The sequence below is a fragment of the Mastigoproctus giganteus genome, chromosome 11 (genome assembly GCF_048544385.1).
Source record: "Mastigoproctus giganteus isolate SK-2022 chromosome 11, ASM4854438v1, whole genome shotgun sequence".
Lineage (NCBI taxonomy): Eukaryota > Metazoa > Arthropoda > Arachnida > Uropygi > Thelyphonidae > Mastigoproctus > Mastigoproctus giganteus.
The window spans coordinates 2,261,175-2,770,311 of record NC_143585.1 but is presented as its reverse complement, the minus strand read 5'-3'; the positions used below and the strand labels follow the sequence as shown (position 1 = coordinate 2,770,311).

Genomic DNA, 509,137 nt, shown 5'->3' with positions numbered 1-509,137 from the left:
ACGTCCAAATGTGTACTGATTGTTTATTACCAATTCATAATCACTATTGAAGAAGAAAGGAGCCGATCCTTTATTTAGAATGGACAGATTGTTGTATTTATTTAATAAAACCGTACATCGCAGATAGAGTGATTTATAATGCAAGCCACAAAGAGGGGAAGGCATTGAGATGAATCATTTAGGGTATACCCGATGCTTTCAAACAAATATGCAAGATACATACAAGCGTGAGAAAAATAAATATACACTCGAAGTAATTTATAATCATTACCCTCAACCTCCTTAACGAAAGGATACTCATTATAACCCGTAATCACTAACAGCTTCAAGTCATCAGCTCTCACTGATGACTTTCCATATATACAAAGAAGAAAACGTATGCAGCCTTCTGAGCGATCCGTCAGGAGCTTGTTGGTTGTCAGAATACATCCCTCATTTGCAAATACTTTGAAAGGTGTCTCACGTCCATCGCTTTATACTCATCTGAACTATGGTCTTCAGCCCTATCAAGTATTGCAAAGAAATTCTTGCCAATTGAATATTGGATTCTGAGGTGGTTGAACAGGATCCATGGTAACCCATTCACCACCTCTAGATCTATACCGCGTGCAAACATCAATATGACACCATGGAAAATCAAAATTCTGGAAAAGAAATTCATCACTCTTGCCAAACTACTGACTAATAGGATAGATTCCCCCAACGTGCTAGAAATCATCTCAGCATCAAGTATCTATCATATAATCGACGTTATACGTGGACTCTTACCAACCTCGTCTGCCTTAGAGATGTTCCCAGCAAATATTAATGCATATTTCAACCAGCTGCAAATTGATCCCAAAAACCTATTGGATGACAAGAAATACAGGAAGGATATTCTGGAAAACTTGCATCGAAGCCTTTGCCTACAATGAATCGTGACACGATCGTGTCACTCCATCTACCAGTCCATCGCATGCCATCTATGGACGCATACAGTCAGGAACTTCTGTACTTGAAGACTTTTGGCCGCCTTTTTAACAGATTGTAACTGAATTCATATTGCAAACTTAATTTCCTGTGTATAGATGTTCAAAGCTAAGTTATCTACCTCATGTTAATATACTTAAACTATTCCAACTGCGGTCAAGTGCATGTCAATCGTCCTTTCAATGTATATGTTTTTCTAATTATGTTTTTATAAATCTAGATATGTTTTTATAATTCTATGTGCACCCTTCTAGCCAACCAGCTGTACAGGGGGTGAAATCAAACTATTTATTTTTAATCATATCAAATTATTTTTGCACCCAGTTCCTTTGTTACTGCACCATAGTATCCAATCAAATTGATCAAACAAAATCGGCCCTTTGACATCCCATGCTGCAACTGAATTAGTAACTGCACTTCTGTCTAGATGGTCCTGCATTACTTTTTAAACTAGTGACTTTATTATTGTCCCTCTAACTGAAGAATCATCGATATTGAATGGTCCAATGTGATTCATTCCCTTCCTTCTGCTGTATACATGACTAAAGAAGCCTTTGTTGTTTTTCTTTATAGACTAGTTTATGTTTACCATAGACTTCTATATCACCTGATGGTTCCTATGCATGAGATGCCATGCATTTTTCTTTTCTGCCGGGAGTCTCGTCAGTTCATCTGATATTTAAATTTTCTGTTTATACTCCGGCACGACAACCAAGTCAGTAGAGTTTACAATAAATCGTCAATACAAATATTTATCGTATTTAGTATTCACGGGCTTGAACCATTCAAGGAACGCGTGCTATGCACTCACGCCCCTGATCACTCGGCTTCGTCAGGCCTAATTTATTTAGTTGTAAGCCATGAACGGTATTTCTTAGTTGGTATGAAAAGCCTAGTAGCTTCTTTGATTACTTCCCTGAATTCTTCCCATTTAGGCTTTATTGTTGGTAACATTATCAGTTGGTCCCACTGCATAGAATTTAAAAACTGTCTGAGACCACTGGAAAGCAAAAGCCTTTTTCCCTTTACCCTTGCCAATAATTATGTCTTTAAATAAATTCAACATTAATGAAGTCACGACTACCAGAAGATATATAAAAACCGCATTATACTCTCCGCTTTTATATGCTACAGAAGTATGGGCATCTGCCACCCCTAGCACAGTTCGACCACTTTTTTATACTGAGCTTTGGCTCTTACAATGAGCCATAAACAAACATAAACTTCCTCCACAGTTAAGAACAACTGAAATGGTCAGTTTGTAAAAATTCGCAGGCTCCCCACACCGATTAGGACGAAACCCCTTACCACGACTGTAAAAATGATCAGTGGAAGGATTTCGGCACCATCATTCTGGGACTTGTGCTCTTGAAGAGTCTCTCAGCCTTCCCTCAGAGCGACTTCAACTCTGTGCCCACATATCAGCTATCTCCACCTATCTGATAGGTTTCTGCCATTTCAGCTACTTTCATGTGCCCAGTCTTTGCATGCTGACCTTAATAAGTTTTCTTGTGACAGGGAATAGAGACGCCGCATCCTTAAATTGTACTTTCCTGTCCCTGATCCTTCTCCTCGAAGCTCGCCTTAATGCCGCAAGCCAGCAATACCATATGACATGAAGATGGCTTACATTGTACATTCTTTGTACATTGTGGTGTATGTAATTGTATCGTACTTTGAGTTTTGGGCTGTATTTCCTTTTTATTCGTCCACATATGTATTTTCTTATGTTTAATTTATTAATGCTCTTTCACTTACATAGTGTACTATTACTGTTAACCCCTGGCCTTGTGGCCGTGAAGGGAAATTTTGCAATATATCCATTTGTATTATTATTATTGCGATAAAGATTTCAAAATTAGTAAACTGTGGTCTTTTCCCTGAAGATCATTAATGCATGATCACGGCTGATTATTTACCTCTCGAACATGCTGCTGTAGAAAACAGTCACCCAAGAGATCCACAAAAGTGTTGCTAGCGTGCGAGTGACCAACTCAAGTTCCAGTCAATGTCTGAGAAGTTAAAATCCCTCATTATAAGGCGCTCTGATTTACTGGCCCACTCTATTTCTCTGTACTGGTACGTTGTTCTCACCACAGTCATTATGCGTATAACTCTCATTTTTGCCTTGCCACTGCTAATATCACACCAAACTGACTCAACATTGCGCTGTTTTCAAATATTGTGATGTAATGGCGTTGTTATGAGTAAAATTCACAAATTAAAGTTATTCGCAGTTATACGTATTTTGCACTTAATATAAAATTAATCAAATCGATATTCTACCTTCTGTTTTTTCTTAATTCTGTCTCTATTCTATTTTATTCTGTTCTATCTTAAATTGAAAACGATGGTATAGATCAAAACGGGCAAATGTGGCTCTCAGAGCCGCATGCGGCTCTTCGTTGAGTTAAGTGTGGCTCCCATTGAGAATTTAAATCCGTTTTTTTTTTTTTTTTTATTATTATTTCAGAACTTTTTTTCACTGAATCTTGTTAAATTAACTAAGTAACTAATATTTTGTTATACGGATTTTATGTTGTGTTTATTTTTTTTTTATGTCTAGATATTTTGCTATTTTTATTTTGATTATAAATAAATCCGCGCGCAGTTACACTGCTGGCGCCATCAGCGGACTTGTGCATAAAAATTACTAGTGTAATTTTTCCGCGCCGTAAATTAATTTAATTATTTTGTTTCAATTTCAGACTTTGGAATTAAATTTATTTAAATTTTTTGATAACATGACCTCAGAAAATATCAAAAAACGAAAATACGAACAAGAAAATAGAATCTTTCAAGAAGAATGGGTAGAAAATTTTGCTTTTATTGAAAATAATGGAAAGTCGTTGTGTCTTATTTGTAAAGTTACAATTGCAAACTACAAAGTAAGCAATTTACGTCGACATTACGAAGTAAGTCATCCCCACTTTTCAACTCAATATCCACTCAATTCAAAATTGCGAACAGAGAAACTTAAGTCCTTGCAATCTGGTCTTCATAAGCAACAAGGACCCTTGTCTTCTTTTAGTCGCGAAGATGACAGAGCAAACGAAGCTAGTTTTTTGATAGCTTGGAATATTGCTTGTGCCAAATGTCCATATGGAGAAGGAGAATTTATTAAAAGAAACTTGGAAGAAGTGGTTAAAGTTTTTGATCCAGATAATACAAAACCATAAATCGATCGCACAGTAGGTGGTAGATGACTTTCATCAACCGGTGAAATACCACCACTTTGCTTATTGGAGGCTTGAAGTGGTGAAACCCATGTTTAGTCTCTAGAGCAAAGTTTCCGGCACCCCCCTCCCCCCATACTTCTCCTTCAACCCATGCACGGTACTAAGTACTATAGGTTTTGATACCTTTCGTGTTTGGGGTTTTCATAAAAAAAAAAAAAAAAAAGGTTCCTATGTCACACCGTACAACTGAGCGTCATATTGGTGCAATTAGTAAAAATGTTGAAAATAGTTTGATGTGTGATTTGAAAACTTGTACAGCATTTAGTTTAGCTCTCGACGAGTCTACAGACATTCAGGATGTTCCACAATTGGCCGTTTTTGTCCGCTATGATATCTGCAAACGTAAATGTGAAGGAAGAAATGTTAGACCTAGTAGCTCTTATCGAAACAACTCGCGGTATCAATGTTAGAAATGCGCTTGATGAAGCAATGAACAGGTTTGAATTGCCTCGTGATAAACTTGTAAGTGTTGCGGCTGACGGAGCGACTGCAATGATATGGAAAACCAAGGTCTCATTGGTCTTTTAAACAACGATCCTAAAATTCCACGTTTCTTACCTCTTCACTGCATAATTCACCACGAGCATCTCATAGCGAAGTACTTCAAATACGAAAATGTGTGGAAGATTGTTTTGCAGATTGTGAATTTAATTAGAACAAATGCCAAAACACATCGTCAATTTAAGAACTTTTTAGAAGAGTTGCGAGTGAATGACGAAACAGATGAATTGCCCAGCGATTTACCCCCAGTGGTGTGTTGTTGTAAGATGGCTGTCAACGTACAATGTTTTGAGCCGTTTTGTGGAACTCCTAAATCCTATCATAACATTTACAAAAGAAAAAAATACCCAGAATTAGAAAATGAAACTTGGCTTTCTGACTTAATGTTCCTTACAGACATTATAGAACATTTGCAAACACTTAATTCGGCTTTACAAGGAAAGGAAAAAATCATTGATTTGTCACAAACCGTATTTAGATTTGAAGCTAAACTTCGGCTTTTTGTGTACGATCTTAAGAACAAAATATTTAATCATTTTCCACGAGTAAAAGCAAATATAATTAATATCAAAGAAGAAAAGCTAGACGAATACAAAGAAAAATTGGAAGAATTGCAAGCAGATTTCAAACATAGGTTTAAAGATTTGAAAAGTTTGAAATCTACGTATTTTGTGAAACCATTTATTTGTGATATTATTGAAGATGCATTTCCAATTTCTGAAATAATACTTGTTGAAAAAGCGGTTGGGGAATTGGAGTTATTAGAGATGAAAGATGATCAAATGCAACACAAATCTACTTCTATAACTGAATTTTGGAAACTCGTGCCAGAATCAAAATATCCACATTTAAAGAAAGCTGCTTGCCGTCTAATTTCAATTTTTGGTATAACATATTGCTGTGAATCTTTGTACTCCACAATGAAGTTCGTGAAGTCGAAACATTGTTCACAGTTGACCAATCATAATCTCACTGAATTGCTGTGAACGGCTTTAACAAATTTTACACCAAATTTCAAAGATTTGACCAAAGGTCTTCGTTAAATGTTATACTTTTTATTAATGGATTTTTATTATATTTTATTTTTATTATTAAAATTTTGAAATAATTATTTTGTATTTTCTTTCTCTTAACTATATTTTCTTATATATGTATACTTTACATAGTACTTAAGACTTGTGCAGAATATGTAATCATATTATTAAATAAATTAAATTAAATTTGAATTTGTGTATTTAATACTATGTATCTATGGCGTGGCTCTTTATAATATATGAAAAACTGGAATGCGGCTCTCATTGACCTCATGCGTGCCCACCCCTGGTATAGATATTTGAAAATTTATTTCGACCGGAGACGAATTAACTGTTGCACTAAACCACTATGTGGCGCTGTCTGTACACATGCCAAGTTTGTATAAGTTTATGCAAAAATTAAAAGACAGATCACTTGTTTTTTTTTTTATGTTTATTTTGTTTTGCTGGGAGATACTATGTAAGCTTGCTTCCTTGCATTTGCAACTACTGCTACTACTACTACTAATAATAATAATAAGTGAAAACAAAACAGAATTAAAGACACGTTAATAAATTCGTTTAAAAGAATAAATGGATCAATAAACTTTTCGTCTCATGAATTTAATATAATAAATAATGGATTAAAATTTATTTCCATAATTACAAAAGTTTTTAGATTCTAGAATTAAATGTGTTCGGAAAATTTACCCAACTGTCGAAATAATTTTGCTCTTGGAGGAGGAATGTCTTAATTTTAAAATTGTCATTTTACATTTGGAGTCCGGAAAGAGATGAGCAAAAATGTAGTGACAGCGAGGATTCCACGCAAATATTTTTAATGCAATTTTTAAACTTATTAATAAAGCGCGATTTTACGCAGTTTATTGCGATATGGTGGGCGATGCATTCCCACTATCCGGCGAGATCACTCGTTGAAAAGTTTCCAAAAAGTGTGAAGAGCTGTAGACTGCGATCGTGCGTTCTTGAGGATTAACCTTCCAGCGCTCTCGCTGAAAACATAAAGAAGTTTCAATTCTTTCTCCAGTTGTGACTCACTCGCGGCTCAGTCCTTTGTAAATGTGTTCTCGCTTGGGCCACTGTCGTATCCAATGGAGTTGGCACGCAACCAGATTGTGCGTACGAACGTAGGTGAGACACAAGATGAGGTCGTCCTCAGTCAGGCACCGAGAAAATAGTTATTTTCATTCTGCCGCACCGTCAACACCCTCCCTCCCTCCCATCTCACCCGAGAATAATGGTATCATCACCGCGAATAGTTGTAGAAAGTTCATATTCCCTGTGTATTGAATCTGTCGTTACGTCGAAGCGCAGCTATTTCGGACCAAGTGGAACGAGGAACAAAAGAGTTTCTTCCATTGCCAACGTGCATCGTTTAAGTGATCGAGTTCTTGCTTATTTGCTTCTTTCGGCTTTGTTTACCTTGTCTCGAGAAATATTGTGAGCTACAATAGGTGGACGTATAATAAAATGCGCAAAATACGCAACCAACTTATTTTCTTAGAGGGCTTTTGATAGCCTGGAAGAAAGCTAACAACAGAACGAAATGACAAACGTATAATTATTATTATATGGCACTCTACGACAATTACAGTTTTTTTTAATAAAATAATATTAACGGCTTTTAGCGTAATCAAGATTACTTCATAGCGTAATCAAGATTACTTTAAGACACACCGAATTTTATACATTAGGCATCATTATTATACCATCTCATATTGTGGAATCATTCCTTTCTTCCTCTTATACTTCGAATAAGTGACAATTATCCATTACAAAAGTCGAATGAGGAAGTTAAATTTTAATGAAAGTTAAGTCTAATAAGAGTTAAATGTTATTAGATTAAATTTTCTTGTTTGGATTGTCATATGTCCTTCTGGTGGTTACAATATGGTTTACATCGGTACATAATCCGAAATTTTAGCTCATATCCATTGGCTTTTCCTAGGTTGATGGGACACTCAAATAACCGGAAAATCTTTATACCAACGTCCCAGTCCCAGCTTGAAGTATTTCCTCTTTAAATTTCTAGAATTCTGCCTGGTAAAGCGTCTGATGATTTGTTCATCATTATACACTTTAGTAGCCAAAAAAAAAAAAAAAATAATGACAACTTGTTATTAGTATTACCAATCGCAAATGATGCAAAAAGGCAAGTTTATACAGCACCAGGCCAAAAAAAAAAAAAAAAAAAAAAAACGAATTTCTCACTTCACCTGTCCATTTCTTCCAATAGCTTGCACAGTTTTTCCTTAAATTATTCAAAATATACTTCAACAACAACAACAACAGCAACAGATGAAAGTTTGTTCCAGCCATCAACCACCCGCTGACTTTTAAAGGCAAACTACTGAACGTCTATCCTGCAACTGTTTTTCCTTAATTCGAATTCGTGCCCTTCATGTGTGTGTTGTGTCAACAAGAGGAAGAATGTCATCAGCATTGAGCTTATTCAATCCATTCAAAGCAAGCTTTAAACACCTCAACCAGATCCCTTTGGGGGTATATACAGTGAATGATATAATGACATTTACATTGAAAGGATAGAATTCGTGAGAAACCTCGTTCCTAGGCAACGCGACGCTGTTCCCCCCCTCACTAATGGACGAACCCACCGCTTGGCAGCATCACTGCATTCACATAGACGGTAATTCGATGTCAGTATGGATAAACGTCGTGAGTTAACCGACTTTGAAAGAGGGATGATAGTGGGTGTCCGGATCACTTTATAGCGGAGGTAGTACAGAAATTGCACTGTCCGCTTTCGACAGTACCAAGACTGTATCGGGAATACGCCATTTCGGGAATAACATCTCACCATGGACAGCACTGTGGGAGGAGAAAGGTGGTGGATGAACGTGACCGTCTGCGTCTGTCTCACATTGTTTCAGCCAACCGGAGAGCGACAGCGGCACGTATCATGCTGACTTCAAAAAGAGAGGTACCAGAAATGTCTCCACCAAGACCATAAGGCGATCGTTAGGTTATGGGAGACGCCGACCGATCAGAGTCCCATTGCTAATACCACGACACAGGACTCTACGCCTCAACTGGTCGAAAGAACATGGGCACTGGACTTTCGATGATTACAGACGAGTCTCCTGGTTCGATGAGTCCCGTTTCCAGTTATTTCGAACAGACGGGAGGGTGCGCATCTGGCGGAAACTGAACTAATTTATCCACCCATCATGCCAACAAGGAACTGTTCAGGCAGGTGGACGTCGCTAATGGTCTGAGGCGTGTTCAACTGGCACACGTTGGGACCTCTGGTACGTCTCGACACATATCTGAACAGTCCAGATTATGTGTCCATCCTTGCAGACCATCTGCATTCCTTCATGGTCATCGTGCACCTACAGGGCAATGGACTCTTCCAGCAGGAAAACGCGCCTCCCTAGAACCTGGTTCGAAGAGAAATCCGCAGATTTTACCACCATGAAATGGCCTCCCCATTCATCGGACATGAACCCCATGGAACATCTTTGGGATGCTTTTGAAAAGTCCGTTCGAGCATTGGATCCTCAACCCAAGAATGCGACGGAATTACGGACAGCGGTGCAGCAAGCATGGATGGAAATACCTGTGGATCGCTTTCATGAATTACTGGACTCAATTCCTCGCAGTGTGATTGCATTTATCGGGCGAAAGGTAGGCCTACCCGTTACTCGGTAGGTATCCAATAATTTTTTTTTTCTAATTGTATATACTGCATAGTGAATGAATACTATATATACTAGTCATATCAAAGGAAGAGAGTTTCTAAGTAACTTATACGATTTATCTCTACTTGTGATTAGAGCATCTAAATTGTCAGTTATTCAGGGTTAGTGTTGTTCTGCTGTCTGATTGTCTTACCTCAATTTCAGTTTATGCCCACTCAGGTTTATAACCTGAGCAAGAGGGAGAATCCCATCAGAATTGAGCCTGCTCAGTCCATTCAAACCCATATACACCTCAATCAGATCATCACGCAGGTACCTAGTCTCCAGACGCTGCAATTTGCATAACTTCGGCCTTTCTTCATAAGAGCACCCTTTGTGCCCCTCATCAGTCTTGCTGCCTTTCTCTGTACTCGTTCTAGCAACTCTACATCCTTCCTAAAATGAAGCTTCCAGACCTGTAAGCAGTAGTCAAGGTGTGGCCATTGCCTTATACAGGGGAATAATCACCTCCTTATCTCTGCTCGCAAAATTCCTGTATATTCTAGTCTGACAGTTGTCACTGCTCAGAAAACTTCATATCTGACTGCACAATTACCCCTCAAGGTCTCTTTCATTCTCCACTTCTCTGAGTATAACACCACTCAGTTGGTACATTTCTATTAGGTTACTGCTACCTATAAGCAGTACTTTGCATTTGTCAATGTTAAATTTCAGTTTCCATTTCTCAGCACATCTGCCCAACTTTTACAGATTCTGTTGCAGCAGTATACTGCCATTGCTGTTATTAACAACCCTGCCAACCTTTGTATCACCTGAAACTTTGACATTTGTATATTCATCAATATCATTGATAAATATACAAAACAACAGTGGGCCCAACACCGAACTCTTGGGGACACCACTAATAACATTTGTCAATGAAGAGCAGTGTCCATTGATTACCACTCTGTCGTCTCCCTCTCAACCATCCCTTTATCCACTGTAGCAACTTGTATACCGCTTGTCTATCTTCCTTATGGCCTACTGGAGTGCTGTTGCTGTGTGTTTCTGAAATTAATCCTTGGTTATCTTTCGCTGTCTTCTGTTGCTCAATGAGATATATCAAGCCCCTTTCTCCTTCTTTCTGGGCAATTGTCAGTATCTCCACGGCAGATTTCGGGTGGTGTTGGCGGTTCTTGGTCATCATTGTCCTCATCTTTCTCATGATATCCTCCAGCTCGGTGTTAATCCAATCTATGACGCCGAAGGAGTCTGTTAGCACTGCGACTGCATAGGTGTTTATGGCTTTAACTGTGTTCCCTCCGTTCAGCTTTGCTTTCAGCAGGCTTCTGAGTCTCTGATGGTATTTTTCGGTCAGGCAGGCCTTAATTTCCTTGTGCTGTAACTGCTGAGCCTGCATGATCCCCAAGTATTTGTAGGCTTCTCCCTCTGCCATGGCTTCGATGGCTTTAACCAGTCTGCAGCTGGTAGTTTCGGTTGACTAATTTTCCCTGGTGCAATCAATGGGTCTTTTATTTGTCTATACCAAATGCCATCCTAATATTATTGCTGAATTTTTCGGTGATCTTGAGTAGTTGCTGGAGGTGCTTCTCGGTTCCCGCGTAGAGCTTGATGTCATCCATGTACATCAGGCGGGTGAGGGTGTACAGGTTCTTTCTTCCTTCCTTCTTTGAGGTTATATCCGTACTTGCTACTGTTGAGCATGGTGGATAGCGGGTTAAGTGCTCGACACAATGGGCTCAGGACATCTCCCTGAAAGAATCCTCTCCTGATGGGGATTGGCCTGATTGTGATGTTTTCGACCTTAATGGCGGTACTCCATTTCCCCATCGTTCCTCATCGGATTGACTTTGTAGATGTTCTTCTTATTATTCATATGGTGCAGGGAAGCCTGAGGCTTTTGCTGTACCAGCCAAAAAAAAAATTCTGAGTTACCCAGAGAGAGAAAACAAGAGCCAGAAGTAGAAGGGAATCACCAAGAAAGAGAATGATTATATCCAGCTCAGGACCCTGGGTGTGCCAAGCCGATATTCACCAGATGTGAGCCCCTGGGGTTAAAAGAAGAGATAGTTGTCCTTGATGGGAGTCGAACCCGCAACCTTTGGATTAGAAGTACAACACGCTATCCACTGCGCTACAGGGAATTGATTGACAAGGCTTTCATCATATGCTCCCTCCTATCCTGTGTGGGCAGGATTGCAGACACTTTCAAATTTAACCCAACTCGCGACTTCTTTTCATTACTGCTTCTGTATTACCAAGCCTTCGCGTGTAGCACAGTTGTTAGAATCGCTTCTTCCCTACACCGGGAGGAAGAGACCTGAGTTCGAGTCCTATCGATGGTGTGAGGAATTTTTATGGGCCTTTGTCACAAGGTGCCTAAGTTAGTGTGTCTCGAGTTGAGGGTAGCATGGTTTTTTTCTCCCGGAAACTCTGGTTTTACCTCCAGTAATTTAGATAATCAACCACGGAACACACGCAATTTACGTACATATTATGTACCGCTCAATATGGCCAAAGTTGCTAATGCGCCTAAAACCTACTACAAAAACAACTATATAACCAATTCTTTTTTTTTTCTTCTTTTTTGTATGAAAACCCCAAACACAAACGCTATTGGAAACTACAGCGCGCATGGATTGAAAGTTGAGATTAGATGTGAGAAGGTACATTATTATTATTAGCCGTATGGTGCAAGAAAGCCTGAGGCTTTTGCTGCACCAGCCAAAAAAAAAAAAAAAAAAAAATTCCCGCGTTACCCTGAGAGAGAGAGAGAGAGAGAGAGAGAGAGAGAGAATGGAATCACCAAGAAAGAGAAGAATGATGATATCCAGCTCAGGATCCTGGGTTTGCTAAGCCCATACTCACCAGATGTGAGCCCCTGGGATATGTTGATATTATACATAAATTTCTGTATAATGTAATTTTTGGGACGTAGTAGTAGTAGTGGCATGTAATGTAAGAAAGCAAGCTTATACAGCATCAGCCAAAAAAAAAAAAAAAAAAAAAAAAACATCTCCCACATCCATCTAAAAGTGTATCCAATTCTTCCTTGAATTTATTTAAGTCTCAACTTCCACAACGACAGATGAAAGTTTTTTTCTACCAGTCAACTAAGGGCAAATTTCCGCACATCTATTCTATCCTCCCCATCAGTGACCCCTCATGTTTGCAATCTGAGCAAGAAAAGAATCCCATCAGCACTGAGCCTGCTCAAACCATTCAAGGCCTCAATCAGATCACCTCGCAGCTGCCTAGTCTCCAGACGTTGCAATTTGCAGAACTTAAGCCTTTCTTGGTAAGAGTTCAAACACAACAAAGGACCCCTTCGTTCCTCTTGGTTCCTTTGTTGTGTTTGAAGTGCATGGGAAGGAAGAATGTTCCGAACCAGAAGTAGAATGAATCAATGAGGAAGAGAAAAAGTTGGTTCAGTGAGTTTAGAGTTGGCCAATAAATTGATACCGACTGCTTGTTCGGACTTGGTTGGAAGAGAGGGAATTTCAGATGCCAATTCAGAAAGACAAGGTCCCTGGAAGAATCTACAGAAAAAACATGCAGCAGAAAGAAACTTAACGTGTATGAGCAGAGTGGATGGAGTGACAGATCATTAATTAACCTGATGCCCTGTTTTGATCGGAGTCTAGAAAGCTGAAAGAGATTTCGGATCACCATATGCAGGAACAATAATGAATGGTAAAACGGATTTGAGATTTGTACAGACCGAGCAATTCTTTAAAAGAAAAGTAACACCAGGGGCGAAAAAAGAAAAAACTGCCTTTTTGATGTACTTATAAAAAGACAGATTAGAAGTCAAGATAACGATTATGATTAGAAATTATTATATCTAGAAAACTGAGAAAATTTAGAGTACCACCCATAATAAAAGATTATATCTAGAAAACTGAGTATTATCGATAATGACCACAGGAGCGGTACAACTGTCTTTTGCAAGAAATAAGACAGTACTGAGTTTTAAAGAATATCGCTACGTTCTCTTCCCACCGTTGGAGAGGTACCTGAAGGTCAGCACAATTGCAGTGTACATTCGATAAGTTGAGGCTCTTTGTTTGTTTATTTGTTTGTGTAGGGTAGATTTCTTAATCTGGAAGGTGGAAGGTGGAAGGTTGTGTGATCTTATCAGAAAAACTGTGGATAGGATTTTCTTTCAGTAGAAGCAGAAAAAAAGTGGGAGAAAGAACTGAAACTTGGGTAATACTAGCATTAATGGAGAAGTAAGAAGATAAATAGTAAAAAAGATAAATGGGGAAGAGAACTGAACCTTGGGGGACTGTGTCCCCCAAGGTTCAGTTCTCTCCCCCATTATTTTCCCCTTGTATATTAATGACCTTCTTCCACTGACTGGAAATCCCATCCATAGTTTTGCCTATGACAGCACATTGCATTCAGAAACATTGTCCTGCTCAATCAGCTTCAACTTCTCGAAAATCTGCTACCAATTCCTTAAATGCCGATTTTCAGGTAATTCTCCAGTGTGGCAAAGACAATTTAGTTGATTTCAACCCTTCTAAAACTCAGTCTTGTCTTATATCTCGCAAAAAGGATCCTTCTGCTCCTATGCTTACCTTTAGTGACACTCCGATTTCTAGGCAAAATGATATATCTCTTTTTGGAATTACCCTGACTTCTAATCTCTCTTGGCACAAACACATTACAAATATTGCTTTTCTGCATCTAAAAAACTTGGTTTTCTCTTTCGCTCTCGGCGTTACTTTTCTTCCAAACAGCTGCTCACTCTGTATAAATCGCAAATCCACCCTGCCATGGAATATTGTTCCCACATCTGGGGTGGTGCCCCCAAAACCTCTCTCAGGCTTCTTGATTCCCATTCAGAAGAGGGCAGTTAGGTTAATTAATGATTCATCTCTAACAGAGTCTCTCCACTCGCTGGTCTCATAGACGTACTGTTTCTGCTGCATGCCTCTTCTACAGATACTTCCATGGGCACTGTTCTTCTGAATTGGCTTCTATAATTCACGCTCTCTCTTTCAAAACAGTCCGAAGCCAACATCCATTTACTGTTCAACTTCAAACCCACAGAACCAACTTTTCATCTTCCTCATTTATTCATTCAACTGCCGTTTTCTGAAACAACCTTCCTTCATATGTATTTCCTGAAAATTACAATCTACAGAAGTTCAAGTCCAATGTCAACAAATATCTTCTTTCGTCTTCTCAACCTCCAACCGAAAACGGTGCTAAATACTATAGGTTCTAATACCTCTCGTGTTTGGGGATTCACATTAAAAAAAAAAAAAAAAAAAAAAAAAATCTAGTCACCACCACTCCCAAAATCCTCGAGGCATTTGAGCACGGTTCGGAAATCACCGTTACTTACATCGACGTCCAGGCAGAATTTGATTCCGTATCCGTTCACGCGTTGGGAAGGCTACTATATGAGTATTACCTCATTGCAGGAGACGTGCTCCGGTTCATTCAGACATGCTTGAGAACAGGACTATTATTGTTCGCGATGCCAATCGGCGGTACACCAGAACTATTACAGCTGAAGTCCCACAAGGTGGGGTCCTCTCTGGTATTTTGTTCTCAGCTGTTCTTCTGCCTTTCCTGACGGCCCAAACTCATATTATCACCTTCGCTGATGATATAAAGCTGTTCACTGCTATCAACCCCGGAGACACTGCTGACCACACAAATGTCTTAATTGTACAGAAAATCCAGAACCTCGAGGCCTTCCTCTCCGGTTTCGGACTTCACATCAATACTGATAAGTCGAAACAGTTGACTTACTTGCTCAAACGGAACCCAACAATGGTGTAACCCAATATAAGAGGATCTGCGATTTCTGCTGTTCAGCAACACACCGATCTGGGCGTTATTTTTGACCAGAAGATTTCCTTTCTACCACACATAGACCACCTGCAAATAAAGTTCTGTCTACTCCGGTGGATGCTTAAGCAACAACTTATGCATGTCCATGACCAGGCCGTTGAGTGCAGGTATATTAAGACATGTGTCTATCCGGTCATGCTTTATGGCGCAGAAGTCTGGACATCAACTGCCGCAACGCATCTAAGACGAATTTTTGCGGGCGAATTTTGGCTATTGAAGTGGGCCATATGGAAATTTCGGCTTCCCCGTGCACCAAGGACCACCCAGATGGTGGCAGCTCTAAACATCAGATGTCTTCTTGCCATTATCCATGAAAGAAGACTCGTCTTTGTAGTAAAAATGATGGTTGGCATTATTTCGAACCCAGATTTCTGGGCTAACTGTGGTTGGAGGATCCCGGTCCTAAGCCTTTGGGCCAATCCAGTACTTGAGGCCGCCTCAAACCGGTTAAAGTTATCCGATCGGTTCTTACCCGTGCAATTGCTGCAATACATATACTCCTTAGATGGCGACCTCTACAAGTTGGTATTGGATAAAAAATATAGGCAGAACTTACTCCATCCACTTCCTTCTCAAGGTTACAGGACATTAGAACCTGCTCCCAAGGACTTGTCCATCACTGCCATGGATCCATCAGCACTGTAAAAGGACTGCTCCCTGGAGAATAATTTCACATGATAACATGCTGTTGCGTATATATGTTCATATCTTTCTCTCTCTCTCAGGGCTACTCGGGAACTTTTTTTTTTCCTGGTGCAGCATAAGCCTCAGGCTTCCTTGCATCATATGGATAATAATAATAATAATAATAATAATAATAATATGTAAATTTTTCATATGTTTAATCCTACACTTGTATAATTAGTAATAATATTGTTTTTATCTCCTATCTAATCCTTGTTTATTATATTGTATTAGTCATTGTAACATTGTATTAGCCTTTACTGTAAACCCCTGGCTTGTAGCCGTGAAGGGTATTGTGCGTTTTGTATGCAATAAAGAGTTCTTCTTCTTCAATTGGGCTGTGTCACTGAAGAAAAGGACACACATTTAGCAATTTGAGCACGCAATTGTTCGCTCACATTTTTACTCATTTTTTCGATGCGTCGCATCACAGTATTTCGAGATAATTGCAGATCTCGAAGAGCACTTTTAATTTCATTTTTGTTCTTAAAATTTGAAAAAGAGAATCTGTTATTTCTAAAAGTGCGTGTTTGATGAATTGATCATCACGAAATGATCTGCATTTTTTTGCAAGAAGATGACTCATTTTAAATGATATTACAGTTACTGCTTTCGATTGCAAATTAGATGTCATGAAGAAATTTTGTTGCGCGAATAATTTGGATTTAAGTTCGTTTAATTTATTTTTTCTAAGGTCGCTATTAGGCGGAAAATCCTATTGGTATTTACCATGGAGTGCGTTGAAGTGCCTTTCTGAATTTTCTTTTTTTGGTTATAGCCACGGAGGCATTGCAAATCAAACAGCAACATTTTTTCTTTTATCATTATAAAAAAAGGATTCTAGTTCCCACTCTTGAGGAAAATGATACGTTTCACTCTTTTTCGTAGTATTTATTTTAAATCAAAGGATATAAAATTAACGTTTAAGTACTATCCAGTTATTAAGTAAGTTAAATAAGAATTTCACACACACTGTGCTCTCCACAACGTAACTGCGTGAATTTTCAGTCGACAACAGGGGCTCACATCTTGTGAGTATGGGCTTGACACACCCAGGGTCCTTAGCTGGATATCATCATTCTTCTTTTTCGTGGTGATTCCTTTCTACTTCTCTCTCTCTCTCTCTCTCTCTCTCTCTCTCTCTCTCTCTCTCTCAGGGTAGCTCGGGAATTTTTTTCAGCCGATGCAGCATAAGCCTCAGGCTTCCTTGCACCATATGGCTAATAATAATAACAAGCTTACTTAAAGTAGTCATGTGCAACGGATTTGTAATAAGCGTATGCAGTGGGGCGCATAATAATAATAACATTTAGATTTTGACTAATCTATTTTTTATGTGCATGCAGTATATTTAAAATTTGTCGTGATTGACCGAAATTAAAGCCGCGATCGACTCGTTGGCCACCTCTGATATAGAGATAAAGTTCTTTTCGTGAGCCCCCATTCAACTCGATAAACCCTAATCACAGAGGCTGAAAATTGCCTGATGCTGTATGCCAAACTTTCCATCAGATCACCTCGCAGGAGACTAGACACCTGCGAGGTGATCTGATTGAGGTTTATAATGCTGATGGGATTCTTCGTCTTGCTCAGATTAGGAACCTGAGGGGGCACAGTTTGAAATTGAGGAAAGACAGTTCTAGAATAGATATGTGGAAATTTGCCTTTAGCCAGCGGGTGGTTGATTGCTGGAACAGACTTCCATCTTTTGTGGAAGTTTATAGCTTGAATATATTTAAAGCTGAGCTAGACAGGCATTTGGAGTGAATGGATGGGTGAAATGGCGGGTTTTTTTTTTTTTTTTTTGGCTGATGCTGCATAAGCTTGCTTTCTTTCTTGCATCGTATGCCTCTACTAATGTAATACTAAGTAACACAATTTGTACGGCCGTCATATGTAGGAGAACCGCCCCTACAGTTCTATCCAGAGCTACACCACTCTGCTACTTTGAACCCATTGCTGTGTTGCACTAGTCTGAGGCACGATTTCCGTTTAAATTCTGGTACTTGTGTATTATTCTCTCTGGCAGTTATGTCACCGCTCTAGTTACAAAAACTACAAAAGGAAAATATACATAAATATACACGGATATATTATGTTAGATCAGATTAGACTACTTGTAATTGGAAAATTTAAGAAAAATTTGCTAAAAGGTTTTGTCAGTAGTTAGATGCTATGAAAAGGCAATCTGTCGTGAATTCTCACTCTCCCTCCCTTTCTCTATACTCAATTAATATGCGAGCAATGAGTATGATATAGAAGAAATGTAGCAACAGGGTTGTGGAGAAAGAAAAAACCTGCGGATAATTGTGCAGTCAGATATGAAGTTTTCTGAGCAATGCAGACAGGCAGCAAGAGTATGTCATGGGTTCTTGTCAATGGCATACAGAAATTTTGCTAGCAGGGATAAGGAAGTGATTATCCCCTTACATAAGGCAAGGGTTAGGCCGCACTTTCAGTACTGAGTACAGGTAGAGAGGCATCATTTTAGCAAGGATATAGAGCTGCTGGAACCAGTGTGAAATGTTGTTGTGTTAGGATTAAATGACACACAGGCTGCTAGGTTATATCGTGTCTTTCAAATTGTTATAGTTTATTGTAATACCTGTTATATTTTTGTTATTTAGGAAGGTAAACAGTTCTTACTAATTAGGGTCATCTCCAAGAATCTGCAATAATGTTAGTGATGACTGTGCATTGGCCATGATTTAAAGTTGTTTGAGTGGGTATTGAGAAGGTGAGGACAGTCCACTAATAAATGATGAATAGTCAGTTGCACATGATATGATGTGCATTGAGGAGTGCTGTCATTCGTTAATAGAAAGAGGTGTGTGAGGCAAGTATGCCCAATCTTAGCCTTCCTAGAATTACTCGGTTGCTTTTCTGGAAGCTGGAGAGCCACAGCTTCGGATCTGGTTTTATTCGGTAAAGTTTATTTCCTGGATAACATCTCCAGATTATTGACCAGCTATTGTAACGTGCTTTACGGATTATGAATTTGAAACCGGTATATAGAACTTGACAAGTGTGTAAAATAGAAGTATCTAGTTGTTTGGCTGCAAGATCTGCTTTTTCATTTCCTGCCATCGCAGAATGCCCTGGGATCCAGCAGGATGTCACGGTTTCGTGTGACTCATTACACGCAAGTAACGTTGAATGGATTTGTTTCATTACAGGGTGAGAGGAGTTGATATTACTATTTATAGTAGAGATAGCACTGGGTGAGTCACTGTATATTAAAGCAGACAGAATTAGTTGTTCGATAATGTGATCCAGAGCTACGTTTATAGCACAAAGCTGAGCAGTGAAGATACTGCATTCTACTGGTAGTGAGACAGAAGTGGTGAATGACGGGAATATTACCGCAGCACCTACTTGGGTCTCAGTTTTTGATCCATCTGTATAGATTTCACAGGCCTGTGAATGAGGAAGGGTGTAAGCTGCATTTAACTGTACGATATGGAGATCGCACTATTTTCAACAGTGCGATCTCACTGTTGAAAATAGTCAACATATATTGCACAGCTATTTGCCCAGGATGTATCTGGTGGTGTCATTTCCTGAAATATATTACGAATTTCTATATTCCATGAGTCAGTTTCTTAAATCTAAGTAGTAGTAGTGGCATGTGATGCAGCATCAGCCAAAAAAAAAAAAAAACCATCACACCATTCCCTACAAATGCCTGTCCAGTTCCTTCTTAAATTTATTCAACCTATCAACTTCCACAAAGACAGATGGAAGTTTGTTCCAGGAATTAATCACCCGCTGGCTAAAGGCAAATTTCCGCACATCTATTCTACATCTGTCCTTTCTTAATTTGAATTTATGCCCCCTTAGGTTCGTAATCTGCACAAGTGGAAGGATCCCATCAGAATTCAGCGTGCTCAACCCATTCAAGGCCTTATACACCTCAACCAGATCACCGCGCAGGTGCATAGTCTCAAGACACTGCAATTTGCAGAACTTAAGCCTCTCTTGGTAAGAGGATCCCTTCATTCCTCTTCTTAAAAAGCCGTGAATTAGGGTTGAATTTGAAAGTGTCTGCAATTCTGCCCAGACACGATAGGAGGGAGTATATGATGAGAGCCTTGTCAATCAATTCGGCCCTGGAGGGATTGTGCAAGGCTCAAGGGGTAGAATTTTTTTCAGCCTGTTCTGTACTTATTAACAGGAGAGACTGCTTCTATAGGGATGGGATACACTTAAATAGAAAGGGTGCAAGAATTTTTGCTGATGCTGTCGAGGCAGTGTTAGGTGGGTCGGAAAACTGCTAGTTGGGGGGGATACAAGGACTAATAGATTAACAGTAGCCACTGGCAGAGGTGGAAGTGATTCTTGCACTGCTTCTATTGAAATGAGCAGAAGCCTGAAAAACAAGATGCAGGATATTTCAGAGACTGCTGGGAGTCATTGCGGTAAAAGTAAACACATGGGTTGTGTTAGGGTAGCTAAGAATAGAAACAGGTGCATGCACACTTTCGTGTACACCAATGCTAGGAGTTTGGTAAATAAATTTGATGAATTTGAGGTATTGCTCAAAACATCAAAGGCAGATATTGTTGGGATATCAGAGACGTGGTGTCACACAGATAAAAGGAATGCAGAACTGGAATTTGGGGAATACAATGTGTATAGAAAGAATAGACAGGACAGGAGGGGAGGAGGGGTTATGCTATTAGTAAAGAAACACATAAAATCCAAGGAAGTGAAGCCAGTCGACATCGATGGACAGGGCAGTGTCGAGTCAGTTTGGTGTGACATAAGCATTGGGAGATCAAAATTGAGAGTAGGAGTGTGCTATAGGCCTAATGGCTCTGATGAGTATAATAAGATATTGTACAGGGAAATGGAGTGGGCCAGTAAATCAGAGAGTCTTATAATGGGCGATTTTAATTTCCCAGATATTGACTGGAATTTGTGGGTTGGTCACTTACACACTAGCCAGGCTTTTGTGGATTTATTGGATGATTGTTTTCTACATCAGCATGTTCGTGAGGCAACAAGAGGGAGCAATACTCTTGATCTGATTATCAGTAGTGATTCTTCACGCATTACGAATCTGCAGATAAATGAACCACTAGGTGGCAGTGATCACAGTGTGCTGAAGTGGGATTTACTCAAGGAGGTAACTACCATCAGAGGTAAAGGGAAGAGTTTTGTTTTCGTAAAGGCGACTAGGATGGTCTGAGACAGTATTTAAATTCTATACAGTGGGACCAACTGATGATGTTACCAACAGCAAACTCAAAATGGGAAGCATTCAAGGAACTAATCTTGGAAGCTACCAGGCTTTACATACCAACTAAGAAATATTGTTCAAGGTTTAGGCCTAAATGGTTGCCAGATGAACTAATGAGACATGTGGCAGAGAAGAAAAATGCATGGGATACATACAAATTAATGGGCGACATGGAAGCCTATGATAGATATAAGTTGGTCTGTAACCAAGTCACAAAGGAGATTAGGCAGGCAAAGGCAGACTACGAAAAATCTTTGGCAAAGGATGCAAAGAAAAACAGCAAACAGTTCTTTACTCATGTAAACTCTAGAAGGAAGGGGATGAATCAGATTGGTCCACTGGATATTGATGGTTCAACAGTTGAGGATCCTCCTCAGGTGGCTAACAATCTAAACGAGTATTTTGCATCTACATTCACGCATGAGGAGTTATTCAGGAAGGAGAATGACGTAGGTAAAGTAGACATTGGCAGTGAGCTAGATGATTTTGTAATACCTGAGAGGAAAGTGGAGGAGAGATTGAGGATAAACATAAAAAAGGCACCTGGGGTGGATGGGATCTATCCAGTTATATTAAAGGAGGCAGCAAAGGAAATAAGCAAACTCCTAGCCATAATTATGAGAGCTTCTTTGGACTCAGGGGAGGTACCCATAGACTGGAGATGTGCAAATGTAACCCCAATTCACAAAGGAGGATCAAAGGCTGACACAAGTAATTATAGACCTGTTAGTTTAACTTCTGTTCCAGGAAAATTAATGGAGGCACTGGTTAAAGAAGCACTGCAGGATCATCTAGACAAGAATTCAGTTATAGCTCAGACGCAGCATGGTTTTGTTAAGGGCAGGGCTTGCCTGACCAATTTGATTGGATACTATGATGTAGTCACAAAAGAACTGGATGCAGGGAATAACTTTGATATTATATATTTGGATCTTAGAAAGGCTTTTGATACTGTTGCACATGGAAGACTGCTGCACAAATTGGAGCAGTGTGGCATTGGAGACAAATTGCTTCTATGGATAAGGGGATGGTTGAGTGGCAGAAGACAGAGAGTGGTAATCAATGGACACTGCTCAACGTGGACTAATGTTATCAGTGGAGTTCCTCAGGGTTCAGTGTTGGGTCCGTTGTTGTTTTCGGTGTTTATGAATGATATTGATGATGGTATATCAAGTTTAATGTCCAAGTTTGCAGATGATACAAAGGTTGGCAGGGTTGTTAAGGACATTACTGACGCTATGCTGCTGCAACAGGATCTGGAAAGGTTGAACAGATGGGCTGAGAGGTGGCAAATGAAGTTTAACATTGACAAATGTAAAGTACTACATATGGGAAACGGTAACCCCAGAGCAACGTATCAACTCTGCAGTACTACACTGACAGTGGTGGAGAATGAAAAGGACCTGGGGGTTATTGTGCAGGCAGATATGAAGTTCTCAGAGCAGTGCAGACGAGCTGCAAGAGTAGCCCATGGTGTCTTGTCAATGATATACAGGAATTTTTCTAGCAGGGATAAGGAGGTGATTATTCCCTTGTATAAGGCAATGGTTAGGCCACATCTTGAGTACTGTATACAGGTCTGGAAGCCTCATTTCAAGAAGGATGTAGAGCTGCTGGAACGGGTACAGAGAAGGGCAACAAGATTAGTGAATGAAACAAAGGGTTGCTCTTACGAAGAAAGGCTTACGTTTTGCAAATTACAGTGTCTGGAGACTAGGCACCGGCGAGGTGATCTGATAGAGGTGTATAAGGCTTTGAATGGTTTGAGCATGCTCAATGCCAAAGGGATTCTTCCTCTTGCTCAGAATAATCACCTCAGAGGGCATACATTCAAATTGAGGAAGGACGGATGTCGGATAGATGTGCGGAAATTTGCCTTTGGCCAGCGGGTGGTTGGTTGGTGGAACCGACTTCCATCATTTGTTGTTGAAGTTGATAGCCTAAACAAATTTAAGGCTCAACTGCACAGCTATTTTGAACGAACGGAGGGGTGAAATGGGAGTAGTGGTTGTGTTTTTTTTTTTGTTTTTTTTTTGGCTGATTCTGAATAAGCTTGCTTTCTTGCATCATATGCCTCTACTAATGCTAATTCCCTTCACCAATCTTGTTGCCCTTCTCTGTACACGTTGAAGGAAATCTACATCCTTCCTAAAATGAGGCCTCCAGACCTGTACGCAGTACTCAAGACGTGGCCTGACCATTGCCTTATACAGAGGGACAATCACCTCCTTTTCCCTGCTAGCAAAATTCCTATACAGTATATCATTGATAAAACCCCATGACCTGCCCTGGCAGCCTGTCTGCATTGCTCAGAAAACTTCATATCTGACTGCACAATTACTCCCAGGTCTTTTTCATTTTCTACCACCTTAAGTGTAGTACCACACAGTTGGTACGTTTCTCTGGGGTTACTTCTACCCATATGCAGTACTTTGCATTTGTCAAAGTTAAACTTCAGTTGTCACTTCTTAGACCATCTGCCCAATCTAGATCCTGTTGCAGTAGCACACTGCCATTAATGTCATTAACAACCCTGGCAACCTTTGTGTCATCTGGAAACTTCGACATTAAGCCTCACATACCTTCATCAATATCATTGATAAATATACAAAACAGTGGACCCACACTGAACCCTGTGGGACTCCACTAATAAGATTAGTCCACGAAGAACAGCACCCATTGATTACCACCCTCTGTCTTCTCCCACTTAACCATCCTTTTATCCATTGTAGCAACTTACCCTTAATACCATTCTGCTCCAATTTGTACAATAGTCTTTCATGCGCAACAGTGTCAAAAGCTTTCCTGAAATCCAAATAGATGATATCAAAATTATTTTTTGCATCCAGTTCCTTTGTAACCATATCATAATATCCTATCAAATTCGTCAGACAAGACTTTCCCTTAACAAACCCATGCTGTGTCTGAATTATTGCTGCAGTCTTGTCTAGATGACCATGCAATGCATCTTTAACCAGTGACTTCATTATTTTACCCGGAACAGAAGTTAAACTAACTGGTCTGTAATTACAAGTGTCACCTTCGACCCCCCTTTGTAAATTGGGGATACATTTGCACTTCTCCAGTCCGTGGGAACCTCCCCTGAGTCCAAGGATGCTCTCATAATCGTCACAGGGTATCGTGATTCACACGGAAATAGCCGATGACGATTTACGGGTGAGTAATGATTTAATCCGTTGTGGAACCTGTGGAGTGTTTTCCAAGGTCGACCTGGTGACTATTCTTACCTCACCTGGGGATTATTTTCTTTGTGATCGATGTAAGGAGTGCACCGATCTTAAATTACAATTTGGTGCACTGATGGAACAATTTGAATCCCTGAAAAAACGGGTGTTGCCCTCGAGAACAATGCATCTGGGAGCTCGTCAGGGACTCAAGACTCCAGCAATCTACCAAGTGATGCACACCCGATTCGAGCCTCAAAAGAAAAACCAAGTGCAAACTACTCTGGTTAAAAAGGTCATTGTTTTATTAGGGGACTCCATTGTCAGGGAAACGGGGAATATTTTTTGTAATAAGGATAGGTGGAGTAGAACCAGGGTATGTCGGCCGGGAGCAACTATTGATGATGTCACCAACAGATTGTCAGATTTTAAAGGGGGTAAACAGAATATTATTTAACACCATTAAACAAAGGTGGTGCAAAAGTTTTTGCCAGTATTATTGAGGATACCTTAAAGGTTCAGGGAAACTGCTAGTTAGGGGGGATGTGGGTAATAATGATACGCGTTTATCTGATAATATTGTCTTGCACATACCTTAAGAGTTCTTATCTGTTAGCCCAACTGGACGTATTACCTAGATGTTCTGGGGGCAGAAACGTTTCACGTGAGCGGATAGCTAATATCAGGGAAGAGAGCCTAAAAAACTTCAAGGGTTGTGTTAGGGTTGTTAAATATACAAGAACAGTAAATCTTAATTGTTTATACAGTAACGTTAGAAGTGTCGTCAATAAAATGAGCGAATTCGAACTGCTGGTTAAAACAAGTAACGCGGACATAATAGGGCTTACAGAGACGTGATGCCACCCGGAAATTGGGGATCATGAGTTTAAGTACGGCTTGTATAATGTATTTAGGAACGATAGGGTAGATAGAAGGGGTGGTGGGGTAATGCTTCTTATCAGAAGCAGCCTGAGTGCGACGATTGCTTTCCCGGATTCAGACATTTCACATGCTAGTATAGAGTCTGTATGGTGTGAGATAGTTGGAAACAAAGGTATAATGCGAGTAGGAGTAATCTACAGACCAGGTGATTGTGAAGATTATGACAAAAGCCTCTAGATGCAAATGGAATGGGCAAGTAAGCGTCAATGCCTTATTATGGGTTATTTCAATTTGCCTCTAATTGATTGGAGTAAAATGGGAAGGAAACTCGACATGAGGAACAAAATTTTTAAATCAACTAGATGACTGTTATTTGTATCAGCATGTCAGGGAAAGTACTAGAGAAAAGAATATCCTAGACCTCATCATCACACATGAATCAGATGACATAACAGGGCTGACAGTAGAGGAACCAGTAGCAGGAAGTGATCACGGAGTTCTACGGCGGATGATGATGAGAGAGGTAATACAAGTAAAAGGCAAAGGAATGGGTTTTAATTTCAGAAAAGGAAATTACGATGCCTTAAGGTACTACATGGCCTCTACTAACTGGGTAGATATCGCGCAGAAAATGAATACATTTCAACTGTGGTACGCTTTTAAAACAATCACAGATGCCTTGAATGCACATATACCATTAAAAAAATACTCCACGAGGAGGGTTCCAAGTTGGATGAATAGTGAAGTTGCCGCATTACTTGAGCAGAAAAAGGTGGCATGGAAAGGTTACAGAGCAATAAAAAGTACTGAACCCTATAACAGCTACAAGGTGATGTGTAATAGAGCCACAGAAAAGGTTCGACAGGCAAAGGCAGTTTATGAGAAATCACTAGCAAACAGAGCAAAGAGGGGGGATAAAGAATTCTTCACTTATATAAATGCCAGGAAGAGCAGGACAAACAAGATCGGACCTTTACGTAAAGGAAAGGGGATAGTATTAAATACACAGCTGCCATTGCAGATGAACTCAACAGTTATTTTGCATCGATATTTACAAATGAAAAACCTTTTGTGGCAATAGGAAATTGTGGGAGCGAAGTTAAAAAATATGTAATTAATGATATTGAAATTTCGCAAAATTATTTAATGAAAAAACTTTCGAGCCTACAGACCAGTAACGCTCCTGGAGTTGATGGAATATACCCTATAATCTTAAGAGAGGCGGCAAGCGAGTGCATTGAACCATTGAGGCTAATTATGCGAGCATCACTAGACTCTGGGGAGATTCCCTTGGATTGGAAAAGTGCAAACGTATCTCCCATACATAAGGGTGGCTCTAAAAGTGAAGTTGGAAATTATCGACCTGTCAGTCTGACTTCAGTAGTAGGGAAAATCATGTTTAACAAATCTGGTTCGCTATTTCGAAAGGGTCACTCACGAGCTGGATTTAGGGAATAATTTCGACAGTGTTTATTTAGATTTCCGCAAAGCTTTTGGCTCAGTCCCACATGAGCGGTTGCTTTATAAGCTGGAACAGGTTGGAATCACTGGGAAAATCCTTGGATGGATAGAAGGATGGCTTCAGGGCAGGAGGCAGAGGGTTGTGATAAATGGCTATTCCTCAGATTGGGTTGATGTAAGACGTGGGGTTCCCCAAGGATCAGTATTAGGACCACTGTTGTTTTTAATTTTCATAAACGACATTAATGAAGGGATAGAGGGCGTGATGTCTAAATTTGCAGATGACGTTAAAATTGGTAGAGTAGTTAATGATCACTGTCAAGATGAACTTCTTCAGAGAGACCTAGATAGACTTCAGGAATGGTCAGAAAAATGGCAGCTATGCTTTAATCGAACAAAGTGTAAGGTATTATACCTGGGAAACAGTAATCCCAAAATAACTTATTCACTTGGTGGAGTTCAACTAAACCCAGTACTGGAGGAAAGGGACTTGGGTGTATCGATACGGTCAGACATGAAATTCTCTGAGCATTGTAAACAGGTTGCAAGGAAGGCCCATGGTGTCCTATCGATCGATGATCTATCGACCTTTTGCCTTCATGGGTGGTAGAGGCCGACAATTTGGGGAAATTCAAAGGTCAAGTGGATAGTACTTTCGGGTAAGGGAAGCGCATAGGATGATAGGTTTAATTTCCTTTTTTTTTATTAATTATTATTATTATTATTTGTTTGTTTTTATCATTGTTTTGTTCAGATTTTTTTTTTTTTTTTTGGCTGGTGCACCTTGCACCAGGCTTTCTTGCACCATGCGGCCATTACTAATGCTAATACTAATAATTATGGCTAAGGGTTTGCTTAGTTGCTTTGCCACTTCCTTTAATATAACTGGATAGATCCCATCCACCCCCAGGTGCTTTTCTTATGTTTAACTTCAACAGTTTCTCCTCCACTTTGCTCTGTTATTACAAAATCATTAAGTATCCTGCTATAATTTGATAACCTTCTGCCATTTTCAAACCTTGAAGTGGAGCAGGTCGGTTTTCATTTGGTTTACTATTGTAAAATGACTCTCATTCGGTTTTGTATAGACATCTCCAACTTGGTTGAAGACAATTAATACTCAAACACCAGCCAAGTAATTAAATATTTAATAAAATAAGATGATACAGTAAACTGGACTATTACAATAAATGCTAAAAATCAGTTAAAACAGTTAAAATCCAACAATGCTAAAATCGTTAAAATAAGTTACAATACCGGGAATCCGACGCTTTCGGAGACAGCTGTCTCCTTTCTCAACAGTGTACTGTTGTTACAATGACACGTCCTTAAGTAACAGGCCCAATGCACTCATGTGGCTCACCAGGAACATCGTCAATATTCTCTATTTGCGCTCCGGAGACGGAAGTGACCCGGGAGCGTGCAATGTGGAACCGATCATCGCGTCTGAGGACAATCGCCTCAAAAAGGGGGTGTAATCACACACCCCTGTTAATAGTATGACCGGATGAACCGATTCGCAAGCTCTCGAGCCACTTGCATTCCCAGAACCCATGCGCACGGTCAGTAATGACCGCATCCTCAGGAGAGATCCGATGTTGCTTCTCCCAAGTGTTTCGCCACAGCAGAAATTGGTTACGTCATCAACATGTTGTTGCTGTACATATCATTTGTTGAGTAGAACACAACTAGAATAGTTTTTCCAGTCTTCTTTGTGGAAATTCCAAGAAGTACTGGCTTTAGGGCATGACACGACCTGTGTTTGAATTGAACCTATAACAGGAAAATGGCCACTGTGGAATGGATCATTCAATGCTGACCATTTCATGCTTGGAAAAAGAGATGCTGAACAGATGGATAAGTCTATGGCAGATGTTGTATCTGTAGGTAGTTGAACATGAGTTGAAGAGCCAGTGTTTAATGCAGTCAGATTATGATTATCTAGAAACGTTTCAATTAATTGGCCCCCTCCTATCCACGGTGGAAGATCCCCCACAATGGATGGTAACCGTTGAAATCACCAAGTAAATAGACAGGAGGTCGCAGTTGTGTTAAAAGCTGTCAAGTTCAGTCTGGGAACAAGGATAATTAGGTGATATATAAACAGATGCAAGGGTTAATGATATTCCCATTGACACCCGAACTGCTACAATTTCTAAGGTTTCTAGTTGGAGATGTCTTGATAGTATGGTGGTTTGGACAAGAATAGCTACAGCTCCACGAATAGAAGAGTCAGAGTCCCTGTCTCGCCTAAACATAGTATAGTTTTGAATTTGAGAGAAACTTTTGGTGATAAAAATGTTTCCTGTAAGCATATGCCTACTGCATTAGTTTGTGATAAATCATTCAGGTCATCTATATTACTGCGTAATCCTCTACAGTTCCATTGTAGGAATTGTTCATTGGTTGGGTTTATTTGAGGATTGATTTAAACGTTTTTTCTGAGAAGGTTTCTGTTTGCTTAGTTTTGATTTTTCATTTCTGGAAAAGGTTGGGCATCCTGTGTCCATGGCATCATTGGCATGTAATTCTAGTACTCTGTCGTCATCCTCTGACTGAACCTCCATTTCCATGTTGCTATAGTGTGATTTCACTTTCTTCTGGTTTTCAACATTAGATTTTCTTGTTTTCAGCGAGGTTGAGATAGCATCAGTTGGGACACTGATTGGTGTGTTGCTGGTTTCATTGACTGTAGATTTCTTATTACACGTTAGCACAGTTTTGTCCCAGGTGCCAAAGGAAATGTTTGGTTCTATGGAGATGTACGTTTGAGTTGTAGCTGACCGACTGTTTTTAGGACCGATGCGCATGATCGGCTAGGCATGGTTAACAGTATTTGCTTCCTTGCTTCAGGTTGTGACTTTATATTTCTGGATTTTTGTTTTTTTTCCCGGTTTTCCAAAGGTCACATGCGTCAGAAAATGCAAGAAGGCTTCCTCTACAGCTTGGGCAAGTAGGAGTGGAAGCTTGGGAATGCTCCTTAGAGCCACAAATTGGACACACGGCATCCATCGCCTTGGCATGCCATCTTGGAATGGGATTTGGGATGTAGGGCCGAATCTTGCAGTTTAAATAACCTGCTTTAACTGAGGATGGAAGACTCAGAGTACTAAATGCCAAAATGATGGACCTGGTTGGTAGTAGGTTTCCATCTTTTTTGGTCATTATTCTCTGTGCACGAGTCATTTTTTGTTCCCTGAGCTCTTGTATTATCTCTTCTTTCACTGATAATGCCTTTAGAAGTGTTCAGTGTTATGGGGGTGTGACTGACACTGGAACACTGTTAAATGATGTTAATTTTAACAGCTTCTCTGAATGAGTTGCCTTAGAAGTTTTAATTAGAACGTCTCCCAGATTGGAGACGTTTAACCATTTTAGGAGATCCACAAACGGAATCTAAACATTTCTGTATTAGAAAAGGTGATAATTTGCCCACAGATTGTGTGGATAATGAGTGCATTATAAGAAATGCTGGCACGTCTTTATTCTGATTCTCTGTCCATAGTTGCTTCGGACGATTGGAGTCTTAGTCGATGTCAGTAATTTCTGATTTGGAGTTCGAGGGCTCTAAAGGTGGATAATTGCTTTAGCATTAGCATTAGCATTAGTAGAAGCATTTGATGCAAGAAAGCAAGCTTATGCAGCATCAGCCAAAAAAAAAAAAAAAAAAACCCACTTCCACTTCACCCCTCTGTTCGTTCAAAATACCTGTCCAGCTGAGCCTTAAACTTATTTAGGCTATCAACCTCCACCACAAGGGATGGAAGTCTGTTCCACCAACCAACCACCCGCTGGCTAAAGGCAAATTTCCGCACGTCTATCCTACATCTGTCTTTCCTCAATTTGAATTTATGCCCTCTCAGGTGATTTTTCTGAGCTAGAGGAAGAATCCCATCAGCATTGAGCATGCTTAAACCATTCAAGGCTTTATACACCTCTATCAGATCACCTCGCTGGTGCCTAGTCTCCAGACACTGTAATTTGCAAAACTTAAGCCTTTCTTCGTAAGAGCACCCCTTTGTTCCATTCACTAATCTTGTTGCCCTTCTCTGTACTCGTTCCAGCAGCTCTACATCCTTCTTGAAATGAGGTCTCCAGACCTGTATACAGTACTCTAGGTGTGGCCTGACCATCGCCTTTTACAATGGAATAATCACCTCCTTATCCCTGCTGGAAAAATTCCTGTATATCATTGACAATACTCCATGAGCTACTCTTGCAGCCCGTCTGCACTGCTCAGAGAACTTCATATCTGCCTGCACAACCACCCCGAAGTCCCTTTCATTCTCTACCACTGTCAGTGTAGTACCACAGAGTTGATACGTTGCTCTGGGGTTGCTGTTTCCCATGTGTAGTACTTTACATTTATCAATGTTAAACTTCATTTGCCACCTCTCAGCCCATCTGCTCAACCTTTTCAGATCCTATTGCAGCAGCATAGTGTCAGTAGTGTCCTTGACAACCCTGCCAACCTTTGTATCGTCTGCAAACTTGGACATTAAGCCCGATATACCATCATCAATATCATTTATAAATACAGAAAACAATAATGGACCCAACACTGAGCCCTGAGGGACTCCACTAATAACATCAGTCCACGATGAGCAGTGTCCATTGATTACCACTCTCTGTCTTCTCCCCCTCAACCACCCCTTTATCCATAGCAGCAATTTGCCTCCAATATCACACTGCTCCAATTTGTGTAGCAGTCTTCCATGTGCAACAGTATCAAAAGCCTTTCTAAGATCCAAGTATATAATATCAAAGTTATTCCCTGCATCCAGTTCTTTTGTGACTGCATCATAGTATCCAATCAAGTTGGTCAGGAAAGACTTCCCCTTAACAAAACCATGCTGTGTCTGAGTTATAACTGAAGTCTTGTCTAAATGATCCTGCAGTGCTTCTTTAACCAGTGCCTCCATTAATTTTCCTGGAACAGAAGTTAAGCTCACAGGTCTATAATTACTTGTGTCAGCCTTTGATCCTCCTTTGTGAATTGGGGTCACATTTGCACATTTCCAGTCTATGGGTACCTCCCCTGAGACCAAGGAAGCTCTCATAATTATGGCTAATTGTTTGCTTACTTCCTTTGCTGCCTCCTTTAATATAACTGGATAGATCCCATCCACCCCGGGTGCCTTTCTTGTGTTTATCTTCAACAGTTTCTCCTCCGCTTTACTCCCAGTTATTTCAAGATTCTGTAGCTTACTGCTAGAGTTGAATACACCTCTGGCATTCCCCACGCGGAATAACTCCTCATGTGTGAATGTCGATGCAAAATATTCATTTAGTTTGTTAGCTACCTGAGCAGGATCATCAACACTTGACCCATCAATATCAAGTGGACCAATCTGATTCATCCCCTTCCTTTTAGAGTTTACATAAGTAAAGAACTCTTTGCTGTTTTTCTTTGCATCCCTTGCCAAGGATTTCTCGTAATCTGCCTTCGCCTGCCTAACCTCCTTTGTAACTTGGTTGCATATCAACTTGTATCTATCATAGGCTTCTGTGTCATGTGTTAATTTGTATGTATCCCATGCATTTTTCTTTCTTGATTAGACCGGGGTTCGAGCCCGTCACCACCAAATACGGAGTATGCGGAAAAGTCAAGGAATGACCACCGCATATCCCGGAGCAATATGGCCTTAGTTTCGAATGCTCCTAAAAACCAAACAACAACAACAACAGCATTTTTCTTCTCTGCCATATGCCTCATTAGTTCATCTGACATCCATTTTGGCCTAAACCTTGAACAATATTTCTTAGTTGGTATGTAAAGCCTAGTAGCTTCCAAGATAAGTTCTTTGAATGCTTCCCATTTTGAATTTGCTGTTGGTAACATCATCAGTTGGTCCCACTGTATAGAATTTAAATACCGTCTCAGTCCATCGTAGTCGCCTTTACGGAAGCAATAACCCTTCCTTTTACCCCTAATGGTAGTTACCTCTTTGAGTAAATCCCACTTCAGCACACTGTGATCACTGCCACCTAGTGGTTCATTTATCTGCAGATTCTTAATGCATGAAGAATCACTGCTGATAATCAAATCGAGAGTATTACTCCCTCTAGTTGCCTCCCGAACATGCTGATGTAGAAAACAATCATCCAATAAATCCACAAAAGTCCTGCTAGTGTGTGAGTAACCAGCCCCCAAATTCCAGTCAATATCTGGGAAATTAAAATCTCCCATTATAAGACACTCTGATTTACTGGCTCACTCTATTTCCCTGTACAGTTCCTTATTATACTCATCAGAGTCATTAGGCCTATAGCACACTCCTACTCTCAATTTTGATCTCCCAATGCTTATGTCACACCAAACTGACTCCACACTGCACTGTCCAGCGATGTCGACTGGCTTCACTTCCTTGGTTTTTATGTGTTTCTTAACTAATAACATAACCCCTCCTCCCTTCCTATCCTGTCTATCCTTTCTGTAGACGTTGTACTCCCCAAATTGCAGTTCTGCATCCCTTATATCTGTGTGACACTACGTCTCTGATATCCCAACAATATCTGCCTTCGATGTTTTGAGCAATACCTCAAATTCATCAAATTTATTTACTAAACTCCTAGCATTGGTGTACACGCAAGTATACCTGCACCTGTTTCTATTCTTAGCTACCCTAACACAACCCATGTGTTTACTTGTACCGCAATGGCTCCCAGCAGTCTCTGAAATACCATGCATCTTGTTTTTCAGGCTTCTGCTCATTCTAATAGAAGCAGTGCAAGAATCTCTTTCACCTCTGCCAGTGGCTACTGTCAATCTATTGGTCTTTGTCTCCCCCCAAGCTAGCAGTTTTCCGACCCACCTAACACTGCCTCGATAGCATCAGCAAATATTCTTGCACCCTTTCTATTTAAGTGTATCCCATCACTGTAGAAGCAATCTCTCCTGTTAACAAGTACAGTCCAGGCTGAAAAAAATTCTACCCCTTGAGACTTGCACAATCTTTCCACGGCCGAATTGATCGACAAGGCTCTCATCATATACTCCCTCCTATCGTGTCTGGGCAGAATTGCAGACACTTTCAAATTCAACCCTAATTCTCGGCTTTTGTTCAACAGTGACCTGTACTTGTTAAGTAATTCTGCCGGTCTCCTACTCTTAATATTATTAGTGCCAACGTGTACAACTATATCACCTTTTGTGCCCTTAAAAGATGATATTCGCTCTACAACGTCATCAACCTTTGCCCCTGGCAGACATACCCTGGTCCTGTTCCACCTATCTTTTTTACAAAGCATGTTCCCCGTTTCCCTGACAATAGAGTCACCAACAACTACTAGTTCCTTCGGGACCAGCGCATTCTGCCTTGGGGGTTGTCTCTGTGTCACGCGATGCCCAAGTGCAAGCTCTGGCGTTGATGTGGGCAGCTGAGAGCTTGATGGGCCCCTCAATTTAGTTTCTTCGAGGGCATCCACCCTGTCCTTCAAGCTCTCATATAGGCCCAAAAGAACGCCGAGTTGTTGCCTGATATCGATACACTCCTTGCATCGCGCACACACAAAGACATCCCCCTTGGCAGTATCATGTCCCGTACCCGATTGCTCTGCAAACATCAAGCAAACAGTGCATTTTATAAGGCTGTGAGTCAGAGGACAACTGCCCCCCTCAGTTCTGCTCTGAGCCACAGCACTTCCATTAGCTTGAGCCTTTTGCTTTGCTGCTCTGGTCTGAGTCATGCTTATATCAATGATGGCTCCTTTTGGCTCTGGGGGTTTCTTTACCACCAGGTTACCGGCAGTGCCTGGTGTGACCACGTGTAAAGTAGTGGGGTTGGTAACAGAACTATCAGAAAAAGAAAGGTGGCTTCCGTTTTTTGTCCTGTACAAGAAATTTTTGTAACAAGAGCTGTTATTAAATAAATATATGGCTTAAAGAGAGGAACGTAAAATAACTGTAGATCACTTTTAGGAAATCGCACTTAAGCACAGAGAAATCGCTTAGTCACAATCGCTTGGCACCTGGGGCCAAGTACAGAGAAGGTAAACAAGACTAGTGAGGGGAACAAAAGGGGTACTACAACGAAGAAAGGCTTACATTTTCTAAATTGCAGCGTCTGGAGATCACCTGCAAAGTGGTCTGATTGAGGTGTATAAGGCTTTCAATGGTTTGAGCGAGCTCAATGCTGATGGGATTCTTCCTCTTGCTCAGATTACAAATTTGAGGGGGCATAGATTCAAATTGAGGAAAGACAGATGTAGAATAAATGTGCGGAAATTTGTCTTTAGCCAGCGGGAAGTTGATTGCTGGAACAAACTTTCATCTGTCGTTGTGAGAAATCGCTTAAATAATTGATACCTTAAATAAATCCAAGAAAGAAGTGGACAAACTTTTGCAGCGAATTGATGAGTGAAATGGTTGGTTTTTTTTTTTTTTTTGGTTGATGTATAAGCTTGCTTTCATGCATCATATGCCTCTGCTAATGCTAATATCATGATAGAGGTGACTGTATGCTGCATACCTGTTATTTTTTTATTTATAATAGTTTTAAGTGTATTAAAGTTGCCGAAGGAAATGTTACATTATGAAATACATGTAATTGTGACCGATATTATTATTGTTTTTATAATTTAGTGCCACAATTGCTGAAATGTAAAGTAAATGATAGTGTTTCTAAAAGTATATTAGCTAATTTAGTATCGATGAAGTTTTGTATGGTTACCACAAGCATTAACTGAGAGCATAAAAGGATTATTGCATAACAGATCTAGTGGTGGTTTTATTTTTTTTTGCTAAATGGCAAGAGTAATTAAAGAAAAAAAAAAAACAAGGTTGGTACGATACGATGGTAAAGAAATTATATCAGGCGCCTTACTTGCCATTATGCTCAAAGATTTTTCTAATAGTTATCTGTCATATCAAAATTGCTAATTTCCTGTGACTTAGCTTCCCTCACACAGCCTTTTCTCAGCACGGTCTTTCGTCAGTAAAGACCAATGCAAAGTACCTAACCTATTCAATTCATCTTCAGCATCAGCTGGGTTCTCTAAGACTTTCCCACACTCACAAGGGTCTGATCTGATTAGCTTTCTTCTTCCTTGTAATCACATGCGTGAAAAATTATTTGTGGTACTATTGCGAATCAACTTGTAACTATTGTAGGCTTTACTACTTTTCGTGGCTTTGTAACTGTCCCATGCTATATTTTTCTGCTCTATTAAACCAGCCAGTTCCCTCTGCAGCTATTCATTTCAGCATCTTTCTCCTGCAATATTTTCTTAAAGGTATGTATGCATTGTTGGCTTCTGTGATTTTTGCTTTCATGCAAAAATTATTTGAATTATGGAATACTTAAAAGTATTCCATAATTCAAATATATTCATCATCCCTCTGCAATCCACCCAATTCACAGATGCCATATAATACCTTAAACTGTCAAACCTGTGCTTTTACCTTTAACTATTGCAAATCTTTCATCTCCCAACAGACAACTGCATGAGTATTACCTGCCAATGGTTCCCGTATTTTAAGCCCTGCAATATCATCTAATTTGTAATAATAAGGTCAAGAACATTCTCAGCCCTAGTATCATCTTTGACATGCTGGTACAAATAATAATTATCTAGTTTATTTAGTAATATTTTTCTCCCAGGTGTTTCTATTTCACTTATTCCAGTCAATCTGCGGCAGATCAGTCACCCATAATAAGACATTTTTGCTTGCTTGCCCATTTCATCTGCATGTAAAGACTCTCATCATACTTTCACAATCTTCTGGTCTGTAGATTACTCCATTATGCTTGCTTGAATTCTAAAAGCACCTTTCTGCAACTTATTCTGCTTGTGATATTGCTATTTCTAGCACTCAGGAGAAAGTAAAATTAAAACTGCCAGAAGACTTTTAATCATGTTCATATTTTGCATGCATACATTTTGTTCACATCATGCACATTAACTGGGGGGGGAATCCAAATACTTTTTCTAGAGTATTGTATTGAGCTTATCAGGAACCAGTTTGGGATCATTAGTAAGGTGACAGTATCAAGGACACTTACCGTAAATGTTACTGAAGTTGATTCTTTCAGAATAAATTATACTTCTATGTATTAGATGCATGGAGTTTAACAATCTAAAATTAAATTTGTGCATTAATAGACAAGACTGGATCTCATAGAAAGCAACTTGATTCCATGGAGCACAAAAAAACTGTGCACTTGCAGGGACCCAAGGGTCTGGTGATGTGCTAGGAGATGCACTGCTGACTCAGGCCCCAGATGTCAGTCAAGAGGACTGTTTTGGATCAACAGCAGATAGTCTCAATGAGGATTATGAGAGAAACTGGAAATGTACAAGTATTTTGTAATAAAGAGTAGTGGAATAGAATCAGATTATGCTTGCCTGGTGCAACAATGAATAATGCCATGAAACCGGTTGTTAGTTCTTAAGGGATTAATGGTGTTTTGGTAATACATGTAGATCTAGAGATGATCAATTTACAGTTTAAAGTATGCGACAAAACACCAATGTATGCTACCCTCTGAAGAAGTATTGAAGACAGTGACATCGATGTCTTCAATAGCATGTCCAGGCTGACTGCTGACTCCATCGTGGGTAGGCTTTCTAACAATGAACAATAGACAGCAGTAGATGTGGTTCTCCATCCCTCTTCTACATCAATAGATGCAGAGACAATTGCATCAAAAAGTATTGGCAGGCTTTATTTGCAATTTTTTTTTAAAATTCTGATTAATTTTTGACAGTAATTTTGCTCTAGTGCCAATAAAACATTTTTTTTTTTTTTTTTAACTATTTGCATACAATTCAATTTTTACAAAATATCCTGAAACTTGCTTGACAGAGCCCACTTCAATGAAAATTCACTGCAGCAGACCCATCCATGCATGACAAACTCAATAAGGAAAAGGTAATGATACCCAAGTAATCACCATTCCAATAAATAAAAAAATACAGACACTCCCTGACTTACATAAGGGTTGTGTTCTGCGGAACTCTGCATAAGTCGAATTAGCATGAGCATTAGAAGAGGCACATGATGCAAGAAAGCAAGCTCACACAGAATCAGCCAAAAAGGGAAAAAAAAAAAAAAAAATCTTCCCATTTCACTGATCCAATCATTCCAAATGTTTGTCAAGTTCTGCCTTAATTTAAGCTGTTAACTTCCACAACAACAGATGAAAGTTTGTTCCTGCAATCTACTACCTGCTAGCTAAAGGCAAACTTCCGCACATCTATTCTACAACTGTCTTTCCTCAGTTTGAATCAATGCCCCTTCAGGTTTGTAATCCAAGCAAGAGGAAGAATTCCATCAGCATTGAGCCTGCTCAACCCATTCAAGGCCTTATACACCTCAATCAGATCGCCTCGCAAGTGCCTAGTCTCCAGAAGCTGCAATTTGAAGAACTTAAGCCTTTCTTCATAAGAGCACCCTTTTGTTCACTTCACCAGCCTTGATGCCCTTCTCTATACTCGTTCTAGCAATTCTACTTCCTTCCTTCCTTCCTAAAATGAGGCTTCCAGACCTGTACGCAGAACTCAAGTTGTGGCCTGACCATTGCCTTATACAAGGGGATAATCACCCCCTTATCCCTGCTCCTGTATATCATTGACAAGACTACATGAACTACTCTGGCAGCCTGTTTGCATTGCTCAGAAAACTTCATATCTGACTGCACAATTATCCCTAGGTGTCATTCATTCTCTACTACCCTGAGTGTAACACCACCCAATTGGTACACTGCACTGTCCAGCCATGTTGACTAGCTGTACTTCCTTGGATTTTGCGTTTCTTAACTAATAGCATAATCCCTCCTCCCTTCCTATCCTTCTTGTACACATTGTATTCCCCAAATTCCATTTCTGCATTCCTTATATCTGTGTGACACCATGTCTCTGATATCCCAAATATCTGCCTTTGATATTTTGACCAACACCTCAAGTTCATCAAATTTATTTGTCAAACTCCTAGCATTGGTGTACAGGCAAGTATACATGCACTTGTTCCTATTCTTAGCTACCCTAACATAGCCCTTGTATTTAATTGTTCTGCAATGGCTCCCAATAGTCTGAAATTCCCTGCACCTTGTTTTCCAAGCTGCTGCTCATTCCAATAGAAGCAGTGCAAGAATCACTTTCACCTCTGCCAGTGGCTACTTTTAATCTATTAGTCCATGTATCCTCCCTCCAAAGCTAGAAATTTTCCGACGCACCTAACATTGCCTCGATAGCATCGAGGCAGTGTTAGGTGGGTTGGGTTTGCTGTTGTTAAGCTGAAAGTTTCAATCTGAGTCTATATGTATGTAGACGTTCTACATACATATAATGTAATTATTTGGTACATTTCAATTACTGAGTGCATTTGCATTGCATTTATGATTTCTGAGTGTGAAAAGCATCAAATATAGAATGTTACATAAACATCATGTTTTTGGCCATGTGACTGTTGATAAACTTGTAGAAGTTTTAAACATTTTACAAGGAAGCTATCATGATTTGAATGTGCACTAGGTTTCTCAGCATGTGGTGCCTTGCATACTTACTGATGAGATTGTTACAAGCAGATGACAGTTTTTGTGGTGATCGCATAATGCATCTGATAATCTATTGCTCCCAAAGTTCATCACCCACAAAGAAAGCATGAATCATCAACCAGAAAATTGCCTCCTTTGCCATGATCAAAATACTTGTTGCAAGACAGGTCAAAAGAGAAATTAATGTTTGAACTTTCTTTTTACGACAGTATATTTACATATTATGAATTCTTTACTTAACAGAATGAATGCTACTGTGAATAAGGAAAGATGTATGCTGCACCAGCCTGTGAGGCAATTTGGCAAAAGTGTCCAGAATGGTGAACAACAAAAGATTTGTTGCTCACCATTCACACACGAACGCACGCATCATTTCTCGTGGATTAAGAGGAGGAGAAAAAATCACCATATGATTTCTTACTTCTCTAAAGGTTAAATAATGCTTATGGGGTTGGTTTTCCATATCAAAAATGAGGTTGTTGACTTAAATCAAGATGCTCTCTGCCAGAACAGTTACAGAACTGCTACATAAATTATGCTATCAACAGTGGCAAAAGTGCATTACTATTCAAGGAAAGTATTGAAAGCAGTTGTGTCCAGATTTAGTTGTTACATGAGTCAGGGAACTCTTTGGCTAAACCGCACGCACGCACACCTTTCTAAAACAATATATCTGGAAGAGCAAAAAAAATAAGAAAAAACAAACCTGTGGTTCAATAATAACAGTTTTATTTGATGGTCATTATTATTTTTAAAAGTCTTTTTACAGAAAAAAATCAAGTAATTTACATAATGTTTACAAAATTGCAGTTGAGAATGTTTTTTTGTGGGACTGGTATTAGAATACACTGTGCATTATATGGATACATTATGAACAAAGTACCCTTAATTTTGCAATGAATTCCCTTAATTTTGCAATGAATTCCCTTAATTCAATAAAATATTTCCATATCCCATTTGCAAAGACTGCTTGAAACCATTAGTGCGGCTTCTCTATATACATGAGTGGCATGGTTAGCTCCAGTACGTCCACTTTCTTTCATTTCCCATCATTACAGACTTCACAAGACTAGATGACTTCAGAGACTTCTCTCAAATAAAGTTATTACATCAACTGGTTACATCATTATTTGTGTAGTCATTATAGCCAGTTTAATCAGCTGCTCTTTTACACAAAGTAACACACTCATTTGCGAAGGATACTGTAAAATTGGTTTTTACTCCAACAGAATTTAATCCATCTTGACATTATGGTATATATAACGCACAAAGCTCAGTGATGCAAAGAATGACACAGTGCCAAGTGCCAAAAAGAAAACGTAACATGTAAGCAAGGTGTACCCAAAGAACTCTACTGCTTGCAACATCCCAGTCATGTTAGAACGGCGATAATAATAAAAAGTGGCATAAAAAAAAACAAATATTCCTGTTGACCTAGGAAAAGAAAAAATGCATATTATCTCAACAACACTTATATTGGGTAAAAAGCAATAACAGCAACTGTAATAGATGAAATTCTTAACAGTTATGGTTTCAACAGCAAAACTTGATTTTTCAAACTTCCCCGGAATTAATTTATTTTAAGAATTATACAAGGTGTGGCTATTAAATAATGAGACAGTTGCAATAAAATAAATATAGTTAAATATTTCAATATTTTACAAGTTACTTCTTGTAAAATATTGAAATTATAGTTGGAGATTGATTCTAATCAATGTCCATACTCGGTCCACATTTTCATCAGTTTTCATGGACACTGGATGGCCTGGTCATTCATTCATTCTAGTTAGTTAGTTAGTTATTTGGTTTTTAGGAGCATTAGCAACTAAGGCCATATTGCTCCGGGACATGCGGTGGTCATTTTCTGACCTTTCCGCATCCTCCGTATTTGGTGGTGACAGGCTCGAACCCTGGTCTAATCAAGAAGCATGTGCTACGCACTGCTGCTCCTTCCTACCTGGCTACGGAGGCGCCTCCTTGGTCATTCATCATGTTCCATAGTCACTTACTTCTAAAAATCTTTTGACATTGAAACATGCAAGCTCTTGACATACAGTAGTAGCACCCTTTCCATAAACATGGTGTTGTTGTTGTATTTGGGTTTTTTGGCACAAGGTCCTCTTGGGCCTCTTCATGATTTGTTTTTCATTATGATCACAGTTTATTATACAGATTTATGCATTTCAAATAATTAAACAGTTCCTCGAAATTTGCATCATTGCCAAGAATATGAAATAAAGTTACGGGTTCCTGTAAGTTGGATAGGGAGCTGAAGCTTGATTTTCTGACTGTTGAATGTTGGGGACATTCTATGAGGATATGTTTTATTGTTAGCTGCGACTGACAAAAGAAACACTGAGGAGGATTCTCTCCCATAAGCAAACACAGGTGAGTTGAATGTTGGGGACATTCTACGAGGATGTGTTTTATTGTTAGCTGTGACTGACAAAAGAAACACTGAGGAGGATTCTCTCCCATAAGCAAACACAGGTGAGTTGGATGCGAATGACCAATGCGAAGCCTTGCTAGAATCACTTCTTGCCGCCTACTTCTCCTGGAACTAGATGTCAACAGTTGTGGCTCTTGTTTTATCTGCAGCAGTTTATTATTGATTTGAGTTTTCCAAAGGTGAGACCATTGTTTCCTGCTTGTTGTTTTAATGATAGATTTGTAATCGGTGTAGGGAACTTTTAGTTGTCTGGAAGATCCAGAGTAGGGATGTTTAGCAGCATCATCCGCATGTTCATTACCTGGGATGCTGACATGACCAGGGATCCAGCAGAAGGTAACCTTCTGATTGACTGTTTGATAGTAAAATAACTTAGATTGGATCTCTTTAAGAATGGGGTGAGAGGGAGAAAATGTAGATTGAATGGCAGTGATTGCACTTAAGGAGTCTGTATATATCAAAGATTCCTTGATATGGTAGTGGTTTATATTATCTAGAGCCAGTTTTATTGTGAATAATTCTGCAGTATAGATACTGCATTCAACAGAAAGAGAGAAACAGAAAGAGACACAGTTACTGAGAAGGTGGAAGACACTGCTGCAGCACCTACTGCTGTATCTGTTTTGGAGCCATCAGTATAGATATGTACTTTTTCTGAGTTTCCCAAGGAATGCGATTTATGGAGTTGTTGAAAATTTGTATTAGCCAGGGAGTTCTTCCCCCATCTTAAAAAGAAATTGTCACAGAGAGGTACGAATTCAGTCCAGGGAGGTTCAGGAGTACCAAGGTCTTGGAAAACATTCTGAAAATTAATGTTCCAACTGATCATGAGCTTATCTTAGCTTCCAAGATAAGTTCTTTGAATGCTTCCCATTTTGAATTTGCTGTTGGTAACATCATCAGTTGGTCCCACTGTATGGAATTTAAATACTGTCTCAGTCCATCGTAGTCGCCTTTACGAAAGCAATAACCCTTCCCTTTACCCCTAATGGTAGTTACCTCTTTGAGTAAATCCCACTTCAGCACACTGTGATAACTGCCACCTAGTGGTTCATTTACCTGCAGATTCTTAATGCATGAAGAATCACTACTGATAATCAAATCAAGAGTATTACTCCCTCTAGTTGCCTCCCGAACATGCTGATGTAGAAAATAATCATCCAGTAAATCCACACGTTGGCACTAATAATGTTAACAGTAGGAGACCGGCGGAATTACTTAACAAGTACAGGTCACTGCTGAAAAAAAAAAAAGCTGTGAATTAGGGCTGAATTTGAGAGTGTCTGCAATTCTGCCCAGACACGATAGGAGGGAGTATATGATGAGAGCCCTGTCGATCAATTCGGCCCTGGAAAGATTGTGCAAGGCTCAAGGGGTAGAATTTTTTTCAGCGTGGTCTGTACTTGTTAACAGGAGAGACTGCTTATACAGGGATGGGATACACTTAAATAGAAAGGGTGCAAGAATGTTTGCTGATGCTATCGAGGCAGTGTTAGGTGGATTGGAAAACTGCTAGATGAGCTCTTGCAGTCGAAGCCCTGCGGGGCGATTCTCATTAGGTTTATTGTGATATAGCATAGTGTATTGAGGGTTAAACAAGTGCTGTCAGCTAGGATGTGATGGAATACTCTTAATCTTTAGTGCATAGTTACACAATAAGGATTTTCTCCTTAGATGCAATGGAGGTTCATTTGCTTCAATATACAGGCTGTGGACTGGAGATGTTCTGAAGGCTCCCACAGCTATCCTAAGGGCACTATGCTGTATGGCGTTCAGACGTAATAGCGAACTTTTCCTAGCGGAGTCATAGACAGGTGACCCATAATCTAGATGTGATCTTATTAAAGCTCTATAGAGATGACGGAGAGAGCGTCTGTCAGAATCCCAGGACATAGCAGAGACAGCTCTTAGGATGTTCAGTTTTTTAAGACATGTAGTTTGAAAGTAAGATATATGGGAAGCAAAGTTCAGTTTAGTATCAAAAAATAATCCCAACAGATTGTTGGTAATAGGAATCAGGCTGTTTTTCAAAAATATTTCTGGATCTGGTTGTAGTTTGCTTTTCTTACAAAAATGAATTGCAGTAGATTTTTTTTCTGCTAAAGAATAACCATTCCGTAATGTCCATGATTCTATTTTAGCTATGGAAATTTGAAGTTGTCTTTCAATGGTGTTCATAGTTTCGGATTGACAAGAGATAATAAGGTCATCGGCAAACGTGCTAATATGACATGGGAAGTACCAAATACTACTGTATTTCGTACTTCCCGTGTCATATTTGTAATTCTTACTGCAAATAATGTTGGACTGAGAATGGACCCCTGCGGTACACCCTCCTCTTCTTCAAATGATTTGGATAAATTGTTCATATACCTTATCTGAAACGTTCTGTTGCACAGAAAGTTTTGAATAAATTGAAGTAACTGACCTCTCATGCCGAAAGAATGCAGATCTTTAAGTACACCATATCGCCAGGTGGTATCGAAGGCTTTCTCAATATCGAGATTAATCATGACTAGATGTTCTCTCCTTATGAAGGCATTACGGATGTTTGCCTCTGCTTTTATCATCACATCTAGCGTTGACCGGTTCTTTTGAAATCCATACTGGCTGCTGTTTAGTAAGTTGTTTGCTTCGAGGAACAATGTTAGCCTCCTGTGAACCATTTTTTCCAAGACTTTTCCTAAACAACTAGTCAGTGAAATCAGCCTGTAGTTATGCGGAAAGGTAAGATCCTTTTCTGGCTTCGGGAAGGCTACAACAATTGAGTGACGCCAGGAGAGTGGATAGGCATTTTCTAAAAAAATTCGGTTGTAATATTTTAACAATGTTCTTTTTGCTCTGTTGTCAATTTAACATTATATAATAGACCCCATCTGGCCCAGCAGCACTACTGGTTGTTTTATTGAGTGCCCCTAGAAATTCTGTTAATGTGAATGGCTGGTTGTATTTTTTTTTTTTTTATGTAAACCACAAACACGAGAGGTATTAGAGCATATAGTACTTAGTACTGTGCTTGGGTTGGAGACTGAGAAGACAAAAGAAGATATTTGTTGACATTGGACTTGAACTTCTGTAGACTGTAATTTTCAGGAAATACGTATGAAGGAAGGTTGTTCCAGAAAATGGCAGTTGAATGAATAAACGAGGATGATGAAAGGTTGGTTCTGTGAGTTTGAAGTTGGACAGTAAATGGATGTTGGCTGGTGGCGGCATGTGTTCGGACTGTTTTGAAAGAGAGAGCGGAAATTATAGAAGCCAATTCAGAAGAACAGTGCCCATGGAAGTATCTGTAGAAGAGCCATGCAGCAGAAACAGCACGCCTATGAGACAGCGAGTGGAGAGACTCTGTTAGAGATGAATCATTAATTAACCTAACTGCCCTCTTCTGAATGGAATCAAGAAGCCTGAGAGAGGTTTTGGGGGCACCACCCCAGATGTGAGAACAATATTCCATGGCTGGGCGGATTTGCGATTTATACAGAGTGAGCAGCTGTTTGGAAGAAAAGTAACGCTGAGAGCGAAAGAGAAATCCAAGTTTTTCGATGCAGAGGAAGCAATATTTGTAATGTGCTTGTGCCAAGAGAGATTGGAAGTCAAGGTAATCCCCAAAAGACATATATATCATTTTGCCTAGAAATCGGAATGTCACTAAAGATAAGCATAGGAGCAGAAGAATCCTTTTTGCGAGGTATAAGACAAGACTGAGTTTTGGAAGGGTTGAAATCAACTAAGTTGTCTTTGCCACACTGTAGAATTACCTGAAGATCGGCATTTAAGGAATTGGTAGCACATTTTCGAGAAGTTGAAGCTGATTGAGCAGTTTCTCAAAATGGAAAGTGGAATGCAATGTGCTTTCATCGGCAAAACTATGGTTAGGATTTCCAGTCAATGGAAGAAGGTCATTAATATACAAGAGGAAAAGTGTGGGAGAAAGAACTGAACTTTGGGGGACACCGGCATTAGTGGAGAAATTAGAAGACAGAGAGCCATCTACCATCACCCTCAGTGAGCGATCAGAGAGAAAACTGGATAACCAATTACTAAAAACTGTTAGCAAACCATAAGATGGAAGCTTGTTTAGAAGACCTTTATGCCAAACACGATCAAAAGCCTTTGAGATGTCAAGAGCAACTACTTGTGTTTCACCGAACCTTTCCATTGAATTAGTCCATAAATGAGTAACATAAGCCAGAGTATCACCAGTGGATCGACACTGACGGAATCCATACTGGCGATCGTTGATCAGACGGAAGGTTTCAAGGTAGTTTAAGAGTTGGCAGTTAATTGATTTCTCCATTACTTTAGAAAGAGTAGACGTAATTGCAATGGAAAGATAATTGGATGGAAGGGATTTGTCACCCTTTTTAGCAACTGGCTGGATATGAGCAAATTTCCAAGCAGAAGGAAAAACACCTTTGGAATAAGAAAGTGAAAAAAGGCGGCAAAGAATAAGAGTAAGTTCAAGAGCACAGGCTTTGAGAACAAGTGGAGAAATACCATCGGGACCTGGAGCTTCCTTAGCATCAAGATTCGTAAAAATCCTTCTGACATCCTATTGACAGAAGACCACAGGAGGCATTGAATGGAGCGTGTTGGGAATGGTGGGAGGTGTTTTACCTAGGTCATTAATACATTAGTTGGAAGAAAAATGGGATGCTAGCAGGTCAGCTTTATTCTTGGCTGAAGTGACAACAAAACTATCTGGTTTGGACAGAGGTGGGAGCAGAGATGGGCAAAGTTGCGGCCAATAGCTTTGGCAAGAGGCCAGAATGCTCGGCTACCATTAGGGCAAGAAGCAAGTTTTCTACTCTTAGCCTGTTCAAACTTGAGTTTGGACTGATTAATAACTGCTTTACAATTGTTGCAAGCTTTGGTGTAAGCAGAAAATGCAACTGAGAATTAGAAACAAGCCAATTACGATGGGGTCTGGAAAATTTACCGCCAACAATTTACCGCCTCGTCAGTTTATCACATTTTACTGTCTAGAAGCAATGAGATGTGGAATGAGGAATGTTGCATATCGTAATTGAGTCTAGGAAAATTTACCGCCGCATCAGTTTATTTCACTTTACCGTCTAGAAGCAATGAGATGTGTTTGGTCAAATCATAAAAAGTTATTTTTTATTTAGTTTCTGCCTTAAGCTATGATTAGCATATTTTTGGAATTCTATGAACTATGAGGGAATAGTACGGAAATTAAAAAAACACATGTATGGAAATATGTTATTTAATAGGTAGGTTATATATTTTAATAGTTACATGTATCACAAAAATAGTAAAAAATCCATTATTTGAACAATATAACAATTGGTTAATTTTAAAATAAACTAATTATAGCATAATGTATGTCATAGTACACTGCAAAAATTCAAAATGAATGTTTATACAATCTTCAGAATCAGTCACGTTGGGATAATTAATTACTGAGAAACTGTAATATTTACAACACAGTATGTAAATTATTAATAAGAAATATTATGCGCTATACCTCTTAGATAATCAACAATATCACCCCGTTCATCGTATGCACTAACAAGCCTTTTAATTCGTTCATCACAATCGCGATACTTCATTTTTTTGTTGCCCGAGTAACTTCCACTTAATATTGTTCAATGCGCATTTCGTTAATACTTTGTTCTTTTTTAATGCAATCGATAAATTTAAAAATGATGGGATGATAAGCGGTGACTTGTTCCTCAAATCCTCTATGCCACCCTTCAACAGAATTATTCGTTCTTGGTAATCCTTCAAGAACAAGCTGGCATACGTTCCACATTTCATGGGAATACTTTGATACCATTTTCACACAAATGTTCAAAAACGACCATCACAATTGGAGTGGGCACAAATGCAATTGCTGCCAAAATTCGCATATTTAAGGCAAAATTAGCATCAGTTTCATAACGTTGTTTCAATCCATTATTCTGAATGGAATGAAAAATACATTGTGAAAAGTGGACAAAACAACCCTGTTGTGAATTGTCAGGAAAAACCCTTCTGGCCATCATCGCTGTCTCAAAATCTATAGTTATTGATTGCGGGGACATAGCCGGTTCCAATACTTTCAGCTGCTGTAGTAGAGATACATACGTTTCCTCAGACTTGTTAGGCAATAATGCATAAACTAATGGAAGCGATATTTTGTCCTTGAATCCATCTATCGTATACAGCTGATAAAAAAGTAAGGGAACAGTTTTGAAAGTCCCACTGGCATACCAGTGTTCACTTCGCGCTAACAACTGCAAATTTATTTTCGTACTGAAAATTAACGTACGATTGTCCTCGGGTTCAGAATCAAATTGTAGAAACAATTCTCCATTGCATAATGTTTTATATTCTTCTGTTAAAACTGTCTCTACGATGCGTTGGAAGAACTGGGCCATCAAAATTTCGATTTCTTATATTTCGGATCGTTTGTTTCATTGTATCTGCATTTGGAAGCTTAGGGGCTGCTGCTTGGCTACAGATTCTCGAAACATTTGAAATAATACTATGAGTCGTATTGTTTGTTGTTTCTGCATAAGTTCAAATGGTATCAAGAAGTTGTGCTGCCTCAACTCCTGCTGTGTCTCCACAATGATTGTGCTCCTTCCATGTTTTGATGATGGTGTTATCTACCGTAGTAACTCAAGCGGTACATTTGGTTTTTCGGTAATTTCGACACTTCCAATGAATTTTTGTTTCATTTTGCCTGTCTTTATAAAAGAAATGTCCACTAAAGCACAATTTCGGTTTTCCTTTTTCTGATTTCAAAAATTCCACCGACATGATGGATTCACAAACTCAAAAGGATGAAAAATAAACTCAAAATAAGAAAATGTTGTGATTGTAAGAGATTATAAATATAAGCACCTCTCTAATCCGGCATGCCCTACCCCCACTCCCCTAAAACATGCTACTTAAGTTAAAAATAAATTTATATAAATTATATGTATTGCCTGGCGATATTTGTAGGCTATAAATTGTTTATGCGATAAACTGACGTGACGATTAATTGCTGGCGGTGAATAGCAGGCGATAAACTTTCCTAGATTTAGTATAGGACAGTTTATCACCGAAAGTTTAAGAAAATTTAAGTTTATAAACAATTTATAGCCTACAAATGATCACTAGCATATTTTATCGCCAGGCAATACATATAATTTATATAAATTTATTGGTCATTTTAAATTGAAAATAAGGCTTTTCTATAGGTGTTATTTAAGAATTAAGTGCAGTTAAAAATGGAAGTTATTTGCTAGGTATAAATTTCCTAGAAATACATACCATTGCAGGTGATTTAATTTAATTGCCTGTTATTTTCCAGAATTGGAATTAGGAAGGTACTTACTTAATTCCTTTAAATTAAGTAGCATGTTTTAGGGGGGGGGGGGGCATGCCGATTAGGGAGGTACTTATATAATCTCTTACAATCACAACATTTTCTTATTTTGAGTTTATTTTTCATCCTTTTGAGTTTGTGAATGCATCATGTCGGTGGAATTTTTGAAATCAGAAAAAGGAAAACCGAAATTGTGCTTTAGTGGACATTTCTTTTATAAAGACAGGCAAAATGAAACAAAAATTCATTGGAAGTGTCGAAATTACCAAAAAACCAAATGTGCCACTCAAGTTACTATGGTAGATAACACAATCATTAAAACATGGAAGGAGCACAATCATTGTGGAGACGCAGCAGGAGTTTAGGCAGCACAACTTCTTGATACCATTCGAACTTATGCAGAAAAACAAACAATATGACTCATAGTATTATTTCAAATGTTTCGAGAATCTGTAGCCAAGCAGCAGCCCCTAAGCTTCCAAGTGTAGATACAATGAAACAAACGATCCGAAATATAAAAAATCGAAATTTTGATGGCCCAGAACTTCCAATGCATCGTAGAGACATAATTTTTAAAGAAGAATATAAAACATCGTGCAATGGAGAATTGTTTCCACAATTTGATTCTGGACGCGAGGACAATCGTACGTTAATTTTCAGTACGAAAAGAAATTTGCAGTTGTTAGCGCGAAGTGAACACTGGTATGCCGAGGGGACTTTCAAAACTGTTCCCTTACTTTTATATCAGCTGTATACGATACATGGATTTAAGGACAAAATATCGCTTCCATTAGGTTGTGCATTATTGCCTAACACGTCTGAGGAAACGTATGTATCTCTACTACAGCAGCTGAAAGTATTGGAACCGGCTATGTCCCCGCAATCAATAACTATAGATTTTGAGACGGGGGTGATGGCCAGAAGAGTTTTTGCTGACGCTTCGCAAAGGGGTTGTTTTTTCCACTTTTCACAATGTATTTTTTGTTCCATTCAGAATAATGGATTGAAACGATGTCATGAAACTGATGCTAATTTTACTTTAAATATGCAAATTTTGGCAGCAATTGCATTTGTGCCAACTCCAATTGTAATGGTCATTTTTGAACATTTGTGTGAAAATGGTATCAAAGTATTCCCATGAAATGTGGAATGTATGCCAGCTTGTTCTTGAAGGATTACCAAGAACGAATAATTCTGTTGAAGGGTGGCATAGAGGATTTGAGGAACAAGTCACCGCTTATCATCCCATCATTTTTAAATTTATCGATTGCATTAAAAAAGAACAAAGTATTAACGAAATGCGCATTGAACAATATTTAAGTGGAAGTGACCCGGGCAACAAACAAATGAAGTATCGCGATTGTGATGAACGAATTAAAAGGCTTGTTAGTGCATACGATGAACGGGGTGATATTGTTGATTATCTAAGAGGTATAGTGCATAATATTTCTTATTAAAAATTTACATACTGTGTTGTAAATATTACAGTTTCTCAGTAATTAATTATCCCAACGTGACTGATTCTGAAGATTGCATAAACATTCATTTTGAATTTTTGCAGTGTACTATGACATACATTATGCTATAATTAGTTTATTTTAAAATTAACCAATTGTTATATCGTTCAAATAATGGATTTTTTACTATTTTTGTAATACATGTAACTATTAAAATATATAATCTACCTATTAAATAACATATTTCCATACATGCGTTTTTTTAATTTCCGTACTATTCCTTCATAGTTCATAGAATTCCAAAAATATGCTAATCATAGCTTTAGGCAGAAACTTAAATAAAAAATAACTTTTTATGATTCGACCAAACACATCTCATTGCTTCTAGACGGTAAAGTGAAATAAACTGACGCGGCAGTAAATTTTCCTAGACTCAATTACGATATACAACATTCCTCTCTTGAACAGCCTTAGCACATTTATTGGAAAACCAAGGTTTATTTAAAGGATGAGATTTTAAAGTGGAGTGTGGAATAAAGGATTCCATTCCAGCAAGAATAATTTCACTGACACGGTCTGAGCAAACATTGACATCAGAAGTTTTGAAACAGTAATCCGACCAAAGAAAAGAAGAAAAGAAGTCTCGCAGGTCATCCCATTTTGCATTCTTGTAATGCCAAACAACACGAGGTTGGGAATAGCCATGAGATAAAGGTTCCATTGGAGAAGAGACAATCACCAAGTTGTGATCTGAAGTACCTAAAGGACCTCTCACTTCGACCGTGTACTTAGAAGGGTTGTTTGTGAGAAAAAAAATCAAGCGTATTGGCTGTATGATTAGGATTGTCCGGTATTCTTGTAGGTAAATGAACAATCTGTGCAAGGTCATTAGTAATTGCAAAAGCCTCAGCATCTCGACCAGCTGGGTTGGTGTGACTAGAAAACGGAAGCCAACTGGAGTTGTAAACATTAAAATCACCATGGAAAATTACCTCACCGTTAGGAAAGTTGGACTGAAGAAAGTCAAGTTGCATAGAGGGGAAGTCAAAGAGCTCCAAGTGATTAGTGGAGTTGGGAGAACGGTAGAGACAACAGATGAATTTGACACAATGAGGTAGAGAGATTTTAAGCCAGAGAAGATCAAAGAGAGGAGATTCCAAATTGCCAAGTCTCTGACACAGAATATCAGAACAGACGTATGCACAAGTACCACCTTTGATGGGAAAGGAATCATACAGTGAATAATTTGGGCATCTGAAATGAGCAGTAGTTGAATCAACCGATAACTGGGATTCTGTCAGAAAACGTAAGTGGGGTTTGGTAGCTGCAAGTGAAAATGGTCATCGTTGAGTTTAGAATTGAGACCACTTATATTTGTGAAATGAATTAGGAAGTGCTTGGGAGGATTACATCTTTTCGCAGATAAGCTTGCTGTATTAGTTTGACAATTCATAGTGTATTCGATGGTAAGAAAAAGTTGGTGGGACATGCTGTATGAAGTAATGAAATTTTTGGATTTGGCGTACACACGGTAAGAATATACCCAGATCCTTGACATAACATGGCCTCGACAATGCTCCCCGCATACACACTACTCGGACTCCCTCCAGTCACTATCTGGGAGAGTAGAGGTAGCAAGATTATACACTAGCTGATCCGGAAGCCTCCTAGAGAGTTACCAATAGGCTCGGTCCGGTGTCCTAACTAGCGGCCGGCCTGCGAACACCGTTTTAGAGCTGTACCCTCGAAATGTAAGGAATATTGGATCTCGTCACGATGTTCATCATCACCTCAAAAGTCATCAATCATACTGCATGATGGAAGAGATAGGGAAGGGTTGACCGGAACATAGCTCTAGAGACTAAACATGGGTTCCACCACTTCGAGCCTCCAATAAGCAAAGTGGTGGTATTGCACCGGTTGATGAGAGTCATCTACCACCTAGTACTGCCGGTAACATAGAGGGGTAGCATTCCTCCATGTGGTGTGGGCGCCACACCTCAACCCCTGCTTACGTTGGTTTACACCTGAGTGGTCTCCCACCATGTACTTGCGCATGGAGGTTATACCCAGGATTACTAACAGTCCCATAATCGTGAAGGTGCAAGCAGGGGATTTGGCGGCTGTCTGGACTTCGTCGAAATTGGATCCACTTGACTTGAGTGTCACCCAAATATCAGTTCCATTAGCGTTTTAGACTCCTAGGTAGCAAGTACAGCTTGTCTGGGATATCTGAGAGAACGTCTGTGACAACCTCAAGGACTGAATGGGTGTGATACTACCATAGAAAAATTTATTTTATGCCGTTCTGCCGATTTTTTAATTCATTGAAAAGTTGGGTTATAGGTGGATATTGCTGATATTCTGGCAAATGATTCTGTTAAGGCATTTGCCATATCTCCCGGTGATGACAACTCTTTCCCATTCCAATTTAGTATTGTAGATGGGAACTGGACGTATTTGCCATTGAGCATTTGAATTTTCCTCCAGATGATTCTGCTGTCCGTTTCTTTATTTATACATGAGGAAAAGCTAATCAAGGCATCTTTCTTTGCTTTCCTTCTTATTTGGCGGAACTTTTTTTCAGTCTTTTGAAGTTAATTAGATTGCTAGTTGTGGGGAATTTACAAAATAAATTCCAAGATCTATTTTTTTCCTGTTTGGCATGCGTACAATCTTGGTTCCACCAGTAGTTAATGTGTTTCCGTTTCCCCAGTAAAGATTTTGGTATTGTAATGGTAGCAGCTAGTAATTAGCATTAGTAGAGGCATATGATGCAAGAAAGCAAGCTTATGCCATATCAGCCGAAGGGGGAAAAAAAAAAAAAAAAAAAAAAAAACAACCTCCATTTCACCGCTTCGTTCTTTCGAAATACCTCTCCAACTGAGCGTTAAATTTATTTAGGCTATCATCTTCCACAAAAAGGGATGGAAGTCTGTTCCAACAACCAACTATCCACTGGCTAAAGGCAAATTTCTACACATCTTTCCTACATCTGTCTTTCCTCAATCTGAATTTATGCCCTCTCAGGTGATTATTCTGAGCAAGAATAAAAATCCCATCGGCATTGAGAATGCTCAAACCATTCAAGGCTTTATACACCTCTATCAGATCACCTTGCCGGTGCCTAGTCTCCAGACACTGTAATTTGCAAAACTTAAGCCTTTCTTCGTAAGAGCAACCCTCTGTTCCATTCACTAATCTTGTTGCCTTTCTCTGTACTCATTCCAGCAGCTCTACATCCTTCTTGAAATGAGGCCTCCAGACCTGTATACAGTATTTAAGATGTGTGCCTTATACAAGGGAATAATCACCTCCTTATCCCTGCTAGAAAAATTCCAGTATATCATTAATATGACACCACGAGCTACTCTTGCACCCGTCTACACTGCTCAGAGAACTTCATATCTGCCTGCACAATTACCCCCAGATCCTTTTCATTCTCTACCACTGTCAGTGTAGTACCACAGAGTTGCTGTTTCCCATATGTAGTACTTTGACAAATGTAATGTTAAACTTCATTTGTCACCTCTCAAGCCCATCTGCTCAATCTTTCCAGATCCTGTTGTAGCAGCATAGCATCAGTAGTGTCCTTAACAACCCTGCTAACCTTTGTATCGTCTGCAAACTTGGACATTAAGCTTGATATACCATCATCAATATCATTTATAAATACAGAAAACAATAATGGACCCAACACCGAACCATGAGGGACTCCATTAATAACATTAGCCCACAATGAGCAGTGTCCATTGATTACCACTCTCTGTCTTCTCCCCCTCAACCATCCCTTTACCCATAGCAGCAATTTGCCTCCAATGCCACATGGCTCCAATTTGTGCAGCAGTGTTCCATGTGCAACAGTATCAAAAGCCTTTCTAAGATCCAAATATATAATATCAAAATTATTCCCTGCATCCAGTTCTTTTGTGACTGCATCATAGTATGCAATCAAATTGGTCAGACAAGACTTCCCCTTAACAAACCCATGCTGTGTCTGAACTATAACTGAAGTCTTGTCTAGATGATCCTGCAGTGCTTCTTTAACCAGTACCTCCATTAATTTTCTTGGAACAGAAGTTAAACTCACAGGTTTGTTTGTTATTTGGTTTTTAGGAGCATTAGCAACTAAGGCCATATTGCTCTGGGAATATGCGGTGATCATTCCCTGACCTTTCCAGATTCTCCTTTGTGAATTGGGGTCACATTTGGACTTCTCCAGTCTATGGGTACCTCCCCTGATTCCAAATAAGATCTCATAATTATGGCTAAGGGTTTGCTTACTTCCTTTGCTGCTTCTTTTAATATAACTGGATAGATACCATCTACCCCAGGTTCCTTTTTTATGTTTATTCTCAACAATTTCTCTTCCACTTGCCTCTCAGTTATTACAAAATCATCTAGCTCACTGCCAAAGTTTACTTCACCTCTGGCATTACCCTTCCTGAATAACTCCTCATGTGTGAATGTTGATGCAAAATACTCGTTTAGTTTGTTAGCAACCTGAGCAGGATCCTCAACTGTTGAACCATCAATATCTAGTGGACCAATCTGATTCATCTCTTTCCTTCTAGAGTTTACATAGGTAAAGAACTCTTTTCTGTTTTTCTTTGCATCCTTTGCCAAGGATTTCTCATAATCTGCCTTTGCCTTCCTAATCTACTTTGTGACTTGGTTACAGACCAGCTTATATCTATCATAGAATTCTGTGTCACAGAATCCTATGGTAGATATAAGCTGGTTATATCTATCATAATTAATTTATATGTATCCCATGCATTTTTCTTCTCTGCCACAAGTCTCATTAGTTCATCTGACATCCATTTAGGCCTAAACCTTGAACAATATTTCTTAGTTGGTAAAGCCTAGTAGCTTCCAAGATAAGTTCTTTGAATGCTTCCCATTTTGAATTTGCTGTTGGTAACATCATCAGTTTATCCCACTGTATAGAATTTAAATACTGTCTTACTGTAGTCGCCTTTATGAAAGCAAAAACCCTTCAATTTACCCCTGATGGTAGTTACCTCTTTGAGTAAATCCCACTTCAGCACACTGTGATCACTGCCACCTAGTGGTTCCTTTATCTGCAGATTCTTAATGCATGAAGAATCACTACTGATAACCAGATCAAGAGTATTACTCCCTCTAGTTGCCTCCCAAACATGCTGATGTAGAAAACAATCATCCAATAAATCCACAAAAGTCTTGCTAGTGTGTGAGTGACCAAACCCACAAATTCCAGTCAATATCTGGGAAATTAAAATCCCCAATTATAAGACTCTCTGATTTACTAGCCCACTCTTTTCCCTGTACAGTTTCTTATTATACTCATCAGAGTCATTAGGCCTATAGCACACTCCTACTCTCAATTTTGATCTCCCAATGATTATGTCACACCAAACTGACTCGACACCCATCGATGTTGACTGGCTTCACTTCCTTGGATTTTATGTGTTTCTTAACTAATAGCATAACCCCTCCTCCCTTCCTATCCTGTCTATCCTTTCTGTACACATTGTACTCCCCAAATTCCAGTTCTGCATTCCTTATATCTGTGTGACACCACGTCTTTGATATCCCAACAATATCTGCCTTTGATGTTTTGAGCAATACCTCAAATTCATCAAATTTATTTACCAAACTCCTAGCATTGGTGTACACACAAGTATACATGCACCTGTGTTCTGTGACATTTTCTATGGTCTGAGATTGTATTATTTTATCATCTAACCGAACGTGAGGCATATTCATTCCAGTGTGCCCTACGGAATTTCCAAATGGAGCGATGTAGTGAAAGGGAGTTTCCTCATGTCTGGATTTTGCTGAGTATTGGCAGATGATCACTGTTCGGTGGGTTTTCAAGAACAGACCACTCCATAATAGTATATATATGGAGGGAGAACAGATCGAGAGATTTATTGCACTCATGGAACCAGTCGAAAAATGAATGTAGGTTGGCTAGCCAGTTTTTAAAAGGGTGAGTTGATAAGCATCAAGAAAAGATTCTATTAGCTTACCTCTCTTGTCAATTGTTGGAGATCCCCACAGCGAATGATGTGCATTGAAGTCTCCAAGCAGGCAGAACGGAGATGGGAGCTGGTCTATTAGATTTTCTAGTTCGTCTGAAGAGAATAAGAAATTAGTAGGGATATATATTGACGGTATTGTAGGAGTGATGTCAATTACAAATACGCACTGCCACCACTTTAAAAGGAGTCTGAAGAGCAGTATGTTTCGATGGAACGTTGTTTCTAACAAGAATTGCCATTCCTCCACGGTTTGTTTGTTTGGATTTTTTTGGTGCATTAGCAACTAAGGCTATAATGCACCAAGACTACTCCTCCACGGGCTGGCGAGTCTATTCTCCTATCTCGTCTGAAGATGCTGTCATTTTTAATGGGGGACACACTCTTGCATTTAAGTAGGTTTCCTGTAGGGATATGCCTGCTAGATCATACCGGTTGATGAGATCATATAAATCGTCTTTTGTATTACGAAAGCCTCTACAATTCCATTGGAGGAATCTTTCCATTAAGTAGTTTTGTTGTTTATTTTTGTTTCTGACTGCTTTTTAGTTTAAACTTGCTTGCATCGATCCAATTTTTTCTCTTTCTTTGGAAAGTAGGGACATGTGACGTCCATCTCATGTCACATAAAGTTCTAATATACCATCATCTGATTCACTGCATTGGTCAACATCCATTCCCATTGAAACTGGTGGGTTTAGTACCTTAGTTTCTGCCACTTTTGATTTTGTTGTTTGAGGCATGTCGACTGGAATGGTAATTGGGGTGTTACTGGCTTAGTTGACCAATTTTGTTGTGAAGGATACTGTTTGGAAGCAGAGAGCAAGGAACGTGCGCAATCAGTGATGGATATATTTGGAGGAACTGTAGCATCTGTTTGGATACCTACTGACTGAAACTGTTTAGCAGCAGTGGCATATGTAAGCTTTGGTTCAGTTTTAAGTATTTGTCTTCTCGCCTCTGAGTATGTAACTTTATTCTCGACTTTATATTTTTGGATTTTTTCCCCTTGTTTCCATAATTCGCATACTTTGGAAAAAGTCAGGTGATTATCTTTACAGTTTGGGCAATGAGAAGTAGCAGTGCATTCAGATTGATTATGATCCTTTGATCCACAATTTGGACATATTGCTTCACCTCTACATGCAGTTTGGGAGCGTCCATATTTTTGCCACTTATAGCACCTGATTGGATTCGGGATGTAAGGACGGACACGGCAATGAAGATAGTCTGCTTTAACAGATGTTGGTAGGATAGGAGAGCTAAAAAGTGAGGATTACACTCCTTGTGGGAACAAGACTACCACATCTTTCTGAGTTAGGATTCTCCTTGCTTGGATTACTTTTTGTTCTCGAAGCTCTTGGACTATTTCCTCCTCTGATACATTTAATAAGCCTCATTCTGCAATTACTCCCTTCGAGAGAAGTTTAGGGTGGCTGTTGTTGTTGTTGTGTTTGGTTTTTCTGGTGCAAAGGCTACTAAGGCCATTTTTACCTATCATAATATTTAATACTAGTTTTATTGGCTTCTATGAAATCAGTTAGAAACGGTTATATAAACCTTTTGTTTCAGAAAGAAGAAAAATTCTGTAAGGTTTGAATTTTCGGCTATGATATGGCTAAGTGACAATTCCTGTAAGGTTGAGAGAGAAGTGAATGAAATTAGACGGGAGTTGTTATACAAGGTGCATTCCAGGAGTATGTGTTTTATTGTGAGTGGCCTGTGGCAGTGCGAACACTGTGGAGGGTCATTACCTGATAACAGGAATAGATGGGTCAAGTGAGTGTGGCCTATTCAGATTCTCGCCAGGACTACCTCTTCTTGTCTATTTGTGCGGAAATTGGAGGCCCATAATTGCGGTACAGGTTTAATTTCAAGGAGTTTGTTATGTATATGCGTTTGCCACTGAAGTGTCCATCGTTCCTTACATATATTTCGTATATGCATTTTGAATTCACTAAACGGGACCAGAAAATCCATTGGGGCTGAGCTGGATGGATGCTTGGCAACAGCATCTGCAATTTCATTTCCTGTATTCCAGTATGGCCTGGAATCCAGCAGAAGACAACCTTTTGCCGATAATCTCTGAGACGAATCAACTCTGATCTGATGAGCTGTAGTAATGGATGAGTGGATGGAGAAATCTTTTGCATTGCTGATAGGGCAGTTTGTGAGTCTGTGTAGATTATGCTCTTTTCAATTGAGAGATGGAAAATGTTTTCCAGAGCAAGCTTTATGGCATATAATTCAGTGGTGTAACTACTGCATTCTGTCGGAAGTGACACTGAAATGGTAGCGTCGTGGAATACAGCTGCTGCACCTGTTCCATTCTCAGACTTCGATCCATCAGTATATATTTTAGAGAAGTCAGGATAACACTGTATATGTGCAATGTTCAGCTGTTGGATGTTATTATCTGTTAAGGAGTGTTTTCCCATTGGTGGAAATAATTGTCACAAGACAGCATGAGGACGGACCATGGAGGAACGTGATCTATAGGCTCTTGGTGGACTTTGAGTTTTATATTCCAGTTTTCTGCTAGTTCCATGAACCTAATACCTGCAGGCCTAGTTGCTTGTGGTTTGTTTCTGTAAAAGGTCTTGAGTTGCGGATCATTAAATATTGACCAATTAGGATGGGTCAACTGGCTTTGGATCTTGGTTGCATAGTTCAGTAATATCATCTTTCTTCTGATGGTTAGAGGAGCTTCATAGGCTTCTATATACAGATTTTGCACTGGAGATGTTCTGAATGCACCTAGGGCTATTCTAAGAGCTGAATGTTGAATAGGGTTCAGGTGAGATAAAGCACTTTCCCTAGCAGAATCGAAGACAGGCACGCCATAGTCCAATCAAGATCTGATTATGGATCTATATAAGTGAAGCAAGGTGTAACGGTCTGCTCCCCAGGTTGTTGCTGATAAGGCTCTGAGTATGTTCATTTTTTTTTGACAAGCTGTCTGGAGATGTTCAATGTGTTTTTGATAGTTTAACTTGCTGTCAAAAATTAAGCCAAGCAGACGAATACTATTTGCTATTGGAATAGGATGGTTATCTAATTGGAGTTCAGGATCAGGATGCATTTTATATATAGTACAGAAGTGTATGGCAGTCGATTTCTGGCGGGATAGTCTGTATCCGTTTTGTCCAAATCATTTTCATCCAAATTTTCATTCAAATCTGGATCCGATTTATTGATATCTGCAATTGTCTCTCAATGTAGTTCATGTTTTGAGAATGGCAGGGAGATCATCGGCATAAAGATGTGAGTCCACTGTTTTTGGAATGAGTTCAGTTAAATGATTAATTCTAATTGCAAATAGAGTGGCACTGAGAACAGACCCTTGAGGGATTCCTTCTTCCTGGACAAAGTTTTTAGACAGAGTTCCCTGATAACGAACTTGAAAGGATCTTTGTTGTAAGAAATTTTGGATGAAATATGGCAAATTTCCTCTCAGGCCAAGAGAATGTAGATCCTTTAATATGCCAAAACACCACGTTGTGTCAAAGACTTTCTGTATCTAGACAGATCATAACGAGAGACTCCTTTTTGATGAATACATTCCTGATGTTCGCTTCAGCTTTAATCATAAGGTCCAATGATGATCGATTTTTTCTGAATCCAAATTGATTGTTATTGATTAAATTTTGGGACTCGAGATACCAAGTCAGACGGCGATGAATCATTTTTTCAAGATTTTTGCTCAGACAGCTGGTAAGTAAAATTGGTCTGTAGTTATGAGGAACAGAATAGTCTTTACCAGGTTTTGGGATAGCCAGCACATAGGAATGATGCCAGGAGCTTGGGAATGTATGTTCAGTGAAGATTCGATTGAAGAAGATCAGCAGTGATGAGTGATCCAAATTTTTAAGCATTATATAAAATATCCCATCATGGCCAGGGGCACTGTTCCTTGTGTTGGTAACAGCATGCTGTAGTTCAACCATGGTGAATGGTTGATTATATGTTAGTGTACATCTGTCAGTGAAATTCAGTTTGGATTTTTCGGTTACACCCTTAATTTTTTTGAAATGGTTGGTCATAAGCAGTTGAGGAGGACAACTGAGAAAATACAGATCCTAGTGCATTTGCAATTTCTGCAGGGGTAGAGAGTTCCTGTCCATTAGTTAATTAGTGGAGTAGACAGAGGAATTTTGCCATTTAACAATTTTATCTTATTCCAGGTCAGTCTGATGTTTGTATTTTTATTAACTGAGGAAGCGAATTTAATCCAAGATTCTTTTTTGCTTTCTGTCTGATATAACGGGCTCTTGCTGTAAGTTGCTTATAATTAATAAGATTGGAAGTGGTTGGATGTTTGTGGAATTGATTCCATGCTTTGTTTTTCTCTTTTTTTGCATTGTTGCACTCTTCATTCCACCAATAATTTAATTTTCGCCCTTTCCCGACTTGGTATTGTGGAATGGCAGCGGTTGCAAAAACGTTAGAACTTGATTTGTTATATGTTCAGTAACATGGTTGATAGAAGGGCACTGTATGATATGGTTGTCGAACAAGACAAGTCTGCTGTATTTTATCCAGTCAACCTTTGGAAATTTCCATTTTACTGGATTATCTCTTGATGATGAACAGGAAGTTTGAACTTTGCATATTATTAGGAAATGATCGCTGTTGTGAGGATCGTTAAGAGTTACCCAATCGATACTTGGATAAAGCACTGGAGAGCAAATGGAAAGGTCTATTGTGGAGGTTGATCCAGTAGGAAAATGGACATAGGTAGGAGAGCCAGTATTCAACAATGTTAAATCCTGTCTGTCAATCACCATTACAATAAGCTTACCATGCCTGTCTAAGCTAGGGGAACCCCATAATGGGTGGTGAGCATTAAAGTCACCTAGTATACAGAAGGGAGGTGGAAATTGCAACACAAGATCTTCGATTTCCTGAATAGAATATGCATGATTAGGTGGAAGATAAATTGAAACTAATGTAATAATGATAAATTGAAACTAATGTAAAGGTAGTTAACTTTAATAACTTTGCAGAATGTTGAGATTTAATGGTCTCTACAAGAATATCCCGACTGAAGTCGCCTTACCATTTTCGGTGAACCTGCAGCAGATGCAATACATTTTTGTATAAGGAATGGTGATAACTTACTCAGAGGCTGCTCTGAGAGAGAGTGTAGAATGAGGAATGATGGTATCTCCTCTTGAGGGGTTGTTCTCGGCCTCTTGGGTTGAGAGAAGTCATTGTCATTTGTGTTGTCTCGTCTTGAGCTCAATGGCTCTGAAGGTGGATACATATTGTTATCCATCTTTGCTCCTTTCAGTACTGGGAGAGTGGATTTCTTCTTCCAGGTTACTGGCCCTGCTACGGGGGAGGCAGGAGCAGTGCTGCTCCTGCAGCACTGCTCCCGACCAAGCAGTATAAAAGTCAGTACATTAATTTAACATAAACATGGTGTAACAACTAGTAACTTTCAGTTGGTGTTTACATTGGTTTTGTTAAAATCTGAGGTTGATATCATTCAATTCTTGTCTGTCGTTTTTCCAGAAAACTGCAAAAACACAAGGTAACGAAGACCTGTCTCTCTGCAAAGCGAATGAGCATGCTAGAACATGACTTGGCAGACAACTAGGAAAAGGTTTGAGGTCTACTGTGCATTTGTTTCACAGGTGGCATTTGGTGTGTAGCAGCTGCATGTGCAGTCTCATTATTTATGAACATTCTTCCAATGAATATCACTGCTGGAAGGATGTCAGCAATCATTGCTATGGTGGTTGTTAGTAACTGGCCTTTCGAAAGTCACAAAGTACTACAAATACAAAATAAATGCCTAAAATTCTGGTGATGATCATATAGGCATAAAGCAACATAGGTAGGGGTTATGATGTAGCACCATATTTACATAGGGCCAAATCTAGATGGAACGAATCTTATAACCCATTTAAAGGAGACCTTTAGCAGCAAAACTGTCTTGGGACTATAGAGCAAAGCTCCTTATGAAATTCTCAAAGAGTACTACTATACTCTTCCTCTGTTTAATGAAATTAAAAAAAAAATTTAAAAAAAGCTGAAATGTAACAACTGAGTTTAGCCAAATTTCCTCAGTGGAATGAGCAACATTTCTATGTTGTTCATTAAGCTTCACCATTGGATTTAAAATTAACTATGAATGTTTAGTTTTCTTAAATTTTATTTTTTAAACAATTGAATTGATAACTAAATGTTAAAATTTCATTAATATATAGTCAAACTCGGTTATAATGAGATCCTGAGGGAGCAAAGAATATTGCTACTTATTACTGTTACTCATTATATCCATATGTTATTTTTTGCTGTTACTCACTACATTTACCATGCATATGTACTCAGATATAGATACATACTACTTATGAAAAAGGGATAAAAATAATGAATAACAATAGCTCATGATTAACAATTTATTCAATATATTTATAAATATATTGAATATAAATAATTCACTATATAAATAATTCACAAGAAAAATAATATCATTATTAAAATGTCTTGATATAATACATTGTTGTTATTTTTAAAGAAGTCTTCCAATGTTGGTTGTTTCAAATTTCTTTTAAGGTGAGCAATGAGACATTTTATGAGCAATGTCTTTCATTTTACTGAGATAAAATCAAAATTCAGGATAGATGTGACTGGTTTCATAAAACAAAAAGAGTTTTTAAAGCTATTTGTGCCTCTGTGCTCAATTCTACCAAACATTACACACTATCTTCCACAACCACCAAAGCAACTCCATTATGTTCTCTCCAACAGATCAACAGCAATACTTAATGCAATTGAGTCCAGAGCAGAAATGGCGGTTGTTTATGCTGATATTGAGGCTGCTTTCAAAACGAGATACTAGGAATTGCACTACTTTGAATAAGTAACACTTCTCTAGTAGAGAAGACTACTGTTACTTATTTTCAGTGGATACCACCATCCAGACAGCACTGTTTCAAAGCTGTTGGCCTATCATTGGTGGGTGGGTGGGCAAGCACCCTGGTAATACAACATGCCATCACAGTTGTGAAGTGATTCCACAATATGAGAGATGCCAAATAGTGCACAGATAATGTATTTAAAGATGAAATGCACGAGGCATAATTATATATGGGTTTTTAGTAATTAACTATATAATATCGGTGTAATTGCACCATAGTTTATCCATAAATTTAAACTATGTATGTAGTGTAAAAGGCATCATTTTAATTGTATCTTACATTGTGGCTGCCTTCACAACGAGATACCAGGTATTGCACTACTTTGAATAAGTAACGCTTCTCTAGTATGGTATATATATATACACCGATATCATATAGTTAATTACTAAAAACCCCCATATATAATTATGCTTGTGCATTTCATCTTTAAATACATAACAGAACAGTGTACGTAACTCATCGCAATGCCTTCTATACCTGATCCATCCATGCAGGCGTGCCAAAAGGTGGCACTTTATCAGGGCTATTTACTGCTCTCCTTATTCCGTATGTGTGTAACAGAGATGACATAATTACCTATGCCGATGATATAAAGCTCTTAACGGAAATACCACCATCAGCAGATAGAGGAGTGATCACAACTGAAATCAGCAACAAGCTCATAGCTACCTCTATCTTAAACTGAATCCCAAAAATCTAATTATGGTTTTCTCTCTGAAGAAGTCTCCCACTCTAATACAACCCTCACTGGAGGGCACATTTACTCCAAGTGTGACTAAACACAAAGATCCTGATGCAACTTTCGACCCAAAGCTTAGATTCAACAGTCACATCAAATCTGTTTTGTGCAAGATAAGCTGAATGCACTGGATTTCCTTCTTATAATAGATCCAAAAACAACAAGATATCTGCTAACTGTTGCGTACTCAACTGTTCTGCATGCCTCAAAAATATAGGCCTGGCCATGCAACTTCAAATTCCACAGCTGCCTCAAGTAATCTGCATGAGCAGAACTGTGACCACTATCAAAATGAATTACCAAAATTGCAAAATGAACTACCCTGACTTCTGGGACATATGCCAGTGGCTGTTGTTATTTGGTTTTTAGGAGCATTAGCAACTAAGGCCATATTGCTCCGGGGATATGCGGTGGTCATTCCCTAACCTTCTGCCCAAATTATCTAGATCCTGTTGCAGTAGCACACTGCCAACCTTTGTATCATCTGCAAACTTCGACACTAAGCCTGATATACCTTCATCAATATCACTGATAAATATACAAAACAGTGGACCCAACACCGAACCCTGTGGGACTCCACTAATAACATTAGTCCACGAAGAGCAGCACCCATTAATTACGACCAATGAATCAGATTGGTCCACTTGATATCGATGGGTCAACTGTTGATGACCCTGCTCAGGTAGCTAACAAACTAAATCAATATTTTGCATCGACATTCGCACATGGGGAGTTATTCAGCGAGGGGAATGCCAGAGGTGTATTCAACTCTAGCAGTAAGCTACAGAATCTTGTAATAACTGAGAGTAAAGTGGAGGAGAAATTGTTGAAGATAAACACAAGAAAGGCACCTGGGGTGGATGGGATCTATCCAGTTATATTAAAGGAGGCAGCAAAGGAAGTAAGCAAACCCTTAGCCATAATTATGAGAGCTTCCTTGGACTCAGGGGAAGTACCCATGGACTGGAGATGTGCAAATGTGACCCCAATTCACAAGGGAGGATCAAAGGCTGAAACAAGTAATTATAGACCTGTGAGTTTAACTTCTGTTCCAGGAAAATTAATGGAGGCACTGGTTAAAGAAGCACTGCAGGATCATCTAGACAAGACTTCAGTTATAGCTCGGAGACAGCATGGTTTTGTTAAGGGGAAGTCTTGCCTGACCAATTTGATTGGATACTATGATGCAGTCACAAAAGAACTGGATGCAGGGAATAATTTTGATATTATATACTTGGATCTTAGAAAGGCTTTTGACACTGTTGCACATGGAAGACTACTGCACAAATTGGAGCAGTGTGGCATTGGAGGCAAATTGCTGCTATGGATAAAGGGGTGGTTGAGGGGGAGAAGACAGAGAGTGGTAATCAATGGACACTGCTCATCGTGGACTAATGTTATTAGTGGAGTCCCTCAGGGTTCAGTATTGGGTCCTTTATTGTTTTCTGTATTTATAAATGATATTAATAATGGTATATCAAGCTTAATGTCCAAGTTTGCAGACAATACAAAGGTTGGCAGGGTTGTCAAGGACACTACCGACACTATGCTGCTGCAACAGGATCCGGAAAGGTTGAGCAGATGGGCTGAGAGGTGGCAAATGAAGTTTAACATTGACAAATGTTAAGTACTACATATGGGAAACAGCAACCCCAGAGCAACGTATCAACTCTGTGGTACTACACTGACAGTGGTAGAGAATGAAAGGGACCTGGGGGTGGTTGTGCAGGCAGATATGAAGTTCTCTGAGCAGTGCAGACGGGCTGCAAGAGTAGCTCATGGTGTATTGTCAATGATATATAGGAATTTTTCTAGCAGGGATAAAGAAGTGATTATTCCTTTGTATAAGACAATGGTCAGGCCACACCTAGAGTACTGTATACAGGCCTGGAGGTCTCATTTCAAGAAGGATGTAGAGCTGCTGGAACGAGTACAGAGAAGGGCAACAAGATTAGTGAATGGAACAAAGGGGTGCTCTTACGAAGAAAGGCTTAAGTTTTGCGAATTACAGTGTCTGGAGACTAGACACCAGCGAGGTGATCTGATAGAGGTGTACAAAGCCTTGAATGGTTTGAGCATGCTCAATGCTGATGAGATTATTCCTCTTGCTCAGAATAATCACCTGAGAGGGCAAAAATTCAAATTGAGGAAAGACAGATGTAGGATAGATGTGCGGAAATTTGCCTTTAGTCAGCGGGTGGTTGGTAGGTGGAACAGACTTCCATCCCTTGTCGTGGAAGTTGATAGCCTAAATAAGTTTAAGGCTCAGCTGGACAGGTATTTCGAACGAACAGAGGGGTGAAGCAGAAGTGGTTATTTTTTATTTTTTATTTATTTATTTTACTTTATTTTTATTTTTTTTTTTTGGCTGATGCTGCATAAGCTTGCTTTCTTGCATCAAATGCCTCTACTAATGCTAATGCTAACCCTCTGTCTTCTCCCACTGAACCATCCTTTTATCCATTGTAGCAAACTTACCCTTAATACCATTCTGCTCCAATTTGTGCAATAGTCTTCCTTGCGAAACAGCGCCAAAAGCTTTCCTGAAATCCAAATATATGATATCAAAATTATTTTTTGCATCCAGTTCCTTTGTAACCACATTAAAATACAGTTAGTCGTCGTATAACATGTGTTTACACTACACGAATTCGAGCATACACGATTTATAAATAGGAGAACGATATCTTATATAACACGAACTGATTTCGCTTATGCACGATTCGCCTTTGTGTTTACAAGAAATGGCAGTCAAATGCAGAATCAACGCAACACGATAGGAATGAAGAGAAGATTCTGAAAATGTATTTGTTTTTTATATCAGTGAAGGAGAAACACATTTCACCATAATAACGTAAAAACCAACACAATTCCAGCCACTGGTATAATTGCAAATGCAATTAGATCGAGTTTATTACCAGTTTATAACAGATTCCACTAGCAGAAACGCAACTGGAAATTGTTTTTATTGTTTTATGGTAGTAACCCCTAGAAATGTGCTTTAGTAAAATGTGAGGTGTTAATAGTGTATCTCAGCCTTTACGGTGTTGTTTATTCAGTTGCTACACACGTGCAGCTTTGTTTATGTGTATCAAGCGTGCCTCCTCGTTTTGTAATTGTGCTTTGTTCCCTAAAAATGAGTAAAATACTTAAAAGGTGTGAAAAGGAAGCGTCCTGGTGAAGATACTGCAGATTCAGAGAGAAAATGAAAAGCAATATCGATAAACAGAGGCGGACTGTGTAAAAATTCTTACCCGGGAAAATTTATAGTGGCCTCATACTGTGGTTTATGGCCAAAATCACACGGGTCTCCGGCCCACCGGGAAAACCCCGGTGGGCCGGAGACCGGATAGAAAGATAGAAAAAAAATATGAAACTGTGAAACGCTTTGAGCGAAATGAAAGACCATGTGATATTGCACATGCTACAGACCTAAATGAGGCAACGCCGAGAATTATAAAGACTGCCGAGAAAATAAAAACAACTTTGATAGCAGGAACAACTCAAAGTGTAATTAAAATCCATTAGATTAAGATACAAAGAATTGGAAGAGATGGAATGGCTGTCATCTGTTTGGATAGAAAATCAAACAAAAAACAAGTTTGCTTACGATAGAAGAAAAAGCATTAGCAATATTTTATTACGTAATAGTTGTAATAAAATACGTAAGTATTTTATTACGATTATTTATTGTGTTTGGTAATATTTTGGTTACAAATGTGTGTTCAATCTTGGGTGATCGGCACCTAACCCCATTTTTCCCATAGGGCCTGTTGTTTATATTGCACGATTTTGCATTGCATGAGGGTTTCTAGGAACGCAACTATCATGCTATATGAGGACTGACTGTATCCTATCAAATTTGTCACACAAAACTTTCCCTTAACAAACCCATGCTGTGTCTGAATTATTGCTGCAGTCTTGTCTAGATGATCAACAATGCTTATTTAACCCTGAACAGAAGTTAAACTAACTGGTCTGTAATTACCGTGTCACCCTTCGATCCCCCTTTGTGAATTGGGGATACATTTGCACATCTCCAGTCCGTAGGGACCTCCCCTGAGTCCAAGGATGTTCTCATAATTATGGATAAGGGTTTGCTTAGTTGCTTTGCCACCTCCTTTAATATAACTGGATAGATCCTATCTGAGCAGGATCGTCAACAGCCGAACCATCGATATCAAGTGGACCAATCAGATTCATCCCACTCCTTTTAGAGTTTATATAAGTAAAGAAATCCTTGCTGTTTTTCTTTAGCATCTTTTGCCAAAGATTTCTCGTAATCTGCCTTTGCCTGCCTAACCTCCTTTGTGACCTGATTACAGACTAGCTTATATCTGCCATAGGCTTCTGAGTTGCTTGATAATTTATATGCAACCCATGCATTTTTCTTCTCTGTCATGAGTCTCATTAGTTCATTTGATAACCATTTAGGCCTAAACCTTGAACAATATTTCTAAATAGGTATGAAACTTTTAGTAGCATCCACGATTAATTCCGTGAATGCTTCCCACTTAGAATTTACTGTTGGTAACATCGTCAGTTGATCCCACTGTACAGAATTTAAAAACTGTCTGAAACCACTGTAATGGTCTCAGACAATGTTGCGATGTTGTTGTGCTTGGCGGCAAAAAAATGATTTTTACATTTTCACATAATGAATTGAGTGTAGTTGGATGACCTGGAGTATTATCCAAAATTAGTAGAACTTTAAATGAGATGTTGCTTTCCTTGCAATATTTTTCAACAGCTGGGCAAAATAGCTTGAAAACCAGTCAGTGAACATGGCTTGAGTCACCCATACTTTCTTATTTGATCGCCAAATAACTGGAAGTGATCTATAGTTGTAGCCTTTTAGAGCACGAGGATTTGGAGACCGATAAACAAGCATCGGTTTCAATTTATAATCGCCTTGAGCATTATCTCCCAATAAAAGTGTTAGGCGATCTTTAGACACTTTAAATCCAGGTTAAGTTTTTTCTTTCTTAGAAATGTAAGTTCTGGAAGGCATCCTTTTCCAGAATAAACCGGTTTCATCCACGTTAAATATTTGTTGATCAGTGTATCCACCATCTTCGATTATTTTTTTTAAAACATCAGGATATTTAGATGCTGCATCCTCATTTGCACTGGCCACCTCACCGGTAATTTTAAATTATGCAGCTGAACTCTATTTTTAAATCGATCAAACCAACCAGTACTCGCACTAAACGTTTCTTCTACGTCATTATTTTTTTCTTTCATTTTCTTAAACAAATTTAAAGCTTTTGTCTGAATGGCTGCTCTGCTAAGGGGAATGCATTTTTGATTGCAATCCTCAATCCATACAGTTAAAATACGCCCCATTTCTATCATAGTAACACTTCTATTCCTTGTAGATGTTTGCAAACCACAAAAAGCTAATGCAACTTTACATTTTTCTTTTATTTCCCCTGCGTGTTTTATAATATTCCATACCGTAGATTCAGGCATCCCGACATCTCGTCCTATTTTAGAATTGTTATGACCACGTTCATGTCGTTCAATCACATCAATTTTTTGCTCTAATCTAATAACGAGCCTCTTCTTTTTTGCGCTCACAGTGTTTTTATCTGAAAGAATCTTCCTTTTGCCCATTTTGTTATGGGCACTTCTTAAAATGATTAAAACAAATCATGAAAACTAACGTATATTATGACAGGCAGTAGCACATGCGAAGATAAACAAATGTAACAGCATCCAATGCGAGACTAATTGAGGCTAATCATCTAATATGAGGCTAGCTGCATCAGCCTCGCATTAACTGAATTTTGGTTCACATTAAACGCGACCTGGTATTGTTATACAATTTGCACTAAATTGAATATCGCATTATTCGAACTTGCATTACTCACAACCTAGCTGTATTTACAAAACATGTATGCTGAAGTGGGTTGCATGGACAATATATGTAATGAGAATACCATGTACAATAAAGATTCTTCTTTTTCTTTGTTAATTGGACCTCTTTTTCTCTAACAGTTTCGAGAATATTCTCATCTGTCAGTATCTCAGAGGTTGTTGTCCACGGTCTTGTAATCATTCACACATACAACCTAGTTATCCAAGTTATGTTTTTTCAACCAGATTGTTAATGGAATATTGTCATCATTGTCTTCAGTGTCAACTTCTCTGAGTTTAGTCCTACCTTATTAGATTTTGATGGTGTGTGTGATGTGACTTTATCTCATGCTTCACTGATGAATCAGATTAGCATTAACTAATCTGATTCATGAGTGAAGGCATATGATGCAAGAGAGCAAGCTTATAAAGCATCAGCCAAAAAAAAAAAAAAAAACACCTTTCCCACTTCACCCATTTAGTCACTCAAAATGTTTGTCTAGTTCAGCCTTAAACTTATTTAATCTGTCAACTCCCACAACATCAGATGGAAGTCTGTTCCATCAATCAACTATCTGCTGGCTAAAGGCAAACTACTGCACATCTATTCTACAACTGTTTTTCCTCAACTTGAATCTATGTTCCCTCAGGTTCTTAATCTGAGCAAGTGAAAGTATCCTATCAGCACTGAGCCTGCTCAAACCATTCAAGGCCTTGTACATCTCAATCAGATCACCTCGCAGGTGCCTAGTCTCCAGATGCTGCAACTTATAGAATTTAAGACTCTCCTGGTAAGAGAATCCCTTTGTGCCTCTCACCAATCTTGTTGCCCTTCTCTGTACTCATTCTAGCAACTCTACGTTCTTCCTAAAATGAGGCCTCCAGACATGTACGCAGTAGTCAAGGTGTGGCCTGACTACTGCCTTATACTACCTGACTACTGACTACTGCCAAACAAAAATTTAATTTCTCATAATTCATAGCAGATTAAAATAGAAACAGAAAACACTACATAATCATTCAGAGAATACTAGTGGCAAAAGGCACACAGGAGGATTTAATTTCATTTATAAATAAAATAAAAAAAAGTGGCATGTCAGACACTATTAGCAGTGTAGCATTAAATAAACTAGTAAAATAAAAATGTTAATTATCTCAAAAACCAAACACAATAGCAAAATTTCAAAGACAAACATGCTCAGCAATACAGAAAACATTTTCGTAAAAGAGAAAAAAAAAAAAGGTTAAATTTGTTGGGCAGTGTAACTGGTACAGAAACAAAATTTTGTAGAAGTTTGATATATGTTAGGAGTAAATTGTATTATTTTTTTTACTGACCCTGCTGAAAATATTGATCTCCACCACCATCGATAGTCCTCTGCTGATAGCTGGAAGTAAGTGAGTGCAACAGATATACATGCTGTAACACTCAACAAAATGAAGAACACAATTAGAAGAATGCCATACAGAGTGTACTGCTCTCGACCCCATACTGTTGCAAAGATGTAATACAGTTCCACAGAGATAGCACTGGGAAGGGGGAAAAATCCAAATTATAAAAAAGCAATTTCTAAAATTTAATTTAATGGGTGCAATTCATTTTTATTAAACTATACATTTTTTTTCCAAGTAGGAAAATGGGGTACAATCAATTAAACTAAAATTTGTTATTATAAATTTAAGTATTAAACAGAGTGCAATGTAAAAATGTAATCATTTCATATCATATTTTATATTGTAGAAACAATGCCTGCCTTCACACAAACTTAAACTCAAAATAATGGCAAACTGGGATTATAAAAAATCCCAATAACAGATTCAGCATTTGTTATATCTTTGAAAAACTGAACTTTTGAAATCAGGCAATTTACAACTAGTTGAAAAACAAAGTGTATAGAAAGCAGTTTCTGATTTATTTTTTTGTTTATTGTTCTGCAAAATGTTTTATATTTATGAACATAAGAACTCTGTTCATCCTTATTAAAGAGCCTCTAGTCATTATGGGGAGAAAAAAAAGGCAAAGTTCTGGCATTTATACTCAAACAGCATGACCACCAGGTCAGAGGAGTTTACAATTAATGACAATGAATATAACATATGACATTGACAATGAATTAAACATATTTAGTAATCATTAACCATATTTAGTAGTTTGAGAGGACTGTGGTCCACAACTTGAACCATGGTCCTCTCAAAGTGCATGTCCTGCACCCTTACATTTCACCACTCAGCTATGTCAAGTCACTTTAGATATGAACGCCATGATGTGTGTCTTATTTCACTGTTAATAATGAAACAATTAATGCTTGTATTCTTAAATTATCACATTGATAATTTGTATAAATATAAAATACTTCATTCTTATCTGCCTTTACTGTTGTAATCTACAGGGTGTCTCAAAAATGTTGGTACAAACGTTTAGGGGAAAGGAATGTGAATCGCATAGGAACCCATAACCGGAAACGCCACGGGAAAGTAGTAGCAGAGGCACAAGAAGCAGAAATGACACAAGACAGTAATTAGTGATAAACATTTATTTCATACACGATTCATATTTCATATGCGATTCATACACGATAGATTTGAGGGCCCCACACACAGAAAGAAATCAAGACTCGATAAATCAGGTAAGCGTGGGGGGCCAGGCAATGGATCCACCACAGCCAATCCATCGATGCCCAAAACGCCTGTTCAAATGGTCACGAACACACCTTCCATAATGGGCAGGCGCCCCGTCATGTTGAAACCAAATGTTGCATCTCACATTTGCTGGAACATCGTCAAGTAATCCTGGTAGAACTTGTTCAAGAGAGATCTGATATTTAGCGGAGTTCATGCGGGATGGTAACAGGTATGGGCCGACTAAGCAGTCACCGACCATACCTGCCCACACATTTATTGCGAAGCGATGTTGTGCCACACGGGGGCACACACTGCGTGGGTTGTTGTGAGCCCACACATGAGCATTGTGCTGATCGAATGAGCCTTCCCGAGTGAAATAAGTCTCATCCGTGAACAAAACATAGGTTGGAAAATTCAAGTCTTGAACACCTTCTTGGAGAAACCACTGCGCAAAAGCCACACGTGCAGGATGATCTTGGGGGAGCAGTAACTGAACCCTTTGGAGATGAAAAGGGTGTAAGGAATCGTCGTGCCAGACACGCTGTACACTGCAATGAGACACTCCTAAGGCAGAGGCAACGGCACATGTGCTGGTAGTAGGATTATTCTGGATGGCATTCAACACACTTTCTTTCATGGCAGGAGTTCGCATCGAACGTGGTCTGCCTGCACTACTCCTGTTACCTCTAAATGACCCATAATCGCACAAATTTTGATGCACACACGCAAACAAACGGTGGTCCGGTACATGTCTGTCTGGGAAGTGTTCTCCATAAATTCGTTGAGTGGCTCGTCCATTGGCCTCTGCTAATCCATACACTAGGTGCATGTCTGCCAGCTCACAGCTCATATATCGATGCATGCTCTTCGTGCGGCGACTACCGCACCATCTATCGACTTACGGTGACGTTTCCTGTTATGGGTTCCTATGTGATTCACATTCCTTTAGATGTTACCTACCTCCCCTAAATGTTTGTACCAATATTTTTGAGACACCCTGTATAATTATTATTCTGCATAACTGATTTTTGTTGAATTGTTATATTAGAATTCTGAACATTTTTTCACATTTATTTTTCTATGTGGGGTTCTGATAAAAGTGTTTTAAGCTTTCATCACCACCACTGGTAGTCACAACAGATATAGAAGACAACAGATGATTAGAAAAATGGAGCATTTCGTTTTCCATTCAAAGATATCTCTTATAGCTGCATTAAAAGTTAACTGGCAATAATATTTAACAATTAATTTATGGTTTATAATATTTACAAGTGACAAACTAATCCAGAAAGAATATCTTGGAGTACTAAAATAGTTCTACTGCATGTAAAGTGTCACATTTTTTTTTTATAAGGATATGAAATAATGGACACCTTATTTCATAACAGAGATTAGAATACCGATGGGAAGCAAGCTGAGGATAGTATTTTAACAGGAATACCTTCCTTACTAAAACGTTATTCACAGACGCATCTGAAAGTTTATTCACTTCAAACCTTCTAATCTAGGGGTAGAACTTTAATTATAACACTATAAACCTACTATAAAATGGACAGTTACTGCTGATAATTAACAAGCCTATCAAAAGGTATATGTTTATAGTGGACAACCTTAAAGTGTGTGTTTTAAAATTAATGTGTGCATAATGCGTGTGTAATTAATGAGGCAATTTAAAAAAAGGAAGAAACTATCAATTTTTCTAAAAAAGATTATGAACATTTATCTTATTACGCATGTTATAAAGTGATGTTACTTTCAGCAACAACAGTAATTCTAAACACATGTATTTGAAAAGCAGCACTTAAAAGGTTTACCACAGTTCCTAAGGTAGCAATAATGAATGGCAGCCACTATTAGTTTAATACAGGGGTGGGCAACCTTTATAAAGGGTGGTCCAAATAAAATGTCTGTGAGGTACAGGCAGGCCAATTTTTTTTTTTTTTTTAGCTTTCCACTATTTTTAGAATTATTAAAATGATATATAATGAAAAAATTGTCATAAGCAGTTTTATGTTATAAACATTGCACCTTTTATCATTTTCAATGAAAAACAAAACACACTTTTGGTTTCCCAATCCACATCATAGCAATTTTCAAGCCCACAAATTGTCACTGGAACAAAAGTGCGTCTTCCTGGCAAGACAGCATCGGTAACCATTCTGAATTCCTCATACTGACGATATCTTCGTTTCACAGAACTTGGGCATATACGTTCAGCATGAAGGAAAAGTGTCGTTTTAGGCTTTGCTATCTTGCACAAAATTGGGCCGCCTTCTTCCATAGTAAATATGCCTGTTTCCAATACCGAAACAAATTCTTCAGTTTTCATGGTAAAAAATCGAATATATGGAAGAATAGGCTTCAAAAATTCTCTTATATTTTCTTTTGTTATGCTATTGCTGTCCCCATTTTATAACAGCATCAAAGAGTTGATATTCTGAACTTAGATCAAGAGTCTCCTGCATTGCCAAAAATTTAAGTGTCACAGTATGCCCTCTTGAAATCATTTGAACTCAACAGTTTCTCAGTGTGCTGATCAAATATTACTAAACATTTACAGATGACATTTTTTCAGATCCATTGTTCTGGCAAATTCAAAGATTTTACAACAGTCATTCACACATTTTTCTGTGTGATTTGTTATATATACTTCACAATGTTCTTTTAAAACAGGAATCATATACTTTGTGGCATAGTAATAAGCGTCCATGGCAACTTCCATTGAAGCAACAGCAACTTTATCTGTATAGAGATACCTTAGCATGACATCATGTTAGCACGTAAATAACCTTAGCATGTTACTTATATATACACGTACATACACTAAGTGATCACTAAATTATGACCACCCACCTAAAACTTAATAGGTCTTCTTTTTGCCCTCAGTACAGCAGCTATCCGATGTGGCATTGATTCAACAAGATGTTGGAAGTGTTTGGAAGCATAATGCGGCTAGCAATGCAGGTATGGAGGTTATTGGTGTAGCAGACATCTGATATGCTTTTCCATACCGTCCCAAATGCTCTATGGGATTGACATCAGTGGACTTTGGAGGCCAATCGATATGCTGGAAGTCAGAACTGCGTTCCTCAAACCATTCCTATACATCAAGTTCCTGATGCAAAGGCGCACTGTCATCTTGGAAGACACCATTGCCATTCGGGAAAAAGTGTAACATGGTGAGGTGTACAGCAAGCAGTTAATGATAGCAGAGGCTATCTGTCGATCAATTCGGCCCTGGAAAGATTGTGCAAGGCTCAAGGTGTAGAATTTTTTTCAGCCTTGTCTGTAATTGTTAACAGGAGAGACTGCTTCTACAGGGATGGGATACACTTAAATAGAAAGGGCGCAAGAATGTTTGCTGATGGTATCGAGGCAGTGTTAGGTGGGTCGGAAAACTGCTAGATTGGGGAGATACAAGGACTAATAGATTAACAGTAGCCACTGGCAGAGATGAAAGTGATTCTTGCACTGCTTCTATTGGAATGAGCCGCAGCCTGGAAAATAAGATGCAGGATATTTCAGAGACTGCTGGGAATCATTGGGGTACAAATAAACACATGGGCTATGTTAGGGTAGCTAAGAAAAAGAACAGATGCATGTATACTTGCATGTACACCAATGCTAGGAGTTTAGTAAATAAATTTGATGAATTTGAGGTATTGCTCAAAACATCAAAGGCAGATATTGTGGGGATTTCAGAGACGTGGTGTCACACAGATATAAGGAATGCAGAACTGGAATTTGGGGAGTACAAAGTCTACAGAAAGGATAGACAGGATAGGAAGGGAGGAGGGGTTATGCTATTAGTTAAGAAATACATAAAATCCAAGGAAGTGAAGCCAGTCGACATTGCTGGACAGTGCAGTGTCGAGTCAGTTTGGTGTGACATAAGCATTGGGAGATCAAAATTGAGAGTAGGAGTGTGCTATAGGCCTAATGACTCTGATGAGTATAATAAGAAACTGTACAGGGAAATAGAGTGGGCCAGTAAATCAGAGAGTCTTATAATGGGGGATTTTAATTTCCCAGATATTGACTGGAATTTGGGGACTGGTCACTCATACACTAGCAAGGCTTTTGTGGATTTATTGGATGATTGTTTTCTACATCAGCATGTTCGGGAGGCAACTAGAGGGAGTAACTGTTGATTAGATTATCAGTAGTGATTCTACATGCATTAAGAATCTGCAGATAAATGAACCACTAGGTGGCAGTGATCACAGTGTGCTGAAGTGGGATTTACTCAAAGAGGTAACTACCATTAGGAGTAAAGGGAAGGGTTATTGCTTTCGTAAAGGCGACTACGATGGACTGAGACAGTATTTAAATTCTATACAGTGGGACCAACTGATGATGTTACCAACAGCAAATTCAAAATGGGAAGCATTCAAAGAACTTATCTTGGAAGCTACTAGGCTTTACATACCAACTAAGAAATATTGTTCAAGTTTTAGGACTAAGTGGATATCAGATGAACTAATGAGACATACGGCCTAAGAAAAATGCATGGGATACATACAAATTAACACGTAACACAGAAGCCTATGATAGATACAAGTTGATCTGTAACCAAGTTACAAAGGAGGTTAGGCAGGCGAAGGCAGATTACGAGAAATCTTTGGCAAGGGATGCAAAGAAAAACAGCAAAGAGTTCTTTACTCATGTAAACTCTAGAAGGAAGGGGATGAATCAGATTGGTCCACTTGATATCGATGGGTCAACTGTTGATGATCCTGCTCAGGTAGCTAACAAACTAAATGAATATTTTGCATCGACATTCACACATGAGTTATTCAGCGAGGGGAATGCCAGAGGGATATTCAACTCTGGCACTAAGCTAGAGAATCTTGTAATAACTGAGAGTAAAGTGGAGGAGAAATTGTTGAAGATAAATACAAGAAAGGCACCTGGGGTGGATGGGATCTATCCAGTTATATTAAAGGAGGCAGCAAAGGATGTAAGCAAACCCTTAGCCATAATTATGAGAGCTTCCTTGGACTCGGGGGAAGTACCCATGGACTGGAGATGTGCAAAAGTGACCCCAATTCACAAAGGAGGATCAAAGGGCGACACAAGTAATTATAGACCTGTTAGTTTAACTTCTGTTCCCGGAAAATTAATGGAGGCACTGGTTAAAGAAGCACTGCAGGATCATCTAGACAAGACTTCAGTTATAGCTCAGACACAGCATGGTTTTGTTAAGGGGAAGTCTTGCCTGACCAATCTGATTGGATACTATGATGCAGTCACAAAAGAACTGGATGCAGGGAATAATTTTGATATTATATACTTGGATCTTAGAAAGGCTTTTGATACTGTTGCACATGGAAGACTGCTGCACAAATTGGAGCAGTGTGGCATTGGAGGCAAATTGCTGCTATGGATAAAGGGGTGGTTGAGGGGGAGAAGACAGAGAGTGGTAATCAATGGACACTGCTCATCGTGGACTAATGTTATTAGTGGAGTCCCTCAGGGTTCAGTATTGGGTCCATTATTGTTTTCTGTATTTATAAATGATATTGATGATGGTATATCAAGCTTATTTATGTCCAAGTTTGCAGACGATACGAAGGTTGGCAGGGTTGTCAAGGACACTACTGACACTATGCTACTGCAACAGGATCTGGAAAGGTTGAGCAGATGGGCTGAGAGGTGGCAAATGAAGTTTAACATTGACAAATGTAAAGTACTACATATGGGAAACAGCAACCCCAGAGCAATGTATCAACTCTGTGGTACTACACTGACAGTGGTAGAGAATGAAAGGGACCTGGGGGTGGTTGTGCAGGCAGATATGAAGTTTTCTGAGCGGTGCAGACGGGCTGCAAGAGTAGCTCATGGTGTATTGTCGAATGATATATAGGAATTTTTCTAGCAGGGATAAGGAGGTGATTATTCCTTTGTATAAGGCAATGGTCAGGCCACACTTAGAGTACTGTATACAGGTCTGGAGGCCTCATTTCAAGAAGGATGTAAAGATGCTGGTACAAGTACAGAGAAGGGTAACAAGATTAGTGAATGGAACAAAGGGGTGCTCTTACGAAGAAAGGCTTAAGTTTTGCAAATTACAGTGTCTGGGGACTAGGCACCAGCGAGGTGATCTGATAGAGGTGTATAAAGCCTTGAATGGTTTGAGCATGCTCAATGCTGATGGGATCCTTCTCTTACTCAGAATAACACATGAGAGGGCATAAATTCAAATTGAGGAAAGACAGATGTAGGATAGATGTGAGGAAATTTGCCTTTAGCCAGAGGGTGGTTGGTTGGTGGAACAGAGTTCCATCCCTTGTTGTGGAAGTTGATAGCCTAAATAAGTTCAAGGCTCAGCTGGACAGGTATTTCGAACGAACAGAGGGGTGAAGTGGAAGTGGTTATTTTTTATTTATTTATTTATTTATTTATTTTTTTTTTGGCTGATGCTGCATAAGCTTGCTTTCTTGCATCAAATGCCTCTACTAATGCTAATTATCATCCACAGTGTGGGGTAAATAATGTGAGTCATCCGACCGGCACACTTTCTTCCAGTCTTCTAACATCCAACTGGCATGCTCTTTGCACCAGGCAAGTCTTTTACGCCGATGAACCTTGGTTAGGAGGGGATGCCGTCGTCTGCTGGTATAGTCCATATGTGTGAGCGTGCAATGCATGGTCATGCCAGATATTGTTCCAGGTTGGCTCATGTTGTATTTGGCAGTCAACTCTTCAACAATGCTGTGCCTGTTTGCCTGTACAAGTCATAGGACCCGGCACTCACCTTTAACATCAACCTTTCGCTGACCTTTGCAGTTTTGCCATCAGGTCGTTGTTTGACCATTTTGACGCCAGTCCTGGTACACTTTAACAACAGCATCTCTTGAACACCCCACCAATTCAGCTGTTTGGGAAATCAAGGCACCAGCTCATCAAGCTCCCACAATCTGTCCTTTATCAAAGTCCGATAAATCCTTTCTTTTACCCATCACGCTCGGAATTTTACTACTTACTGAACCACTGACACCTTATCTATGCTACATATGTCGACTAACTGTGCACTCTCGTACCTCACGTGGTCAACGGGTCGCATTCAGTTTTCATAGGGGTGGTCATAATTCAGTGATCACTCAGTGTATAATTAATTTTATTAATAAGACAAACAAAATATAAATTCAAGATAAAATTACAAAAATACAATTATAGTAACAAAATACAAATACAATTCCAGTAACAAAAATTGCAATATTTTATTTTTATAATACTTAATGAGAGATTTAATACTGTTTATTTTTATCAGTAAATAACTGATATTTGCAATGCGCAAAGTATTTTTCTAAATTTATGTCAGAAATTCCATTAATTCTAAAATATATATAATAAACAACAGGCCATTTATCATATATATTTTGAAAATGACCGCGGGTTGGATTATGTACGTTTGTGGGCCAGAGATTGCCCATCTAATGCTTAGTAAGTGAAAAGATCAAAGAAACTTAATCTTTACAGAATAATGTATGCTAGGTTGTATTAATGTATGCTACAAGGATATAAAAAGTTCATGTCCAACTCTATTATAAACCCCAAATCTTCATTTACTTCTTCTCTCCACCAGGTGTGTAAGTTATTTTGAGGTTACTATTTCCTAAGTGTAAAATTACATTTACATTTTGCTGAATTGACACAGAGCTGCCATTTCTCAAACATCCTTGAAGCCTATCTAAGTTGTGCTGAAAACGTGCTACTTGGCACCGATGATCAAGTCACAAAGTCACTTTGCGATCAAGCTAAATCTGTGACGTCAACATATTCCAGCTTATATGGTAACCTCTCATGCAGAATTCAGTCAAATTCTTTGTTACAATGCAAATATATCCTATATCCAAATTTTATTGTCACTATCAGTGAAAAAAAAATGCTAACTTCATTATTTTCAGAACAATATGGTTAAATAAAAAATCTGCCAAAATTTTATCTTTAATAAGAAAATTTAAAACTAAAATAAGATTCTTACCTGAAAGGTAAGAAGCCACCTACAGCACAATGACACACACAAGAACGGTACCAACTAACCGAAGGAATTTCTCTGGGAATATTTTTTGCTCGACATGGAACATCAAACTTTTCACCCCAGTTTTTGCCAAAAATGCCACCAACAACATTCAGAGGATAGCCAACTAAAATAAGAGAGAGAGAGAGAAAAAAGACCATCATGTGTAACATCTAAAAATGATTGTTATTCTTATTATAAAGTACTTCATAGCTAACCTGGTGATGAAGGATCACACACAAGTTTTAATGCATTCAAAGTGAGTTCAAAGTGTACCGCTTGATGATCTACCCACCAGTAGATCATCAAGTGGTACAGTATATCCTTTCAACTGCTTTACTGGTGTCTGAAGAAAACATTTCTTTCACTGCCAACCTTACAGATAAGTTACAGTTTATTAAGAATTGTGGAATAAAATATTTAAATTTTTTATAACAAAAAACTAGCATGCCTTACTTTGTAACTACCTAGTTCTACAGGTGAAGAGCCCACTGATGGGTTGCTAAATATTTCAAACTACAGTAAATTTAATAATGTACAGGCATACCTCGATTAACGAATAGGATGCGTTCCACGAAATTACTTCGTTAAGCGAAACTTCGTTTTCAGAGGTAAAAATACTATGGCCAGAATAGGGATACGTTCCTACGTAAAGAAAATGAAAAGCTTTTTTTTGAACAAAGAAAAGTTTTATTAAATAAACAATCAACTTACATACAAAGTGAAATCACATTTTAAAATATGAGGTTAAAGTTGATTGTTTATGCTTTTTTTCTCTTTCATTTAACAATTGCCTATACGGAGTTATTGCATTTAACACTGATCGCTTAACTATAACACTTCTTCCTAAATCAGGATCATTTTCACTAAAAAAATTTAAAACGTTTTCAATGTCATTTAAGCACCTTTTTAAATCTTTGGTTGTTAGCACTTTTTCGGCAGGAACTTCTTTAACTTCGCCTTCATTATCTTTGTCTTCGTTGCTAACAAGGTTTTCTAAATCTTCCACTGAAAAATCATCATCTTCTGCATTCAATAAATTTCTAACATCCTCTTCATCCACATTTTCGAAACCTATTGATTGAGCCATCTGGATAACTTCATTTCTAATTTCTTGGATGTTATTTTCTTCTTCTAGTACAACTTCTGGCCATATTTTGCGGCAAACTCCATTTAAGCATTTCTTAGTGACTTCTTTCCAAGAACTATCAATGTTTTCAATTGCGTTTTTAATGGTGTAGTTTTTCCAAAAAGTTTTAACTATCATTTCCTCTTTATCCTCTAGTTCAGGTAAATTGCTTAAAATTCGACGCAGATAATAAGCTTTAAATGATACTATTACTCCCTGATCCAATGGTTGAATCAGGAAAGTTGTGTTTGCTGGAAGAAACACAACTTTGACAGGAATGCATGTGTCCAACGTGTTAAGATCAGTAGGATGTCCCGGAGCATTGTCTAACAACAAAAGAGCTTTTTCTTCAAAGTTGTTTTTTTTTACAATACCGTTTTACTCCAGGACAAAAGTGGTTAACAAACCAATCAGTAAATAACTCCTTGGTAACCCACGCTTTTCTATTTGCTTTCCATATTACAGGTAAATTCATTTTTATGTTACCTTTTAACGCCCTCGGATTTTCTGAATGGTAAACTAATAACAATTTTAATTTATAATCGCCAGAGGCATTTGATCCAAAGAGTAACGTTAAACGGTCTTTAGCTGCTTTGAACCCAGCAGCTGATTTTTCTTCAATAGAAATGAAGCTTTTTGTTGGTAGCCGTTTCCAGAACAAACCGCTTTCGTCAACATTGAACACCAAATTTGGTGGAAAATTTTCACGTTCAATTATTTCCTTTAGTTTTTCTGGAAACTTATTTGCAGCTTCTCCTGTTAATTTTACACTATGAATCCTGGCCCGTTTTTTTAAATTTCTCGAACCAACCACGAGAAGCCCTAAAGGTTTCCGTAATTTCTTCAGTTTGTTTAGATTTCAGGTGATTAAACAAAAATAATGCTTTTTCTTGAATCACCATTTGACTTAAAGGCATATGACGTTGTGACATATCATCTATCCACAAACTTAACATTTTCTCCATTTTTTCTAAAATTGGATTCCTTAAGCGAGTTAATTTTGCCGCTGTAACATCTGTACAATTCTGAGCAGACTGTTTTATTTTTTCTGATCGACTTAGTATGGTTGTTAAAGTTGATTGCGCTAATCCTAAAGAATGTGCCACATCGGATTTTCTTTCGCCGCTTTCAACACGTCGTACGATATTTAGTTTAGTTTCCAAAGAAATTGCTTTTCTTTTCTTTGATTCTGACATTTTAATTAACTAAAACAAAAATATTTCTATTAAAATTTACAAAATCTACGTTATGTAATTAATGCTACAAAGAACCTACGTCGATTATTGCAATGCGCCACACTGAAACAATGTCAATCATGTAAACAACAACTAAATTATGCGATTGACGCGCAAAACTGTTATAACAGACACGCCCGCAGCTCGGGAGCACTCGGGAATACGTAACGAGTCGCCGTCAGTCACCAATCGAATGATTGTCGGGCGTTGGTCTTAAATTGGAATATTTTTTTATGTTAAATGGGGCTTGAAATTGCCGACTTCGTTATATCGAGGCTTCGTTATCAGAGGTAACGTTAACCGAGGTATGCCTGTACTAACAAAATTAGCAAACATTTTGGATATTTTGAAATTTATATATATTATTATAAAATAAATGAAATTTACTGATAGTATTAGTGACAAATGATGCAAGAAAGCAAGCTTATAGAGTATCAGCCAAAATGGGGGGGGGGACCTACCCACCACACCCATTCATCCCCTCCAAGGATTTGTCTAGTTCTTCAATTTAAATAAAACTACCCACTTCCACAACAACAGATGGAAGTCTGGCTGAAAGCAAACTCCTCACATCTATCCTGCAATCTCAATTTGAATTTATGACTCCCCCATCCCTTGTGTGTATGTGTGTAGTTTCAGCAAGAGAAAGAACGACATCGACATCAAGCTTACTCAATCCATTCAAGGCCTTAAACATCTCATACAGATCTCCTCATAGGTGCCTAGTCTCTAGATGCAATTTGCAGAATTAAAGCCTTTCTTCGTAAGTATACTCTGTTGTTCCCTTCGCCAATCTTGTTGCTCTTCTCTGGGTGGGTTCCAGCAGATATACCTCCTTCCTAAAATGAGGCCTACAGACCTGTGTACAGTACTCAAGACAGGGCTAACCAGCTCGTTAGCCCTGTCTTGAGTACTGTACACAGGGCTAACCAGCTCGTTAACTCTGCTAGCAAAGTTCCTGTATACCATTAACAAAATCCCATGAGCTGTTCTGGCAGCCTGTCTGCACTCCTGAGAGATCTTCATATCCGATCTGCACAATTAATCCCAGGTCTTTATCATTTTCCACTACCCTGAGTGTAGTACCATGCAATTGGTACGTTAATGTGCATTAATCTGGGGGTAATTATGCAGCCAAATATGAAGTTTGCTGAGCAGTGCAGACTGACTGCCAGGGCAGGTCATGGAGTCTTGTCAATGATATATAGCAGGGGTGGCCAACTTAATTTGTGATGCAATCTACTTTTTTTCTTCAAAATGTGCCATGATCTACCGTCTCAAGAATTTCACTGCACATGGTTAAAAAAGTTAATCAACACCTTGAAATATGTTGTTTATAAATTTTAAAATTAAATACAATTAAGAATTTTTATTTTAAATTCATACATATTTAAATTTTTAATTTATGTGCAGTTTGTGACTTCATGTCATCTTCCAAGCTTTCAAAATTGGGGATATACTGTGATAAGATAAGGCCAACCGTAAAGAATCTTCTGTATGCAAGGCCGTAAGAGTAGAGTGATTCTTTGTCTTTGCTTGTTTCAAATGCGAAAAGGCTGATTCACATAGATATGTATGTGGAACCAAAACAGGAATTTAAAAGTTCACTGCAATTTGTTTTTTACATTTGGGTACTTTTCTCGGCAAACATATTTCCAGAAATCCTTTTTTGATGATCTGGCTTTTAGCAAGATATCGTTTTGCAACATAATAATTTCATTTTCAAGTAATATTTTCTGCAATTTGTTTCGTATCTAAGTCGACATTAAATATATTGAACAATGTCTTCAACTGTTTTAAAATCACTGAATCTGGTTTCAAAATCATCCACAACTTTCTTAATTTCAGAAATATATTCTCACTATTAAATTCAAAAATGGATTTTTGCAAATGACCTTGCATATTTGCAAACTGATCGAATTTTTTTTTCTTTAAATCTTTAGACATTGCCAAAAATTGTTCTATTTGTAGAAATTCTACTAATCATGTCACCCAGATTTTTATTTTTTCCTTGTAATTCCAAATTCAGATCATTTAATTTACTGGTAAAATCTGCCAAAAAAGCCTAATCACACAACCACTCCATATCTTGTAGCTGGTGATAATCATCTCCCCTTTCAACCAGCAAATTTTGAAATCTCTGTAGAAATTTACTCCGACTCAGCCACCTCACATCTGTGTGTAATATCAGATCTGGTTCTTTTTCATCGAGTTGCATTTTGAAAAGTCTCCTTTGAAGAGATTGTCCTCTGATGGAATTCATGATTTTGAAAGCGATGTCCATAACACTTTTAGTATTTAATCTTTTGCTGGCTAACACGTGTTGGTGGATGATACATTGGTAACTCAAAAAAATCTGGGAATTCATCATCCTTTTGGCACAATGCAATGAATCCATTAAGATACCCCGTCATTGCTTTAGCTCCATCTGTTGTTATTGATATCAGCTTAAATGGTGGTAATTTTATTTTTTCTAAGGTCACTATTAGGTGGAAAATCCGATTGGTATTTACCATAGAGTGCGTTGAAGTGCCTTTTGAAATTTCCTTTTTTGGGTATAACCACGGAAGCATTGAAAATCAAATGACAACATTTTTCTTTTATCATTACAAAAATTTATTCTAGTTCCGTCTCTTGATGAAAATGATACGTTTTACTCTTTTTTATAGTATTCATTTTAAATCGAAGGGTATTAAATAAACGTATAAGTATTGGCCAGTTATTAATATTAAGTAAGCTAAATAAGAATTTGACACATACACTATGCTCTCCACAACATAACTGCGTGAATTTTCGCTAGACAAGCCTAGGGGCTGCGCAGTAGCAAGAGTAGTCACATAGTTCAACGGATTTGTAATAAGCGTATGAAGTTGGGCGCATAATAATAACATTTAGATTTTGACTAATCTATTTTTTATTTTTACTGTATTTAAAATTCGTCGTGATCGACCAAAATTAAAGATGCGATTGACCTTTTGGTCACCCCTGATATATAGGAATTTTGCTAGCAGGGACAGGGAGGTGATAATCCCATTATACAAGGCAATGGTCAGGCCACACCTAGAGTACTGTGTACAGGTCTGGACGCCTCATTTTAGGAAGGATGTAGAGTTGCTAGAACAAGTACAAAGAAGGACAACAAGATTGGTGAGAAGAACAAAGGGGTGCTCTTACTGAGAAAGGCTTAAGTTCTGCAAATTGCAGCGCCCGGAGAGTAGGCACCTGCAAGGTGATCTGATTGAGTTGTATAAGGCATTGAATGGGTTGAGCAAACTGAATGCTGATGGGATTCTTCGTCTTGCTCAGACTAAGAACCTGAGGGGACACAGTTTCAAATTAAGAAAGATAGTTGTAGAATAGATGTGTGGAAATTTGCCTTTAGCCAGTGGGTAGTTGATTGGTGGAACAGGCTTCCATCTTTTGTTGTGGAGCTAATAGCCTAAATAAATTAAGGCTGAGCTGGACAGCCATTTGGAACGAATGGAGGGATGAAATGGGAGGTTTTTTTTTTTTTTTTTGGCTGTTGCTGCATAAGCTTGCTTTCTTGCATCGTATGCCTCTACTAATGCTAATGTTAATCTGGGATTACTGCTACCCATATGCAGAACCTTGCATTTGTCAATGTTAAACTTCCAACTGCCATATCTTAACTTATCTGCCTAATTTTTCTATATCTTGATTACTGTCATTAACCACCCTGTCAACCTTTGTATCATCTGCAAACTTGGACATTAAGCCTGATATACCTTCATCATTAATATTAAAATCATTAATAAATATAGAAAAAAAAAAATACATCCAGCACTGAATCCTGTTTGTTGACTAAAGAAAGTGAATTGTTCCTTTTTATAGAACAGGTTTATTGAAACATACTGAAAATGGTTATTATGGTAATTTCTAACAACAGCTACTACCATCCATAATCAACATGGATGTTTCTGGATATCTAATGAATTGAAAAATAGGTTATAAATATATTAACACAGAATAAATGCTTACTGAAGTATTCTCTCTCTCTCTCTCTCTCTCTCTCAGTTTATCATGTTAAAGAATGAGAAGCAATAAAAAGCAAAGCATTTGACTCAATCCTACATGAGGTTTCTGTACAAGTGGGAAAAATCTGAGATTAATGGCAAGAGTCTAAGATGGTTCTTAGGATGGCTGTAGGGAAGCAGGCAGAGTAGTAGTAGTAATAGTGGCATGTGATGCAAGAAAGCAAGCATATGAGTTTATTCAGCAACAGCCAAAAAAAAATAAAAATTCACACAACCATTCCCTCTAAATGTTTGTCCAGTTCCTCCTTAAATTTATTTGACCTATCAACTTCCACAACGACAGATGGAAGTTTGTTCCAGCAATTAACCACCTGCTGGCTAAAGGAAAATTTCTGCATATCTATTCTACATCTGTCTTTCCTCAATTTGAATTTATTCCCCCTTAGGTTCGTAATCTGAACAAGTGGAAGGATTCCATCAGAATTCAGCATGCTCAACCCATTCAAGGCCTTATACACCTCAATCAGATTACCTAGCAAGTGCCTAGCCTCCAGCCATTGCAATTTGCAGAACTTAAGCCTCTCTTTGTAAGAGAATCCCTCCATTCCCCTCACCAATCTTGTTGCCCTTCTCTGTACACACTCAAGCAAATCTATATCCTTCCTAAAATGAGGCCTCCAGACCTGTACGCAGTACTCAAGGCATGGCCTGACCATTGCCTTATACAGAGGGATGTGATAAATGGATATTCTTTAGACTGCTGCAATGTCAGAAGTGAGGACCCCATAAATTGATTATTAGCATTAGTAGAGGCATTTGATGCAAGAAAGCAAGCTTATGCAGCAGCAGCCAAAAAAAAAAAAAAAAAAAAAAAAAACCCACTTCCACTTCACCCCTCTGTTCGTTCAAAATACCTGTCCAGCTGAGCCTTAAACGTATTTAGGCTATCAACTTCCACGACAAGGGATCGAACTCTGTTCCACCAACCAACCAACCACCCGCTGGCTAAAGGCAAATTTCTGCACGTCTATCCTACATCTGTCTTTCCTCAATTTGAATTTATGCCCTCTCAGGTGATTATTCTGAGCGAGAGGAAGAATCCCATCAGCATTGAGCATGCTCAAACCATTCAAGGCTTTATACACCTCTATCAGATCACCTCGCTGGTGCCTAGTCTCCAGACACTGTAATTTGCAAAACTTAAGCCTTTCTTCGTAAAAGCACCCCTTTGTTCCATTCACTAATCTTGTTGCCCTTCTCTGTACTCGTTCCAGCAGCTCTACATCCTTCTTGAAATGAGGCCTCCAGACCTGTATACAGTACTCTAGGTGTAGCCTGACCATTGCCTTATACAAGGGAATAATCACCTCCTTATCCCTGCTAGAAAAATTCCTATATATCATTGACAATACTCCATGAGCTACTCTTGCAGCCCATCTGCACTGCTCAGAGAACTTCATATCTGCCTGCACAACCACCCCCAGGTCCCTTTCATTCTCTACCACTGTCAGTGTAGTACCACAGAGTTGATACGTTGCTCTGGGGTTGCTGTTTCCCATGTGTAGTACTTTACATGTGTCAATGTTAAACTTCATTTGCCACCTCTCAGCCCATCTGCTCAACCTTTCCAGATCCTGTTGCAGCAGCACAGTGTCAGTAGTGTCCTTGACAACCCTGCCTACCTTTGTATCGTCTGCAAACTTCGACATTAAGCTTGATATACCATCATCAATATCATTTATGAATACAGAAAACAATAATGGACCCAACACTGAGCCTGAGGGACTCCACTAATAACATTAGTCCACGACGAGCAGTGTCCATTGATTACCACTCTCTGTCTTCTCCCCCTCAGCCACCCCTTTATCCACAGCAGCAATTTGCCTCCAATGCCACACTGCTCCAATTTGTGCAGCAGTCTTCCATGTGCAACAGTATCAAAAGCCTTTCTAAGATCCAAGTATATAATATCAAAGTTATTCCCTGCATCCAGTTCCTTTGTGACTGCATCATAGTATCCAATCAAATTGGTCAGGCAAGACTTCCCCTTAACAAAACCATGCTGTGTCCGAGCTATAGCTGAAGTCTTGTCTAAATGATCCTGCGGTGCTTCTTTAACCAGTGCCTCCATTAATTTTCCTGGAACAGAAGTTAAACTCACAGGTCTATAATTACCTGTGTCAGCGTTTGATCCTCCCTTGTGAATTGGGGTGACATTTGCACATCTCCAGTCTGTGGGTACCTCCCCCCGGTCCAAGGAAGCTCTCATAATTATGACTAGGGGTTTGCTTACATCCTTTGCTGCCTCCTTTAATATAACTGGATAGATCCCATCCACCCCGGGTGCCTTTCTTGTGTTTATCTTCAACAATTTCTCCTCCACTTTACTCTCAGTTATTACAAGATTCTCTAGCTTACTGCTAGAGTTGAATACACCTCTGGCTTTCCCCTCGCTAAATAACTCCTCATGTGTGAATGTCGATGCAAAATATTCATTTAGTTTGTTAGCTACCTGAGCAGGATCATCAACAGTTGACCCATCGATATCAAGTGGACCAATCTGATTCATCCCCTTCCTTCTAGAGTTTACATAAGTAAAGAACTCTTTGTGCTGTTTTTCTTTGCATCCCTTGCTAAAGATTTCTCGTAATCTGCCTTCGCCTGCCTAACCTCCTTTGTAACTTGGTTACAGATCAACTTGTATCTATCATAGGCTTCTGTGTTACGTGTTAATTTGTATGTATCCCATGCATGTTTCTTCTCTGCCATATGCCTCATCAGTTCATCTGACATCCATTTAGGCCTAAACCTTGAACAATATTTCTTAGTTGGTATGTATAGCCTAGTAACTTCCAAGATAAGTTCTTTGAATGCTTCCCATTTTGCATTCGCTGTTGGTAACATCATCAGTTGGTCCCACTGTATAGAATTTAAATACTGTCTCAGTCCATCGTAATCACCTTTAGGAAAGCAATAACCCTTCCCTTTACCCCTAATGGTAGTTACCTCTTTGAACAAATCCCACTTGAGCACACTGTGATCACTGCCACCTAGTGGTTCATTTATCTGCAGATTCTTAATGCATGAAGAATCACTGCTGATAATCAAATCAAGAGTATTCTTCCCTCTAGTTGCCTCCTGAACATGCTGATGTAGAAAACAATCATCCAATAAATCCACAAAAGCCTTGCTAGTGTGTGAGTGACCAGCCCCCAAATTCCAGTCAATATCTGGGAAATTAAAAGCTCCCATTATAAGACTCTCTGATTTACTGGCCCACTGTATTTCCCTGTACAGTATCTTATTATACTCATCAGAGTCATTAGGCCTATAGCACACTCCTACTCTCAATTTTGATCTCCCAATGCTTATGTCACACCAAACTGACTGGACACTGGCTTCACTTCCTTGGATTCTATGTATTTCTTAACTAATAACATAACCCCTTTCCTATCCAGTCTATCCTTTCTGTAGACGTTGTACACCACAAATTCCAGTTCTGCATTTCTTATATCTGTGTGACACCAAGTCTCTGATATCCCAACAATCTCTGATATCCCTCAAATTCATCAAATTTATTTACTAAACTCCTAGCATTGGTGTACACGCAAGTATACATGCACCTATTTCTATTCTTAGCTACCCTAACACAACCCATGTGTTTACTTGTACCGCAATGACTCCCGGCAGTCTCTGAAATATCCTGCATCTTGTTTTTCAGGCTTCTGCTCATTCCAATAGAAGCAGTGCAAGAATCTCTTTCCCCTCTGCCAGTGGCTACTGTTAATCTATTAGTCTTTGTCTCCCCCTAGGCTAGCAGTTTTCCGACCCATCTAACACTGCCTCGATAGCATCAGCAAATATTCTTGCACCCTTTCTATTTAAGTGTATCCCATCCCTGTAGAAGCAATCTCTCCTGTTAACAAGTACAGTCCAGGCTGAAACAAATTCTACCCCTTGAGCCTTGCACAATCTTTCCAGGGCCGAATTGATCGACAAGGCTCTCATGATATACTCCCTCCTATCGTGTCTGGGCAGAATTGCAGACACTTTCAAATTCAACCCTATTTCACAGCTTTTTTTCAACAGTGACCTGTACTTGTTAAGTAATTCTTCCGATCTCCTACTCTTGATATCATTAGTGCCATTAGATCACTATTGTTTCTGATTCATAATTGACATTGAAGGGGATAAAGGGCATGATGCCAAAATTTGTAGACAATGTAAAGATAGGGAGAGTTGTTAATGATCACTGCCAAGAGCACTCCTTCAGGATGATTTGAACTGGTTTCAAGTATGGTCATAGAATGGCAGTTATATTTAAATGCAGCAAAATGCAAGGTCATACACTAGGAGAATAGCAACCCCAAAATAATTCATACACTTGATGGGGACAAATTAAAAACAGCAGAGGAAAGAAAGGGATTTGGGAGTTATGATTAGGGTGGATATGAAATTCTCTGAACTGTGTAAAAAGGAAGCCAGGAAAGTCCACAGTGTTCTATCAATGATTTATCAAACAATAGCTTGTAGAGGCTGGACTTGGAATAATGTGTCCATGTGAGGAGACCTCAATGAGTTTCTTGAAAGTGGAGTCCAAAGATGGGCTATGTATACTACAGAGCTTAGCAATCAGGCACCGCAGAGGGTACCTGATTGAGGTCTAAATGAATGAAGGTGAAATTTTGAACGTCACAAATGCTTCCTCCATGAATTCAAATTATAGCGGATTGAATGATTCTAATTTACTTTTTATATATCTCATTTTTTTATATCTTCCCTTTTATTTTTATCATTATTTTATACTTTTGTTATTAATATTAATTGTTATTTCTTTTTTTTTTTATGGACATGCAGCAAATGCCTGTGGTTTCCTTGCACTATACAGCTAATGCTAAAACAGTGCAGGCCTCAGGACTGTCCTCCTCCTCATGCTTCACAATATGTTGTAAAAAACTGAGGTTTTTTTCTCCCTCATTCAGATGATTTTTCTAAGCATTCCATGCAATACCATTGGATATTCCTTGCCTGGCCCATCCCTTATTGGATGCAGTGGTTTGTTGAATTTTTGTGTGGCAATGGTCTTGGGAAAGCACTCTCATCTTTATTAAAAAGTTGTTCTTTGATAGCTTCTTGAATTAAAAAATTATCAGCCTAGAATTGGAGTTGTGCATTACCCAGGAATTGACTAGGGCTATTCTGAATAACATTTCTATTGTAAGTTTTCTGTGCCGCTTCATAATCTTTTGAAGGCATGGGTACTAGGATGCCATCTGGTCAGACAGATCAACACCTTTTTTTTGACAGTGTTGTAACAAACCACATCAGGTTTTTTTTTTTATTATTAGTTCTCCTTTGTGTTCTTCCTGCGTACGTTAAGTTGGCTTGGATGATGAAACAGGATTTTCTAGTTGCCAAGAAACATTTTCCATAAAATGTGAAAGGCCTCATTGATAAAAATGATAACTCCAAAACTTCTCTTACAGAACAAACAACAAGCTTACTGAAAACCAACCAATAAATGACAACTTTCTTATATTCACCTGAGAAATATATAGGATTACATATACATTGGTGATCAATTTTGAGAATGAGAGATCCTGCATGCTCTGAGTGTTTTTATTGGTCAGTTACAAATGTTTTGGTAGATTGTGTACAACACTATGATAAGCTAGCAAGGTTCTCAGTTGTTTATTCTGAGGCTAATAGTTCGAAATTGCTGAGTGATTTTACTAACCAAATTAATCCAGTAGATCTGTATGAGACTAAAGTAGACTAGTAAGGTTTGGAGTTGTTTATTTAGAGTGTGAAAGTTTAAAATTGCTGTGTGTTATTATTGACCAGGTGTGAACTGTAGCCAAAAATCTACCTTTCCTTTGTATTCATTGCAGCTGTTGATAAGCTCAAAATAGTTTGTTCTGAATGTGAGAGATTGAGACTGCTCAAGTGCATTTTTAGCTGTGCAGAAATTTTTGTATAGGTATGTGAGTAAGGCTGCACAAATTTAGAAGTTTTTTAGGAGTTTACATACATACTAAAATATAATTTAGTTTGGTCTATGAACAAGACTAAGCAAGGTGACAATTTTGAAGTTTCTAGCCTGACTTAGTCTTGGCTAGACAGTACCAAATTTTTATATTGTGGGGTATTGTATTATAAGACAATATAATTATATTGTATCATATTATACTACAATATATATTTTTTTATTTATTTATTTTTTTTTTATGTGAACCCCAAACACGAGAGGTATTAGAACCTATAGTACTTAGTACCGTGCTTCGGTTGGAGGATGAGGAGACGAAAGAAGATATTTGTTGACATTGGACTTGAACTTCTGTAGATTGTAATATTCAGGAAATACGTATGAAGGAAGGTTGTTCCAGAAAACGGCAGTTGAATGAATAAATGAGGAAGATGAAAAGTTGGTTCTGTGGGTTTGAAGTTGGACAGTAAATGGATGTTGGCTGGTGGCGGCACGTGTTCAAACTGTTTTGAAAGAGAGAGAGAGCGGGAATTATAGAAGCCAATTCGGAAGAACAGTGCCCACGAAAGTATTTGTAGAAGAGGCATGCAGCAGAAACAGTATGTCTATGAGAAAGCGAGTGGAGAGACTCTGTTAGAGATGAATCATTAATTAAGCTAACTGCCCTCTTCTGAATAGAATCTAGAAGCCTGAGAGAGGTTTTGGGCCCCCCCAGATGTGGGAACAATATTCCATAGCAGGGCGGATTTGCAATTTATACAGAGTGAGCAGCTGTTTGGAAGAAAAGTAACGCCGAGAGCGAAAGAGAAAACCAAGTTTTTTGGATGCAGAGGAAGCAATAGTTGTAATGTGCTTGTGCCAAGAGAGATTAGAAGTCAGGGTAATCCCCAAAAGAGATATATCATTTTGCCTAGAAATTGTAGTGTCACTAAAGATAAGCATAGCAGCAGAAGAATCCTTTTTGCGAGATATAAGACAAGACTGAGTTTTAGAAGGGTTGAAATCAACTAAGTTGTCTTTGCCCCACTGGAGAAATACCTGAAGATCGGCATTTAAGGAACTGGTAGCAGATTTTCGAGAAGTTGAAGCTGATTGAGCAGGACAAGGTTTCTCAAAATGGAAAGTGGAATGCAATGTGCTATCATTGGCAAAACTATGGATAGGATTTCCAGTCAATGGAAGAAGGTCATTAATATACAAGAGGAAAAGAGTGGGGGAAAGAATTGAACCTTGGGGGACACCGGCATTAGTGGAGAAGTTAGAAGACAGAGCGCCATCTACCATCACCCTCACTGAGCGATCAGAGAGAAAACTGGATAACCAATTACTAAAAACAGTTGGCAAACCATAAGATGGAAGCTTGTTTAGAAGACCTTTATGCCAAACACGATCAAAAGCCTTTGAGATGTCAAGAGCAACTACTTGTGTTTCACCGAATCTTTCCATTGAATTAGTCCGTAAATGGGTAACATAAGCCAGAATATCACCAGTGGATCGACACTGACGGAATCCATACTGGCAATCGTTGATCAGACGGACGGTTTCTAGGTAGTTTGAGAGTTGGCGGTTAATTGATTTCTCCATTACTTTAGAAAGAGTAGAAGTAATTGCAATGGGACGATAATTGGATGGGAGGGATTTGTCACCCTTTTCAGGGACTGGCTGGATATGAGCAAATTTCCAAGCAGAAGGAAAAACACCTTTAGAATAAGAGAGTGTAAAAAGGCGGCAAAGAACAGGAGTAAGTTCAGGAGCACAGGTTTTCAGAACAAGTGTAGAAATACCATCAGGACCTGGAGCTTTCTTAGCATCAAGATTCATCAAAATCCTTCTGATATCCTTTTGAGACGACCACAGGTGGCATTGAATGGAGCGTGTTGGGAATGGTTGGAGGTGTTTTACCAAGATCATCAATACATTAGCTGGAAGAAAAATGGGATGCTAGCAGGTCAGCTTTATCCTTGGCTGAAGTGACAATAGAACCATCTGGTTTGGACAGAGGTGGGAGCAGAGATGGGCAAAAGTTGCGGGCAATAGCTTTGGCAAGAGACCAGAATGCTCGGCTACCATTAGGGCAAGAAGCAAGTTTTCTACTCTTAGCCTGTTCAAACTCTAGTTTGGACTGATTAATAACTGCTTTACAATTGTTGCGGGCTTTGGTGTAGGCAGAAAATGAAACTGAAGAATTAGAAACAAGCCAATTACGATATGCAACATTCTTCTCTTGAACAGCCTTAGCACATTTATTGGAAAACCAAGGTTTAGATAAAGGACGAGATTTTAAAGTGGACTGTGGGATAAAGGATTCCATTCCTGCAAGAATAATTTCACTGACACGATCTGAGCAAACATTGACATCAGAAGTTTTGAAACAGTAATCCGACCAAGGAAAAGAAGAAAAGAAGTCTCGCAGGTCATCCCATTTTGCATTCTTGTAATGCCAAACAACACGAGGTTGGGAATAGCCATGAGATAACGGTTCCATTGGAGAAGAGACAATCACCAAGTTGTGATCTGAAGTACCTAAAGGACCTCTCACTTTGACCATGTACTTAGAAGGGTTGTTTGTGAGAAAAAGATCAAGCATATTGGTTGTATGATTAGGATTGTCTGGTATTCTTGTAGGTAAATGAACAATCTGTGCAAGGTCATTAGTAATTGCAAAAGCCTCAGCATCTCGACCTGCTGGGTCGTTGTGACTAGAAAACGGAAGCCAGTTGGAGTTGTGAACATTAAAATCAACCAAGGAAAATTACCTCACTGTTAGGAAAGTTGGACTGGAGAAAGTCAAGTTGCAAAGAGAGGAAGTCAAAGAGCTCCAAGTGATTAGTGGAGTTGGGAGAACGGTAGAGACAACAGATGAATTTGACACAATGAGGTAGAGAGATTTTAAGCCAGAGAAGATCAAAGAGAGGAGATTCCAAATTGCCAAGTCTCTGACGGGGAATATCAGAACGGACATATGCACAAGTACCACCTTTGAGGCGAAAGGAATCATACAGTGAATAATTTGGGCATCTGAGACGAGCAGTAGTTGAATCAACTGATAACTGAAATTCTGTCAGAAAAAGTACATGGGGTTTGGCAGACTGCAAGTGGAAATGTACATCGTTGAGATTAGAATTAAGACCACGTATATTTGTGAAATGAATTAGGAAGTGCTTGGGAGGTTTAGATCTTTTCGCAGATAAGCTTACTCTATTAGTTTGACAATTCATGGTATATTCAATAGTAAGAAAAAGTGGATGGGACATGCTGTATGAAGTAATTAAAAATTTTGGATATGGCGTACACACGGTAAGAATATACCCAGATCCTTGACATACAGTGGCCTCGACAATGCTCCCCGCATACACACTACTCGGACTCCCTCCAGTCACTATCTGGCAGAGTAGAGGTAGCAAGATTATACACTAGCTGATCCGGAAGCCTCCTAGAGAGTTACCAATAGGTTCGGTCCGGTGTACTAACTAGCGGCCGGCCTGTGAACACCATTTTAGAGCTGTACCCTCGAAATGTAAGGAATGGATCTCGCCACGATGTTCATCATAACCTCAAAAGTCATCAATCATACTGCATGATGGAAGAGATAGGGAAGGGTTGACCGGAACTTAGCTCTAGAGACTAACATGGGTTCCACCACTTCAAGCCTCCAATAAGCAAAGTGGTGGTATTGCACCGGTTGATGAGAGTCATCTACCACCTAGTACTGCCTGGTAACATAGAGGGGCAGCATTCCTCCATGTGGTGTGGGCGCCACACCCCGACCCCTGCTTACGTTGGTTCACACCTGTGTGATCACCCACCATGTACTTGTGCATGGAGGTTATACCCAGGATTACTAACAGTCCCACCACCACCGTGAAGGTGCAAGCAGAGGATTTGGCTGTCACAGACCGTCCGGACTTTGCCGAAACTGGGTCCACTTGACTTGAGTGTCACCCGAATATCAGTTCCATCAGCAGTTTAGACCCCCAGGTAGCAAGTACAGCTTGTCTGGCATATCTGAGAGAATGTCTGTGACTACCTCAAGGACCAAGGCTCTGTGTGGTGTGCCTTTTTGCTGTATATATACATATATATACAGCAAAAAGGCACACCACACAGAGCCTTATTCATACAATTTAGTAATACCATACAAACTTGTTGAACAGCCTAAAATTAGAGCTAATCATGTTGCTCACCAGATACTGATGAACAGTAAACTTCCAATCAAACTATACCCTGATACCATACATCTCTGTGAAAATATGTCTAAAATTGGTAGAAACCAAACTTTCACACTATCTGAACTGCACAAGGACTTTAAATCATCACAATAGGCAAAGCAGCTTATTTAGACAATGTATGGAAAGAACAGAGCCTTAACTTTGGCCCAAAACCAAATTATGGGGTCTATGACTTCTTAAGAACCTTAACCACTCCAAAGATTTAACATGCAAGGATTGTGGCTTTCCTTTAAACTTGGAAAAATGCCAGATTTTTGCTAAACTATAGACCCATCTGCCTTCTATGCAGTATCTTCAAGATCTCTAAGCACCTTATCCTTAATAGAATCCAATCTGAAATCAACTAGATATTAATTCCTGAACAGGCAGGATTTGGAATAAGCAGATTCTGTAGCTCACAGATCCTTAACTTGACTAAATCTATTGAGCCTAGCTTTGAACAGAAGCTCATCAGCCACCTTTGTAGACCTCTCCAGTGCCTACTTACATTAAGGGGTTTTCTTTAAATCTGGAAAAATGATGCTGAGAACTATAGACCCATCTCCCTTCTATGCAGTATCTTCAAGATCTATGAGCCCCTTATCCTTAATAGAATCAGACCTAAATCCTATCCTTAACAGAATCCAACAAAAGGGATAAAGAAGTGATTATCCTTTGTATAAGACAAGGTTAGGTTGCATCTTAAGTAATGTATACAGGTCTGGAGGCCTCACTTTACGAAGGGTATAGATCTGCTGGAATGGATGCAGAGAAGGGCAACCCAATTGAAGGGAACAAAAGTGTACTCTTACCTAGAAAGGTTTCAGTTCTACAAAATGCATCTTGAGACCAAGCACCTGCAGGGAGATTTAATTTGAGATGTTTAAAGCCTTGAATGGATTGAGTAAACTGAAAAGTTAATGGTATTCTTCTACTTTCTGAGACTACACACAAGGGAGCATAAATTCAATTTGAGGAAGGATGGTTGCATTATAGATGTGCAGAAATTTTCCTTCAGCCAGCAGGTGGTTGATCATTGAAATAGGCTTCCATCTGTTGTTGTAGAAGTGGATGAGTTGAATATATTCAAGGGAGAACTAGACAATTGAAAGGTACAGATGGGAAGACTTTTTTCCCCTCTTTCTTTGGCTGATGCTATATAAGCTTGCTTTCTTACATCATTTCGTAACAGAGAAGAAAAATGCATGGGATGCATATAAATTATCAAGCGACTCAGAAGCCTATGGCAGATATAAGCTAGTCTGTAATCAGGTCACAAAGGAGGTTAGGCAGGCAAAGGCAGATTACGAGAAATCCTTGGCAAAAGATGCTAAGAAAAACAGCAAGGATTTCTTTACTTATATAAACTCTAAAAATTAATTAGATAGTATGAATCAGAGCTGTACTACTCAATATGTTCTACGTTGATAATAACATTAGTAAAATAATAAGAGGAGTTTACCTCAATATAGTGCGTAGAACACTTCCGTATGATACCCTCCAGAAATTAAAATGGAAAAATCGACAACTTACCAGTACATAGAGTAAAATATAAATAATTAAATAATCAATTTAACACAATTCAAATCAATTTAAAACAATTAAAAATCAAATTAACGCAATTAAAAGAATCTAACGAAAATATTCAAAATGATTTTCCTTCCTGAAGCTGACAACGCTTTTCGACCGTATGTCGTGATCACAGGAATGAAAATTACCGAATCGGGTTAAACCTGATACTTAAATAGAGATTATTTGTCTTTGCGCATGCGTGTAAAGGTCCACGCATCGGAGATCAAATATGGCCGCCGAACATTAACGGAATTCTCGTGTAATTTAATTTCAACAGTTTCTGCAATTAATAGTCGCGCATAATTACGTTGAAGATTAAGTATTTTGGCCTCGTTAAATAAAAAAGTATGTTTTTCGTTAATGGCATGAAAGGCTAATTCTAACGCTGCTGAACGAGAAGCACAAACTGAGGCTTCATGTTGATTTACACGAATATTAAGAGAAAATCGGGTCGAACCTTGATAAGACGAGTCGCAATCACCACATGAAATGTTGTATACCAGATCATTAATTTGTGTTGTGAATGCTGAAAGAACCGAGCGATTGTTCAGTATAGTATGTAACTTCTGTATTGGCCTAGCTACAATTTTAAATTCGGTATCTTTAAAGAATCTGTTAAGCTGTTTGTGCCACTGTTCAACATATGGGACAGAAATAAAGTGTTTTTTGATATTACTATTGTTGATTGGTGTAGTATTTTGTATCCTATCCTTAGCTTGTACCTTAATTCGATTTATTGTGGTAATGGAATAACCCCTATTTAAGAATCTGCTAGTTAATATTTGTATTTCTGAGTCCAAAGCAGAATCTGTCGTTGAATATTTATAGGCATTAAGAAATTGATTAAAGATAATCGATCTTTTGTAGGTGAAAGGGTGATAGCTTTTATAATATAGAAGCGTACCGGTGTTTGTAGGTTTTCGATAGATGCTAAATTGTATCTTATTTGAGTCCCGGTTAAGCGTGAAATTTAGAAAGTTTAATGACTTTTTTATCCGTATCCTCCCTTTCCAATGTAAATTTGAGTCTAGAATGAATATTATTAAACGAATGTAAAATGTCTTGGATAGTATTACTACCGGTAATAACTAGAACATCGTCTAAATACCTCCCATAGTATGTGATACGGGTTCGAAAAGGTGTTAAATGTATCTGCTCAATCGTTGAGAGAGAGAGATCTCTGACATTAAGCCACTCAGGCTCAAACCCATTGGTAATCCAAAAATTTGTTTGTACACCTTGTCTCGAAAGGTGATGTAGTTAGCCTCAACTAACAGTTTAATTAAGTGAAAAATTTCCTTAATAGGTAGCTTCGTATAATTAATTTGTGTCGAGTTTTTATTTAACATATCCCAAATAATATCTAATGTGTATTCAACGTTTACATTTGTATATAATGAGGTAACATCTAGTGAGAATAAATTGTCATTGTCGCCGAGTCTACAGTCTTTAAGCTTATTAAATAATGTATCGTAGTTCTTAATCCCAAATTGTATTACCTGTCTAAAGGGTTTTATAATGTTATATACATGTGTGGCTAAGGATGAAAATGCCGAGTTCCTGTAGGAAACAATAGGTCGAATAGGAAACCCAGTCTTGTGTAATTTTACCTGACCGAAAAGTGCAGGAATATTGTATGTTCTGGACTTCAATTCCTTTAACCGAACCATAGTAATGTAGTCGTTTTTTCGATACGCGGTTAACGTTTTATTGTATTGATTGACCAAATTGGTAAACAGTGTCAGGTCTACTTCACGATAAGTGGAGGTATCTGACACAACTGAATCTAACTTATTAATATAATCATGTTTATCTAGTATTACCACTGTATCACAATCAATTTGTGATATTAATATCACAAGGCCTTGAATGGGTTGGGCACACTGAATTATGATGGGATCCTTCCACTTGTTCAGATTAAGAACCTAAGGGGGTATAAATTCAAATTAAGAAAAGACAGATGTAGAATAGATGTGCGGAAATTTGCCTTTAGCCAGCGGGTGGTTAATTGTTGGAACAAACTTCCATCTGTCGTTGTGGAAGTTGACAGGTTAAATAAATTTAAGGAGGAACTGGACAGGCATTTGGAGGGAATAGTGTGATTTTTTTTATTTTATTTTTATTTTATTTTTATTTTTTTGGCTGATGCTGCATAAGCTCATACAGTTGCTTTCTTGCATCACATGCCACTACTACTACTACTTCTATACATGGTTTACAGTTTCACCAATGACTTCAACCTGTTATGTTTAATCCACTGCCTCTAGGAGAATCAACACTATTGATCTGGGAAAGAGATTCTATATGCTTCTTTTCTCAACACTATTGAGAAAAGAAACAGATGGCATCTCCAGAAAAATGGCCTACTCCAAGGTAGTATTTAGCTCCTTTGCTCTTTAACATCTACATAAATGACAAGCCCATTTTTTGAGTTTTTTTTATCCCAACAATTTAGCTCTCTTGTCACCCAGGCTAAAGATTTTCAGATTGTTGAAAACGCCTTGACTCCAGCCATGATCAACATTGGCAAGTAAGATCAAAAGTAGTCTTACGAGCAAATCCAAAATAATGAAATTCAGCTTGTTCCACCTTAGGAACAAGGATGTTAACATACCATTCCAATGTCTTGGAATGGCATTCAGTTTATAATAAAAACCCAATATACCATTTCACACTCATTAGCCTTGATTTCTTCACTTTCTGGGGTTTTCATTATCAAGTTCAGACTCTATAGTTTGTCCATACTAAGTTCTGATGCAATTATTCTAATTGTTAAATGATGAACAATTTAACAATTATCATGCCACAACTTGAACCCATTTTTATCAAAGAATCACTAAGATAGACCATGCAATTAAGATGATAAATACCTTTCAGATTGGCTCAGTGTTATAGAGTTCTTGTGTTTACTGCAAGACTTTCTAAATCAATTGGAAACAAAAATATTTTATTTTTATAATGTGAAATAATGATGTCTCTAGTTGTGTGATTATTGTTAACTCTTCTCATCTATTTTGTACCGGGTTATTTATTATTTTTATTTTTTTGTGCATTATTGTGTTAATGGGTTTTAGATGTGTAGCTAAATAAATGTATATGTGTACATTGTATGTAGGTAAATCAGGAAATAAATTTTTCTACATTTTAATATAAATATTAAAATTAAAGCAAACTATAGCAGATCCTATCTTATCTAGTAGTTACAGAATGTCAATGATTTAGAAAAATAAAAAGTATTTTGATGGCCAAATAATTCACTGTATATGCCAAAAAAAAAAAAAAAAAAAAAAATCAATTCTAATTTATAAAAACTTTGGCAACAAACACATTTTATTAATATGGCAAAAATAAAAGTAGCAATGCTATTCAATTCAGCTGAGAAAAGTAATCAAAAATAGGACAAAACATATAACACTACCATATATGCAATAACTATGAAGTAAATGTCCAATAACTGTCCACTTGATATCGATGGTTCGATCGTTGATGATTCTGCGCAGGTAGCAGACAAACTAAATAAGTATTTTGCATCTACATTCACACATGAGGAGTTATTCAGAGAGAGGAATGCCAGAAGTTTATCAAACTCTGGCAGGGAGCTAAATGATTTTGTAATAACTGAGAGCAAAGTGGAGGAGAAATTGCTGAAGTTAAACATAAGGAAGGCACCTGGGGTGGATGGGATCTATCCAGTTATATTAAAGGAGATAGCAAAGGAAGTAAGCAGGCCCTTAGCCATAATTATGACAGCATCCTTAGATTCAGGGATGGTCCCCACAGACTAGAGATGTGCAAATGTTTCCCCAATTCACAAAAGAGGATCGAAAGGTGGCACAAGTAATTACAGACCTGTAAATTTAACTTCTTTTCCAGAACAAGTCACTGGTTAAAGAAGCACTGCAGAATCATCCAGACAAGACTGCAGTTATAGTTCAGTCACAGCATGGGTTTGTTAAGGGAAAGTCTTCTCACCAATCTGATCGGATTACTATTACTAGTATATATATTATTAATATATACTATATATATAGTAATATATATATATAGCATATATTACTATATATACTTTGTGACTGCATCCGATAGTAATCGGATGCAGTCACAAAGGAACTGGATACAAACAATAATTTTGTTATCGTATACTTGGATTTTAGGAAAGCTTTTGTAACTGTTACACATGGAAGACTACTGTACAAGTTACAAGTACAAGCACGGCATTAAGGGTAAGTTGCGACAATGGATAAAAGGATGGTTGAGTGGAAGAAGACAGAGTGGTAATCAATGGACACTGCTCTCTTCATGGACTAATGTTATTAGGGGATTTCCCCAAGGGTCCGTGTTGGGCCCATTGTTGTTTACTGTATTTATCAATGATATTGATGAAGGTATATCAGGTTTAATGTACAAGTATGCAGATGATACAAAGGTTGGTAGGGTTTTTAATGACAATAAGGAGGGTACGCTACTGCAACAGGATCCAAAAAAGTTGAGCAGATGAGCTGAGAGGTGGCAACTGAAGTTTAACATTGACAAATGCAAAGTACTGTACATGTGTAGCAGTAACCCCAGAGCAACATACCAACTGTGCAGTACTACTGTCAGGTTAGTGGAAAATGAAAAAGACCTGGTAATTGTACAGTTAGATATGAAGTTTCCTGAGCAGTACAGACAGGCTGCAAGAGTAGCTCATAGGGTCTTGTCAATGATATATATGAATTTTGCTAGCAGGGATAAGGAGGTGATTATTCTCTTGTACAAGGCAATGGTCAGGCCACACCTTGAGCACTGATACAGGTCTGGAAACCTCATTTTAGGAAAGATGTTGAACTACTAGAGGAGTACAGAGAAGGGCAACAGGATTGGTGAATTGAGTAAAGGGTTGCTGTTATGAAGAAAGGCAAACTGCAGCATCTGGAGACTAGGCACGTATGAGGTGATCTGATTGAGGAGTATAATGCCTTGAATGGTTTGTGTAAGCTCAATGCTGATGGGATTCCTCCTCTTGCTCAGATTCTGCACCTGAGGAGGCATAAATTCAAATTTAAGAAAGACAGTTGTTGTTAGGTTTGTTGGTGCATCAGCAACTGTGGCTATAATGCACTGATTTCTGACAAAAGACAGTTGTAGAATAGATGTGTGGAAATGTGCTTTTAGCCAACAGGTGGTTGATTGCTGGAAGAAACTTTGATCTATCATTGTGGAAGTTGACAGCTTAAATAAATTAAAGCCTGAACTAAACAAACTTTTGGAATAAATGGATGAGTGAAACAGGAAGGTTTTTTTTTTTTTTTTGGCTGCTGCTAAATAAGCTTGCTTTCTTGCATCATATGCCTCTACTAATGCTTAAGTTAATGCTAATGCTAACTGAAAATAATAAAATCTAGATACTCACTGAATAGCCACACTGCTAAAAGCAGTAAGATAGTTGTGAATGGCAATGCCTGAGTAGAAGCATATGACCAAGCCACAGTGTTTTGGACACTCCAAATGATGAAAAAGGGTACTAAAAAAACAAACCCATCATTGAAAAACATTTGCCCAAGTTATATAAACTCACATTCTTTACATATATCAATAATGTTACAATAATAACAGCAATTTTTTTTTTTTTGGTATGAAAATCATTGCCAAAAAAATGAAGCAAATTACTTAATTATATAGTGGTTTGAAAAAACTATGTATGGCTATGTGCATAAAAATTTCTGTAATGGCCCTCTAAAGTGCTCTTAGACATACTGTGGCTTTGGTACTTCAAGTATCTGCTTATTGTATGTACTTTCTAGCACTGTTTTGTTTATATAGATTGTAAATGCATTCACCAAACTTATTCGTTATATTATATACCTCTAATCTGTTTTGCTTTCCCATCACTTATGACACACCAGACGGTTTGACAATACTTTGGCAGTTTTTATCTATAGGATATACTCTTCTTGAATTAATGTGTTTTGTAATTAAAAGCATAATGCCTCCTCCTCTTCTGTCATGTCTGTCTTTCCAGTAATATGCACTGTATTTACTATATTCAAATTGTGCATTCCATATGATGTGGAACAGAAAAGTATTCTGTTAGTTTATATCCCCATTGCTAATTGGTGCAAGAAGGTTTTTTTTTTTTTTTTTTGGTAGTTGTTGGCGCATCGGCTTCTGTGGCCATAATGCACCTCCCAAGGTTTTTGCAGTACTTTGATTGAAGCCCGAGGCGGGATTCGAACCCGTGACCTTTGGGTTGCCAGGCAGGCACTTTACCCACCCGGCTAGCCCGTTTGGCCGTGCCAGAAGGTCCACCCAGATGCAAATTGGAGCTAATGGTTTCTAGTTAGTATATATGCAATGTATGTGATTGTTGATTTAAAAGTTACATTGTTTTAAATGAATTCATATGTTTGAACACATAATTCAAACATATGTAAAGTTATGAGTTTCTGACAGCTGAAAATGTTAGACTGAACTTTTCGCAAAAGAGCCTACGCCTAGTGCCGTCAGACAACTAACACACTAAACCCCGGGTTCCCAACCTGTGGGTCGCGACCCCCTAGGGGGTCACAAAGTGTTTTCTGGGGGGGTTGCTGTGGTTATTTTTATTTGCAATTATTTTTATAAAAAATTTCGCCATGAAGGTTTTCAACAGTTATTTATTTCAATATGGCACATACGGCTACACCGCAATATTCTACCAGTGGTGGTAACACTGATTTTTGATAAATGAAAGGAAGTGACTTAAGGTTCACCGCAGCAGATACTTAAAAATATTAAAAGTCCACCATGTTCATACATATTAAACATTTTATATTATTTTAATTATTTGCTATGGCGGGCCTTTAGTATTTTTTCAAATTTCCGCCACGGTGGACCTTGATTCACTCCCTAAAAATAAAATATACAAATGCAGTGTTATCATTAGAATAAAATTCTATGTTACAAATAGTAAACTGAAAAAAAAAAAAAAAAAAAAAATTCACTCTGATGCAAAACTCAATATAAAAATTCGTTTTTAATCAGTGTCTCGATGTGTGAATAACAGCTGTCGAATACGGACCATTGAATAAAGACGAGTTGCTCTCTTAACGCAGTTAAACATCACCCCTTATGTTTTGCTGATGCCATCATGTTTGCAATGATGTAATTCAATAATGTCCACGATGGGCCGTCTAATGCAAACTGGCGCAAACATAGTTTACCAATAGTCAACCACCTTTATTGGCGCCATGACCGAAACCAGCCACTCGCTGCCGAGTGCAGGTTAGCTGCTGCTTGCACTTTCTAAAATCTAAACAACATCAGTAGGTCACATTAGTCCATGCTAAATCTGTACCCATGGAGAAAAAAACGTAAATATTCAGAAGACTATCTAAAATTTGGCTTTACCACCTTGATCAGCAATGGCATAGAGAAGCCACAATACGTTTTATGCAATGTTGTTCTTAATGCTGACTCTATGAAACCTTCTAAACTAAAACGTCACTTAAAAACAAAGAATTCAGAACATACTAAAAAATCGACATCAGCTCCATGGAGCCAAAGGTGGATGCATGAATAACGTCAGCCTCTAATTGATCTTGCTTGTGTTTACACTTACGACACTCTCTCTCTTGCGCTCCGTTGCTGACTTTGGTGCTTGCTTTTCAATGTTAGATTTGTCGAAATTTTTGAACATGTTTAGTTGATGTAACTTTCGGCATCGTCATAACTTAACTAAATGAAACACAACCGCAAATGCTCGACAAATGTGAAGTAACTGAACGAAGTAGTTACTTTAACGAGTTGTTCAATTCTTGAAAACTAAAAACCCGATTTGAAATCTGGTTATATATCCTTTTAGTGCTCTCAAAGGGTTTCACCGGAGCACAGTGCAGACACTCGGACAGAGCTTCTTGTTTGGATAACAGAGAATCTTGCCACTGATATTCCTGTGATTGTAACTGGAGATTTTAATATTCCTAGCCCAAGACACGATCATGCTAAAGAACACCTCGATGCAAGCCTCCAAACCTTAGGACTGACCCTACTGGGTACGATTCCGACTAGGGGAGAGCAGCATTTGGATTTATTATACCATAATATGACTAATATAAAAAACGTCACCCCTCAAACTAAATTCCAGTCAGAGCACTGCCCAATATAATGTGAAATTGCCGCATCAAATTGTGCAGGTGAGCAACATAGCGACGTGCAAATTCGACAGACCAAGAAAATATACTCCCTTAAGTTTATTACACCTGAAATTATTTTAGAACATCTGAAAACCTACAACTGGATTGATCTGTACAATAAACCGGTGGATACCAACTTGATTGAAAAAGAGCTCTTACTTATTGCTGCCTTGAAGGAGGTAAGAATCATGGAAATATCTAAACCTACAATTTCTGGCCAAGCAAAAGGTTTACAGGAAATGGAGAAATTCAGGATTTAATGAAGACCTCACAGATTATAAGAAAAAAAAGAGCCATTTTCTTGAAAAATAAACGACATGCACACTACAAAGAGGTTCTAACAAAATTATGACATTCAAAATGAATTGTCAGCAAAAAGGCTACTAAATTCGAAATGGAGGAAACCACATTCAGACACTGGGCTAAAGAGAGCTTCAAAGGACTGCCAGTTGAATGTCAAGCTAGAAATGTACAAGAGGATCAGCCAGAGGATATGGTGCAATATATTTTTCAGAGTGGCAGCATTATCCAACGTTGCTATTTCTAGAGAAGATCTCATCAATGCAATTAACTCCTTGCCTAACAAATCTACGATCGGCCCTGAAGGGTCGCTATCTTTATTTTAAAAATATGCAGCATCCATATGTTGTGTTGTTGTACATATTCCAAAACATTCTCAAAGACTGGTTTCTTCCCCACAGATGGAATCACTACTTTGTGAGGCCGGTGCCAAAAAACAACCCAAAGGACTCTTCAGACTTTCAACCCATATCGATCAGTTGTTCTCTTTTAAAACTCTTCGAAAAAGCCATTCTTCTTTCTTTAACAGAACAGTGTTTTGCACACAGGCCACCCTACCTCCATACCATACTACCGAGACGATCCACTATTAAATGCAACATGCTTTAAATGAAAAGACCCAAATTGACATCATATCACTTGACATTAAGATAGCTTTCGATAATGTATCATTATCTGCACTTGAAAATATACTGAAAGTTTATTTCCGCATTGAAGGCAAGCTATTACAGATTATCAAGACCAATTTGAAGACAAGACATCTAATCTAATTGTACAACATAAAGAATTCCATGCAGAATACACCCTCACTTGTGGAATACCTCAGGGAGGTGTCTTATCAGCTTTGCTGTTCGCTGCCACCATGGAACCCTTTCTAGTGCAGAACAGTAATTTTATTTCTTATGCTAATGATATAAAGTATTTCATTTATTATTTTATTATTATTAGCTATATGGTGCAAGGAAGCCAGAGGCTTATGCTGCAACAGCAAAAAAAAAAAAAAAAAAAATTCCCTAGTTGCCCTGAGAGAGAGAGAGAGAGAGAGAGAGAGAGAGAGAGAGAGAAGTAGAAGGGAATCACCAAGAAAGAGAAGGATGATGATATCCAGCTTAGGACCCTGGGTGTGCCAAGCCCACACTCACCAGATGTGAGCCCCCGAGGTTAATTGTCTCTAACAAAAGAGCTCTTGTGTCCGACATCAATATCCACACCAACGCCAAGCTTCATGAACTGCATTTATACTTAGAAAATATTGATCTATGGCTAAACTCTAACAAGTCAGTACAACTGACAATAACTAACAAGAAGATAAAAAATCAAATCGAATTATTTATTAATGAAGCAAAGGTGAAGAAAGTCATCTCTTACATAGACCTAGGGACAAGGGCCTCACCTTCCAAAGGCATTTTCAGAACACCAGATCAAAAACTCTTGCTGCCATATGGGCTGTAAGAGAGGAGATAACTGGGATTCAAAACCCAGTATATCCAAAAATGTATCGTTCCTGTAGCCTTATATGCTTCGACAATTTGGTCCTCTGCTCCAAATACTTATATTAAGAAATTTCTCAGCCTGGAATACTGGCTGCTCCGGTGGCTGAATAGGATTGCTGGTAAGCCCTTTACAATTTCAAAATCCATACTGTATACAAACTTAAGTGTAGCTCTGTGGATTCAGATGGTCACCCTACATAACATTTGCACTCTAGCACAACTTCTGTCTGGGAGTTTAGATGCCCCTCAAATTGAAAATCTTGTGGTCAGGCCCTGCCCGGGAGCCCAGCTCCACTACCCTCATAGTCTCCGAAGCACTCTACATAACACGGACACATTAAGGCGGATGTTTCCTGCCGATACTCTGGAGCTCTTTAGATTCTTCAAAATAGACCGGACCGGGTCTATTTTGAAGGGACTGCCATGACAGAACCTACAGGAAGCTGATTGGAGCAGATCTGTACACTAAACTACATATATAATGAAGAAAGCATTTCGAAAAAGATGGGTTTTGTTCATAGCAAAAGACTTCAAAAGCCCATGAACTCATAAAAACTGCACTAAAGGCTTTATAGTGTCTTCAAAAGACTCTTATAGGACTGATGATATTCTGTTCAGCAGAATGACTATGACATTCAATCCAAGTGTAAAATGACTGTAATTATTCTTATTTATTTAAGAATTATTTATGTATTTTGTGATATTTTATTTTATGTAACTATACGTGTTCCTATCTAATAAGTTATGTTCAATGTATGTATGAGCTACCCTCCTAGATAACTTCTCTGCAGGGTGTTTAATTAATAAACTGATGATGATGATGATAATAATAATAATTATTATTATGAAGTACATGAACCTGAGACACGAGGTGAAGGAGATGTGGAATATGCAAGAGGTAACGACCATCCCGATCATCATGCCAACCACCGGTATGGTGCCAAAGACCCTACATAGCAGCCTAGCAGCAATAGGTCTCCCAAAGAACACCTACAAGGAACTCCAGAAAGTCGCAATCCTGAACACTTGTAGGATAGTCAGAGAGTTTCTCGACCAACAGTAACACCAGACATTACAACCACCCTGTGTACTTGGTAGCAGTACCCGTCACGGATTGGAATCCCCAAATCAGGGAGAAATAATATAAGAGCAACAATAATAATAATTTTGTTGTTCAATTGTACGCAACTTGTTGCGTCACTACACTTGTTGCGTACAATTGAGTTTTCTTGGGCACATGCATTGTACTTATTGCATCATTGCTATTGAGAGTGAAAGTAACCAAGGCGTAACTGCAAATGACCAAAATGTGAACTTTTTATTTTTCTCGAAAAAAAAAAAAAAGATATTAAATATCAAAATTTCTAATTTTTTTTTTGTATATTTGTTGACATATACCCGACAAAATAAGTATAAATTGTTTATACTATTGTCTATTAGTTTTGGAGATATAACAGCGGTTAGACGTTTCACTTTTCATGATAGCCTGAGCGCCAAGGGTACCCCCAGCACAGACATTCACGTCAAAAGGATTTGGAGTTATTTTGACACCATGAAACTGGTCTCGGACATCAGAGACTTGATCCTAGGAGGTTTTCAGCAACAGAGCACAGCAGCAGCAGTGCAAGCATCATATGAAGTCGCATTGGAAATTGCCAAACAAAAAAACCTTGCATGATTGGAGAAACGGTCATCAAACCTTGCATGTTGAAGATGGTGAAGTTAATTCTTGGCGAAGCCAGAGAAATAAAGATGCAACAAATATCTCTGTCCAATAACACTATTCAGAGGCGCATTTCAGATATGTCTGTAGACGTGAAAGAGCAGGTTTTGAATGAAATCAAAGTTTCTCCATTGTTTTCTTTTCAAGTTGATGAATCAACGGACGCAAGTTTATGTTCTCAGTTGCTTGTCTTTGTGAAATATATTCATTCAGATGATATCAAAGAAGAGTTCCTTTTTTGTAGTGCACTTGAAACTACTGAAGATATTATGGAGAAATTATATTCTTTTTTTACCTAAATACCTTTTTTGAAACTGGAGGACTACAGTGGAAAAACTGTCTGTCGGGTTTGTACAGATGGAACACCAGTTATGCTAGGGTCAAAGTCGGTCTTTCAGACAAAAATGAAAGAAATTGCTCCCCAAGAAAAAGGCATTCACTGCATGATTTACCGATATGCTCTTGCCAGTAAGACTTTTCCGGCTCCTCTGCAAGAGATATTTGATTCTCTGATCAAAATTGCGAATTACATCAAATCTGGAGCCCTCAACACCATCTGTTTAAAGAACTCTGTAAAGACACGAATTCTGATCACAAGGTTCTTCTTTTCTACACTGCTGTACACTGGTTGCCGAAAGGAAATATTGTCAAATGAGTTGAAAGATGAAATCAAGTTGTTCCTGGAAGTGCAAGGGAAACATGACCTTGTGGCTTACTTTAATGATGAAGCTTGGAAGAAAAGAGTCGCTTACTCAGCAGACATTTTAGACCAGCCAAATAAGCTGAACTTGAAACTTCAGGGAAAGGAAACACACATTATCCAATTTCAAGACAATCTTCAGGCATTTGTATCCAAGCTGCAAAACTGGCGTCAGAAAGTAAATTTTGGAAATATTGCTATATTTGAAAAACTCTGCAGTGTGGTAGAGGAATATGAAGGTAAACTGGATGAGAATCTGAAGGAGGAGATTATTGGGCACCTTGGATCCCTTGAAAAGGAATTTCAGCGGTACTTTCCTGAGCTTACAGAAGAAGCTGCTGCACTGGTCCGAAACCCACTCTCTGCTTCCCTGAATGCAACCAGCATTCCCGATGAAATACAGGATGAATTCTTGGATCTGTGGAATGATTTCTCGGCACGTAATTTGTTTTATGAAAAATTGCTGACTCAGTTCTGGTGTGCTATGTATCAGTCATATCCAGATGTCACCATGCTTGCCTTTCGAGTTTTACTTCCATTTGCCTCTACATATCTCTGCGAGAGTAGGTTTTCAACACTTCTTCATATCAAAACAAAGGCAAGAAATAGACTGAATGTTGAGGATGACATGAGGTTGGCTTTAACAAACTCAGCCATGAATTTTGAAGCTGGTTGCCCAGATGCAAGTACAACTATCACATTAAATATTAGGTTAGAATTATATTCTGAAAGATCTATGTTTAATGTATTTTCTTTACCCCATTAAAATGCCTTTTTATGCAAATGTGGTGGGGTCACAGGTTACTTGGCTATTATAAAAGGGGGGGGGGGTCGTGACTCAAAAAAGGTTGGGAAACACTGCACTAAACAGTCAATCCAGTTCAACACACTGAAACATTGAACAAGTTCAAAAAAATTAAAAGAACCAAAAGAATAAGATCTTGCAGCATAGAAGTGTTGCTTCAACATAATAACACATGACCTTACTACAGCTGTGCAATGCTGGCAAGAATTTCTAGAATTTGAAGTTGTTCTGCATTTACCTATAGCTCAAATTCTACCCAGAACAACTTTTTTAATTGCCAGAGCTTAAAGAAAATCTCCAATACAGCAAATGTAACTCTGATAAGAAGTTAAAGCAGGCATAATAAGATGGCTTGTCTCTCAGCTGAAAGATTTTAAGAATCGAACACAATATATGAGTTAAGTGAGGCAATTATGAGGGACTTGGTTGCAAGCTTTGTAGTCCAACATAGTCAAAATCCTTCATCACATGGTCGCCTTGAAATCTCACCATTTCAAGAAAGTCAATGAATTTTTTTTCCCAGATGAAGTCTCCATACTTGGACACAATATGTACCCAAATGAAGTCTTACAATTGCATTATGTGGGATTATGACCTCCCTATCTCAACAGCATATTGTTCAATAAATTATCGATAGAACGCCATGGGCTTTCTGGGCCGCCTATTTACACTGCTCTCAGAAAACTTCCTATCTGCCCGTATCGCAACTCTGAGATCCCTTTCTTCCTTTACTGTTTATAATTAAACCCCACCAAGTGTATAATGGGGTGGCATTTTGTTGCATTAAAACATAGCTGCCACTTTTCTCACCATTCTTGAAGCCTGTGTTGCTTGGCACTGATCATTAACAACTCTCCCAATCTTTACATTATAAGCAAATTTTGACATCATGCCCTTTATTCCATTCCCCACAGTCGTTTATGAAAATCATAAACAGTGATCCAAGAAGCAATCCTTGAGGGATCCCACTTCTGATGTTACACCGTTCTGAAGAATATCCATTTTACTCACACCTCTGCCTTCTTCCCTGAATCCAACCTGCAACATGTGAGAGTTTATACAGTAACCTCTCTTGAGGGACTGACTCAAATGCCTTGCTAAAATCCAATTAAACTAAGCCAAAATTGCTCCCTCCATCTAGCTCACGAATAACTGTGTTAAAATATGCTGTGCTCTGCTCAGAAAATTTGAGATATGAAATTCTCTGAGCAATGCAAACGTGCTGCCAGAACAACTCATGGAGTTTTGTCAATGATATACTGAAATTTTGCTAGCAGTTATAAGGAGGTGATTACCCAGTTGCACAAGGCCATGTTCAGGCTGCACCATGAGTATTGTATACAAGTCTGGAAGCCTCACATTAGAAAGGATGTAGATCTGCTGAAATGGGTATAGAGAAGGGCAACCAGATTGGTAAAGGGAACAAAAGGGTGCTCTTACCTAGAAAGGCTTCAGTTCTGCAAATTTCAGCTTCCAGAGACTACGCACCTGCAGTTTAGATCACCCTGCAGGGTGATCTGACTGAGGTGTTTAAAGTCTTGAATGGATTGAGTAAGCTGAATGAGAATGGTATTCTTTCTCATTCTAAGACTATACACACGAGGGAGCATAAATTTATGTTGAGAAAGGATGGTTGCAAGACAGATGTGAGGAAGTTTGCTTTCAGCCAGTGGGTGATTGATTGTTGGAACAGGTTTCCATCTGTCATGCGGAAGTGGATGGTTTGAGCAGAGTAGGGCAAATGTGGTTTGAATAAATTCAAGTAAAAACTAAAATTCTTGGAGGGTATGGATAGGTGAACTGATTTTTTTTTTGTCTGATGCTATATAAGCTTGCTTTCTTGAATCATTTGCTACTACTGCTACTAAAATAGCTTACCATGTAAGTTAAACATAATTTTCGCTTAACAAAACCATGTGTTTCTGTTGAGAATGCCATTTATATCTAAATGTCCTGGGATTGAACTCTTACTCACTGTCTCGAAGATTTTCTCTACCACTAAAGCCGGACTAGCCAGCCTATAGTTAACACTGACAAATGTAAAGTATTGCATATGGGTAGCAGTAACCCCAGAGTAACGTACCAACTGTGTGGTACTACATTCGAGGCAGTGGAGAATGAACAAGACCAGGGGATAATTGTGCAGACAGATATGCTGGAAGAGTAGCTCATGGGGTCTTGTGAATGATATACAGGAATTCTGCTAGCAGGGATAAGGAGGTGAACGTACCCTTGTATAAGGCCATGATCAGGCCATCCTTGAGTACTGCATACAGATCTGGAGACCTCATTTTAGGAAGAAATTCATTCTAGCAACCTAGAATGAGTACAGAGAAGGTGAGGGGAACGAAAGGGTCCTTTTACGAAGAAAGGTTTAAGTCGAAAACTCATTTCACACATCCATTCTCTCTCTCTCTCTCTCTCTCTCTCTCTCTCTCTCTCTCTCTCTCTCTCTCTCTCTCTCTAAAAGTTTGTCCAGTTCTTCCTTGAATTTATTTAAGCTATCAGGTGTATAAGGCTTTGAATTAGTTGAGCAGGTTCAATGTAAGGAGATTCTTCCTCTTGCTCAGATTATGAACCTGAGGGGTCATAAATTCAAATTGAAGAACAACAATTGTAGTGTAGTGGAATAGATGTTTGGAAATTTGCCTTTAGCCAGCAGGTAAAAGATCGCTTTTTTTTTTTCCCCAGCAGGTATTTGATTGCTGGAACAAACTTCCATCTGTTGTTGTGGAAGTTGATAGCTCAAATAAATCCAAAGAAGAGAATGGATATGTGAAATATTTTTTTTTTTTTTTTTTTTTTTGGCTGATGCTGTATAAGCTTGATTTCTTGCATCATATGCCTCTACTAATATTAAGCCTAAGTCTTCATTGGAAAGCTGCTGTCCATGGCTATCCAACAGCTCTGTTACATCTTCAGCTATAACCTCGTGCAATCCTGCCTCTTGCACCAGCCTGCTAATGTCTTCAACAATGTTCTCCATTGCTCTAATCCTGTGAAGTTATGCATAAATCGTGGGAGAAATTTGCACCACACTCCATGCAAACAGTTCACTGACGCTTTCTCCCAAGCTGCATCGATGTTATTAATGCCCTTTAAAATGTCGAATGGGTGCCAATAATACCTAACAGTTTTGACTAACCTGTCAGATAGGCCGACCGGGCTAGCCGAGTGGGTAAAGTACCTGCCCGGCAACCCAAAGGTCGCGGGTTCGATTCCCGCCTCGGGCTTGGATCAAAGTACTGCAAAAACCTTGGGAGGTGCAATATGGCCACAGAAGCCGATGCGCCAACAACTACCAAATCAAAAAAAAAAAAAAAAAACCTGTCAGATACTCTCGCCATTTCCCTGAAGGTTTGGTGGAGGTAAGGAAGGGGCTTTAAAGATTGCTGTTACCTCCTAGTCAATTGGTTGCAAAACTGAAGTGGTGTTTAGTGGCATGTAAACAACCCTGACATCCAGAGATGTTCTGACTTCAGCAAGGTTTGCAGATGGACAGGGGCATTGTCCAGGTGAAGAACCTTGACTGGTAACTCATTCTCTTTCTCTTAACAAAATCAGAGCAGAGTAGGGCAAAAATAGTTTGTGTACCAATACAAGAATATTTGTTGTGTCACCCAAGCCCTCCTGTTCCATTTCCAGTAGACTGGCAATGTGGCTTTGTTTAGGCCCTTGAGAGCATTTGGTGTCTGTGAATGGTACACCAACATTTGGTTTTAATTTTAAAGTTCCAGAGACATTTGCACCCAGCAGAAGTGTTAGCCTGCCTTTTGCAGCTGTGAAACCTGGTCTGCACTTCATGGGCAATGGTTCTTGATGGCAATTTTTTCCAATAATGACTGGTCTTGTCAACATTAAAAATAAGATAAGGAGGATAATTACCCTCCTCTGCAGGAAATGCTACAGCTGCTTCAGAATCGGCACTTGCCGCCTCGCCACTTAATTTTACACAGAAGCATTTACTTTGAGATTTAAATCGCATGAATCATCCCTTGATACATATGTTTCCTTAAGATCTTCAAAAACTGACTTTGCCTTATCAGTAATAACAGCTTGAGTCAACAGAATGTATTTTTGATTTAAGTCTCGCAATAACAGGACAATGACAATAATTTTTTAATTTTTTCTAAAAGTTTATTTTTGCCATAACTCACTTGGGTCGCACTTACTGTCGTAGAATATTGCAATGACTGTTTTATTTCATCTGCATTTTTCATTATGGTACTTACATAAGATGGAGGCAATTTCATACTGCTACACACATTAGGACGGGTCTGACCATCTTCTATTCTACAAATTACATCCATCTTTTTTTCCTATGTGATAGATCTATGTGGCTTTTTAGTGACATTAGCAAGGGTACAGGATGCAAGAAAGCAAGCTTATATAGCATACGCCAAAAAAAAAAAAAAAAAAAAAAAAACCCACACACCCTCTTCTCATTTCACCCATCCACTCACTCCAAATGTTTGCTAGTTCTGCCTTGAATCTGTTTAAGCCATCAATTTCTACAATAACAGATGGAAGTTTCTTCCGGCATTCAACGACATGCTGGTAAAAGGCAAACTTCCGCACATCTATCCTACAATTGTCTATCTTCAATTTGAATTTATGCCCTCTCAGGTGATTTTTCTGAGCAAGAGAAAGAATCCCATCAGCACTGAGCATGCTCAAACCATTCGAGGCTTTATACACCTCAATCAGATCACCTCGCAGGTACCTAATCTCCAGACAATGTGATTTGCAAAAGAATAAGCCTTTCTTCATAAGAGTAACCTTTTGTTCCATTCACCAATCTTGTTGCCCTTCTCTGCACTCGCTAAAATGAGGCCTCCAGACCTATATACAGTACTCAAGGTGTGGCCTGACCACTGCCTTATACAAGGGGATAATCACTTTCTTATCACTGCTAGAAAAATTCCTGTATATATCATTGACAAAACACCATGAGCTACTCTTGCAGATCATCTACACGGCTCAGAAAACTTCATATCTGCCTGCACAATTACCCCCAGGTCCTTTTCATTCTCTACCACTGTCGGTGTAGTACCACAGAGTTGATACGTTACTATATACGTTTTAGGGTTGAATTTGAAAGTGTCTGCAATTCTGCCCAGACACAATAGGAGGGAGTATATGATGAGAGCCCTGTTGATCAATTTGGCCCTGGAAAGATTGTGCAGGGCTCAAGGGGTAGAATTTTTTTCAGCCTGGTCTGTACTTGTTAACAGGAGAGACTGCTTCTGCAGAGATGGGATACACTTAAATAGAAAGGGTGCAAGAATGTTTGCTGATGCTATCGAGGCAGTGTTAGGTGGGTCGGAAAACTGCTAGATTGGGGGGGATACAAGGACTAATAGATTAACAGTAGCCACTGGCAGAGGAGAAAGTGAATCTTGCACTGCTTCTATTGGAATGAGCAGCAAACAGGAAAATAAGATGCAGGATATTTCAGAGACTGCCGGGAGTCACTGCGGTACAAGTAAACACATGGGTTGTGTTAGGGTAGCTAAGAATAGAAATAGGTGCATGTATACTTGCGTGTACACCAATGCTAGGAGTTTAGTAAATAAATTTGATGAATTTGAGGTATTGCTCAAAACATCAAAGGCAGATTTTGTTGGGATTTCAGAGACGTGGTGTCACAAAGATATAAGGAATGCAGAACTGGAATTTGGGGAGTACAATGTCTACAGAAAGGATAGACAAGATAGGAAGGGAGGAGGGGTTATGCTATTAGTTAAGAAACACATAAAATCCAAGGAAGTGAAACCAGTCGACATCGCTGGACAGTGCAGTGTCGAGTCAGTTTGGTGTGACATAAGCATTGGGAGATCAAAATTGAGAGTAGGAGTGTGCTATAGGCCTAATGACTCTGATGAGTATAATAAGAAACTGTACAGAGAAATAGAGTGGGCCAGTAAATCAGAGAGTCTTATAATGGGGGATTTTAATTTCCCAGATATTGACTGGTATTTGGGGGCTGGTCACTCACACACTAGCAAGGCTTTTGTGGATTTATTGGATGATTGTTTTCTACATCAGCATGTTCGGGAGGCAACTAGAGGGAGTAATACTCTTGATTTGATTATCAGTAGTGATTCTTGATGCATTAAGAATCTGCAGATAAATGAACCACTAGGTGGCAGTGATCACAGTGTTCTGAAGTGGGAGTTACTCAAAGAAGTAACTACCATTAGGGGTAAAGGAAAGGGGTATTGCTTTCGTAAAGGCGACTACGATGGACTGAGACAGTATTTAAATTCTATACAGTGGGATCAACTGATGATGTTACCAACAGCAAATTCAAAATGGGAAGCATTCAAAGAACTTATCTTGGAAGCTACTAGGCTTTACATACCAACTAAGAAATATTGTTCAAGGTTCAGGCCCAAATGGATGTCAGATGAACTAATGAGACATATGGCAGAGAAGAAAAATGCATGGGATACATACAAATTAACACGTGACACAGAAGCCTATGATAGATACAAGTTGATCTGTAACCAAGTTACAAAGGAGGTTAGGCAGGCGAAGGCAGATTACGAGAGATCCTTGGCAAGGGATGCGAAGAAAAACAGCAAAGAGTTCTTTACTTATGTAAACTCTAGAAGGAAGGGGATGAATCAGATTGGTCCACTTGATATCGATGGGTCAACTGTTGATGACCCTGCTCAGGTAGCTAACAAACTAAATCAATATTTTGCATCGAAATCCACACGAGGAGTTATTCAGCGAGGGGAATGCCAGAGGTGTATTCAACTCTAGCAGTAAGCTAGAGAATCTTGTAATAACTGAGAGTAAAGTGGAGGAGAAATTGTTGAAGATAAACACAAGAAAGGCACCTGGGGTGGATGGGATCTATCCGGTTATATTAAAGGAGGCAGCAAAGGAAGTAAGCAAACTCTTATCCATAATTATGAGAGCATCCTTGGACTCAGGGGAGGTACCCATGGACTGGAGATGTGCAAATGTGACCCCAATTCACAAGGGAGGATCAAAGGCTAACACAAGTAATTATAGACCTGTGAGTTTAACTTCTGTTCCCGGAAAATTAATGGAGGCACTGGTTAAAGAAGCACTGCAGGATCATCTAGACAAGACTTCAGTTAGAGCTCGGACACAGCATGGTTTTGTTAAGGGGAAGTCTTGCCTGACCAATTTGATTGGATACTATGATGCAGTCACAAAAGAACTGGATGCAGGGAATAACTTTGATATTATATACGTGGATCTTAGAAAGGCTTTTGATACTGTTGCACATGGAAGACTGCTGCACAAATTGGAGCAGTGTGGCATTGGAGGCAAATTGCTGCTATGGATAAAGTGGTGGTTGAGGGGGAGAAGACAGAGAGTGGTAATCAATGGACACTGCTCATCGTGACTAATGTTATTAGTGGAGTCCCTCAGGGTTCAGTATTGGGTCCATTATTGTTTTCTGTATTTATAAATGATATTGATGATGGTATATCAAGCTTAATGTCCAAGTTTGCAGACGATATGAAGGTTGGCAGGGTTGTCAAGGCCACTACTGACACTATGCTGCTGCAACAGGATCTGGAAAGGTTGAGCAGATGGGCTGAGATGGGCAAATGAAGTTTAACACTGACAAATGTAAAGTACTACATATGGGAAACAGCAACCTCAGAGCAACGTATCAACTCTGTGGTACTACACTGACAGTGGTAGAGAATGAAAGGGACCTGGGGGTGGTTGTGCAGGCAGATATGAAGTTCTCTGAGCAGTGCAGACGGGCTGCAAGAGTAGCTCATGGTGTATTGTCAATGATATATAGGAATTGTTCTAGCAGAGATAAGGAGGTGATTATTCCCTTGTATAAGGCAATGGTCAGGCCACTCCTAGAGTACTGTATACAGGCCTGGAAGCCTCATTTCAAGAAGGATGTAGAGCTGCTGGAACGAGTACAGAGAAGGGTAACAAGATTAGTGAATGGAACAAAGGGGTGCTCTTATGAAGAAAGTGAATTTGAATGCTCTTATGAATTACAGTCTGGAGACTAGGCACCAGCGAGGTGATCTGATAGAGGTGTACAAAGCCTTGAATGGTTTGAGCATGCTCAATGCTGATGGGATTCTTCCTCTTGCTCAGAATAATCACCTGAGAGGGCATAAATTCAAATTGAGGAAAGATAGATTAGGATAGATGTGCGGAAATTTGCCTTTAGCAAGCGGGTGGTTGGTAGGTGGAACAGACTTCCATCCCTTGTCGTGGAAGTTGATAGCCTAAATAAGTTTAAGGCTCAGCTGGACAGGTATTTCGAATGAACAGAGGGGTGAAGTGGAAGTGGTTATTTGTTATTTATTTATTTTACTTTATTTTATTTATTTTTTTTTTTCGCTGATGCTGTATAAGCTTGCTTTCTTGAATCAAATGCCTCTACTAATGCTAATGCTACTCTGGGGTTACTGCTTCTCATATGCCGTACTTTACATTTGTCAATGTTCAACTTAATTTGCAACCTCTCAGCCCATCTGCTCAACCTTTCCAGTTCCTGTTGCAGCAGCATAGCATCAGTAGTATCCTTAATAACTCTGCCAACCTTTGTATCGTCTGCAAACTTGGACATTAAGCTTGATATACCACCATCATCAATATTACTTATAAATACAGAAAACAACAATGGGCCCAATACTAAACCCTGAGGGACTCCACTAGTAACATTAGTCCACAATGAGCAGTGTCCATTGATTACCACTCTGTCTTCTCCCCTCAACCACCCCTTTATCCATAGCAGCAATTTGCCTGCAATGCCACACTGCTCCAATTTGTGCAACAGTCTTCCATGTGCAACAGTATCAAAAGCCTTTCTAAGATTCAAGTATATAATATCAAAGTTATTCCCTGCATCCAGCTCTTTTGTGACTGCAACATAGTATCCAATCAAATTGTTCAGGCAAGACTTCCCCTTAACAAAACCATGCTGTGTTCAAGCTATAACTGCAGTCTTGTCTAGATGATCCTGCAGTGCTTCTTTAACCAGTGCCTCCATTAATTTTCCTGGAACAGAAGTTAAACTCAGGTCTATAATTACTTGTGTCAGCCTTTGATCTTCCTTTGTGAATTGGGGTCACTTTGCACATCTCCAGTCTATGGATACCTCCCCTGAGTCCAAGGAAGCTCTCATAATTATGGCTAAGGGTTTACTTACTTCCTTTGCTGCCTCCTTTAATACAACTGGATAGATACCATCCACCCCAGGTGCCTTTCTTGTGTTATCTTCAACAATTTCCCCTCCACTTACTCTCAGTTATTACAAGATTATCTAGCTTACTGCCAGAGTTGAATACACCTCTGGCATTCACCTCGCTGAATAACTCCTCACGTGTGAATGTCGATGCAAAATATTCATTTAGTTTATTAGCTACCTGAGCAGGGTCATCAACAGTTGACCCATCGATATCAAGTGGACCAATCTGAATCATCCCCTTCCTTCTAGAGTTTACATAAGTAAAGAACTCTTTGCTGTTTTTCTTTGCATCCTTTGCCAAAGATTACTCATAATCTGCCTTTGCCTGCCTATCCTCCTTTGTGACTTGGTTACAGACCAGCTTATATCTATCATAGGCTTCTATGTAACGTGTTAATTTATATGTATCCCATGCATTTTTCTTCTCTGCCATATGTCTCATTAGTTCATCTGACATCCATTTAGGCCTAAACCTTGAACAATATTTCTTAGTTGGTATGTAAAGCCTAGCAGCTTCCAAAATAAGTTCTTTGAATGCTTCCCATTTTGAATTTGCTGTTGGTAACATCATCAGTTGGTTCCACTGTATAGAATTTAAATACTGTCTCAGACTATCTTAATCGCCTTTACGAAAGCAATAAGCACACTGCCACCAATGGTTCCTTTACCTGCAGATTCCTAATGCATGAAGAATCACTACTGATAATTACATCAAGAATATTACTCCCTCTAGTTGCCTCCCAAACATGCTGATGTAGAAAACAATCATCCAATAAATCCACAAAAGCCTTGCTAGTGTGTGAGTGACCTACCCACAAATTCAAGTCAATATCTGGGAAATTAAAATCCCCCATTATAAGACTCTTTGATTTACTGGCTCACTATTTCCCTGTACAGTTTCATATTATACTCATATTAGGCCTATAGCAGACTCCTACTCTCAATTTTGATCTCCCAATGCTAATGTCACACCAAACTGACTCAACACTGCAGTGTCCAACGATGTCGACTGGCTTCACTTCCTTGGATTTTATGTGTTTCTTAACTAATAGCATAACCCCCCCCCTCCCTTCCTATCCTGTCTATCCTTTCTGTAGACGTTGTACACCACAAATTCCAGTTCTGCATTTCTTATATCTGTGTGACACCAAGTCTCTGATATCCCAACAATATCCGCCTTTGATGCGTTGAGCAATACCTCAAATTCATCAAATTTATTTACCAAACTCCTAGCATTGGTGTACATGCAAGTATACATGCACCTGTTCCTATTCTTAGCTATCCTAACACAACCCATGTGTTTCCTTGTTCCGCAATGACTCCCAGCAGTCTTTGAAACATCCTGCATCTTGTTTTCCAGGCTTCTGCTCATTCCAATAGAAGCAGTGCGAGAATCACTTTCACCTCTGCCAGTGGCTACTGTTGATCTATTACTCCTTGTATCCCCCCAAGCTAGCAGTTTTCCGATCCACCTAACACTGCCTCGATAGCATCAGGAAATATTCTTGCACAGTTTCTGTTTATATCCGCTCTACAACGTCATCAATCTTTACCCCTGGCAGACATAACCTGGTCCTGTTCCACCTATCCTTTTTACAAAGCATGTTCCCCGTTTCCCTGACAACAGAGTCACCAACAACTACTTGTTTCTGTGGGACCAGCGCATTCTGCCTTGGGGTTGCCACTGTGTTGCGTGATGACCAAGTGCAAGCTCTGGCGTTGATGTGGGCAGGAAAGCTTTTCAGCAAAGCTTTTGACTCAGTTGAGTCAAAAGCTTTGCTGAAGCTTTGCTGTCAAAAGCTTTGCTTTTTTGAGCAGTTGCTTTATAAGCTGGAACAGGTTGGAATCACTGGGAAAATCCTTAGATGGATATCAGGATGGCCTCAGGGCAGGAGGCAGATGGTTGTGATAAATGGCTATTCTTCAGATCGGGTTGATGTAAGAAGTGGGGTTCCCCAAGGATCAGTATTAGGAGCACTGTTGTTTTTAATTTTCATAAAAGACATTGATGAAGGGATAGAGGATGTGATAATCCCATTATATAAGGCTTTTGTTAGACCACACTTGGAATACTGTGTTCAAGTATAGAGACCGCACCTAAAGAAAGACATTGAGCTTCTTGAAAGGGTGCAAAGACAGGTAACTCGCCTGGTGAGATCAGCAAAAGGGCATCCTAATGAAGAAAGACTTCGAATATGTGGGTTGCAGAGTTTGGAAACTAGACACCTTAGAGGAGATTTGATTGAGGTGTTTAAGGCTCTGAGAAGAATCAGTAAAATGAATGAGGACGACATTTTCAAGATTATAAATGATGCTACAACTAGGGGACATAAATTCAAATTACGGGGGTAGATGTTTAGATTGGACTGCAGGAAGTTTTATTTTAGCAAGCGAGTTATAAATTACTGGAATAAGTTGCCTACATGGGTGGTAGAGGCTGACAGTTTGGGGAAATTCAAAAGTCATCTGGATAGTACCTTTGGGTGAGGAAAACGCATAGGACAATAGGTTTAATTTCCTTTTCTTTTATTAATTATTAGTTTGTTTTTTTTAATCACTGTTTTATTCTTTTTTTTTTTTTTTTTTTTTTTTTGCTGGTGCAGCTTAAGCCATAGGCTTTCTTGCACCATGTGGCCATTACTAATACTAGTGTGTGAGTGACCAACCCACAAATTCCAGGCAATATCTGGGAAATTAAAATCTCCCATTATAAGACACTCTGATTTACTGGCCCACTATTTCTCTGCACAATTGCTCATTATACTCATCAGATTCATTAGACCTACTCTGATTTTTCCCTTTCCCAGTGCTTATGTCACACCAATCGGACTCTACATTGCATTGTCCAACCACATCAATTGGATGTACTTCCGTAGATTTTATGTGTTTCTTAATTAACAGCATAACCCCCTCCTCCCTTCCTGTCCTGTCTATCCTTTCTGTACACATTGTTATCTCCAAATTCCAGTTCTACACTGCTTATGTCTGTGTGACACCACTTGTCTGATATCCCAACAATATCTGCATTTGATGTCTTGACTAGCACTTCAAGCTCAAATTTATTAACTATACTCCTAGCATTGGTGTAAATGCAAGTATACATGCACCTGTTTCTACTCTTAGTTACCCCTAACACAGCCCATGTATTTACTTGTTCCACTATGACTCCCAGTAGTCCTGGAAATCCCCATTGCCTTGCTTTCCAGGCTGCTGCTCAATTGCATTTCAATAGAAGCAGTGCAAGAATCACTTTCACCTCTGCCAACGGCTACTGTTAATCTATTAGCCTGTGACATTTTCACATTCACTTAGCATTATTGTACTTCTCTTACTAAATATGGCGGCTATTATTTTATTAATTTTATCAACAATTTTTAATTAAAAGTCACAAATTGACACTGTAGAATAGTGGCCCAACAATAGTACACCAACAAATGAACTTAATGTTCTTCTCCTCTTATCTCCAGCCACCTGATAGGCTTAGATGGTAGATGGGGATAACTCTCATCTCTGATTGACTGTACTATTTCTTTACATAATATTTGGTATTTATAGTTGCTTGTTGTTTGTTAGGAGCATTGGCGACTACGGCCATGTTGTTCGTGTACATTGTCTGTAAATTGCTTGTGCTCTGAGGTTGATTTTCTGTTTTCTGGACAAAAAACCTGAGTTTCTGAGAGAAAAAACCATGCTGCGCTCGCCTGAGACTGATTACTCAGCCACGTTGTGAAAAAGGCCCATAAAAATTCCTGCTTTCATCAATGGGACTTGAACTCTGGTCTTTTCCACCTGGTGTGGGGAGGACAGCTATCCTACCAACTATGCTACCCATGAGGGCATTCATAGTTGCCCATTTTTGAAAATTTTTTTTATAGTTTTTTGATATTTTAGGCCTTCCGGTCTCAAAAACATCATTATTGTGAATTGTAGCAAAACAAACCGTCGTAAACAGGGTGCTACCCGTACATACTTTGGTCTGTATGACAGCATTGACCCTTCTGGACGTACATTCTACGAACTTCTGGTAATGTCAACCAGAATTCTTCATTCCTCCTGCAAAGTAGCTGTTAGAAATTCAGTCCATTTTAGCTGCAACCTAATGACATTCTAGTTTTTCCCAGAAATGTACAATAAAGGTTTAGTTCTATGCTCTTAGCTATTCAGTCTAACATTTGATGTTACTGACCACAAAAAATTACTGCATGACCCTTGGTGTATGACATGGGGCATTGTCATCCTTACACTAGCCAAATCAATGCAGTAGCATATAACTGTCTAATGCATTCAGGTAGGTCACAGATTTCATGGTTTGGGGCATTGTCACCAACAGACTAGGTCTGTTGGTGGTAATGCCTGAAAATATCCCTAACATGTCCTTTTCATTCCATTGGAATGAAAAGATTCACTCCATGGTACCTTCTGTCATTGTCCATGAACATCAGGAATGATGCTACTTCAAATGACATTTCACACTGGTGACTATGATATTGGGCTTATTCACACACTACATATGGCAGATAAACAGATTTATATTTCTGTGGCTTCTTGGATCTGATCTATGATGCACAAACTACCCTCTTTATGTCAATTCTGTGAATTTGAGAGGCTAACCAGATATTTTTTCAATGAGGTATCACCTCTTTGAATATCTGCAATGGATTTTGGGAAGCTTGGATGAGTTACAGTTGCACACGCGAAATCCAACCATCATCTCATGTTGAGAGTTAAGCTCCATCTGCAATGCATACCAATTTCTAACATGCTACTACTGGTACTGATGTGCAGGTAAACCCCATAAGATTAACACTGATGTCTGAACTGATAAGTATGTACAAGGGCCTTCTAACATGCTGCTGCTACTACTACTACTGCTACAGATGCCCAGGTAAACCCCATGAGAATAAATCATATCTGAACTGATATGCATGTGCAAGGGACTTTTTGCATAATAAACAATATTTATTTGAATACCTTCAGCCACACAGTGTAAGTATGCATACTAATAATGCTAATATTGAACTATAAAATGGATTCAGCAGAAATTGGTTAAAAAAAACTCCTTCATTGACTATAACAAATAGAAGAAAAGATATACAGTTACTTGCCAGAAAACAAACAGGATGTAAGGTTAATGTTCCAGACCCACTGATGTCCTCCCATCTGCCTATATACTTTTGCCGAAATGAAACCAGCTATACCTTGATAAGAGTAGAAGGAGAGTTAAAAAAAAAAAACACTAGTTTACATATCTGTATATATAAAAAGGAAACATTTATAACTATATTTATAATTCCAACAAATGTTGACATGTGCATAATTCAATATACATAGAACACAGATATCAAAAAGTTTTATATTATATTAACAGAATGCTGCAATCTGTATGATTTCCCCAATACATGTAATCCAATGTAATTTTGATTATTTGGATATGTATACATGTACATAATTTTGATTGCTACAATCAAAATATTTCCTTTCTCCCACCTGCAAATGCAAAACTTTTTTCTTTTTTTTTTTTCCCCCATGATGAATCCCTACTTTGTTCCATAACAAACAAATAGTGATTAAAAAGCTCAAGTTGAATAAATAATGTCTGGAACTTTTGAAGGTTCAAGGTGCTAATTACAATCGCAAAAATATTCTGTAAAGTGCTAATGATTAAGTTATTAAAACAAAGAAAATTATTCTACTGCAGTTTTCTCTCTTTTCTTCTCTTTCTCTTGCAGTTTTATGAACGACTTGAATACTTGGCTTACTGGACGTGGATCTTGTGGATATACTTGCAACATATACAAGCATATCCACAAGATCTATATCCAGTAAGTCAAGTACCCAAGGGAAGAAAAACACAATAAAAATATCTATAAACTTCTCGAGGTCAGCTCATCTGTAAAGTGAAACGTAAGGCCATAGGAATAATTCAATAAAGTATCGTGCTACAGAGCAAAATGGAAAGAAAAGAAAATAACAGGTTGCACACAAAAATACGTTTAATGCTTACTATGAACAAAAACACAGGTAAAAATACAGGAAAGTAATACATAGCTATTGGACAAGGAGGGTGTCCTTCATCAGTTGTGATAGTTAATGCAAATATACAGAATGCCATGTGCAAAACACAGAACGTCATATGCATGCTTCTGCAGTCATGTAAGGTGAACTGTGTGCTACAGGTAATAATTAGCTGTTAGAAGGGAATGCTTGCAGTTGTAGCTGAACATTGTAAATGCCAACGTTTGTCAGCCAAAAGGATGGTCGTCTCATTAATGGGATGGACATGACATCCTATGTTCCAGTTAAAGGAATCACTACAGCATGAGATGTACAGCAATTCCAACTAGACGTGGTGACGGTAATGACAGGATCGATCAATAATCATGACGTTGTGGCGTGGATCAATGTCATGCTGGGTTGACCAGAAGTGTTCAGCAATGGCTGAGTGCTCCACATCTGCTAAATGGATAGCTTTCTCGTGTTCAGAGACATGACTACTGAGTCTCCTGTCAGTTTCCCCAATTAGCAGCCAGTGAAGTCACAGCAGGAAATATGGTAAGACTAATCCACTCTGCAGCAGGGGGGGGGGGGACTGATGTCTTAACCCTCAAGACAAGGGATTGCAACTTACTGCCCGGAAGTTGTAAGCACTTTATCCCATGAGCCTTTAAGACTCTAGAAATTTGTTACGATAAGTTCGGGTAGAAAGGGATAAAGACGGTTGAGGTGGTATCATTACTGTGCATGGTCCTGTGGGCCACTACGTGATTGTGGACATGTAGGTCACACCTATCTGGGACAATGGTGGGGTAGTTGCACCTCGTCAGATCTGTCTTAACCCTAGTAATCTCAGTGCACCTCTCATCCACAGAACTAGAGTGGGTCCATAATTTTGATTGCTACAATCAAAATATTTCCTTTCTCCCACCTGCAAAAAAAAAAAAGAAAAAAGTTTTGCAAATGCAAAACTTTTTTCTTTTTTTTTTTCCCCCATGATGAATCCCTACTTTGTTGTTTAGAGTGGGTCCAGGTGTGGGTTAGTAGGGCTTGTGCCATGCCGAGAAGATGGTCGCGTGCGTGTGCTGACTGGTAGTTGGTGAAATGCCCAGCACACATCGGCTAGCAATAGACTGATGTCTGCAAACGTGTTCCCTCCCGCCAGACAAGGGAATCCAATAAAGGAAGAGTATTGTCTGACTCCAGTTCGATGGTGAATTGAATGAATAGTGCCAGAGATTTAAGGTGGTGCAAAAGTCGGTTGCCCGAACCCTGAGGAATGACCACAAACACATCATCCACATAGCGACAGCAAAAAGGAATGGGATCTAGCAACTTCGCATATGCACAACTCTCCAGCTCCTCCATCGCAATGTTTGCTGTAACTGACATAACCCGGGCAACCCATGGCTGTACCGTGTATCTGTCAATAAATGTAGCCACAAAACATGATGACCCCACCAGTCAAGTACAATCTAAGGGGAGTGCAAATGTCCTCGGAAATTGGAGAAGATCTGGCGTGATATTAGAGACGTGGTGTTACAGAGACACAAGGAATGCAGAATTGGGTTTGGGAAGTACAATGTGTACAGAAAGGATAGACAGGATAGGAAGGGAGGAGGGGTTATGCTGTTGGTTAAGAAACATAAAATCTAAGGAAGTGCATCCAGTTGACATATATGGACAATGCAATGTTCAGTCAGTTTGGTGTGACATAAGCACTGGGAAAGCAAAAATGAGGGTAGGAGTTTGTTATAGGCCTAATAACTCTGAGGAGTACAATGAACAATTACACAGAGAAATAGAGTGGGCCAGTAAATTTGAGAGTCATAATGGTGGATTTTAACTTACCAGATATTGACTGGAACTTGTTTCCTTTTTTTCTTTTTTTTTTTTATGTGAATCCCAAACACGAGAGGTATTAGAACCTACAGTACTTAGTACCGTGCTTGGGTTAAAACTTGCAAACTATAAAGGCTTTAGAAGATTTATTAGTTGATTGTTTTCTACAACAGCATGTTACAGAGGCAAACGATGTGAGTAACACTCTTAATATCATTACTGGCAGCAATTATTTGTCCATTAAGAATTTCCAGATAAAGGAACCACTAGGTGGCAGTGATCACAGTGTACTGATGTGGGATTTACTTAAAGATGTAACTACCATCAGGGGGTAAAGGGAAGGGTTTTGGTTTTCGTAAATGTGACTACAGTGGTCTTGGAGATTTTTTAAGTTCTATATAGTGGGACCAACTGATGATGTTAGCAACAGCAAATGCTAAATGGGAAGCAGTCAAGGAAATAATCTTGGAAGCTGCTAGGCTTTTTGTTCGGACTAAAAAATACTGTTGTAGGTTTAAACACAAATAGATGTCAGATGGACTAATAAGACTCAAGACAGAAGAAAAATGCATGGGATACATATACATTATCAGGTGAAACATAAGCCTATGGTAGATATAAGCTAGTCTGTAATCAAGTTAAAAAGGAGGTTAGGCAAGTGAAGGCAGATTATGGCAGAAGGCAGAAATCTTTGGCAATGGATGTAAAGAAAAACAGCAGACACTTCTTCACTTATATAAACTCTGAAAGGAAGGGGATAAATCAGATTGATCCACTTGATATCAATGGTTTGGCTGTAGATAATCATTCTCAGCTAGAGGTCAAACTAAATGAGTATTTTGCATCTATATTCACACAAGAGGAGTTATTCAAGGAGGACAAGAGGGCCAGATGTTTATCAAATTATCATGGAGTTAAATGATTTTGTAATAACTGAGACCTGGTTAAAGAAGCATTGCAGGGTCGTCTAGACAAGACTGCAGTAATAATTTAGACACAGCATGGGTTTGTTAAAGCGAAGTCTTGTATGGCCAATCTGATTGGATACTATGATGTGATCACAAAGGAACTGGATGCAAAAAATAATTTTCATATCATATATTTAGATTTCAGGAAATCTTTTGATACTTTTGCACATGGAAGACTAGTATACAAATTGGAGCAGTATGGGAATACTGTTCCAAAATTAAACTGCTCCAATGTTGGAGCAGTATTGCCATACTGCAATACAACAGATAAAAGGATGGGGGTTTTTTTTTTATGTAAACCCCAAACACGAGAGGTATTACAACCTATAGTACTGAGTACCGTGCTTGGGTTGGAGGGTGAGAAGATGAAAGAAGATATTTGTTGATATTGGACTTGAACTTCTGTAGATTGTAATTTTCAGGAAATATGTATGAAGGAAGGTTGTTCCAGAAAACGGCAGTTGAATCAATAAATGAGAAAGATGAAAAGTTGGTTCTGTGAGTTTGAAGTTGGACAGTAAATGGATGTTGGCTGGTGGCTGCACGTGTTCGGACTGTTTTGAAAGAGAGAGTAGGAATTATAGAAGCCAATTCAGAAGAACAGTGCCCATGGAAGGATCTGTAGAAGAGGCATGCAGCAGAAACAGTACGTCTATGAGACACCAAGTGGAGAGACTCTGTTAGAGATGAATAATTAATTAACCTAACTGCCCTCTTCTGAATGGAATCAAGAAGCCTGAAAGGGGTTTTGGGGGCACCACCCCAGATGTGGGAACAATATTCCATGGAAGGTCGGCTTTGCGATTTATACAGAGTGAGCAGATGTTTGGAAGAAAAGTAACGCCGAGAGCAAAAGAGAAAACCAAGTTTTTTAGATGCAGAGGAAGCAATAGTTCTAATGTGCTTGTGCCAAGAGAGATTAGAAGTCAAGGTATATATACCAAAAGAGATATATAATTTTGCCTAGAAATCGGAGTGTCACAAAAAATAAGCATAGAAGCAGAAGAATCCCTTTTGCGAGATATAAGACAAGACTGACTTTTAGAAGGGTTGAAACCAACTAAGTTGTCCTTGCCCCACTGGAGAATTACCTGAAGATCGGCATTTAAGGAATTGGAAGCAGATTTTCGAGAAGTTGAAGCTGATTGAACAGGGCAAGGTTTCTCAAAATGGAAAGTGGAATGCAATGTGCTTTCATCGGCAAAACTATGGATAGGATTTCCAGTCAGTAGAAGAAGGTCATTAATATACAAGAGGAAAAGAGTGGGAGAAAGAACTGAACCTTGGGGGACACCGACATTAGTGGAGAAATTAGAAGACAGAGCCATCTACCATCACTCTCAGTGAGCGATCAGAGAGAAAACTGGATAACCAATTACTAAAAACAGTTGGCAAACCATAAGATGGAAGCTTGTTTAGAAGACCATTATGCCAAACACAATCGAAAGCCTTTGAGATGTCAAGAGCAACTAGTGTTTCACTGAACCTTTCCATTGAATTAGTCCATAAACGAGTAACATAAGCCAGAACATCACCAACAGATCGACACTGATGGAATCCATACTGGCAATCGTTAATCAGATGGAAGGTTTCTAGGTAGTTTGAGTTGGCGGTTAATTAATTTCTCCATTACTTTAGAAAGAGTAGAAGTAATTACAATGGGACGATAATTGGATGGGAGGGATTTGTCACCCTTTTAAGGAACTGGCTGGATATGAGCAAATTTCCAAGCAGAAAGAAAAACACCTTTGGAATAAGAAAGTGAAAAAAGTCGGCAAAGAATAGGAGTAAGTTCAGGAGCACAGGTTTTGAGAAATAGTGGAGAAATACCATCGGGACTTGGAGCTTTCTTAGCATCAAGATTCGTCAAAATCCTTCTGACATCCTTTTGACGGAAGACCACAGGATGCATTGAATGGAGCGTGTTGGGAATGGTGGGAGGTGTTTTACCAAAATCATTAATATATGAGTTGGAAGAAAAATGGGATGCTAGCAGGTAAGCTTTATCCTTGGCTGAAGTGATTACAGAACTATCTGGTTTGGACAGAGGTGGGAGCAGAGATGGGCAAAAGTTGCGGCCGATAGCTTTGGCAAGGGACCAGAATGCTCGGCTACCATTAGGGCAAGAAGCAAGTTTCCTACTCTTAGCCTGTTCAAACTCTAGTTTGTACTGATTAATAACTGCTTTATAATTCTTGCGAGCTTTGATGTAGGCAGAAAATGAAACTGAAGAATTAGAAACAATCCAATTACGATATGCAACATTCTTCTCTTGAACAGCCTTAGCACATTTATTGGAAAACCAAGGTTTAGATAAAGGACGAGATTTTAAAGTGGACTGTGAGATAAAGGATTCCATTCTTGCAAGAATAATTTCATTGACACGATCTCAGAAAATGTTGACATCAGAAGTTTTGTAACAGTAATCCGACCTAGGAAAAGAAATCTCACAGGTCATCCTATTTTGCATTCTTTTAATGCCAAACAACATGAGGTTGGGAATAGCCATGAGATAAAGGCTCCATTGGAGAAGAGACGATCACCAAGTTGTGATCTGAAGTGCCTAAAGGACCTCTCACTTCGACCGTGTTGTTTGTTGGATTTATTGGTGCAAGGGCTACTAAGGCCATAATGCACCTATTTCAATCTTATTTGGTACATGATTGTTATATTAAATAAAAGGATTCAAATCAGGTGATATTTGTTTATCAATTTGAGGAAGGTAAAAACATCATTAATATCTTGTTGGTCTCTGAGAATCTGTTGTACGGTAAGTTTAGTAGAAGAATATAGATGTGAAGAGAAAGCTGTTTTTCGTTCTCTCAGATATAATGGGCATTCAATGATCAAGTGGTTTACTGTGATTTGAGTTTGACAGTTGCTGCATAGTGGAGGGTCATCCTGAGTGAGTAAATAACTATGAGTTAGGTGAGTATGTATTATTCGAATTCTAGCAAGTACTACTTCTTCCTTTCTATTGCCTCTTAGGCTTGATAGCCACTTCTTGTGATCGTTTTTAATCTGAAAAAGCTTATTGCTTTTTTCTCCCTGCCAAATAGATAGCCATTTTTTTCTAACATTGGTATGTATGATGCATTTTAAATCTGTGTAAGGTATCTTGCATGTCTGATTTTATGTGACTGGCGTTCTTGGCTGCAAGATCTGCTTGTTCGTTTCATCTGATTCCAGAGTGTCCAGGTATCCAACAGAAAATTAATTTTTGTCTGTTTGCAAGAAGCTGCACTAACTTGGTTTGAATTTGTTGTAGAAACGGATGACTGGAAGGAAATTTACACTGAAGAGCAGATACAGCACTTAAGGAATCGGTGTAGATAATAGTTTGAGGATATAATGACTGTTTTACATTGTCTAGAGCCATCAGGAACTTTGACCGTGTACTTCGAAGGGTTGTTTGTGAGAAACAGATCAAGCATGTTGGCTGTATGATTAGGATTGTCCGGTATTCTTGTAGGTAAATGAACAATCTGTGCAAGGTCATTAGTAATTGCAAAAGCCTCAGCATCTCGTGACTAGAAAACGGAAGCCAGCTGGGGTTGTGAACATTAAAATCACCAAGGAAAATTACCTCACTGTTAGGAAAGTTGGACTGGTTAGGTTAGGTTAGGCAATAACAAAGAAACTGGATGTAAAAAATAATTCTAACATCGTATACTTAGATTCCAGAAAAGCTCTGGTTATTATTACATAAAAGACTGCTTTTATGTAATAATGCTTTGGATAACGGAATAGCTGGGAGGTGGAGGAGGACAGAATGGTTATGAATGAGCACTGCTCAACTTGGACTAATGATATTAATAGAGTTTCTCAGAGTTCATTACTACATTCATCGTTTTCTATATTTATTGATGAAAGCATATCATGGACAATGATGAAGGCATTTCAGCATTTCAGGCTCTAAGTTTGCAGATAATATAAAGGATGAAAGGGTGGTTAATTACAGTTAATTACATTTTATATGCCAACTTGGATGTCACGCCTTGGTCTCACATAATCGTCACCAAGAACATTCTCACGCTTGCAAAACTGCTGACCGGAAGACTCGACTCGCCGAAAACTGACTCCCTGCTGACTTGGCCCCGTATGACGCAAAGGTGGGCGAATAGGGCACCATCCCCTCCGCTCAGTAGCGTGCTTGGTTTGGATTTTATTAGCGCATTAGCAACTAAGGCTATAATGCAGTAGCACACTCACACAGCTGGGAAACCTTCAGTGATTTTTTCCTTTTAACACCATTATGATCTACAATGATCTTCAAGCAGACCCAGAAAAGCTTTGCACAGAGAAGAGGTACAGGACTGAAACATTTCAAAATGCATTACTCCACCTATAAATGTTGAGTGAATCCCACAGATGAAAACAAAACAGAATGCAGGAAATGAATAATGAACTGGTCGGGACTGTTTATGCTCCTGTTATGTTAACATTATATGTCTTATCTTTCTGTGAACTCGCTGTAAATAGTGGTGTAGATGTGAACATGCTCTAATTCATTGTAAATTTAGAAATTATGCTTGTGCTCTCTCTCTCTTTCTATCTGCCTGTCATGTAAACTAAGGCAAAGATATATATAATATAATTAATTAGACAATGTATATTTTGTACAATTTATTAAGACAACAATATGTATAAATTATAAATGGATAATTATGTATATAACTTATATTTGTATATACGAATGTGCACCCCCTGGTTAATAACCGTAAGCGGGTGTCTCTTAGGAGAAAATAAAGATAATAATATTAATAAATAATAATAATAATCAAGGTATGTTACTATAACAAGATCTAGAAAAATTGGGCAAATGGACTGAGAATTGGCAATTGAAGTTTAACATTAACAAATGCTACATATGTGAAGCAATAATACCAGATTAGCATTAGTAAAGGCATATGATGCAAGAACAAAAAAAAAAAAGAAAAAAAAAGATATATCTCTTGTCTTTTCACCTATCCACTCACTCCAAATGTTTGTCTTGTTCTGCCTTGAATCTATTCAAGTTATCAATTTGCTGCTGCAACAGGATCTAGAAAAGTTGAGCAGATGGGCTGAGAGGTGGCAGATGAAGTTTAACATTAGCAAATGTAAAGTACTACATATGGGAAGAAGTAATCCCAGAGTAATGTATCAACTCTGGTACCACACTGACAGTGGTAGAGAATGAAAAGGACCTGGGTGTAATTATGCAGGCAGATGTAAAGTTTTCTGAGCAGTACAGACGGTCTGCAAGAGTAGCTCATGGTCTCTTGTCAATGATATACAGGAATGTTTCTAGCAGGGATAAGGAGGTGATTATCCCCTTGTATTAGGCAATGGTCAGGCCACACCTTGAGTACTGTACACAGTACAGGTATGGAGGCCTCATTTTAAGAAGGATGTAGAGCTGTTGGAACGAGTACAGAGAAAGATTAGTGAATGGAACAAAGGGTTGCTCTAACGAAGAAAGGCTTAAATTTTGCAAATTACAGTGTCTGAAGACTAGGCACCTGCGAGGTGTATAAAGCCTTGAATTGTTTGAGCATGCTCAATGCGGATGGGATTCTTCCTCTTGCTCAGAATAATCGCCTGAGAGGGCATAAATTCAAATTGAGGAAAGACGGTTGTAGGTTAGATGTGCAGAAGTTTGCCTTTAGTCAGCGGGTGGTTGATTGTTGGAACAAACTTCCATCTGCCATTGTATAAGTTGATAGCTTAAATAGATTCAAGGCAGAACTTGAAAGACATTTTGAGAGAGTGGATGGGTGAAATAAAGTTTTTTTTTGTTTTTTTTTGGCTGATGCTATATAAGCTTGCTTTCTTTCATCATGTGCCTTTGCTAATGCTAAAGCAAAAACATTTCCCTTTACTTCTGATGGTAGTTACCTCTTTGAGTAAATCCCACTTCAGCACACTGTGATCACTGCCACCTAGTGGTTCCTTTATCTGCAGATTCTTAATGCATGAAGAATCACTACAGATAAACAGATCAAGAGTATTACTCTCTCTAGTTACCTCCTGAACATGCTGCTGTAGAAAACAATCATCCAATAAATCCACAAATGCCTTGCTAGTGTGTGAGTGACCAACCCACAAATTCCAGTCAATCTCTGGAAATTAAAATCCCCCATTATAGGACAATCTGATTTACTGGCTCACTCTATTTCTCCACAGTTGTTTATTACACTCAGAGTCATTAACACACTCCTATAATACACTCCTACTCTCAATTTTGCTTTTCCAGTGCTTATGTCACACCAAACTGACTCAACATTGCACTGTTCACCCATATGAATTGGATGCACTTACTTGAATTTTATGTATTTCTTATCTAATAGCATAACCCCTCCTCTCTTTCTATTCTGTCTATCCTTCCTGTACACATTGTACTCCCCAAATTCCATTTCTGCATTCCTTATATCTGTGTGACGCCACATCTCTGATTGTTGTTGTTGTTTTTTGGTGCAAGGGCTACTTAGGCCATATTGCACCTATCACCGTTATGAATGTTACATATGCATGGTGACTCTAATGGCGTTGCTCAAAAATGATTATATAATTCTATCTTTTTCGTAAAGTGAAAGAACTCGAGCAGATTAACCTCATTACCTATGATGTGGCAAAGTGTCAAGGGTTCTTTAAGGTTTGGCAGAAAGCTAAAAGAGACTTGGACGGCAGTGGTGTATAAAGTACATTCAACAAGAATATGCTTCATTGTAAGTGGGCAGTTGCACTGTGTGCATTGTGGAGGATCATTACCTGTGAGGAGATAAAGGTGGGTAAGATGACTGTGGCCAATTCGCGCTCTGGTTAAGATTACTTCCTCCCTCCTGTTTATACGGAAACTGGAGGTCCACTGTTGTGGTTCAGGTTTTATTTGGCTGAGTTTGTTATGCGTTTGGGTTTGCCATTGAATTCTCCATTTTTTACACATTCTTTGAATGTTACTTTTGTAGTCAAGATATGGAACGTACTACTGTGATAATTCTCTGTTGGATGGATGTTTAGTGGCATAGTCCGCACATTCGTTTCCTGGTATCCCAGCATGGCCTGGGATCCAGCAGAATATGGCCACTCGGAGTTCTTGAAGATGCATCAGTTTGGATTTTACGAGCTTTATTAAAGGATGTGTTTGAGAAGAATTGTTCTGTAAAGCTATAATCGCACTCTGGGAGTCCATGTATATCATGCTTTTTTGGATGGACAGATGGAGGATATTTTCTACTGCAAGTTTGATGGCGTATAATTCAGCTGTATAGCTGCTGCATTCATTGGGAAGTGATACGGAGAAGGTTTTATGAGGGGAAACGGCTGATGCACCCACTCCACTCTCAGATTTTGATCCGTCAGTGTATATTTTTGAAAAATGCAGATAATTTTGTGTGTGGGCAATATGGAGTTGTATATTGACATTTGCAAGAGAGTGCTTTCCCCAGTTTAGAAAATAACTGTCACAGAGTGGTTTAATAGACGTCCATGGGGGATCCGTACTATTTAAATCACAAAGAACTTTATCAGGATGTATATTCCAAGTTTGCGATAATGCTTGAGCTCTGAGAGCAAAAGGCTGAACTGCCCTAGGTTTATTTCTATAGAATGTTGTGAACTGGGGGTCATTAAGTATCGGCCTAATGGGATGGGTAGGTAGACTTTGGATTTTAGTTGTATAGTTAAGAAGTAACATCTTTCTCCTGAGGCTTAGAGGAAGTTCATGAGCATCAATATAAAGACTTTGAACTGGTGAAGTTCTATAAGTGCCTATGGAAATCCTCAGGACAGAGTGTTGAATTGGTGCAAATCGCGCTAGCACGCTCTCCCTAGCAGAATCGTACACCAGGGCACCGTAGTCAAGGCGAGGTCTGATTAGGGATCTATACAAATGAAGTAACATGTACCGATCTGCACCACATGATGTAGAAGAAATGACTCTGAGTATGTTCATTTTTTTTCTGGCAAGACGTCTTTAGATGTTTAACGTGCTCTATGAAGTTCAACTTATTATCGAAAGTCAGACCAAGCAGACGAATGCTGTTCACAACTGAGATAGGCTGGTTTGTTAAGTGTACCTCTGGACCTGGATGCATCTTCCGCTTGTTACAAAAGTGAACTACTTTAGATTTTGAACAAGAGAGTCGATACCCATTCTGTGCCATCCATAACTGATTATTAATTGAAATTTGGAGCTGCTGCTGCTCAATGAAGGTCATGTTTTGCAAACTGCAAGAAACAGTGAGATCATTGGCATAGAGGTATGAATTCACAGTGCTGGGAATATTTTTAGTCATGTGATTTATTCTTATTGCGAATAAGGTGGCACTGAGCACAGAGCCTTTTGGGACCCCTTCTTCTTGTATATATGTTTCAGAGAGAACTTGTCGGTATCGGACTTGAAAGGATCTGTGCTGAAGGAAATTCAATATGAAATATGATAAGTGGCCTCTCAGGTCAAGGGAATGCAGATGTCTCAGGATACCAAAACGCCATGTGGTGTCGAAGGCTTTTCCTACATCAAGGCATACCATGATGAGATGTTCATTTCGAATGAATGCAATCCTGATGTTTGTTTCCGCTTTGACCATGAGATCCAGGGCTGATCGATTTTTCCTGAAACCAAATTGATTGTCAAAAATTATATTTTTAGAGTCAAGAAACCAAGTAAGTCGACGGTGAATTATTTTTTCCAAGGTTTTGCTTAAGCAGCTGGTGAGAGAAATAGGTCTATAGTTTTCAAGAATGGAATGATTTTTTCCTGGTTTGGGAATTGCTATTATATAGGAGTGATGCCAGGAACTGGGGAAACAATGTTCAAGAAAGATGCGATTGAAAAACGTGAGCAGTGAAGAGACCGATTCTTTATCTAAGTGTTTGAGCATTACGTAGTATATTCTGTCGGGGCCTGCAGCACTGTTTTTTGAGGTAGATATGGCTTCTTGAAGTTCAAGCATTGTAAGCAGCTGATTATAGGGTAAAGAACATTTACTCGTAGGTCTGAAGTTCAGTTTGGACTTTTCAGCTAATACTTTGATCTTCTAGAATGATGTATCATATGCTGTTGAGGCAGATAACTGTGAAAAAACAGTCCCTAGGACATTCGCTATATCTGTAGGAGAAGAAAGATCCTGCCCATTCCAGTTGAGAAGTGGGAAGGATAATGGGGGAACTTTGCCATTTAGTTGTTTTATTTTCTGCCATATTATTCTTGAATCAGTATTTTTATTAATCGAGCTCGCAAATCAAATCCAAGAATCTCTTTTAGCTTTCTTTCTAATGTGACGGACCTTGGCTCTGAGTCTCTTTTAGTTTATAAGATTGGCGGTGGTGGGATGTTTTCGAAATAGATTCCATGCTCGGTTTTTTTCTTTTTTTGCACCTTTGCACTCTTCGTTCCACCAATAGTTTATGGTTCTATGGGTTGTTGACTGTGATTATGGAATCGCAGTGCATGCAGCAGCCAATATTTGTCTCGTGATGTGATCGGTAGCTGTGTCAATAGGACAGGTTTCGATGATCCGTTCATCAAAGGACACTCAGGAAGTTAATTTTGCCCAATCTGCTCTGGGAAATTTCCATTTTACATAGTTTTGGGAAATTATGGAATGTCCTGTTTGAATCTTACATATTAGCGGAAAGTGATCACTATTTAGCGGGTTGTCGAGTGCCATCCACTCAATACTAGGGAACAGGATCGGAGAGCATATGGAAAGGTCTATTGCAGAAGTTCTACCCATAGAGAGATGGATGTAAGTTGGCAAGCCAGTATTTAGTATACGTATTTCCCAATGTATAAGACGCACCTTTTTTCGAAAAATTTCAGGTCTAAAAACTGGGTGCGTCTTATAAAGTGGTTGTAGATTTTTTTTTTACTTGCATTTCCCGCTTTTTCGTGCTTGCTATCTTTGCACTCATTGTTTCACACTTGTTACCGGTATATTAGGTTACGTTTTGCCACATTCTGCCCAGAAATGGCTCAGAAAAGATTTTCGTACAGTGCTGAATTCAAGTTAAAAGTGATCCAGTTTGCAAAAGTGAATGGAAATCGTGCTGCTGAACGTAAGTTTGATCCTCCTCCAACTGAGAAAACAATCAGAGACTGGCTACAGGAAGAAGAAACCCTACTGAAAACGCCACAGCAGAAGAAGGCCATGAGAGGCAAGTCAGCAAAATGGCCTGATTTAGAGAGGGAATTGAAGATATGGATTGAAGAGCAAAGGACAATTGGAATTCCTGTGTCCACAAAGATGGTTCAGCATGAGGCAAGAAGAATTGCTGATGAAAAAGAAGTTAATGATTTCAAAGGAGGACACAATTGGTGCTTCGGGTTCATGAAACAGAATGGACTAAGCATGCGTACATGCACCAGACTTGCTCAAAAGATGCCTGAAAGCTATGAGCAGAAGGTCCTTGAATTTCATCGTTTTGTCATTCAATGTCGGAAGACACATCAATTTGAATTGGGACAGATTGCAAATATGGACGAAGTCTCCCTTCAATTTGATGTTCCGAGTAACAGAACTGTTGATTAGAAGGGGATGAAAACTATAACTGTGAAGACAAATGGACATGAAAAGAGGCATTATGCAGTTGTTCTAGCTTGTTGTGCCGACGGGACCAAGCTGCCTCCTATGCTGATTTTCAAATGCAAAACAATGCCAAAAGAAGACATTCCTCGGGGAGTGATTGTCCACGTTCATGACAAGGGTTGGATGGATCAGGATGGGATGAAGATCTGGTTTGAGAAAGTTTGGAGCAGGAGACCGGGCGGGCTCTTACGCAAACCTGCCCTATTGGTGTTGTTGTTGTTGTTGTTTTGGTTTTTAGGAGCATTAGCAACTAAGGCCATATTGCTCCGTTATATGCGGTGGTCATTCCCTGACCTTTCCACATCCTCCGTATTTAGTGGTGACGGGCTCGAACCCTGGTCTAATCAAGAAGCGTGTGCTATGCGCTGTTGCTCCTTCCCACCTGGCTACGGAGGCGCCCTGCCCTATTGGTGCTTGATCAGTTCAGGGAACACATAACAAAAAACACAAAGAAAATTGCTGCAGAGCAAAAATCAAAACTTGCCGTTATGCCTGGAGGCTTAACATCTCAGCTCCAACCACTTGATGTCAGCATTAACAAACCCTTCAAAGCTGTCATGAGAGACGAATGGAACCAATGGATGAAGTCTTCTGGGAGACAATTTGACACCAGCAGGAAGAGTGAAGAAACCAACTATAGGAGAAGTTTGTACCTGGGTGAAAATATCCTGGGATAATATCAAGATTGAGATCATTGTCAAGTCAAGGCATTTCAAATGCCATAGATGGAACTGAGGACGAGGCAATATATGAAGACAGTGATTCGCCATCAGACACAGATGAGGACAAGCTAATGGATGGGAGTTTTGACAGTGATGAGGAGTTGTATGAATTTTATGATGAATAAAACTTGAGTTCAATAACTTTATGTAATACAATTTTTTTTTTTTTTTTCAAATTTCGGGCCCCAAAATTAAGGTGCGTCTTATACATGGGGAAATACGGTAGCCAGATTTTGTCAGTCAGCAAGCTGCTCGATAAGTTGTCCTCTTCCATCTGCATTGAGAGAACCCCACAATGGATGGTGTCTGTTGAATTCGCCCAATAAACAGATTGGGGTTGGCAACTGCTGAATAAGATCTTCCAGTTCATGGATGGTATAGGAGTGATTGGGCGATAGGTAGATAGAGACAATTGTCAAAGTAATACCAATCACTATACGTGTTGCGACAGCTTCGATGGAGGTTTGTAAAGGAATGAATCTGCAAAGTACTCGTGAATCTATGAGTATGGCTACCCCTCCGTGAGCATTATTTGTAGCAGTTCTGTCTTTCCTAAAGAGTGCATAATTCTTAACTGAGAGTGACACGTGACGTGTTAAATTTGTCTCTTGTAGGCAGATGCCTACGGGATAGTAACGATAAATTAACTTGTGGATATCATCAACGTTACTGTGAATTCCTCTACAGTTCCACTGTATGATTTGGTGCATTATTTGGTTTTGTTACTTGAGGAAGATTCTGAGTCTTTTTTATTCCCAGGCTGTTCGTTTCATTTTCTCTCTTCTTGGAAAGGTTGGGTGTTCAGTATCCATGTCATCTTCTGCGTGAAGGTCTAGGATAGGTTCATTTGGGTCAGTATTGTTATCAGTGTCCATATTTACTGAAGTGATATTGTTTGTCTTCCTATTTGGAACTGAGTCGGTTTTTGATTTTGAAATATCTGATGGTCTATGTGGGGTAGCTGGTGGGACTGTGACAGGGGTGTTGTTAGCTCTATCTACTACCTTTTGCTCTTTTGGAGTCTGTTTCATCGATGGTGACAGCATAGATCGGGCTCAATCTGCAATCGATATGGTTGAGAGAACTGATACGTCAGTTTGTGTTGCTGTTGTTTGATATTTTTGCATTGCTGCTGCATATGTGTTCTTAGGTGCGTTGAGCATAATTTGCTTTCTTGCCTCTTGGTATGTGACTTTGCGTTCTACCCTGTACTTCTGGATTATTTTTCCAGTTTTCCAGAGGTCGCATGATTTGGAGTAGGCTGGATGCGCGCCTTTGCAATTCGGACAGTACGGTGTTTTGCCATCACAGTCTGTTTGCGAATATTCTTTTGAACCACAGTTTGGACAGACTGGATCTCCTCGACAAGCCATTTGCGCATGACCAAATTTTTGGCACTTGTAGCATCTTATAGGATTCGGGATAAAGGGTCATACTCGGCAGTTGAGATAGCTGGCTTTAACATTGGATGGTAAGATAGGTGTTCCGAATGTCAGGATGATGTTGCGGATGATGATCCATTTTTCCTGATCATGATGCATTTCGCTTGTACCACTTTTTGATGTTTGAGTTCTTGGGTCAGTTCCTCTTCTGTTACATTTATCAGATCCCACTCTGCAATTACTCCCTTGGAAGTTTGTTATTGTTATTTGGTTTTTAGGAGCATTAGCAACTAAGGCCATATTGCTCCGGGATATGCGGTGGTCATTCCCTGACCTTTCCGCATCTTCCGTATTTGGTGGTGACGGGCTCGAACCCCGGTCTAATCAAGAAGCGTGTGCTACGCACTGCTGCTCCTTCCCACCTGGCTACGGAGGCGCCCCTTGGAAGTATTTAATGTTGCATGAGGGGTGAATTGAATGGGTAGTCCACCAAATATCGTTGGTTTCAACAGTCTCTCAGAATGTGCACGACTCACTGTTTCTACCAAGAGGTCTCCAGATCTGAGTCTTCTCGCCATTTTGGGAGAGCCCGCCACATTTTCCAAACATTTCTGTATAAGAAATGGTGAGAGAGTGCTCATAGATTTGTCCGACAGACTATGTAAGATAAGGAATGATGGGCATTCCTGTTGGTCTGTGTCTGTACGCAGTCGTTTAGACTTTGTTACATCATGAGAAATTTCACGGTCAGCACTACTGATGGTACTGAATGAGCGCCTAGGCTGCTCAAGCTCTGGGTAATTGCCATAGTCCATGTTAGGCTCCTTTTTGCCCTGGGGGGTTAACTTTCCCTTCCAAGTTTCCAGCTCTGCCACAGGGAGGCAGGAGTAGTGCTGCAAGGAGGCCAAGCTGTTAGATAAGTTAATTGGTTAGTAAAATAAAGTAATATATGTAATGAAAAAGAAAGGTGAATTTCCTTTCTTGTTCTTACTTGTCATTTTTCAAGTATAGAACTGGATTATAAATGAACTGCTAGTAAAAAACGATATAACTTAAAATGAACTTTTATCGCTGGGAAAGATTGCTATATATTCGCACTCTGAATGCTTGACCTCGAATTCGCTTGGCACCCGTGGCCACATCTCTGATATCCCAACAATATCTGCCTTTGATGTTTTGACCAACACCTCAAATTTATTTATCAAACTCCTAGCATTGGTGTACATGCAAGTATACATGCACCTGTTCCTATTCTTAGGTACTCTTAACACAGTCCATGTATTTACTTGTTCTGCAAAGACTTCCAGCAGTCTCTGAAATCCCCTGCACCTTGTTTTCCAGGCTGCTGCTTATTCCAATAGAAGCAGTGCAAGAATCACTTTCACCGCTGCCAGCGGCTACTGTTAATCTATTAGTCCGTGTCTCCCTGCCAAGCTAGCAATTTTCCAACCCACCTAACACTGCCTCGATAGCATCAGCGAATATTCTTGCAGCCTTTATATTTAAGTGTATCCCATCCCTGTAGAAGCAGTCTCTACTGTTAACAAGCAGCTGAGAAAAATTCTACCCCTTGAGCCTCGCACAATCTGTCCAGGACCGAACTGATTGAGGGTCTCATCATATACTCCCTCCTATCGTGTCTGGGCAGAATTGCAGACACTTTCAAATTCAACCCTAACTCACAGCTTGTTTCAACATTGACCTGTACTGCTCAAGTAATTCTGCCAGTCTCCTACTCTTAATATCATTAGTGCCAACAGGTACAACAATATCACCTTTTGTGCCCTTAAAAGATGATTATCTGCTCTACAACATCATCAACCTTTGCCCCTTGCAGACATACCCTGGTTCTGTTCCACCTATCCTTTTTGCACAATATATTCCCCGTTTCCCTGACAATAGAGTCACCGACAACTAGTTCTTGTGAACCAGCATATTCTGCCTTGGGGGTTGCTGCTGTGTTGTGTGATGTTCAAGTGCAAGCTCTGGCATTGATGTGGGTAGTTAGGAGCTTGATAGGCCCTCAATTTAAATCCTTTGAGGGCATCTACCTTGTCCTTCAAGTTCTCAATACATCTATAATAACATTGAATTGGTGCCTGATTTCCTCACACTCCTTACATCACACCCACCCACACACCCACCCACCCACCCACCCACCCACCCACCCACACACACACACACACACACACACACACACACACACACACACACACACACACACACACACACACTTCCTTTGGAAATATCATGTCCCATTCCCGATTGGTCCACACATCAAACAAGCAGTACATTTCAAAAGGCTGTGATTCAGAGGACAACTGTCCTGCTCAGTTCTCCCCTGAGCCACAGCACTCCCATTAGCTTCAGCCTTTTTTTTTTTTTTTTTTTATATGAAAACCCCAAACACGAAAGGTATCAAAACCTATAGTACTTAGTACTGTGCATGGGGTGAAGGAGAAGTATGGGGGGAGGGGGATGCCGGAAACTTTGCTCTAGAGACTAAACATGGGTTTCACCACTTCAAGCCTCCAATAAGCAAAGTGGTGGTATTTCACCGGTTGATGAAAGTCATCTACCACTTTTGCTTTGTCGGTCTGAGTCATGATTTTGATTCAATTTCAATTTAAATACAAAATATAACGCTAAACTTATATTCCAATGCAGTAATAATATGTGGTATATTAATATACCAACTGTGTAGTACTACACTCAGGGGAGTGGAAAATGAAAAAGAACCTGGGGTAGCTATGCAGAAAGATATGAAATTCTCTGTGCAGTGAAGATGGGATGTTGGGACAGTTCATGGATTTTCCTCAATGATATACAGGAATTTTGCTAGCAGGGATAAGGAGGTAATTATCCAATTGTATAAGACAATGGTCAGGCCATATTTTGGGTACTGCAGACAGGTCTGAAGACTCATTTTAGGAAGGATGTAGAGCTGCTGGATCTCATAAAGAGAAGGGCAAGAAGATTGATGAGGTAAACAAAGCAGTGCACTTAGAGGGCTTCAGTTGTGCAAATTCAGCTCTGCAGACTAAGCACCTATGAAGAGAAGTGACTGAAGTGTTGAAGGCTTTGAATGGATTGAGTAAAATGAATGCTGATGGCATTCTTTCCTTTGCTCTCTCTCTCTTACACACACACACACACACACACACACACACACACACACACACACACACACACACACAATGTGAATAAACTTCCATCTAGTGTGAAAGTGAGTACTCTAAGTAAATTCAAGGAAAACTGGACAAATTGTGTTAGAGGGAATGGATGGGTTAGCTTACTTTATTCTCTTGACATCTGTGGTTAAGTCGCGAATCACGTCATTTGGAAATGTTTTGGGCATTGACCAATCATTTAATCACAAAGATACCCATATTTATATGCAAATAACAGTTCATTGTGGAGTTTTATTAAAGAAAACATGTCTTAGAAATAATTTAATCAATTAAATTCACACAATAATTTAATCTAACTAAAAGGTAGTTTATTTAAAAGTTTCTTAAACACAAACTGCACACTTACAAGAAGTAAAAGCATAGAGAAGGCAAGCAGCAGTATTCATTGATCCATGTTTATGAACATTAAAAAGATCTAACAGTGCCATTACCATAATTCCAAGTGCAATAGCCAGGAACTGTGAACCAACTCCTAGAAATAAAAAATATTAAACAATTATTATTAAGCAGATGAGACAAAAAAAAATGATCAGATAGTAATGAAAAAACTCATTTAAACAAAAGCAGCAAAGTAAAAAGCTTAAAATAGCAAGAATGCTTTGGCTCGGTAAAGAACCACTAATGAAAGTTCTCTTGCAAATCAAAGCTTACCTGTAATGGGAAATGGCATAGACCAGTCATTCCCAACCTGTGTGCCTCAACCCACTGATGTGCTGGGAGAAGAGCCGGATATAGGGTGGGGCGAGTGGGGGTGCCAACCCCAGGTACAGCATTTTAAGGGTGCATCCGACCAGTTATATATTTTAAAATTGCTTCATTTTTGATTTAATTACAGTCGGACCTGTGTTTAACAAACTTCTTTATAGCAATTTTTTTGAATTCCTTTTGGAAATTAAATTTAAAATTTTCTGTAGAATGAAGAAAATTTCCATATAACGGATTACGAGAGACAACTTATATGCTTTGTTTCCACTGCTGGCTTTTAGGTAATTAGAAAAAGTGCAAATTAAGGGTTAAAGGGATTACCCTTTCTACAATGTAAGTGGAACGTAAAACATGTGCAGCCACCTATCCCACATACCGAGAAGTAGGGCTAGTCAACTTCTTTCTATAGCCAGTCAAAAGATTAAGGCATATTCCTGACATGGATAATAGCTTCTGGTCAACTCGTGTTCTTTGTTTAAAATAAAAATAAAAATTTTATTAAAAGGAATACTGCATTATCTTTGTATGTGGTACTTATGATTCCAGAAATTTTTGTGATTTTGTGAGAGTGAAAAAAAAAGGGATTTATAATCACTTATGGAAAAAAATATCAGGGTGGAACAGCATTTACAAATTTCAAAAAAAAAACAGAGCAACTCCAATTACAAACTTCTATAAAGTATGGCCCATTTTGTGACGTCACACCTCAAGCTTTTTGGTTTGTCCTCCAGTGCTAACCACTGGAGAAGAAACAAAAATTTCAAATATCTGTTGAAATATCAACAGATATTTCAACAGGTCTAACAGGTCTGTAATTACTTGTATCACCCTTTGATCCTCCTTTATGAATTGGGGTGACATTTGTACATCTCCAGTCCATGAGATGTCCATACCTCGAGTCCAAAAAAGCTCTCATAATTATAGCTAAGAGTTTGCTGCCTCATTTAAATTTAGCTGGATAGTTCCCATCCAACCCAGGTGCCTTTTTTATGTTCATCTTCAACAATTTCTCCTCCACTTTGCCCTGAGTTATTACAAAATCATTTAGCTCACTGCCAGAGTTTAATACATCTCTGACATTTCCCCACCCTGAATAACTCCTGATGTGTAAATGTAGAAAATTTCATTCAGTTTGTTAGCTACCTGAGCAGGATCACAGTCGAATCAGCAACGTCAAGTGGACCTACCTTACCTGATACCTGTATCCTTTGCCAAGGATTTCTCGTAATCAGCCTTCACTTGCCTAACCTCATTACAGACTAGCTTATATCTGCCATAGGCTTCTGTGTCAACTGATAATTTATATGCATCCCACACATTTTTCTTCTCTGCCACGAGCCTCATTAGGTCATCTGACATCCATTTAGGTTGTAATATTGAACAGTATTTCTTAGTTGGTATGAAAAGCATCGTAGCTTTCAAGATTAATTCCTTGAAGGCTTCCCATTTAGAATTTGCTGTTTTAACATCAGTTGATCCCACTGTATTGAATTTAAAAACTATGTGAGACCACCATAGTCACCTTTATGAAAGCAAAAACTCTTCCCTTCACCCTGATAGTAGTTACGTCTTTGAGTAAATCCCAGATTAGAACAGTGTGATCACAAGTCCTTGAATAGGTTGAGCATGCTGAATTCTGATGGGATAGCATTAGCATTTAGCATTAGCATTAGTAGAGGCATTTGATGCAAGAAAGCAAGCTTATGCAGCATCAGCCAAAAAAAAAAAAAAAAACCCACTTCCACTTCACCCCTCTATTCGTTCAAAATACCTGTCCAGCTGAGCCTTAAACTTATTTAGGCTATCAACCTCCACCAAGTGAAGATGGAAGTCTGTTCCACCAACCAACCACCCGCTGGCTAAAGGCAAATTTCCGCACGTCTATCCTACATCTGTCTTTCCTCAATTTGAATTTATGCCCCTCTCAGGTGATTTTTCTGAGCTAGAGGAAGAATCCCATCAGCATTGAGCATGCTTAAACCATTCAAGGCTTTATACACCTCTATCAGATCACCTCGCTGGTGCCTAGTCTCCAGACACTGTAATTTGCAAAACTTAAGAGCACCCCTTTGTTCGTAAGAGCACCCCTTTGTTCCATTCACTAATCTTGTTGCCCTTCTCTGTACTCGTTCCAGCAGCTCTACATCCTTCTTGAAATGAGGCCTCCAGACCTGTATACAGTACTCTAGGTGTGGCCTGACCATTGCCTTATACAAGGGAATAATCACCTCCTTATCCCTGCTGGAAAAATTCCTGTATATCATTGACAATACTCCATGAGCTACTCTTGCAGCCCGTCTGCACTGCTCAGAGAACTTCATATCTGCCTGCACAACCACCCCCAAGTCCCTTTCATTCTCTACCACTGTCAGTGTAGTACCACAGAGTTGATACGTTGCTCTGGGGTTGCTGTTTCCCATGTGTAGTACTTTACATTTGTCAATGTTAAACTTCATTTGCCACCTCTCAGCCCATCTGCTCAACCTTTCCAGATCCTGTTGCAGCAGCATAGTGTCAGTAGTGTCCTTGACAACCCTGCCAACCTTTGTATCGTCTGCAAACTTGGACATTAAGCCCGATATACCATCATCAATATCATTTATAAATACAGAAAACAATAATGGACCCAACACTGAGGCCTGAGGGACTCCACTAATAACATCAGTCCACGATGAGCAGTGTCCATTGATTACCACTCTGTCTTCTCCCCCTCAACCACCCCTTTATCCATAGCAGCAATGTGCCTCCAATGTCACACTGCTCCAATTTGTGTAGCAGTCTTCCATGTGCAACAGTATCATAAGCCTTTCTAAGATCCAAGTATATAATATCAAAGTTATTCCCTGCATCCAGTTCTTTTGTGACTGCATCATAGTATCCAATCAAGTTGGTCAGGCAAGACTTCCCCTTAACAAAACCATGCTGTGTCTGAGCCATAACTGAAGTCTTGTCTAAATGATCCTGCGGTGCTTCTTTAACCAGTGCCTCCATTAATTTTCCTGGAACAGAAGTTAAGCTCACAGGTCTATAATTACTTGTGTCAGCCTTTGATCCTCCTTTGTGAATTGGGGTCACATTTGCACATTTCCAGTCTATGGGTACCTCCCCTGAGTCCAAGGAAGCTCTCATAATTATGGCTAAGGGTTTGCTTACTTCCTTTGCTGCCTCCTTTAATATAACTGGATAGATCCCATCCACCCCGGGTGCCTTTCTTGTGTTTATCTTCAACAGTTTCTCCTCCACTTTACTCCCAGTTATTTCAAGATTCTGTAGCTTACTGCTAGAGTTGAATACACCTCTGGCATTCCCCTCCCTGAATAACTCCTCATGTGTGAATGTCGATGCAAAATATTCATTTAGTTTGTTAGCTACCTGAGCAGGATCATCAACACTTGACCCATCGATATCAAGTGGACCAATCTGATTCATCCCCTTCCTTCTAGAGTTTACATAAGTAAAGAACTCTTTGCAGTTTTTCTTTGCATCCCTTGCCAAGGATTTCTCGTAATCTGCCTTCGCCTGCCTAACCTCCTTTGTAACTTGGTTGCATATCAACTTGTATCTATCATAGGCTTCTGTGTCATGTGTTAATTTGTATGTATCCCATGCATTTTTCTTCTCTGCCATATGCCTCATTAGTTCATCTGACATCCATTTTGGCCTAAACCTTGAACAATATTTCTTAGTTGGTATGTAAAGCCTAGTAGCTTCCAAGATAAGTTCTTTGAATGCTTCCCATTTTGAATTTGCTGTTCGTAACATCATCAGTTGGTCCCACTGTATAGAATTTAAATACTGTCTCAGTTCATCGTAGTTGCCTTTACGGAAGCAATAACCCTTCCCTTTACCCCTAATGGTAGTTACCTCTTTGAGTAAATCCCACTTCAGCACACTGTGATCACTGCCACCTAGTGGTTCCTTTATCTGCAGATTCTTAATGCATGAAGAATCACTGCTGATAATCAAATCAAGAGTATTACTCCCTCTAGTTGCCTCCCGAACATGCTGATGTAGAAAACAATCATCCAATAAATCCACAAAAGCCCTGCTTGTGTGTGAGTAACCAGCCCCCAAATTCCAGTCAATATCTGGGAAATTAAAATCTCCCATTATAAGACTCTCTGATTTACTGGCCCACTCTATTTCCCTGTACAGTTCCTTATTATACTCATCAGAGTCATTAGGCCTATAGCACACTCCTACTCTCAATTTTGATCTCCCAATGTTTATGTCACACCAAACTGACTCCACACTGCACTGTCCAGCGATGCCGACTGGCTTCACTTCCTTGGTTTTTATGTGTTTCCTTGGTTTTTATGGGATCCTTCCACTTGTTCAGATTACGAACCTAAGGGGGCATAAATTCAAATTAAGAAAAGACAGATGTAGAATAGAATTTGCCTAGCGGGTGGTTAATTGCTGGAACAAACTTCCATCTGTCGTTGTGGAAGTTGACAGGTTAAATAAATTTAAGGAGGAACCGGACAGGCATTTGGAGGGAATGGTGTGATTTTTTTATTTTATTTATTTTTTTTTGGCCGATGCTGCATAAGCTCATACAGTTGCTTTCTTTCATCACATGCCACTACTACTACTACCAGCACTACCTTTATCTGCAGATTATTAATACATGAAGAATCACTACTGATAATCAAAATCAAAAGTGTGACTCCCTCTAGCTGCTTCTCTAACATGCTGCTGTAGAAAACAATCATCCAATAAATCCACAAAAGCCTTGCTAGTGTGTGAGTGACCTACCCATAAGTTCCAGTAAATATCTCGGAAATTAAACTTCCCCATTATAAGACAGTCCGATTTAGTGGCCCACTCAATTTCTCTGTTCAGTTGTTCATTATACTCATCAGAGTCATTTGGCCTATAACACACTCCTACTCTCAATTCTGCATTACCAGTGCTTATGTCACATCAAACTGACTCGACACTGCACTGTCCACCCATCACAACTGGCTGCACTTCCTTAGATTTTATGTTTCTTAACTAATAGTATAACTCTGCCTTCCTTCCTATGCTATCTTATCTTGTTCAACCGTCTGTTCCATTCACTAATCTTGTTGCCCTTCTCTGTACTCGTTCCAGCAGCTCTACATCCTTCTTGAAATGAGACCTCCAGACCTCTATACAGAACTCACGGTGTGGCCTGACCATTGCCTTATACAAGGGAATAATCACCTCCTTATCCCTGCTAGAAAAATTCCTGTATATACTTGTCTTTCCTTCCTGTACACATTGCACTTCCCAAATTCCATTTCTGCATTCCTTATATCTGTGTGACACCATGTCTCTAATATTCCAACAATATCTGCATTTAATGTTCCTCATCAAAGTAGTAGTAGTAGTAGTGGCATGTGATGCAAGAAAGCAAGTGTATAAGCTTATGCAGCATCAGCCAAAAAAAAAAAAAAAAAAAAATCACACCATTCCCTCCAAATGCCTGTCCAGTTCCTCCTTAAATTTATTCAAACTATCAACTTCCACAACGACAGATGGAAGTTTGTTCCGGCAATTAACCACCCGCTGGCTAAAGGAAAATTTCCGCACATCTATTCTACATCTGTCCTTTCTTAATTTGAATTTATGCCCCCTTAGGTTCGTAATCTGAACAAGTGGAAGGATCCCATCAGAATTCAGCGTGCTCAACCCATTCAAGGCCTTATATACCTCAATCAGATCACCGCACAGGTGCCTAGTCTCCAGCCACTGCAATTTGCAGAACTTAAGCCTCTCTTGGTAAGAGGATCCCTTCATTCCCCTCACCAATCTTGTTGCCCTTCTCTGTACATGCTCAAGTAAATCTACATCCTCCTAAAATGAGGCCTCCAGACCTGTACGCAGTACTCAAGCCGTGGCCTGACCATTGCCTTATACAGAGGGATAATCACCTCCTTTTCCCTGCTAGCAAAATTCCTATATATCATTGACAAAACCCCATGACCTGCCCTGGCAGCCTGTCTGAATTGCTCAGAAAACTTCATATCTGCCCGCACAATTACTCCCAGGTCTTTTTCATTTTCTACCACCTTAAGTGTAGTACCACACAGTTGGTACGTTTCTCTGGGGTTACTTCTACCCATATGTAGTACTTTGCATTTTTCAAGGTTAAACTTCAGTTGCCACTTCTTAGCCCATCTGCCCAAATTATCTAGATCCTGTTGCAGTAGCACACTGCCATTACTGTCATTAACAACCCTGCCAACCTTTGTATCATCTGCAAACTTTGACATTAAGCCTGATATACCTTCATCAATATCATTGATAAATATACAAAACAACAGTGGACCTAACACCGAACCCTGTGGGACTCCACTAATAACATTAGTCCAAGAAGAGCAGCACCCATTGATTACCACCCTCTGTCTTCTAGCACTTAACCATCCTTTTATCCATTGTAGCAACTTACCCTTAATACCATTCTGCTCCAATTTGTACAATAGTCTTCCATGCGCAACAGTGTCAAAAGCTTTCCTGAAATCCAAATATATGATATCAAAATTATTTTTTGCATCCAGTTCCTTTGTAACAACATCATAATATCCTATCAAATTTGTCAGACAAGACTTTCCCTTAACAAACCCATGCTGTGTCTGAATTATTGCTGCAGTCTTGTCTAGATGATCCTGCAATGCATCTTTAACCAGTGACTCCATTATTTTACCCGGAACAGAAGTTAAACTAACTGGTCTGTATTTACTCGTGTCACCCTTCGATCCCCCTTTGTGAATTGGGGATACATTTGCACATCTCCAGTCCGTGGGAACCTCCCCTGAGTCCAAGGATGCTCTCATAATAAAAGGCAGATATTTTTGGAATATCAGAAAACCATCACCTCAAATTCATCAAATTTATTTATCAAACTTCTAGCACTGGCATACACCTGTTCTTACTCTTAGTTACCCTAACACAGCCCATGTATTTACTTGTTTCACGATGACTTCCAGCAGATCTTGAAATCCCCAGTAACCTCTCTCTAGGCTGTCGCTCGTTACAACAGAGCAGTGCAAGAATCACTTTCACCTCTGCCAGCAGCTACTGGCATCAATTAGTCCATGTATCCCCCCCCCTCAAGCTAGCGGTTTTCTGACCCACTTAACACTGCCCTGATAGCATCAGCAAATATTCTTCCACCCTTTCTATTTAAGTGTACTCTATCCCTGTAGAAGCAGTCTCTCCTGTCAAAATTCTCTCAAAAACTCAAAAAAAACTCTCCTGTCAAAAAAATTCTACCCCATGAGCCTTGCACAATCTCCCCAGGGCCGAATTGATTGACAAGTCTCTCATTATATACTCTCTGCTATCGTGTCTGGCAGAATTGCAGACACTTTCAAATTTAACCCTAACTCACGGCTTTTTTTCAACATTGACCTGTACTTTTTAAGTAATTTTGCCAGTCTCCATCTGATTCATTACTCTGAATGTCACAATAATTACTTGCCATCTTTATTTACACCCTTAAATTTGTTTCTTTTATAAAACAATGTACTTTTATAATTAATATGATATTTCTTGTTTAACACTTCATAATAACCTCGATTATGGACAACTGTTGACACCAAACTGAAGTGAATCAAAATGGCTTCTGAAATATATTAACTTAAAAATTTATTATAAGTTAATATATTTCTGAATAATATAAATTTCTTCAGAAGCCATAAATTGCTGCTATCTCATGGTGATAAATAGAATTATCAAGGTTAATCATTTGGTTTCTGAAAAGTTAAGCACTAATCATGTGCTCTGGTTCTAAAATTGAGAAAATTACAGAAAGTGGAATTGATGAGTTTGGCCTCTGAGTGGCTCATATAATACACAATATTTTCAACTAAATATAATATATAGTAGAAAACATTTGCTATTTTTGCTGCTAATCACAACAAAAATAGCACAATAGTTAATAGAAAGTTATTTCTATTAAGGATTAACAGAAATAACATTTTTAAATTATTTAAAAAAAATTATTTAAATCAGAGTCTGGTTCAATTAGCTTTGATATAGATTATGGAAATTGCACAGTAATAGTAATAAAAAAAGTTATCTGTATGCTTATCAACTGAAACATCAGTTTATCATAATTTTATTACATACCCAAAATAGCACAGAAAAGACTTTTGCATTTTGGGAACCTAAATACATCTGTATGAATAATTTTCCAGCCATACTCATCACCTTCCATGCTATCTAGTTCATCATCATCAACGTTATAACGAGCAAAATCATTCCTCAAAACACGAGTCTGAAAGAAAATTATTTAAGTTGTTTTGATCATTATGTAGAAATATCAATTTAGACAATGGCATTGCAGCCAAATTTCATTATATGTTGCTAAGCTAAGAAAGGTAGCACTATATAATATTGTCAATTAATCAGTAAAATCTATTAATCTGGTTAAACTTAATTGTCAATTAAATTGTACTTTTTAACTAAATACATATGACTTAGATTTTACAAATGTAACATCATTAATTAATACATAACTTGATACAGAAGTTATATAAATGGAAGTTATATAAAAGATAATACTCGATACTGAAAAATATATATAGCGTTATAACTGTGTTTGGATACAAGTTTAGGATTATAATTTTGTACTGAAATTGAAATTTTATTGAAATTAAAACGAAATCATGACTCAGACTAGAGCAGCAAAGCAAAAGGCTCAAGCTAACGGGAGTGCTGTGGCTCAGGGGAGAACTGCGGGGGGCAGTTGCCCTCTGAATCACAGCCTTTTAAAATGCACTGCTTGCTTGATGTTTGTGGAGCAATCGGGTACGGGATATGATATTGCCATGGGCGATGTCTTTGTGTGCATGCGATGTAAGGAGTGTAAGGAAATCAGGCAACAACTCAGCGTTGTTATGGGACCATATGAGAGCTTGAAGGACAGGATGGATGTAATCGAAGGATCTAAATTGAGGGCCCATCAAACTCTCAGCTGCCCGCATCAACGCCAGGGCTTGCACTTGGTCATCACGCTGTTGTTTGTTTGTTTGTTTGTTATTTGGTTTTTAGGAGCATTAGCAACTAAGGCCATATTGCTCCGGAGATATGCGTTGGTCATTCCCTGACCTCTCCGCATCCTCCGTATTTGGTGGTCACGAGCTCGAACCCCGGTCTAATCAAGAAGCGTGTGCAACGCACTGCTGCTCCTGCCCACCTGGCTACTGAGGCACATTGGTCATCACACAACACAGCGGCAACCACCAAGACAGAATGTGCTGGCCCACAGGAACTAGTAGTTGTTGGTGACTCTATTGTCAGGGAAACGGGGAACATGGTATGTAAAAAGGATAGGTGGAACAGGACCAGGGTATGTCTGCCAGGGGTAAAGGTTGATAACATTGTAGAGAGGATATATTCTTTTATGGGCACAAAAGATGATACAGTTGTACATGTTGGCACTAATTATATTAAGAGTAGGAGACCGGCGGAATTACTTAACAAGTACAGGTCACTGTTGAAAAAAGCCGTGAATTAGGGTTGAATTTGAAAGTGTCTGCAATTCTGCCCAGACACAATAGGAGAGAGTATATGATAAGACCCTCAATCAATTCGGTCCTGGACAGACTGTGCAAGGCTCAAGGGGTAGAATTTTTCCCAGCCCGCTCTGCACTTGTTAACAGGAGAGACTGATTCTATAGGGATGGGATACACTTAAATAGAAAGGGTGCAAGAATATTTGCTGATGTATCGAGGCAGTGTTAGGTGGGTCAGAAAACTGCTAGCTTGGTGGGGGGGGGGGATACAAGGACTAATAGATTAACAGTAGCCACTGGCAGAGGTGAAAGTGATTCTTGCACTGCTTCTATTGGAACGAGCAGCGGCCTGGAAAACAAGATGCAGGGTATTTCAGAGACTGCCGGGAGCCATTGCAGTATTTGCACAAATAAACACATGGGTTGTGTTAGGGTTGCTAAGAATACGAACAGGTGCATGTATACTTGCGTGTACACCAATGCTAGGAGTTTGGTAAATAAATTTGAGGTATTGCTTGAAACATCAAAGACAGATATTGTTGGGATATCAGAGACATGGTGTCACACAGATATAAGGAATGCAGAACTGGAATTTGGGGAGTACAATGTGTACAGAAAGGATACACAGTATAGGAAGGGAGGAGGGGTTATGCTATTAGTTAAGAAACACAAAATCCAAGAAAGTGAAGCCAGTCGACATCGCTGGACAGTGCCGTGTAGAGTCAATTTGTTGTGACATAAGCATTGGGAGATCAAAATTGAGAGTAGGAGTGTGCTATAGGCCTAATGAGTCTGGTGAGTATAATAAGAAACTGCAAAGGGAAATAGAGTGGGCCAGTAAATCAGAGACTCCTATAATGGGGTATTAGAATTTCCCAGATACTGACTGGAATTTGTGGGTTGGGCACTTAAACACTAGCAAGGCTTTTGGATTTATTGGATGATTGTTTTTTACAGCAGCTTGTTCGGGCTGCTAGAGGGAGTAATACTCTTGATTTGATTATCAGTAGTGATTCTTCATGCATTAAGAATCTGCAGGTAAATGAACCACTAGGTGGCAATGATCACAGTGTGCTGAAGTGGGATTTACTCAAAGAGGTAACTACCATCAGGAGTAAAGGGAAGGGTTTTTGCTTTCCTAAAGGCAACTACGATGGTCTGAGGCAGTATTTAAATTCTATACAGTGGGACCAACTGATGATGTTACCAACAGCAAATTCAAAATGGGAAGCATTCAAAGAATTAATCTTGGAAGCTACTAGGCTTTACAAACCAACTAAGAAATATTAGCCTTAGTAGAGGCATAGGATGCAAGAAAGCAAGCTTATGGAGCATCAGCCAAAAAAAAAAAAAAACCTCTTCCATTTCACCCCTACGTTCATTCAAAATACCTGTCCAGTTGAACCTTAAATTTGTTTAGGCTATCAACTTCCACAACAAGGGATGGAAGTCTGTTCCACCAACCAACCACCCGCTGTCTAAAGACAAATTTCCGCACATCTATCCTACATCTGTCTTTCCTCAATCCTCACCCTCTCAAGTGAGGGCATAAATTCCGAGCAAGAGGAAGAATCCCATCGGTACTGAGCATGCTGAAACCATTCGAGGCTTTATACACCTCTATCAGATCATCTCGCCAGTGCCTAGTCTCCAGACACTGCAATTTGCAAAACTTAAGCCTTTCTTCGTAAGAGCAACCGTCTGTTCCATTCACTAATCTTGTTGCCCTTCTCTGTACTCGTTCCAGCAGCTCTACATCCTTCTTGAAATGAGACCTCCAGACCTCTATACAGAACTCACGGTGTGGCCTGACCATTGCCTTATACAAGGGAATAATCACCTCCTTATCCCTGCTAGAAAAATTCCTGTATATATTATTCAAGGTTAAGACCTAAATGGATGTCAGATGAACTAATGAGACATATTGCAAAGAAGAAAAATGCATGGGATACATATTAATGGGTGACATGGAAGTGTTTGATAGACATAAGCTGGTCTGTAACCAAGTCACAAAGGATATTAGGCAGGCAAAGGCAGATTATGAGAAATCTTTGGCAAAGGATGCAAAGAAAAACAGAAAAGAGTTCTTTAGCTATGTAAACTCTAGAAGGAAAGGGATGAATCAGGTTGGTCCACTGGATATTGATGGTTCAACCGTTGATGATCCTGCTCAGGTGGCTAACAAACTAAATGAGTATTTTGCATCTACATTCACCCATGAGGAGTTATTCAGGGAGGAGAATGCCAGAGGTGAGTTAAACTCCGGCAGAGAGCTGGATGATTTTGTAATAACTGAGAGGAAAGTGGCGGAAAAATTGTTGAAGATAAACATAAAAAAGGCACCCAGGGTGGATGGGATCTATCCAGTTATATTAAAGGAGGCAGCAAAGGAAGTAAGCAAACCCTTAGCCGTAATTATGAGAGCTTCTTTGGACTCATGGGAGGTACCCATAGACTGGAGATTTGAAAATGTGACCCCAATTCACAAGGGAGGATCAAAGGCTGACACAAGTAATTATAGACCTGTGAGTTTAAGTTCTGTTGCAGGAAAATTAATGGAGGCACTGGTTAAAGAAGCACTGCAGGATCATCTAGACAAGACTTCAGTTATAGCTCGGACACAGCATGGTTTTGTTAAGGGCAAGTCTTGCCTGACCAATTTGATTAGATACTATGATGCACTTAGATACTTTGATTAGATACTATGATACTATGATGATACAAAGGGTGGCAGGGCTATTAAGGACACTACTGACGCTATGCTGCTGCAACAGGATCTGGAAAGGTTGAGCAGATGGGCTGAGAGGTGGAAAATGTAAAGTACTACATATGGGAAATAGTAACCCCAGAGCAAGCTATCAACTCTGTGGTACTACACTGACAGTGGTAGAGAATGAAAGGGACCTGGGGGTAATTGTGCAGGCAGATATGAAGTTTTCTGAGTGGTGCAGACGGCTGCAAGAGTAGCTCATGGTGTCTTGTCAATGATATACAGGAACTTTTCTTAAGTTTTGCAAATTTCTTAAGTTCCACCAACCAACCAGCGGGTGGTTGGTTGGTGGAACAGATTTCCATCCCTTTTTGTGGAAGTTGATAGCCTAAATAAATTTAAGGCTCAGCTGGACAGGTATTTTGAATGAATGGAGGGGTGAAATGGGAGTGGTTTTTTTTTTTTTTTTTTTTGGCTGTTGCTGCATAAGCTTGCTTTCTTGCATCATATGCCTCTACTAATGCTAATATAAAGTTTGGAAATTCACTGAGCTACCATATTCTCATCTATGGTATATTCATTTATATGTTGAATTTTTATAAGCAACAGGACTTCTAGACTACAGTCAAGAAATTCTACAAGCAGATCAAGGTCATTCATTAGCATCTCTCCTCTCATTGACTCCATATACCTTTCACCCATATATGTGGTACTGACTGCATACATAAACAGTGCATTTCTTAGACTAACAGTGTGTTGATGAGAAGGATTGGAACTGTAGCATGAATGTTTCACAGAATAGCTAGTGAAAGACCGTGACCTGCATACAGCATTGCATTGCATTGAGGTATTTCAATGCAAGAGTTAAACTTAGATAAATCCATATTACTTTACTGCATTTGATTTTCGATCTTTGTCTTCAGTAATAGGGGATCACTCTGGTATCACTGAAGACCAAGTGGGTACTTGGCACTAAGGCTTGGGCTTTATGTTTAACTAAGGGACAAATGTCAATATCCACGATTGCCTAAGTTGCTAATGTCTTTTTATTTTTAAATTGTACAGCAACACTGAACAGGTGAATCTGCTATACACTTAAAAACCTTAAGCACTGCTAGAACAGCTGATTTTAAGCTACTGGTTTCCTTCAGCTGGTAGGGGATCTTTATTAGGAAACCTATACTGAATCATGAATAATGAATTTGTCTAAATGAACAGCCAAGTAGCATATGGAAGTAAAACTTACAAATTTATTTGATTTCAAACTATCTGAAATACCTCTGCAATCCTATGGTATTGTCTACATAGGGCAAATACAGCCCAGCTAGAAGTTAAAGGAATATATAATGGCCAGGGTGTTTAAACTGAAATTTTACTGCATACTCCAGTTGGCTGTTCACTTAAACAAATTACTTTATTCACAGTTTGGCATACATTCACTAATACAAGCCTCCTACCAGCTGATGAGAAGCTAGCAGCTTCAAAACAGCAGTCCAAACATTGTCACAGATTTTTAAATGTACATTCTTGTGTTTAGGTTACACTATACAATTTAAAAATATATTAGCAACCTAGGCAGAACTGCAAATAGCAGTAAAATCTCTAAAATGAATACAAGCCCAAGCCTTAGCACTACGTACTCATTGGTCTTCATGGGGAACAGAATGACTCCCCCTCCCCTAGGATTGAAAATCACATGCAGCAAAGTATGAATTTATCTAATTTTGACTTCTTAAAATTAGATAATAAAATTATCTTAAAATTAACAAGGGAAGATGATCCTGTATTGACCCAGCTTTTACATTAAAAATTTTAATAGAGAAAAACAGAGAACAATATTGAAACACATTTCACATTTGATTTCAGGAAAGCTTTTGATATGGTTTCTAGAGGAAGATTATGGGAAATTTTAAAACAATTAAATAACCATAATCATTTATTAAATTCTATAATGGATGTCTATCATAATAACAGAATTGCAATAAAGTCTAACTCTGGTATAACTAAATGGAAATCAATCAATCAAGGAGTTCGTCAAGAATGCCCAATGTCACTATCTTTGTTTAGTATTTATATAAATGCAATAGTCAAAGAATGGAAGAATACTATCAACTGTGGTTTTAAAATTGATTGAGTAACTAAATTAAGTACTTTATTATTTGCAGACAATCGAATAATCAGAATGAAAAAGCTCAGAATGAAAACAAACTTCAAAAATCAATTTTTACCTTAAACAATATTGCTAAAACATTTTGAATGGAAATTTCAAGTGAAAAGCCTACAGTTATGGAATTTAAAGGTAATTATCCAATCACAAGTAAAATAGTAATAGAAAATACCATCCCGGAACATGTAAATTCATTTAAGTATCTTGGATGTTATCTTTCTTATGTCGAAGAAAAAAATATATAATTAAAACTTTCCAATTTTCTAAACGTTACAGATTTAATTGACAATATCCTAAAACTGAATAAAGTTCAAAAGCATACAAGGATAAAATCTTATAAGGGGATAGCAAGACCGAGTTTACTCTATGGAAGTGAAACTTGGACAATTAAATCAAAAGATGAGAAAGGGATTGAAAGTGCTGAAATTAAATTTATTCGCAGAACCAGTGGTTACAGATTATTGGACAAGAAGAAAAATTATGATATTCGTAAAGAATTAGGTATTGACCTAATAATAGATAGAATGTACAAATACGGAGGAAAATGGATTAATCATTTGGATAGGATGCGTTCAGCAAGATTACCAAAGAAGATTATGAAATATCAGCCAGCTGGAAGAAGAGATCCAGGACATCCAAAGAAAAGATGGACTGAGACCAGAACAGGCCAAGTGGCCTGTTCTGGTCTCATCATCATCATCATCCTTGATGATGATGATGTTATACCCTATGTTATCAAGTAAAAGATATATGTTAAGCTATACTGTTATGATCACATGTTAAATTAGTTACAGGTAGTTCCCGACTTTACAAGTTAATTCATTACTAGCAAAAACTAAAGCGAAAACTTGTAAAGCGGGAATTTATTTCCTAAAGACGTAATGCTAAAAATAGGAGTTACATTTTCAACAATGAAATTTGACCATAGTAATGTTAAATAAAGGTCAACAAAACAATATTTTATGTTTAAACAATGATTTATTTATCAAAAGAAATGAAAACATAGCCTATAAAATCAAGCAAATTATAATAATAAAGAGATTATGTCATATAAATGTTAAAGAACGTTTGTTCTTCATCATCATCGACTAAAAATGCACACTCATTGTTGGCTTGGCATTTGTTGGTTTGTTGCAAGCACAAGGAGTCGTCTTTTTCGGAAATGCTTTGAGTGCTGTGTTTCCAAGACAGTCTTCTCTTTTCTTTATAAATTTCATGATAGCAAGCATAAGGATTTTTTAAAATCTTTAGCAACTTTTCTGGTGCTCAATTGCTTTTCTATATGTTGAAAAGCTTCATCAAGCCACTTGAGAGTGAAGGAACAAACAGGAGTTTCACTGTTAAATTTTCTTCTTCAGCTTCTTTACATTTTGCCATTTCAAGGAGGTCTTCATTTGTGAGCTCTCCATTACGTGCTTGAAGCAGATCAGTGATGTCAGTTGTAGAAACCTCAAGCTGCAATTAGTTAGCATTATTAACGAGCACTTCTGTTTCATTTTGTACTATCTCTGCTGGTTCTTGAAATCTTTCAAAATTATCAAAAAACTGAGGACAGTTTTCCAATTCTCTGTAATTGTCCCAGGCTCATTTTATTATTTTGATTGCATCAAAACTAAGGAATTCTTTCCAAAATTCTTTAAGAGTTGTACTGCTTTCCTTATTTCTGCCTGAACAAAGAAATGCACACACAGTGCCAGCACAATAATATACAGTAGTATTGAATAGCTACGTGCATGATTTGAAATCCCATATCTAGAGTATGAATGTTTAGCACCATTCATTTATTGCAATTAATTTTCATATTTTTGATTTGGTCGATACTTAATAAAAAGAACTCAAAGTGGGAACTGCCTGTATATCCTTACTAAAAAGTTAAATTTCTTAGCTAAACACAAAATTCCAGAACAGCTGGGAGTCACAGTGGAACAAGTAAATACATGAGCTGCGTTAGGGTAACTAAGAGTAGAAACATGCATGTATACTTGCATGTACACCAATGCTAGGAGTGTAGTTAATAAACTTGATGAGCTTGAAGTGCTAGTCATAGATATTGTTGGAATATCGCAGATATGGTGTCACACAAACATAAGCAGTGCAGAATTGGAATTTGGGGAGTACAATGTGTACAGAAAGGAAACACAGGACAGGAAGGAAGGAGGGGTTTATGCTGTTAGTGACGAAACACAAAATCTAAGAAAGTGCATCCAATCGATGTTGGTGGACAATGCAATGTTGAGTCTGTTTGGTGTGACATAAGCACTGGGAAAGGAAAAATGAGAGTAGGTGTGTGTTATAATGAATCAGTAGGTGTGTGTTATAATGAATGAGGCCTAATGAATCTGACGAGTATAATGAGCAATTGTGCAGAGAAATAGAGTGCGCCAGTAAATCAGAATGTCTTATAATGGGGGATTTTAACTTTCCAGATATTGACTGGAACTTGTGGGCTGGTCACTCCCATACTAACAAGACTTTTATGGATTTAGTGGAAGACTATTTTCTATAGCAACATGTTCGGAAGGCTACCAAAGGGAGTAATACTCTTGATCTGATGATCAGCAGTGATTATTCATGCATTAAGAATTTGCAGATAAATGAACCATTTTATCTAAGGATAAAGTAATTTAAGGATATCTATTTAAGGATAAAGGTTAAGAGTGATCACAACGTACTGATGTAACTACCATCAAGGCTAAAGGGAAGGGCTTTTGCTTTCGTAAAGGTCACTATAGGGGTCTCAGACAGTTTTAAAATTCTGTACAGTGGGATCAACTGATGATGTTACCAACATTGAATTCTAAACGGGAAGCCTTCAAGGACTTAATTTTGAAGGCTACGAGGCTTTTCATTCCAACAAAGAAATAGTGTTCAAGGTTTAAGCCTAAATGGATGTCAGATGAAATAATGAGTCTTGTGGCAAAGAAAAAAATGTATGGGATGCATATAAAGTATCAGGTGACACAGAAGCCTACGGCAGATATAATCAGGTCTGTGATCAAGTCACAAAGGAGGTTAGGCAGTTGAAGGCAGATTACAAGAAATCTTTGGCAATGGATGCAAAGAAAAACAGCTAAGAGTTCTTTACTTATGTAAACTCTAGAAGGAAAGGGATGAATCAGATTGAACCACTTAACATACATGGGTTGACTATTGATGATCGTACTCAGGTAGCTGATCAACTGAATGAGTATTTTGCATCTACATTCACGCATGAGGAGGTATTCAACGAGTAGAATGCCAGAAGTTTATCAAACTCTAACAAGGAGCAAAGTGATTTTGTAATAACTGAGGGCAAAGCTGAGGAGAAATTGTGAAGTAAAACATAAGGAAGGCACCTGGGTTGGACAGGATCTATCCAGTTATATTAAAGGAAGCAGCAAAGGTACTAAGCAAACTCTTAGCCATAATTATGAGAACTTCCTTGGACTCAGAGGAGGTCCCCATGGACTGCAGGTGTGCATATATATCTCCAATTCACAAATGGGGTTCAAAAGGTGACCCAAGTAACTATAGACCTGTTAGCTTAACTTGCGTTCCGGGGAAAATAATGGAGTCACTGGTTAAAGAAGCATTGTAAGATCATCTAGACAAGACTGCAGTAATAGTTAACTGCTTTACAAATTGGAGAGGTATGGCATTAAGGGTAGGTTGTTACAATGGATAAAGGGATGGTTGAGTGGGAAATGACAGAGAGTGGTAATTAATGGACACTGCTCTTCGTGGACTAATGTTATTAGTGGAGTCCCTCAGGGTTCAGTGTTGGGTCCATTGTTGTTTTCTGTATTTATAAATGATATTGATGATGGTATACCAGGCTTAATGTCCAAGTTTGCAGATGATACAAAGTCTGACAGGGTTGTTAATGACAGTATGCTACTCCAACTGGATTTAGATAAGTTGGGCAAGTAGGCTGAGAAGTGGCAACTGAAGTTTAACATTGACAAATGCAAAGTACTGCATATGGGTAACAATAACCCAAGAGAAACATATCAACTGTGTGGTACTATTCTCAAGGAGGTGGAAACAAAAAAGACAGGGGGGTAATTGTGCTGTCAAATATGAAGTTCGCTGAGCAGTGCAGACAGGCTGCCAGGGCAGGTCATGGAGTCTTGTCAATGATATATAGGAATTTTGCTAGCAGGGACAGGGAGGTGATTATCTCGTTGTACAAGGATGGTCAGGCCACACCTAGAGTACTGTGTACAGGTCTGGAGGCCTCATTTTAGGAAGGATGTAGAGCTGCTGGAATGAGTACAGAGAAGGAAAACAAGAATAGTGAATGGAAAGGGTTGCTCTTACAAAGAAAGGCTTAAGTTCTGCAAATTGCAGCACCTGAAACAGAAGACACAGAGCAAACACCTGCGAAATGATTTGATTGAAGTGTATAAGGCCTTGAATGGGTTGAGCAAGTTGAATGCTGATGGGATTCTTCCTCTTTCTCAGATTAAGAACCTGAGGGGGCATAAATTCAAATTGAGGAAAGACAGTTGTAGAATAGATGTGTGGAAATTTGCCTTTATCCAGCAGGTAGTTGATTGATGGAACAGACTTCCATCTTTTGTTATGGAAGTTGACAGCCTAAATAAATTTAAGGCTGAGCTGGACAGGCATTTGGAATGAATGGAGGGGTGAAATGGGAGGTTTTTTTTCCTTTTCTTTTTTGGCTGATGCTGCATAAGCTTGCTTTCTTGCATTGTATGCCTCTACTAATGCTAATAGGGCATATATATTTAAATGCCCAACAAGAGATTAGAACCTTTGATCTACTTATTTATCACAATTAAAACAATACTATTCAACTGCACTACTCTTTACATGTTACGATATTCATGCCAAAACACTGATACAACAGCAGTACAAATAGTAAATTGCAACAGACAAAATCATTAGCTAAATTTAAAAATAAGGTAATGAATGTGATTAACACTATTTGAGCTATTTCTAAAACAATTTAATATGTTAAATAATCGAAAAGATGGTGAAAATTTCCAAAACATTTATTGTTTCCACAAGATTAAAATTCTGAGTACCAAGCATAGACTTTAATTGTTATTTTCTACAGAAAATAATTTCGGAGATATGAGTTTTTGCATTATGTGATGAATCCCAGCAATACATTAATCACATAACTTCAGGAATATGTTTTATGAACACTTGATAGGGTCAAAGTAGCACTTTCGCACATCTGAAAAGTTCTTGTTTGCTGCCACAGCAGCCAATATTATCAAGATGTGCTGAGGAGAGATGTTTAAAGAAATGGAAAGCTAATGCTAGGGAAACAAGCTTAAATAACTTCAAAGAGCATGACAGGGTAGAAAACTATACATAAATACTGTCTTCACTTTGTCAGGAGTATCATCAATTAAATGACAAGTTTGAATTGTTGGTTAGATTAGAACAAGTAATGGGTAACAGAAACATTTTGCCAGCAGGGATAAGGAGATGATTAGCCCCTTGTATAAGGCAATGGTCAGGCCACACCTTGAGTACTGCATACAGGTCTGGAGACTTCATTTTAGGAAGAATGTAGAGTTGCTAGAATGAGTACAGAGAAGGAACACAAGATGACTGTTGGGGGGAACAAAAGGGGTGCTCTTACAAAGAAGGCATTAGCATTAGTAGAGGCACATTAGCATTAGTAGAGGCATTTGATGCAAGAAACCAAGCTTATGCAGCATCAGCCAAAAAAAAAAAAAAAAAAAAAAAAAACACCCACTTCACCCCTCTGTTCGTTCAAAATACCTGTCCACCTGAGCCTTAAACTTATTTAGGCTATCAACCTCCACTACAAGGGATGGAAGTCTGTTCCACCAACCAACCACCTGCTAGCTAAAGGCAAATTTCTGCACGTCTATCCTACATCTGCCTTTCCTCAATTTGAATTTATGCCCTCTCAGGTGATTATTCTGAGCTAGAGGAAGAATCCCATCAGCATTGAGCATGCTTAAACCATTCAAGGCTTTATACACCTCTATCAGATCACCTCGCTGGTGCCTAGTCTCCAGACACTGTAATTTGCAAAACTTAAGCCTTTCTTCATAAGAGCACCCCTTTGTTCCATTCACTAATCTTGTTGCCCTTCTCTGTACTCGTTTCAGCAGCTCTACATCCTTCTTGAAATGAGGCCTCCAGACCTGTATACAGTACTCTAGGTGTGGCCTGACCATTGCCTTATACAAGGGAATAATCACCTCCTTATCCCTGCTAGAAAAATTGCTATATATCATTGATAATACACCATGAGCTACTCTTGCAGCCCATCTGCACTGCTCAGAGAACTTCATATCTGCCTGCACAACCACCCCCAAGTCCCTTTCATTCTCTACCACTGTCAGTGTAGTACCACAGAGTTGATACGTTGCTCTGGGGTTGCTGTTTCCCATGTGTAGTACTTTACATTTGTCAATGTTAAACTTCATTTGCCACCTCTCAGCCCATCTGCTCAACCTTTCCAGATCCTGTTGCAGCAGCATAGTGTCAGTAGTGTCCTTGACAACCCTGCCAACCTTTGAATCGTCTGCAAACTTGGACATTAAGCTTGATACACCATCATCAATATCATTTATAAATACAGAAAACAATAATGGACCCAACACTGAGCCCTGAGGGACTCCACTAATAACATTAGTCCACGATGAGCAGTGACCATTGATTATCACTCTCTGTCTTCTCCCACTCAACCATCCCTTTATCCATAGCAGCAATTTGCCTCCAATGCCACACTGCTTCAATTTGTTCAGCAGGCTTCCATGTGCAACAGTATCAAAACCCTTTCTAAGATCCATATATATGATATCAAAGTTATTCCATGCATACAGTTCCTTTGTGACATCATAGTGTCCAATCAAATTGGTCAGGCAAGACTTTCCCTTAACAAAACCATGCTGTGTCCGAGCTATAACAAAGTCTTGTCTAGATGATCCTGCAGTGCTTCTTTTACCAGTGCCTCCATTAATTTTCTTGGAACAGAAGTTAAACTAACAGGTTTATAATTACTGGTGTCGCCCTTTGATCCTCCTTTGTGAATTGGGGTCACATTTTCATATCTCCAGTCCATGGGTACCTCTCATGAGTCCAAAGAAGTTCTCATAATTATGGCCAAGGGTTTGCTTACTTCCTTTGCTGCCTTCTTTAATATAACTGGATAGATCCGATCCACCCTGGGTGGCCTTTTTTATGTTTATCTTCAACAATTTCTCCTCCAATTTCCTCTCAGTTATTACGAAATCATCCAGCTCACTGCCAGAGTTCAATTCACCTCTGGCATTCCCCTCCCTAAATAACTCCTCATGTGTGAATGTAGATGCAAAATACTCATTTATTTTGTTAGCCACCTGAGCAGGATCATCAACAGTTGAACCATCAATATGCAGTGGACCAATCTGATTCATCCCTTTCCTTCTAGAGTTTACACAGGTAAAGAACTCTTTGCTGTTTTTCTTTGCATCCTTTGCCAAGGATTTCTCATAATCTGTCTTTGGCTGCCTAATCTCCTTTGTGACTTGGTTACAGACCAGCTTATATATGTATCATAAGCTTCCAGGTCACCTATTAATTTATATATATCGCGTGCATTTTTCTTCTATGCCATATGCCTCATTAATTCATCTGACATCCATTTAGGCCTAAACCATGAACAATATTTCTTAGTTGGTATGTAAAAAGCCTAGTTGCTTCCAAGATTAATTCTTTGAATGCTTCCCATTTTGAATTTGCTGTTGGTATCATCATCAGTTAGTCCCACCGTATAGAATTTAAATACTGTCTCAGACCACTGTAGTCACCTTTACGAAAGCAAAAACCCTTCCCTTTAACCCTGATGGTAGTTACCTCTTTGAGTAAATCCCACTTCAGCACACTGTGATCAGTGCCACCTAGTGGTTCCTTTATCTGCAGGTTCTTAATGCATGAAGAATCACTACTGATAATCAGATCAAGAGTATTACTTCCTCTAGTTACCTCCCGAACATGCTGATGTAGAAAACCATTCAATAAATCCACAAAAGTCTTGCTAGTGTGTGAATGACCAACCCACAAATTCCAGTCAATATCTGGGAAATTAAAATCGCCCATTATAAGACTCTCTGATTTACTGGCCCACTCTAATTCCCTGTACAGTTTCTTATTATACTCATCAGAGTCATTAGGCCTATAACACACTCCTACTCTCAATTTTGATCTCCCAATGCTTATGTCACACCAAACTGACTCGACACTGCACTGTTCAGTGATGTCGACTGGCTTCACTTCCTTGGATTTTATGCATTTCTTAACTAATAGCATAACTCCTCCCCCCTTACTATCCTGTCTATTTTTCCTGTAAACATTGTTCTCCCCAAATTCCAGTTCTGCATTTCTTATATCTGTGTGGCACCACCACAGCTCTTAAGGCTTAAGTTCTGCAAATTACAGCTTCTGTATATGATTCTGCAAGGCGATCTGACTGAGGTGTATAAGTTCTTGAATGGACTGAGCGAGCCAGATCGATTAAGCTGTTATTTTGGATTTGATTGACAAGTGATGCACACCTTGCTGCACAAAGTGGAAATCTTCTTCATGCAGGTCATGCAACACTTGGAAGTGGTAAGGCTTTTTCATCAATGCCGAACGCAAAATTCTGTGGACTGATGTCTTGGGTATGTTCAGTCTTCGAGATCCCTTCCTAACTGGTAAATATACATATGCATCCACATCTGTGCTCATCACACACAGATTCAGTTCTTTTAAACTTATTCACCAGTGTATGAATCGCATTGTCTTCAGGACAACGTGATTCGTACACTGGTGAATAAGTTTAAAATGATTGCAATGATTTCAAGAACTATGAAATCTCCTTGAAAATCTTTCCCTAATTTCACAAAACTTCATTCCTTTGATGTGGGATATTACAAGAAAAATTCGCTCTTGAACATTCATCATGAATTATGGGTCTAAAAAGAAAATATTAAAAAATTAATCAAAATTCAAATAACATCTCTAACACATTTACAAATACTCATGTTTTATGTAAAAAAGAATAAATATACTTGTTGTAATGAAATTTAATTGAAAATCACACTATTTCACCAAAATACACAGTGACTTTTGGGACACCCTGTATATATACATCTACACAACACAATTATATTTAACAAGTAATTAATCTTACCAAATTAATGCAAGCTGATTAATCTTACCAAAATTACAGTCACAAATCCAATCAAGAGCAAAACAAGGACAGCAGAATTTATGATAGACAGCCAGTGAATCTATTAAATCAGAAATTAAAAAGATATAATCTGAGTGTAATAAACTACCTTATAAAATTAATGATTAAAAGACTTATTATATAAAAAAAAAAAAAAAAACACACACAAGCAACATTATTTGGCTCTCATATGTTCTTTTAGCAGCATGGTGTGCAGGTAAATCAACAAATCGAAATTAGCAAGAAAATAAGCACTTCAACCTGCAATCTTGTCTTTAATTCCTTAAAGAGTTACAGATTATTCTCAGATGTTTTATCTGTGGTAACTTAATTACAAGGAAACTGTTTTGTAATTAAATTACAAGTTACCCCAACTACTGCTCTGCTGTTTTTTTTTTTTTTCACAATATCATTGATTTTATTTATTTTATCACTGAAGAAAAAGAAATGGTATGCAGATTCTCAGATGTTTTGTGGTAGTTACTACCACAAAACACCTGAGAGTCCATAGCATTTTTGCTATTCTTTTAAGCCTGAGTTAAGTATATCATCTTCAGATTTATATTATGCAAAAGTGAATTACTTTATATTATGACTTTGTAATCTGAGGAATACTACATACAAATGACTTTGATTATAATAAAATGCATTAAGGCATTAGTTGTTTTAAATGACAATCCTTGCAGTGATGAAATTATTACCATTTTTGGACGAATGGGCTGATAAGGGGCAACTGAAGTTTAACATTGACAAATGCAAAGTACTGCATATGGGTAGCAATAACTGAAGAGAAATGTACCAACTGTGTAGTACTACACCCAGGGAAGTGGAAAGTGAAAAAGACCTGGAGGTAATTGTGCAATCGAATATGAAGTTAAGATATGGTTTTATATCTTAACTTCAATATGAAGTTAAGATATAAAACCATAAGATATAAAGCTGGTCTGTAATATATTGAAGATAAGATATGGTTTTAGCTTATATAGTATTTAGCATTAGCATTAGCATTAGTAGAGGCATTTGATGCAAGAAAGCAAGCTTATGCAGCATCAGCCAAAAAAAAAAAAAAAACCCACTTCCAATTCACCCCTCTGTTCGTTCAAAATACCTGCCAAGCTGAGCCTTAAACTTATTTAGGCTATCAACCTCCACCACAAGGGATGGCAGTCTGTTCCACCAACCAACCACCCGCTGGCTAAAGGCAAATTTCCGCACGTCTATCCTACATCTGTCTTTCCTCAATTTGAATTTATGCCCTCTCAGGTGATTTTTCTGAGCTAGAGGAAGAATCCCATCAGCATTGAGCATGCTTAAACCATTCAAGGCTTTATACACCTCTATCAGATCACCTCGCTGGTGCCTAGTCTCCAGACACTGTAATTTGCAAAACTTAAGCCTTTCTTCGTAAGAGCACCCCTTTGTTCCATTCACTAATCTTGTTGCCCTTCTCTGTACTCGTTCCAGCAGCTCTACATCCTTCTTGAAATGAGGCCTCCAGACCTGTATACAGTACTCTAGGTGTGGCCTGACCATTGCCTTGTACAATGGAATAATCACCTCCTTATCCCTGCTGGAAAAACTCCTGTATATCATTGACAATACTCCATGAGCTACTCTTGCAGCCCGTCTGCACTGCTCAGAGAACTTCATATCTGCCTGCACAATCACCCCCAAGTCCCTTTCATTCTCTACCACTGTCAGTGTAGTACCACAGAGTTCATACGTTGCTCTGGGGTTGCTGTTTCCCATGTGTAGTACTTTACATTTGTCAATGTTAAACTTCATTTGCCACCTCTCAGCCCATCTGCTCAACCTTTCCAGATCCTGTTGCAGCAGTGTAGTGTCAGTAGTGTCCTTGACAACCCTGCCAACCTTTGTATCATCTGCAAACTTGGACATTAAGCTTGATATACCATCATCAATATCATTTATAAATACAGAAAACAATAATGGACCCAACACTGAGCCCTGAGGGACTCCACTAATAACATTAGTCCACGATGAGCAGTGTCCATTGATTACCACTCTCTGTCTTCTCCCACTCAACCACCCCTTTATCCATAGCAGCAATTTGCCTCCAATGTCACACTGCTCCAATTTGTGTAGCAGTCTTCCATGTGCAACAGTATCATAAGCCTTTCTAAGATCCAAGTATATAATATCAAAGTTATTCCCTGCATCCAGTTCTTTTGTGACTGCATCATAGTATCCAATCAAGTTGGTCAGGCAAGACTTCCCCTTAACAAAACCATGCTGTGTCTGAGCTATAACTGAAGTCTTGTCTAAATGATCCTGCAGTGCTTCTTTAACCAGTGCCTCCATTAATTTTCCTGGAACAGAAGTTAAGCTCACAGGTCTATAGTTACTCGTGTCAGCCTTTGATCCTCCTTTGTGAATTGGGGTCACATTTGCACATTTCCAGTCTATGGGTACCTCCCCTGAGTCCAAGGAAACTCTCATAATTATGGCTAAGGGTTTGCTTACTTCCTTTGCTGCCTCCTTTAATATAACTGGATAGATCCCATCCACCCCGGGTGCCTTTCTTGTGTTTATCTTCAACAGTTTCTCCTCCACTTTACTCCCAGTTATTTCAAGATTCTGTAGCTTACTGCTAGAGTTGAATACACCTCTGGCATTCCCCTTGCTGAATAACTCCTCATGTGTGAATGTCGATGCAAAATATTCATTTAGTTTGTTAGCTACCTGAGCAGGATCATCAACAGTTGACCAATCAATATCAAGTGGACCAATCTGATTCATCCCCTTCCTTCTAGAGTTTACATAAGTAAAGAACTCTTTGCTGTTTTTCTTTGCATCCCTTGCCAAGGATTTCTCGTAATCTGCCTTCGCCTGCCTAACCTCCTTTGTAACTTGGTTGCATATCAACTTGTATCTATCATAGGCTTCTGTGTCATGTGTTAATTTGTAAGTATCCCATGCATTTTTCTTCTCTGCCATATGCCTCATTAGTTCATCTGACATCCATTTTGGCCTAAACCTTGAACAATATTTCTTAGTTGGTATGTAAAGCCTAGTAGCTTCCAAGATATGTTCTTTGAATGCTTCCCATTTTGAATTTGCTGTTGGTAACATCATCAGTTGGTCCCACTGTATAGAATTTAAATACTTTCTTAGTTGGTATGTAAAGCCTAGTAGCTTCCAAGATATGTTCTTTGAATGCTTCCCATTTTGAATTTGCTGTTGGTAACATCATCAGTTGGTCCCACTGTATAGAATTTAAATACTGTCTCAGTCCATCGTAGTCACCTTTACGGAAGCAATAACCATTACTCCCTCTAGTTGCCTCCTGAACATGCTGATGTAGAAAACAATCATCCAATAAATCCACAAAAGCCCTGCTAGTGTGTGAGTAACCAGCCCCCAAATTCCAGTCAATATCTGGGAAATTAAAATCTCCCATTATAAGACTCTCTTATTTACTGGCCCACTCTATTTCCCTGTACAGTTCCTTATTATACTCATCAGAGTCATTAGGCCTATAGCACACTCCTACTCTCAATTTTGATCTCCCAATGCTTATGTCACACCAAACTGACTCGACACTGCACTGTCCAGCGATGTCGACTGGCTTCACTTCCTTGGTTTTTATGTGTTTCTTAACTAATAGCATAACCCCTACCCCCTTCCTATCCTGTCTATCCTTTCTGTAGACGTTGTACTCCCCAAATTGCAGTTCTGCATCCCTTATATCTGTGTGACACCACGTCTCTGATATCCCAACAATATCTGCCTTTGATGTTTTGAGCAATACCTCAAATTCATCAAATTTATTTACTAAACTCCTAGCATTGGTGTACACGCAAGTATACCTGCACTAGTTTCATCAAGCTTAAGTAATAACAAAACAGATGTAAAGTACAGATGTTTCAGGTATTCCTTCAGTAGCATGGTGCATAGGTAAACTGTGTTGTTTGAAAATAATAAAGCACGCAAAACTACACTGGTATAATTATGTTTATTTTCAAGTTAGAAATAAACAAAAATGCCAAAGTTGGTTTTAGATCTTCATTCTTTTCATACATCTGTTTCTTTTGGGTACACCTGCACCTAAGTGGATAATTTTGTTTATTCTTAGTAGTTTAGAAATTAATTAGCTCATTTCAGTTTTTTAATTATGTTAAACAAAGACTGACAACTAACACAAAGAGACTGGCAAATGGACGATTGTATGAGAAAAGACTTCTATTTTGTGAGGTAAAGAGCTTGACAACCAGACACCATAGAAGAGATCTGATTGAAGTTTATACGGCTCAGGGAAGGGTTATTATTAGCATTAGTAGTGGCATGTGAAAAAAAAACCCCTCCCATTTCACCTATCAATTCACTCCAACAGCCTGTCCAGCCATTGTCTAAATTTACTTAAGTTATTAACTTCCACAACAATGGATGGAAGTTTGTTCCAACAATCATCCACTTGCTGGCTAAAGGCAAACTTCAGCAAATCAATTTGGCAACTGGCCTTATTCAATTTGAATTTATAATCCCCCATCATGTGTAATCTCAGCAAGATGCAGAATCCCAGCAGAATTGAGCTGCTCAAACCATTCAAAGCCTTAAATACCTCAATCGATCACCTTGCAGGTGATCGATTGAGGTATTTAAAACAATGCATTTTATGCATTAATGCATTTTATGCATTAGCTATACCAACAACCCACTGAAGCTAAAGGTAAATTTATGCAAATCTATTTTACAATTAGCTTTCCTCAATTTGAATTTTTGTCCCCTCAGGCATGTAACCTGAGCAAGATTACATGCCAAGAGGAAGAATTCCATCAACACTGAGCTTGCTCAAACAATTCAAGGCCTTATACATCTCAATTAGATCACCTCACAAGGCTTATGAGAAAAGTGCCTAGTCTCCAGACACTGCAATTTGCAGAACTTAAGCCTTTCTTCGCAAAAGTAACCCTTTTTACCTCTCACCAACCTTCGTTGCCCTTCTCGGGTACCATCCTATCAGCTCCACATCCTAAAATGAAATCTCCAGACCTGTATGCAGTACTCAAAGTGTGGCCTGATCATTGCCTTATACAAAGGGATAATTACCCCCTTTTTCCCTGCTAGCAAAATTCCTGTATGTATGTGTGTGTGTGTGTATATATATATATTTAAATAATGTTGAAATAGTTGAAAAACGAAATATTTCATAATAAAAATAAAAAGGAGGGTACAGCATACATCAGAGGCAGCAAAAAGCATATTCTTCTACTTGATGTTTGAAATATAACCATATAAATTAGAATAAGGATTAAAATAAAAATAAAATAAAGCAATGCCAGCAGTACAGCAAGACAAGAGTGAAAAGGCACAATTATAACTAAATTAAAATCAAACAGGGAAGGAAAAGACAGGTAACAAGAGTAAAAATATTGCAGCAGAAACTCTAAATTAATTTAGAAAATCTAAATATACGAATAATAATTCTTTGTAATTTAAAAGCCAATTAAATAGAAATTTAATTTTTATTTTAATCCTTATTCTAATTTATATATATATATATAGGAATCTAGCATTTATGTAGCAAAATAGCCAAATAATTAGTTAAGCATGGTTTACCCTTAACACTGGCCTCCATAGCCAAGTGGTCAGGAGGGGAAGTGCAGTAGCACATGCTCTTTGAGTACACCGGAGGTTCAATCTCCTGACTGCTAAATACGGTCGATCTGCCAACCCACACTGGACCAACGTGGCAGATTATGGTCCATTTCCCTCAGCATGAATTGTTGAGGAGGCTTCCATCCTGCAGTGTGTTCATAATGGCTGCAGTTTACCTTTTTTTTTTTTTTTTTTTTTTTTTTACCATTAACAAAGCCACGTTGTTTGTTCTTCAGAATGCCATATCTATCTAAATATTCCTGCATTGCACTCTTAATCATTGGTAGGAAATATCTTAACCTCTAAGCTTTTTCTTTCCACTGAAGTCAAACTAACCAGTCTGTAGTTACCAACTACACTCTTAGGAACCGCTTTTATGCATTAGCTATATATTGGCACTTCGATTCAAAGATGTCCTCACAATTAACCTCAATGATGGAATACAATCCCTCATACATCAACTTCAGGAGCCTTATTTGCCTTCATGCTCACAAGCTTTTCTAATAAACAATCATCTGCAATTACGACATCACTAATTTCACATAGATCAGCCTTACTTTTCAGCTTGAAGGTTCTTTTTCCAGTATAACCTAATGATTTCGGTAAAGTACCTATTCAATTCATCTGCAACTTCCCACACCCAATGAACAGGGGTCCACTCTGAATATCTTTCTTCTTTGTTGTATTCAGATACATATGAAATTCCTTTTCCCCCATTCTTTTCCTATTGCTTTCTCATAAGCCTTTGACAACCACACGGGTGCCTCCGTAGCCAGGTGGGAAGGAGCAGCAGTGCGTAGCACACGCTTCTTGATTAGACCGGGGTTCGAGCCCGTCACCACCAAATACGGAGGATGCGGAAAGGTCAGGGAATAACCACCGCACCGGAGCAATATGGCCTTAGTTGCTAATGCTCCTAAAAACCAAAAACAACAACAACAACAACGACAACCACACTCTGTACCATCTTACACTTCTCATAAGTGGAAGAAGACAGACAGCAGTTATCAATGGGCACTACTCTTTGTGGACTAATGTTATTAGTGGAGTTCTCCAGGGTTCAGTGCTGGGCTCATTGTTATTTTTAATATTAATCAATGATATTTATGAAGGTATATCAAGCTTAATGTTTAAGTTTTCAGATGATACAAAGGCTGGCAGGACAGTTAACAACAGCCATCAGGGTGAGCTACTGCAAGAAGATTTAAGAAAACTGGGCCGATAGGCTAAGAAATGGTAGTTGAAATTTAATACTAACAAATGCAAGGTACTACATATGGGCAGTAACCTCAGAGTAACTTATCAACTGTGTGGTACTACACCCAGGATAGTGGAGAGTAAAAAAGACCTGTAGGTAATTAGCATTAGCAAGGGCACATGATGCAAGAAAGCAAGCTTATATAGCATCAACAACAAAAAAAAAAAAAAAAAAACAGACCCTTCTCATTTCACCCATCCAATTGGTCCAAATACCTGTCCAGCTCAGCCTTAAATTTATTTAGGCTATCAACTTCCATGACAGATGGAAGTTTATTCCAGCAATCAACCACCTGCTGACTAAAGGCAAACTTCCACACATCTATCCTACAACTGACTTTCATCAATTTGAATTTATGCCCTTTCAGAAGATTATTCTGAGTAAGAGGAAGAATCCCATCAGTATTGAGAATACTCAAACCATTCAAAGCTTTATACACCTCAATCAGATCACATCCCAGGTATCTAGTCTCCAGACACTGCAATTTGCAAAACTTAAGCCTTTCTTCATAAAAGTAACCCTTTGTTCCATTCACTAATCTTGTTGCCCTTCTCTGTACTCATTCCAACAGCTCTACATCCTTCTTAAAATGAGGCCTCCACACCTGTATACAGTACTCAAAGTGTGGCCTGACCATTGCCTTATACAAGGTGATTCATCACCTCCTTATCCCTGCTAGAAAAATTCCCATATATCATTGACAAGGCATCATGAGCTACCCTTGCAGACCATCTGCACTGCTCAGAAAACTTGATATCTGCCTGCACAATTACCCCCAGGTCCTTTTCACTCTCTATCACTGTCAGTGTAATACCACACAGTTGATACGTTACTCTGGGGTTACTGCTTCCCATATGCAGCACTTCACATTTGTCAATGTCAATCCTCAGTTGCCACCTCTCAGCCCATCTGCTCAACTTTTCTAAATCCTGTTGCAGCAGCGTACTGTCATTAACAACCCTGCCGAACCTTGTATCGTCTGCAAACTTGGACATTAAGCCTGATATACTATCATCAATATCATTGATGAATACAGAAAACAACAATGGACCCAACACTGAACTCTAGGGGGAATTCCACAAATAACATTAGTCCACGAAGAGCAGTGTCCATTGATTACCACTCTCTGTTTTCTCCCACTCAACAATCCCTTTATCCATAGCAGCAATTTGCCTCGATTGCCACACTGCTCCAATTTGTACAGCAGTCTTCCATGTGCAACAGTATAAAAGCCTTTCTAAGATCCAAATATATGATATCAAAATAATTCTTTGCATCCAGTTCCTTTGTGACTACATCATAGTATCCAATCAGATTGGTCAGACAAGACTTCCCCCCTTAACAAACCAGTGCTGTGTCCAAGCTATAACTGAAGTCTTGTCTAGATGATCTTGCAATGCTTCTTTAACCAGTGCCTCCATTAATTTCCCTGGAACAGAAGTTAAACTAACAGGTCTGTAATTACCTGTCTCTCCCCTTGATCCTCCTTTGTGGATTATGGTCACATTTGCACATCTGCAGTCCAAGGGTACTTCACCTAATTATGGCTAAGGGTTTGCTTACTTTCTTTGCTACCTCCTTTAATATAACTGGATAGATTCCATCCACCCCAGGTGCCTTTATGTTTATCTTCAACAATTTCTCTTCCACTTTACTCTCAGTTATTACAAGATTATCTAGCTTACTGCCAGCATTTAATACACCTCTGGCATTCCCCTCTGTGAATAACTCCTCATTCAAATAAAATATTCATTTAGTTTGTTAGCTACCTGAACGCAGGATCATCAACAGTTGAACCATCGATATCCAGTGGACCAATCTGATTCATCCTCTTCCTTCTAGAATTTACATAAGTAAAGAACTCTTTGCTGTTTATCTTTGCATCCTTTGCCAAAGATTTCTCGTAATCTGCCTTTGCCTGCCTAACCTTCTTTGTGACTTGGTTACAGACCAGTTTATATCTATCATAGGCTTATAATTTTGCAGTCAGACATAAATCTCTCAGCAGCACAGACAGGCTGGCAAGACAGCTCATGGAGTTTTGTCAATGATATACAGAAACTTTGCCGGCAGGAATAAGAAAGTGATTATTTCTTTGTATAAGGCCATGGTTAGGCCACATCTTGAGTACTGTATACAGATCTGGTGGTCTGACTTGAGAAAGGATGTAGATATGCTGGAAAGAATGCAGAGAAGGGCAACCAGACTGATGAAGGGAACAAAAGGGTGCTATTACCTAGAAAGTACTTCAGTTCTGCAAATTGCAGCATCTTGGGATTAGGCACCTGCGGGAAAATATATTTGAGGTGTCTAAAGCCTTGAATGGATTGGGTAAACTGAATGTTAATGACATCCTTCCAATTGCTGAGACTACCTACATAAGGGGGCATAAATTCAAGCTGGGGAAGGATGGTTCCAGGATAGATGTATGAAGGTTTACCTTCAGCCAGCAGATGGTTGATTATTGGAACAGACTTCCATCTGTTGTTGTGCATTGTCTGAAAAAAACTCAAGGAAGAACTAGAGAAATTTTCTGAGGGTGAGGATGGGTGAACCTTGTACTTTTTTTTTTTTTTTTTTTTTATGGCTGTTGCTATATAAGCTTGCTTGATTGTAGTATTGCGAATACTACAATCTCTAAGATGAATTTGAATAGTATAATATAGAAACATTATAGTAACTTCATGAAAATAATATTACATACAGCATTTAAAATTTTTTTAAACATTTTCAGGTTCTCACACTGTTTATTAATAGTAATTGATTAATAGATTTTTATACGAGAATTAATAATATTAATATCTCCCTTCTCCTCCTAAAGTATTAGACTAATACTCAGTAGAGTATCAGAATTAGAATAAGTGAGTTATTATGACATCTGTGGTATACACAATGCCTAGGAAGAAATGTTTTTTTTTTTTTACAGTATATTTTTTCAAGAATAAATATTTAAGCAGTAATCATTAAATTAAATCAACAGTTACTGAATTTACCTCAAGTGTTTTAGGAAAAAATGAAGAACTCTGTGACTTCTTAATGCGATCATCATAAGGCAAGCTGAAAAAGAAAAACACAAATATGAATACAAAAAAATAGTTCTTTGAAAAGTTTCTTGCCTTTCATAGAAGGGAGTTGTATTTTCAGTGTACATTTTTTTTTTTTTTTTTTATAATTTGAACCTTTTTATGAATGCATGCAAATTTATAGTTCATAACTTGATACACTTTGCCTTCCCAAGGTTTGAGCCAACACACCAGCATCAGACCACAAAAAGACATCTCCAAGCAGAGATCCTTAGTCGCACAGGAAGAAACTAGTTGGTGATTCAATTGTCAAAGAAGTAGGAAATACAGTGCACAAAAAGGATAGGTGCAGTAGGAGGATCAGTGTGTCTACCAGGGGTGCTAAAGGATGACATTGTAGAGCAACTATCATCTTTTAAGAGCACAAAAGATGATATTGTTGTACAAATTAGCAATAATGATATTAAAAGTAGGAAACTTGAGAATTTAATTAACAAGTGTTAATTGGACATTAACACGCCTTTACAAGTTACAGCTGTGAATTGCAAGCTCCAATAAAGCACAAGTGTTTTGCTATTTTATTTACTTAATTGTCATATTATATTGTACTTTATAAGTAGCTATATAGTCCTAGATACACACATTATTTTTATTTTTAATTTAGAGTTTTTGTAGATTACTACTTAATATATGTTAAACCGTTGTTTCATTCAAATCTGCAACCATTGTTTTTGTATAGAGTGAGTGGAAGGGAATTCAAATTGTTAATTGTGGTAAATAGGAAACTGTAATGTAAAACTAGATAGCATAATATCTATTACTGTATTTAGAAATCTATTAGGTAGCGTAATATTGATAACTAATTAAATTTATTAATTATCGTTGTTAATTTCAATATCATCAGGCAAAACAGTGGCAATCTCCAAGGCAGTATGTGCTGGTCCCACAGAATTAGTTATTGTTGGTGACTGTTGTCAAGGAAATGGGTAATATACTGTGTAAAAAGGATAGGCGGAATAGGAACGGGGTATGTCTGCCAGAGACAAAAATTAACGATGTTGTAGAACAGATATCATTTTTTAAAAGCACAAAGAGATATTGTTGTAAACGTTGGGAATAAAGACATTAAGAGTAGGAGATCTGCCGATTTACTTAAAAGTATAGGTAAATGTAGGAAAAAAGTTGAGTTCAAGTTAAATTTGAAAGTGTCTGCAATTCTGCCCAGACACGACAGGAGAGAGTATATGATGAGAGCCTTGTCAATCAATATGGCCCTGGATAAATTGTGCAAGGCTCACAGAGTAGAATTTATCAGATTGGTCTGGGCTTCTTAACACGAGAGATTGCTTCTACAGGGATGGGATACACATAAATAGAAGGGCTGCAAGGATGTTTGCTAATGCTATTGAGGCAGTGTTAGGTGGATCAAAAAACTGCTAGCTTGGGGAAATTCGCAGAATAAAAGTTAAAAGTAGCCAAAGGCAGAGAGGAAATTGATTCATGTACTGCTTCTAATCGAATGAGCAGCAGGTTGGAAAACAAGGTGTCGGGGATTTCAGAGACTACTGGGAGTTATCACGAAACAAGTAAATATATGGGATGTATTAGGGTAGCTAAGGATAAGAATAGGTGCATGTATACTTGGCGCCTCCGTAGCCAGGAGTGGCAGTGCGTAGTACACGCTTCTTGATTAGACCGGGGTTCGAGCCCGTGACCACCAAATACGAAAAGGTCAGGGAATGACCACCGCATATGGCCTTCGTTGCTAATGCTCCTAAAAAAAAAAAAAAAAAAAACCAGCATGTATACCAATGCTAGAAGTAAAGTAAATAAATTTAATGAATTTGAAGTGCTGGTCAAGACATCAAAGGCAGATTTTGTTGGGATATTAGACACATGGTGTCACACAGATACAGTCAGTCCTCGTATAACACGTGTTTACACGACACGAATTCAATCCAACACGATTTATAAATAGGGGAACGATATCTTATATAACACGAACCGAATTCGCTTATGCACGATTCGCCTTTGTGTTTACAAGAAATGGCAGTCGAACGCAGAATCACCCCAACCGAACGCAACACGATAGGAATGAAGAGAAGATTCTGAAAATGTATTTAACGCAACACGATATTGAAAAGATTCTGAAAATGTATTTATGTTTTTTATATCAGTGAAGGGGAAACACATTTCACCATAATAATGTAAAAACCAACACAATTCCAGCTATCGGTATAATCGCAAATGCAATTAGATCCAGTTTATAACAGATTATAACAGATTCCACTAGCAGAAACACAACTGGAAATTGTTTTTTGTTTTATGGTAGTAACCCCTAGAAATGTGCTTTAGTAAAATGTGAGGTGTTAATAGTGTATCTCTGCCTTTACGGTGTTGTTTATTCAGTTACTACATGCACGCAGCTTTGTTTATATGTATCAAGCTTGCCTCCTCGTTTTGTAATTGTGCTTTATTCCCTAAAAATGAGTAAAATACTTAAAAGGTGTGAAAAGGAAGCGTCCTGGTGAAGACACTGTAGATTCAGAGAGAAAAAGAAAAGCAATATCGATAAATGGAGGTGGACTGATTCAAAAATTCTTACCCGGGAAAATTTGTAGTGGCCTCATACTATGGTTTATGGCCAAAATCACACCAGTCCCCGGCCCACTGGGGTTTCCCCAGTAAGGCTTATGGCCAATCCGCCTATGTCGATAGAGAAAAAAATATATGAAATTGTGAAACGCTTTGAGCAAAATGAAAGACCATATGATATTGCACGTGCTACAGACCTAAATGAGGCAATGGCGAGAATTACAAAGAATGCAGAGAAAATAAAAACAACTTTCATAGCAGGAACAACTTAAAGTGTAATTAAAATCCATTAGATTAAGACACAAAGAATTGGAAGAGATGGAACGGCTGTCATCTGTCTGGATAGAAAATCAAACAAAAAACAAGTCTGCTTACGATAGAAGCAAAAGCATTAGCAATATTTTATTACGTAATAGTCGTAATAAAATACTTACGTAATTTATTATGATTATTAATTGTGTTTGGTAATGTTTTGGTTACAAATGTGTGTTTAATCTTGGGTGGTCGGCACCTAACCCTATTTTTCCCATAGGGCCTGTTGTTTATATTGCACGAGGGTTTCTAGGAACACAACTATCGTCCTAAATGAGGACTGACTGTATTAGGAATGCAGAATTAGAATGTGGGAAATATTGTACAGAAAGATTATACAGGATAGGCAGGCAGCAGGGGTTATGCTGTTAGTTATTTATTTATTTATTTTTTGTTTTGTAGTTGTTGGTGCATCAGCTTCTGTGGACATAATGCACCTCCCAAAGTTTTTGCATTTTACTCTGATCCAAGCAGAATTCGAACACACGACCTTTGGGTTGCCAGGCAGACACTTTACCCACCTGGCTAGCCCAGTCGCCATGCCGTTAATTAAGAAAAACAAACTCTAAGGAAGTGCATCCAGTTGACATATATGGACAATGCAGTGCTGACTCAGTGTGACATACGCCCTGGGAAAGCAAAAATGAGTGTAGGAGCGTGATTAGCTTTAGTAAAGGCACATGATGCAAGAAAGCAAGTTTAGATAGCATCGGCCAAAAAAAAAAAAAAAAAAAAAAGCGCCCTTCTCATTTCACCCATGTACTCCCTCCAAATGTCTGTCTAGTTCTGCCTTGAATCTATTTAAGCTATCAAATTCTACGATGACAGATGGAAGTTTGTTCCAGCAATCAACCACCCGCTGGCTAAAGGCAAACTTCTGCACATATATCCTACAACTGTCTTTCCTTAATTTGAATTTATGCCCTCTCAGGCGATTATTCTGAGCAAGAGGAAAATTTCCATCAGCACTGAGCATGCTCAAGCATTCAAGGCTTTATACAATTCATTCAGGTCACCTCGCAATTGCCTAGTTTCCAAACAGTATAATTTGCAAAACTTAAGCCTTTCTACATAAGAGCAACAATTTTTTCCATTCATTAATCTTGTTGCCCTTCTCTGTACTCATTCCAACATCCCAACATCCTTCTAAAAATGAGGCCTCCAGAACTGTATACAATACTCAAGGTATGGCTTGACCTTTGCCTTATACAAGGTGATAATCACCTCATTATTCCTGCTAGAAAAATTCCTGTATATCATTGACAATACACCATGAGCTACTCTTGCAGACCATCAGCACTGCTCAGAAACCTTCATATCTGCCTGCACAATTACACACTGGTTCTTTTCATTCTCTACCACTGTCAGTGTAGTAACACACAGTTTATACGTTACTCTGGGGCTACTGCTTCCCATATGCAATAGTTTACAATTGTCAATGTTAAACTTCAGTTGCCACCTCTCAGCCCACCTGCTCAACTTTTCTAGATTCTGTTGCAACAGCGTACTGTCATTAATTTCATTAGCAACCTTCGTATCCTTCGTAACCCTGTCGACCTTCATATCGTCTGCAAACTTGGCCATTAAGCCTGATATACCGTTATCAATATCATTAATAAATATAGAAAACAACAATGGACCCAACACTAAACCCTGGGGGGGGAATCCACTAATAACATTAGTCCAAAAATAGCAGTGTCCATTGATTAACACTCTCTGTCTTCTCCCACTCAACCATCCCTTTATCCATAGCAGCAATTTGCATACAATGCCACACTGCTCCAATTTGTGCAGCAGTCTTCCATGTACAACATTATCAAAAGCCTTTCTAAGAACGAAAGATATATCAAAATTATTCTTTGCATCCAGTTCATTTGTGACCACATCATAATATCAAATCAAATTGATCAGACAAGACTTCCCCTTAACAAATCCACGATGTGTCCAAGCTATAACTGACGTCTTGTCTAGATGATCCTGCAATGCTTCTTTAACCAGTGCCCTCATAGTGAAATTATAGTAGCCTTATAATACCATGATAAATCTGATTAAAAAATGAATAGCAAATGCTTAGAAAACGGTACTCACCTTGTATAAATCTGCAATAAAATATTTTTGGTAGATGGCGGTTAAATTTAGGTTGGAAGAAGCATTAAAAAGAACTAAGGCAGGGAATTGGGTGAAAATATTTTAAACAGATTTTAAAATGAGCGCAAGGAAGTAGAAATGCAGATCTCCAATCGGAAGAAAATGGAAGAAAAGTGAGCGCGTGTTGTATTTAAAGTTATCTAAACTCCCATGATGCTCTTTTTGACATGTGGTAACTTTAGCCACGAGAGGTTCCAAGCCGGTGAAAGGTTAAAGGGAAGTTTAGCGTTAATAATGTTGAGATCAGAATGGTGTCGGTACCATTCGATGGTGAGGGCTTCATATTGAAGAATTCTGTAGCTCGATCTAAGTTTAATAATAGTGATGGCAGAGTCAACAAGGGGGGCGTGGTTGTGGGTTTGAGCATGGGTTGTTAACTCAATGCAGGATTGACTTGTCTTGAAACTGTTGAAGTGGTAGTATGCGCGGGTATTGTAAGTTGTGGAGGAACCGAATTTGGTGGTAGTGCTGCCGACGTAACAGGTGTCGCAGTTCGGTTGACATTTTATGAGATATATTAATTTATTGAGATCGTTGATGGGATATTTGTGTGTATCTTTGTAAGAATTAAATAGGGAACCTAGTTTATTGTAAGTGGAGAAGGTGAGGGAGATGTCGGTATCTTTGAACGTACGTCGGAATTGTGCTGCGAGTTCACTATGGTAAGGGAGAACTATGCGAGTATTTGTCTTGTGACTGTGTCTGGTGGGATTATTAATACTGTTTTTAACGGTGGATATTGTGTGTTGGATGAGTTGAGGGGGATAGCTCCTGGCTATGAATTTATCAGTAAGGTATTGAAGTTCATTGTGTAGATCGTTTTGTGAAGAAGTGAATTTGATAGCGTTGTAGATTTGGTTGTGTAGGATGGCTTTTTTGGTATTAAGGGGATGATGTGAAGTGAAATGTAGATATTTACCGGTGTGTGTATTTTTTCTGAAAATCTTGGTATTTAAATTTGTGTCCGTTGTATAAATAGTAAGATTAAGAAAATTAATCTGGTTGTCCATTGCGATTTCGAGGGTAAGGTTTAGCCTGTCATGTATTGTATTGAATTTTAAAAAAAGATTATCTATGATTGTTCTGTTGCATATTATTAGGATATCATTGGCGTAGCGGATGTATAATTTAATTTCAGAGGGGAAAGGTTGTAAAATTTGGTTTTCAATAGTAGCGAGATAAATTTCAGAAAGGGGGGCAGAAATGCCTAAACCCATTGGTAAACCAAATGTTTGTCGATAAATTTTATTCTTGAATCTAAAATATCTAGCGTCTAGTAAAAGAGTGGTAAGTTCAAGGATGTGGTCAACTGAAAGAGAGGTACGTTCCGTTAAAGTGTCATCAGCTGTTAGAAATACGCGTAATGCTTGTAGGGTGAAAGGGATATGCACATTAGTGTATAGGGATATGACGTCAAAAGAAGCTAATACTTCTTCGTCGGATATGGTGGTGTTGCTGATTTTTTGGAATGATTGGTTGGTATTATTAATTTTGAATGTAGAGAATCGAGTGAGCGGATGAAACTGGATAGATTCCATCCACCCCCAGTGCCTGCCTTTCTTATGTTTATCTTCAACAATTTCTCCTCTGCTTTACTCTCAGTTATTACAAGATCAAGTAACTTACTGTCAGAGTTTAATACACCTCTGCCATTCCCCTCTCTGAATAATTCCTCGTGTGAATGTTGATGCAAAATATTGATTTAGTTTATTAGCTAACTGAGCAGGATCATCAACAGTTGAACCATCATTATCAAGGGGACCAATCCGATTCATCCCCTTCCTTGTAGAGTTTACATAAGCAAAGAACTCTTTGCTGTTTTTCTTTGCATCCTTTGCCAAAGATTTCTCGTAATCTGCCTTTGCCTGCGTAACCTCCTTTGTGACTTGATTACAGGCAGGCTTATATCTATCATAGGCTTCTGTGTCACCTGTTAATTTATATGCATCCCATGCATTTTTCTTCTCTGCCACCTGTCTAATTAGTTCATCTGACATACATTTAGGCCTAAATCGTGAACAATATTTCATTGTTGGTATGAAAAGTCTAGTAGTTTCCAAGATTAATTCTTTGAATGCTTCCCATTTTGAATTTGCTGTTGGAACATCATCAGTTGGTCCATCAAATAAAATTTAAATACTGTCTCAGACCTGTGTAGTCACCTTTACAAAAGCAAAAACCCTTCGCTTTATCCCTGATGGTAGTTACCTCTTTGAGTAAATCCCACTTCAGCACACCGTGATCACTGCCACCTAGTGTTCCTTTATCTGCAGATTCTTAATGCAAGAAGAATCACTACTGATAATCAGATCAAAAGTATTAATCCCTCTAGTTGCCTCCCAAACATGCTGCTGTAGAAAACAATCTTCCAATAAATCCACAAAATCCTTGCTAGTGTATGAGTGACCAACCCATAAATTCCAGTCAATATCTGCCCACTATTTCTCTGTGCAGGTTTTTATTGTACTCATCAGAGTCATTAGGCCTATAACACACTCCTACTCTCAATTTTGCTTTCCCAGTGCTTATGTCAGACCAAACTGACTCAACACAGCACTGTCCAGCCATGTTGACTAGCTGTACTTCCTTGGATTTTATGTGTTTCTTAATCAATAGCATAACCCCCTCCTCCCTTCCTATCCTGTCTATCCTTCCTGTACACATTGTACTCCCCAAATTCCAGTTCTGCATTCCTTATATCTGTTTCACACCACGTCTGTGTTAACTGGTGTTCGTAGCTTTACCATCCACCCATAGCTGGCAGTGGTTGGATGGTAAAGCCATGAACATGGCCTGTTATGTTACACTAAAACTACAAGATAAATCAGTAGGAAGTTGAAGAGTGGGAGACTGACTTCACTACTACACTACACCACATGGCTTCATACCCTAGATAATATTTCCAATTTGGGGTTCTCGTGTCAACGGACACGTTTTCACATCATGTCTTTACGGCACGACTTAGTTGAAATATTGCAGTGTCTGCAGGGGAAACATAATGGTGTGACATGAAACAATTTCCCATATTTTTACAGTTTTACATTAACAGCTTCATTTAAATTAATCTATTTAAAATTATAATGTAATAAAATGTACAATAATTAGTATTAGTAGTGGTGGTATTTATGTAAATACCACTAATACTAATATAAAATAATATGATGCTAATAATATAATACTAATACTTACAAGTACTAATACTAACGCTAGGTGGGGAGATGAATCTTATCAATCGGTGTAATACCACCACTTCGCTTATTGGATGGAGGCTTGAAGTGGTGAAACTAGGATTACCATCCCTGGATCATAAGAAAAGAGTACAGTATAGATCAGGTGATCAGGGAATGAGCGACGGGGGGGCACGGTAATTTCAAATTAAAAAAAATGTAGAACATTATTTTTATTAGCGAAAATATTAAATTTTTATTAGTATTACAAAAATCAAATTAAAGTAGGTAACTTGGAGACCGGCGGAATTACTTAACAAGTACAGGTCACTGATGAAAAAAAGCCGTGAATTAGGGTTGAATTTGAAAGTGTAGGCAATTCAGCCCAGACACGATAGGAGGGAGTATATGATGAGAGCCCTGTCGATCAATTCGGCACTGGAAAGATTGTGCAGGGCTCAAGGGGTAGAATTTTTTTCAGCCTGGTCTGTACTTGTTAACAGGAGAGACTGCTTCTACAGGGATGGCATACACTTAAATAGAAAGGGTGCAAGAATGTTTGCTGATGCTATCGAGGCAGTGTTAGGTGGGTCGGAAAACTGCTGGCTTGGGGAGATACAAGGACTAATAGATTAACAGTAGCCACTGGCAGAGGAGAAAGTGATTCTTGCACTCCTTCTACTGGAATGAGCAGCAGCCTGGAAAATAAGATGCAGGATATTTCAGAGACTGCAGGGAATCATGGGGGTACAAGTGAACACATGGGTTGTGTTAGGGTGGCTAAGAGGAAGAGCAGGTGCATGTATACTTGCATGTACACCAATGCTAGGAGTTTAGTAAATAAATTTGATGAATTTGAGGTATTGCTCAAAACATCAAAGGCAGATATTGTTGGGATTTCAGAGACGTGGTGTCACACAGATATAAGGAATGCAGAACTGGAATTTGGGGAGTACAATGTCTACAGAAAGGATAGACAGGATAGGAAGGGAGGAGGGGTTATGCTATTAGTTAAGAAACACATAAAATCCAAGGAAGTGAAGCCAGTAGACATCGCTGGACAGTGCAGTGTCGAGTCAGTTTGGTGTGACATAAGCATTGGGAGATCAAAATTGAGAGTAGGAGTGTGCTATAGGCCTAATGACTCTGATTAGTATAATAAGAAACTGTACAGAGAAATACATGGGCCAGTAAATCAGAAAGTCTTATAATGGGAGATTTTAATTTCCCAGATATTGACTGGAATTTGGGGGCTGGTCACTCACACACTAGCAAGGCTTTTGTGGATTTATTGGATGATTGTTTTCTACATCAGCATGTTCGGGAGGCAACTAGAGGGAGTAATACTCTTGATTTGATTATCAGTAGTGATTCTTCAAGCATTAAGAATCTGCAGATAAATGAACCACTAGGTGGCAGTGATCATAGTGTTCTGAAGTGGGAGTTACTCAAAGAGGTAACTACCATTAGGGGTAAAGGGAAGGGGTATTGCTTTCGTAAGGGCGACTACGATGGACTGAGACAGTATTTAAATTCTATACAGTGGGATCAACTGATGATGTTACCAACAGCAAATTCAAAATGGGAAGCATTCAAAGAACTTATCTTGCAAGCTACTAGGCTTTACATACCAACTAAGAAATATTGTTCAAGGTTTAGGCCTAAATGGATGTCAGATGAACTAATGAGGCATATGGCAGAGAAGAAAAATGCATGGGATACATACAAATTAACACGTGACACAGAAGCCTATGATAGATACAAGTTGATTTGTAACCAAGTTACAAAGGAGGTTAGGCAGGCGAAGGCAGATTATGAGAAATCTTTGGCAAAGGATGCAAAGAAAAACAGCGAAGAGTTCTTTGCTTATGTAAACTCTACAAGGAAGGGGATGAATCGGACTGGTCCCCTTGATAATGATGGTTCAACTGTTGATGATCCTGCTCAGTTAGCTAATAAACTAAATCAAATTTTGCATCGACATTCACACGAGGAATTATTCAGAGAGGGGAATGCAAGAGGTGTATTCAACTCTAGCAGTAAGCTAGAGAATCTTGTAATAACTGAGAGTAAAGTGGAGGAGAAATTGTTGAAGATAAACACAAGAAAGGCACCTGGGGTGGATGGGATCTATCCAGTTATATTAAAGGAGGCAGCAAAGGAAGTAAGCAAACCCTTAGCCATAATTATGAGAGCTTCCTTGGACTCAGGGGAGGTACCCATGGACTGGAGATGTGCAAATGTGACCCCAATTCACAAGGGAGGATAAAAGGCTGACACAAATAATTATAGACCTGTGAGTTTAACTTCTGTTCCTGGAAAATTAATGGAGGCACTGGTTAAAGAAGCACTGCAGGATCATTTAGACAAGACTTCAGTTATAGCTCGGACACAGCATGGTTTTGTTAAGGGGAAGTCTTGCCTGACCAATTTGATTGGATACTATGATGCAGTCACAAAAGAACTGGATGCAGGGAATAACTTTGATATTATATACTTGGATCTTAGAAAGGCTTTTGATACTGTTGCACATGGAAGACTGCTGCACAAATTGGAGCAGTGTGACATTGGAGGCAAATTGCTGCTATGGATAAAGGGGTGGTTGAGGGGGAGAAGACAGAGAGTGGTAATTAATGGACACTGCTCATCATGGACTAATGTTATTAATGGAGTTCCTCAGGGTTCAGTATTGGGTCCTTTATTGTTTTCTGTATTTATAAATGATATTGATGATGGTATATCAAGCTTAATGTCCAAGTTTGCAGACGATACGAAGGTTGGCAGGGTTGTCAAGGACACTACTGACACTATGCTGCTGCAACAGAATCTGGAAAGGTTGAGCAGATGGGCTGAGAGGTGGCAAATGAAGTTTAACATTGACAAATGTAAAGTACTACACATGGGAAACAGCAACCCCAGAGCAACGTATCAACTCTGTGGTACTACACTGACAGTGGTAGAGAATGAAAGGGACTTGGGGGTGGTTGTGCAGGCAGATATGAAGTTCTCTGAGCAGTGCAGACGGGCTGCAATAGTAGCTCATGGTGTATTATCAATGATATATAAAAATTTGTCCAGCAGGGATAAGGAGGTGATTATTCCGTTGTATAAGGCAATGGTCAGGATACACCTGGAGTACTGTATACAGCCTGGGGGCCTCATTTCAAGAAGGATGTAGAGCTGCTGGAACGAGTACAGAGAAGGGCAACAAGATTAGTGAATGGAACAAAGGGGTGCTCTTACGAAGAAAGGCTTAAGTTTTGCGAATTACAGTGTCTGGAGACTAGGCACCAGCGAGGTGATCTGATAGATTTGTACAAAGCCTTGAATGGTTTGAGCATGCTCAATGCTGATGGGATTCTTCCTCTTGCTCAGAATAATCACCTGAGAGGGCATAAATTCAAATTGAGGAAAGACAGATGTAGGATAGATGTGCGGAAATTTGCCTTTAGCCAGCGGGTGGTTGGTAGGTGGAACAGACTTCCATCTCTTGTCGTGGAAGTTGATAGCCTAAATAAGTTTAAGGCTCAGCTGGACAGGTATTTCGAACGAACAGATGGGTGAAGTGGAAGTGGTTATTTTTTATTTATCTATTTTACTTTATTTTTTTTTTTTGGCTGATGCTGCATAAGCTTGCTTTCTTGCATCAAATGCCTCTACTAATGCTAATGCTATCTATATTGCAAATGCTTTTGCAATAAACAACTATAAAGTAGTTGTTCAAAGTAGTGCAAAAAAATATTTTGCACTACTTTGAACTTTGGCTAACATTTTTTGGTTCCCCATACAATAATTGTAAAATTGTCGAACACGTCAAGTTTAGTACACAGAGGTTATGAGTCTGGGTGGGTTGTTGGCAACAGTGGCAGTGCCGTCATGCAATTCAAATCAAATGAGTAACGGCAAAAGGCAAAACTGGGTATGCACAGTTATTATTCATTATGTTTGTCGCTGCTTGCAATTTATTGTGTGGAATCTGCGTGCTATGTAATATATGTGGTTGAAGAGAGGCGTTAGATAATCTGATTTTTTTATTTTATAATTTCAGAGTTTCAAAAAGAGTACATTCTGCTTTGATAATTGAAAAGTAAGAGTACGCTGTTTTACCATCCCGAAAAAGAGTACAGATGGTAACCCTAGGTGAAACCCATGACTAAACTGGTGATATGGGCTTGGCAAACCCAGAGCCCTGAGCTGGATATCATTATTCTTCTCTTTCTTGCTTTCTTGGTGATTCCCTTCTACTTCTGACTCTCTCTCCCTCTCAGGGTAACGTGGGAATATTTTTTTTTATTGGCTGGTACAGCATAAGCCTCAGGCTTCCTTACACCATATGGCTAATAATAATAATAATAATAATAATAATAACCCAACAATATCTGCCTTTAATATTTTGACCAACACCTCAAATTCATCAAATTTATTTACCAAACTCCTAGAATTGGTGTACACGCAAGTATACATTCACCTGTTCCTATTCTTAATTATCCTAACACAGCCCATGTATTTTCTTATTCAGCAATGACTCCCAACAGTCTCTGGAATCCCCTGCACCTTGTTTTTCAGGCTACTGCTCATACCAATAGAAGCAGTGCAAGAATCACTTTCACCTCTGCCAGTGTCTACTGTTAATCTATTAGTCCTTGTATCCCCCCAAGCTAGCAGTTTTCCGACCCACCTAACACTGCATCGATAGCATCAGCAAATATTCTTGCACCCTTTCTATTTAAGTGTATCCCATTCCTGTAGGAGCAGTCTCTCCTGTTAACAAGCACAGACCAGGCTGGGAAAAATTCTACCCCTTGAGTCTTGCACAATCTCTCCAGGGCCGAATTGTTCAACAAGGCTCTCATCATATAATCCCTCCTATTGTGTCTGGGCAGAATTGCAGACACTTTCAAATTCAACCGTAACTCGCGGCTTTTTTTCAACGTTCACCTCTACTTGTTTAATAATTCGGCCGGTCTCCTACTCTGAATATTATTAGTGTCAATGTGTACAACAATATCACCCTTTATGCCCTTAAACGATTATATCTGCTCTACAACGTCATCAACATTTGCTCCTGGCAGACACTCTGGTTCTGTCCCACCTATGCTGTTTGCACAATATGTTCCCCATTTTTCTGACAATAGAGTCACCAACAACAATAGTTCCTTTTGGACCAGCGCATTCTGCCTTGGTGGATACCGCTGTGTTGCATGATGTTTAAGTGTGAGCTCTGGCATTGATGTGGACAGCTGAGAGCTTGATGGGCACCTCAATTTAAATCTTTTGAGGGCATCCACCCTGTCCTTCACGATCTCATATAGGCCGATAACAATGAGTTGGTGCCTGGTTTCCTGACACTCCTTACATCGCGCACACACAAAGACATTCGCCTTGGCAATATCATGTCCCATTCCTGATTGTCCACAAACATCAAACACGCAATGCATTTCAAAAGGCTGTGATTCAGAGGACTACCGCCCGCTCAGTTCTCCTCTGAGCCACAGCACTCCCATTAGTTTGAGCCTTTTGCTGCTCTGGTCTGAGTCATGATTTCGATTCAATTTCAAATAAAATTTCAATACAAAAATATAACCCTAAACTTATATCCCAATCTGGTTATAACAAAAAAAAAAAAAAAAAAATATATATATATTTCAGTATCGAGTATTATCTCCGAGTTACGTTATATGACTTTCTTATCTCCTGTCAAGTTATATATATTAATTTATATGTAACTTTTCTAAAATTTAGGCTATATGTATTTAGTTAAAAAAGTACAATTTAATTGACTGAAATTAATAACATTAGTAAATTTTACTGATTAATTAATATTACTATACTATACTAAGCTAACAGATTTCTAATACAGTGCTACATGTTTCGCTATCTAGTTTTACATTAAACCTTATGCTACCTAGTTCTAATGACTAATGAGTACAACGAACAATTGTAGAATGGGTCAGTAATTCAAAATGACTTGTAATGGGGAATTTTAACTTTCCAGATATTGACTGGAACTTGTGGTTTGGTCACTCGCACGATTGCAAGACTTGTGGATTTATTGGAGGATTGTTTTCTACAGCAGCATGTTCGAAGGGTATTACTCCCAACCAGAGGGAGTAATACCCTTGATCTAATTATCAGCAGTGATTATCCATGCATTAAGAATTTGCACATAAAGGAACCACTAGGTGACAGTGATCACAGTGTACTGATGTGGGATTTACTTAAAGATATAACTATCATCAAAGGTAAAGGGAAGGGTTTTTATTTTCATAAAGGTGACTAGTGGTCTCAAACAGTTTTTAAATTCTATACAATGGGATCAATTTATGATGTTACCAATGGTAAATTCTAAATGGAAAATCTTCAGGGACTTATCTTAGACACTACTAGGCTTTTCATATCAACTAAGAAATACTATTCAAGTTTCAGGCCTAAATGGATATCAGATGAACTAATGACTCATGGCAGAGAAGAAAAATTCAAGGGATGCATATAAATTATCAGGCAACACAGGAGCCTATGGCAGATATAAGCTAGTCTGTAATCAAATCACAAAGGAGATTAGGCAAGCAAAGGCAGATTATGAGAAATCTTTGGCAACGGATGCTAAGAAAAACAGCAAGAACTTCTTTAATTACATAAACTTTAGAAAGAAGGGGATGAATCAGATTGGTTCAGTTGATATTGATGGTTCGACTGTTGATAATCCTGCTCAGATAGCTGATAATCTGAATGAGTATTTTGCATTTAAATTCACACATAAGGAGTTATTAAGGGAGGAATATGCCGGAAGTTTATCAAACTGTAACAGGATGCTTAGCAATTTTGTAACAACTGAGAGAAAAGTGGAGGAGAAATTGGTGAAGTTAAACGTAAGCAAGGCACCTAGGGTGGATGGGATCTATCCAGTTACATTAAAGGAGGCAGTAAGGGAAGTAAGCAAACCCTTAACCATAACTACGAGAGCATCTCTGGACTCAAGGGAAGTCCTCATATACTGAAGCTATGCAAATGTACTCCTAATTCACAAAGGGGGTATGTAAGGGTGACACGAGTAATTACAGACCAAGGGAAAATAATGGAGTCACTGGTTAAGGATACATTGCAGGATCATCTAGACCAATGGTTCTCAACAGAGGCCATTAGTTCATCTGACATCCATTTAGGCCTAAACCTTGAACAATATTTCTTAGTTGGTATGTAAAGCCTAATAGCTTCCAAGATAAATTCTTTGAATGCTTCCCATTTTGAATTTTCTGTTGGTAACATCATCAGTTGGTCCCACCATATAGAATTTAAATACTGTCTCAGACCACCATATAGTTGCCTTTATGAAAGCAAAAACCCTTCCCTTTACACAAGTAATTATAGACTTGCTAGTTTAACTTCTGTTCCAGGAAAATTAATGGAGGCACTGGTTAAAGAGGCACTGCAGGATCATCTAGACAAGACTTCAGTTATAGCTCGGACACAGCATGGTTTTGTTAAGGGAAAGTCTTGCCTGACCAATTTGATTGGATACTATGATGTGGTCACAAAGGAACTGGATGCAGGGAATAACTCTGAAATCATATATTTGGATCTTACGAAGGGTGCTCTTACGAAGAAAGGCTTAAGTTTTGCAAATTACAGTGTCTGGAGACTAGGCACCAGCGAGGTGATCTGATAGAGGTGTATAAAGCCTTGAATGGTTTAAGCATGCTCAATGCTGATGGGATTCTTCCTCTAGCTCAGAAAAATCACCTGAGAGGGCATAAATTCAAATTGAGGAAAGACAGATGTAGGATAGACGTGCAGAAATTTGCCTTTAGCCAGCGGGTGGTTGGTTGGTGGAACAGACTTCCATCCCTTGTGGTGGAGGTTGATAGCCTAAATAAGTTTAAGGCTCAGCTGGACAGGTATTTTGAACGAACAAAGGGGTGAAGTGGAAGTGGGTTTTTTTTTTTTTTTTTTTTTTTGGCTGATGCTGCATAAGCTTGCTTTCTTGCATCAAATGCCTCTACTAATGCTAATGCTAAAAAAAAAAAAAAAAATCTTAGAAAGGCTGTTGCACATGGAAGACTGCTGAACAAATTGGAGCAGTGTGGCATTGGAGGCAAATTGCTGCTATGGATAAAGGGATGGTTGAGTGGGGGAGAAGACAGGGTGGTAATCAATGGACACTGCTCATTGTGGATTAATGTTATTATTAGTGGAGTTCTCAGGGTTCAGTGTTGGGTCCACTGTTTTTTTTTTCTGTATTTATAAATGATATTGATGAGGGTATATCAAGCTTAATGTCCAAGTTTGCAGATGATACGAAGGTTGGCAGGGTTGTTAAGGACACTAATGACAGTACGCTGCTGCAACAGGATCTAGAAAAGTTGAGCAGATGGGCAGAGAGGTGTCAAATGAAGTTTAACATTGACAAATAGAAAGTAGTACATATGGGAGTAACCCCAGAGTAACGTATCAACTCTGGGGTAGTACACTGACAGTGGTAGAGAATGAAAAGGACATGGGGGTAATTGTGCAGGCAGATATGAAGTTTTCTGAGCAGTGCAGAAGGTCTGCAAGGGTAGCTCATGGTGTTGTTTGTTTGGTTTTTAGGAGCATTAGCAACTAAGGCCATATTGCTCCGGGGATATGCAGTAGTCATTCCATGACCTTTCCACATCCTCCGTATTTGGTGGTCACGTGCTCAAACCCCGGTCTAATCAAGAAGCGTCTGCTACACACTACTGCTCCTGCCCATCTCGCTACGGAGGCGCCAGCTCATGGTGTCTTGTCAATGATATACAGGAATTTTTCTAGCAGGGATAAGGAGGTGATTATCCCCTTGTATAAGGCAATGGTTAGGCCACACCTTGAGTACTGTATACAGGTCTGGAGTCCTCATTTTAAGAAGGATGTAGAGCTGTTGGAACGGGTACAGAGAAGGGCAACAAGATTAGTGAATGGAACAAAAGGTTGTTCTTACGAAGAAAAGCTTAAGTTTTGCAAATTACAGTGTCTGGACACTAGGCACCTGCGAGGTGATCTGATTGAGGTGCATAAAGCCTTGAAAGGTTTGAGGATGCTCAATGCAGATGGGATTCTTCCTCTTTCTCAGAATAATCAGACAGATGTGCGGAAGTTTGCCTTTAGCCAGCAGGTAGTTGGTTGGTAGAAAAGACTTCCATCCTTTGTTTTGGAAGTTGATAGCCTAAATAAATTTAAGGCTAAGCTGGACAGGTATTTGGATCGAACTGGTGGGAGGACATTTCAACCCCCCCCCCCATTGGCTGATCCTGCATAAGCTTGCTTTCTTGCATCATGTTCCTCTGCTAATGCCGTATTTCTGAGGGGCCACCGGGTAAAAGTCATAAAATTTGGGGGGGGGGGGCATGGAAACTGTTAAGTGGGCCACGAAAAGTTCACTTCTAAAATAAAATTATTACTGATTTTATAAAAAAAGAAATTAGTGAGATCCTTGCATATCTCACTAAACTAAGGGACAATAATATTATTGTAATATTTTTTGTTAGGAGCATAACTGTACATTGGGAATAAACAAAATATTATGACTAAAAATTCTATTATAAATAAAGATTGTAGTTAATAAACCCCCTTTTTTATTATTAATATTCCTTATGTTATAACAAATAATATGTTATAAATATTACATTTATTGTAATTAAACAATATGAGGGTTGGAGCCACAGAGGTGAATGAAACTCAGAAGTGGGCCAAGAGCAAATAAAGGTAGAGAACCATTGATCTAGACAAGACTTTGCAAATGAAATTCTGAATTCAATTATTGAGTATACAGAGCTGGAACTATGGTGGGGCGAACAGGCCCCATCCCCAGCAAACAGATTATGAGATAACACAGATTACGAGAGACTTAACTTTGTACGTATTGTTCCCACCTCTGGGCTATAGGCAATTAGAAAGGACGAATTTTAGAGGTGTCCATAAAACCAATGCAGCCACCTATCCCACCTACCGATAAGTCGCACTAGTCAATTCCATAGCCAGTCAGAACATTAAAGCATATTTCCGACACGGATAATAGCCTATGGTCAACCAGTGTTGTGGTTCCCTTCTCCTGAAAGCAGTCCTGTTTTTTGGAGAAGTGAGTGATCCATGCCTTTCAGTAAATTTCCAAGTGATTGTCCAAGTGATTCCAACAGTTTGGACAGTATTCAAAAAACTAGTGACATTGAAGGGACTGGGGGGATGAGGGCAACTAAGATATTAAATAAACTTTCTGAAGATGAAATGTTGGCAGATTTTGAAACGGTGTCATGGCCTTCAATGTGAGGGATGAGCACAATATGAGATACAGATGAAATGATGCCTATCACACTACTGACATAGTTTTGAAGTGAAAATTCTTTAGGCCCGCATGTTCCAAAACATAAAGGCATGGAAATAATTTTAAAAAAAAACTGTATCCATCATATCACCAATCTGCAAATAACCAGCACAATTGATTGAGAATGAACTTGAAGTGGAAATTATAACAGTCGGTTGTGTGTTCGGGCCCAGATGGGCAGCTTGTAGTTTGTGGACGACAACTGCAGTTTGGAGGAATTATCCCACTTTGTGCAACCATTTTGAATCAGAAGTTAAATATTCAGCATTAGATAAATTGTAGAATTCTTAAAGTACCAATTTAAATTGACTCAAATTAATAGCATAGCTTAATTTGCAGTACTCATCTTTTTATATAATCTGCAATTGATGGGTTGAGATAGGATAAAATGGTAGTTGAGTTTAAAAATTGAAATTAATATGGATATGTTTAAATTTTGGAAACGGAGTTTAAAATATGCTCAAGGAAATAGGAGTGCAAGTCTTCATCCTTGATTGTCATGAATTAAAAGTTGAAATGATAAAGCTAGGAAAGAATTGGCTTTCGTTGTTAACGTCTTCAGTTGGCGATAGTGGGAGGGAGTGAACACGTGTACTGTATTTAAAAGACTATGTTCCCGTGATGCTCTTTGATACATGTGGTAATCTCAGGTGCATGAGATTCCAAGCCGGTGAGAGGTTATGGGTAGTTTGGCATTTAATACATTAAATTTAGAAGGATGACGAAACCACTCTATGATAAGGGCTTCGTACCGAAAAATTTTAAAACTAGATTTTAATTTAATGATAGGGATGGCTGAATCAACTAAGGGGGGTGTGGTTGTTGGCTTGTACATGTAACGTGAGTTCTGTATTTGATTGTCCTGTTCTAAAGCTATTGTAGTGGTAATATGCACATGTGTTTGATGTTTTTGTGGAGCCATATTTAGAGGTTGTACTATCAATGTAGCATGCATTACAGTTTTGTATACATTTAATTAGATAAACTATATTGTTCATGTCACTGATTTGATATTTGTCTTTATATGAATTAAACATTGATCCTAGTTTATTATATGTTGAAAATATGAGAGTGATGTCTGTACCGGTAAATAATCGACTGAACTGTCTAGCAAGATCACTGTGGTAAGGAATAACAACATGTGTGTTATTGCGTGTAATGTGTTTGGATGGTTTGTTGATATCATTTTGGATGGTGGTGATAATTTGTTGGATTAACTGAAGAGGATATTTTCTGGATATGAATTTTTCTGTAAGGTATTGGAGTTCATTGGATAGGTTTTCTTGTGTAGAACTGTATTTGATGGCATTATACATTTGATTATAGAGGACAGCTTTTTTTGTACTAAGTGGATGGTGCGACTCGAAATGTAAATATTTTCTGGTATGGGTATTTTTTCTGTAAATTCTAGTTCTGAGTTTAGTATCTGTTTTATATATGATGAGATTAAGGAAATTAATCTGTCCGTTTTCTTCTAATTCAAGGGTAAATTTTAATCTGTCGTGCATTGAATTAAATTTAATAAAAAGGTTATCAATTATGGTTTTGTCTCCTGTGATAAGGATGTTAAAGATGCATTGCAGGATCATCTAGACAAGACTGCGACAATAATTCAGACACAGTATGGGTTTGTTAAGGGAAAGTCTTGTCTGACAAATTTGATAGGATATTATGATGTGGTTACAAAGGAACTGGATGCAAAAAATAATTTTGATATATACTTTGTATTTGGATTTCAGGAAAGCTTTTGACACTGTTGCACACGGAAGTGGAGGACTATTGTACAAATTGGAGCAGAATGGTATTAAGGGTAAGTTGCTACAATGGATAAAAGGATGGTTAAGTGCGAGAAGACAGAGGGTCGTAATCAGTGGGTGCTGCTCTTCTTGGACTAATGTTATTAGTGGAGTCCCACAGGGTTCGGTGTTGGATCCACCGTTGTTTTGTATATTTATCAATGATATTGATGACGGTATATCAGGCTTAGTGTCGAAGTTTGCAGATGATACAAAGGTTGGCAGGGTTGTTAATGACAGTAATGGCAGTGTGCTACTGCAACAGGATCTAGATAATTTGGGCAGATGGGCTAAGAAGTGGCAACTGAAGTTTAACCTTGACAAATGCAAAGTACTGCATATGGGTAGAAGTAACCCCAGAGAAACGTACCAACTGTGTGGTACTACACTTAAGGTGGTAAAAAATGAAAAAGACCTGGGAGTAATTGTGCAGTCAGATATGAAGTTTTCTGAGCAATGCAGACAGGCTGCCAGGGCAGGTCATGGGGTTTTGTCAAATATATATAAGAATTTTGCTAGCAGGGAAAAGGAGGTGATTATCCCTCTGTATAAGGCAATGGTCACGCCACGCCTTGAGTACTGCGTACAGGTCTGGAGGCCTCATTTTAGGAAGGATGTAGATTTACTTGAACGTGTACAGAGAAGGGCAACAAGATTGGTGAGGGGAATGAAGGGATCCTCTTATCAAGAGAAGCTTAAGTTCTGCAAATTGTAGTGGCTGGAGACTAGGCACCTGCGCGGTGATCTGATTGAGGTGTATAAGGCCTTGAATGGATTGAGCACGCTGAATTCTGATGGGATCCTTCCACTTGTTCAGATTACGAACCTAAGGGGGCATAAATTCAAATTAAGAAAGGACAGATGTAGAATAGATGTGCGGAAATTTGCCTTTAGCCAGTGGGTGGTTAATTGCTGGAACAAACTTCCATCTGTCGTTGTGGAAGTTGATAGCTTGAATAAATTTAAGGAGGAACTGGACAGGCATTTGGAGGGTATGGTGTGATTTTTTTTTTTTTTGGCTGATGCTGCATAAGCTCATACACATTTGCTTTCTTGCATCATATGCCACTACTACTACTACTATGTCATCTGTGTATCAGGTATATAATTTAATCTCTGGAGGGAGAGGTTGTAAAATTTGATTTTCTATGGAGGCTAGGTATATTTCGGATAAGGGGGGCTGAGATTCCCAATCCCATAGGTAAACCATATATTTGCCGGTATATCTGATTGTGGAAATGGAAATATTTAGCATCTAATAAAAATGATGTAAGTTCTAATATACTATTGATTGAGAGAGAGGTGTGGTTGGTTAAGGTGCTATCATCCATTAGAAAATTACGTAAAGCTTGTAGTGTAGATGGCAGGTGTACATTAGTGTATAAAGAAACTACATCAAAAGATGCTAAAATGTCTTTATTGGAGATTGTAATAGGACTTATTTTTTCCAAAGCTTGGGTGGTGTTATTAATTTTATATTTCGAAAATCTTGTAAGGGGTTTGTTTGTTTGTTATTTGGTTTTTAGGAGCATTAGCAACTAAGGCCATATTGCTCCAGGGATATGCGGTGGCATTCCCTAACCTTTCCATATCCTCCATATTTGGTGGTCATGGGCTCGAACCCCTGCCTAATCAAGAAGCGTGTGCTACGCACTACTGCCCCTGCCCACTTGGCTACGGAGGTGCCCTTGTAAGGGGGGAAATGATCTTAACAAGAAAGGAGGATAAATTGGCAAAAGCTGATTTATTGAAGGAGATTACTGATCTTGGTGGGTGATTGGGTTTGTGTAGTTTGGTAATACCAAACATGTGAGGTATGATATTATTTCATATTCCGATTTGTTGTAAAGCGTGTAAGGTGATTTCTTTATTTGTCCTCAATTTTCTTAAGATAATGTCAAGTTTATTTTGTGTTTGGATATGTTGTACGTATTATCGGGTTTGCATGTATTCTGGTCAGATAGGATGTTTCATTTTGTCGATATATGTATTTTTATTAAGAATCACTATGGTATTAGTGATTAAGTTAATCTCCCTCCAGAGATATAAATTATATACCCGATACGCAAATGACATCCTTATCACAGGAGACAAAACCATAATTGATAACCTTTTTATTAAATTTAATTCAATGCACGACAGATTAAAATTTACCCTTGAATTAGAAGAAAACGGACAGATTAATTTCCTTAATCTCATCATATATAAAACAGATACTAAACTCAGAACTAGAATTTACAGAAAAAATACCCATACCAGAAAATATTTACATTTTGGGTCGCACCATCCACTTAGTACAAAAAAAGCTGTCCTCTATAATCAAATGTATAATGCCATCAAATACAGTTCTACACAAGAAAACCTATCCAATGAATTCAATACCTTACAGAAAAATTCATATCCAGAAAATATCCTCTTCAGTTAATCCAACAAATTATCACCACCTTCCAAAATGATATCAACAAACCATCCAAACACATTACACACAACAACACACATGTTGTTATTCCTTACCATAGTGATCTTGCTAGATTCAGTCGATTATTTACGGGTACAGACATCACTCTCATATTTTCAACATACAATAAACTAGGATCAATGTTTAATTCATATAAAGACACACATAAATATCAAATCAGCGACATGAACAATATCGTTTATCTAATTAAATGTCAACAAAACTGTAATGCATGCTACATTGGTAGTACAAACTCTAAATATGGCTCGTCAAAAACATCAAACACACGCGCATATTACCACTACAATAGCTTTAGAACAGGACAATCAAATACAGAACTTATGTTACATGTAAAGCCCACAACCACACCCCTTAGTTGATTCAGCCATCCCTATCATTAAATGAAAATCTAGTTTTAAAATTTTTCAGTACGAAGCCCTTTTCATAGAGTGGTTTCGTCATCATTCTAAATTTAATGTATTAAATGCCAAACTACCCTATAACCTCTCACCGGCTTGGAATCTCATGCACCTGAGATTACCACATGTATCAAAGAGCATCATGGGAACATAGTCTTTTAAATACAGTACACGTGTTCACTCCCTCCCACTATCACCAACTGAAGACGTTAACAACGAAAGCCAATTCGTTACGGCTCTTGGCCTCCTAGTTTAACTTTCCTAGCTTTATCATTTCAACTTTTAATTCATGACAACCAAGGATGAAGACGTGCACTTCTATTTCCTTGAGAATATTTTAAACTCCATTTCCAAAATTTATTAATTCCAATTTTTAAACTCAACTACCATTTTATCCTATCTCAACACATCAATTGCAGATTATATAAAAAGGCGAGTACCACAAATTAAGCTATGCAATTAATTTGATATTCAGGATTATTTAACTGACTTTTAAATCTGCAATTTTTTAACAATTTAGCACTAATGATCGATAACTGCCTTTCCTCAATTTGAATTTATACCCCCTCAGGTTTATAATTTGAGCAAGAGGAAGAAACCCATCAGAATTGAGCTGCTCAACCTATTCAAAGCCTTATACACCTCAATCAGATCACCTCGCAGGTGTCTAGTCTCCAGATGCTGCAATTTGAAGAACTTAAGCCTTTCTTGGTAAGAGAACCTATTTGTTTCCCTCAAGCAACTCTACATTCTTCCTAAAATGAGGCCTCCAGATCTGTATGCAGTACTCAAGGTGTGGCCTAACCATTGTTTATACAAAGGGATAATCACCTCCTTTTCCCTACTAGTAAAATTCCTGTATATCATTGACAATACCCTATGACCTTCTCAGGCAGTCTCTTTGCACTGCTCAAAAAACTTCATATCTGACTGCACAATTACTCCCAGGCCTTTTTCATTTTCTACCACCCTAAGTGTAGTATCACACAGTTGGTACATTCCTCTGGGGGGTTACTTCTACCCATATGCAGTACTTTGTATTTGTCAATGTTAAATTTCAGTTGCCACTTCTCAGCCCATCTGCCCAAATTTTCTAGATTCTGTTGCAATAGCACACTGTCTTTAGTGTCATTAACAATCCTGCCAACCTTAGTCATCACCATCATCATCAGCCATTTTCAATCCACTGCAGGATGAAGGCCTCTCCAGCAACTTTCCAGTTCCTTCTGTTTTGAGCAATGGCCATCCATTTACTACCCACAAACTCATGAATTTCATCTATCCATCTCCGCCTTAGTCTTCCAGATTTTCTTCTAGCTCCTCTTGGATACCATTCTGTTATTTTCTTAGTCCATCTGTCATCATGTCTTCAAGCTATGTGTCCTGCCCAAGACCATTTTAGTTCTTTAGTTTTGATAAGAATGTCCTTTACTTGAGTTTGCTGCCTAATCCATGTGTTTCTCTTCTTATCTAACAGTCTGATTCCCAATATAATTCGTTCCATTCTTCGCTGTATAGTTCTCAGCTTCTCTTCCATTCTTTTTGTGAGTGCCCAAGTTTCACTTCCATAAGTCATGGTGGGGAATATACATTGGTTCATTATTTTACGTTTCAGACAAACTGGGATATTGTTCTTCGTATGTGACTATATTTCCTGAATGCTATCCATCCAAAATTTATTCTTCTCTTGACTTCAGCCATTTATCATTATTACAGCTAATAACTTGTCCCAGATAAGTATATGACTCCACCTTTTCAATTACTGCTCCTTCAATCATTATTTCCCTTTCTGTGGCATACTTGTTCATCATTACTTTTGTTTTAGCCATATTCATCTTTAGTCCAAAATCCTTACTAACTGTGCATAACTGATTAAGATTTTCCTCTAATTCTTTGGGATCGTGGCTTATGACCACAATGTCATCTGCAAATCGTAAATGGTTTAGGTACTCTTCGTTCACATTGACTCCTTTCTACAACCAGTCTAATCTTCTGAAAGCTTCCTCAAGGGCAGCAGTAAACAGCTTCGGAGATATTGCGTCTCCTTGTAGAACTCCTTTCTCGATTTTAAATTTCCTACTGTCTTTGTCTAGTCTAATAAAGGAGGTAGCACTCTCATATATTTTCTTCAAAATCATAATATATGGGTTATCTATGCCTTGTCTTTCCAGTGCCCAAAACATTGCCTTATGCTGTATGGAGTCAAATGCCTTTTAATAATCCACAAATGCCAGGCATAACAGTGTTTTATATTCATTTGCTTTCTCCATTAGCTGTGATATTACGTGAAGGTGATCCATAGTTGAGAATCCTATCCTAAACCCAGCTTGCTCTTTCGGTTGATTCTCATCAAGTATTCTTTCTTTACAGTTGTTCACAGGGTCATTACATCTGTTAGTAATGACCCTGTGAACAACTTGTAGATGTGGGATAACAAGCTAATTGGTCTATAATTTCCAATTTCTGATTTATCTCCTTTCTTATGCAGCAAAACTATGATTGCATTATTCCACTGCTTAGGCATCACACCTTTTCTAATGCACTTTGTGAAGAGCCTTGCCAGTGAAGAGACATAACTTGCCAGTGTTATGTCTCTTCCTCCCAATTTTAACAACTCTACAGTAACTTCATCTTCCCCCGGGGCTTTCTGATTCTTCATTTTCTTCAATGCATGTTCTACCTCATCAGGAAGAATATCGGGTATGTCGTATGTGTTGCTACTTTGCAATCCATCTTCCCCACTGCTGGCATCATTCCCCTGCTCCTTGTATAATTCTCTATAGTAGTCTTCTGCTATTTGAATTATGAATTCTCTGCTGTTTATAAGTACACCATCACTGTTCTTCAGTTTCAGTATCATTTGTCTTTCTGTATTACTGCTGATTTAAATCCTTTGTTTTCCCTTAATGTTTGTTCTACTTTTCTTGTGTTAAATCTTCTTATGTCCTCTCTGAGTCTATTTCTAATGGCTTTGCATAACTCAGTATACTCAAATTTTCTCCCTGTCAGTGTTTTTCTTGCTCTTCATTTGTCGTCTTCGGTTCATCATGACATGTGTTTCTTGACTAATTTTTTCTTATTTGGATTTCTTTTTCCCTATAGGTTTTTTGGGCTTTATCACTTTCAGAAAGTTGTAATATTCCTCGCTGATATCTTGGTCCTGAGCAGTCTGCAGAAGCTCAAACTTGTTCTTAAGTTCCAGTACATACTGCTTTTTCTCCTCTTCTGTTATCTCAAAGACCTTTGTATTATTTACTCAAGTCAGTTTTTTCCTTTCCTACATCTATATCAAGTGTACATCTTACCATTCTGTGATCACTTCCAACATTTACCTTATTCAGGACGGTAACATCATTCACAATATATCTTCTGTTAGTGAGGATGAAGTCAATTTCATTAGTAGTTAATCCATTTGGACTCTTCCATGTCCACTTTCTGTTCACCCTTTTCTTGAAAAAAGTGTTCATTACTGACAGTCCTTGAGATTCTGCAAATTCCACAAGTCTTTCACCTCTTTCATTTCTTTCACCAATTCCAAAATTTCCTATAGTTCCCCTTTCTGTGCTGTTTTTTTTTTTTCAACCTTAGCATTGAAGTCCCCCATAATAATAGTGTAGTGGGTTTTCTGCTCATCTAGAGGACTCTCAATTTCCGTGTACATTTCTTCAACCTCTTCATCATCATGGCTCGATGTTGGTGCATAAATCAATATGCCAACAAATGCCAACCTTAGTACCATCTGCCAACTTGAATATTAAGCCTGATATACCTTCATCAATATCATTGATAAATATACAAAAAAAAGTGGGCCCAATACTGAACCTTGGGGGACTCCACTAATAACATTAGTCCACGAAGAGCACATCTTTCCCGAAATCCAACTATATGATATCAAAATTATTTTTTGCATCAAGTTCCTTTGTAACCACATCATAGTATCCAATAAAAGTTGTCAGAGAAGACTTCCCCTTAACAAACCTAAATCCTTTTACAGGCTGCACACTCCTTTTTTGAAAGTGACTACAAATTGGGATCGTGAACCTGGAGCATTGCTGGACAAAGTGCACAGCTACTATGCATTGAGTAACACTTTAAAGAGTGAGCTAGAAATTTATGAAGTAACCCTACTTATACAAACCTAAATTTTGAACATAAAAACATAAGTAAAGTAAAAAAAATAAAACATCATCCACAAAAACTGAAGTTAACTCCCCCTCCCAATACAACATTCAAAAGCTCCCTTTCACCAATACTAAACAAAATAAGGCAGTCAAAGATGATGTCAGTTTCTCCAAGGCACTCAACACTTAGGATACTTGTCACATTAACTGAAAAGAAAAACCTCTGATCTCTGTTCTTTTCAGTGTAGCATGGTAATTTTTGGATTAATTTCATTAGCTGTGCATCACTCCTTCATTTTCTATTTCTTTGTTTCAAATCAGTGTATCTCTGAGGATAACTGGTGCAATGTAGTTTAAACATCAGCTTTGACTGTATTTTAACTGTAACATTGAAAGACAAGACAAAAGGAAAAATATTAAGGGGAAGCATTTTTCCATGCTTACCTAGTAGCAATCCAGTTAACACTGTATGTGTGAGTAACATCAATAGGAGCTTCCAGATTATCTAGCCACAAAGGAGAGTGATCTCTGGTGCTTACATTGGCTGATATAATCTGGAAATAAAAAAAATATTTTTCTTCATATTTTTCTAAAGAAAAAAAATCTAAACTGAATAAGGAATCTATACTATTTAAGTAATTAAGTATAAATTAAGTATCTAATAAATTGAGTACTAATTACTTTATATAGTTATTAATAACATAATTTTATATATATAAAATTATAATTATATATAGACAGATGTTTATATTCAGTGTATATGGAAGGGATGTTGACCTGTCAATTGTAATTACCATGGAAAAATTGAGAAGGCCTGTAAGGTGAAGGAGATAACCTGAAATAAATTGATTAACATAAAAATAGAAATAATAATGAAGATAACAATGTTACCTAAAGAAGTGGGTCCTAGAGCTTTAACTACTTCTTCATATGGTTGGCAGCCAAAACCGTAGGAGCCACCACAATAATTAGGGTCTCTGTTTCTGTTATGATGTATACATGAGAAATGTATAAATCACTGCTGACCTGACAGAGACCAAAAAGAAAAGAGTAAAATTACAAAAAAAAAAAAAAAAAAAATGCCAAAAGAACTTTGGGGGGGGGGAATTGAAATCAAAAGGACAGATACATTACAAAAATTACTTCAACTTACTGTGTGTTTGGAACAGAATCTGTGAAATAGTGGCCTGTGGTGTTTACAAAGTAACGTTGGAGAACCAAGGATAAAGCCGACAGATAGCTGTCCAGAATGTTTATATCAGTTGAAGCAACCACGTGCGACGAGGAGGAAGTGGAGTCATCAAAGTGAAATGTCCCGTGTTACGGGGAAGTAGCTAAATAAACAAATGAGGCAAAGTGCCAGCAGAGGGAGATTACTGTTGACTGACAAAGTAGTGTAGAAAGACACAACTTTGTATCAGAAGAAAAAAGGGAGCGATAGCAGAGGAATAGCATCTCGATATTGCTTTTGGCCAGCCTAATTGCGCACAAGAAATAAAATGTAGTAATTAAGGAAAGGAGAAAGCAATTTGAAGAAGAGAAATATAGTTGTGCTTGGGTTGCTGAACCCGTACCATAGTTGGTCCCTGGACAGATGTCTGGACAAATTCCTCATATATTTAAGTCAGTATTGGTATTGTTATTGTAAAAAAAAAAAAAATATGGGACATAACAGAACAATACCCCTATGTATTGCCAATCTGTAGACACAAGCTTTCTACACCGTGAGACACAACAGAGGCTAGGGGGTATATGACTATACATTATGTACAAGCTTGAAAATAATATGTAATCAAACAGTAAATATGTTGTTTATATCAAAGTTGTAGTTTATAAGTTTATTGAATTTTATAATATTTACCGCTTTTTCGAAATGATGGTAGAGGAATGCTGTAGGGAAATTACTGCACTTCAATTTATCATGGAGTTGTTTAATGTTGTCAGCAAAGAGACAGTCACTACTGTATATTGTCGCAATTCTGATGCATTGGGAGAGTATTATATTAGCATGTACTTTTTTAGAAATGTTAAGAGTGCCAGTGGATAAAACTCACTACATTAAAATTAAAAGCATCTCTTTTATTGTATATGTTGATTGTGGTATGAGGGCTGGATCGTGGATGTAGCTTAGCTTAATTTTTCAGCACTGACCTCATAGTAATCTGCTTAGTTGGTTGAAAGTTTTTCCAAGTGCATAATGGTTAAGAGATTCTAATAACTTATGGGGATTATAAATTTAAAAACTAAGTTATGGGCTTGAAAAATTTTCCTAAGAAAGGAAAGTGCACCTTCCATTCTATGGTTGTCTAATTAAAATAAATTAAATGAAGTGAGATAAAAGCTAATAGCTGCACACGAGCAACTTTCGAAATCATCTTCAGTTAGCTATAGTGGGGAGGGGAGAGTGTGCTATATACAGGTTGGGTTCCCGAAATGCATCTCAGTGCACGCGGAAACTTAATACATGCTAAATTCCAAATAGGGGAGAAGTTGGCGGGAATCTTTTTGTTTAATATGTTAAGTGATGTGTGGTGCTTAAACCACTCAATGACGAGGGCTTCGTTTTGAAGGATTTTATAACTGGAATTTAGTTTAACTATTGTGATCGCTGAATCGATGAGTGGGTTATGATTATAAGATTGAACATGTTGTGTTAGTTCTGTACTTGCTAAATTAGATTTGAAGCTATTAAAGTGGTAGTATGCACGAGTGTTAGAAATTTTTGATGTCCCGAATTTTGCTGTTGTACTGCCTATGTAACATGCTTTACAATCTGATTGGCATCTAATTAAATATATAATGTTATTATGATCTTGTGGTCCCATACTCTTATGTTGTCTTGTATGAATTGTATGAATTGAATTTAGAACTTAATTTGTTATAAGATTTAAATATTAATTTGATATCTGTATTTTTAAAAATCTGTTGAAGTCATCTAGCATATTGTTGATGGTATGGGAGGGTGATAAGGGGTTTGTGTATCTTATTCTTATTCACGTGGTTATTAATTTTGCTTGGGTTATTAGTATTATTATGGACTTGGTGATGGTTTCTTTTATTATTTGTAATGGGTATTTCCTGTCGATGAATTTTTTGGTTAGGTATTGCAATTCTACGGATAGGTCTGTTTGTGTGTGACTATATTTGATAGCGTTGTATATCTGATTGTATAGAACTGCTTTTTTGATGTATAGAGGATGGTGTGAGTGGTAATGTAAGAATTTACCTGTATGTGTGTTCTTTCTGTATATTTTTGTGCCTAAAGATGTACCTATTTTGTATATAGTGAGGTTTAGAAAATTTATTTTATTATCGGTTTCTATTTCAAGGGTAAATTTAAGTCTCTCATGTGTTGTATTAAATGTGTTCAGTAAAGTATCGATAGTGGTTTTGCTGCCTATTAAGAGAACATCGTCTGCGTATCTCATATATAGTTTAGTCCCTGGGGGATAGGGTTGGAGTATTTTTTCTTCGATAGAAGCGAGGTAGATTTTGGATAAAGGGGCAGAGATACCGAGGCCCATGGGGGAGGCTGAAAATTTGTTCGTAGATCTTGTTTTGAAATTTAAATTGTTTGGCGTCGAGTAACAGTGATGTCAGTTCTAAAATGTCATTAATGTTTAAGTCAGTACGTTTTGTCAAAGTGTCGTCTTTAATTAATAGTACTTTAAGAGCCAGTAGTTTGTATGTTTGTATATAGGGAGACGATGTCGAAGGATGCGAGAATATCATTGTCAGATATGGTCATGGAAGTTTATTTTAATTAGACAACCATAGAATGGAAGGTGCACTTTCGTTTCTTAGAAAAATTTTTAAAGGCCATAACTTAGTTTATAAATTTATAATCCCCGTAAGTTATTAGAATCTCTTAACCACTATGCACATGGCAAAACTTTCAACCAACTAAGCAGATTACTATGGGGGTGAGTAATGAAAAATTAAGCTAAGCTATATCCACGATCTAGTCATTACAGCACATAAGGACTCCTTAAAATATCATCGGTATGAGGGCTGTTAATATTAATATCTAAGTCTAAGTAATTGGGTGAAAAATCATTATTATTTGTTTTTTCCAGAGTAAGTTCTGAAGGATAAATACCAGCAAAGTCATGTAGAGTAGTTGAATACCAATAAGTCATCAATATATCTGTAAAGTTTAATATCTGAGGGTAGAGAGGTCTCAGACCAGTATAGATATAGGTTGGCTAAGATACAACTATTCGGGCTACCCATGGGGGTACCTTTTGTTTGCAAGTATACAGATTTGCGTCAAAAATGTAGTTATTGGAGACACAGAGATTAATGAGATTGTTCCAAAAAACTGAATTACAACCAATAATATGTTTGTATTTATTATAATTTCATTCAGGACCAATTTTAAGTTAGTTAGGTCTATGCTGGTGATTAGACTATTGAAATTAAAAGTTTGCACATGAGAAATGTTGTCAGTACTCAGGGCATTAATAACTGGAATGTTGTTATTAATTATTCTGCTATTAGGAAGGATGTCCATTATAGGTTTAAGTAACTTTTCTAAAGTTTTGCCAGGTTTATGAGTGTAACTGTATTTGCAGGAATGAAGGGATCCTCTTATCAAGAGAGGCTTAAGTTCTGCAAATTGCAGTGGCTGGAGACTAGGCACCTGCACGGTGATCTGATTGGGGTGTATAAGGCCTTGAATGGGTTCAGCACGCTGAATTCTGATGGGATCCTTCCACTTGTTCAGATTACGAACCTAAGGGGGCATAAATTCAAATTAAGAAAGGACAGATGTAGAATAGATGTGCGGAAATTTGCCTTTAGCCAGCGGGTGGTTAATTGCCGGAACAAACTTCCATCCGTCGTTGTGGAAGTTGATAGGTTGAATAAATTTAAGGAGGAACTGGACAGGCATTTGCAGGGAATGGCGTGATTTTTTTTTTTTTTTGGCTGATGCTGCATAAGCTCATACACTTGCTTTCTTGCATCACATGCCACTACTATTACTACTACGTAATAAACCTAAATCCTGTAGGGTTTTTGTGGAACTTAGGTATGAAATAAATATAAGGAAAGTTGTAGTTATTGAAGTTTTTGCCAAAAGCAATTAACTTCTTTGTGATGATACTGCTGTTGTTAGTGATGGACTTATAGGTGGCACTGGAATTTAGTTCTGTATTTAATGTTTGGAAATAAAAGGCTTTACAGATAATGGCATAATTGTAAGAGGCTTTATCAACAGGGGTGATTAATAAAATGTTTATGCAGATCCTCCAAATGTTGTTTTAACATGGAAAAATTAAATTTCAGTCCTGTTGATGGTTTTACTTGTAGTAGTAGTAGTAGTAGCATGTGATGCAAGAAAGCAAATGTATGAGCTTATGCAGCATCAGCCAAAAAAAAAAAAAAAAAAAAAAAATCACACCATTCCCTCCAAATGCCTGTCCAGTTCCTCCTTAAATTTATTCACCCTATCAACTTCCACAACGACAGATGGAAGTTTGTTCCAGCAATTAACCACCCGCTGGCTAAAGGCAAATTTCCGCACATCTAATCTACATCTGTCTTTTCTTAATTTGAATTTATGCCCCCTTAGGTTCGTAATCTGAACAAGTGGAAGGATCCCATCAGAATTCAGCGTGCTGAACCCATTCAAGGCCTTATACACCTCAATCAGATCACCGCGCAGGTGCCTAGTCTCCAGCCACTGCAATTTGCAGAACTTAAGCCTCTCTTGATAAGAGGATCCCTTCATTCCCCTCACCAATCTTGTTGCCCTTCTCTGTACACGCTCAAGTAAATCTACATCCTTCCTAAAATGAGGCCTCCAGACCTATATGCAGTACTCAAGGCGTAGCCTGACCATTGCCTTATACAGAGGGATAATCACTTCCTTTTCCCTGCTAGCAAAATTCCTAAATATCATTGACAAAACCCCACGACCTGCCCTGGCAGCCTGTCTGCATTGCTCAGAAAACTTCATATCTGACTGCACTGCACAATTACTCCCAGGTCTTTTTCATTTTCTACCACCTTAAGTGTAGTACCACACAGTTGGTACGTTTCTCTGGGGTTACTTCTACCCATATGCAGAACTTTGCATTTGTCAAGGTTAAACTTCAGTTGCCACTTCTTAGCCCATCTGCCCAAATTATCTAGATCCTGTTGCAGTAGCACACTGCCATTAACAACCCTGCCAACCTTTGCATCATCTGCAAACTTCGACACTAAGCCTGATATACCTTCATCAATATCATTGATAAATATACAAAACAACAGTGGACCCAACACCGAACCCTGTGGGACTCCACTAATAACATTAGTCCAAGAAGAGCAGCACCCATTGATTACCACCCTCTGTCTTCTCCCACTTAACCATCCTTTTATCCATTGTAGCAACTTACCCTTAATACCATTCTGCTCCAATTTGTACAATAGTCTTCCATGCGCAACAGTGTCAAAAGCTTTCCTGAAATCCAAATATATGATATCAAAATTATTTTTTGCATCCAGTTCCTTTGTAACCACATCATAATATCCTATCAAATTTGTCAGACAAGACTTTCCCTTAACAAACCCATGCTGTGTCTGAATTATTGCTGCAGTCTTGTCTAGATGATCCTGCAATGCATCTTTAACCAGCGACTCCATTATTTTACCTGGAACAGAAGTTAAACTAACTGGTCTGTAATTACCCATGTCACCCTTCGATCCCCCTTTGTGAATTGGGGATACATTTGCACATCTCCAGTCCGTGGGGACCTCCCCTGAGTCCAAGGATGCTCTCATAATTATTGCTAAGGGTTTACTTACTTCCTTTGCTGCCTCCTTTAATATAACTGGATAGATCCCATCCACCCCAGGTGCTTTTCTTACGTTTAACTTCAACAGTTTCTCTTCCACTTTGCTCTCAGTTATTACAAAATCATTAAGTACCCTGCTACAATTTGATAATCTTCTGCCATTTTCAAACCTTAATAATTCCTCACGTGTGAATGTAGATGCAAAATACTCATTCAGTTTGTTTGCTATCTGAGCAGGATCATCAACAGTCGAACCATCGATGTCAAGTGGACCAATCAGATTCATCCTCTTCCTTTTAGAGTTTATATAAGTAAAGAAATCCTTGGTGTTTTTCTTAGCATCTTTTGCCAAGGATTTCTCGTAATCTGCCTTCGCCTGCCTAACCTCCTTTGTAACTTGGTTACAGATCAACTTATAGCTATCATAGGCTTCTGTGTCACGTGTTAATTTGTATGCATCCCATGCATTTTTCTTCTCTGTTACAAGTCTCATTAGTTCATTTGACAACCATTTAGGCCTAAACCTTGAACAATATTTCTTAATAGGTATGAAACTTTTAGTAGCATCCACGATTAATTCCTTGAATGCTTCCCACTTAGAATTTACTGTTGGTAACATCATCAGTTGATCCCACTGTACAGAATTTAAAAACTGTCGGAGACCACTGTACTCTCCTTTACGGAAGCAAAAATCTTTTCCTTTACCCCTGATGGAAATTAAATCTTTAAGTAAATCCCACGTGAGTACACTGTGATCACTGCTACCTAGTGGTTCTTTTATCTGCAAATTCCTAATTCATGAATGATCACTGCTGATAACCAGATCAAGAGTATTACTTTCTCTGGTTGTCTCTCGAACATGCTGCTGCAGATAACAATCATCCAATAAATCCACAAAAGTCTGACTAGTGTGTGAGTGACCAACCCAAAAGTTCCAGTCAATATCTGGGAAGTTGAAATCCCCCATTATAAGACATTCCGACTTACTAGCCCACTCTATTTCTCTGTACAATTGTTCATTGTACTCATTCGAGTCATTAGGCCTATAACACACTCCTACTCTTATTTTTGCTTTCGCAGTGCTTATGTCATACCAAACTGACTCAACAGTGCACTGTTCATCTATATCAACTGGATGCACTTCTTTTGATTTTATGTTTTTCTTAATTAACAGCATAACACCTCCTCCCTTTCTATCCTGTCTATCCTTTCTGTACACATTGTACTCCCCAAATTCCAGTTCGGCATTCCTTATATCTGTGTGACACCACGTCTCTGATATCCCAACAATATCCGCCTTTGATGTCTTGACCAACACTTCAAATTCATCAAATTTATTTACTATACTTCTAGCATTGGTATACATGCTCCTTCTATTCTTTGTTACCCTAACACATCCCGTATACCTACCCGTTCCACGATGACCGCCACCCATCCCTGAATCCCCCAACACCCCACGCTCCAGGTCGCTACTTATTCTAATAGAAGTTGTGCAAGAATCACCTTCACCTCTGCCTACGGCTACTGTTAAACTATTAGTCCTTGAATTCCCCCAAGCTATCAGTTTTCCGACCCACCCAACACTGCCTCGATAGCATCAGCAAATATTCTTGTACCCTTTCTATTTAAGTGTATCCCATCCCTGTAGAAGCAGTCTCTCCTGTTAACAATTACAGTCCAGGCTGAAACAAATTCTACCCCTTGAGCCTTGCACAATCTTTCCAGGGCTGAATTGATCGACAAGGCTATCATCATATACTCCCTCCTATCGTGTCTGGGCAGAATTGCAGACACTTTCAAATTCAACCCTATTTCACGGCTTTTTTTCAACAGTGACCTGTACTTGTTAAGCAGTTCTGCCGGTCTCCTACTCTGTAGGAGACCGGCAGAACTGTAGCATCATAGCAAGTACTGAATTAATCCATAGCTGGAAGGCTTCAATGGGGATATTATGATGGTAAGAGAGCTTAAAACAGAAGTTAAGTAAATCATGGTACAGGCATACCTCGAATAACGAATAGGATGCGTTCCACGAAATTACTTCGTTAAGCGAAACTTCGTTTTCAGAGGTAAAAATACTATGGCCAGAATAGGGATACGTTCCTACGTAAAGAAAATGAAAAGCTTTTTTTTCGAACAAAGAAAAGTTTTATTAAATAAACAGTCAACTTACATACAAAGTGAAATCACATTTTAAAATACGAGTCTAAAGTTGTTGTTTATGCTCTTTTTCTCTTTCATTTAACAATTGCCTATACGGAGTTATTGCATTTAACACTGATCGCTTAACAATAACACTTCATCCTAAATCAGGATCATTTTCACTAAAAAAATTTAAAACGTTTCCAATGTCATTTAAGCACCTTTTTAAATCTTTGGTTGTTAACACTTTTTCGGCAGGAACTTCTTTAACCTCGTCTTCATTATCTTTGTCTTCATTGCTAACAAGGTTTTCTAAATCTTCCACTGAAAAACCATCATCTTCTGCATTCAATAAATTTCTAACATCCTCTTCATCGACATTTTCAAAACCTATTGATTGAGCCATCTGGATAACTTCATTTCTAATTTCTTGGATGTTATTTTCTTCTTCTAGTACAACTTCTGGCCATAATTTGCGCCAAACTCCATTTAAGTATTTCTTAGTGATTTCTTTCCAAGAACTATCAATGGTTTCAATTGCGTTTTTAATGGTGTAGTTTTTCCAAAAAGTTTTAACTGTCATTTCCTCTTTATCCTCTAGTTCAGGTAAATTGCTTAAAATTCGACGCAGATAATAAGCTTTAAATGATGCTATTACTCCCTGATCCAATGGTTGAATCAGAAAAGTTGTGTTTGCTGGAAGAAACACAACTTTGACAGGAATGCATGTGTCCAACGTGTTAAGATCAGTAGGATGTCCCGGAGCATTGTCTAACAACAAAAGAGCTTTTTCTTCAAAGTTGTTTTTTTTGACAATACCGTTTTACTCCAGGACAAAAGTGGTTAACAAACCAATCAGTAAATAACTCCTTGGTAACCCACGCTTTTCTATTTGCTTTCCATATTACAGGTAAATTCATTTTTATGTTACCTTTTAACGCCCTCGGATTTTCTGAATGGTAAACTAATAACAATTTTAATTTATAATCGCCAGAGGCATTTGATCCAAAGAGTAACGTTAAACGGTCTTTGGCTGCTTTGAACCCAGCAGCTGATTTTTCTTCAATAGAAATGAAGCTTTTTGTTGGTGGCCGTTTCCAGAACAAACCGCTTTCGTCAACATTGAACACTAAATTTGGAAAATTTTGACGTTCAATGATTTCCTTTAGTTTTTCTGGAAACTTATTTGCAGCTTCTCCTGTTAATTTTACACTATGAATCCTGGCCCGTTTTTTAAATTTCTCGAACCAACCACGAGAACCCCCAAAAGTTTCCGTAATTTCTTCAGTTTGTTTAGATTTCAGGTGATTGAACTGGAATATATTTTTTTTTATGTTAAATGGAGCTTGAAATTGCCGACTTCGTTATATCGAAGCTTCGTTATCAGAGGTAACGTTAACCGAGGTATGCCTGTATAATCATTTTCTGAAATATTTTAAGTCGATTTTAAAGTATGGCCTATATTTGAAGCCATAGGATGCTTCTTAGTTCCTTGTTAGGTATAACCTGTAGGTTGCCTGTTAAGATATGGCCAAAAACGTGTATCAATAAATGGTTGAAAATTGGCCTCATGGCAAATACATACATTACAAGTAAGTTCAAGGTTATATTTATCTAAGTTAGTTGCTAGGTGTTTGTAATTGCAAACCTTGAGCCCAAAAGGTTTAGCATATTTGAATCTGGAAATAATGTTCAAGCTTTGGCAGCCATCTGGAAGTAGGTCAGTAGATTTATTGATGCAATCATTAATGTTGAAATTGTCCAGGCAAGTATTATAATTAAAAATGATGGTGATATTATTATTTTGGCTGGTCAGCTTGCTGTAAGATTTTAATTTAAATTTACAGATATCTGTAATAAGGTCAAGTAAATGTTTAGATGTGAAATTGAAGGCGAGTATAAATCTGTAAAGCGCCTTTAAGATGTCATGTTTAGCACAAAAGAGTAAATCACGAATCTTCTGTACACTGAACTGACCATTGTCCTAGTCAGAGATAGTCTGTTTAAAGTCACCTAACTTGTATTTATGCATAGTAATGTTGGTATTATTGGGTTTTTGTTTCCTATAAGGTCTGGATGTATTTAGGCCTTTAGTAACTTGGAATTTCTCATATATGCACATATCTGTAATATTATTCGTGATGATCTTATGATTGAATTTATTGTTGAGTCCATATAGATAGAGTGTTTTTAATTTTAACATGAATAATTCTTCCTGTTGATTTCTGGCATTAGGCTCCATCACTTGTGCTAGTATGGAAATATAGATGTTGGTAAAGCAATGTGTTTGGAAGTGATTACACTATTTCTTGTTCTGAATTATGGATGTTGAGGTTATTGTAATTGTTGATATCTGACCTATGCAGGTTAAGTCTGAGGGGGAGTTTATTACCAGTTTGTTCCACATATTTCATATTACAGGTTAAAAGATAAACTATATTGCTGCTTTTGCAGAATATTGGATCTTCAAAATTGTTAGAAATATGTTGTGAAGGTGTAAGGGATGCATTTAATTAAATATATATATATTTAATATCATTAAATATAAAAAGCTGATTGATAACCATGCTGATATTAACAGTAATAGCACGTTGATATTCTTTTAAAATTCAGGCTTGTATATAATGTACAGACAATACCCTCAAGCCTCCTTGGGGTCTCACGGTGTAGAAATCACCCACCTCCCACCATTCCCAACAGGCTCCATTCAATGCCTCCTGTGGTCTTCCATCAAATGGATGTCAGAAGGATTTTGATGAATCTTGATGTTAAGGAAGCTCAAGGTCCTGATGGTATTTCTCCACTTGTTCTCAAAATCTGTGCTCCCGAACTTACTCCTGTTCTTTGCCGCCTTTTTTCACTTTCTTATTCCAAAGGATTTTTTTCTTCTGCTTGGAAATTTGTTCATATCCAGCCAGTTCCTAAAAAGGGTAATCATATACAGCCAGTTCCTAAAAAGGGTAACCAATTATCGTCCCATTGCAATTACTTCTACTCTTTCTAAAGTAATGGAGAAATCAATTAACCGCCAACTCTTAAACTACCTAGAAACCTTCCGTCTGATCAACGAACGCCAGTATGGATTCCGTCAGTGTCGATCCACTGGTGATATTCTGGCTTATGTTACCCATTTATGGACTAATTCAATGGAAAGGTTCGGGGAAACACAAGTAGTTGCTCTTGACATCTCAAAGGTTTCGATCGTGTTTGGCATAAAAGGCTTCTAAATAAGCTTCCATCTTATGGTTTGCCAACTGTTTTTAGTAATTGGTTATCCAGTTTTCTCTCTGATTGCTCACTGAGGGTGATGGTAGATGGCTCTCTATCTTCTCCACTAATGCCGGTGTCCCCCAAGATTCAGTTCTTTCCCCCACTCTTTTCCTCTTGTATATTAATGACCTTCTTCCATTGACTGGAAATCCTATCCATAATTTTGCCGATGATAGCACATTGCATTCCACTTTCCATTTTGAGAAACCTTGCCCTGCTCAATCAGCTTCAATTTCTCGAATATCCGCTACCACTTCCTTAAATGCCGATCTCCAGATAATTCTCCAGTGGGGCAAAAAATAAATTAGTTGATTTCAATCCTTCTAAAATTCAGTCTTGTCTTATATCTAGCAAAAAGGATTCTTCTGCTCCTATGCTTATCTTTGGTGATACTCCTATTTCTAGGCAAGGTTATACAAAGGGTACTAGGAAAGTTTTGCAATATGACGCAACAATGAATCACAGGAAGCTGCTTGTTGCTGCATGTTGAGACATGTTCATTTGTGCATAGTAGCCGCCGCGCCAAGTCGATGGGCTCAGTTATTCATTAGTAGTGAGAGTGTAAAGTGCTTGCGATGGCATCGTGGTCACGAAATGAGATAAGGACAGTTTTGCGGTATAATTTCGTGCGTGGTTTAACCATAGACCAGTGCTTAGAAGAAATGACTCTTGCACTAGATGATGATTGTCCACATCGTACAACAATATTCAGGTGGTATAGAGAATTCCAAAGGGGAAATTTCACTCTGGAGGATTCGGGAAGGCCGGGAAGGCCACGAACGTCAGTTACGGAGGAAAACGTTACTGCTGTGAGGAAAATGCTTGACGAAAACAGGCGAGTGACCTACCAACAGATAGAGGATACTTTGGGCCTAAATGCACCAGCAATTCGTTCGATTCTGCAAGATCATTTGCACGTGAAGAAACTTTGTTCTCTGACTGAATCAACTGACTCAGTTGATTCAGTCAGCCGCATCAACTGACTGAAGAGCAGATGACACGACATGTGACTTGGTGCCGGGAGATGTTAAAAAAGTTTGATAAGGGACAATCTCGGTATGTGAACAACATCGTGACAGGTGAAGGGACTTGGCTGTACTATTACGATCTGCCGACCAAGGCTCAAAACAAAGTTTGGGTCTTTGATGATGACGACACACCCGTAATTGTCAGAAAATCCCGATCTGTAAAGAAGAAAATGCTAGCTGTATTTTTCAAATCGAGTGGAATTGTGGAACGTGTCGTTTTGGACACGCAGAAGACAGTCACAGCTAAGTGGTATACTGAACAATGCCTGCCTAAAGTCATTGGACCTATGAAGAACCTGCGGCCAAAGTCAAGAATGGACACCTGGTACCTCCATCACGATAATGCTGCAGCTCACCGCGCCAAAGCCTGCACCGAATATTTGACCACGACAGGACTGAAACTTCTCGAGCACCCTCCCTACAGTCCAGACCTTGCTTGCTGCGACTTTGCACTGTTCCCGCATGTGAAAATAAAGCTAAAAGGGAGGCGGTTTTCCAGTGATGAGGACCTTCTACGGGCTTGGGACAACGAGTGTGCTTTACTCCCTAGTGAAACTTGGCAGAACTGGTTTAAAGATTGGTTTCGGAGGATGGAGAGGTGTATTGAATTTGGAGGAAATTACTTCGAAAAAATTAAATAAACAAAGCTGTATTGCAAAACTTTCCTAGTACCCTTTGTATCTATTTTGGGGGATTACTCCAACTTCTAATCTCTCTTGGCACAAGCACATTACAAATATTGCTTCCTCTGCATCTAAAAAACTTGGTTTTCTCTTTCGTTCTCAGTGTTACTTTTCTTCCAAACAGCTGTTCACTCTATACAAATCGCAAATTCGCCCTACCATGGAATATTGTTCTCACATCTGGGGCGGTGCACCCAAAACCTCTCTCAGCCTTCTAGATTCCATTCAGAAGAGGGCAATTAGGTTAATTAATGACATCTCTAACAGAGTCTCTTCGTTCACTGTCTCATAGATGTACTGTTCTGCTGCATGCCTTTTCTACAGATACTTCATGGACACTGTTCTTAGCATTAGTAGATGCATTTGATGCAAGAAAGCAAGCATATGCAGCATTAGCCAAAAAAAAAAAAAAAAACCACTTCCACTTCACCCCTCTGTTCGTTCAAAATACCTGTCCAGCTGAGCCTTAAACTTATTTAGGCTATCAACTTCCACGACAAGGGATGGAAGTCTGTTCCACCAACCAACCACCTGCTGGCTAAAGGCAAATTTCCGCATGTCTATCCTACATCTGTCTTTCCTCAATTTGAATTTATGCCCTCTCAGGTGATTATTCTGAGCGAGAGGAAGAATCCCATCAGCATTGAGCATGCTCAAACCATTCAAGGCTTTATACACCTCTATCAGATCACCTTGCTGGTGCCTATTCTCCAGACACTGTAATTTGCAAAACTTAAGCCTTTCTTCGTAAGAGCACCCCTTTGTTCCATTCACTAATCTTGTTGTCTTTCTCTGTACTCGTTCCAGCAGCTCTATCCTTCTTGAAATGAGGCCTCCAGACCTGTATACAGTACTGTAGGTGTGGCCTGACCATTGCCTTATACAAGGGAATAATCACCTCCTTATCCCTGCTAGAAAAATAGTAGTAGTAGTAGTAGTGGCACATGATGCAAGAAAGCAAGTGTAGGAGCTTATACAGCATCAGCCAAAAAAAAAAATCACACCATTCCCTCCAAATGCCTGTCCAGTTCCTCCTTAAATTTATTTAACCTATCAACTTCCACAACGACAGATGGAAGTTTGTTCCAGCAATTAACCACCCGCTGGCTAAAGGCAAATTTCCGCACATCTATTCTACATCTGTCCTTTCTTAATTTGAACTTATGTCCCCGTAGGTTGGTAATCTGAACAAGTGGAAGGATCCCATCAGAATTCAGCGTGCTCAACCCATTCAAGGCCTTATAGACCTCAATCAGATCACCGCGCAGGTGCCTAGTCTCCAGCCACTGCAATTTGCAGAACTTAAGCCTCTCTTGGTAAGAGAATCCCTTCATTCCCCTCACCAATCGTGTTGCTCTTCTCTGTACACGCTCAAGCAAATCTACATCCTTCCTAAAATGAGGCCTCCAGACCTGTACGCAGTACTCAAGGCGTGGCCTGACCATTGCCTTATACAGAGGGACAATCACCTCCTTTTCCCTGCTAGCAAAATTCCTATATATCATTGACAAAACCCCATGACCCGCCCTAGCAGCCTGTCTGCACTGCTCAGAAAACTTCTAATCTGACTGCACAATTACTCCCAGGTCTTTTTCATTTTCTACCACCTTAAGTGTAGTACCACACAGTTGGTACGTTTCTCTGGGGTTACTTCTACCCATATGCAGTACTTTGCATTTGTCAAGGTTGAACTTCAGTTGCCACTTCTTAGCCCAACTGCCCAAATTATCTAGATCCTGTTGCAGTAGCACACTGCCATTACTGTCATTAACAACCCTGCCAACCTTTGTGTCATCTGCAAACTTCAACATTAAGCCTGATATACCTTCATCAATATCATTGATAAATACACAAAACAACAGTGGACCCAACACCGAACCCTGTGGGACTCCACTAATAACATTAGTCCACGAGGAGCAGCACCCATTGATTACCACCCTCTGTCTTCTCCCACTTAACCATCCTTTTATCCATTGTAGCAACTTACCCTTAATACCATTCTGCTCCAATTTGTACAGTAGTCTTCCATGCGCAACAGTGTCAAAAGCTTTCCTGAAATCCAAGTATACGATATCAAAATTACTTTTTGCATCCAGTTCCTTTGTGACCACATCATAATAACCAATCAAATTTGTCAGACAAGACTTTCCCTTAACAAACCCATGCTGTGTTTGAATTATTGCTGCAGTCTTGTCTAGATGATCCTGCAATGCATCTTTAACCAGCGACTCCATTATTTTACCCGGAACAGAAGTTAAACTAACTGGTCTGTAATTACTCGTGTCACCCTTCGATCCAAATTTGTGAATTGGGGACACATTTGCACATCTCCAGTCCGTGGGAACCTCCCCTGAGTCCAAGGATGCTCTCATAATTATGGCTAAGGGTTTGCTTAGTTGCTTTGCCGCCTCCTTTAAAATAACTGGATAGATCCCATCCACCCCAGGTGCCTTTCTTATGTTTAACTTCCACAATTTCTCCTCCACTTTGCTCTCAGTTATTACAAAATCATTAAGCACACTGCTACAATTTGATAACCTTCTTCCATTTTCAAATTGTAATAATCCCTCACGTGTGAATGTAGATGCAAAATACTCATTCAGTTTGTTTGCTATCTGAGCAGGATCATCAACAGTCGAACCATCGATGTCAAGTGGACCAATCATATTCATCCCCTTCCTTTTAGAGTTTATATAAGTAAAGAAATCCTTGCTGTTTTTCTTAGCATCTTTTGCCAAAGATTTCTCGTAATCCACCTTCGCCTGCCGAACCTCCTTTGTGAGCTGATTACAGACTAGCTTATATCTGCCACAGGCTTCTGCGTCACCTGATAATTTATATGCATCCCATGCATTTTTCTTCTCTGTCACGAGTCTCATTAGTTCATTTGATAACCATTTAGGCCTAAACCTTGAACGATATTTCTTAATCGGTATATAAAGTCTAGTAGCTTCCACGATTAATTCTTTGAATGCTTCCCACTTAGAATTTACTGTTTGTAACATCGTCAGTTGATCCCACTGTACAGAATTTAAAAACTGTCTGAGACCACTGTACTCCCCTTTACGGAAGCAAAAACCCTTTCCTTTACTCCTGACAGTAGTTACCTCTTTGAGTAAATCCCACTTCAGCACACTGTGATCACTGCCACCTAGTGGTTCCTTTATCTGCAAATTCTTAATACACGAATGATCACTGCTGATAACCAGATCAAGAGTGTTACTTTCTCTGGTTGCCTCTCGAACATGCTGCTGCAGAAAACAATCATCCAATAAATCCATTAAGTAGAATAAATATTGTACTTAATGACTACGTATTAAGTACAATATAAAATAACAATCATGTAAATAAAAGGCAAACACTTATCGTTTTTGCGGAGCCTGTATTCCTATATATCATTGACAATACACCATGAGCTACTCTTGCAGCCCATCTGCACTGCTCAGAGAACTTCATATCTGCCTGCACAACCACCCCCAGGTCCCTTTCATTCTCTACCACTGCCAGTGTAGTACCACAGAGTTGATACGTTGCTCTGGGGTTGCTGTTTCCCATATGTAGTACTTTACATTTGTCAATGTTAAACTTCATTTGCCACCTCTCAGCCCATCTGCTCAACCTTTCCAGATCCTGTTGCAGCAGCATAGTGTGAGTAGTGTCCTTGACAACCCAGCCTACCTTTGTATCATCTGCAAACTTCAACATTAAGCTTGATATACCATCATCAATATCATTTATGAATACAGAAAACAATAATGGACCCAACACTGAGCCCTGAGGGACTCCACTAATAACATTAGTCCACGACAAGCAGTGTCCATTGATTACCACTCTCTGTCTTCTGAACTGGCTTCTATAATTCCCGCTCACTCTTTCAAAAGAGAGTGAACACATTCTGCCACCAACCAACATCCATTTACTGTCCAACTTCAAACTCACAGAACCAACTTTTCATCTTCCTCGTTTATTCATTCAATTGCCATTTTCTGGAACAACCTTCCTTCATTCGTATTTCCTGAAAATTACAGTCTACAGAAGTTCAAGTCTAATGTCAACAAATATCTTCTCTCATCTTCTCAACCTCCAAACCAAGTATGGTACTAAGTACTATAGGTTCTAATACCTCTCGTGTTTGGGTTTTTCATAAAAAAAAAGAAAACTTGTGCGCACAGGTTGGCTAATTACGGGGTATTATATTTTGATTTTAGTTTTTTATATTATTTGGCATATGTTTATGATAGTATTTTAACACCACTGACTTAAACACATGAAGCCTATGCCCAAACCTATGTCCAGGGTCTAACTACAGGTAAGGGTTTTACAACCTCTGACTGCATGAGCACCTCTGTATTCTCCTTGTTGCAATTCCTTAGCACTTCCTAATTCATTTCACAAATATATGTGGTCTCAGTTCTAATCTCAACGATGTTCATTTCCACTTGCAGTCTGCCAAACCCCATGTACTTTTTCTGACAGAATCTCAGTTATCGGTTGATTCAACTACTGCTCATCTCAGATGCCCAAATTATTCGCTGTATGATTCCTTTCGTCTCAAAGGTGGTACTTGTGCATATGTCCGTTCTGATATTTCCTCTCAGAGACTTGGCAATTTGGAATCTCCTCTCTTTGATCTTCTCTGGCTTAAAATCTCTCTACCTCATTGTGTAAAATTCATCTGTTGTCTCTACCGTTCTCCCAACTCCACTAATCACTTGGAGCTCTTTGACTTCCTCTCTTTCCAACTTGACTTTCTCCAGTCCAACTTTCCTAACAGTGAGGTAAATTTCCTCCGTTATTTTAACGTTCACAACTCCAGCTGACTTCTGTTTTCTAGTCACACCGACCCAGCAGGTCGAGATGCTGAGGCTTTTGCAATTACTAATGACCTAGCACAGGTTGTTCATTTACCTACAAGAATTCTGGATAATCCTAATCATACAGCCAATACGCTTGATCTTTTTCTCACAAACAACCCTTCTAAGTACACGGTTCAAGTGAGAGGTCCTTTAGGCAGTTCAGATCACAACTTGGTGATCGTCTCTTCTCCAATGAAACCTTTTTCTCATGGCTATTCCCAACCTCGTGTTGTTTGGCATTACAAGAATGCAAAATGGGATGACCTGCGAGACTTCTTTTCTTCTTTTCCTTGGTCAGATTACTGTTTCAAAACTTCTGATGTCAACGTTTGCTCAGATCGTGTCAGTGAAATTATTCTTGCAGGAATGGAATCCTTTATCCCACACTCCACTTTAAAATCTCATCCTTTATCTAAACCTTGGTTTTCCAATAAATGTGTTATGGCTGTTCAAGAGGAGAATGTTACATATCGTAATTGGCTTGTTTCTAATTCTCCAGTTTCATTTTCTGCCTACACCAAAGCTCGCAACAATTGTAAAGCAGTTATTAATCAGTCCAAACTAGAATTTGAACAGGCTAAGAGTTGAAAACTTGCTTCTTGCCCTAATGGTAGCCAAGCATTCTGGTCTCTTACCAAAGCTATTGGTTGCAACTTTTGCCCAGCTCTGCTCCCACCGCTGTCCAAACCAGATGGTTCTTTTGCCACTTCAGCCAAGGATAAAGCTGACCTGCTAGCCTCTCATTTTTCTTCCAACTCATGTATTAATGATCTTGGTAAAACACCTCCCACCATTCCCAACATGCTCTATTCAATGCCTCCTGTGGTCTTCCATCAAAAGGATGTCAGAAGGATTTTGACGAATCTTGATGCTAAGAAAGCTCCAGGTCCTGACGGTATTTCTCCACTTGTTCTCAAAACCTGTGCTCCTGAACTTACTCCTATTCTTTGCTGCCTTTTTTCACTTTCTTATTCTAAAGGTGTTTTTCCTTCTGCTTGGAAATTTGCTCATATCCAGCCAGTTCCTAAAAATTGTGACAAATCCCTCCCATCCAATTATCATCCCATTGCAATTACTTCTACTCTTTCTAAAGTAATGGAGAAATCAATTAACTGCCAACTCTTAAACTATCCAGAAACCTTCCGTCTGATCAACGATCGCCAGTATGGATTCTGCCAGTGTCGATCCACTGGTGATATTCTTGCTTATGTTACCCATTTATGGACTAATTCAATAGAAAGGTTTGGGGAAACACAAGTAGTTGTTCTTGACATCTCAAAGGCTTTCGATCGTGTTTGGCATAAAGCTTCTAAACAAGCTTCCATCTTATGGTTTGTGAACTGTTTTTTTAGTAATTGGTTATCCAGTTTTCTCTGTAATCGCTCACTGAGGGTGATTGTAGATGGCTCTCTGTTTTCTAACTTCTCCACTAATGCCGGTGTCCCCCAAGGTTCAGTTCTTTCCCCCACTCTTTTCCTCTTGTATATCAATGACCTTCTTCCATTGACTGGAAATCCTATCCATAAATTTGTCAATGATAGCACATTGCATTCCACTTTCCATTTTGAGAAACCTTGTCCTGCTCAATCAGCTTCAATTTCTCGAAAATCTGCTACCAATTCCTTAAATGCCGATCTTCAGGTAATTCTCCAGTGGGGCAAAGACAACATAGTTGATTTCAACCCTTCTAAAACTCAGTGTTGTCTTATAACTCGCAAAAAGGATTTTTTTGCTCCTATGCTTATCTTTATTGACATTCCGATTTCTAGGAAAAATGATATATCTCTTATGGGGATTACCCTGACTTCTAATCTCTCTTAGCACAAGCACATTACAAATATTGCTTCCTCCGCATCTAAAAAACTTGGTTTTCTCTTTCGCTCTCGGCGTTACTTTTCTTCCGAACAGCTGCTCACTCTGTATAAATCGCAAATCTGCTCTGCCATGGAATATTGTTCCCACATCTGGGGTGGTGCCCCCAAAACCTCTCTCAGGCTTTTAGATTCCATTCAGAAGAGGGCAGTTAGGTTAATTAATGATTCATCTCTAACAGAGTCTCCCCACTCGCTCTCTCACATACGTGCTTTTTCTGCTGCATGCCTCTTCTACAGATACTTCCATGGGTACTGTTCTTCTGAATTGGCTTCTATAATTCCAGCTCTCTCTTTCCAAATGGTCCGAACACGTGCCGCCACCAGCCAACATCCATTTACTGTCGAACTTCAAACTCACAGAACCAACTTTTCATCTTCCTCATTTATTCATTCAACTGCGGTTTTCTGGAACAACCTTCTTTCATACATATTTCTTGAAAATTACAGTCTACAGAAGTTCAAGTCCAATGTCAACAAATATCTTCTTTCGTCTTCTCAACCTCCAACCCAAGCACGGTACTAAGTACTATAGGTTCTAATACCTCTCGTGTTTGGGGTTTACATAAAAAAAAAAAAAAAAAAAATTACTTTTTACTGTTCCTACGCCCTTTATTTTTTTATTTCTCATGCACAATTGGGTTAATCGAAAGCAATATTCGAGATGCTATTTTTCTGCTATCTCTCCTTTTTTTGTCTCCAACAAAGTTTAGAGCCTTTTTTTCTCTACTTTGTCAGTTTTTATATTTCTCACCTATACTGGGTTGTTTATGCTTCTTTTGTTTAACTGCCAACCTCCCTAGTACACGGGTAGTTGACCTATTTACACCTTCTCCCCTTCCCACCTTTGGGGGTTACTTCAACTTGTTATAAATAAGGCGAGAACTAATTTGCTAACTTCTTCAGTTCACCGATACAGCTTGGCTGTTGTTTGCTCTTCTCAGCCCACTTCACCGGCTCCTGCTTGATACTGTCTCCATTTGTCAATATCATCTAATCTGCCTTTAACATTACTTTTGTTTTTAAATTCCTCTTGGGTTGCTTATTTTATTTCTTTTTATTTAATCTTATCTTAATTTTTACATTTATTTTTATTTTTTACTTTAGATTTGATCTGGATCTCATTCCTTTGATTGTTGGTCTCTGTCGGGTCGGCTATGATATATACATTAGCCCCTACTTTTTTACCTCTTGCTATATTTCCATTGGCTTTGACTGCTGACTCTTGATGATGAAGTTAAAATCATTGGATCTATAGCATTAAGTACTAAATGTATTTTTATTTAATTTTATTTTACCTTTTATTTTACAGGTACATATTTTTTCCATTGTTAATACATCTGATGTGGTCAGCATTCCTTCACTTATACTCAAAATATACTTATCTATCTATCTATATATATATAGGACCTGGGGGTAATTGTGCAGTCAGATATGAAGTTTTCTGAGCAGTGCAGATGGTCTGCAAGGGCAGCTCATGGTGTCTTGTCAATGATATACAGGAATTTTTCTAGCAGGGATAAGGTTTGTTTGGGGATTTATTAGGCGCGTTGGCATCTGTGGCCATATTGTGTATGATATTTCTTCTTGGATAAAGTTAACTGCAAAACTAGTAACAGTTGATTTATTTTTAACTAGTTAAATGAGGTGGTATACATTAATCATTTTGAAAAATGTAAAAATGCTTGAGACCTTTGTTTTATTATCCAAAAGTGAAGTAAGTGTAAGAGGGTCTTCTGTTGTGGCTGGAGTAAAAAGATTCTGGCGTTCTCTTGTATATTTTGTGCATTCGACAAGGATATGTTTTACTGTTACAGCAATGACATTGGGGGGGGGGGTATAAGCCCTCTTAAAATATAACCATGAGTAACATAGTGTGACCTATTCGAAGACGAGTCAGTATTACCTCCTGTTGTCTAATTGAACTGAAGTGGGAAGGCTATCGCTCAAGATTTGGTTTAATATTTTGAAGCTTATTGTTAAGTTGTTGCGGCCATGATAACTGCCACTGGCACATGCATTTATCCTGGATTACTGGTCTATAGTCTTGATAAGGTACTTTTGATTTGTTGTGATTTGTTTCGATAGGTGAGCAGCATTGTCCATTAGTTCGTTTCCAGGAATTGCCATATGTCCTGGGACCCAACAGAAGTATGTTTCTCTCAAGTTCTGACAAGATATGCAAAGAGGTGATTATTTCTTCCACAACTGGGTGAGTAATGTTCATGATGTTTTCCAGTGCTTCAAGTGCACTTAAAGAATCTGAGAAAATTATGCTGTCTTTAATATTAGAGGACTCAATGTAAGACAGTGCAACTTGAATCGTTATTAGTTCAGCAGAGAATATACTAAACTCACATGACAACTGATATGCTAATGTGATGTTTGGGAAAACTGCAGCGATTCCAATGTGAGCATCATTTTTTGATCCATCAGTATGTACTACGAAGAAGTTGGGAAACTGGTCCACTACTGCATGGTATAGTTGCAAGAAATTTTTCCTATGTAAAGTAGATTTATTCCATTCATGAAGGTTTAAGTCGTACGTAGGTGGAGTGATGTTCCAAGGAGATAGAGGCAATGGGAGGTTATGCGCCACACTGTTTAAGGTTAAATTTAGTTCTTCTAAGAGGTGTTTTATTCTCAAGGCCAAATGATGGTTAGCCGTAGGGCGGTTTTGGTATAACCTGCTGTGCTGTGATGCGAAAAGTATCTGCCAATTTGGGTGATACTTTTGTATTATTTTGGGTGATGGGTGTTCAGGTATAGATCTAATTTTATATGCATAGTGTAGTATCAGTTGTCTTCTGATTGAGAGGGGCGGTTCATGTGCTTCAGCATATAAACTATGTATTGGAGATGTGCCATATGCTCCTAGGGCAATGCATATTCCACTACGATGGATAGGGTCAAGCCAGCGAAGGACACCAGGTCTTGCTGAGCTATACACTGGTGCTCCGTAGTTAAGCTTCTTACATTTTTGCTGCAAAAGAACTTTGATAACTTTCAGCAGAATCTTGGATGCATGGGTAATATTACAGTTCTGTAGTCTTGGCATACGCCTATCTTCTTGGGTATGGGGGTTATGATTGATGTGCAGAATTCCTCTGGCCAATGCTTATCCCTGTATATCATCTTTATCAGTTCAAATAAGGCTTTCTTCAGATTTTCTCTGTTGTATTTTAAAAGCTCTGCAGGTATGGTGCTTTGTTATTGTTAAGGGACTGTAAGGTTGTGTCGAATTCATCATCAGATATTTCCTCCTTCATGTTTTCTTGTTCTTCTAGTGCCATATTCCTCCATGTGTACATGCATGAATCATCATAAAGTTGCTCAACATGATCTCCTCCATCTTTCCTTTTGTTCTTCGAAGTTCAGTACTGTCATTCCCTTTTCATCCCGCATTGTTCTCGTTTGAATTCCGCTACTCTTTCTCGTTAACCCTCTGATTTTTCTATGTGCCAAGTCCACCCAACCTTGTTGTTTGAGCATTTCAATCTCTTGACAGTTCTCTGCCCACCACGTTCTTTAGCCTTCCAACATTCCCTATCAATTTCAATCTATGATAGCTCCTTTGATCATCATCATTTTTTTCCTCTCATCCATTTTCTGCAGTAAAATATCTGTGATCCAAGGCTTCCTCATAATTTTTTTCATTCTTACCCAAAGCCAGCAATGCAGCTTTAGAAGTCATTTCCTTGATTAAAGACCAGTTTTGCTCTAGATTGTTCATAATCTCCAGAGCAGCGATAACATTGGTCAGATCTTGAAAAACATTTTTTGCACTCTCCTGTCTAAATTTCTCAACGTTCCATCTCATGAATGATTTCCTTTTATTCAGGCACTTCAATTTTAGTTCCACATTCATCTTCAAAAATGAGTGGTCTGAATCTCCATCCGCTCCTGGATAGGACATTGCTTTCTTCACTTGGTTACAGTATCTCAGTTTAACTAAGATGTAATCAATTTGGTTGATACCTTCGTGAGTCACCGGGATTCTTCCATGTATATCTTCTGTGGAGTCATGCCTAAAACCATATATTTGCTACCATTAGGCTTTTCTGTACAGTAAGCGTTTACGTTTTTGTTCCTCACAGTCTTTTCTTCCCTTCTCTCTCCAACCACTGCATTCCAATCCCCCATAATTATCATGTTGTTACTTGATCTGGTTTTCCATATTAATTCCTTCAACTGTTCATATGTCTCCTCAAATAATTTGTCAGTGCAATTTGAGGTTGGCATATAAACTTGTATAATTACTATGTTGACTGGATTTGCCGCAAATCTAACCATAAGTCATGTCCCAACAATTCCACATCTACTAGTGTTCTCATGACTCTTCTTGTCATAATTATTGCCACCCCCTTGTCCACACTACTTCCAGAGAGCACAACTTTATAGTCTCCACTTACAAATTCGTCCACTTCGCTCCATCTTGTCTCCGCCACTTCAAGCACAAGTTCAAGTCTGCAAATACTATTCCCGTATATTCCTCTTTTGACACTCTCCAGCTTTCCACATTTCAACACTGTTCATAAGTTCCATGTCCCAATTTTACAACAGGGATTTTAATGTATTTATATATACATACAAATACATTAATAAAATTTTATATTTTGCCTGGTACTGTTTTTAATATAAACAGCACCATGCAGTGCTACTTCAGAATAATTTAGATAGGCTTCAGGGGTAGTCCGCTAAATAAGTATGTTCAAGTATGTAAAATATATAAATTATTTGACCAATAATAAAATAAAAAATAATAAAAAAAATAAAACAAAAGAAAAGAAATAAAAAATCAAATTAAATTAAATTTATAATTTGTCCAAACCTTTAAATTTTGAAAAACTGTCCATTGCCATAACACTAAGCTGAAGTTTACTACAACAATCAATTACTCTGGTTCAATGCAAATTTGTAGATCTACTCTGCGACATTCCAATTTTCTTCTGAGAAAAAGTAAAAATACCATCATCACCATTAAATTTATTTAACCCTTTTAAAGAATTATACTCTTTAATCAAGTCTTTTCACACATGCCTAGTTTCCAGAAACCACAATTTATTGAGAGCCAGTTCTTCTTGGTAAGAATATCCTTTTGTATCTCCAACTAATACTGTTGTTCTTGTCAACACCTTTCCAATAGATTTATGCACTTTCTAAAATGTTTCCAAATCTGCATTCAGCATTTTGCGAATTACAGTGTCTGGAGACTAGGCACCAGCGAGGTGATCTGATAGAGGTGTACAAAGCCTTGAATGGTTTGAGCATGCTCAATGCTGATGGGATTCTTCCTCTTGCTCAGAATAATCACCTGAGAGGGCATAAATTCAAATTGAGGAAAGACAGATGTAGGATAGATGTGCAGAAATTTGCCTTTAGCCAGCGGGTGGTTGGTAGGTGGAACAGACTTCCATCCCTTGTCGTGGAAGTTGATAGCCTAAATAAGTTTAAGGCTCAGCTGGACAGGTATTTCGAACGAACAGAGAGGTGAAGTGGAAGTGGTTATTTTTTATTTATTTATTTTACTTTATTTTTTTTTTTTGGCTGATGCTGCATAAGCTTGCTTTCTTGCATCAAATGCCTCTACTAATGCTAATGCTAAATGCATTCCAGATGTAGCCTACCCAATACTTTATACAATGAGATAATTGCCTTTGTTCCTGTTGGGAAAGTTCATACATATCATTGACAGAATCCAAAGATAAATTCAAACAAAGGGACTATTGTAAGATGTACCTCTTTAACCAGGGAGTTGTAAATCAGTAAGTTGCCACCATGGGTAGCTGAGGCTTATGGCCTGGAGAAAATTTAAAGGTCAACTGGATCAGTAATTATAGGAACAGCTACTGCAGCTATGGATCCAGGGAAACATACAAGTTGTGCTTTTTTTATCCTTTTTTTCTTTTTTTTGGATGGTAAAAAGAAAGCTTGATTTCCTTACACCACATAGTGGGACCAAGCAATGCATCTGAACGTAGATATGTTTAGTTCATTATTAAATAAGTAAAGGGTGAAGTGTATCTATGACTGCACATTTACTTTGAGAGTAAATTCTAAAAATCACGTATCAAATACATATTTGATGCCTTTATTACTGAAGAACTGAACAATAATGTGTATAAGTAGAGGCATATAATGCAAGAAAGCAAGCTTATATAGCATCATCCAAAAAAAAAAAAAAACCCCTTTCCATTTCACCCATCCATTCACTCCAAATGCTTGCCTAGTTCTGCTTTGAACCTATTCAAGTTGCTGATCTCCACTACAACAGAATAAAAGTTTGTTCCAACTATCAACACCCCGCTGGCTAAACACAAATTTCCGCACCTATTCTACAATTGTCTTTTCTCAATTTGTATTTATGTCCGATCAGGTGAGTAATCTCAGCAAGAGGAAGAATCCCATTAGCATTGAGCTTGCTGAAATAATTCAAGACCTTATACACCTCATTTAAATCACCTGCAGATGCCTAGTCTACAGATGCTGCAGTTTGCAGAACTTAAGCCTTTCTTGGTAACAACCAACCATATGTTCCAATTCACCAATCTCATTGCCCTTCTCTGTACTTGTTACAGCAGCTCTACATCTTTCCTAAAATGAGGCCTGCAGACCTGTATACAGTACTCCAGGTTGGTCTGAACCCCTTGTATAAATAATGGAACAATCATCTTCCTATCCCTACTAGTAAAATTCCTGAATATCATTGACAAGACACTATGAGCTACTCTTACTGCACAAAAATTACCCCCAGGTCTTTTTCATTCTCCACTACTCTGAGTGTAGTACCACACAGCTGGTACGTTACTATGGGGTTACAGCTATCCATATGCAGTACTTTACATTTGTTAATGTTAAATGTCAATTGCCACCTCTCAGCCCATCTGCTCAAGATTTGTCCTGTACACTACAGGACAAATCTTGTTCCTGTAGTGTACTATCATTACTGTCATTAACAATCCTGACAACCTTCACATCATCTGCAAAGAAGGACATTTAACGCTGGTATACTTTCCTCAATATTCATTGATAAAAACAGAAAACAACAAGGGGGCCCAACACTGAATCCTGGGGGGCTCCACTAATAACATTAGTCCACGAAGAACAGTGTCCATTGATTACCACTAATGTCTTTTCCCACTCAACCCTTCCTTCATCCATAGCAGTAAACATGCCCTTAATGCCATACTGCTCCAATTTGTGCAGTAGTCTTCCATGTGCAACAGTATCAAAAGCTTTCCTGAAATCCAAGAATATGATATCAAAATTATTTTTTTGCATCTAGTTCCTTTGTGACCACATCATAGTATCCAATCAAATTCATCAACAAAGCCATGGTATGCCTGAACTATAACTGCAGTCTCGTCTAGATGATCCTGCAGTGCTTCTTTAAGCAGTGACTTCATTATTTTCCCTGGAACAGAAGTTAAAACTAACAGGTCTGTAATTACTCATGTCACCCTTTGTGTCAACTGGGGACAATCGACACAAATTACATAATTAGGACTAAGAGTTTACATACTTTCTTTGCTGCCTCCTTTAATATAACTGGATGGATCCCATCCACCCCAGGTGCCTTTCAACTTCAATTTCTCCTCCACTTTGCTCTTAGTTATCACAAAATCATTTAGCTCCCAGATATAGTTCAATGAGCTTCTGGCCTCTGCTTCCCTCCAGACTTTCTCATGTGTGAATGTAGATGCAAAATACTCATTCAGTTTGTCATCTACCTCAGTAGGATCATCAACAATTGAACCATTGATATCAAGTGCACCAATCTGATTCATCTCCTTCCTTCTAGAGTTTACATAAGTAAAGAAGTCTTTGCTGTTTTTCTTTGAATCCTTTGCCAAAGCTTTCTCATAATCTGCCTTTGCTTGCCTAACCTTCTTTGTGACTTGATTACAGACTAGCTTATATCTACCATAGTCTTTTGTGTCATCTGATAATTTATAAGTATCCCATGCATTTTTCTTCTCTGTCACGAGACTCATTAGTTCATCTGATATCCATTTAGGCTTAAATCTTAAACAGTATTTCTTAGTTGGGACAAAAAGCCTAGTAGCTTCCACGATTACTTCCTTGAATGCTTCTCATTTAGAACTTGCTGTTGGTAACGTCATCAGTTGGGCCCATTGTATAGAATTTAAAAACTGTCTGAGACCGCTGTAGTGACCTTTACGAAAGCAAAAACCCTCCCCTTTACCTCTGATGGTAGTTACATCTTTAAGTAAATCCCACATCAGCACACTGTGTTCACTTCCACCTAGCAGTTTCTCTATCTGTAGATTCTTAATGCATGAATAATCACTGCTGATAATTAGATCAAGGGTATTATTCCATCTGGCTGACTCTTGAATATAATGCTGTAGAAAGCAATCATCCAATAAATCCACTGTAGACATGCTAGTGTGTGAGTCACCATCCACAAGTTCAAGTCAATATATGGGAAGTTAAAATCCTCTATTATAAGACAATTTGATTTACTGGCCCACTCTATTTCTTTGTTCATTGAAATGCAATGAATAACCAAAAATGAAGCAACCTGTAATTATCAAAATTTATAAAAATTCTTCTTAAATGATGAGCACTGAAGAAAACATGGCCATTCACAACAAAGTACCATCTACCAATGCAAAGTAGATAAAGAGTTTTTCTGCACTATTATACTTTGTTAACCCACCAGTTTTCTGATTCAAATTTAATCAGACTGGAGGACTGCTTGACTTTAATGGGTGAGCAAAGACAGGAGAAAAAACTAATTTCTTATTGTTTAGTTTCTCTACATAAAAATCTTGTTGCCTCACGAACATCAGCATGTTCGTGAGGCAACAAGAGGGAGCAATACTCTTGATCTGATTATCAGTAGTGATTCTTCATGCATTAAGAACCTGCAGATAAATGAACCACTAGGTGGCAGTGATCACAGTGTGTTGAAGTGGGATTTACTCAAGGAGGTAACTACCATCAGAGGTAAAGGGAAGGGTTTTTGTTTTCGTAAAGGCGACTATGATGGTCTGAGACAGTATTTAAATTCTATACAGTGGGACCAACTGATGATGTTACCAACAGCAAACTCAAAATGGGAAGCATTCAAGGAACTAATCTTGGTGGCTACCAGGCTTTACATACCAACTAAGAAATATTGTTCAAGGTTTAGGCCTAAATGGTTGTCAGATGGACTAATGAGACATGTGGCAGAGAAGAAAAATGCATGGGATACATACAAATTAATGGGTGACATGGAAGCCTATGATAGATATAAGTTGGTCTGTAACCAAGTCACAAAGGAGATTAGGCAGGCAAAGACAGACTACGAAAAATCCTTGGCAATGGATGCAAAGAAAAACAGAAAGGAGTTCTTTACATACTTGAACTCGAGAAAGAAAGGGATGAATCAGATTGGTCCACTGGATATTGATGGTTCAACAGTTGAGGATCCTGCTCAGGTGGCTAACGATCTAAACGAGTATTTTGCATCTACATTCACACATGAGGAGTTATTCAGGAAGGAGAATGACGTAGGTAAAGTAAACATTGGCAGTGAGCTGGATGATTTTGTAATAACTGAGAGGAAAGTGGAGAAGAGATTGTTGAGGATAAACATAAAAAAGGCACCTGGGGTGGATGGGATCTATCCAGTTATATTAAAGGAGGCAGCAAAGGAAGTATGCAAACCCCTAGCCATAATTATGAGAGCTTCTTTGGACTCAGGGGAGGTACCCATAGACTGGAGATGTGCAAATGTAACCCCAATTCACAAAGGAGGATCAAAGGCTGACACAAGTAATTATAGACCTGTTAGTTTAACTTCTGTTCCAGGTAAATTAATGGAGGCACTGGTTAAAGAAGCACTGCAGGATCATCTAGACAAGAATTCAGTTATAGCTCAGACGCAGCATGGTTTTGTTAAGGGCAGGTCTTGCCTGACCAATTTGATTGGATACTATGATGTAGTCACAAAAGAACTGGATGCAGGGAATAACTTTGATATTATATATTTGGATCTTAGAAAGGCTTTTGATACTGTTGCACATGGAAGACTGCTGCACAAATTGGAGCAGTGTGGCATTGGAGGCAAATTGCTGCTATGGATAAGGGGATGGTTGAGTGGCAGAAGACAGAGAGTGGTAATCAATGGACACTGCTCAACGTGGACTAATGTTAATAGTGGAGTTCCTCAAGGTTCAGTGTTGGGTCCATTGTTGTTTTCGGTGTTTATGAATGATATTGATGATGGGATATCAAGTTTAATGTCTAAGTTTGCAGATGATACAAAGGTTGGCAGGGTCGTTAAGGACACTACTGACGCTATGCTGCTGCAACAGGATCTGGAAAGGTTGAACAGATGGGCTGAGAGGTGGCAAATGAAGTTTAACATTGACAAATGTAAAGTACTACATATGGGTAACAGTAACCCCAGAGCAATGTATCAACTCTGCGGTACTACACTGACAGTGGTGGAGAATGAAAAGGACCTGGGGGTAATTGTGCAGGCAGATATGAAGTTCTCTGAGCAGTGCAGACGAGCTGCAAGAGTAGCTCATGGTGTCTTGTCAATGATATACAGGAATTTTTCTAGCAGGGATAAGGAGGTGATCATTCCCTTGTATAAGGCAATGGTTAGGCCACATCTTGAGTACTGTATACAGGTCTGGAGGCCTCATTTCAAGAAGGATGTAGAGCTGCTGGAACGGGTACAGAGAAGGGCAACAAGATTAGTAAATGGAACAAAGGGTTGCTCTTACGAAGAAAGGCTTAAGTTTTGCAAATTACAGAGTCTGGAGACTAGGCACCGGCGAGGTGATCTGATAGAGGTGTATAAGGCTTTGAATGGTTTGAGCATGCTCAATGCCAATGGGATTCTTCATCTTTCTCAGAATAATCACCTCAGAGGGCATAAATTCAAATTGAGGAAGGACGGATGTCGGATAGATGTGCGGAAATTTGCCTTTGGCCAGCGGGTGGTTGGTTGGTGGAACCGACTTCCATCACTTGTTGTTGAAGTTGATAGCCTAAACAAATTTAAAGCTCAACTGGACAGGTATTTCGAACAAACGGAGGGGTGAAATGGGAGAGGGTTTTTTTTTTTTTTTTTTTTTGGCTGATGCTGAATAAGCTTGCTTTCTTGCATCATATGCCTCTACTAATGCTAATACTAATCTTCCTTTTTATTTTATATACAGTTGGACCTCTATATAAAAAATCTGATTGTTCCTTTGAAAAATTCGTTAAACAGAAATTTCGTTATAAAGAAATATAACCTTTTCAATAATGAAAAATACTGTAATTCAACATTCCGAAACAGTAAAAGATAGGAAATAATTCAGAAAAAAGTAGGAATGAATATATTTACTAACATTTTAAAATAATTAATTTATTAATACATACATATTAAGAAATGACTACTTACATGATGCACATAATATATTAGTACACTTAAGAATTATGTCATAAAATATTTGTTTATTTTTTGTTGTACACTGGATTCTACACTTATTTGTTTGTCTGTACACCGTTCATAAAAATATGAATGGTGTATAGACTGAAATCATTATCAACTCCTAAAAATTCGTCAAGAACAATTTCTTCATTGATCAAACCTCGCTTGAAACTCTTCCCAAGATTGCTCAATGTCTTGTAGTAGTTCATCCCTCTCATTGCTGTTAATTAACGTTTTAGCAAAACCTGCTTTTGCGAAACAATTCTTAATCGTTTTTTCTGTCACATCTTCACTATACACTTTCACCAACTCATATGCACATCTACAAATCTATAACAGAATCTATATAAGTTGGCTGGTTGGTTTCTATTCTCAGTATAATTTTTTTCAGTATGCACCTTCGGTAGTGCATTTTTAAATTCTTGGTCCATTGGCTGCAGTTTAGACGAGGTATTCGGAGGAAGAAAACAAGCTCACACTTGTAAGTTTCGAAATTACTAAGTGAAGGTGGGCAGGGCAGTTGTCGACAATCAACGTGACATTTCTGTTTTCTTTCATCATCTTTCTATCGAAATTTAAAATCCACTGTTCAAAAATTTTAATTTTCATCCAAGATTTTTTGTTGTAGTTGTAGTCAAACTGTAAAGACTTTTCTCCTTCAAAATATAGGGGTTGTTTACTTTTGCCTATTACCAAAAGCTTCAGTTTTTCATTACAAGCCATATTTGCACAAACAAGACTGTAATTCTCTCCTTAGTATTTTTACCACCTAAACATCACCTGTAAAAGTCAGCGTCTTGTTTGGCAAACATTTGAAAAATAGATCTGTTTCATCAACATTGAATGTGTCTTTGGGCTCGTAGTCCTCCATAATTTTTTTCAAAACTGTTTCTTTTCAATGGGTACAGTCTTCTTCAATTACAACCCAAATTTCACCAGAAATAACTTTTTTTTGAGTAAGCCATGCCACTTTTTAAGTTTGTCCAGCCAGCTAGAACTGGCTTGGAATGTTTTATGCCCCAGAAAAGATGCATACTCAGTCTTTTCTTTTATTAGTGGCCCTGATATCGGCACATTTTGGTGTTGAATCAACTTCATTCACTTAAAAACTGCTTCATCTTCATAGAGGCATAATTTTGCATGCTTCCGACTGGGTCCTGTTTCCTCAAACAGTTTGAAAATCGAAACACAGTTTTTCAGAATGATTAATACACTACTGGTAGGAATACCAAATTTTAGAGCAATTTCTCTTATTTTTTCAACACCCCGATCTACACTATTAAGCATTGCCACTTTTCACACTAAACTCAACGATTTCCTCTTAGACCTGTACGGTTACTTGCGCAGCAGCTAAACAAATCTGATTTCAGGGCCACTTGTACCTACCATGTAAACAAAGACAGTGAAATTGATTAACATATGCCTGTTAAAATGAGTGGATGACTCTTTTCGAAGAAATGAATCATCCACTCATTTCAATAGATGAATTTCTGGGACAAAGGAAAATCACTCTCTCCTAATGCTCTAATAGGTTGCTCGCTTACAGTAGAAAACAGGTTGACCAGAGACATTGTCCGCATTAGAATATGCCTTAATCTTGGCCAATGGCTGTGAACACATATATAGCAGTTGACTATATATGACCAGCGAAACTTCTCGGTACAGTAATGTATAGGTTGTATAGATTTTACTTCTTTTTAGTCATTGCTGAGCTGGGCAAAGGCCTCTCCTAAAACCTTCCATCTTTTTTATCCTGCACCATGGTTGGCCAGTTTCCTCCTGCAGTGTTTTACGGGCACCACTAAATTGTAGAATGTTTTAGTTCTTAATTCATGGAATTAATCCCTTCAGCTCTTAATTCGTGCTTTCCTAAAGCATCAGCTTTATTGCCTAAAGGCCAGAGGTGTGAACAATGCATGCCCAGGTCTTTCGAAACTAGTTCGTTATATGGAAATTTTCTTTGTTAGGCAGAAACTATTTTCAATGTAATGACCAAGGGGGAAAATAAAAAGAAGTTCGCTGCATAGAAAAATTCGCTATATGGAAGTTTGTTAAAGAGAGGTTTGACTGTGTGTGTGTGTGTAATACTTTCTTTGGGAATAATTATATGCTGAAAAACAGGCGCATTAAATTGTGTATCATTTGATTTATTCTAACCATTAATTGAGCTAACTTTGAAATACTTTCTGCATTAAAAGTACTGGTGTTTGATTTAAAAAAAAAGAAAGAAAACTTTCCTAAAGACATAAAAAAAACTAAATAGACCTTATATATACTCTAAAAAATTTCCATTTATACGTACCTTATTTTCATTATACTCAATATTGAAAGTCAGGTGAGTCCAAAGATAAAGTTTATGAGTATGTGGTAGAAAGCCACCTTCTTCTAGGTGACCAATGAAACCACGAAGAGGAAGCTCATCTAGAAAAAGAAAGAAACGGGTTGATTTTTTTCAGCTTTTAGGGGGATGAATCATCACATATATTGTTAATTATTTAAAGCGACTGCATACAAAGGAGATATAGCCTTCGAAGTGAAAATGCTTTATTTGTAGTCCTATTTGTAAAATGACAGGTCAAAGTCAAATAACATACATCTTTGTTTTACAGCTTACAAATCAACTGTATGAGGATTAATTCTCAGCACCCCTTTTTTTGAAATCTCTCTATAAAAAATAATCACAGTGGTTTAAATCTGGCAACAGAGGAAGACAAGCAGATTTCATGATATTTCATCTGTTTGTTCATGGTGAACATCATGAAATCTGTTTCAGATTATTCTGCTTTTCCATAAGTTCCCTTCAAAAAACAAAAGACAACATCAATCTTGCTGGACCCAATCCATAAGAAAATATATCAAATCACTCTGCAAAAAAATTCAGTTTACCCAAACAGTAAACTGCAAAAGTCACTATACCTTCAAAGAGCAAAGGTTCAAAGATGCCAATACTGGAAAATTGCAAACAAAATTATAACTCATCATTTTAAATTTTGGGAATTCAAAGAATCAATGGAAATGCAAAGGACTGTCAATATGATGAGAATCCGTAAAGCCCAATAATAAGCATTTTGTCCGTTCACATAATTGTTAAAATAAAAATGAGCTTCATCAGAAATCCAAACTGCATTTACAATGTGCAGCTCACTGCCAAGAATACTGTAAATCTCAAAGCAAAAAAAATAAAGGTCTGTGTTTCCCAAATTCACCTAAAAGTTTTAGAGAATTAATGTTGGTAAACTACAAACAGTATATTTTTCTGAAAGTACTATTTCCCATAGCCATATTTTGAAAAAGAAATACTTTAAAGAAATACTAGTCCAATAGGCCACATTGTGTTTCTTAAAGAAATACTTGGATAGAAATACTATGCAAGGCAAGATAAATTACAATTCACAGTTGAAATCAACTTTGAATTGTTAATATTGATCATACATATTGATTTGCTTCAGAAATTTGAAGAATTGTCAACATCTACACCTTCTCCTATGCTAATGATATATAATAGAATTAACATTAGTAAAGGCAAATGATGCAAAAAAAAGCAAGCTTATATAGCATCAGCCAAAAAAAAAAAAAAAAAAAAACCTTATAATTTCACCCATCCACTCATTCCAAATGTTTATCTAGTTCTGCCTTGAATCTATTCAAGCTATCAACTTCTACAATGACACTATCAACTTTCTCCTCCACTTTCCTCCCAGTTATTACAAAATCATTTAGCTCACTGCCAGAGTTTAATTCTCTGGCATTCCCCCTCCCTGAATAACTCCTCGTGTGTGAATGTAGATGCAAAATACTCAGTTAGTTTGTTAGTTACCTGAGCAAGATCATCAGCAGTTGAACCATAGAAATCCAGTGGACCAATCTGATTCATCCCCTGCCCTCTAGAGTTTACATAAGAAAAGAACTCTTTGCTGCATTTCTTTGCATCCTTTGTCAAAGATTGCTCATAATCTGCCTTTGCCTGCCTAAACCATTAATTTATACTTGTTCCATGCATTTTTATTCTCTGCCACATGTCTCATTAGTTCATCTGACATCCATTTAGGCCTAAACCTTGAAACCTAAACCTTCATACCAGCTAAATGTTTTTTAGCTGGTATGAAAAGCCCAAAGGCTTTCAAGATTTTGAATTCCCATTTTGAATTTGCTATTGGTAACATCATCAGTTAGTCCCACAGTATAGAATTTAAAATGGTCTCAGACCTCCATAGTCACCTTTACAAAAGCAAAAATCCTTCCCTTTACCCCTCATGGTAGTTACCTCTTTGAGTACTTCAGCACACTGATCACTGCCACCTAGTGGTTCCTTTATCTGCAGATTCTTAATGCATGAAGAATCACTACTGATAATCAGATCAAGATTATTACTCCCTCTAGTTACCTCCTGAACATGCTGCTGTAGAAAACAATCACCCAATAAATCCACAAAAGCCTTGATAGTGTGTGAGTGAACAACCCACAAATTCCAGCAATATCTGGGAAATTAAAATCCCCCATTGACTCTGATTTACTGGCCCACTCTATTTATCTGTATAGTTGTTTATTATACTCATCGGAATCATTAGGCCTATAATACACTCCTACTCTCAATTTTGATTTCCCAGTGCTTATGTCACAACAAACTGACTCAACACAGCACTGTCCAGCCATGTTGACTGGCTGTACTTCCTTGGATTTTATGTGTTTCTTAATCAATAGCATAACCCCCCCTCCTCCCTTCCTATCCTGTCTATCCTTCCTGTACACATTGTACTCCCCAAATTCCATTTCTGCATTCCTTATATCTGTGTGACAGCATGTCTCTGATATCCAAATAATATATGCCTTTGATGTTTTGACCAACACCTCAAATTCATCAAATTTATTTACCAAACTCCTAGCATTGGTATACATGCACCTGTTCCTATTCTTAGCTACCCTAACACAATCCATGTGTTTACTTGTGCCGCAAGCTTCAGTGACTCACAGCAGTCTTTGAAATCCCCTGCATCTTGTTTTCCAAGTTGCTGCTCATTCCAATAGAAGCAGTGGCACCTCCGTAGCCAGGTGGGAAGGAGCAGCAGTGCATAGCATACGCTTCTTGATTAGACCGGAGTTCGAGCCCTGTCACCACCAAATACGGAGGATGCGGAAAGGTCAGGGAATGACCACCGCATATCCCGGAGCAATATGGCCTTAGTTGCTAATGCTCCTAAACACCAAACAACAACAACAATAGAAGCAGTGCAAGAATCACTTTCACCTCTGCCAGCAGCTACTGTTAATCTATTAGTTCATGTATTCCCCCCAAGCTAGCAGTTTTTCAACCCACCTAACACTGCCTCGATAGCATCAGCAAATATTCTTGCACCCTTTCTATTTAAGTGTATCCCATCTCTGTAGAAGCAGTCTCTCCAGTTAACAAGCACAGACCAGTCTGAGAAAAATTCTACCCCTTGAACCTTGCACAATCTCTTCAGGGCCGATTTATTGACAAAAGGCTCTCATCATATAGTCCTTCTTATCATGTGTGGGCAGAATTGCAGACACTTTCAAATTCAACCCTAACTAACTCACGGCTTTTTTTCAACAGTGACCTGTACTTGTTAAGTAATTCCGCCGGTATCCTACTCTTAATATCATTAGTGCCGTGTACAACAATATCACCTTTTGTGCCCTTAAAAGATGATATCTGCTCTATGTCATCAACCTTTGCCCCTGGCAGAAATACCCTGATTCTGTTTCCAGGGTTGTTATTGTTATAAGGGCACAGCTGTTATTTATATGGGAAGATTGCACATGAATTTGTTTGAAGATAAATAGAGTTCGTGAGAATATGCTTAACTACGAGTGAAGAATGACAGTGTGTATACTGGGGTGGGGTGTCTGCCACAATAAGAAAAGAAAAAAAATATAGTTAGATAAATATGACCAACAAAAACTCAACTCATATGATGAGGCAAAAATACTGGCATTTACCTTGCAGGCTGATCATAACAACAGCAGATTAGCATTAGTAGAGTCATATAATGCAAGAAAGCAAGCTTATACAGCATTGGCAAAAAAAAAAAAAAAAAAACATATTTCACATCCATTCACTCAAAGTTTGTCCAGTTCTTCCTTGAATTTATTTAAGCTATCAACTTCCATTGCGATAGATGGAATCTATCATTGTGGAAATTGATAGCTTAAAAAAAATTTTTCCAGCAATCAACTACTCACTGGCCAAAAGGGAAAACTTCACACATCTATTCCACAACTGTTTTTCCTCAATTTGGATTTATGTCCCCCTCAAGTTCGTAATATGACCAAGAGGGGAAAATATATTAGCATTGAGCCTCCTCAACCCATTCAAGGCCTTACATACCTCAATCAGATCACCTCACAGGAGCCCAGTCTCTAGAGGCTGCAATTTGCAGAACTTTTCTTGGAAAGAGGTCCCTATCTTTCCCCTGACCAATCTTGTTGCCTTTCTCTGTACTTGTTCTGCAACTCTACATCCTTCTTAAAACAATGCCTCCAGACCTGCCTGTCTGTGCTCAGAAAACATAACTCACTGCACAATTACCCCAGGTTTTTTTTTCATTCTCTACCATCCTGAGTGCAGCACCACATAGTTGGTACATTTCTTTGCGGTTACTTCAACCCATATGCAGTACTTTGCATTTGTCAATGTTAAAATTCAGTTGCCACTACTCAGCCCATCATTCCAAGTTTTCTAAATCCTATTGCAGTGGCAACAGGATCTAAAAATGACAGTAATGACAGTAGTTGTTAATGACAGTAATGACAATAGCACACTGTCATTAACAACCCTACCAGCCTTTGTAACATCTGCAAACTTGGACATTAAGCCTGAACATTCAGTAATATCATTGAAAAATATACAAAACAACAATGGGCCCTACACTGAACCATGGACACTCTACTAATAACATTAGTCACAAAGAGCAATGTCTACTGATTACCACTCTCTATCTTCTCCCACTCAACCATTGTAGCAACTTTCCCATAATGCCATACTGATCCAATTTGTACAGCAGTCTTCCATATGCAAAAGTATCAAAAGCTTTCCTGAAATCCAAGTAAATGATATCAAAATGATATTTTGCATCCAATCCCTTTGTGATCACTTATAGTATCCAATCAGATTGATCAGACAAGACTTCCACTTAAAAAACCCATGCTGTGTCTGAATTATTACTGCAGTCTTGTCTAGATGAACCTGCAATGCTTCTTTAACTCTATTTTTTGACTTTAACTCCATTTTTTTCCCTGGAACAGAAGTTAAACTAAAAGGTCTGTAATTACATTTGATCTGAAGCAGTGGCATTTGATGCTTTCTTGCATCAAATGCCACTGCTACTACTACTATTACTCATGTTACCCTTTGTGAATTGGGGATATAATTTGCACATATCCAGTCCATGGATATGTGCAAATATGCTCCTGAGTCCAAGTATGCTCTCATAATTACGGATAAGGGTTTGCTTACTTCCTTCGCCACCTCCTTTAATATAACTGAAAAGATCTCATCCACTGTGGGTGACTTTCTTGTGTTTAACTTCAATGATTTCTCTGCCACTTTGCTCTTAGTTATTACAAATCATTAAGCTTCCTGCTAGAGTTTAATAAGCTTCTGTCCACCACTTCTCAACAGAATTTCTCATGTGTGAATGTAGATGCAAAATACTCGTTCAGGTTGTCAGCTTTCTGACCAGGATCATCAATAGTCACACCATAAATATCAAAGGGACCAAACTGATTCATCCCCTTCCTTCTAGAGGTTATATAAGTAAAAACAAGTCTTTGATGTTTTTCTTTACATCCTTTGCCGAAGATTTCTCATAATCAGCCTTCACTTGCCTAACCTTCTTTGTGACCTGATTACAGACTAGCTTATATCTAACATAGGCTTCTGTGTCGCCTGATAATTTATATGCATTCCCATGCATTTTTCTTCTCTGCAACAAGTCTCATTAGATCATCTAACATCCATTTAGGCCTAAACCTAGAACAGTATTTCTCAGTTGGTATGAAAAGCCTAGTAGTGTCCAAGGTTAATTCCTTGAATGCTTCCATTTAGAATTTGCTGTTGGTAACATCATCAGTTAGTCCCACTGAATGGAATTTAAAAACTGTCTGAGACCACTGTAGTCATGTTTACTAAAGCAAAAACCCTTTCCTGTACTCCTGAGGGTAATTATATCTTTAAGCAAATACCACATCAGTACACTGTGACCACCTAGCGGTAAATTTAAGTTGCAAATTCTTAATGTTTGAATAATCACTGCTGCTAATCGGATCAAGTATTTCTCTCTCTATTTGCCTTTCGAACATTTTGCTGTAGAAAACAATCATCCAATAAATCCACAAATTCTTGCTAGAGTGAGAGTGACCAACCCACAATCGTTATCTGGGAAGTTGAAATCCCCATTATAAGACATTCTGATTTTACGGGCCTGCTCTATATCTCTGTTTGTTGTACTTATCAGAGTCATTAGGCCTATAGCACACTCATAGTCTCATTTTCCCTTTCCCAATGCTTATGTTACAACACGCCGACTCAACACTGCACTGTCCATCTATGTCTACTGGATGCACGTCCAGCACTTCAAATTCATTTACTATACTCCTAGCATTGGTGTACATGCCAGTATATGTGCACCTGTTCTTGCTCTTGATTACCCTAACACAGTCCATGTATTTATTGTTCCATGATGACTCCCAGCAGTCCTTGAAATCCCCAGCTCCTTGCTTTCCAGGCTACTGCTCATTCTAATTGAAGCAGTGCAAGGATCACTTTCAACCTCTGCTTGCAGCTATTGTTAATCTTTTGGTCTGTGATTCCCCAATCTAACAGTTTTCTGAGCCATCTAAATTGCCTTGATAGCATTAGCAAATATTCTTGATTGCACCCATTCTATTTAAAGTGTACCCCAATGTTAAATTTGAAAGTGTCTGCAATTCTGTTCAGACACGATAGGAGAGAGTACATGATGAGAGCCTTGTCAATCAATTTGGCCCTGGAGGGAATGTGCAAGGCTTAAGGGTTAGAATTTTTTTCAGTGTGGTCTGTGCTTGTTAACAGGAGAGACTGCTTCTACAGGGAATGAGATACACTTAAATAGAAAGAGTGCAAGAATATTTGCTGATGCTATCGAGGCAGTGTTACGTGGGTCGGAAAACTGCTAGCTTGGGGGGAGAGGGATTCACAGACTAAAAGGTTAAAAGTAGCCGCAGGCAGAGGTGAAGGTGATTCTTGCACAACTTCTATTAGAATAAGTAGCGACCTGGAGCAAGGGGTGCTGGGGGTTTCAGGGACTGATGGCAGTCATCGTGAAACAGGTGGGTATATGGGATGTGTCAGGGTGAATAGGAATAGGTGCATGCTAGAAGTATAGTAAATAAATTTGATGAATTTGAAGTGGTCAAGACATCAAAGACGGACATTGTTCAGATATCAGAGATGTGGTGTCGCACTGATATTAGGAATGCAGAATTGGAATTTGGGGAGTACAATGTGTAAATAAAGAGAGGGTAATACTCTTGAACTGGTTATCAGCAGTGATCATTCATGTATTAAGAATTTGCAGACAAAGGAACCATTAGGTGGCAGTGATCACAGTGTACTGATGTGGGATTTACTTAAAGATATTAGGAATGCAGAATTGGAATTTGGGGAGTACAATGTGTACATAAAGGATAGACAGGATAGGGAGGGAGAAGGTGTCATGCTGTTAATTAAGAAAAACATAAAATTAAAAGAAGTGCATCCAGTTGATATAGATGAACAGTGCACTGTTGAGTCAGTTTGGTGTGACAAGCACTGCAAAAGCAAAAATAATAGTAGGAGTGTGTTATAGGCCTAATGACTCGAATGAGTACAATGAACAACTGTACAGAAAAATAGAGTGGGCTAGTAAATCAGAATGTCTTATAATGGGGGATTTTAATTTCCCAGATATTGACTGGAACTTGTGGGTTGGTCACTCACACACTAGTAAGACCTTTGTGGAGATATCGGATTATTGTTTTCTGCAGCAGCATGTTCGAGAGGCAACCAGAGAGGGTAATACTCTTGATCTGGTTATCAGCAGTAACCATTTGCGTATTAAGAATTTGCAGATAAAGGAACCACTAGGTGGCAGTGATCACAGTGTACTGATGTGGGATTTACTTAAAGATATAATTACCATCAGGGGTAAAGGAAAGAGTTTTTGCTTCCGTAAAGGTGAGTACAGTGGTCTCAGACAGTTTTTAAATTCTGTACAGTGGGATCAACTGACAATGTTACCAATAGTATCCTAAGTGGGAAGCATTCGAGGAATTAATCGTGGAAGCTACTAAAAGTTTCATGCCTATTAAGAAATATTGTTCAAGGTTTAGGCCTAAATGGTTATCAAATGAACTAATGAGACTCGTGACAGAGAAGAAAAATGCATGGGATGCATATAAATTATCAAGCAACTCAGAAGCCTATGGCAGATATAAGCTATCTGTAATCAGGTAACAAAGGAGGTTAGGCAGGCGAAGGCAGATTACGAGACATCTTTGGCAAAGGATGCTAAGAAAAACAGCAACGATTTCTTTACTTATATAAACTCTAAAAGGAAGGGGATGAATCTGATTGGTCCACTTGATATTGATGGTTCGACTGTTGATTCTGCTCAGATAGCAAACAAACTGAATGAGTATTTTGCATCTACATTCACATATGAGGAGTTATTAAGGTTTGAAAATGGCAGAAGGATATCAAATTTGTAGCATGGTGCTTAATGATCTTGTAATAACTGAGAGCACAAAGTGGAGGAGAAATTGTTGAAGTTAAACATAAGAAAGGCACCTGGGATGGATGGGATCTATCCAGTTATATTAAAGGAGGTGGCAAAGCAACTAAGCAAACCCTTAGCCATAATTATGAGAGCATCCTTGGACCCGGGGGAGGTCCCCACGGACTGGAGATGTGCCAATGTATCCCCAATTCACAAAGGGGGGATCAAAGGGTGACACATAATTACAGACCAGTTAGTTTAACTTCTATTCCAGGTAAAATAATGGAGTCACTGATTAAAGATGCATTGCAGGATCAGCTAGACAAGCTGCTGCAATAATTCAGACACAGCATGGGTTTGTTAAGGGATAGTCTTGTCTGACAAATTTGATAGGATATTATAATGTGGTTTCAAAGGAATTGGATGCAAAAAATAATTTTGATATCATATATTTGGATTTCAGGAAAGCTTTTGACACTGTTGCACATGGAAGACTATTGTACAAATTGGAGCAGAATGGTATTAAGGGTAAGTTGCTACAGTGGATAAAAGGTTGGTTGAGTGAGAGAAGACAGAGTGTAGTAATCAATGGACACTGCTTTTTGCGGACTAATGTATTAGTGGAGTCCCACAGGGTTTGGTGTTGGGTCCACTGTTGTTTTGTATATTTATCAACGATATTGATGAAGGTATATCAGGCTCAGTGTCAAATTTTGCAGATGATACAAAGGTTGGCAGGGTTGTTAATGACAGGCAGTGTGCTACTGCAACAGGCTCTAAAAAATTTGGGCAGATGGGTTAAGAAGTGGTAATCCTTCCACTTGTTCGGATTACGAACCTAAGGGGGCATAAATTTAAATTAAGAAAAGACAGATGCAGAATAGATGTGCGTAAATTTGCCTTTAGCCAGCGGGTGGTTAATTGCTGGAACAAACTTCCATCTGTCGTTGTGGAGGTTGATAGGTTAAATAAATTCAAGGAGGAACTGGACAAACATTTAGTGGGAATGGTTGTGTGAATTTTTTTTTTTTTTTGGCTGATGCTACATAAGCTCATACGCTTGCTTTCTTGCATCACATGCCACTATTACTAAATGAAAACCAGATATACTGGTTGGGCTATTATTCTGTGACACATTCCTTCAACTAAAGAGATTCATTCCATAAAGTAATACTGTTGATAGTTTAGCATTTGTATTAAGAGTTCATCACACTGTACTGCTGAAAGTCATGCAATCTTGAAAGATTGCATGAATTTCAGCCACAGTCAGAAGAAACCTCAAAAATGTCTCTGCCTTCCCCAATCCAGATTGACCCAATCCCAAGTTAAGGCCATCAGAAAAGCATACAGCAAACTGTTAAGGTATTTAATGCTTTGAAAGGCTTGAGTTAATTAAATACTGTCATATCTTTTTCAAATTGTACATATTAAAATTAAGGAAAAATAACTGTAAGAACAACGACCACCTAATTGGTAGAACTAGAAAGCTTATGTGAATTTAAAGGTTTGAGAAATACCCACATGAAACCAGATGACTTCTTTTTTAATTGTTAAAACTAATGAATAAGCCTAGCAATATACAGGCATACCTCGGTTAACGTTACCTCTGATAACGAAGCCTCGATATAACGAAGTCGGCAATTTCAAGCCCCATTTAACATAAAAAAATATTCCAATTTAAGACCAACGCCCGACAATCATTCGATTGGTGACTGACGGCGACTCGTTACGTATTCCCGAGTGCTCCCGAGCTGCGGGCGTGTCTGTTATAACAGTTTTTCGCGTCAATCGCATAATTTAGTTGTTGTTTACATGATTGACGTTGTTTCAGTGTGGCGCATTGCAATAATCGACGTAGGTTCTTTGTAGCATTACATAACGTAGATTTTGTAAATTTTAATAGAAATATTTTTGTTTTAGTTAATTAAAATGTCAGAATCAAAGAAAAGAAAAGCAATTTCTTTGGAAACTAAACTAAATATCGTACGACGTGTTGAAAGCGGCGAAAGAAAATCCGATGTGGCACCTTCTTTAGGATTAGCGCAATCAACTTTAACAACCATACTAAGTCAATCAGAAAAAATAAAACAGTCTGCTCAGAATTGTACAGATGTTACAGCGGCAAAATTAACTCGCTTAAGGAATCCAATTTTAGAAAAAATGGAGAAAATGTTAAGTTTGTGGATAGATGATATGTCACAACGTCATATGCCTTTAAGTCAAATTGTGATTCAAGAAAAAGCATTATTTTTGTTTAATCACCTGAAATCTAAACAAACTGAAGAAATTACGGAAACCTTTAAGGCTTCTCGTGGTTGGTTTGAGAAATTTAAAAAAAACGGGCCAGTGTAAAATTAACAGGAGAAGCTGCAAATAAGCTTCCAGAAAAACTAAAGGAAATAATTGAACGTGAAAATTTTCCACCAAATTTGGTGTTCAATGTTGACGAAAGCGGTTTGTTCTGGAAACGGCTACCAACAAAAAGCTTCATTTCTATTGAAGAAAAATCAGCTGCTGGGTTCAAAGCAGCCAAAGACCGTTTAACGTTACTCTTTGGATCAAATGCCTCTGGCGATTATAAATTAAAATTGTTATTAGTTTACCATTCAGAAAATCCGAGGGCGTTAAAAGGTAACATAAAAATGAATTTACCTGTAATATGGAAAGCAAATAGAAAAGCGTGGGTTACCAAGGAGTTATTTACTGATTGGTTTGTTAACCACTTTTGTCCTGGAGTAAAACGGTATTGTCAAAAAAAACAACTTTGAAGAAAAAGCTCTTTTGTTGTTAGACAATGCTCCGGGACATCCTACTGATCTTAACACGTTGGACACATGCATTCCTGTCAAAGTTGTGTTTCTTCCAGCAAACACAACTTTTCTGATTCAACCATTGGATCAGGGAGTAATAGCATCATTTAAAGCTTATTATCTGCGTCGAATTTTAAGCAATTTACCTGAACTAGAGGATAAAGAGGAAATGACAGTTAAAACTTTTTGGAAAAACTACACCATTAAAAACGCAATTGAAAACATTGATAGTTCTTGGAAAGAAGTCACTAAGAAATGCTTAAATGGAGTTTGGCGCAAAATATGGCCAGAAGTTGTACTAGAAGAAGAAAATAACATCCAAGAAATTAGAAATGAAGTTATCCAGATGGCTCAATCAATAGGTTTCGAAAATGTCGATGAAGAGGATGTTAGAAATTTATTGAATGCAGAAGATGATGGTTTTTCAGTGGAAGATTTAGAAAACCTTGTTAGCAACGAAGACAAAGATAATGAAGGCGAAGTTAAAGAAGTTCCTGCCGAAAAAGTGTTAACAACCAAAGATTTAAAAAGGTGCTTAAATGACATTGAAAACGTTTTAAATTTTTTTAGTGAAAATGATCCTGATTTAGGAAGAAGTGTTATAGTTAAGCGATCAGTGTTAAATGCAATAACTCCGTATAGGCCATTGTTAAATGAAAGAGAAAAAAAGCATAAACAATCAACTTAACCTCATATTTTAAAATGTGATTTCACTTTGTATGTAAGTTGACTGTTTATTTAATAAAACTTTTCTTTGTTCGAAAAAAAGCTTTTCATTTTCTTTACGTAGGAACGTATCCCTATTCTGGCCATAGTATTTTTACCTCTGAAAACGAAGTTTCGCTTAACGAAGTAATTTCGTGGAACGCATCCTATTCGTTAATCGAGGTATGCCTGTATTTCAAAAATTTGTCTTAATAGTAGTACCAATACTAATGTAACATTCCATCAATCAGAGGAACCTTTAGAAAAATAAGTCACTTACCCAAAACAAATTCAAAGTAATATAAGTCTTCTATTGCATCTTTTAATTTAACTAAATCTTCCTTATTCAAATGAACTGCACACAATTTCTTTTCTTTTTCTGGCACTATAAAAAAAAAACACATGAAAGATTAAATTTCCATTTATATTTAAAAAACACAACTAACAATTTAAATAAAAGATACATATTTTAGAAAAATTATATAGGTAACTACAGTTTATGAGTAGCCAAGTTTAAAAAATAGTATAACTTTTCTACCAATCACAGCAACCATTATTAAACTTCCCAGTGGCTAAAGGCTAATTTCCACATCTATTCTATAACTGACATTCTTAATTTGAATTTATGCCCCCTAAGGTTCATAATCTGAGCAAGAGGAACAATCCCATCAGAATTGAGCTTGCTCAAATCATTCAAGGCCCTGAATGCCTCAATCAGATCAACTTGCAGGTGCCTAGTTCCAGACACTGCAATTTGCAGAACTTAAGCCTTTCTTTATAAAAGCAAATCTTTTGTTCCCCTCCCAAAATATCATTGCCCTTCTCTGTACTCATTCCAGCTGCTCTACATCCTTCCTAAAATGAGGTCTCCAGACCTATATGCAGTACTCAGATTGTGGCCTGACCATTGCCTTCTACAAAGGGATAAACACCTGCTTATTCCTGCTACCAAAATTCCTGTATATCATTGAAAAGACCCCATGAACTGCTCTGACAGCCTGTCTGAACTGCTCAGAAAACTTCCTATTCCGAGTGCACAATTACCCCACATATTTCTCCACTACTCTGAGTGTAGTACCACACAGTTGGTATGTTATTCTGGGGTTAAAGCTAACCATTTGCAGTACTTTGCATTTGTCAATGTTAAACTTCAGTTGCCACTCTCAGCCCTACGTCTTGACTTGGACATTAATCCTGATAATGCCTTCATCAATATCATTGATAAATACAGAAGACAACAATTAGATCAAACAACTAATAACATTAACCCACAAAGTGAAGTGTCCATTGATTACCACTCTGTCTTCTCCAACTAAACCATCCCTTTATCCATAACAACTTGCCCTTAATGTCATACTGCTCCAATTTGTACAGCAGTTTTCCATGCGCAACAATATCAAAAGCTTTCCTGAAATCCAAGTATATGATATCAAAATTATTTTTTCATAGAGTTCCTTTGTGACCACATCAAAGTATCCAATCAAGGTGGTCAGACAAGACTTCCCCTTAACAAACCCAGGTTATGTCTGAACTAAAACTGTAGTCTTGTCCAGATGATCTTACAATGCTTCTTTAACAAGTGATTCCATTATCCTCCCAAGAATAGAAGTTAAACTAAGATGTCTGTAATTACTTGTGTCACCCTTGGATCCCTCCCTCCTTTGTATTTTGGGGGAAACATTTGCACATCTCCAGTCCAAGAGAATCTCCCCTGAACCTTGAATCCAAGGATACTCTCATAATTATGGCTTCGGGTTTCCTTACTTCCTTTGCTGCATCCTTTAATTTAACTGGACAGATCCCATCCACCACAGGTGCCATTCTCATGTAAAAACAGACTTGCTGTCAGTTATTACAAAATCAATTAGCTCCCTTTTAGAGTTTGATAAACGTCTGGCCACCAATTCCTTACAGAATTCCTTGTGTGAATGTAGATACAAAATACTCATTCACTTTGTCAGCTACCTGGGCAGAATCGTCAACAGTTGAACCATCAATATCAAGTGGACCATATCTCATTCATCCCCTTCCTTTCAGTGTTTACATAAGGAAAGTTATAATAGTAATAGTAATAATACTAGGGGCATGCGATGCAAGAAGTCAAGCGTGCATATGAGCTTATGTAGCATCAGCAAAAAAAAAAAAAAAAAAAACACAATTTTACACAACCATTCCCTTTAAAATTTGTACTGTTCCTCCTTGAATTTATTTCAGATGTCAACTTCCACAACAACAGATGAAAGTTTTTGCAACAATTAACCACCCGTTGGCTAAAGGCAAATTTCCACACATCTATTCTACAACTGTCTTTCCTCAATTTGAATTTATGCCTTCTCAGGTTCGTAATCTGAGAAGTGGAAGAATCCCATCGGAATTCAGCATGCTCAACCCATTCAATGCCTTATACACCTCAATATATCATCACGCAGATGTTTGCAGAACTTTTTTTTTTTTTTTTTTTATGTGAACCCCAAACACGAGAGGTATTAGAACCTATAGTACTTAGTACCGTGCTTGGGTTGGAGGGTGAGAAGACGAAAGAAGATATTTGTTGACATTGGACTTGAACTTCTGTAGATTGTAATTTTCAGGAAATACGTATGAAGGAAAGTTGTTCCAAAAAACGGCAGTTGAATGAATAAATGAGGAAGATGAAAAGTTGGTTCTGTGCGTTTGAAGTTGGACAGTAAATGAATGTTGGCTGGTGGCGGCACATGTTCGGACCGTTTTGAAAGAGAGAGCGGGAATTATGGAAGCCAATTCAGAAGAACAGGGCCCATGGAAGTATTTGTAGAAGAGGCATGCAGCAGAAACAGTACATCTATGAGAAAGCGAGTGGAGAGACTCTGTTAGAGATGAATCATTAATTAACCTAACTGCCCTCTTCTGAATGGAATCTAGAAGCCTCAGAGGGGTTTTGAGAGCAGGAATTATAGAAGCCAATTCAGAAGAACAGTGCCCATGGAAGTATTTGTAGAAGAGGCATGCAGCAGAAACAGTACATCTATGAGAAAGCGAGTGGAGAGACTCTGTTAGAGATGAATCATTAATTAACCTAACTGCCCTCTTCTGAATGGAATCTAGAAGCCTCAGAGAGGTTTTGAGAGCGGGAATTATAGAAGCCAATTCAGAAGAACAGTGCCCATGGAAGTATTTGTAGAAGAGGCATGCAGCAGAAACAGTACATCTATGAGAAAGCGAGTGGAGAGACTCTGTTAGAGATGAATCATTAATTAACCTCACTGCCCTCTTCTGAATGGAATCTAGATGCCTCAGAGAGGTTTTGCCCTCTCTGAGGAATGGAATCTAGATGCCTCAGAGAGGTTTTGCCCCTCTGAACAGTGCCCATGGAAGTATTTGTAGAAGAGGCATGCAGCAGAAACAGTACATCTATGAGAAAGCGAGTGGAGAGACTCTGTTAGAGATGAATCATTAAATTCCTGTACATCATTGACAATACCCCATGACCTGCTCTGGCAGCCTGTTGCATTTCTCAGAAAATTTCATATCTGACTGCACAATCACTCCCAGGTCTTTTTCATTTTCTACCAACCTAAGTGTAGTATCACACAGTTGGTACATTCCTCTATGGTTACTTCTACCCATATGCAGTACTTTCCATTTGTCAATGTTAAACTTCATTTGCCTCTTATCAGCCCATCTGCCCAAATTTCTAAATCCTGTTGCAGTGGCACGCTGCCATTACTGTTATTAACAACCCTGCCAATCTTTGTATCATCTGGAAACTTCAACACTATGCCTGATATACCTTCATCAATATGAGTATCCATTGATTACCACCCTGTCTTCTCCCACTCAACCACCCTTTTATTCATTGTAGCAACTTACTCTTAATACCATACTGCTCCAATTTGTATAGTAACCTTCCATGCGTCAAAAGCTTTCTTGAAATCCAAGTATATGACATCAAAATTATATTTTACATCTAGTTCTTTTGTAACCGCACCATAGTATCCAATCAAATTTGTCAGAGAAGATATGTCTGAATTATTACTACAGTTTTCTCTAGATGACGTGCAATGCATCTTTAACCAGTGACTCCATTATTTTATCCAGAACAAAAGTTAATCTAACTGGTCTGTAATTACTTGTGCCACCCTTAGATCCCCTTTTGTGAAATAGGGATACATTGCAAATCTTCAGTCCACAGGGACTTGCCATGACTCCAAGGATGCTCTCATAATAATGGCTAAGGGTTTGCTTAGTTCCTTTGCTGCCTCATTTAATATAACTGGATAGATCCCATCAACCTCAGGTGCCTTCTTATGTTTCACTTCAACAATTTCTCCTCCAATTTCCTCTCAGTTATTAAAAAATCATTAAGCAACCTGTTACAGTTTGATAAACTTCTGGCATTTTTCAACCTTACTAACTCCTCTTGTGTGAATGTAGAAGCAAAATACTCATTCAGTTTGTCAGCTATCTGAGCAGGATCATCAACAGTTGAACCATGAATACCAAGTGGACAAATCTGAATCATCCCCTTCCTTTTAGAGTTTATATAAGTAAAGAAATCCTTGCTGTTTTTCTTAGCATTCTTTGCCAAAGATTTCTCATAATTGGCCTTTGCCTGTTTAACCTTCTTTGTGACTTGGTTACAGTCCAGCTTGTACCTATCATGGGCTTCCATGTCACCTGTTAATATGTATCCCATGCATTTTTCTTCTCTGCCACATGTCTCATTAGTTCATCTGACATCCATTTAGGCCTAAATCTTGAACAATATTTCTTAATCAGTATGAAAAGCCTAGTAGCTTCCTCAATTAATTCCTGGAATTCTTTCCACTCAGAATTTGCAGACCAACTGATGATGTAACACATCATCAGTTGGTGCCACTATACTGAATTTAAAAATTGTCTGAGACTACTGTAGTCACCTTTACCGAAGCAAAAACCCTTCCCTTTACCTCTGATGGTGATTATATCTTTAAGTATATCCCACATCAGTACACTGTGATCACTGCCACCTAGTGGTTCCTTTATCTGCAAATTCTTAATACACAAATGATCATTGCTGATAACCAGATCAAGAGTATTACATTCTCTGGTTGCCTGTCAAGTTTTTGCTGGATTTTTTTGCATCCTTTTCCAACGATTTCTCAGAATCTGCATTCACTTGCGTAACCTCCTCCTGTGTTGCCTGATAATTTATATGAATCCCATGAATTTTTCTTCTCTGCCATGAGTCTCTTTAGTTCATCTGACATTCGTTTAGGCCGAAACCTTGAGCAGTATTTCTGTGTTGGTATGAAAAGCCTAGTAGCTTCGAAGATTAATTTCTTGAATTTTTCACATTTAGAATTTGCTATTGGTAACATCATCAGTTGGTCTCAATGCACAGAATTTAAAAACTGTCTGAGTCCACTATAGTCACCTTTATAAAAGCAAAAACCCCTCCCTTTACCCTTGATGGTAGTTAAATCCCATATCAGTACACTATGATCACTGCCACCTAGTGGTTAGTTTATCTGCAGATTCTTAATGCATGAATAATCAGATCAAGGGTATTATTCCTCTGACTCACAAACATAACGCTATATAAAACAATCATCCAATAAATCCGCACAGGTCTTGCTAGTGTGTGTGTGTGTGTGTGTGTGTGTGTGTGTGTGTGTGTGTGTGTGTGTGTGTGAGTGAGTGAGTGAGTGAGTGAGTGACCAACCCACAAGTTCCAGTCAATATCTGAGAAGTTAAAATACCCCATTAAGACACATTCTGATTTACTGGTCCACTCTATTTCTGTGTACCATTGTTCGTTGTACTCAGAGTCATTAGGCTTATAACACAGACACATGTTTTTATATTGTACTTTATTTTTGCTTTCCCAGAGTTATGTCACACCAAATTGACTCAACATTACACTGTCCCCCCCATGACAACTGGATGCACTATCTCAGATTTTAAATACTATAGTATACTATAGAACAAAATAGTACAGTACAGCATAGCTTAGCATAGCATAGTGCAACACAACACAGCCCAGCATAGCATAGCACAACAGCACAGCACAGCATATCGTAATACAGATTTTAGTAATAAATAGACTCATACACCAACCATGAAAATATAAGTATTTACTGTAACTAAAATATTTACAAATTAAAATAAAATAAAATAAATATTTACAAAATCTGCTATTATATTAAATTATGTACAATATAAAAACATTAAAACTATGATGAAATCCTTGTGATAAAATACACTAAATAAACCGGATTAAAAGCGATAAAAAGGATAAAAATCTGGAGCTTTCGGAAGCATCGGCTTCCTTCCTCAGCAGTAACAAAACTTCCTGCAGCACATCCTTATATAACAGGCTCACGGTACTTATACACGTGGTACAGTCTGTGCATGATCTGAACTGGAAGAGGAAACAGCTCGGGAACGTGTCAAGCAAAACCGTTCATCCGTACTTAGGACGATAGTTTCAAACAGAGGATGCATATGCATACCTCTGTCCCTGTTCATAATATTGTGGTCGGATGAACAGATTCATAGGCTCTCAAGCCATTTACGGTTCCAGAACCCATGCGCTCAATCCACAATAACCGCATCCTTTATTTTAGTGTATCTTATCACAAGGATTTCATCATAGTTTTAATGTTTTTATATTGTACATAATTTAATATAATAGCAGATTTTGTAAATATTTATTTTATTTTATTTTAATTTGTAAATATTTTAGTTACAGTAAAGTACTTATATTTTCATGGTTGGTATATGAGTCTATTTATTATTAAAATATGAATTTGCCCAACTTCAGAGGCCTTTTTCAGGATATCGTAATACAGCATAGTATGGCATGGCATGGAACTGCACGGCATACAAGAGCCTAGTGGACATGTGTATATGTAAAGGGTGGCTCCTAGAATGACAATTCAACTCTGCCTCCTAGAATGTCAGTTCGTATCTGTGTGAAGAACAGTACCAGTGTAAGAGGGCCAGAAATGTGAGTACAGGTGTGTGTGTTTTCTGCAGTTATCTTCTGGCCACTTGGCTACCCAGAAGTATTAGTCACCTGGAGAGATGATTCTGGGTTCTTGTGGGCCAGGATCCTCTGAGGATTTCAGTGGGGCCCATTCCAGAGGAGAGTTAAAAAGAAAAAAAAAACACCAGTGGCACTACATATGTAAAAAAAAAAAAATAAATAAAAATAAAAAAAAAGAGAGAAAGAAGAAGGCAGTGGTGCTGCTAAAAAAAAAGGGAAAAAAAAGTGATGCTAATACAAAATAAATAAATTTCCTAGGTGCTTAATCCAGAGGGAGGAAAAAAACATACACTTCTTGAGTACTTGAATTTACACATTCAATAATTATTAAAGGAGATCAAACCAGCCGTAGCTGGTTTGATCTCTGACAGCACTGAACACCTTTACAGAAATACACCTCGAGCAAAAGACTGAAGAATCTGATATGACTCCGAGCTTTGAAGCAGGAACGACTCCTGTCCTGGTTGAAAATTAGGAAGTGTATAAAGAGGAAGTCCAAGATGATCATACAGCGAGCAATGAAACAAGACGTGATCTGTTTGAGATAATTTGAACCAAAAAGACTGATTCATCAATCCATATCTTGCCAAGAGGTAAGACATATATATCCAAGGAGAACCAAAATTGAACACATTTATCCAAGAGAAATGACACGTCTTGTATAAATTTTCTCGTTGTAGCACCAACGGGAGCTGTGTCTTGGGACTGCCAGATATAAGCAGTGCAGAATTGGAATTTGGGGATTACAATGTGTACATGAAGGACAGGCAAGATAGAAGGGGATGGGGATGATGTTGTTAGTTAAGAAACACATGAAATACAACTAGTTGACGTGTGGACAGTGCAGTGTTGAGTCAGTTTGGTGTGGCATAAGCACTAGGAAACCAAGTTGAGTAGGAGTGTGTTATAGGGCTAATGACTCTGATGAGTACAATGAACAACTGCACAGGGAAACAGAGTGGGCCAGTAAATCAGATTGACTAATGGGAGATTTTAACTTCCTAGATATAGACTGGAACTTGTGGGTTAGTCACTCACACACCAGCATGACTTTTGTGGATTTATTGGATGACTGTTTGCTACAGAAGCATGTTCAAAGAGATGACCAGAGGGAGTAATACTCTTGATCTGATTATCAGTAGTGATTCTTCATGCATTAAGAATCTGCAGATAAGGGAACCACTAAGTGGTAGCGATCACGATGTACTGATGTGGGATTTACTTAAAGATGTAACTACAAACAGGAGTAAAGAGAAGTTTTCTTGCTTTCGTAAAGGTGACCACAGTGTTCTCAAACAGTTCTTAAATTCTATACAGTGGCACCAACTGATATTGTTACCAACAGCAAATTCTAACTGGGAAGCATTCAAGGAAGTAATCATGGAAGCTTCTAGGCTTTTCATAACAACAAAGAAATACTGTTCAAGGTTTACTGTTCAAATTTAGGCCTAAATGGATGTCATATGACCTAATGAGACTCATGGTAGGGAAGAAAAATGCATGGAATGGATATAAATTATCAGGAGACACAGATGCTTATGGTAGATATAAGATAGTTTATAATCAAGTCACAAAGGACATTAGGCAAGCAAAGACAGGCTACGTGAAATCTTTGGCAAACAATGCAAAGAAAAACATAGAATAGACAAAAGAATAGACTTCTTTACAAGAAAAAGAATAGACTTCTTTACTTATGTAAACTCTAGAAGGAAGGGGATGAATCAGATTGGTTCACTTGACATCGACAGTTCAATTGTTGATGAACCTGCTGAGGTAGCTAACAAACTGAATGAGTATTTTACATATACATTCAGACATGAGACAGTCTGGAGGGAATGAAGTTTTTTGAGCAGTGCAAAAAGGCTGCAAGAGTAGCTCATGGTGTCTTGTCAATAATACACAGGAATTTTGCTAGCAGGATTAAGGGGTGCTTGTCCCCTTGTATAAAGCAATGGTCAGGCCACACCTTGAGTACTGCATGCAGGTCTGAAGGCCTCATTTTACTAAAGATGTAGAGCTGCTGGAAGGAGTATAGAGATGGGCAACGGGATTGGTGAGTGGAACAAAGGGTTAGTGTTACCAAGAAAGGCTCATCATCATCATCATCAGCCATTTTCAATCCACTGCAGGATGAAGGCCTCTCCAGCAACTTTCCAGTTCCTTCTGTTTTGAGCACTGGCCATCCATTTACTACTCAAAAACTCATGAATTTCATCTACCAAGAAAGGCTAAAGTTCTGCAAATTGCAGCGTCTGGAGACTAAGCACCTGCGAGGTGATCTTATTTTGTTTGTTTTGTTATTTGGTTTTTAGGAGCATTAGCAACTAAGGTCATATTGCTCCGGGGATATGCGGTGGTCATTCCCTGACCTTTCTGCATCCTCCGTATTTGGTGGTCATGGGCTCGAACCCCGGTCTAATCAAGAGGCGTGTGCTACACACTGCTACTCCTGCCCACCTGTCTAAGGAGGCACCTGCGAGGTGATCTAATTGAGGCATTGTTGTTGTGATGTTTTCTGGCACAAGGGCTACTTAGGCCATATTGCACATCTAACTAAGGTATATAAGGGCTTGAATGGACTGAGCAAGCTGAATGCTAATGGGATTTTTCCCCTTGCTCAGATTACACTTTTTTTTTTTTTTTTATGTGAACCCCAAACACGAGAGGTATTAGAACCTATAGTACTACCGTGCTTGGGTTGGAAAGACGAAAGAAGATATTTGTTGATATTGGACTTGAACTTCTGTAGATTGTAATTTTCAGGAAATACGTATGAAGGAAGGTTGTTTCAGAAAACGGCAGTTGAATGAATAAATGAGGAAGATGAAAAGTTGGTTCTGTGAGTTTGAAGTTGGACAGTAAATGGATGTTGGCTGGTGGCGGCACGTGTTCGGACAGTTTTGAAAGAGAGAGAGCGGGAATTATAAAAGCCAATTCAGAAGAACAGTGCCCATGGAAGTACCTGTAGAAGAGGCATGCAGCAGAAACAGTACGTCTATGAGAAAGCGAGTGGAGAGACTGTTAGAGATGAATCATTAATTAACCTAACTGCCCTCTTCTGAATGGAATCAAGAAGCCTGAGAGAGGTTTTTGGGGGCACCACTCCAGATGTTGGAACAATATTCCATGGCTGGGCGGATTTGCGATTTATACAGAGTGAGCAGCTGTTTGGAAGAAAAGTAAAGAGAGAAAACCAAGTTTTTTAGATGCAGAGAAAGCAATATTTGTAATGTGCTTGTACCAAGAGAGAGTAGTTGTTTTGTTTGTTTTTTTTGTTTTTTTTGGAGCATTAGCAACCAAGGCCATATTGCTCCGGAATATGCAGTGGTCATTCCCTGACCTTTCCGCATCCTCCGTATTTGGTGGTGACGGGTTCGAACCCCGGTCTAATCAAGAAGCGCAGAGAGAGTAGTAGTAGTAGTAGTAGTAGTGGCATGTGATGCAAGAAAGCAAATGTATGAGCTTATGCAGCATCAGCCAAAAAAAAAAAAAAAAAATCACACCATTCCCTCCAAATGCCTGTCCAGTTCCTCCTTAAATTTATTCAACCTATCAACTTCCACAACGACAGATGGAAGTTTCTTCCAGCAATTAACCACCCACTGGCTAAAGGCAAATTTCCGCACATCTATTCTACATCTGTCCTTTCTTAATTTGCATTTATTCCCCCTTAGGTTCGTAATCTGAAGTGGAAGGATCCCATCAGAATTCAGCGTGCTCAACCCATTCAAGGCCTTATACACCTCAATCAGATCACCACGCAGGTGCCTAGTCTCCAGCCATTGCAATTTGCAGAACTTAAGCTTCTCTTGGTAAGAGGATCCCTTCATTCCCCTCACCAATCTTGTTGCCCTTCTCTGTACACGCTCAAGCAAATCTACATCCTTCCTAAAATGAGGCCTCCAGACCTGTACGCAATACTCAAGGCATGGCCTGACCATTGCCTTATACAGAGGGACAATCACTTCCTTTTCCCTGCTAGAAAAATTCCTATATATCATTGACAAAACCCCATGACCTGCTCTGGCAGCCTGTCTGCATTTCTCAGAAAACTTCATATCTGACTGCACAATTACTCCCAGGTCTTTTTTCATTTTCAACCACCTTAAGTGTAGAATCACACAGTTGGTACGTTTCTCTGGGGTTACTTCTACTTTGCGTTTGTCAAAGTAGAAGTAACCCCAGTACTTTGCGTTTGTCAAGGTTAAACTTCAGTTGCCACTTCTTAGCCCAACTGCCCAAATTATCTCGATCCTGTTGCAGTAGCACACTGCCATTACTGTCATTAACAACCCTGCCAACCTTTGTATCATCTGCAAACTTCGACATTAAGCCTGATATACCTTCATCAATATCACTGATAAATATACAAAACAACGGTGGACCCAACACCGAACCCTGTGGGACTCCACTAATAACATTAGTCCACGAAGAGCAGCACCCATTGATTACCACCCTCTGTCTTCTCGCACTTAACCATCCTTTTATCCATTGTAGCAACTTACCCTTAATACCATTCTGCTCCAATTTGTACAATAGTCTTCCATATGCAACAGTATCAAAAGCCTTTCTAAGGTCCAAATATATGATATCAAAATTATTCTTTGCATCCAGTTACTTTGTGACTACATCATAGTATCCAATCAAATTTGTCAGACAAGACTTTCCCTTAACAAACCCATGCTGTGTCTGAATTATTGCTGCAGTCTTGTCGAGATGACCCTGCAATGCATCTTTAACCAGCAACTCCATTATTTTACCAGGAACAAAAGTTAAACTAACTGGTCTGTAATTACTCGTGTCACCCTTCGATTCCCCTTTGTGAATTGGGGATACATTTGCACATCTCCAGTCCGTCGGAATCTCCCCTGAGTCCAAGGATGCTCTCATAATTATGGCTAAGGGTTTGCTTAGTTGCTTTGCCGCCTCCTTTAAAATAACTGGTTTGATCCCATCCACCCCAGGTGCTTTTCTTATGTTTAACTTCAACAATTTCTCCTCCACTTTGCTCTCAGTTATTACAAAATCATTAAGCATCCTGCTACAATTTGATAACCTTCTGCCATTTTCAAACCTTAATAATTCCTCATGTGTGAATGTAGATGCAAAATACTCATTCAGTTTGTTTGCTATCTGAGCAGGATCATCAACAGTCGACTCATCGATGTCAAGTGGACCAATCAGATTCATTCCCTTCCTTTTAGACTAAGGTTAAGCAGGTAAAGGCAGATTACGAGAAATGAACTCTTTGGCAGAAGATGCAAAGAAAAACAGCAAAGAGTTCTTTACTTATGTAAACTCTAAAAGGAAGATGAATCAGATTGATCCACTTGATATTGATGGTTCAACTGTTGATGATCCTGCTCAGGTAGCTAACAAACTAAATGAATATTTTACATCTACATTCAAACATGAGGAGTTATTCAGGAAGGAAATACCAGAGGTGTATTAAACTCTGGCAGTTAGCTAGATAATCTTATAATAACTGAGAGTAAAGTGGAGGAGAAATTGTTTAAGATAAACATTAGAAAGGCACCTGGGGTGAATGGAATCTATACAGTTATATTGAAGGAGGCAGCAAAGGAAGTAAGCAAACCCTTAGCCATAATTATGACAGCTTCCTTGGACTCAGGGGAGCCACCCACAGACTGGAGATGTGCAAATGTGACCCCAATTCACAAAGGAGGATCAAAGGCTGACACAATTACTTTGTAATTATAGATCTGTGAGTTTAACTTCTGTTCCAGGAAAATTAATGTAGGCACTGGTTAAAAAAATAGCATTGCAGGATCATCTAGACAAGACTTCAGTTATAGCTCTGACACAGCATGGGTTTGTTAAGGGGAAATCTTGTCTGACCAATTTGATTGGATACTATGATGTAGTCACAAAGTAACTGGATGCAAAGAATAATTTTGATATCATATATCTGGATCTTAGAAAGGCTTTTGATACTGTTGCATATGGAAGACTGTTGTACAAATTGGAGCAGTGCAGCATTGGAGGCAAATTGCTCCTATGGATAAAGGGAAGGTTGAGTGGGAGAAGACAGAGGGTGGTAATCAATGGACACTGCTCCTTGTGGACTAATTTTGTTAGTGGAGTCCCCCAGGTTCAGTGTTAGGTCCATTGTTGTTTACTGCATTCATTAATAATACTGATGATGATATATTTGTATATAGCTTAATGTCCAAGTTTGCAGATGATACAAAGGTTGGCAGGGTTGTTAAGGACACTACTGATAGTATGCTGCTGCAACAAGATCTGGAAAGATTGAAAAGATGGGCTGAGAGGTGGCAACTGAAGTTTAACATTGACAAATGTCAAGTACTGCATATGGGAAGCAGTAACCCAAGAGTAATGTATCAACTGTGTGGTACTGCACTGACAGAGGTAGAGAGTGAAAAGGACCTGGGGTAATTGTGCAGGCAGATTTGAAGTTTTCTGAGCAGCGCAGACAGTCTACAAGAGTAGCTCATGGTGTCTTGTCAATGATATACAGGAATTTTTCTAGCAGGGATAAGGAGGTGATTATCCCCTTGTACAAAGGCAATGGTCAGGCCACACCTTGAGTGCTGTATACAGGCATGGAGGCCTCATTTTAAGAAGGATGTAGAGCTGTTAGAACGAGTACAGAGAAGCGCAACAAGATTAGTGAATGAAACAAAGGGTTGCTCTTACGAGGAAAGAGCTTAAGTTTTGCAAATTACAACGTCTGGAGACTAGGCACCTGCAAGGTGATCTGACTGAGGTGTATAAAGCCTTGAATGGTTTGAGCATGCTCAATGCTGATGGGATTCTTCCTCTTGCTCAGAATAATCGCCTGAGAGGGGAGAAATTCAAATTGAGTAAAGACAGTTGTAGGACAGATGTGCAGAAGCTTGCCTTCAGCCAACAGGTGGTTAATTGCTGAAACAAACTTCCAACTGTTGTTGCAGAAGTTGATAGCTTAAACAGATTCAAGGTAGAACTAGACAAACATTTGGAGCAGGGGGATGAGTGAAATGAGAAGGGGTGTGTGTTTTTTTTTTTTTTTGTCTGATGCTATATAATCTTGCTTTCTTGCATCATGTGCCCTCGCTAATGGTAATGTTTGCATCTGTCTTTACTGACGAAAGACCCCTATGCTGAGATGAGGCTGTGCAAACAAGGCTGAGCCATATAAAATTAGTGATTTGAAAATCACAGATGACTGTTTATTAGAAAATCCTCAAGCATAAAAGCAAGTAAGGCTCCCAGAGTTGATGGCATATACCCAGTAATTTTGAGGGGAAGCTGCCAGGGAATGTACTGAATCACTGATGTTAATTATGAGGGCATCTTTGGATTGAAGAAGTGCCAATGTATCGCCAATACATTGGCACTTCTAAAAGTTCTAAGGCAGTTCTAAGAGTGAAGTCAGTAACCACAGACGAGTTAGTCTAACCTCGGTGGTAAGGAAAATCTTAGAAGCAATGATTAAGTGTGCAATCCAGACATTTAGATAGATATAGCATTCTGAAGTATACACAAGATGAACATGGTTCTGTTAAGGGAAAATTATGTTTAACCATGTTAGTAGGCTATTTTGACTCAGTTACTCATGAGCTAGATATATGAAACAATTTCAACATAATTTATTTGGATTTTAGTAAAATCCAAATAAATTTTGACTCAGTCCTTCAAGAGAGTGGGACTGAGTCAAATGAGAGGCTACTATATAATCTGGAAGATGTTAAGATTACTGGAAAGATTCTGGGATGGATTGCTAGGTGGCTGAAGGCAGAAGGTTGTGATTAATGAATATTCTTCAGATTGTTGTAACGTGAAGAATTGGGTCCCCCAGTGATCGGTTCTTGCACCACTGTTGTTCCTGATTTTCATAAACAACATCAATGAAAGAATAGAAGGCATGATGTCAAAATTTGCAGACAACATAAAAATTGGTCGAGTAGTTAATTATCAGTGCCAAGCAGTTCTCCTTCAGGATGACTTGAACACGCCTCAAAAATGGTCAGAAAAGTGGCAGCTGTTTTTAATATGGCAAAAGGCAAGGTCTTACACTTGGGGAATAGCTACCTCAAAGTGAATTATACACTATGTGGGGTTGATTTAAAAACATTATAGAAAGAAAAGGATCTGGGAGTTACCATATGGGCAGACATGGAATTTTCTGAATGGTGTAAACAGGCAGCCAAGGGAAAGCCCACAGTGTCCTAGTGATGATTTATCAAACATTATCCTGTGGAGATAGGGAGGTCATAATCCCATTGTATAAAGCAATTGTAAGACCACATTTAGAATACTGTGTTTAAGTATGGAGACTTCATCTGAAAAAAGACACGGGGCTTCTTGAAAGGGTCCAAAGATAGGCAACTCACACAGCAAGATTGGTAAAAGGGCAACCATACCAGGAAAGACTGATCACGTGAGCTACAGAGCTTGGCAACAGGCACCTCAGAGGTGACCTGATTGAGGTTTATAAGGCTCTAAAAAGGGATTAGTAAAATTAATAAAGGTGGAATTTTCCCTGTTATAAAGAATTCCTCAACCAGGTTCCATAAATTCAAATTACAGAGGAAGAGGTTTAAACTAGATTGAAGGAAGTTTTCTTTTAGCCAGCAAGTTGTTGGTTGTTGGAACAAGTTGCTTACAGGTAGTTGAGGCTGAGAGTTTGAACAGTTTCAAAAGGTCAACTGGATTATGTTAACCATGTGATAGTATAAACCAGAGTTGCGATGCTCCATCCATTCGACGTTGATCTCAACATTTGTAAAAGAATAATTTTCATTCCTGTGATCAAGACATATAGTCAAAAAGCATTGTCAGCTTCAAGAAAGAAAATCGTTTTGCAATATTTTTGTTAAATTCTTTTAATTAATTTTTTACTTAATTTTTAATTGCATTCAATTGATTTTAAATTGTGTTATATTGTTTTTTTAATTGTTTTCAACTAATTTTTTACTGAGGAATTTTATTGTGGCTTAAACACAGAGCGTACAGATAAAGCAGAAATATATGAGCTTTCGGCTATATGGTAGCCTTCGTCAGAATTAAAATACATGAATGGCAGTTGGAATGAAGATGTGCACTGCCAGGTGCGTGAGACGCGAGGTTTAATTGTTTGTTGACGTCTGTGGCTGTGACGCATGATGACGTGGCCAGCGCTTGTCCAATGACAGAACTACTGACTCTGTGATCGGGTTGACTTGGCAACCACTGTTCCTGTTTAAGGATTTATCCGAAGATTTTATATTTAATGATTCCAACCAGGTACGCTTTAGGTAATGGTGGGATCTGTCTACCACCACGACATCGCGGTGTGGGTCGATGTCGTGGTGGGTTGTCCAGACATGTTCGGCGATAGCTGAGTGTTCTATATCCGCTAAACGGATCGCTCTTTTGTGCTCCGAGAGACGTTTCTCGAGTCGACGTCCAGTCTCTCCGAAGTAGCAGCTAGTGCAGTCACGGCAAGAGATGCGGTAGACTAAACCGCTCTGCAGAAGGGTGGGGACAGGTGTTTTCACGTTGGAAATGAAAGAACGCAGTTTCCTGCCTGGGAGCTGGATGCACTTTATTCCGTGCGTTCTCAGGATTCTACCGATCTGTTGTGACAGGTTGGGGTAGTATGGGATGAATGCCCTTGTGGATGGCTCGTCACTGTTGGTGTTGTAGCTGGTCGTCACGATGTCACGTGTCTGTAGATCACACCTGTCGAGGACGTCAATGGGGTAGCCACACCTCGTAAGGTCTACTTTGACCCTAGTGACCTCTTTGCGTCTTTCATCAGCGGAGCTGGAGTGTGTCCAGGCGCGAGTAAGCAAGGTTCGGGCCGTGGAGAGGAGGTGGCCTCGCGCGTGTGCTGCCCGGAAGTTGGTAAACTGGCCAGCACACATGGGCTTACGATAAACTGTAGTCCTCAGGTATGTGCCTTCACGTCGGACAAGTGTGTCTAAGTATGGTAAAGAGTTGTTCGACTCCAGCTCAATCGTGAATTTTATGAAGGGCGATAGTGAGTTGAGGTATGATAGAAGTCGCTGACCTGAGTCTCCATACTTAGACACACTTGTCCGACGTGAAGGCACATACCTGAGGACTACAGTTTATCGTAAGCCCATGTGTGCTGGCCAGTTTACCAACTTCCGGTCAGCACACGCGCGAGGCCACCTCCTCTCCACGGCCCGAACCTTGCTTACTCGCGCCTGGACACACTCCAGCTCCGCTGATGAAAGACGCAAAGAGGTCACTAGGGTCAAAGTAGACCTTACGAGGTGTGGCTACCCCATTGACGTCCTCGACAGGTGTGATCTACAGACACGTGACATCGTGACGACCAGCTACAACACCAAGTGACGAGCCATCCACAAGGGCATTCATCCCATACTACCCCAACCTGTCACAACAGATCGGTAGAATCCTGAGAACGCACGGAATAAAGTGCATCCAGCTCCCAGGCAGGAAACTGCGTTCTTTCATTTCCAACGTGAAAACACCTGTCCCCACCCTTCTGCAGAGCGGTTTAGTCTACCGCATCTCTTGCTGTGACTGCACTAGCTGCTACTTCGGAGAGACTGGACGTCGACTCGAGAAACGTCTCTCGGAGCACAAAAGAGCGATCCGTTTAGCGGATATAGAACACTCAGCTATCGCCGAACATGTCTGGACAACCCACCACGACATCGACCCACACCGCGATGTCGTGGTGGTAGACAGATCCCACCATTACCTAAAGCGTACCTGGTTGGAATCATTAAATATAAAATCTTCGGATAAATCCTTAAACAGGAACAGTGGTTGCCAAGTCAACCCGATCACAGAGTCAGTAGTTCTGTCATTGGACAAGCGCTGGCCACGTCATCATGCGTCACAGCCACAGACGTCAACAAACAATTAAACCTCGCGTCTCACGCACCTGGCAGTGCACATCTTCATTCCAACTGCCATTCATGTATTTTAATTCTGACGAAGGCTACCATATAGCCGAAAGCTCATATATTTCTGCTTTATCTGTACGCTCTGTGTTTAAGCCACAATAAAATTCCTCAATGAATCCAGAGCGCGTAGGCCTGTTTCGTTATGTTCGTACTATTCTTGGCCAACCAGCATACGACATGGTCGTGAGACTACAGAAAGATTTTATCTTCATAGCCCGTAGTAGACAACACCTGAGGTTTGCGCATAGGTGCAAAGCTAACGAGATTATACCGAAAGGGTTTCGCTACAAACAACCGTTTTCTAATGAGCGCATGAGACGTGCCTGTCGGAACTTCGGCCTCAAAACCCTACGTATATGGATCGGCTGCCTCCATCATGACATACAACGTGCTTCAGCGAGCAAGGCAACCCTACTAGCCGACCTTAAGACTCTGATTCCCGATCCCGTTTACACCAATGTGGTCAACACTTTATGTCACCAGGCCATCAGAGAATCAGATCTTTATTGTACCCGACAGAAACGTAAGTTTTGTAATTTGATTAATGAATCCCGTCAATTGCGCAGCCAATGTAATACCCCTCTCACTAATTCCACGGACTTCGTATTGAACCTAAGCAGCAAACAGTTATCTGCGGACCAAGTAAACGTATTGACTCTTGGCATGACGTTTGCCGTTCTTCCTAAGCACCCGCCGATCACCGACATCGCCTTAGGTGTGGAAGCCAGCTTATCACGCCTCCCAGAAGATGTAGCCAACACAATCCGCTTGAAGACTGCAGCAGTTCTACACCGTGCTCGCCCCGTCTCTTCTAACCTCAACCGTACACAGTTCTCTGCCCTCAAGGCATTGAAACAGGATTCGTCCATCGTCATTCTACCGGCAGACAAAGGCCGCCGTACGGTTGTAATGGATCACACTGATTACATGGCGAAAGCGCTACTACTTTTACGGGATACTACTGTATACAAACCCCTGACCATCAACCCCAACAGAGTTTTAGAACGATGGGAATCAGAGGTGAATATCCTCGTCAACAGTTGGCTGAAACAAGGGAAGATCACACAGTCAACCCGTAATCACCTCCGTGCTTCCGGATGTCAGATCCCACGGTTTTACGGCCTACCGAAAGTGCACAAAGAAGACACACCACTGAGACCAATTGTATCCTGCTGTGGATCACCGACTTACGAGCTGTCTAAATTTGTCTCGAGACTTCTTTCTCCTCTGGTTGGCAAGACCACCCACACCGTTTCCAACAGTGTTGAATTCATAAAGAGGATTCGCACTGTATCCATCTCGCAGAATCAAGTTATGGCATCGTTCGACGTCATATCGCTCTTTACCTCCATCCCTGTGGAACTTGCCATTTCTTGTGCAAAACAACTCTTGGACAATGATAGAACCCTCAGCGAAAGAACTGGTCTCACACCCGATGACATTTCCACCGCCCTCAGACTGTGCTTAACAGGGGGTGCGATCATATTTAATGGCTCAGTCTACCAGCAGATACATGGCACGGCCATGGGTTCCCCGGTCAGCTCAGTCACAGCAAACATCGTGATGGAGGAGTTAGAGGGACGTGCGTTTGCACACACACCTGATCACATCGCCTTTTGGTGTCGCTATGTTGACGATGTGCTCGTGGTCATCCCTAGAGACTCAGGTCAGCGACTTCTATCATACCTCAACTCACTATCGCCCTTCATAAAATTCACGATTGAGCTGGAGTCGAACAACTCTTTACCATACTTAGACACACTTGTCCGACGTGAAGGCACATACCTGAGGACTACAGTTTATCGTAAGCCCATGTGTGCTGGCCAGTTTACCAACTTCCGGTCAGCACACGCGCGAGGCCACCTCCTCTCCACGGCCCGAACCTTGCTTACTCGCGCCTGGACACACTCCAGCTCCGCTGATGAAAGACGCAAAGAGGTCACTAGGGTCAAAGTAGACCTTACGAGGTGTGGCTACCCCATTGACGTCCTCGACAGGTGTGATCTACAGACACGTGACATCGTGACGACCAGCTACAACACCAACAGTGACGAGCCATCCACAAGGGCATTCATCCCATACTACCCCAACCTGTCACAACAGATCGGTAGAATCCTGAGAACGCACGGAATAAAGTGCATCCAGCTCCCAGGCAGGAAACTGCGTTCTTTCATTTCCAACGTGAAAACACCTGTCCCCACCCTTCTGCAGAGCGGTTTAGTCTACCGCATCTCTTGCCGTGACTGCACTAGCTGCTACTTCGGAGAGACTGGATGTCGACTCGAGAAACGTCTCTCGGAGCACAAAAGAGCGATCCGTTTAGCGGATATAGAACACTCAGCTATCGCCGAACATGTCTGGACAACCCACCACGACATCGACCCACACCGCGATGTCGTGGTGGTAGACAGATCCCACCATTACCTAAAGCGTACCTGGTTGGAATCATTAAATATAAAATCTTCGGATAAATCCTTAAACAGGAACAGTGGTTGCCAAGTCAACCCGATCACAGAGTCAGTAGTTCTGTCATTGGACAAGCGCTGGCCACGTCATCATGCGTCACAGCCACAGACGTCAACAAACAATTAAACCTCGCGTCTCACGCACCTGGCAGTGCACATCTTCATTCCAACTGCCATTCATGTATTTTAATTCTGACGAAGGCTACCATATAGCCGAAAGCTCATATATTTCTGCTTTATCTGTACGCTCTGTGTTTAAGCCACAATAAAATTCCTCAATGAATCCAGAGCGCGTAGGCCTGTTTCGTTAATTTTTTACTGTAATATAATATTTTCGATTTTTAAATTTAATATTTTACTGTAATGTTATATTCGTTTTAATTTCTGGAGAGTATCATACAGAAGTTTGATACTCTGCAGAAATTATTAAATTCATATTGAGGTGAACTTCTCTTATTCTTTTACAAATGTTAACTATGTGAGGAGAGAAACACAATTTGTATTTTCTAATCTACTTTTTTTTGGCCAGTGCAGCAAAAGCCTGTGGCTTCCTTGCACTATACACCAAATACTATTCTATTACCCACTTAACACTGCCTTAACATTGTCAGAAAATATTCTTGTACCCTTTCCATTTAAGTATATTCCATCTCCATAAAAACAGTTTCTGCTGTTCATGTGGACAGACCATAATGAGAAAAATTCTACCTCAACAAATTACTGGTTATTTAATATATTTAATAATAGTTATTTAGTATCAGTCTTAATAGAATCACATATACCTTTGAACTGTATGAGGTACTGGGATACAGCCATTCTGTCTCCATCTAACACTTCACCAAGTGTAAGGCTCTTGTGTTCAATCTATGTATAAAACAGAAAAGTTATTCAATAAGCAAATTTATTCACAATCCAGCAGAACATTAATTTAGATGACATTAGAGCATAAATATGATTAAAAATAAAATTGCATAAAATACATTTATATTAAAAAAAAAAAGAAATAAAAAGTTCAAATCAAATGTAACTCAAATTTTAATTGCATTAAATGTTAAAAAATATAAATTTAATCAGATATACAGGTCCCACCACAATCACAGTCTTTTTTTTTGAAGAAATTATTCTGTTGAGTAAAGGTGCTGTTGTATTTAGTGTTGAGCACAATTTATTGATTACTAATTGAGATTAGCAAATAGCATTAGCAAAGGCACATGATGGAAGAAAGCAAGCTTATATAGCATCGGCCAAAAAATAACTCTTATTCACCCATCCACTCACTCCATATGTTTGTCAAGTTCTTCTTGAATCTATTTAAGCTATCAACATCTCTAATGCATTAAGGGTTTATGCCTCAAGCTGCGAAAGAGTTAAGACTATGTATATCTTAGGGCACTTGCATCATTAATACACAGCCAATTATAGATTAGCAAATTTGCAATAGCGGCATCGTTTAAGTTACATCACATATTGTGAATACCTTCACGATGAGTTGCCATGACATTGCACAACTTCGAATAAGTAACGCTTCACCCAAAGGAGAAGACTGTTGTTATTTTTCTCAGTGGTGAGAATGTTCAGGAGGCAACTAGAGGGAGTAATACTCTTGATTTTATTATCAGTAGTGATTCTTCATGCATTAAGAATCTGCAGATAAACGAACCACTAGGTGGCAGTGATCACAGTGTGCTGAAGTGAGACTTACTCAAAGAGGTAACTACCATTAGGGGTAAAGAGAAAGGGTATTGCTTTCGTAAAGGCAACTATGATGGTCTGAGATAGTACTTAAATTCTATACAGTGGGACCAACTGATGATGTTACCAACAGCAAATTCAAAATGGGAAGCATTCAAAGAACTTATCTTGGAAGCTACTAGTCTTTACATACCAACTAAGAAATATTGTTCAAGGTTTAGCCCTAAATGGATGTCAGATGAACTAATGAGACATATGGCAGAGAAGAAAAATGCATGGGATACATACAAATTAACACGTGACACAGAAGTCAATGATAGGTACAAGTTGATCTGTAACCAAGTTACAAAGGAGGTTAGGCAGGCGAAGGCATATTACGAAAAATCTTTGGCAAGGAATGCAAAGAAAAACAGCAAAGAGTTCTTTACTTATGTAAACTCTAGAAGGAAGGGGATGAATTAGATTGGTCCACTTGATATTGATGGGTCAACTGTAGTTGATCCTGCTCAGGTAGCTAACAAACTAAACGAATATTTTGCATCGACATTCACACATGAGTAGTTATTCAGCGAGGGGAATGCCAGAGGTGTATTCAACTCTGGCAGTAAGCTAGAGAATCTTGTAATAACTGAGAGTAAAGTGGAGGAGAAATTGCTGAAGATAAACACAAGAAAGGCACCTGGGGTGGATGGGATCTATCCAGTTATATTAAAGGAGGCAGCAAAGGAAGTAAGCAAACCCTTAGCCATAATTATGAGAGCTTCCTTGGACTCAGGGGAGCTACCCACAGACTGGAGATGTGCAAATGTGACAGCAATTCACAAAGGAGGATCAAAGGCTGACACAAGTAATTATAGACCCGTGAGTTTAACTTCTGTTCCAGGAAAATTAATGGAGGCACTGGCTAAAGAAGCACTGCAGGATCATCTAGACAAGACTTCAGTTATAGCTCGTTCACAGCATGGTTTTGTTAAGGGGAAGTCTTGCCTGACCAATTTGATTGGATACTATGATGCAGTCACAAAAGAACTGGATGCAGGGAATAACTTAGATATTATATACTTGAATCTTAGAAAGGCTTTTGATACAGTTGCATATGGAAGACTGCTGCACAAATTGGAGCAGTGTGGCATTGGAGGCAAATTGCTGCTATGGATAAAGGTGTGGTTGAGGGGGAGAAGACAGAGAATGGTAATCAATGGACACTGCTCATCATGGACTAATGTTATTAATGGAGTCCCTCAGGGTTCAGTGTTGGGTCCATTATTGTTTTCTGTATTTATAAATGATATTGATGATGGTATATCAAGCTTAATATCCAAGTTTGCAGACAATACAAAGGTTGGCAGGGTTGTCAAGGACACTACTGACACTCTGCTGCTGCAACAGGATCTGGAAAGGTTGAGCAGATGGGCTGAGAGGTGGCAAATGAAGTTTAACATTGACAAATGTAAAGTACTATATATGGGAAACAGCAATCCAAGAGTAATGTATCAACTCTGTGGTACTACACTGACAGTTGTAGAAAATGAAAAGAACCCAGGGGTAATTTTGCAGGCATATATGAATTTCTCTGACAGTGCAGACGGGCTACAAGAGTAGCTCATGGTGTATTGTCAATGATATACAGGAATTTTTCTAGCAGGAATAAAGAGGTGATTATTCCCTGTATAAGGCAATGGTCAGGCCACACCTAGAGTACTGTATACAGGTCTGGAGGCCTCATTTCAAGAAGGATGTAGAGCTGCTGGAACAAGTACAAAGAAGAGCAACAAGATTAGTGAATGGAACAAAGGGGCGCTCTTACGAAGAAAGGTTTAAGTTTTACAAATTACAGTGTCTGGAGACTAGGCACCAGCGAGGTGATTTGATAGAAGTGTATAAAGCCTTGAATGGTTTGAGCATGCTCAATGCTGATGGGAATCTTCCTCTTTCTCAGAATAATCAACTGAGACAAATTCAAATTGAGAAAAGACAGATGTAGGATAGACGTGCGGAAATTTGCCTTTAGCCAGCGGGTAGTTGGTTCGTGGAACAGACTTCCATCGTTTGTTGTGGAAGTTGATAGCCTAAATAAATTTAAGGCTCAGCTGGACAGGTATTTCGAACGAACGGACGGGTGAAGTGGAAGTGGTGGTTTTTTTTTTTTTTTTTGGCTGATGCTGCATAAGCTTGCTTTCTTACATCAAATGCCTCTACTAATGCTAATGATAATAGTATACTTCCCATTTCCTTAACAATAGAATTATATTTTGCACTTGACCTTATTTAACAGAAATTTACTGAATTTTTTTAAATCAGTGCTGAATATGGTTAAAATGTTAAAGAATGAATAAACAAGAAAATCAGAAGTGTATCTAGTAATGCAAAACTAAGATAATATTATACATCTAGAAAATATGAAACTTGGAAAACATCAAGCTTTGAAAAAATCAATCATTGTGTCAATAAATCAGATCATTTTCCCTACCACTGATGTAACACCAGTTAGGCTTCAGTGGTAGGAAAACTCATTTGCACCATTAATATATTATACATATATGATATATTTAATTCTTGCCCCTATTACACAAATCAACTTCACAACAACCAAAGCAGTGTGGCATTGGAGGCAAATTGCTGCTATGGATAAAGGGATGGTTGAGTGGCAGAAGACAGAGAGTGGTAATCAATGGACACTGCTCAACATGGACTAATGTTATTAGTGGAGTTCCTCAGAGTTCAGTGTTGGGTCCATTGTTGTTTTCTGAATTTGTAAATGATATTGATGATGGTATACAAGCTTAATGTCCAAGTTTGCAGACGATACAAAAGTTGGCAGGGTTGTTAAGGACACTACTGATGCTATGCTGCTGCAACAGGATCTGGAAAGGTTGAGCAGATGGGCTGAGAGGTGGCAAATGAAGTTTAACATTGACAAATGTAAAGTACTACATATGGGAAACAGTAACCCTAGATCAACGTATCAACTCTGTGGTACTACGCTGACAGTGGTAGAGAATGAAAAAGACCTGGGGGTAATTGTGCAGGCAGATATGAAGTTCTCTGAGCAGTGCAGACGAACTGCAAGAGTAGCTCATGGTGTCTTGTCAATTATATACAGGAATTTTTCTAGCAGAGATAGGGATGTGATTATTCCCTTGTATAAGGCATTGGTCAGGCCACACCTTGAGTACTGTATACAGGTCTGGAGGCCTCATTTCAAGAAGGATGTAGAGCTGCTGGAACGAGTACAGAGAAGGGCAACAAGATTAGTGAATGGAACAAAGGGTTGCTCTTACGAAGAAAGGCTTAAGTTTTGCAAATTACAGTCTGGAGACTAGGCATCGGCGAGGTGATCTGATAGAGGTGTATAAGGCTTTGAATGGCTTGAGCATGCTCAATACCGATGGGATTCTTCCTCTTGCTCAGAATAATCACCTGAGAGGGCATAAATTCAAAGTGAGGAAGGACGGATTTCGGATAGATGTGCAGAAATTTGCCTTTAGCCAGCGGGCAGTTGGTTTGTGGAATAGACTTCCATCACTTGTTGTTGAAGTTGATAGCCTAAACAAATTTAAGGCTCAGCTGGACAGGTATTTCGAACGAACGGAGGGGTGAAATGGGAGTAGTGGTTGTGTTTTTTTTTTTTTTTTCTTTTTAGCTGATGCTGAATAAGCTTGCTTTCTTGCATCATATGCCTCTACATTAGTAATGTAATGCTAATGCTAAAACATGTCAGAGCTATAATAAGTAATAAATAACCAACACATTAATAAAGCAGTGATATGATTCAACTTGCATAAGTAAATCAGTGCAATTCACTTGAATTAACAGGAACATTTTCTGCAGCTAAAGCTATCAAATGATACAATAAATGAATTAATTACTTAAAGTGTCACTAATATGCAAATCAGACCAGTTAGTCTAACTCGATGGTCAGTGGGAGAAATTTTTGGGAGCAATGATTAAGGGTGCAATGCAGGGATATTTAGATAGAAATGGCATTCTGAAGGACACACAACATGGTTTTGTTAGGGGATAATCACATTTAACTAGCCTGGTTAGCTATTTTGACATAGTTACTCGTGAGCTGAATGTAGGCAACAATTTCAACATAGTTTATTTCGATTTGACTCAATCCCTCATGAGAGATTAATGTATAACATGTTGGAACACGTTCGGGTTACTGGAAAGATTCTAAGATGGATTGTAGGGTGGCGTCAAGACAGAGAGTTGTAATAATGGGTATTCTTCAGATTGGTAGAGTATTAGATGTGGGGGTCACCCAAGGATCACTGTAGTTTCTGATTTTCATAAATGACATTGGTGAACAGATAGAGGGTGAGATTTCAAAATTTGCAGATGATATAAAGATTGGAATCAGTGTTAAGCAGTATTCCTTCAGGATGACATATAAACAGGCTTCAAAAATGGTCAGAAAAGTGGCAGCTATGTTTTAATGAGCAAAATGCAAGTTCTTACACTGTGGGATTAGCATTCCCAAAGAAATTTATACACTTCAGGTTGAAATGAAAACAGCAGAGGAAGAAAGAGATCTAGGACTTATGATATAGGCACATATGGAGTTCTCTGAGTAGTTTTAAAAACATGAGTCCAGGAAAGCCCATGCCTGCCTATCAATGATTTATCAAATAGCCTGTAGAGATAGGAGGTCATAATTCCACTGTATACAGAAATTGTAAGACCACGCTTGGAATACTGTGTCCACGTATAAAGACTTAATCTAAAAAAGACAGTCTTCTTGAAGGGGTATACAGATGGGAAACCCACATGATGAGATTGGCAAAACAGGCAAACATATAAGTAAATACTTCAATTACGACTACAGAGTATTGCAGCCATGCAACCTAGGGACCTGAAAGTACTTCATAAATACCAAAGAATTTGTAAAAATACTTCATAAATACAAACGCTTCTTTGTACAGAGAGTCCCAGGTATCTGAGTATTCATTATCCAAATCCCCACAGTTACGAGGAATTGAAAATTAAAGAAAGCCCTTGAGAAAATTGATCAAGCACTTGAATATTTTTGTGAGAATGACACTCTTCATGATCGTGCAGCAAAAGTTAAATGCGAAGTTCAAGACATAACTAAAGGCTACAAAACAATTTTATCTGGCAAAATAAGGCAAAAAAGGCAAGCAACTCTAGATTCATTCTTTATTCGTAAAACTAAAAAATTGTGTAATTTCAATAAACTTTATTTAACCTTACATTGTTCAATATATTATAATGAAAATGTCTAATAAAATAATTGTCTCATTCTTCAGTTCCTTCAATCAATTTTTTACTATGTACAAGTATATAATAAAATGCTTCTACAGGGATGGGACACACTTAAATAGAAAGGGTGCAAGAATATTTGCTGATGCTATCAAGGTAGTATTAGGGAGGTCGGAAAACTGCTAGCATGGGGGATACAAGGACTAATAGATTAACAGTAGCCATGACAGAGGTGAAAGTGATTCTTGCACTACATCTATTGGAATGAGCAGCAGCTTGAAAAACAAGATGACAGGTATTTCGGACTGCTGGGAGTCATTGCAGTACAAGTAAACTCGTGGGTTAGCATTAGCATTAGTAGAGGCATATGATGCAAGAAAGCAAGCTTATTCAGCATCAGCCAAAATAAAAGAAAAAAAAAAAAAAAAAAAAAAACAACCACTACTCCCATTTCACCCCTCAATTCGTTCGAAATACCTGTCCAGCTGAGCCTTAAATTTGTTTAGGCTATCAACTTCAACAACAAGCGATGGAAGTCTATTCCACAAACCAACTGCCCGCTGGCTAAAGGCGAATTTCCGCACATCTATCCGACATCCGTCCTTCCTCAATTTGAATTTATGCCCTCTCAGGTGATTATTCTGAGCAAGAGGAAGAATTCCATCGGCATTGAGCATGCTCAAGCCATTCAAAGCCTTTTACACCTCTATCAGATCACCTCGGCGATGCCTAGTCTCCAGGCTCTGTAATTTGCAAAACTTAAGCCTTTCTTCGTAAGAGCAACCCTTTGTTCCATTCACTAATCTTGTTGCCCTTCTCTGTACTCGTTCCAGCAGCTCTACATCCTTCTTGAAATGAGGCCTCCAGACCTGTATACAGTACTCAAGGTGTGGCCTGACCAATGCCTTATACAAGGGAATAATCACATCCCTGTCGCTGCTAGAAAAATTCCTGTATATCATTGACAAGACACCATGAGCTACTCTTGCAGCTCGTCTGCACTGCTCAGAGAACTTCATATCTGCCTGCACAATTACCCCCAGGTCCTTTTCATTCTCTACCACTGTCAGCGTAGTACCACAGAGTTGATACGTTGATCTGGGGTTACTGTTTCCCATATGTAGTACTTTACATTTGTCAATGTTAAACTTCATTTGCCACCTCTCAGCCCATCTGCTCAACCTTTCCAGATCCTGTTGCAGCAGCATAGTATCAGTAGTGTCCTTAACAACCCTGCCAACCTTTGTATCGTCTGCAAACTTGGACATTAAGCCTGATACACCATCATCAATATCATTTATAAATACAGAAAACAACAATGGACCCAACACTGAACCCTGAGGAACTCCACTAATAACATTAGTCCACGTTGAGCAGTGTCCATTGATTACCACTCTCTGTCTTCTGCCACTCAACCATCCCTTTATCCATAGCAGCAATTTGCCTCGAATGCCACACTTCTCCAATTTGTGCAGCAGTCTTCCATGCGCAACAGTATCAAAAGCCTTTCTAAGATCCAAATATATAATATCAAAGTTATTCCCTGCATCCAGTTCTTTTGTGACTACATCATAGTATCCAATCAAATTGGTCAGACAAGACCTGCCCTTAACAAACCCATGCTGTGTCTGAGCTATAACTGAATTCTTGTCCAGATGATCCTGCAGTGCTTCTTTAACCAGTGCCTCCATTAATTTTCCTGGAACCGAAGTTAAACTAACAGGTCTATAATTACTTGTGTCAGCCTTTGATCCTCCTTTGTGAATTGGGGTTACATTTGCACATCTCCAGTCCATGGGTACCTCCCCTGAGTCCAAAGAAGCTCTCATAATTATGGCTAGGGGTTTGCTTACTTAATTTTGCTGCCTCCTTTAATATAACTGGATAGATCCCATCCACCCCGGGTGCCTTTTTTATGTTTATCCTCAACAATTTCTCCTCCACTTTCCTCTCAGTTATTAGAAAATCATCTAGCTCACTGCCAATGTTTACTTCACCTACGACATTCCCCTTCCTAAATAACTCCTCATGTGTGAATGTAGAGCAAAATACTCGTTTAGATTGTTAGCCACCTGAGCTGGATCCTCAACTGTTGAACCATCAACATCCAGTGGACCAATCTGATTCATCCCTTTCCTTCTTGAGTTTAAATAGGTAAAGAACTCTTTTCTGTTTTTCTTTGCATCCTTTGCCAAGGATTTCTCATAATCTGCCTTTGCCTGCCTAATCTCCTTTGTGACTTGGTTACAGACCAACTTATATCTATCATAGGCTTCCACGTCACCCATTAATTTGTATGTATCCCATGCATTTTTCTTCTCTGCCATATGTCTCATTAGTTCATCTGACAACCATTTAGGCCTGAACCTTGAACAATATTTCTTGGTTGGTATGTAAAGCCTGGTAGCTTCCAAGATTAGTTCCTTGAATGCTTCCCATTTTGAATTTGCTGTTGGTAACATCATCAGTTGGTCCCACTGTATAGAATTTAAATAGTGTCTCAGACCAGCATAGTCTCCTTTACGAAAGCAAAAACCCTTCCCTTTACCTCTGATGGTAGTTACCTCCTTGAGTAAATCCCATTTCAGCACACTGTGATCACTGCCACCCAGTGGTTCATTTATCTGCAGATTCCTAATGCATGAAGAATCACTACTGATAATCAGATCAAGAGTATTACTCCCTCTAGTTGCCTCCCGAACATGCTGGTGTAGAAAACAATCATCCAATAAATCCACAAAAGCCTTGCTAGTGTGTGAGTGACCAACCCACAAATTCCAGTCAATATCTGGGAAATTAAAATCCCCCGTTATAAGACTCTCTGATTTACTGGCCCACTCTATTTCCCTGTACAGTATCTTATTATACTCATCAGAGTCATTAGGCCTATAGCACACTCCTACTCTCAATTTTGATTTACCTATGCTTATGTCACACCAAACTGACTCAACACTGCACTGTCCAGCGATGTCAACTGGCTTCACTTCCTTGGATTTTATGTGTTTTTTAACTAATAGCATAACCCCTCCTCCCTTCCTATCCTGTCTATCCTTTCTGTAGACGTTGTACTCCCCAAATTCCAGTTCTGCATTCCTTATATCTGTGTGACACCACGTCTCTGATATCCCAACAATATCTGCCTTTGATGTTTTGAGTAATACCTCAAATTCATCAAATTTATTTACTAAACTCCTAGCATTAGTGTACACGCAAGTATACATGCACCTGTTTCTATTCTTAGCTACCCTAACACAACCCATGTGTTTACTTGTACCGCAATGACTTCCAGCAGTCTCTGAAATATCCTGCATCTTGTTTTTCAGGCTTCTGCTCATTCCAATAGAAGCAGTGCAAGAATCTCTTTCACCTCTGCCCGTGGCTACTGTTAATCCATTAGTCTTTGTCTCCCCCCAAGGATTGTGTTAGGGTAGCTAAGAATAGGAACAGGTGCGTGTACACTTGTGTATACACCAATGCTAGGAGTTTGGTAAATAAATTTGATGAATTTCAGGTATTGCTCAAAGCATCAAAGGCAGATATTCTTGGGATATCAGAGATGTGGTGTCACACAGATATAAGGAATGAAGAACTGGAATTTGGGGAGTACAACGTCTACAGAAAGGACAGACAGGATAGGAAGGGAGGAGGGGTTATACTATTGGTTAAGAAACACACAAAATCCAAGTAAGTGCAGCCAATCGACATCACTGGACGGTGCAGTGTCCAGTCAGGGTGTAACATAAGCATTGGGAGATCAAAATTGAGAGTAGGAGTATGTTATAGGCCCAATGACTCCGATGAGTATAATAAGAAACTGTACAGGGAAATAGAGTGGGCCAGTAAATCAGAGTGTCTTATAATGCGGAATTTTAATTTCCCAGATATTGACTGGAATTTGTGGGTTAGTAGTAGTAGTGGCATGTGATGCAAGTAAGCAAGCAAGTGCATCAGCAAAAAAAAAAAAAAAAATCACACCATTCCTTCCAAATGCCTGTGCAGTTCCTCCTTAAATTTATTCAACCTATCAACTTCCACAACAGATGGAAGTTTGTTCCAGCAATTAACCACCTGCTGGCTAAAGGCAAATTTCCGCACATCTATTCTACATCTGTCCTTACTTAATTTGAATTTATGCCCCCTTAGGTTTGTAATCTGAACAAGTGGAAGGATCCCATCAGAATTCAACGTGCTCAACCCATTCAAGGCCTTATACACCTTAATTCAGATCACCGCGCAGGTGCCTAGTCTCCAGCCACTGCAATTTGCAGAACTTAAGCCTCTCTTGGTAAGAGGATCCCTTCATTCCCCTCACCAATCTTGGTGCTCTTCTCTGTACATGCTCAAGTAAATCTACATCCTTCCTAAAATGAGAATAAGGGTTTGTCACTCACACAAGACTTTTGTGGAATTATTGGATGATTGTTTTCTACAACAGCATGTTTGGGAGGCAACTAGAGGGAGTAATACTCTTGATTTAATTATCAGTAGTGATTCTTCATGCATTAAGAATCTGCAGATAAAGGAACCACTAGGTGGCAGTGATCACAGTGTGCCGAAGTGGGATTTACTCAAAGAGGTAACTACCATCAGGGGTAAAGGGAAGGGTTTTTGCTTTCGTAAAGGCGACTACTGTGGTCTGAGACAGTATTTAAATTCTATAAGGTGGGACCAACTGTTGATGTTACCAACAGCAATTTCAAAATGGGAGGCATTCAAAGAATTTATCTTGGAAGCTACTAGGCTTTACATACCAACTAAGAAATATTGTTCAAGGTTTAGGCCTAAATGGATGTCAGATGAACTAATGAGATATGTGGCAGAGAAGAAAAATGCATGGAATACATATAAATTAATGTGTGAAATGGAAGTCTAAGATAGATATAAGCTGGTCTGTAACCAAGTCACAAAGGAGATTACGCAGGCAAAGGCAGATTATGAAAAATCTTAGGCAAAGGATGCAAAGAAAAACAGCAAAGAGTTCTTTACCTATGTAAACTCGAGAAGCAAAGGGATGAATCAGATTGGCTTCAGTGGATATTGGCTGCACTGGATATTGATGGTTCAACTGTTCATGATCCTGTTCAGGTGGCTAACAAACCAAATGAGTATTTTGCATCTACATTCACACATGGGGAGTTATTCAGGGAGGGAAATGCCAGAGCGAAATTAAACTCTGGCAGTGAGCTAGATGACTTTGTAATAACTGAGAGGAAAGTGGAGGAGAAATTGTTGAAGATAAACATAAAAAAGGCATGCAGGTTGCATGGGATCTATCCACTTATATTAAAGGAGGTGGAAAGGAAGTAAGCAAACCTTTTAGCCATAATTATGAGAGCTTCCTTGGACTCAGGGGAGGTACCCGTGGACTGGAGAAGCGCAAATGTGACCCCAATTCGCAAAGGAGGATCAAAGGCAACACACGTAATTATAGACCTGTTAGTTTAACTTCTGTTCCAGGAAAATTAATGGAAGCACTGCATGATCATCTAGACAAGACTTCTGTTATAGCTCGTACACAGCATGGTTTTGTTAAGGGTAAATCTTGCCTGACTTCATCTTAACAGGAATTTGGGGAGTGGGTGCGAGAGTACATGTGAACAAGCGAAGTTTTTATGGCTCCAGCAAATAGGGAAGTTTTTACTTTTTTATTGATTTAAATTGGCATATTATTTATTTTTTAGAGTTGCTTTATATTCCTAGTAAGAATACTTTATTTTTTTTTTATTTTATTTTGGTAGTTGTTGGCGCATCGGCTTCTGTGGCCATAGTGCACCTCCCAAGGTTTTTGCAGTACTTTGATCCAAGCCCGAGGCGGGATTCGAACCCGCGACCTTTGTAAGAATACTTTAGTTTAAATTGAATTTAGATAGAGATTTTGTAGGTTATTACTTAGTATCAGTAAGGGTATCAAATCCTCGTGTGGACAGATTTTCCAGCTCCCGCAAACAAAAAGTTTTTAATTATACTTAGCCACTTTATTGACTTAATTGTTAAATTAAATTAATTTCTATAAGTAGCTTACAGACCTAGTCAAGTTCCATGATTTATTTTGAATTTAGATAGTGCGATTTGGAAAGTAAATAATATCTCGTGTCCATAGATTAGCCATTCATAACTTGCCGCCATTGTTACGTGATATAACATGTGCTAGCGTAACGGAAAACTAGATAGCGTAAGGTTTAACAGAAAACTAGATAGCGAGTATAGTAGTATCACTTAATCAGTAAAATTTATTAATCTTATTAAATTTCATTGTCAATTGAATTGTACTTTTTAATTAAATAAATATAGCGACCTAGTTATTACAAACGTAACATCATAAATGAATACATATAAGTTGACAGGGGATAAGAAAGTCAGTAAAATTTATTAATCTTATTAAATTTCATTGTCAACTGAATTGTACTTTTTTAAACTAAATAAATATAGCGACCCAGTTATTACAAACGTAACATCATAAATTGATACATATAAGTTGACAGGGGATAAGAAAGTCATATTACGTAACTCGGAGATAATACTCAATACCGAAACATATATAGTGTTATAACTGCATTGGGATATAGGTTTTGGGTTATATTTTGTATTGGAATTTTATTGAACTTGAATAGAAATCATGACCCAGACAGGAGCAGCAAAGCAAACGGATCAAACTAGTGGAAGTGCTGTGGCTCAGGGGAGAACTGAGGGGGGCAGTTGCCCTCTGAATCACAGTCTATTGAAATGCACTGCTTGTTTGATATTGTGGAGCAATCAGGAATGGGACATGATATTGCCAAGGGGAATGTCTTGTGTGTGTGTGTGTGTGTGTGTGTGTGTGTGTGTGTGTGTGTGTGTGTGTGTGTGTGTGTGTGTGTGTGTGTGTGTGTGTGTACAATGTAAGGAGAGCGAGGAAATCAGACGCCAGCTCGGCATTGTTATGGGCTTATATGAGAGCTTGAAGGACAGGGTGGATGCCCTCGAAGGATTTAAATTGAGGGGCCCCATCAAGCTCTCAGCTGCCCATATCAATGCCAGAGCTTGCACTTGAACATCACACAACACAGCAGCAACCCACAAAGCAGAATGCTCTGGTCCCAAAGAAACTAGTTGTAGGTGACTCTATTGTCAGGGAAACGGGGAACATATTGTGCAAAAAGAATAGATGGAACAGGACCAGGGTATCTTTGCCAGAGACAAAGGTTAATGATTTTGTAGGGCAGATATCATCCTTTAAGGGCACAAAGGGTGATACTGTTGTACACGTTGGAACTAATACTATTAAGAGTAGGAGACCAGCAGAATTACTTAACAAGTACAAGACAATGCTGAAATATAGTTGTGAGTTAGGGTTGAATTTGAAAGTGTCTGCAATTCTGCCCAGACATGATAGGAGGGAGTATATGATGACAGCCTTGTCAATCAATTCTGCCCTGAAGAGATTGTGCAAGACTCAAGGAGTAGAATTTTTCTCGGCCTGGTCTGTGCTTGTTAACAGGAGAGACTGCTTCTACAGGGATGGGATACAGTTAAATAGAAAGGATGCAAGAATATTTGCTAATGCTATCAAGGCAGAGTTAAGTGGGTCAGAAAACCGCTAGCTTGGGGGGGTTACACGGACTAATAGATTAACAGTAGCCGTTGGCAGAGGTAAAAGTATTCTCGCACTACTTAGAAACACAAAATCTAAGGAAGTGCATCCAATTGACATGGATGGACAATGCATTGTTGAGTCTGTTTGGTGTGACATAAGCACTGGGAAAGGAAAAATGAGAGTAGGTGTTTGTTATAGGCCTAATGAATCTGATGAGTATAATGAGTAATTGTGCAGAGAAATAGAGTGGGCCAGTAAATTAGAGTGTCTTATAATGGGGGATTTTAATTTCCTGGATACTGACTAGAATTTCTGGGTTGGTCACTCACACGCTAGCAAGGCTTTTGTGGATTTATTGGATGATTGTTTTCTACAACAGGATGTTCGGGAGGCAACTAGAGGGAGTAATACTTTTGATCTGATTATCAGTAGTAATTCTTCACGCATCAAGAATCTGCAGATAAAGGAACCACTAGGTGGCAGTGATCACAGTGTGCTGAAGTGGGATTTACTCAAAGAGTTCACAACCATCAAGGGTAAAGGGAAGGGTTTTTGCTTTTGTAAAGGTGACTACGGTGCTTTGAGACGGTATTTAAATTCTATACGGGAGAACCAACTGATTGTTGTTATTTGGTTTTTAGGAGCATTAGCAACTAAGGCCATATTGCTCCGGGATATGCGGTGGTCATACCCTGACCTTTCCGCATCTTCCGTATTTGGTGGTGATGGGCTCGAACCCCGGTCTAATCAAGAAGTGTGTGCTACGCACTGTTCCTTCCCACCTGGCTACAGAGGTGCCAGAACCAACTGATGATGTTACCAACAGCAAATTTCAAATGGGAAGCATTCAAAGAATTAATCTTGGAAGCTACTAGGCTTTTCATACGAACAATGGAATATTGTTCAATATTTAGGCCTAAATGGATGTTATATGAACTAATTACAGATATGACAGAGAAGAAAAATGCATGGGATACATATAAATTAACATGTGACACAGAAGCCTATGATAGATATAAGTTGACTGCAACCAAGTTACAGAGGAGGTTAGGCAGGCGAAGGCAGATTACAAGAAATCTTTGACAAAGAATGCAAAGAAAAACAACATCCCCTTCAGCATTCATCCCCTTCCTTCTAGAGTTATGTAAACTCTAGAAGGAAGGGGATGAATCAGATTGGTCCACTTGATATCGATGGTTCAACTGTTGATGATCCTGCTCAGTTAGCTAACAAACTAAATGAATATTTTGCATCGACATTCACACAAGAGGTGTTATTCAGGGAGGGGAATGCCAGAGGTGTATTCAACTCTGGCAGTAAGCTAGATAATCTTGTAATAACTGAGAGTAAAGTGGAGGAGAAATTGTTGAAGATAAACACAAGAAAGGCACCTGGGGGTGGATGGATTCTATCCAGTTATATTGAAGGAGGCGGCAAAGGAAGTAAGGCCATAATTATGACAGCTTCCCTGGACTCGGGGGAGGTACCCATGGACTGGAGATGTGCAAATGTGACCCCAATCCACAAAGGAGGATCAAATGGAGACACAGGTAATTACAGACCTGTTAATTTAACTTCTGTTCCAAAGAAATTAATGGAGGCTTTTTTTTTTTTGGTAGTTGTTGGTGCATCGGCTTCTGTGGCCATAATGCACCTCCCAAGGTTTTTGCAGTACTTTGATCCAAGCCCGACTGGGGCTTGAACCCCAGTCTATTCAAAGAGCGTGTGCTACTGCACTCCCACTCCTGACCACTCGACTACGGAAGCCTCTACTCAGCCTTTACTTTTACATTATACACCATTTGCTTTTATATTATACAGATTTGTACTAGCTTTTTAATTGGCTGATGATATAAACAGGAATTTTTCTAGCAGGGATAAGGAGGTGATTATCCCCTGGTATAAGGCAATGGTCAGGACACCCTGAGTACTGTATACAGGTCTGGAAGCTTCATTTTAAGAAGGATGTAGAGCTGTTGGAACGAGTACAGAAAAGGGCAACAAGATTAGTGAATGGAACAAAGGGTTGCTCTTACAAAGAAAGGCTTAAGCTTTGCAAATTGCATTGTCTGGAGACTAGGCACCTGCGAGGTGATCTGATTGAGGTGTATAAAACCTTGAATGGTTTGAGCATGCTCAATGCGGATGGGATTCCTCCTCTTGCTCAGAATAATCGCCTGAGAGGGCATAAATTCAAATTGGGGAAATACGGTTGTAGGATAGATGTTTGGAAGTTTGCCTTTAGCCAGCGGGTGGTTGATTGGTGGAGCAAACTTCCATCTGTCGTTGTAGAAGTTGATAGCTTAAATAGATTCAAGCAAAACTTGACAAACATTTGGAGCGAGTGGATGGGTGAAATAAGGGGTTTTTTTTTGGCTGACGCTGCATAAGCTTGCTTTCTTGCATCATATGCCTCTACTAATGCTAATGCTAATATAATACACATTACAAAAATTTGGTCCCCGTTTTAAGTGGATTCATTTCAAGTGGAATTTTCTGAAACCAATTATCCTCGGATAACGAGAACCCCCCTGTGCTTCATAAATACTGAAAATGAATTAATGAAAATTATGCCACAAACAAAACTTACTTGAAAGCAATTTTATAAAAACAACTGTTTAAGGAAATAAACTTACCTTATCAGGTCTGCAAACAGGCAACTGATAATAATGGTAGGTCTCATGAGGATTAAAATATGGCCCAACTTTGTTAACATATAATATAACCTAAAATACATAAAAATATATTAAAACATCCAATATTTTTTGTATTTCTGTAACAGTGATTAAAATTAAGATAAAATCTCTAATACCATAATTACCTGAATACACGTGAATTTTTCTTTTACCAATAGTAAGCTTTAAATACAATCTATCTGAGATCAAATTATAATCATAATTTAAATGCATATTGTTTTGAAATTGAATGAATGTCAGGTTTGTGTGAAAAAGTTTAACCCCCAGAGGCAAAAAAAAAAAAAAAAACAGTAGACTCCCGATTAACCAGCCCCTATGGGACGGGACCCCAGGCCGGATAAACGAATGTCTGATTATTCCAAAAACACATGCAAAATAGCATTTATAGGTTGTAAATTAAATAAAAATATATATTGTATACAGTATGTTGTATATAAATGTTTATTAAACGTTTACTTAGATAAAAAATCTATAATCTTCATTTGTCTTTTTGATTTAAATTTGTTTTTTTGAAGCTAAATCACGGCACTTTTTCATAAGAATTATATCAGTGGCAAATGAATTATCTTGCAGTTCGATATATCTTATCGCAGTTTAGAGTGCTTTCTTTCCTTCCAAGTAACTTATTATTTTGTCATTTTTATCTCCGCTCATAGCTTCCGGGTTCTCTGGTTCTTCATCTTCTGCCATTTCTCCTTGACTAACTGCTTCGATAATTTCATCTGTTAACATTTCATTTCTAGAATGTTATTACCTACAAGCCATTTATCAATATCTCTTTCTTCAAGGTCTTTGAACTCTGATAATTGTTTCAAATCGTTAAGCAGAGCAATGTTGTTGTGGTCTGTCAGATTTTCAATGCATGGCTCTTTGTCCAGATGGCAGTTTATTTTTCGATAACTGGCCATAGTTTTCTCCATGACCTCATAAACGTTGATGACTGCATTTCCTCAAAAGTAGATGCCAACATGTAAATCACATCCTTGATGTTAATTTTCTTAAGGGACTTAGTGAAGAGAAGTCAATGAAGATTGGCAGTCTTCTCAAAAATTTCTGAAAGCAATTTCCTTCTGTAATGCCTTTTCAGACCAACTATCACACCTTGATCCATAGGTTGCACCAAAGATGTAATGCCATCTTGATGTTATCAGAAGATAGGTCAATGGAATGCATTGGAGCGTTGTCAAGGACAAAAACAGCCTAGAGTGGTAATTTCAAACACATCAAATGCACCTTAACTTTTAGAACGAATTCAATTGAAAACCATTCTTCAAATAGAAAAGAATCCATCCATTTGTAGTAAACTGGTAGAACACTGAAATTTACATTTTTAAATGATCTTGGTTTGGCTGACTTTCCTACAATGAAAAGAGGCAGTTTATGACTCTCAGCAGCATTTGTACAAAGGGCCACAGCAATTCTCTGTTTATTCATTTTAAAACCAGTAGCAAATGTTTCTTGTGGTGCTGCTATCATTTTTGTCAGAAGCTTAAAATTTATGCCTGTTTCATCCAAATTGTAGACTTGTTCAGGAGTAAGATTTTCCTTCTGTATAATGTCTAAAAGTTTTGGGAAAATTCACTTTCAGAATTTTGATCTGCTGACAATTTCTCGCCGCTGCTGACAATTTCTCAATAATGAATTCCATGGCACTTTTTCCATCGTGAAACCCATACCTCGCTGGCTAAGAATTCTTCTCCACTGTTGACTTTCTTGTGCAAGTGTACTGAATTTTCCTTCAAAACCGGCCTGCTAAGAGATGTTCTTTTAATTTTGTTTTCCTGCTGGGCCCATGACGTCAGAAATCTGATTCGCAGAAAAATCTCAACAAAAATATGGCCAATTAAAAAGGTTGTTCCTCTTTGTCGTTCTTACATGAACCACATCCATAATGCATCATCAAAGACTTCATTTTTTGGCTTCTTCATAATGCACCTGTCTGAGAGCACTTTTTCTGATTCTATTTGTACTGAAGTCTTGAAGAGACTTCAAGATTTCAGTATGCAAAGTTCAAAAAACATTTCTGATCCTGCCGTACTCTTCAGTACTTTTCAAGGAAGCTCTAATAGGAAGGTCAATAGCAATGAGCTCCATTTAACTTTAGCAATTGAGAACAAAACCATGGCCAAAATGCTTTCAAGTAGATTTCATCTCATGCCTTCACTCAAGATCCTTTTTATGAATGGACTTTGCTTCCATTCCTATTATAAAGCAAATAATAATAAAACTGAGATTTATATATCCCAAATATTTATTGCAGCAGAGAAACACCACACTTTATCTTACTGCACTTTACCTTACTAGTAAGGTAAAGTGCAGTGATCCTTTTTATGGTTGTGTGAGAAGGTTGCCTGATTTTATTTTAAAATTATTATTTACAAAGAGTAATCAAAAAAGTGGAAAATTTGAAAAACAGCTGGTTTTATTATTATTTATTATTATTATTATGATAAGTGTAAAACAGATGTGTATAATTAATGATTTTCTTTTGTGAAAAAGCATAATAGTTCATTACTTGATTCCAATGCAAATAGAAGTTTGTACTTTAGGCATCATTATTATATCGTAATTATGGCTACTTTAAAAATAAACTGTCATGTTCATAGAGAAAATGTTTTTTTAAATTAAAAATCAGCTCATTTGAAAAGGGCAAATCAGACTGGCTGTTAGACTCTCATTGAAATCCCAGCTGATGACCCCAAACACAAAAAGTATTAGAACCTATACTATTTAGTGTGGGATAAAGGTTTAGAAGATGAAAGATGATACTTGTTGATATTAGACTTGAATTTCTGTAGATTGTAATTTTCAGGAATTAGATGTGAAGGAAGATTATTCCAGAAAACTAAAGTTGAAAGGATAAACGGGGAAGAAAAAAAATTAGTTTCTGTGAGTCTAAAGTTAGACACTAAATGGATGTTGACTGGTTGAGGTATGTGTCTGAAAGGAGGGGGGGGGCTGAATATTAGAAACCAAATCAGAAGAACAGTGTCCATGGAAGAAACAATAGAAATGGAAGGGAACAGAAACAGAATGACTATGAAGCAAAGAGTGGAAGGACTTTGTAAGAGATAAGTGATTAATTAACCTAACTGCCCTTTTTTTGAATGGAAACTAGAAGGCTGAGAGAAATCCTTTCATTGCCCAAGATGTGGGGATAATATTCCATGGTAGGGCAGATTTGAGATTTTGTACAGAATGAGTAGCTGTTCTGAAGAAAAGTAACCCGGGGCAAATGAGAAAACCCAGTTTTTCAGATGTAGAGAAGAAAAATTTGTGACGTTCTTATGCCAAAAGAGATTAGAAGACAGGGTAATTCCTAATGGAGATATGTGATCTTGTCTAGAACTCTGAGTATCATCACAAAAAAGCATGGGAGCAGAAGAATCCTATTGTAAGATATAAGACATATTGTAAGATATAAGACTGAGTTTAAGAAGGATTGAAATTGATTAAACTGTTTTTGCCCCATTAGAGAATTACACAGAGGCAGTGTTCCACAATCTTTTTCTCTTTGCGGAACACCTTAAGTTATCCATGACACAACACGGCACATCAAAATGTTAATCTGCAAAAAAGCATGATTTTCGATAATATTAATATAAATATGCTATAAGTCACAACAGAATCAATTATTACTGTTCCAACAAACCAACAGAAATTGGCTGATGCATATATTAACATTTTATGAATCCTAAATCACTGTACAAAATGCAATTCTGCCCAGGGTTTTATCTGATTGGGTGAAGACACAGACTTCTCTAGCTGCTGCAAACGGATAAATCTTCCTTGAAGTTTTATTGGATTTCTGACTATAAACGTATTTATTTGTGTTTTACCAATAGATTAAATAGGCTTAGTAGTGTTCGTTAGCTTATTTTTTAAATTTAGCTAGTGATTTCATAAGTTACACCTCACTACTCACGCCGCTATCGTGCTGGTGTTTGGAGGAAATATCGTAGCCAGTAGCTCGGAAGAATAGTAAGGTTTAAATTGTAATAAATAAGAGTATTTTGAAGGGTTTAATCACCTTTCGAGCATATATACATTTTTTTTTTTGATTAGTCAACATATTAATTTGTGTTTTACAAATAGATTTAATAGGCTAAGTAGCATTCGTTAACGTATTTTTTAAATTTATCTAGTGACTTTGCAAGTTACAAACTCGCTACTCTTACTGTTATCGTATTGGTGTTTTGGCTGGAATATTGTAGTGTAATCAATACGATTTTAATTGTAATAAATAAGTTGTTCGAAGGATTTAATCACTTTTTCAGCATATATCTTTTGTATTTAGCTAAGGATATAACTAATCTCACATTGTGATCATTACGATATAGTATAACTTGATAACGTATATCTCGAACTTGATAGTTAAGTATAACACAAAACTATATAGGAGAATACATATTACTGCATTAGTTTAGTATAGTATTGTATATTCAAGTATAGTATAGTAAATTAGCATTAGTAGAGGCATCTAATGCTAGCAAGCTTTGACATTAAGCTTGATATGCCTTCATCAATATCATTAATAAATATACAAAATCACAATAGGCCCAACACCGAACCCTGATGGACACCACTAATAACATCAGTCCACGTAGAGCAGTATCCACTGATTACCACTCTGTCTTCTACCACGCAACCATCCTTTAATCCATTGTAGCAACTTGCCCTTAATGCCATATTGCCCCAATTTGTACAGTACTTTTGATACTGTTTTTTTTTTTTTTTGTACTTTTGATACTGTTGCAGACTTACATGTGCAACAGTATCAAAAGCTTTCCTGAAATCCAAGTATATGATATCAAAATTATTTTTTGCATCAAGTTAATATTAGGTATATGAGGCAAGAAAGCAAGCTTATAGAGCATCACCCAAAAAAAAAAAAAAAAAAATCTTCCTATTTCACCCATCCAGTCACTCAAAATGTATGTCTAGTTCAGCCTTAAATTTATTTAAGCTATCAACTTCCACAAAAAGAGATTGAAGTCTGTTCCAGCAATCAACTACTTGCAGGCTAAAGGCAAACTTCCGCACAGCTATTCTACAATTGTCTTTCATCAATATAAATCAATACCATCCCACGTTCTTAATCTTTGAAAGTAGAAGTATCCAATCACCATTGAGCCTGCTCAAACCATTCAAGGCCTTGTATAACTCAATCAAATCACCGCACAGGTGCCTAGTCTCCAGATGCTGCAACAGGCAGAACTTAAGCCTCTCCTGGTAAGAGGACCACCTTGATCATCTCACCAATCTTATTGCCCTTCTCTGTACTCGTTCTAGCAACTCTACATCATTCCTAAAATGAGCCCACCAGACCTGTATACAGTACTCAAGGTGTGGACTGACCACTGCTTTGAATAAAGATATAATAACCTCCTTGTCTCTGCTAGCAAAATTCTTATATATCACTGACAAAACTCCAGGACCTACTCTGCCAGCCCTCTGCACTGCTCAAAGAACTTTATATCCGACTGCACAATTACCCCCAGCTCTTTTCATTCTCTACCTCCCTGAGTGTAGTACCATACAGTTGGTACATTTCTCTTGGGTTACTGCTACCCATATGCAGTACTACTTTGCATTTGTCAATATTAAACTTCAGTTGCCATTTCCCAGCACATCTACCTAACTTTTCTATATCCTGCTCCAATAGCACACTGTATTTACTATCATTAACAACACTGCCAACCTTTGTCTCATTGCAAACTTGGACATTAAGCCTGATATATCTTCATCGATATCATTAATAAAGACATAAAACAACAAAGAGCCCAGCGCCGACACTGGGGTACTCCACTAACAACATTAGTGCACATAGAGCAGTCCATTGAATACCACTCTCTGCCATATCCCCTCAACCATCCCCTTATCCACTGCAGCAACTTGCCCTTAATGCCATGCCACTCCAATTGTACAGCAGTCTTCCATGTGAAACAGTATCAAAAGTTTTCCTGAAATGCAAGTGTATGATATCAAAATTATTTTTTGCATCCAGTTCCTTTGCGATTACATCATAGTATCCAATCAAATTTGTCAGACAAGACTTTTCCCTAACAAACCCATGCTGAGTCTGAACTATTACTGCAGTCTTGTCTAGGTGATAAGGCTTCACTTCTTTAACCAGTGACTGAATTATTATCCCTGGAACAGAAGTTAAACTAGCAGGTCTATAATTATTTTCTTCACCCTCTGAATCCTCTTTGTGAATTGGGGATACATTTGCACACCTCAAATTCATGAGGACCTCCCCTGAGTCCAAGGAAGCTTTCATAATTATAGATAAGGGATTACTTACTTCCTCTGCTGCATGCTTTAATATAACTGGATAGATCCCATCCAACCCAGGTGCCTTCCTTGTGTTTAACTTCAGCAATTTCTTTTCCACTTTGCGCTCAGTAATTAAAAAGTCACTTAGCTCCCTGTTAGAGTTTGATAAATATCTGGCATTCCCCTTTTTTGAATAACTCCTCTTGTGAATGTAGATGCAAAATACTCATTCAGTTTGTCAGCTATCTCAGCAAGATCATCAACAGTCGATCCACCAACATCAAGTGTACCAAACTGATTCATCCCCTTCCTTCTACAGTTTACATAAGTAAAGAAGGCATTGCTGTTTTTCTTTGCATCCTCTACCAAGTATTTCTCATAATCAGCCTTTGCTTCTCTAACTTCCTTTGTGACTTGATTACAGACTAGCTTATATCTGTGGTAGGCTTCTGTGTCACTTGCTAATTTATATGCATACCACGCTTTTTTCTTCTCTGCAACAAGCCTCATTAGTTCATCTGACATTCATTTAGGCTTAAATTTTGAACATTATTTCTTAGTTGGTATGAAAAGCCTAGTAGCTTCCAAGATTAATTCCTCGAAGGCCTCCCATTTAGAATTCACTGTTTTTAACATCATCAGCTGATCCCACTCTATAGAATTCAAAAACTGTAAGAGACCTCTGTAGTCACCTTTATGAAAACAAAAACCCTTCTCTGTACCCTTGATGGTAGTTATATCTTTAAGTAAATCCCACATCAGTAGACTGTGATCACTGTCTCCTAGTGGTTCCTTTATCTGCAAATTCCTAATGCATATGCATCATCATCACTGCTGATAATCAGATCAAGAGTATTACCCCCTCTGGTTGCACCCTCGAACATGTTTCTGTAGAAAACAATCGTCCAGTAAATCCACAAAAGTCTTGTTGGTATGCAAGTGACCAAACAACAAGTTCAAATCAATATTTGGAAAGTTGAAATCCCCCATTACAAGACATTCTGATCTACTGGCCCACTATTTCTCTGCACAATTGTTTGTTGTACTCATCAGAGTCATTAGGCCTATAGCACACTCCTACTACTCTTCATTTTCTCTTTCCAACTTTTTATGTCACACCAAACTGACTCAACATTGCAGTCCACTCAAGTCAACTCGATGCACTTCCTTAGATTTTATGTTTCTTAACTAACAGCATAACCCCCTCCTCCCTTCCTACCTGTCTGTCCTTTCTGTACTCCCCAAATTCCAATTTTGCACTGCTTATATCTGTGATAACATGTCTCTGATATCCCAACAATATCTGCCTTTTTATGCCTTGATCAGCATTTCAAATTCATCAAATTTATTTACTATACTTCTGGCACTGGTGTACATGCAAGTATACATGCACCTGTTCTTACTCTTAGTTACCTAACACAGTCGACGTATTTAATTGTTTCATGATGACTCCCAGCTGCTCTTGAAGACCCCAGCAATTTGTTCTCTAAGCTGCTGCTCCTTACAATAGAAGCAGCGCAACAATCGCTTTCACGTCTGCTGCTACTGTTAATCGTTTAGTCTGTGAATCCCCCCCAAGCTAGCGGTTTTACGACCCACCTAACACTCCCTCGATAGCATCAGCATATATTCTTGCACCCTTTCCATTTAAGTGTATCCCATCCCAACAGAAGTCTCTCCTGTAAGCAAATACAGACCACACTGAAAAAAAATTCTACATCATGAGCCATGCACATTCTCTCCATGGTGCTGAATTGATTGACAATGCTCTCATCATATACTCGCTCCTATCATGTCTGGGCAGAATTGGAGACACTTTCAAATTCAACCCAAACATGTGACTTTATTTCAACACTGACTGTACTTGTTAAGTAAATCTGCAGATCTCTTATTCCAGGCCTGAGCAAACTTTTTGGCTGAAGGGCCACATTAGGAATTAGAAAAGAAGGTGGGCCGCACGTAAAATACTATTTTTAGATATATATCATTTATTATCATGAAGAAGAAATATAACATAGCATTAGCATTAGTAGAGGCATTTGATGCAAGAAAGCAAGCTTATGCAGCATCAGCCAAAAAAAAAAAAAAACCACTTCCACTTCACCCCTCTGCTGTTCATTCAAAATACCTGTCCAGCTGAGCCTTAAACTTATTTAGGCTATCAACCTCCACTACAAGGGATGGAAGTCTGTTCCACCAACCAACCACCCGCTGGCTAAAGGCAAATTTCCTCACGTCTATCCTACATCTGTCTTTCCTCAATTTGAATTTATGCCCTCTCAGGTGATTATTCTGAGCTAGAGGAAGAATCCCATCAGCATTGAGCATGCTCAAACCATTCAAAGCTTTATACACCTCTATCAGATCACCTCGCTGGTGCCTAGTCTCCAGACACTGTAATTTGCAAAACTTAAGCCTTTCTTCATAAGAGCACCCCTTTGTTCCATTCACTAATCTTGTTGCCCTTCTCTGTACTCGTTTCAGCAGCTCTACATCCTTCTTGAAATGAGGCCTCCAGACCTGTATACAGTACTCTAGGTGTGGCCTGACCATTGCCTTATACAAGGGAATAATCACCTCCTTATCCCTGCTGGAAAAATTCCTGTATATCATTGACAATACTCCATGAGCTACTCTTGCAGCCCGTCTGCACTGCTCAGAGAACTTCATATCTGCCTGCACAACCACTCCCAAGTCCCTTTCATTCTCTACCACTGTCAGTGTAGTACCACAGAGTTGATACGTTGCTCTGGGGTTGCTGTTTCCCATGTGTAGTACTTTACATTTGTCAATGTTAAACTTCATTTGCCACCTCTCAGCCCATCTGCTCAACCTTTCCAGATCCTGTTGCAGCAGCATAGTGTCAGTAGTGTCCTTGACAACCCTGCCAACCTTTGTATCGTCTGCAAACTTGGACATTAAGCTTGATATACCATCATCAATATCATTTATAAATACAGAAAACAACAATGGACCCAATACTGAACCTTGATGGACTCAACTAATAACATTAGTCCACGATGAGCAGTGTCCATTGATTACCACTCTCTGTCTTCTCCCCCTCAACCACCCCTTTATCCATAGCAGCAATTTGCCTCCAATGTCACACTGCTCCAATTTGTGTAGCAGTCTTCCATGTGCAACAGTATCAAAAGCCTTTCTAAGATCCAAGTATATAATATCAAAGTTATTCCCTGCATCCAGTGCTTTTGTGACTGCATCATAGTATCCAATCAAGTTGGTCAGGCACGACTTCCCCTTAACAAAACCATGCTGTGTCTGAGCTATAACTGAAGTCTTGTCTAAATGATCCTGCAGTGCTTCTTTAACCAGTGCCTCCACCTGGAACAGAAGTTAAGCTCACAGGTCTATAATTACTTGTGTCAGCCTTTGATCCTCCTTTGTGAATTGGGGTCACATTTGCACATTTCTAGTCTATGGGTACCTCCCCTGAGTCCAAGGAAGCTCTCATAATTATGGCTAAGGGTTTGCTTACTTCCTTTGCTGCCTCCTTTAATATAACTGGATAGATCCCATCCACCCCGGGTGCCTTTCTTGTGTTTATCTTCAACAGTTTCTCCTCCATTTTACTCGCAGTTATTTCAAGATTCTGTAGCTTACTGCTAGAGTTGAATACACCTCTGGCATTCCCCTTGCTGAATAACTCCTCATGTGTGAATGTCGATGCAAAATATTCATTTAGTTTGTTAGCTACCTGAGCAGGATCATCAACAGTTGACCCATCAATATCAAGTGGACCAATCTGATTCATCCCCTTCCTTCTAGAGTTTACATAAGTAAAGAACTCTTTGCTGTTTTTCTTTGCATCCCTTGCCAAGGATTTCTTGTAATCTGCCTTCGCCTGCCTAACCTCCTTTGTAACTTGGTTGCATATCAACTTGTATCTATCATAGGCTTCTGTGTCATGTGTTAATTTGTAAGTATCCCATGCATTTTTCTTCTCTGCCATATGCCTCATTAGTTCATCTGACATCCATTTTGGCCTAAACCTTGAACAATATTTCTTAGTTGGTATGTAAAGCCTAGTAGCTTCCAAGATAAGTTCTTTGAATGCTTCCCATTTTGAATTTGCTGTTGGTAACATCATCAGTTGGTCCCACTGTATAGAATTTAAATACTGTCTCAGTCCATCGTAGTCGCCTTTACGGAAGCAATAACCCTTCCTTTTACCCCTAATGGTAGTTACCTCTTTGAGTAAATCCCACTTCAGCACACTGTGATCACTGCCACCTAGTGGTTCATTTATCTGCAGATTCTTAATGCATGAAGAATCACTACTGATAATCAAATCAAGAGTATTACTCCCTCTAGTTGCCTCCCGAACATGCTGATGTAGAAAACAATCATCCAATAAATCCACAAAAGCCCTGCTAGTGCGTGAGTAACCAGCCCCCAAATTCCAGTCAATATCTGGGAAATTAAAATCTCCCATTATAAGACTCTCTGATTTACTGGCCCACTCTATTTCCCTGTACAGTTCCTTATTATACTCATCAGAGTCATTAGGCCTGTAGCACACTCCTACTCTCAATTTTGATCTCCCAATGCTTATGTCACACCAAACTGACTCAACACTGCACTGTTCAGCGATGTCGACATCCATTCATTTGGTCAAATGACCAAATGACATCAGCGATATCATCATTTGGTCATTTGACATCCATTTAGGTGTAAATCTGTTCAAGGTTTACACCTAAATGGATGTCAAATGACCAAATGAGACTCGTGGCAGAGAAGAAAAATGCATGGGAAACATATAAATTATCAGTAAATACAGATGTCTCGATAGTATGTAATCATGTCACAAAGAATATTAGGCAAGCAAAGGCAGATGAGAAATCTTTAGCAAACGATGCAAAGAAAAACAGTAAAGACTTCTTTACTTTTGTAAACTATAGAAGGAAGGGAATGAATCACATTGGTACACTTAATATTGATGGTTCAACTGCTGATGATGCGTGTCAGATAGCAGATGACAATCTGAATGGGTATTTTGCATCTACAGTCACATCTGAGGAGGTCTTTGTGGAAGTGGAGGCCAGAAGCTTAGCTTTTGTAATAACTGAGAGCAAAGTGGAGGAGAAAGTGGTTGAAATTGAACATAAAAAAGACACCAGGGGCAGACGGAATCTATCCAGTTATATTGAAGGAGGCAGCAAGGGAAGTAAGTGAATGCTTGGCCATAATTATAACAGCATCCTTAGATTCAGGGGAGCTCCCCACGGGCTAGAGAGGTGCAAATGTGTCCCAATTCACAAAGGAGGTTCAAAGGGTGACAAGTAATTCCATACCTGTAAGTTTGACTGCTGTCCAGAGAAAATAATGGAGTTGCTGGTTAGGGATGTGATGCAAGATCATCTAGACAAGACGGCAGTTATAGTTCAGACACAGCATGGGTTTGTTAAGGGGAATTCTTGTCTGACAAATTTGAATGGATACTACGATGTGGTTACAAAGGAACTGGATGCAAAGAATAATTTTGATATCATATACTTGGATTTTAGGAAAGCTTTTGATACTGTGGCACAGGGGAAGACTACTGTACAAATTGGAGCAGTATGGCATTAAGGGGAAAATTGCTACAATGGATAAAAGGATGGTTGAGTGGGAGAAGACAGAGAGTAGTTTTCAATGAACACAACATAGAGAGTAGTTTTCAATGAACACTGCTATTCATGGACTAATGTTATTAGTGGAGTCTCCCAGATTTCAGTATTGGACCCATTATTGTTTTTGACATTTATCAATGATATTGATGAAGGTATATCAGAGTTGATGTCTAAGTTTGCACACAATACGAAGGTTAGCACGGTTATTAATAACAGTAATGATAGTACACTACTGCAACAGGATGTGAAAAACGTTGAGCAAACGGGCTGAGGTGGAAACTGAAGTTTAACATTGACAAATGTAAAGTACTGCATATCTCTGCCAGGGGCAAAAGTTGATGATGTACTGCAGATATCATCTATTAAAGGCACAAAAGGTGATATTGTTGTACACATTGGAACTAATACATTAAGAGTAAGAGATCTGTAGATTTACTCAACAAGTACAGGTCAATGTTGAAAAAAAGTCGGGAGTTACGGTTGAATGTGAAAGTATCTGCAATTCTGCCTAGACAAGATAGGAGGGAGCATATGAGAGCCTTGTCAATGAATTCAGCCCTGGAGAGATTGTACAAGGTTCATGGGGTAGAATTTTTTTTCAGCTTGGTCTGTGCTTGCTAACAGGAGAGACTGCTTCTACAGGGTTGGGATACACTTAATTAAACACAGTGCAAGAATAGTTGCTGAAGCTATCGAGGCAGTGTTAGGTAGGTCAGAAAACTGATAGCCTGGGAGGATACACAGACTAAAAGGTTAACAGTGGTCATAGGCAGAGGCAAAATTGATCCTTGCATTGCTTCTATTAGAATGAGCAGCAGCATGGAAAGCAAGGCAATGGAGATTTCCAAGACTGCTGGGATTCACAATGGAACAAGTAAATACATGGGCTGTGTTAGGGTGATTAAGAGTAGAAACAGGTGCATGTACACTTACATGTACACCAATGCTAGGAGTATAGTTAATAAATTTGATGAGCTTGAAATGCTAGTCAAGACATCAAAGTCAGACATTGTTGGGATATCAGAGACATGGTGTCACAGACATAGGCAGTGCAAAATTAGAATTTTGGGAGTACAATGTCTACAGAAAGGATAGACAGGAAGGGAGGAGGGGTTATGCTATTATTGAAGAAACACAATCTAAGGAAGTGCATCCAATTGATGTTGGTAGACAATGCAATGTTGAGTCTGTTTGATGTAACATAAGCACTGGAAAAGGAAAAATAAGAGTAGGTGTGTGTGTGTGTGTTATAAGCCTAATGAATCTGATGATTATAATAAGCAATTGTGCAGAGAAATAGAGTGAGCCTGTATATCAGAATGTCTTATAATGGGGGATTTTAACTTTTCAGATATTGACTGGAACTTGTGGATTGGTCACTCGCATACTAGCAAGGCTTTCATGGATTTATTGACTCAGGGGAGGAATCATTTTAGGAAATGATGTAGAGTTGCTGGAACGTGTACAGAGAAGGGCAACGAGATTCGTGAGTGGAACAAAGGGCTGATGATACCAAGAAAGGCTTAAGTTCCGTAAAATGCCGTGTCTAAAGACTAGGCACCTGCAAAGTGATCTGATTGAGGTGTATAAAGCCTGGAATGGATTGAGAAAGCTCAATACTAATGAGATTCTTCCTCTTGTTCAGATTACTCACCCGAGGGAATAAATATTCAAATTGAGGAAACAGTGCTGTGTTGGAATTTGGAGAGTACAATGTGTACAGAAAAAATAGACAGAGTAAAAAGGGAGCAGGGGTTGTGCTGTTAGTTAAGAAACTAAAAATGTAAGGAAGTACATCCATTTAACATAGATGGTCAGTGCAATGTTGAGTCAGTTTTTTTTTTTTTTTTATGAAAACCCCAAACACGAAAGGTATCAAAACCTATAGTACTTAGTACCGTGCATGGGTTGAAAGAGAAGTATGGGGGGGGGGGATGCCGGAAACTTTGTTCTAGAGACTAAACACGGGTTTCACCACTTCAAGCCTCCAATAAGCAAAGTGGTGGTATTTCACCAGTTGATGAAAGTCATCTACCACCTTGGTGTGATGTAAGCACGGAAAATAAAAATGGGAGCAGTAGAGTGTTATAGGCCTAATGACTCTAATGAGTACAGTCAGTCCTCGTATAGCACAATAGTTGTGTTCCTAGAAACCCTCGTGCAATGCAGAATTGTGCAATATAAACAACAGGCCCTATGGGAAAAATAGGGTTAGGTGCCGACCATCCAAGATTGAACACATATTTGTAACCAAAACATTACCAAACACAAATTATCGTAATAAAATACTTACATATTTTATTATGATAATTTATTGTTTGGTTTATTGGGTTTTATTACGACTATTACGTAATAAAATATTGCTAATGCTTTTGCTTCTATCGTAAGCAAATTTGTTTTTTGTTTGATTTTCTATCCAAACAGATGACAGCCGTTCCATCTCTTCCAATTCTTTGTGTCTTAATCTAATGGATTTTAATTACACTTTGAGTTGTTCCTGCTATAAAAGTTGTTTTTATTTTCTCTGCATTCTTTGTAATTCTTGGCGTTGCCTCATTTAGGTCTGTAGCACGTGCAATATCACTTGGTCTTTCATTTCGCTCAAAACGTTTCACAATTTCATATTTTTTCTCAATCGACAAAGGCGGACTGGCCATAAGCCTTACAGGGGAAACCCCAGTGGGCCAGAGGCCACTGCGATTTCGGTCATAACCATAGTATGAGGCCACTGTAAATTTTCCCGGGTAAGAATTTTTGACCCAGTCCACCTCTATTTATCGATATTGCTTTTCTTTTTCTCTCTGAATCTGCAGTGTCTTCACCAGGACACTTCCTTTTCACACCTTTTAAGTATTTTACTCATTTTTAGGGAATAAAGCACAATTACAAAATGAGGAGGCACGCTTGATAAACATAAACAAATTTGCACACGTGTAGCAACTGAATAAACAACACCGTAAAGGCAGAGATACACTATTAACACCTCACATTTTACTAAAGCACATTTCTAGGGGGTTCTACCATAAAACAATAAAAACAATTTCCAGTTGTGTTTCTCGTAATGGAATCTGTTATAAACTCGATCTAATTGCATTTGCGATTATACCGATAGCTGGAATTGTGTTGGTTTTTACGTTATTATGATGAAATGTGTTTCCCCTTCACTGATATAAAAAACATAAATACATTTTCAGAATCTTCTCCTCATTCCTATCGTGTTGCGTTAGGTTGGGGTGATTATGCGTTTGACTGCCATTTCTTGTAAACACAAAGGCGAATCGTGCATAAGCGAATTCGGTTCGTGTTATATAAGATATCGTTCCCCTATTTATAAATCGTGTATGATCGAATTCGTGTAGTGTAAACACGTGTTATACGAGGACTGACTGTACAACAAAAAAAAACTGTATAGAGAAATAGTGGCCCAGTAATCAGATTGTCTTATAGAATGGGGGATTTTAAGTTCCCAGATATTAACTGAAACTTGTGGGTTGCTCACTCGCCCACTAGCAAAACTTTTGTGGATGTATTGGATGACTGTTTTCAACAGCAACACATTAGAGAGGCAACAAGAGGAGTAATTCTCTTTATCTGATTATCAGCAGTGATTATTTGGGAATTAAGAATTTGCAGATTAAGGAAGCACTAGGTGGTATTCATCAGTGTACTGATGTGGGATTTACTTAAAGATGTAACTAACATCAGGAGTAAAGGGAAGTTTTCTTGGTTTCGTAAAGGTGACTACAGTGGTCTCGGACAGTGTTTAAATTGAATACAGTGGGACCAACTGATGATGTTACCAACAGTAAATTCTAAATAAGAAGCATTCAAAAAAGTAATCACACAAGCTACTAGACTTTTCATACTGATTAAGGAAAACTACTTAAGGTTTAGGCCTACATGGATGTCAGATGAACTAATGAGACCCGTGGCAAAGGAAAAAAAATGCACCGGTTACATATAAATTGTCAAGGTTAATATAAAAATCAATTTGTAACTTGATTACAGACTGTTAGTCTGTAATCAAGTTACAAAGAAAGTTGGGTAAGCGAAGACAGATATGAGAAATCTTTGGCAATGGATTGTAAGAAAAACAGCAAGGATTTCTTTAGTTATGTAAACCCTAGAAGGAAGGGGAATAATAAGATTGGTCCACTTGACATTGATGGTTCGACTGTTGATGATCCTGCTCAGATAGCTGAAAATCTGAATGAGTATTTTACATTTGCATTCACACATGAGGAGTTACTAAGAGAAGAGATTGCCAGATGTTTATCAGACTAGCAGGATGCTTAATGATCCTAATAACTGAGAGCAAAGTGTAGGACAAATTGTTGAAGTTAAACATAAGAAATGCACCCAGGATCTATCCAATTATATTAAAGGAGGAAAGCAAACCCTTAATGGTTCGAGCCCGTCACCACCAAATACGGAGGATGCGGAAAGGTCAGGAAATGACCACCGCATATCCCGGAGCAATATGACAAAGACCAATAGATTGACAGTAGCCACTGGCAGAGGTGAAAGAGATTCTTGCATTGCTTCTATTAGAATGAGCAGAAGCCTGAAAAACAAGATGCATGGTATTTCAGAGAGTGCTGGGAGCCATTGCGGTACAAGTAAACACATGGGTTGTGTTAGGGTAGCTAAGAATAGAAACAGGTGCAGGTATACTTGTGTGTACACCAATGCTAGGAGTTTAGTAAATAAATTTGATGAATTTGAGGTATTGCTCAAAACATCAAAGGCAGATATTGTTGGGATATCAGAGACGTGGTGTCACACAGATATAAGGGATGCAGAACTGCAATTTGGGGAGTACAACGTCTACAGAAAGGATAGACAGGATAGGAAGGGGGGGAGGGGTTATGCTATTAGTTAAGAAACACATAAAAACCAAGGAAGTGAAGCCAGTCGACATCGCTGGACAGTGCAGTGTTGAGTCAATTTGGTGTGACATAAGCATTGGGAGATCAAAATTGAGAGTAGGAGTGTGCTATAGGCCTAATGACTCTGATGAGTATAATAAGGAACTGTACAGGGAAATAGAGTGGGCCAGTAAATCAGAGTCTTATAATGGGAGATTTTAATTTCCCAGATATTGAGTGGAATTTCGGGGATGGTCACTCACACATTAGCAAGGCTTTTGTGGATTTATTGGATGATTGTTTTCTACATCAGCATGTTCGGGAGGCAACTAGAGGGAGTAATACTCTTGATTTGATTATCAGCAGTGATTCTTCATGCATTAAGAATCTGCAGATAAATGAACCACTAGGTGGCAGTGATCACAGTGTGCTGAAGTGGGATTTACTCAAAGAGGTAACTACCATTAGGGGTAAAGGGAAGGGTTATTGCTTCCGTAAAGGCGACTACGATGGACTGAGACAGTATTTAAATTCTATACAGTGGGACCAACTGATGATGTTACCAACAGCAAATTCAAAATGGGAAGCATTCAAAGAACTTATCTTGGAAGCTACTAGGCTTTACATACCAACTAAGAAATATTGTTCAAGGTTTAGGCCAAAATGGATGTCAGATGAACTAATGAGGCATATGGCAGAGAAGAAAAATGCATGGGATACTTACAAATTAACACATGACACAGAAGCCTATGATAGATACAAGTTGATATGCAACCAAGTTACAAAGGAGGTTAGGCAGGCGAAGGCAGATTACGAGAAATCCTTGGCAAGGGATGCAAAGAAAAACAGCAAAGAGTTCTTTACTTATGTAAACTCTAGAAGGAAGGGGATGAATCAGATTGGTCCACTTGATATTGATGGGTCAACTGTTGATGATCCTGCTCAGGTAGCTAACAAACTAAATGAATATTTTGCATCGACATTCACACATGAGGAGTTATTCAGCAAGGGGAATGCCAGAGGTGTATTCAACTCTAGCAGTAAGCTACAGAATCTTGAAATAACTGAGAGTAAAGTGGAGGAGAAACTGTTGAAGATAAACACAAGAAAGGCACCCGGGGTGGATGGGATCTATCCAGTTATATTAAAGGAGGCAGCAAAGGAAGTAAGCAAACCCTTAGCCATAATTATGAGAGCTTCCTTGGACTCAGGGGAGGTACCCATAGACTGGAAATGTGCAAATGTGACCCCAATTCACAAAGGAGGATCAAAGGCTGACACAAGTAATTATAGACCTGTGAGCTTAACTTCTGTTCCAGGAAAATTAATGGAGGCACTGGTTAAAGAAGCACTACAGGATCATTTAGACAAGACTTCAGTTATAGCTCAGACACAGCATGGTTTTGTTAAGGGGAAGTCTTGCCTGACCAACTTGATTGGATACTATGATGCAGTCACAAAAGAACTGGATGCAGGGAATAACTTTGATATTATATACTTGGATCTTAGAAAGGCTTTTGATACTGTTGCACATGGAAGACTGCTACACAAATTGGAGCAGTGTGACATTGTAGGCAAATTGCTGCTATGGATAAAGGGGTGGTTGAGGGGGAGAAGACAGAGAGTGGTAATCAATGGACACTGCTCATCGTGGACTAATGTTATTAGTGGAGTCCCTCAGGGCTCGGTGTTGGGTCCATTATTGTTTTCTGTATTTATAAATGATATTGATGATGGTATATCAGGCTTAATGTCCAAGTTTGCAGACAGTACAAAGGTTGGCAGGGTTGTCAAGGACATTACTGACACTGTGCTGCTGCTGCAACAGGATCTGGAAAGGCTGAGCAGATGGGCTGAGAGGTGGCAAATGAAGTTTAACATTGACAAATGTAAAGTACTACACATGGGAAACAGCAACCCCAGAGCAATGTATCAACTCTGTGGTACTACACTGACAGTGGTAGAGAATGAAAGGGACTTGGGGGTGGTTGTGCAGGCAGACATGAAGTTCTCTGAACAGTGCAGACGGGCTGCAAGAGTAGCTCATGGAGTATTGTCAATGATATATAGGAATTTTTCCAGCAGGGATAAGGAGGTGATTATTCCATTGTATAAGGCAATGGTCAGGCCACACCTAGAGTACTGTATACAGGTCGGGAGGCCTCATTTCAAGAAGGATGTAGAGCTGATTTGATTTGGTAGTTGTTGGCGCATCGGCTTCTGTGGCCATATTGCACCTCCCAAGGTTTTTGCAGTACTTTGATCCAAGCCCGAGGCGGGAATCGAACCCGCGACCTTTGGGTTGCCGGGCAGGTACTTTACCCACTCAGCTAGCCCGGTCGGCGATGTAGAGCTGCTGGAACGAGTACAGAGAAAGGCAACAAGATTAGTGAATGGAACAAAGGGGTGCTCTTACGAAGAAAGGCTTAAGTTTTGCAAATTACAGTGTCTGGAGACTAGGCACCAGCGAGGTGATCTGATAGAGGTGTATAAAGCCTTGAATGGTTTAAGCATGCTCAATGCTGATGGGATTCTTCCTCTTGCTCAGAATAATCACCTGAGAGGGCATAAATTCAAATTGAAGAAAGACAGATGTAGGATAGACGTGCGGAAATTTGCCTTTAGCCAGCGGGTGGTTGGTTGGTGGAACAGACTTCCATCCCTTGTGGTGGAGGTTGATAGCCTAAATAAGTTTAAGGCTCAGCTGGACAGGTATTTTGAACGAACAGAGGGGTGAAGTGGAAGTGGGTTTTTTTTTTTTTTTTTTTTTTTGGCTGATGCTGCATAAGCTTGCTTTCTTGCATCAAATGCCTCTACTAATGCTAATGCTAAATAACCCATGCCAATTCAACAATGAATGTGTGAATGGCATTTATAGAAGACCCGAACTTAGGTAAGAGATGATATAAGGCACCTACTGTACACCCAAAATGGAGGGTGCTCCAAGGAGAATACAAGGAACCGCCTGCAAATAGAGATATAGGCATATATTCCACAGGTGACTGCTGTAAAATTATATCACTGCTAAACAAGTATCATGAAGACTGAAGGATCTACATTAAACTATTTATGCCATAATCAGAAAGATAGAGTATGTTATGCCAGGTACAACTAATGTGACTATATTTCCTGAATGCTATCCATGAGACATTTATTCTTCTCTTGACTTCCAAACATTTATTATTACAGATTATGACTTGTTCCAGATAAGTATATGAATCCACCTTTTCAATTACGGCTCCTTCAGTGATTATATCCCTTTTCGTGGCATACTTGTTCATCATTATTTTTGTTTCAGTGATATTCATCTTTAGTACGAAATCCTTACCAACTCTGCACAACTGATTCAGACTTTCCTCTAATTCTTTGAGATCGTGGCTTATGATCACAATGTCATCTGCAAATGGTTTAGGTACTCTCCATTCACATTGACTCCTTTCTGCAACCAGTCCAATCTTCTGAATGCTTCTTCAAGAGCAGCAGTACACAACTTCGGAGATACTGTGTCTCTTTGTCGAACTCCTTTCTCAATTTTAAATTTGCTACTGTCTTTGTCTAGTCTAATAGAGGTAGTGTTCTCATATATTTTCTTCAAAATCATAATGTATGGGATGTCTATGCCTTGTTTTTCTAGTGCCCGGAACATTGCCTTATGCTGTACGGAGTCAAATTCCAGGCATAATAGCATTTTATATTCATTTGCTTTCTCCATTAGCTGAGATATTACATGAAGGTGATCCATAGTTGACAGTCCTGTCCTAAAGCCAGCTTACTCTTTTAGTTAATTCCCGTCTAGTACTTTTTCTAATCTGTTAGTAATGACCCTTGTGAACCTCTGGATGTAGGACAACAAGCTAATTGGTCTGTAATATCCAATTTATCTCCTTTCTTATGCAGCAAAATCATGATTGCATTATTCCACTCCTCAGGCGTCCTACCTTTCCTAATTTATTTTGAAGTCTTGCCAATTTCTTTGTCATATCTCTTCCTCCCAATTCTAACTCTACGGTAACTTCATCTTCCCCCCCAGGGCATTCTGATTCTTCAGTTTCTTCAATGCATGTTCTACCTCATCAGGAAGGATATCAGGTGTGTTGTGTGTGTTGCTAATATGTAATCCCTCTTTCCTACTGCTTGCATCATTTCCTTGCTCCTTATATAATTCTTTATAGTAGTCTTCTGCTATTTGAATTATGCCTTCTCTGCTATTTATAAGCAAGTACACCATCACTATTCTTCAGTTTCAGTATCATTTGTCTTTCTGCATTTTTTTTTTTTTTTTGTTAGTTGTTGGCGCATCGACTTCTGTGGCCATAATGCACCTCCCAAAGTTTTTGCATTTTACTCTGATCCAAGCCTGAGGCGGGATTCGAATCCGCGACCTTTGGGTTGCTAGGCAGGCACTTTACCCACCTGGCTAGCCCGTTTGGCCTTTCTGCATGACTGTTGATTTAAGTCTGTTGTTTTCCTTTAATGCTTGTTCTACTATTCTTGTTAGATCTTCTTATGTCTTCTCTGAGTCTCTTTCTAATGGCTTTAAATAACTCAGTATACTCAATTTTTTTCCTTGTCAGTGTTTATCTTGCTCTTCATTTGTCATTTTAGTTCATCAACTAAAACGACAAATGAAGGTGGTAGATGACTCTCATCAACCGGTGCAATACCACCACTTTGCTTATTGGAGGCTTGAAGTGGTGAAACCCATGTTTAGTCTCTAGAGCAAAGTTTCCGGCACCCCCTCCCCCATACTTCTCTTTCACCCCATGCACGGTACTAAGTACTATAGGTTTTGATACCTTTCGTGTTTGGAGTTTTCATAAAAAAAAGAAAAAAAGTGTTTCTTTACTAAATTTTTCTTCTTTGGATTTCTTTTTACCTACAGGTTTTTCAGGCTTTATCACTTTCAGAAAATTGTTGTATTCCTCGTTGATATCTTAGTCCTGAAAGGTCTTCAGAAATTCAAACTTGTTCTTAAGTTCCAGTACATACTGCTTTTTCTCCTCTTCTGTTATCTCCAAAACCTTTGTATTATTTATTCGAGTCGTTTTTACCATTCTTTTCTTACATCTATATCAAGTGCTCAGAATAATCACCTGAGAGGGCATAAATTCAAATTGAGGAAAGGCAGATGTAGGATAGATGTGCAGATTTCCTTTAGTCAGCAGGTAGTTGGTTGGTGGAACAGACTTCCATCCCTTGTTGTGGAAGTTGATAGCCTAAATAAATTTAAGGCTCAGCTGGACAGGTATTTCGAACGAACGGAGGGGTGAAGTGGAAGGGGTTTTTTTTTGTTTTTTTTTTGGCTGATGCTCCATAAGCTTGCTTTCTTGCATCATATGCCTCTACTAATGCTAAAGTATGCATCTTACCATTCTGTGATCACTTCCAACTCACTTACCTTGTTCAGGGCAGTAACATCGTTCACAATATATCTTCTTTTAGTGAGGATGAATTTTTTAAATAGATATGCTTAAATTTGCCTTTATCCAGCAGGTAATTGATAGCTGGAATAAACTTCCATCTGCCATTGTGGAAGTTGATAGCTTAAATAAATTCAAGGAGGAACTGGACAAACTTTTAGAGGGAATGGATGTGTGAAATGTTTTTTTTTTTTTTTTTTTTTGGCTGATGCTACATAAACTTGCTCTCTTGCATCACATGCCTCTACTACTACTACTATTAGTTTAAAAACAAAGCAAATTTTAAAGAAAAAAAAATTCTAATTTATTTGTATAGGTTCACAAACTGCCAAAAATACCAGTAATAAATAACTATTAGTGTTATTGGTGTTCTGCCTAGGGTAGGCCCACGCATGCACTCAATACTTCTCTACATAATACTGATAAATAACACTGAATAATACAATGCTTACTTTTTCACCGAGTTTATAGTTGCCGGCTCCAGAGCATTTCACCGTAACTATTAAAAGCGTGATGAAGTGGATGAGCATCTTAGTGTTTTCACCTTACCTGCTACCTTAAATCATTTAAATCTTCATTAAAACCATATCAACATTACTATTTACAAGCATTTTCGCAACTATCATACGTCAAAACGACACCTGCATGACATCAAAAATTAAAGGAACCACTGGTAATGAAATCACGTAATAATACTATCACGTGACAGGATATTTCCAAACAGATTGTTATTCAGTCGATGTAGAAATGTACAGAAGTTCTTCTAAAATATTTAATTAAAATAACCTTTACATTTTTATCATTTATAAATTCCTGAATATTTCCTCTTAATAAAAAACGGCCTCATTTTTGAATAATAATATGCCTTATGGTGTTAATTATCAGAGAACAAAATGGATAGTTTCCAATACAGAAGTCACTGAGTATACTCTGTGAAAAAAGCGAAATTCAGGAACGAGTTTTCTCCTTCGCCGAAATGCTCCTGTTATCATCCACTTACAGAAAAAAGAAAGTTTTATCCTGTTTCAAGCAGAAACTACTGCATTTGATAATTTAATAAAATTATATAATGTTTTTCAAGATTTTAAAATTTACTGATTTTTCTATTTTCAATGCTAATTAATAAATTTGAATTTGAAAGTGTCTGCAATTCGGCACAGACACGATAGGAGGGAGTATATGATGAGAGCCTTGTCGATCAATTCGGCCCTGGAAAGATTGTGCAAGGCTCAAGAGGTAGAAATTTTTTCAGCCTGGACTGTACTTGTTAACAGGAGAGATTGCTTCTACAGGGATGGGATACACTTAAATAAAAAGGGTGCAAGAATGTTTGCTGATGTTATCGAGGCAGTGTTAGGTGAGTCGGAAAACTGCTAGCTTGGGGGCAGACAAAGACGAATAGATTAACAGTAGCCACTGGCACAGGTGAAAGAGATTCTTGCACTGTTTCTATTGGAATGAGCAGAAGCCTGAAAAACAAGTTGCAGGATATTTCAGAGACTGCTGGGAGTCATTGCGATACAAGTAAACACATGGGTTGTGTTAGGGTTGCTAAGAATAGAAATAGGTGCATGTATAGTTGCGTGTACACCAATGCTAGGAGTTTAGTAAATAAATTTGATGAATTTGAGGTATTGCTCCAAATATCAAAGGCAGATATTGTTGGGATATCAGAGACGTGGTGTCACACAGATATAAGGAATGCAGAACTGGAATTTGGGGAGTACAACGTCTACAGAAAGGATAGACTGGATAGGTAGGGAGGAGGGGTTATGCTATTAGTTAAGAAATACATAAAATCCAAGGAAGTGAAGCCAGTGGACATCCCTGGACAGTGCAGTGTCGAATCAGTTTGGTGTGACATAAGCATTGGGAGATCAAAATTGAGAGTAGGAGTGTGCTATAGGCCTAATGACTCTGATGAGTATAATAAGAAACTGTACAGGGAAATAGAGTGGGCCAGTAAATCAGAGAATCTTATAATGGGAGATTTTAATTTCCCAGATATTGAGTGGAATTTCGGGGCTGGTCACTCACACATTAGCAAGGCTTTTGTGGATTTATTCGATGATTGTTTTCTACATCAGCATGTTCGGGAGGCAACTAGAAGGAGGAATACTCTTGATTTGATTATCAGCAGTGATTCTTCATGCATTAAGAATCTGCAGAAAAATGAACCACTAAGTGGTAGTGATCACAGTGTGCTGTAGTGGGATTTACTCAAAGAGGTAACTACCATTAGGGGTAAAGGGAAGGGTTATTGCTTTCGTAAAGGCGACTACGATGGACTGAGACAGTATTTAAATTCTAAACAGTGGGACCAACTGATGATGTTACCAACAGCAAATGCAAAATGGGAAGCATTCAAAGAACTTATCTTGGAAGCTACTAGTCTTTACATACCAACTAAGAAATATTGTTCAAGGTTTAGGGGTAAATGGATGTCAGATGAACTAATGAGGCATATGGCAGAGAAGAAACATGCATTGGATACATACAAATTAACATATGACACAGAAGCCTATGATAGATACAAATGTACAAGTTGATATGTAACCAAGTTACCAAGGAGGTTAGGCAGTCGAAGGCAAATTACGAGAAATCTTTGGCAAGGGATGCAAAGAAAAACAGCAAAGAGTTCTTTACTTATGTAAACTCTAGAAGGAAGGGGTTGAATCTGATTGGTCCACTTGATATCGATGGGTCAACTGTTGATGATCCTGCTCAGGTAGCTAACAAACTAAATGAATATTTTGCATCGATATTCACACATGAGGAGTTATTTAGCGAGGGGAAAGCAAGAGGTGTATTCAACTGTAGCAGTTAGCTAGAGAATCTTGTAATAACTGAGAGTAAAGTGGAGGAGAAATTGTTGACGATAAACACAAGAAAGGCACCCGGAGTGGATGGGATCTATCCAGTTATATTAAAGGAGGCAGCAGAGGAAGTAAGCAAACCCTTAGCCATAATTATGAGAGCTTCCGTGGACTCAGGGGAGCTACCCACAGACTGGAGATGTGCAAATGTGACCCCAATTCACAAAGGAGGATCAAAGGCTGACACAGGTAATTATAGACCTGTCAATTTAACTTCTGTTCCAGGAAAATTAATGGAGGCACTAGTTAAAGAAGCACTGCAGGATCATTTAGACAAGACTTCAGTTATAGCTCGGACACAGCATGGTTTTGTTAAGGGGAAGTCTTGCCTGACCAATTTGATTGGATACTATGATGCAGTCACAAAAGAACTGGATGCAGGGAATAACTTTGATATTATATACTTGGATCTTAGAAAGGCTTTTGATACTGTTGCACATGGAAGACTGCTGCACAAATTGGAGCAGTATGGCATTGGAGGCAAATTGCTGCTGTGGATAAAGGGATGGTTGAGTTCGAGAAGACAGAGAGTAGTAATAAATGGACACTGCTCATCGTGGACTAATGTTATTAGTGGAGTTCCTCAGGGTTCAATTTTGGGTCCATTATTCTGTTCTGTTTTTATAAATGATATCGATGATGGTATATCAAGCTTAATGTCCGAGTTCGCAGACGATACAAAGGTTGGCAGGGTTGTTAAAGACACACTGACGCTATACTGCTGCAACAGGATCTGGAAAGGTTGAGCAGATGGCCTGAGAGAGGTGGCAAATGAAGTTTAACATTGACAAATGCTAAACTTCATTTGACAGGCAGATATGAAGTTCTCTGAGCAGTGCAGACAGGCAGCAAGGGTAGCTCATGTTGTCTTGTCAATGATATACAGGAATTTTTCTTGCAGGGATAAGGAGGGGATTATTCTCTTGTATAAGGCAATGGTCAGGCCACACCTTGAGTATTGTATACAGGACTGGAGGCCTCATTTCAAAAAGTATGTAGAGCTGCTGGAACGAGTACAGAGAAGCGCAACAAGATTAGTCAATGGAACAAAGGGTTTCTCTTACGAAGAAAGGCTTAAGTTTTGTAAATTACAGTGTCTGGAGACTGCGCACCGGAGAGGCGATCTGATGAAGGTGTACAAAGCCTTGAATGGTTTTAGCATGCTCAATGCCGATGAGATTCTACCTTTTGCTCAGAATAATCACCTGAGAGGGCATAAATTCAAATTGAAGAAAGACAGACGTAGGATAGTTGTGCTGAAATTTGCCTTTAGCCAGCGGGTAGTTGATCGGTGGAATAGATTTCCATCCCTTGTTGTGGAAGTTGATAGCCTAAATAAATTTAAGGCTCAGCTGGACAGGTATTTCGAACGAACGCAGGGGTGAAATAGGTTTCGGGTTTTTTTTTTTTTTTTTTTTTTGGCTGATGCTGCATAAGCTTGCTTTCTTGCATCATATGCCACTACTAATGCTAATGCTAATAGGAGGTATATGACCAAATATCTAGCAATATCTTGGATCACGGAAGAATTCATCAGAGACATCAGGATGGAATATGGTCTAAAAAAATACAAGACCCACATACTGCACCAGGAAAATTAATTGGCCGAAACTATCAGCTGCTGTCTGATAAAGAGATCGAAGTAATCAAAGAAGGAGAGACCTACAAATACCTAATGATGATGCCGGCTGAGAAGTTAGAACACAAGGAAATGATGAAGGGCCTGCCGAAAAATATCATCAGAAACTCAGAAGACTGCTGAAAGCAAAATTGAATGGAGGGCACACAGTTAAAGCCATAAACACCAATGCAGCTCCATTAATAACATAAAAATTCAGGGTCATAGATTGGATTAACACCGAGTTAGATGATATCATGCAAAAGACAAGGATAATGATGACCAAGAGCCGCCAACACCACCAGACGTCAGCAGTGTAGAGAATCACAATGCCTCGGAAAGAGGGAGGAAGGAGCCTGATAGAACAGACGGAACAACAGAAAACAGCGATAGTTAACCTGACAGATTACTTCGAGAACAACAGTGCACCACTCCACCAGGCCATAAGGAAGATAGATAAGTGCTATACCCCACTCAATCTAAGTGAGGACATCCCTCCCGCCCAAACGGTACAAGAAATGAAGATAGAAAGATCTGCAAAAAAGACACTCCATGGCAGACACTACTATGACCTCCATCAAGATCACATCGATAACATTGCTTCCAATGCATGGCTCACAAGCGGGACGGTCTTCCCCGAGACTGAAGGATACATGCTGGCCATCCAAGACCAAGTAATCAACAACAGAAACTACAGAAAATACATCGCAAAGGAGCACGGAATGTCAGATGACACATGTCGGCGATGCCACCTGGCCTCAGAAACGATGCAACACATCACTGCGGAGTGCAAGGTGATCACCCAGACTGAATACACTCATAGACACGACCAGGCAGCCAGGATAATACATCAGAAGCTAGCCAGGAAATACCAGTTGACCAAAGAAACTGTACCAGACTACAAGAACGAACCCGAGGCAGTACTAGAGACCCGAACCCACAAGCTGTACTGTGACCGCGCCATAACAACAGATAAGACCATCCGCACAATAGACCGGACATAACCCTTGTGGACAGATGAAAAAGGCTAGCTACCTGATTGACATAGCAGTGCCGAACACTAGCAATGTCCAAAAACCCCATTAGGAAAAAATTAGGAAGTACTCGAACCTGAGACATGAGATCAAGGAGATGTGGTATACGCAAGAAGTATCAACAATCCCAGTCATCGTATCAACAACCGGATGGTACCAATACATTGCAGCCTAGCAGCAATAGGTCTCCCAGAGAAAACCTACAAGGAACTCCAGAAAGTTACAATCCTGAACACCTGTAGGACAGTCAGAGATTTCCTCGACCGACAGCAATACCAACCACTCTGTGTACTTGGTAGCAGTACCCGTCACGGAGTGGAATGACTCAATCAGGGAAGAAAAAAAATAAATAAATAAAAAAATAAAAAATTATTATTAATAATAATAATAATAATAATAATAATAATAATAATAATAATAATAATAATAGGCGCGATGGCACAGTGGTTACGACAGTGGACCACCAGCCTGATGGAACTGGGCTCGAGTACTGCCTTGGTGGAAGCGAACGCGGCTCCATCACGTTGGGAGCCGGTATAATAATAATTGTAATAAATAAGAATAATGATGATAAATAAATTAATAGTAATATAAAATAAATGAACATCGTGGAAGTTGCTCCAAAGGACCCAACTTCCCCAAGGTCGGACTGGCGACTAAGGCAGATTGTGGCGCCATCTGGCGTCATTCGGGAGAACTACCACTGGACATAAGCCGAAGCTAAACAGGTCCACCTCCAATAATGGATGATTCGTAGAGGAATATTAATCATACTGCATCGTGTGTGGCGCAGGATAAAGTCATTTGTGTTCAGGCCTTGGGCAGAGGGATGGGCCCGAAAAATAAGAGACAGTCTCCAGAGGAAGACAATGGAGCAAGTGGTGCTTCCCAGGTTTGGCTACCACAAGAGAGGGGCAAGACCATCCAGCCCCACCAACAGGAAGTGCTTCCTGCGCTAGTGATCACTCAGGAAGGGAGAAAACGCCAAAGCATGAAGTGGAGCATTAAAATGAATACGTACATCATGCAAGCATACTACGAAAGAACGAAGCTGAAAACCGATAAGACAACTTACAGGCTGAAATTACATGCCAAGTGGCTGGAACGATTCCCTGATATTCAGGTCACCGATTCCCTGATATTCAGGTCACCGAATAGCGGACCAGAGAAGTACCATCGTCAAGAAAAACCTGCAATCTTGGAAAAAATGAAGCAGGACGCGAGCGATCAACTACAATGGATAAAGTAAATGGAACCAGAGGAGGAAGAACATACCACCGCCAAACCACAGGTAGAAGAGAAAGAGGAAATACAATCCACAACAGCTGACGTGCAAACAGATGAGGTCATGATATCCAGAATAGAGGACGAGTGGAAGAAGGCCCTAACAGAATTTGAAGGAATGGACCCCACAAAAACTCATGTGATACCGAAGCAGAGGCCGAATAGAACCTTGTGGAGAGTCACAGACCACCTGTATCGGTGGTCTGTGACTCTCCACAGCAATATCGCATTACCTCGACAGCAATGGTGTAACACTGCAGGCCATCCAGACAGCCGTGTAGTGTGCTGCGGTAGCAGCGACGAGGATTAATGGAAGAGAAGCGAGAGACCAGCAGCAGAAGAACCCAAAACAGATGGAACAACCAGCTTCGGGAAGGAGAAAGAAGAATTAAGAGACAAGATAGGCCAATTAACAACGAGTAACAACGGGGCAATAGGAGTAAAAAATTAATAGGAAAAGTGAAGAGCATCCTCAAGACATACAGCGTCCACAGAAAACATCAGACAAAAAATCAGAGAATAGGAGAATACTTAGACACACTGAAGCAGAACCTCCTCGCACTCAGTGAGAGACTACACCCATACAAAGAGAGCTCCAAGAGGAAAATAAACAACCGAAACTTCGATGAGGACCAAAGAGGTTTATACACAAATGTCGGAGAAGACGGGAAACAAGGGAACATACCACCCGAGAAAAACACGATTGAGGATTTCTGGGGAAACATATGGAGCAGGGAAGTAAAACTTAACAGCCAAGCCACCTGGATAGAACTAGAACGCAAGAAAACCAAGGATGTACAAGAATTGAGAGGATGGGAGATTCGGGAAGATGGAGTAAAACAGACGAACAAGTACGCTCACAACTGGCGAACTCCAGGAATAGATAACTTCCACATCTACTTGTACAAGAATCTCACTTGCGCACACACAAGCACCTGGCAGAGCAGTTCACCCAAATGATAAGGCACCCAGAGACAATCCCGAAGTTTCTCACTCAAAGAATCACATATCTGAAGTCTAAAGACGAAGATACAAGAAACCCGGCGAAATATAAGCCAATCACCTGCTTCCCAACAATGTACAAGATCCTGAGCAGCTGCATAACCAGGAAGATAACAGACCGCTTGGAGAGGCAGAGCATAATGGCCGAACAGCAGAAAGGATGCAAGCGGCTGAGCAAAGGATGCAAGGAGCAATTAACCATAGATGCTGCGGTTATGGAGCAAGCATACAAGAAGCGCCGCAACATGTATACAACCTACATCGATAACCCAAGGCCTTCGACTCCGTGCCCCATAGCTGGCTAATAGAGGCCCTGAAAATCAACAAAGTCAATCCCATAGTGACAAACTTCTTAGAAGAAACGATGGCGAAATGGAGTACCACCATTAAGGTGGAAAACATCACAACCAGGTCAATCCCCATCAGGAGAGGAAGCTTTCAGCGAGATGCCCTGAGCCCATTGTGGTTCTGTCTGGCACTTAATCGCTATCTACCATGTACAGTACAAATACGGATATAACTTCAAAGAAGGAAGAACCTATACACCGTCACCTACCTGATGAATACGGATGACATCAAGCTCTACGCGGGAACCGAGAAGCACCTTCAGCAACTACTCCAGATCACCCAAGATTTCAGCAAGGATATTAGGATGGAATTTGGTAGTAGTAGTAGTAGTAGTAGTAGTGGCACATGATGCAAGAAAGCAAGTGTAGGAGCTTATGCAGCATCAGCCAAAAAAAAAAAAAAAAAAAAATCACACCATTCCCTCCAAATGCCTGTCCAGTTCCTCCTTAAATTTATTTAACCTATCAACTTCTACAACGACAGATGGAAGTTTGTTCCAGCAATTAACCACCCGCTGGCTAAAGGCAAATTTCCGCACATCTATTCTACATCTGTCCTTTCTTAATTTGAACTTATGTCCCCGTAGGTTGGTAATCTGAACAAGTGGAAGGATCCCATCAGAATTCAGCGTGCTCAACCCATTCAAGGCCTTATAGACCTCAATCAGATCACCGCGCAGGTGCCTAGTCTCCAGCCACTGCAATTTGCAGAACTTAAGCCTCTCTTGGTAAGAGAATCCCTTCATTCCCCTCACCAATCGTGTTGCTCTTCTCTGTACACGCTCAAGCAAATCGACATCCTTCCTAAAATGAGGCCTCCAGACCTGTACGCAGTACTCAAGGCGTGGCCTGACCATTGCCTTATACAGAGGGACTTACCCTTAATACCATTCTGCTCCAATTTGTACAGTAGTCTTCCATGGTCTAGACAAATGGAAGACCCACTGATTGCGTCAGGGAAATTTAGTCAACCGAAACTACCAGCTGTAGAGTGGTAAAGATTTCGAAGCCATGGCAGGGGGAGAGGCCTACAAATACTTGGGGATGATGCAGGCTTAGCAGTTACAGCACAAGGAAATTAAGACCTGCCTGAGCGAAAAATACCATCAGAGACTCAGAAGACCCCTGAAAGCAAAGTTGAACGGAAGGAACACAGTTAAGGCCATAACCTATGCAGTCCCAGCGCTAACATACTCCTTTGGAGTCATAGATTGGACTAACACCGAGCTCGAGGATATCATGAGGAAGACAAAGACAATGATGACCAAAAGCCGCCAACACCACACGAGAGTTGCCGTGGAGAGACTGATAATTTCCCGGGAAGGAGGAGGAACGGGCCTGGTTGACCTCATTGAGCAAGAGAACACAGCGATAGTTAACTTGAAGGATTACTTACATAAACACACAGCAGCACTCTACCAGGCTATAAGGAAGATAGACAAGTGTACCCACTGAACCTAAGCGAGGAGTCCCCCCTCCAACCAGGAGGGACAAACGAAGCTAGAAAGATGGGCAAAGAAGATGGGCATGTGTCCATGGCAGACACTACAATGACATCCATCAAGATAACATCGATAACATTGCTTCCAATGCATGGCTCACAAGCGGGATGATCTTCCCCGAGACTGAAGGATTCATGCAGGCCATCTAAGACCAGGTTATCAACACCTTTTTTTCTTCTCCCACTCAACCATCCATTTTTTCATTGTAACAACTTACCCATGGAAGACTAGATGCAAAAAATAATTTTGATATGATATACTTGGATTTCAGGATGGAGCAGGTTGGATAAATTGGATTTCAGGATGGATAAATTGGAGCAGAACGCTCCAATTGATACAATAATGTTCCATGGGAAACAGTGTTAAAATATTTCCTGAAATCCAAGTATATCATATCAAAATTATTTTTTGCATCTAGTTTCTTTGTAACCACATCATAATATCCAATAAAATTTGTCAGACAAGACTTTCCCTGAACAAACCCATTCTGTGTCTTTATTATTGCTGCAGTCTTGTCTAGATGATCCTGCAATGCATCTTTAACCAGTTGACTCCATCATTTTACTCTGAATAGGAGTTTAACTAACTGGTCTGTAATTATTCATGTCGCCCTTCGATCCCTCTTTGTGAATTGGGGATACATTTGCACATCTCCAGTCTGTGTGGACCTCCACTGAGTCCAAGGATGCTCTCATAATTATGGCTAAGGGTTTGCTTAGTTGCTTTGCTGCCTCCTTTAATATAGCTGGATAGATTCCATCCACCCGAGGTGCCTTCCTTATGTTTGACTTCAACAATTCCTCCTCCACTTTGCTCTCAGTTATAAAATCATTAAGCACCCTGCTGCAATTTGATAACCTGCTGGCGTTTTCAATCCTTAATAACTCCTCATGTGTGAAGGTAGATGCAAAATACTCATTCAGTTTGTTTGCTATTCAGGCTTATGCCCAATACCGTAATGTCGTAACCCCCAATACCGTAACCCCCCAGCCTTCAGTCTCCCACCCACTCTATCTTTATGCTAGCGAATGTCCTACACACAAAAACCTAATTATGTCAAAATTCCCGTTCGCCCATTCTTTCGGCTTTTATCATGCAAGCATTATCTCCCTCACCTAACGATCATCAAACCGACGATGATGGATATATGTATCTGTCTGTACGTACGTGCATATAAAAGAGCGCGCGCGTTTTTTTTTTTTTTCTTTTTTAGGTCCTAGCCTCTGAAATCTCAGGAAATTAGGTGGCAGGACCTGCCAGAGTGAAACTAAAACTAAGAGAGAGAGAGAGAGAGATAATCTTTAATGCCCTTCACGGCCAAAAAGCCAGGGGTTTACATTTTTACAACCTCCCGCAACTTCCGGGAAAATAGAACAATTAATTTAAAAAACAGGTAATTTTACAAAAGAAAACATATTTTATACAAAGGAGAGAACTCCTTACGAGAGTTAGGTCTGATTGAGCTGGCTTGACATCGAGATAAGAGCACCAGCTCAATCAGACAGGAACAGATGCAAGGTACACATGTCAATGCAGATTAGTCCTACTAGACATAATTTTTTTCCTGTAAGTCCGGTCAATAGCGAATTTGTTCAGGTCGGCGTCAAGTGCCTGGGTTTGCTTGAACATCTGCTGAGGGAGGAACCTGTCCGAGAGATGGAGTCGCGCTGAATGCGAGTAGAGCTCGGGATTGGCCCTAAGGGCAGCAGGGGGGATCCTCCAGCCACAGGTATCCCAGAATGAAGGTGTTGCGATTATGCCTGTTATCATCTTGACTGTTGCTAGGAGGCGTTGGTCTTCGACTAAGGTGGGAAGCCGTGGAATCCCGAGAGAGTTGGCAAGCTGCGTGGTGTGAATCAGAGCTGGAAGGTTGTGCTTCCTGTTGACCCACTTTAGGAGCCAGAATTCTGTGGCAAAGAGTGGTTTCTTTATTGATGGTGCCGCTGACGCCCAAATTTCAGCAGCATAGAGTAAAGGTGGAAAGATGATTGCTCTTATGTATCTCACGGTTGTCTTTTTATCTCTGATATGAAGGAGATGCTGTTTTGCTATCCACCGGAGTCTTGAAGCACGTGTGAGGAGCATGTCTATGTGGGCGTTGAATCGAAGTTTGGAGTCGAATACAACGCCCAGATCACGATGGCTGGATGCAATTGGGATGAGGGTGTTGCCGACCGAAGGCTGGAGAGAAGAAGGAGTTTGCTTCAATGAATACACCATGAATTCGGACTTAGCAGGATTGATCTTGAGCCCGAACTGGCAGAGGTAAGATGTGACTGCAGTGAGAGTGTTGTTAATTTCGGTTTTTACCAGATCAAGGTCTTGACCAGGGATGATGGGAGTCAGTATCTTGATATCATCTGCATAGCTCAGTAGACATCGAGAATGTGCAACCAGTGGGAAGATAATAGATGAGAACAGAAGGCCGGAAAGGACCCCTCCTTGTGGGACTCCTGCGGTGACGGATCTAGTAAGGGTGCGATCTCCTGTATGAAGCTTTATAACTCTGTTTTTCAGAAGAGAGGAGAGAAAGCATAATATGTTCCCTGTGATCTGGAAGTGGCATTTCAGGAGAGTGAGTAGTTGGTTTACTTGGACGGCATCAAATGCAGCCTCAATGTCTAAGTAAGTCACAGCTAGTTCGTGCCTTTTCTCGAATGCTGACAAGATAGTATTCGTTGTGGCTAGCAGATTTGTGATCGTTGATCTGTTTGGAAGGGAGTAGTGAATTTGGGCTGGATTACTGGGCATGATCTGCTTGGTGAGGATCGGGAGTAAGGTCTTCTCCAGGAGCTTCAGCAGGCTGGAGGAGTTGGAGATGGGTCGGAAATGTTTAGGTTTCGATGGCGACTGAACTTTGGCTAAAGGTTTGATAAGATAGTTTTCCCATTGCTGTGGGAAAATCTGGTTCGAGAGTAACTGGTTGAAGATAATTAAAAGTGGCTGAATAATGTACGGACTTAGGCATTTGAGCATGAATTGGGGAACTCCATCATCACCAGCGGTTGACGAGGCAGGTAGAGAATTGATGGCGACGATCAGCTGTTGTTTTGTGATCTGAATGGTGCTCAACACTTCTTGTTGGGTGGGCTCTGTTAGTAGAGCCAGATCTGAGTTTGGCATAGGATTACGATTAAATCTTGTGACGAAATCGAGCCACAATTCAGGATCAAATTGCAGAGGAAAATGAAGGTTCACTTTCTTGTATGGAATTTTTCCTTTAGCCAGATCTCGGTTAACGTATAATTTGATTGCCTCAGATTTCATGCGATTAAATTGAGCCCGTGCCCTAGAATAAACGATGCGATCATTGACATTTTGCGACTGTTTCCATGTGCGATGGAGCTGTTGCTTCAGCTGGAAACTCATTTTGAGTTCTGAATTCCACCAAAGTCTTGTATATGGACTGATTGTGATTTTTTTAGAGGCGGCATATTTGGCAACTGTGTTGATCCAGTTTGTGAGAATGTTCACAGCTATTTCTGGGTCACAAGTCTCTAAGGCCACCCAGGGAATGAGAGAGGCGGCTCTGATGCACTTATCTACGTCAAGTAAGTTGGGGCTAGTGATGTCAACCTTTTTTGTTGTCCTTCTGGTTTCTAATTTGGGGGCTGGCAGATATGCAGTCACATGTATTGGGACATGATCAGAGTCGAATGACGTTTCTGCAATGTAATCAAGGGTGCAAGGGATAGAGGCTAGAACTAGATCTAAGAGGTTATTCCCCCTGGTTGGAGCTTCATTAATAAGTTGTAGATCAGCACACCTCAAGTGTGCCAGAAGATCCTTTTTTCATATTAGATAGCTGAGGAGGTAGATTGAAATCACCACAAACTACGTGAGAAGCTGTGGGATGCAGCTGATTGATTATCCAGTTGGAAACTTCAAGGATGATTTGCGGGGAAGGCGTTGGAGGTATGTACACCACACAGAGGTCAAACGTCACGAAGTTGTATCTTAACGTAACGAGGATTGCTTCATAGTTAGGGGAGTTACTGGATTTATTATCCAACTACTGGGTTCCTTCCTGGTCTGCCCCCACGGGGCGAAGGTGGGGCAACGTTGGGCCTCAGCAGGGGTTCAGCGGCTAAACGACCAGATGAACAACGGTACACGATATCACACAGATACAAAGCCCACACACTTTTAAATCTCTGGCATTTCCCAGTGAACTGGTACACCCACAATGAAAGCAACACGGAGATGGGGGAAACCCCTGGTGCCGTCTGACACTAAATACACCTTACACCTTACCTTACCGTAATGTCTATTAATATTTTTAGTTGCTTTCATGGAAATTCAAAATAATTTCAAACTTCAAGTATATCTGATGTTTTAAAAATTTAAAAATATTTTCTGCGTTGAATTTTGCAACTGTTTGAAAATATGACGTCATACCAAAGTTGCCCAGTCTTCGATTTTGTAGCGGTTTTCTGCTGCTTTTAGTTTAATATTTTCCAGGATTTAATAAAAGAAATGAAAGCATCGTGTTAATGGCTGAGGCTCTCGTTCTGAATATACGTATGCGTTTATGCAATGTGTACTCTTTGCTGTATGCAGCTTGAACTGACATTTTAACATTTTTTTTGTAGACATTCGGCAAGCCCTCGTTCGTACACTCGTTATTTTATCAAAGGCTTGGTTTTTCTCCATTACAATGTGTTGCTGCCTGCCATGGCGGCTAATACCAATAAAATAAATGCTTTCAGCCGTTATGACGAATTTGATCTGTTAGATATTGGCAAGGACGATGATCTGCAGTATTATCGATGTTAGCGTAACCATGAGAAAGAAAACATTTTCATTGATTTCTTAATTTAATTATCTTGCTATCATCCGAACTCCCAATCTTGGTATTGCTCGTTTATTAAACAGAGCTAAGCTATACATAAGATCTAGTTAAACAGAGCTTAACGTTGTGTACCCGTTGCAAGAAAAACAGGTAAAAATAAAACGGAAGTTCTGCTGATAAAATGTGGTAAACCACGTCAGATAATACCATTAAATTTATTATTTTGTTGAAAAATGAATTTTCATTCCGTGATGGAGACTTTCGCAGAGGCATGGGTAGCTGCCAATACCCAAACACCACTGACAGAAGCAGCCGAAGCACAGGTAGAGTTTCTTTTGTGAGTCTATATTTGAAAGATATAGGTCTTATTGGGTGAACGTAAGAAACCCCGGAAAAATGAAAATTTAATATATTTATTATATTTAATAATTTAAAAAAATACGGACTACTGCCTGAGTGTAAACGTATAACGCAGTTTGTTATTATTATTAATAACGTATCTAGATTTTCTTTCTTTAGTTTTTCACAAAGGGTTCTTGTGTCTTACAAAATTGTAAATTCAAGTTTCTACATTTAACCGACAATAATAACTAATCAGTGATATGGGAGGCTAGAGACCATGATTAGTTTCGGGGAGCCCTTGCCAATATCTTTTTTTATAACGGTGTAACAGTGTCACAGATATTTTTGAGATGGTAAAACTCCAGATTAAGGTACCCCATCCAACATGGTCCCTAGCAAAACCTTGGAAAATTGGTGATTGACAAGTTGCGACTCTGCCCACTGGCTTTCTAGGTTGATATGTCTAGGGTGTTTTTCCCCCACTTGCCACTGTTTTTAGATTGGAACTCATTTTCTGATTCAATGGGGGAATAACTACCCTACTTAAGCCAAGCACCCCCTTCTTGACAACACAAAACAATTAGAAAGAAAACACTTCAATAATAATCATCCAATCACAGAACCCCAGGAGCTCACATCTAGTGAGTATGGGCTTGGCACACCCAGGGTCCTGAGCTGGCTATCATCATTCTTCCCTTCTTGGTGATTCCCTTCTACTTCTCTCTCTCTCTCTCAGGGTAACTTGGAATTTTTTTTTTTTAGCTGGTACAGCATAAGTCTCAGGCTTCCTTGCACTATATGGCTACTGCTGCTACTACTACTAACTCTACTGTCAATCACAGCACTGGGTGGGAGGTGCCTTCACCTGTCAGTCACTTTTTCCCTTCCTACATTGGGCGGGGTACCCTAATCTGGAGTTCAGCCATTTTGATAAATGTAAGGTACTGCATATAGGTGGCAATAAAGATTAATATATCAGCTATGTGGTACTTCACTCAGGCAGTGGAAAATGAAAAAGGCTGGGGTAATTGTGCAGTCAGACATGAAGTTCTCTGAGCAAAACAGACAAGCTGAAAGGACAACTCGTGGAGTTTTTTCTATATTACCATTAGTATTACTAGATGCATGTGATATAAGAAAGCAAGCTTATATAGTATCGTTTCACCCATCTATTCGCTCCAAAAGTCTGTCTAGTTCAGTCTTGAATATATTTAAGCTGTAAACTTCCACAATGACAGATGGATGCTTGCTCCAGCAATCAACCATTTGCTGGCTAAAGGCAAATTTCCACACAACTGTCTTTCCTCAGTTTGAATTTATGCCTGATCAGGGGTGGTGCAATCTGAGCAAGAGGAAAAATCCCATCAGCATTGAGCTTGCTCAAATGATTCAAGGCCTTGTGCACCTCAATCAGATCACCTTGCAGGTGCCTAGTCTACAGATATTGCAATTTGCAGGATTTAAGCCTATCTTGGTAACAGCAACCCTTTGTTCCACTGACTAATCTCATTGCCCTTCTCTGTACTCATTCCAGTAGCTAAACATATTTTGTAAAATGATGTTCTATATGCAGTATTCAAGGTGTGCCCTGACCATTGCCTTATACAAGGGGATAATCACCTCCTTATCTCTGCTAGCAAAATTCATATATATCATTGACAAGACCCCATAAGCTACTCTTGCAGCCTGTCTGCACTGTCAGAAAACTTCACATCTGACTGGAAAAGGTATTTTTATCCCGAAGTCGTTTTCATTCTCCACTACCCTGAGTGTAGTACTGCACAGTTGGTATGTTACACTGGGATTATGCAATCCATATGCAGTACTTTGCATTTTCCAATGTTAAACTTCAGTTGCCACTCTCAAAATCTGCTCAACTTTTCTAGATCCTATTACAGTAGTGTACAATCCTTCGTATTGATAAATACAGAACAGAACAATGGGTCCAACACGGATCCCTGGGGAACTGCACTAATAACATTAGTCCATGAAGGCCAGTGTCCATTGATTACCACTCTGTCTTCTACCACTCAACTATCCATTTATCCATTGTAGCAGCTTACCCTTACTGCTCCAACTTGTACAGTAGTCTCCCATGTGCAACAGTATCAAAAGCTTTCCCAAAATCGAAGTACATTTTACCAAAATTATTTTTTGCATTCAGTTCTTTTGGGGCTACATCATGGTATCCAATGAAGTTGGTCAGATAAGACCTCCCCTTAACAAACCCATGCTGTGTCTGAAATTTAATGCAGTGTTGTCTAGATGATCCTGCAGTGTTTCTTTAACCAGTGACTGTTAATTTCCCTGGAACAGAAGCTAAAAAGTTAACGGAACAGAAATTACTTGTGTCAACTTTCTATCCCTCCCTTTGTGAATTGGGGATACATTTGCACATCTCCAGTCGGTGGGGACCTCCCCTGAGTCCATGGATAGCCTCATAATTAGGGCTAAGGGCCTGCTTACTTCCTTTGCTGCCTCCTTTAATATAACTGGATAGATCCCATCCACCCCAGGTGCCTTTCTTATGTTTAACTTCAGCAATTTCCCCTCCAATTTGCTCTCAATTATTACAAGGTCATTTAACTCCCTGTTAGAGTTCGATAAGCTTCTGGCCTCCACTTCCCTACAGAATTTCTTATGCGTGAATGTAGCTGCAAAATACTCATTCAGTTTGTCAGCTACCTCAGTAGGATCCTCAACAATCGAACCATCAATATTGAGTGGACCAATCTGATTCATCCACTTTCTTCCAGAGTATATAAGTAAAGAAGTCTTTGCTGTTTTTCTTTGCATCCCCTTGCTAGAGATTTCTCGTAATCTGCCTCTGCTTGCCTAACATCCTTTGTGACTTGATTACAGATTATCTGATAGTATGTACTGTAATTATGTACTTCCTCCTGTTATGTCTGAGCAGAATTGCAGCACTTTAAAATTTATTCTTAACTTGCAACTTTTTTTTTCCTATTATAGCCCTGTACTTCTTTGGTAATTCCTTAGATCTACTCTTTTTTTTTTTAGCATTAGTAGAGGCATTTGATGCAAGAAAGCAAGCTTATGCAGCATCAGCCAAAAAAAAAAAAAAAAACCACTTCCACTTCACCCCTCTGTTCGTTCAAAATACCTGTCCAGCTGAGCCTTAAACTTATTTAGGCTATCAACCTCCACCACAAGGGATGGCAGTCTGTTCCACCAACCAACCACCCGCTGGCTAAAGGCAAATTTCCGCACGTCTATCCTACATCTGTCTTTCCTCAATTTGAATTTATGCCCTCTCAGGTGATTTTTCTGAGCTAGAGGAAGAATCCCATCAGCATTGAGCATGCTTAAACCATTCAAGGCTTTATACACCTCTATCAGATCACCTCGCTGGTGCCTAGTCTCCAGACACTGTAATTTGCAAAACTTAAGCCTTTCTTCGTAAGAGCACCCCTTTGTTCCATTCACTAATCTTGTTGCCCTTCTCTGTACTCATTCCAGCAGCTCTACATCCTTCTTGAAATGAGGCCTCCAGACCTGTATACAGTACTCTAGGTGTGGCCTGACCATTGCCTTATACAATGGAATAATCACCTCCTTATCCCTGCTGGAAAAATTCCTGTATATCATTGACAATACTCCATGAGCTACTCTTGCAGCCCGTCTGCTCTGCTCAGAGAACTTCATATCTGCCTGCACAATCACCCCCAAGTCCCTTTCATTCTCTACCACTGTCAGTGTAGTACCACAGAGTTGATACGTTGCTCTGGGGTTGCTGTTTCCCATGTGTAGTACTTTACATTTGTCAATGTTAAACTTCATTTGCCACCTCTCAGCCCATCTGCTCAACCTTTCCAGATCCTGTTGCAGCAGCATAGTGTCAGTAGTGTCCTTGACAACCCTGCCAACCTTTGTATCATCTGCAAACTTGGACATTAAGTTTGATATACCATCATCAATATCATTTATAAATACAGAAAACAACAATGGACCCAACACTGAGCCCTGAGGGACTCCACTAATAACATCAGTCCACGATGAGCAGTGTCCATTGATTACCACTCTCTGTCTTCTCCCCCTCAACCACCCCTTTATCCATAGCAGCAATTTGCCTCCAATGTCACACTGCTTCAATTTGTGTAGCAGTCTTCCATGTGCAACAGTATCAAAAGCCTTTCTAAGATCCAAGTATATAATATCAAATTTATTCCCTGCATCCAGCTCTTTTGTGACTGCATCATAGTATCCAATCAAGTTGGTCAGGCAAGACTTCCCCTTAACAAAACCATGCTGTGTCTGAGCTATAACTGAATTCTTGTCTAAATGATCCTGCAGTGCTTCTTTAACCAGTGCCTCCATTAATTTTCCTGGAACAGAAGTTAAGCTCACAGGTCTATAATTACTTCTTTCAGCCTTTGATCCTCCTTTGTGAATTGGAGTCACATTTGCACATTTCCAGTCCATGGGTACCTCCCCTGAGTCCAAGGAAGCTCTCATAACTATGGCTAAGGGTTTGCTTACTTCCTTTGCTGCCTCCTTTAATATAACTGGATAGATCCCATCCACCCCGGGTGCCTTTCTTGTGTTTATCTTCAACAGTTTCTCCTCCACTTTACTCCCAGTTATTTCAAGATTCTGTAGCTTACTGCTAGAGTTGAATACACCTCTGGTATTCCCCTTGCTGAATAACTCCTCATGTGTGAATGTCGATGCAAAATATTCATTTAGTTTGTTAGCTACCTGAGCAGGATCATCAACAGTTGACCCATCAATATCAAGTGGACCAATCTGATTCATCCCCTTCCTTCTAGAATTTACATAAGTAAAGAACTCTTTGCTGTTTTTCTTTGCATCCCTTGCCAAGGATTTCTCGTAATCTGCCTTCGCCTGCCTAACCTCCTTTGTAACTTGTTTGCATATCAACTTGTATCTATCATAGGCTTCTGTGTCATGTGTTAATTTGTAAGTATCCCATGCATTTGTCTTCTCTGCCATATGTCTCATTAGTTCATCTGACATCCATTTTGGCCTAAACCTTGAACAATATTTCTTAGTTGGTATGTAAAGCCTAGTAGCTTCCAAGATAAGTTCTTTGAATGCTTCCCATTTTGAATTTGCTGTTGGTAACATCATCAGTTGGTCCCACTGTATAGAATTTAAATACTGTCTCAGTCCATCGTAGTCGCCTTTACGGAAGCAATAACCCTTCCCTTTACCCCTAATGGTAGTTACCTCTTTGAGTAAATCCCACTTCAGCACACTGTGATCACTGCCACCTAGTGGTTCATTTAATATCATTAGTGTCAATATTTACAACAGTGCCATCTTTTGTACCTTAAAAGAAGATAGCTGCCCTACAACATCACCTTTAGCCTGTGGCAGCTGTTTCCAGCTATCCTTTTTATGCAATATATTTCCTACTTTCTTATTATTATTATTAGCCATATGGTGCAAGGAAGCCTGAGGCTTATGCTGCACCAGCCAAAAAAAAAAAAATCCCGAGTTACCCTGAGAGTGAGAAAGAGACAGACAGAAGTAGAAAGGAATCACCAAGAAAGAGAATGATGATGATATCCAGCTCAGGACTCTGGGTGTGCCAAGCCCATACTCACCAGATGTGAACCCCTGGGGTTGACACTAGAGTTACTGACAGTAATTGCTTCCTATCAAACTTGCACTTTCTGCAATGGATGATTTCATTATGTTGTGTGATGCACGGTGTAGTCTTCATCATTGTGCTGAGCATCTGATTGCTTGATGATTTCCTCTTTTAATTTCTTCAAGGGCATCAAACCTGTTCTTTGGGCCCTGATATTGGCCCTTCAAAATCCTCAAACGTACACTGAAGCATTCCCTTTAGTTATATCATTTCTGGTTAACAGTAATTTTACAAATAGATAACAAGTACAGTACATCACACAACCCTGATTCACGAGGGAACTTGTGAATCAAGGTGGAACAGTTCTTTCCTTACCAAAGCATGCTTGCTTTGTTTTGCTGCTGTAACCTGAGTCATAATTCTAATCCTTTTTTACATGAAAATAAAGGCGCCTCCGTAGCCAGGTGGGAAGGAGCAGCAGTGCGTAGCACACACTTCTTGATTAGACTGGGGTTTCGAGCCCGTCACCACCAAATACGGAGGATGCGGAAAGGTCAGGGAATGACCACCGCATATCCCGGAGCAATATGGCCTTAGTTGCTAATGCTCCTAAAAACCAAATAACAAACAAACAAACATGAAAATAAGATAAATATAATTTAAGGTATTGTGGCTGCAGTACTTAAAAAATTATTTCAAGTTACACTGTGTATTATGTAATACAATTATGTCATGAGATCGCATTTGTATTGCTATACAGTAAACCCTCAATTTAACGGACTAATAGGAGAGAATGTGTGTCCATTAATGCCGAAAGTCCGTTAAATCGAATGTAACCTGGGGGCATTTTTTATTGTTCTTAATGTAAAAAAAAATCTTTAATATAATATACTGTATAATATAAAACTATTAAATTATAATAAAGAATATGTAATATTCTGTTGTAAATATAAAATGTTGCAATTTGGCCTTTGATTTACAGATATCAGAAACAGTTTGATTTTTTACGCTGTAAATTTCACAAACACGTACTACTGAGATTCCTTGTTCTAATTTCTGTTCCACATTTAAGTTCACATGCTTTCTTTTAAATCCTCTATTACTTAATGCCATTTTAAATTATAAGTATTGCAAAAATTTTTATTAAATAAAGTCACAATTCAGAAATCACAGAAACACTGTATACAATCTGACCACACGATAGCTTGAGGCACACAGACCGAAACAAAGCAAGTCGGTAGACCTGCAGTTTAGTGTCCCGAGTCACGTTCAGCTCACAAGTAACCATCTACTCTTATCTGTAAGCTGGGAAAACAGCTATTTGAACACGTTTACAGAAAGAATAAAAAACAATTTCCTGGATTTGATTATAAAAATAAAAGTACGTAATTATCAAAACAATAATGGAAATAGGTAATTATTAATTTTTAATTAATAATAACACTGAAGTATTATTATTATTATTACTGTATTATTATTTGTCCGGTCCGTGAAATCCATTAAATTGAGGGTTTACTATATATTTATAGTTTTTGGACTTAATAAAACTCTTCTAATATATATATATATATATATCCAAAGTATGTAAAATGCATAATCAATAAACTAAATATAATAAATATACCAAATTTAGTTTAATAAATAAATAAACCAACACAGATCCGATTAATGCCATCTTATATGATTAAACATTACATCCGTCTGTATGTTATTTTATTATTTAAGATATTAGTTATAGTGGTAGAGTCTAATGGTGTAGTTATAATCAAAATTTAGCAGGTTATAGTGTATACCGAGAAACAAACCGATATAACGGCCCAAGAAACATAAAATCCTATTAAGCGCATACGGCAACCTGGAAAAAATATATATGCAATATAACATAAGGAAAATCTTACATATCAAAATTATATTATAAAATAAAATAAAATAAAATAAAATTATGTTAATTATAGGTATATAGATATATTGACAGGGACTTTTTCGAGGGCTAACCCTCTCAATGTATCAACCAAAATTAACAGGCTATCCGTTTCTGTAGTCATCATCCAGCATAACGGTGTCCATAATATAGTTATGTAGTATATGATAGCAATACTAAATGAAGGTAATGTAGTATTAGATAACAAAACCAAAATATATTACGGTTAACTAAAATTAAAATATTTCAATTTAGCCGTTAGCTTGCTGGATGAATATAAATAAAAAAAAAAAATAAATAAAGTAAAGTATAGATATCTATATAAATATAGATATCTATACTTTACTTTGCTTCCGTTCGCCTTCTTTAGCTTATGCTACTATTGCTTCTTGTTACATTTAGCGTATGCTACTAATACTAATGCTACCTATACGATATCTAATATACCACATATGTATACGTTTAACAAAGGATGGATCTCTTTCTATATAATTTTACATTATGCTATGTAGACTATGTATATAAAGTGCTTAGCATCATAATACACAGCCATTTCTGAATAAACAGAAAATTTTTAAGGTGGCATCGTTTTAGGTTATATCTCATATTGTGAATGCCTTCACAACGAGTTGCCATGATATTGCACTACTTCGAATAAGTAACGCTTCACCTAAGGAGAAGACTAGTGTTACTTATTCTCAGATAGGTACCACCACCCAGACAGCACTGTTTCAGGGCTATTTGGCCCTTCGTCAGTGAGTGGGTAGGTACCCAAGTGATGCAATGATGGCAAAAACAGTTACGAAGTATAACTCCACAATATGAGAGATGCCTGATGGTGTATGATGTATTTAGACTAAGGCGCATTTAGGGCTAGAGCCTCAAGCTGCGAACAAATTTAGACTATGTATATAAAGTGCTTAGCATCATAATACACAGCCATTTCTGAATAAACAGAAAATTTTTAAGGTGGCATCGTTTTAGGTTATATCTCATATTGTGAATGCCTTCACAACGAGTTGCCATGATATTGCACTACTTCGAATAAGTAACGCTTCACCTAAGGAGAAGACTAGTGTTACTTATTCTCAGATAGGTACCACCACCCAGACAGCACTGTTTCAGGGCTATTTGGCCCTTCGTCAGTGAGTAGACAGCACTGTTTCAGGGCTATTTATGTATGTAATGTGAATATCTACTCGAATATCCACTGGTCCCTATTAGACTAGAAAAGCAAAAAAGGTAGAGGGAAAGTTATAGTAGGAGTGGAAGAGGAAAAGAAACAGTGTAGAAGAATGAAAGGGACAGTAACTCCTTCAACTCACACCACTCAAAAACTCATAAACTCCTCGAATAGGCAACGCTTCCCCAGTGGAGAAGGCTTTGTTACCTATTCTTGGAAACTCCGGACATCATCAAGCTCCCCCTAGCAGCACTGTTTCAGGGCTATTTGGCCCTTCGTCAGTGAGTGGGTAGGTACCCAAGTGATGCAATGATGGCAAAAACAGTTATGAAGTATAACTCCACAATATGAGAGATGCCTGATGGTGTATGATGTATTTAGACTAAGGCGCATTTAGGGCTAGAGCCTCAAGCTGCGAACAAATTTAGACTATGTATATAAAGTGCTTAGCATCATAATACAAAGCCATTTCTGAATAAACAGAAAATTTTTAAGGTGGCATCGTTTTAGGTTATATCTCATATTGTGAATGCCTTCACAACGAGTTGCCATGATATTGCACTACTTCGAATAAGTAACGCTTCACCTAAGGAGAAGACTAGTGTTACTTATTCTCAGATAGGTACCACCACCCAGACAGCACTGTTTCAGGGCTATTTGGCCCTTCGTCAGTGAGTGGGTAGGTACCCAAGTGATGCAATGATGGCAAAAACAGTTATGAAGTATAACTCCACAATATGAGAGATGCCTGATGGTGTATGATGTATTTAGACTAAGGCGCATTTAGGGCTAGAGCCTCAAGCTGCGAACAAATTTAGACTATGTATATAAAGTGCTTAGCATCATAATACACAGCCATTTCTGAATAAACAGAAATAATACACAGCCATTTCTGTTTATTCAGAAATGGCTGTGTATTATGATGCTAAGCACTTTATATACATAGTCTAAATTTGTTCGCAGCTTGAGGCTCTAGCCCTAAATGCGCCTTAGTCTAAATACATCATACACCATCAGGCATCTCTCATATTGTGGAGTTATACTTCATAACTGTTTTTGCCATCATTGCATCACTTGGGTACCTACCCACTCACTGACGAAGGGCCAAATAGCCCTGAAACAGTGCTGTCTGGGTGGTGGTACCTATCTGAGAATAAGTAACACTAGTCTTCTCCTTAGGTGAAGCGTTACTTATTCGAAGTAGTGCAATATCATGGCAACTCGTTGTGAAGGCATTCACAATATGAGATATAACCTAAAACGATGCCACCTTAAAAATTTTCTGTTTATTCAGAAATGGCTGTGTATTATGATGCTAAGCACTTTATATACATAGTCTAAATTTGTTCGCAGCTTGAGGCTCTAGCCCTAAATGCGCCTTAGTCTAAATACATCATACACCATCAGGCATCTCTCATATTGTGGAGTTATACTTCATAACTGTTTTTGCCATCATTGCATCACTTGGGTACCTACCCACTCACTGACGAAGGGCCAAATAGCCCTGAAACAGTGCTGTCTGGGTGGTGGTACCTATCTGAGAATAAGTAACACTAGTCTTCTCCTTAGGTGAAGCATTACTTATTCGAAGTAGTGCAATATCATGGCAACTCGTTGTGAAGGCATTCACAATATGAGATATAACCTAAAACGATGCCACCTTAAAAATTTTCTGTTTATTCAGAGATGGCTGTGTATTATGATGCTAAGCACTTTATATACATAGTCTAAATTTGTTCGCAGCTTGAGGCTCTAGCCCTAAATGCGCCTTAGTCTAAATACATCATACACCATCAGGCATCTCTCATATTGTGGAGTTATACTTCATAACTGTTTTTGCCATCATTGCATCACTTGGGTACCTACCCACTCACTGACGAAGGGCCAAATAGCCCTGAAACAGTGCTGTCTGGGTGGTGGTACGTATCTGAGAATAAGTAACACTAGTCTTCTCCTTAGGTGAAGCGTTACTTATTCGAAGTAGTGCAATATCATGGCAACTCGTTGTGAAGGCATTCACAATATGAGATATAACCTAAAACGATGCCACCTTAAAAATTTTCTGTTTATTCAGAAATGGCTGTGTATTATGATGCTAAGCACTTTATATACATAGTTTAAATTTGTTCGCAGCTTGAGGCTCTAGCCCTAAATGCGCCTTAGTCTAAATACATCATACACCATCAGGCATCTCTCATATTGTGGAGTTATACTTCATAACTGTTTTTGCCATCATTGCATCACTTGGGTACCTACCCACTCACTGACGAAGGGCCAAATAGCCCTGAAACAGTGCTGTCTGGGTGGTGATACCTATCTGAGAATAAGTAACACTAGTCTTCTCCTTAGGTGAAGCGTTACTTATTCGAAGTAGTGCAATATCATGGCAACTCGTTGTGAAGGCATTCACAATATGAGATATAACCTAAAACGATGCCACCTTAAAAATTTTCTGTTTATTCAGAAATGGCTGTGTATTATGATGCTAAGCACTTTATATACATAGTCTAAATTTGTTCACAGCTTGAGGCTCTAGCCCTAAATGCGCCTTATTATGCTATGTATTATTATCTTTTGTAAATTAGCTATCCATCGGGCTAACAGTCATCTAGCCAGCTAACGACTAAATTGGGATATATTAATTTTAGTTAACCGTTATATATATTCTGGTTTTGTTATCTAATACTACATTACCTTCATTTGGTATTGCTATCATATACTATATAACTATATTCTGGACACCGTTATGCTGCATGATGACTACAGAAACGGATAGCCTGTTAATTATGGTTGATACATTGAGAGGGTTAGCCCTCGAAAAAGTCCCTTTCAATATATCTATATACCTATAATTAACATAATTTTGTTTTATTTTATAATATAATTTTGATATGTAAGGTTTTCCTTATGTTATATTGCATATATATTTTTTCCAGGTTGCCATCGGTGCTTACATAGGATTTTATGTTTCTTGGGCCATTATATCGTACCGGTTTGTTTCTCGGCATACACTACAATCTGCTAAATTTTGATTTTAACTACACCATTAGACTCTACCACTATAACTAACATCTTAAATAATAAAATAATATATATATATATAAAAAAAAACCCTATACTCAATTATGTAGAAGAGTAGCAAATAGTGTTTTATATTATTCTATAACAATACTATAATCAGTAATGTTTATATTGTTCATATATCAGTACTATAATACAGAACTGTAGTATTATAGAATATATTATACACTGGCGGCTATACTGTTTTATCTATACACTAACATTGGTGGCACCACTGTTAGTGTATAGTGGAGGAGAAATTGTTGAAGTTAAACATAAGAAAGGCACCTGGGATGAATGGGATCTATCCAGTTATATTTAGAGGGAATGGTTGTGTGAATTTTTTTTTTATTTGGCTGATGCCGCATAAGCTCATACACTTGCTTTCTTCCATCACATTAGCATTAGCAGAGGCATATGATGCAAGAAAGCAAGCTTATGCAGCATCAGCCAAAAAAAAACCCACTTCCATTTCACCCATCCATTCGTTTGAAATACCTGTCCAGCTGAGCCTTAAATTTATTTAGACTATCAACTTTCACCACAAGGGATGGAAGTCTGTTCCACCAACCAACTACTCGCTGGCTAAAGGCAAATTTCCGCACATCTATCCTACATCCGTCTTTCCTCAGTTTTAATTTATGCCCTCTCAGGTGATTACAGTAAACCCCAGCTATTCGCGGGGGTTCCGTTCCTGAGAAATTCCGCGAATACTGAAAACGCGAATACTGAGTTATGGCTCCCATAGTAATAAAGGGGTTCCGTTCCAAAGTATGAAATATATAACAAAAATTAGTCTAAAATTTTGTCTGTACGTATTATGTGTACAGTATTTACCTACATAATGACTATGTACATAGACAAACGTAGAAAGTACATAGAAAAATACAAGCATAAGGCATCGAAATGAAAATAAGAAACAATTTATTAAATGTAATACTGTACATATTTATTAGACATTTTAAACAAACCTTTCAAAAACATATCAAGAACATGGGTTGCTGGGCGAAAAATAACTCATAATCGAAGTTTGTTTCTTCATTTTTTTATTGAGCTCCTTTTGAATTTCCCCGTAAGGCAAGAGTAATTGTTCTAGGTCTCGTTTAAACTTGATGCTTCTTTCCAAATTAGGATCCGTTTCTACCACCTTTTTCTGAAAGTTGTATAGAGAGGCTAAAGATTTCTTTTAATGACTTACTATTTAACTGTGGTCTAACAACGTTGAGATCTTCCTCCTCAGGATCATTTTGGTTTTCATTTGACCTTGTTACTAATTCATCCAACTCTTCTATTGTAAGTTCATCTGCATGAGTCTCAATAAGTTCCTGAATGTCTGTTGCATCGATGTTTTCAAAGCCCCCGCCTTCTATTCCATGTGCGATTTCTACAATATCGGCAACCAGTTCATTGACATTAGGGATTGTTTTAGCAACAACCACTTCTGGCCACAATTTTCGCCAACACGCGTTAATTGTAGATGCACTTATCTCATCAACTGATGTCTTGATGTTGATCAGGCAATCTGCAATGTTATAATTTTTCCAACTTTGGCTTACAGTTAAGTCTGACTCGCTTTCCATTTTTTCAATTAAGCCAGTAAAAGTTCTCCTAACATAGTAGGACTTAAACGCAGAAATCACACCTTGGTCTAGCAGTTGTAAAAGTGACGTGGTGTTGGGTGGCAAAAACACAATTTCAACGTTTGGGTGGTCAAATTCTAGACTGCTTGAATGTCCTGGCGCGTTGTCAATAAGAAGCAGAACTTTGAAAGGCAAAGATTTTGAAGCTAAGTAACTTTCCACCTCTTGCACAAAGCTATCATTAAACCACTCTCTAAAAAGTGTAGTTGTTACCCAGGCTTTTTTATTGGATTTCCAATAAACTGGAAGATGACCTTTATTCTTTCCCTTCAAAGCACGTGGATTCTGCGATTTATACACGAGCATTGGTTTGATCATGTGTCCACTAGCGTTTGCACAAAACAAAAGAGTAAGCCTATCTTTGGAAGCTTTGAATCCAGGAGCAGATTTTTCATTTTGTGTTAAGTATGTTCTGGCTGGCATTCTCTTCCAAAACAACCCAGTTTCATCTGCATTGAACACCTGTTCGGGAACATATCCTTTGTCCGTAATTAATTTTTTTAGTTCAGTCGGGAAACTTTCTGCAGCCACGAAATCCGCTGATGCAGACTCGCCTACCAGTTTCACATTATGAAGGCCATATCGATTTTTAAATCTTTCAAACCAACCTTTGCTGGCTAAAAAACTTATCCCGCCAGTGCTATCACCAGTTTCGCTGAAGCGCTGATAAAGGTGTTTTGCCTTTTCACGAATGATGAGTGAACTTAACGGGATTTTATTGTGAGTTCGGTCTTCTATCCACAGATTTAAAGCCTTTTCCATTTTTTCTAATTTCACATCACGAGTTACAGAGCAAATTTTTGATGCAATTAGCGCGTTTTCACGGACACTACGGCGGATTTTTTCTTCCGATTTCTTGATTGATCGCACCGTTGACTCATTGATTTTATAATGTTTTGCCACTGAGGAGACACTTTCACCATTAGAAATTTTGTCTAACAATTCAATTTTACTCGCTAATGTCATCACCTTCTTTGATCTTTTCACAATTCCCTTGTTATTCGCGGGCATATTTCTGTAGGATTAGAAAATAATTTGTCCACAATAAAGTCACTTTCTTTTAACGTTAACACGCTCGAAAATGTCTGGTTACACCAACACACTGCAAAATGGTAGATTTTCACTTTTGTAAATGTATCAATTAAAAGCAAGAGATGAAACCTTCTATGACAAGTGCATTACACATACTGAACAAGGATTAGCGTGAAACATCCGCGCTCGCAATTTTGTCACCCCCCCCCCACCCATTGAGCGCAGGACGCTTCCTTTTTACAACTTTTAAGTTATTTTTACTCATTTTTAGGGAATAAAGCACAATTACAAAATGAGGAGGCACGCTTGATACACATAAACAAAGCTGTGAGCGTATAGCAACTGAATAAACAACGCCATAAAGGCAGAGACAACTCTATTAACACCTCATTAGCTCACATTTTACTAAAGCACATTTCTGCTTTAGTAAACAATAAAACAATAAAAACAATTTCCAGTTGCTTTCCTGCTAGTGGAATCTGTTATAAACGGGTAGTAAACTCGATCTAATTGCATTTGCGATAATACCGATAGCTGGAATTTTACGTTATTATGGTGAAATGTGTTTTTCCCTGCACTGCTATAAAAAAATAAATACATTTTCAGAATCTTCTCTTTATTCCTATGTTGGGTTCAGTTGGGGTGATTCCTGTCCGACTGCCATTTCTTGTAATCACAAAGGCGAATCGTGCATAAGCGAATTCGGGTAGTGCAAACACGTGTTATACGACGACTGACTGTACTACTCTGTGGACTAGGCAAAATGATTTTAGCCACGCCCATGTTTTGTTCATGGCGCTTTAAAATTCAATTTTTTTTAGGTTTAAATCAGCGACCGCGAATACGCGAAACCGCGAATACAGATACCGCGAATAGCGGGGGTTTACTGTATTCTGAGAAAGAGGAAGAATCCCATCGGAATTGATCAAGCTCAAACCATTCAAGGCTTTATACACCTCTATCAGATCACCTCGCCGGTGCCTAGTCTCCAGACACTGTAATTTGCAAAACTTAAGCCTTTCTTCGTAAGAGCAACCCTTTGTTCCATTCACTAATCTTGTTGCCCTTCTCTGTACTCGTTCCAGCAGCCCTACATCTTTCTTGAAATGATGCCTCCAGACCTGTATACAATACTCAAGGTGTGGCCTGACCATTGCCTTATACAAGGGAATAATCACCTCCTTCTCCCTGCTGGAAAAATTCCTGTATATCATTGACAAAACACCATGAGCTACACTTGCAGCCCATCTGCACTGCTCAGAAAACTTCATATCTGCCTGCACAATTACCCCATGTCCTTTTCATTCTCTACCACTGTCAGTGTAGTACCACAGAGTTGATACGTTGCTCTGGGGTTACTGTTTCCCATATGTAGTACTTTACATTTGTCAATGTTAAACTTCATTTTCCACCTCTCAGCCCATCTGCTCAACCTTTCCAGATCCGGTTGCAGCAGCATAGCATCAGTACTGTCCTTAACAACCCTGCCAACCTTTGTATCGTCTGCAAACTTGGACATTAAGCTTGATATACCATCATCAATATCATTTATAAATACAGAAAACAACAATGGACCCAATACTGAACCCTGATGGACTCCACTAATAACATTAGTCCACGATGAGCAGTGTCCATTGATTACCACTCTCTGTATTCTGCCCTCAACCATCCTTTATCCATAGCAGCAATTTGCCTCCAATGCCACACTGCTCCAATTTGTGCAGAGTCTTCCATGTGCAACAGTATCAAAAGCCTTTTTAAGTTCCAAATACTGTATATAATATCAAAGTTATTCCCTGCATCCAGTTCTTTTATGACTGCATTATAGTATCCAATCAAATTGGTCAGGCACGACTTTCCCTTAACAAAACCATGCTGTGTCCGAGCTATAACTGAAGTCTTGTCTAGATGATCCTGCAATGCTTCTTTAACCAGTGCCTCCATTAATTTCCCTGGAACAGAAGTTAAACTAACAGGTCTGTAATTATCTGTGTCTCCCATTGATCTTCCATGGGTACGTCCCCTGAGTCCAGGGAAGCTCATAATTATGGCTAAGGGTTTGCTTACTTCCTTTGCTCCCTCCTTTAATATAACTGGATAGATACCATCCACCCCGGGTGCCTTTTTTATATTTATCCTCAACAATTTCCCCTCCATTTTCCTCTCGCTTATTACAAAATCATCTAGCTTACTGCCAGAGTTTACTCCACCTCTGGCATTCCCCTTCCTGTATAACTCCTCATCTGTGAATGTAGATGCAAAAGACTCGTTTAGTTTGTTAGCCACCTGAGCAGGATCCTCAACTGTTGAACCGTCAATATCCAGTGCACCAATCTGATTCATCCCTTTCCCTCTACAGTTTACATAGGTAAAGAACTCTTTTCTGTTTTTCTTTGCATCCTTTGCCAAGGATTTCTCATAATCTACCTTTGCCTGCCTAATCTCCTCTGTGACTTGGTTACAGACCAGCTTATATCTATAATAGGCTTCCATGTCACCCATTAATTTATATGTATCCCATGCATTTTTCTTTTCTGCCATATGTCTCATTAGTTCATCTGACATGCATTTAGGCCTAAACCTTGAACAATATTTCTTAGTTGGTATGTAAAGCCTAGTAGCTTCCAAGATAAGTTCTTTGAATGCTTACCATTTTGAATTTGCCATTGGTAACATCATCAGTTGGTCCCACTGTATAAAATTTAAATACTGTCTCAGACCATCGTAGTCACCTTTACGAAAGCAAAAACCCTTCCCTTTACCCCTGATGGTAGTTACCTCTTTGAGTAAATCCCACTTCAGCACACTGTGATCACTGCCACCTAGTGGTTTCTTTATCTGCAGATTCTTAATGCATGAAGAATCACTACTGATAATCAGATCAAGAGTATTACTCCCTCTAGTTGCCTCCAGAACATGCTGATGTTGAAAACAATCATCCAATAAATCCACAAAAGCCTCGGTAGTGTGTAAGTAACCAACCCACAAATTCCATTCAGTATCTGGGAAATTAAAATCCTCCATTATAAGACTCTGATTTACTATATATATGAGAGCTTGAAGGACAGGGTGGATGCCCTCGAAGGATCTAAATTGAGGGGCCCATCAAGCTCTCAGCTGCCCACATCAACGCCAGAGCTTACACTTGGTCATCACGCAACACAGCGGCAACAACCAAGGCAGAATGCGCTGGTCCACAGGAACTAGTAGTTGTTGGTGACTCTATTGTCAGGGAAATGGGGAACATGCTTTGTAAAAAGGATAGGTGGAACAGGACCTAGGTATGTCTGCCAGGGGCAAAGGTTGATGACGTTGTAGAGCGGATATCATCTTTTAAGGGCACAAAAGGTGATATAGTTGTACTCGTTGGCACTAATGATATTAAGAGTAGGAGACCGGCAGAATTACTTAACAAGTACAGGTCACTGTTGAAAAAAAGCCGGGAATTAGGGTTGAATTTAAAAGTGTCTGCAATTCTGCCCAGACACGATAGAAGAGAGTATATGATGAGAGCCTTATCGATCAATTCGCCCCTGGAAAGATTATGCACGGCTCAAAGGGTAGAATTTTTTTCAGCCTGGTCTGTACTTGTTAACAGGAGAGACTGCTTCTACAGGGATGGGATACACTTAAATAGAAAGGGTGCAAGAATATTTGCTGATGCTATCGAGGCAGTGTTATGTGTGTCGGAAAACTGCTAGCTTGGGGGGATACAAGGACTAATAATCTAACAGTAGCCGCAGGCAGAGGTGAAGGGGATTCTTGCACAACTTCTATTAGAATACGTAGCGACCTGGAGCAAGGGGTGTTGGGGGTTTCAGGGACGGATGGCAGTCATTGTGAAATATGTGGGTATATGGGATGTGTTAGGGTAACTAGGAATAGGAATAGGAGCATGTATGCTTGCATGTATACCAATGCTAGAAGCATAGTAAATAAATTTGATGAATTTGAAGTGTTGTTCAAGACATCAAAGACGGATATTGTTGGGATAGCAGAGACATGGTGTCACACAGATATAAGGAATGCAGAACTGGAATTTGGGGAGTACAATGTGTACAGAAAGCATAGACAAAATAGAAAGGGAGGAAGTGTTATGCTGTTAATTAAGAAAAACATAAAATCAAAAGAAGTGCACCCAGTTGATATAGATGAACAGTGCACTGTTGAGTCAGTTTGGTGTGACATAAGCACTGCGAAAGCAAAAATAAAAGTAGGAGTGTGTTTTAGGCCTAATGACTCGAATGAGTACAATGAACAATTGTACAGAGAAATAGAGTGGGCTAGTAAATCGGAATGTCTTATAATGGGGGATTTTAACTTCCCAGATATTGACTGGAATTTGTGAGTTGGTCACTCACACACTAATGAGACTTTTGTGGATTTATTGGGTGATAGTTTTCTGCACCAGCATGTTCGAGAGGCAACCAGAGAGAGTAATACTCATAGTCTGGTTATCAGCAGTGATCATTCGTATATTAAGAATTTGCCGATAAAGGAACCACTAGGTGGCAGTGATCACAGTGTACTGATGTGGGATTTATTTAAGATTTAATTACCATCAGGGGTAAAGGAAAGGGTTTTAGCTTCCATAAAGGTGAGTACAGTGGTCTCAGAAAACTTTTAAATTCTGTACAGTGGGATCAACTGACCATGTTATCAACAGTAAATTCTAAGTGGGAAGCATTCAAGGAATTAATTATGGATGCTACTAAAAGTTTCATATCTATTAACAAATATTGTTCAAGGTTTAGGCCTAAATGGTTATCAAACGAACTAATGAGACTCATAACAGAGAAGGAAAATGCACGGGATGCATATAAATTGTCAAGCGACTCAGAAGTCTATGGCAGATATAAGCTAATCTGTAATCAGGTCACATAGGAGGTTAGGCAAGCGAAGGCAGATTACGAGAAATCCTTGGCAAAAGATGCTAAGAAAAACAAGCAAGGATTTCTTTACTTAACTAAACTCTATAAGGAAGGGGATGAATCTGATTGGACCACTTGACATCGATGGTTCGACTGTTGATGATCCTGCTCAGATAGCAAACAAACTGAATGAGTATTTTGCATCTACATTCACACATGAGGAATTATTAAGGTTTGAAAAGGGCAGAAGGTTATCAAATTGTAGCAGGATACGTAATTATTTTGTAATAACTGAGAGCAAAGTAGAGGAGAAATTGTTGAAGTTAAACATAAGAAAAGCACCTGAGGTTGATGGGATCTATCCAATTATATTAAAGGAAGCGGCAAAGCAACTAAGCAAACCCTGAGCCGTAATTATGAGAGCATCCTTAGACTCAGGGGAGGTTCCCACGGACTGGAGATGTGCAAATGTTTCCCCAATGTACAAAGGGGGATCGAAGGGTGACACGAGTAATTACCGACCAGTTAGTTTAACCTCTGTTCCAGGTAAAATAATGGAGTCACTGGTTAAAGATGCATTGCAGGATCATCTAGACAAGACTTCAGTTATAGCTCGGACACAGCATAGTTTTGTTAAGGGGAAGTCTTGCCTGACCAATTTGATAGGATATCATGATGTGGTTACAAAGGAACTGGATGCAAAAAATAATTTTGATATCATATATTTGGATTTCAGGAAAGCTTTTGACAACTGTTGCGCATGGAAGACTATTGTACAAACTGGAGCAGAATGGTATTAAGGGTAAGTTGCTACAATGGATAAAAGGATGGTTAAGTGGGAGAAGACAGAGGGTGGTAATAAATGGGTGCTGCTCTTCGTGGACTAATGTTATTAGTGGAGTCCCACAGGGTTCGATGTTGGGTCCACTGTTGTTTTGTATATTTATCATTGATATTGATGAAGGTATATCAGGCTTAATGTTGAACTTTGCAGATGATACAAAGATTGGCAGGGTTGTTAATGACAGCAATGGCCGTGTGCTACTGCAAGAGGATCTAGATAATTTGGGTAGATGGGCTAAGAAGTGGCAATTGAAGTTTAACCTTGACAAATGCAAAGTACTGCATATGGGTAGCAGTAACCCCAGAGAAACGTACTAACTGTGTGGTACTACACTTACGGTGGTAGAAAATGAAAAAGACCTGGGAGCAATTGTGCAGTGCAGTCAGATATGAAGTTTTCTGAGCAATGCAGACAGGCTGCCAGGGCAGGTCATGGGGTTTTGTCAATGATATATAGGAATTTTGCTAGCAGGGAAAAGGAAGTGATTATCCCTCTGTATAAGGCAATGATCAGGACATGCCTTGAGTACTGCGTACAGGTCTGGAGGCCTCATTTTAGGAAGGATTTTGAGCGTGTACAGAGAAGGGCAACAAGATTGGTAAGGGGAATGAAGGGATCCTCTTACCAAGAGAGGCAAACTAGGCACCTGCGCGGTGATCTGATTGAGGTGTATAAGGCCTTGAATGGGTTGAGCACACTGAATTCTGATGGGATCCTTCCACTTGTTCAGATTACGAACTTAAGGGGGCATAAATTCAAATTAAGAAAGGACAGATCTAGAATAGATGTGCGGAAATTTGCCTTTAGCCAGCAGGTGGTTAATTGCTGGAACAAACTTCCATCTGTCGTTGTGGAAGTTGATAGGTTGAATATATTTAAGGAGCAACTGGACAGGCATTTGGAGGGAATGGTGTGATTTTTTTTTTTTTTTTTTTACTGATGCTGCATAAGCTCATACACTTGCTTTCTTGCATTGCATGCCACTGCTATTACTACTACTTTCCCACTCTATTTCCCTGTACAGTTTCTTATTATACTCATCAGAGTTATTAGGCCTAGTACTCCTACTACTACATGCCACTACTACTTCTACTTCCAATAAATGTGCAAAATCTCTGTGGGCATGTGCATTTATCCTCCATAGCCAGGTGGGCAGGAGCAGCTGTGCGTAGCACATGCTTCTTGATTAGACCGCGGTTCGAGCCTGTGCCCACCAAATACGGAGGATGCGGAAAGGTGAGGAAATGACCACCTCATATCCCCGGAGCAATATGGCCTTAGTTGCTAATGCTCCTAAAAACCAAATAATAATAATGTGCATTTATTTGTGTTTATTATATGTATAAATAGTTTTAAAAAATTTTAATATAAATTTTTTAAAATATTTATATTAAATACTATTATTATTTTTTTTGAAAACTGTAAACATATAGAACCTATAGTAGTTGGTACCGATCATGGGTTTAAGGTTGAGAAGATGAAAGAGGATACTTGTTGACATTAGACTTGAAATTTTGTAGATTATAATTTTCAGGAAATATATGTAAATGGAGGTTGTTCCAGAAAACAGAAGTTGAAGAAATAAATGAGGAAGAAGAAAGGTTCATTCTATGAGTGAAGTTGGACAATAAAAGGATGCTGACCGGTGTGTGTTCAGACTGGTTTGGAAGAGAGAAGATTGGAAAATTATAGAAACCAAATCTGAAAGAACTGTGCCCATGGAAGAATGTAAAGAAAAGGCAGGCAGCAGAAACATTGGACATGTGTTTTTCTAACGGGCGGCTCCTAGAATGTTAGTTCATCTCTGCCTAGTATCTCTGTGAAGAACAGGACCACTGTAAAGGACCAGATATGAGAGTCGTGTAGGTTTGTGTGTGTAGTGTCTGTGTTCTCTTGTTGTCCACTTGGCTATACAGAAGCATCAGTCTTCTGGAGAGATGATTCTGGGTACTCGTCCATACCATGGGAAGGTGGGCCAGGCCCAGTTTGTGCCATTTCAATTTGAGACTCTGACTCACTTGATGTTTCCAAAAGGTGGGTTAGATTCCTGTTGGGGGGGCCCATTCCAGAGGATTAAAAAATACCCTCAAACTGTGTTTATCAGGCAGTGTCATTACCTTTGAAGATTCCATATACAAGCAGGTGCACGGCATTGCCATGGGTGTTCCTGTTGGTTCCATCGTGACCAACATTGTCATGGAAGAATTGGAAGAACAGATATTCCTGAACCCACCTGTACCTATTACAACATGGTGCAGATATGTCAATGACATCTTCACCGTCATCCCATGTGGTTCTGAAACAACATTGCTGGAGTACCTCAATTCCTTGTCAGTGTTCAACCAGTTCACTTTAGAGTTAGAAGTGGACAGATCCATTCCATTCTTGGATGTCCTGGTAAAACGTGTGGGCCCACACGTTTTACCTGGAAACCTCATTATACCAGTGTGGTGCGGTCAGTTCACCAACTACAGATCTGGCCATGCCCCAAGCCATCTCAACAGCACCGCCCGCACCCTGTTCTCCCGGGCTTGGAGCCACTCCAGCACAGATAAAGCTAGGTGCACCGAGATTTCCAGAGTGAGGACAGACTTGGTCAGTTGTGACTATCCAACCTACATATTGGACAAGTGCTAATTGCAAGCGCAGGAGCTCAAGATCCACCCAAGACCGCCATCAACTCATGACAATGTACCTACTGCCTACATTCCCTACTATCTGGGCATGTAGGGCCAGATTTCCAAAATCCTTTGAGAATACAACATAAAATGCATGCAGCTACCTGCTAGAAACTTGCATTCTCTGGTTTCCAACGTGAAGACTCCAGTCGCCCCTCTTTTGCACAGCGGTGTAGTATTCAAGGCTGCCTTGCAGATCACGACAGATCGATTCACCTTGCTGAGACTGACCAATCCACAATCGCAGAACACTTCTGGTCGAACCACCATGAACTTAATCCCAAGCGTGACTAAGAAGTGATTGACCAATCCCGACACTTTCGCCACCACCTCTGGCTAGAGTCGCTTAATATCTCATGTAATTCAAGAATTATGAACCGCAGCAAGGGAATGAGATTACACCCTATCTTGGAGGCAACTGTTTTGAGACTAGATAAGCGCTGGAAGCATAACCACACACGTCCATGCAGCAACAATGAACACCAATCTAGTGGTTGAATGGTCAACCGTGCGCACACACCTCATTGTGTGCACAACTGTATCCTTTAAAATTTTGTCTCTAAGGCGCATTTAGGGCTAGAGCCTCAAGCTGCGAACAAATTTGGACTATGTATATATAAAGTGCTTTAGCATCATAATACACAACCATTTCTGAATAAACAGAAAATTTTTAAGGCGGCATCGTTTTAGGTTATATCTCATATTGTGAATACCTTCACAACGAGTTGCCTTAAAAATTTTCTGTTTATTCAGAAATGGCTGTGTATTATGATGCTAAAGCACTTTATATATACATAGTCCAATTTTGTCTCTAATGTCTCCATTCTGTTAGTATTTGCTAACGAAGAGGCCCATTTAACCTCGAAAGCTTCAGACCATTTGTAATTAAATGTGTACTAAAATTTTTACTGGATATACATATTTATATTTAAGTGATGGATCCCAGTACTACAGGCTCATTTACTCTCATACTCTCAAGGAATGACAATGTAGTGGGTCGCTTTGGAGAAGAGACTTTGAATGACGACAGTGAGAGTCTTATCGGTTTCTATAAATACCACCTGAAAATTCTTACCACCTTTTTTTTTTCAACATTAAAACATCCGTAAATATTTACATGGGAGCGATCATCATTCCAGTAGAAATCAATTATAGACTTTATAATTATTTGCCAGAAGTCAGTATGGACAACAAAAGACTGCAGGGTAATGAGAGGTGCCAACTGTGGGTTGAATAATTACCTGCTGATTGCAGATATATTATTCAAATACCAGAATAAGGAGCCAGTGAGACTATGGGAAACAATGACTAATATGAGTTTCCCAATCCACATAATTCAGCTGATTAAGCTACTGGAACAGGAAGGAACTGTTCTCACAGTTCCTTCCTGTTCCTGTTTTAAATTAATAAAATCAATAAATAAAATTAATTAAATGTCAATACTACGCTATCTAATAGAAACAGTGAACCAACATGGGAAACATGGACTCTTTCACAATAGGTAACGGTGTCAGGCAGGGCTGTATTTTGTCACCTCACTCCTTTAATCTTTATGCCGAAGATATTGTGTGTGAAGCTTTGGAAGATTTAGAGACTGGCATCAAAATTGGAGGACTGAAGTTAAAACAACCTTCATTATGCAGATGACAATGTGCTAATTTGCAGTTCTAAGGATCATCTTAAAGAAACTCTGAGGAGAGTATGTGAAGCAAGTAAGAAAAAAGGATAAAAAAACTAAAATTATGGTGATTGGTGATAATCTTGGTTCCAGTAAAGTGAAGGTTAATGGGCAAGATATATGAAGAAGTTGATGAATTTGATTACTTAGGTTCAAGAATAAATGATGTAAAGAGATGACAGGCAATTGCTAAAACGTTGGTCACTGATCTGACAAAATTACAGAGAGATCAAGATCTTCCCCTAAAGACAAAACTGAGAATCATTGATTCATTAATTTTTTCAGTTGCCACTTATGCATGTGAAGGATGGAATCTGAAAAGAGTTGCCAGGAAGAAAATTGAGGCATTTGAAATGCGGTGTTACATGAGAATACTGCATATTTCTTACTTAGATCAAAGAACAAATGAGTGGGTATTGAATAAAATTGCCAGGCCTAAAATTCTTCTTCATAGCATCAACAAAAGAAAACTCAAGTTTTTTGGTCATATAGTAAGAAGGGAAAACTTTCTGTTGAAGAATATAATGGAAGGAAAAATTGAGGGGAAGAGATGCAGAGGAAGAACTGCAACTAGGTGGAAGGATGGGATCGGTGAACTTCTGGGCATGACACTTTGCAGTGCGCTCGTAGAGCACATGATCGATGCAGTTGGAGGAATTTGTTGGTGACCACAACAGTTCCTCAGGGAGCTATGTGACAGGAAGAAGAAGAAGAAGAGACTTAACACAGTGAGTTGAATGGGTTGAGCACACTGAATTCTGATGGGATCCTTCCACTTGTTCAGATTACGAACATAAGGGGGCATAAATTCAAATTAAGAAAAGACAGATGTAGAATAGATGTCCAGAAATTTGCCTTTAGCCAGTGGGTTTTGCCTTTAGCCAGTCCGGCGAATGCTAAGTTTTTATTTATATTTAGTCATTTTATTGACTTAATTGTTATACTAAATTATTTTCCATAAGTAGTTTTATAGTTCTAACCAAGCTCCGTGGATTTTTTTCAAATTTAGATAGGGATTTTGAAAGTTAATACTCAGTGTCCTTAGATTTTATGTTTGTAACTTGCCGCCATTGTTATATGATGCAGAATAGCATAAGGTTTAATGTAAAACTAGATAGCAAAAATTGTAGCATTGTATTAGAAATTAATCAATTAATCAGTAAAATTTATTAATCTTATTAAAGTTCATTGTTAACTAAATTATACTTAACGGAATCATGACCCACACTAGACCAGCAAAGCAGCATTCACAGAATAACCAGAGTGCTGTGGCTTGCGGGAAAACCGAAGGGGGAGATTCTCCAGTACAACACAGTCTAAAACAATGCGCAAAATGTGAAATGTTTGCAGACCTGTCTAGAACAGGACATGATCTAGCCAAGGAGGAGGTCTTTGTGTGTGCTAGGTGCAGAGGTTTTTATTTATATTTAGTCATTTTATTGACTTAATTGTTATACTAAATTATTTTCCATAAGTAGTTTTATAGTTCTAACCAAGCTCCGTGGATTCATCCCCATGAAATGTGAAGAAATTAGGCACCAATTCAGCATTCTGATGGGCATCTATGAGAGTTTGAGGTTGTAGGGCAAATGCCCTTGAAGAGATTAATATGAGGGCCCATCAAGCTCTCAGCTGCCCAACTCAATGCCAGAGCTAGCTCCTGTGCATCAGACAACACAGATGCAATCTCCAAGGCAGAATGCACTGGTCCCACAGGAACTAGTTATTGTTGATGACTCTATTGTCAGGGAGGCAGGGAATATATTATGCAAAAAAAGATAGGTGGAACAGGATCCAGGGTATGTGTGCCTGGGGCAAAAGTTAATGTACTGGAAATGATAGGAGGTGGTTTACCATAATCAACAATATGAGAGAAGAAACGTAGAGTGCTGACAAGTTGGCTTTATCTTTGTGTTTTAGTAGAGATGGGCAAAAGTTGCAGCCAATATCTTTGGCAACAGACCAGAATGCTCTACTACAATTTGAACAAGAAGTAAGTTTTCTATTCCTACCCAAATCTAGTTGGGACTGATTAATTACTGCTTTCCAATTGTGAACTTTGTATAGGAAGAAAATGAAGCTGGAGATTTGGATGCAAGCCAATTTCGATTTTATTAGAAAACAAAAGTTCAAATAAAGGAAAAGATTTTAGAGTAGAGTGTGAAAGAAAGGATTTCATAGAGTGGGCCAGTAAATCAGAATATCTTATTATGGGGGATTTTAAATTTCAAGATGTTAACTGGAATTTGTGGGTTGTCACTCACAGCATGTTAGAGAGACAATAAAAGGAAGCAAAACTCTATCTGGTTATCAGCACCAATTATTCATGCATTTAAATTTTTTAGGTAAAAGACCAAGTAGATAGCAGTAATCACAATATACTAACATAGAATTTAATTAAAGACAAATTTTGTTAAGGGTAAAGTGAAAGGCTTTTGCTTTTTCTTCTCTGCCACACATCTAATTAGTTCATCTGACATCCATTTAGGCCTAAATGGGTTTAAGATGAACTCATTAGACATGTGGCAAAGAGGAAAAATGCATGGGATGCATATAAATTAACAGGTGACACAGAAGCCTATGATAGATATAAGCTGGTCTGTAACCAAGTCACAAAGGAGGTTAGGCAGGCAAAGACAAATTACAAGAAATCTTTGGCAAAGGTTGCAAAGAAAAGCAGCAAAGAGTTCTTTACTTATGTAAATTCTAGAAGGGAGGGGATGAATCAGATTGGTCCACTTGATATCAGTGGTTAAACTGTTGATGATCCTGCTCAGGTAGCTAACAAACTAAATGAATATTTTGCATCTACATTCACACATGAGGAGTTATTCAGGGAAGTTAATGCCAGAGTGTATTAAACTCTGGCAGTAAGCTGAATGAATAATCTTGTAATAACTGAGAGTAAAGTAGAGGAGAAATTGTTTGAAGATAAACATAAGAAAGGTGCCTAGGGTGGATAGAATCTATCCAGTTATATTAAAGGGGGCAGCAAAGGAAGTAAGCAAACCCTTAGCCATAATTATGAGAGCTTCCTTGGACTCAGGGGACTGGAAATGTGCAAATGTGACCAATCCACAAAGAAAGATCACAGGGAGATACAGGTAATTACAGATCTGTTAGTTTAACTTCTGTTCCAGAGAAATTAATGGAGGCACTGGTTAAAGAAGCATTGTGGGATCATCTAGACAAGACTTCAGTTATAGCTCGGGCACAGGATGGATTTGTTGGATTAAGGGGTTGGATGGATTAAGGGGAAATCTTGTCTGACCAATTTGATTGGATACTTTTTTTTATTTTTTATTTTTATTTTTATTTTTTATGAAAACCCCAAACACGAAAGGTATCAAACCTATAGTACTTAGTACCGTGCATGGGTTGAAGAAGTTATTTTTTATTTTTATTTTTATTTTTTATGAAAACCCCAAACACGAAAGGTATCAAACCTATAGTACTTAGTACCGTGCATGGGTTGAAGAAGTATGGGGGGAAGGGGATGCCAGAACCTTTGCTCTAGAGACCAAACATGGGTTTCGCCACTTCAAGCCTCCAATAAGCAAAGTGGTGGTATTTCACCGGTTGTTGAAAGTCATCTATTCTGATATCTTATATATTTGGATCTTAGAAAGGCTTTTGATACTGTTGCACTTTAGCTTTAGCAAAGGCACACGATGCAAGAAAGCAAGCTTATATAGCATCAGCCAAAAAAAAAAAAAAAAACTCCTTATTTTACCCATCCACTCACTCCAAATGTTTGTCAAGTTCTGCCTTGAATCCATTTAAGCTATCAACTTCTACAATGATGCACGTTTGTTCCAGCAATCAACCACCCGCTGGCTAAAGACAAACTTCCGCACATCTATCCTACAGCCGCCTTTCTTCAATTTGAATTTATGCCCTCTCAGGGGATTATTCTGAGCAAGAGGAAGAATCCCATCAGCATTGAGCATGCTTAAACCATTCAAGGCTTTATATTCCTCAATCAGATAACCTCACAGATGCCTAGTCTCCAGACACTTTAATTTGCAAAACTTAAGCCTTTCTTCGTAAGAGCAATCCTTTGTTCCATTCACTAATCTTGTTGCCCTTCTCTGTACTCTTTCCAACAGCTCTACATCCTTCTTAAAATGAGGCCGCAGACCTGTTTTCAGTACTCAAGGTGTGGCCTGACCATTGCCTTATACAAGGGGATAATCACCTCCTTATCTCTGCTAGAAAAATTCCTGTATATCATTGACAAGACACCGTGAGATACTCTTGCAGACCATCTGCACTGCTCAGAAAACTCCATATCTGCCTACACAATTACCCCCAGGTCCTTTTCATTCTCTACCACCATCAGTGTAGTACCACAGAGTTGATACATTACTCTGGTGTTACTGCTTTCCATATGTAGTACTTACATTTGTCAATGTTAAACTTCATTTGTCACCTCTCAACCCATCTGCTCAACCTTTTTAGATCCTGTTGCAGCAGCGTACTGTCATTAGTGTCATTAACAACCCTGCCAACTTTCGTATCATCTGCAAACTTGGACATTAAGCCTGATATACCATCATCAGTATCATTTAAAAATACAGAAAACAACAATGAACCCAACACTGAACCCCGAGGGACTCCATTAATAACATTAGTCCACGAAGTGCAGTGTCCATTGATTACCACTCTCTGTTTTCTCCCACTCATCCATCCCTTTATCCCTAGCAGCAATGCCAGACTGCTCCAATTTGTGCAGCAATCATCCATGTGGAACAGTATCAAAAGCCTTTCTAAGATTGAAATATATGATATCAAAGTTATTCTTTGCATCCAGTTCCTTTGTGATTACATCATAGTATCCAATCAAATTGGTCAGAAATGACTTCCCCTTAACAAACCCATGCTGTGTCCGAGCTATAACTGAAGTCTTCTCTAGATGATCCTGCAATGCTTCTTTAACCAGTGCCTCCATTAATTTCCTTGGAACAGAAGTTAAGCTAACAGGTCTGTAATTACCTGTGTCTCCCTTTGATCCTCCTTTGTGAATTGGGGTCACATTTGCACATCTCCAGTCTGTGGGTACCTCCTCTGAGTCCAAAGAAGCTCTCATAATTATGGCTAAGGGTTTGCTTACTTCCTCTGCTGCCTCCTTTAATATAAATGGATAGATCCCATCCAACCCGGGTGCCTTTCTTGTGTTTATCTTCAACAATTTCACCTTGATTTTACTCTCAGTTATTACAAGATTATCTAGCTTACTGCCAGAGTTGAATACACCTCTGGCATTCCCCTCCCTGAATAACTCCTCATGTGTGAATGTAGATGCAAAATATATATTTAGTTTGTTAGCTACCCGAGCAGGATCATCAACAGTCGAACCAACGATATCAAGTGGACCAATCTGATTCATCCTCTTCCTTCTAGAGTTTACATAAGTAAAGAACTCTTTGCTGTTTTTCTTTGCATCCTTTGCCAAAGATTTCTTGTAATCTGCCTTCACCTGCCTAATCTCCTTTGTAACTTGGTTACAGACCAACTTATATTTTGTGCAGGTCAAGATTTTTAAAACTGGAAGGTGGAATGCACTGTGCTGCCATCTGCAATGTTGATAGATAGCATTTACAGTCAGTGAAGAAGGTAATTAATATACAACAGCAATACATAAGATGGAATCTTTTTATGTCAAACACATTCAAAGGATTTTGAAATATGATTTGAAATGTGTAGATGGATAACATAACAGTGTATCACCAGTGGATCTACATTGACGGTATCCATCAGACAAATCAGTATTTCTGATTCTTTCCTATATATATATATATTTTTATATTGATTGTTTGAACAAATTGATTTAACTGAATTACTCTGTAATTACTCAATCAACTAGTGTAACTTCCATCTGCTGTTGCAGAATTGGGTCATTTGAGTAAATTCAGGGAAGAACTAGACAGACTATTAGAGGGGATGGACAGGTGATATGTGAAGCATTTTTTTCCCTTCTCTTTCTTTCTCTTCCTAACATATGCTTGCTTTCTTGTATCATCTGCCAATACTGCTACTATTGTATTTCCTTTGTTTTTTTTAATGTCCTTTATTTTTTACAATTACCAAATTTTATGATCAGCCACAGGCTTTTTTGTATCTGTCTGTTGAGTGGCCTTTTTTCTGTGAATGATCAATTTACTTGTTTGTATTATTTCCTGTTTTTACCATCTTTTGATATCAGAAATCCAGGACATTTGACTTTGCGTGACCTATATTTCCAGTATATTCCTCTGTCATGTATCTTTATATTAAATGAAGTGAAATTCATCTTTAGCTACTGCATCATTTTTACCCCTCTTTTTTTTCTATAAATTATATACTATTTTCTGTATCTTCTATGTTTTTCTGAAGTAGTTTGTTGTATTTTTAATCATAAAGGCTTTTAATTTTTATCATTTCTTTCATGTGACTTTTCTAATTTTTCCTGCATTCAATTTATAATGCCATTGATCAAGCTGCATGCTGTCACATCCTTTATGGTAGTATGGAGTTTACACACTTGTCACTCTCTTGGAGAGGTTCTGGTTGAAATCCTGTCTAGAGGAAGTCCTAAAAGAGGCGTCTTCTGTTGGGGTTCTAGTTATCCAGTCTCAATTGGAGGGAATTGGGTTATTCTGGGTTTCAGCCTACACCACATGCAAGTTGATCCACAAAACCTTAGTTGTACAGACAGTAATTAACTGTCTGTAATGTGCTGTGTAAATGTCTGGCCTGAAGTACAAATGTGTTAAGGCAACTTGAGAAAGATGGCATTCTTTTTAGATTATATAAAAATATGATGGATTATGTTTTCTTGTAGAGTTTATTATCACTTAGCTTTTTTAACAGAATTTCATTATATTTAATTTAATTTTTAGTTTACTTTAACTTTTTTTAAATAAACCATTTAACCCAAATTTATTATGCTGTAGAACTTTGTCCTTGGCCATACAGCTATTGGTGTTGGGATGCCACCTAGCTATCAGATTCTTCATGATGCATCAAGTGACAAAAGAGATTTGGATAATTTAGGAGATGACAGATTAGTTGAACGAATTAGCCCTGGTGGTCCTTTACCTATTCAGAGTTGTACTTCATTAATTGATTTGAAAACACCATCCAAAACAAATATTAGTCCTACAGGTAAATTTTTTTATGTTGCTATTATAGAGTTATTACACTTTGTCTAGAATAACTAAATGGTCAGAAGCAAGAAGTGAAAAAAAACAAAAAAAAAAACACGAGATGGTCTGGGAATTCAGCCATTAATTGGAGAAATGAAATATTTGGATTTCATTTTTCCAATTAATATAAAAAAAAATTTGGATGATATGAATTTTATCCAAAAATTCCATCTTGTATAATATGATATACAGTGAAACTTCCTAACGGACATTTTCAAATTCCCAACTCACCTCTATTGGTTTTCAGCTTCTATGTAGCGGACATTCTCTGTAACGGACGTGGACAGGCAATCTGCACTGTTTCGTTTAGATTAGCACTTAATTTGATCTCCCCATAACGGGCAGCGGGCGAGCTCACGGCCATTTTTCTAGGAATTTTTCTTCCACGTATTGCCTCAATGGTGTGTTTTTCTATTTCCGATTCTCTGAATTTTATCAAGGTTTACGTCGCGGTTCTAAACCCTTTTTCAAGAATTTTAAGGCACGTGTAAAACTTCTGATGAATTCGGTGTGTGCAGGGGGGGGGATTTGGTAAGACTTTTGTCTTTTGAGTTTCAGTTTTCAGTTTTGTTCAGTGTCGTGTCAAGTGCACAATGTCTTCTCGTAAACATTTAACTTTAAAAGATAAAGTCGAACTCATTAATGCGTATGATCGGCAAAAAAATAGTGTTCGCAAGCTCGCTGCAAAATTCAAAATCGGGAAGACTCAGGTAAGCGACATCCTAAAGAAAAAAAATGAACTGCTCAAACAATTTTGGCAACACGGAAATGATCAGGTTCAAAAATCATTCCCGAAAACTGTTGGACTTCAAATTGACAATGTTACGTATGAGTGGCTTTGTCGCGCACGTGCTAATAAAATTCCCATTAATGGGCCTATTATTAGGGAAAAGGCTTTGGAGGTTGCGAAATCTATGGGAGTAAATGAGTTCAAAGCTTCTGTGGGATGGCTAGACAAGTTCAAAACTCGGCATAAAATCTCTTGGAAAATGGTAAGTGGTGAAGGTGGATCTGTTGATACTGGGGTTGTAACAGAGTGGACCGTTAAATTGGAAGATTTATGTCGTGATTTTGAAGCTAAGGATATTTACAACTGTGATGAAACAGGGTTGTTTTTTAAAGCTCTTCCTGAAAAAACAATGAGTCTAAAAAACGAAAAGTGCCAGGGCGGAAAAATTTCTGAGGAACGCTTGACTGTACTATTGTGTACAAATATGCTGGGAGACTTTGAACAACCTCTTGTTATAGGAAAACCACAAAATCCTCGTTGTTTCAAGGGCATTAGCATTAGCATTAGCATTAGCATTAGTAGAGGCATTTGATGCAAGAAAGCAAGCTTATGCAGCATGAGCCAAAAAAAAAAAAAAAAAAAAAAAGTAACATAAATAAATAAAAATAACCACTTCCACTTCACCCCTCTGTTCGTTCGAAATACCTGTCCAGCTGAGCCTTAAACTTATTTAGGCTATCAACTTCCACGACAAGGGATGGAAGTCTGTTCCACCCACCAACCACCCGCTGGCTAAAGGCAAATTTCCGCACATCTATCCTACATCTGTCTTTCCTCAATTTGAATTTATGCCCTCTCAGGTGATTTTTCTGAGCTAGAGGAAGAATCCCATCAGCATTGAGCATGCTCAAACCATTCAAGGCTTTGTACACCTCTATCAGATCACCCCGCTGGTGCCTAGTTTCCAGACACTGTAATTTGCAAAACTTAAGCCTTTCTTCATAAGAGAACCCCTTTGTCCCATTCACCAATCTAGTTGCCCTTCTCTGTACTCGTTCCAGCAGCTCTACATCCTTCCTGAAATGAGGCCTCCAGGCCTGTATACAGTACTCTAGGTGTGGCCTGACCATTGCCTTATACAAGGGAATAATCACCTCTGCTAGAAAAATTCCTATATATCATTGACAATACACCATGAGCTACTCTTGCAGCTCGTCTGCATTGCTCAGAGAACTTCATATCTGCCTGCACCACCACCCCCAGGTCCCTTTCATTCTCTACCACTGTCAGTGTAGTACCACAGAGTTGATACGTTGCTCTGGGGTTGCTGTTTCCCATATGTAGTACTTTACATTTGTCAATGTTAAACTTCATTTGCCACCTCGAAGCCCATCTGCTCAACCTTTCCAAATCCTGTTGTAGCAGCATAGTGTCAGTAGTGTCCTTGACAACCCTGCCAACCTTCGTATCGTCTGCAAACTTGGACATTAAGCCTGATATACCATCATCAATATCATTTATAAATACAGAAAACAATAAAGGCCCCAATACTGAACCCTGAGGGACTCCACTAATAACATTAGTCCACGATGAGCAGTGTCCATTGATTACCACTCTCTGTCTTCTCCCCCTCAACCACCCCTTTATCCATAGCAGCAACTTGCCTCCAATGCCACACTGCTCCAATTTGTGCAGCAGTCTTCCATGTGCAACAGTATCAAAAGCCTTTCTAAGATCCAAGTATATAATATCAAAGTTATTCCCTGCATCCAGTTCTTTTGTGACTGCATCATAGTATCCAATCAAATTGGTCAGGCAAGACTTCCCCTTAACAAAACCATGCTGTGTCCTAGCTATAACTGAAGTCTTGTCTAGATGATCCTGCAGTGCTTCTTTCACCAGTGCCTCCATTAATTTTCCGGGAACAGAAGTTAAACTCACAGGTCTATAATTACTTGTGTCAGCCTTTGATCCCCCTTTGTGAATTGGGGTCACATTTGCACATCTCCAGTCAATGGGTACCTCCCCTGAGTCCAAGGAAGCTCTCATAATTATGGCTAAGGGTTTGCTTACCTCCTTTGCTGCCTCCTTTAATATAACTGGATAGATCCCATCCACCCCAGGTGCCTTTCTTGTGTTTATCTTCAACAATTTCTCCTCCACTTTGCTCTCAGTTATTACAAGATTCTCTAGCTTACTGCTAGAGTTGAATACACCTCTGGCATTCCCCTCGCTGAATAACTCCTCATGTGTGAATGTCGATGCAAAATATTCATTTAGTTTGTTAGCTACCCGAGCAGGGTCATCAACAGTTGACCCATCGATCTCAAGTGGACCAATCTGATTCATCCCCTTCCTTCTAGAGTTTACATAAGTAAAGAACTCTTTGCTGTTTTTCTTCGCATCCCTTGCCAAGGATCTCTCGTAATCTGCCTTCGCCTGCCTAACCTCCTTTGTAACTTGGTTACAGATCAACTTGTATCTATCATAGGCATCCGTGTCACGTGTTAATTTGTATGTATCCCATGCATTTTTCTTCTCTGCCATATGCCTCATTAGTTCATCTGACAACCATTTAGGCCTAAACCTTGAACAATATTTCTTAGTTGGTATGTAAAGCCTAGTAGCTTCCACGATAATTTCTTTGAATGCTTCCCATTTTGAATTTGCTGTTGGCAATATCATCAGTTGATCCCACTGTATAGAATTTAAATAGTTAATTAGCATAAAGTTGAATCTTTTGAATGTTGACTGGAAGTCTAATAAAAAAGCGTGGATGACACGAGATATCATGACCGAATGGATAAGTCACTTTAACCAAAACATGATTCATCAAAACAGAAAAATTATTCTTTTCATGGATAATGCTGCATCTCACCCGCACATTGAATTGTCCAACATTCAAATCATTTTTCTGCCACCAAACACATCTGCAGAGTGTCAGCCCTTGGAAAAGGGATAATAAAAAATTTTAAACTTCACTACAGAAAACGTGTTTTAAGACATCTCATTGCAAACATGAATGATGTAACATGTGCGAGTGACCTTGCAAAGAAAATCAGCATCCTAGATGCGATTCAATGGATTTCCTCTTCAGTAAACGCAATTAGAAAACAAACTGTCGTGAACTGTTTTGTAAAGTCTGGCTTCTCAAACGCAAAAATTGAAGTTGTGAACAGCAATGTGGAGCACCAAGAAGAACAAGAACTTCAACATCTATTGATAATGTACGATACTTCAGCTAAAGTGACCCTGGCTACAAAAATATAGACTCGAACCTCACTACAGAAGATGGTGCTCTAGATATCAACGACATTATCATCGATATTTTTCAAGAAGTTCCTCACGAGGATGAAGAAATGGAAGGAGGTCATTCTGTCGAAGAACATATTAACGACGAACCACCGATGAAAATAGAAGAAGTGCTCGTACAAATCAATCGTTTAAAAATGTTTTTCGCCGCTGAAGAAGATACTGAAGGACTTTCGATGGTTTCTTCACTCCAAACAAATGTTGAAAACAAAATTATCAGCCGGAAGAAGGTGCAGAAGAAAATAAGTGATTACTGTATGTATTTTTCTTAAGATAAAGTCATAATATGCATAGCACAATTGTATGTATATTATTTACAAAAATATTGTGCAAAATCTGTATATAATTTAATTTAATTTAATTTTACATTAAACGTTTAACGATTTTTCTTTCTTTCTTTTTGTTTTTTCTCCCTCACACTTCTTGTTAGCGGACACTTCTCTCTAACAGACAAATTTTCGTTCCCCATGGCTGTCCGTTAAAGGGAAGTTTCACTGTAATACATATACCAATTTCTTTGAAAGTTTATTGTTCTAAAGAGAAGTAAACATCTATAGAGTTTAAGGATATTTTAACATATTCTAGAGTGAGTTGTTTACATTTAGCATAATTGAACACAAATGATGCCCCTTTCTCAAATTAATAAGGATAAAATATACCAATATTCATATTTTGCTCATCAGAATTGAATGGTGATGTTTTTTGAAATCCTTCGAGAAAATGCAGAGCTAGGTAAAATAACAACGAGGTGTAAGTAATGTGAAGGAATTTTTTTATAAGTTTTTTTTTTCTTCAAATTAAAAAAAAAAATCAAATTTATTTGAAAGTTTTAACTTAAAAAGAAAGACATATTTCTCCATGCCATTTCAGAAAAAAACATTGTTTTATTCTAACAATTATTCCTTGAATTACATGAGTAATGCATTCCTAGAAATCATTGCATGAAGCATGCCTGCTGTATGTATGTCTGCCAGGGGCAAAGGTTGATGACATTGTAGAGCAGATATGGGAATATTTTAATTCAGCCATTAATTGGAGAAATGAAATATTTGGATTTCATTTCTCCAATTAATATAAAAACAAATTTGGATAATATGAATTTTATCCAAAAATTCTATTTTGGATAAAATTCATATTATCCAAAATAAGAATTATGCAAAAATTCCATCTTGTATAATATGATATAATACATATACCAATTTCTTTAAAAGTTTATTGTTCTAAAGAGAAGTAAACATCTATAGAGTTTAAAGATATTTTAACATATTCTAGAGTGAGTTGTTTACATTTAGCATATTGTTATACACGTTGGCACTAATGATATTAAGAGTAGGAGACTGGCGGAATTACTTAACAAGTACAGGTCAATGTTGAAAAAAACCTGCGAGTTAGGGCTGAATTTGAAAGTGTCTGCAATTCTGCCCAGACATGATAGGAGGGAGTATACGATGAGAGCCTTATTGATCAATTCAGTACAGGAGAGATTGTGTAAGGCTCAAGGGGTAGAATTTTTCTCAGCCTAGTCTGTGCTTGTTAACAGGAGAGACTGCTTCTACAGGGATGGGATACAGTTAAATACAAAGGGTGCAAGAATATTTGTTGATGCTATCGAGGCAGAATTAGGTGGGTTGGAAACTGCTAGCTTTGGGGGGGGGGATACACGGACTAAACAGTGGCTGCTGGCAGAGGTGAAAGTGATTCTTGCACTGCTTCTATTGAAATGCAATTGAGCAGGGGCCTGGAAAGTAAGGCAATAGGGATTTCCAGGACTGCTGGGAGTCATAGTGGAACAAGTAAATACAAAGGCTGTGTTAGGGTGACTAAGAGTAGAAACAGATGCATGTACAATGCTAGGAGTATAGTTAATAAATTTAATTAGCTTGAAATTATTATTATTATTATTATTATTATTAATAGCCATATGGTGGAAGGAAGCCTGAGGCTTATGCTTATGCTGCACCAGCCAAAAAAAATTTCTGAGTTACCCTGTGTGTGTGTGTGTGTGTGTGTGAGAGAGAGAGAGAGAGAGAGAGAGAGAGAGAGAGAGAGAGAGAGAGAGAGAGAGAGAGAGAGAGAGAGAGAGAGAAGTAGAAGGAAATCACCAAGAAAGAGAAGAATGATGATATCCAGCTGAGGACCCTGGGTGTGCCAAGCCCATACTCACCAGATGTGAGCCCCTGGGGTAATGCTAGTTAAGACATCGAAGGCAGATATTGTTGGAATATCAGACGTGTGGTGTCACACAGACATAAGCAGTGCAGAATTGGAATTTTGGTAATACAATGTGTACAGAAAGGAGAGACAAGACAGGAAGGAAGGAGGTGTTATACCGTTACTGAAGAAACCACACAAAATCTAAAGAAGTGCATCCAACTGATGTTGGTGGACAAGGCAGTGTTGAGTCTGTTTGGTGTGACATAAGCACTGGGAAAGGAAAAATGAGAGTAGGTGTGTGTGTTATAGGCTTAATGAATCTGATGAGTATAATGAGCAGTTGTGCAGAGAAATAAGAGTGAGCCAGTAAATCAGTGTGTTATAATGGGGAATTTTAATTTCCCAGAGATTGACTGGAATTTGTGGGTTGTTCACTCACTAGCAAGGCTTTTGTGGATTTACTGGATGATTGTTTTTTACAGCAGCATGTTCAAGAGGCAACTAGAGGGAGTAATACTCTTGATCTGATTATCAGTAGTGATTCTTCATGCATTAAGAATCTGCAGATAAAGGAATCACTAGGTAGCAGTGAACAGTGTGCTGAAGTGGAATTTACTCAAAGAGGAGGGGTAAAGGGAACGGTTTTTGCTTTCGTAAAGGTGACTACGGTGGTCTGAGACAGTATTTAAATTCTATACAGTGGGACCAACTGATATGTTACCGACAGCAAATTCCAAATGGGAAGAATTCAAAGAAATATTCTTGGAAACTACTAGGCTTTTCATACCAACTAAAAAATATTGTTCAAGATTTAGGCCTAAATGGATGTCAGATGAACTAATTAGACATATGGCAGAGAAGAAAAATGCATGGGATACATATAAATTAACAGGTGACACAGAAGCCTATGATAGATATAAGCTGGTCTGCAACCAAGTCACAAAGTAGGTAAGGCAGGCAAAGGCAGATTATGAGAAATCATCTTTGGCAAAGAATGCAAAGAAAAACATCAAAGAGTTCTTTACTTAATTAAACTATAGAAGGAAGGGGATGAATCAGATTGGTCCACTTGATATCAATGGTTCGACTGTTGATGATCCTGCTCAGGTAACTAACAAACGAAATGAATATTTTGCATCTACATTCACACATGAGGAGTTATTCAGGGAGGGGAATGCTAGAGGTGTATTAAACTCTGGCAGTAAGCTAGATAATCTTCTGATAACTGAGAGTAAAGTGGAGAAAAAATTGTGGATAGAACTGGAACTGCTTCCTTTAATATAACTGGATAGATTCCATCCACCTGGGGTGGATGGAATCTATCCAGTTATATTAAAGGAGGCAGCAAAGGAAGTAAGCAAACCCTTAGCCTAATTATGAGAGCGTCCTTGGTCTCAGGGGAGGTACCCATGGACTGGAAATATATGAACACGTGACCCCAATCCACAAAGGAGGATCAAAGGGAGACATAGGTAATTACAGACCTGTTAGTTTAACTTCTGTTCCAGGGAGATTAATAGAGGCACTGGTTAAAGAAACATTGCACGATCATCTAGACGACTTCAGTTATACCTCGGACACAGCACGTGTTTGTTAAGAGGAAGTCTTATCTGAGTAATTTGATTGGATACTATGATGTAGTCACAAAGGAACTGGATGCAAAAAATAATTTTGATATCATATATTTGGATCTTACAAAGGCTTTTGATACTGTTGCACATGGAAGACAACTGCACAAATTGGAGCAGGGTGGCATTGGAATGCAATTACTGCTGTAGATATAGGGATGGTTGATTGGGAGAAGACAGAGAGTGGTAATCAATGGACACTGCTCATCATGGACTAATGCTATTAGTGGAGTCCCCCAGGATTCAGTGTTGGGTCCATTGTTGTTTTCTGTGTTCATTTATGATATTGATGATGGTATATCAGGCTTAATGTCCAAGTTTGCAAATGATACGAATGTCAGCAGGGTTGTTAATGACACTAATTAAGCAAACCCTTAGCCATAGTTATGAGAGCTTCTTTGGACTCAGGGGAGGTACCCATAGAATGGAGATGTGCAAATGTGACCCCAATTCACAAAGGAGAATCAAAGGCTGACACAAGTAATTATAGACCTGTAAGTTTAACTTCTGTTCCAGGAAAATGAATGGAGGCACTGTTTAAAGAAGCACTGCAGGATCATTTAGACAAGACTTCAGTTATAGCTCGGACACAGCATGGTTTTGTTAAGGGAATGTCTTGCCTGACCAATTTGATTGGATACTATGATGCAGTCACAAATGAACTGGATGCAAGGAATAACTTTGATATTATATATTTGGACCTTAGAAAGGCTTTTGATACTGTTGGCACATGGAAGACTGTTTCACAAATTGGAGCAGTGTGGCATTGGAGGCAAATTGCTGCTATGGATAAAGGGATGGTTGGGGGGGTAGAAAACAGAGTGGTAATCAGTGGACATTGCTCATCGTGGACTAATGTTATTTGTGGAGTCTCTCAGGGTTCAGTGTTGGGTCCATTATTGTTTTCTGTATTTATAAATGATATTGATGATGGTATATCAAGCTTAATGTCCTAGTTTGCAGACGATACAAAGGTTGGCAGGGTTTTTAAGGACACTACTGACACAATGCTGCTGCAACAGGATCCGGAAAGGTTGAGCAGATGGGCTGAGAGGTGGCAAATGAAGTTTAACATTGACAAATTTAAAGTACTATATACTATATATGGGAAACAGTAACCCCAGAGCAATGTATCAACTCTGTGGTACTAGACTGATGGTGGTAGAGAATGAAAAGGACCTGGGGGTAATTGTGTAGGCAGATATGAAGTTTTCTGAGCAGTGCAGACGGGCTGCAAGAGTAGCTCATGGTGTCTTATCAATGATGTACAGGAATTTTTATAGCAGTGATAAGGAGGTGATTATTCCCTTGTATAAGGCAATGGTCTGGCCACACCTTGAATATTGAAAACAGATCTGGAAGCCTCATTTTAAGAAGGATGTAGAGTTGTTGGAATGAGTATAGAGAAGGGCAACAAGATTAGTGAATGGAACAAAGGGTTGCTCTTATGAAGAAAGGCTTAAGTTTTGCAAATTAAAGTGTCTGGAGACTAGGAACCTGCGAGGTGATCTGATTGAGGTGTATAAAGCGTTAAATGGTTTGAGCATGCTCAATGCAGATAGATTTCTTCCTCTTGCTCCGAATAATTGGCTGAGAGGGCATAAATTCAAATTGAGGAAATAAATAAATTCAAAAAGATGTGCGGAAGTTTTCCTTTAGCCAGCAGGTGGTTGATTGGTGGAACAAACTTCCATCTGTCATTGTAGAAGTTGATAGCTTAAATAGATTCAAGGCAGAACTTGACAAACATTTGGAGCGAGTGGATGTGTGAAATAAGGTTTCTTTTTGGCTGATGCTATATAAGCTTGCTTTCTTGCATCATGTGCCTTTGCTAATGCTAAGGCTAATATGCACACATTGATTGACATAAAAATACATAACACTAAATTGACATAATAATCATGAAGAGTTATTGATAGAAAGTTGGCTTTACTGCCACACGCTTTCCTCCAATTGGTAATGCTCTCTGGCTTTGTGACATTGTTGCATCTTCTGAAATCAAACTGTCTACGTACCCACTTCATGTTTCATGCAGTGAATGCTCCTATTACCGGTGCACTCTCCTCATAAAGTGTAGATTGAAGGGAACAGTTTTTCATTTTACATTCAATTTGCTGGCTAGCTAAAGGAAGTTTCAATTTCTAACAATATAATTTCAATGAAAAGCAGTATTAATGAAAAATATGTATTAGTTAATTGATAGTGTAACTTTAGATAAGTATTAATTCTCTATTATGTAAAAATAACTGCATAATCACATAACCAACCTATTTTAAATACAATATGATTCATAAATATTTTTTTATAAACAGTATATACCTTCTTTAGTCACCACAAATTTAGATGACTAATAGAATTAAATTAAGACAAAAAAAGCTTATGGCCATAAATTTGATTATTATTTTTAGAAATGGAATTATAGCTCATCTTTTTTTTTCTTTTTCTTTTTTTTTTTTTTTTCTCTCAACTTTCAAAACATTGCAGCTAAATCAGTCCCTGTTCACTGTATTGTAGTACAGGGATCTGGATCGCAAACAGAAGGACAGGAAGTAGAGATGGATGGCTATGCCATTATTCCACCTGCATCCCTGTTTAGTAGCTTAGTAAGAACTGCACTTATTAAACTTGGATATTCATCATCGCAAGCAGTTGGAGCAAAAGGTAGTCAGCTTTAAACTTATAATTTTGTAGCTGTTTTCTTCTGTTTGCTTTTAAATTATTGTATTGTTTTTCTGTTATTATAGCATTTTAATAAATTCCTTAAAAATTCTCACTAGTGTAAATATCTGTAGAATTTTGATCTACTTTTGCAACACTTTTCATGTTTTCTGAGAAACAGTAAACCTTTTCCCTTCAGGTTTCATGAAAAATATACTTGAATGCAGACTGTTTAAAATGGCGACATGCAATGATACCATTTTATTTAATTTAATGATAAAAAGTACTCATCACAAAAACAAATTTCAGGTGTTGATTGGTGATTATTAATTTTTTATAACCCTTGTAGTAAGTGAATAACAATACAGGATTAAGAAAGTCATTTATTTTTATATATATACAAAATTATTTAAAAGCAAAATAAAACTATTTTTTTTTTTTTTTTTTTTTTTTTTTTGAAAATCAAAAACAAAATAGCCTGACCAAATTGTATTAAATAGCTTGTTTATTAACAGCTTGTTAAATTTATTAAAATTATGTTTACTAGATGATGTTCTTGTGTGCATTGTAATCCTTGATCTTAATTTTCAACATGACTGGCTTATGTATACTATTATATTTGCATCTTAATTTGTAAAAAAAAAAAAAAAATCACTACCCATCTCATCTTTCCATCCCCTCTAATAATTTGTCTAATTCTTAAATTTATTCAAATTGCCACTTCCACAACATTAGATGGGGTGTAAGTTTGTTCAAATAATTACTTATCAGCTGAAAGCAAATTTCTACGCATCTGTCTTGTGGTCATTCTTTTTCAATTTAAGTTTGTCTCCTTATGTTTCAGAATGAGTAAGTGTGCTATTAGTATTTAGTTTACTCACTCTGCTTAAATGAGGAAAGACAGTTGTAGGATAGATGTGCGGAGGTTCGCCTTTAGCCAGCGGGTAGTTAGTTGGTGGAACAGACTTTCATCTACAGGTATTTGGAATGAATTGAGGGGTGAAATGGAAGCGGTTTTTTTTTTTTTTTTTTTGGCTGATGCTGCATAAGCTTGCTTTCTTGCATCATATGCCTCTACTAATGCTAAATACTTCAATGTGGTCTCCTTGCAGGTATATCTAGTTTCCACGTGCTGTAGTTTTCAGAATTGATCTTTTATGGTAAGAGTACCTTATTGTGTCCTGACTAATTTGGCTACTCCTCTCTGCACCTGTTCCAAGGGATCCACATTCTTCTTAAAATGAGGCTTCCACACTTATTTATTTGTTTTAAAGGTATATTAAGAGAGCCTGATTATCCATGATCTTGTTGTAACCATGGTTGTGAGACTGGTTTTCAGTTATTATGAATACATTCAAAAATGACTGTTTTTTTTTGTTTCTGTTTATTGTATGAAGTAAATTTTGGTTATTTTATGACATTAGGTTTGTATGAAATTGCATTAGGGTGATTTCTCCATGTTGTGTGATTATAAGGATTGAAAGTTAATTAATTAATACTTAGTGTCTGTAGATTTACCGTTCGTAACTTGCCCCATTATTATACGATACAGCATATATCCCAAACTAGATAGCGTAAGGTTTAAGGTAAAACTAGATAGTGAACTAGATAGATAACGTAGCACGGTATTAAAAACCTGTTAGCTTAGTATAGTATAGTATTATCAATTAATCAGTAAAATTTATTAATCTTGTTAAACATCATTGTCAATTAAATTGTACTTTTTTAGCTAAATACATATAACGACTTAGATTTTATAAATGTAACATTATTAATTAATACATATAACTTGATAGGAGATACGGAAGTTATATAACGAAACTTAGAAATAATACTCGATACTGAAAAATATATACATATAGTGTTATATAATATACATATAGTGTTATATATGTGGCGTTATAGCTGCATTGGGATATAAATTTAGGGTTATAATTTTGTATTGAAATTGAAATTTTATTTGAAATTGAATCGAAATCATGACTCAGAGCAGCAAAGCAAAAGGCTCAAGCTAATGGGAGTGCTGTGGCTCAGGGAAGAACTTAGGGGACAGTATCCTCTGAATCACAGTCTTTTAAAATGTACTGTTTGTGGAGCAGTCAGGGATGGGACATGATATTGCCAAGGGAAATGTGAAGAAATCAGGCAACAACTCAGCATTGTTATTGGCCTATAGGAGAGCATAAAGGACAGGGTGGATGCCCTTGAAGGATCTAAATTGAGGGGCCCATCAAGCTCTCAGCTGCCCACATCATCGCCAGAGCTTGCACGTGAATATCACACGGCACAGCAGCAACCCTCAAGGCAGAAAGTGCTGGTCCCAAAGGAACTAGTAGTTGTTGGTGACTATTGTCAGGGAAACGGGAAACATATTGTACAAAAAGGATAGGTGGAACAGGAACAGGATATGTCTGCCAGGGGCAAAGGTTGATGATGTAGACCAGATATCCTCTTTTAAGGGCACAAAAGGTGATATTGTTGTACATGTTGGCACTAATGATATTAAGAGTAGGAGACTGGCAGAATTATTTAACAAGTACAGGTCACTGTTGGAAAAAAGCCATGAATTAGGGTTAAATTTGAAAGTGTCTGCAATTCTGCTCAGACACAATAGGAGGGAGTATATGATGAGAGCCTTGTCGATCACTTCGGTCCTGGAAAGATTGTCATGACTCAAAAGGTAGAATTTTTCTCAGCCTGGTCTGTGCTTGTTAACAGGAAAGACTGCTTCTACAGGGATAGAATACATTTAAATAGAAAAGGTGCAAGAATATTTGCTGATGCTATCGAGGCAGTGTTAGGTGATTCGGAAAACTGATAGCTTGGGGGAATACACAGACTAATAGATTAACAGTAGCTACCTGGCAGAGGTGAAAGTGATTCTTGCACCGCTTCTATTGGAATGAGCAGCAGCCTAGAAAACAGGATGCAGGGGATTTAAGAGACTGCTGCGAGTCACTGCGGTACAAGTAAACACATGGGCTGTGTTAGGGTAGCTAAGAATAGGAACAGGTGGATGTATATTTATATATACACCAATGCTAGGAATTTGGTAAATAAATTTGATGAATTTGAGGTGTTGGTCAAAACATCAAAGGCAGATACTGTTTGGATATCAGAGACATGGTGTCACACAGATATAAGAAATGCAGAAATGGAATTTGGCGAGTTCAATGTGTACAGGAAGATAGACAGGATAGGAAGGGATGAGGGGTTATGCTATTAGTTCAGAAACAAATAAAATCCAAGAAAGTAAAGCCAGTCTACATTTCTGGACAGTGCACTATCAGTCAGGTTTGACACTGGGAAATCAAAATTGAGAGTAGGAGTGTGTTATAAGCCTAATGACTCTGGTGAGTATAATAAGCAACTGTACGGGGAAATAGAGTGGGCCAGTAAATCAGAGTCTTATAATGGGGGAATTTTAATTTCCCAGATATTGACTGGAATTTGTGGGTTGGTCACTCACACACTAGCAAGGCTTTTGTGGATTTATTGGATGATTGTTTTCTGCACAGCATGTTCGGGAGGCAAGTAGAGGGAGTAATACTCTTGATCTGATTATCAGTAGTGATTCTTCATGCATTAAGAAATTGCAGATAAAGGAACTACTAGGTGACAGTGATCGCAGCGTGCTGAAGTGGGATTTACCCAAAGGCAATGCTTTTTTTGTAAAAAAATAGGTGCCCGTACTCATTCTTTGCTATCAGGAAAAATTGAAAATTAAATGGATATGAAAAGTACTCTAAAATTTTTTTTTTCCTGATATTGTTACTTTCGTAGTAATGTTTTTGGAATAAGAACATCAAATTTAGTATATTAACACAGTTTATTAAGTATAAATTAATTATTCAATTATATATAGAAAAATATGTAAAATGTGAATAAAATAAGTAAATAAATCGGTCAATTACTGAATGCCAGGCACTCAGGATGACACAAATGGCCGTTAGGGTAGTATCTCAAATAGAGATTTTTGTGGTAACTGAAAAAAGTTTCTGGTATCCCGGCTTAGGAAATAACGAAAACATCTATTTGAATCTTTCCGGTTGTTGTGAATGTCAAGGGTGGGAGAAGTAACTCCAACTTCTTCCTGGAGAAGCGATTAAAGTCTCAGGGGAGAAGCGACTGGCAGGTAAGAGCTGTGCAAGACTCTGCGCAGGTGCCTCTCCACCACCACCACCTCAATACTGGCTCTCTGAGTATCTCCTTGCTGGGACAACTCCAGCTTTGAAAATTGTTAAAAATACTTCTGGTCGCAAAATTTATAAATGACTTTTATAGAATTATTAACTAACTATTTAGCAACCTTTTCGTCACCAAAAGGAGAGTTATTAGTACAAAGAAGCGTGCTATCGAAGTGCAATAAAAAATTGGTGTTTTAATTTTAACACAAAAATAAATGATAGATTTCAATCGGAATAGTTTTCTCTTGATAGAATAATGCATAGCTAATGTGATTTTTAAATTTTTAGCTCCGTTAGCGACAGAGAGGGGGGACACGAAAATTACTCACATTTTCCTGTCTGGTGCCGCCATTTTTAAAATTATATTTTAAACATACTCGTTGAGCTCTTTCCAATGGTGTAGCTATAGGTTGTCGACAGCATTTTTATCCCCCACATTTTACCCCCCCCCCTATTTCTCAGACAAATTTTTGTCAGTAATGACCAATATAGCGTTATGTTGACTCACTTGATGTGCAAGCCCATGCAAAATTTCTAGTCAACACGTTGAGTGCTTCCAGAGATACAGTGCTGTGACAGACAGATGGACAGACAGACAGACAACCGAGTGACATTTTAAGGGTCCTTCGTTAGACTATGACTCCTAAAAATAATAAGTAAAAATAAATAACATAAGTAAAAATAATTTTATAATAAAATTTTTGTAGAATATTCCAAATTTTTATTAAGTTTTCATCCAACACCCTATGCCGACTTCTTTGTGTGTGTTGGTTGCTGAATAACGTTTCCGAAGCAGCCACGAATTGACATATTTTGCTGGATCGAAGCGGGTCAGTGGTGGGCATACAATTTTAAGAAACAGTAGTGAAGAAACTGTTTTTGTCATCAACAAAGCTCTGGTTGGGCTGACAATCAGATTCATTTGTGAAAATCCTTGTTCATATTCAATCGATGAAATTGGTATCATACTCTGAGCCTCCATCAAATTCTTCAATTCTTCCGAAACCATCTTTTCAATTAGGTACCACCGAAATCCACGAATTGTGTTTAACTGTAACCTAATTGACAATTTTCTAACTTCATTTTCACCAAATGCCAACAATTCATGCTTAGAAGGTTTAATAACTTTGTACTCGTTTTCCTTCTCTCGTCATCGGTATTGTCACTAGTTCTTAAATTTGATTTTTTTTTTTTTTTTTTGAAACTGTCCAAAATGTTGGTGTCATTCGGATATTCAGGTACTGTGACCATGTAAACAGAGATAGGGAAAATTTACGGAAAAATGTGGATAATGCACTTCCACGAAACAACAGATGATTATTTGTCAGGGTAAAAGAAAATCACTTTTATAATTCTTGAACGGGGCCGCTTACAGTTGATTCACGAAGGTGTCCAACCTACGGCCCACCCGGAAAGTGAACTAAAACAGCATTTTAAATCTTAAATTATCAAAAACATTTTCTAATTAAATGTTTTGTCCAGTAAATGTAATTGTGTATTGTACTTAATAAAAGTTTCGAATATTTTCAATTTTACTTTTACGAGCAACAAGATATGGAAAATGTAACACAGTAAAGAAATCTAATTTTGAATTTTTTTGAATATGGCCCCTGTACAGGACCATATTTGGACACCACTGCAGTAGAAGGTGGACCAGAGCCCATTGGAATACACCTTGATCTGTTCACTGCAGACCAGTGCGACTTCTCCGGGTGCCTCCGTAGCCAGGTGGGCAGGAGCAACAGTGTATAGCACATGCTCCTTGATTAGACCGGGGTTCAAGCAATACAGAGGATGTGGAAAGGTCAGGGAATGATCACCGCATATCTCCGGAGCAATATGGCCTTAGTTGCTAATACTCCTAAAAACCAAATAACAATAACAGCGACTTCTCCGTATGTGGGATGGGTGGTTGGATAGTTTTTACCAGGTACCACTAAGTTGTAGAATGGTAATCCATTCAGCTCTCTTAATTCGCGCAGCACCACTAATTGCCTAAATTGCCTGAAGGCGAGAAAAGCGAACAGGGCGTACCGAGTTAATTCTCTCTTAATCCGTTCGCTATATGAAAATTTTCTCGCTCAACGAAAACTATTTTAAATGTAACTTCCAAGGGGAAAAAAATAATTCGCTATAAAAGGACTGAGTAATTTGGAATTATAAAAATGGTTATACAGTTTTATATAGAAAATATCATAACAATAGACAGTGAAAAATGTAAATTTAGTTAAATAATTTTAAGCTTATTTGAATAGTAGATAAAAGTGAAAAAAATTTACGGAATATTACAAATTTCAAAGTGCACTGCATCCAAATGTCACACATCACTGTTAATAAAGGTGCCGGTACGCCTTACCGTTGCGTACCGTCACAAAAAAAGCACTGCCCAAAGCGATAACTACCATTAGGGGTAAAGGGAAGGGTTTTTGCTTTTGTAAAGGCAACTATGGGAAACAGTAACCCCAGAGCAACGTATCAACTCTGCGGTACTACACTGACAGTGGTGGAGAATGAAAAGGACCTGGGGGTAATTGTGCAGGCAGATATGAAGTTCTCTGAACAGTGCAGACGAGCTGCAAGAGTAGCTCATGGTGTCTTGTCAATGATATACAGGAATTTTTCTAGCAGGGATAAGGAGGTGATTATTCCCTTGTATAAGGCAATGGTAAGGCCACATCTTGAGTACTGTATACAGGTCTGGAGGCCTCATTTCAAGAAGGATGTAGAGCTGCTGGAACGGGTACAGAGAAGGGCAACAAGATTAGTAAATGGAACAAAGGGTTGCTCTTACGAAGAAAGGCTTAAGTTTTGCAAATTACAGAGTCTGGAGACTAGGCACCGGCGAGGTGATCTGATAGAGGTGTATAAGGCTTTGAATGGTTTGAGCATGCTCAATGCCAATGGGATTCTTCATCTTTCTCAGAATAATCACCTCAGAGGGCATAAATTCAAATTGAGGAAGGATGGATGTCGGATAGATGTGCGGAAATTTGCCTTTGGCCAGCGGGTGGTTGGTTGGTGGAACCGACTTCCATCACTTGTTGTTGAAGTTGATAGCCTAAACAAATTTAAAGCTCAACTGGACAGGTATTTCGAACGAACGGAGGGGTGAAATGGGAGTGGGTTTTTTTTTTTTTTTTTTGGCTGATGCTGAATAAGCTTGCTTTCTTGCATCATATGCCTCTGCTAATGCTAATGCTGCTGAACTACGGAGGTCTGAGACAGTATTTAAATTCTAGGCTGATGATGTTACTAACAGCAAATTCAAAATGGGAAGCATTCAAAAATTTATCTTGGAAGCTACTAGGCTTTTTATACCAACTAAGAAATATTGTTCAAGGTTTAGGCCTAAATGGATGTCAGATGAACTAATGAGACATGTGGCAGAGAAGAAAAATGCACGGGATACATATAAAGTAATGAGTGACACAGAAGCCTATGATAGATATAAGCTGGTCTGTAACCAAGTCACAAAGCAATTTAGGCAGGCAAAGACAGATTATGAGAAAACTTTGGAAAAGGATGCAAAGAAAACAGCAAAGAGTTCTTTACTTATGTAAACTCTAGAAGGAAGGGGATGAATCAGATTGGTCCACTGGATATCGATGGTTCAAGTGTTGATGATCCTGCTCATGTAGCTAACAAACTAAATGGGTATTTTGCATCTACATTCAAACAACGAGTTATTCAGGGAGGAGAATGCCAGAGGTGAATTAAACTCTTGCAGTGAGCTAGATGATTTTGTAATAACTGAGAGCAAAGTGGAGGACAGATTGTTGAAGATAAACATAAGGAAGGCACCTGGGCTGAATGAGAGCTATCCAATTATATTAAAGGAGGCAGCAAAAGAAGTAAGCAAACCCTTAGCCATAATGATGAGAGCTTCCTTGGACACAGGGGAGGTACTCATGGACTGGAGATGTGCAAATAATACCCCAATTCACAAAAGGGGATCAAAGGGCGACACAAGTCATTACAGACCTGTTAGTTTAACTTCTGTTCCAGGAAAATTAGAGGCAGTGGTTAAAGAAGCACTGCAGGATCAACTAGACAAGACTTCAGTTATAGCTCCTATACAGCATGGGAAAGTTTTATCTGACCAATTGATTGGATACTCTGATATGGTCACAAAGGAACTGGATGCAGGGATATCATATATTTGGATCTTTGAAAGGCTTTTGATACTGTTGCACATGGAAGACTGCTGCACAAATTGTAGCAGTGTGGCATTGGAGGCAAATTGCTGCAATAGATAAAGGGATGGTTGAGTGATAGAAGACAGAAAGCAGTAATCAATGGACACTGCTCTTCATGGACTAATGTTATTAGTGGAGTTCACTGTTGGGTGCATTGTTGTTTTCTGTATTTATTAATGATATTGATGATGGTATATCAGGCTTAATGTCTAAGTTTGCAGATGATACAAGGTTGACAGGGTTGTTAATGACAATATAGTGCTGCAACAGGATCTAGAAAAGTTGAGCAGATGGGCTGAGAGGTGGCAACTGTAGTTTAACATTGACGAATGTAAAGTACTGCATATGGGAAACAGTAACCCCAAAGTAATGTATCAACTGGGTGATACTACACTGACAGTGGTAGAGAATGAAAAGGACCTGGGGTAATTATGCAGGCAGATATGAAGTTTTCTGAGCAGTGCAGACGTGCTACAAGAGTAGCCCATAGTGTCTTGTCAATGATATACAGGAATTTTTCTAGCAGAGATAAGGAGGTGATTATCCTCTTGTATAAGGCAATGGTCAGGCCACACCTCGAGTACTGTATACTGGTCTGGAGGCCTCATTTTAGGAAGGTGTAGAGCCTGCTGGTACAAGTGCAGAGAAGAGCAACAAGATTAGTGAATGGAACAAAAGGTTGCTCTTATGAAGAAAGGCTTAAGTTTTGCAAATTATTACAGTGTCTGGAGACTAGGCACCTGTGAGGTGATCTGACTGAGGTGTATAAAGTTTTGAATATGGTTTGAGCATGCTCAGTGCTGATGGGATTCTTCCTCTTGCTCAGAATAATCACCTGAGAGGCCATAAATTGAAATTGAGGAATAACATTTATAGGATAGATATGTGGCAGTTTGCCTTTTGCAAGTGTGTGGTTGACTGCTGGAACAAACTTCCATATGTCATAGAAGTTGATAGCTTAAATAGATTCAAGGCAGAACTAGACAAACAATTAGAGCGAGTGGATGAGTGAAATTAGAAGTTTGTTTTTTTTTTTTTTGGCTGTTGCATATAATGCTTTCTTGCATCATGTGACTTTACTAATGCTAATGCCACCCACAAAACATGCCATAAATGAGTATTAAATGTAATTTTGCTATCGTCATACTTTCAAATTCATCCATGCATAATCAATTTTTGCCAGAATGGGGAGGTCAGTGGTAGTGAATGAAAAGGACCTGGGGATAATTGTGCAGTGAGATGTGATGTTTTCTGAGCAATCTCCTTGCTGAAGCCTTTATTGTGCTATTTGTAGAACTTAACTTTCTCTTGCTTGTCATGTGTTGATGTTTATAATGGCTATAACATTTTATGTTTGATTGTCTTGTATTGTGAGCTTCTTGAGATAGAGGACACATGCCATGTCAGTGTAAATGGTTATATGTAAGCTCACTAGAATATCCTAGTGAGCAAGAGTAATGTCTTATGTTCTTTAGGGTGAATTGACTATTTGGAACTTATTTTGAGTTTTACCAACCAGTTGGTTAGTTCTTGCAAAGTACAGTTTACCTTACAATAAATCTTATGGGTAGGCCTTCCTTGCATTCTCTTATATGCTTAAATACCATTAATACTTTGGAACTGTTGATTGATATTTTGCCTTTTATAGATTGTGTTGATTTTACCTGTGTGTGTGTCTTAGGGTACATTTCATTGGTAGTCTTCCTTCAAGATCAGGTGGTGGATTTGTTGTTGGCCAAAATTAATTTTCTCTACCCTTCAAAATGTAGTCAAACATTTACTGCAGTAGTTTCTGAAGTGGTGTTTTTACAGTTTTCATACAGAAATTGCATGCAAGAACCTGGTGACCTGCCACAGTCTTTGCAACTATTTGGCTTTTGCCTGAAGAGCAGCATGGTGTCAGACAAGCGTTGACACTGTTTGTTTATAGTTTTGGTTTACTTGTTTTTTCTTCTCCTACTAGATCAATAAAAGTAATTGCCATTTTGATCATCTGCATGTCCAATCACATATTTTTGCTCAGTGTATGATAATTTATTTCTGTGGATATACACAGTGTTTAATCTAAAGTTAGCTACTACTTAGATATTTTCATGATACAGAATCTGTGGGTGAGATCAGTTTTTTCTGTCCTAAGGATTTTCTGAATATTACATGCCTTTTTTACTCAACGTCCTTGTTAATGGGTCATTCATTACCACGCCACCATCAACAAGATGCCGAGGAATGTGATCACCATTGTTATTGACCACACACCTTAATCTTCCTATTGACTGGGGAGGGGGTTCTCCCTTGTGCAACTTTGAACAAGCAGCCTGCTTTATCGCCACTTTTAGAACAATCCACAACTACATCTTCCACAGGCTAAACACGGGTTACCCATATCTTGAACTGTGTGTTGGACAAAGAAATGGACATTAATGCAGTGTTCAGGACCCACAAAAACTCCCAGAAGAAAGTAGTCTGGGTCTCGTAATATTGTTTTTGCCTTAGTTGACTTCCCCCATTGCTACCCCCCCCAAAGGAAAGAAAATATCCCAAAAGTTCACCAGTGCATAACTTGGCAACAAATAGTCAGACTGAGATGTGCCAGTATAGTCCTGATTTTTCCAGATAGTACCAGTAATTCTAATTCTTCAGAACCTTGCAATATCTACTCCAGCATGTCAGACTCTGACTCAGAACTGTACACCCTATTAGTTATTGCTCAAACTCGAGCCAGTAAATTAGAATTTACCCAAATGGATCTGAAAAAAGATTCTATAGACCACCAACATGCCCAACAACCCAAATGACTGTTGCACGCTTTGGCACTGAGTCTGCTTATCCCAAGAGAAGCAGAACCTTCCTCTTGTGGAGAATTGGAAGCACGTCCATCTGAAATGCCAATGGATAACCTCAACACCAGCAAAAAAAACCTTGACACAATGTTGCACAATGTTTACACTTGGAAGCTGCCAAGGCACGCCAATCCAACCAAGTGACTGCTGTGCTCATTAGATTATTCAAATCTGGATGAATATGGAGCAGGTATTACTCAATCTTCATATCCAAAATGAAAAGTTGAACACCAAGCTTGAAACCTTGACCTCTCTAATGTGAATAAGGAAACATAATGCCATAGTGGATGCACTAAAGAATTCTAATACTCAACTTTAAGGGGTTGAAGTGGAGGCCAAAAGTTTACCAAATTGAACAGGGACCTAAATGATTTTGTAATAACTGTGGAAAGTGGAAGAAAAATTTTTGAAGTTAAACATAAGAAAGACACCTGAGGATGGCATCTATCCAGTTATATAAAGGGAGGCAGCAAACCCCTACCTATAATTATGAGAGCATCCTTGGATTCAGGGGAGGTTCCCACAGATGGGTGATGTGCAAATGGATCCCCAATTCACAAAGGGGATCAGAGGTTGACATGACTAATTACAGACCTGTTAGTTTAACTTCTGTTACAGGGAAAATAGTGGAGTCTCTGGTTAAGGATGTAATGTAGGATTATCTAGACAAGACTGCAGTTCAAACACAGCATGAGTTTGTTAAGGGGAATCTTGTCTGGCCAATTTGATTAGATACTGTGATGTGGTCACATAGGTTGGTTTGGTTGGTTTTTTTTTTTTTTTTTAGGAGCATTAGCAACTAAGACCATATTGCTCCGGGATATGCGGTGGTCATTCCCTGACCTTTCCGCATCCTCCGTATATTTGGTGGTGACAGGCTCAAACCCCGGTCTAATCAAGAAGCATGTGCTACGCACTGCTGCTCCTTCCCACCTGGCTACAGAGGCACCAGGTCACATAGGAACTGGATACAAAAAATAATTTTGATATCACATACTTTGAGACTGCTGCACAAATTGGAGCAGTATGGCATTAAGGGAAAGTTGCTGCTATGGATAAAGCGATGGTTGAGAGGTAGAAGACAGTGGTAATCAGTGGATATTGCCCTTCTTGGACTAATGTTATTAGTGGAATCCCCCATTGTTGTTTTCTCTATTTATCAATGATATTGATGAAAGCATATTAGGCTTAATGTTCTAAGTTTGTAGATGATACAAAGGTTAGTAGGGTGATTAATGACAGTAAAGACACTATGCTACTGCAACAGGATCTAGAAAAGTTAGATATATGGGCTGAGAAAGAAAAGTTAGGCATATGGGAAATGGGAAAATTGAAGTTTAACACTGACAAATACAAAGTACTGCATGCAGGTAGCAGTACTTTGCATTTGTGATACTCCACTCAGGTAATGAAAAATGAAAAATACCTGTGGGGGTGGCTAATTTTGCAGACAGGCTGCCAGGACAGCTCATGAGGGTTTTGTCAATGAGATACAGAATCTTGCTAGCAGGGATAAGGAGATGGTTATCCCATTGTATAAGGCATTGATCAGGCCACATCTTGAGTACTGCCTTCAGGTGTAGAGGTCTTATTGTAGGAAGGATGTAGAGCTACTGGAATGAATACAGAGAAGGGCAATGAGATTGGTGAGGAGAACAAATGAGTGCTCTTACCAAGAAAGGTTTTGAAAATTGCAGCATATGGAGACTAGGTGCCTGCAAGGTGATCTGATTAAGATGTTCAAGGCGGCTTTGAATAGATTGGGCAAGCTCAGTGCTAATGGGATTCTTTCTCTTGTTTAGACTATGCACATTGAGGGGGCCATAAATTAAAATTAAACTACGGTTGAAAAATAGATGTGTGGTAGTTTGCCTTCAGCCATCGAGTGGTTGATTGCTGGAGCATACTTCCATCTGTTGTTGTGGAAGCTGAAAAATCAAATAAATTCAAGGAAACAGTAGATAATCTGGTCCTTCTAAAACTTACAGAAGATGCACCACAGCCAACCAGCAAGGCCATTAAGGAAGCTATGAATAGTTGTATTAAATCAAACATAGTAATAGTAACAGTAATGTGATGCAAGAAAGCAAGCATATGAGCTTATGTGGCATCAGCCAAAAAAAAAAAAACTTCACACATCCATTTACTTTAAAAGTTTGTACAGCTCCTCCTTGAATTCTCTCAGATATGCCAGACAAGCTGTTCTTGCTACCTGTGAGTCTAAAACGCTGATGGAACTGATATTCGGGTGACACTCAAGTCAAAGTGGACCCAATTTCGGCGAAGTCCGGACGGTCTATGACAGCCAAATCCTCTGCTTGCACCTTCACGATGGTGGGACTGTTAGTAATCCTGGGCACTTGTGCATGAAGGTTAGTAATAACCTTCATGCACAAGTACATGGTGGGTGACCACCCAGGTGTGAACCAACGTAAGCAGGGGTCGAGGTGTGGCGCCCACACCACATGGAGGAACGCCGCCCCTCTATGTTACCAGGCAGTACTAGGTGGTAGATGACTCATCAACCGGTGAAATACCACCACTTTGCTTATTGGAGGCTTGAAGTGGTGGAACCCATGTTTAGTCTCTAGAGCTAAGTTCCGGCCAACCCTTCCCTATCTCTTCCATCATGCAGTATGATTGATGATTTTTGAGGTTATGATGAATGTCGTGGCGAGATCCAATATTCCTTACATTTCGAGGGTACAGCTCTAAAACGGTGTTCGCAGGCCGGCCGCTAGTTAGTACACCGGACTGAACCTATTGGTAACTCTCTAGGAAGCTTCCGGATCAGCTAGTGTATAATCTTGCTACCTCTACTCTGCCAGATAGTGACTGGAGGGAGTCCGAGTAGTGTGTATGCGGGGAGCATTGTCGAGGCCACGTTATGTCAAGGATCTGGGTATATTCTTACCACATGTACGCCATATCCAAAAATTTCATTACTTCATACAGCATGTCCCACCCACTTTTTCTTGAATCTTTGACAATTCATGAATACACCATGAATTGTCAAAATAATAGAGCAAGCTTATCTGCGAAAAGATTTAAACCTCCCAAGGACTTCCTAATTCATTTCACAAATATACGTGGTCTCAATTCTAATCTCAACGATGTCCATTTCCACTTGCAGTCTTCCAAACCCCATGTACTTTTTCTGACTGAATCCCAGTTATCAGTTGATTCAACTACTGCTCATCTCAGATGTCCAAATTATTTGCTGTATGATTCCTTTCGCCTCAAAGGTGGTACTTGTGCATATGTCCGTTCTGATATTCCCTGTCAGAGACTTGGCAATTTGGAATCTCCTCTCTTTGATCTTCTCTGGCTTAAAATCTCTCTACCTCATTGTGTAAAATTCATCTGTTGTCTCTACCGTTCTCCCAACTCCACTAATCACTTGGAGCTCTTTGACTTCCTCTCTTTGCAACTTGACTTTCTCCATTCCAACTTTCCTAACAGTGAGGTAATTTTCCTTGGTGATTTTAACGTTCACAACTCCAGCTGGCTTCCGTTTTCTAGTCACACCGACCCAGCAGGTCGAGATGCTGAGGCTTTTGCAATTACTAATGACCTAGCACAGATTGTTCATTTACCTACAAGAATACCGGACAATCCTAATCATACAGCCAATACGCTTGATCTTTTTCTCACAAACAACCCTTCTAAGTACAAGGTTGAAGTGAGAGGTCCTTTAGGCACTTCAGATCACAACTTGGTGATTGCCTCTTCTCCAATGGAACCTTTATCTCATGGCTATTCCCAACCTCGTATTGTTTGGCATTACAAGAATGCAAAATGGGATGACCTGCGAGACTTCTTTTCTTCTTTTCCTTGGTCTGATTACAGTTTCAAAACTTCTGATGTCAACGTTTGCTCAGATCGTGTCAGTGAAATTATTCTTGCAGGAATGGAATCCTTTATCCCACACTCCACTTTAAAATCTCGTCCTTTATCTAAACCTTGGTTTTCCAATAAATGTGCTAAGGCTGTCCAAGAGAAGAACGTTGCATATCGTAATTGGCTTGTTTCTAATTCTTCAGTTTCATTTTCTGCCTACACCAAAGCTCGCAACAATTGTAAAGCAGTTATTAATCAGTCCAAACTAGAGTTTGAACAGGCTAAGAGTAGAAAACTTGCTTCTTGCCCTAATGGTAGCCGAGCATTCTGGTCTCTTGCCAAAGCTATTGGCCGCAACTTTTGCCCATCTCTGCTCCCACCTCTGTCCAAACCAGATGGTTCTGTTGTCACTTCAGCCAAGGATAAAGCTGACCTGCTAGCATCCCATTTTTCTTTGAGCTCATGTATTAATGATCTTGGTAAAACACCTCCCACCATTCCTAACACGCTCCATTCAATGCCTCCTGTGGTCTTCCGTCAAAAGGATATCAGAAGGATTTTGATGAATCTTGATGCTAAGAAAGCTCCAGGTCCTGATGGTATTTCTCCACTTGTTCTCAAAACCTGTGCTCCTGAACTTACTCCTATTCTTTGCCGCCTTTTTTCACTTTCTTATTCCAAAGGTGTTTTTCCTTCTGCTTGGAAATTTGCTCATATCCAGCCAGTTCCTAAAAAGGGTGACAAATCCCTCCCATCCAATTATCGTCCCATTGCAATTACTTCTACTCTTTCTAAAGTAATGGAGAAATCAATTAACCGCCAACTCTTAAACTACCTAGAAACTTTCCGTCTGATCAACGATCGCCAGTATGGATTCCGTCAGTGTCGATCCACTGGTGATATTCTGGCTTATGTTACCCATTTATGGACTAATTCAATGGAAAGGTTCGGTGAAACACAAGTAGTTGCTCTTGACATCTCAAAGGCTTTTGATCGTGTTTGGCATAAAGGTCTTCTAAACAAGCTTCTATCTTATGGTTTGCCAACTGTTTTTAGTAATTGGTTATCCAATTTTCTCTCTGATCGCTCACTGAGGGTGATGGTAGATGGCTCTCTGTCTTCTAACTTCTCCACTAATGCCGGTGTCCCCCAAGGTTCAGTTCTTTCCCCCACTCTTTTCCTCTTGTATATCAATGATCTTCTTCCATTGACTGGAAATCCTATCCATAGTTTTGCCGATGATAGCACATTGCATTCAACTTTCCATTTTGAGAAACCTTGTCCAGCTCAATCAGCTTTAAGTTCTCGAAAATCTGCTGCCAATTCCTTAAATGCCGATCTTCAGGTAATTCTCCAGTGGGGCAAAGACAACTTTGTTGATTTCAACCCTTCTAAAACTCAATCTTGTCTTATATCTCGCAAAAAGGATTCTTCTGCTCCTATGCTTATCTTTAGTGACACTCCGATTTCTAGGCAAAATGATATATCTCTTTTGGGGATTACCCTGACTTCTAATCTCTCTTGGCACAAGCACATTACAAATATTGCTTCCTCTGCATCTAAAAAACTTGGTTTTCTCTTTCGCTCTCGGCGTTACTTTTCTCCCAAACAGCTGCTCACTCTGTATAAATCGCAAATCCGCCCTGCCATGGAATATTGTTCCCACATCTGGGGTGGTGCCCCCAAAACCTCTCTCAGGCTTCTTGATTCCATTCAGAAGAGGGCAGTTCGGTTAATTAATGATTCATCTCTAACAGAGTCTCTCCACTCGCTGTCTCATAGACGCACTGTTTCTGCTGCATGCCTCTTCTACAGATACTTCCATGGGCACTGTTCTTCTGAATTGGCTTCTATAATTCCCGCTCTCTCTTTCAAAACAGTCCGAACACGTGCCGCCACCAGCCAACATCCATTTACTGTCCAACTTCAAACCCACAGAACCAACTTTTCATCTTCCTCATTTATTCATTCAACTGCCGTTTTCTGGAACAACCTTCCTTCATATGTATTTCCTGAAAATTACAATCTACAGAAGTTCAAGTCCAATATCAACAAATATCTTCTTTCGTCTTCTCAACCTCCAACCCAAGCACGGTACTAAGTACTATAGGTTTAATACCTCTTGTGTTTGGGGTTCTCATAAAAAAAAAAAAAAAAAAAAGCCAAAAAAAAAAAAACTTCACACATCCATTTACTTTAAAAGTTTGTACAGCTCCTCCTTGAATTTATTTAAGCAATCAACTTCCACAATGACAAATGGACATTTGTTCCAGCAATTAACCACCTGCTGGCTAAAGGCAAATATCTGTTCTATAATGGTCTTTCCTCAATTTGAATTTATGCCCCCTCAAGTTCATAATCTGAGCAAGCAGAAGAATCCCATCAGAATTCAGCATGCTCAACCAATTCAAGACCTTATACACCTCAATCAGATCACCTCGCTTAGTCTCTAGCCACTGTAATTTGCAGAGCTTAAGCCTTTCTTGGTGAGAGGACCCCTTCGTTCCTCTCACCAATCTTGTTGCCCTTCTTTGTACACGTTCTAGCCACTCTACATCCTTCCTGAAATGAGGCCTGACCATTGCCTTATACAAAGGGATAATCGCCTCCTTTTCCCTACTAGCAGAAACTGCCTCAAAGGCTGATGCAAATGTCCTACTTTACAACATGGCTGTTGCTGATCTGGGTCTTTGCAGAGTTGCCTGTACGGGCACTCATGATCGTAATTTTTCATTTTATAAAGAACAAAGGAAGAGCTTGTAGAAGAGATTTATGAACAGAATAAACTGGAATCATACTCCTGAGATGAAGTAGTCAGAGGCTTCCAGCTTAAATAACCTCAAAGCTTAACTCAAACTGGATTGTGGGACTTTTACCACCTATCTAGAATACTATAACGTCACAAACCAGGCTATATGTTGGATGGACCTTGCGCTGGTTCTGGGAGGACTTAAATTTTGGTTACACCACACACATTCTCAGAGATCATCAGGATGCCACTGCACTGAACAAGGTCATTCCTTTGCTGAATGCCAGGAGAAGTCAAAGAAACCAACATGTACAAACTGAAAAGCAGCACACATGGACCATATTCACTCTATCTGGGATACGAACTGTTCCATCTACCAAAAAAGAACCGAGTGTCTCGCCAAACAAAAAACCGATTAGGGAGATCACCCTAAAGCTGCAGTCATTACAAACCAAAACATTACTGTTACCAAGATAAATGCTTTGTGCATCTCATCTGTGGATTGTGCCCGTATTATCCGCAACCTGGGATCATTATATCTTATTTCTGCTTACACTAGGCCAGGTGAAAACATCACTCCAATTGTTTAATAAATCCAAACATCTTTAGCATTAGCATTAGCATTAGTAGAGGCATTTGATGCAAGAAAGCAAGCTTATGCAGCATCAGCCAAAAAAAAAAAAAAAAAAACCCACTTCCACTTCACCCCTCTGTTCGTTCAAAATACCTGTCCAGCTGAGCCTTAAACTTATTTAGGCTATCAACCTCCACCACAAGGGATGGAAGTCTGTTCCACCAACCAACCACCCTCTGGCTAAAGGCAAATTTCCGCACGTCTATCCTACATCTGTCTTTCCTCAATTTGAATTTATGCCCTCTCAGGTGATTTTTCTGAGCTAGAGGAAGAATCCCATCAGCATTGAGCATGCTTAAACCATTCAAGGCTTTATACACCTCTATAAGATCACCTCGCTGGTGCCTAGTCTCCAGACACTGTAATTTGCAAAACTTAAGCCTTTCTTCGTAAGAGCACCCCTTTGTTCCATTCACTAATCTTGTTGCCCTTCTCTGTACTCGTTCCAGCAGCTCTACATCCTTCTTGAAATGAGGCCTCCAGACCTGTATACAGTACTCTAGGTGTGGCCTGACCATCACCTTATACAATGGAATAATCACCTCCTTATCTTATCCCTGCTGGAAAAATTCCTGTATATCATTGACAATACCCCATGAGCTACTCTTGCAGCCCGTCTGCACTGCTCAGAGAACTTCATATCTGCCTGCACAACCACCCCCAAGTCCCTTTCATTCTCTACCACTGTCAGTGTAGTACCACAGAGTTGATACGTTGCTCTGGGGTTGCTGTTTCCCATATGTAGTACTTTACATTTGTCAATGTTAAACTTCATTTGCCACCTCTCAGCCCATCTGCTCAACCTTTCCAGATCCTGTTGCAGCAGCATAGTGTCAGTAGTGTCCTTGACAACCCTGCCAACCTTTGTATCGTCTGCAAACTTGGACATTAAGCCCGATATACCATCATCAATATCATTTATAAATACAGAAAACAATAATGGACCCAACACTGAGCCCTGAGGGACTCCACTAATAACATCAGTCCACGATGAGCAGTGTCCATTGATTACCACTCTCTGTCTTCTCCCCCTCAACCACCCCTTTATCCATAGCAGCAATTTGCCTCCGATGTCACACTGCTCCAATTTGTGTAGCAGTCTTCCATGTGCAACAGTATCAAAAGCCTTTCTAAGATCCAAGTATATAATATCAAAGTTATTCCCTGCATCCAGTTCTTTTGTGACTGCATCATAGTATCCAATCAAGTTGGTCAGGCAAGACTTCCCCTTAACAAAACCATGCTGTGTCTGAGCTATAACTGAAGTCTTGTCTAAATGATCCTGCAGTGCTTCTTTAACCAGTGCCTCCATTAATTTTCCTGGAACAGAAGTTAAGCTCACAGGTCTATAATTACTTGTGTCAGCCTTTGATCCTCCTTTGTGAATTGGGGTCACATTTGCACATTTCCAGTCTATGGGTACCTCCCCTGAGTCCAAGGAAGCTCTCATAATTATGGCTAAGGGTCTGCTTACTTCCTTTGCTGCCTCCCTTAATACAACTGGATAGATCCCATCCACCCCGGGTGCCTTTCTTGTGTTTATCTTCAACAGTTTCTCCTCCACTTTACTCCCAGTTATTTCAAGATTCTGTAGCTTACTGCTAGAGTTGAATACACCTCTGGCATTCCCCTCGCTGAATAACTCCTCATGTGTGAATGTCGATGCAAAATATTCATTTAGTTTGTTAGCTACCTGAGCAGGATCATCAACACTTGACCCATCAATATCAAGTGGACCAATCTGATTCATCCCCTTCCTTCTAGAGTTTACATAAGTAAAGAACTCTTTGCTGTTTTTCTTTGCATCCCTTGCCAAGGATTTCTTGTAATCTGCCTTCGCCTGCCTAACCTCCTTTGTAACTTGGTTGCATATCAACTTGTATCTATCATAGGCTTCTGTGTCATGTGTTAATACTCTTCAAAATCTAAAATGTTCTCATAGCCATGGATGCAACTGCTGTTGCTCTCGGCCGTAGCACATGCTGTGGATCCTAATATGCTGGTTCTCCAAACAGAACCAGCCGACCGGGCTAGCCGAGTGGGTAAAGTACCTGCCCGGCAACCCAAAGGTCGCGGGTTCGATTCCCGCCTCGGGCTTGGATCAAAGTACTGCAAAAACCTTGGGAGGTGCAATATGGCCACAGAAGCCGATGCGCCAACAACTACCAAATCAAAAAAAAAAAAAAAAAAAAAAAAATCCAAACAGAACCCTCTTGAAAGACTTCATGACTGCATCTTCCTTAGAGGTCTTCACCCTTCCAGGCCAACTTCCAACCTTCCAGCATGGTCTCAGCCAATAGTAAACGTGTTGGCATGTGCTTTGTTTTCGTATCCTTTAGTAATTTTTTTTGTGCTTACTTAAATTTACTGTATTGGGTTCTTGAACGTACAACCTTGCATAATATGGCCCCTAAAGAGCGCAGTAAGAAAAAATTTTCAATTAAAATTAAACAAGAAATAGTGAAAAAACATGATGATGGTGCTAAAATTAGTTCATTGGTGTGCAAATATGGTTTTCCACAGTCAACCATTTCTACCATAGTGAAACAAAAAGAAAACCTTAAAAAAGTTAAAGTAATGGATCTAACACAGTCCAAAAAGGCAGAGAACTGATTGTAGAAATGGAAAGGATTTTGTTGCTGTGGTTAAAAGAAAAACAAATGAAGGGTGATACAGTTCCTGGACAATACGTTTGTGAATGTGCAAAGCAGATTTTTGAAGACTTAAAGACTAAAACACCTTCAACTAGTGATACGCGATATGGGGACTTTAAAGCCAGCAAAGGTTGGTTCAACCGTTTTAGAAAAAGGTCCGATATTAAAAGTGTCATAAGGCATGGAGAGGCTTGCAGTGCTGATCACGAAGCAGCTGAAAATAAGGTGGAGTTTCAAGAGCTTGTTGCGAAGGAGAGTTACCTTCCTCAACAACAAGTCTTTAATACAGACGAAACGGGCCTCTTTTGGAAAAGGATGCCTAGATGAACATACATCACAAAGGAAGAGGCCTCGTTGCCTGGTCATAAGCCAACGAAGGATAGACTTACTCTGCTATTAGGGTCCAATGCCTGTGGTGATTTTAAACTTGTGTTCCACAGGTTTCCTTCTGTTTCAGCGTGTGTGCTTGCCTAAACAACATTCTCTGTGAATCACTTGGCTTCTGACAAGGCTGCACGCTAATATGTGTTTCCAGAAGACCTGGGTTTCAAATGATAGTCCAGTAGTTGGATTAGGATAAAAATCTTGCACCCTCAAGCCCACTCAGACTTAAATAAGAGTAAGCCCGCAGCATCAAGATCGCGTTGTGATTAACTCAAAGGTTCTCCTTAAGTTGAACTTTGAGTCCGCATAACTCCAACTCAAAATCTACTCAATAAATTATGTGAATTATGTGTAACAGAGAATTGTCACGAGGCAAAATGATCAACAAAACAAGATTTATTAAACATATAAGTCATATACATGAGTACATTTGAACTGGTCAAAGCTTTAGATTAATTGGTATGTGGTTACTTGGTAAATTAACTGAATAACAGGCATTATCTTGCTGTTAGCAATATTAGAATTTTGGAATATTCTTCATGTGCTTTTCCACTATTTCTCTTGCGAAAATTCACAAACACTGATGACAGTCATGTGATACAATTGTTCCATTATTAGAATAAGAATACATCTGTCAACCTAACAATTACAATGAGTATTATAACAACTAATTGATCAGGTCACGTTAACTGTTAAATTCTAACTATGAAAAGTAGATACACATTTGTCAGAATGATTTTTATGGGAAGAGAGGTCGGTGTGTGTGTGAATTTAAGGCAAGAGGAAAGTATAATTAACTTCTAATGGATGAGTTTGTGTTGTTTCAGAAAAAGGCTTAATCACTTACCAACAAAATGCCTTTCTTTCTCGGCACTCCTTGGTACTACTGTTTGATCCATAATTACGACTTTGGGCTATCTTCCTCGATTTTCTTTATCGGCTGATCTTCCACTCTCTCTTCACTACTTTCGGTGCTAGAAAAACTCTACAAAATCTTCAACCGTTTTCTAAGTTTCTCAGATATCACTCTCGCTCTTCCAACTCCGAAATCTACGTAAAGACTGCCCAAGCCCTCTCGTTTCTTTCCCCTTTTCCTATAAATACCTCTACATTCCCCTACCTATTCTGATCTCACGGGTCAATAATGTGGGGCACGGAACCAACTTGGGGACTGTCAACTTTGGAATTTGACGCAACTAAAAATGAAATATTGTAAGAAGGAAGGAAATCCCATGTTTGTGTAAGGCAGTTTCTTTTGTTTTAAAATCATGGTCATCGAACATAAATCGATATACTTTTACGAATGGAATTTTAGAATGACAGTCATTGTGTTTATTAGATTCGATCTCGTAAGGAATTATGTCTCATGTTCTAATTTCCCACTCTCTTTTGTCACAAGTCGCAATCTGCTCTTTTCGTTCCTGAGGCAATTAAGCAATACGCGGACTGCCCGTGACCATCGGAGAGAGGGGGTGACTGACATCATCTAATTGGTCTGGGCACTAAACGCGGTGTATCGTTTCAACAACAACTTCCCCCTAGGGCGGCGACTGACTGCAGCTACGAAATCAAAAGTTAAACGACGTTCATTCCATCAGATTAGTTGTATAGACCGTGGAAAAAGTATAGGACACTTTGAAGAATAAATGCTTCTTTAAAGCAGGTGAAAGAGATAAAAAATTATAGCATTTTTTAACACTTTAACACTTGTCAATGTTGGTTTACCACTCAGAAACTCCCAGAGTGTTTAAACAGCAAAAGGTCATCAAAAGCAGGTTGGGTATCTTTTGGCAGTGTAACAAGAAGGCCTGGGTGACAAGAAACCTCTTCAATGAACGGGTATTTGAAGTGTTTTGTCCTTCAGTCAAAGTAACCATTGACTGAAGGACAAAACTCTTACTAAGAAAGTGTTTTGTCCTTCCTTTAAAGGCACTGTTAATTTTGGATAATGCTCCAGGTCATGATCCCCAACTGTCCCGATCTCTGGAGGAGCAATTTAACTTTATTACTGTCAAATTTCTCCCACCCAATACCACCCCTCTGCTTCAGCCAGTGGATCAGCAAGTGATTGCCAACTATGTATATATTAAGTGCAATAGCATCATTAATACACAGCCATTTCTGAATAAACAGAATATTTATAAGGCGGCATCATTTTAAGTTATATCTTATATTTTGAATACCTTCACAACGAGTTGCAATGATATTGCACTACTTCAAATAAGTAACGCTTCATCTAAGGAGAAGACTAATGTTACTTATTCTCAGATAGGTACCACCACCACCACCCAGACGGCACAGTTTCAGGGCTATTTGGCCCTTCTTCGGTGGGTGGGTAGGTACCCAAGTGATGCAATGATGGCAAAACAGTTATGAAGTATAACTCCACAATATGAAGGCATTGTGAAGGTATTCACAATATGAGATATAACTTAAAATGATGCCGCTTTATAAATATTCTGTTTGTTCAGAAATGGCTGTGTATTAATGATGCTATTGCACTTAATATATACATAGTCTAAATTTGCTCGCAGCTTGAGGCTTCAGCCCTAAATACATCTTAGTCTGATTGTGAACTTTAAAAAAATTTACACAAAGAAGATGCTTGCGAAGTGCTTTGAAGAGACTTCAAGAGACAGAGCCATCACTTTAAAGGAATTCTGGAAGACCAGGTTTAGCATCTTAGACTGTGTACAAATGATTGTCAGTTCTTGAAATGAAGTTTTAGCTTGGTGCCTCAATGCAGCCTGGAAGAACTTATGGCCTTCAGTCATCCATGATTTTGAAGGATTTGAAGCTGAAGGTGTTCTAGGCAGGAAATTATCACCCTTGGTGAGTCCTTGGCTCTAGAGATTGATGCGGCAGATGTGGAGGAGTTAATTGCGGACCACAGAAGGGAGTTGACAACACAGGAGCTCCAGGAATTAGATTGTTTTTTTTTTTTTTTTTTTTTTTCTAGGAGCATTAGCAACTAAGGCCATATTGCTCGGGGAATATGCGGTGGTCATTCCTTGACCTTTCCGCATCCTCCGTATTTGGTGGTGACGGGCTTGAACCCTGGTCTAATCAAGAAGCGTGTGCTACGCGCTGGTGCTCCTTCCCACCTGGCTACAGAGGCTTGTTTGTTTGTTTGTTATTTGGTTTTTAGGAGCATTAGCAACTAAGGCCATATTGCTCCGGGGATATGCAGTGGTCATTCCCTGACCTTACCGTATTTAGTGGTCACGGGCTCGAACCCCGTTCTAATCAAGAAGCATGTGTTACGCACTGCTGCTCCTGCCCACCCGGCTACGGAGGCACCACTATGGAGGCATCCCCAGGAATTAGAGCAGATGGACGAGCATGACAGTAGAGATGAGGAACATGAGGGGGATGACTGTGTAGGAACAACTCAAGAAATTAAGGGCATGTTTGCTGTGTGGAATATTGTGAAGAGGACAGTAAGAAAACCCAGATACCGAAACCACTGAATTGATGACCTGCAAATTTGAAGATCAGGTGTTAAGTTATTTCAAGAACCTTCAGAGAAGCACCAAAAGTAAACCACTTTGGACAGTTTTTATTCCATAAGTAGCAAGAGGCAGCAATCAGAAAGAACACCAGATCCTGAAGGTTGTCCTGATATCTTGATGGTAAAAGATTCTCTTCCAGCTCCATCACCACACCACACCACTATTGACACAGCTTTTCCAATGTAAGTTAAATGAAAATTACAATTTTTGTTTTTTTTTAATATTTATAATTATTAATTATCATTTTAAACAACGTTTTTTTGGGGGGTGGAGGGAATAAGTAAAATTGTGTAGCACCATCAGCATTTATTATCTTTTTACTTTTTTTTTTTTTTTTTAACTTGTATCATGCTCTATTGTTTATTCTATAAGATTTTAGGGCGTGTTATTTTTAGATAAAAGGTGCGTGGTATACACTGAAAAATACGGTATTCAGTATTCTATGTAAAACCAATTTCTGTTATAAAAATCACCTTTTACAGAGATAAATAGCTTAGTTATATAGCAAAATTTTCAACTTCCGAGGACTTGGAACGAATTATCAAAAAACAGTGTTATTGGGTTCATATTACGATATTTTCACGATATGATGGTGTCTCTGGAACGAATTAATATCGTACAGCGGGGGGGTCCACTGTACATGTATATAAAGTGTATGAAATCTGAAATTGTTTGTTCAATAAATTAATAAAATATTTTTGTAATCAGCAGATCAATTTCCTTTAGAATCTGCAAATTTGGCCTCTGGAGATATAAAAAAAGTTTTTTTTTTTTTTTTTGTTGGCCATTGTAATTATTAAATACTATACCATAGTAAAATTTAATTATTTCATTCCTTCTAAAATCCATTAGTCTATCTTATTTCTCACAAAACAGTGTGATGGTTTCCTCTGCTATTTTCCTGAGAATTCTCAGATGAAATATCTACACTTCTGACTTTTCTTGGCATAATGATATCACAAATATTGCATCTGCTGCCTTGAAAAAAAATAGGGTTTGTTTTCCATCCTTGGCACTATTAGTTGAACTTTTCAAATCTGGCAAAATAGGACTTGATCCTTGCATATCTTAGAAATTTTTTGATTTCAGGTTGCATTAGTGTTAGTTTTCCAGATTTCATATAGTTATTAAAAAAAAAAAATGCAAAAAACTTGTTTCTGGGTGGAAAACAAACTTTTTTTTTTCCACAGGAAGATAATATACATGGAAAAGAACAGTAAATATTACAAAGTACTGTAAAAATAAACTCTACTATGTACATGATATATAGTATGGTATACTCTATACAAATTTTGTATATTTGGAGTCTGAGAACGAGAGTAGCCTTGTACAGGCGAAGTTTTTACTGCTCCTGGAATAGAGAAGTTTTTTCTGTTTTATTAGCTTAAATTGGCATATTAACTTATTTTCTAGAGTAGCTTTATATTCCTAGTTATGATACTTAGTTTAACTTAGATAGAGATTTTGTAGGTATTACTTAGTATCGGTAAGGGTATCAAATCCACGTGTTACAAGTTGCAGCTACGCTGAACAAGAAGTTTTTTAGCCATATTTAGCCGCTTTATTGACCAATTGTTATATTAAATTATTTTCTATAAGTAGCTTATAGACCTAGTCAGGATCCTTAGTTTATTCTGAATTGAGACAGCAAGATTTGGAAGTTAATTAATACTTAAGTGTCCATAGATTTACTGGTCGTAATTTGCCACCATTGTTATACGTTACAACGTCATATCCCGAACAAGATAGCGTTAGCTTAGTATAGTATAGTATATAATATAATATTGTCAATTCATCAGTAAAATCTATTAATCTTGTTAAACTTCATTGTCAATTAAATTGTATTTTTTAACTAAATACATATAATGACTTAGATTTTACAAACGTAACATAATTAATTAATACATAACTTTTTTTTTTTTTTATGTAAACCCCAAACACAAGAGGTATTAGAACCTATAGTACTTAGTACCGTGCTTGGGTTGGAGATTGAGAAGATGAAAGAAGATATTTGTTGATATTGGACTTGAACTTCTGTAGACTGTAATTTTCAGAAAATATGTATGAAGGAAGGTTGTTCCAGAAAACGGCAGTTGAATGAATAAACAAGGAAGATGAAAAGTTGGTTCTGTAGGTTTGAAGTTGGACAGTACGTGGATGTTGGTTGGTGGCTGCACGTGTTCAGACTGTTTTGAAAGAGAGAGCGGGAATTATAGAAGCCAATTCAGAAGAACAGTGCCCATGGAAGTATCTGTAGAAGAGGCATGCAGCAGAAACAGTACGTCTATGAGACAGCGAGTGGAGAGACTCTGTTAGAGATGAATCATTAATTAACTTAACTGCCCTCTTCTGAATGGAATCAAGAAGCCTGAGAGAGGTTTTGGGGGCACCACCCCAGATGTGGGAACAATATTCAATGGCTGGACGGATTTGCGATTTATACAGAGTGAGCAGCTGTTTGGATGAAAAGTAACGCCGAGAGCGAAAGAGAAAACCAAGTTTTTTAGATGCAGAGGAAGCAATATTTGTAATGTGCTTGAGCCAAGAGAGATTAGAAGTCAGGGTAATCCCCAAAAGAGATATATCATTTTGCCTAGAATTCGGAGTGTCACTAAAGATAAGCATAGGAGCAGAAGAATCCTTTTTGCGAGATATAAGACAAGACTGAGTTTCAGAAGGGTTGAAATCAACTAAGTTGTCTTTGCCCCACTGGAAAATTACCCGGAGATCGATATTTAAAGAATTGGTAGCAGATTTTCGAGAAGTTGAAGCTGATTGAGCAGGACAAGGTTTCTCAAAATGGAAAGTGGAATGCAATATGCTGTCATCAGCAAAACTATGGTTAGGATTTCCAGTCAATGGAAGAAGGTCATTAATATACAAGAGGAAAAGAGTGGAACAATGAACTGAGCCTTGGGGGACACTGGCATTAGCGGAGAAGTTAGAAGACAGAGAGCCATCTACCATCACCCTCAGTGAGCGATCGGAGAGAAAACTGGATAACCAATTACTAAAAACAGTTGGCAAACCATAAGATAGAAGCTTGTTTAGAAGACCTTTATGCCAAACACGATCAAAAGCCTTTGAGATGTCAAGAGCAACTACTTGTGTTTCACCGAACCTTTCCATTGAATTAGTCCATAAATGGGTAACATAAGCCAGAATATCACCAGTGGATTGACACTGACGGAATCCATACTTGCGATCGTTGATCAGACGGAAGGTTTAAGAGTTGGCGGTTAATTAATTTCTCCATTACTTTAGAAAGAGTAGAAGTAATTGCTATGGGACAATAATTGGATGGGAGGGATTTGTCACCCTTTTTAGGAACTGACTGGATATGAGCAAATTTCCAAGCAGAAGGAAAAACACCTTTGGAATAAGAAAGTGAAAAGAGGCAGCAAACAATAGGAGTAAGTTCAAGAGCACAGGTTTTGAGAACAAGTGGAGAAATACCATCGGGACCAGGAGCTTTCTTAGCATCAAGATTCATCAAAATCCTTCTGACATCCTTTTGACGGAAGACCACAGGAGGCATTGAATGGATTGTGTTGGGAATGGTGGGAGGTGTTTTACCAAGATCATTAATACATGAGTTGGATGAAAAATGGGATGCTAGCAGATCGGCTTTATCCTTGGCTGAAGTGACAACAGAGCCATGTGGTTTGGACAGAGGTGGGAGCAGAGATGGGCAAAAGTTGCGTCCAATAGCTTTGGCAAGAGACTAGAATGCTCGGCTACCATTAGGGTAAGAAGCAAGTTTTCTATTCTTAGCTTGTTCAAACTCTAGTTTGGACTGATTAATAACTGCTTTACAATTGTTGCGAGCTTTGGTGTAGGAAGAAAATGAAACTGGAGAATTAGAAACAAGCCAATTACGATATGCAACATTCCTCTCTTGAACAGCCTTAGCACATTTATTGGAAAACCAAGGTTTATTTAAAGGACGAGATTTTAAAGTGGAGTGTGGGATAAAGGATTCCATTCCTGCAAGAATAATTTCACTGACATGATCTGAGCAAACTTTGACATCAGAAGTTTGGAAACAGTGATCCGACTAAGGAAAAGAAGTCTCGCAGGTCATCCAATTTTGCATTCTTGTAACGCCAGACAACACGAGGTTGGGAATACCCATGAAATAAAGGTTCCTTTGGAGAAGAGACAATCACCAAGTTGTGATCTGAAGTGCCTAAAGGACCTCTCACATCGACCGTGTACTTAGAAGGGTTGTTTGTGAGAAAAAAATCAAGCGTATTGGCTGTATGATTAGGATTGTCCGGTATTCTTGTAGGTAAACGAACAATCTGTGCAACTTGGAAGTTATATAAACGGAACTCGTAGATAATACTCGATATTGAAAAATATATATATAGCATTATAACAGTGTTGGGATACAAGTTTAGGGTTATAATTTTGTACTGAAATTGAAATTAAATCGAAATCATGACTCAGACCAGAGCAGCAAAGCAAAAGGCTCTAGCTAATGGGAGTGCTGTGGTTCAGGGGAGAACTGAGGGGGCCAGTTGCCCTCTGAATCACAGCCTTTTAAAATGCACTGCTTGCTTGATGTTTGTGAAACCATCGGGTACGGGACATGATATTGCCATGGGGGATGTCTGCGTGTGTGTGGGCACGCACAATGTAAGGAGTTTAAGGAAATCAGGCAATAACTCAGCATTGTTATGGGTCTATATGAGAGCTTGAAGGACTGGGTGGATACCCTCGAAGGATCTAAATTGAGGGCCCCATGAAACTCTCAGCTGCCCCCATCAAAGCCAGAGTTGCACTTGGTCATCACGCAACACAGCGGCAACCCCCAAGTCAGAATGCGCTGGTCGCGCAGGAACTAGTAATTGTTGGTAACTCTATTGTCAGGGAAATGAGAAGGGTGTGTGTGTGTTTTTTTTTTGGCTGATGCTATATAAGCTTGCTTTCTTGCATCATGTGCCCATGCTAATGCTAAATGGGGAACATGGTATGTAAAAAGGTTAGGTGGAACAGGACCAGGGTATGTCTGCCAGGGGCAAAGGTTGATGACGTTGTTGAGCGGATATCATCTTTTAAGGTCACAAAATGTGATATAGTTGTACACGTTGGCACTAATGATATTAAGAGTATGAGACCGGCAGAATTACTTAACAAGTATATATCACTGTTGATAAAAAGCCATGAATTAGGGTTGAATTTGAAAGTGTCTGCAATTCTGCCTAGACACGATAGGAGGGAGTATATGATGAGAGCCTTGTCGATCAATTCGGCCCTGGAAAGATTGTGTAAGGCTCAAGGGTTCAAATTTTTTTCAGCCTGGTCTGTACTTGTTGACAGCAGAGACTTCATCTACAGGGATGGGATACAATTAAATAGAAAGGGTGCAAGAATATTTGCTGATGCCATCGAGGCAGTGTTAGGTGGGTCGGAAAACTGGTAGCTTGGGGGGATACAAGGACTAATAGATTAACAGTAGCCACTGACAGAGGTGAAAGTGATTCTTGCACTGCTTCTATTGGAATGAGCAGCAGACTGGAAAACAAAACGCATGGTATTTCAGAGACTGCTGGGAGTCATTGCTGTACAAGTAAACACATGGGTTGTGTTAGGGTAGCTAAGAATAGGAACAGGTGCATGTATACTTGCGTGTACACCAATGCTAGGAGTTGGGTAAATGAATTTGATGAATTTGAGGTATTGCTCAAAACATCAAAGGCAGATATTGTTGGGATATCAGAGACGTGGCGTCACACAGATATAAGGAATGCAGAACTGGAAAGGCCTAATGACTCTGATGAGTATAATAAGAAACTGTACAGGGAAATAGAGTGGGCCAGTAAATCAGAGAGTCTTATAATAGGGGATTTTAATTTCCCAGATATTGACTGGAATTTGTGGGTTGGTCACTCACACACTAACAAGGCTTTTGTGGATTTATTGGTTGATTCTTTTCTATATCAACATGTTCGGGAGGCAACTTGAGGGAGTAATACTTTTGATCTGATTATCAGTAGTGATTCTTCATGCATTAAGAATCTGCAGATAAAGGAACCACTATGTGGCAGTGATCATAGTGTGCTGAAGTGGGATTTACTCAAAGAGATAACTACCATCAGGGGTAAAGGGAAGGGTTTTTGTTTTTGTAAAGGCGACTACGATGGTCTGAGTCAGTATTTAAATTCTATACAGTGTGACCAACTGATGATGTTACCAACAGCAAGTTCAAAATGGGAACATTCAAAGAACTTATCTTGGAAGCTACTAGGCTTTACTTTTTTTTTTTTAAATTTCCTGATGACCTCATGCTGGCTATTTAATGCAAAAATTATATGAAGCTTCTGATGGGTGAAAACTGTCTTCTTTTGAGTAAGCTGAATAACGTGGGTTTGAAAGGCAATGTTAATCAGTCCCAAAGGACATCCTAAGAAACTGTCTTTTGTGGTTAGGATCAACCACTCCTTTTCAGATGCAAAGTTTCCAGAGGGCATCTTAGAGCTGTCTGTGTATTACAAGCCTTTTTTAAAGGTATTAGAAAAGAACACCAATGGTTTTTCTAATCATCATCATAGAAAATTGCACATTCAAAAATTTTTTGTTCCCTTTTAACAAATAAGAAACAGTTAAGGTATGTAATGTGTAATTTCCACTCTATATATACATGAAATAATTCTTATCTATTTGCTAATTGAAAAAGTAATAGAGGTTTAAAAATCTTTTATTTTATAATTGTTTTTACAGTTAAATGGTGTAATGCTTTTTTTTTGTTGAATCCTTAGGGGTTATTCATATAAAGAACTGGAAGCCATTGACCTTTGAGCAAATTACAGATTCTGCAGTTGCTACAGTTGGAGATATTCTTGGAGAGTTAACAAATATTGCTACACTTCATATTACATTGTACAGGTCTGTGTTTGATGGCATCAGACAAGTTCATTAGCTTGTGAGTTGCTATGCATTATGTACTTTAAAACTCTGTTTTAATTATATATATATATTCTTTTGTGAATATCTCTATTTATTTAATAGAATATGCATCCATTACTTTATCCAGTACCTTTCTTATAAAATGATCATCGATTCAGCAGTGTTTAGTATTTCCTGAACTTGTATTACATTTATAAATAGAATATTAAGTTAACTTTATTTAATATACATATTTGTATTTAATGGTACCCTGTGTATCACCCTTCATGATACTATAATTTCTTCACTTGTTTGAGGAGATCTAGGTTCAAGTGCCATCATAGACAGGAGGAATCACTAAAATTTTCTTCAGTTAGGACTTATCTGAAGATGAGGGAATGCAGTTTTTCCCAGTGAATTGTCCCAGCATTTTCAGTCCACACGCAGTATGGAGATTGCTTGTGAACCACTTCTACAGACATAATACACGATGGTACAATATATTCTAAGTTATTTATGCACTTAAAAACCAGCAATAACAACAACCTCATTTATTGGCCCCTAAAATCACTACTACTTTTGTTGCCTTTTGCTTGCTCATAACTTGCATGCTAGTGAAGTAACAATAGGGAAAAATACTCTTAATCTGATTATCACAAGTGATCACAGTTTGCTGATGTGGGATTTCCTTAAAGACGTAAGTACTTTTTGAGGTTAAAGAGAAGGACTTTTGCCTTTGTAAGAGTGACTACGGTGGTCTAAAACAGTTTTTAAATTCTAAATGGGAAGCATTCGAGGAAATAATCATAGAAACTACTAGGCTTTTCATACCAACTAAGAAATACTATTCCAGGCATAGACATAAATTGATGTGCTATGAGCTAAAGAGACTTGTAACAGAAAATAAAAATATGTGGGATGCATATAAATTATCAGGTGATACAGAAGCCTATGGAAGATATAAACTAGTCTGTAATCAAGTTACAATGGAGGCTAGGCAAGCTGAAGCAGATTACAAGGAGTCTCTGGCAAAGAATGCCAAGAAAAGCAGCAAAGACCTCTTTACTTATATTAACAGTAAAAGAAGTCAAAACCATTCAATGTAAATGCAAGCTAATTTTCATCTATATTCACGAATGAGGAGTTCTTTAGGGAGAATGATGCCAGGAGTTCATCAAAATCTAACAATGAGCTTAAATGATTTTAATAATAGTAAGAGTATTTTCCATATAATGCAAAGAAGCTACAGGCTTTTTCATCGTAGGAAAAAAAAAAAAAGAATATACAAATTATGTACTTCACTTCCCTCCTCTCATAGGTGACCATCCAATTGACCTTTGAATTTATTCAAAATATCAGATTGCTGAAACAAGCAATCAAGTTGTTTCAGCAATCATCAACTTGCTGCTTAAAAGTAAACTTCCTACAATCTAGTCTAAACCTCTTCCCCCTGTAATTTAAATTTATGGCCCCTAGTTCGGGAATTCATTACAACGTTGAAAATTTCACCTTCATTCATTTTACTACCGCTCTCAGAGCCTTATAAATCTCAATCTGGTCACCTGTGAGGTGCTTGGGTTGCCAAGCTCTGTAGCCCGCATAATCAGACTTTCCTCATATGGTCCTCCTTCTGCCAACTCGCCATTTCAGTTAGCATTAGTAGAGCATAGCAGTAGCATATGATGATTATTATTATCATTAGCCATAAGGCGCAAGGAAGCCTGAGGCTTATACTGCACCAGCCAAAAAAAAAAAAATTTCTTAATTATCCTGAAAAGGGGGGGAAGGTAGAAGGGGAATCTCCAAGAAAGAGAAGAATGATGATATCCAGCTCAAGATCCTTGGTGTGCCAAGCCCATATTCACCAGATGTGAGCCCCTAGGGATGATGCAAGAAAGCAAGTTTATACAGCATCACCCCCAAAAAAAAAAAAAAAAAAAACAACTTACTATGTCTTCCATCCATTTTCTCCAAAAATTTGTGCAGTTCTTCTTTGAATTTATTTAAGCTATCAACTTCCACAAGCGCCTCCGTAGCCAGGTGGGAAGGAGCAGCAGTGCGTAGCACACGCTTCTTGATTAGACCGGGGTTCGTGCCCGTCACCACCAAATACGAAGGATGCGGAAAGGTCAGGAATGACCACTGCATATTCGCGGAGCAATATGGCCTTAGTTGCTAATGCTCCTAAAAACCAAATAACAAACAAACAAACAAACTTCCACAACGACAGATGTAAGCTTGTTCCAGCAATTAACTACTGGAACAAGCTGGCTAAAGGCAAATTTCTGCATATATATTCTGGAACTGTCTTTCCTCAATTTAAATTTATGCCCCTCAGGTGAGTAATCTGAGCAAGAGGAAGAATCATCATTCTTCTTTTTCTTGGTGATTCCCTTCTACCTCTCTCTCTAATTCAGAAAATTTTTTTTTGGCTGGTGCAGGCTTCCTTGCACCATATGACTAATAATAATAATAATCCCATCAGCATTGAGCTTGTTGAAACCATTCAAGGCTTTATACACCTCAATCAGATCACTTTGCAGATGACTAGTCTCCAGATGCTGCGCTTTGCAGAACTTAAGCCTTCCTTGGTAACAGTGACCCTTTGTTTCTCTCACCAATCTCGTTACTCTTCTCTGTACTTGTTCCAGCCTCTCTATATCCTTTCTAAAACGAAGCCTCCAGACCTGTATGCTGTACTCAAGGTGTGCCCTTGGATTGTTGCCCATCTCTATAGGATAACGTTCAATAAATCATCGATAGGACACCATGGGCTTTCCTTGCTACCTGTTTACACTTTTCATAAAACTTAATATCTCCCCCGAATTGTAACTCCCAGATCCCTTTCCTCCTCCACTGTTTTTAATTCAACCAAACCAAGTGTATAATTTATTTGGGGGGCGGGGGGGTTGCTATTCTCCAAGCATAAGACCTTGCATTTAGCAGCATTGAAACATAGCTGCCACTTTTCTGACCATTTTTGAAGTCTGTTCAAGTCATCTTGAAGGAGCACTGCTCTTTAATGACTCTGCCAATCTTTGTCATCTGCAAATTTGTATATAATGCCTTCTCTCTGTCGATCTCACTTTTGAAAATGAGAAACAATAATGGTCCAAGGGATGATCCTTGAAGGACCCCACTCCTGACATTACACTAATCTGAAGAATATCCATTAATCACAACCTTCTGCCCTGCAAACACCCAGCAGTTGGAAGATGAAGATGCAGTAGTTAAAGGTAAAGGCACGGGTTTTAAACTTCAGAAGAGGGGACTTGGACAGTTTAAGGCACTATGTCACTAAGGTGACATAGTGCCTTAAACTGTCCAAGTCCCCTCTTCTGAAGTTTAAAAGGTGACATAGGTGACATAGTGCCTTAAACTTAGTGGCATAGTGCCATCTATAAATTGGGCAGAATGGAGAGTACATTTGAATTATGGAATACAGTTGTGCCCCCATATCTGCTGATTCAGTTACACGCGGTTAACCACGGAAAAAAATGGAAAAAACTTAACATACTACTCGCATGTTCAATATGATGCTTCCCTTTATTTTTTACAATATCGTGTATGGTTTGGTCACCAACATTATAATGGTTCTCTACCGTTTAGGATACACAATTTTCAAACTTTTGAATAATTTTAAGTTTTTGTTTAATTTGAAAGCTCAGCTCTTGCATTTGCCCATCATTTTTGCGATTCCTAAACAAAAAAATAATAATAATTACTATAAAAAAAAAAAAAAAATTCCGACATCCCTGACATAAATAACGAAACAAAATTTGTCCTTTTGCGGTGCGACGGAACACAACAATCGACGCAACACACTAAATCAAACTAAACATTTGATCTCTTTTTCTTTTTTTTTTTTTCCCTCTCGTTTTGAGCGGTAAGTGTGAAGACAGCGGGGGATTCAAGCTGATAGGTACACTAATCTCCCAATGATGACTTATAGCGCCGCTTCTTGTCGCTTATTTACAACATACAAAATATCTGTTTATACCTATTCTAGTTATTACTTGAATTTTATGATTTCTGGTTGACTTTTTTTTTTTTTTTTTTTTTTTTTTAATTTGGAGTCTTGAAGTGTCCCTGTAAATCGAGAATCTGCTGTACTTTATTATTACCATATTTAATGTTGGTAATGTCTTACTGTGTATTTAATTTATCAATTAAACTTTATTATACATATGTATGTACAAGAAAATCACGTTATATATGGGGTCAGCAGATATTCGCTTATATCCGCAGTTTCAGCCATCCACGGTAGTTCTTGGAATATATCCCCCGCAGATACAGCGGTCTTACTGTACTTTTAAAGCAAAAGTCATAGAAGCCAGGAACACTATTGAGAAAATTTTGTAGGAGGAGGAAGGTGAAAAGAATGACTGCAGAGATGGCCAGTCAAATAGAGCAGGAAAAGATAGCATGAGATAGTTGATGATTTAAATATATGATAGATCAACAAATACAAGTTGATCTGTAATAGTACCACAAATAAGGTTAGGGAGGCCAAGGCTGTGTATGAGAAAGCATTGGCTAAAACAGAAAAGAATGGGGAGAATAAATTTTTGATATATGTGAATACAACAAAGAAGAAAGTTGATCAGATCGGACCTTTGTGTGCTGGATTTGGGAAAGTCTTTTATAACCCAGCTGATGTTGTGGATGGACTGAATAGGTACTTTCCATTGGTCTTTATTAATAAAAGACCATGCTGAAAAGAGGCTGTGTGAGTGAGGTGGAGCATATGAAATTAGTGATTTCATAATCACAGAAGACTGTTTATTAGAAAAATGTTTGAGCATAAAGGCAAGTAAGGTTCCTGGAGTTGATGGAATATACCTGGAAATTTTGAGGGAGACCACCAGGGATTATATTGATCCGTTGAGGTTAATTATGTGGGCATCTTTGGACTCAGGGGAGATTCCTTTGGATTGGAGCAGTGCCAACATATTGCCAATACATATATGCAGTTCGAAAAGTGAAGTTGCTAACTACAGACTAATTAGTCTGACTTGAATTGTGGGAAAAATGCGCATTCCGAGGAAACACAAAATTTTTTTATGAAAAAATCATGTTTAATTAACTAAGATGGATTGCTACAGCAATCCATCTTAGAATCTTTCCAGTAATCCCAACCTGTTCAGGCTTATAAAGTTAACCTTTCATGATTGTCCAAGTCAAATGCTTTTCTAAAATCCAAATAAACTATATCAAAGTAGCCTACTAAGTTAATTAAACATGATTTTTACTTAACAAAGTTTTGTGTGTCCTCAGAATGCATATTTTTCTCACCATTAAAGTCAGACTAATTGGATTCCAAGCATTATCTTCCCCCTCATTTGAAATGTTGCTACCCTCAGAACATCTTATCAACATTGGCTGATATGGCAACAAACAAGAATTCCTGAGGTGAGTGCAAGCAATTCTTTGACCCAGAATAGTTCAAGTCTGCATGACTGCTAAATACGACTGTATAATGATTGGATTCATTATTTAAATGATAAAGTGTAACCTCCTCCAACCTAGTAGCCAGGTATTATCAGATAAATGCAGATCTAAATTACCCTTCTCACCTCCTAACTGTCAGTTTCCCTGAACCCTTAGGGTATCCTCAAAGATACTGGCAAAATTGCACCACCTTTGTTCAAATGAATACAATTTCTACAAAATAAATTCCTTCAACCTACAAATGAAGTGTCGCTAGGGCCGCAGAAGAGATCAGTCGGTGGATTTTTGGCTGCTGTAAAGGGATAAGTATTTTAAAATTTTTACCGTATTCTTTGTTAATTAACATAGTACATTGTGTTTTACACAGATATTAAATAGGTTTAGTAGCGTTCGTTAGCTTCTTGAATTTAATCAGCGATTTTTGGAAGTTAAGACTCCCGATGTTGGCGCCAATATTGTTGAACTAGCTGCCATATTGTAGTCGATAAGAAATAGTTTAACATATATATATCTCGAACTGATAGCGTATAGTAAAACTAGATAGCATAATATGAAGCACTGTATTAGGAATCCATTAGCTTATTATAGTATTATCTGTTAATCTTATTAAAATTCGTTGTTAATTAAATTGTATTTAAACGGAAATCATGACTCAGACTAATGAGAGTGCCGTGACTCGGGGGAGAAATGAAGGGGATGATTCTCCAATACATCACAGTCTCAAAAAATGTGCGAAATGTGAAATGTTTGCCAATCTTTCTAAAACAGGACATGATCTAGCCAAGGAGGATGCCTTTGTGTGTGTGTGCTTTAGGTGTCTAGAGTGTCAAGAAATTAGGTGCCAACTCGGCATTCTGATGGGCATCTACGAGAGCTTCAGATGTGGGGTAAATGCCCTCGAAGAAATTAATATTAGGGGGCCCCATCAAGCTCTCAGCTGCCCAGCTCAATGGCTGAGCTCACTCCTCTGCATCACGCAAAACAGAGGCAATCTCCAAGGCAGAATGTGCTGGACCCAAAGGAACTAGTTATTGTTGGTGACTATTGTCAGGGAGACGGGGAATATACTATGCAAGAAGGATAGGTGGAAAAGGACCAGGGTATGTCTGCCAGGGGCAAAAGTTGATGAAGTTGTAGAGCAAATATCATCTTTTGATGATATTTGCTCTACAGCACAAAAGGTGATGTTGTTGTGCACGTTGGAACCAATGACATTAAGAGTAAGAGATCTGCAGATTTACTCAACAAGTACAGGTCAATGTTGAAAAAAAGTCGTGAGTTAGGGTTGAATTTGAAAGTGTCTGTAATTCTGCCCAAACACGAGAGGAGGGAGTATATGATGAGAGCCTTGTTGATCAATTTGGCCCTGGAGAGATTGTGCAAGGCTCGAGGGGTAGAATTTTTTTCAACCTGGTCTCTGCTTGTTGACAGGAGCGACTGCTTCTACAGGGATGGGGTACACTTAAATAGAAAGGGTGCAAGAATATTTGCTGATGCTATCAAGGCAGTGTTAGGTGGGTCGGAAAACTGCTAGCTTGGGGGGATACACAGGCTAAAAGGTTAACAGTGGCCGCTTATCGCTTTTTCGGAGCCTGTAATTCACAGCTGTAATTTTTAAAGAGTCAGTGCCCTCTCTGTATAAGGCCTTGAATGGGTTGAGCAATCTGAATGCTGATTAGATTCTTACTCTTGCTCAGTCTAAGAACCTGAGGGGGCATAGTTTCAAATTGAGATAAGATAGTTGTAGAATAGATGTGCGGAAATTTTCCTTTAGCCATCGAGTAGTTGATTGATGGAACAGGCTTCCATCTTTTGTTGTGGAAGCTAATAGTATAAATAAATTTAAGGCTGAGCTGGACAGGCATATGGAACGAATGGAGGGGTGAAATGTGAGAAGTTTTTTTTTTTTTTTTTTGAATGGTGTTGGATAAGCTTGCTTTCTTGCATCGTATGCCTCTGCTAATGCTAATGTGGACCACACTAATAAAATTTCCCCCCTAATTGCCTTGCAGATTCACTCAAGTTAATCCACAAGGGGCTTTCAGGATATAACTGTGCTATCGTGTCTGGGCAGAATTGTGGGCACACACATTCTAACCTTGCTGCATTTTTTCATCATAGCTATTGTTTATTTTATGTCAGAAAGATATATTTTTGTTTACCATGTACATAACTGCCTCAAAGAGATTAAGCTAATAATGCAAAGATGAAAAGCTATCAAAAAATCTTATCAAAAACCTATCGTTAAAAACTAAATTGGACATTCTAAAAAAACTGGATTTCTGAAAGTGCTAGATTTACACTACATTCCTGGGTTTGAGCAATTTGAAAGTCAGCAGTGCCACAAGTTGTTATTGTAAATAATGTAAATACGGTCAGAGTCACATTAATGATGAAATAGGTTCCCGGCCATATTTAAATTTTTTAATATATATACAGTATATATATATATTACACACATACATTAATGCTCTGTTTTACAGCCTTAATTGAAAGCACTAAACAGGCAACACCTGTGTATGTATGTAAATTCAAGATCGATTATGAATAATTTGTGTTTATATTTAGGCCTGGCTACTAGGTTGGAGGACATTACAGTTTATCATTTAATAATGAATCCAATCATTATACAGTCATATTTAGTAGTCATACAGACTTGAACTGTTCTCCACCTAAATGTGTATACTTCTGCATTTTCATGCTTGATCACTTGGCCGTGTCTTGCCTTAGATGTAACTGAGCGGCTTTCTTATTAGCGATCCATGACCAGCCATTTTAGTAACAAAATTAACTTCTGGTATAAATATTTTCATAACTACACCCAATTTTTTTTTTTTTTTGTGTAACTGTGCCTTTAAAATAAGACCACTGATCGGATCCTGCAAGCATTGCAGAAGTCCCCAGCAGCAAAATTTCTCAAGGTTGATTTCCTGTTGAATATCAAAAAAATTTCCTAGAATGTCAATAAAAATACAAGCCCCTAAAAAATCAGGTGCAAGTCTAAAGCAAACAGCCGTTAAGAAACTGCAATGCTGGGGAAGAAACAGTACATGATCTGCAGATTGCAAGAAGCACACACTGAAAAGTAATGAGCCTGGTGTGGACAGCAATTTTCTCTTTTTTTTTTTTTTTTTTTTTTGCATACCAAAACTAGGTGCCAGCACATACCATGACAACTCGTCATGGAATGAAAAACAGCTCTGTGTAAAAGCTTGGTTCCCACCAGAAGGACCCCCAAACCCATTTAGAAACCCAAATGAACATAGCATTTTTTTTTTTTATTTTTTTTACTTTATCTGTTATTGATGAAACTTGGGAGAAAAATAATATACACCATAAACATTTACATCTCTAAGTACATATGATGCTTTATGTAAAAGATGGGGGATGAAAGAAGATAAAATATTGATGATGTAGAAGATTGCTGAGCACTAAAGAAGAACATGAATAGCATTAGTAATGCTAATGCTATTCTGATCTGTAACCAAGTCACAAAGGAGATTAGGCAGGCAAACGCAGATTATGAGAAATCCTTGGCAAAGGATGCAAAGAAAAACAGAAAAGAGTTCTTTACCTATGTAAACTCTAGAAGGAAGGGGATGAATCAGATTGGTCCACTGGATATTGATGGTTCAACTGTTGATGATCCTGCTCAGGTGGCTAACAAATTAAACGAGTATTTTGCACCTACATTCACACATGAGGTGTTATTCAGGAAGGGGGAATGCCAGAGGTGAAGTAAACTGGCAGTGAGCTAGATGATTTTGTAATAACTGAGAGGAAAGTGGAGGAGAAATTGTTGAGGATAAACATAAAAAAGGCAACCGGCGTGGATGGGATCTATCCAGTTATATTAAAGGAGGCAGCAAAGGAAGTAAGCAAACCCTTAGCCATAATTATGAGAGCTTCTTTGGACTCAGGGGAGGTACCCATAGACTAGAGATGTGCAAATGTGAACCCAATTCACAAAGGAGGATCAAAGGCTGACACAAGTAATTATAGACCTGTGAGTTTAACTTCTGTTCCAGGAAAATGGAAAATTAATGGAGGCACTGGTTAAAGGACTGCAGGATCATCTAGACAAGACTTCAGTTATAGCTCGGACACAGCGTGGTTTTGTTAAGGGGAAGTCTTGCCTGACCAATTTGATTGAATACTATGATACAGTCACAAAAGAACTGGACGCAGGGAATAACTTTGATATTATATATTTGGATCTTAGATAGGCTTTTGATACTGATGCACATGGGAGACTGTTGCACAAATTGGAGCAGTGTGTCATTGGAGGCAAATTACTGCTATGGATAAAGGGATGGTTGAGGGGGGAGAAGACAGAGAGTGGTAATCAATGAACACTGCTCATCGTGGACTAATGTTATTAGTGGAGCCCCTCAGGGTTCAGTGTTGGGTCCATTATTGTTTTCTGTTGTTGTTATGTTATTTTGGTTTTTAAGAGCATTAGCAACTAAGGCCATATTGCTCCGGGCATATGCGGTGGTCATTCCCTGACCTTTCCGCATCCTCCGTATTTGATGGTCATGGGCTCGAACCCCAGTTTAATCAAGAAGCGTGTGCTACGCACTGCTGCTCCTGTCCACCTGGCTACGGAGGTGGCATTGTTTTCTGTATTTATAAATGATATCGATGATGGTATATCAAGCTTAATGTCCAAGTTTGCAGACGATACAAAGGTTGGCAGGGTTGTTAAGGACACTACTGATGCTATGCTGCTGCAACAGGATCTGGAAAGGTTGAGCAGATGGGCTGAGAGGTGGCAAATGAAGTTTAACGTTGAAAAATGTAAAGTACTGCATATGGGAAACAGCAACCCCAGAGCAACGTATCAACTCTGTGGTACTACACTGACAGTGGTAGAGAATGAAAAGGACCTGGGGGTAATTGTGCAGGCAGATATGAAGTTCTCTGAGCAGTGTAGATGGGCTGCAAGAGTAGCTCATGGTGTCTTGTCAATGATATACAGGAATTTTTCTAGCAGGGATAAGGAGGGTGATTATTCCCTTGTATAAGGCAATGGTCCGGCCACACCATGAGTACTGTATACAGGTCTGGAGACCTTATTTCAAGAATGATGTAGAGCTGCTGGAACGAGTACAGAGAAGGGCAACAAGATTAGTGAATAGAACAAAGGGTTGCTCTTACGAAGAAAGGCTTAAGTTTTGCAAATTACAGTGTCTGGAGACTAGGCACCTGCGAGGTGATCTGATTGAGGTGTATAAAGCCTTAAATGGTTTGAACATGCTCAATGCTGATGGGATTCTTCCTCTTGTTTAGAATAATCACCTGAGAGGGCATAAATTCAGATTGAGGAAAGACAGATGTAGGATAGATGTGCGGAAATTTGCCTTTAGCCAGCGGGCAGTTGGTTGGTGGAACAGACTTCCATCCTTTGTTGTGGAAGTTGATAGCTTAAATAAATTTAAGGCTCAGCTGGACAGGTATTTCGAATGAACAGAGGAGTAAAATCGAAGTGGGTTTTTTTTTTTTTTTTTTTTTGGCTGATGCTGCATAAGCTTGTTTTCTTGCATCATATGCCTCTTCTAATGCCAATGCTATATCTATCATAGACTTCCATGTCACCCATTAATTTATATGTATCCCATGTATTTTTCTTCTCTGCCATATGTCTCATTATCTCATTAGTTCATCTGATATCCATTTAGGCCTAAACCTCGAACAATATTTCTTAGTTGGTGTGTAAAGCCTAGTAGCTTCCAAGATAAGTTCTTTGAATGCTTTCCATTTTAAATTTGCTGTTGGTAACATCATCAGTTTGTCCAACTGTATAGAATTTAAATACTGTCTCAGACCATCGTAGTCGCCTTTACAAAAGCAAAAACCCTTCCCTTTACCCCTGATGGTAGTTACCTCTTTGAGTAAATCCCACTTCAGCACACTGTAATCACTGCCACCTAGTGATTCCTTTATCTGCAGATTCTTAATGCATGAAGAATCACTACTGATTATCAGATCAAGATAATCAGTAGTGATCATTACTCCCTCTAGTTGCCTAAATAGAGAAAAATAAAGAAAAATTATCTGTTATTGAGGAAACTTGGGAGAAAAATAATATAAACCATAAACATTTCCATCTCTAAGTACGTATGATGCTTTATGTTAAAGATGGGGGATGAAAGAAGATAAAATATTGATGATGTAGAGGATTGCTGGGCAGTAAAGAAGAACATGAATAAATAAAGGTTTTATGTAACTGAGATGTTGACTGTCTCTATCAGGATGCATTACAAGTTGGTCAACAGGGAATCGAGTGAAATTATTAAGGCAATGCTGGTAGAAAGATAACAGTTTCTTTAGATACAAGCTTTTGACTTTCTTTTGACAAAGGTGTATTTTTTTTTTTTATGCTACATTTAAAATAATTTTAATAAGGTTTTATCTATATGATTTTATATTTCATGATGTAAAGTGTACTGAATTTTATTTAAAAGAATTCCTTTCTTCATAAATTATGTAAATCATCACACGATTGTTTCATTTTTTACAAAAACTACTTGTGCTATTTTTAATAAAATTGGTAGAACCCATACAGGAATAGTTAAATTTAAAAGTACTATAACAGCATTAGAAGCAGTAAAATAACTCACATAATAAATTAATAATGATGGTGATGATACAGTAAACCCTCACTAATCCGGTTGCAGTTAATCTGGATCGAAATACAAAAAATTCCATTCACAGCTGAATACTGTAATTTGAAAGACACACGGGATTTAGGAAGGCAGATGAGTCACTCTGGCTTTCCCAGAGAGAGATGAAACATATATTACATTGTCTTGCATGTTGACCAGTATTGTTGCTGACTCTGAGTCAGACGGGTGTTATTGTTTATATCGCTTCATTTGCCTACTTCTTTATATATATATATATATATATATATATATATATTTCCCCCTCCCCCCAAACACGAGAGGTATTAGAACCTGTAGTACTTAGTACTGTGCTTGGGTTGGAGGTTGAGAAGACGAAAGAAGATATTTGTTGACATTGGACTTGAACTACTGTAGACTCATTTTCAGGAAATACGTATGAAGGAAGGTTGTTCCAGAAAACTGCAGTTCAATGAATAAATGAGGAAGATGAAAAATTGGTTCTGTGAGTTTGAAGTTGGAAAGTAAATGTATGTGATGTTGGCTGGTGGCAGCACGTGTTCGGACTGTTTTGAAAGAGAGAGCGAGATATATAGAAACCAATTCAGAAGAACAGTGCCCATGGAAATATCTGTAGAAGAGGCATGCAGCAAAAACAGTACATCTATGAGACAGTGAGTGGAGAGAGACTGTTAGAGATGAATCATTAATTAACCTAACTGCCCTCTTCTGAATGGAATTATGAAGTCTGAGAGAGGTTTTGGGGGGGGCACCACCCCAGATGTGGAAACAATATTCCATGGTAGGGCAGATTTGTGATTTGTAAAGAGTGAACAGCTGTTTGGAAGAAAAGTAATGCCAAGAGCGAAAGAGAAAACCAAGTTTTTTAGATGCAGAGAAAGCAATATTTGTGATGTGCTTGTGCCAAAAGAGATGAGAAGTCAGGGCAATCCCCAAAAGAGAAATATCATTTTGCCTAGAAATCGGAGTGTCACCAAAGATAATCATAGGAGCAGAAGAATCCTTTTTGCGAGATATAAGACAAGACTGAGTTTTAGAAGGATTGAAATCAACTAAGTTGTCTTTGCCTCACTGGAGAATTACCTGGACCACCAAATACAGAGGATGCAGAAAGGTTAGGGAATGACCACTGCATATCCCCGGAGCAATATGGCCTTAGTTGCTCATGCTCCTAGAAACCAAACAACAACAACCTGGAGATTGGCATTTAAGGAATTGGTAGCAGATTTTCGAGAAATTTAAGCTGATTGAGTCGGACAAGGTTTCTCAAAATGGAAAGTGGAATGCAATGTGCTATCATCGGCAAAACTATGAATAGGATTTCCAGTCAATGGAAGAAGGTCATTAATATACAAGAGGAAAAGAGTGGGGGGAAAGAACTGAACCTTGGGGGACACCGTCATTAGTGTAGAAGTTACCCTCAGTGAGCGATCTACCATCACAGAAAACCATCAGAGAGTGATCAGAGAGAAAGCTAGATAACCAATTACAAAAAACAGTTGGCAAACCATAAGATGGAAGTGTTTAGAAGACCTTTATGCAAAACTCGATCGAAAGCCTTTGAGATGTCAAGAGCAACTGCTTGTGTTTCACCAAACTTTTCTATTGAATTAGTCCATAAATGGGTAACATAAGCCAGAATATCACCAGTGGATTGACACTGACGGAATCCATACTGGAGATCGTTGATCAGACAGAAGGTTTCTAGGCAGTTTAAGAATTGGCAGCTAATTAATTTCTCCATTACTTTAGAAAGAGTAAAAGTAATTGCAATGGGATTATAATTGGACAGGAGGGATTTGTCACACTTTTTGGAACTGGCTAGATATGAGCAAATTTCTAAGCAGAAGGAAAAACACCTTTGGAAGAAGAAAGTGAAAAAAGGCGGCAAAGAACAGGAGTAAGTTTAGGAGCACAGTTTTTGAGATCAAGTGGAGAAATACCATCGGGATCAGGAGCTTTCTTAGCATCAAGATTGTCAAAATCCTTCTGACATCCTTTTGACGGAAGTCCACAGGAGGCATTAAATGAAGTGTGTTGGGAATGGTTTGAGGTGTTTTACCAAGATCTTTAATACATGACGTGGAAGAAAAATGGAATGCTAACAGGTCAGTTTATCCTTGGCTGAAGTGACAACAGAACCGTCTGGTTTGGACAGAGGTCGGAGCGGAGATGGGTAAAGGTTGTGGCCAATAGCTTTGGCAAGAGACCAGAATGCTCGGCTACCATTAGGGCAAGAAGCAAGTTTTCTACTCTTAGCCTGTTCAAACTCTAGTTTGGACTGATTGATAACTGCTTTACAAATGTTGCAAACTTTGGGTAGGCAGAAAATGAAACTGAAGAATTAGAAACAAGCCAATTACGATATGCAATGTTCTTCTCTTGAACAGCCTTAGCACATTTATTGGAAAACCAAGGTTTAGATAAAGTATGAGATTTTAAAGTGGAGTGTGGGATAAAGGATTCCGTTCCTGCAAGAATAATTTCACTGACATGATCTGAGCAAATGTTGACATCAGAAGTTTTGAAACAGTAATCCGACCAAGGAAAAGAAGAAAAGAAATCTTGCAGGTCATCACATTTTGCATTCTTGTAATGCCAAACAATATGAGGTTGGGAATAGCCATGAGATAAAGGCTCCATTGGAGAATAGAGACAATCACCAAGTTGTGATCTGAGGTGCCTAAAGGACCTCTCACTTCTACCATGTACTTAGAAGAATTGTTTGTGAGAAAAAGATCAAGCTTTGTTGGCTGTATGGTTTGGATTGTCCGGTATTCTTGTAGGTAAATGAACAATCTGTGCAAGGTTGTTAGTAATTGCTAAAGCCTCAGCATCTCGACCATCTTGGTCAGCGTGACTAGAAAACAGAAGCCAGCTGGAGTTGTGAACGTTAAAATCACGAAGGAAAATTACCTTACTGTTAGGAAAGTTGGACTGGAGAAAGTCAAGTTGCAAAGAGAAGAAGTCAAAAAGCTCGAAGTGATTAGTGGAGTTGGAAGAGAATGGTAGAGATGGTAGAGACAACAGATGAATTTGACACAATGAGGTAGAGAGAGATTTTAAGCCAGAGATCGAAAAGAGGAGATTCCAAATTACCAAGTCTCTGACAGGGAATATCGGAACAGACATATGCACAAGTACCACCTTTGAGGCGAAAGGAATCATACAGCGAATAATTTGGGCAACTGAGATGAGCAGTAGTTGAATCAACCGATAACTGAGATTCTGTCAGAAAAGGTACATGGGGTTTGGCAGACTGCAAGTGGAAATGGACGTTGTTGAGATTAGAATTGAGAACACGTATATTTGTGAAATGAATTAGGAAGTGTTTGGGAGGTTTAGATCTTTTCGCAGATAAGCTTACTCTATTAGTTTGATCAATCATGGTGTATTGAATAGTAAGAAAAAGTGGGGGACGTGCTGTATGAAGTAATGAATTTTTTGGATATGGCATACACATTGTAAGAATATACCCAGATCCGTGACATGACGTGGTCTCGACAATGCCCCCCCCCACATACACACTACTTGGACTCCCTCCAATCACTATCTGGCAGAGTAGCGGTACCAAGATTATACCCTAGCTGATCCGGAAGCCTCCTAAAGAGTTACCAATAAGTTTGGTCCGGTGTGCTAACTAGCGGCCAGCCTGTGAACACCATTTTAGGGCTTTACTCTCGAAATGTAAGGAAGATTGGATCTCGCCGTGATGTCCATCATAATCTCAAAAGTCATTAGTCATACTGCATGATGGAAGAGATCGTGGATGGGTTGACCAGAACTTAGCTCTGGAGACTAAACATGGGTTCCACCACTTCAAACCTCCAATAAGCAAAGTGGTGGTATTGCGCCGGTCGATGAGAATCATCCATCACCAGTATTGCCTGGTAACACAGAGGCGGCATTCCTCCATGTGGTGTGGGCACCACACCTCGACCCCTGTTTACGTTGGTTCACACCTGGGTGGTCACCCACCGTGTGCCTTGTGCATGGAGGTTATACCCAGGATTACTAACAGTCCCACTATCGTGAAGCTGCAAGCAGGCTGTCCAGACTTCGTCGAAATTGGGTCCACTTGACTTGAGTGTCACCCGAATATCAGTTCCATCAGTGTTTTAGACTCCCAGGTAGCACGTACAGCTTGACTGGCATATCTGAAAGAATGAATGTGGCAACCTCAAGGACCAAACTATTACATATACTTCTTTATATGTATATATGTTAACATATTTTTTAATATGTTAACAACCTCAAGGACCAAACTATTATTACATATACTTCTTTATATGTATATATGTTAACATATTTTTTATATTATGAGCTTATGTAATAGTTGACTAAGCCACAACACTGTTACCTTGTCGAGGTCCTCTTATGCAGACGGTTTCATCGTTTTTCTGATAGTCACACCTTTAATGCTATTAGATGTATCCGCAAAATCTAATAGCTTCCCTTTATTTTTTACGATGTTGCGTATGGGTTGGTGCTTTCAACTGAACAAAAATTTAATAATTTCAATTTTTGTTCAGTTGAAAGCACAACTGTTTTGCAGTTGCTCATCATTTTCGCAGTTTCTAAACTGAAAAAAATATATTTACTATAAATAAAATTTTCAACACTCCTGACATAAGTAACGAAACAAAATTTGTCTTTTTGCAGTGCGACAGAACACGATGTACTAAAACAAACTATATAATATCGGTGTAGATACACCATAGTTTACCCATAGATTTAACTACATATGTAGTGTAAACGCATCATTTAATTTTATCTCATATTATGGCTGCCTTCGTAATGAGATACCAGGTATTGCACTACTTCGAATAAATAACGCTCCTCTAGTAGAGGAGACTACTGTGTATCATTCTGTACACCATCTGGCATATCTCATTGTGGAACGACTTCGCAACCTGTGATGGCACGTTTGCATTATCAGGGTACCTGCCCACCCACCAATGATGAAGCCAACTAGCTTTGAAATGGCCATCTGGGTGGTGGTGCCCACTGAGAATAAATAAAAGTAGTCTCCTCTACTAGAGGAGACTACTGTTATTTATTTGTAGTGGAATACCTTGTATCTCATTGTGAAGGCAGCCGCAATATGAGATAAAATTAAACAATGCCTTTATTTTATGTAATTAAATTTATGGGTAACTATGGTGTATCTACACCGATATTATATAGTTAATTTGAACCCATTTCATATTATGCCTTGCGCATTTAATCTTCAAATACTAAAAAAACTAAACATTCGTGCTCTTTTCATTGTTTTTTTTGAGCGGCAGATGTGAAGACGGGATAATAGGTACATTCATCTCCCAAACACAACTTATAACACCACTTCTTGTCTCTTATTTACAACTTGCAATCATCTGTTTATACCTATTCTATTTATTACTTGAATTTTCTGATTTCCGATGGATATTTTTTTTACTTTGGAGTCTTGTAGTGCCCTGGTTAATCCGATCCCAGTGAATCGAGAGTCTGCTATACAACTTCTCAGTCTTCTATTGATGGATAAATGTGTTGTTTTTATAGTTTTTAAAAGACAATACAAGGTTTTTAAAAGGCTGTAGAGTGTTTTAAAAACCTTTCATTAAATTTTCTATTTATTTGTGTTCTAAGTTTTTTTTTTTTTTTGTCTTTTAGGGCAATCTTTTGCTTCACTAATCTGGATTATTGCTTAATCCGGATGACCTCTTTCCCCAATTAATCTGGATTAGCGAGGGTCTACTGTAATAATATAACATAGATATATAATGGGCACATATCAGTGAAATAATAATAATAATAATAATATAACTAATTACAAGGTCTGGCTGGTACTGGCTGGATGCTGCCTCTGCTGTAAAGATGTCAACCTGTCATCCCCATCTGCCAGCATCTGGTGCCCACATCAACCAGTCCAGCTCAAGTTACCCTTCACACAACAGGACTCTATCCCAGGCACCTCATATCCAGAGCCGAGAAAGATTCAGCATACCTACCAACAGTGCTCAGTGGACACCCTTTTGTATGGACTCCTACAGCTATCATCAATATCAGAAACCAAGGTAATGCATTCTTGTTTTTCCCAGCTGGAAGCTTTTCAGTGCCCTAATTTGATCATTTCTGTAGTTGCTATGTTTTGGCGTACAGAATGTGGAAATTGGACCATGTGCATAAGTTCAGTTATCCAGAATTCCCACCCCCCTTCAGTATTTGGCAATGGCTCATACTGTGTTTTCATTTTGTACCGCAACATTTCAAATCAAAACAACCAGAGGAAACAGACATTCTCTTTGTGAGTAGTGCCCATATGTCACAATGTGCTACTGATTTTCTGTAGAAAAAGCACCAGAAGTGGATTTTGTACCTTGTAACTTTTGGCTCTTTTGAGAAATGGAAAAAGATCTTGGCTGATAATTTCCATCAAATCAAAGCCATGAATGCAGAATTAAAGGTAGTGTTAAGAATGGTGTGGATCTCACATTCATAGGTTAAGCAATGGAATAAATGCATTGTATAAGTTTAATCTGTTGCTTTGATTATTCATCATGATGCCTTGATGTAGATGAGGTAAAAGTTGGAGTAGAGTAGGAAGAACATAATGTACGAATTGATAAAAAATTTTTAGATGTAGCACACATGCAAAATGGACTATATTTAATTCCTTGATGAATTCTGATCTCTCTCTCTCTCTCTCTCTCTCTCTCTCTCTCTCTCTCTCTCTCTCTCTCTCTCTCTCTCTCTCTCTCTCTCACTCAGACTACACCCAGTCTCATTGGAGTAGAGGCAGAGAGATTATACACAAACTGATCCATCCTCCTAGACAGCTAGCAAAATAGGTTTAGTTTGCTCAACTATGTAATGGCTGACTTTTTTCCAGCCGTTTTAAACCTGTACCCTCAAAATGTGAGGAGTCTTGTATTTCACCATATAACATGATCTGTGTCCTCTAATAATATCCAGTGATGATATTCTACATCCCCTGATATCAATGTAAACAAAGTGGCACAGAAGGTTGACCATTCTTTTGTAATGTGAATGTCACACCTTATCTCCTGTTCATATTATTTGACACCTGGGTGATCACCTCCAGAGCACTAGATGCTTTTTTTTTTTTTGACTCTACATATGGTGATATACCAGCAAGGAAAGTATTGTTGCAGAATGACCCAGAAATTAGGCCTACTTAACTTTCAAGCGACACCTTAATTCAGCTCCGTTAGCATTTTTAGACTCCGAAGTAGCAACCCTGGTTGCTGTACTTTTAAGAATATGCCCATCTTCAGGGATAATTAAGTTATATTAGGTTATTATGGGGAGAGGAGTTATTTTTGAACTTTGACAACTATTGTTAGATGTATTAGCATATAATCAGCCTATAGTCTTTACCAAGTCTGTTCATCCGCATGTAACGGAGGGACTCCCAGTGGACAGATTCTCACGAAATTTTATATTTGGCTCATATAGATATAGAAAGATTTGTCATATAAACATATGAAATATAGTTCATATAGAAAGATTTGTCAAGCCATCTCAAATTTAAAAATGGACAAATAGAAATCTGGCAGTTATTATTTCTTTTTTTCATACAGTTTGCATGAAAAAAAAAAAAAAAAAAAAATCATTAGCTTTAGACAGTCCATGCACGCTTCACGTGTTGTCTTATATAAGACTCATGAACATGGTGCTGCTTGTGAACAGATACATATATACAAGAAAAAAGACTTGAAAGTACATGAGAAAGAGCAACACATATTATACAGTTGAAAGTAAACTGAACTGCTGTTTAGAGAACACAAAACTATAGTTTTTATTAAATATTATGTAAAATTATAATCTTAGTAATTAATTGATAAGAAGATAACTATATTTATTTTTCACTTCATTTAATCACAAAAAAAAAAAATAATAATATAATGCACCACCTGAAATGTAATGTGTGCTGTGTACACTATCTGACTTATGATAGAAGTATTTTATCTGATCTTTTAACATTACTTAATAAGAAATAGTCAAACTTGGTGATAATGAGCATCAAAGGATGGACAAAATTTCCTCATTATTACCGTTACTCGCTATATCAGTGATAGCAGAGATGGGGAAATCCCTGGGCCATTAAACAATGAATACTGTATATTAGTGATGAGTTAAGTCTACCTCCTATTGTTTTAAATTCTCAATAACTTGGTCGTGTTTGGCATAAAGGTCTTCTAAACAAGCTTCTGTTTCATGGTTTGCCAACTGTTTTTTGTAATTGGTTATCCAGTTTTCTCTCTGATCATTCACTGAGGGTGATGATAGATGGCTCTCTGTCTTCTAACTTTTCTGCTAATGCTGGTGTTCACCAAGGTTCAGTTCTTTCCCCCACTCTTTTCCTCTTGTATATTAATGACCTTCTTCCATTGACTGGAAATCCTATCCATAGTTTGGCCGATGATAGCACATTGCATTCCACTTTCCATTTTGAGAAACCTTTCCCTGCTCAATCAGCTTCAACTTCTCGAATATCAGCTACCAATTCCTTAAATGTCGATCTTCGGGTAATTCTCCAGTGGGGCAAAGACAACTTAGTTGATTTCAATCCTTCTAAAACTCAGTCTTGTCTTATCTCGCAAAAAGGATTCTTCTGCTCCTATGCTTATCTTTGGTGACACTCCGATTTCTAGGCAAAATGATATATCTCTTTCGGGGATTACCCTGACTTCTAACCTCTCTTGGCACAAGCACATTACAAATATTGCTTCCTGTGCATCTAAAAAACTTGGTTTTCTCTTTTGGTCTCCGTGTTACTTTTCTTCAAAACAACTGTTCACTCTGTACAAATCGCAAATCCGCCATGGAATATTGTTCCCACATCTGGGGCGGTGCCCCCAAAACCTCTCTCAGGCTCCTAGATTCCATTCAGAAGACGGCAGTTAGGTTAATTACTGACTCCTCTCTAACAGTCTCTCCGCTCACTGTCTCATAGACGTACTGTTTCTGCTACTTACATGAGCACTGCTCTTCTGAATTGTCTTCTATAATTCCTGCTCTCTCTCTCTCTCTCTCTCTCTCTCTCTCTCTCTTTCAAAACAGTCTGAACACGTGCTGCTACCAGCCAACATCCATTTACTGTCCAACTTCAAACTCACAGAACCAACTTTTCTTCTTCCTCGTTTATTCATTCAACTGCCGGTTTCTGGAACAATCTTCCATCATACGTATTTCCTTAAAAATTATAGTCTACAGAAGTTCAAGTCTAATGTCAACAAATATCTTCTTTCGTCTTCTCAACATCCAATCCAAGCACTGTACTAAGTACTATAGGTTCCAATACCTCTCGTGTTTGGGGTTTTCATAAAAAGGGGGGAACCACTTTAGGTGCTCCTCCCCACCCAACACCAAACACTATGCCACATTGCAGTTAAGGGCAACTGGTTGGATTCACTGAACAACTAGAAATTTTAAAATTGGAAATTGACCAATTTCCAATATATAAATATATATATAAAACCTATATATATATATGTAATATTAAACCTGTGTAAATCATACCATCTGTACATAATACATTTGATATTATATTTTTTAATAGTGTTCCAGAAGATCCTCAATTATGGAATGATGTGACAGTGCGAAATGCAGTTTTGGAACTCTTACGTGAAATATCTCAGAGTAAATTGGCCAAATTATGCCCACTCTCCCAAGTATGCTTATTTTTTGCCATATTTGTAATTGCTTACATTGATAGAATAAATGCTGTAATGAAGGTGTTAGTTGTTAATGGCTGCTGCCACTAATTTTGTTCCCCTCATTAATTTTGAAGTACAGTATTTTTATCCTTTTTTTTTTTTTTTTTTTTTTCTAACTCGTTTGTGTGTATGCACCTTCAGGTAACTTGAGTTGACCATTGTGTTTTTTTTTGTTTTTTTTTAACGTTGACACTTAAATGTAAAGATCCCCCTAATTACCAGTTTTTATCATCTGTTACATTGTGCTAAGTCTAATAATTCACTAGATGGTGCAGGTCTGCTTGTATTAAGTCTGCATAAATATCCAACTACAGTATTTTAAATTTACAATTTACCACATATCATACTAACCCTGTTGAAGCCAGACAGTTTACTCTGCCCACCCTCTAGGTATAAGATGCTGTCACCTCCATATTAATTTCTTTTCAATCTCTTAAGTTTAATAAGATGTGTTTTCATTTTTAGATATGATAAACTTAAGCTCATCACACTTAAGAAAGGCTACTAGCTTCAACAGGACATTTATCAGGCACTAGCTAAGTCAAAGTAGCTCCATTCATGAGGCAAGAAAGCTAGTGCAGGAAGCAATAGCTTATCTTATTAAAAAAAAAAAAAAAAACGCCTATTGTGATGGACTCTTTGATATCATTCACGCTAACTTTGACCTGCCCGTAGGATTAATCCCTGTTCACATAGTGATTAATCTGTCTCGTAATCATGTTGCCTTCACTTTCTTAAAGTCACCACTCAGCACTTCTCCTCATATACAAACCTTTGAGATCAGCGTATTCTTCCTAGATGCTAAGAGCTTACAGAACAAGATTCAGATTCACACTCTTCTCAAACTAACTGGCATTAATGACTGTAGTTTTATTGCATCTTCTGAGATGTGTCTTACACCTGAAAGTGTAAGTTGAGGCATATGATGCAAGAAAGCAAACTTATACAGCATCAGCCAAAAAAAAACAAAAAAACCCTTCCCATTTCACCCATCCAGTCACTCCAAATGTTTATCTAGGTCAGCCTTAAATTTATTTAAGTTATCAACTTCCACAACAGATAGAAATCTGTTCCAGCAATCAACTACCTGCTGGCTAAAGGCAAACTTCCACACATCTATTCTACAATTGTCTTTTCTCAATTTGAATCTATGCCCCCTCAGGTTCTTAATCTGAGCAAGTAGAAGTATTCTGTCAGCATTGAGCTTGCTCAAACCATTCAAGGCCTTATACACCTCGATCATATCACCTCACAGGTGCCTAGTCTCCAGATGCTGCAACTTGCAGAACTTAAGCCTCTCTTGGTAAGAGCATCCCTTTGTTCCACTCACCAAACTTGATGCCCTTCTCTGTACTCATTCTAGCAACTTCTTCCCGAAATGCCCACTATCTCATGCATGATTACTTTTTGCCATATTTGTAATTGACTACATTGATAGATTAAATGCTGTAATGAAGGTGTTAGTTGTTAATGGCTGCTAATTTTGTTTCCCCTCTTTGAAGTACAGTATTTTTTTCCTTTTCTTCTAACTTGTTTGTATGTATTGCTCATTCAGGTAACTTGAATTGAACATTGTGTGTGTGTTTTTTTTTTTTTTTTTGGTTGACACTTGAATGTGAAGATCCTCCTAATTACAAGTTTTTGACCATTGCCTTATACAAAGAGACAATTACCTTTGACTAAGGAATTCTTAATCAAAGAAGAAGAAATTAATCACTTATAAGTTTATCAAGCGGGAATCTGCTGTACACCAATGGAAACAGTGAAAGGAGTGAAGCTTGAATTGGATTTCTGGTCCATAAAGATTTAAAAATCAACATTTTGGAATTCAAAAGTACATCACCAAGGGTGTCAAGACTAATACTCAAGATTTCTAAGAGGTACAAGCTAAAGGTTATAATGATTTATGCACCAACATTGAGCCATGACGATGAAGAGGTTGAAGAAATGTACACCGAAATTGAGAGTCTTCTAGATGAGCAGAAAACCCACTACACTATTATTATTATGGGAGACTACTACACTATTATTAAATCAATGCTAAGGTTAGAAAAAGACAAAACACCGCAGAAAGGGGAACTATAGGAAATTTTGAAATTGGTGAAATACTTGTGGAATTTGCAGAATCTCAAGGATTGTCAATAATGAACACTTTTTTCAAGAAAAGGGTGAACAGAAAGTGGACATGGAAGAGTCCAAATGGATTAACAACTAACGAAATCAACTTCATCCTCGCTAACAGAAGATATATCGTGAATGATTTTACCGTCCTGAATAAGGTAAGTGTTGGAAGTGATCATAGAATGGTAAGATGTAGATGTAGAATGGTAAGATTTAGATGTAGGAAAGGAAAAAACTGACTTGAGTAAATAATACAAAGGTCTTTGAGATAACAGAAGAGGAGAAAAAGCAGTATGTACTGGAACTTAAGAACACGTTTGAGCTTCTGGAGACTTTTCAGAAACAAGATATTGACAAGGAATACAATAATTTTCTGAAAGTGATAAAGCCCAAGAAACCTATAGGGAAAAAGAAATCCAAAGAAGAAAAAATTAGTCAAGAAACACTTGTTATGATGAACCGAAGGCGACAAATGAAGAGCAAGATTACAAGAATACTGACAAGGGGAAAGTTGAGTATACTGAGTTATGCAAAGCCATTAGAAAGAGACTCAGAGAGGACATAAAAAGATTTAACACAAGAAAAGTAGAACAGGCATTAAGGGAAAACAAAGGATTTAAATCAGCAGCCATGAGCAGGAAGACAAATGATACTGAAACTGAAGTATAGTGATGGTGTACTTATAAATAGCAGAAGACTACTATAGAGAATTATACAAGGAGCGATGGAATGATGCCAGCAGTGGGGAAGATGGATTGCAAATTAGCAACACATACAACATACCCGATATTCTTCCTGATGAGGTTGAACATGCATTGAAGAAAGTGAAGAATCAGAAAGTCCCAGGGGAAGATGAAGTTACTGTAGAGTTGTTAAAATTGGGAGGAAGAGACAACACAAAAACTGGCAAGGAAATAAATCAGAAATTGAAAATTATAGACCAATTAGCTTGTTATCCCACATCTACAAGTTGTTCACAAGGGTCATTACTAACAGATTAGAAAGAATACTTGATGAGAATCAACCAAAAGTGCAAGCTGGCTTTAGGACAGGATTCTCAATTATGGATCACCTTCATGTAATATCACAGCTAATGGAGAAAGCAAATGAATATAAAACACCATTATGCCTGGCATTTGTGGATTATGAAAAGGCATTTGACTCCATATAGCAGAAGGCAATGTTTCAGGCACTGAAAGACAAGGCATAGATACCCCATATATTATGATTTTGAAGAAAATATATGAGAACCCTACCTCCTTTATTAGACCAATAGGATTAGATTACTTCCCTTATTAGATTACTACTATTAGAAAGACAGTAGGAAATTTAAAATTGAAAAAGGAGTGCGACAAGGAGACACAATATCTCCGAAGCTGTTTACTGCTGCCCTTGAGGAAGCTTTCAGAAGATTAAACTGGTTGCAGAAAGGAGTCAATGTGAATGGAGAGTACCTAAACCATTTACGATTTGCAGATGACATTGTGGTCATAAGCCACAATCCCAAAGAATTAGAGGAAAATCTTAATCAGATATTTAGAATTAGTAAGGATTTTGGACTAAAGATGAATATGGTTAAAACAAAAGTAATGATGATCAAGTATGCCACGGAAAGGGACATAATGATTGAAGGAGCAGTAATTGAAAAGGTGGAGTCATATACTTATCTGGGACAAGTTATTAGCTGTAATAATGATAAATGGCTGGAAGTCAAGAGAAGAATAAATTTTGGATGGATAGTATTCAGGAAATATAGTAACTTCATCTTCCTCCGGGGCTTTCCGATTCTTCATTTTCTTCAGTGCATGTTCTACCTCATCAGGAAGAATATCGGGTATGTCGTATGTGTTGCTACTTTGCAATCCATCTTCCCCACTGCTGGTATCATTCCCTCGCTCCCTGTATAATTCTCTATAGTAGTCTTCTGCTATTTGAATTATGCCTTCTCTGCTGTTTATAAGTACACCATCGCTATTCTTCAGTTTCAGTATCATTTGTCTTTCTGTATTACTGCTCATGGCTGCTGATTTAAATCCTTTGTTTTCCCTTAATGCTTGTTCTACTTTTCTTGTGTTAAATCTTCTTATGTCCTCTCTGAGTCTCTTTCTAATGCCTTTGCATAACTCAGTATACTCAATTTTCTCCCTGTCAGTGTTTTTCTTGCTGTTCATTTGTTGTTAATCCATTTGGACTCTTCCACGTCCACTTTCTGTTCACCCTTTTCTTGAAAAAAGTGTTCATTACTGACAGTCCTTGAGATTCTGCAAATTCCACAAGTCTTTCACCTCTTTTATTTCTTTCTCCAATTCCAAAATTTCCTATAGTTCCTCTTTCTGCGCTGTTTTGCCTTTTTCCAACCTTAGCATTGAAGTCCCCCATAATAATAGTGTAGTGGGTTTTCTGCTCATCTAGAAGACTCTCAATTTCGGTGTACATTTCTTCAACCTCTTCATCATCATCATCATGGCTCGATATTGGTGCATAAATCATTGTAATCTTTAGCTTGTACTTCTTAGAAATCTTGAGTATTAGTCTTGACACCCTTGGTGATGTACTTTTGACTTACAAAATGTTATTTTTAAAATCTTTATGGACCAGAAACCCAACTCCACCTTCACTCCTTTCACTGTTTCCATTGGTGTACAGCAGATTTCCACTTGATAAACTTATAAGTGATTCATTTCTTCTTCTTGTTTCAGCCAAACCGATGATATTCCAATTCACATTTTCTAATTCCTTTTCCAGCTCTAATATCCTGTCTTCCCCGATGAGTGATTGTACGTTATAACAGGCCAAGTTCAGTTTCCGTGCATGGCAGCCTGGTCGTACCCAGAGATTCTTAGCACCCTCTGCTTCCACTCTGATCTTCTCGCTGCCATAAGAGGGAGAGTGAAAGCTGCTGGGGACTGAGGGCCATTTGTATTGTTGTGCTGTCACATGCTGGAGGGTGAGGGTTTGGTCTTTTCCTCTTCACGCTGACCAGCCGTCTTGAACAGAACCACTCTATACACGTTCGTTGCCACCTAAGTGACGTAACAGGGCTTACCATCGAGAAGGTATGCATGAGTGGATTTTAGGGAGGCAGGCCAACCGGACTTCTCCTAAATCTTCTGTAATAGGGAGATATTGGATCCATCAGTGTTTTAGGCTGAGTGTCTGATAACACACAGGATACCTGTTCCCCTCTAAGCCCCTTTATGGAATAAGAACAACAAATTTAGTATATTAACACAGTTTATTAAGCATAAATTTATTATTCAAGTATATTAAAAAAAAATAAGTAAAATATGAGTAAAATAAGTAAATAAATCGGTCAACTGCCGAGTGTCGGGCAATCAGGATGAAGGGTCTGTAGTCACGAATGGTCGTTAGTGTAGTATCTCCAATAGAGAGCTTTCTGGTAACTGAAAAAAGTTTCTAGTACCCTGGCTTAGCCTAAAACCGAGGAACTAACGAAAATGTTTTCTATTTAAGTCTTTGCAGTTGTTGTGAATGAAAAGGATGGGAGAAACAACTCCAACTTCTTCCTGGGGAAACGATTAAAGTCTTTGGGGAGAAGCGACTGGCAGGTGAGGGCCGTGCAAGACTCCGCGAAGTGCCTCCGTAGCCAGGTGGGAAGGAGCAGCAGTGTGTAGCACAAGCTTCTTGATTAGACAGGGGTTCGAGCCCATCACCACCAAATATGGAGGATGCAGAAAGGTCAGGGAGTGGCCACTGCATATCCCGGAGCAATATGGCCTTAGTTGCTAATGCTCCTAAAACCAAATAGCAAACAACAACAAGCAAGGCTCCATGCAGGTGCCTCCCCACCACTGCCGCCTCAACACTGGCTCTCTGAATACCTCCTTGCCGAGACAACTCCAGCTTTGAAAATTGTTTAAAAATATTTCTCGTCGCAAGATTTATAAATGACCTTTATAAATAACTATTTAGCAACCTTTTTGTCACCAAAAGGAGAGTTGCTTACTACAAAGAAGCGCGCTATCGAAGTGTAATAAAAAATTGTTTTTTTTTAATTTTAACACAAAAAGTAAAGGATAGATTTCAATCGAAATAGATTTTCCTTTTTAAACATCAAATAACGCATAACTAATGTGATTTAGCTCCATTAGCGATGGAAATAGAGGGGGGGGAGCCGCCAGACAGGAAAATTACTCACATTTTCCTGTCTGGCGGCGCCATTTTTAATTTTAAAAGCATTTTAAACCTACTCATTGAGCTCTTTCCAACGGTGTATAATAAGATATAGGTTGTCAACGACATTTTTGTCCCCTCCCCCGCATTTCTCTGACAAATTTTTTTCAACAACGATCAATCTGCCGTTATGTTGGCCCACATGATGTACAAATCCATGCAAAATTTTAAGTCAATTTTATGGTTCCAGAGATACAATGCTGTGACAGACGGACGGACAGACAGACAGACAGACAACCAAGTGACATTATAAGGGTCCTTCATTAGACTGCGGCCCCTAAAAATAATAAGTAAAAATAAATAACATAAATAAAAATAATTTCATAATAAAGTTTTTGTAGAATATTTCAAATTTTTATTAAGTTCTCATCCAACACCCTCTGCCGACTTCTTTTCTTCCTCTTTGTGTGTCTCTTGCTTAATGACGTTTTCGGAGCAGCCACGAATCGACATATTTTGCTGGATTGAAGCGGTCAGTGGTGGGCCTACAAACAGTAGTGAAGAAACTGTTTTTGTCATCAACGAAGCTCTGGTTGGGCTGACAATCAGATTCATTTGTGAAAATCCTCGTTCACATTAACTCGATGAAATTGGTATCCTACTCAGAGCGTCCATAAAATGCTTCAATTCTTCCGAAACCATCTTTTGAATTAGGTATTCCTGAAATCTACGAATTTTATCTCTTTCATTTAACTGTGACCTACCGTATTTCCCAATGTATAAGACGCACCTTAATTTTGGGGCCCGAAATTTGAAAAAAAAAAAAAATGTATTACATAAAGTTATTGAACTCAAGTTTTATTCATCATAAAATTCATACAACTCCTTATCACTTTCAAAACTCCCATCCATTAGCTTGTCCTCATCTGTGTCTGATGACGAATCACTGTCTTCATATATTGCCTCATCCTCAGTTCCATCTATGGCATTTGAAATGCCTTGACTTGACAATGATCTCAATCTTGATATTATCCCAGGATATTTTCACCCAGGTACAAACTTCTCCTATAGTTGGTTTCTTCACTCTTCTTGCTGGTGTCAAATTGCCCCAGAAGACTTCATCCATTGGTTCCATTCGTCTCTCATAGCAGCTTTGAAGGGTTTGTTAATGCTGACATCAAGTGGTTGGAACCGGGATGTCAAGCCTCCAGGTATGACGGCAAGTTTTGTTTTTTGTTCTACAGCAATCTGCTTTGTGTTTTTTGTTATGTGTGCCCTGAACGATCAAGCACCAACAGGGCAGGTTTGCGTAAGAGCCCACCTGGTTTCCTGCTCCAAACTTTCTCAAACCAGATATTCATCAAATCCTGATCCATCCAACCCTTGTCATGAACGTGGACAATCGCTCCTTGAGGATGTCTTCTTTTGGCATTGTTTTACGTTTGAAAATCAGCATAGGAAGCAGTTTGGTTCCATCAGCACAACAAGCTAGAACAATTGTATAATGGCTCTTTTCATGTCCACTTGTCTTCACAGTTACAGTTTTCATCCCCTTTGTTCCATTCACTAATCTTGTTGCCCTTCTCTGTACTCGTTCCAACAGCTCTACATCCTTCTCAGAATGAGGCCTCCAGACCTGTATACAGTACTCAAGGTGTGGCCTGACCATTGCCTTATACAAGGGGATAATCACCTCCTTATCCCTGCTGGAAAAATTCCTGTATATCATTGACAAGACACTATGAGCTACTCTTGCAGACCGTCTGCACTGTCCAGAGAACTTGATATCTGCCTGCACAATTATCCCCAGGTCCTTTTCATTCTCTACCACCATCAGTGTGGTACCACAGAGTTGATACGTCACTGTTGGGTTACTGCTTCCCATATGTAGTACTTTACGTTTGTCAATGTTAAACTTCATTTGCCACCTCTCAGGCCCACCTGCTCAACTTTTCTAGATCCTGTTGCAGCAGCGTACTGTCATTAGTGTCCTTAACAACCCTGTCAACCCTTGTATCATCTGCAAACTTGGACATTAAGCTTGATATACCATCATCCATATCATTTATAAATACAGAAAACAACAATGGACAAAACACTGAACCCTGGGGGACTCCACTAATAACATTAGTCCACGATGAGCAGTGTCAATTGATTACCACTTTCTGTCTTCTCCCACTTAACCATCCCTTTATCCATAGTAGCAATTTGCCTCCAGTGCCACACTGCTCCAATTTGTGCAGCAGTCTTCCATGTGCAACAGTATCAAAAACCTTTCTAAGATCCAAATACATAATATCAAAGCTATTCCCTGCATCCAGTTCCTTTCTGACACATCGTAGTATCCAATCAAATTGGTCAGGCAAGACTTTCCCTTAACAAAACCATGCTGTGTCCGAGCTATAACTGAAGTCTTGTGCGCCTCCGTAGCTAGGTGGGAAGGAGCAACAGTGCGTAGCACATGCTTCTTGATTAGACCGGGTTTCGAGCCCGTCATCACCAAATACGGAAAGGTCAGGGAATGACCACCACATATTCCCGGAGCAATATGGCCTTAGTTGCTAATGCTCCTAAAAACCAAAACAAACAAACAACTGAAGTCTTGTGTAGATGATCCTGAAGTGCTTCTTTAACCAGTACCTCCATTAATTTTCCTGGAACAGAAGTTAAACTAACAGGTCTATAATTACTTGTGTCGCCCTTTGTAAAAGGAGGCTCAAAGTCCTCCTCCTTTTTAAACTTTCTAAATATTGACTGGAATTTGTGGATTAATCATGCGCACACTAGCAGAAGTTTTGTAGATTTATTGGATAACTGTTTTCTACGGCAGCATGTTCGAGAGGCAACCAGAGGGAGCAATACTCTTGATCTCATTATGCAGCAGTGATTATTCATGCATTAAGAATGGGCAGATAAAGGAACCAATATTTGGCAGCAATCACAGTGTACTGATGTGCGATTTACGTAAATATGTAACTACCATCAGGGGTAAAAGGAACAATTTTTGTTTTCATAAAGGTGACTATTGTTGTCACGGACAGTTCTTAAATTCTATACAGTGGGCCCAGTCTGTGATGTTACCAACAGCAAATTCTAAATGGGAAGCATTCAGTGAAATATTCTTGACAGCTACTAGGCTTTTCTTACCAACGAAGAAATACTGTTCACATTTCAGGCCTAAATGGGTGTCAGATGAACTATTGAGAATTGGGGTAGAGAAGAAAATGCAACGGATGCATATAAATTATCAGGCAACCCAGAAGTTTGTGGTAGGTATAAGCTAGTCTGTAATCAAGTCACAAAGGAGGTAAGGCAAGCAAAGGTGATTCATGATTGAGCATTTATGGGATCATATTGAGGCTTCTGCTGACGAGGCTACTAGGAGACGGTCGTGTTCAAAGCCGCTAAGTGGATTTTTCTTATTTATTGATTTGAAATTATTGTTTTTCTAAAACTTTTGATTTAAATTTAGTAGTATAACATTATTTTGTGATTTTCTGATTAATTTGGTGTATTTATTCTTTACTCGGCCTTGTAATTGCATAAAAGTATCGGTAAGGGTATCCACGTGTTTTCAACTCCGCTACCGTTCGTAACTTTCCCGCCTTTGTGATACGATAGTTATATACCGTACTAGATAGCGTTAGTTGAACTTCGTTAGCAGTTAAATTGTACTTTTAAATAAACACATATAACGACTTAGATTACAAACGTAATATGATTAATTATATTTAACATAGTTAATAACATAACATAATTAATTATAATTAATTAATAAATTAATAGAATCATGACTCAGACCAGAGCAGCAAAGCAAAAGGCTCAAGCTAATGGAAGTGCTGTGGCTCAGAGCAGAACTGAGGGGGGGCAGTTGTCCTCTGACTCACAGCCTTATAAAATGCACTGTTTGCTTGATGTTTGCAGAGCAATCGGGTACGGGACATGATACTGCCAAGGGGGATGTCTTTGTGTGTGCGCGATGCAAGGAGTGTATCGATATCAGGCAACAACTCGGCGTTCTTGTGGGCCTATATGAGAGCTTGAAGGACAGGGTGGATGCCCTCGAAGAAACTAAATTGAGGGGCCCATCAAGCTCTCAGCTGCCCACATCAACGCCAGAGCTTGCACTTGGGCATCGCGTGACACAGAGACAACCCCCAAGACAGAATGCGCTGGTTCCGAAGGAACTAGTAGTTGTTGGTGACTCTATTGTCAGGGAAACGGGGAACATGCTTTGTAAAAAAGATAGGTGGAACAGGACCAGGGTATGTCTGCCAGGGGCAAAGGTTGATGACGTTGTAGAGCGAATATCATCTTTTAAGGGCACAAAAGGTGATATAGTTGTACACGTTGGCACTAACAATATTAAGAGTAGGAGACCGGCAGAATTACTTAACAAGTACAGGTCACTGTTGAACAAAAGCCGAGAATTAGGGTTGACTTTGAAAGTGTCTGCAATTCTGCCCAGACACGATAGGAGGGAGTATATGATGAGAGCCTTGTCGATCAATTTGGCCCTGGAAAGATTGTGCAAGGCTCAAGGGGTAGAATTTTTTTCAGCCTGGATTGTACTTGTTAACAGGAGAGATTGCTTCTACAGGGATGGGATACACTTAAATAGAAAGGGTGCAAGAATATTTGCTGATGCTATCGAGGCAGTGTTAGGTGGGTCGGAAAACTGCTAGCTTGGGGGGGAGACAAAGACCAATAGATTGACAGTAGCCACTTGCAAAGGTGAAAGAGATTCTTGCACTGCTTCTATTAGAATGAGCAGAAGCCTGAAAAACAAGATGCATGGTATTTCAGAGACTGCTGGCAGCCATTGCGGTACAAGTAAACACATGGGTTGTGTTAGGGTAGCTAAGAATAGAAACAGGTTAGCATTAGCATTAGTAGAGGCATTTGATGCAAGAAAGCAAGCTTATGCAGCATCAGCCAAAAAAAAAAAAAAAAAACCCACTTCCACTTCACCCCTCTGTTCATTCAAAATACCTGTCCAGCTGAGCCTGAAACTTATTTAGGCTATCAACCTCCACCACAAGGGATGGAAGTCTGTTCCACCAACCAACCACCCGCTGGCTAAAGGCAAATTTCCGCACGTCTATCCTAGATCTGTCTTTCCTCAATTTGAATTTATGCCCTCTCAGGTGATTTTTCTCAGCTAGAGGAAGAATCCCATCAGCATTGAGCATGCTTAAACCATTCAAGGCTTTATACACCTCTATCAGATCACCTCGCTGGTGCCTAGTCTCCAGACACTGTAATTTGCAAAACTTAAGCCTCTCTTCGTAAGAGCACCCCTTTGTTCCATTCACTAATCTTGTTGCCCTTCTCTGTACTCGCTCCAGCAGCTCTACATCCTTCTTGAAATGAGGCCTCCAGACCTGTATACAGTACTCTAGGTGTGGCCTGACCATCGCCTTATACAATGGAATAATCACCTCCTTATCCCTGCTGGAAAAATTCCTGTATATCACTGACAATACTCCATGAGGTGCAGGTATACTTGCGTGTACACCAATGCTAGGAGTTTAGTAAATAAATTTGATGAATTTGAGGTATTGCTCAAAACATCAAAGGCAGATATTGTTGGGATATCAGAGACGTGGTGTCACACAGATATAAGGGATGCAGAACTGCAATTTGGGGAGTACGTCTACAGAAAGGATAGACAGGATAGGAAGGGGCGAGGGGTTATGCTATTAGTTAAGAAACACATAAAAACCAAGGAAGTGAAGCCAGTCCACATCGCCGGACAGTGCAGTGTTGAGTCAGTTTGGTGTGACATAAGCATTGGGAGATCAAAATTGAGAGTAGGAGTGTGCTATAGACCTAATGACTCTGATGAGTATAATAAGGAACTGTACAGGGAAATAAGAGTGGGCCAGTAATTCAGAGAGTCTTATAATGGGAGATTTTAATTTCCCAGATATTGACTGGAATTTGGGGGCAGGTTACTCAGACACTAGCAGGGCTTTTGTGGATTTATTGGATGATTGTTTTCTACATCAGCATGTTCGGGAGGCAACTAGAGGGAGTAATACTCTTGATTTGATTATCAGCAGTGATTCTTCATGCATTAAGAATCTGCAGATAAATGAACCACTAGGTGGCAGTGATCACAGTGTGCTGAAGTGGGATTTACTCAAAGAGGTAACTACCATTAGGGGTAAAAGGAAGGGTTATTGCTTCCGTAAAGGCGACTACGATGGACTGAGACAGTATTTCAATTCTATACAGTGGGACCAACTGATGATGTTACCAACAGCAAATTCAAAATGGGAAGCATTCAAAGAACTTATCTTGGAAGCTACTAGGCTTTACATACCAACTAAGAAATATTGTTCAAGGTTTAGGCCAAAATGGATGTCAGATGAACTAATGAGGCATATGGCAGAGAAGAAAAATGCATGGGATACTTACAAATTAACACATGACACAGAAGCCTATGATAGATACAAGTTGATATGCAACCAAGTTACAAAGGAGGTTAGGCAGGCGAAGGCAGATTACGAGAAATCCTTGGCAAGGGATGCAAAGAAAAACAGCAAAGAGTTCTTTACTTATGTTAACTCTAGAAGGAAGGCGATGAATCAGATTGGTCCACTTGATATTGATGGGTCAACTGTTGATGATTCTGCTCAGGTAGCTAACAAACTAAATGAATATTTTGCATCGACATTCACACAGGAGGAGTTATTCAGAAAGGGGAATGCCAGAGGTGTATTCAACTCTAGCAGTAAGCTACAGAATCTTGAAATAACTGGGAGTAAAGTGGAGGAGAAACTGTTGAAGATAAACACAAGAAAGGCACCCGGGGTGGATGGGATCTATCCAGTTATATTAAAGGAGGCAGCAAAGGAAGTAAGCAAACCCTTAGCCATAATTATGAGAGCTTCCTTGGACTCAGGGGAGGTACCCATAGACTGGAGATGTGCAAATGTGACCCCAATTCACAAAGGAGGATCAAAGGCTGACACAAGTAACTATAGACCTGTGAGCTTAACTTCTGTTCCAGGAAAATTAATGGAGGCACTGGTTAAAGAAGCACTGCAGGATCATTTAGACAAGACTTCAGTTATAGCTCAGACACAGCATGGTTTTGTTAAGGGGAAGTCTTGCCTGACCAACTTGATTGGATATTATGATGCAGTCATAAAAGAACTGGATGCAGGGAATAACTTTGATATTATATACTTGGATCTTAGAAAAGCCTTTGATACTGTTGCACATGGAAGACTGCTACACAAATTGGAGCAGTGTGACATTGGAGGCAAATTGCTGCTATGGATAAAGGGGTGGTTGAGGGGGAGAAGACAGAGAGTGGTAATCAATGGACACTGCTCATCGTGGACTAATATTATTAGTGGAGTCCCTCAGGGCTCACTGTTGGATCCATTATTGTTTTCTGTATTTATAAATGATATTGATGATGGTATATCAAGCTTAATGTCTAAGTTTGCAGACGATACAAAGGTTGGCAGGGTTGTCAAGGACACTACTGACACTATGCTGCTGCAACAGGATCTGGAAAGGTTGAGCAGATGGGCTGAGAGGTGGCAAATGAAGTTTAACATTGACAAATTTGAAGTACTACATATGGGAAACAGCAACCCCAGAGCAACGTATCAACTCTGTGGTACTACACTGACAGTGGCAGAGAATGAAAGGGACTTGGGGGTGGTTGTGCAGGCAGATATGAAGTTCTCTGAGCAGTGCAGACGGGCTGCAAGAGTAGCTCATGGAGTATTGTCAATGATATACAGGAATTTTTCCAGCAGGGATAAGGAGGTGATTATTTCATTGTATAAGGCGATGGTCAGGCCACACCTAGAGTACTGTATACAGGTCTGGAGGCCTCATTTCAAGAAGGATGTAGAGCTGCTGGAACGAGTACAGAGAAGGGCAACAAGATTAGTGAATGGAACAAAGGGGGTGCTCTTACGAAGAAAGGCTTAAGGTTTGCAAATTACAGTGTCTGGAGACTAGGCACCAGCGAGGTGATCTGATAGAGGTGTATAAAGCCTTGAATGGTTTAAGCATGCTCAATGCTGACGGGATTCTTCCTCTAGCTCAGAGGAATCACCTGAGAGGGCATAAATTCAAATTGAGGAAAGACAGATGTAGGATAGACGTGCGGAAATTTGCCTTTAGCCAGCGGGTGTTTGGTTGGTGGAACAGACTTCCATCCCTTGTGGTGGAGGTTGATAGCCTAAATAAGTTTAAGGCTCAGCTGGACAGGTATTTTGAATGAACAGAGGGGTGAAGTGGAAGTGGGGTTTTTTTTTTTTTTTTTTTTTTTTGGCTGATGCTGCATAAGCTTGCTTTCTTGCATCAAATGCCTCTACTAATGCTAATGCTAATGAGAAATCTTTGGCAAAGGATGCAAAGAAAACAGCAAAGACTTCTTTACTTATGTAAACTCTAGAAGGAATGGGTGAATTAGATTGGGCCACTTGATATCAATGTGCAAATTTGCAGATTATACCAAAGTTGACTGGGTTGTTAATGACAGCAATGACCTTGAACAGTTGGAATGATTGGCTGAAGAAGTGGCAACTAAAATTTAACCTTGACAAATGCAAAGTACTGTATATGGGTAGCAGTAACCCTAAAGAAATGTACCAGCTGTGTGGTACTACACTCAGTGTAGTGGAAAAGGAAAAAAGGACCTGGGGGTAATTGTGCAGGGAATATGAAGTTTTCTGACAGTGCAGACAGGCTGCCATAGCAGGTAATGGGATATGTCAATGATATACAGGGGTTTTTCGAGCAGGGATAAGGAGGTGATTATCCCTTTGTATAAGACAATAGCCGTACATTGAGTACTGCATACAGGTTTGGAAGCCTCTTTTAAGAAGGATGTAGAGTTGCTGGAACAAATACAGAGAAGGGCAACAAGATTGGTGAGGGGAACAAGAGGGTGCCTTACTAAGAAAGGCTTAAGTTCTGCAAATTGCAGCATCTAGAGTCTAAGAAAATGCGAGGTGATCTGAATGAGGTATATAAGGCCTTAAATGGTTTGAGCAGGCTCAAAGGTTTAAGCAGCTTTAGTTTCCACCTCTCATCCCATCTGCCCAACTTTTCTAGATTCTGTTGCAGCAGTGTACCATCATTACTGTCATTAGCCCCAGGGGCTCAGATCTGGTGAGTATGGGCTTGGCACACCCAGGGTCCCTAGCTGGATATTATCATATTTCTCTCTCTTCGTGATTCTTTGTACTCTCTCTCTCTCTCTCTCTCTCTCTCTCTCAGGGTAACTCAGGAATTTTTTTTTGGCTTGTGCAGCATAACCCTCAGGCTTCCTTGCACCATATAGCTAATAATAATAATAATCATGGTAATAATTCTCATGATATCCTCCACTGAGCTGGAGAATATTATTAGTATTAGCTATATGGTGCAAGGAAGCCTGAGGCTTATGCTGCACCAGCCAAAAAAAAAAAAAAAAAAATTCCCAAATTACCCTGAGAGAGAGAGAGAGAGAGACAAAAGTAGAAGGGAATCACCAAGAAAGAGAAGAATGATGATATCCAGCTCAGGACCCTGGGTGTGCCAAGCCCATACTCACCAGATGTGAGCCCCTGGGGTTAATCATGAGAAAGACAAGGACAATGACCAAGAGCCACCAACACCACCCGAAATCTGCCGTGGAGAGACTGACAATTGCCTGGGAAGAAGGAGGAAGGGGCCTGGTAGACCTCATTGAGCAACAGAAAACAGCAGTAGTTAACCTGAAGGATTACTTCCAGAAACACACAGCAGCACTCCACTAGGCCATAAGGAAGATAGACAAGTAGTATACCCCACTCAACCTAAGCAAGGAGTCCCCCCCAACCAGGAGGTACAAACAAAGCTAGAAAGATGGGCAGAGAAGACAATGCATGACAGACACTACAATGATCTCCATCAAGAGCACAGATAAAATTGCTTCCGATGCATGGCTCGCGAGCCGGACACTCTTCTCCGAGACTGAAGTAGTCATGCTCACCATCCAAGACCAGGTAATCAACACCAGGAACTATAGAAAATACATCGCCAAGGAGCCCAGAGTGTCTGATGATACATGGCGACAATGCCACCTGGCCTCAGAAATAATCCAACACATCATCGCGGGATGCAAGGTGATCACCCAGACTGAGTACACTCGTAGACACAACCAGGTAGCCAGGATAATACATCAGAAGCTAGAAAGGAAATACCAGTTGGTCGAAGAAAGTGCACCGTACTACAAGTAAGAACCCCAGGCAGTACTAGAGACCCTAACCCAAAAGCTGTACTGGGACCGTGCCATAATAATGGATAGGACAATCCCGCATAACAGACCGGACATAACCCTTGTGAATAAGAAGGAAAAGGCTACCTATCTGATTGACATAGTGGTTCCCAACACTGGCAACCTGCAGAAAACCCAAGGGGAAAAAAATCAGGAAGTACACGAACCTAAGGAGATTAAAGAGATGTGGCATAAGCAGCAAGTAATGACCATCCCAATTGTCGTGTCAGCCACAGGTATGGTGCCAAAGACAGTACATAACAGCCTAGCAGCAATAGGTCTCCCAGCGAACACCAACAAGGAACTCCAGAAAGTCACAATCCTGAACACCTGTAGGATAGTCATAGAGTTCCTCGACCAACAGGCCGACCGGGCTAGCCGAGTGGGTAAAGTACCTGCCCGGCAACCCAAAGGTCGCGGGTTCGATTCCCGCCTCGGGCTTGGATCAAAGTACTGCAAAAACCTTGGGAGGTGCAATATGGCCACAGAAGCCGATGTGCCAACAACTACCAAATCAAAAAAAAAAAAAAAAAAATCGACCAACAGTAACATCAGACATAACAACCACCCTATGTACTTGGTAGCAATACCCGCCACGAGGTCGATCCCCCAATCAGGGAGAAATAATATAAGAGTAATAATAATAATTAACAACTCTGCCAATCTTTGTATCATCTTCAAATTTGGACATTAAGCCTAATATTCCTTCATCAATATGATCAATAAATATAGATATCAACAGTGGTCCCAACACCAAACACTGGTGTACTACACTAATATCTTTAGTCCACAAAGAGCAGTGTCCATTGATTACCACTCTATGCCTTCTCGCACTGAACCGTCCCTTCATCCATAGCAGCAACTTTCCCTTAATGCCATACTGCTCCAAGTTGTATGTTCATCAGTATCAAAATATGTTCAAATAAAAGTTTGTTTATGAACAAACTTTTATGTTCATCAGTATCAAAAGCTTTCCTGAAATGCAAGTATATGATATCAAATTTATTTTTTGCATCCAGTTGCTTTGTAACCACATCATAGTATCCAATTACATTGGTCAGGCAAGTTTTCCCCTCATCAAACCCATGTTGTGTCTGAACTGTAACTGCAGTCTTTTCTAGTTGATCCTGCATCACTTCTTTAACCAGTGACTCCATTATTTTCCCCAGAACAGAAGTTAAACTAACAGCCCTGTAATTACTTGTGTCACCCTTTGATCCCCCTTTGAACTGGAGAAAAAAGTACTTCGTGTTTTAACGGATTTATTAAAATTTTGGTAACTAATACAATAGCAATTTAGAACATAAATTAGGAATGCAAGTTAGAGAACACCTGATAGGTCTAAACTTACCTTGTGAACTCTGCACTAATGTTTATCAAGCATCATGAAGGTAAATTAAAATAAGAGAGAGTATTGATAAGGAATTGATGAACTAAAAACTGTCAGGATTGAAATATAATACATCAGGATAAGCAGAGATGTATTTTCAGTGTTTCTAACTTATAAAGTAAATAACAAAACAGTTTTTTAAAAAAATGAACTATATTGCTCAGAGCTGTAATTTTGACTTTCCCACAACATATCTTATTACATCGTTATTCATCAATGAAATATTGGTAATCAGGGAATGTGTTAAAAGACACAAAATTGACAAAATATTGGATAATAATGTGTTCTCCTTATCAATTTTGTACTTCTTTTTGACAATAAATTTTTAAAGTTGAGAACACTTGTGGCATGTCTAAATAGTCTGTCAGTTTGAATTATGTTATGATAACTAAAAATTTAGTGAATTTAGAGATGGGATGCACCTGAATAGAAGAGTGCAACAATATTTGTTGATGCCTATTAAGGCAGTATTAGGTGGTTCAGAAAACTTCTAGTCTTTTGGGATATGCTCTCACGAATAGTTTAATCGCAATCATAAATGGAGATGGATTAAGTAATTTTTATATTGCTTCTATTTGGGACATGTTATCTTCCCCCTGCCGGAAAATGGGTGAGGGGGATTGCAGTGCTTGCTTGTGTGAGTGGGATGTCAAATGGGACTGGCAATTATATTGACTGCATTAGTTACTAAGTGCACAAACAGGTGCTCAGTAAACTTGCATTATATACTAAAACTAGGAGCATAGTAAATAAATCTTGTGTATTTTGAAATATTGATACAGGAATATGATATAAGCCATTTGTTTTCCCAGTACTTATGTCACACTAGATTGACTCAGTATTTAACTGCTAGCCCACATCTAGTTGTACTGTTTCGAAATCCACATGCTTCTTAACCAAAAGCATACTTTTTGCTCCCTCATTTTGTACGTGTTGTTTCTGTACACTTGCCATATTCATGTTGTATCTCCTCTATATCAGCATTGTTTCTGATATTCCTATAATGTCATCATATTCTGACATTGTGAGAATATAATGTCATAATATAAATACAGTACAAGGAGACATGAGTTACCAGTGTAGTATGGCATAAGTACTGGGGAAAACAAAATTGAGGAGAGTAGGAGTATAAGCCAAATGGCCATAACAGCAGTTACGGCCAGTGCTGTGTTGTTTGTTTATTGAATTTGCATCAATGTAATTAATATCATGAAGCTCCTCAGTCTATTGCATGTAAACTGTGTATTCTATCATTGCTTGGCTGTTCTGGTGAGAAACTTGATTTTCCATGCGAGAGAGAGCCATGCTGTGCCCTCTTACAAGAAGGATTAACACAGCTGTAGTGTATGTATATCTGAATATTAACCTACTATTATATGTATATTATTTTTTATTCCTGGTCTCTGTTTACCTTCCTATATTTCTTCAGCTATTCCCAGATTATGATGATAAACTTTTCTGATTTTATAGCCCATGCTGTCCAACATAATTAATAACAGATACACAGGAAAAATAGGGAAAGAGAAATGCCAAGAATTTGGCTTGTGGTACCTTACATACCGCAGGGAAGAGCCAGGTAATGTGACAGCATTGCATTTAATACTTTTACCCTTTCCTTATATCCTTTCTCCCTCCTATTCAGCTTTTTTTTATTATTATTGTTTATTGATTGTTTCTTAACAAAAACTAGAATACCAAAATAGTAATTAATTGAGTTTTAGTATCAGTATTGGAAAAGATGATACAAAGAAAAAAAGTAAATTCATTCATTTAAAAAAAAAAAAACACGCATGTATGCCCTGTATGCATGAAAGATGTTTTATGTGAAACGGTTCTGATTTTCATCTTTGATGAAAATCAGAACCGCTTTAAAATCAAACAACTAGAACCAAAGTCATGAACGATGTAATGTTTTATGCTTGCTACTTACTCTACCAAATCAGCGTTTGAAGAGATTAACAAAATCCAAGCCAATAGCCTAATTACCCATTTGATTGTAGCCATTTATTGAATAGTATAATATTTGCAACAGTACAAGTATTTGTATTGTTGCAATCCAAATTTTTGTTACATTCCATTGTTAGGTGCTACTATGGATGTTTTCACATCAATAATTTTCTGATTAGTGAAAGACACTGAATGCCACACTGCTATAGCCTTTGTATTCAACGATGCTGAAGTCAGTCAAATTGCAGAGCATTGTGCAGAGTATTGAGCAACCAAAGTTGAATTTGTTGAAAAAGAGGCTTATTTCTCCTTGCTTTCCATTCATGCAAATAAGGCACCTGAGACATGCATACTGATAATACGACATTCAGGCCCAAGTGATCAATGTGCCTGTTTCAGTCAACACAATGGTCCATTGCTTGCCAAGGGAGTTTAACTAAAACAAGCACATTGACACTTGGCCCAGAATGCCTTATTGTTCATATATGTCTCTCAGGTGCTTTATTTGTGCATATAAAACTCAAGAAAATAGAAGTCCAGCTATTTGATCGGGTTAGTAAAAAAAGCGAGTGGTTAAAGTGTGGCTTCAATATTTGGTCAACACATCTCTTTATTGATTGTATCAAATCACGATAGATCGGTCATTCTTTGATGACAGTCACATGGAAATTAATTTGGCTAAAGACAACATAAGCGAAGCGGTTCTGAACGAGGTCTCATCGCCCAACAGCAAACGTTGTTGTGGAGCAATGAAAAATATATTAGACTCGCCCCAGGAGAAACTAACATACCGCAGAGCTTACTGTTTGACAAACTGCCTTTCCCAGCATTTATCTTGGACAATTCAGAATGTTCAGAGACAATTTCTGCTAATCGATTCATAAAGACCAACGAGCAAGCTTAGATGATCCAACCGATGCGGTGTTACTCCATATCATCTCCTTTACATAGCAATGAAGATAATGAGATTGAGAAGGACTGTTTAACAGTGGCTTTCAAATACATAGGTAAAAATACAAAACTGACCCTCGAGCAATCCAAAGAATACATTAACAGCTGGATCGAAAACAATTTGGCCTTCCTAAAGACAATTCCAAACTCAGTCTAGCATTAGCATTAGCAAAGGCACATGATGCAAGAAAGCAAGCTTATATAGCATCAGCCAAAAAAAAAAAAAAAAAAAAAAAAACCTTATGTCACCCATCCACTCGCTCCAAATGTTTGTCAAGTTCTGCCTTGAATCTATTTAAGCTATCAACTTCTACAACGACAGATGGAAGTTTGTTCCACCAATCAACCACCTGCTGGCTAACGGCAAACTTCCGCACATCTATCCTACAACCGTCTTTCCTCAATTTGAATTTATGCCCTCTCAGCCGATTATTCTGAGCAAGAGGAAGAATCCCATCTGCATTGAGCATGCTCAAACCATTTAAGGCTTTATACACCTCAATCAGATCACCTTGCAAGTTCCTAGTCTCCAGACACTGTAATTTGCAAAACTTAAGCCTTTCTTCGTAAGAGCAACCCTTTGTTCCGTTCACTAATCTTGTTGCCCTTCTCTATACTTGTTCCAACAGCTCTACATCCTTCTTAAAATTATTCCTCCAAACCTGTATACAGTACTCAAGGTGTGGCCTGACCATTGCCTTATACAAGGGGATAATCACCTCCTTATCCCTGCTAGAAAAATTCCTGTATATCATTGACAAGACACCATGAGCTACTCTTGCAGACTGTCTGCACTGCTCAGAAAACTTCATATCTGCCTGCGCAATTACCCCCAGGTCCCTTTCATTCTACTGTGCTCAACATAAGCACAATCTATTCACTATGATTGGACAGCTTAGTAAACCTACAGTGTTCTTGACTCTGAGTGCCAATGAAATCAGTTGGCCGCACTTCAGCTATTGTACAAGTTACAGAATAAGGGGGCATGATATTAGTGAGATGATGCAAGCAACATGGACTTTGTGCAGAAGGTGACACTAGTGAATAAAGAACTGTAATTTGTGCAGTATACTTCAAGAAGGTTGTAATTATGAAAATATTGCACTCAAAACGTTATAGCCTGTTTAATCAATTTTGCATGGTTAATTTTTTCAATTGCATAGAATTTCAACATCGCGGTAGTCCACACACACACACACATTTTGCTGTGGCCAAATAACACTCCCAAAGATCCTTTGGGCAAGAACAAAGAAGACGCCATCTCAATTATCGACAAATTAGTATCTGCCTCTCTTCGGGGAGCATCAAGCTTCATACTCACAAACATACATACATTCATGTGTTACAAGAAAATAAAGCCGGATAAATGATAGACATGTCCATTTGAGGCATTATTCATACCTTGTTGCATGAATGGTGCTTTAAATTGGCAAAATCTTCACTTCCTGTTTATTGATTAAATCGACAAACCAAAAATGGTCAAACAGCATCATTGCTGTCTCGCAAAATCTTGATTTCTGGTTCGTCGATTTGATCCATAAACTGGATCCATAAATCGTGACAAAATAGTGGAATTCACTATTCTTTGACGATTTTGCAACATGTTATTTCTGTGTCACAGAATCTTCATTTCCAGTTTGCCGATCAAATTGACAATCAGGAAATTATGCCAAATGATGCCATTTCCATGTCGCAAAATCATGAGAAATTGTCACGATTCATCTTGACAATTTGTCATGTCATGATCAGTATCATGACAAATTGTCATGATACTGATCATACATAAATTTATTGAAATTTGAATTATTTACCCACTTCCATAACACTGTGCAAGTTTATTCCAACAATCCATTACTCTCTGACTAAAGGAAAAATTAATACATTATTTTGCTACCATCTTCTCTCAATTTGAATTGTGCCCCTTGCGTATGCTTAATCTGAGAATGAGTAAAGATGCCATCATTTTTTAGTTTATTTAACCCTTCTAAAACTTTAGTCACTTTAGTTTGGTCTCCACACAATGCCTAGTTTCAAGATGATTCAAGTTTCATCATTCTCTTGATAATCATCATATTCAAATATTTATAGAAAACCCTCTTTATTGATAAGAATACATGTTAGTACACCAACTGATTTTGTTGTACTTCTCGGTACCATGGGATCTAACAGATCTACATTCTTTCTAAAATAGATTTCAAAACCTATATGTAGTTATGAATCTGTAACCATAAATTCTAAATTAGTAGCTGTATAGGCAAATTCTAAAACTTAGAATAAAAATTATGCTTCTGCAAAAAAAAATTGTTTTTATACTATAGGAGTGCATAGGGATATTGCAATGTAGTAGTTAAAATGAAATAAATTCATACACTTTACTGCGTGTGATGTTCAATCGTGGAGATAATTCTCCCACTGAACACTGAGTCTGGCTACTTTGCACCAAGACTATATATTCTTCTTTGGTTTAGATTTTCAAATGTATAGCAAATTCACCTGTTCTGATGATATTATACAATTTAAAAAGATATTAGCAACTTAGAACCATGGATAATGATATTCATATGAACATTTCAATCTAAGAACTTCCAGGACAGCTGTTTAGAAACTGCTGGCATCTTGTGATCTCTGTTAATGAATGTTTGCAAAATTGTGAATACTATGTGGATAATATATGAATAACATATCTCTGGTCAACACATAAAATGTTATGAAAACGAAAATACCCAAACTTGACTAATTTTATGCTGCTGAACATGAAAATCACATCAAAATGTGTTGATTGGCTCTTGTTTTCGAATTACAGTTGGGGTCACATATTAGTGAGTTACTCTACATTATCAACTATAGCTCTCAGCAAAACACATGGCAACACCACAGTTTCAGTGCCACCACGCTGCACTGTCCTCACAAAACTCAGCGTGTGGGTGAATTGAAAGGGACTTTTTATATCCTTTGCAGTGCCCATGATATGGTTTTAGCATGCTCAATGCTGATGGAATTCTTCCTCTTGCTCAGAATAATCGCCTGAGAGGGCATGGATTCAAATTGAGGAAGGACAGTTGTAGGATAGATGTGTGGAAGTTTGCCTTTAGCCAGCAGGTGGTTGATTGCTGGAACAAACTTCCATCTGTCGTTGTGGAAGTTGATAGCTTGAATAGAATCAAGGCAGAACTAGACAAACATTTGGAGCAAGTGGATAGGTGAAATGAGAAGTGTGTGTGTGTTTTTTTTTTTTTTTTTGGCTGATGCTATATAAGCTTGCTTTCTTGCATCATGTGCTTTTGCCAATGCTAAATATCATCATCATCATCATCAGCCATTTTCAATCCACTGCAGGATGAAGGCCTCTCCAGCAACATTCCAGTTCCTTCTGTTTTGAGCACTGGCCATCCATTTACTACTCAAAAACTCATGAATTTCATCTATCCATCTCCGCCTTTGTCTTCCAGGTTTTCTTCTAGCTCCTCTTGGGTACCATTCTGTTATTTTCTTAGTCCATCTGTCATCATGTCTTTGAGCTATGTGTCCTGCCCAAGACCATTTTAGTTCTTTAGTTTTGATAAGAATGTCCTTTACTTGAGTTTGCTGCCTAATCCATGTGTTTCTCTTCTTATCTAACAGTCTGATTCCCAATATAATTTGTTCCATTCTTCGCTATGTAGTTCTTAGCTTCTCTTCCATTCTTTTGGTGAGTGCCCAAGTTTCACTTCCATAAGTCATGGTGGGGAGTATACATTGGTTCATTATTTTATGTTTCAGACAAACTGGGATATTGCTCTTCAGTATGTGACTATATTTCCTGAATGCTATCCATCCAAAATTTATTCTTCTCTTGACTTCCAGCCATTTATCATTATTACAGCTAATAACTTGTCCCAGATAAGTATATGACTCCACCTTTTCAATTACTGCTCCTTCAATCATTATTTCCCTTTCCGTGGCATACTTGTTCATCATTACTTTTGTTTTAGCCATATTCATCTTTAGTCCAAAATCCTTACTAACTGTGCATAACTGATTAAGATTTTCCTCTAATTCTTTGGGATCGTGGCTTATGACCACGATATCATCTGCAAATCGTAAATGGTTTAGGTACTCTCCGTTCACATTGACTCCTTTCTGCGACCAGTCTAATCTTCTGAAAGCTTCCTCAAGGGCAGCAGTAAACAGCTTCGAAGATATTGTGTCTCCTTGTCGAACTCCTTTCTCGATTTTAAATTTGCTACTGTCTTTGTCTAGTCTAATAAAGGATGTAGCACTCTCATATATTTTCTTCAAAATCATAATATATGGAGTATCTATGCCTTGTCTTTCCAGTGCCCGAAACATTGCCTTATGCTGTATGGAGTCAAATGCCTTTTCATAATCCACAAATGCCAGGCATAATGGTGTTTTATATTCATTTGCTTTCTCCATTAGCTGTGATATTACGTGAAGGTGATCCATAGTTGAGAATCCTGTCCTAAAGCCAGCTTGCTCTTTCGGTTGATTCTCATCAAGTATTCTTTCTAATCTGTTAGTAATGACCCTTGTGAACAACTTGTAGATATGGGATAACAAGCTAATTGGTCTATAATTTCCAATTTCTGATTTATCTCCTTTCTTATGCAGCAAAACTATGATTGCATTATTCCACTGCTTAGGCATCGCACCTTTTCTAATGCACTTTGTGAAGAGCCTTGCCAGTTTTTGTGTTATGTCTCTTCCTCCCAATTTTAACAACTCTACAGTAACTTCATCTTCCCCCGGGGCTTTCCGATTCTTCATTTTCTTCAATGCATGTTCTACCTCATCAGGAAGAATATCGGGTATGTCGTATGTGTTGCTACTTTGCAATCCATCTTCCCCACTGCTGGTATCATTCCCTCGCTCCTTGTATAATTCTCTATAGTAGTCTTCTGCTATTTGAATTATGCCTTCTCTGCTGTTTATAAGTACACCATCGCTATTCTTCAGTTTCAGTATCATTTGTCTTTCTGTATTACTGCTCATGGCTGCTGATTTAAATCCTTTGTTTTCCCTTAACGCTTGTTCTACTTTTCTTGTGTTAAATCTTCTTATGTCCTCTCTGAGTCTCTTTCTAATGGCTTTGCATAACTCAGTATACTCAATTTTCTCCCTGTCAGTGTTTTTCTTGCTCTTCATTTGTCGTCTTTGGTTCATCATGACAAGTGTTTCTTGACTAATTTTTTCTTCTTTGGATTTCTGTTTCCCTATAGGTTTCTTGGGCTTTATCACTTTCAAAAAGTTGTAATATTCCTCGTCGATATCTTGGTCCTCAGCAGTCTGCAGAAGCTCATACTTGTTCTTAAGTTCCAGTACATACTGCTTTTTCTCCTCTTCTGTTATCTCAAAGACCTTTGTATTATTTACTCGAGTCAGTTTTTTCCTTTCCTTTCCTACATCTATATCAAGTGTACATCTTACCATTCTGTGATCACTTCCAACATTTACCTTATTCAGGACGGTAACATCAGTCACAATATATCTTCTGTTAGTGAGGATGAAGTCGATTTCATTAGTTGTTAATCCATTTGGACTCTTCCATGTCCACTTTCTGTTCACCCTTTTCTTGAAAAAAGTGTTCATTACTGACATTCCTTGAGATTCTGCAAATTCCACAAGTCTTTCACCTCTTCTATTTCTTTCACCAATTCCAAAATTTCCTATAGTTTCTCTTTCTGCACTGTTTTGCCTTTTTCCAACCTTAGCATTGAAGTCCCCCATAATAATAGTGTAGTGGGTTTTCTGCTCATCTAGAAGACTCAATTTCAGTGTACATTTCTTCAACCTCTTCATCATCATGGCTCGATGTTAGTGCATAAATCATTATAATCTTTAGCTTGTACCTCTTAGAAATCTTGAGTATTAGTCTTGACACCCTTGGTGATGTACTTTTGAATTCCAAAATGTTGTTTTTAAAATCTTTATGGACCAGAAACCCAACTCCACCTTCACTCCTTTCACTGTTTCCATTGGTGTACAGCAGATTTCCACTTGATAAACTTATAAGTGATTCATTTCTTCTTCTTGTTTCAGCCAAACCGATGATATGCTAAATATATTAAATGCTAACCAACAAATCACATCATGAACTGTTACTTCTGTATGGTGCCTCCTATTAGAAAAGTGATGACAATGAAGAAAAAGTGAACAGTGACGTATCTAAATATACCATCTGCAGTTCATCCCGTACCTCATGGTGAAGTACTGCCTATTCCTGAACCACCTGACCATTTTTCTGTACACTCTGATGAACATCAACTTGATATACACAAAGAAGTACAGCAGCCATCTATGTCAAGGGATCCACCATTTTGTCCAAACCTTTATCCTTCTGAACCACAGAAGGATAAAGGTTTGGACAAAATAAGTTTGGATAAAATAAGGGTAAGATCATTAAGCTGACTTCCAGAAAGTCAGCTTAATGACCTCACAGGGATCTTGACCTGTCGAAGAATAAGGCAGAGCCTTATTCTTCGACCTATTTGGCCTCAAGGTTACAACAGTGGAATCTTTTAGATCATTCTGTGAAAGTGACATTTCATAATCGAAATAAAGACTGTGATAAATTCTATCAAATAGAAGGTGTTGATGGTTTAATGGCATCAATGAATCTGAGGCGCATTCCTGAAGGATGGCGACTATTTGTAGACACTTCTAAGGTTATCCTTAAGGCTGTGTTATTGCACAGTGGAATGTTGCCTTCAATACCTCTTGCTTATGCCGTCCACAAAAAAGAAACATACGCAAACATGGAGAACATCCTTCTAGGTGTACACTATCAGAAGTACGAGTAGCAGATATGTGGTGATTTAAAGGTAATCACCATTTTATTATGACTACAAAAGGGTTACACTAAGTATTATTGCTTTCTCTGCGAGTGGGATAGTTGTGGCAAGGATATGCACTACGAGAAGAGGAGTTGGCCTCAATGAAAATCATTAATACCCGGAATGAAAAAAGTAGCGTTTGAACCTTTTTCTTCCACCACTCCACATCAAACTAGGGCTCGTGCAAAGGATTTGGAAGTGAACGGTCTTGCATTCACATACTTGTAAAAGAAATTTCCAAGACTTAGTAAAGAGAATATTAAGGTAGGTGTTTTCACTGGTCCACAAATAAGACAACTTTTCAAAGACGAACAGTTCGAATGTGTCCTTAGTGATAGCAAGAAATCAGCGTGGAAAGCCTTTCGAAATGTTTCGACTGGTTTTCTGGGAAATGTTAAATGCTTATGGAAGATCTCATTACTTCTTACAAAAAAGTTGGGGTGCAACATGTCATTGAAGATGCATTTCTTGCACTCACACCCAGATTTCTTTCTACCAAGCTGTCAGCGACAAACATGGTGAGCACTTTCATCAAGATATCGCAGTGATGGAACCAAGATACAAAAGCAAATAGAGTGCCACCATGTTAGCTGAATATTGTTGGATGATGAAAAAGGATGCTCCCAAAGCTGAATACAAGTGAAAGGCAAAAAGGTCCAGTGTTCGATACAAGTGTTTGGAGCTACATCTTACTGCCATATAAATAAAAATATTCTGTATAAATATAAAAAACTACTTTTTTTGAAAACAAGAGCCAATCTGCCATTTTAAGCACTATTTCCATGTTTAGTACACAAAATCAATAAAGTAAACATACTTTCATGCCCATAACAAGATTTGACCCAAAATTTGTTGTTCAGTGTATTTGGCCTAAATGAATAGCAAGTGGCATATGGAAGTAAAACTTTCATTTAAACACAACCATTATGTATGCTTTTAACTCCTAGAACTGAGCTGTATTTAGTTTTAGCCATAAGGTACAAGGAAGAGGAGGAGGCTTTTGCTGAACCAGCCAAAAAAAAAAAAAAAAAATTAAGTTATTTGCCTTACACAGTACAATACTATAGGATTGGAAGGGGATATTTCATAACAGAACTAAAATTGGATAAATTTGAATTTATTTGATTTATTTTTCCTGCACGAAAAAGAAGTTTCCTTTAATTGTAAGAAACTAAAATTAAAGGAAAAACTGAAATAAATTCAACTTCAGGATAAGCCTCTGAAAACACTGATAAATAACTCTCTAAAGTAAATAATGCCATTGGGGAGGGAGGGGGGGATTGTCCAACCACCCCCTCAAAACAAATTCCAGATCAACAGTAAAGAGAGTTTAATTCCTCTTCAATTTGGATATTAGGGTTTTCAGCCAGTAAATGTACATAGCAGTTAACGAGTGCATTGATCTTGAAGATTCCATTAGGCAAATTTTCATTATTTTCACACATCTACAGAAACTTTCCTGCAAATTTAACTCTCCTGTCTATCTTTAATGTAAATCTGGCATCTTTGTTAAATTCTTTAAAAATTCTTACTGGAGTTCTGGGTATTTTTAGCTCCTTTAGAAAACCTTTGGGTTGTTCAGTTCAGAACTTGCATAACATGTATAGCAGATTTTCTGTTCACACTGAGTATGGCCTTCCACTTTTAGGAAGATTAGCAACATTTCATATCTCCTGAAAAGCAACTGTTTGATAAATTAGCACATTGTGAGGGTAATGGTGCATTAGCATTAGTAGAGGAAAAATACAAGAAAGCAAGCTTATATAGCATCAGCCAAAAAAAAATGTAATGAATAAAAAATAAAAAACCTTTCCATTTCACCCATCCATTCATTCCAAATGCTTCTCTAGAACTTATTTAAGTTATCAACCTCCACTATGACAGATGGAAGTGTGTTCCAATTATCAACCACACTGGCTATAGGCAAATTTCCATGCGCCTATTTTACAATTGTTTCCTCAATTTCAACTAATGCCACCTCAGATGAATAATTAGCATTAGTTGAGGCATATGATGCAATAAAGCAAGCTTATACACCATCATCCAAAAAAAAAAAAAAAAAAACCTTCCCATCTAGTCGCTCCAAATGTTTGTCTAGTTCAGCCTTAAATTTATTTAAGCTATCAACTTCTACAACAACAGATTGAAGTCTGTTCCAGCAATCAACTACCTGTTGGCTAAAGACAAACTTCCACACATCTATTCTACAACTGTCTTTCCTCAATTTGAATTTGTGTCCCCTTCAGGTTCTTAGTTTGAGCATGCGGAAGTATCCCGTCAGCATTGAGCCTGCTCAAACCATTCAAGGCCTTATACACCTCAGTTATATCACCTCGCAGGTGCATAGTCTCCAGATGTTACAACTTGCAGAACTTAAGACTTTCTTCATAAGCACTTCCCTTGTTCCTCTCACCAATCTTATTGCCATTCTCTATACTTGTTCTAGAAGCTCTATATCCTTCCAAAAATGAGGCCTCCAGACCGGTATACAGTACTCAAGGTGTGGCCAGACCATTGTAGTGTACAAAGGGATAATCACCTCCTTGTCTCTGCTAGCAAAATTCCTATATATCATTGACAAAACTCCATGACCTGCTCTGGCCGCCCATCTGCACTGCTCAGAGAACTTCATATCTGACTGCACAAATATCCCCAGGTCTTTTTCATTCTCTACCTCACTGAGTGTAGTACCACACAGTTGGTACGTTTCTCTTGGGTTACTGCTACCCATATGTAGTTCTTTGCATTTGTGAATGTTAAACTTCAGTTGCCACTTCTCAGCCCATCTGTCTAGCTTTTCTAGATCCTGTTGCAGTAGCATACTGTCTTTAGTGTCATTAACAACCCTGCCGACCTTTGTATCATCTGCAAACTTGAACATTAAGCCTGATATACATTCATCGATATCATTTATAACTACACAAGTGGTAGAAAATGAAAAAGACCTGGGAGTAATTGTGCAGTCAGATATGAAGTTTTCTGAGCAATGCGGACAGGCTGCCAGGCCAGGTCATGGGGTTTTGTCAATGATATATAGGAATTTTGCTAGCAGGGAGAAGGAGGTGATTGTCCTTCTGTATAAGGCAATGGTCAGGCCACGCCTTGAGTACTGCGTACAGGTCTGGAGGCCTCATTTTAGGAAGGATGTAGATTTACTTGAGTGTGTACAGAGATGGGCAACAAGATTGGTGAGGGGAATGAAGAGATCCTCTTACCAAGAGAGGCTTAAGTTCTGCAAATTGCAGTCGCTGGAGACTAGGCACCTGTGCAGTGATCTGATTGAGGTATATAAGGCCTTGAATGGGTTGAGCACGCTGAATTCTGATGGGATCCTTCCACTTGTTCAGATTATGAACCTAAGGGGGCATAAATTCAAATTAAGAAAGGACAGATGTAGAATAGATATGTGGAAATTTGCTTTTAGCCAGCGGGTGGTTAATTCCTGGAACAAACTTCCATCTGTTGTTGTGGAAGTTGACAGGTTAAATAAATTTAAGGAGGAACTGGACAGGCATTTGGAGGTAATGATGTGATTTTTTTATTTTATCTTATTTATTTATTTATTTTTATTTTATTTTATTTTTTTTGGCTGATGCTGCATAAGCTCATACAGTTGCTTTCTTGCATCGCATGCCACTACTACTACTACCTACTACTACTACAACAATGGGCCCAGCACCAATCCCTGAGGGATTCCATTAATAACACTAGTCCACGAAGAGCAGTGTCCATTGATTACCATTCTCTGCCGTCTCCCACTCAACCAACCCTTTATCCATTGCAGTAACTTGCCCTTAATGCCATACCACTCAAATTTGTACAGCAGCCTTCCACATGCAACAGTATCAAAAGCTTCCCTGAAATCCAAGTATATGATATCAAAATTATTTTTAGCATCCAGTTCCTTTTTGACCACATCGTATTATCCAATCAAATTGGTCAGACTAAACTTCCCCTTAACAAACCCATGCTGTGTCTGAACTATTGCTGCTGAATTGTCTAGGTGATCCTGTATCACCTCTTTAACCAGTGACTCCATTATTTTCACCAGAACAGAAGTTAAACTAACAGGTTTATAATTATTTGTGTCACCCCTTTGTAACCCCCTTTGTGAATTGGGGATACATTTGTGCACCTCCAGTTCATGGGAACCACCCCTGACTCTAAGGATGCTCTCATAATTATGGCTAAGAGTTTGCTTACTTCCATTGCTGCCTCCTTCATTATAACTGGATAGATTCCATCTTTTGCCAAAGATTTCTCATCATCTGTCTTCACCTGCCTAACCTCCTTTGTGATTTGATTACAGACTAGTTTATATTTGTCATAGGCTTCTGTGTCGCCTGATAATTTATATGCATCCCATGCATTTTTCTTCTCTGCCACGGACCTCATTAATTCATCCAACATCCATTTAGGCCTGAACAGTATTTCTTATGCTAACAGGATATTAATCAGTCTCTCCTGTTAATAATGTTAACAGGAGAGACTGCTTCTACAGGGATGGGGTACACTTAAATAGAAAGGATGCAAGAATATTTGGTGATGCTATCGAGGCAGTGTTGGGTGGGTCGGAAAACTGCTAGCTTGGTGTGGGGGGAATTTACAAACTAAAAGATTAACATTGGCCGCAGGCAGAGGCAAAAGTGATTCTTGCACTGCTTCTATTACAATGAGCAGCAGCCTGCTTGTTCCACGATGACTCCCAGCAGACTGCTGGGAGTCATCGTGGAACAAGTAGATGCATGGACTGTGTTAGAGTAACCAAGAGTAGGAACCGGTGCATGTATAATTGCATGTACACCAGTGCTATAAATATAGTTAATAAATTTGATAAGTTTGAAGTGCTAGTCAAGGTATCAAAGGCAGATATTGTTGGGATATCAGAGACGTGGCGTCACACAGATATAACCAGTGCAGAATTGGAATTTAGAGTGTACAGAAAGGGAGGAGGGGTTATGCTGTTAGTTAAGAAACACGTAAAATCTGAGGAAGTGCATCAAATTGAAATTGGTGGACAATGCAATGTTGAGTCGTTTTGGTATGACATGAGCACTGGGAAAGGGAAAATGAGAGTAGGTGTGTGTTATAGGCCTCTATTGACCCTGATGAGTATAATGAACAGTTGTGCAGAGAAATAGAATGGGCCAGTAAATCAGAATGTCACAGTGTACTGATGTGGGATTTATTTAAAGATGTATCTACCATCAAGGGTAAAGAAAAGGGTGTTTAGACTATAGTGGTCTCAAAATTTTTTTAAAATTCTATACAGTGGAAATAACTGATGATGTTACCAATGGTGAATTCTAAATGGGAAACCTTCAGGAACTTAATCTTGGAAGCTATAAGGCCTTTCATACCAACTAAGAAATGCTGTTCAAGGTTTAACCCTAAATGGATGCCAGATGAATTAATGAGGCTCATGGTAGAGAAGGAAAATTCATCGGATGTGTATAAATTATCAGGCAACACAGAAGCCTATGGCAGATGTAAGCTAGTCTGTAATCAAGTCACAAAGGAGGTTAGGCAGGCGAAGGCAGATTACGAGAAATGTTTGGCAAAGAATGCAATGAAAAACAGCAAGAGCTTCTTTACTTATATAAACTCTAGAAGGAAAAGGATGAATCAGATTGGTCCACTTAATTAACATAGATGGTTCGGCTATTGATGATCCTGCACAGGTAGGTGATAAACTGAATGAGTATTTTGCATCTACATTCACACATGAGGAGTTATTCAAGGAGAGGACTGCCAGAAATTTATCAAACTCTAATGGGGAGCTAAGTGATTTTGTACTAACTGAGAGCAAATGGAGGAGAAATTGTGGAAGTTAAACATAAGGAACACACCTGGGGTGGATTGGATATATCCAGTTATATTAAAGGAAGTAAGCAAACTCTTATCCATAATTATGAGAGCTCTGCTGTACTCAGGGGAGGACCCCATGGACTGGAGGTGTGGAAATGTATCTCCAATTCACAAAAGGGGTTCAAAAGGTGACACAAGTAACTATAGACCTGTTAGTTTAACTTGTGTTTTGGGGAAAATAATGGAGTCACTGGTTAAAGAAGCATTGCAGGATCATCTAGACAAGATTGCAGTTATAGTCCTGACACAGCATGGGTTTGTTAAGGGGAAGTCTTGTCTGACAACTTTGATTGGATACTATGATGTGGTCACAAATGAACTGGATGCAAAAAATAATTTTGATATCATATACAGGCAAACCCCATATAACACGGTACTTCTGCAACATGATTTCACTCTAACACGATTAGAGAATTGCAGAAAACCTTGCGTAACACGGTATTTTTGAGCTTTTGTGTAGGGGAAACCCTGCTGTTATGTTGGATGTAATTTTTAAACATTTCCATTCAATTTTGTGAATCCCTGCTGTTGATTCTCAAGTAGTTAAGTGAAAAAATTATTACCAAATCCCTCTATTTTATTTTTTTTAAAATCCCCGTGTTAAGTTCTGTTCTATTGAACTTGTGCTTGTTTTGAGACAATAAAAAATTGTTGGTGACTTTTAACAGTTTTATTAGGTTATTTATGTTTTTATTTGATCGTTTTTAAATTTTTCTGTGTATGTAATTACTAAACTTTGTTCTTAAGAACCATATTGGAATAATTTCTTTGTTGTGAATTAAATTTGAGCCCTATCTAAATTCTGTACTTTGGAATGTAAAAAAGTACCCCTCTAAAGAAACTTTATTTCTCTAGAATCAAAGATACAAATTTTGTATAGTCTTAAAAAAGGGGAGAAGGTATCATGCGTTGCATAAAGTTTAAATTTAAATGAAACAACAATCCAGACCATAAAAAAATGAACAGAAAATTAGAACTGTTGCTGCAGGATTTTTAATTTCCGAAAATATGATAGCTTACCCTGTTAAGCTACATCTGTTCGCTGTCTGGGTGCGAGTTTAGCCTGTGCGGACGCAGCTCCTGGAAGCTCTTGGAACAGAGAAGTTTTTCCTGATTTATTTTCTGATTTATTAGCTTAAATTGTCATATTAACTTATTTTCTAGAGTAGCTTTATATTCCTAGTTACGATACTTAGTTTAAAGTTTAACTTAGACAGAGGTTTTGTAGGTATTACTTAGTATCGGTAACGGTATCAAATCCACGTGTTACAAATTGAACGAGAGGTCTTTTTTTTAAACCAAATTTAGTCGATTTATTAACCAATTGTTATATCAAATTATCTTCTATAAGTAGATTATAGACCTAGTCAGGATCCTTAGTTTATTCTAAATTGAGATAGCGAGATTTGGAAGCTAATCAATACTTACGAGTCCGTAGAAGTACCGTTCGAGAATTCCCGCCATTTTTACACGATAGCGTAAGCTTAGTGTAGTATAGTGCATAATATAATATTGTCAATTAATCAGTAAATCTATTAATCTTGATAAACTTTATTGTCAATTAAATTGTATTTTTAACTCTATATATATAACGACTTAATCGTATAACAAATAATTAATACATAACTATATTGGAAAAGTGAAAAGGAAGTTGTATAAAGGGAAATCGTAGAAAACACTAGATACCGAAAAAATATATATATAACATAACTGTTTAGGGATATAACTTAAGGATTTAACTTTTGTTTTGAAATTTTATTGAATTAAATCGGAATCATGACTCTGACCAGAGCAGCAAAGCAAAAGGCTCAAGCTAATGGGAGTGCTGTGGTTCAGGGGAGAACTGCGGGGGGGGGGGGCAGTTACCCTCTGAATCACGGTCTTTTAAAATGCACTGTTTGCTTGATGTTTGCGGAGCAGTCGGGTACGGGACATGATACTGCCAAGGGGGATGTCTTTGTGTGTGCACGATGTAAGGAGTGCAAGGAAATCAGGCGACAACTCAGCGTTGTTATGGGCCTTTATGAGAGCTTGAAGGACAGGGTGGATGCCCTCGAAGGAAATAAATTGAGGGGCCCATCAAGCTCTCAGCTGCCCACATCAACGCCAGAGCTTGCACTTGGTCATCAGGCAACACAGAGGCAGCCCCCTAGGCAGAATGCGCTGGTCCCACAGGAACTAGTAGTTGTTGGTGACTCTATTGTCAGTGAAACGGGGAACATGCTTTGTAAAAAGGATAGGTGCAATAGGACCAGGGTATGTCTGCCAGGGGCAAAGGTTGATGACGTAGAGCGGATATCATCTTTTAAGGGCACAAAAGGTGATACAGTTGCCCTCTGAATCACAGTCTTTTAAAATGCACTGTTTGCTTGATGTTTGCGGAGCAGTCGGGTACGGGACATGATACTGCCAAGGGGGATGTCTTTGTGTGTGCACGATGTAAGGAGTGCAAGGAAATCAGGCGACAACTCAGCGTTGTTATGGGCCTTTATGAGAGCTTGAAGGACAGGGTGGATGCCCTCGAAGGAAATAAATTGAGGGGCCCATCAAGCTCTCAGCTGCCCACATCAACGCCAGAGCTTGCACTTGGTCATCAGGCAACACAGAGGCAGCCCCCTAGGCAGAATGTGCTGGTCCCACAGGAACTAGTAGTTGTTGGTGACTCTATTGTCAGTGAAACGGGGATCATGCTTTGTAAAAAGGATAGGTGGAATAGGACCAGGGTATGTCTGCCAGGGGCAAAGGTTGATGACGTAGAGCGGATATCATCTTTTAAGGGCACAAAAGGTGATACAGTTGCCCTCTGAATCACAGTCTTTTAAAATGCACTGTTTGCTTGATGTTTGCGGAGCAGTCGGGTACGGGACATGATACTGCCAAGGGGGATGTCTTTGTGTGTGCACGATGTAAGGAGTGCAAGGAAATCAGGCGACAACTCAGCGTTGTTATGGGCCTTTATGAGAGCTTGAAGGACAGGGTGGATGCCCTCGAAGGAAATAAATTGAGGGGCCCATCAAGCTCTCAGCTGCCCACATCAACGCCAGAGCTTGCACTTGGTCATCAGGCAACACAGAGGCAGCCCCCTAGGCAGAATGCGCTGGTCCCACAGGAACTAGTAGTTGTTGGTGACTCTATTGTCAGTGAAACGGGGAACATGCTTTGTAAAAAGGATAGGTGGAATAGGACCAGGGTATGTCTGCCAGGGGCAAAGGTTGATGACGTAGAGCGGATATCATCTTTTAAGGGCACAAAAGGTGATATAGTTGTACACGTTGCAACTAATGATATTGAGAGTAGGAGACCGGCGGAATTACTTAGCAAGTACAGGTCACTGTTGAAAAAAAGCCGTGAATTAGGGTTGAATTTGAAAGTGTCTTCAATTCTTCCCAGACACGATAGGAGGGAGTATATAATGAGAGCCTTGTCGATCAATTCGGCCCTGGAGGGATTGTGCAAGGCTCAAGGGGTAGAATTTTTTTCAGCCTGGGCTGTACTTGTTAACAGGAGAGATTGCTTCTACAGGGATGGGATACACTTAAATAGAAAGGGTGCAAGAATTTTTGCTGATGCTGTCGAGGCAGTGTTAGGTGGGTCGGAAAACTGCTAGTTGGGGGGGATACAAGGACTAATAGATTAACAGTAGCCACTGGCAGAGGTGGAAGTGATTCTTGCACTGCTTCTATTGAAATGAGCAGAAGCCTGAAAAACAAGATGCAGGATATTTCAGAGACTGCTGGGAGTCATTGCAGTACAAGTAAACACATGGGTTGTGTTAGGGTAGCTAAGAATAGAAACAGGTGCATGTATACCTGCGTGTACACCAATGCTAGGAGTTTGGTAAATAAATTTGATGAATTTGAGGTATTGCTCAAAACATCAAAGGCAGATATTGTTGGGATATCAGAGACGTGGTGTCACACAGATATAAGCAATGCGGAACTGGAATTTGGGGAATACAATGTGTATAGAAAGGATAGACAGGATACGAGGGGAGGAGGGGTTATGCTATTAATTAAGAAACACATAAAGTCCAAGGAAGTGAAGCCAGTCGACATCGATGGACAGGGCAGTGTCGAGTCAGTTTGGTGTGACATAAGCATAGGGAAATCAAGATTGAGAGTAGGAGTGTGCTATAGGCCTAATGACTCTGATGAGTATAATATGATATTGTACAGGGAAATAGAGTGGGCCAGTAAATCAGAGAGTCTTATAATGGGGGATTTTAATTTCCCAGATATTGACTGGAATTTGTGGGTTGGTCACTCGCACATTGCAAGGCTTTTGTGGATTTATTGGATGATTGTTTTCTACATCAGCATGTTCGTGAGGCAACAAGAGGGAGCAATACTCTTGATCTGATTATCAGTAGTGATTCTTCATGCATTAAGAATCTGCAGATAAATGAACCACTAGGTGGCAGTGATCACAGTGTGTTGAAGTGGGATTTACTCAAGGAGGTAACTACCATCAGAGGTAAAGGGAAAGGTTTTTGTTTTCATAAAGGCGACTATGATGGTCTGAGACAGTATTTAAATTCTATACAGTGGGACCAACTGATGATGTTACCAACAGCAAACTCAAAATGGGAAGCATTCAAGGAACTAATCTTGGAGGCTACCAGGCTTTACATACCAACTAAGAAATATTGTTCAAGGTTTAGACCTAAATGGTTGTCACACGAACTAATGAGATATGTGGCAGAGAAGAAAAATGCATGGGATACATACAAATTAATGGGTGACATGGAAGCCTATGATAGATATAAGTTGGTCTGTAACCAAGTCACAAAGGAGATTAGGCAGGCAAAGGAAGACTACGAAAAATCCTTGGCAAAGGATGCAAAGAAAAACAGAAAAGAGTTCTTTACATATTTAAACTCAAGAAGGAAAGGGATGAATCAGATTGGTCCATTGGATATTGATGGTTCAACAGTTGAGGATCCTGCTCAGGTAGCTAACAATCTAAACGAGTATTTTGCATCTACATTCACGCATTAGGAGTTATTCAGGAAGGAGAATGATGTAGGTAAAGTAAACATTGGCAGTGAGCTGGATGATTTTGTAATAACTGAGAGGAAAGTGGAGGAGAGATTGTTGAGGATAAACATAAAAAATGCACCTGGGGTGGATGGGATCTATCCAGTTATATTAAAGGAGGCAGCAAAGGAAGTAAGCAAACCCCTAGCCATAATTATGAGAGCTTCTTTGAACTCAGGGGAGGTACCCATAGACTGGAGATGTGCAAATGTAACCCCAATTCACAAAGGAGGATCAAAGGCTGACACAAGTAATTATAGACCTGTTGGTTTAACTTCTGTTCCAGGTAAATTAATGGAGGCACTGGTTAAAGAAGCACTGCAGGATCATCTAGACAAGAATTCAGTTATAGCTCAGACGCAGCATGGTTTTGTTAAGGGCAGGTCTTGCCTGACCAATTTGATTGGATACTATGATGTAGTCACAAAAGAACTGGATGCAGGGAATAACTTTGATATTATATATTTGGATCTTAGAAAGGCTTTTGATACTGTTGCACATGGAAGACTGCTGCACAAATTGGAGCAGTGTGGCATTGGAGGCAAATTGCTGCTATGGATAAGGGGATGGTTGAGTGGCAGAAGACAGAGAGTGGTAATCAATGGACACTGCTCAACGTGGACTAATGTTATTAGTGGAGTTCCTCAGGGTTCAGTGTTGGGTCCGTTGTTGTTTTCGGTGTTTATGAATGATATTGATGATGGGATATCAAGTTTAATGTCCAAGTTTGCAGATGATACAAAGGTTGGCAGGGTTGTTAAGGACACTACTGACGCTATGCTGCTGCAACAGGATCTGGAAAGGTTGAACAGATGGGCTGAGAGGTGGCAAATGAAGTTTAACATTGACAAATGTAAAGTACTACATATGGGAAACAGTAACCCCAGGGCAACGTATCAACTCTGCGGTACTACACTGACAGTGGTGGAGAATGAAAAGGACCTGGGAGTAATTGTGCAGGTAGATACGAAGTTCTCTGAGCAGTGCAGACGAGCTGCAAGAGTAGCTCATGGTGTCTTGTCAATGATATACAGGAATTTTTCTAGCAGGCATAAGGAGGTGATTATTCCCTTGTATAAGGCAATGGTTAGGCCACATCTTGAGTACTGTATACAGGTCTGGAGGCCTCATTTCAAGAAGGATGTAGAGCTGCTGAAATGGGTACAGAGAAGGGCAACAAGATTAGTGAATGGAACAAAGGGTTGCTCTTACGAAGAAAGGCTTAAGTTTTGCAAATTACAGTCTGGAGACTAGGCACCGGGGAGGTGATCTGATAGAGGTGTATAAGGCTTTGAATGGTTTGAGCATGCTCAATGCCAATGGGATTCTACATCTTGCTCAGAATAATCACCTCAGAGGGCATAAATTCAAATTGAGGAAGGACGGATGTCGGATAGATGTGCGGAAATTTGCCTTTGGCCAGCGGGTGGTTGGTTGGTTGGTGGAACCGACTTCCATCACTTGTTCTTGAAGTTGATAGCCTAAACAAATTTAAAGCTCAACTGGACAGGTATTTCGAACGAACTGAGGGGTGTAATGGGAGTGGTGTGTGTTTTTTTTTTTTTTTTTTCGGCTGATGCTGAATAAGCTTGCTTTCTTGCATCATATGCCTCTACTAATGCTAATGCTAATACCCGCCGAGCATCAATAATTGAGAAAATGGAAAAGGCACTCAATATTTGGATTGACCATAGCAGTAAAAAACTGATCCCATTAGACAGCATTGTAATTAAACAAAAAAAGCACGAAAAATTTATAACGATTTAAAAGTGAATGGAGAACCTTCTGTTAATCTGGAGTTTGTTGCCAGTAAAGGTTGGTTTGAGAAATTTAAAAACTGCTTCTCATTAAATAACATAAGAATTCAAGGGGAAGGTGCATCAGTTGATAATGAAGCAAAGCAAAAGGCTCAAGCTAATGGAAGTGCTGTGGCTCAGAGCAGAACTGAGGGGGGCAGTTGTCCTCTGACTCACAGCCTTATAAAATGCACTGTTTGCTTGATGTTTGCAGAGCAATCGGGTACGGGACATGATACTGCCAAGGGGGGGGGATGTCTTTGTGTGTGCGCGCGATGCAAGGAGGGTATCGATATCAGGCAACAACTCGGCGTTCTTGTGGGCCTGTATGAGAGCTTGAAGGACAGGGTGGATGCCCTCGAAGAAACTAAATTGAGGGGCCCATCAAGCTCTCAGCTGCCCACATCAACGCCAGAGCTTGCACTTGGGCTTCACGTGACACAGAGACAGCCCCCAAGGCAGAATGCGCTGGTCCCGAAGGAACTAGTAGTTGTTGGTGACTCTATTGTCAGGGAAACGGGGAACATGCTTTGTAAAAAAGATAGGTGGAACAGGACCAGGGTAGGTCTGCCAGGGGCAAAGGTTGATGAAGTTGTAGAGCGAATATCATCTTTTAAGGGCACAAAAGGTGATATAGTTGTACACGTTGGCACTAATAATATTAAGAGTAGGAGACCGGCAGAATTACTTAACAAGTACAGGTCACTGTTGAACAAAAGCCGAGAATTAGAGTTGAATTTGAAAGTGTCTGCAATTCTGCCCAGACACGATAGGAAGGAGTATATGATGAGAGCCTTGTCGATCAATTCGGCCCTGGAAAGATTGTGCAAGGCTCAAGGGGTAGAATGTTTTTCAGCCTGGACTGTACTTGTTAACAGGAGAGATTGCTTCTACAGGGATGGGATACACTTAAATAGAAAGGGTGCAAGAATATTTGCTGATGCTATCGAGGCAGTGTTAGGTGGGTCGGAAAACTGCTAGCTTGGGGGGAGACAAAGACCAATAGATTGACAGTAGCCACTGGCAGAGGTGAAAGAGATTCTTGCACTGCTTCTATTAAAATGAGCAGAAGCCTGAAAAACAAGACGCATGGTATTTCAGAGACTGCTGGGAGCCATTGCGGTACAAGTAAACACATGGGTTGTGTTAGGGTAGCTAAGAATAGAAACAGGTGCAGGTATACTTGCGTGTACACCAATGCTAGGAGTTTAGTAAATAAATTTGATGAATTTGAGGTATTGCTCAAAACATCAAAGGCAGATATTGTTGGGATATCAGAGACGTGGTGTCACACAGATATAAGGGATGCAGAACTGCAATTTGGGGAGTACAACGTCTACAGAAAGGATAGACAGGATAGGAAGGGGGGAGGGGTTATGCTATTAGTTAAGAAACACATAAAAACCAAGGAAGTGAAGCCAGTCGACATCGCCGGACAGTGCAGTGTTGAGTCAGTTTGGTGTGACATAAGCATTGGGAGATCAAAATTGAGAGTAGGAGTGTGCTATAGGCCTAATGACTCTGATGAGTATAATAAGGAACTGTACAGGGAAATAGAGTGGGCCAGTAAATCAGAGAGTCTTATAATGGGAGATTTTAATTTCCCAGATATTGACTGGAATTTGGGGGCTGGTTACTCACACACTAGCAGGGCTTTTGTGGATTTATTGGATGATTGTTTTCTACATCAGCATGTTCGGGAGGCAACTAGAGGGAGTAATACTCTTGATTTGATTATCAGCAGTGATTCTTCATGCATTAAGAATCTGCAGATAAATGAACCACTAGGTGGCAGTGATCACAGTGTGCTGAAGTGGGATTTACTCAAAGAGGTAACTACCATTAGGGGTAAAGGGAAGGGTTATTGCTTCCGTAAAGGCGACTACGATGGACTGAGACAGTATTTAAATTCTATACAGTGGGACCAACTGATGATGTTACCAACATCAAATTCAAAATGGGAAGCATTCAAAGAACTTATCTTGGAAGCTACTAGGCTTTACATACCAACTAAGAAATATTGTTCAAGGTTTAGGCCAAAATGGATGTCAGATGAACTAATGAGGCATATGGCAGAGAAGAAAAATGCATGTGATACTTACAAATTAACACATGACACAGAAGCCTATAATAGATACAAGTTGATATGCAACCAAGTTACAAAGGAGGTTAGGCAGGCGAAGGCAGATTACGAGAAATCCTTGGCAAGAGATGCAAAGAAAAACAGCAAAGAGTTCTTTACTTATGTAAACTCTAGAAGGAAGGGGATGAATCAGATTGGTCCACTTGATATTGATGGGTCAAGTGTTGATGATCCTGCTCAGGTAGCTAACAAACTAAATGAATATTCTGCATCGACATTCACACATGAGGAGTTATTCAGCAAGGGGAATGCCAGAGGTGTATTCAACTCTAGCAATAAGCTACAGAATCTTGAAATAACTGGGAGTAAAGTGGAGGAGAAACTGTTGAAGATAAACACAAGAAAGGCACCCGGGGTGGATGGGATCTATCCAGTTATATTAAAGGAGGCAGCAGAGGAAGTAAGCAAACCCTTAGCCATAATTATGAGAGCTTCCTTGGACTCAGGGGAGGTACCCATAGACTGGAAATGTGCAAATGTGACCCCAATTCACAAAGGAGGATCAAAGGCTGACACAAGTAATTATAGACCTGTGAGCTTAACTTCTGTTCCAGGAAAATTAATGGAGGCACTGGTTAAAGAAGCACTGCAGGATCATTTAGACAAGACTTCAGTTATAGCTCAGACACATCATGGTTTTGTTAAGGGGAAGTCTTGCCTGACCAACTTGATTGGATACTATGATGCAGTCACAAAAGAACTGGATGCAGGGAATAGCTTTGATATTATATACTTGGATCTTAGAAAGGCTTTTGATACTGTTGCACATGGAAGACTGCTACACAAATTCTGGATCTGGAAAGGTTGAGCAGATGGGCTGAGAGGTGGCAAATGAAGTTTAACATTGACAAATGTAAAGTACTACACATGGGAAACAGCAACCCCAGAGCAACGTATCAACTCTGTGGTACTACACTGACAGTGGCAGAGAATGAAAGGGACTTGGGGGTGGTTGTGCAGGCAGATATGAAGTTCTCTGAGCAGTGCAGATGGGCTGCAAAAGTAGCTCATGGAGTATTGTCAATGATATACAGGAATTTTTCCAGCAGGGATAAGGAGGTGATTATTCCATTGTATAAGGCAATGGTCAGGCCACACGTAGAGTACTGTATACAGGTCTGGAGGCCTCATTTCAAGAAGGATGTAGAGCTGCTGGAACGAGTACAGAGAAGGGCAACAAGATTAGTGAATGGAACAAAGAGGTGCTCTTACGAAGAAAGGCTTAAGTTTTGCAAATTACAGTGTCTGGAGACTAGGCACCAGCGAGGTGATCTGATAGAGGTGTATAAAGCCTTGAATGGTTTAAGCATGCTCAATGCTGATGGGATTCTTCCTCTAGCTCAGAAAAATCACCTGAGAGGGCATAAATTCAAATTGAGGAAAGACAGATGTAGGATAGACGTGCGGAAATTTACCTTTAGCCAGCGGGTGGTTGGTTGGTGGAACAGACTTCCATCCCTTGTGGTGGAGGTTGATAGCCTAAATAAGTTTAAGGCTCAGCTGGACAGGTATTTTGAACGAACAGAGGGGTGAAGTGGAAGTGGGGTTTTTTTTTTTTTTTTTGGCTGATGCTGCATAAGCTTGCTTTCTTGCATCAAATGCCTCTACTAATGCTAATGCGTGTTCAGAGGAATTTCAAAAAATTATTGAAGTGCACAGTACACACCATATCAAGTTTTCAAAGTCTTTGGTGGGAAAAAATACCCAACAAAACTTTCATTTAAAAAAAAAGAGAAAACTGTATCAGGTTTTAAGACATCAAATGATTGTGTAACCATACTTATTTTCAGTATCGCATCAGGAGATGATAAAACCTATGCTGGTTTACAGTTCCTCTAATCCTCATCCAATGAAAGGTGTAAATAAAATCATGTTACCAGTATATTGAAAAGCAAATAAAAAAATCTTGATAACTGCTGATTTGTTTAAAGAATGGTTTCTAAATTGTTTTGTGCCAGCTCTGGAAAGCTATTTAAAGTGAAAAAATCTAGATTTCATAGTTTTATTGCTATTGGATAATAAGGTAGACCATCCAAATGATTTAAGTTATCCAAACATTGACGTAATGTTCCTACCATCTAATACAACTCCTTTAATTCAGCTATTAGATCAGGGCATTATATCTACCTTTAAAACTCATTACATCAGAAAATCATTACAATGGATTTTGGAAAACATTGATTCCAAATCTATTGAAGTGATGGAAGCATAGAAACATTTTTCAATTGTGGACTTTATGGGAATCATAACTTTATCGCTCAAAGAAGTTAAACTGTCAACATTAAATGCATCTGGGAAAAATGTATGCCCAACGTCAGTTCATTCAGGAAATATGGTTGAACTAGTAGAAATCCAAATTGGTGCAATAGTAGAACTTGCTAAGTCGGTAGGAGGGAAAGGTTTTGTTGATATGACTACTGAAGATATTCAAGAATTACTGGTAGAAAAAGAGGCTGGCAAAGCAGATTTGGTGGATATGACATCGGAGGTAAACCAAATAAATTCAGAGGATGATAGCACAAATGAAATTCAGAAGTTCGAAATTTACACTGAAAAGCATACTGGAAAGCATAAACTTAGGTGATAATTAGAAACTTATTTTTTGAATGCAGATCCTTCGACTGAAAGAACACACAAAGTTAAAAAAATACCAAAAATGAAGCTCCATGCCATGAAATTTACAAAGATCTATCAAGCAAAAGCAAAGAAACCCAGATTACTGATTTTTTAAAGAGAGCGGAAGATATATGAAATCTAAATGCTGCAGAAGAAAGTTCAGGAGGTAAAGATATTCTGCAACAGAGAAAATGTTCTTGTTTGATTGTGCTCAGCAGTGATGAAGAGGAAGAAAATTAAATGAACATACATTATCTGACATATATGTATCACAGTTTGTAAGGTGTTTGTTCAGTTATTACTATTTTTTAATAAAAATTAAATTTCCGATAGTTATAAAAAAATGGTGTACTTTGCCGGCTATTGGAACGTAATCCCCTTTTGCAATGGTTCTTAGTCCCATATAACATGGTTTTTGCACTACATGAGATTTTATTGGAACCTAATTACCATGTTATATGAGGGTTACCTGTACTTGGATTTCAGGAAAGCCTTTGATACTATTGCACATGGAAGACTGCTGTACAAATTGGAGTGGTATGGCGTTAAGGACAAGTTGCTACAATGGATAAAGGGATGGTTGCGTGGGAGATGATAGAGAGTGGTAATCAATGGACACTGCTCTTTGTGGACTAATGTTATTAGTGGAGTTCCCCAGGGTTCGGTTCTGAACCCATTGTTGTTTTCTGTATTCATCAATGAGATTGATGAAAGTATATTAGTATTAGCATTATTAAAGGCATATGATACAAGAAAGCGAGCTTATGCAGCATCAGCCAAAAAAAAAAAAAAAAAAACCACTCCAATTTCACTCTTCCGTTCGTTCGAAATACCAGTCCAGCTGAGCATTAAATTTATTTAGGCTATCAACTTCCACAACAATTGATGGAAGCCTGTTCCACCAACCAACTACCCGCTGGCTAAAGACAAATTTCCGCACATCTATCCTACATCTGTCTTTCCTCAATTTGAATTCATGCCCTCTCAGGTGATTATTCTAGCAAGAGGAAGAATTCCATCAGCATTGAGCATGCTAAAACCATTCAAGGCTTTATACACCTCTATCAGATCACCTCGCCGGTGCCTAGTCTCCAGACACTGTAATTTGTAAAGCTAAAGCCTTTTTTCGTAAGAGCAACCCTTTGTTCCATTCACTAATCTTGTTGCCCTTCTCTGTACTCGTTCCAGCAGCTATACATCCTTCTTGAAATGACGCCTCCAGACCTGTATACAGTACTCAAGGTGTGGCCTAACCATTGCCTTATACAAGGGAATAATCACCTCCTTATCCCTGCTAGAAAAATTCCTTATATCATTGACAATACACCATGAGCTACTCCTGCAGCCCGTCTGCACTGCTCAGAAAACTTCATATCTGCCTGCACAATTACCTCCAGGTCCTTTTCATTCTCTATCATTGTCAGGGTAGTACCACAAAGTTGATACGTTGCTCTAGGTTACTGTTTCCCATATGTAGTACTTTACATTTGTCGATGTTAAACTTCATTTTCCACTTCTCAGCCCATATGCTCAATCTTTCCAGATCCTGCTGTAGCAGCATACTGTCAGTAGTATCCTTAACAACCCTGCCAACCTTTGTATTGTCTGCAAACTTGGACATTAAGCTTGATATACCATCATCAATATCATTTATAAATACAGAAAACAACAATGGACCCAACACTGATCCCTGAGGGACTCCACTAATAACATTAGTCCACGATGAGCAGTGTCCATTGATTACCACTCTCTGTCTTCTTCCCCTCAACCATCCCTTTATCCATAGCAGCAATTTGCCTCCAATGCCACACTGCTCCAATTTGTGCAGCAGCCTTCCATGTGCAAAGCATCAGAAGCCTTTCTAAGATCCAAATATATAATATCAAAGTTATTCCCTGCATCCAGTTCTTTTGTGACTACATCATAGCATCCAATCAAATTGGTCAGGCAAGACTTTCCCTTAACAAAACCATGCTGTGTCCGAGCTATTAGCATTAGCATTAGTAGAGGCATATGATGCAAGAAAGCAAGCTTATTCAGCATCAGCCAAAAAAAAAAAAAAAAAAACACACACACCACTCCCATTTCACCCCTCCGTTCGTTCGAAATACCTGTCCAGTTGAGCTTTAAATTTGTTTAGGCTATCAACTTCAACAACAAGTGATGGAAGTCGGTTCCACAAATTAACCACCCGCTGGCCAAAGGCAAATTTCCGCACATCTATCCGACATCTGTTCTTCCTCAATTTGAATTTATGCCCTCTGAGGTGATTATTCTGAGCAAGATGAAGAGTCCCATTGGCATTGAGCATGCTCAAACCATTCAAAGCCTTATACACCTCTATCAGATCACCTCGCCAGTGCCTAGTCTCCAGACTCTGTAATTTGCAAAACTTAAGCCCTTCTTCGTAAGAGCAATCCTTTGTTCCATTCACTAATCTTGTTGCCCTTCTCTGTACCCGTTCCAGCAGCCCTACATCCTTCTTGAAATGAGGCCTCCAGACCTGTGTACAGTACTCAAGATGTGGCCTAACCATTGCCTTATACAAGGGAATAATCACCTCCTTATCCCTGCTAGAAAAATTCCTGTATATCATTGACAAGACACCATGAGCTAGTCTTGCAGCTCGTCTGCACTGCTCAGAGAACTTCATATCTGCCTGCACAATTACCCCCAGGTCCTTTTCATTCTCCACCACTGTCAGTGTAGTACCGCAGAGTTGATACGTTGCTCTGGGGTTACTGTTCCCCATATGTAGTACTTTACATTTGTCAATGTTAAACTTCATTTGCCACCTCTCAGCCCATCTGTTCAACCTTTCCAGATCCTGTTGCAGCAGCATAGCGTCAGTAGTGTCCTTAACAACCCTGCCAACCTTTGTATCATCTGCAAACTTGGACATTAAACTTGATATCCCATCATCAATATCATTCATAAACACCAAAAACAACAACGGACCCAACACTGAACCCTGAGGAATTCCACTAATAACATTAGTCCACGTTGAGCAGTGTCCATTGATTACCACCCTCTGTCTTCTGCCACTCAACCATCCCCTTATCCATAGCAGCAATTTGCCTCCAATGCCACACTGCTCCAATTTGTGCAGCAGTCTTCCACGTGCAACAGTATCAAAAGCCTTTCTAAGATCCAAATATATAATATCAAAGTTATTCCCTGCATCCAGTTCTTTTGTGACTACATCATGGTATCCGATCAAATTGGTCAGGCAAGACCTGCCCTTAACAAAACCATGCTGTGTCTGAGCTATAACTGAATTCTTGTCTAGATGATCCTGCAGTGCTTCTTTAACCAGTGACTCCATCAATTTTCCTGGAACAGAAGTTAAACTCACAGGACTATAATTACTTGTGTCAGCCTTTGATCCTCCTTTGTGAATTGGGGTCACATTTTCACATCTCCAGTCTATGGGTACCTCCCCTGAGTCCAAAGAAGCTCTCATAATTATGGCTAAGGGCTTGCTTACTTCCTCTGCTGCCTCCTTTAATATAACTGGATAGATCCCATCCACCCTGGGTGTCTTTTTTATGTTTATCCTCTAACGTTTCTCCTCCACTTTCCTCTCAGTTATTACAAAATCATCTAGCTCACTGCCAGAGTTTACTTCACCTCTGGCATTCCCCTTCCTGAAAACTCCTCATGTGTGAATGTAGATTCAAAATACTCGTTTATATTGTTAGCCACCTGAGCAGGATCCTCAACTGTTGAACCATCAATATCCAGTGGACCAATCTGATATATCCCTTTCCTTCTAGAGTTTACTTAGGCCAAAAACTCTTTTATGTTTTTCTTTGCATCCTTTGCCAAGGATTTCTCATAATCTGCCTTTGCCTGCCTAATCTCCTTTGTGACTTGGTTACAGACCAGCTTATATCTATCATAGGCTTCCATGTCACCCTTTAATTTATATGTATCCCATGCATTTTTCTTCTCTGCCATATGTCTCATTAGTTCATCTGACATCCATGGCACCTCCGTAGCCAGGTGGGAAGGAGCAGCAGTGCGTAGCACATGCTTCTTGATTAGACCGGGGTTCGAGCCCGTCACCACCAAATACGGAGGATGTGGAAAGGTCAGGGAATGACCACCGCATATCCCGGAGCAATATGGCCTTAGTTGCTAATGCTCCTAAAAACCAAATAACAACAACAACTGACATCCATTTAGGCCTAAACCTTGAACAATATTTCTTAGTTGGTATGTAAAGCCTAGTAGCTTCAAAGATTAATTCTTCTTCTTGGTGCCTCCGTAGCCAGGTGGGCAAGAGCAGCAGTGCATAGCACACGCTTCTTGATTAGACCGGGGTTCGAGCCCATGACCACCAAATACGGAGGATGCGGAAATGTCAGGGAATGAACACCGCATATCCCCGAGCAATATGGCCTTAGTTGCTAATGCTCCTAAAAACCAAATAACAAACAATAACAGATTAATTCTTTGAATGCTTCCCATTTTGAATTTGCTGTTGGTAACATCATCAGTTGGTTCCACTGTATAGAATTTAAATACTGTCTCAGACCATCGTAGTCGCCTTTAGGAAAGCAAAAACCCTTCCCTTTACCCCTGATGGTAGTTACCTCTTTGAGTAAATCCCACTTCAGCACACTGTGATCACTGCCACCTAGGGGTTCCTTTATCTGCAGATTCTTAAAGCATGAAGAATCACTACTGATAATCAGATCAAGAGTATTACTCCCTCTAGTTGCCTCCCGAACATGCTGGTGTAAAAAACAATCATCCAATAAATCCACAAAAGCCTTGCTAGTGTTTAAGTGACCAACCCACAAATTCCAGTCAATATTTGGGAAATTAAAATCCCCCATTATAGGACTCTCTAATTTACTGGCCCACTCTGTTTCCCTGTGCAGTTTCTTATTATACTCACCAGAGTCATTAGGCCTATAGCTCATTCCTACTCTCAATTTTGATCTCCCAATGCTTATGTCACACCAAACTGACTCGATGTTGACTGGCTTCACTTCCTTGGATTTTATGTGTTTCTTAACTAATAGCATAACCCCTCCTCCCTTCCTGTCCTGTCTATCCTTTCTGTACACATTGTACTCCCCAAATTCCAGTTCTGCATACCTTATATCTGTGTGACACCACGTCTCTGATATCCCAACAGTATCTGTCTTTGATGTTTTGAGTAATACCTCAAATTCATCAAATTTATTTACCAAACTTCTAGCATTGGTGTACACGCAAGTATACATGCACCTGTTCCTATTCTTAGCTACCCTAACACAACCTATGTGTTTACTTGTACCGCAATGTCTCCCAGCAGTCTTTGAAATATCCTGCATCTTGTATTCCAGGCTGCTGCTCATTCCAATAGAAGCAGTGCAAGAATCACTTTCACTTTCACCTGTGCCAGTGGGCTAAATATCGGGCTTAATGTCGAAGTTTGCAGATGATACAAAGGTTGGCATGGTTGTTACCGACTGTAAAGACAGTCCTTGTCATCATCATCCATTTTCAATCCACTGCAGGATGAAGGCCTCTGCAGAAACTTTCCAGTTCCTTATGTTTTGTGCTGTAGCCATCCATTTACTACCCGGAAACTTGTGAATTTCATCTGTCCATCTCCATCATTGTCTTCCAGGTTTTCTTTTAGCTCCTTTTGGGTACCACTCTATTATTTTCTTAGTCCAGCTGACATCATGCCTTCGAGCTATGTGTCCTGCCCAAGACCATTTGAGTTCTTATTTTTTTAGTAAGAATGTCCATTTGTATTTTCTTCCTAATACATTTGTTTCTCTTCTTATGTCTGATTCCTAATATAATTTGTTCCATTCGCTGTGTAGTTTTCAGCTTGTCTTCCATTTTTTTGGTGAGTGCCCAAGTTTCACTTCCATAAGTCAAGGTGCGGGAGCACACATTGGTTCATTTTTTTTACGTTTCAGACAAACTGGGATATTGCTTATTAGTTGACTATATTTCTTGAATGCTATCTATCTTAAATTTATTCTTCTCTTGACTTCCAGCGATTTATCATTATTACAGCTAATGACTTGTCCCAGATAAGTATATGAATCCACCTTTTCAATTAATGCTCCTTCAATGATTATATCCCTTTCTGTGGCATGCTTGTTCATCATTACTTTCATTACTGTGTTTTAGCCATATTCATCCTTTCATCATTATTATGTTTTAGCCATATTCCTCTTTAGTCCGAAATCCTTACGAACTCTGCATAACTGATTAAGATTTTCTTCTAATTCTTTGGGATCGTGGCTTATGATCACAATGTCTTCTGCAAATCTTAAATGGTTAAAGTCAAGGATGGAAAACCTTTTTACATTGGAAGGCCATATTTCATTTAACCAAAATACTATTAGGCTGCATGCTGAGAATTTAATATATACAAAAAAAATTATATTTTTGTAGGCATATTTACAGTTTTAATTACAGCCTGTTATTGTATGAGGAATTTAAACAAAAAAATTAGCAAAAGACATTTGTTTAGCAAAGTTGATAACAAAACTCAAAATGGATGAACTTAGACAACAAACCATTTAATGACTTTTTTGTGACTGCTTGATGCCAGATAGTAGTATGATATTTGGTTCCAACATCATTGAGTGTAGTTTTAATTGGTCCTCCAAGTGAATGTCCATCATCTGAGATCTCAAGCTTGTTTTGTGTCATATATGAAAATGTTGATTCACAACAGTAGGTTGTGCCAAAACAAGATAGCATCCAGCGAGCATGTTGACATAGATGTGGGTATTCAACGACATTTTTCCTTATTTGAAGAGGATCCTTCTTCACGTCATATAGAGACTTCGGAATATTATCTTCTGAGAGCTCAATTAATCCTATTTGTAAATCATCAGGTGCTTTGGAGACATTAATCAGCTGTGGTTGAAAAGCTAGTTTCAGTGTGAGATCATGTTTCTCAAAATCAGAAAACTTTTTATTGCTGTTATAGACTCCTTGATTCTTCAATCAGGGAGTCTATAACAGTCAGTCCTCATATATCACATGTTTACACTACACGAATTCGATCATACACGATTTATAAATAGGGGAACGATGTCGCATATAACACGAACCGAATTCGCTTATGCATTATTCGCCTTTGTGTTTACAAGAAATGGTAGTCGAACTCGGAATCGCCCAAACTGAACGCAACATGATAGCAATGAAGAGAAAATTCTGAAAACGTATTTTGTTTTTTATATCAGCGAAGGGGAAACATTTCACCATAATAACGTTAATAACCATAATAACAATAATAACCCACACAATTCCAGCTATCGGTATTATCACAAATGCAATTAGATTGAGTTTACTACCAGTTTATAACAGATTCCGCTAGCAGGAATGCAACTGGAAATTGTTTTTATTGTTTTATGATAGTGACCTCCAGAAATGTGTTTTAGTAAAATGTTAGCTAGTGAGGTGTTAATGATGTGTCTCTGCCTTTATGGTGTTGTTTATTCAGTTGCTACACTTGCGCAGCTTTGTTTATGTGTATCAAGCGTGCCTCTTCATTTTATAATTGTGCTTTATTCCCTAAAAATGAGTAAAATACTTAAAAGGTGTAAAAAGGAAGCGTCCTGGTGAAGACACTACAGGTTCAGAGAGAAAAAGAAAAACAACGTCGATAAACAGTGGTGGACTGGGTAAAAAATTCTTACCTGGAAAAATTTGTAGCAGCCGCATACTAGCGTTTATGGCCAAAATCACACTTCTGGCCTCCGGCCCGCTGTGGTTTCCCCAGTAAGGCCAGTCCGCCTCTGTTAGAGAAAAAATATGAAATTGTGAAACACTTTGAGTGAAATGAAAGAACATGTGATATTGCACATGCTACTGGCCTAAATGAGGCAATGCCGAAAATTAGAAAGAATGCAGAGAAAAAAAAAATTTCATAGCAGAAACAACACAAAGTGTAATAAAATCCATTAGATCAAGACAAGAATTGGAAGAGATGGAATGGCTGTCATCTGTTTGGATAGAAAATCAAACAAAGAACAAGTTTGCTTACAATAGAAGCAAAAGCATTAGCAATATTTTATTACGTAATAAAATATTTATGTATTTTATTACGATTATTTATTGTGTTTGGTAATGATTTGGTTACAAATGTGTGTTGAACCTTGGGTGGTCGGCACCTAACCCTATTTTTTCCATAGGGCCTGTTATTTATATTGCACGAGGGTTTATAGGAACACAACTATCATGCTATACGAGGACTGACTGTATCCTGTTCATTAATTACTTTCACCAGTTCAGGAAAATGTTCAGCTGAAAGTTCTGATTGGGTAAGCAAGGTTTTGAAAAAAGGTCAGCTTTTTCCTAAATGCCTGTATTTTAAGCCACATATCATATAGAGATTTGGTTTAACCTTGCAAAAAATATTCAGATCATTTTGCTTTGACATTATATCACACAAAAATGCAATATCTCTGCAGAATTCCACTTTTGAGAATTCACACTGTTGATTCAATTCCTCAAAAAAGCTTGTGATTTGTTTTTGAAAAGATAAAAGTTTGACAAGTATTTGTCCTTGGGACAAATGCTTGTCAAAAATACTTATGCACATGGACAGCCAGTGCACTTTGAAGTTGATCCATAGTTGAGAATCCTGTCCTAAAGCCAGCTTGCTCTTTCAGTTGATTCTCGCAAAGTATTCTTTCTAATCTGTTAGTAATGACAATTGTGAAAAACTTGTACATGTGGGATAACAAGCTAATTGGTCTATAATTTCCAATTTCTGATTTATCTCCTTTCTTATGCAGCAAAACTATGATTGCATTATTCCACTCCTTAGGCATCACACCTTTAGTATTAGTACAGGCATATGATGCAAGAAAGCAAGCTTATGCAGCATCAGCCAAAAAAAAAACTTTCACTTCACCCCTTTGTTCATTCGAAATACCTGTCCAGCTGAGCCTTAAATTTATTTAGGCTATCAACTTCCACAACAAGGGATGGAAGTCTGTTCCACCAACCACCTACCCGCTGGCTAAAGGCAAATTTCCACAAATCTATCCTACATGTGTCTTTCCTCAATTTGAATTTATCCCCTCTCAGGTGATTATTCTGAGCAAGAGGCAGAATCCCATCAGCATTGAGCATGCTCAAACCATTCAAGGCTTTATACACCTCTATCAGATCACCTCGCCGGTGCCTAGTCTCTAGACACTGTAATTTGCAGAACTTAAGCCTTTCTTCGTAAGAGCAACCCTTTGTTCCATTCACTAATCTTGTTGCCCTTCTCTGTACTCGTTCCAGCAGCACTATATCCTTCTTGAAATGAGGCCTCCAGACATGTATACAGTACTGAAGGTTTGGCCTGACCATTGCCTTATACAAGGGAATAATCACCTTCTTATCCCTGCTAGAAAAATTTCTGTGTATCATTGATAAGACACCATGAGCTACTCTTGCAGCCCGTCTGCACTGCTCAGAGCACTTCATATCTGCCTGCACAATTACCCCCAGGTCCTTTTCATTCTCTACCACTGTCAGTGTGGTACCACAGAGTTGATACATTGCTCTTTCCCATATGTAGTACTTTACATTTGTCAATGTTAAACTGCATTTGCCACCTTTCAACCCATCTGCTCAATCTTTCCAGGTCCTGCAGCAGCATAGCATATGTAGTGACCTTAACAACCCTGCCAACCTTTGTATCGTCTGCAAACTTAACATTAAGCTTGATATACCATCATCAATATCATTTATAAATACAGAAAACAACAATGGACCCAACATTGAACCCTGAGGAACTCCACTAATAACATTAGTCCACGATGAGCAGTGTCCATTGATTACCACTCTCTGTCTTCTCCCTCCCTCAACCATCCCTTTATCCATAGCAGCAATTTCCCTCCAGTGCCACACTGTCCAATTTGTTCAATAGTCTTCCATTTGCAACAGTATCAAAAGCCTTTCAAAATGCAGTTCTTTTGTGACTGCATCATAATATCCAATCAAATTGGTCAGGCAAGACTTTCCTTTAACAAAACCATGCTGTGTTCAGGCTATAACTGAAGTCTTGTCTAGATGATTCTGCAGTGCTTCTTTAACCAGTGCCTCCATTAATTTTCCTGGAACAGAAGTTAAACTCACAGGTCTATAATTACTTGTGTCAGCCGTTGATCCTGCTTTGTGAATTGGGGTCACATTTGCACATCTCCAGTCTATGGCTACTTACTCTTAGTCCAAAGAAGTTCTCTTAATTATGGCTAAGGGTTTGCTTACTTCCTTTGCTGCCTCCTTTAATATAACTGGATAGATCCCATCCACTCCATCTGCCTTTTTGTTTTATGTTTATCCTCAACAATTTCTCCTCCACTTTCCTCTCAGTTATTACAAAATCATAAAGCTCACTGCCAGAGTTTACTTCACCTTTGGCATTTCACTTCCTGAATAACTCCTCATGTGTGAATGTCGATGCAAAATATTCATTTAGTTTGTTAGCTACCTGAGCAGGATCATCAACAGTTAAACCATCGATATCAAGTGGACCAATCTGATTCATCCCCTTCCTTCTAGAGTTTACATAAGTAAAGAACTTTTTGCTGCTTTTCTTTGCATCCCTTGCCAAAGATTTCACGTAATCTGTCTTCACCTGCCTAACCTCCTTTGTAATTTGGTTACAGACCAGCTTATATCTATCATAGGCTTCTGTGTCACATGTTAATTTATATGTATCCCATGCATTTTTCTTCTCTGTCATATGTGTCATTAGTTCATCTGACATCCTTTTAGGCCTAAACCTTGAACAATATTTCTTAGTTGGTATGTAAAGCCTAGTAGCTTCCAAGATAAGTTCTTTGAATGCTTCCTATTTTGAATTTGCTGTTGGTAACATCATCAGTTGGTCCCACTGTATAGAATTTAAATACTGTCTCAGACCATTGTAGTCGCCTTTACGAAACAATAACCCTTCCCTTTACCCCTGATGGTAGTTACCTCTTTGAGTAAATCCCACTTGAGCACACTGTGACACTGCCACGTAGTGGTTCCGTTATCTGCAGATTGTTAATGCATGAAAAGTCACTACTGATAATCAAATCAAGAGTATTACTCCCTCTAGTTGCCTCCCGAACATGCTGATGTAGAAAACAATCATCCAATAAATCCACAAAAGCCTTGCTAGTGTGTGAGTGACCAACCCACAAATTCCAGTCAGTATCTGGGAAATTAAAATTCCCCATTATAAGACTCTCTGATTTACTGGTTGTTGTTGTTTTGGTTTTTAGGAGCATTAGCAACTAAGGCCATATTGCTCCAGGATATGCGGTGGTCATTCCCTGACCTTTCCGCATCTCCTGTATTTGGTGGTGACGGGCTCGAACCCCGGTCTAATCAAGAAGCATGTGATGCGCACTGCTGCTCCTTCCCACCTGGCTACGGAGGCGCCCCTGATTTACTGGCCCACTCTATTTCTCTGTACAGTTCCTTATTATACTCATCAGAGTCATTAGGCCTATAGCACACTCCTACTCTCAATTTTGATCTCCCAGTTCTTATATCACACCAAACTGACTCGACACTGCACTGTCGAGCAATGTCGACTGGCTTCACTTCCTTGGATTTTGGGTTTCTTAACTAATAGCATAACCCCTCCTCCCTTCCCATCCTGTGTATCCTTTCTGTACACATTGTACTCCCCAAATTCCAGTTCTGCATTCCTTATATCTGTCTCTGATATCCCAACAATATCCGCCTTTGATGCTTTGAGCAATACCACAAATTCATCAAATTTATTTACCAAACTCCTAGCATTGGTGTACACGCAATTATACATGCACCTGTTCTTTTTCTTAGCTACCCTAACACAACCCATGTGTTTACTTGTACCGCAATGACTCCCAGCAGTCTCTGAAATATCCTGCATCTTGTTTTCCAGGCTTCTGCTCATTCCAATAGAAGCAGTGCAAGAATCATCACCTCTGCCAGTGACTACTGTTAATCTATTATTCCTTGTATCCCCTAAGCTAGCAGTTTTCTGACCCACCTAACACTGCCTCGATAGCATCAGCAAATATTCTTGCACCCTTTCTATTTAAGTGTATCCCAACCCTGTAGAAGCAGTCCCTTCTGTTAACAAGTACAGACCAGGCTGAAAAAAATTCTACCCCTTGAGCCTTGCACAATCTTTCCAGGGCCGAATTGATCGACAAGGCTCTCATCATATACTCCCTCCTATCGTGTCTGGGCAGAATTGGAGACACTTTCAAATTCAACCCTAATTCACGGCTTTTTTTCAACAGTGACCTGTACTTGTTAAGTAATTCTGCCGGTCTCCTACTCTTAATATCATTAGTGCCAACGTGTACAACTATATCACCTTTTCTAATGCATTTTGTGAAGAGTCTTGCCGGTTTTTGTACCATGTCTCTCCTCCCAATTTTTACAACTGAATGGTAACTTCATCTTCCCCCAGGGTTTTCTGATTCTTCATTTTGTTCAATGCATGTTCTACCACATCAGGAAGGATATCGAGTATGTCATATGGGTTGCTTTTTGTTTTTTGTAATCCACCTTCCCCAACAGGCTACGCTCATTTGAGAACGAGAGTAGCTTTTTGCCGCTCCTGGAACAGAGAAGTTTTTTCTGATTTATTTTCTGTTTTATTAGCTTAAATTGGCATATTAGCTTATTTTTTAGAGTAGCTTTATATTCCTATTTACGATACTTAGTTTAAAGTAACTTAGATAGAGATTTTGTAGGTATTACTTAGTATCGGTAAGGGTATCAAATCCACGTGTTGACCGTTTGTAAATTGCCGCCATTGTAACGCAATACAAAATATCTCGAACTAGATAGCATAAGCTTAATATAGTATAGTATAGTATAGTACATAATATTGTCAATTAATCAGTAAAATCTATTAATCTTGTTGAACTTCATTGTCAATTAAATTGTACTTTTATCTATACATATAACGACTTAGGTTACGTAACATAAATAATTAGAAAAATAAATAATTAATACTTAACTTGATACGGAAGTTATATAAAGGGTTTTCGTAGATAACACTTGATACTGAAACATAAATATAGCGTCATAACTGTGTTGGGATATAAGTTTAGGGTTTTAATTTTGTACTGAAATTGAAATTTTATTGAAATTAAATAGAAATCATGACTCAAACCAGAGCAGCAAAGCAAAAGGCTCAAGCTAATGGGAGTGCTGTGGCTCAGAGGAGAACTGAGGGGGGGCAGTTGCCCTCTGAATCACAGCCTTTTAAAACGCACTACTTGCTTGATGTTTGTGGAGCAGTCGGGTACGGGACATGATACTGCCATGGGTGATGTCTTTGTGTGTGAGCGATACAAGGAGTGTAAGGAAATCAGGCGACAACTCAGCGTTGTTATGGGCCTATATGAGAGCCTGAAGGACAGGGTGGATACCCTCGAAGCATTAAAAGTGAGGGACCCATCAAGCTCTCAGCTGCCCACACCAATGCCAGATCTTGCACTTGGTCATCGCGCAACACAGCGGCTGCCCCCAAGGCAGAATGTGCTGGTCCCAAAGGAACCAGTAGTTGTTGGTGACTCTATTGTCAGGGAACCGGGAAACATGCTTTGTAAAAAAGATAGGTGGAACAGGACCAGGGTATGTCTGCCAGGGGCAAAGGTTGATGACGTTGTAGAGCGGATATCATCTTTTAACGGCACAAAAGGTGATATAGTTGTACACATTGGCACTAATGATATTAAGAGTAGGAGACCAGCGGAATTACTTAACAAGTACAGGTCACTGTTGAAAAAAAGCCGTGAATTAGGGTTGAATTTGAAAGTGTCTGCAATTCTGCCCCGACACGATAGGAGGGAGTATATGATGAGAGCCCTGTCGATCAATTTCGTCCTGCAAAGATTGTGCAAGGCTCAAGGTGTAGAATTTTTTTCAGACTGGTCTGTACTTGTTAACAGGAGAGACTGCTTCTACAGGGATAGGATACACTTAAATAGAAAGTGTGCAAGAATGTTTGCTGATGCTATCGAGGCAGTGTTAGGTGGGTCGGAAAACTGCTAGATTGGGGGGATACAAGGACTAATAGATTAACAGTAGCCACTGGCAGAGGTGGAAGTGATTCTTGCACTGCTTCTATTGGAATGAGCAGCAGCAGCCTGGAAAATAAGATGCAGGATATTTCAGAGACTGCTGGGAATCATTGGGGCACAAGTAAACACATGGATTGTGTTAGGGTAGCTAAGAAAAAGAACAGGTGCATGTATACTTGCGTGTACACCAATGCTCGGAGTTTAGTAAATAAATTTGATGAATTTGCGGTATTGCTCAAAACATCAAAGGCAGATATTGTTGTGATTTCAGAGACATTGTGTTACACAGATATAAGGAATGCAGAACTGGAATTTGGGGAGTACAATGTCTACAGAAAGGATAGACAAGATAGGAAGGGAGGAGGAGTTATGCTATTATTTAAGAAATACATAAAATCCAAGGAAGTGAAGCCAGTCAACATCGCTGGACAGTGCAGTGTCGAGTCAGTTTGGTGTGACATAAGCATTAGGAGATGAAAATTGAGAGTAGGAGTGTGCTATAGGCCTAATGACTCTGATGAGTATAATAAGAAATGGTACAGGGAAATAGAGTGGGCCAGTAAATCAGAGAGTCATATAATGGGGGATTTTAATTTCCCAGATATTGACTGAAATTTGGGGGCTGGTCACTCACACACTAGCAAGGCTTTTGTGGATTTATTGGATGATTGTTTTCTACATCAGCATGTTCGGGAGGCAACTAGAGGGAGTAATACTCTTGATTTGATTATCAGCAGTGATTCTTCATGCATTAAGAATCTGCAGATAAATGAACCACTAGGTGGCAGTGATCACAGTGTGCTGAAGTGGGATTTACTGAAAGAGGTAACTACATTAGGGGTAAAGGGAAGAGTTATTGCTTTCGTAAAGGCGACTACGATGGACTGAGACAGTATTTAAATTCTATACAGTGGGACCAACTGATGATGTTACCAACAGCAAATTCAAAATGGGAAGCATTCAAAGAACTTATCTTGGATGGTACTAGGCTTTACATACCAACTAAGAAATATTGTTCAAGGTTTAGGCCTAAATGGATGTCAGATGAACTAATGAGACATAGGGCAGAGAAGAAAAATGCATGGGATACATACAAATTAACACGTGACACAGAAGCCTATGATAGATACAAGTTGATCTGTAACCAAGTTACAAAGGAGGTTAGGCAGGCGAAGGCAGATTACGAGATATCTTTGGCAAGGGATGCAAAGAAAAACAGCAAAGAGTTCTTTACTTATGTAAACTCTAGAAGGAAGGGGATGAATCAGATTGGTCCACTTGATATCGATGGGTCAACTGTTGATGATCCTGCTCAGGTAGCTAACAAACTAAATGAATATTTTGCATCGACATTCACACATGAGGAGTTATTCAGCGAGGGGAATGCCAGAGGTGTATTCAACTCTGGTAGTAAGCTAGAGAATCTTGTAATCTCTGAGAATAAAGTGGAGGAGAAATTGTTGAAGATAAATACAAGAAAGGCACCTGGGGTGGATGGGATCTATCCAGTTATATTAAAGGAGGCAGCAAAGGAAGTAAGCAAAGCCTTAGCCATAATTATGAGATCTTCCGTGGACTCAGGGGAAGTACGCATGGACTGGAGATGTGCAAATGTGACCCCAATTCACACAGGAGGATCAAAGGCTGACACAAGTAATTATAGACCTGTGAGTTTAACTTCTGTTCCCGGATAATTAACGAAGGCAGTTGTTAAAGAAGCACTGCAGGATCATCTAGACAAGACTTCAGTTATAGCTCGGACACAGCATGGTTTTGTTAAGGGGAAGTCTTACCTGACCAATTTGATTGGATACTATGATGCAGTCACAAAAGAACTGGATGCAGGGAATAGCTTTGATATTATATACTTGGATCTTAGAAAGGCTTTTGATACTGTTGCACATGGAAGACTGCTGCACCAATTGGAGCAGTGTGGCATTGGAGGCAAATTGCTGCTATGGATAAAGGGGTGGTTGAGGGGGAGAAGACAGAGAATGGTAATCAATGGACACTGCGCATCGTGGACTAATGTTATTAGTGGATTCCCTCCCTCAGGGTTCAGTATTGGGTCCTTTATTGTTTTCTGTATTTATAAATGATATTGATGATGGTATATCAAGCTTAATGTCCAAGTTTGCAGACGATACGAAGGTTGGCAGGGTTGTCAAGGACACTACTGACACTATGCTGCTGCAATAGGATCTGGAAGGATTGAGCAGATGGGCTGAGAGGTGGCAAATGAAGTTTAACATTGACAAATGTAAAGTACTACAAAGGGTACTAGGAAAGTTTTGCAATATGATGCAACAATGAATCACAGGAAGCTGCTTGTTGCTGCATGTTGAGACATGTTCTTACGTGCATAATAGCCGCTGCGCCAAGTTGATGGGCTCAGTTATTCATTAGTAGTGAGAGTGTAAAGTGCTTGCGATGGCATCGTGGTCACGAAATGAGATAAGGACAGTTTTGCGGTATAATTTCGTGCGTGGTTTAACCATAGACCAGTGCTTAGAAGAAATGACTCTTGCACTAGATGATGATTGTCCACATCGTACAACGATATTCAGGTGGTATAGAGAATTCCAAAGGGGAAATTTCACTCTGGAGGATTCTGAGAGGCCGGGAAGGCCACGAACGTCAGTTACGGAGGAAAACGTTACTGCTGTGAGGAAAATGCTTGACGAAAACAGGCGAGTGACCTACCAACAGATAGAGGATACTTTGGGCCTAAATGCACCAGCAATTCGTTCGATTCTGCAAGATCATTTGCACGTGAAGAAACTTTGTTCTCTCTGGGTGCCGCATCAACTGACTGAAGAGCAGATGACATGATGTGTGACTTGGTGCCGGGAGATGTTAAAAAAGTTTGATAAGGGACAATCTCGGTATGTGAACAACATCGTGACAGGTGACGAGACTTGGCTGTACTATTACGATCTGCCGACCAAGGCTCAAAACAAAGTTTGGGTCTTTGATGATGACGACACACCCGTAATTGTCAGAAAATCCCGATCTGTAAAGAAGAAAATGATAGCTGTATTTTTCAAATCGAGTGGAATTGTGGAACGTGTCGTTTTGGACACGCAGAAGACAGTCACAGCTAAGTGGTATACTGAACAATGCCTGCCTAAAGTCATTGGATCTATGAAGAACCTGCGGCCAAAGTCAAGAATGGACACCTGGTACCTCCATCACGATAATGCTCCAGCTCACCGTGCCAAAGCCTGCACCGAATATTTGACCACGACAGGACTGAAACTTCTCGAGCACCCTCCCTACAGTCCAGACCTTGCTCCCTGCGACTTTGCACTGTTCCCGCATGTGAAAATGAAGCTAAAAGTGAGGCGGTTTTCCAGTGATGAGGACCTTCTACGGGCTTGGGACAACGAGTGTGCTTTACTCCCTAGTGAAACTTGGCAGAACTGGTTTAAAGATTGGTTTCGGAGGATGGAGAGGTGTATTGAATGTACAGGAAATTACTTCGAAAAAATTAAATAAACAAAGCTGTATTGCAAAACTTTCCTAGTACCCTTTGTACATATGGGAAACAGCAACCCCAGAGCAACGTATCAACTCTGTGGTACTACACTGTCAGTGGTAGAGAATGAAAAGGACCTGGGGATGGTTGTGCAGGCAGATATGAAGTTCTCTGAGCAGTGCAGACAGGCTGGAATAGTAGCTCATGGTGTATTGTCAATGATATATAGGAATTTTTCTAGCAGCGATAAGGAGGTGATTATTCCCTTGTATAAGGCAATGGTCAGACCCCACCTAGAGTACTGTATACTAGCCTGGAGGCCTCATTTCAAGAAGGATGTAGAGCTGCTGGAACGAGTACAGAGAAGGTCAACAAGATTAGTGAATGGAACAAAGGGGTGCTCTTACGAAGAAAGGCTTAAGTTTTGCAAATTACAGTGTCTGGAGACTAGGCACCAGCGAGGTGATCTGATAGAGGTGTATAAAGCCTTGAATGGTTTGAGCATGCTCAATGCTGATGGGATTCTTCCTTTTGCTCAGAATAATCACCTGAGAGGGCATAAATTCAAATCGAGGAAAGACAGATGTAGGATAGACGTGCGGAAATTTGCCTTTAGCCAGCGGGTGGTTGGTTGGAGGAACAGACTTCCATCCCTTGTCGTGGAAGTTGATAGCCTAAATAAGTTTAAGGCTCAGCTGGACATGTATTTCGAACGAACAGAGGGGTGAAGTGGAAGCGGTTATTTTTTATTTATTTATTTTATTTTATTTTATTTATTTATTATTTTTTTTTTTTTTTTGGCTGATGCTGCATAAGCTTGCTTTCTTGCATCAAATGCCTCTACTAATGCTAAAGCTAATACTTGAATCATTTCCTCACTCCTTATGTAATTCTTTATAGTAGTCTTCTGCTATTTGAATTATGCCTTCTCTGCTATTTATAAGCACACCATCACTATTCTTCAGTTTCAGTATCATTTGTATTACTGGTCATGTCTACTGATTTAAGTCCTTTGTTTTTAATGCTTGTTCTACTTTTCTTTTGTTTGATCTTCTTATGTCTCTCTGAGTCTCTTTCTAATGCCTTTGCATAACTCAGTATACTCAGTTTTGTCCTTGTCAATGTTTATCTTGCTCTTCATTTGTCATCTTCGGTTCATCATAACAAGTGTTTCTTGACTAATTTTTTCTTGTTTGGATTTCTTTTTACTTATACGTTCCTTGGGCTTTATCACTTTCAAAAAATTATTGTATTCCTCGTCAATATCTTGTTTCTGAAAAGTCTTCAGAAGCTTAAACTTGTTCTTAAGTTCCAGTATATACTGCTTTTTCTCCTCTTCTGTTATCTCAAAAACATTTGAATTATTTATTTCAGTCAGTTTTTTCCTTTCTTTTCTTACATCTATATCAAGTGTGCATCTTAAAATTCTGTGATCACTTCCAACATTTACCTTTTTTTCAGAACAGCAACATCATTTACAATATATCTTCTGTTAGTGAGGATGAAGTCAATTTGATTAGTTGTTAATTCATTTGGGCTCTTCCTTGTCCAGTTTCTGTTCACTCTTTTCTTGAAAAAAAGTGTTTGTTACTGACATTCCTTGAGGTCCTGTAAATTTCACAAGTCTTTCACCTCTTTCATTTCTTTCTCCAATTCCACAATTTCGTATAGTTTCCCTTTCTGTGCTGTTTTGTCTCTTTACAACCTTAGCATTGAATTACCTGATAATAATAGTGTTTTCTGTTCATCTAAAAGTCTCAATTTTGGTATACATTTCTTCAACCTCTTCATCATCGTGGCTCAATGTTGTGGCATATATCATTATAACTTTTAGTTTGTACCTCTTAGAAATCCTGAGTGGTAGTCTTGACACCCTTGGTGGTGTACTTTTGAATTCCAAAATGTTGTTTTTTATATCTTTATGGATCAGAAAGCCAACTCCACCTTTGCTCTTTTCACTATTTCCATTGGTGTACAACAGATTTCCACTTGATAAACTTATAAGTGATTCATTTCTTCTTGCTTTCAGTGATATTCCAATTCACATTTTCTAATTCCTTTTCCAGTTCTAATATCCTACCTTCACCAATGAGTGATCTTACATTGTAACAGGCCAAGCTCAGCTTCTGTACCTACAGCCTGGTCATACCCAAAGATTCTTAGCACCCTCTGCTTCCATTTTGATCCACTCGCTGCCATAAGAGGGGGAGCGAAAGTCGCTCCAGACTGAGGGTCATTTTTTTCGTTGTGTTGTAATTTGCTGGATTGTTTGGTCTTTTCCTCTTCATGCTGACCAGTTGCTTTAAAGAGAAATACTCTAGATGTTCGTTGCCACCAAGGTGACATAACAGGGCTTACCATCGAGGCGCCTCAGTAGCCAGGTGGGCAGGAGCAGCAGTGCGTAGCACACGCTTCTTGATTAGACCAGGGTTCGAGTGCGTGACCACCAAATACAGAGGATGCGGAAAGGTCAGGAAATGACCACCGCATATCCCCGGAGCAATATGGCCTTAGTTGCTAATGCTCCTAAAAACCAAATAACTAACAAATAAACAAGCTTACCATCGAGAAGGTGTGCATGAGCAGATTTTAGGGAGGCAGGCCAGCCAGACTTCTAAAATAGAAAGATATTGAATCCATCAGTGTTTTAGATTGGGTGTCTGACAAAACACAGAATGCTTGTTCCCCTCTAAGCCCCATAAAGACAGTATGCTACTGCAACAGGATCTAGGTAAGTTGGGCAAATGGGCTGGAAAGTGGTAACTGAAGCTGAACATTGACAAATGCAAAGTACTGCATATGGGTAGCAGTAATCTTGACAGCAGTAATCCAAAAGAAACGTACCAACTATGTGATACTACACATGGAAGTAGAGAATGAAAAAGACCTGGGGGTAATTATGCAGTCAGATATAAAGTTCGCTGAGCAGTGCAGATGGGCTGTCAGAGCAGGTCATGCAGTCTTGTCAATGATATATAGGAATTTTGCTAGCAGGGACAAGGAGGTGATTATCCCATTGTACAAGTCAACGGTTAGGCCACACCTTGAATACTGTGTACAGGTCTGGAAGACTCATTTTAGGAAGGATGTAGAGTCGCTAGAACGAGTACAAAGAAGGGGAACAAAGGGGTGCTCTTACCAAGAAATGCAAATTAAGTTCTGCAAATTACAGTGCCCGGAGACTAGGCACCTGCGAGGCAATCTGATTGAGGTGTCTAAGGCCTTGAATAGGTTGATCAAGATCAATGCTGATGGGATTCTTCCACTTTCTCAGATTACAAACCTGAGGGGGCATAAATTCAAATTGAGGAAAGATGGTTGTAGAATAATGTGTGGAAATATGCCTTTAGCCAGTGGGTAGTTGATTGGAACAGACTTCCAACTCTTGCAGTGGAAGTTGATAGCTTAAATAAATTTAAGGCTGAGCTAGACATCGATTTGGAGTGAATGAATGGATGAAATGGGAGGTGTTTTTTTTTCGATGATGCTGCCTGAGCTTTCTTTCTTGCATCGTATGCATCTGCTAAAGCTAATTCCATCAGCATTGCGCTTGCTCAAGGCCTTATACACCTCAATTAGATTGCCTCGCAAGTGCCTGGTCTCCAGACACTGCAATTTGCAGAACTTAAGCCTTTCTTGGTAACGGCAACCCTTTGTTCCATTCATTAATCTCATTGCCATTCTCTATACTCGTTCCAGCAGATCTACATCATTCCTAAAATGAGGCCTCCAGACCTGTACTCAAAGTGTGGCCTGACCAGATGAGCATAGGAATGCTTAGACCATTCTCTTTATGATCATCATATTCAAATATTTGCACGAAAGCTTTACTACAAAAATTCTGTTTTGGGTTATTCTGCCATGATGCATATAAAATTTCACTTCTCTCTACAACAAACAAAAAAAATTTTGCTTTCTAAATATAGTATTTTTTTAAGATATAACTATATATTTTTTATGTAGACCTTAATTTTTGACTTACCCTGAATTTTCTTTGCAATTTACAAAATTTCTTATAAAAAAAAAATCACAGTAGTACTTGGTAAAGTAAAAGAAGCTATAAAAAAATTAATTAAATATTATAACAATTATTTCTGCTAGATAATTCTCTAGGAAAAGACAAGCCTCAAGATGGGAGATTAACATTTCATCCAACAAAAGAATTGCCACTTTTGAGAGAATGGTTTCAAGCTTGTCGTGCCCCATCTAATCGCATTCTTCAAATGTATGTTGACATTCTTAATCAGGGACCAGTACGTCAACAAGAAAGGTAAACCTATAAATTATTTGCTTTATTTATAATCTTAAAAGTTCTTTATTCGTTTTGTTCTCTGAGGCCATATGAATTATCTCACAAAGGACACAAGTAGGGCATACTTATATCCTACTTAACTGTAGGACATTAAGTTAAACTACCATATAATTTAATTAATTTTGTTATATAGCCGCGGTTGAGGCGTTGAGGGAACACTAACATGTGACTAGTTTTTATTTCCAAATTTAGGATAAATTTTAGGAAGGGGTATCGAAGGGTGACAAAGGAACTGGATGCAATAAATAATTTTGATATCATATATTTGGATTTCAGGAAAGCTTTCGACACTGTTGTGCTACTGTAAAAATTGGAGCAGAATGGTATTAAGGGTAAGTTGCTACAATGGATAAAAGGATGGTTGAGTGGGAGAAGACAGAGGGTGGTAATTAATGGGTGCTGCTCTTCGTGGAGTAATGTTATTAGTGGAGTCCCACAGGGTTCGGTGTTGGGTCCACTGTTGTTTTGTATATTTATCAATGATATTGATGAAGGTATATCAGGCTTAGTGTCGAAGTTTTCAGATGATACAAAGGTTGGCAGGGTTGTTAATGACAGTAATGGCAGTGTGCTACTGCAACAGGATCTAGATAATTTGGGTAGATGGGCTAAGAAGTGGCAACTGAAGTTTAACCTTGACAAACGCAAAGTACTGGGGTTACTTCTACTTTGACAAACGCAAAGTAGAAGTAACCCCAGAGAAACGTACCAACTGTGTGGTACTGCACTTAAGGTGGTAGAAAATGAAAAAGACCTGGGAATAATTGTGCAGTCAGATATGAAGTTTTCTGAGCAATGCAGACAGGCTGCCAGGGCAGGTCATGGGGTTTTGTCAATGATATATAGGAATTTTGCTAGCAGGGAGAAGGAGGTGATTGTCCCTCTGTATAAAGCAATGGTCAGGCCACGCCTTGAGTACTGCATACAGGTCTGGAGGCCTCATTTTAGGAAGAATGTAGATTTGCTTGAGCGTGTACAGAGAAGGGCAACAAGATTGGTGAGGGGAATGAAGGGATCCTCTTACCAAAAGAGGCTTAAGTTCTGCAAATTGCAGTGGCTGGAGACTAGGCACCTGCGCGGTGATCTGATTGAGGTGTATAAGGCCTTGAATGGGTTGAGCAAGCTCAATGCTGATGGGATTCTTCGTCTTGCTCAGATTCTGCACCCGTGGGGTCATAAATTCAAATTGAGGAAAAACAGTTGTAGAATAGATGTGCAGAAATTTGCCTTTTGCCAGCAGGTGGTTGATTGCTGGAACAAACTTCTGTCGTTGTGGAAGTTCACAGCTTAAATAAATTCAAGGCCATACTAGACAAACATTTGGAATGAATGGATAGATGGGTGAAGGGGGAGATTTTTTTTTTTTTTTGGTTGATGTTGTATAATCTTGCTTTCTTGCATCATATGCCTCTGCTAATGCTAAATGCTAAAATTCCACAAAGGCATTCCATGCTATATTCCAGGAGGGTGTGCGCTTGTGTATAATACAGTTTACAGAATTGTCATCCTCCCTACACCAGTTTGAATCCCTTCAATGATGTCAGCAATTTTTATGGGCTTTTCACCTGGTTGAGTTAGTTGGCATCAGGTGAGAGTAGCAGGGTTTTTTTTATCCCAGAAATTTGAGGGTTTTTTTTTTTTTTTTTTTTTGTTCAGCACACAGGCAAGTCATTCACATAACGCACAAAATTTACAGACATAATTTATACAGTGCAGTATAGTCTAAGATGTGCCTAAAACCCTAGAACAAAAAAAAAAAAAAAAAAACAGGAAGGTTCTATTTACATTCTGGGGTTACTGCATGCACAGTGGGTTACATTTACTGAACACTTAGGCTAAGAACACTTAAGCTAATCCAAGAATAATATATACAGATTTTGTATTTAATATATATTTACTCAATTGTTAATAAATACATACAAGCTACCAATCCATAGTTTACTATTTATCAACATTATTTTTTAAAAGAGGAACCTTGAGCTCATGGTATTTGCAATACACTTTTATTCTGTCACAATTCCCTTTTATTTGCCACAGTCCACTCCTATATGGAGGATGCCTAGTATGATGATCTTGGGAATCTAGTGGCTTCTCACATTTGTTTTTAAACTTGCAAAATAAATCTGAAAGATCTCCTGGAATGCTACATCCTTGCAGGGCTTTTCTGCAGCAGTCTGCTGGGAGTTGAAAATTTCTCCTGTATTTTCTGGTAAGAATCTTCAAAGTCCTCCAGCTAGTTGATGGTTATATCAAGTTGGAGATTTGCTCCACTATTGCATGTAGCTAGTACAGGTTTAGCAACATCTTCCAGTGCTGGTGCATCTAATCTGCCCATAAGAATTTTGTGAGAGGTTGTATATTCCTATTGATTATCCACTGCATCCAGAGTTAAGGCTTCATAGAGAATGGCCCTTGAAATAGTGAAGGGGGAAGCAAGCCTACTCCATTAAATCATCTCAAGAGCCAATATGCAATCTTGTGGATGGATTTGCAGTGTTGAATCAGGATCAGAACACTAAATTTGAGAGGCAGGCATTAGCAATAGTATTGGTAGAGGCATATGATGCAAGAAAGCAAGCTTATGCAGCATCAGCCAAAAAAAAACCGCCCCATTTCACCCCTCCGTTCATTCCAAATACCTGTCCAGCTCAGCCTTAAATTTATTTAGGCTATCAACTTCCACAACAAAGGATGGAAGTCTGTTCCACATCTATCCTACATCTGTCTTTCCTCAATTTGAATTTATGTCCTCTCAGGTGATTATTCTGAGCAATAGGAAGAATCCCATCAGCATTGAGCATGCTCAAACCATTCAAAGCTTTATACACCTCAATCAGATCACCTCGCAGGTGGCTAGTCTCCATACACTGTAATTTGCAAAACTGAAGTCTTTCTTCGTAAGAACCACCCTTTGTTCCATTCACTAATCTTGTTGCCCTTCTCTGTACTCGTTACATCCTTCTTAAAAGGAGGCCTCCAGACCTGTATACAGTACTCGACGTGTGGCCTGACCATTGCCTTATACAAGGGGATAATCACCTCCTTATCCCTACTAGAAAAATTCCTGTATATCATTGACAAGACACCATAAGCTACTCTTGCAGACTGTCTGCACTGTTCAGAAAACTTCATTTCTGCCTGCACCGCTCAGAAAACTTCATTTCCGCCTGCACAATTGCCCCAGGTCCTTTTCGTTCTCTACTACTGTCAGTGTAGTACCACAGAGTTGATACGTTGCTCTGGGGTTGCTGTTTCCCCTATGTAGTACTTTACATATGTCAATGTTAAATTTCATTTGCCACCTCTCAGCCCATGATCCTGTTGCAGCAGCATAGCATCAGTAGTGTCCTTAACAACCTTGCCAACCTTAGTATCATCTGCAAACTTGGTTTAAGCTTGATATACCATCATCAATATTATTTATAAATACAGAAAACAACAATGGACCCAACACTGAAACCTGAGAGACTCCATTAATAACATTCCAGATGAGCAGTGTCCATTGATTACCGCTCTCTGTCTTCTCCCACTCAACCATCCCTTTATCCATAGCAGCAATTTGCCTCCAATGCTACACTGCTCCAATTTGTGCAACAGTCTTCCATGTGCAACTGTATCAAAAGCCTTTCTAAGATCCAAATATATGATATCAAAATTATTCTTTGCATCCAGTCCCTTTGTGACTACATCATAGTATCCAATAAAATTGGTCAGAAAAGAACTCCCTTTAACAAACCTATGCTGTGTCTTAACTATTACGCAGTCTTGTCTAGATGATCCTGCAATGCTTCTTTAACCAGTGCCTCCATTAATTTTCCTGGAACTGAAGTTAAACTAACAAGTCTATAATTACTTGTGTCGCCCTTTGATCCTCCTTTGTGAATTGGGGTCACATTCGCACATCTCCAGTCCATGGGTACCTCCCCTGAGTCCAAAGAAGCTCTCATAATTATGGCTAGGGTTTGCTTACTTCCTTTGCTGCCTCCTTTAATATAACTGGATAGATCCCATCCACCCCATGTGCCTTTTTTATATTTATCTTCAACAATTTCTCCTCCGCTTTCCTCTCAATTATTACAAAATCATCTAGCTCACGGCCAAATTTTAACTCACCTCTGGCATTCCTCTCCCTGAATAACTCCTCATGTGTGAATGTAGATGCAAAATACTCATGTAGCTTGTTAGCCACCTGAGCAGGATCATCAACAGTTGAACCATCAATATCCAGTGGACCAATCTGATTCATCCCTTTCCTTCTAGAGTTTACATAGGTAAAGAACTCTTTATTGTTGTTCTTTGCATCCTTTGCCAAAGATTTCTCATAATCTGCATTTGCCTGCCTAATCTCCTTTGTGACTTGGTTACAGATCAGCTTATATCTATCATAGGCTTCCATGTCACCCATTAATTTATATGTATCCCATGCATTTTTCTTCTCTGGAGTAGGCATTGGAGTAGGAACTTTAAATTGTATGGGATCCAAATTTGGGAGGCAAGCATTGGAGTAGGAACTTTAAAATGTATGGAATCACTAGAAGAGGCTCCCTAATTCCTACAAGTTCTTGTCTAGTAGCCCATAAAGCAGCATATTTTTGTCTTAACATAAGTGAAACTTTGAGCAAAACTGAGTTTATCATCCCACTTAAATCTTGCAAAATAGTTATCTAAAATCAGCCATTGATGATCCTTGGGAAGCAAAACATATAGCATCTACCATCCAAAAAAATAAAATAAAAATAAAATGTCTCTGGTTTTATAAAAAAAAATCAACTTGCAAATATTTTTCTAATCTCTCTCTTTAAACTCTGATTCTACAAAGCTAAGTAGTTATTTCAGTAATTGATTTACGTTTTGACTAAAGGCAAACTAAAGCTTTCTTTGGATCCAAAACTAATCATGGCATTTCCAGACCTGTATATTCAATACATGATGTGACCATTTATTCATACAGTGGAATAATTACTTTTCATCTACTGAGCAGAATTCCTGTGTATCATTAACTGTATCCTGTGTGCTGTCTTAGCAGCCTTGCTTCTCTCTTGAGAGAACTTCATATTGGACTGTATTGCAATCCTGGTTCTTTTCATATTCAGACTAGTGTGTTAAGTATGCTTCTTTCATTACTATATCCAAGAATATGAGCACAGATGCTATCTGAAAATGTAATGTATATGCAATCCTTTTAAAGCCTCAAACACTTCAGTTAAATCACTTTGCATATGCCCACTTTTTAATTTGGACACGAAATACTTTGTATCAATATTTACAGAAATAAGATCCATCGTCGTGAAGAGAAACTGTATAAGTGAAGCTAGAAAGTTTGAAACTAGCAATATTAAAATTGGGACGATTATTTATTAGAAAACTTATGAACCAAAATACAAGCAAAGCTAAGGTTCCTGAAATTGATAGCATATACCCAGTAATTTTGAGAGATGCTGCAAGAGAGTGCATCAAACAATTGATATTAATTATGAGGTCATCATTAGATGATTCAGAAATTATTGCCTTGGATTGGACAAGTGCCAATGTATTGCCAATACATAAAAGTAGCACTAAAAGTAAAATAAATAAACTAAGAGTTAACAACTGACTGATCAGTCTGACTTCAGTGGTAGAGAAAACCATGTCAGCGGCAGTGATAGATTGCATTGCATTGCATTGCAAGTTCATTTAATTATAAATGAAATTCTGAAGAAAAGCAGAATGGTTTTGTAAAGAGAAAATGTTTAACCAACTTGTTAGTTATTTTGACAGAGTTACTGATGAGATAATGTATGAAATAATTTTGACATTGTTTACTTAGGTTTCAGTAAAGCATGACTCAGTGTCATGAGAGCTTACTGTATAAGCTGGGACATGTTAGAATTACAGGGAAAATCCTCAGATTGATTGCATATAGCAGAGGGTTTGTGATTAACAATTATTCTTCAGATTGAGCTAACATGAGAAGTGTAGTTCCCCGAGGACCAGTTCCCCACTGATCCTTGGGGAACTACACTTCTCATGTTAGCTCAGTACTGGGACCATTCTTGTTTCTGATTTTCTTAAATGATTTGCAAAGGAATAGAGGCTGTGATGTTACAATTTGCAGATGATATCAACATCAATAGAGTAGTTAATGATCAGTGCCAAGCACTTCTTCAGGGTGACTTAGATAGACTTCAGAGATGGGCAGAAAAGCAGCAACTAAGTTTTAATACAGCAAGAAGTGTGTGTGGTGCAGTCTACCAGTTGGATTATTTAAATAATTGATATCCCATTGTATAAGTGGGAAATCATGTAACTGACTTCATGTAAATGCAGTACGTACAGTTTGTACAGTTTGTACGTTTCTCTGGGGTTACTGCATATGGGTAGAAGTAACCCCAGAGAAACGTACCAACTGTGTGGTACTATACTTAAGGTGGTAGAAAATGAAAAAGACCTGGGAGTAATTGTGCAGTCAGATATGAAGTTTTCTGAGCAATGCAGACAGGCTGCCGGGGCAGCTCATGGGGTTTTGTCAATGATATATAGGAATTTTGTTAGCAGGGAGAAGGAGGTGATTGTCCCTCTGTATAAGGCAATGGTCAGGCTGCGCCTTGAGTACTACATACAGATCTGGAGGCTTCATTTTTGGAAGGATGTAGATTTGCTTGAGCGTGTACAGAGAAGGGCAACAAGATTGGTGACAGGAATGAAGGGATCCTCTTACCAAGAGAGGCTTAAGTTCTGCAAATTGCAGTGGCTGGAGACTAGGTACCTGTGCGGTGATCTGAATGAGGTGTATAAGGCCTTGAATGATTCACATCTATATTCTCCCCTCCTATATTTCCTTCCTGGGAGTAATTGTGCAGTCAGATATGAAGTACATCACTATATAGTTTTCTTCTCAACACCTGTTTTGTTCTAATTATTTCCTCCTCCGTATCTTTCAGTTTCTCAATATTCACTCCCAACTCTACTAGTGCACTCTCCAGTACTCCCCACCATGCCAAAATATTGCTTTAACCTTTCTGCTCAAACCTTCTTTTTTTTTTTTTTCTTTTGTAAGTAAATATCCTTCAATATCCCTTTACAATTGCATAATCAGTTCATTGAGTGGGTATAGTTCTATTCTTCCTGTTACTCCATCCCCTATTTGTTGCTCTTCCATGTTCTTAATATTTGTGATTTCTTCATTTGCTTCCAGTTCTACATCTGGCTCATAGTCCAATTCAGAGTCTTTCTTTTCTTCCACCGGTATATTACTTACATAATTTATTCCACTTTTCATTGTGCTTTGTCTTTGTTTGCTGTACATTTTGTGCTTTAATTTTATTCGCTAATACCATATCTAAGACAGTGTTCTCTTTCACCTTCAGAATTTCTTCTTCCTCCCTCGTTTCCTTAGTTTTGTGCCTTCATTTTCTTTATTTTTTAGAATATTTTTCTTTCCCTCACTTCGTCTAAAACTCAAGCTAGGCAATCTACTACCATGAGATGTTGGTGATCCGTCATTGCTCTCTTCATCATAATGTAAACTTACTTTACTTCTAGTCCTCCGTTGGTTTATTGGAGACCTGTTTTAGGAAGCTTGGCTTTCTAAACCTGACTTGACATTTTCTAATGCTCTACCTAAAACAATTTCTTCCCATTCTAATTCCCTCTCATTCACCTCCACATCTTCAACTTTTCCTTTCGTTTTTTTACTTTGTATTTTTCCATTTTTTTTTATACATCCATTTTTCCATCTTTGTATTCCTAGCTACACTGATGTGCAAAACTTAAGGACCAACACTATATCTAAAGGTTACAACCACAAAATCTTTACTTAAGGTACTCTTTACTGATGAGGATAGATTCAGTCTCAGCAGTGATTCTGGATGTCAGCTAATCTGGCCAAAAGTTTGACACAGTATCACTCCACAAACATCACTGAAAGGGATCGATATAGCGGTCGAGGTGTTCTTGTCTGGGGAGGCCTTATTCTGGATGGACGTACACAACTCCAGATACTGGAAGGCAGTACTGTAACCGGTGAACACTACTGTACTGAGGTAATCCTTCCCCATGTGTGTCTGTTCCAAGGTGCCATTGGCCGCGAGTTCGTGATAACGCCACACCCAATCACACTGCAGCTGTTGATATATGCTTTTGGAAAGTGAGGACATTGGTCGTATGGATTCGCCTGCCCTTTCCACCTATCTAAATCCCATCGGACATATATGGGATGCTCTGGAGAGATGCCTAACGGCACATCCACACCCACCAGAAAACGTTCACCAGCTGAAGATGGCACTGACAGAGGAATGGATGATGTTACCGCAAGAACTTATCAACAACATTGTTCTAAGTACGGACAGGTGGTGAAAAGCCTGCATCGACATTAGGGATGGCCATATCTCCTACTGTGGACCACCTCTTCCTTTTTGTTCCATGTTTGGCAGTGATGCATCTGTATCATGGCAGCCAGTGCTATGTTGCCATTTTTGAATAAAGTTCCTCTGTACCGTTTTATTTCTGTTGTTGTGTCGGTGTTTCCTTCATCAAAGGTACCTCACGAGGTTCCTTTGGTATGCTTTTCCCATATCCAGGCCACTCCTATGAGAAGCTACAGATGAAAACCTGACCGGTCCTTAAATTTTGGACCAATTTTCCAATTTTGAAAACCAATTTTCTTTATGAATCTTTTATTCTGCTTTTTCTTTTTCCCATTGTTTAATTTCTTCAGATTTTTCTTATTGCTTCTACTTGAAGCATCATTCTTTAAATATTTTTATTTAGACCAACATCGACATCCCTTCATTTGGCCTATATTCAATTTGAAAAACTACATCCCCACCTAACACTCTCTAAGTTACTCATTACCATTTATCAAAGTCCTCCTGACTTACTGTACATATTTTCCCACCTTTTTCCCCCTTTTACCCTTGTTTAAATTAAATTTATTTGTCTCTACATCTCTCCCTTCATTTATACTGTTACTGAAAAAATCCGTATTTTTTTTTATCTCCTTTCTTCATATTTTCCCCATTTTCTATATTTTAGTATCATCTGCCAGTCTGTTTCTGTGTATTATTCTCTGTTGTGGTGTGCCCTCTAATTTTGCCATGCATGTATATAAAATCAGCCAGTACACTAACTTAAATATCTCTAGTAATATTATTTTATTCACTCTCAACTCTATATTGTTAGGTGGTACCACTGCTGCTTTCCTTCTTCTTTATCTATTCACCAAAATGGCCACTGTAATGTTTTCATATGAGGAAAAACTATTTTGCATCTCTCCCCCAAATAAATATATCTTTGCTGTTTAAATATCCATTGGATTCTCTCCACCATCCCTACCTAGCTGTGTAGCATGTATGAAGTTCTTAGAGTTTTAATAGATATTTATGTTCCTAGATCTCATCTTATCTTTAGAAAAATGGCTGTCACTTTGTTAACCTATTTGCTAATACAAAATTATGCATTTCTCAAAATTGAAAATTAAACCTTAAAATTTAAATAGTGATCTCCTGTAAACTCCTTTATTTCTTGGTGGGATATACTGTATATAGAAATCTTTATTGAAATAATAATGATATGTATTATTCATTGGTTTTTCACTATTTATTTTTATATTTTCAGTCAATGAATTTAATTATGAGGTTGTGCTGTTATCCTTCTTCAGTGCCTGACTAATGTCCACTGTTTCAATTAATTATTTTTGGATATACAGTGTTTTTTAAAAATTATTTTTACCCAAACCATTAAGCTTGCAACATTTCCTTATTTTCTTAACCATATTTTAATGCTGATTCTCTCTGTCTCAATCCCCAATGAATACATCCCTTATTTTTTAAAATGTTTGCTCCTGTATGTCAAATTTTAAACCTCTTTATATAGCATTAACTACCATATAGTCTCCTGTACTCTTAGAACATTCTAACTGTCGAATATTTAATCTTAATCTTAGAGCCTAAATATTTATCACACAGACAAAATATGTCCAATGAATCCTCCTCACCTATTCTTCCTTATAAAGGATTGTAAAGTGGCACTGCATGCCACACTACAATCCTCCCACAAAAAAAATTGCCCTGTAGGTATTAAGAGAAATTTAAATATTCTCAATAAAAAAAAAAAAAACTTAGTATAGCCATATAGTGCAAGGGAAGCCAAAGGGAAGTCCCTGCTCTATACAGCACTTCTTCGTACAATGTAGTCTAAACTTCTTTCCCCTGTTATTTGAATTTATAGCCCCTTGTTCTGGAATTCTTTATAACACTGAAAAAGTTTTGCCTTCATTCATTTTACTAACCCATTTCAGAGCCTATAAACATCAATCAGGTCCTCTCTAAGGTGCCTGGTTGTCAAGCTCTGTAGCCCAAATAATCACTCTTTCTCTCATGTGGTCACCCATTTGCCGATCTCACCATGCAACTAGTGTGTCCTTGGATCCTTTCAAGAAGTTCAATGCCTTTTTTTAGATGTCTCAATACTTGGACACTGTATTCCAAATGTAATCGTACAGGTGCCTTATACAGTGGGATTATCACCTATTTATCTCTACAGGATACTGTTCAATAAATCATCGATAGGACACCATGGGTTTTCCTGGCTGCCTGTTTATGCTGCTCAAAAAACCTTTGCCTGTATCATAACTCCCAGACTTCCTCTACAGTTTTTAATTCAACCCGGCCAAGTGTATAATATTTATTTTGGGATTGCTATTCCCCAATTTGTCAAAATCCTTGTTACAATTAATTTTCATACATTCAGCTAAATTTAACATATATTTGAATATATATAAGATTTTAAATGTTTTAATACATTACATTTTCAGACCCAAAATCACTCTAGTTACCTTGAAGAATTGGTGGAAAAATGAACGCCAGCGTGCAAGAAAAAATGAAAAGTCTGAAGATGGTGGTGGTGTATATAGACCAAGAAAGAGGCACAAAAAAGTAGAACAGTTAGGAGAAATAAAAGGAATAAATCAGGATACTAACATAAGTGTTCTAGATATTGATCATGCAGAACATAGTGACAGCAGGGAAACTGTAAATGTGGACATTTGAATAATTTTTTGTTAAAATAAATATTAATATGTATATATTTTATAGTAAGATTCTTTAAACAGATTTTTGTTAATGTACAGTATTTATGTGCATTGAATCATGGTATAAATGTGAACATGCCTTTGCTCTAGTAACCGCTCTAGATTTCATCTTGTACATCCTTGTCATCATTCATTTTATACCCCTGACTGTTTTGAATAGTATGGTAGGACTGTATAGTAAAGAAAGTCTTAAAACTCATTACTGATGAAGTGTTCTTATTTTTATGTACATTGAAGTTACATTAACAGTAAAGCTGCATTTTTCTTACCCTCCAGACTTATACTTATTGTAATTCTACTAAAGATTTATGATATGAGAATTGTTCGGAAATTAGTGACAACAGCTGTTACAAAAAAGAAAACAAGCTTTATTTAAAGTGTTGGATGCTATTTTCCCATCGAAAAAAACTCCAGGCTATGTTTTGTTTTGTGTTGCATGAATACACTTACCTCAGAATGACTGTTTCAGCTAGTGAAACAAACTGAAGTTACTATAACTTTACCTGGAGAATAGGAGAGAGAGGCTCAGGGATTCTCCCTTCATAATACCAGCCACAGTTTCTGTGAATACGGGGAGTGACAGAAGTTTATCAAATTCTAACAGGGAGATAAGTGATTTTCTAATAACTGAGAGCAAAGTGGAGGAGAAACTATTGAAATTAGACATAAAAAAGGCATCTGGGGTGGATGGGATCTATCCAGTTATATAAAAAAAAGGCAGCAAACCCTTAGCCCTAATTATGAGAGCTTCCTTGGACTCCGGGGAGGTCCCCATGGACTGGAGGTGTGCAAATGTATCACCAATTCACAAAGGTGGGTTCAAACAGTGACACAAGTAACTATAGACCTGTTAGTTTAACTTTTGTTCAAGGGAAAATAATGGAATCGCTGGTTAAAGAAGCATTTCAAGATCATCTAGACAAGACTGCAGTAATAGTTAAGACACAGCATGGGTTTGTTAAAGGGAAGTCTTTTCTGACTAATTTTATTGGATACTATGATGTAGTCACAAAGGAACTGGATGCAAAGAATAATTTTGATATCCATATATTTGGATCTTAGAAAGGCTTTTAATACTGTTGCACATGGAAGATTGCTGCACAAATTGGAGCAGTGTGGCATTAGCATTAGCATTAGTAGAGGCATTTGATGCAAGAAAGCAAGCTTATGCAGCATCAGCCAAAAAAAAAAAATCCACTTCCACTTCACCCCTCTGTTCGTTCAAAATATCTGTCCAGCTGAGCCTTAAACTTATTTAGGCTATCAACCTCCACCACAAGGGATGGCAGTCTGTTCCACCAACCAACCACCCGCTGGCTAAAGGCAAATTTCCGCACGTCTATCCTACATCTGTCTTTCCTCAATTTGAATTTATGCCCTCTCAGGTGATTTTTCTGAGCTAGAGGAAGAATCCCATCAGCATTAAGCATGCTTAAACCATTCAAGGCTTTATACACCTCTATCAGATCACCTCGCTGGTGCCTAGTCTCCAGACACTGTAATTTGCAAAACTTAAGCCTTTCCTCGTAAGAGCACCCCTTTGTTCCATTCACTAATCTTGTTGCCCTTCTCTGTACTCGTTCCAGCAGCTCTACATCCTTCTTGAAATGAGGCCTCCAGACCTGTATACAGTACTCTAGGTGTGGCCTGACCATTGCCTTATACAATGGAATAATCACCTCCTTATCCCTGCTGGAAAAATTCCTGTATATCATTGACAATACTCCATGAGCTACTCTTGCAGCTCGTCTGCACTGCTCAGAGAACTTCATATCTGCCTGCACAATCACCCCCAAGTCCCTTTCATTCTCTACCACTGTCAGTGTAGTACCACAGAGTTGATACGTTGCCCTGGGGTTGCTGTTTCCCATGTGTAGTACTTTACATTTGTCAATGTTAAACTTCATTTGCCACCTCTCAGCCCATCTGCTCAACCTTTCCAGACCCTGTTGCAGCAGCATGGTGTCAGTAGTGTCCTTGACAACCCTGCCAACCTTTGTATCATCTGCAAACTTGGACATTAAGCTTGATATACCATCATCAATATCATTTATAAATACAGAAAACAATAATGGACCCAACACTGAGCCCTGAGGGACTCCACTAATAACATTAGTCCACGATGAGCAGTGTCCACTGATTACCACTCTCTGTCTTCTCCCACTCAACCACCCCTTTATCCATAGCAGCAATTTGCCTCCAATGTCACACTGCTCCAATTTGTGTAGCAGTCTTTCATGTGCAACAGTATCAAAAGCCTTTCTAAGATCCAAGTATATAATATCAAAGTTATTCCCTGCATCCAGTTCTTTTGTGACTGCATCATAGTATCCAATCAAGTTGGTCAGGCAAGACTTCCCCTTAACAAAACCATGCTGTGTCTGAGCTATAACTGAAGTCTTGTCTAAATGATCCTGCAGTGCTTCTTTAACCAGTGCCTCCATTAATTTTCCTGGAACAGAAGTTAAGCTCACAGGTCTATAGTTACTTGTGTCAGCCTTTGATCCTCCTTTGTGAATTGGGGTCACATTTGCACATTTCCAGTCTATGGGTACCTCCCCTGAATCCAAGGAAGCTCTCATAATTATGGCTAAGGGTTTGCTTACTTCCTTTGCTGCCTCCTTTAATATAACTGGATAGATCCCATCCACCCCGGGTGCCTTTCTTGTGTTTATCTTCAACAGTTTCTCCTCCACTTTACTCCCAGTTATTTCAAGATTCTGTAGCTTACTGCTAGAGTTGAATACACCTCTGGCATTCCCCTTGCTGAATAACTCCTCATGTGTGAATGTCGATGCAAAATATTCATTTAGTTTGTTAGCTACCTGAGCAGGATCATCAACAGTTGACCCATCAATATCAAGTGGACCAATCTGATTCATCCCCTTCCTTCTAGAGTTTACATAAGTAAAGAACTCTTTGCTGTTTTTCTTTGCATCCCTTGCCAAGGATTTCTCGTAATCTGCCTTCGCCTGCCTAACCTCCTTTGTAACTTGGTTGCATATCAACTTGTATCTATCATAGGCTTCTGTGTCATGTGTTAATTTGTAAGTATCCCATGCATTTTTCTTCTCTGCCATATGCCTCATTAGTTCATCTGACATCCATTTTGGCCTAAACCTTGAACAATATTTCTTAGTTGGTATGTAAAGCCTAGTAGCTTCCAAGATATGTTCTTTGAATGCTTCCCATTTTGAATTTGCTGTTGGTAACATCATCAGTTGGTCCCACTGTATAGAATTTAAATACTGTCTCAGTCCATCGTAGTCGCCTTTACGGAAGCAATAACCCTTCCCTTTACCCCTAATGGTAGTTACCTCTTTCAGTAAATCCCACTTCAGCACACGGTGATCACTGCCACCTAGTGGTTCATTTATCTGCAGATTCTTAATGCATGAAGAATCACTGCTGATAATCAAATCAAGAGTATTACTCCCTCTAGTTGCCTCCTGAACATGCTGATGTAGAAAACAATCATCCAATAAATCCACAAAAGCCCTGCTAGTGTGTGAGTAACCAGCCCCCAAATTCCAGTCAATATCTGGGAAATTAAAATCTCCCATTATAAGACTCTCTGATTTACTGGCCCACTCTATTTCCCTGTACAGTTCCTTATTATACTCATCAGAGTCATTAGGCCTATAGCACACTCCTACTCTCAATTTTGATCTCCCAATGCTTATGTCACACCAAACTGACTCAACACTGCACTGTCCAGCGATGTCGACTGGCTTCACTTCCTTGGTTTTTATGTGTTTCTTAACTAATAGCATAACCCCTCCCCCCTTCCTATCCTGTCTATCCTTTCTGTAGACGTTGTACTCCCCAAATTGCAGTTCTGCATCCCTTATATCTGTGTGACACCACGTCTCTGATATCCCAACAATATCTGCCTTTGATGTTTTGAGCAATACCTCAAATTCATCAAATTTATTTACTAAACTCCTAGCATTGGTGTACACGCAAGTATACCTGCACCTGTTTCTATTCTTAGCTACCCTAACACAACCCATGTGTTTATTTGTACCGCAATGGCTCCCAGCAGTCTCTGAAATACCATGCATCTTATTTTTCAGGCTTCTGCTCATTCTAATAGAAGCAGTGCAAGAATCTCTTTCACCTCTGCCAGTGGCTACTGTCAATCTATTGGTCTTTGTCTCCCCCCAAGCTAGCAGTTTTCCGACCCACCTAACACTGCCTCGATAGCATCAGCAAATATTCTTGCACCCTTTCTATTTAAGTGTATCCCATCCCTGTAGAAGCAATCTCTCCTGTTAACAAGTACAGTCCAGGCTGAAAAAAATTCTACCCCTTGAGCCTTGCACAATCTTTCCAGGGCCGAATTGATCGACAAGGCTCTCATCATATACTCCCTCCTATCGTGTCTGGGCAGAATTGCAGACACTTTCAAATTCAACCCTAATTCTCGGCTTTTGTTCAACAGTGACCTGTACTTGTTAAGTAATTCTGCCGGTCTCCTACTCTTAATATTATTAGTGCCAACGTGTACAACTATATCACCTTTTGTGCCCTTAAAAGATGATATTCGCTCTACAATGTCATCAACCTTTGCCCCTGGCAGACATACCCTGGTCCTGTTCCACCTATCTTTTTTACAAAGCATGTTCCCCGTTTCCCTGACAATAGAGTCACCAACAACTACTAGTTCCTTCGGGACCAGCGCATTCTGCCTTGGGGGTTGTCTCTGTGTCACGCGATGCCCAAGTGCAAGCTCTGGCGTTGATGTGGGCAGCTGAGAGCTTGATGGGCCCCTCAATTTAGTTTCTTCGAGGGCATCCACCCTGTCCTTCAAGCTCTCATATAGGCCCACAAGAACGCCGAGTTGTTGCCTGATATCGATACACTCCTTGCATCGCGCACACACAAAGACATCCCCCTTGACAGTATCATGTCCCGTACCCGATTGCTCTGCAAACATCAAGCAAACAGTGCATTTTATAAGGCTGTGAGTCAGAGGACAACTGCCCCCCTCAGTTCTGCTCTGAGCCACAGCGCTTCCATTAGCTTGAGCCTTTTGCTTTGCTGCTCTGGTCTGAGTCATGATTCTATTAATTTATTAATTAGTTATAATTAATTATGTTAAATATAATTAATTATATTACATAATCTAAATGTAAATTATGTAAATTAATTATGTAATTAATGTAAATTAATTATGTAATTAATGTAAATTAATCCAATGTAAATTAATTACATTGGGGGCAAATTGCTGCTATGGATAAAGGGGTGGTTGAGTGGGAGAAGACAGAGAGTGGTAATCAATGGACACTGCTCTTTGGGGACTAATGTTATTAGTGGAGTACCTAAGGGTTCAGTGTTGGGTCCATTATTGGTTTCTGTATTCATTAATGATATTGGTGATAGTATATCAAGCTTGGTGTCCAAGTTTGAAGATGATACAAAGGTCAGCAGGGTTGTTAATGACACTAACAATGGTACGTGCCGGCAACAGGATGTAGAAAAGTTGAGTAGATGGGCTGAGAGGTGGCAAATAAAGTTTAACATTGGCAAATGTAAAGTACTGCTTATGGAAAGCAATAAAACCAAAGTAACATATCAGTTGTGTGGTTCTACAGTGACAGTGGTAGAGAGTGAAAAGTAGAGGCATATGATGCAAGAAAGAAAGCTTATGCAGCATCAGCCAAAAAAAAAAAAAAAACACTTCCACTTCACCCCTCCGTTCGTTCGAAATACCTGTCCAGCTGAGCCTTAAATTTATTTAGGCTATCAACTTCCACAAGGGATGGAAGTCTGTTCCACCAACCAACTACCCGCTGGCTAAAGGCAAATTTCCGCACATCTATCCTACATCTGTCTTTCCTCAATCTGAATTTATGCAAGAGGAAGAATCCCATCGGCATTGAGCATGCTCAAACCATTCAAGGCTTTATACACCTCTATCAGATCATCTCGCCGGTGCCTAGTCTCCAGACACTAATTTGCAAAACTTAAGCCTTTCTTCGTAAGAGCAACCCTTTGTTCCATTCACTAATCTTGTTGCCCTTCTCTGTACTCGTTCCAGCGGCTCTACATCCTTCTTGAAATGAGGCCTCCAGACCTGTATACAGTACTCTAGGTGTGGCCTGACCATTGCCTTATACAAGGGAATAATCAGCTCCTTATCCCTGCTAGAAAAATTCCTGTATATCATTGACGAGACACCATGAGCTACTCTTGCAGCCATTCTGCACTGCTCAGAGAACTTCATATTTGCCTGCACAAAAAACCCCCAGGTTCTTTTCATTCTCTACCACTGTCAGTGTAGTACCACAGAGTTGATACGTAGCTCCTGGGAGTAATTGTGCAGGCAGATATGAAGTTTTCTGAGTAGTGTAGACGGTCTGCAAGAGTATCTCAATGTGTCTTGTCAATGATATATAGGAATTTTTCTAGCAGGGATAAGGAGGTGATTATCTCCTTGTATAAGGCCACACCTAGAGGACTGTACACAAGTCTGGAGACCTCATTTTAAGAATGATGTAAAGCTGTTGGAATGAGTACAAAGAAGGGCAACAGGATTAGTGAATAGAACAAACGGTTGCTCTTACAAAGAAAGATAATTTTGCAAATTAGAATGTCTGGAGACTATTCACCTGCAAGGTGAGGTGTATAAAGCTTTGAATGGTTTGAGCATGCTCAGTGCTGATGGGATTCTTCCTCTTGCTCAAAATAATCGCCTGAGAGGGCATAAATTCAAATTGAGGAAAGTTAGTTGTAGGATAGGTGTGCAAAAATTTTGCCTTTAGCCAGCCGGTGGTTGATTGGTGGAACAAACTTCCATCTGTTGTTGTAGAAGTTGATAGCTTAATCAGGTTCAAGGCAGAACTAGACAAACATTTGGAGTGAGTGGATGGGTGAAATGAGAAGGAAATATATGTTTTCTTTTTGTTCTTTTTTGGCTGATGCTATATAAGTTTGCTTTCTTGCATCATGTGCCCTTTCTAATGCTAACAATGTGATCACAAAGGAACTG

At 38.8% G+C, this 509,137-nt stretch overlaps 2 protein-coding genes across 2 annotated transcripts; one reads left to right on the top strand and one right to left on the bottom strand.

Moving 5' to 3' along the window:
- Window positions 1–40,016: 40,016 nt before the first annotated feature.
- On the bottom strand, window positions 40,017–314,137 carry LOC150077646 (transmembrane 9 superfamily member 1-like). Its single transcript, XM_090385415.1, has 15 exons — window positions 313,918–314,137; window positions 291,209–291,298; window positions 274,864–274,945; window positions 253,975–254,079; window positions 241,725–241,843; window positions 207,792–207,901; window positions 179,966–180,029; window positions 170,085–170,156; window positions 154,644–154,791; window positions 146,185–146,310; window positions 126,271–126,363; window positions 104,173–104,283; window positions 80,620–80,782; window positions 71,349–71,540; window positions 40,017–40,661 (listed from the first exon to the last, which is right to left on the bottom strand). The coding sequence occupies exons 1-15, from the start codon at window positions 313,993–313,995 to the stop codon at window positions 40,460–40,462; spliced, it is 1,755 nt and encodes a 584-aa protein (XP_090241541.1). The 5' UTR covers window positions 313,996–314,137; the 3' UTR covers window positions 40,017–40,459.
- A 13,535-nt stretch (window positions 314,138–327,672) lies between these two features.
- Window positions 327,673–502,102, top strand: LOC150077645 (homeobox protein dve-1-like). Its single transcript, XM_090385189.1, has 8 exons — window positions 327,673–328,243; window positions 359,683–359,893; window positions 370,243–370,419; window positions 402,177–402,303; window positions 423,967–424,078; window positions 443,515–443,620; window positions 490,865–491,033; window positions 501,868–502,102. The coding sequence occupies exons 1-8, from the start codon at window positions 328,154–328,156 to the stop codon at window positions 502,100–502,102; spliced, it is 1,227 nt and encodes a 408-aa protein (XP_090241315.1). The 5' UTR covers window positions 327,673–328,153.
- The last annotated feature ends 7,035 nt before the right edge of the window (window positions 502,103–509,137 follow it).

Excerpts from the sequence above, each read along its gene's own strand:
- LOC150077645 (XM_090385189.1), top strand. The coding sequence starts at position 328,154 with ATGAATTTTCATTCCGTGATGGAGACTTTCGCAGAGGCATGGGTAGCT. Across the intron at positions 443,621-490,864 it reads ATACCGCAGGGAAGAGCCAG|ATAATTCTCTAGGAAAAGAC; the intron begins GTAATGTGACAG and ends TATTTCTGCTAG. Across the intron at positions 491,034-501,867 it reads CCAGTACGTCAACAAGAAAG|ACCCAAAATCACTCTAGTTA; the intron begins GTAAACCTATAA and ends TTACATTTTCAG.
- LOC150077646 (XM_090385415.1), bottom strand. The coding sequence starts at position 313,995 with ATGCTCATCCACTTCATCACGCTTTTAATAGTTACGGTGAAATGCTCT. Across the intron at positions 180,030-207,791 it reads GTTAACTGGATTGCTACTAG|CTTGCCTTATGATGATCGCA; the intron begins GTAAGCATGGAA and ends TTTCTTTTTCAG. Across the intron at positions 170,157-179,965 it reads TTTTTCCTAAAACACTTGAG|ATTCACTGGCTGTCTATCAT; the intron begins GTAAATTCAGTA and ends CTGATTTAATAG.